At 40.4% G+C, this 430,950-nt stretch overlaps 7 protein-coding genes and 1 long non-coding RNA gene across 14 annotated transcripts; 4 read left to right on the top strand and 4 right to left on the bottom strand.

The window, feature by feature from the left end:
• Positions 1-45,037: 45,037 nt before the first annotated feature.
• LOC134226330 (calcium uptake protein 3, mitochondrial) lies at positions 45,038-288,935 on the top strand. 5 transcript variants are annotated; one of them, XM_062707048.1, is made up of 12 exons: positions 45,038-45,275; positions 272,076-272,214; positions 272,688-272,798; positions 272,942-272,989; positions 273,052-273,134; positions 273,443-273,505; positions 274,087-274,236; positions 285,102-285,179; positions 285,245-285,481; positions 285,543-285,711; positions 285,770-285,927; positions 287,435-288,935. In XM_062707048.1, the coding sequence occupies exons 1-12, from the start codon at positions 45,066-45,068 to the stop codon at positions 287,504-287,506; spliced, it is 1,518 nt and encodes a 505-aa protein (XP_062563032.1). In that variant the 5' UTR covers positions 45,038-45,065; the 3' UTR covers positions 287,507-288,935. The 5 variants fall into 5 exon arrangements, with proteins under 5 accessions (XP_062563032.1, XP_062563030.1, XP_062563033.1 ...); XM_062707046.1 differs by lacking the exon at positions 287,435-288,935 and having other exon boundaries at positions 285,770-287,364; XM_062707049.1 differs by lacking the exons at positions 274,087-274,236; positions 287,435-288,935 and having other exon boundaries at positions 285,770-287,365.
• A 13,484-nt stretch (positions 288,936-302,419) lies between these two features.
• On the bottom strand, positions 302,420-318,489 carry LOC134227991 (zinc finger imprinted 3). The gene is made up of 4 exons (XM_062709723.1): positions 317,826-318,489; positions 306,247-307,256; positions 304,669-304,765; positions 302,420-304,605 (listed from the first exon to the last, which is right to left on the bottom strand). Exons 1-4 carry the CDS (start codon positions 318,094-318,096, stop codon positions 304,403-304,405), a joined length of 1,581 nt encoding a protein of 526 aa, XP_062565707.1. The 5' UTR covers positions 318,097-318,489; the 3' UTR covers positions 302,420-304,402.
• An 18,294-nt stretch (positions 318,490-336,783) lies between these two features.
• On the bottom strand, positions 336,784-354,810 carry LOC134224908 (serine/threonine-protein kinase/endoribonuclease IRE1). 2 transcript variants are annotated; one of them, XM_062704556.1, is made up of 5 exons: positions 354,225-354,810; positions 353,237-353,792; positions 339,983-340,196; positions 337,935-339,918; positions 337,600-337,824 (listed from the first exon to the last, which is right to left on the bottom strand). In XM_062704556.1, the coding sequence occupies exons 1-5, from the start codon at positions 354,324-354,326 to the stop codon at positions 337,744-337,746; spliced, it is 2,937 nt and encodes a 978-aa protein (XP_062560540.1). In that variant the 5' UTR covers positions 354,327-354,810; the 3' UTR covers positions 337,600-337,743. The 2 variants fall into 2 exon arrangements, with proteins under 2 accessions (XP_062560539.1, XP_062560540.1); XM_062704555.1 differs by having other exon boundaries at positions 336,784-339,918.
• Positions 354,811-359,112: 4,302 nt separating this feature from the next.
• LOC134220417 (uncharacterized) lies at positions 359,113-364,067 on the top strand. Its single transcript, XM_062699477.1, has 5 exons — positions 359,113-359,199; positions 359,275-359,714; positions 359,796-361,047; positions 361,305-361,645; positions 362,442-364,067. Exons 1-5 carry the CDS (start codon positions 359,160-359,162, stop codon positions 364,008-364,010), a joined length of 3,642 nt encoding a protein of 1,213 aa, XP_062555461.1. The 5' UTR covers positions 359,113-359,159; the 3' UTR covers positions 364,011-364,067.
• A 74-nt stretch (positions 364,068-364,141) lies between these two features.
• LOC134220419 (uncharacterized) lies at positions 364,142-365,282 on the bottom strand. Its single transcript, XR_009981889.1, has 2 exons — positions 364,991-365,282; positions 364,142-364,931 (listed from the first exon to the last, which is right to left on the bottom strand). It is a non-coding gene; the product is annotated as an uncharacterized LOC134220419 (long non-coding RNA).
• Positions 365,283-365,532: 250 nt separating this feature from the next.
• LOC134220418 (rRNA methyltransferase 2, mitochondrial) lies at positions 365,533-366,636 on the top strand. The gene is made up of 3 exons (XM_062699478.1): positions 365,533-365,776; positions 365,845-366,046; positions 366,208-366,636. The coding sequence occupies exons 1-3, from the start codon at positions 365,628-365,630 to the stop codon at positions 366,574-366,576; spliced, it is 720 nt and encodes a 239-aa protein (XP_062555462.1). The 5' UTR covers positions 365,533-365,627; the 3' UTR covers positions 366,577-366,636.
• A 20,392-nt stretch (positions 366,637-387,028) lies between these two features.
• LOC134227797 (uridine 5'-monophosphate synthase) lies at positions 387,029-393,437 on the top strand. 2 transcript variants are annotated; one of them, XM_062709476.1, is made up of 5 exons: positions 387,050-387,185; positions 387,239-387,398; positions 388,749-388,896; positions 388,967-389,246; positions 392,203-393,437. In XM_062709476.1, the coding sequence occupies exons 3-5, from the start codon at positions 388,753-388,755 to the stop codon at positions 393,240-393,242; spliced, it is 1,464 nt and encodes a 487-aa protein (XP_062565460.1). In that variant the 5' UTR covers positions 387,050-387,185; positions 387,239-387,398; positions 388,749-388,752; the 3' UTR covers positions 393,243-393,437. The 2 variants fall into 2 exon arrangements, with proteins under 2 accessions (XP_062565459.1, XP_062565460.1); XM_062709475.1 differs by lacking the exon at positions 387,239-387,398 and having other exon boundaries at positions 387,029-387,185.
• A 10,544-nt stretch (positions 393,438-403,981) lies between these two features.
• LOC134225902 (uncharacterized) lies at positions 403,982-405,542 on the bottom strand. The gene is made up of 2 exons (XM_062706334.1): positions 404,649-405,542; positions 403,982-404,513 (listed from the first exon to the last, which is right to left on the bottom strand). Exons 1-2 carry the CDS (start codon positions 405,193-405,195, stop codon positions 404,092-404,094), a joined length of 969 nt encoding a protein of 322 aa, XP_062562318.1. The 5' UTR covers positions 405,196-405,542; the 3' UTR covers positions 403,982-404,091.
• Between the last annotated feature and the right edge of the window lie 25,408 nt (positions 405,543-430,950).

Consider the following 430,950-nt stretch of genomic DNA (forward strand, 5'->3'; position numbering starts at 1 on the left):
CGTCCTTATTTTTCAAAATAATCCCTTCAAAGTGCCGATCCATACCCAGAATCGGATGCGTTAACTGTACGAATAATGATTACAACCCATCGAAACTTTAGCCTAGTGGTAAGACGTGCGACTGTGGACCAAGAATTATTCTCAAGAGGCTGGGTTAACAATTCTGATTTTGAATATTCACGAAAATTTTTAAAACCGGAGGAGAATTTTCCTTTTTACAAAAAGTTTTCCCCTACAGGCGGCTGATGCACGGCCATCTGTTGCGTGTTACCCTGAGTTGCCGGAACCTCGAGAATCTGTCTCGACTTTCCTGGGCAAAGAAGTATCATCGTGTTAGCCTCGTGATATACGAATACAGAAATGGTACCTTGGCTTAGAAATCTCGCAGTTAATAACTGTGAAAGTGCTTATTTAACACGGCGAGGCGGCAATGTCCCAGTGGGGGATGTAATGCCAATGAAGAAGATGAAGAAGATATCCTCCTATTTTTATTACGGCGCCTCATGTGGATCCGACTCAGGCCCATTCAATTCTTAAGTGAACTGATAGTGAGACCGCTAAGCTTGAGTACTGTTGATAAAAGGTGTCCCAGATCAAATTGCATCACGGAAAAATACTGTAGAAAATTAACTAGTAGACCGATCCTTCTCGAACTTTCAGACAATAAAATATAACCCGTTAGTGAGCTGTTGGTATACTATTTCGTTCAACTTCAATACCATAGCCGTACGCCCGCATCTTACGCTTAATTCCACTTATTAGACCGTCTAAGACGAGTTTAGTACTTTCCATTTAATTCCACTACGTTTTGTTATCTTTGCAGGTACGTATTTCGACCTCAACTGTGGGGCCGCCTTCAGTGGTTCGTACTTGACTCGACCTGCAAAGACAACAAAACGTAGTGGAATTAAATGGAAAGTACTAAACTCGTCTTAGGCGGTTGAAAACATTCTACTAGAAAGAGCTTAAAATATTTTTTCCTCCACTTATTAGGTTCTGTACTTCATCAGGCTGCAGCTTCTATTGTATGAAAACCCCCCTTCATAACTTCCTCAGATTTGACCTCCATGGGATGCTTCCGTAGTGCCTGCTTCATAATGGCCAAGTATTTTTCTATGGGCCTTAGGTCTGGTGCTTTGGGAGGGTTCATGTCCTGGGGTAGGGAAGTAATCCAGTTGGCTTCGTACCACTCCAAGACAACTTTCTAATAGTGGTACCACTCCAGCACAACATTTTGATAGTGGTAGCTAGAAAATACAGACGCTTCTGAAGGCACTCCTTGGTATTGATTTCCCCGGTTAGAGTCCTGTTAGTCACGAACGACGCACTTCGTTTGCCACATGGGCTGATCGCATGCAAAATCATGTATTTCTTGTCAAACTTTGAAAGTTTCCGCTTCCTTACTTCGTCCGGAACGTCAAACATGTGCTGGACGGTGAAGAACACTAGTAGTGGGTGTTCAACTGTACAGTTTCAGCGTGACTTTCCTACCATATTTTGCCTGGATTTGGAACAATCTGCACTTTGTACCTATGTGTCCCTCCCGATTATTAGCTCTCTGAACGAAAGACGCCATTTCTTCCATTTTTCGGAAAACTTACAGCGATAAAGATTCAGTGTGAACAATAAACTCTAAACTAGGTACTTCTATTCAAATTTTTAAGACAAAATACCCAATGGGTAGTTATCTATAGCGTGTTATTCTTGATTATTTGATGTGAGGCATCCTTCCATTTTTCGGAAAACTTACAGCGATAAAGATTCAGTGTGAACAATAAACTCTAAACTAGGTACTTCTATTCAAATTTTTAAGACAAAATACCCAATGGGTAGTTATCTATAGCGTGTTATTCTTGATTATTTGATGTGAGGCATCCTTGAATTACCTGCAGCTGTTGAGTTTTCCTCGCCGATAAGGTACACTGGGGGAAGTGTACAATGCCAATGGGAGTAAGTGTAAAATGTGATTTGAAAAGTTGTAATTGAGCATATGTAACAGTTTTCACCAATTCATAACATTTCGCAGAAATATATGTTTATGTTCACATAAATACTAATGATAAAATCGATATGATACACATACTAGTACGATTATTGCTTGAACTGCCATTAATGACCAAGAACTTAATGGGTTTTCCGCTTACCCCATCCCACTAATGGTTAAGTGGAAAAACCTCTGTACACCTAACTACTATGCACTACTAATTCAAAACGCATCCAATTTTTCTCTTAAGGCAAATAAGATCTCGTTCGCTCCTGCAATTTCTGGGTAAATCGTTCCAAAGCTTTACAGCACGGTGGCGAAAGGATACTTTTAAATCATTTGAGTTACATCTCGGAACGATAAGTGCTGATACTCTTGAGGATCGAACATACTCAAAGAAATTTTTGAGATATGAAGGAGGGTTATTTATTATTTTATGGACTTGAATATACATTCTAAGTTTGAGGTGATTCGTGAGATTGCATCCAAGTAATTGATTTCGATAATTTGATATATGCTCGTATTTTTTAAGATTGAAAGCATATCTTGTGACAGCATTAAATACTAAGTTCATTTTGTTTAATTTTTTTTGTGAAAACTAGACCAAACAGCGTATTGCCGTAATCATTAGGGTCGTTTGACATTTCACTTCTCAATCACTATTTCTCACTTCTTACTATTGAAGTGACAAATAAGAAGCTGTGAAACGTGAGTAGTGTGAAGTGAACAGTGAGACGTCTACTCAAGTGAGAAATGAGAAATAATTAGTGAGAAGTTAGAAGTGAGACGTCTCACTTTTTAGTGATCATTTCTTACTTCTCACTGTAGATTTGGAATGATCGAAGTATGAAGGGAGACGCCTCTCTAATTTCATCATTTCTAATTTTTGCAGTGAGAAGTGAGAAATGGTGATTGAGAAGTGAGTTGTTAGACGTCAAATGACCTATTAATTCAAATAACATATTCGGCCGAATGACCTATTCGGCCAAATAATCAAGTGATCAAGAGACAGATAGGGGGAGGCTTCGGCTACCTGTTAATGGTGTTGGTTTGCGTGGGAGTGCCATCAGATCGGACAAATCGACGTTTGAATCTTTGTTTACAAAATCACATACGTCCTTTTGAATAAGTACCCGAGAATTCAGCAAAATGTTTTTCGATGAAATATTATGCATTTGATACATATTGCTTAAGAAGGGATCTCACATTACTGTGTCTGGAACTTGATTTGTGTAATTGCACAACATGTGAAAGATTTATTTCGAAAATGTATTGAAGGGTAACAACTTCTTTCGGTGGGGTTTGATCCCACGAAACCAGTACGCTAGACAGGTGCTTTCCCTACTAAGCTTAAAAAGGACCTCCATCGTCCTTCGCAGCTTTGAAGGCTACTGATGAGATCAAATTTTAAACACCAGGCACCTAGTCAAACTCTCGCATCTTAAGAACATCCAATACTATCAAAGGATCGAGCTGATAATCTCCAATAAGACACATTTTGATAATTTTGTGTTATGTGAATAGACTTGTGAATTTGTGAATAGACTTGTGAAAAATTTAGACCAAAGGCATACCAATATATCAACTAACGGGTGGTCACGAAAACTAAATACTTTTCTATAACATTTTTGCTTTCAGAGAAAAATTTCCTTATGTGAATGAATTCTAAGAATATCCAGAAAATTGTCGCTCCCACACTAACTCCAGCATGTTCAGTTGTTTAAAACATGCCTTCAAAAAAGGACTACTGCGGCGCGCATAGTACAATTCTTTCAAGCAAACAAAGATCGTGGGAAAGGTACAATGTGGAGAATTTTCAACGAAAATATTTCGAAAACTGTTCAAGGATTTTTGGTCTACTGAGCTCCATTGTATACAGAGGTGATTGGAAGGCCAAAGACACGAAGGAACTCATCAATAGGATCAGAAGCATCATCCGAAAAAAGCAGCCGTGCAGCGGTCATGTGATACCTGCAAGATAAAACTACGCAGCACGGCGGGCCATGAGCTATATGCTATCATTCATTAACCTAAACTCAAAGACTAAGGCCAACTCTTTTCATAACGTATATCAGATTGAACTGTACTTCTTTGTAGTTATCTTCCTGAGCCATTCTTTCCATTCCCGCTATTAAGGGGCCACCCGTTATTATTCAACGTTTTCATTTCAAAATGTACATTTTATAGACACTCCAATAAAATTCCGCATGAGCTCGTGGAGTGCAGAGGTCTTCTTGGCTTGTAGTGGGCAAGTGAATTCCATCCCCGATAGACAGTAAGGACGTGGTCAGCGCCGTTACCGACCATTCAAAAATTAAAAATACTTAAGATGTCCTAACCGGAATTCAATGGAAAACTGGTGTCAACTCAAAGAAAATAATGTTCATAGATATAAAGAACGCAAAAATAGCCCAGGATTAACAGCTATATTCACTCGCACTTATATTGTCACTATGTTAGAAACCGAATAATCCAATTCTTGAATACAAAAAAATACAGGAAGACTGATGATCACAACTTTCACACAAAACTGCTATATACTAATGGACAAATACTCGAAATGTTTTATAGAAATGCGTGAATGTGCAAGAACTGTAATTGTAAAGAGCAAATTGAAAATTGTAAACTCGTTTATTTGTAAGATACCGTTTGTGTATTATATTTTATAAATATAGCAACAAGAAAATGTTTAAAAACAAAGAAAAAATGCAACTCTTATAATAGATTTTATGAATCTGTAGACTACCTTGTAGGCTAATGTACTAATTTATATACATTTGTAGGTTATTGAAAAATCGCTGAACTAGAGGAACAAACCCCGGTTGCTAATACAGACAGATGATGAGTGCCATTTTATCTAATAATGATGTAAAAATTCGTTGAATAATATTATCAAAGCCAAATGAGATTGGAATGGTGCTCATTTTGCTGCGACCTCCCTCGTCGCCCCTCCTGGAAAACGCTAAAAATTGCAAAGAAGCAACACAAGACAATAATGAAATCTCCTAACGAATGCAAGCAATAAACGAACGTGGTTTATCTTGAATGCCCAACCAACCAACTAACGAACCACGAAAAGTACTACCGTAACTCTAAGTCATGATCAACGGAAAAATCAAAACAATCAGGTGATTATTAGGATTATATGTATGTAAACTCTCAAACAGTTTCTCGCTTGAACCCGCCTAGCATATAGCGAATGTGCGCACTAATATACCGACTATGCAAACTTGACATTTACCCCGTTGTATATCCAACTTAGTTACGTACGATCGTAAGATACCGCAGCACAACGAAACAACTATTCAGGAACAGAACCCCCATTTCGAAACGTACTGCCACTTTTGCACTAATATTGGAAGATTTGACGAAAATGCAAAACTCTATTTATTACCCTGAAAGTTATACTAGTTAAAATCGCCACCATTTTGAATCACCACCATCATCACGAAACAGAAAAAAATGGCTTCCGCAATTTTGGCTGTCACCGCCGTTTGTCGCCATCACCGCGCCAAGAAGGGCTCCTCCTAATCGCCGCCATTATCACAAACCACCACATTCGAAACTCAGTGTAGGAACCCAGTGCCCCGTTCGTGTAAAATTGTACTCATATTTTATATATAGACAAACACCTTTCTGTACGAAATCCAAACACTGTACCCCCTCACTCCCTAAAATCTGTCTATGTGCAGAAGAAAACAACGAAAATGAAAATAATCAAATTCTTCTAGTCATTAATAACTTATTCCGGCTGTTCTTTCCGTCTATTCGTTCTGGGACTATCCGAATTCCTTTGATCGCATAAATCGATGGCAGCGTTGAATCGTTTCGCCACTAATTTATACGGTTTGAGCTTGGCTAATTGAGTCACTACTCTCCGAAATACAGAATTGGCATAATCCGGAGTTTGAGGTAAGTTTGCAATAGGGATGTCGAATAAGTTATCCATTTTATACTTTTTTACTTTTACGGTGTGGACAAGGTATAAGAACGTCGGCTCCAGGGGCACGTTCACTTCAATTTGGGAGATCGATGCCATCGATTCAATATTTCTTCAGAATTAATATGATGCAAATCAAAATCAATCATTTGGATCACTTTAACTATCCTGTTGCTGGTGAAAATAAAAATGCTGCAATCGCATGCATCTAGGCTATGAATCAATTTATACATTTACTCGATTTATGTTGTAATTTAATCAATCAGTGCCGATATATTTTCTTCATTGTCAAAACAGGAAAATAATGTAGCCAGGATTTCGTTCAAGGGGGGCGGCAACTTTGTAAGATCTTCTAATTCGTAGTTTTGGCAAAAGCTTGTATTGGAATTATTACATTGGAATTGGCATTGCATTGGAATTATTGCATTTTCTGAACTTTTATAAAAACTCATGAATATTAGAGTTTTTCACTATTTCCTTCTAAGTTGGAAAAAAAAATCTTTCTAAGCTCGAAAAACTTTGAAACCAAATCCACAACCAACAGTATCTGACCAACTGCGGACAGAAGTGATTGTCCGGCAATCCCATGGTTCAGAATGGTCGGATTCGTCAAATTTCACGACATAAATCGATAACCCCAAAACCATCAGTGCTAGGGTTTTGACGTCTTTAGAAGAAATGATCTACAGGAAAGATCTTTTTTGGTGTAAATTAGGGTGGCCTTTTTGTGATTTTTTTTTAAATGTGTTTTTGTAATCTTTTGAGTTAGAAGATTGTATTATTCTACAGAGTTGTAGAGAATTTAATTCTAAGCATTTTTGCTCAATAAACATTTATTTTATCTCATATAGGTAATATCTTATGACAAAATTACTAAATTTAGATAGAGTGGTCCCGAAAAAATAAGTTTTAGCTTCCACTTTCATCAATTCAAAATATTTTCAAAAACTGTCTTAGCATCACTTCACGGTCTTTGGATAGCGCATCTTTTGGTTACATAAGATGGTTGATAGCTTCATTTTTAGGCATACACGCAGAAGAATCTTGCAAGATTGAAACAACTATTCCGATTGTTGCATCAAACAACGCGAATATTGTTGTTTCAATCGTTAATGTTATTGTTTCAGCTTGTTCTTTCAGCATGAATATTTTTGTTGTTTCAATCTTGCATCGCATGATTGAAACAATAATAATATCGTTCTTTTGACAACCATTCCATGATTTGGAAAATCTTCATAAACTGATCAACATAGATCATCCAACATAGATATTTTCAGAATAAGATTGAAATTTTTGCTAATATTTGCTACTATCTGATGTAGAATGCTCAAATATAATTTTTTCATGAAATTGTTTGAAAAAAATTTGAGTTGATGAAAGTGGAAACTAAAAACTATTTTTTTGGGACCACCCCATCTAAATTTAGTAATTTTGTCATAAAACATTACCTATAAAAGATGAAAAAAAAATTGTTAAGCGAAAATGCTTAGAATTAAATTCTCTACAACTTTGTAGAATTATATGATCTCCTAACCAAAAAAATAAAAAAAAATACATTTCCTAAAAAAATCACAAAAGGACCACCCTAATGGCAACCTACACCAAAAATAGATTTTGGACCATTGCAATGCTGTGTGAGTTGGCCAGCTTTTGGTTTTTTCTGCAACACCAAAAAAACTTCTTCACGAAAAGTCGTCGTCAACCGTATGGAACCAACGTCTTTCTTTCTGGAATAATTGGTAGACCCTGGCTTAGCCATCTTGTCTGGTCGAGAGGGGCAATTAAAACCAACGGCCAGCAGATTCGTCCGATAAATTAATGAACACGTGGATCCTTCACGGTTTTGGAGAACCGGTACCGGAGCCTGACGGCTTCGCGAACCGAACAAGTACTGGACAGATAAGCAGTTCAAAAAGAAGATATCCACGGTTCAATGTTCCATCTAGCTTCTGCTACGAGGTCTGTCGCATACTTCGGCTGATAATCAGAAAAGGCTATATCGCTTCTCTGATAAAAAAAGATAGAATCACCGTCTTCGACCAGAAGTCGCACAGACTGAACACTTAACATCTTGCATGAGACAACGGATAGGACATTTTTACACCCAGTGAACCAGTGGAGAACTTTTCACTTTACGAAAAGTTTTCTCCTTGCCGGAGCGGGATTCGAACCCACACTCCATAGCACATATGTCTAGACGATTGACGTCGCAAACCACACGGCCACGAAGCCCACAAGTAAGTAATCCATATAATAAAAATGAAATGGTCTGTGTTCGTATCCGCCAAACTAACGGCTGGATGGATTTTCTTCCGACGGGTTTTTATGATATTTCCCTATGCAAAATTACGACTAAAGTCAAGTAAACGGCAAAACAATAAAAATGAGAATCGTATAGAAACTTCGCATGGGCAGTGCAGAACGCGCATTTTCGCCTACTATGCAGGACAACGTCTGCCGGGTCTACTAGTGATCAATAATTATATTGCACAAGAATCGTGAAGGTTTCGAGCAACATTTTAAGATTTCAATAAGACAATAATTAACAAATTGTAACTTGCCATTTTGGTCGAGCTTTTGATACAACATGAAACCAGCTATGATTTTGCTACAATACTTTGTACTGGACCCATCAATGAACTTATCATCTCAAGATTTGAAATCATACTAAAGCAGTGTGGCAGAAATATTAATTTCAATGAAAGTTTTGTAGATAATTTTTAACCCTCGAGGACTCGCACCGTTGTATTATTACAATTATTTTCTTTATTTAGGATGTTTTCATCCCAAGGCTAGTACAACACTAGCGAAAAAAGTACGCTTGTCGTACACAACGGAGGCGAGACTGAATGAGTGATTCAGGACTAAGCAAGTCCCGGAAGACTGAAATCCGATGAAAAACTCATGATTTCCAAGGGCTTTTCTAGAATCCGCATAGAGTCCATAGATTTAGAAAATTATGCTGACTTAGTATTTTAAAGAATCCTCACATCAACACTTTTTTCCAAAGTTTTCACTTTCACTTTCACTTTCACAGAAATCACTTTTGTTGCTTTGTAGGTTGGATTAGCTTCATTCATGACTGTTGGGCCCCTCCTAGGACTGTCCTCAATGAAAATAGATACTAAGGTATGGAAATCCATATATTGTGTGCGTGACTTTCGTAAATGGCGACAAAGCTACATTCGAACGAGTTTCCATAATAAGCCGTGCAAATATGTACGTCAACATTTGCTGTTTACATTTTCCATCGTCCACTAATACACTTGCATTTGGTCTTCTTCCTAACCTTATATTTATTCTCACTGGGCTGCCCTCGAACCCAGCTGGAATAGTCGCCTTCTTGATCCTATGGTTATATTTGCTGATGCAGTGAGACCATGCGGGGGTTGTTGACACCTCGGTGTTCAGAGCCGGATCGCTTCTTTTTGGCTTTCGCGTATACTAAGTATACGTAAAGGCTATAGGATCACTCCAAAACCGAACTTTTGATAGAAGGCTCGGAGACCCATAGTGTTATATACCAATCAACTCAGCTCGACGAATTGAGGTGATGTCTGTATGTGTGTATGTATGTACGTATATGTGTGTGTATACAAAAAAATGTGAGACAAACTTTTTTGTAAAAGGGTCCCTCCTTGAAAAAAAAAAATCAAAATAGCAGGCATTTTTTTTTTCAAAAACTGCTGTAATGCATTCAAATGAACGCAAATAAATGGAAATAACTGAATATATCTCCCTAAAGTGCATTTTTGACCTCTCTTATGTGCTTTTAGACACGAGCCATTTTAATACACGAGAAAGGCACCATCACCGCTAGGTGGATTATTCTGGGTTTTTAAATTATAGATTAAATTCAACACTAGGTTGGAGGAGTCTCTTTTGCCTAGAAGATTCCGCCAGATGCAGTGTAAGCATCGTATTTAATGGGAAGGGTAGGCCAGAGGGGCCACCCTAGCGTGCCAACCAAAGGCATCGCCAATTGTAACTTAACCTATACACTTTAAAAATCAAATTTTTTATAATAATCAAAATTTTAAAATTGAAAAAACAAAACAGTAATTAATCGAACACAAAAGAGACATCGACGGGGTTTTGTCTGGTAGTGTAGGTATCATGGTTTCTAGTGGAAAACATTGTTCCTGGAACTCTTGCAACCATGTAGTTTCACTGTTTCCTGGTATGGGAGAGTTCGGATCCTTCTGCAACCTTTGGTGTACTGCAATAATCCTATTAGTGCCCTGTTCTCTGGTGGTACATAATTTGCTTCTGAAGGATCGAAGTCGAAGTAACGGCCAAGGGTAAGGTGACCAGACGTCCCGCGTTTCGCTGGACAGTCCCGCATTTTCACCATTTGTCCCGCGCTGAAAAGAGTCCCGCGAAATGTCCCGCTTTCACTTATTTCAAGATAATATCCTGCGAAATAAAGAAATATTTAATAAATAGCAGTAATTTAGTAAACGTTCTTCAAGAACTTATAAGATTTTAAAAATTTATTATATTGATTAACTAGCTTTATGTACCCGGCCTTGCTCGGAATTGCCAGTTTGGTTTGCAGTTTTCTTTTACAATCGGAAAATGATAAAACCAATTGATCAACAGGGTAATTGTGCTTACTTATTCATACTTTATCATTTGATTAAAAGAAGGCTTTTGGAAACATTGACTGATTTTGAAGGAGGGATCTTGGGTTTGAAAGGTCTTATTCCGGGAAAACGTCTATTTCTAAAGAAGGAAAAACATTCATCGATGCCAAATTCGGGCAACGCATATTTTTAAAGAAGGGATCACACCCACCATTGCCTTATTCCGGGCAAATGCATACTTTTAAAGAAGCAATCACATCCACCATTCAGAAGGAAACACATTAATCATTGCTTTTCACTGGGCATACCATTATTCCGATGAACAACAATACCCAACACCAATACCCCCCCCCTCCCATTCCAAAAGTCCCTTCCAGCCTCTCTATAATAGTTTCCTTTGGGTAGGGATTACGTGCTTACGTGTTTGGTTTGAATTGACCTATGCGATAAAAAGGTATACTAAACTGTTCGTTTAATGAATATACCCTCTCTTTCATTTAGCTATGGCACTCATACCCAGTCTGATATAGTCTTCCTTAGACAGATAATATGGGTTCCAAATTTGGTGGACATCGATAAATGGGTTCAGAAGTCATGCTGAATTGATCGATAACTAAACAATACCCCTCCCCCCACATCCTCCTCCTTTTCCAAAGAGCATGCTTAGCCCCCTATCGTCTCCTTCTTAAGATAAGGTAATTGTGTTCCGAATTTGGTCGAAATCGGCCAAGGGGTTCAGAATTTAAATTGCGTTGATCGATAACTAAGCAATACCCCTCTCCTCATACCCTCCCCCTTTTCCAAAGAGCATGCTCAACCCCCTATCGTCCCATCCTTAAGACAAAAAATTTGTGTTCAAAATTTGGTTGAAATCGGCCAAGGGGTTCAGAATTTAAACTGTGTGGATCGATAACTAAGCAATACCCTTCCCCCACACCCTCCCCTTTTCCAAAGAGCATGCTTAACCCCTTATTGTCCCCTTTTTAAGATAAGGAATTTGTGTTCCAAATTTGGTCGAATTCGGCCAAGGGGTTCAGAATTTAAACTGCGTAGATCGATAATTAAGCAATACCCCTCCCCCATACCCTCCCCCTTTTCCAAAATGCATGCTCGACCCGTCTCCTCCTTAAGATAAAGAATTTGTGTTCTAAATTTGGTTGAAATCGGCCAAGGGGTTCAGAATTTACACTCAGTTGACCGATAACTAAGCAATACCCCTCCCCCCACACCCTTCCCCTTTTCCAAAGAGCATCCCTAACCCCCCTATCCTCGTCTCCCCAAGATAAAAAATGTGTGTTCCAAATTTGGTTAAAATCGGTAAATGGGTTCAGAAGTTATGCTGGAACATACATACAAACATACATACAAACATACAAACATTGAGTTTTATATATATAAATAAATATATATATATATATATATATATATATATATAAGAAGAAGATAGATTATTTTCGATTTTCGTCTCATAGAAAGCATCGCTCCGGAGGCTTGATGAGTGGTCTTTCACCCAACGCCACGGCTACACTCGCATGTTGTTCAAACCTTATTTCTGCGTCCAAATTAAATTTCTTACATCTTAAATAAAATTATCATCAGTAACAAACAGAGTAAAGCCCCAAACGCAATCCAACGGAACGGCAACGGAAACGGAAAATTTGAAACATAGCCAACAGCTAACTGGCAAACGTGTTTCAACAGCTAACTGGCAAACGCCATAACAACCGCACTAGCAACCAAATGTTTTTTGTGGAAAATCATGGATACTATCAATATCACGAAATACTATGGCGGCGCGAGACAATGAGTAATACTATCGCAAAGTTTAGAGTTAGTTGCCCCTTAAAATCCCCGACAAAATTGGTTTGCCAAAGAACAGAAAATCCTGTGTGAAAGGGTCAGAACCAGAACGCCTTCAGAGCGATGTCCGGAATCCGAAAAAATCGGAAAGAGCCTGAATAGGCTCGATTGGGTTTTAATCGATATCCTTCTTATAAAGGAACGAGAAAAAATCTATAGCGTGGTGGCATGTCTTGCTGTTAGTTTGGCGAGGGGTAATGTAAGCATAGTGTAGGCAGACGAATTTTTCAATATTTTTTTTGTTTTTGATACGTTGTAGCAGATAATATATGCACGTTTTGCACTATGAGTCATAATATTGATATGATGGACAAAGTTATAATTTTTCAAATAAGTTGTTTTTTTAAAAATGGCCGTAATATTTTTTTAAGATTTTCTGTTACTCGATCTTATGAAATCACACAAAATTTCCAATGGAAAAGATGTACGGATTTCTTTCTAAGTGCTACCGTTCCTGAGATACACCGGTTATAAGATAAAATACACCGATTTTTTTAAATTTTCAATTATTTTTCAATGTTTTTGCCTTTCTCGTACAACAAAGTACCGAAAGGCGATCATTTCACTCCGAAAACGAACTTTTTATAGAAGCTTCGGAGACCCATAGTGTTATATACCATTCGGCTCAGCTCAGCTGTCTGTCCGTGTGTATGTTTGTGTGTATGTGTGTGCACAAAAGCTAAGAAAAACATTAGACAACTTTTCATACAGTAATCCTTAACCAATTTCCTCGCAACAAGTTTCATTCGACAGGGGGCAAAGGCTAGTTGATCACTATTGAATTTTAAAACGATCGATCGTTGCGTTTAAAAGTTATAAAGAAAATGGTTCATCGATCCATATTCACCATATAAGGTTGATGTCTTGGCTAAATGCGAGAAAGGCAGTATCACTACTCGGTGAATTAAGTTGGTTTTTAACCTAGAGTCACATTCCACTGATCCGTTGATATTTATTGACAAATGCTAGTAATGGAGTATTGGTTGGCCATTTTCATGGTATGAAATGGCGGAGAAAAAATTCTTTGCTTAGAAAAAATCAAATCCGAATTCTTCAACCTTACTATTTTTTGGTATATCGTTTAGCAGAAGACTTATTATCAATGTTGAAGGCGAATCAAGATGGACAAGTGATAAACAAATATAGGAAATGAATTTGAAAATTTCAAAATTGCGATAGAAAAGGAAGCCTAGACTATCCTTGGCCATAAGTTGAAATTGTAGAGTCCTAACAGTGAATTTGCTTGAAAACTTTATTGAACTAGGATCAATCATTCGAATATCTTTAACTCCATTACACAACGAATCATTACCACTAGACTGGGTGGCCAATTCCAAATCTACACCAACTAATTCAGCAATCCAAAAAGTTTTTTAAACACGTTTATAAATGGTTGCAACAGGTGTGTATCTTCAAATGCACTACCTCCTGAACTATCTTAAGCTTGTTATCTGCTTGTCGTTGTCACTTGAATAAAATGCAATTTATGTTATAATTTACAACTAGACGAGCTCGGTGGCCTAGTGGCTACCGTTTTACCTTATAAGCAGGATGTCGTGGGTTAAATTCCAGGCTCGTGCATTTCCTACTTTGTATTTCTATCTTAGTTCTTTCTGTGTTTCACGTTCTACCAAAACGATTCCTACTGTTATAACCTTCCACACAATCCCAAAACCTCCCGTGGCACCTATGAGAGGTCGTAGAGTTCTCTGCATCTTTCTTAAGTAGGTGTCCAACAAACCATCCTTCTCCATCCTCAGCATTCGCAAGGACGTGGCCAGGACAGATCTCCACTATTGGAGAGTGCATAGTTTCCATCTAAGAGATAGTGATTAGTCCCGAATCAATATCTGTGGTAACGGATGAAAGTGATGCTATACTCGTACAATAGTCTTGGCTTGTACCACCTACGAATTTGTGCGAATTGCTCAATGCTAATGCTAATTTCTGTTATAATTTACAACTATAACAGAAGAGCGTTTGATTGAAATATTATTTATCATAAAACGATGTATAAGTTTCGGAGATAATCCCTCTCTTTGTATTTTTTTTTAGTTTCAAGTTTTGCCCATTTTGACCTACTCTGCAACGATTTATACTAGTTTCTTGCTATAACACATATCAAAAATTAGTAAAGTTGAAAGATTATTTTCCTCTTTAAGGACATAGTTGGAGGAGTACCACGATGGCAGTCAATATGGCACCGAACCTCCCACGGGTCAACCCCACACCTCCCGCACTCCTCTCCCACCAACATTCGAATGCATCGAACAGCATCGAACAAAAGTTAAATATTCAAATTACTAACCTGTTCACAGCATATTTATTCACTTCCCGTGATAATGAACATGTTTACCCAAAGAGTCTTATGTATTTCAGCTCGAATAATATCACAAATCATCAATTTCGTGCCAATTTATTAGCTGTTCGCGATTTGGTGGGATTATCACTGCACTTCACTTCTTCTCAAAGGGCATTGAAAAATTAAGTTTTACTCACTCCGCACATGAGCAGCCCGAAATGTTGATGAAATGCAAATTAAACATCACTTTTCGAAATAAGTCACTTGTTTAAACCGAAAACTTAATATAAACTGCTATTTTTGCCCGAAAAAAACGATTAAAAACTGATCGCGGAGCGAATGTAAACAACGGCACCGGCAGCAGCAAACTAATAACTAGGGTGGTTCAAAAAATAATTTTGCTCCGCCACGCTCAGTCGATTATGATTTATAATTTGGGTGTCATCCGATGGTTTGGGCTGGTTTGAATAGAGGCTTACCGTGCACAGGTCGTTTCAGGTTTGTATGACAGTTGATATGGCGAGGTTGAATTTTACATTATTCTGATTGTGGCGCTCCGTCATTGGGCGCTGGCGAGGGGGGAGACCATATGAATGGATGAAATATTCAAGAGCTTTAGACAGAGCTTTCTGTAGACAATGCATATTGAATGGTCGTTCCAATAGTTAGAAGTCGATTTCAATCGAGGTTGTGTGTCTTTAGCATGATAATTAGGCTTCTCAGAAGGCATCAGTGTAGCAACAGAAATGTGTGCTTCAACAAAATAGCCAAAATTTGTCTGTGATATCTATTGCACCAGGAACAGATACTTCATACAAAAAGTGTGACATGGGGGTGGATGGATCTTTCCTGCGGTGCGATTTTCGTTCAGTGAAGTCTTTAGAATGTTGCTTTCAGCTATGTGGGTTCTCTTTTCGCCAGCGTTCGAGGAGGCGCTGTAGCCAGTGTAATGAAAGGTTTTGTTTCCCATACTAGTTTTCATACAAATTTGAACTGGCTTGTGCTCAACCAGTTTTTGTTCAATTCGATTTTTGGAGGACACTCGGAGCATGGGACGGAATCGAGTGAACGTGTTGGGTCGTTTTTTGAACCACCCTACTAATATTTTATGTTTTTTATAAACACAGTTTTTATTGTACCAATACTGTCAAAGCTTTGTTTTGGTACTCAACCCACCTTCACCTTGAGGTTGTATTTCGAAAAACAAATCATTTGTTTTTTCTATGTAAAGTATTTTTTCCACAACCTCCTACCATCAAAATGACCATTTGTCAATAAATATCGATGACTCCGCAAAATTTGATTCTAGGATGAATAGAATCGAAAAACATTCGAAAACGAATGAAAATTTTAAAATTGTGATATTTTATCTTATAATTGCTGTATTCAGAATCGGTAACACTTAGAAAAAAAAAATACTATACACCTTTTCCAAAAAAAAAAAAACAAAAATTTATGACCCATAGAGAAAAAAAATACATATCAATAACAAATTTTCAAAACGACTCATCTGCTTTTGTAAACAAAGATTCAAACGTGGATTTGACGATTCTGATAGCAAACCAACATCATCAACATGTAGGTGAAGGCTTCTGCTACCTGTTGATGGTGTTGCGTGGGAGTGCTATCAGATTCGTCAAACTGACGATTGAATCTTTGTTTACAAAAGCAGATAAGTCGTTTTGAAAATTTGGTATTGATATATTATCTGGTACAACATATCAAAAAATAAAAAATAATCAAAAATTCGTTTTTGAGAAAATCGATTTTTAAGTTTTTTTTTCAATGATTGAACAATTTTTTTCACAGTGCATATTTTTTTCACATAGCTTCAATGATTACCTAAAACATTGTCGAAGACACCAAAACGATCGGACAAGCCGTTTTCAAGTTATATTTTTTTGAAAGTGTTCAATTTGTTTTTGCTTAGGCCCTTGTCAAAAGATAAACTAGAGACAAAATGGCAATTCAAAATAAAATTTTGAAAATGATTCTGAAGATGCCTCCGTGGTATAGTACCAATGAACTTCATAGAATTTCTAATATTGAGACATTGCAACAAATGCCCAACAAAATAATTTCCAATTTTAGACAAAAATCGTTGCAATCTTCTATTGTGTTAAGAAAACACGGAACACCTAGTCTAAGAGATGAATGCATGTAAGGGTGTCCCAAAAAAAATCGATGTTCGAAAAGTCATGGTGCTCAACCCTGAAATGAAAGATATACCTGTCTGGATAATTTTTGTAGAACATACCGAATTTCTAAAAAATTGTTTAGAGGTCGCGCCAGATCGATTTTTGAAAAATGAGCTTTTTTTAGGTAAAAAATCAAATATTGGGTCCTTTCACATTTTTTTTCAGGGTCACCCATTCGTTTTATATTTTTTTATTTTTCTGTGGATCTTTGCCCATATCCTCCATGAATTAGTTTTTGGTATTGTGCGTTTTTACAGTCTGCAGAACTTTTTAAATATCGAAAAATACACATTTTTTTGACGAATTTTCGCAGTTACTTCATCCGAACACAAAAAATATTTTTTTCTCGTTCGGAAAAACTTAGATACTACAAAGAGCTATTTATAACGAGTATTTTCATAAAAAAATATCCAAGAAATGTTGTTCTGGGGCTGAGATATTGCAGTTTTAGTAAATAGTCAAAAAGTGTACAAACTCGATACTTTTTCTTTACATGTTATAATTTCATCAAGATTGCACCAATATTTTAATTTAAATTAAAAAAAAATTCAAAAGCAAATAAATGGGAATATTTTCTAGGTAACATAGCTTTCTTTCCGATGGAGTTGGTTACCTGAATTACAGGATTTTGTCGGAGTATATGGATGGAGCCAGTTATAAAATGATATCCAAGATGATATCACACCCAACAGTTAATATGTAGCAATATACAAGTAATCAGGTTTACTATGATCTCTTTATTAGTTTTGATTGAATCATAGGATGCTTTTCACGGCATACAAAAAACAAGGCAGGCTCAGCACGTATGTAAACATTTAGTTTGAACGTAAACATGTGTCGTGACTACTATCTTTGCACAAGCTGAACTGAGACGATGCTCTACGGTCTCAGCATGCTTACTCTTGTACTCTAACATGTGGCGTTAAAATTTGCGTCACTCTTGATGTGTCATTTTTACGTTTTTACTTTACGTTTATTCCGCTTTTTTCAATATCTCAAGTGAACTCATGGAAAAGCTGTCGAACTGATACGACGAAACAAATTGTTTGACTGTCATATGACATATCAAAAGCATCACGGTATACCGACAACAAGGTAGGCTCGTAAGAAAAGTGACACTTCAAGAGTGACGCAAATTTTAACGCCACATGTTAGTACAAAAGTAAGGATGCTGAGACCGTAGAGCATCGTCTCAGTTCAGCTTGTGCGAAGATAGTAGTCATGACACATGTTTTTGGGGCCCTCCTTAGCCGTGCGGTAAGATGCGCGGCTACAAAGCAAGACCATGCTGAGGGTGGCTGGGTTCGATTCCCGGTGCCGGTCTAGACAATGTTCGGATTGGAAATTGTCTCGACTTCCCTGGGCATAAAGTATCATCGTGTTAGCCTCATGATATACGAATGCAGAAATGGTAACTTGGCTTAGAAACCTCGCAGTTAATAACTGTGGAAGTGCTTAATGAACACTAAGCTGCGAGGCGGCAATGTCCCAGTGGGGGATGCAATGCCAACGAAGAAGAAGAAGACACATGTTTACGTTCAAACTAAATGTTTACATACGTGCTGAGCCTGCCTTGTTTTTTGTATGCCGTGAAAAGCATCCTATGATTCAATCAAAACTAATAAAGAGATCATAGTAAACCTGATTACTTGTATATTGCTACATATTAACTGTTGGGTGTGATATCATTTTATAACTGGCTCCATCCATATATTCCGACAAAATCCTGTAATTCAGGTAACCAACTCCATCGGAAAGAAAGCTATGTTACCTAGAAAATATTCCCATTTATTTGCTTTTGATTTTTTTTAATTTAAATTAAAATATTGGTGCAATCTTGATGAAATTATAACATGTAAAGAAAAAGTATCGAATTTGTACACTTTTTGACTATTTACTAAAACTGCAATATCTCAGCCCCAGAACAACATTTCTTGGATATTTTTTTATGAAAATACTCGTTATAAATAGCTCTTTGTAGTATCTAAGTTTTTCCGAACGAGAAAAAAATATTTTTTGTGTTCGGATGAAGTAACTGCGAAAATTCGTCAAAAAAATGTGTATTTTTCGATATTTAAAAAGTTCTGCAGACTGTAAAAACGCACAATACCAAAAACTAATTCATGGAGAATATGGGCAAAGATCCACAGAAAAATGAAAAAATATAAAACGAATGGGTGACCCTGAAAAAAAATTGTGAAAGGACCCAATATTTGATTTTTTACCTAAAAAAAGCTCATTTTTCAAAAATCGATCTGGCGCGACCTCTAAACGATTTTTTAGAAATTCGGTTTGTTCTACAAAAATTATCCAGACAGGTATATCTTTCATTTCAGGGTTGAGCACCATGACTTTTCGAAAATCGATTTTTTTTTTGGGACACCCTAAATTGCATGTATTAGATAATTAGCAAATATATAAAAAAGAGACAAAATGGCAAAACAATGATGCAAATTATGTTTTTTGATCCCAAAGAATGTATATGTAAAATTTCAGGGAAATCAAAAAATACAAAATTGAAATCTCGAAAAATAATTATGATTTCACAGAGAATTGCTCATCGCCCAGTGCGTCCCGAATATTACCCGGTATTCCATAAAGATTTCGGGGGTGATCGTATTTGGGAAATCTGCAGATAAAGTGTTTTGTTCATACACTGTTTTCGGTTTCGCAGAGTTCACAGCGGGACCGGAAGGAGCCTCCACCGAAGTTGTGGGAGACCCTTGTGTGACCGGTTCGGAGCCTTGATATAACCTGCTGTTCTTTTTGAGTAACAGGATCATTCCAGGGGCCGATGGATCCTTTGACTTTCCTCAAAAAGAGTCCTCTGCTATTGCTCCAAGTCCGAGCCCAGTTCTGGCCGACGACGCTCTTCGTCCGTTTCTTAACGTCGGCCAGTAGTGGGGCGGAGCGGGTCTAGGGTAGTCCCTCGTATCCGACACTGGCCAAGGCATCGGCTTGGGTATTTCCCCTAATGTCGCAGTGGCCGGGAATCCTGGCGACGGTAATACCAGGGATCATACCTGAAAGAATTCCCTGGATCCAGGGGTGTTTTGGAGTCTCACGTCAAAAACGGCTGTGGCTTTGGCGGTAAAATGTTACATTGGTGAGGTAGGCTCTCCGATTTGGCCAGCTTGGGTCCACAGACTGCTAAACCGACACCTCGGCTGGAAACGGATCCGTCAGTATATCGAATCTCGTTATTTCGGAAGCGTGTTACACAGAGTGCCAGAACGGATCTTCTATGTTTATTTGTGTTATCCCCTCTTTTGAACCGGGAAGCGATGATGCGGTCGATGTTAACGGGAAGCATCTGCCAGGCCTTTGCTCCGTGCCAGTGGCTTTGCGACAGATGGACATCAAAGTTCAATGCCGGAAAGAAAGAATTCCGGAATAAACGCAGGCATCTTGAGCGGAAGTGGACGTATCTGTTGAAAACGGGCGAGAGACTGACGATGAGGTTCGGTACCCGAGTAGACGAAAATAGCTCAATAATATCAAATGTTGATAAGATAGCAAAATCAGGTATGGACATGTTTGATATAAGAGATAAAAGATCAGACGACAATATCAATATTTTGCACTAAAACATCATGAGGAGATCAAGTTATGCTATTTGTAAGAAGTGATCAATATCATGTGCCATTCGTTTGTTCTTATCCATAGCATATCTTGATATTAAAATGATATTTCGGTGCAAATTTTTGATATTGTTGCCTGTTCTTTTATCTCTTATATCAATCAAGTCCATATCACGTTTTGTTATTCTGCTCATGGCTTCTGCCCGGGTAGACATGACTTTTAGTCTGGTGCTTCTATTATTGGTATGGTGTTTTTTCGCAAGGGCTTTCATGAGACTAATTCGGGACTTGAAAACTACTTTCACCGCCCGGGAAGTGCGGTAAAAAGGTTAGTTTCTGGTCGATGTCTACACCAAGCACTCGGACAAGCTTCCGGTTGGGAATGGCATCCGTGAGGAAGTTCTTAACGAAAGCAAGCATTTTGCCTGTGATACCCAGTCTTGTATTTTTTTTTTAAGGAGAAAGGGGGTCCAGGTCCGGTTAAATGCCTTGCCTTCCTCATATGGTTCTTGGTGTACACTTTCCAGGTGGGCAAAATATGTGCTGGCGCGATAGCCTGGGCGAAACAACACGTTGGCCGGTTGATCATTCTCTCGACGTGGATGCATCGCGGCAAGCCACTCTGCTCTTCGGGATAGGCACAACGAAACTTATCCTCCACTCACTCGGGTACGTGCAGTTTTCCCAAATGTCGTTGACGAGCTTAAGAGAAAGGTCTTTTGCGGCCCGAGGAACTCATCCGGTCCGAGTACTGGGAAGTTGCTACCAGGAAGGCAAAGTAATAACCGAGAGCGTTGGCAACTTGTGCAGGGTCAGAAATTGTGTGGTTGCCCTGATCGAGGTTGATGAAAGCCGACCTCAATTTACCACTTTACCCGCCTCCAAAGTTCGGCGGAGGTTTGGGCCGGGTAGATGCTGTCGATGAAGTCCTCCCATTGCTTCGACTTTGCCTCAATGATGATAGGACGTCAGGCCTAAGGGGCACTGCTGAGCCTCCTTGTGCACGTAAGGCCTTGCGTCTGTCTTTAATAGCGTGCCGAGTTTCCTCGGTCCACCACCTAAGAGCTCGGCGGTCAGGACGGATTGAAGAATAGCTTGTTGGGCGGCAGCAAGGATCGTGCCGATGAATTTGGTTAGTAAGCCAGGAAGGAATCAACTGATCCTACTCCCATGTGGCTGGGCGGCGTGTCCCAAGGCCTGCCACGGTTTTACGGGACAGAAGGTACCTTTGGGATTAGCCCACATTCGGCTTTACTAAAGGAGTGAAATGACACAGCTATCAGCTCTTGATGCATTGATGATGGATGGATCGGTGGATCGATATCCGCTCCGTTGACGTTGTCGGAGCTCCTAGGCTGGGATAGTGTGCTTTGAGTGGCACACGGTGGCTTTTATAGGACCTGCTTCTGGATACATGCAGCTTTTTGTAGATGTTCAACAGAGTTCTCTGTCTAACCCCACACTACATCCTTGGAAGGTCCAATGGGGAGGGGTCGTCAAAGAACAAAGTTCCTGCAGCTCGTATATATTCATGCCTGCGATTATCGCAACGCCGCACTATTCCTTTAAGAATGACAAATTTTTGATCTCCTCATAACGTTTCGAGAGAGGAAAAGTCGAGGTCTTTACCTATGCCTTTGAGAAACCATGAAGAAATAGCAGACACATGACACGTTTTAAGTTGAAGTAAATATACTATATTACCAATATAGTCCACTCTGGCTGATATCGAAAGACAACACAGTAGCACCGCGGTGTCGCAAAAGGTAAGTAATGTAGTGAAGAGATATTCCGAGGGGTGTTTAAACGTGTGAAGCAATATACTGTATAACATTTCAAAATAATATGCTAGAAATCATCCTTTGACCCCATTTTGATTTCTGAGTTCAAAAATAAATTTTCGAAAAATGTAATTCAAATAGTTAAAAAATGTTAAATTAGTGTAATTTTTGCAATCCTCGCACCCCTTGGCCATCGTTTTCAGGCGTTAGTTGCCTTTTGTGACGCAAGATGGTGTGATTGTGCTGTCCGTTGCCAAATGTATGGAGAATAACGAAGTGGACTATATTGTTAATATACTATATTTGGTTGAACGGTGCTTGTTAAATGATGTTCAATCTGTAAGAAGGAGGTTTTTCCCAATGATATCTAACTAGTTGAATGTTCTCTCAGATAAAAACAATTTTGTTTAGGGTCCTTGCAGAATTGTATATGCCAAGGTTTTATACAATGATTTTCAGATTTGATTTTTAGGTGTAGGATGAGAATTACTTAAAAAATGCGTGCACATTAAATTATAAAATATATTACATTACAATACATTATAGTCCCAGGGGGTAGGGAGAAAAGGGGTTTCGTGAAGCGTTGAAATGGCAAATATTTGCATGATATAATCAATGACTCTTCTCAAAAATGCATCCTATGAGATAAACAATTTTCAAGAGGGAAAATAAAGAGCGAAGCATCAATATGTCACATACACCCGTTTCTTCCCATAACATGACATCATGTCTTATCTTCTTAATTGATTGGAATAATAACTAACAGTCGATCGTAAAACCAAAAATATTTCATTGATGCAGCTAGCATTTAAGCAGAGCTGCCTGTAAATTGGCCGGATGCAGCTCGTACCACAGCCATCGCACATTAAACATCGGCAGCATTTAGTGACTCAGTTTCCTAATAACTTTCAATCAAGAGTTGAAGCATCGATGGACAGTCTCTCGCTGATCTTTTGTTTACATTAAACACTTAATTAATGCAAATCTCCTCCATAAAAATTATATTCACCTACCTTCAGTTGCGGTCCCGCTTTCTCAATCCAATGAATTATGGGCGTGCATCTTTGGGCCGAGCTGTGCTGCAACAGAACGTGTTTTTTTATAAATGTTTGTTTTCGGGCATCGATCCTGTGGTTCATAGACCATCACCCTCACCACGGCACGACTGGATTCCCAAAAATTTAACACCCAAGATGTGAATCGAATATTCAACTTAAGCGATCGTTAACTCAACTAGGAAAAATGCTCCGTTTATGCAAAAAATGGCATTTTGCAAGAGATCATTCATCATGAGGTTGCTGTTTTGCATTGTTTCTCTATTAGTGTGGAACTGGTTTCGTCTAGGATTAGCAACATTGTATAAATAGCATACCGCGTGTCGTTTTTGTTGTGCATCTGTGATGCTCCATGGAACCGTTTGATTTAAAATTTGCCGAAAGATCGTAAAGATCGCACTATATTGAAACAAAAATTCTTTGATCAGGGATGTCTACTTTCAAATAATCAGATTTAATTCAATAAAACCAATTGCTAACCCAATGTTTTTCAATGATCCATTTCATTCGTTTTTAGTTCTTATTAACTTTATTCTACACACCTTTATAGCTTACCGAATTTAAAATTTATTACTTTTGAGCTCAACAGAGTTAAGACTCTTTATGAGTTTCAGTAAGTATTGCGAGTAACATCGGTTATCAACGATGTTACTCGCAATACTTACTGAAACTCATCAAGAGTCTTAACTCCGTTGAGCTCAAAAGTAAATAACCCCTTCAGTCATAAACAGACTGATGGTCAGCCGAGATTGCGCAATATCTCGTCAGCAACGTCAGCAGCAGCTATCAATCACGCTGAGAATGCAGAAATTCTCTTTTGCCTGCGATAAGAATATCGCATTCCAAAAACCTGTATGGGACACAAAATTAAATCACGTGCGTTTCATTGGCCTTATAATCACTGACCTGCTTTCTCGATACGCCAGGCGATGAAATATGAGATGAAAAACATTTCACAGCTGGCTGAATATTCGGGTTGACGTCAACAATCATGGCATAATATTCGAAAACTTACTCGACATATTTTCTCTTGTTGTATTGTATGGAGCAGTATGGACATCCTTAAAATGTGTCAGCTGTTATGCATTGATCATTTTCAACCGAAACACAGTAGTCAAAAGCCAATCGATACGCAGTTAGTCAAGCGCAACCGATCTATGGGACCACGTGTTCTCACACTATCGTTTTCTTGCGAAAATGAAAGATTTCTTATTTTTTTGCCCAATTGTCCACAGCTACCCAAAATTAAAGATTAGTTGCGGTTGCGGTGTACAACGTCATGTCGCTGTTCCGTTTGCATCTTATAAAAAGTCAGTCAGCCGGTCGGGTTAGATGACGACGATTGTGGCGAGCAGTTTTGCCTATGAATGTTGTTACTTTTTTTTGCAAATGTTGTATTTCGCGAGCCATTGCGAAGCTGAGGAATTGCACGTAGGCCCCTTGCCGCAGAGGAACCGATCGTACATGTTATACGGTATGTAGCAGTTGAATGGGCAAGCAAGTATCATTAGTAGTGGAATAACAACGTGCTCCAAACACTTTGCTCCCAGGCTGAGTGAATGAAAAACGTCACTTTACTTACATTATTGCGTTGACAGCGGCTTTCCCGAGTTGGTGAAGATAATCAAGATTGATTGTGTGATCACTTGAGTATTTTCGTTTAATATTTGAGTGAATCGTTTATTTATTACCAGACTAAGGCCGGAGTGGCCTGTGCAATACATAAAAGTCTTCTCCATTCAGCTCGGTCTATGGCTGCACTTCGCCAACCACGCAGTCTACGGAGGGTCCGCAAATCGTCCTCCACCTGATCGATCCACCTTGCCCGCTGTGCACCTCGCCTTCTTGTTTCCGTCGGATCGTTGTCGAGAGCCATTTTCACCGGATTACTGTCCGACATTCTGGCTACGTGCCTGGCCCACCGCAGTCTTTTGATTTGCGCGATGTGAAGGATGGATGGTTCTCCCAGCAGCTCATGCAACTCGTGGTTCATTCGCCTACTCCAAGTACCATCCGCCATCTGCACCCCACCATAGATGGTATGCAGCACTTTCCTTTCGAAAACTCCCAGTGCGCGTTGGTTCTACACGAGCATCGTCCAGGTCTCGTGTCCGTAGAGAACTACCGGTCTAATAAACGTTTTGTAGATAGTCAGTTTGGTTCGGCGGCGAACTCTATTCGATCGGAGCGTCTTGCCAAGTCCAAAGTACGTACGATTTCCAGCCACTTTGCGTCTCCGAATTTCTCTGCTGGTATCGTTATCGGCGGTCACCAGTGAGCCCAAGTACACGAATTCTTCAACCACCTCGATTTCGTCACCACCGATAAAAACTCGTGGTGGATGGCTCACATTGACCTCTCTTGAGCCTCTTCCTATCATGTACTTCGTCTTCGACGTGTTGATGACTAGTCCAATCCGTTTAGCTTCGCTTTTCAGTCTGATGTAGACTTTCTCCATCCTCTCAAAGTTACGTGCCATAATATCAATGTCGTCGGCGAAACCATGACTGGACGAACTTCGTGAAAATCGTACCACTCGTGTCAATCCCTGCCCTTCATATTATTCCCTCCAAAGCGATGTTGAATAGCAAATACGAAAGACCATCACCTTGCCGTAACCCTCTACGCGTTTCTAAGGGACTCGAGAATGCCCCTGAAACTCGAACTACGCACATCACCCGATCCATCGTCGCCTTGATCAACCGTATCAGTTTATCCGGAAATCCGTGTTCGTGCATTAGCTGCCTGGTTCCGATCGATTGTATCATATGTGGCTTTGAAGTCGATAAATAGATGATGTGTGGGCACGTTGTTTTCGCGGCATTTCTTCAATACCAGACGTACGGCGAACACCTGGTCTGTGGTAGAGCGTTCACCCATAAATCCCGCCTGGTACTGCCCCACGAACTCTCTTACAATTGGTGTTAGTCGGCAGCAGAAAGATTGGAAGAGTACCTTGTAGGCGGCGTTCAGCAATGTGATTACGCGGTAAATGCTACAATCCAGCTTATCGCCCTTTTTGTAGATGGGACACACGACACCTTCCATCCACTCCTGCGGCAGAACCTCATCCTCCCAAACCTTGGTAATCACCAAGTTCTGCGCTCTAGCCAGTGCCTCACCACCGTGTTTAAACAGCTCTCCTGGTAGTTGGTCAACTCCAGGGGCTTTGTTGTTTTTCATCCGGCCGATCTTCTCCTGGATTTCTTGGAGATTCGGAGCCGGAAGACGCATGTCCTGCCCACGTGCTCCTAGGTTCATTACCATACCGCCACCGTTGTCTGCCATATCGCCATTCAGGTGCTCTTCGTAGTGCTGCAGCCACCTTTGGATCACCTCACGCTCGTTTGTAAGAAGGTTTCCGTTTATGTCCTTACACATATCGCCCAAGTAACAATTTCCATGCTTCTTGGATTTATTTAATTCTTATAGAAGATTTATAATAGCAATCACCATAGCTAGTTGCTCGGTTTTATTGTCGCTCTTATTGCTATCAATAAACCTCTCATAAACATACTGAAAAAGCTTCAAATGCTAAACGCCTATTGACCTTATGAGCTGCTTTACGGTTGTGATGAAGACCATAATAAATCCCATTTGCAAAACTCGTACAAATCCACATTTTCTGGTCGTAATATGGTCAAATGAATAACTCTAATAAGAATATTTGCATTGCAAAAAGTTTATAACAGTGTTTGATAAGAGCAACATTTTTATGATGAAAATTTATGATGGCCATATTGAAAACGAAGAAGCTTTTTCATATCAATGAAATTTATCACTGAAAATTATGATTAGACGATGTTTTTACCAAGCAAAACACTTTTTTGGCAGTTTATTTGCATTACAAATAGATTGGGGTGGAATATCGATAGAATCGGAGACGATTTACGAGATTTCCGTAATGATTATTTAAAATGTAATGTCCAGAATTACGTTATTTTGAGGGCGCGTGCTGTTCAATGTTATTTTTTCACTAACTTTCACCATGAAATCGAACGCGCACCTTATTTCGATGGTAGTGAAATGAAAAAAAAAACAATCCTGAAAAAATATTATTTTGCAGTCATCCTCATCATGATTTTCATCAACAGTTTATTTTGTTATTATTTTGCTGTTTTGTTTCTCTTTTTCAATAGCGACATTTTTTGACAGCTGCCGCAGCCAAATTCCCTTTTTTTGCGGGTGGTTTAAAAAGGGTTTCTAAATACGCTTATAATAGGTTTATAGTGGTTATTCGGAGAGGGCCACTTGGCCATATCTTTTTCTTATAGTGGTCATTAGAAGGTTGTCGTGTGGTAGTGGGTTTTATTGTTAGATCTTAATATTTGATCTTGAGAACCGTTCCTAGAGCGGAATAAAACTTGAAATGTTACTTGGGCGGGCTATGATACGTGGCCCTTGCGTGAACGGTTCAACTTCCCATAGAACCGTCGTGCGTTATTAGCGCGGTACAGTTCCTCCGTCTCTTCACGGTCTCGATCTTCCTGCTGGCGCTTTTTCCTCCGGAAAATCGAGTTTTGTCTGTTCCGCGCCCGTTTGTATCATGCCTCGTTGGCCATCGTGCGGTGTTGCAGCAGTCTCGCCCATGCTGCATTCTTCTCTTCTACTAACTGCTCACATTCGCCGTCATACCCGTCGTTTCTCTGATCCGGAGCCACCGTGCCTAGTGCAGCGGTTGCGGTGCTTCCAATGGCGGATCGAATATCTCTCCAGTCATATTCAAGAGATGCTGCGCCTAGCTGCTCTTCCGTTGGGAGTGCCACTTCCAGGTGCTGCGCGTAGTCTTGGGATAGTCTACCGTCTTGTAGCCGCCCAATGTTTAGCCGCGGCGGACGACTCCGACGTGTGTTGTAAACCGTCGAGAGCGCAGACATACTGCAATGAGGTAGTGGTCGGATTCAATATTCACACTGCGGTAAGTGCGTACGTTCGTGATGTAGGAGAAGAACTTGCCGTCGATTAGAACGTGGTCGATTTGGTTTTTCGTTACTTGATTAGGTGATTTCCATGTGGCCTTGTGGATATTCTTGCGGGGGGTAAAAGTGCTTCGGACTACCATTCCGCGGGAGGCTGCAAAGTTTATGCATCGTTGGCCGTTGTCGTTCGATACGGTATGCAGACTATCCGGTCCGATGACCAGTTCATACATTTCCTCCCTTCCTACCTGAGCGTTCATGCCACCGATGACGATTTTGACGTCCCGCAGTGGGCATCCATCATATGTCTGCTCCAGCTGCGCATAGAACGCTTCTTTCTCGTCGTCGGGTCTCCCTTCGTGTGGGCAGTGCACGTTGATGATGCTATAGTTGAAGAAACGGCCTTTTATCCTCAGCTTGCACATCCTTGCATTGATTGGCTGCCACCCAATCACGCGTTGGCGCATCTTACCCAGCACTATGAAGCCGGTTCCCAGCTCGTTGGTGGTGCCACAGCTTTGGTAGAAGGTAGCCGCTCGATGCCCGCTTTTCCACACTTTCTGTCCTGTCCAGCAAATCTCCTGCAGCGCCACGACGTCGAAGTTGCGGGGATGTAATTCATCGTAGATCATCCTGTCGCAACCTGCGAAACCTAGCGACTTGCAGTTCCATGTTCCAAACTTCCAATCGTGATCCTTTATTCGTCGCCTAGGTCGTTGCCATTTGTATCGAGTCGTATTATCTTCTATGTCGTTCGTCATAGTTGTTTTTAAAGGCGGGTTATTGGGCCTGCGCAAACCTGCTGTCTCGTCGGAGGGCCGTCGTGTCAGGGCTGTTTAGCGTATCACCTAACACCATGACTTAAGCTTGTACGCTTTGAGCGGCACACGGTCGCTTTGGCGGTGCCTACTTGCGGATACATGCAGCTTTTTATAGAGGTTTAACAGGGCCCACTGTCAAACCCCACCACATCCTAGACAGGCACCACAATGGCCTGGGGAGGGATCGTCAAGCCCTTGGACATAGTCCCTGCTACCCTCGAGTGAATCGTATGTTTAGAATAATCGTTAATTGGATGTTTTGAGATGTAGATTATTATAGGAATGATCAATGCCTCAATTTTATTTCAACTCATAACAGTTCCCGAGTAGCATACTTCAGACTTATGAAGTCGCTGCAACTCCATATATGACATGATTGGTCGTATATGAGCTATGGTAATTTTTTCATAACAAGTGTTGGAGATTCTTTTTGCTGGGGGACTTCTGTTCAGCCCTTGTCATGACCTCAGGAACGTTTTTCTTAAGAGCTCTTGGGAAAAATTGGAGGGCGGAACTACTTTCCTTAAAAGTAGTATCTAAGGTGGAGCAATTAATATGAAGATAGATTTGATATCAGGGCCTAACTTGTAAATTGATAACACTTGAGCAAATTCAAATATGGTTCAAAGTTTTATTTTAATTTTTCCGTCATTCAAGCATTATTTAAACATAACGGATAGAAATAAAATAAATTGTTACACACCTTTATAAATCCATATTGTCGTGCACGGTCTCCTCCGTCAAACAAAGCGCACAAAGACAACCGTTGGGGCAGATCTTCGAAAATCCATACCTCGGATTTCTTCAGGCTTGGGCCGAGTAGCTTTCGTCAAAATTTCATACAGCGTCGTCCGGTCTGTTTCGTCGTCGACCGGTCGGTCCCTTGTCCGAAATCCTTCCGTTGGCGTTCGATGTTGTGTGGATATTACGAGCGTCACACGGAGTCCCCCACCGCAACGTCGGTGCGTCATACACAAGGTCGAATTCTGTCGAGAGTCACTCAAATACTTGCGTTGTTCTTCCGTTGGGATGGTCCTCCGACAGTGCTAGGATCGTGTTCCGGCGGGCGAGAATAACGGAACGACGCACTTCGATCTTCAGCACTTGATTTCAGGCACTAAGCCCTACGCCGGTGTTCGTTTCGTCGAATGCTTGGTCGGACAGGACGGCACTTGCACTTTTTCTCAACCGGGGCTAATTCGACTGGCCACGCCGGTTCCCTACGGCACGCGTTCACACTACCGAGAGAATGGATGATCGTTAGATGACGTTTTTATTCTTTTTCGTCCTTCTTCGAAGTCGAGCTGACTCATCGATGACATTTAATTATGACATTTGCGAATAACCATGATGAGGTTTGTGATGGCTCGATGATTGTGGTGGTGTGTAACTGGTAAAGTTTGGGATGTATGGATGTGCAGGGGTAGGTGCGATTCCATTATATTTTTTCTTTTCTTTTTTTTTGTTCAGATTCTAATTAGGTTTTAATTTAATTTCTTGTTTGCAGTTAAATTAAGTTTATTCATGCTTAGGTCATGGTTAGGCTAGATTTATGTACAATTGTTATCAAAAATATAAATGTGACCTTTTGACGGGTAACACAAGTATGCTGCTTGGGGAGCGTCCACAAATTACGTAACGCTTAGAGGGGGGAGGGGGGTTGAGCGAAGTGTGACGACCCATACATAATTTTTAGATGCTTCATACAAAAAGTGTGACATAGGGGGGAGGGAGGGTTGAAAATGACCTATTTTTTGCGTTACGTCATTCAAGGATCTTCCCTTGGGATCCATATCAACATTTTAGAAGGACACAACTTCAAAAAATTCAAATGTGAATGTGTGCATTATGTGGAAGATTATGATTTAAAAAATGTATAAACCACCTGACTTGGACATCATTTTACAATGTTCTGAAAACTCAGATGTTGAACCCACGACCTGCTGTACGCTAGACTGCTGCTTTAACCAACTAAGCTACGAAGGATCTCCGTCGCCCTTCGCAAATTAGCGGCTACTGAATGACCCCGAGATTCCCAAATTTGACGCATAGTCGAATCACTCGCAATCCATTTGTCAAGCCAACACTTCCACATGTCCAATTCTACGAAATTTTCAAGGACAATTATTTGGAAATTCGACTTGAAATTCTCCTCCTAGGTTTACTATTTCTACAAATTTGAATGGGTGTGGAAAATTACAGTTTATCGGCGTGCCAGATTTTAAACAGCGTCGCGTCGAAGCAAAAATACTTTTGTCGGAAGTGGCTTTTACTGTGTGGTAGTGAATTGGTACTTGGTGTGAATTATGGAAAAACAATATCCAATCGATTTAAAAACATCTGAATAGTATTTATATGAACCACAACGCAGAGCCACCAAAATATTAATCGAGTAATAGTTATAGCATTCAGTCAAATTCATGTGGTGAATCATCACAGTCTGGAGTGATAGTTTACCAGCAGACTACCGCTTGCCTATTTTCATGATAAGCTCCACATTAACCTCTAGAAGGAACTGAAACCACCGGAAAGCCCACTAGGTGACTTCAGCGACTGTAGACAGGGGAATTATTTGATTTTGTTTCAATTTGATTTTGTTTTGTTTGAATTTTTTTTTTATATTGATTTAAAATAATTGAATTACTTACCACGTAATTAATCTTTATATTATTTCGTAATGTGTTATCATATGAAATTTGGAAAATCCTTTGAAAGGGAAAGGGGGTGGAAAATTCTACGAAAGTCTACTAGCGGAAGGGATGTTTGAAAATGTGAAAATTCAGCCCACGTGTTTTATGGTTAGCCCCTATGTGTTTGGTTGCTGAATGCCACTAGAAGAGCGAATAAACCATTAGGCCGAAACCCATCTGGCCGAAAGTTATTTTTTCGAAAGGGTCATCCGGCCGAATAGGTCATATGGCCGAAAAGGTCATTTGGCCGAATATGACATGAATAGAACTTTCGGCTGAATGTGTCATATGACGTCTCACATTTCAATTCTCAGAAGAAATAAGAATTTAGAAGTTATGAGCGAGAAAAGAGGCGTCTCCCTTCTCACTTTGCTTTTCTCACTTTACACAGTGAGAAATGAGGGGTTAGAAGTGAAAAGTTAGAGGTCGACAAACGATTTTTTAGTTCGTTAAAACGTCTTCAGTGTTTTGTAATAAATGTCTAATAGAAAACGAAAAGTATCTTTAACTTTTCTATCCTATTTTTTCCAAAAGTTACCCGACTCAATATTTAGAACGTCAAGATCAGAGTGTAAATGTAATCAGATATGAATCAGATCAGTATTAGGGCAAAACCGCGGTGTGAATTCCTAGGACTTGTAAAGTCTTTTTAGAGCGCCTCTTTCTTATTAAATGCCGATTTCTTCACCTCCGCTTAGTCATCAAGCCAGGTTCAAGCACATGGGTAAGCACCGCTTAAGAGTTTTTTCTTCTTTTTTTTGTTCGGAATGAACCACTGCGTCCATTACATTGAACTTTTGTAGTATACCCGTGTCATTTGTTCATTGTATGCCTTTCTGCTCAATTTCAATTGAGAAGAAATGAAGTACCGTCAACTGGGGGGAAGATGATCATTTTTAAGACAAAACATGCAATAACAATGTGTGTTTACATTTTAAATCGAAACAAATATTTTCAAAACATGTACTGCTATACGTTGCAATAATCAACAACTTTAGTTTTCTGAAATGCATTCACATTTATTAAAATAAATTAAATTATCACACATTTTTTGAGTAATCTGGTTTGGGGTGAAGTTGATCAAGACAGCTCTACTAAAATAATTATGACCTAGTAGTCAAAATACACTAGGTTATTTGTATGAATGTTGAATTTACTACGTAAAAAAGTCTACGAAGTCAATATTTGAAACGAAAATAGCGTCATTTATGACTATATCTCTCTTTCTTCCACAAAATACATTTTCATGATTATAATCGAAAAACTCGGATTTCTACCTAGCGGTAACATTACTTGAACGGAGAATATTGTTGACTACCGTTTCATAAAAAAATTTGGCACTTTTGACTGACACATCAAATGATCATCTTCACCTCAATGATCATCTTCCCCCAGTTGACGGTAGTCGTTTTTTATTCAGATATTTCTCAAACTTAATGTGAGGCCTCTTTAGATTAAGGCTCGCCCCTCAATCAGTCTCGGCTTCAACAAAATGTGGGATAATACTGATTTTGACCATGCATCGGGACTGAAGTTCAAACATTTTTTTTTCTTTTTTATGAGTTCCGGATTCGTTTTTGTACAGAGATCTGATTTCATTACGTTTGGCATTTCAGAGTCCCACCTTTACACAGAGCTCTAATCAGTCAGAGGGTTGAGCAGATCCACGAATTCGTATCCACTTTTTTCCTAAATAATGAGCGCTCTGTAGTTTGGAGATTCATGTCGTCGGCTTCTAAACCAGCCTAAGATTGTGTTTCGTTTTTATAGGAGCAAAAGGTGGGTCATCTAAAAGCAAATTATAGTCTTTCCAAACAAAGTTTCTGATTATAAATTTGCGTAAAGAGGATCTTCTTACTCTTATTCTAAATTATGCTCTTGTGATTCTGTTGGCAACTTTCATTTTTGTTCAACCCTTCAATGACTACACGGGAGTGTTCACTTTTAACACTTTTTAATTTGTTGGTTATCAAATAGAGTGCAAACACGTGTTGGTCACCCATAGAGTGCAAACACGTGAGTTTCTTGTTGCTACTTTACTGGGGGTGTATTAAATTGTTTTGAAGCTGTTTGTAGAACAAATCTAACACAATTCAATTCTTGCGTTTTAATTCGCCATAATAATCATTAGGCGATAACAATACTTCCGCCTTACTAACCAACATTTGTTTACTTTGCACGATAGGTAGACGGTTTGACAGTTCAATAGGTAGATTTGGCTTCACTCTTTGCGCAACTCTATATATAATAGACACTGGTTCCATACTCTGCCGACCATCACTCATAAGTATTAACAAGAATAGTAAACACTAGAGCACAGTGTGGTAGATTTTACTCCGTAATGCACCACGTGATTGTGTATAATACTATGTGTCTCCAAACCTCATATAAAAAGGTTGAATTTGAAAGGAAATGATTGCTTTTTGGTACAACTTTTTGTATGAGAAAGGAAAAATATTTCTTCATGCCTAGCAAACTGCTGTAGTAAAAACTTTGCGATCACATTTCTGAAATACATATCTTTTTTGCATTTTAGAAAAGGATTCTTCTAGTGAGCAATTGTATGCTATTACCCATTCTCTATTTGCGTATACGCCTGGCAGATGTGGATATATAAATGATAATCCCACTAGATAGAACATAAAATCAATGCATTATTTTTTATGGAAAGATGTTTAATTTTGATACACATAATTAAGCTCACAAGTCATTAATCAAGAAAAAAATCCATGCATTCATTTTCTGGTTTTGAGTTAGCTCAATACCATAAAACCACGCTAATTAGACAGTATGAAGTATGCTTCGTCGAAATCACATAATTGGGTCCTAAAATGAAGAACCGATATTCGATTTTATTTCAGGGAACGATGAAGTTAATCATCCTGAACGCGTCAGTTTTTCTTTTAACTCAAGAATTGAAAGGAACATTGTTTAATTTGAAATTTCAAAATAGATGAAAAATGCTTCCTCGACATTTTCGGTCTTGTTTGACGTAAGTATTCAAACGCACTAGCAAAACACCGCAGGGCACTTGACTCAACCTTTGACAGTTAATATATGGGCCTGACGTTTTGGGCTGATGGTTGATTCGTTCTGAAATGTTGCACAGGCCAATATTTGCCCTAAAAAGTATTAAACATAAAAATATTATTTTTACTGATTTAGCCTTTAACCAGATTTTTTATAACATCGGTTCAAGTATTCTTGACCGATGCACTATCGTTTGCAACCATAAACGAGGTAGGGCTTTAGGACCCAATTTTTAAGTGAAATAAGGTTTTTAACAGAATTAGAATCCGAACACAAAAAAAAAATCTAACAATTTCTATATTTTATACACTTACTCATATAAAACTGAACTGATTTATTTCAAATTAATCAGATTTGGGAGCACACACTCCACGATGAATTCCTTTGAAAGCGGTACAAATGCTGACCAGGCTTGTAATTGATCATTGGTTGACTTGCATCATTCAATAGTAATAGGCTCGTGTAATTACAATTCCGCGTTGTCAGGACCAAGATGAATACACTACAGACGTCTCACTACTCAATTCACGCTTCTCACTTTTGACAGCGAGAAGAGAAAAATGAAGAGTGAGAAGTGAGACGTATCTTTTCTCATTCCTAATTTCTCACTTTTCAAATGAACTATTCGGCCAAACGACCCTTTCGGCCAAATGGCCCTTTCGGCTAAATGACCCTTTCGGCCTAATGACCCGTTCGGCCAAATGACCCTTTCGGCTAAATGATCCTTTCGGCTAAATGATCCTTTCGGCCAAATGACCCTTTCGGCCAAACGACCCTTTCTGCCAAATGACCTTTTCGGCCAAACAACCCTTTCGGCCAGATGGGTTTCGGCCTAATGGTCTGTTCGGCCTAGTGGCATTCGGCCAAATGGCTTTCGGGCGAATGGGTTTCGGCCAAACAGTTATTTGACTTCGAAGAAATGAAATCAGAACAGCGTACATAATGTAAAACCAATTCAATAAAAAAAAATCAAAATTTCGTTTTGTAAAATTTTGAATTCAATGGAACTTGATTTCGTATCGTTTCGAAGTCTTGAAAGTAAATCTATTTTTAGTTTCGTTTTGTTTCGAATCCACATAGACATTTTAAATTTCGTTTCGTTTCGTCAGGAAAAATTGTGTTATCGCATACCCGTGTACGTGCCAAAACAGCACTACACACTTAATTTTTCGCCAAGATCTCAGCATTTTTTGTTTATTTTCCCGATGTAAGCACCGCCGAGTTTTGACAGCGAGAATGACGTTTCGGTTGCTGTTTCGATACATTAATATTTTGCTGAGAATCAGTAATAAACGAAATTTTCTGCCGAAGTTAAATTCTGAAATTTCCAGAGCTACAGCTGTGCCCGATTTTGCCTAGCTCGATAAAGATAAACTTTTTGTGTAACCACACGGAACTGCATCCGATATTAAACACGTTCAATCGCAACCCCCCCATTAATTTTCTGCACTTCGATGCAGAATTTTATTTTTCACCTCACGTTCTCCCGAACAAGCCCAGCTACAACAAAATCCATCCCGCACCAATTTATTTTCTGCAGCATGAATTATCTTTAAAGCAACGATAAAGACGAAAAGACATATTTAGGGAAAAATGCCCAATAGTGGACTCCCAACCAATAGTGGACCCTCCAGCCTTTTTTTTTGCATTATTACAGCATAATGTAAACATTTTGCTATGAAATACCATCGGAAGAATCTACCTTACTGTCCTATGATTTGATTACATGCATTGGAAATGCTATGGAAAGTAAAACTAGATGATATTTTACAATTCTATAAAAAATAAACACGAGAGTGTCCATCAAATGAAGTGTTGACTATAGGAAATCAATTTCCTATTATTTATAGGGCGAATTCAGTCAATTCAGACTTTAAAATGTTAATTTCAATGAATTATTGGTGTATTAGAGTGTTTTATGTATGTATCGTGAAGAGGAGATGCAGAACTTGTTATCAAATATCAAGCAGAATTATTATGTTGAAATTTTCTACTCCTTATGACCGGAAGAGCAAAATTCCGCTACTAGGGGGTCCACTATTGGGCATTTTACCCTATATGTTCTAGCAATCAAAGAACAACGCTAAATGACGAGAAATCACAATTCAAATTTGTGTAGGAATTTATAAACCGAAAAACCACGATGATAAAAATATACATCCGACCTTCCCAATCCCAATCAGAAAAATGTGCTGATATCTATTAGTCAAACAATCCCAACTAACCCTCATCACGAAATCATGGAAGCGTGCAAAAATAATCAGGATGCTTCCCCCAACCGAATATTATTATCTTTCACCGGTCGAGACGTTTTGTTCCGCTTCGCGTGACGCAGCACCCGTTTTGCGAATGTAGCCGCTTGAACTTTACAATAGATGATGATGGTGATGATGGCACACCGACACGACCTACAGGAACCGGTGACGTTGCCTCAATCATGCGAACGCTTCTCCATTTCCCGGTGTTACGCGATCAGCTGATGACGGGTGTCGCACCGAGAACGGCTGAGAAAACATTTCAAATGTACCGCAAAGCGTGGACTAAGTCCAATAATGGTGCTAGATCTTCTGTGTTAGATGAAATAGGCTTTTAGTTGTTGATTGGGGTGCGTTAAAAGTTGACGAGCGTCATTCCTATTTCTTTGGGGAGCTATAGACAAAAATATGAATAGAAATTGAGGCGTAAGGTGGATTGGAGTACAAGTACCGACATGCCGATTGATTTTTCATTTGTTACGAAATCTCTTATAGTCGATATCGTTTGTGGTGCTTGTCAGATGCGTTTCCATGTGGTTGATTTGAATGTCTTTTTGAGAAAATTTTCTTTTGATGGGAGAAGTGTGAAACAAGTTAGCGCCAGGTAGCCGATATATTCGTTTATTTGTTGAATCCATCCGTTGTGTCATCATATTTCTCACGCTGATAAATACCATGAACAGGAACTCCGCGCTTAATAGGTTGTTGCCGTGACTTTGTCATTATTTACGTGCGCTAATTGCGCGTGGGATGTTGATGAACTTAATTTGTATGAGGCAAACAAGATTACTTACGAACTGTAGAAGAAGTTCTATTGTAGACTATTAACACCAAGTATGTTATTAAAGGATTTTTGAATAAAATTTTACATGAACTGGAACGATGATTTTCAACGTCTAACGTATAGGTTTAATTGAATTGTAATTTGAGTCAGCATTATGATAACAAAAAAGATACTCACTACAAATATCACTTTGTGAATCAGTCAGACAAAACACTCTTGTTCAAGGGCAATAAATTAAACGAATTTCCATTTAACCTCAGATCCTCATTCATTTTCTTCGAAGTTGCTAATAATGTTTATCTTGGCACACTTTTAATCACAATTTCTTCCGAGTTATTTATTTGCTTCTATTCACCCATTTACAAAGCCCCCTACCAAGATCAACAATCCCTATCAGGGTGTATCTTGTACTTCCGCCATATCGCAAGAAAAGGGTTCAATCCTATAACGATTTCTAACGAACCGGCGCGCCGGAGGAAAAGTTGTAGGCACATTTTTCAACTCATCATAAGCAAACCAACCCAGACAGGCTTCCCCACCTCTAATCGTCGTCATCGTCCTAGTTGAAAGCCAATATACCCAGAAAGCAATGGTTCAGTGGGGATGAAGATAAGCAAAGTAATAGCTATTTACTTATGCAGATCATGACATGCGATAGCGGTGGTAATTATAACGAATTACATCGGACTATTAACACACTCGTCGCAACGCCGCGCCGCGGCCGTTCGGCATAGTCTCACTCAGCACGTTCTTCGGCTTTGACTTGAAGAAAAGGAGTCTACCTTCCCTGGCCGAATCCAAGCGAGCAGCGAGGCACAGAAGGTAGGAGCTAGGCAGGCTTTCATGTTTCTGCGTTTGAATTGAAACTGGGTTCAACTGTAATTCTCGACTCGTACCTGTTGTTACTGTTGCCGGTCTTCAATTGCGGCGGTTGGAGGTGACGATGGCTGTGGCTTTAAAGTGTAAGAAATTTATTGGATTAAGATAAGGCTAGTCATCATCGATGAAAGCCTCTTACTGTTATACGACCGGCACGGAGTGGCGGCCTTTAGCTTTTTGCATAAATTTGTACGACCGACAATGTCCAGCGCTGATTTGTATTGAACCAACAGCAGCAGTTTGTTAGGATTAGGACTCGTTGTGCATCTTGGTCCATCATTATGGAGCAGTTCATGGCTGATGCAATTTATATAGAGCAGATATCGAGTATGAATTAAATGGCGTAGCAATAATTTTTCGCTGTTTAATAGTCGCTCCGAGATTACATTCGTATAAAGATATTGAATTCAAAATGCTCAATCTCAAATAATTTAAACAAGTTACTGTCATCCGATAAAAATTATTATTATGTAGAGATAATATTTTCGCATATGAGTCCTGGTGTTGGGTGGGACTTTAAACAAATTTGACCCGACTGACCGAGCGTCTGTTCACCAAGGAGGTGCGGCTCCAACAGCGTCTGTTCTGGCATCCAGCGGCTGAGTATGAAATGCTATTCCCCGGAAGCTGTACCTAAGATGGCAAGCCCCATCCCGGTGGATAGGGAACCTTGGGCCACCAACCTACTGTTCCCGAAACATCAATTTGTTCGAGAATCCGATAATGAAAGAATACGGACTGATTTTATGGCGACGACTCTTAGCGCGAAACAACGGATACGAATAAGAACATGGAACGTTTTAACCCTAGCCCAGCAGGGTAAATTGGCACAACTTGCCAATGAGGCACGCCACATTAAGCTTGAGATCCTGGGACTGAGTGAAGTCCGTTGGCCAAACTTTGGAGAACACAGAACGCCGTCGGGACAAGTTCTGCTATACTCTGGTTTACGAGGTGAACACGCTCCCCGGCATCGCGGAGTTGGCTTCCTACTAAGCGCTCAGGCACACTCTACGCTTATGATGTGGGAACCTATAAGTGAAAGGATAATCGTTGCCAGATTTAGAACACGGGTCCGAAACCTTACTATAATCCAATGTTATGCGACAAAACATACTTTTTCATATAAACGATAAAGACGTATCCATAAAAAACTGGAAAACGATCCATAAATAACATCTGAATGTTCCTTAAAATGCTACCATAAATCCAAAAAATAGTTAATGAGATTCCATAAAGAATAATTTTTCGATCCATAACTAAATTCAGCAATTGATTGGGAAATATGTTCCATTAACATGGTCAAGTAAAACAATACAATTCTTGTTATTTTCCCATGAAAATATGACAAATGATCCATAAATATTTTCATAAAAAACTATATTTTGATCCATAAAACTTCAAATTTGCGCATTTTTTTTATCGTGATGATGATCCATAATTTCAGTAATATGATCCATAATTTTAGTCATATGATCCATAATTCTGGCCATTTCATCCATAACTTTGTTCAAATGATCCATAGTTTTGGTGATATGATCCATAAATTTTGATAAATGATCCATAGATTTTATTAAATGTGTAGATCAATTAATATAGTTTCATTGGCCTTCTTTCCAAGCATTATGGATCACATTATCAAAATGATGGTTCATATGACCAAAATTATGGATCATATGGCTGAAATTATGGATCATCATCAGGATATAAATTGCGCAAATTTGAAATTTTACTCCTTCCAGTTTCACAGTAGCCGGGTAACCAGTGGAGAATGTTTAAAGCTTCCAATATATTGGTAGCCAAATGGCGTCAGACGGCGGTACCAAGATCGACATAGGCGCACGGATCAAGAAAGCAAGGGCTGCCTTTGCGAGTTTAAGAAAAATCTGGAAAAACAGACAGATAAGTGAACGCACCAAAATACGAATTTTCAACTCTAACGTGAAATCTGTGCTGTTATACGCTAGCGAAACATGGTGTGTGTCAGTGGAGAACACTCAACGGCTGCAGATGTTCATTAACAGATGCTTGCGGTATATAATTCGGGCCTGGTGGCCTCACAACTGGATCTCAAACAACGAGCTCCATCGTCGTTGTCACCAGAGGCCGATAGCAACAGAAATTTGGGATCGGAAGTGGGGCTGGGTCGGCCACACTCTACGTAGGGGCGGAAACGAAATCTGTAAACAAGCATTAGACTGGAACCCAGCGGGACATCGCAGCAGAGGCAGACCCAGAGGCTCATGGCGGCGAAGCCTCGATAAAGAAATAAAAGAAGTCGACCGAAATATAACCTGGCAACAGGTTAAAGCGATAGCCGGGCAACGCTCAGGATGGAGATCTTTCAAGTCGGCCCTTTGCACCACCTGTGGTGTACAGGATCCATAAGTAAAAGTAAGTAAGCACACCTCAACCCTCAGAGAAGCAATCTTGTACACAAATTAGTACGACGCCCATCCTAATCAGTTTTGGTTGAGAACCTAATTTACCATGAACGCCCCTGTGCAACTATGTTGTACTCATATTAATACTGCGTCCGTCCACATAGGACAACGATGGGCGGGCACCCAAACCAGTAGGAATGCCTCAGAGCAACCATATTGCGTTAATTAATAGCTTAATAATAAGATGATATTGATTATACATATAACAAGCAATTATGGTTCCGTAAAGTGTTATACACGCCTGAGCCAACCATGCAGAATCTACCATACAATACCAAGTTCCATCACAACTACATTCTCCGGAGACATGATCACTCACATGAAACCAGGAATCGGACCAACTTGTACATAGCACGTAGAAACACAGGAACTGGGAAAAATCGTTCTCTTATTATACAAATCGTCGATACAATGCTTTACCCACGGCTCTGAAATCCGAGCACAATTTAAGGAAGTTCAAAATTTTTGTGAAGCAGCTGCTAATAAACAGCCTCAGTCAATATTTGATGTAATCTCTCGCCTTCGAACTGCAGTGAGTTCGCGTTATCAGCGGTGTCTCGATCGAGCTTTACTGCCGTGAATCGCATATCTGTCCCATATGAATAGGAAACCCAGAAAATATGGGACAGATATGCGATTCACGGCAGTGTACATCGCCTCACTGCTCCACCACCGACTCGACGCACCAGATTGATCGCTAGTGGTAGATCTTGCCTCCCTATCAGTCAACGGCACGCAAACTTCCCAGGAACTGGACTACTCCTAACTCCTCCTCGTCACGCGAAACAACAATGCCTTCGTCCTCGTCACATTCGGCCAGTGGTAGACCCTGCTTCCCTGACAGGTAACAAATACTGGTATATGACACTACGCTCATAACGAAGTTAAAACCATTTGTTGACCAGCCTAGCTTTGCATCATCTTACTGCTCTACCATCGTCTCGACGGCACGCAAACTTCCCACGAACTGGACTACTTCTTAACTCCTCTTCTTCACGATAAACTGCTACAACCAGCTTTATCAAACCCATTATTACCTAAGTTACGTTAGTTATCGGTTAATAAGATATGTTAGTTATCGCACTTTCTTAAAAGAGATCTTTTCTCACTGGAAGTGCATTTGAATTGTAGCAATAATTTGAAAAGAAGGGTAGGTTTTATGCCTTTGGGAGAAGTGGTCCACTTGGAACAACACTCCCAGGGGCTTTTCCCTGCTCCAATAAAAAAATACCAAATAAACGAACTTGAAAAAAAATACCTCAGGGCAGTCATATTGTGCTCAAGTTGATACTGCGTCTCTACTCATGGGACTCATATAGGACTCGCCGATGCACACCTGCGTTATTTTAACGCTGTGTGCACGTGGCGTTGACAAAACGCTACGTGAGCATCGGCCCATATTGTACTCAAATTGTATCCATCCTTTATAAACACCCAATCCGTTCTGTCTGACCGGCTTAGAGCAGTCACATTGCATTCAAATTGATTCTGCGTCTGTCCTGCGTTGATTCTGCGTTCGTTTACAATAAATATTTAATCGCTTACCATGAATTACCTTCTCTACTAACCAACGATTCCTTTCCCGTAGCGCTCACAGAGATGCAGAGCATTCCTCGATCTTTTATAACATCGATTATCAACCTGGGGTACATGTACCCTGGGGGTACTTTCGCCGGGCCCAGGGGGTACTTCGGACGAAATGCTTAATGGCGGATGAATTACAATTTTAATCCAAACTTATAGATAAAGTTTTGTATTTTTTTATTCCTAGCCTTTGTCTTGTACATAATACCTATGTATGGCGATCGGTGAATCATGGCCTATTGAATCCTGTCATCCACAACCAGTACAATGGATGAAGAGATGGGGGACAAAAGATCAAAAGGGCAAAACCTCGAATGAACAAATTTTAGAAATCTTCTATGCAATCTACCGGATCAAAACAGAATGTTGAATAATATGATTCTTACCTAAAATCTAGAGTCTACAGATTCAATAGCCTCCCTTTGAAAGACATAAAGACTTTTTCCCGGAAAGCTCAGTTGCTGCGTTGCAAGAGAATTGGAAGCATCCTTCAACGCTTCTCGGAAGCCTCCTTCCAAGCAGCTCAGAAGCCTCCTTTCAAGTGACCCAGAAGCATCATTTTAAGAGGTTTGAAAACTTTCTTTTAAGAGGCCCGGAAGCCAAGCTGTTTTTCTAGAAACTTTCTTTTTTCTGTTTCTTATAAAAGCCTCCGATTTTTTCATGGGGCTCGGAAGGAATTTTTGAACAGGCTCGAAAGCCTCATTTTAAAAGGCTTGGAAGCCTACTCTCAAGAGTGTTGGAAGCCCGGAAATCTTCTTTTAAGCTTTCTTCTTTTACCTTTTTTTACTTTTCCCCTTCTTTTAAAAGGCTCGGAAAGCTCTTTTCAAAAGGCTCGGAAAACCCTTTCAAGAGGCTCGAAGCCCTCCCTTAGAGAGGGTCGGAATTCTTCTTTCAAGATGCTTGGATCCGTAGTCTCGAAAGTCTCTGAAGCCTCCTTTCAAGAGGCTCGGAAGCCTCCTTTCAAGAGGGTAGGAAGCTTCCTTTCAAGAGGGTCCTTTTAATATGCTCGGAAGTCTCCTTTCAAGAGGTTCGGAAGCCACCTTTCAAGAGGCTCGAAAGTCACCTTTCAACGCATCAATTAGTTTGACAGATAAAACTTCGGAAGAAAGTTCGGTGCGGAAGTCCCGACTTCAGAATTCTAAGTTGGTCCTACGCCGACAATAAGACTATGGGTCTGTGAAATTCAATCTGAAGTACATATCTGTGTGCATTTTAGAAATGTGCTCAGGATTTTCGCACCTGTCTAGCGTACTGGTTTCATGGGATCAAACCCCACCGAAAGAAGTGGTTACCCTTCAATACATTAAGTTGAAAATCAGGCCAAGTTCTAGTTGGATTGAAGAGCCATTGAATAAGAAGAAAAAGATTGCCTCTGAGCCTCTTATAAAAAGTTCGTATTCGAAGTGAAATAATGGCTTCTTTGTGATATGAGAAAGGTAAAAATAAAAAAATATTCGGAATATGTATTGTTGAAATCGATTATCGTGCTCTAAAATTATTATGAAAAATCACTGCAAGGTTTCCTAAACCATGTTATCATTTTAGCATTTGTATATCATGAGGCGTCCATAATTTCCAACCCGAAAATTTTCAGGGCCGAACCGCGCATCTTACCGCACGGCTAAGGAAGCACCCTTCACATATAAACACGGTGTCTCTATGGGGAAACATTATTTTTCTAAAATCAGTATCTCTGAAACACCCACCACGTGAAAGTACATGCTCTCCTCTTTCATATAGTGGGTAAACTAAAATGTTCTATCGGGGGATCTAGAACAATTTTTATTTTTTTCGCTATTTTTGGGGCAAATCCCATAGAAATCTCAAATGATAGCCGATTTAACCTCCCCAAAAATATATGGAAAAATCACCCCCGATAGAACATTTTAAAAATGCACCTACGTGAAAGAGGAAAACCTATACTTTCGAGTAGTGAGTGTTTTAGAGATACTGATTTTTTGAAAATAAGCCTCTTCGGACAAACACACCGTGAAAACTATTTTTAGATTCGCATTTGCAAAATTTACGAAAAATGAGTGCTCTATGCGACCGCTGCAATTCTTCCTTAGCTTTTGTTTCAACATAAATTCCAATTCACCAGCATGGCATCACTGGTAACCACGTGCGTTTGGAAATCGAAATTCTCTCTGTTATTATCACACAAGCTCTCTTACATCGTACAGCTCTCCAACCCGGCACATCTATGAACACGCTCCGCTCACGCTCTCACATGACTCTCTTCCCTTGCGCCAAATCTCTTCCCGCACCGTGTGCCTCACACGCCAAAACACAAACGTCAAAATATTTCCATTCTGTTTTCTGCTTTTGCGCTGCCGTTTGGCAGATCACTGTTTTTTAGTACAACAACAAAAATGGCGATGTACACAAACAGTTTCGTACGGTGCTCCCGGTTCGGACCGAAATTAAACACGGTAGTGCGCGGTTTCAGTGTCGATTCCGGCCGGAAATGGCTGCTGCATCCGTCAGTGAAATATGTGTGCCTGATTGGGGGCAGCCTCGTAGCCCTAGGCTACGCCCAGCATCGCCAGCAGCCGAGGGTGCACGCGCTGCAGCTCCGCAAGGTAGGTGTGAAGGAATTTCATTGTGGGCAAATTTATTCAGCTGTGCTGCTTTAACGGTGATAATGATTGATCTGATACCAGCGGGAGTTGAAACACTGAATGGAGAGAAATTAGAATCATGCGAAAAAATCATGATTTACGTTTTGCACGCCGACATAAATGAGATATTCTTCATCGAGAAAACCAGAGCACAATGTTTATCTTCCATATAAGGATCGAATAGTGGTATGCTGCCCTTCACGTTAATTTGTGAACCAGGAAGATCGGTGCCGTTAATTAACATATATGGAGGCAGGTTTTGATAAGGAATGAACTGGAACATTTAGATTTTGTTGTCAAATATGATAGTGATAAAAAATGACACCAATGATTATTGTAAGTTGGTGACGTCATGCTCGATCTTTGTGATATTTAGAGTTGAAAATATGAATGAAAAAACAATGAAGATACATTGAATTACTGACCATTTACTAAAACATATAATAATATTCACAAATATCATAGATATGGCCTGATTATTGGATCGAATCAAACACCCCAAACAAAAGGAAATAAGCTATTATTAGTCACTTTTAGTACAAGCAATTCTACTTGGAATGGATGGATGTACTAATAAACATATGATTGTCAAAGTTGTGATGCCGTACATGATGTGGGTCAAGGACGAAGAGGTGAAACACGTATACCTGTACATTGGTGAAAGGCAGCTTCCCACCATTCCATGATGGGTCAATGAACCATAGATTAGTTATAATGATGAATTGCATAAAATACTGAAAACAGCGTGAGAATGCTTTTGGTGACATACTCAAACGAAACAATGATTTTTTTGTAATAGAGGATGTTGATTTTAATGTTGGTATTAGAATTGCGTTGCAGACAACTACTCTAAGGAGCAAGCCAGAGTAAACGCGACGAGCGATGCGACGCGACGCGACTCACGTAAAAGAATAACAATCATTATCAACAGGCTGTCAAATTGCACTGTCGCGTCGCGTCGCATCGCACGTCGCGTTTGCTCTGGCTTGTCCCTAAGATAGAATGCACTAACAGTATACGTCGCTGAATTTCTTTCATAAACGAAATAAGATTCCTACACTGAAAGGAGCGGCATGGTAAAATCTACTAAATCGAGGGTAAAAATAAAAACATTTTACCACTTGATTTGTGCAGACTACAGTTTGCACTTAAATCAACCATGACTGCAGTTGATTTTACTATGGAGCCTTTTTGACATTTCTTGACGAATTGTACTATTTTTTTCGTTCAAAAGTACCATGTGCAACGTAAACATTGCAGTAGCTGTTACCATGTTCATTGTGGAACCATAGTAGAGTTGACTATACATGTTCTTATTTTATAGTAAATAAATAATTTCGCTTTATTTCTTGTTTGTGAAATACAAATATGTATACAAATATTATCTATTTCAATTATGAATATTGGTGCGCAATTCTTATGTGGCTTTCGCCTTCTCGAACACGGACAGACCAATTTCCTCGTCCATCACCGGCTCTTTTTTGTTTCGGAAGCAGCAGGAAAGTTCTTGCGGCAGCAGTAGCTGCGGTGTGACACTTACGCTGGATCTTTTTCTTCATCCCGAATTGCCGTTGAGCCAGAGCCAGTGTGAATCCATGTCCAAATCCATGACAACTTTCAGAATGTCCGAATGTGACATTGTGTTCGACGAGCGAAACTGATGCAGTCTGTAACACAAAATGCGAGATGTAATGTATTTTTCACCAAGGCCTCATAAATACTTACTGTAATCTTCTGTTTTTTAAGTTCTATTTAATAATTAATTTGCAGAAATTTATCGCTACCGACTATGACCGCTTCGATGGTGACCTGAAAGGTTTTTGTTGTGTAAATTTTCTTCACTAAACTTTGTTGTTAGTTTAACCATGCGCATGGTAAAACTCACAACAGTGTTGTTATTATAAATAGGTTTACATTTATATCGAAAACATACTCAAATAGTAATTTTAAGAGCTATTGCATAGTTAAAATTACTGCGACATTGTTTTCAGTGTAGGGTGACTGTGCCAGTAATAGTGGTGTACCAGTAATAGTGGAAACTCGATTTTCGCTAGATGTAGTGCATTTTAATTATTACAAATTACTTCATAACATAGTGCTTGCTTAAACAAGGTGAATTTGTACGAAAAAGTTTACAAATTTTCCGGAAAACATCGAAAAACATCATTTTTCCTTAACTTTTCGGCTCCCTTGCACCAATAATAGTGAGGCGTTCCTATAATAGTGAATTCCATAAGGAACCCATGGGATTCACTATTATAGGAACAGAAGTTAGCTAGTACCACTATTACTTGTCCATTAGGGTGACTGTGCCAGTAATAGTGGTGTACCAGTAATAGTGGAAACTCGATTTTCGCTAGATGTAGTGCATTTTAATTATTACAAATTACTTCATAACATAGCGCTTGCTTAAACAAGGTGAATTTGTACGAAAAAGTTTACAAATTTTCCGGAAAACATCGAAAAACATCATTTTTCCTTAACTTTTCGGCTCCCTTGCACCAATAATAGTGAGGCGTTCCTATAATAGTGAATTCCATAAGGAACCCATGGGATTCACTATTATAGGAACAGAAGTTAGCTAGTACCACTATTACTTGTCCATGTACCAGTTAATGGAGGAAGCGATTTTGAATAAAAAATAGTATTTTGAAGTATCAACAATATTTTTCCTGAAAAATAGAAGAGAACAGCTTTCTGCCAATATATTTACATGACAGGAAATATATTCCTATCAATAGATATGAATTAAACAATTTGGACCTGTCACTAATACCACTATTACCGGTACATCGACCCTAGTAGAGACGATGTATTTGACCCAATGTTTGAAACGAAAAGAACGTTGGAGGTTAATTTAGTATCGATAGGCATTCCCTAAGTCTTTGAATGTTTCGTCCATTTAAGGAATAAGAACGAATAAGTTACTTACGAATGAAATAAACTAAAAGTTGGCCATATATTTTTAAAAATCATTCGATTGATTCGACACCATTGAGAAGAGGTTTCCAGACTTCTTCAGGGGACATTTTCATTGCAAAGTAATCTAAGGTCATATGACAGTTTTATACACATTAGAATCGAGCACATTTAAAGCAGGAGTAAGAATAGATCAAGTTCAAAATAGTTAAGACTTGTGATCCGATTTTAACAAAAAATAAAATATGGCGCTAGGAAGAAAGTCAGAGCAAGTTCTTTCCCGCAAATAAGGCCGTAACAAATATTTAATTTAAATTATGTCCTACTGGTCTCCGAAAATTCAAGGGGGGGATAATAAAAAATGAATATTAAAATGTAAAAAAATCATTAAAACTTCTCGGATTTGTTAAAGAATCCAATTTTTTTGTTGCCCCCTCAAAATATAATTTTTCCGAAGGGAAATTCTTCGGAATTTCCGAAGGGAAATTCTTCGGAATTTCCGGAGGGAAATTCTTCGGAATTTCCGGAGGGAAATTCTTCGGAATTTCCGGAGGGAAATTCTTCGGAATTTCCGAAGGGAAATTCTTCGAATTTCCGAAGAAATTCTTCGAATTTCCGAAGAAATTCTTCGAATTTCCGAAGAAATTCTTCGAATTTCCGAAGAAATTCTTCGAATTTCCGAAGAAATTCTTCGAATTTCCGAAGAAATTCTTCGAATTTCCGAAGAAATTCTTCGAATTTCCGAAGAAATTCTTCGAATTTCCGAAGAAATTCTTCGAATTTCCGATAGGAAATTCTTCGAATTTCAAAGGAAATTCTTCGAATTTCCAAAGGAAATTCTTCGAATTTCCAAAGGAAATTCTTCGAATTTCCAAAGGAAATTCTTCGAATTTCCAAAGGAAATTCTTCGAATTTCCAAAGGAAATTCTTCGAATTTCCAAAGGAAATTCTTCGGAATTTCAAAGGAAATTCTTCGAATTCCAAAGGAAATTCTTCGAATTTCCAAAGGAAATTCTTCGAATTTCCAAAGGAAATTCTTCGAATTCCAAAGGAAATTCTTCGAATTTCCAAAGGAAATTCTTCGAATTTCCGGAGGAAATTCTTCGAATTTCCGGAGGAAATTCTTCGAATTTCCGGAGGAAATTCTTCGAATTTCCGGAGGAAATTCTTCGAATTTCCGGAGGAAATTGTTCGAATTTCCGGAGGAAATTGTTCGGAATTTCCGGAGGAAATTGTTCGAATTTCCGAAGGAAACTGTTCTAATTCCCGAAAGGAATTCTTCGAATTTCCGAAAGAAATTCTTCGAATTTCCGAAAGAAATTCTTCGAATTTCCGAAAGAAATTCTTCGAATTTCCGAAAGAAATTCTTCGAATTTCCGAAAGAAATTCTTCGAATTTCCGAAAGAAATTCTTCGAATTTCCGAAAGAAATTCTTCGAATTTCCGAAAGAAATTCTTCGAATTTCCGAAAGAAATTCTTCGAATTTCCGAAAGAAATTCTTCGGAATTTGAAGGAAATTCTTCGAATTTCCGAAAGAAATTCTTCGAATTTCCGAAAGAAATTCTTCGAATTTCCGAAAGAAATTCTTCGAATTTCCGAAAGAAATTCTTCGAATTTCCGAAAGAAATTCTCCGAATTTCGAAAGAAATTCTCCGAATTTCCGAAAGAAATTCTCCGAATTTCCTAAGGAAATTCTTCGGAATTTCTAAGGAAATTCTTCGAATTTCCTAAGGGAAATTCTTCGAATTTCGAAGGAAATTCTTCGAATTTCCGAAGGAAATTCTTCGAATTTCCGAAGGAAATTCTTCGAATTTCAAAGGAAATTCTTCGAATTTCCAAAGGAAATTCTTCGAATTTCAAAGGAAATTCTTCGAATTTCCAAAGGAAATTCTTCGAATTTCAAAGGAAATTCTTCGAATTCCAAAGGAAATTCTTCGGAATCTCCAAAGGGAAATTCTTCGGAATTTCCGGAGGGAAATTCTTCGGAATTTCCGAAGGGAAATTCTTCGGAATTTCCGGAGGGAAATTCTTCGGAATTTCCGGAGGGAAATTGTTCGGTATTTCCGGAGGGAAATTGTTCGGAATTTCCGAAGGGAAATTCTTCGGAATTTCCGAAGGGAAATTCTTCGGAATTTCCGAAGGGAAATTCTTCGGAATTTCGAAGGAAATTCTTCGGAATTTCGAAGGAAATTCTTCGAATTTCGAAGGAAATTCTTCGAATTTCCGAAGGAAATTCTTCGAATTTCCGAAGGAAATTCTTCGAATTTCCGAAGGAAATTCTTCGAATTTCCGAAGGAAATTCTTCGAATTTCCGAAGGAAATTCTTCGAATTTCGAAAGAAATTCTTCGAATTTCGAAAGAAATTCTTCGAATTTCCGAAAGAAATTCTTCGAATTTCCGAAAGAAATTCTTCGAATTTCCGAAAGAAATTCTTCGAATTTCCGAAAGAAATTCTTCGAATTTCCGAAAGAAATTCTTCGAATTTCCGAAAGAAATTCTTCGAATTTCCGAAAGAAATTCTTCGAATTTCCGAAAGAAGTTCTTCGAATTTCGAAAGAAATTCTTCAAATTTCGAAAGAAATTCTTCGAATTTCGAAAGAAATTCTTCGAATTTCGAAAGAAATTCTTCGAATTTCGAAAGAAATTCTTCGAATTTCGAAAGAAATTCTTCGAATTTCCGAAGAGAAATTCTTCGAATTTCGAAGAGAAATTCTTCGAATTTCGAAGAGAAATTCTTCGAATTTCGAAGAGAAATTCTTCGAATTTCGAAGAGAAATTCTTCGAATTTCGAAGAGAAATTCTTCGAATTTCGAAGAGAAATTCTTCGAATTTCGAAGAGAAATTCTTCGAATTTCGAAGAGAAATTCTTCGAATTTCGAAGAGAAATTCTTCGAATTTCGAAGAGAAATTCTTCGAATTTCGAAGAGAAATTCTTCGAATTTCGAAGAGAAATTCTTCGAATTTCGAAAGAAATTCTTCGAATTTCCGAAAGAAATTCTTCGAATTTCCGAAAGAAATTCTTCGAATTTCCGAAAGAAATTCTTCGAATTTCCGAAAGAAATTCTTCGAATTTCCGAAAGAAATTCTTCGAATTTCCGAAAGAAATTCTTCGAATTTCCGAAAGAAATTCTTCGAATTTCCGAATGGAAATTTTCGAATTTGAAGGGAAATTCTTCGAATTTCCGAAGGAAATTCTTCGAATTTCGAAGGAAATTCTTCGGAATTTCCGAAGGAAATTCTTCGAATTTGAAGGAAATTCTTCGAATTTCGAAGGAAATTCTTCGAATTTCCGAAGGAAATTCTTCGAATTTCCGAAGGAAATTCTTCGAATTTCCGAAGGAAATTCTTCGAATTTGAAGGAAATTCTTCGAATTTCGAAGGAAATTCTTCGAATTTCGAAGGAAATTCTTCGAATTTGAAGGAAATTCTTCGGAATTTCCGAATGGAAATTCTTCGGAATTTCTGAAGGAAAATTCTTTGGAATTTCTGAAGGAAAATTCTTAGGAATTTCTGAAGGGAAATTCTTCGAAATTTCCGAAAGGAAATTCTCCGAAATTTCCGAAAGGAAATTCTCCGAAATTTCCGAAAGGAAATTCTCTGAAATTTCCGAAAGGAAATTCTCCGAAATTTCCGAAAGGAAATTCTCTGAAATTTCTGAAGGGAAATTCTTCGGAATTTCTTAAGGGAAATTCTTCGAAATTTCCGAAAGGAAATTCTCCGAAATTTCTGAAGGGAAATTCTTCGAAATTTCCGAAAGGAAATTCTCCGAAATTTCCGAAAGGAAATTCTCCGAAATTTCCGAAAGGAAATTCTCTGAAATTTCTGAAGGGAAGTTCTTCGGAATTTCTTAAGGGAAATTATTTGGAAGGGAAATTTTTCGGAATTTCCGCATGGAAAATTCTTCGGAATTTCTGAAGGGAAATTCTTCGGAATTTCTGAAGGGAAATTCTTCGAAATTTCCGAAGGGAAATTCTTCGAAATTTCCGAAGGGAAATTCTTTGAAATTTCCGAAGGGAAATTCTTCGAAATTTCCGAAGGAAAATTCTTCGGCATTTCTGAAGGAAAATTCTTCGGAATTTCTGAAGGGAAATTCTTCGGCATTTCTGAAGGGATATTCTTTGGAATTTTCAAAGGGAAATTTTTCGGAATTTCCGAAGGGAAATTTTACGGAATTCCCGAAGAATTTTTTTTTCAGAATTTTCGAAAGGGAAATTCTTCGCAATTTCCGAAGGGAAATTTTTCGGAATTTCCAAAAAGAAATTCTTCGGAATTTCCGAAGGGAAATTCTTCGGAATTCCCGCAGGGAAATTCTTCAGAATTCTCGCAGGGAAATTCTTCCGAATTCTCGCAGGGAAATTCTTCGGAATTTCCGCAGGGAAATTCTTTGGAATTTTAAACAAGAAATTCTTCGGAATTTCCAAAATTCGAAACTTCTGAATTTTCTAAAAAAAATATTCGGAATTTTCATAAGAAAATTCTTCGGAATTTCCAAAGGGAAATTCTGCGGAAATTTAAAAAGTAATTTTTTTGGAATTTCCAAATGGAAATTTTTCAGAATTTCCAAAGGGAAATTCTGCAGAGAGTAGCCGAGCAAGTAAGTTCAGTGCTTGTTTTATTCGTCGGGATAGTAATAAAATGTCTAACTTGTGTTCGGTGGCTCATGTACATGTTTGGCGCTTTGCTCCGGTCGAAACAAACACGATCTTTAATAGTTTGCAGTAGTCATCGAACAAGTGAGTACAGAGTGCTGCGCTTCCATTCGGTCGTCGAAAACGCGATTCTCCTCTGTTTTCATATGCCAACGGGCGTGCATGGTTTAACTTTTTACTCGTCGCGAGATAGCGTATTAGTGTTATTTCCCATCCCATGGATCGCATCGCTTACAAAAGTGAATCCAGATAAATTATCTTTTGTAACTAATACGATATCCTATCCTAAGACAATTGTGGAGATGCAGAGGTATACTCGGTCTCTAGTAGCAACGAGAGTCGGATTAACAATCCTTCCTGATCATGACCATAAGGATGTGGCCGGCGCCGTTCTTCTTCTTCTTCTTCTTCTTATTGGCATTACATCCCAATACTGGGACAGAGCCGCCTTACAGCTTAGTGTTCATTAAGCACTTCCACAGTTATTAACTGGGAGGTTTCTTAGCCGTTAAGTTGCGAAAGCCGATGGAGCTTCTTCGTACTTTAGTTGCTTTAAACCAGTCTAGCATACTGAGGGTCGTGGGTTTAAGTTCCATCGAAGGAAAGTGGTTACTTTCATTTATTTTTCAAATTAATCTTCCACATAATGTACATATTCACATCGGAGTTTTCCAAAAAAATGTAAATTAGTAACCATGTCGGGTGCTAAATACCCAAAATATATATAGGCAATAATTTTTATTGAACTTTACAATCTTCCTCTACTCTGCTCTGCTCTCTGCTCTCTACTTGCGGATACATGCAGCTTTTTATAGAAGTTTAACAGAGTTCACTGTCAAATCCCACCACATCCTAGGCAGTTACCACAACTCGCAGTTGCCCGGGGGAGGGATCGTCAAATTCTTGGACATAGTCCCTAATCACCCATTTATTGGCGCAGTTTATTTGCGTGCCTTTGTCGACTGCTCACGCGTAAGTTTCCAAATTGGCAGTTGAGTTTACGCTTCTAACTATATAAACATTATCCATCATTTTCCGTACTCGATTATATACCCCAATCAAATGGAAATATTACCCGCCGGGAACGAGTAACATGTTGGTGACTGAATTTAAAAAAAAAAACAGGTACACCGTTTTCGAACAGAGTTCGTTCAGACCGAACACTTATCACCTAACATGAGACAACGAACAGTACACATAACACCCATTGGACCAATTCAAAAGATTTTGTTCACGAAAAGTTGAACCCACACTCAATAGCACATATGCGTCTAGACGATTGACGTCGTTAACCGTACGGCCACGAAGCCCACATATGAATTGCCTAACCTATATGGAATACGTGAACAACTTCTTAAAAAATGTATTTTAGAAGCTCCAAGAATTCCTTGGAAAGTCGTTGATAGTCTCTTTATCAGAGTTTATGCTTTTACTTCTACATTCAGATGATTCAGCCATAGAACCACCAGAAACATCGAAGTTGATGGAACCAACATTACAACGATCAAATGGTGTAATTAGCAACTAAATATACAAACATATCGAAAGTTTTGTGCAATATTGGCACAACTCAATATCGTTTTGAGAATCTATTTTCAGTATAAATATAAGTCTACTCCAAAAACTTTTTTTTCTTGACTTTCTTGTCTTCTTGTTTCGTGTACCATGAGGCTTTTGGCCTTTTTGAAGATCCTCCCCATACCGAACCATAACTCAAGCACGCCACACCATTCTGATGTCAAATACTCGGATGCGCAGCTGAAATACCTCAAACCTCAAGCCCAATCCCGTTCGTCCTGAAATTTTGTAATCTTACCTCGAGTCGCCACGAGTGTCTTGGTCTATGCCCTTCCCCTTCACTAACTGTTGATAATAATTATATAGATTGTAAATATTATAAAGAGTCTCGGCTCCGTTAAGTGTTACACACGCCTGAGCCTGTTAAATAAGCGCAATAGATAAAAAAAAACAAATTTACCCCACAACTCATTTTAAAATTTAGCTTCTGAAACGAGTTGTAGGCTATTGATTTACATTCAAACCAAATGATGAGCTTCTTCCCTGAGCGTTATTTCTTTCTAATCCTCGACTCGATAAATTTATTCCCTAATTTGCTGTAAAAGAACTAAGATGAAATAGAACTCTTTACACATAACTTAACTCGTATCAAATGAGTTGTAGCCTGATGATTTTCATAATTTTATTATAAAATAAATAATACGCTGCTTATTCCGCATACATAAGTCAAAAATAAACACGGCACCTGTTGACACAGCCGTTTATCCTTCTTCAAGTGGAACAGCAAACATATTACTTCAATAAGCGAGCGTGTGACCGCAATACCAAAATCCCCACAGGAATCTCAAAGCGAACCGAGCACACATGACTGCATTATCCAAACAACATTTCCCCTAACCTCGGTCTTGTTTTCGAGTGACAAATTCCTGCGCAGGCAGATCCTCATACCACGCAGTCAATCTCCCACGTTAACGAATCTGATCCGCCTAATTAAAACGGATGACAGCTAGGAATCAATCTTGTTCTGGTGGGCACCCACCTAATGGCAAGAGCAAAAGCACCGGCAGCAGCCAGCTGTAATGATCCCGTCAATGGGACAAGCTGCTGCTCCGTTCACTCAAAATCCTCCTCCTCATCGGCTCTTCGCGCGCTCCGATCCCGCCCGTTCCTTCGACTCGGATGGAGGTGATAAGCGCGAAAGCAGGCTCCGTTTGCCCTGCGCCCCGAGAGGAAACAGAAAGGAAAAATCTCGTTTTCGGTGTATCGGTTGAGTAATCGTTTCAATTTTTCACTTGTCAAAACTATCCATCGCTCGGTTTGTGGCTTCATCTTGTCTACAATACGTTCATTGCGTTCGGGTATTCCTCAATGGAACTCTCCTGGAGAGTGCAACAGAAACGCGGATCAATATAAGGATGGGATGCTTGGCGAGACGGGGGGAAAACAGAACAGGACTTGTTTTCGCGCTGATTGCCACCACCAGCCAACTTTACTCGATAAGTGAGCTGTTGATGGTGTCAGACAGCCACCGCCGAAGGAGAAGGCCGGGAGCAGAAACTATCCGGCCGGCATCGTCAGCAGCTAAACCAATCAAGCCAAAAGGGTAGTGGAAGGAACCAGTTGGTGCCGATGACGACGGTGATGTCGCTGTCAGGTTGCTGAGGATTTGAAACGGATGCAGTGCGAAAGTAATGGAAGTGGGAAATGTTGATGAACAACGGTGAGAACTGTTGAAGGCTATCCAGAATGTTAATTGAAGAGCTGATAACAAGTTTTGAGAGTAGATATGTTCTAAACACATTTGAGCAGTGGAATTTAGACCACCTGACATGTGAGTGCAAGTTTTAAAGCACTGAGAATCACATTGTCCTCATTTCTGTATAATCTTTTTAGTCAGGGAGGGTTTGATACCAACTAGACAACATTTTTAAATGTTTTTTTATGATATGAATTTTACTCACTGCAATTTTCATAGAAGCATTTGACATCTTTGTTATGAGGTTCTGGACAAAGTTTATACAATGTCAACTAATGCAGAACAATATCTGTTATTTTAGTCCGAGTCCTTAAAAATTAAAAAGAAGACATAAAATATGAACGAGAACAACTCTATTCTTTATTGAAGAAACCGTACTAACTTATATAAATGTTTTGTCTGTGCACTTGCTGAAAACCCGGACGAGTTGGATTAATCTGGAGCTGTCCCACATAATCCAGAGTGTCCGACAATTTAATCGTGGCCCATATTTATGACTCCTCTGTCTTATCTGGCTCCGGTCCGGAAGAAGAATCTTATCAATCGGAATGCACTGGGCCACCGCACCGTTCCAAATGTTGCCAAAAAAATGAACGTACCTATATTTATAATTAGGTTATCTCGAACCTTCCTACGTATCATTTTGTAGTTGTTTGATCACGTGTTTGACATAGCATTAAAAAAAACCTGTCATGATTACACCTCCAATAACGAAAAATATAATCATTCAACAACGTATATTATGTAGGTACGTTCCCGCGGGAGATAACCGCTGCAGGACCCTGTTGAGTGAGTCAGCCATTCGCTTGTTCACGCGCTTTTATCGGACGTTGAACCGAGACGATGCGTGGCGCAGAATTCCGGCATGCGCATACTTTCATCCCACGCAGATAGTCATCGCCGTTGCCGATGCGTCGCTCGCCGCGCCGCACCAGCTGGTTCACCGGTCTGTTTTGTAAACACAGCTTATCGTGTTGCGATTCGCAAATCCAAAAGCTGCAATTGGCCATTTCCGAATGTTGCAGCTAGCGGAGGATCTCTAGAGGAACGCGGTGTTTGCGATTTAGAAGATTATCTTTTGAACTGGTAAACATGGGAAGCGTTTTGTAATTAATGGAATTGTTGTATCGTTGCTACATTCAGATCTAAGATATTCGGATAAACAAACATTTTGATAGGTTTCACACCTACTAGACTAGTGGAAGTGTAACAACAAAAGCGTTTGTTTTCTGATGTGTGGTCCTGGCGTGCTTAATTAAGGTGAAGGGTATTTACATGTTATCGGCGAGTCGTGAGATTGTAGTGAAAATATCTTCTAATGATCAAACAGCAGTACGGTTAACAGAAACCTTTCCAAAAATATTTCGTATGTCATATTTTTGAGCTTCTAAATCATTTCTCTATCATTACCCATGCAAATCGATCTGCATGTCGGAGTTGCGGATATAATCTTCTCTTATGACAGGATTAGAAAAACTGTCATTAAAATAAAAGGATTTCATGGAATAAAGTTCCAAAAATGCAATGAAAATGAAATGCAAAAAACGGAGCAAAACAAATGTTTGTAAATATATGTTTTTTTACGTGTATGATCGTGTCTTTTTTAGTTCATGATTTTAAATTACTGTACGCTTGATGCGATTTTGCTTTAATTTGCATGCTTCAAATATTTCTTGCTGTTTTATTTTTTGTTTTCGGCATTGAATTTGTTAAAAACAGTTTAAGTCGATTTGTTTTAAAGAAAAAATGGAAAATAGGCATCCACAGGTTCTCAAATTATTCAATACATATTAAAAGTAATTTTTATTCTCGTTCTCTACTAAAGATGAGGCAAATAAGAGATAATTTATTTGAAATGTTCTAAATCGTACCTTTCCAAAACAAGTTTTTTTTATTATTCATGAAAATAGGAAATGATCATTTCATATCTGTTCTTGTTACAAAAACCCAGATTTATCCACCTAGCGGTGACGATGGTTACATCAAAATCTATTCATTCATTTATTTAGTCTACATCTAAACAGATAACACTGAATCAAGAATTTGGCGCCACAATACACCGTTCGAGGCCGCATCTCTTCATCCTCGGATACGCCTAACGCTCGCCAAGTCGTTTTGCACCTGGTCTGCCCATCTCGCTCGCTGCGCTCCACGCCGTCTCGTACCTGCCGAATCGGAAGCGAACACCATCTTTGCAGGGTTGCTGTCCGACATTCTTGCAACATGCCCTGTCCATCGTACCCTTCCGGCTTTAGCTACCTTCTGGATACTGGGTTCGCCGTAGAGCTGGGCGAGCTCTTGGTTCATTCTTCGCCGCCACACACCGTCTTCTTGCACACCGCCAAAGATGGTCCAAAGCACCCGTCTCTCGAATACCTGAGTGCTTGCAAGTCCTCCTCGAGCATTATCCATGTTTCATGTCCGTAGAGGACAATCGGTCTTAAGCGTCTTGTAGATGACACATTTGGTGCGGTGGCGAATCTTTTTTGATCGCAGTTTCTTCTGGAGCCCGTAGTAGGCCCGACTTCCACAGATGATGCGCCTTCGTATTTCACGACTAATATTGTTGTCAGCCGTTAACAAGGATCCGAGGTAGACGAATTCCTCAACCACCTCGAAGGTATCCCCGTCTATCGTCACACTGCTTCCCACTGGGCCCTGTCGCGCTCGGTTCCGCCCACAAGCATGTACTGTGTCTTTGACGTATTCACCACCAGTCCAACTTGTGTTGCTTCACGTTTCAGGCGGGTGTACAGTTCTGCCACCTTTGCAAATGTTCGGCCGACAATGTCCATGTCATCCGCGAAACAAATAAATTGACTGGGTCTGTTGAAAATCGTACCCCGGATGTTACACCCGGCTCTCCGCATGACACATTCTAGTGCAATGTTGAACAACAGGCACGAAAGTCCATTACCTTGTCTTAGTCCCCGGCGCGATTCGAACGAACTGGAGTATTCGCTCGAAATCTTCACACATTTTTGCACACCATCTACCGTTGCTTTGATCAGCCTGGTAAGCATTCCAGGGAAGCTGTTCTCGTCCATAATTTTCCATAGCTCTATGCGGTCCATACTGTCGTATGCCGCCCTGAAATCAACGAACAGATGATGCGTTGGGACCTGGTATTCACGGCATTTTTTAAGGATTTGCCGTACAGTAAAGATCTGGTCCTTTGTCGAACGGCCGTCAACTAAGTAGGCTTGATAACTTCCCACGAACTCATTCACTAATGGTGACAGACGACGGAAAATGATCTGGGATATCACTTTGTAGGCGGCATTAAGGATGGTGATCGCTCGAAAGTTCTCACACTCCAGCTTGTCGCCTTTCTTGTAGATGGGGCATAAACCCCTTCCTTCTACTCCTCCGGTAGCTGTTCAGTTTCCCAGATTCTGACTATCAATTTGTGCAAGTGGCTAGCTTTTCCGGGCCCATCTTGATGAGCTCAGCTCCGATACCATCCTTACCAGCTGCTTTATTGGTCTTTAGCTGTTGGATGGCATCTTTAGCTTCCCTCAAGATGGGGGCTGGTTAGCTTCCATCGTCCGCTGAACTGACGTAGTCATCTCCTCCGCTGCCTTGACTTTCACTACCTGTACTTTTAGCGCCATTCAAATGTTCATCGTAGTGCTGCTTCCACCTTTCGATCACCACACGTTCGTCCGTCAAGATGGTCCCATCCTTATCCCGGCACATTTCGGCTCGCGGCACGAAGCCTTTGCGGGATGCGTTGATCTTCTGGTAGAACTTGCGTGTTTCTTGAGAACGGCACAGCTGTTCCATCTCCTCGCACTCCGCTTCTTCCAGGCGGCGTTTCTTCTCCTGAAAAAGGCGGGTCAGCTGTCTCCGCTTCCGTCTATAACGTTCCACGTTCTGCCGGGTACTTTGCTGCAACGCGACCGTCCGCGCTGCGTCCTTCTCCTCCAGAATCTGTCTGCACTCTTCGTCAAACCAATCGTTCCGTCGACTTCGTCCCATATACCCGACGTTGCTCTCCGCTGCGTCGTTAATGGTTGCTTTAACTGTATTCCAGCAGTCCTCAAGAAGGACCCCATCGAGCTCACCCTCTTCCAGCAACGCTGCCTCGAGATGCTGTGCGTATGCAGTGGCGACATCAGGTTGCTTCAGTCGCTCTAGGTCGTACCGCGGAGGTCGTCGGTACCGAACATTGTTGATGATGGATTGTTTTGGGCGCAGTTTAACCATCACCAGGTAGTGGTCAGAGTCGATGTTAGCGCCACGATATGTCCTGACGTCGATAATTTCTGAGAAGTGTCGTCCATCAATCAGAACGTGGTCGATTTGTGATTCTATGTGCAGTTGTGATCTCCAGGTGTACCGATACGGAAGGCTATGTTGGAAGTAGGTGCTGCGCCATATTCTTGGAGGCGGCGAAATCAATTAGTTGTAGGCCGTTTTCGTTCGTCAGCCGGTGAGCGCTGAACTTTCCAATAGTCGGTCTAAACTCCTCCTCTTGGCCAACCTGAGCGTTAAAATCTCCTATGATGATTTTGACGTCGTGGCTTGGACAGCTGTCGTACTCACAATGGTACGCTCTACCCAGCATTTGCCGTGCCTTTTAAGATGGTGCTGGTGACGAATTTTAGCACTAAAAAATGGCATATACTGAGACGATGGACTAGATGACAGCGTAAATAGTCTACCGCGGATGTTTTTCTTCTTGCACAAAATTTGTCTATCCAAAGGATCTATTCAACGATCAACTTGCAAATGGCTTGTATGAGAGATTATTGTTACTTATTTTAATGTTAATTGTCTACAGATTAACCGTAGAAAATTAACATTAAAATAAGTAACAATAATCTCTCATACAATAACACACAGTTCAGACTTAAATCAAATATACTATATTACCAATATGCTCCACTCTGGCTAATCTCGAAAGACAACACAGTAGCACCGCGGTGTCGGTAAGGTAAGTAATGTAGTAAAGAGACATTCCGAGAGGTGTTTAAACGAGTGGTGCAATATGCAGTATAAGATTTCAAAATACTATGCTAGAAATCATCCTATGACCCCATTTTGATTTCTGAGTTTAAAAATAAATTTTCGAAAAATGCAATTTAAATATTTAAAAAATGTTAAATTAGTGTATTTTTTGTAATTATCGCACCCCTTTGCTATCGTTTTCAGGCGTTAGTTTTTTTGTGACGCAAGATGGTGTGATTGTGCTGTCCTTTGCCTAATGTAAGGAGAATAACGAAGTGGACTATATTGTTAATATACTATATTTGCTTAAATCTTAGGCGCACTTGGGCCTTTTATAAAACTCTCGAGTGCTACGGGATACAATATAAATTAAAATAAATTTATAATTTTGGAAGCTTTTTGGATTTGCAATACTAACAATATAACTTGCGATTGGCTAGCAGCTAGTACAGTTTTGCTTCCACTTCCACTTTATCTTCGGAACCTACGTCCGTTCACTATGCCGATGGACTGAAGAAAGAACGATACCCGGCTCAAACAAAATGACCTTCACCTTGACCATTGCGTAACCGCAGGATTCCCACAAGTACATTTAAATAACAAATTTGCAAATCATCTTTTTACTCTGGTATATTGACCATTTTACTTGGTACATGCTTTCAATTCTTGCCACCCATAGCGCTACGAACGATTAAAAGGCCTCCAATTCAAATCTTACCCCTTTTTGCAAGTGTTGGACTTTCGGCTCTCTTAACCCGAGGAATGAAAAATGAATGTTACGTATGTTATTGAATTATTTAAATTACTCGCAACATTCATTATATTTTTATTATACAATGCGAATTAACGCACAGAATTTTATTGTCAAAACCAACCCGACCAAACATCCAAATTGTCATCTCCGAATCGATTTTACGTGTACGGCAGGGAGACATTTTATTCAATATATTTATAACATTTTTACACTCATTGTGTTCCTCCTAATCATGTTATCGACTGTATTCCGTTTTTAAGACCTACTGCCCATAAAATACTACTGTATAATTTAGGTTGAACCTCCACATGTTTAGTAGGTGGTCTCTATATTTATTTTCAGCTTTATTTGTGTTTTTATAATTTCAAGTTTTTGTGTCAAGAGTGCGCGTCCCATCATGTTGAATGTTAAGCTGTTTATTAATTATTGTGCTCATAAAACTTATTTTAATCATAGATTGCAGATTTTACTTTTCTCTTACACTCAACATTCTGATTCACCTAGCAATTTAGATGACGTTTTCATCGCCATGATGGTGCACATTAGACTGGCCCAGGAAACAAAAAGTTGTCTAATTCCACGGGGCACCCCCCAGGATTGTGTCTTTGGGTGAGAAAATCAATCTCTGAAAATTTCAGCTCAATCGCTTGTTGCATAAGCTGGCGCATTTGATTTGAAGTTTGTATGGGGATTTCAGCTAAAATGTATAGGAAAATACACCTCCGTCACTCATTCGATCTGGAAATTGGTTCTGATTGCTCGATTGACCTCAGAATTGCAAAAACGGCAGTTGGTATGCTACAGAACAATTTCACAGAACATTGTATGATGATTGAATGAACTTTTATATAGGTTTCGGCTGGTGCGATTCGATAAAAAAATCCAAAAATACACAAATCAGCTCCTAATAAATCAGCCGAAAACTATATAAAGTTCATTTAATCATCATGCAATGTTTTGAGAAATTGCTATGTAGCATACCAACTGCCGTTTTGCAATTCTGAGGTCAATCGAGCAATCAGAACCAATTTCCAGATCGAATTAGTGACGGAGGTGTATTTTCCTATACATTTTGGCTGAAATCCCCATACAAACTTCAAATCAAATGCGCCAGCTTATGCAACAAGCGATTGAGCTGAAATTTTCAGAGATTGATTTTCTCACCCAAAGACACAATTCTGGGGGTGCCCTGTGGAATTCGACATTATTTTTCTCCCATACTAATCTGGGCCAGTCTAGTGCACATGGCACATACACATAGATTACACATAGATTACATCAATAATGGCAACAATTCTGCGAATTCAACTCTTTATTATCCTTCCATACCATGGACGTCCTTTCTATGTTGCGTATAAGTTTGAATGCACACAGAAATAGTTGTAACAGAAATAATAATCCGATTCTGGATGGAGTTGCCTGCCTTAGTTTTGTTTACAATGGTTTTGCGTTTCTCTTATACTAAGTATACGGTAAAGGCTATATGATCGCTCCAGAACTAACTTTTTATAGAAGGCCCGGAGACCCATAGTGTTATATACCAATCGACTCAGTTCGACGAACTGAGGTGATGTCTGTGCGATATTATTATGTGTGTGTGTGTGTGTGTGTGTGTGTGTGTGTGTGCAAAACTACTCAAAAATGTCACTCATTTTTCGGACACTTATCCTCAACTGATTTGCTCGCAACAAGTTGCATTCGAAGCAGAATCCTGTCCCATTGTTTCCTATTTGAAATTGGCCAGATCGGACTATGGGATCGAAAGTTATGGCCAAAATACAAATTCATACGAAAAAATCACGTAAAAATGTCACCCATTTTTCGGGCACTTATCCTCAACCGATTTGCTTGCAACAAAATGCATTCGACGCAGAATCCTGTTCCATTGTTTCTTATTTGAAATTGGCCAGATCGGTCTATGGGATCGAAAGTTATGGCCAAAATATAAATTCATACAAAAAATCGCGTAAAAATATCACTCATTTTTCGGGCACTTATCCTCAACTGATTTGCTTGCAACAAGTTGCATTCAACGCAGAATCCTGTCCCATTGTTTCCTATTTGAAATTGGCCAGATCGGACTATGGGATCGAAAGTTATGGGCAAAATACAAAATCATACAAAAAAACGGCGTAAAAATGTCACTCATTTTTCGGGCACTTATCCTTAACCGATTTGCTCACAACAAGTTGCATTCGACGTAGAATCCTGTCCCGTTGTTTCCTATTGAAAATTGGCCATATCGGACTATGGGATCGAAAATTTTACCATTTTGCCTTTCTCGTATACTAAGTATACGGTAAAGGCTATATGATCGCTCCAAAAACAAACCTTTTATAGAAGGCCCGGAGACCCATAGTGTTATATACCAATCGACTCAGTTCGACGAATTGAGGTGATGTCTGTGTGTGTGTGTGTGTGTGTGTGTGTGTGTGTGTGTGTGTGTGTGTGTGTGTGTGTGTGTGTGTGTGTGTTTTTTTTTTTATAGGGGGATGAAGGCAAATCTGCTTCCAGACACCTGAAATTATCACTCAGGGAGTGGGGTTGGCGCGGTCGGCAGAAGGCCGGCCCGCCGGACCCACTAAACCCACCCAAGTAACAGAAGGTTACTTGAGTTACCCTCTCTTCACATGCCCTGTTCCCCGGGACTTACTGGATGTCAATACTTCGGAGGGGGGCTGTGCTCATGCACTTCACGTGTTCAGCCTCTAGCTAGCACAGCTAGTTCGCTACATTTTCTCATCGAAGCATTTTTCATTCGGTTTGCGCGTCTCTTAATCTTTGACGCTCACTGTCTCTCTTCCTCATGCCATTCAGCACCACTGTATCTTTGAGCCATTTAGCTCTCGACGTGTTCGCAGTCTACTCAGATAGTCCCCGGCGGCGAATCTATCCTACTCCGACGGGAAGTCCCCCGGCGGCGAGAGCTTCTATATAAAACTATATAAACTATATAAAAGTTCATTTAATCATCATGCAATGTTTTGTGAAATTGCTATGTAGCATACCAACTGCCGTTTTTGCAATTCTGAGGTCAATCGAGCAATCAGAACCAATTTCCAGATCGAATGAGTGACGGAGGTGTATTTTCCTATACATTTTGGCTGAAATCCCCATACAAACTTCAAATCAAATGCGCCAGCTTATGCAACAAGCGATTGAGCTGAAATTTTCAGAGATTGATTTTCTCACCCAAAGACACAATTCTGGGGGGTGCCCCGTGGAATTCGACATTATTTTTTTCTCCCCATACTAATCTGGGCCAGTCTAGTGCACATGGCACATACACATAGATTGCACATAGATTACATCAATAATGGCAACAATTCTGCGAATTCAACTCTTTATTATCCTTCCATACCATGGACGTCTTTTTCTATGTTGCGTATGAGTTCGAATGCACACAGAAATAGTTGTAACAGACATAATAATCCGATTCTGGATGGAGTTGCCTGCCTTAGTTTTGTTGACAATGGTTTTGCCTTTCTCTTATACTAAGTATACGGTAAAGGCTATATGATCGCTCCAAAAACAAACTTTTTATAGAAGGCCCGGAGACCCATAGTGTTATATACCAATCGACTCAGTTCGACGAATCGAGGTGATGTCTGTGCGTGTGTGTGTGTGTATGTGTGTGTGTGTGTGTGTGCGCAAAACTACTCAAAAATGTCACTCATTTTTCGGGCACTTATCCTCAACCGATTTGCTCGCAACAAGTTGCATTCAACGCAAAATCCTGTCCCATTGTTTCCTATTTGAAATTGGCCAGATCGAACTATGGGATCGAAAGTTATGGCCAAAATACAAATTCATACGAAAAAATCGCGTAAAAATGTCCCTCATTTTTCGGGCACTTATCCTCAACCGATTTGCTTGCAACAAAATGCATTCGACGCAGAATCCTGTTCCATTGTTTCTTATTTGAAATTGGCCAGATCGGTCTATGGGATCGAAAGTTATGGCCAAAATATAAATTCATACAAAAAAATCGCGTAAAAAATATCACTCATTTTTCGGGCACTTATCCTCAACCGATTTGCTTGCAACAAGTTGCATTCAACGCAGAATCCTGTCCCATTGTTTCCTATTTGAAATTGGCCAGATCGGACTATGGGATCGAAAGTTATGGCCAAAATACAAATTCATACAAAAAAAAAACGCGTAAAAAATGTCACTCATTTTTCGGGCACTTATCCTTAACCGATTTGCTCACAACAAGTTGCATTCGACGTAGAATCCTGTCCCGTTGTTTCCTATTGAAAATTGGCCATATCGGACTATGGGATCGAAAATTTTACCATTTTTGCCTTTCTCGTATACTAAGTATACGGTAAAGGCTATATGATCGCTCCAAAAACAAACTTTTTATAGAAGGCCCGGAGACCCATAGTGTTATATACCAATCGACTCAGTTCGACGAATCGAGGTGATGTCTGTGTGTGTGTGTGTGTGTGTGTGTGTGTGTGTGTGTGTGTGTGTGTGTGTGTGTGTGTGTGTGTGTGTGTGTTTTTTTTTTTTTTTATTATTATAGAGGGATGAAGGCAAATCTGCATACAGACACCTGAAATTATCACTCAGGGAGTGGGGTTGGCGCAGTCGGCAGAAGGCTGGCCCGCCGAACCCACTAAACCCACCCAAGTAACAGAAGGTTACTTGAGTTACCCTCTCTTCACATGCCCTGTTCCCCGGGACTTACTGGATGTCAATACTTCGGAGGGGGGCTGTGCTCATGCACTTCACGTGTTCAGCCTCTAGCTAGCACAGCTAGTTCGCTACATTTTCTCATCGAAGCATTTTTCATTCGGTTTGCGCGTCTCTTAATCTTTGACGCTCACTGTCTCTCTTCCTCATGCCATTCAGCACCACTGTATCTTTGAGCCATTTAGCTCTCGACGTGTTAGCAGCCTACTCAGATAGTCCCCGGCGGCGAGTCTATCATACTTCGACGTTAAGTCCCCCGCGGCGAGAGCTTCCCCGAAAACCGACGACCCGTGGAAGTTTATTGCGTGTCCAACACTAATGTCTCACCTAGATAGTCCGAGGCACTTTCTCACTTCAACGGGAAACCGGTTGGGTGCCAAAGTCGGTCCAGAGATTCCGGGTGGAGCATAACGTCCGGTTCACTGGCGCTTCGACTACCCAAAACCGATTATTCGACGCGTCACGAACTACTCAGCATAGTCCCCGGCGGTGGATCTAGCCTACTCCGACTAGAAGCTTCCCGGTAGCGGAAACTCTCCCGAACGGAACTTTTGTTAACATTGAGCCGTTCGGCTCCCAGCATAATTTTCTTGACTTTTCCTGCACTTTTTCGTTGAGCCATTTAGCTCTCAGCTAAATCGCGGGCTACTCAGATGATCCCCGGTGGCAGATCTATCCTACTCCAACAGGGGTTCCCTGACGTTGGAACTTCCCTCGGAACCGACGACTTGCTTCTGTGCAAGACTTGTTGAATATCTTTTACCACTTTTAACATTTCTGGTGTTTTCCAGATCGGCGCAGGTCTGGAAGCCTTACTTCAGCGAGTGACCGGTCCGAGTGCCGAAGTCGATCCAGAGATTCCGGGTGGAGCATAGCGTCCGGTTCAATGGTGCTCCGACGACCCGAAACCAGTGCTACCAATGCGTCACGTTCTACTCGACCTAGTCCCCGACGATGGATCTAGCCTACTCCGACTAGAGGCTCCCCGGCGGCGGAAACTCTTCGATATTAATCTTCTGTATTCTTGAGCCATTAAGCTCCCAACTGGATCGCGATTCACTCAGATAGTCCCCGGCGGCGGATCTATCCTACACCGACAGGAAGTTCCCCGACGACGGAAGCTTCCCCGTGACCGACCGACCGATTATGATCGCTTCCAGACACCCTCTGGTCTTCACGCCATTTTCGCTGCAGCGATTTCATGATCTGCGTTACCACTCTTCCTATTTCGTTCCACGTATTCTCGTTCTTGCACATTTCTTACACGATGTTCTCGGGATTTATAATACGAGCGCTGCCCGCTGAAATCACACTTCGCTCTGCCCTGAATCTAGGATAGTCGAAAACACGTGTTCCGGTGTCTCCTCACAGTTCAGGCAGGTCGGACAAAGGGGGGACTCTGCGTGTCCGAATCTGTGCAGATACTTCCTAAAACATCCATGTCCCGACAAGAATTGTGTTGAAAAAGAAGTTGACTTCCCTGTGTTTTCTGTCCACTCACAATGACAGGTTCGGAATGAGCCGACATGTCCACCTTCCTTTCGAGCTACTGTCCCAAGCCAGCTGCCACTTCCTCATCGAATCGGCTCTCGCGAATATGCGAGCACCAACCGTTCCTCGCAATCTGTAGCACTCACAGTCCTCCTCCAATAAAATGTGTGTGGGGGTCATTCCTACTATGGCACAGACCGCATCCATCGATATGGTACGGTATGCACTTGCCACTCTCATGGCCATCAGCCTATAGGTGCTATTGAGCCGAGTAAGGTTCCTTCTCGTGATTTCACCAGCCGCCCAGACAGGAGCTCCGTATCTGAGAATTGACGTAGATACGCTGGCCAGGAGTCTTCTCTTACTGCTACTAATCGCGGAACTGTTTGACATGATTCTGGTCAAAGCTGTGATCGCTTTAGTTGCCTTCTCGCAAGCATAATCAACGTGGCTATTGAAATTGAGCCGGTCGTCGATCATTACCCCGAGGTGCTTTACCTCTCGTTTTGAGGCGATGGTGGCTTCTCCGGCCGTAATCGTACTATGCTGTACTGCTTTTCGGTTGCTGATCATCATCACTTCGGTTTTGTGATGGGCCAATGCCAGCTTTTTCCCGCACATCCAGTTTTCGATTATTTCTATCGCCTGCCCTGCTCGTACTTCTACCTCTTCTATTGTTTCACCTAATACCATGAGAGCCACGTCGTCCGCAAACCCAACGATCTTCACACCTCTTGGTAGTGTTAGCTGCAACAGCCCATCGTACATCGCGTTCCACAACGTCGGCCCCAGAATGGAGCCTTGGGGAACACCCGCTGTTATGCCTATTCTCTTCAGGCCTTCGTGTGTTTCGTAGACCAACGTCCTATTCTCGAAGTAACTCTTCAGAATTCTGCACAGGTACCCTGGAACCCTTGCTTCCCAGCTGGTACTGTTGAACGCATTTTTCACGTCTAAGGTTACCACAGCGCAGTAGCGGTTTCCTCTCATACTTTGCTTCTTGGCTGCTTCAGCTGCTTCGACGACTATCCGGATGGCGTCAACTGTGGACCTGCTCTTCCGAAACCCGAACTGCATGCTTGATAATCCGTTTGCACCTTCTGTGTGGATCGCCAGCCTGTTAAGGATGACTCTCTCAAGGAGTTTTCCGACCGTGTCTAGCAGGCAAATAGGCCTGTAGGCCGATGGATCTCCGGGTGGCTTACCCGGCTTCGGCAACAGTACTAACTTTTGCCGCTTCCAGCACTCGGGAAAGTTTCCTTCGTCTATGCAATTCTGCAATGTGGTGCGAAACATGTCCGGGTTGACCTGGATCGCCGTTTTCAAGACCAGATTGGGGATGCCATCTAGTCCCGGAGCCTTATTAGTTTTTAGGCTTTTTGCTGCCGTAACTAGTTCGAGGTTAGTGACACGGGCTTCATCTCTGCTGGTGTTGGCCTCACCATAAGGTGTGGGAGGCCAGACTGGTGCTTCGTGATACGGAAACAGTCCCTCAATAATTGCTTTGAGTTTTTCTGGGCTCCTCTCTAGCGGTATCGCTGGGCCTTTAATCTTAGCCATAGCGACCCTGTATGCATCCCCCCATGGGTTTGCATTCGCGTTGTGGCAGAGCTCTTTCATGCAAGCTGCCTTACTGAGCCTAATTTCCTTTTTAAGAGCGGCTTTGGCCGCCCTAAACACTGGTCTGCGGTCTTCTCTTTCTACATCGCTGCGGGCTCTCTGCATCCTCCTCCTTGCTCGAAAACAGCTACGACGGAGTTCTGCGATCGTTTCATTCCACCAATAGATTTGCCTACGTGCATACCGTGGCTGTACCTTTCTCGGCATGGTTGCATCGCAGGCTCGGGTCAATGCTGCAACCAGCTCGTCTGGACTCAGATTTTGAAGATTGCGCTCGAATCGCATTGCTTCCGCAAACACATCCTTGTCAAAGGATTCTGTCTTCCACTTTCGCTCCTTGATACTGCTCTCGCGTGGTTCCGAGTGTACCCTCCCTCCGACACAATACAGGATCGCTTGATGGTCGCTATGCGTATAGTCCTCGCAGACTCTCCAGTTCGTGTTCCTTGCTAAGGCAGGACTGCAGAAGGTAACATCAATGATGGACTCTCTGCCATCCCTTCGATATGTGCTCGTCGAACCTTCATTAATCAAGTCTACATTGAGCCTGGCAAATGCTTCTAGTAGACTCCAACCTCTAGGGTTAGTGCAACGACTGCCCCACTCTACTGCCCAGGCGTTGAAGTCCCCAGCAATGACGACTGGCCTCCTGTCGATAAGTTCCTCTGCTACCTTATCCAGCATCCGGTTGAACTGATCAATCGTCCAACGTGGCGGTGCGTAGTAGCTACATATATAGATTCCGTTAACTTTGGCGATCACGAAGCCTTCAGCTGCGCGATACACAATTTCTTGGTATGGGTATCTTCCTACCGTACATATAGCGGCGGTTCCTGCTTCATCCGCTACCCAATTACCGTTTCCTGGTGGGATCCGGTATGGATCAGAGATGATTGCAACGTCGCATTTCGAATCCCTCGCAGATTGCCACAGCAGGTGCTGCGCAGTATCACAGTGGTTGAGGTTAATTTGTATTACCTCCACTGTAATTTACTTGACATCGCCTGTTTGATCGCTGGACATTTTTGACCACCAGTAACATGGTCTCTGCGCTCATCGCTTCTACAGATCTGGCATTTCGGTGGCTTTTTGCAGCTTTGTGCCTTATGACCTTCTTCACCGCATCTTCTACAAAGTTTTGACCTATCAGGGCCCTTGCAGTTCCGTGCCAGGTGGCCAAACTCTTGGCACCTGAAGCACACCTCTGGTTGCTGAGAGAGGCTCAACGAACACACCGACCAACCGACTTTTATTCTGCCGATTCGCAGTGCTTTGTCAGCAGCATCTGCCGGAAGTTTTATAGCAGCGATCTGCGTGCCCGATGGACCCCTTCTTAGTCGGATTGTTATGTCAACATCGCCCAACTCGAGTTGCTCCTTCATTGCGGTAGTTACCTCGTCCGCCGTGGTAATTTCATCCAGGTCCACACATTGGAGGCACGCTTCAGGCGTCATCGCTCTCACCTGTGCCTTATCGCCAACCACCTTCTCCGTTAGCTCCTTATATGATGAGCTCTTATTCTTGGAGTCCTTTTTCAGCTCAAAGATCATGTCACCCGCCCGTGTGCGCCTGATTCTCTGTACATCTGCGCCAAAGTCCTTCAATTCCGGAGCTGTCCTTATTGTTCGCAGGACCTCCAAATACCCTTCCTCGCTAGTCTTCACCACCAGTGCTTCGCCCTTCTTCTTCACGCTTCTCTTGGTGATTTTTGCCGCTCATCTATTTTGCTGCGGCTCTTTTCGTCTTCTTTTGGACCACCTGCCAGGGGTCCCTAAGTTGCCGTCACCGGCTTGGACCGGCTGTGCTGACCATTTGTTTGCGTAGAGCCTCCCTTTGTTTTTGGAGCCTCCTGGTGGCTCGTCTCCTGGCGAGGATCTGTTCCTCTTAGGCACAGAGACCGGTGTGTCTTCCGGCCGCCCCAGCTTTCTCCGTTATTGCCAAGTCCCCCAGGGACCAATCCAGGTGTTTCCTGTAATGGCACCGCTGATAAAAGGGCGTTTTTGGCTGTAGCCAGTTCGCTCTCGGCATTTTCTGCTCTCTGCGTCAGATTATTCCAATCTGTCATTGCTGACCCGAGGGCTTTTCGGATCTTTAACACCAGCTCTTTGATATCCTTGTGCACGTTGTGTTTCTTATCGACGAACTCGTGGAGCTCTTCTGCCCATTTCTTTGCGATAAGAACCTTCGGCTGTTGTTGGGCTATGTTCCACCCATGGCTCGTGGGCAACTGCTGTTGCGATTTGTCGCGTTGTTGCTTCTGCTCCTTTATCTGCTGATGCTCGCTTTTATGATCTTGGCTGCTCACTCTAGTGGTTTTTCGCTGTAGTACCTCTCGATGCTGTTCTTCTTCTTCTTCTTCTTGGGTTTGCTGAGGCGGAGACCTCGTCAGCCTGCTTTTGGCGAACGGGTTCGCCCCACTTGCTCCTTCGTTGCTTTCTGGAATTTTATTCATGATAAAGGGTCCCCCTCCGGGCCGTTATCTCCACCTGCTGTAGGTAGTCGCCTGTTGTGATCCCATGGGTCCCTATGTAAACAGTGAGGTACAAGGGTTGACTCCGGTGCCTTATAGCACCGTGTTCAGAGCCGGATCGGCGTAAATCAGGAATGCTACATCTGAACCTACTACCCACCGATATTGGTGGCAGATTTTGAGCGTTACCGGAGGCCTGCCAGGTTGTTTATCGGGACGGAGGCAGTCAAACTATTAGTCTGCTTGCCATTTCAAAAATATGTTATCCGTTTTTACTCATGAAACGGAATAACTTGACCGTCAGCTCATAGACGGCTTAACCTATCCGCAAGCCAAGAATCATCCGATGTCGTTTACCATTGACCAATCAGGATCTCACTGGTATTAATCCTGATGTGCCGGTTGGCACTCCTGCTGGGCTTGTGTGCTTTGAGCGGCGCACGGTCGCTTTGGTAAAGCCTGCTTACGGACTCATGCAGCTTTTATAGAGGTTTAACAGAGCCCACTGCCAAACCCCAGCACGTCCTAGGCAGGCTCCCTAACTCGCACAGGCCGTGGGAGGGGTCGTCAAGCCCTTGGACATAGTCCCTGCTGCCTGAATGTGTGTGTGTGTGTGTGTGTGTGTGTGTGTGTGTGTGTGTGTGTGTGTGTGTGTGTGTGTGTGTGTGTGTGTGTGTGTGTGTGTGTGTGTGTGTGTGTGTGTGTGTGTGTGTGTGTGTGTGTGTGTGTGTGTGTGTGTGTGTGTGTGTGTGTGTGTGTGTGTGTGTGTGTGTGTGTGTGTGTGTGTGTGTGTGTGTGTGTGTGTGTGTGTATAGGTGTGTGTGTGTGCGCAAAACTACTCAAAAAATGTCACTCATTTTTCGGGCACTTAGTTGCATTCGACGCAGAATCCTGTCCCATTGTTTCCTATTTGAAATTGGCCAGATCGGACTATGGGATCAGAAGTTATGGCCAAAATACAAATTCATACAAAAAAATCGCGTAAAAAATGTCACTCATTTTTCGGGCACTTATCCTTAACCGATTTGCTCGCAACAAGTTGCATTCGACGCAGAATCCTGTCCCATTGTTTCCTATTTGAAATTGGCCAGATCGGACTATGGGATCGAGAGTTATGGCCAAAATACAAATTCATCCAAAAAAATCGCGTAAAAAAATGTCACTCATTTTTCGGGCACTTATTCTTAACCGATTTGCTCGCAACAAGTTGCATTCGACGCAGAATTCTGTCCCATTGTTTCCTATTTGAAACTGGCCAGATCGGACTATGGGATCGAGAGTTATGGCCAAAATACAAATTCATTCAAAAAAATCGCGTAAAAAATGTCACTCATTTTTCGGGCACTTATCCTTAACCGATTTGCTCGCAACAAAATGCATTCGACGCAGAATCCTGTCCCATTGTTTCCTATTTGAAATTGGCCAGATCGGACTATGGGATCGAGAGTTATGGCCAAAATACAAATTCATACAAACAAATCGCGTAAAAAATGTCACTTATTTTTCGGGAACTTATCCTTAACCGATTTGCTCGCAACAAGTTGCATTCGACGCAGAATCGTGTCCCATTGTTTCCTATTTGAAATTGGCCAGATCGGACTATGGAATCGGGAGTTATGGCCAAAATACAAATTCATACAAAAAAATCGCGTAAAAAATTGTCACTCATTTTTCGGGCACTTATCCTTAACCGATTTGCTCGCAACAAGTTGCATTCGACGCAGAATCCTGTCCCATTGTTTCCTATTTGAAATTGGCCAGATCGGACTATGGGATCGAAAGTTATGGCCAAAATACAAATTCATACGAAAAAAATGCGTAAAAAATGTCACTCATTTTTCGGGCACTTATCCTCAACCGATTTGCTCGCAACAAGTTGCATTCGACGCAGAATTCTGTCCGATTGTTTCCTATTTGGAATTGGCCAGATCGGACTATGGGATTGAAAGTTATGGCCAAAATACAAATTCATACGAAAAAATCGCGTAAAAAATGTCACTCATTTTTCAGGCACTTTTCCTCAACCGATTTGCTCGCATTAAATTGCATTCGACGCAGAATGTCTCATTGTTTCGTATTGAAAATTGGACAGATCGGACTATGGGCTTAGAAGTTATGGTCAAATTACTATTAATTGTGAAAAAGAGTTCATCTATTCCCCAAGCAACACAAGTTGAACAAATCTGGTTGCAGTAACCATATTGTGAATGAATCCGGTCATACATAAGTTGCTGTGATTGATGTGCAATATGTGTGCTTCTCAGGTCGCTCGCAACAGATTGCATTCGACGCAGAATCTTGTCCCATTGTTTCCTATAGAAACTTGCAGAGGCGCCTCGTCTATAGGTTCTACCTGTTCATGGAACAGGTAACCATTTTTAGTTCAGAAGTAGGAAATTAATTTCTTGGCAATTAATTATTAGGACAAATAATTCACTCAGTAAAATTATTTAAACAAAGTTTCACGTAATATTTCCAATGACGGTTTAACATCTAACGAAACAAAATATTGCGTAGGCAGATCAAGTCAACGCCACATGCTTGGCGTACAGTCAAATTGCAGCTAAATGTGTGTTTCTCCGACACACCACACCAGATCACATAGAAAGCTTTTCCCAGTTGTACGATTTATAATGAAGAACCAGCAGCAGCGCTGCCAGAAGTAAAATTTAATGTTGTGCGCCATGACAAATGGTTTGAAATGATTTCCTCCTTGGTATACTCACTCGTTCTCCGCGCCTAGAGAACCAGCGTGAGCGTTGCCAGCTTTCTCCGTTTCTTCACATCATCCTCTTTCGCATGCGAAGCAAGCACGTTTAGATGCAAGATCTGCTATGCTGCGCAGGAGTCCAACCCGTTCGACGTACGACGCGACGTACTTTCGGTTAGACTCGGTCGAAGTGTCGGGCTGTGCTTTGCCGAAAGGCGCGCGCACGCTTTCGTTCTCATATCATACTCCGATGATTGGGAACAGTTTGTTTTTCCTTTTTCTCCTGATGAATATCAATCAAGAACAATATTAAATTAATGTTTGATTTTTCAAAAGAGACATCAAATAATGTTTTTTACGAATACTCAGAATCAATCAATTTAGAGAAAACTAAATTCACTAAATTTGAAAAATTAAATAACTGGAAAACATTTCTCCTAAATGTGACTCATTGGTCGTCACAATCTGGGGTCGCATCAAACAATTATATACTCAATCCAGTTGAAACCCGAATTTGGGTGCTAGCGAAGTTGAATTTTTCTCACAATCCGCACGTTAAACCTAACTTCGGAAGTGGTGCGCTGAATAGCGCTTCGCGATATGAAAACAGCGCACCACTTCCGAAGTTAGATTTAACGTACGGATTGTGAGACAAATCCAACTTCGCTATCCCCCAATTCCGGTTTTCAACTGGATTGAGAATACTAATAATGGTTAATAAGATTTCTTTCATAGCAACAAAATATGTAAGAGTTTAAATATTAGCGGCGATAAGTCCCATGTACCCCGAATGGCGAAAATACCGATTTGCTCTTATGCTCATCCGATTTGTTTGCAACAAATTGCGTTTGGCGAGATTTTTTTTATGCACATAAACAAATATGAAAAATAAGACCAATCCACATATTGATGTTATTTGAGATTTTTCCAAACCTTTTGAACGAACGAGAAAGGCACCATCACCGCTAGGTGGATTAATCTGGGTTTTTTGCTTAGAAAACAATTTAAAAAAATAGTTTCATTGATACATTGTCGCCCCTTCGCAGTAAGCATTGCGTTGACGTTTCAGCCCAAATTCAAATTAACAATCTCTCACTTTGAGTGATTGATTGTTTATCCTTAAGATGGATGAACAATTGAACTCGTATTCTAAAACATCTGATAAGAAAATGCTAATACTGTTTTATATAAAAATATCCATTCTAATTGGCAAAATAGAAGTTGCATAGGTCACATCGCTTTCCATGGTGAATCCTGATCTATGTTTCTGATAACCCCACCCAACTAACACAAATTCCTCCCCGTGGTAATTGTGGAGATGCAGAGGTATTCTCGGTCTCTAGCAGCAACAATTACCACACACTAACATTCCCTTCCTTTCCCAACTGACTGTAAGGACTTGGCCGGCGCCGTTATTGATCAACAATATAGAGCTGCTGGAACGTGCACTTCGAGAATAGTTGGTAAATCCCAACCACTATTCACTTGGATCGTAGTGCAATTTGCACCAGTTCTGATCAATCACGGAGTAGCAACCATTGATATGTACAGTCAGTCTAAGCTAAGCTAAGCTCTACTACAAATGACACGAAGGCTTCGCCCTTTGGCTGAGTTACCTGTGTCATCTGCAAACAAAGATTTTTGACACCCTGGTGGTAAATCAGGTATGTCAGAAGTAAAAATGGTGTTCTGCTTTGTGCGGGTGAGTAAATTAATTAAAAAGTGAAGATTCAGTTCGCGTCAGTAAGCAGAACGATCGACCAGTCATCGAAAATGTTGTTCTGCTTTGTGCGGTTAGCAGGGAGATCGGCTGGTCATCGACAATTTTGTTCTGCTTAGTGCGGTCGGTAATTAAAATAATTAATGTTCGTTTGGAAGTGTTTTTGTTTAAAATCAATCAAACTAACGCTATACACGGCATACCGTTTACCAAAACGTACCCTGCCACAATACCTACCCCATATATCCAACATCCCAGTGATTTCTCGTGGAAGTGCAGATGACTCGTCGGCTTCTATCAAAGCGAGTATCATGTCAACAGTAAAAGTAAAATTCTTCTTTATTGTTTCATTTTCTGTTCTACAATTATTTTTTTTTTTTTAACATGTACAGTGCTCGGCCGGCTTGGCCCTCCAACTTCAATTTTAAATTTTTATGTTTACATTGTTATTTAAGTGTTAATATGATATATCATGACGGCCTTTAGGAGGCGCTGGTGTGTTTTTTTTTAAATTTGATAACCTAACTACTATGTACACTAATATTTACAATAAGAAATTTGATAAACTAGATTGGAACTAGCGCCCTAATTGGAGCCTGATCCGAATGCAAGCAACGGACCATAAACTTTTCTTTACACTCACCAAAGCGTTCATGTAAGGTTTTTATTCCGGCCAGACGGTGGACCTCGGATGTTCTTGTCCTGGGAGGGTGTTGAGGATCATCCTCAGGAATTTGTTTTGGACCCGTTGAAGTTTGAGGTGGTGGGTTTTAGCGCAGCTCTCCCAGACCGGCATGCCATATTCGATCACAGGGAGGATGATTTGCTTGTAGACAGCAAGCTTATTTTTCAGGGACAATGACGACCGGCGGTTGATCAAAGGGTACAGTAGTTTCAACAAGACGTTACACTTTGTCACCGTTTTGTCAACCTGTTGCCTGAAAATAAGCTTGCTGTCGAGGGTCAAGCCAAGGTAGCCGGCCTCATTGACCCATTCCACGGTCGTGCCATTGAGGATGATTTTACAGTCCCCAGGCGGAACAAGTTTAGGGGATTTGGAGTGGGGAAAATGATGACCTGGGTCTTCGCTGCGTTGATACAGATCTTCCAGCTGGTGAGGTACTCTGTCAGGGCATCCAGGCCTCGTTGGAGTTTTGCCACTAGCGCTCTGATCACTCTACCGTTGTAGACGATGGATGTGTCATCTGCGAACAGAGACAGAATGCCGCCTTCTGGAGGTTCTGGCATGTCGGAGGTGAACAGATTGAAAAGCAGGGGCCCGAGGATACTGCCCTGGGGAACGCCTGCGACGATGTTGTGCGCATTGGAACTCGCTCCGCTGATTGAGACCCGGAATGTCCTTGCCGACAGGTAATTGTTGATGATTTTCACCAGGTAGCTGGGAAGATTGTAGCGTTGTAGTTTGTACACCAGGCCATCATGCCATACATTGTCAAATGCCTTCTCGACATCGAGTAAGGCCATGGCGGATGTTTTCGAGACAAACTTGTTCCGTCTGAGGACGTTGGTAACTCAAGTCAGTTGGTGTAAGTTGACCGACCGCGTCGGAAACCAAACTGTTCCTCGAGCAAGATGTTGAGATTTTCGGCAGACTCAAGTAACCGATGATGAATAGCTTTTTCGAATAGCTTGGATAACCCTGAGAGAAGGCTGATGGGTCGATAACTTTTGGGGAGGAAGGATCCTTCCCAGGCTTCCGGATGGGGATGACTTTCGCTGACTTCCAGGACGATGGGAAGTAGCTAAGCCGGAGACACTGATTAAAGATCAGCGAGAGGTGCTCAAAGAACGGAGCACTCATGTGTTTGAGCTCGAGATTCAGGATGCTGTCGAAGCCTGGGGCCTTCATGTTCTTCGACGATTTGATATAGGCCGTCAATTCGTCAGCTGAGATCTCCAACTCCTCCGAGAAGTCGTTGGGAATCAAATGGATGTTGTTAGCATGCTCGTTGACGGCTGCTTCGTGTGGACTGACGATGTTCTGTCCAAGATTGTGTGAGCTGACGAAGTGACGACCTATTTCAGCGACCTTCTCTGCAGGAGTTATCAAGCGATCCTTAGAGCCATTATTGTCTAGTGGGATCAAAGGTGGAATGGGCCGAGGCTTGGATTTTAGAATTTTGGTCATTTTCCAGAACGGCTTAGCATAATCTGGGAGAGTGCGGATCTTATTCGAGAAGTCGTTATTTTTGAGGTCCACCATTCTGGCCTTGATAATTTTGTGATTCGATTGCAGCGTGCCTTAAGCTCAGGCAGTCCAGTACGCTGAAACTGCCTGCGAGTGACATTCCGCAATCGAATCAAATCTTTGGTGAGTGTATCGATGTTTAAGGAGTTGCTTACCTGCCGAGCCGTCGGTACGTGTTGCTCTCGGGCCGCCGTGATCGCCTCCTCGATAGCGCACAGCTGGCGGTCGATACTTTCCGGCGTCTCCGGACGCACCTCGTAGTCGACGGTGTTATCGACGCACTGCTGGAACCGCTGCCAGTTCACTCGGTGGTAGTTCCGCCGTAACTGCTGGTGCCGATTGACCGAGGAGCCCAGTTCCGCCACCACCGGATAGTGATCCGAACTGAGCTCCTGGTATACAACCGGCTGCGAGACGTGGTCACTCAGGTTTGTTACGTAGAGGTCGAGCGTTGCGTGGGCACCGGACCGACTCAGCCGAGTGGGGAATCCGGGCTCAGGATCGTGTAGTGGCCTTCCTCCATGTCGTTGCTCCAGATGGTGCCGTTTCGATTGCCGCGACTGTTGCCCCAGGCTTGATGTTTGGCATTCAAGTCGCCGGCAATGATATACTGGCCTTGCCTCCGCGTCAGCTTGACGATGTCCCTCCGAAGGGCAGCCGATGATCCATCGCCGGCTTTGGCTTGCGTTGGACAGTACGCCGCGATGAGCGCGATTGTGCCGACCGAAGTGGTGATTTCGACACCGATGGCCTCGATGACACTGAGCTGGAAGCTTGGAAGCAGACGACAGTTGATGTTGTAGCGAAGAGCGATGGCCACACCACCTCCCTGGTCGGCCGGTCGAGTCGCACGATGCGGAAGTCCGGGATGTTGATGTTCACCTCCGGTTTTAGGTGCGTTTCGGTGATGAACGCCACGTCTATTTCCTTCTCCTCAAGGAAATCCTTCAGCTCAATTATTTTGCTCTTGAGCGAGCAAGCGTTCCAGTTGACCAGGCCCACCCTAGCAGCCATTTTCGATGATGAACATGCCAAGAGTGAAGACCTGGTCGAAGCGGGTTTTGCAGCCGCGCAGTCGAGTGGCGAGCTGCGCGAAGATGGGCATCAGTTGTTCCGGAGTGTACAGCGGAGCAGATTCTTTCGATGCGACGGCTTCGTTCTCCGACTGCCATTCGCTGGTGGATGGTGCCGACGATGTTGGAGCTTGGACCGATGCAGCTGCCGCTGCCAGTCGCTTGTGCGGCTGTAGCGGTGGGAGTATTGGAATCACACGACGGGGAGCAGGGATGGCTGGAAAGTTCACCTCGTTGATTACAGGAACACGGTTCTTCTTCGGAATGGTCCTGGTGGAAGCCTTCTTCCGGATTTCCAGGAACTCGGCTCGCTTTGGGCAGCCCTTTGTGGTGGCCCGATGTTTGTCGCCACAGTTGGCGCACTTGGGATCGGCCACCTCCATTTTGTCGCACTCGTCAGTCGGATGGGGTTCGCCACACTTGTTGCAGCGCGGCTTCATGCGGCAGTTCCTGGTGCCGTGCCCGAAATTGAAGCAGTTGGTGCATTGCGTTACATCGCGGTGCACTGGCCGATATCGCTCCCAGTCAACGACGGTGTAATTTATAACGCCAACCAGCTTCAGGTCCTTCCAGGTAGTGGAGCCGTGCTCCAGATGGATCAGGTAAAGCTGGTCGCGATATTTTCTCGCCTTGTCGTGACGAGCGATCTTGTGGACGGCTACTGGCTTCAGTCCGCAACTTTCAAGCTCTGCTTGGAGCTCTTCCTCCTTCATGTCGTGAAGTCCTCGCAGCAAAGCCTTGAGCGGCTTCGTGCCGGGATGGTCATGAGTGTAGTACTCATACTTGTGGACCTCGAGGAACTCCACGACGGATTGATGATGGTCCCGGTTGGCCGGCATCACTTTCACGCCCTCGCTGCAGAGCCGAAAAGTACATTTCAGCCCCTTAGCGATCAGCTGGCGAATTTTTGGGCGTAAATCCGGCGGATCGACCTTCACAAACACGGGCGGGCACTTCTCCTTCCGCTCCGGTTGCACCTGCGGCAGCTGCGATTGCTGCTTCTTCCTTTTTTTCGGCGGATTGCCGGCGTCATCAAGCGGCAACGGCGAGAACACGTTGCTCTGCAAAAGCTGCTTGGAGGGGTTACCCGCGCCTCCAAGAGCAGTGCGCTTAGGCACTTTTCCAGCGACCGAATCGGCCACCGAGTCTCCCATGACGGGTCCGGGAGAAAATAACGCCAACGCGACAAGCGAAAACGTAAACAGCGAACGAACAAGAAAAAACACTTCGAAAAAAATGCGCGAGCAAAAAAACACGTCCGTACGTGTTGCTGTCTCGAACTGGAATCATGTCAACATTTTCCTACCCATTCCTTAATTGACCTGCATCCGGACACGGCCGGCGCTGGTATTGCTTATTTTTGGGTCACCAGTTCTTACACATTGAAGATGATGTTAGTCCCAAACTTCATCTGTTGGTTCTCTGTGTAATTACAGCTGACCTGGCAATAACGGAGTAGCAACCGTGGGCGGTCAATCATGATCATGCTCTCTTAACCCGAGGAGTGAAAAGTCCAACTAAGTTTATTTATTTTAAATATTCACATTCGTGTAACCTTGTTTCAGAATCCCTGGAGAGTTATGCGAATGAACTACTGGGGGAATTTTATGAATTATTCCTGGAGGAGTTCTCGAAAGAATTTCTGATAGATTTTCTGTAGAAATATTAAAGAAATTCATCCAGGTGATATTTCATGAATTTATCCAAAAGTTCTTTCGGGATATAATCCAGATATTTTTTCGTAAGAAGACACCCCCAGGAATTAATTCGATTAGTCATCCAGGAGCCTTTCATGCATACCTACAAATGTAATTCCTCCAATGATTCATTACTAAATTCCTCAAGGAATTTCTTCAAAAATCCTCAGAAAATAAATCTAGAAACACCTTCAGAAATTTCTTTAGGAATTCTTTCGAAAATTTCTTCCGATTTTTTTAAGAATTCTTTTAGAAAATCATATTGAATTTTCTTAATGATTTTCCTTAGCAATACGTTTAGAAATTCTTTCAGGTGTTCCATTCCGGCACCTGTAATTCCACCGGAATTACTTTCAGGAATTACCAAACAAATTCCCAAAGGATTTCTTGGAATTCTCTGTAGATTCCTCCAACAATTCTTTCGGCAAATTCTCAAGAAATCACTTCAGATACAGAATTTTTTTTGAAAAACATCAGAATATTCCTTCGAAAATTCAAACAAGGAATTTTAGGAATTCCTTCAGATTTTCCTTAAGAAATTCCTATGGGAATTTTTTTGATAAAAAAAAATCCTTAAAGAACACTTGCATCTTGAGAATTCCATCGGAAATTCCTCAAAAGATTCCTTCGAAATTTTCTTAACGATTTTTTTAAAAGAATTTCTTCGGAAACTCCTTTGGAAATTTGGTCGGAATTTCTACGGAAAATTCTTCGGAAATACCTACGGAAATTATATGAGGGGAACCTCCCGACATTCCCTTGGGAGAATTCCATCGAATTTTATTGGAAATTGCTTTAGAAGTTCCTGCGTCGAACTTTTCTGAAAGAAATTCTTCCAGTAATTCCTTAGGAGATCCCTCTGAGATTTGATTTGATTTCGCTGCCTCCAAGAATATGGCCATTCGCAGCACCTACTTCCAACACAGCCTCCCGTATCGGTACACCTGGAGATCACCACGGCAGACAGAATCACAAATCGACCACGTTCTGATTGATGGACGGCACTTCTCCGACATTATCGACGTCAGGACATATCGTGGCGCTAACATCGACTCTGACCACTATCTGGTGATGGTGAAACTGCGCCCAAAACTATCCGTCATCAACAATGTTCGGTACCGACGACCGTCGTGGTACGACCTAGAGCGACTGAAGCAACCTGATGTCGCCACTGCATACGCGCAGCATCTCGAGGCAGCGTTGCCGGAAGAGGGTGAGCTCGATGGGGCCCCTCTTGAGGACTGCTGGAATACAGTTAAAGCAGCCATTAACGACGCAGCGGAGAACAACGTCGGGTATATGGGACGAAGTCGACGGAACGATTGGTTCGAAGAAGAGTGCAGACATATTCTAGAGGAGAAGGACGCAGCGCGGGCGGTCGCGCTGCAGCAAGGTACCCGACAGAACGTGGAACGCTATAGACCGAAGCGGAGACAGCAGACCCGCCTTTTTCAGGAGAAGAAACGCCGCATGGAAGAAGCGGAGTGCGAGGAGATGGAACAGCTGTGCCGTTCTCAAGAAACACGCAAGTTTTACCAGAAGCTCATCGCATCCCGCAACGGCTTCGTGCCGCGAGCCGAAATTTGCCGGGATAAGGATGGGAGCATCTTGACGGACGAACGTGTGGTGATCGAAAGGTGGAAGCAGCACTACGAGGAACATTTGAATGGCGCTGCGAGTACAGGCAGTGAAAGTCAAGGCAACGGAGGAGATGACTACGTCAGTTCAGTGGACGATGGAGACCAACCAGCCCCTACCTTGAGGGAAGTTAAGGATGCCATCCAACTGCTAAAAACCAATAAAGCAGCTGGTAAGGATGGTATCGAAGCTGAGCTCATGAAGATGGGCCCGGAAAAGCTAGCTACTTGCCTGCACAAATTGATAGTCAGAATATGGGAAACTGAACAGCTACCGGAGGAGTGGAAGGAAGGGGTTACATGCCCCATCTACAAGAAAGGCGACAAGCTGGAGTGTGTGAACTTTCGAGCGATCACCATCATTAATGCCGCCTACAAAGTGATATCCCAGATAATTTTCCGTCGTCTGTCACCATTAGTGAATGAGTTCGTGGGAAGTTATCAAGCCGGCTTCGTTGACGGCCGCTCGACAACGGACCAGATCTTTACTGTACGGCAAATCCTTCAAAAATGCCGTGAATACCAGGTCCCAACGCATCATCTGTTCGTTGATTTCAAGGCGGCATACGACAGTATAGAGCTATGGAAAAGTATGGACGAGAACAGCTTCCCTGGGAAGCTTACCAGACTGATCAAAGCAACGGTGGATGGTGTGCAAAACTGTGTGAAGATTTCGTGCGAACACTCCAGTTCGTTCGAATCGCGCCGGGGACCTAGACAAGGTGATGGACTTTCGGGCCTGTTGTTCAACATTGCGCTAGAATGTGTCATGCGGAGAGCCGGGTGTAACAGCCAGGGTACGATTTTCAACAGATCCAGTCAATTTATTTGTTTCGCGGATGACATGGACATTGTCGGCCGAACATTTGCAAAGGTGGCAGAACTGTACACCCGCCTGAAACGTGAAGCAACAAAACTTGGACTGGTGGTGAATGCCTCAAAGACACAGTACATGCTTGTGGGCGGAACAGAACGCGACAGGACCCGTCTGGGAATCAGTGTTACGATAGACGGGGACACCTTCGAGGTGGTCGAGGAATTCGTCTACCTCGGATCCTTGCTAACGGCTGATAACAATGTCAGTCGTGAAATATGAAGGCGCATCATCTGTGGAAGTCGGGCCTACTACGGGCTCCAAAAGAAACTGCGGTCAAAAAAGATTCGCCACCGCACCAAATGTGTCATGTACAAGACGTTAATAAGACCGGTTGTCCTCTACGGCAGAGGTTCCCAAACTTTTAGACATGCGACCCACCTAGCAGAATCCCATATTGCTTGCGACCCACCAGGTACCACATGCATTCACTTTGTAAAATTAGATAAAAATGAGTTCGCGTTATGAGGTGAACCGGTCTAGGGCCGAAAACCTCATTAATAAAGACAATAAAAAAAAGAGTTCGCGTTAGATTGGACAAATTATAATCAATTTCTTTATATTCCATCAGTGTATTTGTCACAAATTTCGTCAAATTTTTGGATTGGATGTAGTTTGGATTTGGATGGGATTTGAATTGAATTTGGTTTGGATTTGGATTAGATTTGAAATTTATTCAGATTGGATTTGAATTGGATTTCGATTTGATTAGGATTGGTTTTGGATTGGATTTGAATTAGATTTGGATTGGATTTTAAAAATATTTGGATTTGATTTAGATTGGATTCGAATTGGATTAGGAGATTAGGATTGGTTTTGGATTGGGTTCAGGGTTTAGATTTAGATTGTATATGACTTCTTTCTACTTGCCCAAATATCGTATAACGAAAAAAAAGTCCGTTGACCTCGTCAGGTTTGTTGTTCTTTAATCATCAAATCATTACTTAGATCTTAATTCAAAATATGGAATAGATTTGTGCAGAGGCGTCGCGTGATCAATTCTTCAACCTGTGCACTATTTTAATATTTCGAGAAAAACACATAAAAGGGACCTAAAATGATAGACAAATAATTTTCCAGCGCGTATCTCAATATGTTTGCTTATTTTGTTGCATCTTACTGGTTCTTAGCTACTTCTTATTTTCTGAATTAACTCTAACTTAACTAAGCTTCAAAGTGATTTAAGTAAAATTAAAAATTACTTTATTGCGCTTATTAGCAGATGACAATTTCTGTTTAAATTGAGCTAATGTCGCGTTAGTATTATCGGACAGTACATTGTCGTCAGGATTAGTGGATGTGTAAACGGGCCATCCCCATCAAATATCAAAAGCGCTTTTGCTTCGCGTTGCTTATTCAAAGCGGAACTTTCGTCGTGGAACGCTTTGAGGAAGCAGAAATGCTTGCGCTTTACTCTTCTCTTTCGATTTTGTTCCGATTGCGCTCTCTTCACCGAATCGCACATGCGCTGTTTGAAGCGGTTCTCGATAGACACCAAACCGTGCACTGCCTGCGAGGAACGCTTTGACTACCTATACATCGCCGATTGCGGTTAGAGCAGATGATCCACACATACAAAATAACGCGTGTATGATGCATGACAAAACGTTCTCGGCTGAAAGTTCCGTGTTGATACAACATGTGGTGTCGGTGGGTCGGTTCGGTATCGTAGAGAAACATATAACGCGTCTCCATCGCAGCATTTGGTTGCCTCACACATGCCGCCTATAAAAAACATGCATATTTTCCGTTTATGTATCTAATAGTCAAATTTGCATGAAACATCTTTCAAATGCACATAATTCAAATACATGCTTGGATTAGAAAGACAAGAAATCTATCTAGAGTTTAAATGTTGGGGATAAAATTGCAACATGTGCAGTGCACAGGTTGCACATGCGGACGCGACGCCTCTGGATTTGTGAGACAAAATAGTAACAAAGAATGTGAATTAAGATTTGTCTTTTGCGACCCACCACGGAACAGCCCACGACCCCCCTGGGGGTCGCGACCCACAGTTTGGGAACCTCTGCTCTACGGACATGAAACATGGACAATGCTCGAGGAGGACTTGCAAGCACTCGGAGTATTCGAGAGACGGGTGCTTAGGACCATCTTTGGCGGTGTGCAAGAAAACGGTGTGTGGCGGCGAAGAATGAACCATGCGCTCGCCCAGCTCTCGGGCGACCCCAGTGTCCAGAAGGTAGCTAAAGCCGGAAGGATACGTTGGGCAGGGGATGTTGCAAGAATGCCGGACAGCAACACTGCAAAAATGGTGTTCGCTTCCGATCCGGCAGGTACGAGACGACGTGGAGCGCAGCGAGCGAGATAGGCAGACCAGATGCAGAACGACTTGGCGAGCGTGGGGCGTATCCGAGGATGGAGAGATGCGGCCTCGAACCGTGTATTGTGGTGTCAAATTGTTGATTCAGTGTTATCTGTTTAGATGTAGACTAAATAAATGAAATGAAATCCCTCTGAGAAAAATTCTTGGAAATCCATCAGAATTTTCCAAAACTCTATCCAGGAATCCCTTCGGACACACCTCCGTAAATTCAATAAGCTATTCCTTGAGACCTTTGGATATTCCTTCAAGATTTTTTCGGAAATCACTTCAGAAATTCTTTTTTTGCGGAAACTTTTGGAGGAATTGGAGGAGTTCTCGTAGCATTGAAGCTGACGTGAAATAAACGCTTCAATGCTTCGGATATATTTCAAATTAGATAAATTTGCATATAATCACTTAAATGATAGTTTCCTTACTCCAACTTTAACCTTACTGTTTTCTGTAATACTTAATTACTTCCTACTATTTGGGAAAATCCTGGAGGTATTTCCTAAAGAATTATTTAGGTTAATTACTAAAAAAATGGTAGAAGTCAATTCCCAGGAATTCTTGAGAACATCCAAAATATTCAGGTCAGTAGTAAAACCCAGTTTTGGCTATGGAATTGCTTGCTAAAAAAGTTTTCGCGATTACAGTTTTTGGAAAAATATTCCAAAAAAATCCTGATGACATTTTTAATTATAGAAGATAAAATGCAATAAAAACTTCGTTACATTTAAACTGCCTGATATTTTTTCAAATTAACTTATCGCTTGACTGATTAACAACGCCTCCAATTATAATTCTCACTACTGACGCCAAATTATAATTGAACCAATGGCGCCAAAAATTCTGGTGTCTTATTGGTCTTGCTTGGTACTCCAGCCATTCTTATGATCGGGTGATTTTTTTAGTTTCCTAAGCCAAAGAGCTATTTACTTTTCGCACTAACTGCAACTGTGGCTGTCACGGCTGTCACTTGAGGGAAATTTTGGCTTTTAAGAATTGGTTACTCAAATACCCATTTTGTGCACCAATCGAGCAACACCGTTTTCTACGGAATTATTGTGGCATAATCCTTCCAATTTTATTATTTATTATCATTTGATAGTTCACCTCCCCGGGTCCTTCCGCAATGGATCATCTGGTTCTGTGGCCTCTCATTTGTCGTCTACTCAATTGCCCTGCCAGATGCAGCGCATCAAAATCTCTGGGAGCGAGAGTCAAATCGAACTTCGATCATCGACGGTTGTTGTAGTGGCCGATGCACGAAATCCGTTGCTCTTCAGCACCGGATTAAGATAAGTCGTCGGATTCACCGGCAGAACAAAAGCCGCCCACAAAAGACAAGAGGACGGAGGCACACGCACCCGCACTATGCCGCCATGAGAACATCTCTTCTCATGCGCGGCGGCAGGCAGGAGCCTTAATCTGGTTCCACTGCTCGGTTGGGTTCTTCTGCCGCCAAATGCAGCGAAAGCCCATGGTCGGTCGATCGACCGTTCGTGTAATCGCCACAGGCAGGTGATTGCAGCCTGGTTCTACCGTTGCGTTGCTTGGGCTGCGTGTTCGAAGTCGATCGGTTTCGGGCGGCCGCCCTTCCCCGCACTCACTGCTCGGGATAACGCGTTAAAGTCAATAAATAAATATTTGTTTTTATCTCTAAATACCTGATAGCCATAAATTTCCCTTTGACTGTTCCCTTTTAAAAAGCCATAAAGTTCTAACGAGGATGAACGCTTTTCTTCTTAGGGCGCCTGCTTCTCGTTAGGGACGTTCTGGATGCATGGAAACTGGTTCATTAAACTGTTGTGACATCACGGGGTGTTAGTTTCATCAATTTTTATATAGGTATCAGGAGCACCGGCGGGAGATGAAAATCGTTAGTTTGAATTTAGAATTGATGGAATTTTAACAATTTTGCCATTGTTTGTTTCATTTTATATCTCTAAAATAATATTAAAAAAACACTTTTATTTTGAAAACCATCACCAAAATTGTGTTGAAGTGCTATAGTAAATTTCTGCGTGATGTAATTAAACGATCTTGAGCTTTATTTAAATTTGAGACTACATGACTATGAAGTTGAGTGCGTAGGCTACTTATCAGTTATAAAAATCTTAAATGTGAGAAGATTACTTTACTAATGCAACCTTTTTTTTTTCTTTTCAGGTATTGGAATGAGTCACGAGGTATATGGTGAAAAACAAAATCAATAGCCGAAATGTGCTGACAAATATTATCGGCAGACTTCTGTTCGTATAAGTTCAACTAGAAGCATAATATTTTTTTAGTTAAATACAAAGATAAACTGTGGAATTTTGGTAAAATTATATCGGTATTGTTTGTTTTTGAACCTCTACCACAAATTGAACTTACTGTCTTCGTCCGATAATCAAATTTTCTGCAGCAAGGTATGTTACTTAAATCCATATGTGAAACATGTGAAGTTGACTAAACTAGCTCTTATTTTGTATACCAGATTCCATCTATTTAACAATTTGATTGGTACAATCAGTTGTCTCCATATTGTCAGCAGATGCTAATCCAATTACCTAGCATGGTCCCACAGTTACCAACCCGTTCAACCGCCACACCAGATTTTACTATCCCATTTTTCATATCCACCACACAGCAAACTTTTCTAGCGAATGACTTTATTCAATTCAAAACCCATTCCCACATTTACCATATTCCACAAAAGTGACCGCACAATAATAACGCTAAATAGTTGTGGCCCCTACGCAGTCGTCCCCGGTCGGACACTTTGATTAAAGTTTATCTCTCATTTCGGATCGTAAAAACTGTCTCTCGGCGTCATCTTCCATCACTTTAGATTTCAGCGTCATCGCGCTATTCCTGCCGGTGCGGTACGAACGGGAGCCATCCTCTTCAACGGTCTGACTATGACAAGCGTCGCGATTTGTCCGGCCCATCTAAATTGAATAATGCGAATTTTATTCGTGTATCACACATTTTTTCAAAAAGTCATAAAATCCAATCAACTCAGCGCCAGCAACAACCAGTCTTATTGGCAAAACTAAAATTGGTTGTTAAAACACTTGATCGACGTGTTTTACTCCGGGACGCTGCAGTCCAATTGAAGTTTTATGCCCATTTCTCCCGTTGATTTTTCGTGGAACAACACGATAGTTGGTAACTTTATCGACCTCTAAACAGGTCCATAACCGTTCGGTTGATGGTGAGTTTATCACCGGGAATATTATCAATTTCGATTGCGCGGGTGCTGTTATTGCGGAATGTTTCATTCAGATGAGCAATTTGCTGCCGAAGTGACGTGATGAAGCCGTTCGTCAGATTGGTTTTCTGTTCTGTTCTGTCTGCCAAATTTGCATGGCAGGACAATGATCTCCCAGTAACGAGTGGAATGAACCGGGAAATTTGGCAACGGGTGGCAAACGTTGAATCTGAACTTAATGGTGAATAAAACTTAACGCAAATTGAAGCGAAGCAGTTCTGTTATTTTCCAGAACTCACAGAAAAGAACTGGGGCCCTCCTTAGCCGTGCGGTAAGGCACGCGGCTACAAAGCAAGACCATGCTGAGGGTGGCTGGGTTCGATTCCCGGTGCCGGTCTAGGCAATTTTCGGATTGGAAATTGTCTCGACTTCCCTGGGCATAAAAGTATCATCGTGTTAGCCTCATGATATACGAATGCAAAAATGGTATCTAATCTGGCTTAGAAACCTCGCAGTTAATAACTGTAGAAGTGCTTAATGAACACTAAGCTGCGAGGCGGCTCTGTCCCAGTGTGGGGATGTAATGCCAATAAGAAGAAGTCGAGTCAAGTACGAGATACTGAAGACGGCCTTACCTTTGAGGTCGAAATACGTATCTGTCAAGATACAATTAAGTGGTGGAATTCAATGGGATGGTATAAACTCGTCTTATGACAGGTGAAGAAGAAGAAGACAGAAAAGAACTAAATTTTGACTTACATACTTGCTAGCTTACTACATCCGACCAGTGTTTGAAACTTTTTGAAACACCGCTATAGTGTCTTTGATCGCATATCAGTCCCATATGAAGAAAGAACATACATAGCTAAAAAGAAGATTAAGAAGAAAAGAAGAAAACTGATTTTTCATCACGGATTTTTTTTTCATGCTTTGAATAGTGGATTTGATTGACAAAATATTTATCTTTATTATAACGCTATTTCACTAATTGGAAAAGTAAATAAGCAAAAGACACTTTTTTGATAAATATATCACAACGGGACGAATATGCGAGCATTTTGCAAAGCATAAAAAAAACAGGAACACCGTCTTCGACCACAGGTCGTGCAGACTGAACACTTAGCATGAGACAACGGACAGGACACATAATAACCTGTGCAGAAGTTTTCGATCACGAAAAGTTTCCTCCTTGTGTGGGCGGGAATCGAACCCGCATTCCATACCACATGCATCTAGACGATTGACGTTGCTAACCGCACGGCCACGTAACCAATTTTTTAAAATTTTGTGTGTCGATGATCAAATCCCACACCTAGTATTTTTTTTACCAAAAAAAAACTTTTCATTTTGTTTGAACTATGAACCATTGCATCATGACGTCAGACGGCAATTTTTTTAACCGTGTTCAAATGGCGAGTGAAGTTTCATGAGGGCAATGTTTACATTTTTTTTTATATGGAGTTTTTGGCTCGTGCGATCGTCTATAAGATGCATTGCATCAGTTCTGCATATTCTTTTACAATTGTATGCATCACCGCATGAGTAACGAAAAAATAAAACCTCATAAACTTGGCTTTCTCAGTCTATATATTCAAGAAAGATTTAATGGTTACATTCCCGACGTCTCGACCGATTGGTTTTGGCCTTTCTCAAGTCTTTACAACCCTTAAGAAAAACCAAAACCAATCGGCCAAAACGTCGTGAATGTAACCATTAAATCGTTCTTGAATATACAGACTGAGAAAGCCAAGTTTATAAAGTTAACTAAATCCAGTTGAAAACGCCATTACAAAAAACAAAACTATTGGCTACACTTGCAATCCTTTACTTTGCCCTTGTAAAATATTCTACGACTGTGTAGGTGGAGATTAGAGCCTGGATACGAGAAACGCGCATATAAATTGTAACTCTGACAACACCGCAGTTAATCTTCTTTTTTATAGAACAACACATAATAAGATTGAAATTGTTTATCTAGATAGGGGAATATGTGCCCCTTAAGAAAATCTCCTAATTTAAAGGAGATTTTATCCGAAACAATGTATTTTTGAAACATTTATCAATTATCTAACATATCAGTCATTATATGGTCCAATAATTTTCAAGAAAAACCAACAACATTGCAAGAAAATGATTTTATTCCAAATTAGTGCATTTCCATTTAAAATGAAATATGCTGGGCAATATACGCCACCCAAAAATAATATTCAAAATATTCAAATATTTTTCACTGAAATAGTCACATTTTTTTGTATAAGATTAATGTCAGTATCATGGCCGGATTTAGCCGGAAGGGGGTCCCGGGGCTGACAGTTGGGGCCCCAAAATGTACAAAAAAAGGTTGGTCTGGTACATAAGAATTGTCCCTGGTCAGTATTATACTTTAAAGTAGTCAATGTTTTAGACTGATTGTAGTAAGAAGAAAATGGTTTTTGTATTGCCGATTTCACCAATTTGAAGAGTTATGTGTAGATTGTGATTTGCCCGCTTCTTTTTCTCACACGCACTCTCATTTCGGGTTGATCGATTTTTGTTACTGAAATTTACCCAATCATAACCCATTACTCGTTAGTCACATGTAAGCGTGTACACTAAATCGATTCCCGCCATGATTTGACGTCTGTTTGTTTTCAGATTGAGCACTCACACAAAAATATTATACACGGAAAATCAAACTTTTTTGAGTGTATTAAGTGTGAGAAAAAGATAACTGTGAGAAAAAAATCTCGCAAAACTCTTATAAAGTGCAAAAAGCGCAATATCAAAAGAAAATGCTTTGTTGGCGAAAACATCGAACCAAATAAACATTTTATTAAAAAATAAATAAATACAGAGTCGGATTAAGTTTTTTTTGTGCAACGGCTTGTAAATGTTAATTGCCTTTAGCCGCTCACGATTTTGAGACAAAATGGGCTATTGTCGGCGTAGCACCAAATTAAAGTTCGGAAGTCGGGATTTCCGAACCAAACTTTCTTCCGAAGTTTTTTCTGTCAAACTAATTGATGCGTTGTTTAGCGCATCTTTAGGCGAATCCAGCGCACTACTTCCGAAGTATAAAAAGCGTACTAACTTTGTTCCGGATAGAATTTTTTTAAGTTGGGGCGTTTTTTCTAGTTGGGGCGCTTTTTAGTTGAGGGTTCGCTAACTAGGGCGAAACCCAATAAAAAGCGATGTGTTGTGATGTGATGTCAAATACGCGTTGACGTTTTTTTTTGTGTTTGGCGGGATCAATATTTTCCGGTGCATAATTTTTTTTTTCTTTGTTCAATGCAAAAAGTAAACAACATAGACGCTTGTCAAAATGCCCAAATTAGCAAACGATCACTGTACTTATTTTCCATAAAACGTTTTTTACCGCTATAAACCGCTCTATAAACGCTCTATAAACCGTAATCAATCCGATAATGACGATGATTTTATTCGAATCCGCACTAATACTAATAAAGTTTTGAACTAAATTCAATATTTTGGGGCTATTTGCCGACTTACCTCCATCATAATATATTCATGGCATTTCCATATTAATTTTTCACTTATCCAAATAAACAATTACTAAGGAATTGCTGGAAAAACGCTGAAAACTGCCTTTTTTCCTGGGCCGGCATTCGTATTTTTATCGAACGCATACTAACTCCGAACGTTCGGAGCAAACACATACACACGCACTTGATTTTTCACTTGATCTTTTCCCACTGTTTTCTTGATCTAATCACTCCTAAAACATATTCACTAAGGGCCAATTTCTTCACCTTCGCTTAACTCTTAAGCGGTGCTTACCCATACGTTTAAACCTGGTTTAAGGCTTAAGCAGAGGTGAAGAAATTGACCCTAACTGAGTTTCACATTTTTCTTCAATATTGACTACCAATTAATTCACTTCGCGTCCAAAAACTGTCGAAAACTGCTTTCCAGAAATCGAAGTGAGAGACAAATTTGACGACCGTATTGTGAACGCAATAAAATGCGGAAGACTCAAACTCACTAGCGCAATAGGTGAAATGGTGAGTACAAAATCTACGCGATGCAACTTCATTCAATCCCAACAATACAATGTATACGCCAGCCAACACGCAAACAATGGTGTGCATACACGAGAAAATAATCATCTCTTCACCGTTGCCAGATTTGTTTATTTGAAAAAATCATTGCTGTTTGCCGGATTGAACAAATATACCAGAAATAAATATTTAAACATATTATGTAAGCTTCTGTTAAATTCCAAGTGGTGAATAACAAATTTTAAACCGATAAATACCCATATATTTGATACACTGTGAACATGTGTTATGATATATAATAAACATTTCGACAAGTCTGGCAACATTATGCATCAGCTGGCATATTTTTAACACCCCATTTCCACCCACCCCAGTTGTAAACAAAATTTATCTATCGCTGCTGCACTTTTCCGTACCAATTGCCTCACTATTACAAACAAGCGATACAGTCATTAATTCTCAAAACATTGTGATGGAGTCTTGAGCCTTAATGTGACCACATCGCATAACAGTAAAATCTAATCTATTATGTCTCGGGAACATTTTCAAATCGGCGTATGTATCATTTTGATCAAGCTGAGAAAATGAGCTTGGAAGTTTTCAGATTTTATTTTTATTCCTATTTAGAAACTAAACATTTTTATTACAATTGAATACACCTCAACGATACATTATGAAAAGGTTCATCGTCACTGACCCTGAAATCTGCACTGCGTGTGAACATTTCAGTTATTTTGATAAAAATATATGTTACAACGTTCTGCAACAGATAAATCACATACGTCGTTTTGATACGTCAGCATGACCGAGGTCATGCTACTTTCGTCGAAATGTTACGCTGCTCCGTACGCTGCATTGTTGATACGTCGAAATGTTGCGTCAAGTTGAAACGTTTCACGCACATGCGACAAAAAATTGCAACACTTACAACACGACGTAACAACATTTGCTGCAGAAAAACAACGTAAAATGTTTTTCTTAACGAAAATCAGAATATTCAAGCAACATGCTTAATTTTGAAATCAGTGAAGAAAAAGTACAAGCAGACGCATGTTTTAAACTATTTAGTTGTTCGAAAAAACTTTTTGAAGTACATTTTCTGCTAAGCGGTGTATGTGCAATATTTTCAACAATGATGTTACACCGTTTTGAAAAAAATTGATTTACATTTTTAAAAACACATTTTCATGTAGCTTTGAAGATATACACATTTTTAGATGAATTTAATGCCATATGCTGTTAAAAACGGGTTTGTTTACAGTTTGCGACATACGCCGTTTTGAAAAAGTACCCGAGATGTATTTATTGCAAATACATGTAATATACGCCATAATGTTTTTTGCGTGCGGCGTTATATCGAACTCAGCAGTTCTCAGATGATGAGCCAACAAATTGGCTGCTTGACAGATGTGTTGTTAAATCACGTCAATAAAGTTTAAAAAAAAAAACAGATGTGTTGGTCAATTGGCTGCTGTTTTTTTGACAGTTCGGTTGGCGGCACACTCGTATCTGCATTTCTCCTATCCAGGCCTCTGGTGGAGATAATCCATTTGCCGGATACATTAGAAATACTATAATAAGAAATCGGCAAAGACGCCATCTTGTTTCCAATCGAACCGTCAAAAGCGGTTCCAATTTGACTTGTTTACATTTTGCATCCATAAGAGGCAAGCTAAAAGTTCAAGCGCTGCCAGTATTATTTTCACGATTTCATGCATTTTCATACGTTGCCATTTCGACAGTTTTTCACTCCGCCGGTCTCTGGTTATAGGGTTACTAGGATACATAAGCCATTTGACTAAACAGCATTTTAACCACGCAGGGGCGTGGGTCGACGGGAGCCTATTTTATGTATATTGTTCCACATTTTCCACCGTAAATTTCACCAGGAAAGCTTTCCGAAAGTTGCTCCATAGGATTTGCTCCGAAAGTTCCTCCAGGAATTCTTCCGAAAGTTTCTCCAGGAATTTCTCCGGAAGTTCTTACAGGAATTCCTCCGGAACTTTCACCGGGAATTTCTTCAGAAATTCGTTCAGTAGCTCTTTCAGGAATTCCTTTAGAAGTTCCTCCAAGAAATCCTCCGAAATTTCTTCCAGGAATTCCTCTAGAAGTACCTTCAGGAACTCCTCTGGATATTCTTACAGGAACTCCTCTAAAAGTTCCTCCATGAATTTCTGAGGAATTTCCTTCAGGTATTTTTGAGGAAGATCCTCTAACAATTCCTCCAGAAGTTCTTTCTGAAATCCCACCGGAAGTTCTTCCAGGAATTCCACCAGAAATTCCTCCAGGAAATCATCAGGAAGTTCCTCCAGCAATTCCTAAGAAAGTTCGTCCAGGTATTCCTTCGGAAGTGCTTCCAGGAATGCCTCTGGAAGTTCCTCCAAGAATTCCACCGGTTCTTCTAGGAATTCCAACAGAAGCTTCTTCAGAAATTCCTCCAGAAGTTTTTCCAGAAATTCTGCTGGAAGTTCCTCCAGGGATTCCTCCGAAAGTTCTTCCAAGAATTCCTCCGGAAACTCCTCCGGAGGCTTCCGAGCCTCTTGAAAGGAGGCTTCCGAGCCTCTTGAAAGGAGGCTTCCGAGTCTTACGAGACGAGCCAGCCTCGGGCTGAAAGTCTCGATAATAAAGACAAAAAAAAGGCTTCCGAGCCTCTTGAAAGGAGGCTTCCGAGCCTCTTGAAAGGAGGCTTCCGAGCCTCTTGAAAGGAGGCTTCCGAGCCTCTTGAAAGGAGGCTTCCAAGCTTTTACAAACTAGCCTTCCGAGTCTCGTAAAACAGGCTTCCAAGCCCCTGGGAAGATGTCTTTCGAAGTATTCTTGAAACGAGGCTTCCGAGCAGGAGGTTCCTGAGCTTATTGGCAGGAGCCTCCCGAGCTTCTTGAAAAGAGGCTTACGAGTTGCTTCGGAAGAAGGCTCCCGAACTTCTTCGAAGCCAAGCTTTTCGGAAAAAAAGGCTTCATGTCTCTCAACTGGATGCTTCAGAACCTTTAGATTTTTTATTTTAATTTGGAAGCATATTATCCAATATTTTGTCAAGATGAGGTAGATTCAATTGAAGATTTTTAAAATTTGTTCATTTGACGTTTTGTCCTTATGATCTTTTGTCCGACATCTCTTCATACACTGCTCTGCTTGGGGTAGATAGGATTCAGAAGTCTTTGAACTACTGACCGCCATTCATAATATGTATAGTACAAAGTTTTAGAATAAGAATTTTTTTTTATTAGATTTTAGGCCGATACAAATATTTAAAAACTATTTTGTCTCCCTCCCCCTCGGATTTTAAAAATAAAATTCGGATAATTTTGAGGATTTTCAAAACATTCTTTAACAAATCCGAGGAGTTTTTTGATTTTTTTCGTTTTAATATTTATTTTTTATTATCCCCCCCCCCCTTTACCTTTCGGTGACCAGTTGGACAAAGTGTTAATTAAATATTTGTAACGGCCTTATTGGAATTGTAATTCAACCGCCAATACGCATTTTTGTTCGAGATACCCTCTGGGGCCAACGAAGGTACCCCCAGGGGTACGTGTACCCCAGTTTGAGAACCGCTGACCTACAAAAATACCCGCGAAAATTCCTGGAAGAACTCTTCCAGAAATATCTCTAAATGTGCTCCTGGAAATTTCTTCAGAAAATTCCTCAAGGAACCGCTCCGGGAAGTTTCTCTTTCACGAAGAATATTTGTGGGCATATCCGAAGGAGTTCATAAAAGATTTTAATGTGCAATGCATGAAGTATTTCTTAAAGAAATTCGCAAAGGAATTCCTGGTTTGAATTTCATAAGAAATTTTTGTATAAATTCTTGAATGAATTTTGTGTGGATTTCCCGATGGACTTACAGGAGAAATTTTCGAAGGAATTCCTAAAAGAGTTTCTAAAGAAATTCTAGAAGTAGGGTGAATGATGTATTTTGGACATCTGAATATACTTTGGACTTTTGGCTATATTTTGCGTGTTTTTCTACGTAGCTTCCTTTTGGTAAATAGGAATCATGTGTCTCTTTAACCTCTTACATAATCAAATTTCTGACCATACTTTCGTATTAAATTAGAGAAAATATAGCCAAAAGTCCAAAATATAGATGTCCAGATGTCGTTACCCTAGACGTATTGATTTATAAAGAATTTCAAAAAAAGATTGTTGAGTATCCAAACAAATTTTAAATGAAATTCAGAAAGATTTTCAGACCGAAATATTTAAACTGTTGAAGAAGTTCTAGGAGCAATCCCACGCAAACCAACACCATCAAAAGGTAGCGGAGTCCTTCTCCTACCTATTCATGGTGTTGGTTTGCGTGGAAGAGCTATCAGATTCGTCAAATCGTCGTTTGAATCTTTGTTTACAAAAGCAGATAAGTCGTTTTGAAAATTTTGTCTTGAAATATTGTTTTGTTTGTCCATACATTGTACAACAAGGGATCTAGTGGTTATCAAGAAGTCAAGAAAGCTACCCACCCGAATAAAAAATATACCGGACAGATAAGGAAACCCGTCGTCTACAGATCGGGAATCCTACGCTTTTGCTCGCAAGACGAACTGGATACCCCAATATGGGACTCATATGCGGTCATTTTTAAGGTGGGACAAAATGGCCTGACATTTTGTCATACTTTCTAATATGAATTGATTTATTTTTAAACAATACATTAAAGGGTTACCTAGGAAAGGCTGAATACTCATAAGGCTGAACTCAAAAGGCTGAAATGTACCGAAAGGCTAAATCTAAAATAAATCCCAACCATACGATATGTGGTACCAACCTGGGTGGTGCGGATAGAATCGATTTGGTTGTCAAACTGAAGCCACAATTTTCTATTGTGCCGGAGCCAAACATTGAAGATTGTGGTTATGTTCGTTTCTGATCTAATATTGAGGAGTATTGTTATTATTTTGGGAAAAAATAAAAATAAACTTTGTTTGAGTTTTGTATTCTTTGTAACAAATATTCTCACATTATATTTCAAATGGAAAATTAGTGGGAATGCAACTAAAAAGCACTCGTTACGATATTTCACGAGATTCAGCAGCTGATTGGAGCATGAATGTTTGTAAGCAATCGTAAAGTCATGCAGAGTCTAGCGCATTTGTGTGCCCCCATGCAGCGTAGAAAAAGAAATTCGAAGAGCGGGAAATGTTTGACGGCCAAGTAACTGCAAAATAATTTTGTTTATGGGAGTGATTTCAAAATATGTTTCTGCTCGCTTGAGCGCAGAAAAGCGGCTCTATCCGCAGCACCCAGGTACCAACTATGTTTAGTGATTGGATAGTGAATAATGAATGAAGTATAGAGAATGATGAATAAAAAAGAAAAAAGAATAGAGAATGATGAATAAAGAAGAATAAATAATAGAAAATGATGAATAAATAATAAAGAAGAATAAAGAAGAATAAAGAAGAATAAAGAAGAATAAAGAAGAATAAAGAAGAATAAAGAAGAATAAAGAAGAATAAAGAAGAATAAAGAAGAATAAAGAAGAATAAAGAAGAATAAAGAAGAATAAAGAAGAATAAAGAAGAATAAATAAGAATAAATAAGAATAAAGAAGAATAAAGAAGAATAAAGAAGAATAAAGAAGAATAAAGAAGAATAAAGAAGAATAAAGAAGAATAAAGAAGAATAAAGAAGAATAAAGAAGAATAAAGAAGAATAAAGAAGAATAAAGAAGAATAAAGAAGAATAAAGAAGAATAAAGAAGAATAAAGAATAAAGAATAAAGAATAAAGAATAAAGAATAAAGAATATAGAATAAAGAATAATGAATAAAGAATAAAGAATAAAGAATATAGAATAAAGAATATAGAATAAAGAATAAAGAATAAAGAATAAAGAATAAAGAATAAAGAATAAAGAATAAAGAATAAAGAATAAAGAATAAAGATTAAATAATAAAGAATAAAGAATGAAGAATAAAGAATAAAGAATAAAGAGTAAAGAATAAAGAATAAAGAATAAAGAATAAAGAATAAAGAATAAAAATAAAGAATAAAGAATAAAGAATAAAGAATAAAGAATAAAGAATAAAGAATAAAGAATAAAGAATAAAGAATAAAGAATAAAGAATAAAGAATAAAGAATAAAGAATAAAGAATAAAGAATAAAGAATAAAGAATAAAGAATAAAGAATAAAGAATAAAGAATAAAGAATAAAGAATAAAGAATAAAGAATAAAGAATAAAGAATAAAGAATAAAGAATAAAGAATAAAGAATAAAGAATAAAGAATAAATAATAAAGAATAAAGAATAAAGAATAAAGAATAAAGAATAAAGAATAAAGAATAAAGAATAAAGAATAAAGAATAAAGAATAAAGAATAAAGAATAAAGAATAAAGAATAAAGAATAAAGAATAAAGAATGAAGAATGAAGAATAAAGAATAAAGAATAAAGAATAAAGAATAAAGAATGAAGAATAAAGAATAAAGAATAAAGAATAAAGAATAAAGAATAAAGAATAAAGAATAAAGAATAAAGAATAAAGAATAAAGAATAAAGTAAAAGAAAGAAGAAGTAAAAAGGGAAAAAGGATGGAAAATGAATGAAGAAGAAAACAGGAGGACGAAAGAAGAAAGAAAGAAGGAACGAAAAAGAAAGAAGGTAGAAGAAAGAAGACAGAAAGGGAGAAAAATTTGGGTAATGAAAGAAGAAAAAAGAAGAAAAAACAAGGAAAAGGAAGAAGGAAGAAATGAGAAAGCAAAAAGAATGAATGAAGAAGGAAGAAGAAGAACAATGAAAAATGAGTCAAGAAGAAACCAGAAAAAAATAAGTAGGAAGAAGTGAGAAGGAACAAAGAAGGCAGAAGAAGGAAATAGGAACAAGGAAGGAGGAATTAAGAAAAAAGAACTATAGAACAGGAAGAAGGTACTAGGATCGACCCTAGTACCTTCTAGAAGGAAAAAATGAAAAAAATGGAATAAAAAAGAAGGAAGAAAAAAAGGCGAAGGAAGTAGGAAGGAAGAAGGAAGAATAAAGAAGAAAAAGAAGAAGGAAGAAGAGAGAAGAATAAAGAATAAAAAATAAAAAAATAAGAAACTAATCTTGGTTAAATACTAAAAACTAAATACAAGAACCAAGAATAATAAAGTCTTGTTCCTATAGATAACGTCAAATGTGAATTCTTCCACTAAAATTGGTTTCTCACTATTTTTCAGCCTTTCGAGTTTTAGCCTTTTGTTTTTTCAGCATTATGTGAGATTTTTACTTTTCCAGCCTTTCGTGTTCAGCCTTATGTGATTCAGCCTTTTGTGGATGATCCACATTAAAATATAAGTCAAATGATGGTGCTTGGCAATCTTAGCTCGAACCTGACTAAAACTCATATATATAAGACTGATATACGATCATAGGCAGTATTTTTAATAATTATTGATTGAAGTTTTTTTTAAATATCGATTCGTGATTCGACGAAATGTGTCAAGTTTATTTATTTGATATTTCATTTCGACTACATATCCATTTGACGCTATGTCCTTTAGACCAAACATCATTCGACCAAATGTACAAAGATTCCCATTTCCAAAATCTGCTTTCTACTAAATGTCCTTTCGACAAAACGTCATTCGACCAAGGGTGGAAATTAATTTTTGACTAAATGTCCATTCGTCCAAATGTCAATGTAAGGTACACCGGGGCAAGTTGAAACGGTTTTTTCAAAGTTGAAATTCGAAGTGCTGTAAAAAAATCACCCTTTGATATATTTTGAATCTGTTTGCGGTGTTTGCTAGTTCGGGCCAAATATTATACACAAAAAATAAGCAACCTTAACAAACTTTTTCATAAATATTTTTTAAATTTAAATTATTTTTTTAGATGCATCGTTTCAACTTGCCCCGCGAATCGGGGCAAGTTGAAACACTGCGTTACATTCAGGCGTAAGCTAATTTTGCCGTATTAATAACAAAATGTATGTACTCAGTGAGACTCAAGAAGTACGAGGTTGTAAAGGTGACTATAATACTGCCAGGATTCGCATAAGAGTCCCATGTAAGTTTTTGACGATTTTGATATTCTTCCAGAAATTAGCTTAAAATTGTCTCCTGTTTAAGAAAAACTGATAAAATAGTAGGCTTTGTTCTAGAAATTTGAAAACAAACCCACTTTTGTTGTCTCATCTTGGTATTTACTCGCATAAAAATCAAATTTCAGATTACATAAAAAATAAACTTAAGTATGGTCCATTTAATTGTTCCACAGCAATAAATACGGATAAAGAATATTACGTCAATTTTTTGGAAAGATACCAATTTTTTTCTACTTATTAGATTTTTTTTGTATTTCTCCATGTAAAACAAGTTTGATAAATTCAACGGCAAAATACTCAAGTCGGCGAAAATGACATGGGACTTTTATGCGAATAAGGGCAGTGTACAACAAAGTCACAAGCGTATTTTCAGAGACCAAATTCTGAAGAACAAAAGATATTTTAGTTACCAGATAAAGATTGTCGCTGTCGTCGCTGTCCGGAACATTTTTTGCTGGTGAGGATAGGGGATCTAAATGTCAATGAAGGAAAAATACATACGATTTGACAGTTAGGTACCACACATGTTTCGGACAGCAGAACAAAGGGAGCCGAAGCGACAATCTTTATCTGGTAACTAAAATATCTTTTTGAGGAACGCACTACGTTGAAAATTTATCAAATTGATTTCCTCTTACTATACTGGTGACAACTCGGATTACTATTCAGGATGCTTCATTATTTGGTTCACTTGTATATTGCGCAGTTGATTATTTCGGTTGTGGCTTCTTCATAAATGCCCATTGATTAACCTGCCATCATACTCTCATAAGCTCTTCGATTGGAGAAATAGGCTGCTGAGGAAGGGAAAGGTGGAGTTAACGAAATGCTTACATACTCTATGTTTTATTTTTCTGAAAGTCAGTGCTCAGTAGATTAAGAATTTCAAAACTGCAGTTTAAACATGACCTCTTTTAATTCTAGTGGAGATTGTTGGAGGGTTGCATTCATGACGAAATGTGCGGAAATTTATTAAATTTATGTTCAGAAGTTTGCATGTTTTTATAAATTTATGTTTTTCGAATGTATGTATTTATGGACCATGTTAAATTCTGAAAAAAAAACTTTTAATTGCGAGGGTGACGTTTTGAATCGTTGTTTCAACTTGCCCCGCACCACGCATTTCTATTTGCCCCGATGAGTTGAACATGCAGAGCAATATCAAACAACCAAAATACAAACATTAAAACGGGTCTTCCATCGATTTTTCATAATCATTATGCTTATTCAACATTAAATGATTACCTACCGTGGAAATTTGATGAAAAAACTCTTCAAAACACCGTTTTGAGACCTGTTTCATTGGCACGTCAAATAGTTGGTTTGGATTTTGCAAAGGGCGAAAAATAAACAATGGCAGGGATTGCTTTTGAAAGCTGCAATCTTTCGGGAATGGCAGTCAGAAGGTGCGTTTAGGCGAGTAGTTTGTTGAAAAAAATTATCAGAGCATTCGGTCATTTCCTATCTGAATTACAGCTTCCGTTTCAACTTACCCCGCATTTCAACTTGCCCCGGTGTACCTTAATGTTTTTTCGACCAAATGTCATTCGACGAAATCTCTTTCGATGAAATGGAACAGATTCACTAACAACACAGTTTTTAAATAGTTGTGATATTTCAATGAGGTGTAAAATTGCAGCTTATTCCGAAAACGAATTAACATTTGACATTCAATTGAGTTTGACTGAATTTTTCAAGCAAGCAAAGTTTGATTTAGATGAACAGAACGTCATTCGACGAAGTGTTCCAAAATCATGAAGGGAGCAACGCTACACAACCGTTTCTTCATTTACCTGAATAATGCATTTTGTTCAACCCAATAATGGTTTACACAATGAAAGAATCATTTTCTCCAATAATTCTTATGCATGATAATAATTTTCTCATGCACGAAAGCATTACGACCACTAGTTGAATAGCTATTACCTAGAGCTGTTGCCAATTTAAACTCTTTAAAAATGTTACCTATATTAAAAATATGATAAAATAATTTTTTTTTTAATCATTTCTTTATTTGGTAGGCACTCTGTGTTTCTTAACCGCTACTGTGCCGTGATCTACTATGGTATTCTGCTGTACAGAATCCACACAGAATCTATTTTTAGACATTCGTTGTTGTTATCATTGCCGGGTCCATCTCATCGTGAGTCCATTGTGTCCTTTTGTCCGTATCGTGTATCCAATTGCTCGTTGCATTGTTCGGTTGCCGTTTATCCGGGTACGTTGGAGGAATGCCTCCGAGAAGAACAATTTGTCAGTCGTCATCGGGCAGCCGTGTCGGTAAGACGCGCACCCCAAAACGCCACCGTTTGGGCTGCACCTCAGGCGACTGACAAGGGCTTGGTGGAGGGGCTGGGAATCGAACCCATGACCGTCCGCTTATAAGGCGAACGTGTAGCCAACTACGCTACGGGACCCCCCATGATAAAATAATAGAGTTTTATTTTTGATAAAATACTAGGCGTATTTTATAAACAGAGTCGAATCTGTACAATAATAGTAACGTTATTATTTAAAATTATTTTATACTAGGTCAACCTACCCTGCCGTAATCTGAAAAAAATGACGTTTGCGCCATTTTACGACATATATGTTTTCCATTTTTCTGTTAAGTTTACGATGAGTAGTGCTCGATAACACAATTTTTTGAAATTGGCGCATTCGTCACTTTGCCAGATCACGGCAGTATCCGACCCTGCTCGGGTTGTTTTTTAGTCCTAAAAGTCAATCGTTTTGTCGTCGCCCTCTAGATCGATTTCAGATCGACCATAAATCATACAGTTTCCTTCAGAACTCATAAAAACGTAGTATTTTTACATTTGTTCAACTTTCCCAGCGAAATGTTCTATCCTTTCATTCATATTATCAAAGCTGATCCCAAGACGAATCGATTAGTGAGGAAATCTTGCAAATCGGTCCATCCGTTCGTGAGATATATTGCCTCAAAGAAAATGCAAACTCATTTTTATATAGAGAGATAGAAGAAGAAAAATAAGAAGATAGAAGATAGAAAAAGAGATTATTATCAATCCAGTTAAGTTTTTACTAATTTGGCCATAAAACAAAAATAGACAATAAAATAGCATTGTTAATTGCTTCAATCTAATGAACTGAAATAAATTTGATTTAAAATCTGTTCCGTTGTTGATAACCTTCTCCCATGATTGGAAGCTTTTCTGCGTTATTGAAAAATAGCTCCTGGATAACTCATCGGCACAGAATATTCCAATCAAGTTCCACAAACCATATATTAAAACTAGTGAAGCTCAATGTCACCTTTCAACCGCAATAGCCACTTCTGAACATGGCGGATTCGTGATTCGCTGTAACGTTCACCGCAAGACAAAAACAGAACCATGGACAGTCAGGCCACGTTATATGACTAACGTTTCCATCCACACGCCCCAAAAACGATCCGCTGAAGCTTTGCGATTGCTGTCAACAACACTTATAATGCGATTCCATTATCTCCCGCGACCAATGAAAGTGAACTGCTTCGGCCAACCAGTCCCGGCATGTGACTGGCGGCTAGAAAAAAAAAGTTGCACGCGATTTCTTGCGCCTATGATTTATCGTTGATTAGACCGAGCTTGGTCAAATCAGAAATAAAATTAAAATCTGAATAATCCACCGGGCGGAGGAATTGTCTCTCTTGAAAAAAAAAAACTATCGGGTTGACATTCCTGACCAATTAGAGAGATGGTTATCAAACACTTAACGAGTCGTTTTATGTTAATTACATTAACAGCAGGAACAAATCTAAAACAGAAGGCTGAATGAGCAAAAAATCGAATGACATTAATAAATAAAATAGATAGCCAGCTGAATTGACATTAAATCAAATTAATAATCATTGGAATGTGTTTGACATGATGGATCAATTTTGAACATGTTTAGTCGACTTTTTCTTTTTGATTACAACATGGTTTTAATACGAAATTGCAGCTTCTCAGTACAACTTTGTTGGACACTAAAGAAACTGACGGCCATATAACTTCTAATCCAATCTATTTAACGCGGAACAACACGCTGACGAGAGCGCCTCGCGCCATGGATGCGGATCGCGGGACCGCACGGATAGCGAAAAGTGATTCGCAGCCTCCGGGAAGACAGCGCGCCAGTCAGTCACGGCGATTATGACGGACTGATAGGCCCTTGCCAAACCGCGGACAGGTTTTAATTGGTGGTGCCATAACAATCGTCGGGTTGATGTTTCTAAGCACGGTGGAGGCGGACACCGGGAATGTTTCGCATTTGATGAAGGTTCTCCCATACGTTAGGAAATGAAGATTGAAGATGGCAAGTAGGTAGCAAATCTGCACAAATGACTACGCGGGAGTTCACCATGTCAATGGGATTTAGTATTTCGTTTTACTGCCGGGGGATTTGAACCTTGTGGTTGAGGTTTATTAATTTTTATCACGTCAGTGCAGGTTGGAATAACACGTGACGAGGGCTGCTACCCCGTCGACGTGAGGTGAAATAAGGTCAAGACCAGTTGAGGGTGCTTTTTAGTAAGGTTTGTTTGCTTAGTTAGCAGAAATAATGCAGTTGTTGATGATGAAGGATGATGAAATGAAATTCTTGAGCAAGATTTTTGCTTAACGCAATTTTGCTTAACAATTTCTATCCGAACCTCAGTATGTATTGCCCTTCAAGCAGTCCTGCGAGTGGCTGTTCGCAAAAAAGCGTCTATCTAACATTGACCTGTTGTGTGTGAAATATTACTCCCCGAAAGCCAAACCTAATCTGACAGCCTAATTCTGGCGGATAATGACTTGTTGTAGAAACCCAAGCCGTAGAAAAAAACCCAAAGAACCAAACATCAAATAGGCTAGAAAAATAATGATCACGATCAACAATCAAACAAATGTGTTTATATACCCCCGGAAAAAAGTATAAAGACTATGTTGATTTTCATAAAAAGTGTTCATGTTTGAGGATCGGAATCTCGATTCCTACCTAATGCAAGGACACGCATATCGCCAAATTGTCAACAACTGCTGCATTAAAGCAATAGTAGAAAGTCCAGCAGGCACATGTTGCACTAGATGTCACAATTGATGACAACCGCACAATAAATTAAAAGATTTGATCCAAATATTGAAAGTAATCCAACAATCACGGCAAATGAATGCTTTGACTCTCTGTAGGAAGACCAAAAAATGATTCGTGATAAATCCTAATCCGCCAAGAATCCACCCACGACGCCATCATCGCTTACCGGGTAACCTGTGGCGTCAAAGCAGAGCACATCAGGTTGCAGAAAGAGCGGTTCCGCGCACAGCTAGGCACTTCATCGTTCGGCGAATGCGAGCCACCCACTCACCTTCTAAAAGGTATTTTCAGGTTTAATGCTTGGGCCAAATAGCTAATTGTCGGCTCTCAACTCCGTGTCTAATTTCCACAGTTATTATCCAAAAGTGTTTGACACCAAGCAATGTCACAAGATTCAACCAGGCCGAAAGTCGAACCCACTACCTCCGGCCTGATATCACCGTGCCTTAACCGACTCATCCATGTGGGCTCGCACCAACTCGCTACGAAATTCAATTTACTGCGTGCCAAAACTCTGCGGGGGAGATTTTCTCGAGCTTAGATTCTCCTTCTTCAACAGTGATATGGCGATGGACCGGACCTGATGGTCCATTTTGTAGCCCAGGTCAGGTCGTTACTCCCAAGCGCGCTTAAACGGAGCCATTTAGCTCACAAAGGATTAAAGAAATGGACGGACAAAACGATTAAGCAATTTTGGGTTGTTTTCGGTCGCATTTTGATGGGTTTTGAGGATTTATGACTCGTTTCGGCGAATGCACGGAATCCGTGCCCCAACGTTCAGTCCCACACTTTGCATTGGACTGCATTGGGCATGGATGGATATTAGACTTGCCCAGCATCGGCCGTTGAGAAAAGCACTAATCGAAGGGAACGCTAAAGTGCGATCGGAATGATCGCCGAATTTCGTAAGGGCCTCGGCGTCATGCCGTGGAAGTGAGCTGTAGCTTGACTCAATTTCACAGACGAGTGCCGTTTGGAGCGAATCAGAAGTCTATGTCTGAATGTCGTGCTGTGCGGCCCTGATTCCGAACCTGGAAGCAAAACATTCCTCTAATCAACAGACTCGCATCATGCATCCACTTTGCCACCGTCCGCGTCTGCGAAAATGTGTCAGACCTCCTGCTGGGTGTTGCCTTTCAATGTTTGTTTATTTCTGACTAACGTATGTTTGGACCACCGAATTACTTTCATCTGCTAAAAATACTTTGTGTGATGCGGCGGAGCACTTTATCGTGTCTATAAATCCAGAATGATCAATATGTGGTAAGACGAATCGTAAAATGACAGTAACAATTAAAATTTACGACAACATCTTATCTTGTATATTTCTGTATCTAATCACCCTATTACAGGGCCGTCAACTCGTCGTTCCCGTTGAAGAGGATTTTTTAATGGACAAGGCCTGGTTAATGCATTTGACTTCAAACCTAGATACAATGATTGTAACGCATTTGATTCAACATTGGGTCATCGGGTCAGTCAACACTAGCGATATTGATGAGGACGCCAAGCTGATGGCCATAAATAACGCTTTTAAAGATGGTCCATAAACGTCCCGCGCTAACGTGGTCAGTATTTTTGCGTTGCCAATGAGCATGGACATTACTACAGTGTGCCACAGCACATAACCGAATAATCTATCGCAATTTTTTTTTGTTCTTGTTGAAGTGGTTCTATTTGAATTCGTTGGTCGATTTTTTGTATTTTTTAATTAGTTTCAATTGGTGGCTATGTGAAAAAATATGTATGGTGATGAAAATAGTAAGGGATAATGTTCCCAAACCGGCCCCCTAAATGGCAGAGGTCATGAGGGCGTGATAAATGAATTTTCTTGCCAAGTTTTGTAGTCTATATTGTAGTGGGGACATTATTCTATATTTCCGGGGCTTTATTGTGTGTGCGGCTGTGGAAAGATAGGAGATACAGGGGGGAAAGTGAAAGTATACGTTTTCGACATTCTCAAAAATGGTGGTCCGAAACCGAACCGCCCCCTCCCCCCATGTAGTCCAGAACTAACCTATATTTCGCACGCAATTAATTTGAATAACGACAAACGAGAGTGAAGACATACTAGCCGACAGCGCCATCTACAAGAAAAACCGGGGAATTGGTATGGGAGTTGATGTAGGGTAAGACGGTATAATGTGTCTCCTCTGGCCAATACGCTCATGGGAGATTTCTAGAAAACTAGAACCAACTAGGGTCTACAAACAGTTAGAAGCTATACATATTCGTAGCTCCATCATACTATGTGAATGCGGAAGTATTTTTGTAATTACAAAATGAAAATATTGGCACAATTCAAAAAGTTTCGATGTAGCTTTCAATATTTGTTTGCACAACATTAAGGAGCGACGCTTGTACCGTGGACCCCCGATAATTTGAACGGTACCTCATCTAAATTAACGGGGTTCGTTTTTAATTTATTACTTCTTCTGGTTACTCTATGAGCATCAGAAAAAGTGGTTTCTGGCTGCTCTCTTTGCTGGTTTGTTTTGATTCTGCGTTCCATTTCACAATGTTCCATTTGTCTTTTCTCGATTCCACGTGCTAAATGTCGTTTGAACCATTTTTAATTTGAACGATGTTCATACCAACGGGATTCAAATAAAAAAGTGTTCAGATTAAAAACGGTCATATTACCGGGGGTCCACGGTATACTGTTCGCAAAACTTGCACTGTAGCTCTCAGTTGGCTAACTAAATAACTTTCCTCAGTAATAAACATGATATAAAATTGCTTCCATCTTCAAAAATATCGCGTTTTATAAACATATGTTTCACTGCTCCAATCGCCCCAATTACATTTTTTCTGTAAATAGTTGTTAGGTTAAGGTTATCTAATTGTAAAACACACCAGCGCCTCCTAAAGCCCGTCATGATAAAGTAAATTTTTATTTTAAAATTTATTAAATAACAGTTGGAAGTATTTCTAGAAAAAAAGCAATGGCAATTAACATAACCGCGAGTAGACGTAGGACTTGTATAAACATAACGTATTTACATTGTTAGAATTTGGATCTATGGATTATAGGTATTGATATTGGAAACGACAACTTCCATGCTGTGTTGAATTATTAGCAATTTGTTTATTTAAAACTTCTGGAAATAAAACTGATAATAAATACATAATAAGAATTGCTTTGTTTCTAACTATTGAGCCCTTATTTACTCAAGCAACTGTAGGGCATTTATAGATTTCGTATTGATGATAGTATTTGAATTCTTAAAATTATATTAATAAAATTTTCAGACTTGGGCAAAATGTGCTATTTTTGGGGAACTGTCCTGTTTTCCCAACAAAGAAATACAGCACCAATTTCGCTGCTTATTTTTGCTAACATGTGTGCTTAATGCTGAAAAAAAAAATCACAACAATAAGAAACAAGTCAAGGAGCAGTAACCCTACTAAAATAGAGGAGGTACTGCTAATACGTGAACGAAAAAACATTCAATGTTTTGATTCCTAACTCAGGGTCTATGTCAAATTTAATAGAATAATTTCTCAGAAAATGAAAAACAAAGAATAAGATAAAGTTTATTTAAACATTTTTTTGGAAATTATTTTTTGCGGACTTTTTTAAACCATTTACATGTAATACAGCGAAATTTTCTAATCTAAAATGGATATTAACACTATTGCTGATTGTGCATCTCCAATTGCTTATGCCTTCTGCGAATAAATGAAAGTAATTAGGGTTACTGCTCCTGGACTTCATCTCATAACTCCGATATTGGTCTCACGAAAAACAAAGCAATGAAAAGGTATTTGGTTTGTTGATTATTTTTCTGATTTTTTTCAGCAGTGAGCACGCATGTTAGCAAAAAGAAGCGACGGAATTGGTGCCATATTCCTTTGTTTCGCGATGAGATGAATATATGTTCAGTGAGATGGAAAATGGAACAGTTCCCCTATTTTAATCAAATTTTTATTTTCATCAGTGTAGATGATTTTTTTATGGGGAATCAGAACTGTTGTTGTATAACCATTTGTGTTGAACTTAATGTGAAGGTGGGTTGAGTACCAAAACAAAGCTTTGAAAGTATTGGTACAATACAAACTGTCATATACTGTAGTAGTATTGGTGTCGTATTTATGAAAAAACAAAGAATATTAGTAGGGTGATTCAAAAAACGACCCAGCTCCACCACGCTCACGAGTGTCCTCCAAAAGCCGATTTGAACAAAAACTGATTCAGAACAAGCCGGTTCAGGTTTGTATGAAAACTATTATGGGAAACTAAACCCTTCATTACACTGGCTACAGCGCCTCCCCTCCAAACGCTGGCGAAAATAGAACCCACGTAGCTGAAAGCAACATTCCAGAGACTTCACTGAACGCACCTTAGGAAAGATCCATTGAAATAGCATTTTAACTCCGCTCAACCCCATGTCACACTTTTTGTATAAAGTATCTGCTCCTGGTGCGATAGATATCACAGAAAAAAAAACTTAAAGGTTTAGCCCAATCGGGTTGTACGCAAAGGTGACGTAGGACTACGTAGCTATTCGAAATTGATAGTGTTTGCCATAATAATTTGTGTCGTATTATTAACATTGAGCAAACTGCTCGGAGGCCAACTGAATCAAGAAATCGAATAGTTGTTCCCAGTTGGATGGACTTTGAGTCTCTAACCGTGGAAATAACATGACTCAATGGCCGCTAAAGCCACTCGACTGGCTTTCAGTCGGGGACATCACAATCCTTACTTTGCCACGAACGCTTACATCGCGGGCGAAGACCAAACGTTGCATATAAATATATTTGTGTTTGGTTTCACGCCACTTCTGATTCTGCTTATTTCTCCTTTATTTCGGCCATTTTTGAGGATGGTGTCCTCCAAAAAGGTCTTTATGCATACAAAAGAAGGTTGACCCGACAATCCGACATGAACTTTATTTAAAGTGCAAAACTCAATTGTAACTAGTAAATTTGATAGCGCGGTGGAGAGAGATGATGCAATTAATTTGAACGGGTGGAATCACTAACAGCAACCAAGCTACCACGCTAAACCCGATGCCGCCGAAACAATCCATTTTCGCAATTAACTCTTTCTTTCCATAAAATACTGGTCCTGAGAAGAATCAATTTTATTTTCCCAATGCGTCTTTCCAATAACTAACTGCATCCAAACGCTTGACAGCACCTTGCGTTGAAATTGTCCGACCGCCTTCGTGCTGCTGTGTCCGCTCCGCTGCATCGAATGTCGAACCGAATCCCGTTCAAAACGGCTCGCGCGCGCCGAATAGCAGCTTTCTTGTATTTAATAAATTAAGCCCGTTAGCCCCGCCCCTTTGTGATCTGATATGGGTGTAAATATAATGTGCACTCATAACGATTAATGAAGGGGCGGGGCTAATGGAATTACTTCATTAGATATAAGAAAGCTGCTTTTCGGCGCGCGCGAGCCATTTCGATCGGGATTTCGCAAACAACGGACTGTTCGGAGAATGACAAATTCTAAGAATCCTATGAAATTTTCTCGATTCTGAATTTGGTTATGAGATGTAGTTTATCTTAGATGTGTATTGTTACGAGGAATTACAGCAAAAATTTTACGCAAGACCAAGTTTCTCCATATTACCAATTATTATCTCTTGCCATCTGTCTGTCCGAGCGACGTTCACCGATGGGTGGTTGCTGTAGAAAGTTTCCACTGAGGTGGCGTCTTCATTGATTTTATACAAAAGAAGGTTGATCCGACTATCCGAAATAAACTTTCTTTCAAGTACAAAACTCAATCGTAAATAGCGAATTTGATAGCGCGTCGGAGGGAGATGATGCAGTAAATTTGAATGGATGGAATCACTAACAGCAAGCAAACTACCACGCCAAACCCGATGCCACCAAAACAGTCCATTTTCGCAATTAACTCTTTTCGTAAAATGTTGGTCCTGAGATTTTCTTTTCCCAATGTTCCTTTCCAACTAATTGACACCACAATTTGTAATAAATTTTCAGCATCGGCACTGGCGGTGCGGGATCGCCACAGTTCTATTTTTATGGTCAACCTTTTCTTCATATGAAATTCTGGTTCGTTGAGGTTGAATGATCTGCAGCAACACATTGAGCACCACCACCAATGCGATGGATTTCCTTTGAAAATGTCATTAGCGCCTCCGTGATGCTGTGTCCGCTCCACTGCGATCGCTTTGATGCGTCTGCTCTGCGTAAAATCTTGTTCAAACTGAGGATTAGATCCAAACCCGCAAGGGATTGATTTTTGATGTCTGTGCTAGTGGTGCATGTACGTGATTGGTTGGTTGACCTATTTTTAAAATTTTTATCAATTTTCGATAATAAATAGTTAAAATTCAGGATTTTCATATGAATACAAAGAAGCGTTGACTCATCCTTGATCGAATGGTCCAAAAAAATTGAAAAGCTATCGAGAAACGGCTTAGATATTAAGGTTTAAAGTCTATTATATTTTCGTGACGGTTCGCAATCGTAAAGTGTACCCCAATATAGAAAACACAGACGTAGTCCTACGTCAAAATCTGGCTATTTTGTTGATTACACAATTGCACAAACACAATGTCAGTGGAACGGAAACGGCAAATTTGACAGAAAATATATGGGCTAACTGTCAAATTTGCCGTTTCCGTTTCTGTTCCGCCGACATTGTATTTGGGGCTTTATTATCATGCTAAAGATTTGCAACCTCGATTAAAATCGACTCCCAACTATTGGAACGTCCATTCAATATGTATTGTCTAAGGAGTTAAAGCTCTTGAATTTCATCCAGTCATATGTTCTTCCCCTCGCCAGCGCCCAATCACGGAGTGCCACTATCCGAATAATGTAAAATTCTACCTCGCCATATCAACTGCCATACAAACCTGAAACGACCTGTGCACCGTAAACCCCTATTCAAACCGACCGAAACCAGCGAACGACACCCAAAATATGAAACATAATCAACTGAGCGTGGCGTAGCAAAATCAGTTTTGAACCACCCTATTTATTAGTTTTGGGGCCCCTTCTTAGCCGTGCGGTAAGACGCGCGGTTACAAAGCAAGACCATGCTGAGGGTGGCTGGGTTCGATTCCCGGTGCCGGTCTAGGCAATTTTCGGATTGGAAATTGTCTCGACTTCCCTGGGCATAAAAGTATCATCGTGTTAGCCTCATGATATACGAATGCACAAATGGTAACTTGGCTTAGAAACCTCGCAGTTAATAACTGTGGAAGTGCTTAATGAATACTAAGCTGCGAGGCGGCTCTGTCCCAGTGTGGGAATGTAATGCCAATAAGAAGAAGAAGATTTATTAGTTTGCTGCTATTGGTACCGGTGTTTACATTCGCTCCGCGATCAGTTTTTAATCGTTTTCTTCGGGCAAAAATTGCAGTTTATATTAAGTTTTCGCTTCAAACAAGTGACTTAATCCAAAAAGTGAAGTTTAATTTGCATTCCATCAACATTTCGGGCTCATGTGCGGAGAAGTGTGTAAAAAATTGATTTTTTCCATACCCTTTGAGAAGAAGTGGAGACACTGCATAAACCCAACAAACCGCGGACAGCTGTTAAATTGGCACGAAACTGCTGGTTTATGTGATATTTCGAGCCGAAATGCATAGGACTCTTTGAAGAAACATGTTAATAATCACGGGAAGTACATAAATATACTGTGAACAGGTTAGTAATCTGAATATTAAACTTTTGTTCGATGCATTTGAATGTTGGTGGGAGAAGAGTGCGGGAGGTGTGGGGTTGACCCGTGGAAGGTCCGGTGCCATATTGACTGCCATCGTGGTACTCTTCCAACTATGTCCTTAATGTAAATTAAAAAAAAACACACACACATACAAAGAGACATAAAAAAATATATAACCATGTTTTAATGTACGTGTCGTTTAGTACCAAGCACAACTTAACATATGGTCAGTCATATGACATGACTCGTACCCATCCCGGGATCATGTGGATTATGAAACCAATCAATTTTCGTGGATGAGCAGACCAAATCTTTCTAATTTTATTCTTCTTCATCCATCACCGCTGCCTCAGCCATCATCGGCCTCTAGCCGTGACCTCCGAGCGATGCGATGGGCGATCGCATTGATTACAACCGACACCACTGCATCCGACCATCATCAAACACAGAATGACAAAAAATGCGCCTACTTCTTTCATGCATATTCGTAAACCCACCGCTGGCGACTGCTTGCTGTGTAAGTAAACACAGCGAGCAAACGAACGAAACGAAAAATGCGCGAGCAAAAACCACGTCAGTACGCGCTGCTGTCACAAAATGTAATGACTCGCTCACGGCAGGCACTGCTTCTTTTATACACAAAGAAAATCTTGCGGTGGACCCGAAGGCCCGTGACATACCGCATTCTGATGTCCGTGTTAGGAATGTACGGGATTGGTTACATATAAATTTTTTACTGGCTTTGCAAAAATTGAAATTTGCGATAGCTTATCGTTAATAATCTTAATTTTTAATGAAATAGGCAAAATGCTGGAGAGTGTCCGAGTCGATTGGTATATAAGTCTTTAAAATCCATCGAAAGATAGAGGCGCTAGTAACGTTCAAAATCTTCCCTTCCAGCGTAACGCTCTCGATTTCAAAAAATCTAAATAACACCCAGTATAGTAAAGAAAGACGTAAGTCCTACGTCAAAAATGATTACATAAAGAAGAATTTTACTAAAAACTACTACCACTATTGAAATGTAATTCAAATATACTGAAATTGACTTAAGCTGTTTTTTATGTTTTATGTTTTATGCACCCCAACCCTTATACTTGATTTCGATCCGTCCAACGTTATACGAATCGGCCGTGTCAGTTTCGCCGGAAAACCATGTTCAAGCATAATTTTCCATAATTCATTCCGTTTAACTGAATCGTACGCCGCCTTGAAATCAATAAACAGATGATGTGTCAGCAAGTTGTACTCCCGGAATTTATCAAGGATTTGTCTCAGGGTAAACATTTGATCAGTCGTTGATCGGCTCTCACGAAAACCTGCTTGGTATTCGCCGACGAAGGACTCCTCAAGCGGTCTCAATCTGTTGAACAGAATACGGGACATAATTTTATACGCCGAATTAAGGAGGGTTATTCCTCGGTAATTGGCGCACTCCAGTATGCGCCCTTTCATAAAGAGAGGGCAAATGAGGCCGTCCAACCAGCTAGCAGGCATTTCCTCGTCTTCCCATATTTTCGACATAATATGGTACAGAACTTCATAAAGCTGCTCACTGCCATGTTTGAGAAGTTCAGCCGGGAGTTGGTCCTTCCCCGCAGTCATTTTGTTTTTCAGCTCTTTAACAGCTTTTTTAACCTCATCTAGTGTAGGCTTCGTAGTCCATCGTCGCTAATATTTATTCTGCTCACCGATGCACCGTCACTTCCACTATTCAACAAAGTCTCGAAATGTTGCTTCCACCTGGCAGCCACTTCGGTTTTATCTGTCAGCAAATTCCCTTGTTGGTCGTTGCACATTACGGGAGGTGGCGCTGTCTTTTTCCGCACGCCATTGACAGACTCATAGAACCTCCGCATATCGTTCTGTTCCATTTTTTCATGTGCCTCGCTAATAACTTGTTATTCATATTCTTTCTTCTTCCTGCGGTGGGTTCATTTTTCGGCTGCTCTTGCTTTCTTGTACCGATCTCTATTCGATCGTGTACCTGACACCAACATCCGGCTTCTGGAAACGTTCTTCTCGTCTGTCACTCTGACACTCCACATCGAACCAACCCGTCATGGGTCGCCTCTGTGCAGTGTCTACCACTTCTCGTGCTGTTGTGCTCACCGCTCCATGGATCGACTCCCATAGATCGTTGATGTTGTCGCTAACGTTGATTGCACTTATCCGTTCGTCTAGCTGCTGGTGGTACTCCGCCGAAAATCGCTGGATATTGTAACGCATCGTTCGCTGTGATATTTCGTTCGACACAGTTGACAACCGTGATCGAATTTTACTGACAACGAGGTAGTGATCAGAGTCAATGTTTGGACTTCTGAATGTCCGCACATCGATAACATCCGAGAAATGGCGCCCATCCACCAGAACATGATCTATCACCATTTGGGTGTCTCCAGGTGTGCTTTCGGATGTTCTTTCGTGCATGGAACATGGTCTATCTACCAGAACATGGTCTATCTGGTTGCAAGTTTCACCATTTGGGTGTCTCCAGGTGTGCTTTCGGATGTTCTTTCGTGCAAAGTAGGTGCTACTGATGACCATCCCTCTGGCAGCAGCAAAATTTACTAGCCGTAGGCCGTTGTCATTGGTAGCGGAGTAAAGGCTCTCCCTACCGATTATGGGACGGAAAAAGTCCTCTCTACCGACCTGAGCGTTAGCGTCTCCGATAACAATTTTCACGTCATGCTTTGAGCACTCTCCATAAGCTTTATCAAGACATTCATAAAACGTGTCCTTCACGTCGTCGGATTTATCGTTTGTCGGTGCGTAAACGTTGATTAGGCTGTAATTGAAGAATTTATCCTCAACACACAGATTCGTTCGCTAATGGGTTTCCACCGCATCACTTGCTTCATCTGCTTGCCCATCACTACGAAACCTACTCCATTCTCTGCTTTTCCGCCGCCGCTGTGATAGATGTTATACTTGAATGCAGTGTTGAACGTGGGGTCAACGTCTCGGAATTCACATTCTACGAATCTGGGCCATTGGACTTCTTCAATAACGACCACGTTCACTCCAACCTTCTGCTGTTCGTGAGCCAGAAGGCTCACTCGTCCAGGTTCATTTAGGGTCCTGACATTCCGGTACCGAGTTTCCAATCATAGTCCTTATTTCGTTGCCGAGTCGGTTGCCAAAAATAGCATTCTCTTTTTCTTCTATCTCCATTTTTCGTGGTATTTGAGAGGCTTCAGTAAGCTACCTTACCGGGGTCGCGTTACCTACATCGCGATGATGGGGCTGCCACCTTACGTATAGCTGACGCGATACAGCATCAGCCGCTGGGTCAGATACTGATTGAGCCGCACCTCCTGGTGAACAGTCGCTCGAGGGGTACCTTCTAACTCTAGTTGATGTCAGAAACTCCTTCCTTGATGTCAACCCACCATTTTGCTGCCATTTTTCATATACCAGTGGTAAATACTCACGAATCGAGATTGAGGGTTTTGTTCGAGTAGCTTCTCGAAGTTGTCAATGATTGTCAATGGATTGAGAACCTCACACCGGATGAGGAACCGGAGCGATAATTCCGCGAAACGATCTGTCAGAGGCAGTACTCCCGTAAGTATTTCCAGACTCATCGTTTGAGTCGAATTCGTACAACCCAACGCGCTACGGAGACAGCGGTACTGAATCCGTTGAAGCTTCAGCATGTGTGTTTTAGCCGCGGACTGGAAGCAGAAACTACCGTATTCGAGAACCGACAGAATGATTGTTCGGTACAACGTGATAAGATCTTCGGGATGCGCTCCCCACCAAGTTCCCGTTATCGTTCGCATGAAGTTGATTCTTTTCTGGCGTGTTTGTGTCAGATACACAATGTGCTTCTCAAAGGTACATTTCGAGTCGAACCAGACCCCGAGGTATTTAGATTGCCTTACTCATCAATTGGAGCGGGAACTTTGCCGGCTTATGTTTTTTAGAAAAGACAACCATCTCAGTTTTCTTCGGAGAGAATGCGATACCCAGCTTTAAAGCCCAAGTAGACAAATTTTGAAGCACCACCGCGACGAGCTTTCACGACCTTCGTTTACGGACGACGCGTTGCGCATTCTTCTCCCGACGGTCCACAGAGTTTTCATTGAGGTCTCGCGCGATAAACCTTCAACAAAAGTGCGCCAATATCCACGTTTCTTCACTTTGACCAGCTTCTTGAACTGGATCTCGAGCGCGATGTACCGTTTGTGAAGAACGATCGATCCGTGTTTCCGAAATTCCTTAAACGCGTTGGATTTCTCACGATAGGCAAATGATCACTACCATGGGGATCTTGGACCACCTTCCAACTACAGTCCAACGATTATGAGCTCGAACAAATGGAAAGATCTAGACGGCTATCTCTTGCAGGAGGAGCCACTCGTGTAACTTCTCCTGTATTCAAAATTGACATATTAAAGTCATCGAAGAGGTCGTATTGAAGGTCGTATTGAAGAACGGTTGTCGTCGTACAGTTCCCCCCTCCAGCCTGTTCCATGGGAGTTAAAATCTCCCAAGAGCAACCGTGGCTCGGGCATAACCGAGCAGATGTGCGAAAGATCTCTACAAGATATCGCGGTGTTTGGAGGAAGATATATCGAGGCGATACTGAGGTCTTTTCCTCGAATAGTCACCTGACATGCGACAGCTTCGGTGCCTTACATCGGAACAAAATCGATTCTATAGAAAGAGTGCAGTTTTTTGATCCCTAAAAGCACCCCTCCATATAGATTTGCCCGATCGCGGAGAATGATGTTAAAATTGGGAAAAATGAAGGTTTACATCTGGTGTTAGCCATGTTTCATATAAAGCAAAAACATCGCATTGTAATTTGTTAACTAAAAATTTAAAAATATCTAATTTTGGAAGAAAACTTCAACAGTTCTACTGTTGAATCAAAATTATATGAGCCTTATCGACGAAATTATTCAACGAAAGTCATACGAATGATTCGAAGAGTGGCATTTTTGAAGCCAGCTGCTTCAGGAGAGGAGTCAGAATAGGAAGAACAGTTTTGACCATGTTCTTCACAGGGTCGGAAGCATCGAAGAAGTTGGGGATGAGCTCCACGATGCCAGAAAGTGTGAACATTGATGCGCTCGGAGCTTGTTGTGCTCGCTCTCTATGCTCTCTTTCTGGCTGAGAAATCGCAAAAAATGGAGCATCTGGGATTTTAGATGTCCCCGGAAGCGGTGGAAACTCTCGTTCATCCTTATGTGAAACTACAAAAGTTGAACGTTTTTGAGTTCCACCTGCGTTTGATTTCACCATGTTGGAATGGGGCTCCATTTGAGGCTGTTTTCTAGTCTTTTTCGAGGGACGCAGGCTTTGTTTTACTCGTTTCCTCGTTGAGCCACTTCGGAGTCAGAGCTACCTTGATCGTCCAAAGTAAGAGACGAGTAGATGGTACCAGAAATAACTGGTGAAGCGGCCTTCCTCAGCATTTCGGCGTAGCGTCAAGAACGTTGCTGAAGAGAACGCTTCTGGTGGTTTCGGCGCTGTATGTATGTCGGGAAAGTTTGAAGAGCATGTGGAGGGCCTTCGTTGCAATAGACACATTTCGGTGGCGTCTTGCACGCCCCCTCCATATGCTTCTCTCCGCATGATGCACAGCGAGGTTTATTGCATCAGTACTGAGTTGTGTGTCTCAGCTGCTTGCAATTATCACCAATTCATCACCTTCGGTACATACAGCCGAACAGGTAGCCGAAGTTTGCCAATCACTACGTAGTCAGGCAGTGCGGACCCGAAAAAGGTGACGCAGAAAGAGTCAGGCGGGGAATAACTCCGCTTCTCTCCCTCCTGCGACACTGAATACATTTGTTTGCAATCCAGTATTGCAACAGGAGACAAAGAAACGTTCTTGAAACGACCGAAACCTTGTTGCAAATCGTCGCATGTCATACTTCCCTCCGTCACCCCGTCCGTCATTTTCTACACGAGTTTGATAATAGATTTCTCTTCATTTTTCCAGGAATTCTGCAAAAGTATTTTCATGATTTATTTTGGAGGCATTTTCGTATCATCGAACTTGCAGCTCAAATGAACATTATTTGATTCTATGCTAATTTCCAGAATTTATCGCAAATCATCTGATGGACATCGCAAATCATCTGATGGAATCTCAAGTTTATGTTATATCGGCAGAACCTATAGTCACTATCAAGTCCCCCAAACAAACATTTTGAGCTCCCGCAGGAACAGATTACCATCTGCCGCCGCCCACATGGGTCTCAATTGTGCACTGAAAGTTACTCTCCATACGAGTGTGTACAGACTCTTCAGATATCGTTATGGCCGTCTTTGTCCAAATTTGTTGGAAGTGTTTGATATCTTTGATTCCTTGTTCCTTTCCAGAAAGTTTCCGTTTTATCAGAGACCAATATCTCTCGATAGGACATAATTCTGGACAATTTGGCGGATTTACGGTTTTGGTGCAATGTTGACGTGTTTTGTTTCTTACCAATCCATCATAGTTTTGGCATAATGGCATGATGCAAAGTCGGGCCATAACACAAGTTTTTCTTTGTGGCTTTTAATGAAGGGTAACAATCGCTTCTCAGAAGGCCGTCTTTTTGATAAATCTCATTGTTGATTGTGCCTACAGTGACGAAAGATTTACTTATTTTGTCGTTCGGGCAAATCGCTTGCCACACAAGGTAGGAAATTTCGATGCCTTCTTTGTTCTGAAATGCTCAGCTGTAGCATTTCTGGCCATGGCAAAATAGAAAACCAGCTCTGGCGGCTGCTTAAAATCAAGGATATAAGTTTCATCGTCCATTAAACGCATGAAAATTTAGTCAAATATTCGCAGTGCAATTGTCAAGCCCGTGATTTTGCTGCCAAGTTCTGTTTGTCGTTGCAATTTGGAACTGTCTACTTTATACTTCTTCTTCTTATTGGCATTACATCCCCACACTGGGACAGAGCCGCCTCGCGGCTTAGTGTTCATTAAGCACTTCCACAGTTATTAACTGCGAGGTTTCTAAGCCAGGTTACCATTTTTGCATTCGTATATCATGAGGCTAGCACGATGATACTTTTATGCCCAGGGAAGTCGATACAATTTCCAATCCGAAAATTGCCTAGACCGGCACCGGGAATCGAACCCAGCCACCCTCAGCATGATCTTGCTTTGTAGCCGCGCGTCTTACCACACGACTAAGGAGGGCCCCAACTACTACTTTATACGCTTCAGCTCTAAATGTTGTTTTGATTTCTGGACAAAACCAGGTGACATCCCTATTTTACGAATCACCGTTAGAACAAAAAGAATTCCTCTCAACTGTCAAACGTTCCGAAAATGATATGAGCACATCGTGAACAGTGGATTAAGCTAAATCCAATTTATTTGCAAGTTCCCTTATTGATAAATCAGGATTTGCATTACGCCCGTACAAAATCCAGCCCGGTGGCATCCCTATTTCACACAATAGGTTTGTTTTGCAGCCAACATTGCGCGACCGTATCCCACTGACAGTTCCGTATCCTTATGAGAATCAAATGTGATGTTTGTATACAAAACACATACTATCATGAATTTTTCACTGAGATATTGGCTGCGAAAACATGGCGTCCAGAGGACCGACATCCAATTTTTTTACTATGGATTTTGACAGGTTTGCCTGTTCGTTCTTTTTGGGGATAAATTTATCCCCAGTGTCAAATTACCCTAATACTTATTTATTTTGCATTAGTATGTGCGCGAATTTTGAATGTTTACGTTTTTACAGAAGAATATGAGGCAAAACGCCCATACCACTCAATAATCCAACATGATACAGTCATGAGAAAATAGAGAGAAAAATTAACGAACTATAAATTGAACCTATTTTACACTCGATTCCATGCTTGAAATATAAGAATGTTCAACTTATTTGCTCTATTCTTCAGAATACTACTTGCACAAGTTACTGTCTATGCCTTTGTTCGTTTTATATCATTTTCACCCTCGGAATTGTTTATGTTGCATTCGCAGTGCACTCGTATTGGTGGCTCAGAAAAGATGTGACAAAGATGGCGTAGCTTGTCATCCCCGTGATGGCGTCGTGCCACCCACCTGACAAAATCCGGTCGCGCACGTGTTTTTCATTCGTCGCCATCTTGAACACTAGAGAAGGAATGTAAATACCAATCATAGTCTTTTACATCATGGACTCCCAGCTATACCTCAGTGAAATATTCCAAATATTTCAAAAGTTACAGTGATTTGAATGTGCCCAGATTTATGCGGATGCATAGCATATCTGTTGATACAAATAAGTTAAAAATAGTAAATGGAATATTTGTTATTTCTAATAATTATGTAAATTTACCCCAAATAAAGTGACCAGATTTATCTTGAGCCATTCCGGGACACATTATGAATTGTTTATCTTTAAAGCGTTTTAAATCGTTTTGAAACATATTTTTCTCCTTTAACTTATAAACAGTATGATGCGAACTACTAGAACTCATAGACAGACTTTTCAAATATTTTTGAAATTTGAAAAGTTCTATAATCTTGACCACGTGGCCGTGCGTTTAGCATTGCCGGTTTCTGAGTGTATTGTGTGTATTGCTATCAAATGAGAGTTCGATTACCACTCCAGTAGTAAAAATTCTTTAATAAACGAAACATTCTTTTCTAGTCTATTGCGTATTGTCCGTTTTCTTATGTAAGATTTTAAGATCTTTGCGGATTCAAGGATGCCAGATTTTACATATTTTCTAAAATTCTATTTTTCAGATTGTGGAGCTGCCTCAGTCCCTTCCGACTATCCTCAATATTCCAACATGTTCTAGACCTCCCATGTTATTCAAGTGCTTCAGATTCCTAAGATTTAGTGACTATCCAAACTCTTACAATTCAACTCAATTTTAGTTGATCCTTCAGAACGCCTAGATTCTTCAATACCTAAGGCAATTTTATAGATTCTCGAAATTATTCAAACCTTTAGTTTGAAATTTTTGAAATTTAGTCTCCGTGTTCAGTAAACTCGCTCAATTTTCCAAGTTCTTCTGATTATTCGAGTCTTTTTAATGTTTTCCAGACATTTCATTTCCTAGGGATTTAAAGATAAATTCCCAGGACTTTACAGATTGATCGCGGAATGCGGGACGTTTTCCGGGATGCTTAGCAATACGGGACACGAAGGATAAATCCGGGACTGTACCGCGTAATCCGACGTCTTGTCACTTTACCCAAGACGCTAGAAAATTAGTTAATTTTTTTTAAATGTTTTGTTAGTATTAAAGCTATGTCCATTTAGAATCCGGAATCATTTATTGTATTGCAGCGGCACGGAAAGTGACCGCTGCAAGAATTCTTTTACAGCGGTTTGACTACCTAGGCACGCACTTGCTGTGGTATACATTTCACGAAGTTTCGTGCAGCGTGTCAAAAATTATTCCAGTTGGAAGCCGATAGGAGAAAAAAAGTCTGCACACCCACGTTGATAATCCTGCTCATCGACGATGGAACCTACGTCAAAATGAATTTCGGACAGCTTCCTATCCAAAAATTCTACATGGTGACGGCACGAGGAGTAGTTCCTGCGAAGTTTAAGTTTGATTTTTGGACAAACTTGCAAAAAAAAACGAATGATTTTGGCAAGGGATATGCAACTGTGGGGCAAAGACCTAAGTGTTTGTGACGAATAAGACGATGGACTCGAAGCTGTACAAGGAGGAATGTCTCAAAAACCGCGGTTGAACTTCCATAAAGCCCATAAAGGTCCCGTGAAGTTTTGGCCAGATTTGGCGAGTTGCCACTACAGCCGGGAAGTCATCCAGTGGTACCGCGATAATAACGAAGATTTCATCGATAAAAACATAAATCCACGCAACTGCCCACAGCTCCGACCCATCGAGACATTTTGGGCAGTAATGAAGCGGAAGCTTAAGAAAAGTGGAAAAAGTTTAAAAACAGCTCTGGACGCGACTCAGATGACCAAAATGTGGAACAAATGTGCCAAGGAAGTTGACTCCGGAGGTGTGCAACTTTTGATGAGAGGAATAAAGAAGAAGGTGCGAATTTTCACTAGAAACAAGAAGAAATTATTTGTATCAATAACTTTTCCTTAAAGTACCCTTGTTTTGATGTATTAACCTTCTTTGTACGTCGATCCGTTACCGAGATACAGATGATTTTATTATTCCGGATTCTAAATGGACATAGCTTTATGAACATAATTTTTGAATAAAAACACGTCAGGTTTATTGATAAGAAGTAATCATTTAGATTTCAGAAAAAAAAAATCGGTTTAAAGACGGCTGAGTTATTAACCCATACTTCCTGATCACTTTTCGTGACGGTCTCAGATTTGAATCCGCATGACCCCCTTATTTCCGGAAGGACATAATCCTACGTCAAAAACTCTTTAACTCACAAATCATACTGTTAAACAATAACGTAGGTTGAAAAAAAGTGTTCCGAAGTCATCAATACAATTATGATTTTTGACGTCACTCAGCATAATAAACCCGAAACGCTTAGGCTTATCGGGATCGAAGACGCACATTCCATTCGAGATGGCGAAAAACTGAACAAATCTAATTTGATTTTTCGGACAATTTTTGCAGTTCTATGACAATTTTGCAAAATGTCTGCATTCGAGGAATTGAAGATCTTGAACATAGTGTTCTTGAATTTTTCAATAAAACTAACTGAACGATGTTTACTGAATCGAAACATATATTGTACAGCCAGGCATTCTCTCCACACCAACGAGAACCATTCACGTTTAATTCCCCATCACGAGCCGAAAGACCCCCAACCGATCCGTCGATGAGGTCCAAATAATCGAACGGTGATCGCCTATTCTCGCTTTGTCTATTCTTCCTGCTTCATCCCCGGATGATGCTCTTCGAATCAGTGTTTTATAAGCTGAAAATGACCGCATTAAGCCGTGCTATTATGTGCGTAAGCCAGCTTATCAATTCTGACGTGACGGCACTTTTGTTCATTTTTCATAAAAATCTGAACACACCGGCACCGGCGACGGCGAATGCATCTCGAACCTATAAAATGGATTTAGATTGGTGTTTGAACACGAATTAGATCAACCCGCCGATAGGGACTGCGCGTTCGTTGAGCTGCACCGAGAGTTGACCGCGGAGTGCCGTTGCATATCGGAATGCAGTCGAACTGATCCCGTTTGGAACCGATTTGGTGAAATGTATACGCTTTTGAATAGAATAGTATTTTCCGTCGAATTGTACAAATTAACACAAGATAAAATCATAAAGACCTGTAGGACAATTAAAGCACAGGTTAGTTTAAGTTCTTAAAATACTAAACTTCAATTTGTGTAGAAAGTAGTAATGTTGAGTTGATATTCAATGTAAATAAATTTGAATTTGTTTTCAGTTCAAATTTAATTGTGGCATTAACTTTAATTTCTATTTGGACATTCGTTTTGCTGTCGTTCGAGTTATCTACGCTTCAGTGTTAGAACCCATCTGATGCTGCTCAGGAATTTCCGTGCATTAGATGCACCTGGGTGAACTTTGCTTTCTCAGAAATCTAGCGCCGTACTGTGGCACCACGGTCACGTGCGAATGAATCATTTTTCATTGCGTTGTTGATCTAGATCTTTTATTATGAAGAAGAAGGTTCAAGGTTGATTTTACGACATGTACACAACATTTGCGTTCGCCGTGTTCGATCCTCGTCCTGTTCTCCTTCCCGCGTCGTCCTCGCAGTGACATGTCATTCAACCCAGGAGTGGAAACGTGACCCGATCGTTTCCAAGCAAACAGCAAAGTAGAGTTGTATCATCATAAATCTTCGGCATCGGATGATATGTAGGATTTCGATGCAGGTTTGAAGGTGCCCATGCGGTCACATCGAAATCGATAGTGCTTTTTATTCCTTTATAATCCGTAAACTGAAAACGAAAACTCGAACAATCTTGAGCACTTTTGCTTTTATTTGGAAAGCTAAAGGATGTTGTCAGTCGCTGCATCAGGTTCGGGTGTCTTCGGAGTAGATATGACCAGTTTGGATGGATTTTATTTTGATTTTGAACACATAGGCGATGATAGATGTGAGTGGTTAGTTCGTTCTCATACGGAACCAGCAGGTACTATCGGGAGGTCGTTTTTTTTCGGAATACTGCTCCTAAACTACAAGTAGTAACAAATCTTCTTATTCTTCTTCTTCTATGGCTCTACATTCCATCTGGAACTTGACCTGCTTTTCAACTTTCTATTAGCATTTCCAAAGTTATTAATTGAAAACTTTCCATGCCCGCCATTGCATGAGTATGTATCTTGTGTGGCAAATAGCGGAAGGGGGGGGGGTCAATATGCCCTAGCTAAGCAAATACTGCTTTATTATCTTATTTGTAACCTTATTCATGGGTATTTTTACATTATGCAACAGTTAAACAAGATAGCTTGTTGATGCCATTCAAAAATTGTCAAAAATCTCAATCATATTGATAATTCACATTTCAAAAAAGTGGTGATATTCTGTTGCCGGAAAACTCATGAGGCAAAACGCCTTTTAGCCGGCAGCTCCTAGGGAACAAAGCACCACGCGTCGGCGAATCAGCATTCTGGTATGGATAGTGCGTGGAGACGCAAATACATTGTAGGATAGTGCCACTAGGGCGTTTTGCCTCGCCAAAATGTTAGATGTTTCTTCAAAATGTAGAAATTTTCGGTTTTTCCGACCTTCCCATACACTATTTTGAAACTTGTTTCGCCTAACCTACATAATTTTAGATCTAGTTTTGTTACGGCCATCTTAATGACGGTAAATATGAGGGAAACCACAAAAGGCGTTTTGTCTCGGGGGGAGGGGCGTTTTGGGGCCTCTTCCCCTACAATAGATATACTATGCCCAGGGAGTCGAGAATTTTTCCCACCCGAAAACATCCTAAACCGAACGGAGAATCGAACTCGCCATCTTCGAATTAGCAATCCTACGCCTATCCACTTGCGATGGAATTTGACCAAGTCCGGCTGGCAACGCTGTTAACACGCGCTAAAGACTCGTGTCGCTTTGTGAACCACCATCGTTTGCTGATCCTTTGAGCTTGCCTTGGACTATTGCCAATTGGAATTTGGTGCTGGTTAGTGAACCCAATGCTACGCATATATGTCCAGCCAAGCTAGGCATCTTTCAACCCACTAGCATCTGTTCTTTTACTTAACTACTTGGTGACTTGGACGTGGACAAAACGGACGGTTTGGAGTAGATACGACCAAACGTGGAAATTTTGTGGTGATCGTATCGAATTATCCTATCTGGCGTCAGAATACCGACATAACAACCGGCGTGTGCATTTTATGGATCATCGAGTAATCTATCTATCGACTAGTTATCCAACTGGTAGACAATGGACATAATTTTTGGTGTACGAGTCGACAACTGGTTATCCTTATTCGGAATAAGATAAACCGAATGAACATCGAAGACATCGTTTGGCAATCCAAATCGGTGAACTAGAGCTAATCCTAGCAAGTGGACAGGTTTCAGTACAGAGAAGCAGCATCGCATCATTTTTGTCCAGGTAAATTAGAAATTTGGTGTACTGCCGAAGCAAGACAAATACACCATTTTAATTTGGATGAAACCCTCTTCGTTTTACCTCTCTGACCGCTGAGCCCTGCCACAGACATTTTCTGTGGAACGAACTGAACGGTGATTGATTCCTGTTATGTCGGATAAAATAATGCGAAGCTAGGCCTCTCGCAGTATACTACACCGTAACTCTCTCTTCCAAAATATCACCATTGTGACGACGGCAAAATGGCACCACCCGCTGGAGCATCAACTTCCGAGGCGCCATCGATGAGGGCATTGATAGCGAGACTGAAGGTAGCTCAACTGTCCTTCAAATGTCCGTCTAGCTGGCAGGCCACTTATCACAAAATTGAAAATAAATACCTCTAAGTTGATGTACCAAATGCGTACCTATGCGTACCTCCGGGGATTTTGAACGTACCTCAATATTTCCTAGAAAATCGGTGGCCTGCTGAATAGACGGTCGATTTTTCGAAAATCTTCGTAAAACTTCTCAATTTTATCGCTAATGTAATGTACCAAGTACGTACCTTCCGGAATTATATTTGTTTTTCAACGTACCTCAAAATTTCCCATACTTTCTTATACTAAACTTTTCAAATCGCTTTATATGTTAGATAACTCGACGGAATCGGATTCCTTGGAAAATTCTAGGCCGGAAACATATATAAAACCTTATACTTAAGTTGAATAATGGCAGTTTTATACTAAAAAGCGTGATTTCGGGCCAAAAATCATATAAATACATTAGAAAACTCCTAAATACACACCAAAACATAAATAAGAGCTTACGCCTGAAAGTAGGCAATTAACAGAACGCTCGGATATTGTATAAAATGCATTTCCAACAATTTTCAATTCAAAACGAAATTAAAAACCGATAAGATATAAATATATAGTTCAAAAATGCATATCAATAAGGTACATTGCACAAATCGACCAACAATGTCCATCTGATCCTTCAAGGACATTCTCAGGTATCCCAAGTTTGTCGCAGTTGCATAGCATGCCAACGTACCTCGATAGAAATATTTTTTATCAAATTATTTAATAAAAAGTCAATTATTCCAGATTAAATCCAATTAATTCGAATTTCTTTAAGTTCATTGCACAAATCGACCCCAAATGTCCTTCTGATCCTTCAAGGACATTCTCAGGTATCCCAAGTTTGTCGCAATTGCATAGCATGCCAACGTACCTCGATAGAAATATTTTTTATCAAATTATTTAATAAAAAGTCAATTATTCCAGATTAAATCCAATTAATTCGAATTTCTTTAAGTACATTGCACAAATCGACCCCAAATGTCCTTCTGATCCTTCAAGGACATTCTCAGGTATCCCAAGTTTGTCGCAATTACATGGCATTCCAACGTACCTCGATAAAAATAATTTTAATCAAATTATTTAATAAAAAGTCAATTATTCCAGATTAAATCCAATTAATTCGAATTTATTTAGGTACATTGCACAAATCAACCCCAAATGTCCTTCTGATCCTTCAAGGACATTCTCAGGTATCCCAAGTTTGTCGCAATTACATGGCATTCCAACGTACCTCGATAAAAATAATTTTAATCAAATTATTTAATAAAAAGTCAATTATTCCAGATTAAATCCAATTAATTCGAATTTATTTAGGTACATTGCACAAATCAACCCCAAATGTCCTTCTGATCCCTCAAGGACATTCTCAGGTATCCCAAGTTTGTCGCAAATGCATAGCATGCCAACGTACCTCGATAGAAATATTTTTTATCAAATTATTTAATAAAAAGTCAATTATTCCATATTAAATCCAATTAATTCGAATTTCTTTAGGTACATTGCACAAATAGGGCCCTCCTTAGCCGTGCAGTAAGACGCGCGGCTACAAAGCAAGACCATGCTGAGGGTGGCTGGGCTCGATTCCCGGTGCCGGTCTAGACAATTTTCGGATTGGAAATTGTCTCGACTTCCCTGGGCATAAAAGTATCATCGTGTTAGCCTCATGATATACGAATGCAAAAATGGTAACTTGGCTTAGAAACCTCGCAGTTAATAACTGTGGAAGTGCTTAGTGAACACTAAGCTGCGAGGCGGCAATATCCCAGTGGGGGATGTAATGCCAATGAAGAAAAGAGAAGACATTGCACAAATCAACCCCAAATGTCCTTCTGATCCCTCAAGGACATTCGCCAAGCTATCCAAAGTTTGTTGCAATTGCATAGCATGCCAACGTACCTCGATAAAAATAATTTTAATCAAACTATTTAATAAAAAGTCAATTATTCCAGATTAAATCCAATTAATTCGAATTTATTTAGGTACATTGCACAAATTAACCCCAAATGTCCTTCTGATCCCTCAAGGACATTCTCAGGTATCACAAGTTTGTCGCAATTGCATAGCATGCCAACGTACCTCGATAGAAATATTTTTTATCAAATTATTTAATAAAAAGTCAATTATTCCAGATTAAATCCAATTAATTCGAATTTATTTAGGTACATTGCACAAATCAACCCCAAATGTCCTTCTGATCCCTCAAGGACATTCTCAGGTATCCCAAGTTTGTCGCAGTTGCATAGCATGCCAACGTACCTCGATAAAAATAATTTTAATCAAATTATTTAATAAAAAGTCAATTATTCCAGATTAAATCCAATTAATTCGAATTTATTTAGGTACATTGCACAAATCAACCCCAAATGTCCTTCTGATCCCTCAAGGACATTCTCAGGTATCCCAAGTTTGTCGCAATTGCATAGCATGCCAACTTACCTCGATAGAAATATTTTTTATCAAATTATTTAATAAAAAGTCAATTATTCCAGATTAAATCCAATTAATTCGAATTTCTTTAGGTACATTGCACAAATCAACCCCAAATGTCCTTCTGATCCTTCAAGGACATGCTCAAGTATCCCAGATTTGTCGCAATTGCATAGCATGCCAACGTACCTCGATAAAAATAATTTTAATCAAATTATTTAATAAAAAGTCAATTATTCCAGATTAAATCCAATTAATTCGAATTTTTTTAAGTACATTGCACAAATCAACCCCAAATGTCCTTCTGATCCCTCAAGGACATGCTCAGGTATCCCAAGTTTGTCGCAATTGCATAGCATGCCAACGTACCTCGATAGAAATATTTTTTATCAAATTATTTAATAAAAAGTCAATTATTCCAGATTAAATCCAATTAATTCGAATTTATTTAAGTACATTGCACAAATCAACCCCAAATGTCCTTCTGATCCCTCAAGGACATTCTCAGGTATCCCAAGTTTGTCGCAGTTGCATAGCATGCCAACGTACCTCGATAAAAATAATTTTAATCAAATTATTTAATAAAAAGTCAATTATTCCAGATTAAATCCAATTAATTCGAATTTATTTAAGTACATTGCACAAATCAACCCCAAATGTCCTTCTGATCCCTCAAGGACATTCTCAGGTATCCCAAGTTTGTCGCAGTTGCATAGCATGCCAACGTACCTCGATAAAAATAATTTTAATCAAATTATTTAATAAAAAGTCGATTATTCCAGATTAAATCCAATTAATTCGAATTTATTTAGGTACATTGCACAAATCAACCCCAAATGTCCTTCTGATCCCTCAAGGACATTCTCAGGTATCCCAAGTTTGTCGCAGTTGCATAGCATGCCAACGTACCTCGATAAAAATAATTTTAATCAAATTATTTAATAAAAAGTCAATTATTCCAGATTAAATCCAATTAATTCGAATTTATTTAGGTACATTGCACAAATCAACCCCAAATGTCCTTCTGATCCCTCAAGGACATTCTCAGGTATCCCAAGTTTGTCGCAATTGCATAGCATGCCAACGTACCTCGATAGAAATATTTTTATCAAATTATTTAATAAAAAGTCAATTATTCCAGATTAAATCCAATTAATTCGAATTTCTTTAGGTACATTGCACAAATCAACCCCAAATGTCCTTCTGATCCTTCAAGGACATGCTCAGGTATCCCAGATTTGTCGCAATTGCATAGCATGCCAACGTACCTCGATAAAAATAATTTTAATCAAATTATTTAATAAAAAGTCAATTATTCCAGATTAAATCCAATTAATTCGAATTTCTTTAAGTACATTGCACAAATCGACCCCAAATGTCCTTCTGATCCTTCAAGGACATTCTCAGGTATCCCAAGTTTGTCGCAATTACATGGCATTCCAACGTACCTCGATAAAAATAATTTTAATCAAATTATTTAATAAAAAGTCAATTATTCCAGATTAAATCCAATTAATTCGAATTTATTTAAGTACATTGCACAAATCAACCCCAAATGTCCTTCTGATCCCTCAAGGACATTCTCAGGTATCCCAAGTTTGTCGCAGTTGCATAGCATGCCAACGTACCTCGATAGAAATATTTTTTATCAAATTATTTAATAAAAAGTCAATTATTTCAGTTTAAATCCAATTAATTCGAATTTCTTTAAGTTCATTGCACAAATCGACCCCAAATGTCCTTCTGATCCTTCAAGGACATTCTCAGGTATCCCAAGTTTGTCGCAATTACATGGCATTCCAACGTACCTCGATAAAAATAATTTTAATCAAATTATTTAATAAAAAGTCAATTATTCCAGATTAAATCCAATTAATTCGAATTTATTTAAGTACATTGCACAAATCAACCCCAAATGTCCTTCTGATCCCTCAAGGACATGCTCAGGTATCCCAAGTTTGTCGCAATTGCATAGCATGCCAACGTACCTCGATAGAAATATTTTTTATCAAATTATTTAATAAAAAGTCAATTATTCCAGATTAAATCCAATTAATTCGAATTTCTTTAGGTACATTGCACAAATCAACCCCAAATGTCCTTCTGATCCTTCAAGGACTAGCTCAGGTATCCCAGATTTGTCGCAATTGCATAGCATGCCAACGTACCTCGATAAAAATAATTTTAATCAAATTATTTAATAAAAAGTCTATTATTCCAGATTAAATCCAATTAATTCGAATTTATTTAGGTACATTGCACAAATCAACCCCAAATGTCCTTCTGATCCCTCAAGGACATTCTCAGGTATCCTAAGCTTGTCGCAGTTGCATAGCATGCTAACGTACCTCGATAGAAATATTTTTTATCAAATTATTTAATAAAAAGTCAATTATTCCAGATTAAATCCAATTAATTCGAATTTATTTAAGTACATTGCACAAATCGACCCCAAATGTCCTTCTGATCCTTCAAGGACATGCTCAGGTATTCCAAGTTTGTCGCAATTGCATAGCATGCCAACGTACCTCGATAGAAATATTTTTTATCAAATTATTTAATAAAAAGTCAATTATTCCAGATTAAATCCAATTAATTCGAATTTATTTAAGTACATTGCACAAATCGACCCCAAATGTCCTTCTGATCCTTCAAGGACATGCTCAGGTATCCCAAGTTTGTCGCAATTGCATAGCATGCCAACGTACCTCGATAGAAATATTTTTTATCAAATTATTTAATAAAAAGTCAATTATTCCAGATTAAATCCAATTAATTCGAATTTATTTAAGTACATTGCACAAATCAACCCCAAATGTCCTTCTGATCCCTCAAGGACATGCTCAGGTATCCCAAGTTTGTCGCAATTGCATAGCATGCCAACGTACCTCGATAGAAATATTTTTTATCAAATTATTTAATAAAAAGTCAATTATTCCAGATTAAATCCAACTAATTCGAATTTATTTAGGTACATTGCACAAATCGACCCCAAATGTCCTTCTGATCCTTCAAGGACATTCTCAGGTATCCCAAGTTTGTCGCAATTGCATAGCATGCCAACGTACCTCGATAAAAATAATTTTAATCAAATTATTTAATAAAAAGTCAATTATTCCAGATTAAATCCAATTAATTCGAATTTATTTAGGTACATTGCACAAATCGACCCCAAATGTCCTTCTGATCCTTCAAGGACATTCTCAGGTATCCCAAGTTTGTCGCAATTGCATAGCATGCCAACGTACCTCGATAAAAATAATTTTAATCAAATTATTTAATAAAAAGTCAATTATTCCAGATTAAATCCAATTAATTCGAATTTATTTAGGTACATTGCACAAATCAACCCCAAATGTCCTTCTGATCCCTCAAGGACATTCTCAGGTATCCCAAGTTTGTCGCAGTTGCATAGCATGCAAACGTACCTCGATAGAAATATTTTTTATCAAATTATTTAATAAAAAGTCAATTATTCCAGATTAAATCCAATTAATTCGAATTTCTTTAAGTACATTGCACAAATCGACCCCAAATGTCCTTCTGATCCTTCAAGGACATGCTCAGGTATTCCAAGTTTGTCGCAATTGCATAGCATGCCAACGTACCTCGATAGAAATATTTTTTATCAAATTATTTAATAAAAAGTCAATTATTCCATATTAAATCCAATTAATTCGAATTTATTTAAGTACATTGCACAAATCGACCCCAAATGTCCTTCTGATCCTTCAAGGACATGCTCAGGTATTCCAAGTTTGTCGCAATTGCATAGCATGCCAACGTACCTCGATAAAAATAATTTTAATCAAATTATTTAATAAAAAGTCAATTATTCCAGATTAAATCCAATTAATTCGAATTTATTTAAGTACATTGCACAAATCAACCCCAAATGTCCTTCTGATCCCTCAAGGACATGCTCAGGTATCCCAAGTTTGTCGCAATTGCATAGCATGCCAACGTACCTCGATAGAAATATTTTTTATCAAATTATTTAATAAAAAGTCAATTAGGTATTCCAGATTAAATCCAACTAATTCGAATTTATTTAGGTACATTGCACAAATCGACCCCAAATGTCCTTCTGATCCTTCAAGGACATTCTCAGGTATCCCAAGTTTGTCGCAATTGCATAGCATGCCAACGTACCTCGATAAAAATAATTTTAATCAAATTATTTAATAAAAAGTCAATTATTCCAGATTAAATCCAATTAATTCGAATTTATTTAGGTACATTGCACAAATCGACCCCAAATGTCCTTCTGATCCTTCAAGGACATTCTCAGGTATCCCAAGTTTGTCGCAATTGCATAGCATGCCAACGTACCTCGATAAAAATAATTTTAATCAAATTATTTAATAAAAAGTCAATTATTCCAGATTAAATCCAATTAATTCGAATTTATTTAAGTACATTGCACAAATCGACCCCAAATGTCCTTCTGATCCTTCAAGGACATGCTCAGGTATTCCAAGTTTGTCGCAATTGCATAGCATGCCAACGTACCTCGATAAAAATAATTTTAATCAAATTATTTAATAAAAAGTCAATTATTCCAGATTAAATCCAATTAATTCGAATTTATTTAAGTACATTGCACAAATCGACCCCAAATGTCCTTCTGATCCTTCAAGGACATGCTCAGGTATTCCAAGTTTGTCGCAGTTGCATAGCATGCCAACGTACCTCGATAGAAATATTTTTTATCAAATTATTTAATAAAAAGTCAATTATTCCAGATTAAATCCAATTAATTCGAATTTATTTAAGTACATTGCACAAATCGACCCCAAATGTCCTTCTGATCCTTCAAGGACATGCTCAGGTATTCCAAGTTTGTCGCAATTGCATAGCATGCCAACGTACCTCGATAGAAATATTTTTTATCAAATTATTTAATAAAAAGTCAATTATTCCAGATTAAATCCAACTAATTCGAATTTATTTAGGTACATTGCACAAATCGACCCCAAATGTCCTTCTGATCCTTCAAGGACATTCTCAGGTATCCCAAGTTTGTCGCAATTGCATAGCATGCCAACGTACCTCGATAAAAATAATTTTAATCAAATTATTTAATAAAAAGTCAATTATTCCAGATTAAATCCAATTAATTCGAATTTATTTAAGTACATTGCACAAATCAACCCCAAATGTCCTTCTGATCCCTCAAGGACATGCTCAGGTATCCCAAGTTTGTCGCAATTGCATAGCATGCCAACGTACCTCGATAGAAATATTTTTTATCAAATTATTTAATAAAAAGTCAATTAGGTATTCCAGATTAAATCCAACTAATTCGAATTTATTTAGGTACATTGCACAAATCGACCCCAAATGTCCTTCTGATCCTTCAAGGACATTCTCAGGTATCCCAAGTTTGTCGCAATTGCATAGCATGCCAACGTACCTCGATAAAAATAATTTTAATCAAATTATTTAATAAAAAAGTCAATTATTCCAGATTAAATCCAATTAATTCGAATTTCTTTAGGTTCATTGTACAAATCGACCCCAAATGTCCTTCTGATCCTTCAAGGACATTCTCAGGTATCCCAAGTTTGTCGCAATTGCATAGCATGCCAACGTACCTCGATAGAAATATTTTTTATCAAATTATTTAATAAAAAGTCAATTATTCCAGATTAAATCCAACTAATTCGAATTTATTTAGGTACATTGCACAAATCGACCCCAAATGTCCTTCTGATCCTTCAAGGACATTCTCAGGTATCCCAAGTTTGTCGCAATTGCATAGCATGCCAACGTACCTCGATAGAGATATTCTTTATCAACTTATTTAACGAAAAGTCAATTATTCCAGATTAAATCCAACTAATTCGAATTTATTTAGGTACATTGCACAAATCGACCCCAAATGTCCTTCTGTTACTTCAAGGACATTCTCAGGTATCCCAAGTTTGTCGCAATTGCATAGCATGCCAACGTACCTCGATAAAATAATTTTAATCAAATTATTTAATAAAAAAGTCAATTATTCCAGATTAAATCCAATTAATTCGAATTTCTTTAGGTTCATTGTACAAATCGACCCCAAATGTCCTTCTGATCCTTCAAGGACATTCTCAGGTATCCCAAGTTTGTCGCAATTGCATAGCATGCCAACGTACCTCGATAGAAATATTTTTTATCAAATTATTTAATAAAAAGTCAATTATTCCAGATTAAATCCAACTAATTCGAATTTATTTAGGTACATTGCACAAATCGACCCCAAATGTCCTTCTGATCCTTCAAGGACATTCTCAGGTATCCCAAGTTTGTCGCAATTACATGGCATTCCAACGTACCTCGATAAAAATAATTTTTATCAAATTATTTAATAAAAAGTCAATTATTCCAGATTAAATCCAATTAATTCGAATTTCTTTAGGTACATTGCACAAATCAACCCCAAATGTCCTTCTGATCCTTCAAGGACTAGCTCAGGTATCCCAGATTTGTCGCAATTGCATAGCATGCCAACGTACCTCGATAAAAATAATTTTAATCAAATTATTTAATAAAAAGTCAATTATTCCAGATTAAATCCAATTAATTCGAATTTATTTAGGTACATTGCACAAATCAACCCCAAATGTCCTTCTGATCCCTCAAGGACATTCTCAGGTATCTCAAGTTTGTCGCAGTTGCATAGCATGCCAACGTACCTCGATAGAAATATTTTTTATCAAATTATTTAATAAAAAGTCAATTATTCCAGATTAAATCCAATTAATTCGAATTTATTTAAGCACATTGCACAAATCGACCCCAAATGTCCTTCTGATCCTTCAAGGACATGCTCAGGTATTCCAAGTTTGTCGCAATTGCATAGCATGCCAACGTACCTCGATAAAAATAATTTTAATCAAATTATTTAATAAAAAGTCAATTATTCCAGATTAAATCCAATTAATTCGAATTTATTTAAGTACATTGCACAAATCAACACCAAATGTCCTTCTGATCCCTCAAGGACATGCTCAGGTATCCCAAGTTTGTCGCAATTGCATAGCATGCCAACGTACCTCGATAGAAATATTTTTTATCAAATTATTTAATAAAAAGTCAATTATTCCAGATTAAATCCAACTAATTCGAATTTATTTAGGTACATTGCACAAATCGACCCCAAATGTCCTTCTGATCCTTCAAGGACATTCTCAGGTATCCCAAGTTTGTCGCAATTGCATAGCATGCCAACGTACCTCGATAAAAATAATTTTAATCAAATTATTTAATAAAAAGTCAATTATTCCAGATTAAATCCAATTAATTCGAATTTATTTAAATACATTGCACAAATCGACCCCAAATGTCCTTCTGATCCTTCAAGGACATGCTCAGGTATTCCAAGTTTGTCGCAATTGCATAGCATGCCAACGTACCTCGATAAAAATCATTTTAATCAAATTATTTTATAAAAAGTCAATTATTCCAGATTAAATCCAATTAATTCGAATTTATTTAGGTACATTGCACAAATCGACCCCAAATGTCCTTCTGATCCTTCAAGGACATTCTTAGGTATCCCAAGTTTGTCGCAATTGCATAGCATGCCAACGTACCTCGATAAAAATCATTTTAATCAAATTATTTAATAAAAAGTCAATTATTCCAGATTAAATCCAATTAATTCGAATTTATTTAGGTACATTGCACAAATCGACCCCAAATGTCCTTCTGATCCTTCAAGGACATTCTTAGGTATCCCAAGTTTGTCGCAATTGCATAGCATGCCAACGTACCTCGATAAAAATAATTTTAATCAAATTATTTAATAAAAAGTCAATTATTCCAGATTAAATCCAATTAATTCGAATTTCTTTAGGTTCATTGTACAAATCGACCCCAAATGTCCTTCTGATCCTTCAAGGACATTCTCAGGTATCCCAAGTTTGTCGCAATTGCATAGCATGCCAACGTACCTCGATAGAAATATTTTTTATCAAATTATTTAATAAAAAGTCAATTATTCCAGATTAAATCCAACTAATTCGAATTTATTTAAGTACATTGCACAAATCAACCCCAAATGTCCTTCTGATCCCTCAAGGACATGCTCAGGTATCCCAAGTTTGTCGCAATTGCATAGCATGCCAACGTATCTCGATTGAAATATTTTTTATCAAATTATTTAATAAAAAGTCAATTATTCCAGATTAAATCCAACTAATTCGAATTTATTTAGGTACATTGCACAAATCGACCCCAAATGTCCTTCTGATCCTTCAAGGACATTCTCAGGTATCCCAAGTTTGTCGCAATTGCATAGCATGCCAACGTACCTCGATAAAAATAATTTTAATCAAATTATTTAATAAAAAGTCAATTATTCCAGATTAAATCCAATTAATTCGAATTTATTTAAGTACATTGCACAAATCAACCCCAAATGTCCTTCTGATCCCTCAAGGACATGCTCAGGTATCCCAAGTTTGTCGCAGTTGCATAGCATGCCAACGTACCTCGATAGAAATATTTTTTATCAAATTATTTAATAAAAAGTCAATTATTCCAGATTAAATCCAATTAATTCGAATTTCTTTAAGTACATTGCACAAATCGACCCCAAATGTCCTTCTGATCCTTCAAGGACATTCTCAGGTATCCCAAGTTTGTCGCAATTGCATAGCATGCCAACGTACCTCGATAAAATAATTTTAATCAAATTAATTAATAAAAAGTCAAATAATCCAGATTAAATCCAATTAATTCGAATTTATTTAGGTACATTGCACAAATCAACCCCAAATGTCCTTCTGATCCCTCAAGGACATTCTCAGGTATCCCAAGTTTGTCGCAGTTGCATAGCATGCCAACGTACCTCGATAGAAATATTTTTTATCAAATTATTTAATAAAAAGTCAATTATTCCAGATTAAATCCAATTAATTCGAATTTCTTTAGGTTCATTGTACAAATCGACCCCAAATGTCCTTCTGATCCTTCAAGGACATTCTCAGGTATCCCAAGTTTGTCGCAATTGCATAGCATGCCAACGTACCTCGATAAAAATAATTTTAATCAAATTATTTAATAAAAAGTCAATTATTCCAGATTAAATCCAATTAATTCGAATTTATTTAAGTACATTGCACAAATCAACCCCAAATGTCCTTCTGATCCCTCAAGGACATGCTCAGGTATCCCAAGTTTGTCGCAGTTGCATAGCATGCCAACGTACCTCGATAGAAATATTTTTTATCAAATTATTTAATAAAAAGTCAATTATTCCAGATTAAATCCAATTAATTCGAATTTCTTTAGGTTCATTGTACAAAGCGACCCCAAATGTCCTTCTGATCCTTCAAGGACATTCTCAGGTATCCCAAGTTTGTCGCAATTGCATAACATGCCAACGTACCTCGATAAAAATAATTTTAATCAAATTATTTAATAAAAAGTCAATTATTCCAGATTAAATCCAATTAATTCGAATTTATTTAAGTACATTGCACAAATCAACCCCAAATGTCCTTCTGATTCCTCAAGGACATGCTCAGGTATCCCAAGTTTGTCGCAGTTGCATAGCATGCCAACGTACCTCGATAAAAATAATTTTAATCAAATTATTTAATAAAAAGTCAATTATTCCAGATTAAATCCAATTAATTCGAATTTCTTTAAGTACATTGCACAAATCGACCCCAAATGTCCTTCTGATCCTTCAAGGACATTCTCAGGTATCCCAAGTTTGTCGCAATTGCATAGCATGCCAACGTACCTCGACAGAAATTTTTTTTATCAAATTATTTAATAAAAAGTCAATTATTCCAGATTAAATCCAATTAATGCGAATTTATTTAAGTACATTGCACAAATCAACCCCAAATGTCCTTCTGATCCCTCAAGGACATGCTCAGGTATCCCAAGTTTGTCGCAATTGCATAGCATGCCAACGTACCTCGATAGAAATATTTTTATCAAATTATTTAATAAAAGTCAATTATTCCAGATTAAATCCAATTAATTCGAATTTATTTAGGTACATTGCACAAATCGACCCCAAATGTCCTTCTGATCCTTCAAGGACATTCTCAGGTATCCCAAGTTTGTCGCAATTGCATAGCATTCAACGTACCTCGATAAAAATAATTTTAATCAAATTATTTAATAAAAGTCAATTATTCCAGATTAAATCCAATTAATTCGAATTTATTTAAGTACATTGCACAAATCAACCCCAAATGTCCTTCTGATCCTTCAAGGACATGCTCAGGTATTCAAGTTTGTCGCAATTGCATAGCATGCCAACGTACCTCGATAGAAATAATTTTTATCAAATTATTTAATAAAAAGTCAATTATTCCAGATTAAATCCAATTAATTCAGATTTATTTAAGTACATTGCACAAATCAACCCCCAAATGTCCTTCTGATCCTTCAAGGACATGCTCAGGTATCCTAGATTTGTCGCAATTGCATAGCAGGCCAACGTACCTCGATAAAAATAATTTTAATCAAATTATTTAATAAAAAGTCAATTATTCCAGATTAAATCGACTTTTTATTAAATAATTTGATTAAAAATATTTTTATCGAGGTACGTTGGAATGCCATGTAATTGCGACAAACTTGGGATACCTGAGAATGTCCTTGAAGGATCAGAAGGACATTTGGGGTCGATTTGTGCAATGTACCTAAATAAATTCGATTTAGTTGGATTTAATCTGGAATAATTGACTTTTTATTAAATAATTTGATTAAAATTATTTTTATCGAGGTACGTTGGCATGCTATGCAATTGCGACAAACTTGGGATACCTGAGAATGTCCTTGAAGGATAAGAAGGACATTTGGGGTCGATTTGTGCAATGTACTTAAAGAAATTCAAATTGGATTTAATCTGAATAATTGACTTTTTATTAAATAATTTGATTAAAATTATTTTTATCGAGGTACGCTGAAGCATGTTATGCAATCGCGACAAATCTGGGATACCTGGAGCATGTCCTTGAAGGATCAGAAGGACATTTGGGGTCGATTTGTGCAATGTACTTAAAGAAATTCAATTAATTGGATTTGATCTGGAATAATTGACGTTATATTAAATAATTTGATTAAAATTATTTTTCTCGAGGTACGTTGGCATGCTATGCAATTGCGACAAACTTGGGATACCTGAGAATGTCCTTGAAGGATCAGAAGGACATTTGGGGTCGATTTGTGCAATGTACCTAAAGAAATTCGAATTAATTGGATTTAATATGGAATAATTGACTTTTTATTAAATAATTTGATTAAAATTATTTTTATCGAGGTACGTTGGCATGCCATGCAATTGCGACAAACTTGTGATATCTGAGAATGTCCTTGAAGGATCAGAAGGACATTTGGGGTCGATTTGTGCCATGTACCTAAAGAAATTCGTATTGATTGGATTTAATATGGAATAATTGACTTTTTATTAAATAATTTGATTAAAATTATTTTTAACGAGGTACGTTGGCATGCTATGCAATTGCGACAAACTTGGGATACCTGAGAATGTCCTTGAAGGATCAGAAGGACATGAGAGGTCGGATTGTGCAATGTACCTAAAGAAATTGAATTAATTGATTTAATCTGGAATAATAGACTTTTTATTAAATAATTTAATTAAAATTATTTTTATCGAGGTACGTTGGCATGCTATGCAATTGCGACAAACTTGGGATACCTGAGAATGTCCTTGAAGGATCAGAAGGACATTTGGGGTCGATTTGTGCAATGTACCTAAAGAAATTCGAATTAATTGGATTTAATCTGGAATAATTGACTGTTTATTAAATAATTTGATTAAAATTATTTTTATCGAGGTACGTTGGCATGCCATGCAATTGCGACAAACTTGATACCTGAGAAATGTCCTTGAAGGATCAGAAGGACATTTGGGGTCGATTTGTGCAATGTACTTAAAGAAATTCGAATTAATTGGATTTAATCTGGAATAATTGACTTTTTATTAAATAATTTGATTAAAATTATTTTATCGAGGTACGTTGAATGCCATGCAATTGCGACAAACTTGGGATACCTGAGAATGTCCTTGAAGGATCAGAAGGACATTTGGGGTCGATTTGTGCAATGTACTTAAAGAAATTCGAATTAATTGGATTTATTCTGGAATAATTGACTTCTTATTAAATAATTTGCTTAAGATTATTTTTATCGAGGTACGTTGACTTTCTATGCTATTGCGACAAATTTGGGATACCTGAGCATGTCCTTGATGGATCAGAAGGACATTTGGGGTCGATTTGCAATGTACTTAAAGAAATTCGAAGTAATTGGATTTAATCTGGAATAATTGACTTTTTATTAAATAATTTGATTAAAAATTATTTTATGAAGGTATGTTAACATGCTATGCAATTGCGACAAACTTGGGATACCTGAGAATGTCCTTGAAGGATAAGAAGGACATTTGGGGTCGATTTGTGCAATGTACTTAAAGAAATTCGAAGTAATTGGATTTAATCTGGAATAATTGACTTTTTATTAAATAATTTGATTAAAATTATTTTTATCGAGGTACGTTGACATGCCATGCAATTGCGACAAATTTGGGATGCCTGAGCATGTCCTTGATGGATCAGAAGGACATTTGGGGTCGATTTGTGCAATGTACTTAAAGAAATTCGAAGTAATTGGATTTAATCTGGAATAATTGACTTTTTATTAAATAATTTGATTAAAATTATTTTTATGAAGGTATGTTAACATGCTATGCAATTGCGACAAACTTGGGATACCTGAGAATGTCCTTGAAGGATAAGAAGGACATTTGGGGTCGATTTGTGCAATGTACTTAAAGAAATTCGAAGTAATTGGATTTAATCTGGAATAATTGACTTTTTATTAAATAATTTGATTAAAATTATTTTTATCGAGGTACGTTGACATGCCATGTAATTGCGACAAACGTGGGATACCTGAGAATGTCCTTGAAGGATCAGAAGGACATTTGGGGTTGATTTGTGCAATGTACCTAAATAAATTCGAATTAATTGGATTTAATTTGGAATAATTGACTTTTTATTAAATAATTTGATTAAAATTATTTTTATCGAGGTACGTTGGCATGCTATGCAATTGCGACAAACTTGGGATACCTGAGAATGTCCTTGAAGGATCAGAAGGACATTTGGGGTCGATTTGTGCAATGTACTTAAAGAAATTCGAATTAATTGGATTTAATCTGGAGTAATTGACTTTTTATTAAATAATTTGATTAAAATTATTTTTATCGAGGTACGTTGGCATGCTATGCAATTGCGACAAATCTGGGATACCTGAGCATGTCCTTGAAGGATCAGAAGGACATTTGGGGTCGATTTGTGCAATGTACTTAAAGAAATTCGAATTAATTGGATTTAATCTGGAATAATTGATTTTTTATTAAATAATTTGATTAAAATTATTTTTATCGAGGTACGTTGACATGCCATGCAATTGCGACAAATTTGGGATACCTGAGCATGTCCTTGATGGATCAGAAGGACATTTGGGGTCGATTTGTGCAATGTACCTAAATAAATTCGAATTAATTGGATTTAATCTGGAATAATTGACTTTTTATTAAATAATTTGATAAAAAATATTTCTATCGAGGTACGTTGGCATGCTATGCAATTGCGACAAACTTGGGATACCTGAGAATGTCTTTGAAGGATCAGAAGGACATTTGGGGTCGATTTGTGCAATGTACTTAAGGAAAGACGAATTAATTGGATTTAATCTGGACTACTTCCCTTTTTATCAAATAATTCGATCAAGATTCTTTTCAGCGCGGTACGTTGGCATGCCATGCAATTGCGACAAACTTGGGATACCTGAGAATGTCCTTGAAGGATCAGAAGGACATTTGGGGTCGATTTGTGCAATGTACTTAAAGAAATTCGAATTAATTGGGTTAAATCGGGAATAATGGACTTTGTATTAAATACTTTGATAAAAAATATTTCTATCGAGGTAAGTTGGCATGCTATGCAATTGCGACAAACTTGGGATACCTGAGAATGTCTTTGAAGGATCAAAAGGACATTTGGGGTCGATTTGTGCAATGTACTTAAAGAAATTCGAATTAACTGGTTTCAGTATGGAATAATTGACTTTTCATTGAATAATTTGGTTAAAATTATTTTCATCGATGGCATGCTATGCAATTGCAACAAACTCAGGATACCTGAGAATGTCCTTGAGGGATCAGAAGGACATTTGGAATTGATTTGTGCAATGTACTTAAAGAAATTCGAATTAATTGGATTTAAGCTGGAATAATTGAACTTTTATTACATAATCTGATAAAAAATATTTCTATCGAGGTACGTTGGCATGCTATGCAATTGCGACAAACTTGGGATACCTGAGAATGTCCTTGAAGGATCAGAAGGACATTTGGGGTCGATTTGTGCAATGTACTTAAGGAAATTCGAATTAACTGGATTTAATATGGAATAATTGACTTTTCATTAAATAATTTGATTAAAATTATTTTCATCGATGTACGTTGGCATGCTATGCAATTGCGACAAACTCAGAATACCTGAGAATGTCCTTGAGGGATCAGGAGGACATTTGGGGTCGATTGGTGCAATGTACTTGAAGAAATTCGAATTAATTGGATTTAATCTGGAATAATTGACTTTTTATTAAATAATTTGATAAAAAATATTTCTATCGAGGTAAGTTGGCATGCTATGCAATTGCGACAAACTTGGGATACCTGAGAATGTCCTTGAAGGATCAGAAGGACATTTGGGGTCGATTTGTGCAATGTACTTAAGGAAATTCGAATTAATTGGATTTAATCTGGAATAATTGACTTTTTATTAAATAATTTGATAAAAAATATTTCTATCGAGGTACGTTGGCATGCTATGCAATTGCGACAAACTTGGGATACCTGAGAATGTCCTTGAAGGATCAGAAGGACATTTGGGGTCGATTTGTGCAATGTACTTAAAGAAATTCGAATTAATTGGATTTAATCTGGAATAATTGACTTTTTATTAAATAATTTGATTAAAATTATTTTTATCGAGGTACGTTGGCATGCTATGCAATTGCGACAAACTTGAAATACCTGAGCATGTCCTTGAAGGATCAGAAGGACATTTGGAATTGATTTGTGCAATGTACTTAAAGAAATTCGAATTAATTGGATTTAATCTGGAATAATTGACTTTTTATTAAATAATTTGATAAAAAATATTTCTATCGAGGTACGTTGGCATGCTATGCAATTGCGACAAACTTGGGATACCTGAGAATGTCCTTGAAGGATCAGAAGGACATTTGGGGTCGATTTGTGCAATGTACTTAAGGAAATTCGAATTAATTGGATTTAATCTGGAATAATTGACTTTTTATTAAATAATTTGATTAAAATTATTTTTATCGAGGTACGTTGGCATGCTATGCAATTGCGACAAACTTGGGATACCTGAGAATGTCCTTGAAGGATCAGAAGGACATTTGGGGTCGATTTGTGCAATGTACCTAAAGAAATTCGAATTAATTGGATTTAATATGGAATAATTGACTTTTTATTAAATAATTTGATTAAAATTATTTTTAACGGGGTACGTTGGCATGCTATGCAATTGCGACAAACTTGTGATACCTGAGAATGTCCTTGAAGGATCAGAAGGACATTTGGGGTCGATTTGTGCAATGTACCTAAAGAAATTCGAATTAATTGGATTTAATATGGAATAATTGACTTTTTATTAAATAATTTGATAAAAATATTTCTATCGAGGTAAGTTGGCATGCTATGCAATTGCGACAAACTTGTGATACCTGAGCATGTCCTTGAAGGATCAGAAGGACATTTGGGGTTGATTTGTGCAATGTACCTAAAGAAATTCGAATTAATTGGATTTAATCTGGAATAATTGACTTTTTTTAAATAATTTGATTAAAATTATTTTCATCGAGGTACGTTGGCATGCTATGCAATTGCGACAAACTTGGGATACCTGAGAATGTCCTTGAAGGATCAGAAGGACATTTGGGGTCGATTTGTGCAATGTACTTAAAGAAATTCGAATTAATTGGATTTAATCTGGAATAATTGACTTTTTATTAAATAATTTGATAAAAAATATTTCTATCGAGGTAAGTTGGCATGCTATGCAATTGCGACAAACTTGATACCTGAGAATGTCCTTGAAGGATCAGAAGGACATTTGGGGGTCGGTTGTGCAATGTACTTAAGGAAATTCGAATTAATTGGATTTAATCTGGAATAATTGACTTTTTATTAAATAATTTGATAAAAAATATTTCTATCGAGGTACGTTGGCATGCTATGCAATTGCGACAAACTTGGGATACCTGAGAATGTCCTTGAAGGATCAGAAGGACATTTGGGGTCGATTTGTACAATGTACTTAAAGAAATTCGAATTAATTGGATTTAATCTGGAATAATTGACTTTTTATTAAATAATTTGATAAAAAATATTTCTATCGAGGTACGTTGGCATGCTATGCAATTGCGACAAACTTGGGATACCTGAGAATGTCCTTGAGGGATCAGAAGGACATTTGGGGTCGATTTGTGCAATGTACTTAAGGAAATTCGAATTAATTGGATTTAATCTGAAATAATTGACTTTTATTAAATAATTTGATTAAAATTATTTTTATCGAGGTACGTTGGCATGCTATGCAATTGCGACAAACTTGAATACCTGAGCATGTCCTTGAAGGATCAGAAGGACATTTGGAATTGATTTGTGCAATGTACTTAAAGAAATTCGAATTAATTGGATTTAATCTGGAATAATTGACTTTTCTTAAATAATTTGATAAAAAATATTTCTATCGAGGTACGTTGGCATGCTATGCAATTGCGACAAACGTGGGATACCTGAGAATGTCCTTGAAGGATCAGAAGGACATTTGGGGTCGATTTTATCATCAAATTTCATATCAATTTGTCCCTTTCGAAACATATGCTGCATATGCACAGCCAAGATATTTAACAAAAAAATGGTTTTCGTACGGCCGAGTTGCCGAATAATATGCAATTAATTATAATTGACTTTTTATTAAATAATTTGATTAAAATTATTTTTATCGAGGTACGTTGGCATGCCATGCAATTGCGACAAATTTGGGATACCTGAGCATGTCCTTGAAAGATCAGAAGGACATTTGGGGTTGATTTGTGCAATGTACTTAAAGAAATTCGAATTAATTGGATTTAATCTGGAATAATTGACTTTTTATTAAATAATTTGATAAAAAATATTTCTATCGAGGTACGTTGGCATGCTATGCAATTGCGACAAACTTGGGATACCTGAGAATGTCCTTGAGGGATCAGAAGGACATTTGGGGTCGATTTGTGCAATGTACTTAAGGAAATTCGAATTAATTGTATTTAATCTGGAATAATTGACTTTTATTAAATAATTTGATTAAAATTATTTTTATCGAGGTACGTTGGCATGCTATGCAATTGCGACAAACTTGAATACCTGAGCATGTCCTTGAAGGATCAGAAGGACATTTGGAATTGATTTGTGCAATGTACTTAAAGAAATTCGAATTAATTGGATTTAATCTGGAATAATTGACTTTTATTAAATAATTTGATAAAAAATATTTCTATCGAGGTACGTTGGTATGCTATGCAATTGCGACAAACTTGGGATACCTGAGAATGTCCTTGAAGGATCAGAAGGACATTTGGGGTCGATTTTATCATCAAATTTCATATCAATTTGTCCATTTCGAAACATATGCTGTGCATATGCACAGCCAAGATATTTAACAAAAATGGTTTTCGTACGGCCGAGTTGCCGAATAATATGCAATTAATTATAATTGACTTTTTATTAAATAATTTGATTAAAATTATTTTTATCGAGGTACGTTGGCATGCTGTGCAATTGCGACAAACTTGGGATACCTTGACGAATGTCCTTGAGGGATCAGAAGGACATTTGGGGTTGATTTGTGCAATGTACCTAAAGAAATTCGAATTAATTGGATTTGATCTGGAATAATTGACTTTTTATTAAATAATTTGATAAAAAATATTTCTGTCGAGGTACGTTGGCATGCTATGCAACTGCGACAAACTTGGGATACCTGAGAATGTCCTTGAGGGATCAGAAGGACATTTGGGGTTAATTTGTGCAATGTACCTAAATAAATTCGAATTAATTGGATTTGATCTGGAATAATTGACTTTTTATTAAATAATTTGATAAGAAATATTTCTATCGAGGTACGTTGGCATGCCATGCAATTGCGACAAACTTGAGATACCTGAGAATGTCCTTGAAGGATCAGAAGGACATTTGGGGTCGATTTGTGCAATGTACTTAAGGAAATTCGAATTAATTGGATTTAATCTGGAATAATTGACTTTTTTTAAATAATTTGATTAAAATTATTTTCATCGAGGTACGTTGGCATGCTATGCAATTGCGACAAACTTGGGATACCTGAGAATGTCCTTGAAGGATCAGAAGGACATTTGGGGTCGATTTGTGCAATGAACTTAAAGAAATTCGAATTAATTGGATTTAATCTGGAATAATTGACTTTTTATTAAATAATTTGATAAAAATATTTCTATCGAGGTACGTTGGCATGCTATGCAACTGCGACAAACTTGGGATACCTGAGAATGTCCTTGAAGGATCAGATGGACATTGTTGGTCGATTTGTGCAATGTACCTTATTGATATGCATTTTGAACTATATATTTATATCTTATCGGTTTTAATTTCGTTTTGAATTGAAAATTGTTGGAAATGCATTTTATACAATATCCGAGCGTTCTGTTAATTGCCTACTTTCAGGCGTAAGCTCTTATTTATGTTTTGGTGTGTATTTAGGAGTTTTCTAATGTATTTATATGATTTTTGGCCCGAAATCACGCTTTTTAGTATAAAACTGCCATTATTCAACTTAAGTATAAGGTTTTATATATGTTTCCGGCCTAGAATTTTCCAAGGAATCCGATTCCGTCGAGTTATCTAACATATAACGCGATTTGAAAAGTTTAGTATAAGAAAGTATGGGAAATTTTGAGGTACGTTGAAAACAAATATAATTCCGGAAGGTACGTACTTGGTACATTACATTAGCGATAAAATTGAGAAGTTTCACGAAGATCTATTCAGCAGGCCACCGATTTTCTAGGAAATATTGAGGTACGTTCAAAATCCCCGGAGGTACGCATAGGTACGCATTTGGTACATCAACTTAGAGGTATTTATTTTCAATTTTATGATAAGTGGCCTGCCAGCTAGACGGACATACACCTTAGTGACTAATTAAATAAAGTGAAGTTTCATAAGAATCCCATCAACATTTCGAGTTCATCCTGCGGGGATTGATGTTAGAAAACTTGTATTTAGTTGCGATGATCGCAGGGAAATATTAAATTGGCACGCAACTGCTGATTTATCCCAAAGTTTGAGCCGAAATACAAAGGATCTATTAAAAAATATGTTCATTATGACGGGAAGCAAATCTATAAGCGATGAACAGGTTAGTAATTTGAATATTGGACTTTTGTTCGACGCTATTCGTTCGGCTGCCATCTTCCAACTATGTCCTTAAACTGATTATAATGCCTGTCATAAGACGAGTTTGTACACCCAAAAAAGCAAATCTGACAATTATTGTAAAATCTGGGCATATACAATTCTGTAAGCTTTTTATACAGATATTGCAATAAAATAATACAAATCTGTATTATTTTAATACAACAATTGTATTAAAATCTCCCCAAAATTGTATATGCCCAATTACACAGCTCAACAAAATTTTGTCCCTAACACCAAATAATGTGTCCCTAATAGATTTTTGCTCGCTGAATCCGAATCTGACTTCAGATTTGCTCTAATACGTCGAGATTTTGAGATATACCTCAATAAATGTCGTAAAATCAATGATTTTGAGCATTTTGGATCAGCCATCGTTAACTCTATAAACAGAATTACTAGTCAATCAAGGTCTAAAATGGATCACAAACATCTTATCTTTCAAAATGTGGTGCATTTTGAACAGGTTAAACATGAAGAGTGTGATTTATCTACAATTTTAGTAAGTAAAAATCATTTAAAAATATGTTTTATGCAATCCACCTCGAAGACTTGTATACAAGCCTGGTTATATTCTGTAAATGTTTTGAGAGGGAAGTAAAAGAATACAATATAATAGTTTGTTCAAGCAAAAATAATATGTGTTCATTGAAGTAAATTCTATTGAATGTAAATATGATATAGTATTTCCTCTGGCGCGATAAATTTTCAATAATTGCTCATGTTGTATGTTAAATGTTGATATGTTGTATTTACTGTCAATTGAAGCTCCTTTATTATGCTCATTCGCATAAAGCAAGTAGGAAAACTGTACGCAGTTCTATACATTTTGATTATTCCTGCTATTTATGATCATTCCAATATTCCTATGATAGAAATTTGGGCGGAAAACTATCAATTAGCAAAATCAATCAACGAATCGATAAGTTGCATTCGAACGTTCTTGTGTATGATTGCATACAAGCTGAAGCGACGTTGACGGCTACGCAACAGAAACCGGAAAACGTCAACAACCTACTCGTGCGGGGGGGACTTTTTATTTGATTCGCGTTGAAAATGCTGCGTGGATGTTGCAATAATCCCAATGCAATTTCTTTTATCTATGGTCAGTTTATTACAGTGAAACGGGAAAAAGTTTACTAGTTTTATCAAGCTTTGTTATGTGCTAAGACGCAAAGTAATGCGCCAGAAAAAAAAACACTTGGGCTCCGCTCCACTCCACTCCGCTCCGTGTGCTGTTCAACATGTTACAGTTACCCGAGCATATGGTTAAATGATCCGCCAATTCTGCACTCTGATATTTCTCTAATTTAACTAAACAACGGCATGAATGAGGAAATTTACGATGCAGTTTCCAAATATTTAATTTTCAACCTATTTTCCGAGTGCTGGAATGTATTTTATTAGTCAATGTGGGATGTGGCTTGAATGCTATGGTAGGGATCTAGTAAAGGATTTGAATTTGTTCAAATTGCTTACTTCATTCTTCAATTACTATACTTCATTCAACATTTTCATATCCCAGTTCCTCTGGCCGCATGTTGTTGAATTTTTGGTGGCTTCGAACTGGTGCTGATGGCGTTTGCATGCAAGTTTTTGAAACGGACTTGCATGGAATGTTTTTAAATTAAATTCACTGAACCTAAATTCAAGGAAAACCGAATAGAAAACAATTGTAACGTGCAAAGCTGATGGAAATTCATTAGATCAGATGTGTTTATACCGTTTCGGGTATTGATTGACCTAAAATTATGTTTATATGCATCATGAAAGTCCTTCGAAAAATGCCAATTTCTTCAAATTAGTGGTATTTATCTAGCTATATCTCAAAATTTGGACGTGTTAGAGCATATCTGAGGACAGCTTCGGATTCAGCGTTCCAAAATCTACTGAAGGCACATCAATTGGTTCTGAGGACCCGCAAAAGGTTAAATTTTGTTCCCCTGTGTTATTATACAGTTTCTGTAAGGTTCTTATGCAGAACTGTATTTAAATCTGCCATCCCCTGGTTGGGTGTACAATTCCATTTAATTTCATTACTTTATTGTACCTGTGACAGAAACGTAATACGACCTCAACAGTAAGGTTGTCAGTGTTTCGTACTGTTACCTTGTCCGCCATCAAGTTGAACCGATTCGGCAAGATTGTGTGAGTCGATGTTATACTGCTGTACACGATGCATATATTTGTTGCTGGAGGAACCAACGAGAGTCGTTTAGATGTATTAATTGACGAATATAACATTCTCTGCGCGGTTTGCAAAGTTTGCGCGCTTAATGCAAAGAATGTCACAACTTTTTGTTTTGCGTTTGTGGGTTCGATTCCCGCCCGGTAAGGAGGAAACTTTTCATTATCGAAAAATTCTCCACTTGTCCACTGGGTGTTATGTGTCTGTTCGTTGTCTCATGCTAGGTGTTTAGTCTGTACGACCTCTGGTCGAAGGCGGTGTACTTGTCTTTTTAAAGAAAAACCCCAACCTTATTCAGCTAGTAGAAATTCTGCCTTTCTCGTATTTAGCCAAGGCACCAACCTTATACAGAGCTAATATTGTTCTATAAACCATTTTCTTAATAACTTCTAAACGCAACGGTCGATTGTTATCAAATTGAATAGTGATCAAGTAGGATTTGCCCTCTGTCGGGCAAAGATCGGTTAAAGATTACTATATGAAAAGTTGTCTAATGTTTTTCTTAGCTTTTGTGCACACACATACACACACACATACGCACACACTGCGAAATGGTGAGTTAACGTCTGGGAAGGAGCGACCTACACAGCTCTGATCCTCACAAGTTCCAATCTCACGCTTCCACGGATCTTCCGATGACAATGGTTTTGTACTTAAATATCTGGTAGTGCAGCCTGGGAACTGTTGTCCTTCTGACATCAGCTAGAGTGAGGGGGTGCGACCAAGGGAACCATCGTCCCTAACCTCTAATACCAAGGCGTTAAGCGACCCGTGCCGAGGGGATGCATGGCCAGGGGGTGAAATAATGAGCTAGTTCTTAAACAGAGCCTGTGGGGTACCTGGGCGCCCTCCACAGTAATTGTCCCTTACCGCGTCCTGCTGGGTTCTGGCGTGGTGGACCTTTTTTCCCGAGCAACTCGTGGGACCAAAATGGAAAACCAAGTCAATTCTTCAATTAGTGGTAGTAGTGTAGGTGACAACCCCTTCGCAAGAGGTGGGTTGTTCAGGTCTCCGCCTAGGCGGTCAGAGGCAATAGTCGGCAGCTCAGTGCGCAGCGCCAGCGTGGGTCATTTAACCTTCTCCCCGGCTTCGCCGGTAGTGGTTATGGACGGCCCACAGCTTGTGGAGGCGATGAACCGCAAACGAAATGGGCTTTCGGCCTTTGAGGTGGTGACGGAACAGCTGGACGCCATCATCGACTTTGCGTCATCGAAGCATAATATCAGTACGAACCTCAAGGGGAGCTTGCTGAAACTTCGAAAGTCGATGCTGGACGCCAAGCTGGAGAGGGCGGTCGGGACGGCCAAGTGCAAACCCGTGAAATCCGTGGAGTCGAGGTCTACCCAGACTGAGGCCCAAGGATTCGCGGACTCGGGCAAGGTTGAATTGGCCGAGGGTGTGCCAGCGAAGACGGTGGTGCCGAAGTCCACCCAGACTGATGCTCAAGTGTTCGCGGGCACGTCGGGGGTGACTGCTTCAACGGAGCAGACACAAAAACAGGGAGACAGTCTCCAGGGATGAGCTCCCTGGGGCCGCTCCAAAACGCGGAGGGTTACTACCCCGAACAAGGGTACTCAGGCTGGGAAGCTGAACCCCTGCAAGGTACCTACAAAACCGGGGAGGAAGGACCCGGGAAAAACGATAGTAAGGGGTTACGGCAGGCTGAGAGCTATCAGCCCCACTAGACCAGGGAAATAGATGAGGATGACGCCTGCTGGACCTTGGTCAAGAACAAGAGGAAACCGAAGACGTCAAGGGCCGAAAAGAAGGCCCAGGCGAATGAGGGTAGCAAGAAGTCTAGGGTAGGCGACAATCGCTCCAGGGGCGATGTCCTAGTCATCAAGACGCACGAAGTTAAGTACTCGGACGTCTTGAAGGCGATAAGGAGTGACGTCAATCTCGGTGAACTCGGCGCCGACATACGTCGAATAAGACGTACCTTGACGGGCGGGATGATCATCAAAGGCCCTGATAGAAGCAATCTCTGCCGACGCTGCGGATTGGAGGGACATAAGGCACTATGCTGCACGAACCCTCCCAATTGTTTGATTTGTTCCAGCAAAGCTGTGAACAGCAAGCCCCCATGGGGGGTTCGAAATGCCTAGCGTTTAACCCATTAACGCCAGAATTAACTCACTTTCATGATAATCACTTGATTTTTTCAGGAACATCTCAAATTATTAAAATAAAAAACTTGAAATAATTTAATTGAAAATCTACGGTCACAATTTTTTTAACACGGTGGGCCATATGTGCTGAAAATGATGAAAAAATGACTGAACCGATTAATCTATAGCAATTATAATCGGCACAAGCATCATATAGTTTTTGGGAGATGCAGGGAGACCGGAGAAAGTCCTTATGCTAGTTGGAAATCCCTTCTACATTTGGGGGGGGGGGGGGTTGCAGGGGCTTTCACGCAAATGAACAACAATTTTGTACCTGACTCGAGAACGAATGCAGTAATTGGAAATTATATTCTCTCTCTCTCTCGCTCTTTCTCTCTCTCTCGCTTTTTCTCTCTATCTTGCTCTTTCTCTCTCTCGCGCTCTTTCTATCACTCTCTCGCTCTTTCTTTCTCTCCCTCTCTCCCTCTCACTCTTTCTCTCTCTTCCTCTCATTCTTTCTCTCTCTCCCTCTCACTCTTTCTCTCCCTCTCACTCTTTCTCTCTCTCCCTCTCATTCTTTCAGTCTCTCCCTCTCACGCTTTTTCTCTCTCCCTCTCACTCTTTCTCTCTCTCCCTCTCACTCTTTCTCTCTCACTCTTTCTCTCTATCTCACTCTTTCTCTCTGTCACTCTTTCTCTCTCTCACTCACTCCTTCTTTTTCACTCTTTCTCTCTCCTTCACTCTTTCTCTCTCACTCTCTCTCACTCTTTCTCACTCTTTCTCTCTCACTCTTCCTCTCTCATTCTCTCTCACCCTTTCTCTCTCACTCTCTCTCACCCTCTCTCACTCTTTCTCTCTCACTCTTTCTCACTCTTTCTCTCTCATTCTCTCTCACTCTCTTTCTTTTCACTCTCTCTCAATTTCTCTCGCTCTTCTCTCTCACTTTTTCTCTTCTACTCTCTCTCGCTCTTCTCTCACTCTTTCTCTCTCATTCTCTCACTCTTTTTCTCCCACTTTCTCACCCTTTCTCTCTTCCTCTTTCTCTCTTACTCTCTCACTCTCTAACACCTTCTCTTTCACGCTTTCCCTCTTTCTCTTTCACTCTCTCTCTCTTTCTTTTTCCCTCTCTCTCACTCTCTCTCTCGCTCTCTCTCTCTCTCTCTCTCGTTCTCTGTCTCTCTCGCTCTTTCTCTCTCTCTTTCTCTCTCTCTCTCTCTCTCTCTCTCTCTCTCTCTCTCTCTCTCAGACTGAGGCTCAAGTATTCGCGGGCAAGTCGGGGGTGACTGCTTCAACGGAGCAGACACAAAAACGGGGGAGACAGTCTCCAGGGGATGAGCTCCCTGGGGGCCGCTCCAAAACGCGGAGGGTTACTACCCCGAACAAGGGTACTCGGGCTAGGAAGCTGAACCCCTGCAAGGTACCTACAAAACCGGGGGAGGAAGGACCCGGGAAAGACGATAGTAAGGGGTTACGGCAGGCTGAGAGCTATCAGCCCCACCAGACCAGGGAAATAGATGGGGATGACGCCTCCTGGACCTTGGTCAAGAATAAGAGGAAACCGAAGACGTCAAGGGCCGAAAAGAAGGCCCAGGCGAATGAGGGTAGCAAGAAGTCTAGGGTAGGCGACAATCGCTCCAGGGGCGATGTCCTAGTCATCAAGACGCACGAGGCTAAGTACTCGGACGTCTTGAAGGCGATAAGGAGTGACGTCAATCTCGGTGAACTCGGCGCCGACATACATCGAATAAGACGCACCTTGCCGACGCTGCGGATTGGAGGGACATAAGGCACTATGCTGCACGAACCCTCCCAATTGTTTGATTTGTTCCAGCAAAGCTGTGAACAGCAAGCACCCCATGGGGGGTTCGAAATGCCCGGCGTTTAACCCATTAACGCCCGAATTAACTCACTTTCATGATAATCACTTGATTTTTTCAGGAACATCTCAACATATTAAAATAAAAAACTGGAAATAATTTAATTGAAAATCTACGGTCACAATTTTTTTTAACACGGTGGGCCATATGTGCTGAAAATGATGAAAAAATGACTGAACCGATTAATCTATAGCAATTATAATCGGCACAAGCATCATATAGTTTTTGGGAGATGCAGGGAGACCGGAGACCGTCATTATGCTAATTGGAAATCCCCTCTACATTGGGGGGTGGTTTTGCAGGGGCTTTCACGCAAATAAACAACAATTTTGTACCTGACTCGAGAACGAATGCAGTAATTGTAAATTATATTCTCTCTCTCTCGCTCTTTCTCTCTCTCTCGCTTTTTCTCTCTATCTTGCTCTTTCTCTCTCTCGCGCTCTTTCTATCACTCTCTCGCTCTTTCTTTCTCTCCCTCTCTCTCCCTCTCACTCTTTCTCTCTCTTCCTCTCATTCTTTCTCTCTCTCCCTCTCACTCTTTCTCTCTCTCACACACTCTGTCTCTCTCTCCCTCTCATTCTTTCTTTCTCTCCCTCTCACGCTTTTTCTCTCTCCCTCTCACTCTTTCTCTCTCTCCCTCTCACTCTTTCTCTCTCTCTCACTCTTTCTCTCTCTCCCTCTCACTCTTTCTCTCTCTCCCTCTCACTCTTTCTCTCTCCCTCTCTCTTTTTCTCTCTCTCCCTCTTACTCTTTCTCTCTCCCTTTCACTCTTCCTCTCTTTCCCTCTCACTCTTTCTTTCTTTCCCTCTCACTCTTTCTCTCTCTCCCTCTCACTCTTTCTCTCTCCCTTTCACTCTTCCTCTCTTTCTCACTCTTTCTCTCTTTCCCTTTCACTTTTTCTCTCTTTCCCCCTCACTCTTTCTTACTTTCCCTCTCACTCTTTCTCTTTTTCTCTCTCACTCTTTCTCTCTTTCCCTCTCACTCTTTCTCTCTTTTCCTCTCACTCTTTCTCTCTTTCCCTCTCACTCTTTCTCTCTTTCCCTCTCACTCTTTCTCTCTTTCCCTCTCACTCTTTCTCTCTTTCCCTCTCACTCTTTCTCTCTCACTCTTTCTCTCTCTCTCACTCTTTCTCTCTCCTACACTCCTTCACTCTTTCTCTCTCACTCTTTCTCTCTCACTCTTTCTCACTCTTTCTCTCTCACTCTTCCTCTCTCATTCTCTCTCACCCTTTCTCTCTCACTCTCTCTCACCCTCTCTCACTCTTTCTCTCTCACTCTCTCACTCTTTCTCTCTCACTCTCTCACTCTTTCTATCTCCCTCACTCTTTCTTTTCACTCTCTCTCAATTTCTCTCGCTCTTCTCTCTCACTTTTTCTCTTCTACTCTCTCTCGCTCTTCTCTCACTCTTTCTCTCTCTCATTCTCTCACTCTTTTTCTCCCACTCTCTAACTCTTTCTTTCTCACTCTCTCACTCTTTCTCTCTCACTCTCTCACTCTCTAACTCCTTCTTTTTCACTCTTTCTCTTTCATTCTCTCACTCTTTCTCTTTCACTCTCTCGCTCTTTATCTCTCTCTCACTCTTTCTCTTTCTCTCTGTCTCACTCTATCTCTTTCACACCCACTCTTTCTATCTCTCTAACTCATTCTCTCCCTATCTCTCGTCCTGCCTCTTCCACACTTTTCCCTACAGCATTTGGTTGCACATTGGAGCAAATTCATTCATCGTCACATTCTTTTTTTTTGTGCGACGCACATTGTTGAACAGGTTCTTTCTAACAGCTCAACACACGCACACTCACGGATCACTCGAACTAAACTTCATTGGTGATTGTTTTCACGCTTTGAAAAAGATTTCTTTCAAGAATAGTTTTTTAACGGCCATGGCGTTCATGACTTGCTCAATATAACTACTTTGAAACCAATATAACATATGACTGCAAACTAGGAACATCAAATCAAATTCTATCGGTACCTCCATAACGTCAACAAAATGATTCCGTGTATCCCTCCTTGAGCATGTTCACGAAACCGGTCAATACGAATTGGTACGCGTATTAGCGAACTGGTTTTTATGTGTCTTTCGCCAATTCCGGTGTTTCACAACGAGTTTGTTTGTGGAAGGATCTTTAGAACTGTGCAGTGGAGTATAATTTGATTATTTTTCTTCATCCGGCCGGTGATACGGATTGATGTTCTATGCTAAAGTAGTTTGGATGCTCACTAGCGCCACATCATGCAAAAATTAAGAATTATTTCGATCGTTTCTTGAACCGCCAAGATACTCTGAACAACTTTGCTGAAGACTCTATGTTGCTAACTAGTCAGGTTATTGAGATACTGATTGATGTTTTATGCAAAAGAAGTTGGATGCTTACTAGCGCCGCCTCATGCAAAAATTCAGAATTATTTAGATCAGTTGTTGAACCGCCACGATAATCTGAAAAACATTGCTGAAGACTCTATGTTACTAACTAGTCAGGGTCGGGAGATACTAATTGATGTTTTATGCGAAACGAATTTAAACGCTCACTAGCGCCACCTCGTACAAAAATTCAGAATTATTTGGATCAGTTGTAGAGCCGCGAAGATACTCTTTGCTGAACTTTGCTGAAGAATCCATATGGCTAACTAATCAAGTTCTTGAGATACTGATTGATGTTTCATGCAGAAGAAGTTTGGATGCTCACTAGCGCCACCTCATGCAAAAATTCAGAATTATTTGGATCAGTTGTTGAACCGCCAAGATACTCTGAACAACTTTGCTGAAGACTCTATGTGGCTAACTAGTCAGGGTCGGGAGATACTGATTGATGTTTTATGCAAAACAAATTTAAACACTCACTAGCGCCACCTCGTACAAAAATTCAGAATTATTTGGACCAGTTCTTGACCCACCAAAGTACTCTGAACAATATTGCTGAAGACTCCATGTAGCTAACTTATCAGGTTCTTGAGATACAGATTGATTTTTCATGCAGAAGATGCTTGCCAGCCAGTGTTGGGAAAAACTCATGGACGATTCAAATCAAGCGTGAGTTGAAACGCACCCAACTCACCACCTAAAAACTCATGGATGAGTTGAATCGTCCATTTGAATCATCGTAGGTTTTCTTTTGTTCTCCTTCGTTAAAAACAGTGAATTGACGTTTGTCGCATAAAATAAAAGATACTCTTCAATTTATGAGCAATAAATTACCCCAAATTGATTTAAAATGCGTTTTTAAACCAAAATTTGCATGTGAATAATGCATAACTATTGAAATCTGACTTCCTCGGGTTGAGTGTATGTAACATTGATGGGCCGTAAAAACCGTAAAAACAAATTAAAAGTTCAAGAAATTATACTAGTAACACTCTTGTTATGAACGCGCTCCTGTGATTTAGACTTATGTTCTGTGCTGAATAAAATGGTAAACGGTGTGACACCCCTGTGTGATGTAAATATCTCCTGCCATGCAACACCCCTGTGTACCATCTTGTAGTATTCAGAGTAAGCGGCTAATGATTTTAGTTTGTATAAGTGATTCTAGACTATGAATTGATTCTGCTATTGCGGATAGTACATTAAACATAAGCAATCAAATATACCAATCGTGAAATTACATATTTCGCGTGCCCCAATTACCGTACAATGTGGCAAGTTTTACATTAGACTTGATTCGAACTCTCAATTTTGCATATGCACTAATATTGACCTCTATCGTGAAAGAATCTGTGCATGATTGAGTATTTGAGAGTATGGAGAGCAACATATTGAATTTTCTGACGAACTTTGCTTCATTTAAGCGTGTGCCAAGGAATCGGTAGCTTGTGAAGGGCTGAGAGAGGTTGCGCGTCGAGGGTATGGCAATGCTAGCGCATTGCAGCCACCGCAGTGTGAGATGGTGTTGGTAGCGCCATCGGGTTGAGTAGCAACGACGAAGATTGCACCGTCAGTTTGTTGTCGAATTTTAAAACGAACAGTCGCACCGCTCTTCAACGGCGGATTCCATTCAGCCGTTTTCGGATGGAATACGACACAACGTTATACGAATCAGCCGTATCAGTTTCGCCGGAAAACCATGTTCAAGCATAATCTGCCATAATTCATTCCGTTTCATTGAATCGTACGCCGCCTTGAAATCAATAAACAGATGATGTGGCTGCAAGTTGTACTCCCGGAATTTATCAAGGATTTGTCTCAGGGTAAACATTTGATCCGTCGTTGATCGGCCCTCACGAAAACCTGCTTGGTATTCGCCGACGAAGGACTCTTCAAGCGGTCTCAATCTGATGAACAGAATACGGGACATAATTTTGTACGCCGAATTAAGGAGAGTTATTCCTCGGTAATTGGCACACTCCAGTCTGTACCCTTTCTTAAAGATAGGGCAAATGAGGCCGTCCAACCAGCTAGCAGGCATTTCCTCGTCTACCCATATTTTCGACATAATATGGTGCAGAACTTCATAAAGCTACTCACTGCCATGTTTGAGAAGTTCAGCCGGAGGCGGGTCCTTCCCCGCAGCCTTATTGTTTATCAGCTCTTCACAAGCTACCGATTCCTTGGCACACGCTTAAATGAAGCAAAGTTCGTCAGAAAATTCAATATGTTGCTCTCCATACTCTCAAATACTCAATCATGCACAGATTCTTTCACGATAGAGGTCAATATTAGTGCATATGCAAAATTGAGAGTTCGAATCAAGTCTAATGTAAAACTTGCCACATTGTACGGTAAATTGGGGCACGCGAAATATGTGATTTCACGATTGGTATATTTGATTGCTTATGTTTAATGTACTATCCGCAATAGCAGAATCAATTCATAGTCTAGAATCACTTATACAAACTAAAATCATTAGCCGCTTACTCTGAATACTACACATCTGTCAGACTGGGAGTGTGAGAAATATGTTAATGTTGTGTGTAGCTTTTGAGTGTGTGATTATGTTTATATTGTATGTGGATATTGTGTGAATAATAATAACAGTTTGGGCGACATAAATTACATGTATAAATTGTTTCTGCAAATCATCCGAATACTCCGAATATTGAGGGTTTAACATTGGCGACGAGGACGGTACTTTGAACCTGAAATTCACAAGGTGAGAAAATTATTCGATTCGAAGACATTTGCGTGATTTGTGAAATATTGGATACATATTATTTTTGCTAACACTTTATGTTTGAAATGTTTGTTTTAGTTTGTATTTAAGAAGTGATCGGCGTTTTAAGAAGCTTGAAGGAAATAAAGCTTATCACGAAGGCGATTTTGTTATTGATCCGTCACAAACCAAGTAACAGGTATGTAGTTTGAAGATACGATGATATTTGAGTTCCACTATTAAAAGTGTCTGAGCAAAAGGCTTAAATGCCGTAGTAAATGTATATGGCTTAAATGCCGAAAAAAATGAATTGATGGATTTATGTTGATTAGTGGCTTAGATGCCGATGAAGATGGATTCAATTCCGTTGGCTTAAATGCCGAAAAATTAGGCTTCAATGCCGATAGTTCAAATTATTGATTAATTAGTACATAGTAGTAAAAGCAAGAGTACTTTTACAGTGGGGCTTAAATGCCGTTATTGGAAATAAAAAAAAAATACATGTAAAGTTGTAAATATTTAACAGGACGATGGATAAATGGGAAATTCAACAGTTTGCCTTTAAAGCACTGGCTCAGAATGAAATTCGAGGCCAGTGGATCCGCTGGAAGCGTAATTTCGAGTACGTAGTTGCCGCTAGTGGAGAGAAAGATCAAACCAAATTGAAATTCTTATTGCTGGCGCGGGCAGGTCCAGATGTCCAAGAAGTGTTTCAATCCATTCCGGATGCTGACGTTGATGAATCTGATGATGTTAGCCCATACAAAGTTGCATTATGCAAGCTTGATGAGTATTTTGCTCGAAGCATCATGATTCAATGGAGCGAAATATATTCTGGACGCTCAAACCTGAAGCCGGGGAAAATCTTGAGAAGTTCATGCTGCGAGCTCGTGAGCAAGCAAATAAGTGTGATTTCGGTAAAACGCAACAAGGGAGCCGTGATATATGTGTTATAGACAAAATTATATTAATGGCTCCTCCGGATTTGAAAGAAAAGCTTCTCCAGAAGGACCAATTGTCTCTAGATGAAGCGTTTAAAGATTGTTTCATCTCATCAATCAGTAAAATATCAAGCTAGCCAAATGGTAACACCGGGACCTTCAGGAGTATCAGCATTCCAGAATGTCGGAGGGAATGTGAACCGTGTTTTTGGTGATCAGTCTGGGCGGGTCGCATTAGAATGCTCTCGTTGTGGTCGTAGAGGTCATTTAGGAAACGACCCAAAATGCCCTGCTCGGGATAAGGAATGTGGTTACTGCAAGCGAGTTGGTCATTTTGCCAGAAAATGCAAAACTGCTAGTTCGAAAAATGCGGTGAGTGATACTCAAAGGAGACAAGATAAAAGGCCATTGATGAAGGGCATTGCTCAGCGCATAAGAACAATTCCTTCGGAAGAAGCTGAAGTAGTCGAAGAGGAAAAACCGCAAAGTTTCATCTTTTCGATTGGCGATGGCGATGAGTTTATTTGGTTGAAGCTGGGAGGTGTTATGACTCAAATGCTTATCGATTCTGGGAGTCACAAAAATATTATAGATGGATCTACCTGGAACTGGTTGAAGTCGCAGAATGTCGTTATACGGAATGCTACAAAAAAAAGTCGATCAAACGTTTCGCGGGTACGGGATGAATGCCAAGTCGTTGGAGGTCATAGGAATGTTTGACTCTACTATTCGAATTCCTGAGAAAAATTGTCAATCGCAGTGCGATGCAAGATTTTATGTTATACGCGATGGAAATCAACCGTTGTTGGGGAAAGAAACGGCCAAGGAGCTAGATATTCTACGATTAGGGTTGCCGGATGAACCAAATCAAGTTGCTCAGGTAGGTTGCGTATAATTTTGTTCATTAGATAGTTATTCTAATTCTTGTGTTTTAAATGTCCAAGATTGTTGTTAAGTCGTCTTTTCCTAAGATGAAAGGTATAAAACTTCACATACCGATAGACAAATCCGTAACTCCTGTGGTGCAACATGCTAGGAGGCCGCCGATAGCTTTATTAGGGCGTATTGAAGAAAAGTTAGATCATCTGGAAGCTGCTGATATTATAGAAAAAGTAAATCAGTACAGTGACTGGGTCTCACCGCTAGTTATCATTGTGAAAGACAGTGGTGATTTGCGAATATGCGTAGATATGCGCGTTGCGAATCGTGCGATAAAGCGTGAGCATCACTTGATGCCAACTATAGAAGACTTTCTTCCTCGTCTGAAGTCAGCCAAGTATTTTTCTAGGCTGGACATAAAAGATGCTTTCCACCAGATCGAGTTAGATGAATTGTCTCGGCCTGTACCAACTTTTATTACTCATCGGGGAATGTACAGATATAATCGGTTGATGTTCGGAGTTTCATGCGCTCCGGAGATGTTTCAAAAGATAATTGAGCAACTTTTAGCTGATTGTGAAAATTGCGTCAATTACATTGACGACATTATAGTTTTCGGTGCTGATGAGGAGGAACACAATCGGTGTCTACAGAAGGTTTTGGCTGTTCTACAAAGCCATGATGTGCTGCTCAATGATCGGAAATGTTTATTCAAAGTCACTGAGTTAGAATTTCTAGGTCATCACGTTTCCAGTGAAGGAATTCGACCAGCTGAGAGTAAAGTAGAAGCACTGCAGAGTTTCAGACCACCACAAAATGTTGAGGAGTTAAGAAGTTTTTTGGGACTCGCAACATATGTTGGTAGATTCTTGCCCAACCTAGCAACTATTTCGGCGCCCCTTCGAACTCTTACTCGTACTGGAACACCCTTAGATTGGAATGAAGAGCAAGATACCGCATGCGAGAAATTGAAGAACATGATTGGCGATGTTAAACAGTTGAAATTTTTTGACAATAAATTGCATACTCGAGTTATTGCTGATGCCTCTCCTGTTGCCTTAGGAGCTGTATTAGTGCAATTCCAAAACGCGTTCGATGATTCGAATCCTTTCATCATTTGCTATGCAAGTAGAAGCTTATCCTCTACGGAACAACGTTACTGTCAAACAGAAAAAGAAGCTCTTGCATTAGTGTGGGCCGTGGAAAGGTTTTCCATGTATTTGATTGGTCGTGTGTTCGAGCTGGAAACTGACCATAAACCTCTGGAATCACTGTTTAAGTCAAGTTCTCGGCCATGCCCTAGAATCGAAAGATGGGTTTTGCGTTTACAGTGCTTTACCTTCACCGTGAAGTACAGGAAAGGTTCAACTAATATTGCCGATCCTTATCGAGATTAACAGACCTTCGGCCAATGGAAACTAAAATAAGGAACAAGAAGACAAGTTTCTTGTCTTGGCAATTTTAGAATCAACTGCCATTGACATTGGTGAAATTGAGGAAGTTTCTATTCAAGATGCAGAGCTAACCTTGATAAGGGATTCTCTTCGCTGCGGTACATGGAACAGGCTTGAGACAAAGGCATATGAACCGTTTAGAAATGAACTTGGTCTCGTTGGGGAGATCGTCGTGCGTAATAATAAAATGGTTATTCCTGTAAGTTTGAGGAGAAGATTTATGGAGCTGGCACATGAAGGGCATCCAGGAGAATCGGCAATGAAACGGAGAATGCGTGATAGAGTTTGGTGGCCTGGAATGGATAAGGAAATAGCTAAATGGGTGGCTTCTTGTGAAGGATGCCGACTAGTTGGGTTGCCTCAGAAACCAGAACCAATGCAAAGGCGTCCATTACCATCTGAAGCTTGGGTAGACGTCGCGATAGATTTCCTGGAACCACTGCCTTCAGGGGAATACCTGTTAGTCATAATTGACTATTACAGTCGTTATAAAGAAGTTGAAGTCATGACAAAAATAACAGGCAAGGAAACGGTTAATAAATTGCATACAATATTCAGACGATTGGGTTTTCCTCGCACAATTACACTAGATAATGCCAGACAATTTATCAGTTTGGATTTTAGCGAATACTGTAAAACAAATGGCATCCACTTAAACTTCACAACACCGTATTGGCCGCAACAGAATGGAGAAGTGGAAAGACAGAATCGCTCTTTATTAAAACGTCTTCAAATAAGTTCAGCTTTGAAGCGTGATTGGCAAAAAGATCTAAACGAGTACCTTATTATGTACTATTCTACTCCACACTCCCTTACCGGTAAAACTCCAACTGAGCTTTTGTTGGGTCGTACCATTAGAACTAAGATTCCGTTCTTGAAGGAAGTTGAAACAAACCCAATAACTGAAGAGTTTCAGGACCGTGACTGGAGTGGCAAATATCATTCAGGTCATCATGAAAATGAAAAACGGAATGCGAAGGAGTCCAATCTAAAGGAAGGAGATAAAGTTGTGATGCAAAACCTTAACCCTGGAAACAAGCTGAGCACCACGTTTGACCCAACCGAATGCACGATAGTGTCGAAATCAGGAACACGTGTTACGGTGCAGAATGAAATGACTGGGAAAACTTATCAACGCAACTCAGCACATTTGAAGAAGATCATCGAACCTGAAGAACAACGTCGAGTTTCTATGAATTCTTCTACTTCGCAGGATATTCAACGGAGCGATGCTGTGGCCGAGACCTCCAGCAGCCGAGATCATCTGGTGACATCTCAGGAACTGGATCAGCAACTGCAAAGCAACCTAGCGACATATGAAAGGCCAAAACGTTCTAGCCGACGTCCTACGAAGTATGATGATTACGTGGTAAATGAGGACTCTTCCGATCCTTGAGAAAAAACGAGATGTGACACCCCTGTGTGATGTAAATATCTCCTGCCATGCAACACCCCTGTGTACCATCTGTCAGACTGGGAGTGTGAGAAATATGTTAATGTTGTGTGTAGCTTTTGAGTGTGTGATTATGTTTATATTGTATGTGGATATTGTGTGAATAATAATAACAGTTTGGGCGACATAAATTACATGTATAAATTGTTTCTGCAAATCATCCGAATACTCCGAATATTGAGGGTTTAACAAACGGAAATAATTCATTATTTCTTTTTTTTTTCTGCATTTACAGGTATTTAACTCATGACGTTCTTAGAGGTGCTTAGTAAGTAAGTAAGTAAGTAAGTAAGTAAGTAAGTAAGTAATTTCTATAAGGTTCTAGGGTGAAAGTGAATTCTGCAAAGGATAGAGAGTCCAAGCTTTATATTTTATGAAATACTTTTGTTACATGATAGCGCAATGGTTTTCCGATGTTTCGACTCGATAATTTTAGTAAAGATTAATCGTTTAACAGAATTCAAACCTCCCTCTAAACACAATGTGTAGTCGATAAAATGATTATATTGTACCTGATTTCCGAGTTAGAAGTTACATTAATGAAGAAGAAACAGTTTGTTTACAATAGTTTGATGCGCTTTAGGAAACATTCTTGACTCTCTGGGTATAGTGTATTCAATTGTACTTGCCACACAAGATACATACTCATGCAATGGCGGGCATAACAAGCTTTAAAATAATAACAAAGGAAATGCAGATAGAATACTAAGTTGACAAACAGGCCAAGTTTCAATTGGAATGTGTGTTTTGACATTGTATTTCAACCGGTTTCACCTCAAATTTTTGGAAAGAGTTCATAAAGCCGGCGCAGATGACAGAATTTCCGAAAAGATCATAAAAACTTCAAAAAAGTTTCTCTGAATTTGTAGAAGCTCATCAATAATCCTGTAGGTCTATTACGACTCCTGCGAATTATTACTGATTTCTGATTAGCTATCAGGTACCCCTGTGGACGTACTTAAATCTCTATGGAAGTCTCTGCTTAGCTTCTAGAAGTGATAACGCTTCCAATAACTCAGGAACTCGTGCTTCACGGATTCAAACTTGGTATCAGGAATTATTATCAATTATGGTTATATAGCACTCTTGGAGAGATCTCGAGTGTGCTATAACATCATTTCAAAAATGGAATTATTTGGAGAAATGGTCCGAGATTTCAAGGAATTTTTTTCTCAGAGTTATGTCGATTAATAATTATAACAGAGCTGCATAATCTATTGATTCTGGGAAAATGACGACTTTGGTAAAATGTCAGTAGGATCTATAACCAATTATAATTCAATTCCGCCTTTGCATCTTTTGCATACCAACGAAGTTTGGTCATCAAAAAACGAAAAATGTGTCTACTTGAGTTTTGATGAAAATCCTCTCACTACACCTCTGGCAGCTGCAGATCTCCACTTCAAAAGATTTTAATGTTCTGTGCAGGCGGCGATTCTTTTCCAATAAAGTCGTGATGCACACACGACATCGCGGATTGGCAAACGATGACTTCCTGTGACCATGACCATTATTTGCAGATTTGAACGAAATTTAATCTTTATTATTAACTTGTTAGCTCCACATTAATGTGCTTCTTGTTTGTAGTCATCAATTTGGATTGCATTTATGGTAGAATGATCATAAAAGTGAATTTTGTTAAAATGTTTTCTGAGATCATTGTAGAAAAAATTGATGATTCATGTTAACAGCTTTGCGATGACCATTTGCACCGGTTTTGGAGTTCCATTATCGCTCTGAATCGTTATTGGCCTGTTTCCAATTTTGTACACAATAGTTGGACACCGATTAATTATTATGTCTGACGGAGATTAGTGTGATGAATCAATCATCGATGGGTGAAGCGGTTACGGTGTCTGAATATGGCTTGACAGGATGCCCGAATACCGCAGGACCTTAGCTGAATCAACAGATTTTCCCATCCCCAACATGGGCCCGGTGCGAACACGCCATAAAAAATAATTAAGGGCGGTAAGTGACAGATTCATTCATAATTTGCGTAATAAATAAATTTTGCCTACTCGGAATTGCCGAGGTGCCTACGTGCTGAACCGGGCGTACGCTATGCGACCGCGGAGCCACTTGCAGGGTGTTTTGCATACTCGGGCACGTTTTATGACTGCAAAATTAATGCCGTCAGCTGGACAATCGCATGTAGCAATATGTTTTCCCATCGCGCGCAGTATGATATCGCAGCAAAACACAACACTGCATCTCCATCAGCAGAAACGGCAGAATTGGCTGACCCTGAACAATTCGGTCACCCAGTTTGACCTATGCTACCACGGTTCTCCATTTAAGGAACTTGCGCGAATCGATGTAATAGATTTGTCAAACAATTTGTTGCTGTGCTCAATTCCGTCCGCCACCCTTCGAATATGTCCTATAAGGTTACTCACAGTGTATAGCATGTTCCGTTGGTTATCTTCCCGTGGCACAACCTCACCGCAAATGTCAAGATAAAGCTAATTCCATCCAGTCCATTCATCTCACGGAGATAATCTCCCAACACGAAATGCACTTCATTCAGAATTCAATCTTTTCACGCCAAAGCTTACAGGCTGAGCAACGGACTATAAATGACGGAGCAGCTTTGCAGCATAGGGAGCAGTTTATCGTTGCATCGATTCGAATACCGCTGATCACTAGGACCCTTGGCACTCCATTCCGGGGCGTGAAGATACTGCTACTTTATATGGACAATGTATGTATATCGAGCTCATCAGCGTGATTGGAGCATTAGCATACAAGTTCACGCATTCTTCGCGTTGAATTTAGTTGATTACAGTGTTGATGCTATGTTGTGGAACATCTCGGGAGCTGAAGGAAGCCGGTCTTGATTGCACCACGGAAACGTGGTTCTGTACTGCTGGCGGAATGATGTAATAACTTGGCGCCGTGCATTTCATTCGGAATTAATCAACTGATGGAAACCGATTCAATGGGACTAAGGTCAAATAGTGCAAAAGATATCGTCATAATTAAAGATTAAAGATTAAAACGGGTTGTTTTAGGGCCTGATGATTGCTAAATAATTCAAATAAGCTCCGAATACTGAGGCCTCAATTATCGCGTGTCTCGACTCGACTGCGCTCTTTTATGACAGATTACATGGTTAGCTCAATTAGAGTTTCTGGCATCCTGAAACTACTTCGAGTAATTATTTCAGAGATGCATCGATAGAGTGCCAGATTCATTTATTTAGCTTACATCTAAACAGTTATCACTATTTACACTAAAGACACTATATACAAAGGCGCAAAATCTGATCCCTGAACAAAGAAATCACCAGGCAACTCTGAATGCGCAGCACTGCTGCTGCTGTATAAACTTTCTTAATAGGTCTATGCGATTTTTTAAATCCAAAAGCATGTAACGCAAATCAAAATGCATATAAACAATAAACAATTAAAATTAATTTTCAAACAAATGCGAGGATTCGTTTGTTTAAATTGATCAAACAATATTGGAATTTTTCGTATTTGAAATCAAGCCCTCCTTAGCCTAGCGGTAAGACACGCGGCTAGAAAGCAAGACCATGCTGAGGCTGGCTGGATTAGATTCCCGGTGCCGGTCTAGGATTGGAAGTTGTCTCGATTTTCATGGGCATAAAAGTATCATTGTGTTAGCCTCATGATAAACTTAAACCTAGTCAACCATTTTTCTCCCTGTCGTTTTCCATGCCCTCTCAATCGAAAAACCGGGTCATTCGAATGGCAGGTGATGGAAAAACGATTTTTTAAGAAAACCTTAGCACAGAGAATAAGACCTTTTGGAGCTTCTGCAAGGGAGGCTTCCGGGCCTCCTGAAAGGAAGCTTCCGAGCCTCCCGAAAGAAGGCTTCCTAACTTCTTGAAAGGAGGCTTCCAAGCCTCTTGAAAGGAGGCTTTCAAGCCTCTTGAAAGGAGGCTTCCAAGCCTCTTGAAATTTTGCTTCCGAGCCTCTTGAAATGGGGCTTCCGAGCCTCTAGAAATGCGGCTTCCGAGCCTCTTGGAAGACGGCTTCCAAGTCTCTTTAGAGGAGGCTTCCAAGCCTCTTGAAATGAGGCTTCCAAGCCTCTTGCAAGGACGCTTCCAAGCCTCTTGCAAGGACGCTTCCAAGCCTCTTGAAAGGAGGCTTCCAAGCCTCTTGAAAGGAGGCTTCCAAGCCTCTTGAAAGGAGGCTTCCAAGCCTCTTGAAAGGAGGCTTCCAAGCCTCTTGCAAGGACGCTTCCAAGCCTCTTGCAAGGACGCTTCCAAGCCTCTTGAAAGGAGGCTTCCAAGCCTCTTGAAAGGAGGCTTCCAAGTCTCTTGGAAGGAGGCTTCTGAGCCTTTTGAAAGGAGGCTTCGGAGGCTCTTGAAAGGAGGCTTTCAAACCTCTTGAAAGGAGGCTTCCAAGCCTCTTGAAATTTTGCATCCGAGTCTCTTGAAATGGGGCTTCCGAGCCTCTTGGAAGGCGGCTTCCAAGTCTCTTTAGAGGAGGCTTCCGAGCCTCTTAAAAGAGTCTTCCAAACCTCTTGAAAGGAGGCTTCCAAACCTCTTGAAATGGAGCTTCCGAACCTCTTGAAATGGGGCTTCCAAGCCTTTTGGAAGGCGCCATTCCAAATCTCTTTAGAAGAGGCTTCCGAGCCTCTTGAAATGGGGCATCCAAGCCTTTTGGAAGGCGCCATTCCAAATATCTGTAGAGGAGGCTTCCGAGCCTCTTGAAAGAAGGCTTCCGAGTCTCTTGGAAGGAGGCTTCCGAGCCTCTTTAAAGCAGGCTTCCGACCTTAATGAAAAGAGGCCTCCTAAGCTCTTGAAATGGGGCTTCCGAGCCTCTTGAAAGGAGGCTCTTGAAATGGGGCTTACAAACCTCTTGAAAGAGGCTTCCAAGCCTCTTGAAAGGAGGCTTCCAAACATCTTGAAAGGAGGCTTCCGAGCCTCTTGAAAGGAGGCTTCCGAGCCTCTTGAAAGGAGGCTTCCGAGCCTCTTGAAAGGAGGCTTCCGAGCCTCTTGAAAGGAGGCTTCCAAACATCTTGAAAGGAGGCTTGAGGCCTCTTGAAAGGAGGCTTCTGAGCCTCTTGAAAGGAGGCTTCTGAGCCTCTTGAAAGGAGGCTTCTGAGCCTCTTGAAAGGAGGCTTCTGAGCCTCTTGAAAGGAGGCTTGAGGCCTCTTGAAAGGAGGCTTCCAGGCCTCTTGAAAGGAGGCTTCCTGAGCCTCTTGAAAGGAGGCTCTGAGCCTCTTGAAAGGAGGCTTCTGAGCCTCTTGAAAGGAGGCTTCCGAGCCTCTTGAAAGAAGGCTTCTGAGGCCTCTTGAAAGGAGGCTTCCTGAGCCTCTTGAAAGGAGGCTTCTGAGCCTCTGAAAGGAGGCTTCCTGAGCCTCTTGAAAGGAGGCTTCTGAGCCTCTTGAAAGGAGGCTTCTGAGCCTCTTGAAAGGAGGCTTCCAGGCCTCTTGAAAGGAGGCTCTGAGCCTCTTGAAAGGAGGCTTCTGAGCCTCTTGAAAGGAGGCTTGAGCCTCTTGAAAGGAGGCTTCTGGAGCCTCTTGAAAGGAGGCCTGAGCTCTTGAAAGGAGGCTTCTGAGCCTCTTGAAAGGAGGCTTCTGAGCCTCTTGAAAGGAGGCTCTGAGCCTCTTGAAAGGAGGCTTCCTGAGCCTCATGAAAGGAGGCCTGAGCCTCATGAAAGGAGGCTTCTGAGCCTCATGAAAGGAGGCTTCTGAGCCTCTTGAAAGGAGGCTCTGAGCCTCTTGAAAGGAGGCTTCTGAGGCCTCTTGAAAGGAGGCTTCTGAGCCTCTTGAAAGGAGGCTTCCTGAGCCTCTTGAAAGGAGGCTTCCTGAGCCTCTTGAAAGGAGGCTTCCGAGCCTCTTGAAAGGAGGCTTCTGAGCCTCTTGAAAGGAGGCTCTGAGCCTCTTGAAAGGAGGCTTCTGAGCCTCTTGAAAGGAGGCTTCCAGCCTCTTGAAAGGAGGCTTCTGGCCTCTTGAAAGGAGGCTTCCAGGCCTCTTGAAAGGAGGCTCTGAGCCTCTTGAAAGGAGGCTTCCGAGACTCTTGAAAGGAGGTTTCCAGGCCTCTTGAAAGGAGGCTTCCTGAGCCTCTTGAAAGGAGGCTTCCAGAGCCTCTTGAAAGGAGGCTTCTGAGCCTCTTGAAAGGAGGATTCCAGGCCTCTTGAAAGGTGGCTTCCGAGCCTCTTGAAAGGAGGCTTTCGGGCCTCTTGAAAGGAGGCTCCCAAGCCTCTTGAAAGGAGGCTTCTGAGGCCTCTTGAAAGGAGGCTTCCTGAGCCTCTTGAAAGGAGGCTTCGAGCCTCTTGAAAGGAGGCTTCTGAGCCTCTTGAAAGGAGGCTTCCTAGCCTCTTGAAAGGAGGCTTCCGAGCCTCTTGAAAGGAGGCTTCCGAGCCTCTTGAAAGGAGGCTTCCGAGCCTCTTGAAAGGAGGTTTCCGAGCCTCTTGAAAGGAGGCTTTCGAGACTCTTGAAAGGAGGCTTCCGAGACTTCTGGAAGGAGGCTACCGAGCCTCTTGGAAGGAGGCTTTTGAGCCTCTTGAAAGGAGACTTTCGAGCCTCTTGAAAGGAGGCTTCTGAGCCTCTTGAAAGGAGGCTTCCGAGCCTCTTGAAAGGAGGCTTCCGAGCCTCTTGAATGAAGACTTCCAAGCCTCTTGAAAGGACGCTTTCGAGCCTCTTTAAAGGAGTCTTCCGAGCCTCTTGAAAGGAGGCTTCCGAGCCTCTTGAAAGGAGGCTTCCGAGCCTCTTGAAAGGAGGCTGCCGAGCCTCTTGGAAGGGGGCTTCCGAGCCTGTTGAAAGGAGGTTTCCGAGCCTCTTGAAAGGAGGCTTCCGAGCCTCTTGAAAGGAGGCTTCCGAGTCTCTTGAAAGGATGCTTTCGAGCCTTTTGAAATGAGGCTTCCGAGCCTCTTGAAAGGAGGCTTTCGAACACCTTTAGTGGAGGCTTTCGAAGTTTAGCAAAATGGAGCTTCCGAGCCTCTTGAAAGGAGGCTTCTGAGCCTCTTGAAAGGAGGCTTCCGAGCCTCTTGAAAGGAGGCTTCCGAGCCTCTTGAAAGGAGGCTTCCGAGCCTCTTGAAAGGAGGCTTCCGAGCCTCTTGAAAGGAGGCTTCCAGCCTCTTGAAAGGAGGCTTCTGAGCCTCTTGAAAGGAGGCTTCCTGAGCCTCTTGAAAGGAGGCTTCTGAGCCTCTTGAAAGGAGGCTTCCTGAGCCTCTTGAAAGGAGGCTCTGAGCCTCTTGAAAGGAGGCTTCCTGAGCCTCTTGAAAGGAGGCTTCTGAGCCTCTTGAAAGGAGGCTTCTGAGCCTCTTGAAAGGAGGCTTCCAGGCCTCTTGAAAGGAGGCTTCTGAGCCTCTTGAAAGGAGGCTTCCTGAGCCTCTTGAAAGGAGGCTTCCTGAGCTCTTGAAGGAGGCTCTGAGCCTCTTGAAAGGAGGCTTCCTGAGCCTCTTGAAGGAGGCTTCCGAGCCTCTTGAAGGAGGCTTCCAGGCCTCTTGAAGGAGGCTTGAGCCTCTTGAAGGAGGCTTCCGAGCCTCTTGAAAGGAGGCTTCCAGGCCTCTTGAAAGGAGGCTTCTGAGCCTCTTGAAAGGAGGCTTCCGAGCCTCTTGAAAGGAGGCTTCCTGAGCCTCTTGAAAGGAGGCTTCCGGGCCTCTTGAAAGGAGGCTTCCTGAGCCTCTTGAAAGGAGGCCTGAGTTCTTGAAAGGAGGCTTCCTGAGCCTCTTGAAAGGAGGCTTCTGAGCCTCTTGAAAGGAGGCTTCTGAGCCTCTTGAAAGGAGGCTCTGAGCCTCTTGAAAGGAGGCTTCTGAGCCTCTTGAAAGGAGGCTCTGAGCCTCTTGAAAGGAGGCTTCTGAGCCTCTTGAAAGGAGGCTTCTGAGCCTCTTGAAAGGAGGCTTCCAGGCCTCTTGAAAGGAGGCTTCCGAGGCCTCTTGAAAGGAGGCTTCTGAGCCTCTTGAAAGGAGGCTTCGAGCCTCTTGAAAGGAGGCTTCCGAGCCTCTTGAAGGAGGCTTCCTGAGGCCTCTTGAAAGGAGGCTTCCTGAGCCTCTTGAAAGGAGGCTTCCAGCCTCTTGAAAGGAGGCTCTGAGCCTCTTGAAAGGAGGCTCTGAGCCTCTTGAAAGGAGGCTTCTGAGCCTCTTGAAAGGAGGCTTCCGAGCCTCTTGAAAGGAGGCTCTGAGCCTCTTGAAAGGAGGCTTCTGAGCCTCTTGAAAGGAGGCCTGAGCCTCTTGAAAGGAGGCTTCTGAGCCTCTTGAAAGGAGGCCTGAGCCTCTTGAAAGGAGGCTTCTGAGCCTCTTGAAAGGAGGCTTCTGAGCCTCTTGAAAGGAGGCTTGAGCCTCTTGAAAGGAGGCTTCTGAGCCTCTTGAAAGGAGGCTTCTGAGCCTCTTGAAAGGAGGCTTCCTGAGCCTCTTGAAAGGAGGCTTGAGCCTCTTGAAAGGAGGCTTCTGAGCCTCTTGAAAGGAGGCCTGAGCCTCTTGAAAGGAGGCTTCCGAGCCTCTTGAAAGGAGGCTTCTGAGCCTCTTGAAAGGAGGCTTCCAGGCCTCTTGAAAGGAGGCTTCCAGGCCTCTTGAAAGGAGGCTTCTGAGCCTCTTGAAAGGAGGCTCTGAGCCTCTTGAAAGGAGGCTTCCGAGCCTCTTGAAAGGAGGCTTCCGAGCCTCTTGAAAGGAGGCTTCCGAGCCTCTTGAAAGGAGGCCTGAGCCTCTTGAAAGGAGGCTTCTGAGCCTCTTGAAAGGAGGCTTGGGCCTCTTGAAAGGAGGCTTCTGAGCCTCTTGAAAGGAGGCTTCCAAGCCTCTTGAAAGGAGGCTTCCGAGCCTCTTGAAAGGAGGCTTCCGAGCCTCTTGAAAGGAGGCTTCCGAGCCTCTTGAAAGGAGGCTTCCGAGCCTCTTGAAAGGAGGCTGGCGAGCCTCTTGAAAGGAGGCTTCCGAGCCTCTTGAAAGGAGGCTTCCGAGCCTCTTGAAAGGAAGCTTCCGAGGCCTCTTGAAAGGAGGCTTCCGAGGCCTCTTGAAAGGAGGCTTCCGAGGCCTCTTGAAAGGAGGCTTCCGAGCCTCTTGAAAGGAGGCTTCCGAGCCTCTTGAAAGGAGGCTTCCGAGCCTCTTGAAAGGAGGCTTCCGAGCCTCTTGAAAGGAGGCTTCCGAGCCTCTTGAAAGGAGGCTTCCGAGCCTCTTGAAAGGAGGCTTCCGAGCCTCTTGAACGGAGGCTTCCGAACCTCTTGAAAGGAGGCTTCCAAGTCTGTTTAGAGGAGGCTTCCACATCTCTTGAAAGGAAGCTTCCAAACCTCTTGAAAGGAGGCTCCCAAGCCTCTCGAAATGGGGCTTTCGAGCCACTTGGAAGGCAGCTTCCAAGTCTCTTTAGAGGAGGCTTCCGAGTCTCTTGAAAGGATGCTTTCGAGCCTTTTGAATTGAGGCTTCCGAGCCTCTTGAAAGGAGGCTTTCGAACACCTTTAGTGGAGGCTTCCGAAATTTAACAAAATGGAGCTTCCGAGCCTCTTGAAAAAATACACTTCTGAGTTTGTTTAAGAAGGTTTCGGCCCTCTTGAAATAAAGATTACGAGCTTGGAAAAAGCCTTCATGCCTCTAATATTGAGTCTTCCAAACCTTGAGATTCCAGATATTAGTCACTTGTCGTTTTGTCCCTTTGATCTTATGTCCTACAGCCATCCGCCATTACGCATTTTTGTCCGTGGTACCCCCTGGGGCCAGCGAAAATACCTCCAGGGGTACATGTACCCCAGGTTGAGAATCGTTGCCCTAGAGGGAAAATTGATCGATCTTGAAGTAATAAATGATGTTGTTGAAGAATTATACATCTTCATAACGATAACAATAACGATACATAACGAAAAAACAAATATTGTTGTAGACCTTCGAGAACCATCAATTACATTTTCGGACCTTCACAAGTTTTTCGTAGCTTCACAGAGCATTCCAAAACTTCATAGACCTTTGTGGGCCTGATCGGATATTCACATAGCTTCACAGTCCCTAGTGTTTCTTCGTAGACCTTCACAAGCTACCTTTAGCCCTTGCGAACTTTGCAGACCTTAGTGGACCTTCCTAGACTTCCGGTAAGATGCTCGGCTACAAAGCAAGACCATGCTGACGCTGACTGGGTTCGATTCCCGGTGCCTAGACCGGGGCATAAAAGTATCATCGTGTTAGCCTCATGATATACGAATGCAGAAATGGTAAGTTGGCTTAGAAACCTCGCAGTTATTAACTATGGAAGTGCTTAATGAACACTAAGCTGCGAGGCGGCAATGTCCCAGTAGGGGATGTAATGCCAATAAAGAAGAATAAGAAGACTTCCATGGATCTTTGCAGACCTTCTTTCACGTGCGACTACCTTCACAGATTTTCGCTAAACTTCGCAAACTTTTGGGCTCTCGACGAACCTACACGAGAACTGGTTACACGTTTATATGTCAAGGCTTTTATTTCATGGTGTTTTAGAACCTAAAGCCTTCGTACAGCATGATAGTGTATTCCGTTTACTTGCTTGAAGAGTTAAGAAAACTAGTTACGGCTTTAGATGTAGATGCCTGTATTCAATAGAACCAGGAACGACATAGTACATCGGTACAACTCAAAACAATACAAAATGTTCTAATACGCATTGTACAGGTATGAGCTTTATTAAAAAAAATACGCACATCAATAGAACACTTCAATGCGAATGTTACGCTCGAAAATCAAAGGGGCTTTATTTCATCGACATTGAAGGACTATATTTCATGGAGTTTGGAGACCTTAGAATCATTAATACCCTACAAAACATGTGTTTCATATATTTTCGAGAATACAATCCGAATAGGTGTGAAATATTGCTGCATTGGCATGAGCATATTTTCGGCCACCTACTTGTATGTAGGCCCCATAGTGCCATGATAAAACAAAATCAATCTTACAAATATTTGCTTTTGTTTTCGACGACTACTCCCGCTGTGCAATTTGAGTACAGGAGTCTCACACATTTAACAAGCCTCGTCTAAATCTATCGTCATGAAACCAACCATGTCTAGGCTTACAAGTCTATTAGACATGGCCGATCCATCATCTATCCGACATGCGCCAGTTAAAGAGTTGCCATTACCCAGCATTGATCGTTGTTTACGTTTAATAGGATCATTATTTACGGATTTAATTCAATCGTGCTCTATAATTTGTAACATTTTGAATAGCGCTTGTCGCCAACTGCCACCGTCCGTCGATCGAGATAATCGGAACAAATCGCTGCCACGAAAGTTGATGCTGGTGGCGCTGTCTGTGTCTATAATCGTAGGACCGACCACCCATTTCGGTGCCCTAGGGGTCATAAGAAGTGTGGCGTCGTGTCAGTACCATTTCATAACTCAAATCGAGAAGAAAAGAGGTTAATCAAATTATCACTCCTCAGGTGAAAATTGTCTACACCCGTAGTCCCTTCGCTTTCCAAATAAGGCTAGACGGGTTTGGTTGGGTATGGAATATACGGCAGTTCGGTATAGACCCGATGGCAACCTGTCCTGACAACGTGGCTGAGGCTCCGTTCGGATAAAGCTAGCAATAATGCGAATAATTATGACAGCATAAATTGACTGCAACATATTGCATTGTTGATACGGATACTCGCGGAATGGAGTTTCGCGCCACGGTTCCAGCATTAAGCGAAGTTGCGAATTCGCTGCCCTATCATTGCATCCACGTGACTCCCCGCAGAGAGTGCCTTATGAACGATTTCTAGCACTGAAATGGCTCGATTTCAACAAGAGAATTATATGGCTCCACTGAATTGTGGAAAAATACTGTGCCATAATTGAAAACAAACGATCGCCTGCAGGTTTCATGGGGCGGATTAATGAATAGAAGGATAGCCAGTTGAGCTTTTAGTTTACTGAGAAAATATGAATTATTTCGATAGCCTCCAGCTAAGATGTAGGATTAGCGAATTATTATGGGACATTATAAATAAAAGGCGGTGATTTACATATCGCAGCTTTAAATTCAGTAAAAATTGGCACCACTGATCAAACGCACATTATATCAGTGTTCCTAGCTTTCGCGTTAAACCTCTGGACCACTGTCAATAGATTATCTCGCTGCTAATAAATAAGAGTTTTATCCATTAAGCTACTTATGTCGTGCACTTGCTTTTAATGGACTGTTCGGTTGGCTTGGATTAGCTTGGCGGTCACCATCACGATCCGAGTAACTCGAACGGCGTGTGTTAATTCATGCAAAGTTTTTCACCCATTTCGATAATCCCTCCCCTATTAAGGGAACTTGTCCGACATTGCGCGGTACACTCAACCTTTTCTAGTTCGCCGGGGCCCTAACAATCAGCTCTCGTTCGTTAATGTGACCGAAAACGCCTACAGATAAAAGTGAAATTGTCAACACGCACAACACGGAAATTTCATCGATCCATCTATTTCTCACGGTCTGACCTTGTGGGAAACGAAGTTTACTGCCTCGCACAGTTGTCAATATCGAACACCTTTTGGAGCTTACAATTTGTCCTCAATGCTTACATAGCATCGCTTTTACCCTGCTATGTTGCCCTTCTCGCGGTCAAGATTGCGTTTCCACAAATCACTTTCATAGACTGTTGTCCAGTGCATATCATGTCATAAATAATCCTGTTGCTTGATCGGTTGTAAGCATCTTACAGGGAGATACAAATTTTTGAACAGGTTTCCTCAAAACCCATGGATTTTCAAAATTTAAAAATAGATTTAAAGCTAGGAAGTTTGAGTTTAATTTGAATCTCTAAATTCAATGGCAACTTTAAGCAATTTACAAGGTACACATACCAAAATTGAAACTTCACTGTACTCGATTCCGACATAATGCCTAGAGCCAAAACCCTTCCGATGCGATTCCCGCAAACCGTCGCAGGGCCTAGCCGCAGTTTGTTGTTGCACTTCCAAACTTGTTACAGAGTTGGGGAACTATTAATCATCCTGGGGTTGCATCTAGCTGGGATCGGTTGCTAGCGGCGGAAGCACCATTTGCTGCCTTATTAGAGGCGATAAATTTTCACACTTTTTAATCGCGCGGCCCGTTTCGCGGGAGGCGGATCTCCCGAAAATTCGATTCACCAATTTAACTGGAATTGATTATGTGGAAGATCTAATGAAGATGCGAAGGTACAACCCGTTGCAGGGGCCGACGTGATGTTCCAGTGAAATGAAGTCGACTTAAGTGTTCCGTTTGCGGGATCAATTTCGGGAATGATATCTTCATTGGAGGGCGCCAATTCGGACCAGTAGATCGAATGTGCCGCGTGTCGCTGATAGCGGTAGAGCTATAATTAGAGGGATTGGTTGTTTTGGGGTATTAACAAATGATGCCAAATTGATGCACAATTTAGGGAAATTTTAATTAATGAAGGTTACTTCCAGGAAGCCGAAAAGGTGTGAATGGGGTCATCGTTTATACAAATTTGTTAATGAAACATCTCAATAACACATGATGAAATTGTGATAACAGCTAACAATAAGGTTTGTTCAGTTCAGTAACCAGTAACTTTGTATTGTCGATATTTTTTTGGTAATAATCAATATTAGACGATTGGCCCATAGCTAAAAAAATCAAATTCTGTGCACAAAATTATGTGAAATAGATTCCCGTCCCGTTCGATTCCCGGTGCCGGTCTGGGTAATTTTCGGTTCGGAAATTGTCTCGACTTCCCTGGGCATAAACGTATCATCGTGCCAACCTCATGATATACGAATGCAAAAATTTACTCAAAGACCGTGGATTCGGCATCGTAGCGCTCCAGGAGGTTTGTTGGACACGTAGGCACATCAGCCGGTGTACTCTGATCAATTTCTTTACATTGTACTCGGCCTTTAGTGCTACGGCCCATGCCGGCACGCCATATCGGATGATAGACAATGCTACGCCAGCTATCAGCCTACACGCCCAGATGCTTGAGAGACCCGACTAGAAGAGCATAACAGAAACTGAACACAATTTTAACATATTCTGATATTTATAACTTACACAGAATTTTGTTTTTACACGATTTTTTTTCGCTCGTGTTTTTGATCGTGTGACTTCAATTTACCATCAAACTCTTCGCAACATGTTTCAAAAAATCCAAAATAAATCGAAGAAAAATCACATGATAATTAATATGCGTTGAACATTTAGGATGAGTGGAAAATTGAGATAATGTAAATCGCGTAAAAATAAAATCCAGTGTATTTTGATACAATTTTGTTCTTAGTAGCCATTGTCTTTTAAATGTAGTAACAGGATTGTATCATAATATGATCTAAAAAATGCTTAATACCGAATTGCCCAACAGTAGGCAATTAAAATAGATGTAGCAGTGTCCCAGCCATGGGTAACACAACGCTAATATAATTTAAAAAGGTTGCCTAATTTGTAATGTTGTTAGTTTCATGTTCTTGAAAAATATTTTTGTTCAGACAAAAACAAAAATTTCTGATTGTTGATCACGATCTGGAGACTTATCACGACCTGTAAAAATTTCCAACTGCACAGGAACAATATATTTTGTATCTGTTTCTGTTATAAAATTCTAACAAAATATAGCATTTTTATGATTTAAATTTAACAAAATTTGATAGTTTTTTGGTCCCAGCAGTGTATTTTTTGATAGAAATTTAGATATTTTAACAACATCCTGCACCATGTTTGTATCAAATTTTGTTATAAAAATTTTGTATAACATAATAACATATGTTGATATAATTTTGATATGACCTTCTAGTCGGGTACTCTTATCCTCGCTTGCTGCAACCCATGGCGGTTATGCACCACCACGACTTCCATCTTGTGGTGTGCAAGGGACAACCGCCTCGAGTTGAGCCATTCCTCCACTCTACCAACCGCGTATGAAGCCTTCAGTCTGACTTCGTTGAGAGTATCTCCTGTTACCTCCAGCATTACGTCATCCGCGAAGCCTTCAATCTTCACACCGGCCGGGAGACTTAAGCGTAATACTCCATCGTACATAATATTCCACAGAACCGGTCCGAGGATCGATCCCTGTGGAACACCCGCAGACACTACGATCGACTTTTGACCAGCATCCGTGTCGTATATCAGCACCCTGTTCTGAAAATAACTTTTCAGTATCCTGCACAGGTAATCCGGAACTCTCAATCGGTGCAGGGAGTCAGCAATTGCTGCCCAGCTAGCATTGTTAAACGCGTTTTTTACATCGAGTGTTATCAACGCGCAGTACCTAATATCTCTTCTATTTAAACCTCTCGCTATCTTGTCCGTATCCGTTACCGATCGAATTGCTTCGATGGTAGAACGGCCCTTACGGAAATCATACTGGTTGCTGGATAAGCCACCAGCACTGGCGGAGCCAGCAATTTTTATTTGGTGGGGCACCGCTTGGCGCAAAAATAATAGCCGTTGAGAACAATGGTGTGATTGCTTCGTGTGGTGCCCCACCTCTGTTTCCGCCAGTGCACAATGGTTCGAGAGAAGCCAAAACCTCGAAAATCAAAATTCGTCAGAAAAATATATTAAGCTCGTTTAGTGGAATGTATTAAACCGTCTAAGACGAATTAAGTACTGTCCATTTAATTCCACCAGTTAATTTTCGTTATCTTTGCAGATACGTATTTCGACCACAACTGTGTGGTCGTCTTCAGCGTCTTGTACTTGACTCTACTTAGTCGAGTCAAGTACAAGACACTGAAGACGACCACACAGTTGTGGTCGAAATACGTATCTGCAAAGATAACGAAAATTAACTGGTGGAATTAAATGGACAGTACTTAATTCGTCTTAGACGGTTCAAAATTCGTGTTTCCGTCAGAATTATATTTTTCTAATTTTATAGAATATTTTCGTGATTCAAATTCAAAATTTGAAGTAGTTCTGTTGAGTTTTGACTTTGTTACATCATTTTGAATTGAACATAAATGATGATTTTCGAATAAAAACGCTGTTTGACAAGGCGTTTAGATCAGCATCGTACGGCTTCAATTACATCGCTAACTCCAATATTATTTCAAGACTGCATTGTCAGGGTCCTAAATAGTATGTCTATGTTAAATTTTGGTGACAGAACTCAATTTTAGTTAACTTTGAATACAAAATTAGTTTAAATACTAACAATTTTGAGATTGAACTGCTCCAAAAGTATAGGCGCCGTTGAATGCCCGTAATGATTCTATCCTCATTACAAAGCTTAAAGCAATATCTTTCTTTTAGTCACTATTTTGTTTTGCAAAAAGTTGCGATAAGCTGTTTTTTTAACGTTTTAGTTTGAAATGTGCATAGTATTTTTTGGTCTGTTATTAACTGAAACCTTACAAATGCGTATTTTTTTTCACAATAACCTTAAAAATGCGCTTTTTTAAATTATTAGATTGAAGCTGAAACGTTCGATATAATTATAAAATATTTAAAACATATGTAATGTCAGAAAGGAGGCAGAGTTCTAGCTGTTCATGCAAAATAATAAGCAAGTAATTGTCTAAAAAACAAGTTTACAATTGAATTTCTCCGTTGATGCGTTTTTCGCGGCATTCCCACCTAACGCATTGTTTACGTCTTGGGAACAAAAATCTCTCGAGAGCATCGCTCCACGAGAGCAGGTATTTTGATTTTCTGCTTTTGTTTGCATGCTGCCTTTGTTCAACGTAAGTAAAATTGCAACCAACCAAATAGCAACCCATCTTTATCTTTCGTATGTTCCTGTATGTTCGAAATCAGCAGCCGCTTATCCCAAGTGGGCTGAAAACAGCATCCACTAATAGAGCCAATATTGGGAAAATTAGCCAAAGTTTTATCCATTTCGCTTGACACTTTTGATGGCTTAAATAAGAAATTGTGGGCAATTATCGTTGTTTTTCACTACCTGGTGCAACAACCAAAAGTAGGCAAGTCGCCTGATGGCATAATATTGGTTAGAGCTCCAATGTATGCTGATGTACAACAATAAATATGCTCAACCACAACATAATATGCTAAGGTTTGAGCCATATACCCTACTTTTATTTGAATATTTTTATTGCTGTTTTAAGTGTAATTATTGGGTAGTCCCAAACGACTAGAAGATACCACACACAAAGTTTCTTATTCTTAGTATTGGAAATTGGTATTGTTCAATACTTTGCCATCAACATGATTCTTCAATATATATCAAAAGTTTCAAGTTCTAATGTTTGAGCTCGAGCTAAAATGTAACACACTCTTCTTGCCAGCAATAGAGAATGTTGGTATAGAGATTTGAACTGAAAAGCTGAACTGTCTCATATGTGTGGAAATATATTATTCTAACTATTCTCTTATAGAAAAGACAGATTCCTTTAAATGAGCAAGGAAAAGCCTGTTTCGAGTCAAGATTATGAAGAATACAAATGTAAGTACACAGTTGTAATAAAAGTTGTTCGTTTGTCATTCAAATTAATTGATTCTTTTCAAATACAACTTATTGTCAAAAATATTCCATAATTGTGGATGTTCCAAATAAACTTATTTGTCTTAGCACATGCACAGCCAGTATTTAGCAAGCAAGTTTTTTGATACGAAAATTATTTATAGCTTTTTTTCACTTTTCATAAGACGAGTTTGTACTATCCCATTTAAGGCCACTCCTGACAGAATCCCAGTTTCAAAGTGCTCGCGTTTTCGGGGGCACACCACTCGATACGGAAGCAACGCACAACTGTCATTTTTATTTTTTCACGCATGCTGCGGCGCAGCCAAGCTGAATCAACAAAAATTACAGTTGTCCACCGCCTCCGTATCGAGTGGTGGCCCCCGAAAACGCGAGCACTTTGAAACTTGGATTCTGTCAGGAGTGACCTTAATACCACCACTTGAGTCAAGTAAGAAAAAGACGGCCTTACTGTTGAAGTCGAAATACGTAACTATGAAGTAACAATCAAGTAATAGAATTAAATGGAATAGTATTAGCTATTTTATGGCAAGGGAGATCGTCTTTGTTGCAAGTCAATCTGTTTTCAAAATACGAATTTAGCAGTGAAATGAAAGTATTTACTATTCACAGAGATGCCTAAAACGGCTGTATATTGCAAAAGTAGTGCTTCCAACACCCATGTTCAAGTTTGTACTTAACAAAAACCATCAAAATACCATAATACAAACATAAGGGATATTTTTAGGGACACTTTGAGGTTTTGGCCAACCTTTGTTCTGGAGCGAACCACTGTGCAGTGGCCACCAGCACACTCTGTATAAGCCGACAATCTATTCAGGATGACCCTCTCTAACAGCTTCCCAGTTGTGTCGAGTAGGCAAATTGGTCTGTATGCCGAAGGGTCCCCCGGCTGTTTGCCAGGCTTCGGTAATAGCTAAAATTTTTGCCGTTTCCATAGATTTGGGAAGTTTCCTTCGTCCATGCATCTCTGGAGGCAGCTCCTGAATATATCTGGATCAGCAATAATGGCGTGTTTAAGGGCCAGGTTTGGAATACCATCCGGGCCTGGCGCCTTATTGAGCTTAAGTTGTCTTGCGACTACGATAAGCTCTTCGTTAGTCACTAGCGGTACCACGTCAACTGACTCGTAAGATGTAGCGGGCCAGACCGACGGTTCATGTCTCGGAAACAATCCCTCTACCAGGGGCGACTCGTCCATACGTTCTACCTGTTCATGGAACAGGTAACCATTTTTAGGTCAGAAGTAAGAAATTCATGTCTTGGCAATTAATTATAATATATAAATAATTTACAATGATTTTAACATCCAAACATCTGAAGAAACAAAATATTTCGTAGGCAGATCAAGTTAACGCCACATGCTTGGCGTACAGTCAAATTGCAGCTAAATGTGTGTTTCTCTGAAAAACCACACCCCATCACATAGAAAGGTTTTGCCAGTCGTGCGATCTATAATGAAGAACCAACAGCAGCGCTGCCAGAAGTCAAATTTAAAGTTTTGCGCCATGACAAATGATTTGAAATAATTTCCTCCTTGGTATGCTCACTCGTTCTCCACGGGCAGAGAACCAGCGTGAGCGTTGCCAGCTTTCTCCGTTTTCTCACATCATCCTCTTTCGCATGCGAAGCCAACACGTTTAGATGCAAGTTCTGCTATGCGCGCAGGAGTCAAACCCGTTCGACGCGCTGCGAGAACAATCAACGACGCGACGCACCTTCGGTTAGACTCGATCGTAGTGTCGGGCTTTGCCGAAAGGTGCACCGCGCACGCTTTCGCGCCGATGATTAGAAACAGTTTGTTTTTCTTTTTTCTCGTGATGAATATGCAATACATCAAGAACAATATTAAATTAATGTTTGCATTTTCAAAAGAGACTTTAAATAATGCTTTTTTACGAATACTCAAAATCAATCAACATAGAGAAAAAGGTATAGTTTTCACTAAATTTGAAAAATTAAATAACTGGAACACATTTCAGCTTCTAAATGTGACTCATTGGTCGTCACAATCTGGGGTCGCATCAAACAATAATTGTATAATTATATACTATAATTTTTATACTAATAATGGTTAATAACATTTCTTTCATAGCAACAAAATATGTGAGAGTTTAAATATTAGCGGCGATGGGACCAGCGTACCCTGAATGGTGGAATGAGCCGATATGAAAGATCTCTATTCTGAGCAATATCCAGTTATTGCCCAACTGTCACCAAGTTAGATTTTAGACGATTTCCGAGTCTAAAATTTTAAGTGCATCTAAATTTAAAACATTTTTGTAACAAAAGAGAAAAATAAGTCATTTATTGTTTTGTAAATCTTTTCTATTTAAATTTTTTTTTTCTTCTAATATTTGGTTAAGTTGTACAAGAAAAGGTTGTAATATTAGATTAAATGCCCAACTTTCATTCGAAACCACTCAGCTTGATGATTTTTTTTTATCAGCATGGTAGAACAGGTGTAGCAAAAGTCCACGAGACGCCCCTGCCCTCTACTATTCCGGCTAACATCTCTGGGGATCTTTCAGGAGGTGTGCTATTGGTCCTAGACATCACTATCCTGTATGCATCTCCCCATGGGGTGTCATTCGCCATCCTGCACAGCTGTTCAAAGCAGGCTCGCTTGCTACATTTAATCTCGTAGTTCAGAGCACTGCTCGCTATCTGGAATACCCCGCGTCTATCGACTCGCTCAGCGTCCGTTCAGGCACGTCGCAACCTTCTTTTAGCTCTAAGACAGGTTCTACGAAGATCTGCGATCGTGTTAGACCACCAGTACACTGGTTGTCGATTGTTTGGGGGCTGGGTCTTCCTTGACATCGCTATATCACAGGCACGTGTTAGTACCTCCGTCAGTTCGTTACCGCTCAGTCCTGTAGTCCGACTTTCCCAGCGCAGCGCCTCCTCCAACAGTTCTTGATTGAACTGTGAGGTGCGCCATCCGGGATCAGTTGCACCATAAAACGTACCTCCTGATGGTCGCTAGAAGTATGCCCCTCGTGGACCATCCATCCTGGCTCTTCTGTCCATCATGCGCTGCAGAAGGTGACGTCGATACATGAATCACCGCTCGGTCCTCTAAACATTGCAACTTGACCTTCGATCAGCAGAACTACGTTCAATACCGCTAGTGACTCTAGCAGGATATGACCTCTAGCGTTAGTGAACCGGGAACCCCAGTCCACTGCCCACGCATTAACCTTCCTAGTGCATTGGGGTCTATTTTGGCCCAGAGATGATTTAAAAACGTTGTAGTTTTGTAATCAAATGAGATAGGGCGTTGAAATTTTCTGACTTTTCCTAACTTTTGGAAATTAAAATTTTGGGGTGAAAACCAGCTATCAGCGTCCTCTAGGAACGCCACAACAAAAAAAGTGACACATTGTGCATTAGCGGGTCAAAAATGACCCAAATTGGATTCGCTCCCAAAAGTTCATTTTCGAACCGATTCTCAATCTTTTGGAACCAAATTGAAGGTATGGAATCCACGGATGTCGCTACGGACAGATTTTTGCGCTTTGGCTATTCTGGTTCCCAGGAATCGATGTTGAAGGAACATAGATGCTTAGGTCAATTTTTGGCGTGATTTCTTGCCTCTCGAAGGATGATTTTGGAAATGCTCATTAATTTGCGTAGCAATAATTCTATTAGAATGTAGCCATTGTCCATTTCCATGAATCAACACAATTCCTGGTTATTTCACGGTCCGGTGTCCCTCCGGAAGATCCGGAACATCCGTAGAAGTGGTCAATTCATTGAACTCATCCTAGAAGTGTGCGATTTTTTTTCAAAGCTTTTCATTATCGTACTTTGAGTAACAAATGATTGTGGTGACCCAATTTGGTGGACCTGGGTGGCCACCGGAAGTCCTCCAGTAGATCCGGAACGTCCGTATAAATGGCCAATTAATGAAACTTATCATACAAGGGTGCGGTTTTTTCCAAAGCTTTTCCTTATAGTACTTTGAGTAACAAATGATTGTGGGGACCTATTTTGGTGAACCCGGGTAGCCACCGGAGGTGCTCCAGAAGATCCGGAACGCCCGTAAAAATTGTCATTCCATGGAACTCATCCTAGAAGTGCGCTTTTTTTCCAAACTTTTCATTATCGTACTTTGAGTAACAAATGATTGTGGTGACCCAATTTGGTGGACCTGGGTGGCCAAGGGAAGTCCTCCAGTAGATCCGGAACGTCCGTAAAAATGGCCAATTCATGAAACTTATCATAACAGGGTGCGGTTTTTTTCAAAGCTTTTCCTTATAGTACTTTGATTAACAAATGATTGTGGTGACTCAATTTGGTGTACCTGGGTGGCCACCTAAAGTCCTCCAGTAGATCCGGAACGTCCGTAAAAATGGCCAACTCATGAAACTTATTATAAAAAAGTGCGATTTTTTCCAAACCTTTTCCTCATAGTACTTTGAGTAACAAATTATTGTGGTGACCCAATTTGGTGGACCTGGGTGGCCACCGGAGGTTCTCCAGTAGATCCGGAACGTCCGTAAAAATGGCCAATTCATGAAACTTATCATGAAAGGGTGCGGTTTTTTCCAAACCTTTTCCTCATAGTACTTTGAGTAACAAATTATTGTGGTGACCCATTTTGGTGGACCTGGGTGGCCACCGGAGGTTCTCCAGTAGATCCGGAACGTCCGTAAAAATGGCCAATTCATGAAACTCATAAAAGGGTGCGGTTTTTTCCAAAGATTTTCCTCATAGTACTTTGAGTAACAAATTATTGTGGGGACCTATTTTGGTGGACCTGGGCGGCCACCGGAGGTGCTCCAGAAGATCGGGAACGTCCGTAAAAATTGTCAATTCATGGAACTCATCCTAGAAGTGCGCTTTTTTTCCAAAGCTTTTCATTATCGTACTTTGAGTAACAAATGATTGTGGTGACCCAATTTGGTGAACCTGGGTGGCTACCGGAGGTCCTCCAATAGATCCGGAACGTCCGTAAAAATGGCCAACTCATGAAACTTATTATAAAAAAGTGCGGTTTTTTCCAAACCTTTTCCTCATAGTACTTTGAGTAACAAATTATTGTGGTGACCCATTTTGGTGGACCTGGGTGGCCACCGGAGGTCCTCCAGTAGATCCGGAACGTCCGTAAAAATGGCCAATTCATGAAACTTATCATAAAAGGGTGCGGTTTTTCCAAAGCTTTTCCTCATAGTACTTTGAGTAACAAATGATTATGGGGGCCTATTTTGGTGGACCTAGGGGCCCTCCTTAGCCATGCGGTAAGACGCGCGGCTACAAAGCAAGACCATGCTGAGGGTGGCTGGGTTCGATTCCCGGTGCCGGTCTAGGCAATTTTCGGATTGGAAATTGTCTCGACTTTCCTGGGCATAAAAGTATCATCGTGTTAGCCTAATGATATACGAATGCAAAAATGGTAACCTGGCTTAGAAACCTCGCAGTTAATAACTGTGGAAGTGCAGAATGAACACTAAGCTGCGAGGCGGCTCTGTCCCAGTGTGGGGATGTAATGCCAATAAGAAGAAGAAGAAGAAGGGTGGCCACCGGAGGTGCTCCAGAAGATCCGGAACGTCCGTAAAAATTGTCAATTCATGGAATTCGGCTTTGGGACAATTCGTCGAATGACGTTTAGTTCGACATTTTGTCGAAAGGACATTTGGTCGAAGGAACATTCAGTCGAATGGACATTTGAACGAAAGGACATTTAGTCGAATGGACATTTAGTCGAATGGACATTTAGTCGAAAGGAGATTTAGACATTTCTGGTTAAATAATCCATAAGATACATGAATAAACTGGTTGGAGGAATTCAGTGGACATGAGGAATTTCAATAAGCAGCTGAAGAAACGAATAAGGAAGCCAATGAGGATTTTTCATCTGAGCTAACAGAAACTTCTGGAGACCTGGTGGATTATTGAAAAATTGAAAACCTTCAGAAGTAGCAAAATATATACTGCCGCTAACCGCAAGTCGAGCACATCTGTATATGGGGCTCCATGTACAGATGTGCTCGACTTGCGGTTAGCGGCAGTATACCCTCTATTCTATTTTCGGCACATGGTCTAAAACCAATGATATCAATGTTATTTTGCTAATACTTCATCGCAGTCGGCTTTGGAATATTTCGTTGATTGACATTTGGTCGAATGGAAATGGTTTTTTAATCTTTTCATTGATACTCCTTCTCCCTCTGTTCAGTATAAAATGGTGTTTGAACCATAATTCGTTAGTTATTGGCCGAACACTTAATTTCGACCAAATGGTCATATGACCTAATCTGCCATCGCACGCATATTCGTCCAATATTTGCTGGAATTTCCGATGTACATGGGACAGTTATGCGTGTAACGGTAGTAATGTCTATTCGGCGTCATGTGTAATGACGAAACATCATTCGACTACATTTCTTTTGACCAGGTGGTATAGATTCAATGTAGTCGGTTAGAGGGGTTCGCGGAAGTAAATATCCAGTCAAGAATAATATCGCAATATTCACCGTTTTCGTATTATTTATTCTTTTTATCAGCCCATCATTCTTTGGACAATATTGGAAAAATAATTATATGACTTTTAGGAATACCGCAATAAATCATTTATTTTTTAATTGTTATTGGCTTAAGTTCTTTTTTTTCAACTATCCATTCGACGGAACGTCATTAGACTGAATGTACCAAGATTATCAATTCGAAAATCCACTTTCAACCAAACGTCATATAACCGAAGATTCTTTCAGAAAACTGATTTCGACTAAATGTCAATTCGACGTAGTGTCCTTTCGACCAAACGTCATTCGATCAAATGTCCTACGTCTCTAGTGGATTAAAAAATCATTTTCGACTAAATGCCCCATCGATCAAACGTCCATTCGACGTAATGTCCTTTCGACCAAATGTCATTCGACTAAATGTCATTCGACGAAATGTCTTTCGACGAAATGACTTTCGACGAAATGGTATAGATTCATGGAATTCATCCTAGAAGTGCGCGTTTTTTTTTCCAAAGCTTTTCATTATCGTACTTTGAGTAACAAATGATTGTGGTGACCCAATTTGGTGAACCTGGGTTGCCACCGGAGGTCCTCCAGTAGATCCGGAACGTCCGTAAAAATGGTCAATTCATAAAACTTAACATAAAAGGGTGCGGATTTTTCCAAAGCTTTTCATTATCGAAAACTGAGTAACAAATGATTATGGTGACCCAGTGTGATGGACCTGAGTGGCCACCGGAGTTCCTCCAGAAGATCTGGAACATCCGTACAAATGGTCAATTCATAAAACTCACCATGGAATAGCTGAATCACCGAACGCTGAGTAATAAATGATTATGATGACCCTTTTTGAAGGACATGGGTGGCTACCGAGGTCTTCCGGAAGATTTGGAACGTCCGTTAAAGTGGTCAATTCGTGGTGAATGGTGAATATCGATCATGGAAGCAAATTATGCCATACTTGAAAATATTTTCTGGGTTAATGTGATTGTCCTTTCAAAAAAAAAAATGGTGTCATCTTAATTTTTATGAATTTAGTCAATAATTACAGATTTTTTGATCTTGCGGAGTTTCATTCGTGACTACACACGTTCCTGAGAATGGGTTACAACGATCATCCATTACTCAGGATATGAAAATAGGAAAACTATGACAAGTTTCATGAATTGACCGATTTTACGGATGATCTGAATGTACCTGAAGACATACAGTGGGCAATCCATGCGAATTGGTTACGATCATTGGTTTCTAAAATAAAAAGGTTTAGAAGAATAGTGTGCTTCATCTTCTTTTTCTATGGAAAACACGCCATTTCTAAGGTGGGTTTTATGAATTGATGATCTCTTTTACGTGTGATACGGACATTCCGAAGGGCCTTTAGTTGCTACTCACATCCGTGAGAAAAGGTCACGGCAATAATTTCATGTTCAGAGTACGACAAGGAAATTTAAAAAAAATAGCCTATTCTAGTATGTATTACATAAATCACCACTTTAACCGATGTTCCGTATCTTCCGTAAGACCTCCGGTAGTCACTTTGGTAAATAAGAACGGGTCACGACATTCCTTCGTATCTTGCTCAGAGCTCGATAATAGAAAGATTTTTTTTAAAAGCTCGATAATAAAAAGCTTTAGAAAAAATCGTGCTCTTTTATGATAAGTTTCATGGATTGACCATTTTTACGGGCGTTCTGGATCTTCTGGAGCACTTCCGGTGGCCACCCAGATCCACCAAAATAGGTCACCACAATCATTTGCTACTCAAAGTACTATGAGGAAAAGCTTTGGAAAAAAACCGCGCTCTTCTATGATGTATTTCATGAATTGACCACTTTTACGGACGTTCCGGATCTTCTGAAGGACCTTCGGCCATACAGGTCCATCCAAATGGGTTACCACAATCATTTGTTACTTGTAGCTCGATAATGAAAAGCTTTGGAAAAAACCGCGCTATTATATGATAAGTTTCATTAATTGACCATTTTTATCTTCCGGAAAACTCCGGTGGCCACCCAGTTCCACCAAAATGAGTAACCACAATCATTTGTTACTCAAATTACGATAATCAAAAATTTTGTGAAAACTGCATTCTTCTAGGATGAGTTCCATGAATTGACCACTTCACCGAATGTTCCGGATCCTCTGGAGGACCTCCGGTGGCCACGCAGGTCCATCAAAATCGGTCATTACAATCATTTGTTACTCAGCGTTCGATAATTAAAAGCTTTGGAAAAAACCGCGCTCTTCTAGGATGAGTTCAATGAATTGACCACTTCTACGGATGTTCCGGATCTTCCGGAGGGACACCGGACCGTGAAATAACCAGGAATTGTGTTGATCCATGGAAATGGACAATGGCTACATTCTAATAGAATTATTGCTACGCAAATTAATGAGCATTTCCAAAATCACCCTTCGAGAGGCAAGAAATCACGCCAAAAATTGACCTAAGAATCTATGTTCCTTCAACATCGATTCTTGGGAACCAGAATGGCCAAAGTGCAAAAATCTGTCCGTAACGACATCCGTGGAATCCATACCTTCAATTTGATTCCAAGAGATTGAGAATCGGTTCGAAAATGAACTTTTGGGAGCGAATTCAATTTGGGGTCATTTTTGACCCGCTAATGCACAATGTGTAACTTTTTTTTAATGCACTAGGAAGGTTAAAGTCACCTGCTACAACTACTGGTTTAAGGCCAGTTAGTTTCCCCGCAAGAATATCAACTACCCTAGTGTACTGCTCTATACTCCATCTAGGAGGACAGTAGCAGCTACAAAAGTAAACTCCGTTTACCCTTGCTATGATAAAACCCTCATCGTCGGGAGAAGATATTATCTTCTGGATGGGGTATCGCCCACAAGTCCAAATTCCCACCATACCGGACTTGTCCGCAATCCAACTGCCGTTCCCAGCAGGGATGCGGTATGGGTCGGACAGCAAGGCAACATCAGCTTTACTCTCGATAACCGACTGTTGTAGCAGCAGTTGAGCCGCCTCGCAGTGGTTCAAGTTTAGCTGTGTTACTTGCATGTCTGGGTCCCCGAGCAGCACAAAGCAGACAAAATTGATGGCAGCAACTTGATTATGACTTAATCTGGTCATATATGAGTTGCTGTAATCTACGTGGAACATGTGTGCTGCTAGGGTCCTTCTAGAGGCCGGACAGGCCTGAGCACCGGTGAGATGCCTGTTGTCTGCCCCCGGACACCGTAACCGATCCGCGGATTCCTGGATCTCGACATTGCACTGCTCCTTCAGTGCGTCTACCAGGTCTCCGTCTTCGGTTATCTCATCCATGCCCTTGCACTGGATGTTCAAGACTGGGCACAGGGCTCTAACCTGAACCCCGTCACCCAGGACCTCCTCTGTCAACTTTTTATACTCGGGATGCTGCTTCAAGACGAGAATCATCTCGCCTTTGCGCGTTCTTAGGATGCAGTCGACATCCCCTCCTAGACTAGAGAGCTTCTCGTTGCCTCTCATAGCCTTTAAGACATCGGCTTAGCTATTATCGTCAGTCTTGACAATAATCGCTTTGCCTCTGTCCTTCCGCTTGTCACTGCCATTGGAAGGCGCACCCTTTTTCACACGGGCTCTACCCTTCTTAGCAGTGACCTACTCCGCACCTTTGGTCGCACTCCTTGCGACCTGCTAAAAATTTGGCCTAAGACGAGAATTGAACCTAAACCCTCCACCAAGCCTAGCGCAATTCGACTGACGCGCTAGCCATCTGTACTATACACCACATATATGCTGGAGTGTGAGAACTTTCGAGCGATCACCATCCTTAATGCTGCCTGCAAAGTGATATCCCAGATCATCTTCCGACGTCTGTCACCATTAGTGAATGAGTTCGTGGGAAGTTATCAAGCCTACTTAGTTGACGGCTGCTCGACAAAGGACCAGATCTTTACTGTACGGCAAATCCTTCAAAAATGTCGTGAAAACCAGGTCCCAACGCACCATCTGTTCATTGATTTCAAGGCGGCATACGACAGTATAGACCGCGTAGAGCTATGGAAAATTATGGACGAGAACAGCTTCCATGGGAAGCTTACCAGACTGATCAAAGCAACGGTGGGTGGTGGGCAAAACTGTGTGAAGATTTCGGGCGAACACTCCAGTTGGTTCGAATCGCGCCGGGGTCTAAGACAAGGTGATGGACTTTCGTGCCTGTTGTTCAACATTGCGCTAGAAAATCCAGTCAATTTATTTGTTTCTCGGATGACATGTACATTGCCAGCCGAACATTTGCAAAGGTGGCAGAACTGTACACCCGCCTGAAACGTGAAGCGTTGGACTGGTGATGAATGCTTCGAAGACAAAGTAGGCGGGCGGAACCGAGCGCGACAGGACCCACCTGGGAACCAGTGTTACGATAGACGGGGATACCTTCGAGGCGGTCGAGGAATTCATCTTCCTTGGATCCTAGATAACGGCTGATAACAATGTTAGCCGTGGAATACGAAGGCGCTTCATCTGTGGAAGTTGGGCTTACTACGGGCTCCAGAAGAAACAAGAAAGATTCGCCACCGCACCAAATGTGTCATGTACAAGACGCTAATAAGTCCGGTTGTCCTCTACGGACATGAAACATGGACAATGCTTGAGGAGGACTTGCAAGCACTCGGAGTATTCGAGAGACGGGTGCTTAGGGACAACCTTTGGTGGTGTGCAAGTAGACGGTGTGTGGCGGCGAAGAATGAATCACGAGCTCACCCAGTTCTGCGGCGAACCCAGTATCCAGAAGGTAGCTAAAGCCGGAAATACTACAGTTCGATGGACAGGACATGTTGCAAGAATGCCGGACAGCAACCCTGGTGTTCGCTTCCGATCCGGAAGGTTCAAGAAGGCGTAGAGCGCAGCGAGCGAGATGGATGTATTCGAGGATGGAGAGATGCGGCCTCGAACGGTGTATTGTGGCGTCAAATTGTTGATTCAGTGTTATCTGTTTAGATGTAGACTAAATAAATGAATTAATGGTGCAACTCTATGTTGCACTTAAATATTAGAATTTTAAAAATTCTCGTTCATATCTTCCAGTAAGTAAAAACTGTGTACATCGCAGAGTTTTCTTCTATTAGTCTATTATTACCCAAGTAACCAAAAAGTACTAAATTCGCCAAATCACCATATAGGGCCAGTATACGACTAGTCAAAATTTTATAAGCATTAAAGTAGCACTTTATGCTTGTCATAAGACGAGTTTGTACAATCCCATTTAAATCCACCACTTAATTAAGTGGTGGAATTAAATGGGATTGTACAAATTCGTCTTATGACAAGTGAAGACATTCCACTAAAAAGCTCAAAATAATTTTCTTAGCACTTTATGGCAGATTGGCGAATTGAAGTGCTTATTGGTTACTTGAGTATTTATGTATGAAGTACCGATATGAGTAAGTACCGATATGAAAAATAAATATAATGAAAATGTAACAGCTGCATAAGTTGTCGTCAGATGTTGCTTCAGATATTCAACTTACAGACATGAGTTCTTAAGGAAGGCTGATTGTTTCCAACTGGCTTAATATTTGCGCTTGTCATCATCCTGTCTTGATAGTGAAACTGAACACATCGTGACGAAGTAAATCTTCCCATAGGTAATCTACCCCTACATGGGCACTATAGTCAAAGGAAAATCGTTAACGTTGCCTCCGCCGTTGGTCTCCAATTTATGACATATTTAGTAAGATTCACTCCCAACTGACTGGCAGGATTGCAAATATTAGACCTCCGACCATCAGTGACAGCTGCTTGCTCGGCGGTTCAAGAGCGGTAATTAACTCTGTCCCTGAATGAATTGTGATTCCAGCACTGTGTTGACTGGTATGTCACGATTGTTATGATTCCAGGCTGTACACACACCCAGGCCTTTTACAGATGCATTGCAATAATAAAATGATTTTTTATATGCCATAAAAATTTCAGATAAATATTGCATATCACAACGTTATTGCTTATTTAAATGAAAATGATTTTTTTTTTCAAAGTTGAAAGCAATCTTTGGACACCAATATCTGATTTTGTTACTAATAGATATAAAATTTATCTCAAACAAAAGTGTGTTTTTATAATTATTTTGCGGGGTGTGTATAACACTTAACGGAGCCAAAATTTGAAATATGAACTGATATTACAAATAATATCCTATCGATAAAAGTTGTTGAGGGGTAGACCAAAGTTCTCGGAGCTTCATTCGTTTAGAGATGCAATGAGACAAAACAGTTAACATAAAAACCATTAAAACATAAATCAGAAAATTTTCTTCGACATCGACCATGAATCATTCCTACCAGACTAGGTCTAACCTACGGTTCATATTGTAAACAGAATAAAACGAGGATAGCACTGCTCTTGATAATCAATTTATGCGATTTTTAATAAAATATGGTATCCACTTGTCCACAAATGGCACTTGGACTTGATAACGTAGATGAAAGTGATTGAACTGTCTACCGTCTACAATAAGCAGACATCAACGGCAATCTCTCCGTCGCGTCGCTTCGGTTGTTCTATTCTGGAGGACGTGGGTCGATCCGTTTGTCATATGTCCGCCGATGATGGCCGCAGTTAGTGTTTAATTGCTTTGTACATACAACACTCAATCGGTACTCGCTGCCGCCGTCTTCGGTGCTAATGGAAGCGCGAGAGCGTGCAATAAAACCCAATGCTATGTTGAACATTTGTTTGCTGGCAGCAGCCAATAAAAGTGAAATAAGTTCGTTCTTATTCTGTCTCCGACCTCCGCCCGATCCTATCACGCTTGGAGACAACACTGCCACGGTCGCGTCAAAGTTTTCACCAGAACTCCCACGGCAAAGGTTCTGTTCTGTTGTTCGAAACTAGATGTTAGTTGGTTCGCAAAAAATATATCCAACAGGTAGATCTATATCACTTGATGATTGCGATCGTTGGTCGATGTAGATATAATCAACAGAAATGTGGTACGCCTTTGCATCCGCAGAATGCATATTTTTTCATAGTTTCTTGCTCATTTGATACAACAAACTTGTACAAAAATTCGAAAAGTATCTTAAGAAGTTATGTTAAGTTCCGAAGAAATACTAAATTAAGTCTCAATATCTTTTAACACTAAAAATATAAAATTTTAAATACATGAAGGGTGGGCCGGTTGGCCTCAGTCCATCCTGACCTGGTGTTTGAGATTTCTTTTTATGCAATCAATGCCCCTGAAATAAATTTACTGATTAGCATAATACACCACAAACGATTCGCTATTCCATTCATAATGTACCGCAAGAGCAACGTTTGCCATACTTCCCCGGAGCTGATTGCATAGACAAGGCACTGATTGCAATTTGATCCACCAACCGGGCACAATCCTTATATTTGGTCGAAACCATGTGACTACAAACGGCCACACCGGAATCGTTTCCCGCGCACGAAGAAAAGTGAAAAAGTATCGAATTACTGGAATTCTTGCCCCGGCGGCGGCAGCGAACCAGTTCTGTCAAAGCTGCGTACGCCGAATGCGGCTGTGGAAATTTATTGTTGGTGATTCCAAATCTTACGCCAAACAACGCCAAAAGTAGACATAAATAAGGCTTAGATTTATAAGCGATTTCCAGATTAATCATGTCACTTCGTCGAGGTCAATTTGGGCTTGAACGAGGAAACGCAGACTGTGGGGCTTGTTCAGGTGTGGATGGACGTCAGTGGAAAATGAGAATCAATATCAAAGCCCGTATCGATGCGATCATAAAAGCGATATAAATATCATCCCGGTAAATCTTTCCTTTGAGCCTGTTGGCCATGAGAAATGTGCGATTCTGATCCAGTGATGGGTTAGTGTTAAAAACCGTCAACCTAAAGTAATTGACAACCAACGAGCAAAATAGGACTGATAGTTCAATCTAGCAATGATGATGCCTTTCAGTTTGAACAAATTTCTAGAGAAGCAATACGGGGAAGGGTCGTTTGGCCGAAACCCATTCGGCCGAATGCCACTAGACCGAACAAACCATTAGGCCGTAATCCATCTAGCCGAAAGGGTCATTTGGCCGAAAGGGTCATTTGGCCGAAAGGGTCATTAAGCCGAAGGGGTCATTTGGCCGAAAAAGCCATTTGGCCGAAAGGGTAATTTTGCCGAATATGACATTTGAAAAGGGAGAAATTAGGAATGAGAAGAGAGACGTCTCACTTCTCACTCTTAATTTTTGTCTTCTCACTGTAAAAAATGAGAAGCACTAAATTAGTCGTGAGACGTCTCACAACCCACTTCGCACTACTATCTTTTCGCAGTTCATTTCGGTCAAACGACCCTTTCTGCCAAATTTCCCATTCGGCCTGATGACCCTTTCGACCAAATGATCCTTTCGGCCGAATGACCCTTTCGGCCAAACGTCCCTTTCGGCCAAATGCCTAATTCGGCCAAATGAGTTTCGGCCTAATGGTCTGTTCGGCCAAATGGTATATTCGGCCTAGTGGTATTCGGTCAAATGGCTTTCGGCTAAACGACCCTTCCCCATTGGAAATACGGAAAACCCTTTCGTATACATTCTACGAACAAATCGGTTGATGCTAAGTACTAAAAAGTTTGTCTGCATTTGGGCGTTTATGCATAACACCTTATTTATCAAGCTGAGTCAATTAGTAAAAAACATGAGGCGCGTATTAAAATTTTGTGCTTATCAAAACATCACATTCTGGGTTCAGAGCTCTTACTAATCTTACAAAATTGGTAACACTGTTGGTGTATCATGTCCAATTGTATGACAACTAAAAACAAACCAGGAAAAAATAAACCTTCGCTAATACCTTGAGACGGGATCCGATCTGTCAACCAGCATTATCAATTTTTCAGTTTGGCAGCAACGCTGTGATTCGCTGTCTGGTGTGCTTAGAATAAACTGTGTTATCCGGTACTAATTCGCATGTTAGCTTTTGAAAAAGTTAGCTCTCGTCGATTCGGAGACTCGGAGGAAGACAATTTTCTTTAGATTGGATTAGCTTGTAGATCGCACGGATTCGATAAATCAGGATTTAAAAAAAAATATCTGGCATGATTTTTGAAAAGATCGTTAATTTATATTTTTATATTTTCTTACTAGAATAGTTATTTGATTTCCAGTACATTCGTAATAATCAACACAGAAAGTAAATTAAACGAGCCCATCTTTATGACTTACACCCTTCTCAAAAGATATACCTGAAGGGACATTCAACAAGTTTCATTCACAAGAATCGATTGCACATGTCAAAGTATACAAACGGAACGTGCAGGTCAGTTGTGGAGGTGGAGATTAATACCGTAGTGCAAAGTGGTGTTTCGGTTGTTTACTCACCAAAGAACTGGTGAACCGGAATCGGACGGGTGGTGTGTGGCGTTGAGTGACAACAGTATTGTGGCAAGGTAACTCGGCAAAAAACGAGCGAGCTGCACCTTCACGATCGGATGCGATCAAAGGACAACGTCGTCGTTTACCAATAGGTGATTAATTTATGCTACTTTGGGGAGAGGATGGTGTGAAACGCACATGAATGTCGGTTTATCTTATCGTAAGCATTTGAAGATCCGAAATCTATGAACAGATTTACGACTAGAGTTGCTGTAACGAAATAGGCTATGGCTTTGGTTACACAGAAATTCGTTTCAATATTTGTTTCAGTGCTGTCTCAATGTAATCATGAGTAGGGTGACCATACACGGAAGAAATAAAGTACCCAAAATTGAGTATTTTTAAACTTACTTTTGAGTTATTTTTTCTCTTCTCTTTCATCCACTCTTTCTTTTGTTGTCAAAAACAAAAGAGCCAAACAATCCAACGACGCCAGTTCAATACGGGAAGCCAATTTTGAATTTTATTACCTGAGGTCGAAATTGAGTGAATTAAACTTAAATTTGGGTAAATAAATTGGGTACTTTTTTAACATGGGAGTAAAGGCAAACTACTTCGACCCTACTTACTCAATTTTGGCTTCCCGTACGGATGTTCGAGGTTGGGTAAATTAAACTCACTATTGGGTAGTTCGTTTCTTCCGTGTATGGTATCCTAAATGATGACATGTCCTCCTGTAACAAACAATACTACAACAGAGATCCTTTTGCAAATAAAACGTTGCACGCGATTGCGTATTTTTGCTTTTGTAATTTTCGCTTTGCTAGCCCGCGGCTATTTCTCTCAGGGTCGGCGCTGACTTAAGACAGCCAAATGAAGGGAAACCAGGTCTATCTTTGCATAGAATATGTGGCACGAACACATGAGAGTAGGCTTTACATTATGTTTTTATTTAAACATTAGGTTTGGGTTAGTAGAGGAAGGAAGGAGGAGGCATCGTTGCGACCGTACCAAAGCACCTTAACTCAACTGAGCAGAAGAGGATCGTCATACTTGCGTCGTTGTAGGCAGCCACCCCGAGTGGCCTTCGATGGAGTGCTTCGAGAACAGCGATCAGGGTCGCCGGTTCGCTGTTTACTTGTTGGTCTACAGGAGGCCCTCCACGGCCGGTTGGAATGGTCTCGAGTATCTCGGTGAACTGGTTCGGCAGGGTAGCAGTATTCGGTGGTCTTTTCGGTGTCCAGGAGTAGCCTGACACGGCTCGATGGAATTCGGTGGATTACTTCGGACATGCAGGTAGCGTCGTTGGTTTTGTGGTTCTTTGTTGGCGAACGAGTTGCTTCGGAACGTCGAGGATGACAGGCAGCTTAGCTGGTCCGATGGTCACACACCATCTCACGGGTGACTGGATCGTTTGATTCGTAGCGGAGAGAACCCTAAGTGGTTCTGGGCGCCAGCCGTTGCTAAACGGCCACTTCACATGGAGTGTTTTTGCCACGAAATCGATGACGGCTGGTCTACCACGTGTTTCGAGGGCGGATTGGGCTAGTTGCTTCTTCGGTCGACCTTCCGAGGATGAATCCAGCCAGTCTTCTTCTTATTCGACGTCTTGCTGGCTCACAGTCGGGGCGGCAACGCATCGGATATTGAACTCTAGCAAGCGGGGCGAACCCGCGGACCTCACTAGAGTCCTCACCTCCAAGACTGTGGTTGCCGCTTACCGTTGCGTGTGGCTCGACGATAACTAAAGCTCGTCGGTCACCAGTCCGGAGCTCACCGATTCTTCCTTCTTTCGCCTCCAGAAAGGAACCACGCTGTGGCGATACGAATGGTGAATTCTGCGCAACACCGACTATTTTTCGACCGTTCTTCACAATTTACTGAGAAGCCTATCACTCGGCCCGTTACTTCAACGCACTTTGAACTCTTACCACGAGGCCCACAAAAAGGGCTATCTTTCGAAAAACTTTTTCTGCTTGCCTTATCACGTCTATCTTTCTTGACTAGCAGACGCGGACTACTTTTTTTTCGTCTCCTAGACCAATCTGCTCTTTCTCTCCCTCTCTTCATTATCTCCGGAACTAAAGCAGGAATACCACCATTGTAGATGGTGAACTACGTAGATAGAGATGCTAGACGTATCCTCAGAAACATGGGCGGTTTCAGGGTAGGAGATGAAGGGATTTTAAGGGTAATGTCTAAATAATTACTTAAATCTGAAATAACTAATTTGCCACAACCTATATATATTTTTTTCCATATTTTTCTTAAAAATATTTTATTCTACGAGATAAACCGGGTTCCCAATATTGGGAAAAAGGTATTGGTTTCAGTTGTACGGTAACACTTTCTAATCTGAAATATTTTTATTTAAGTTTCCGAATGAAATCAATGTGCACTTGAGTTACATATGTACTTGGCGAAGATATCAGAAGAATTGGAATTCTGAGAAATTGATAAGGAAAAAAATACTTCTCAATACTTCCTCCAGTTGAGAGTTTTGTAGATTGGTCATATAGGAGAACGGTTCGGCACTTCATCCCATAGCTCCTATTTCCATCCCATCAAAAACAAAACAATTTGGAGGAATTTGGTTTGTTTCTTATTTTTGAGATTTTTTTTCACCAGTGAGCACGCATGTTAGCAAAAAGAAGCGACTAGATTGGAGCTCTATTTCTTTGTTTTGCGATGAGATGAATATATGTTCAGTGAGATGGAAAACGGAACAGTTGCCCTAGTTAAGAAAAAATCTCCACTGGTCTGCTAGGCTTCTTGTGATCAGTCCTGATAAAAACTAATGTTAGCTTTTCAATAACGTCAATATTATTCTGTTCATAGCATTCCATTACATCCCGTCTTTAATAGCAGCTTGCTGAGTCAGGCCAAAGCATCACCGGACCGTAGTGCGATTGAATGAATGGCAAAAATCGCTTCTGAAGACACTTCTCCTTGTACTTGTCCATTTATTGTCGCTCCAGTGATGAGAACTTTAGTTTTCTTCTCACAACAGCAGATGCTTTGCCATACCATCAATTTGCGGGAAATCTTGCTTGAATAGACACCCCCTTTCAGTTTGGCAAGGTAAACCTTGTGTCCCGGGAGTTGAAAATCCATTTTAATATTAGTTTCATCGTTTATCGAAATACATCACTTGTATTTCGCCAAAACTTGCGTGTACAACATTATTGCGTGATGTTTGGCAACCAGGTTCTGTTCCAATGTCCTGTTGGAATGCTTGCTGACATGATACGACTTGAAATCTTCGCGCCGACAAATTCTTTGAGCTGTGCTGAACGGCACAGTGAACATTTTCGCTAAATCACGCAATGAAATGCCAGAATTGTTCCGAACTGCCCTGCGGACTTTCACTTGTAGTTTTGATCGTATATTTCACTTCCACTGTTGTCTTGTTCCACGCAATCCAGCGATAGTGTTTCCCGATAACGTTTGACGGTATTTATAGTCAATTTCGGGAATTTGAGATACTTTGCAATTATTCCTCCTGACCACGTTGGATTTCCATCGTGAGTGTGCAAAATTTGTTCCTATCTCTCGTGTTCCATCTTCGATAAGTTTTGAACGTGAGTATCAATTCTGATGAAACTTTTACCACAAATTGAACAAACCTTACGCAATGATGATACAATCGATCGGGACCAGCTATGGCAGCTAATGCACGAACACGGTTTTCCGGATAAACTGACACGGTTGATGATTTTACTTCTCGGTATGGCCACCAGAGGCTTAGCAGTAATTAGAAAGAACCGGCCAAATACTAAGTGGATCAAACTTTATGGTCACCCTAATCATTAGATGGTCATAAGGACGTTCGTTGTGTCAGATTCTTTGCAGTCATATTACCACTTTTAAAGGTAAAAATTGCGATTATAAAACAAGGATTTTCAAAAGAAATTTCAAAAGGCTAGTAATGGTTGAAAACATGGCATAGGAGTAAGTTCAATGTATCAGAAGAAAACTATTTTTATCTCGAATCGATTGACATCATCGTAGAATCGAAAAATAGTTTATAAAAGGGTAAAATTATAACCAAGGATGTTATTGATCATTTAGTAATCTGCCTTAGATCATTTAGTAGTTTGTCAATAACTCATTGCAGAGGCTAACTTTCAAAATGTGTTGTATGGTGGACTTCTAGTGCAAAGCTTTATCTACAACTCTGCCTAACAGTTTGTTGTTTGAATTTCACTAATAACGAAGCAGTAACTTAGACTAAATGATTGCATATTTTGTTATCATTCATGCTATACTTATATAGCAACTAGCACCGTAACTTCTTTAATAGTGGAATTCGAACATCGACCTATTAAGGAGAGTTGTAGAAAAACCTTCGCACTAAAAGTCCACCATACAACACATTTTGAAATAATGTGGAATGGAATGAGTTATTGACAAACTACTAAATGATCGAAAGCAGATTACTAAATGATCGATAACATCCTTGATTATAACATTTATGCAAAGAGAAAACTAATCTTGCGTTGAACTAAAATATACCGTGGTTTGAACTTGTTATTACAGCCAAGTCCGCTTTGCAAACGCCTGGCGGAAATAATTTGTTTACATTTTGGATATAAAATTTTCATAAAAAAATCAAAATTTTCCATAAAAAAAATATAAATCGGGAAACGTTTCCCGATGAAAACAAATCCCACCCTTTCTATTATTTATTTATTTATTCAGACTAAGGCCGAAGTGGCCTGTGCGGTATATAAGAGTCTTCTCCATTCAGCTCGGTCCATGGCTACACGTCGCCAGCCACGCAGTCTACGGAGGGTCCGCAAGTCATCTTCCACCTGATTGATCCACCTTGCCCGCTGCGCACCTCGCCTTCTTGTGCCTGTCGAATCGTTGTCGAGAACCATTTTCACCGGGTTACTGCCCGACATTCTGGCTACGTGCCCGGCCCACCGCAGTCGTCCGATTTTCGCGGTGTGAACGATGGATGGTTCTCCCAACAGCTGATGCAACTCGTGGTTCATTCGCCTCCTCCACGTACCGTCCGCCATCTGCACCCCACCATAGATGGTACGCACCACTTTCCTTTCAAAAACTCCAAGTGCACGTTGGTCCTCCACGAGCATCGTCCAGGTCTCGTGTCCGTAGAGGACTACCGTTCTAATGAGCGTTTTGTAGATTGTCAGTTTGGTACGGCGGCGAACTCTATTCGATCGGAGCGTCTTGCGGAGTCCAAAGTACGTACGATTTCCAGCCACTATGCGTCTCCGAATTTCTCTGCTGGTGTCATTTTCGGCAGTCACAAGTGAGCCCAAGTACACAAATTCTTCTACCACCTCGATTTCGTCACCACCGATGCAAACTCGCGGTGGGTGGCTCACATTGTCTTCTCTTGAACCTGTTCCTATCATGTACTTCGTCTTCGACGTGTTGATGACTAGTCCGATCCGCTTAGCTTCCCTCTTCAGTCTGATGTAGGCTTCTTCCATCTTCTCAAAGTTACGTGCCATAATATGCGCCATAATGTCGTCGGCGAAGCCAAACAGCTGGACGGACTTATTGAAAATTGTACCACTCGTGTTAATCCCTGCTCTTAGTATCACCCCTTCCAAAGCGATGTTGAATAGCAGACACGAAAGACCATCACCTTGCCGTAACCCTCTGCGGGTTTCGAAGGGACTCGAGAATGCCCCTGAAACTCGAACTACGCACATCACCCGATCCATCGTCGCTTTGATCAACCGTGTCAGTTTATCCGGAAAACCGTGTTCGTGCATTAGCTGCCATAGCTGGTCCCGATCGATTGTATCATATGCGGCTTTGAAGTCGATAAATAGATGGTGTGTGGGCACGTTGTATTCGCGGCATTTCTGCAGTACTTGGCGAATGGCGAACACCTGGTCCGTGGTGGAGCGTTCCCCAAAAAACCCGCCTGGTACTGCCCCACGAACTCCCTTGCAATTGGTGCTAGTCGACGGCATAAAATTTGGGAGAGTACCTTGTAGGCGGCGTTCAGCAGTGTGATTGCGCGGTAGTTGCTACAATCCAGCTTATCGCCCTTTTTGTAGATGGGACACACGACACCTTCCATCCACTCCTGCGGCAGAACCACATCCTCCCAAACTTTGTTCATCACCCAGTGCAGCGCTCTAGCCAGTGCCTCTCCACAGTGTTTAAACAGCTCTCCTGGTAGTTGATCAACTCCAGGGGCTTTGTTGTTTTTCAGCCGGCCGATCTCCTCCTGGATTTCCTGGAGATTCGGAGCCGGAAGTCGCATGTCCTGCGCGCGTGCTCCTAGGTTCATTACCATACCGCCACCGTTGTCTGCCATATCGCCATTCAGGTGCTCTTCGTAGTGCTGCCGCCACCTTTGGATTACCTCACGCTCGTTTGTAAGAAGGTTCCCGTTTATGTCCTTACACATATCGGGCTGTGGCACGTGGCCCTTACGTGAACGGTTCAACTTCTCATAGAACTTTCGTGCATTATTAGCGCGGTACAGTTCCTCCGTCTCTTCACGGTCTCGATCTTCCTGCTGGCGCTTTTTCCTCTGGAAAATCGAGTTTTGTCTGTTTCGCGCCCGTTTGTATCGTGCCTCGTTCGCCCTCGTGCGGTGTTGCAGCAATCTCGCCCATGCTGCATTCTTCTCCTCAACTAACTGCTCACATTCGCCGTCATACCAGTCGTTCCTCTGATCCGGAGCCACCGTGCCTAGTGCAGCGGTTGCGGTGCTTCCAATGGTGGATCGAATATCTCTCCAGTCATCTTCAAGAGATGCTGCGCCTAGCTGCTCTTCCGTTGGGAGTGCCACTTCCAGCTGCTGCGCGTAGTTTTGGGCTAGGTTGATCACCGTCGAGAGTTTAAAGCGCAGACATACTGCAACGAGGTAGTGGTCGGATTCACTGCGGTAAGTGCGTACGTTCGTGATGTCGGAGAAGAATTTACCGTCGATTAGAACGTGGTCGATATGGTTTTCCGTTACTTGATTAGGTGATTTCCATGTGGCCTTGTGGATATTCTTGCGGGGGAAGAAAGTGCTTCGGACTACCATTCCGCGGGAGGCTGCAAAGTTAATGCATCGTTGGCCGTTGTCGTTCGATACGGTATGCAGACTATCCGGTCCGATGACCGGTCTATACATTTCCTCCCTTCCTACCTGAGCGTTCATGTAACCGATGACGATTTTGACGTCCCGCAGTGGGCATCCATCGTATGTCTGCTCCAGCTGCGCATAGAACGCTTCTTTCTCGTCGTCGGATCTCCCTTCGTGTGGGCAGTGCACGTTGATGATGCTATAGTTGAAGAAACGGCCTTTTATCCTCAGCTTGCACATCTTTGTGTTGATTGGCTGCCACCCAATCACGCGTTGGCGCATCTTTCCCAGCACTATGAAGCCGGTTCCCAGCTCGTTGGTGGTGCCACAGCTTTGGTAGAAGGTAGCCGCTCGATGCCCGCTTTTCCACACTTTCTGTCCTGTCCAGCAGATTTCCTGCAGCGCTACGACATCTAAGTTGCGGGGATGTAATTCATCGTAGATTATCCTGTCGCAACCTGCGAAGCCTAGTGACTTGCAGTTCCATGTTCCAAGCTTCCAATCGTGATCCTTTATTCGTCGCCTAGGTCGTTGCCGATTGTATCGAGTCGTATTATCTTCTATGTCGTTCATAATAGTTGTTTTTAAAGGCGGCTTATTGGGCCTGCGCAAACCTCCTGTCTCGTCGGAGGGCCGTCGTGTCAGGGCTGTTTAGCATCCCACCTAACACCAGGACCTGGGCTTGTGCGCTTTGAGCGGCACACGGTCGCTTTGGCGGAGCTTACTTGCGGATTCATGCAGCTTTTTATAGAGGTTTAACAGGGCCCACTGTCAAACCCCACCACATCCTAGGCAGGCGCCACAACTCGCAGATGGCCTGGGGAGGGATCGTCAAGCCCTTGGACATAGTCCCTGCTGCCCCCTTGTTATGTGTCTAGGGACCCTATTTTTTGCTAGATATGCTGGAGTACGGATGCTATCATTTGAAATGTAGAAGATTTCGATTTACCAAATATTTAGTGAAATTTTCCGATTAAAAAGAACTTCAAACCGGAAACAAAGGTCAAAAGGTCAACTAGGCCTGGTTTCAAGCCGAAATCAACCCAGCATGTCCACACAAGTCCCTAAAGCGCTTGCGTATTATGTGGAGTCCAAATTAGTTTGATGCAGATTGCAGGCAAAAGTTCAATGAAGTGGACGCAGTGGTTCATCTCGAATAAATAAATAAATGAGTAAAACTTCGACGCCTGTTGCATTCGTTGAGAGTTTTGAGCGCAGGCATACTACAACGAGGCAGTTGTCACTTTTTGAAAGTGCACTGCTGTAAATGCTGACATTGTGATGTCGGAAAAGAATTTATGGTCCATTAAAACGTGAACGATTTGGTTTTCCGTCTCTTGGTTACGTGATCTCCGTTTTTCCTTGCGGATATTCTCGCAGAAGAATTCGTATATTTCACGGGATAGACTAGCGTGCCTTGAGCGGCTCGGTCACTTTGGTAGGGCCTACTTGCGAATAGATGTAAATTTTTATAGAAGTATAACGGAGCCCACTGTTAAACCTCATCACATCCTAAACGACAACCCCCACAACTCGCAATAGCCTGGGCAGGGATCGTCAAGCCTTTCGAGATAGTCCCTACTGCCTTGGTACAATAAAATTTGTTCAATTAGTAAAATAAACAGCCCTTTAATTCCCACCAGAAGACTTTCTGAATTTCAACGAAACATTTCTCGGAAATAGCTTAATTTTTATTCAGAAACTCGATGAAAATCTGGAAATCACAAACGATTTTTTTTTCCACAGAGAGTCCAAGAGAAATTGGTCTGAATTAATTTTTAATTTTTAAGATTCTTTGGAGTTTCAATATCATCAATATCAATATCATTAATCAATATTATTATTTCTCTGATAACATCCTAGAAGATCATTCTGGTCCACCCTCCCATACCTGTGCTCGCCCGTATGGCGGCAGAGTAAATCACTAATTGTCTGCGATAAGTGTGATGAAAGGCGATCGTAATGCGTCGGTTCATTACTTGATAGCGCCACCGACCGGAGCGCTGATCATACATAATTAATTGGCGTGCATACATTAGAGCTGGCGGTAATTTTCTCGGTCACTTTTACACGCCATGTGATAATGATGTTTGACGTCTTAAGTGGACATAATTGGAACAAATGTGGTGTTGATCGTATTTTAAAGTTAGACACTGTCAAGGGCAGCCGTTTTATGGTTCCCAGCTGCTACCGATGTGAACTTCTTTCCAACAAGCTTCGCTAATTAGACATAAGCAATAAACTTTCATGTTTTACAATTTGCTGAACTTTTTCCCATAAAATTCACTGAGCACAGAGCATCAGTTTGCCTGTTCCGTTATTAAGCAAATAAAAATAACAACTCTGACAGCACCCTGAAATTGGATACTCAATTAGCAGACACTAGCGCGCAAAATTGTCAGGCGACCAAGACGTCGCTCCAGCCCTAAGGAGCATTTCTTCACTTTGCCCCCCAAGCTAGTCTAATGGGAACCAACGGCTAAATCGACGAAACTCTAGTTCAAGTTCATCAATATCAATAAATCACCAGCTCAGTGACACCAAAAACTAATTCAGAAAAAAAACTGCACACCACAATCGGGTAGATCAATCGTATCAGGCTGAACCATTCATCAACGAGGTGCGAGCTCCTGCGGTTCTGCGAAAATTGAGCAATGTATTTCTCCAAATTTCGATCCAGCGGGGACTGGTGGGGTTTTCGCAATTTCTTCTTTCTTTTTCGGGTTCGTTTGTCAATTCCTAAGTTTTATTTATAACACACGATATTGCCCGGCACATTTCGAGATTATGCAAAACAACTAGTTCCATTTTTCCCGGTAGCAGTTTTGGGTGAATGCATTTTGTAGATCATATCGTACATCGAACTAGGTGCTGAGAGATGGATGGTCTCCCAATGTAACAAAAAGCATTGAAAAATGAGATCACTGGGTCAAATGTTCAAGATTTTCGATTGCAAATTTTAATGCATGCATAATTTGTTTCGCCGGGTTTTGCGATTTTATGGTACTGTAAAGATCGTGCTCATCGTGATAAACTTGGTTGGTATTTTATCTCATACTGATCTCATACTGCAAAGGAATAATTTGAATAGCTTAAACGACATCTGTCCAAATTCATATCGTTTATTACCAAAGGCCAAAAGACAGGTTTACTTCTATTTTTAGCAGAGATATTAGTCATTGATCAAATTTTCCACTCAAAAAATCAAACGAAGTCTTCTCTCAAGACTGACAGCTAGAATTTTTGTTGATAAAGTTATTTGAAATGATTAATCCTGTCTTCAGGTGTTCCAAGTGATGACGAATTAAGGTGATGTTTGTATGTACATAAAAAGTCTAGCACATTTGTGGTACTTATTCTTAATCGAAATCCTGTCTCATTGTTTTCTGTTGAAAATTGGTCAGAACGAACCATGGTCCCAGAAAATATGATCAAAATACTAATTTTCGAATTTAAACGATTTGCATACAACAGGACGCTTTCGATGGATAATCCTATAGTTTCCTTTTGGAAATTGGCCAGATATGACTATGATCTCAATAATCATGGTCAGAAAATTGTCTTTATTTAAAAAAACTTATCCTTTTGGACTTATCCTCAACCGATTTACTCGCAATAATTATTATTATTTATCTTTATTAACGAGACTGTCGGCCCTTGGCCGGCTCATCTCGTATACTACTCGCAATAAGAAGCGTTCAATGGAGATCCTGGCATTAAGTTAAAACGAACGCAAATAATAGAACCTATGCACCTTGCTATTTTTTACTTTTCTTATATTCTTTTTCCGCAGTACCTTTCCTAACAATCGGTAACAGTTTTTCTTTTCGATCGTTCTAGTTAATTAATATCTCATCATTTCGGTACATTTTGTTTTTATTATGAATCCACCCACTGCTCTGGTTTAATGGGCTATTATTTTTAATAAAATCATGACTTGTATTATTATTTTCAGCAAAAATCAAAACTTGGAATGATAAAACATTGTGTATTTTTTGTTTTCATAGAAACAAAATTGGTTTTTTGATCAAACAGTAATCGCTTCATTTTAATTTAACATAGTTGGTTGCAGATTCCCACGCATGCCGTGACCAAAATATAACATTGTCTTAGAAATCATCCTCCAAAAATATATTCCTAGAATCGTTTGCAACAGCTAGCAAATATGTGCCTTATGGAAAATACAAAGAACGAAATCGCTCATCTGCTCAGGTGATAAATCATTTTTAATTAGTTTGTTATTGAAAATATGTGCGCTCATCCTCGGAAAAAGGGCTTCATTCAAAACATCCGACCACGCATTCTTCGGCCACCGAACGAGAAGGATTAAAAATCGCTTCAGTCCGATGATCGATTGCTTGACCCGTGTTGTTGCTTGCGTTTTTCTCCATTCTAAGTCCTAATCCACTCATTTGCCACTCATGGTGGAACGCACGACCGAAGCTGGAACAAGATCGCATTTATTGCCTTACCTGAATTTCAACGAACCGTAAATGGGCATAAATCTCCTAGCCGAAATGTCACCTCGCTTATGCTTTGCCAGATCAGTTATGCTCGGTCGCTTTTTGACGAGCCATGACCATCGCCTTCTTCCCAAGTAGGGCGTCTCTGAAGCGTGATTATAAGTGAGTTATTAAATTATTTTAATGGACTTTCAAAAAATCACGAAAATCCAATAAAATGGGCTGTTTGTTGCATACGGTAAGTAGGCTGAAAGCCATTCGTCGCAGACCATTGAAATAGTTGTTTTGGAAGTGACATTCTTGAGCCCATTAAGGAATAAAAGGATTGTGGCTGGCTGTTAGCCAAGAGGATGCCACACACGCATCAGACTGCACCGCCGCACTAAAATTGTCCTCAAAACGTGTGCGCTCCATAAGTCAAGTACCTCGCACCGTGCGTTTCAGACAGGAGGGTGCAAGTAGAACACATCCTGTCTTTGCCTGGAACAGGGTCATGTGTGCGTTTATTTCGAAAGTGTCAATACAGTCGCTTACAGATAGTTTATGACCTGTTGATTGTCGTTGAACGAAACATAAATTTAGAACGGTTGAGTGATTTTAACAAAAGGTTCTTTTCGGTCTAATCAGAATGAATGCTGTCATAGTTGTTTTATATTGGAAGATGAATATTGGGAATCCCATGACTGATCACAGTAATTTATACTCTAACAACGTATTAACATTCATTGGCTATTTTTAATATGGCAGTTTTCTCACTGCAGTAACTGATTCAGCATTCATAAAAGCAATCATGCAACAACTGATCGCGACCATCTTCATCTCTCGAACAAAACAATTCCAATTACCCGTTTGTAAGTCACCCGTCAGAATTTTATTGTTCCGTTGTTATTAAATTTCAAACTTCAATGCTAAAAGAGTTAATTTATTGCTTTTCGCTCATATTCATTTTCACCCTGGCTGTTGTTGAAACGGCCGGTTGAAAGCGAATGGGGACACCGACATCAGATTCCGTAGATGGTCATGTCCAAAAGGAGCAGAAGAGCACCTTTCGGAGCAGTATAGTGTAAACAAACCCTTCGATCAGCACAGCGGCGAGCATCTATGTACAATGTAAACCACCCAAGACACTTGTCACAAGTGACAAATACACCGTTTTGGTATAATTTAGAGCATACACTTTTTGCTTGAATGGGCAGAGCGCTCTGATCCACTCTGGGTGACGTTTAGTGCGATTAATATGGGCGCCGTACATTATTGTCGTGACGCATGCTATTAAAAGTACGCGCGTCCTTGTAACGCATCGTGTGGATGCAGCGAAAGCTGTTAATCATAGCTGGCGCGAACGTAGGGCATGGCGACCTGGCCGCGTATTACTGCACGAACAGTGATTCTCAAGCTTAATTTGACTACAATAGAGAAAATATAGACAGCATCACAAAAGGATCAGATAGGCATATAGTTCGGATGTGAAATGCAATTGTCACATGTCACACGAACCGTGGGATAAAACTTTAATTTTGTCGACTTTCGTCTTATCTAACCTCAAAATCACCTCCCATGTTCTACCCCCCTCAGTGACACATCGGGGACCTTGGATGGAGCTTCGGTCTAGCAGAAAACCAGCTCTCTGTCAGATAAAGACATTGGTATATGTCTTGCCGAAGTTGCCAGTGATGCTACGCCCCTAATATATTGTCCAAATGTTCCCAACTGCCCAAACTATTGCCAGCTCAGCATACCTCAGCAGTTACAAACCAGTGTAGAAGATTCGAGCGATGCCCGTAGTCGTCACCTGAGTAAACAACCTGCGTCCTGGAGGTGGTCGTCACTACAGCAAATACAGGCGATATACAGAGCCGTAGCGTGGACTTTCAGCACCCTTGGCGAAACCGTTATTGGGCGCCCCTTACTTTCATGCATGCTCAAAACAAATAGCATGATAAAAGCTGGAATATTTTCAAAACTACCCTTTTTTGTGTGGTAGATTTATTAAAAGTTTACTTTACGAATTCCTTCTTCTTCTTCTTCTTCTTCTTTTTATACATTGGCATTACATCCCCCACTGGGACATTGCCGCATCGCAGCTTAGTGCTCATTAAGCACTTCCGCAGTTATTAACTGCGAGGTTTCTAAGCCAAGTTACCATTTTTGCATTCGTATAAAATGAAGAGGTGTTAGCCTGATGATACTTTTATGGCCAGAGAAATCGAGACAATTTCCAAACCGAAAACTGTCTAGACCGGTCATGCTTACCGCTAGGCTAAGGAGGGCCCTAATTTTTTCCCAACGAATTCCTTAAGCCTCTAAACCTGCATATTTTCCAATAGATGTAAGGAGTATTAAAAAGGCCAGAACATTTCTTAAACTCTTTTCTAGAAATTTCAACGATTTTCTGAAAGTTTTTATATTTCTATCAGAAAATACAGCGCCGTAGCCTGTGGTTGGCCGCAGTAGGGTGGCTCAAATTAGTATAGAAAAAAACTTTTTTCAATTTTTTTGATGGGTCGCCCTCTCATTCGGTTCTATTTGGTGCCCTGATGCTCTGGACAAAATTTTAGCCAAATCGGTCAACGTTTGGGCGGTGCTAAACTCGTTGGAAGTTTATATGTAACAATGTCACAGAAAAAAATTGTGAAAAGTAAACAGCGCGTAAAACTTGAGATGCGGAAATCTACGCTATTCTACGCTGAAACGGTCCTCTTCCTAACAAGTTTGCGTACAAGTTGCAAGCAATATTGAAGATTCACGTTGAATATTGTATACATTTAGGCTATATCACGCGTGGAATTACACTAATATTGATGTTCCATTTATGTGCATGATTTTTAGTTTAAATTTCAGTGAATTTTTCTATCTGTGATGCAGAAACATCTAAAAACAGTGAATTACAGTTGGACGGCACAACTTACGATGAAGAACTATGATACTCATTCAGATCTTTAAGAATTTAATACATAATGTTATGCAGAAAACAGAAAAAAAAACTCAAAGGTGCAGTCCAATCGGGTTGTACGCAAAGGTGACGTTGAACTACGTGGCTGTATGTAATGTACAGGTTTTTGACTTTTCTGTTCGATGAATCTGTTTTCGTTATTTTATCCTGCGCTCTTGAGATTGAGTGAGCATTACGCACTCTGGTCATAGATATAATTATCAAGATGTTGGGGTTAGAGCAAATTAGTACTCATTTTATGATTTGTCAGTCTAATACCCCCACTGCCAAAAAAATATATAAGATATATGTGTCGCCGTTATAAAATTTTGCAACTCCACCCTAATATAATCGATATAGAACCAAACATAAATTAAATAATTGCTAATTCGAGACCACATATAAAGTTTATTTGGATATATATTTTATTAGTAGTTCGCGTGGAAAATGATTATGTGTGTGCTGATATACATCATAAGTTAAATCTAAGGATTTTTGCCAATAAATATGTGTGGATTTTTAGTAATGCCAATGCTAATAGATTACTTTGAAAAGCAGGCCAAGTTCCAGTTGGAATGTAGTGCTATGGAAGAAGAAGCTTGCGATACACTTACGAGATTGACTGATTCACCGAAACCTAAACTGCTAAATATTATTATTATTATTGCTAAACTGTTAGCAAGTTTTCAATACTAAATATTATCATATCTAAATATTGTAACACACTGGAGTCGGTTTTTACGCGGAGGATGTGGTACGACTAATTGATTTCGCCACCTCCAAGAATATGGCCATTCGCAGCACCTACTTCCAACACAGTCTCCCGTATCGGTACACCTGAAATCACCACTGCAGACAGAATCACAAATCGACCACGTCCTAATTGATGGACGGCATTTCTCCGACATTATCGACTTCAGGACATATCGTGGCGCCAACGTCGACCTACATCGTTGCCGGAAGAGGGTGAGCTCGATGAGCCCCCTCTTGAGGACTGCTGGAATACAGTCAAAGCAGCCATTAACGACCCAGCGGAAAAGATTCTGGAGAAGAAGGACGCAGCGCGGGCGGTCGGGCGGCCTGGAGTGTGAAAACTTTCAAGCGATCACCATCCTTAATGCCGCCTACAAAGTGATATCCCAGATCATCTTCCGACGTCTGTCACCATTACTGAATGAGTTCGTGGGAAGTTATCAAGCCGGCTTCGTTGACGGCCGCTCGACAACTGTACGCCAAATCCTTCAAAAATGCCGTGAATACCAGGTCCCAACGCACCATCTGTTCGTTGATTTCAAGGCGGCATACGACAGTATAGACCGCGTAGAGCTTTGGAGAATTATGGACGAGAACAGCTTCCCTGGGAAGCTTACCAGACTGATCTAAGCAAGGGTGGATGGTGTGCAAAACTGTGTGAAGATTTCGGGCGAACACTCCAGTTCGTTCGAATCGCGCCGGGGTCTAAGACAAGGTGATGGACTTTTGTGCCTGTTGTTTAACATTGCGCTAGAAGGTGTCATGCAGAGAGCCGGGTGTAACAACCGGGGTACGATTTTCAACAGAACCAGTCAATTTATTCGTTTCGCGGATGACATGAACATTGTCGGCCGAACATTTGCAAAAGTGGCAGAACTGTACACCCACCTGAAACGTGAAGCAACAAAAGTTGGACTGATGGTGAGGGCATCGAGGACAAAGTACATGCTTGTGGGCGGAACCGAGTGCGACAGGGTTCGCCTGGGAAGCAGTGTTACGATAGACGGGAATACCTTCGAGGTGGTTGAGGAATTCGTCTACCTTGGATCCTTGTTAACGGCTGACAACAATGTTAGTCGTAAAATACGGAGGCGCATCATCTGTGGAAGTCGGGCCTACTACGGGCTCCAAAAGAAACTGCGGTCAAAAACGATTCGCCACCGCACCAAATGTGTCATGTACAAGCCGCTAATAAGACCGGTTGACCTCTACGGACATGAAAAATGGACAATGATCGAGGACGACTTGCAAGCACTCCCCGCATAATCATGGACCATACTTAGACCGCATCTGTTATAATTGAAGAGAATAAGTGTTACTGTAGCGATGGTCTCACTAATAGTAGTTAACCATAAATGGACAGTCTCATATATTGTTTCAACAGTAGCTCAGATTGTAAACGGCCAAATGACCATATGAGTAATAGGCGGTTAAGTATAATTAACATTTAAATCCGGTCGTTTTTCCGAACAAAATTTTCGATGTACCATACATCAGTTGGTAGATGTACAATTGAAGAACTATATAATTACACATCGACAGCATGGTATGTATTAACAGTAAGTGTTGATGTAGGGTTGGTATGGTAAATCAAGCTTAAAATTGTATGCTAACAATGAAGCGAATAGTGACAATATATCTTATAACGCATATGTAATTTTGACTGCATGGTATGTCGTTTTTCATTATGCGGGTCGGAGTATTCAAGAGACGGGTGCTTAGGACCATCTTTGGCGGTATGCAAGGCAGGAAGACGGTGTGTGGCGGCGAAGAATAAACCACGAGCTCGCCCAGCTCTACGGCGAACCCACTATCCAGAAGGTAGCTAAAGCCGGAAGGGTACGATGGGCAGGACATGTTGCAAGAATGCCGGACAGCAAACCTGCAAAGATGGTGTTCGCTTCCGATCCGGCAGGTAGGAGACGGCGTGGAGTACAGCGAGCAAGGTGGTCAGACCAGGCGCAAAATGACTTGGCGAGCGTGGGGCGCATTCGAGGATGGAGAGTTGCGGCCTCGAACCGTGTATTGTAGCGTCAAATTGTTGATTCAGTGTTATCTGTTTAGATGTAAACTTAATACAAAAAATGAGTGTTCGTTGGCCAGACATGCCTATAAAAAATAATATGGTAAATCGCACATAACTTTTTTTTAAAAAAATATAAACCTGAGATTTTTGGATTAATATTCAAAATCGATAATTGCGAACTTAGTGAAAAAAAATGATTTTTTCAAATATAAATCCAAGATGGCGGCCAAATTCAATAAGACTGCTTCCATTTTTATTATTGCAAACTAGTCGACCCGGCAGACGTTTTCCTGCATAGTAGGCGTAAATGCGTGTTATGAACTGCCTATGCGAAATTCTTTGTTTTAGTTTTTTACGATTTATTCAACTTTGCTAAGATTTTCACATTGGGAAATATCATATAAACCCGTCGGAAACTATAACGAATGTTTCTGCTGAAGAAATGAAAAAAATCCATCCAGCCGTTTTCGAGTTATGCGGATACGAACACAGACCATTTTATTTTTATATATAAGAAGAAGATTGAGGCCATACTCTTCCTCTTTCCAACGATGTACTGACCTCTAAGAGCGGTTGAGAAATGTTGGAGTTATAACCGTTTTGATGAGTCAAGAATTGACAAAAATCGAGGAGTCCATAAAAGTGATTTATTGTATAAATAACGTGGGGTCCATTTTTCTGAGGAATTTAACTCTGATCCTTTTTATATTCGCCTAAAGCCTTCGAATAAACATAAATTTAGGCATTTTTGAGAAGATCGTCCAAATAGTGGCCCGTTCTCAGCGAGAATTACTCACTCGCGTTTTCACACTCACTTTCACTTCACTCAATAGGAGACACTGCACGAACGAATTTCTTTCTTTGTTCTTCATGAAATTTGACATTTACTGGCCTTATTGTTTTCTAATTTCTATGCAGTGAAAAAGAAAAAAAGCAGTCCGTGCAGTGCCCTATAGGAAGCAACGCACAACTGTCATTTTTATTACACTCCCTCCACAGTTCTGGAACACTTAACGACTTTCTCAACATTCAATGACATACATAACGTCACAAAACGAACAGGACTTTCAATCCGCTATCTAATATCCAATCAAATAGGCTTGATTATAAGAAAATTCCACCACTTCAGATCGAGAACAAATAATCATATAGACCAGTGCATGATGACGTAGGTTGACAGTTCACAAAGCTATTTCACCAGTCTCCGGCGAAGCTTCCGATAAAATTATTTGGTCATTTTCTTCACATGTAGATGTCCTTAGCGATTGATTTCATGCTGAATACAAAGAATATCACTGAAATACTAGGATCACAGCAATTTTAAACTAAAAATATGAATATTAATTTTCCTTGACACCTTGTAAACAAGCTCTGTGAACTGTCAAAATAAGTGAGGGTAAGTTAGAGTTTGCATTGGTTCTGGTTTAGTTCTGAAAAGGTATTCCCAACATTAAGGCCACTCCCTTCGGTGGGGTTTGATCCCATGGAACCAGTAAGCTAAACAGGTGCTTTCCCAACTAAGCTACAAAGGACCTCCGTCGTCCTCCGCAGCTTAGTGTGTACTGATGAAACCAAATTTCCGGCACCAGGCACGTAGCCGAACTCTCTCAATACATTTCCAGAACTAACTCTCTCATATGTATTTTTGTACAATGACTTCTTATTCTTATTGTAATCCTGATTTTGATTCTGATTCTGAATCAGATTCAGATTCTGATTCTGAATCTGATTCTGATTCTGGTTCTGATTCTTATTCTGATTCTTATTCTGATTATTATTCTAATTCTGGTTCTTGTTCTTATTCTTTTTCTTCTATGGCTCTACATTCCTACTGGAAATTGGCCTGCTATTATACTTTGTATTCTATTAGCATTTCCTCAGTTATTAATTGAAAGCTTTTCTATTTCCGCCATTGCATGAATATGTATCTTGTGTGGCAAGTACAAGGGATACCGTATGCCCAGGGAATTGAGAATGCAGACTCCATGAATATTTTGGAATACTCTTAAGCAGGGCCGGATTTAGCCGGAAGGGGGCCCTGGGGCCGACGGTATGTGGGGGCCCCAAAATGTAAAAAAAGGTTAATTTTGGTACATAAGATTTGTGGGGGCCCGGGACCACGCCTCCCCCCGGCCCCCTCATAAATCTGGACCTGCTCTTAAGGGTGGAAAAGTTTTCGTTGGACAAAATGTTGTATACGGGATATCAATACTTTTACACAAAAAGCCGAATGCGTCGGGCAGTTCGTATCAGAGATTGCCTGGATGTAAGTGACATTACATTTCTTTCTCTTTGCAAGTACCGTCCCTAATCAAGAAGTTAAGTTTCTACCGCCTGAGGATACCACCTCCCTATTTACAGCTACAATGCACGGGTCTAAAATGCAAATTGATCAGATCTTCGCTTTGAGGCTTTTAGTTGTCAAAATTTCCTTCTTCTTCTAAATTCCATTACCATTGTCAAGATGCAACCTGTTAATCAATCCAATCAGCAATATAAATCAAATCAATCTTGAATGTCTGTTTTTAAATTCAATCCAACCGTACTCAAATCAACCGCCATCAACTGGTGATCGAGCAGCAGTTCGACAACATGACTTTTTCCTACAGCTCATCTGACTTATTTTACCATACCCAGGTCCAAGCCCAAGTCAAGTTAATACATTCGTATTCACGGTTTTGGCCATGATACATAACAAAGATATTAAAAATCCAAAGAAAGCTCAATTTTATTTGAAAGTTTCTGAAATTTATTAAATAACTCTAAATTTTTAAAGGCATCTATGACCATAGAATTCATTGGGGAGAAGGGCATTTAAGGTAATAATATATTCGCCTTATTTGGTTCAGAAGCGATTAGAATAGAACTCTTTCTAGCTCGCAATAAACAAAACATTGTGAACATTGTTTCGATAATTTATGAAATTTATTTCCTTGATTCCAAAAAATTATGCCATGATCAAATTTCGCATTTAGACACATGGTGCGTGCATTGGGAAATCCTATCCAACTTTAAATACCTATTCCATGTGAATTCAACTCAATAAATAATGAATCCAAGTGGAGAGAAACATCGACAATCTGTTGTTCACCGATTATAGAAAGAAAAAACATCCTGCTGACTGGACAACAAAAGGCACCCTCCTGATTAGACGCCTATTTAGCATATCAGCAATTTATCATTTCGGTTGCGTGCGATCCGCGTGTTTCTGCGTATGTTCGGAATTCGGCTCTACTCTACTACACAACTCTTACCGCTCTGACTTAACAATATAGACGACGACGGATAGCACATAAATCGCCAAAGTGCGAGTTTGTCTCTCCAGAAGTGTTTAATGAATACAAAAGATTTATAAATCATTTTGCAATTTTTCACATTTCGAATGTCGAATGCCTACATCTGCGGTGATACCTTGTCATCATGAATCAGTCTGGTCTCGTTATAATCAAAAATCATTATGAAGAATCGATAGCAATTATGGGAAATAGTTGTCGATGACAGCAATCAACAACAAGGTTCTTGTAATTGCACCTTCCGTGGTCCTGTTTTCCAAATGATTCAAAACCGTTAACAGTTTATTCAATTTGAGACTACTTTCTTGCGTTAATATTTTGCTAATGATGTCCATCCTCCCCGCGGAGAGTATTTACATATTTACAGCGATTATGATTTACATGTTGTTTCAATCAATTCTTTGATATTATCCAAATTCGACAGAGCTCACCGCAGGAATTGACAAGTATCGATGAAAATCGATTAGCGAAAGTCATAAATTAGCCCAATAACGAGTTGTTATTTGGAAGAGAATAAATGTTTGCTAATTTCTGAAATTTGAATTATTTAGATTATGATTAATTGACGTTTTAGTAGCTTAAGTCTAAAAGATAGGGCCCTACTTTACGATTCTATGGTTGATGATACAAAGGGAAGAAATAAAAATAATTATGAAATAATAATGCATTCTATAATCCAACGGAGAAATGATAGTTTTCCTATAAGCTTGCTTTCGTGTACTGAACGTTCTTCTTCTTCCTCTTCTTCAATGGCTCTACATTCTAACTGGAACTTGGCCTACTTTTCAACTTAGTATTCTTTTAGCGTTTCCTCAATTATTACAGTCGACTCTCTACATCTCGATGTTCTATATATCGATATCTCTCCCTATGTCGATAGTTTCCTCAGTCCCTTCAATCTACATACATTTGGGCCTTCTACATCTCGATAACCTCCCTATCTCGTTATCTCTTTATCTCGAAGGGTTTTGATCATATTTTGTTCAATATTCACTCTTCTTATGTCAATATGTTCAAATTTTTAGGCTACTAGACCATTTTTGGACAATAACAAACATATCAACAACAGGAAATGGCATTTGTTTTGTTGTCGTTTTTCATAGCAACGAGCTTTTTTTGATCTAGTATCCATTTCAATTTTCCTTCCATTCCTCGATCTCTCCCTATCTCGATGGTCGCTTCAATATCGAGATGTGGAGAGGCGACTGTAATTGAAAGCTATTCTATGCTTGTGTGGCAAGTACAATGGATACACTATGTTCAGGGTGTCGAGAAAGTTTTCAACCCGAAAATATCCTAGACCGGACCGAGAATCTAACTCGCCATCTCCGGATTGGCAATCTTACGCCTTTGCTCGCAAGGCTACTGGAGACCCTACTGAACGTTAGAGAAAGTAATCAAGATCGGCAGATGAATGTTTTTAGAAGCGTTGTGATGCAATCAAACATCCTTATACTAGTTACATCCTCATACTAGTTACATCCTTATACTAGTTTCATGTTTGCCATTCCAATGCTCCCGGATACAGTATTTTTTTTCCATTTAGGGCCCTTTATTTATGTGTTCCAAACGCACAAATATGTGTTATTATCAATATTTATTTTATTACTGCCGGATTAAGCCCATTTTGCAGATATCAACCCAATCCAATTCAGATATTTTTTGCGCTACTCTCAACTCTCAAACACCATGGAAAGCACGGTCATATTAAAGGTCCTGGTAACAGCCACAATCCACACTTAACAATGTGTGCCATAAATATGCTCCATTAACGACTCAATCGAACACTGACTTCGGTGTATTGGAACACGATCGGCACTGTGCCGTTTAGAGAGGCACAATGTACCTGATCTGGCTGGATATTGAGAAAGATAGAAAATGCTCGGCACATTCGACATAAAAATATGATGAAGTCTTTTATGATTATATAGCAGTTAGCTGATTTGGATCCGATGCATCTTTCGCTGCACTATCAATTGGTGGACCCTGCCGAACGCCGAGATCTTCAGAAGACAGCTATCGAATCTTAGAGGCGGCGTCTGCCGCTCCACAGGTTGGAATGATCAATTTGTTAAATAGGGTGAATTTAAAAAGGTTTGGCCACTATCTTCCAGCACTGCCCAAGAGGCAGCAACATTATCGTCTCTACCCTAAAACGATTAGAAAATGAAACATGGAAAATCCAGGAACTGCAACGCGCCAAGGAGGGCGTATTTCGCACCTCTCGTCCGTATGAAGTGTGAACTTGAAGTGGCCTAAAGGAGGTAAAACGTTGCACTTTACTGTCTGCACTGAAAGAGCCCCGGCCACGATCATGCATGTCCCAGAAACCGCGAACAAGGTGCAAAAATGCACGAGCCCTACGGGTATTCGATCCGAGCGAGGAATAACTCAAACTGCTAACGATGCGTGAACAACGCCGACATGCGCATGCGGTCTTTGCGCGTCGACTCTCGGCAATTTCCAATTCTAAGCACAGTGCGTGGTACGCGCGCGCGGTCTGTTCTAAACCTGTAATTTATTGAGCCTCATCAGTATGCAAATTGAACCATAAAAGTGTTCATATTGCCTACATTTATGTTCGGGTTTCGGCTATGGGCGCACGCGCGACTTCTTGGAATTTTGACTCGACACCTCTGATATCTCTATTCTGGTGTTAATCGGATTCTAAGGAGGGCATTTTTCGACTCTGGAGCCCATCTTCACCAAGAGCTGGTTCAAAATTTGTCAATAACTGGCAACGTTTTAACGACTTAGTGACATGGTTCACTCTAAATCATTGTGTGCACTGATTAGTTCCTAGTGTTGGCAAGTTCAACGGAGGTCACCAATAAATTAAACTAGCTAAATCCTAGCGGAAAAAAAGTTTCTTCGAGGACATCGACAGTGGCATTAATGACTAATATCGCACACTCGGTTGTTTTACGAGCTCCGATCCAATTAGAGCCATGGTGATGCTGCATCGTAAATTCACTCACTCAATAAAATATTAAATTGGCGAAAAATAAGCTCGTAAATCAATCGACGATTGATTCGATTCGTCAGAGGCTGACGAGATTTCCGTTCTCCTTTTTTTTCTTCTCCAGTCCACTCGAGTGTTTTGTTTTTGAACTGCACAACAATCGCTGAACTTGAAAAATTATGAAGGAGATAAATTAGACTTTTCCCATTTGGTACCGCGTTGGGGAGATAATTTGATGGACCTTATCCTAACCTTGAAATCATCATCCCACGATGCGCGCTGCCAAAAATACTCAATTCATTCATCGATTCCTTCGGTGATAATGTTGCCGGGGGAGCGGTCGGTGTATTGAAAGCGCGCGTTGATTTATGCGTGTATCAGGTGAAGTGTTGTCTAGACGTCGTTTATATTCAGTACCCGCGAAATGGTTCCATCTTTTGTGGGTTATGCTAATGTGTTGCTCCGAATAAGGAAATGAGATCGCCGGAGGTGTATAATTAAATCGCTTCAAAGGTGTTCTTTGATGTAACAATGTAGGTACCAACACTTTTATCAATGGCAAACCAATTCAATTAATCAACATAAACCAGATCTGGATTTGATCTTAGAGCATGCGTTAGTACAAATTGATTGATCCTACTTGCTTCACTAGAAGAAATCTAACTAAAATCGATTACTTCATTGAAATTAAAATTTTGAATTTTTGATGTAATATTGCAAATTTTAACCTGGGCTTTTTCAGATTTCTTTCTGTTTTCTGTATTTGACCATAGAAATATTAATATCTAAAAGTCGAACATACTGAACATCTTATAGAACGCTCGAGCAAGACCGGTTCTACGGTGAAAATGGGGTTAGTAATTCCATTAAAAATGCATACTATTTACGTACCTACTTGATATTTAATGTCATCCGATTTTCAAAAAAAAAATTCGCTGCATCTTAACATGGGAAGGTCACCCAAATGCAAAATGAAATTACGTTTATCTTTATGGGTAGGGAACAACTATATGTTTTTTGGTGTATGAGTGCTAACCCGTTTTTGACCAGGATCACTGTTTGCATACCTCTAAGCATCCACAAAGGCCACATGAAGGGACATTGTTTAATGGTAACATCGCTAGGTCTGAATACACGCTGATAAGTGATATGACCGTCGTTTTTATACATCATTGTGACTTCGCTACCCGAGTAGCACACATGTTACATATATAGATCACAGTAACTTTTATATGGCCAGATTCAGTCACAATTAAGTTACTGCAACCAAACTCACTTGACTTGTGCTGCTTGGGTACTACTCTTCCGCGAATAAAAATTTGAAAGAATTTAGTCATATTTCTTCGATTGTCATCGGATTTTGGCAAATGGGATCAGCTCACTCATCATCACTTCGCCAATATGATGACAGCCGAGCGATAGCACGATTCATCGCGTACTTCTAAATTAGACAAAATGACGTTCCAGTCGAAACGTTGCATGCAAAAGATGGCATTATTTCGGTAGTAGTTAATTCGAAATTCCATCACTATAAAAGCTTCGTACAAAATACGTTTAGGGCATAAATTTTTCACCTTATACTTTATTCCTTATCACTTCTTTCTCTGAAACATTTTAAATTAATTTGGTTAATTCCTGTTTTGCTTTCATGCCTATCGATTTCTAATTACCACTCTTTCAAAATTGATGAAACGAATTGTATGGATCGACTTTAATTTCGATATTTAGATTTTGCCTTTTTCAATGGAATTAAGACTGCATGCCAAGGAAAATTCTCAGAATTATATAATAATACTGATGTCATTCGTAATTTCGCCATTCAGCATAAAAAGACAACATTAAACGAGTAGCTCGACGAGTAGAACATAAATGTTGATATTTGACATAATATTTTATCTATTGCATTTATTTTTACCCATTGCATTTATTTGTTAAGCTCAGGTGTAAAAAGACATTTCACTTCTTACTTCTCCCAGTGAGAATTGAGAAGAAACAAGAGAGAAGTAAGAAGATAGAAAAGAGATGTGGGCACCGCCTACTTTTCATTTGTTACTTCTTACTTGTCACAGTGAAAAGTGAAAATGAGAAATAATGGAATATAAGTTTGAGGTATCTCTGCTACTCCTCCGGTTATTGCACGTCATGTACGGTATGGGGTAGCATCGTGATCAAATGATGGTTACTCAGAGAGCATCTTCTGGACGACCAGAGCTTCGTGGTACATGAAAGAATAAGAAATTGATCGAAAAAAAAGCTAAAGAAATAAAAAACTTTTATTTGCGCCTCACGCTCTAATTCTACAGCAGGTAATTTATGTGGTCAGATAGGATAAAAGGGGCAAAGATGAAATATTGATATAGAGCTAATAAGCAAGAAAAGTTGAGAGTGAGAGTATCACACCACAGTCAAACAGACGTAACTCTTCTTAAGAAATGATACAAAAATCGCCAACCGTTCAAATCCAAATACGTTGAAACACTACTGCCATCTGTTTCACAAACTGCGTGAGCGCATGCCTGCCATGATGATTTTTAGCTGTCATTTATTACTCACACACTCGCACCTATAGTCTTCCTAGCGCATCGCACTATGATAGAATTTCAGGAACAATAATACACTTTGGTAAAGTTTTCCAATTATGCTCAAAATATCAGATTATTACAAATAATTTTTAGATTACATTCTTATAAGAATCATTTCATTTGTGCGAAATGGAATTTTATCCTATGTATTTATGAAATGGTTTTATTGTAAAATAAATCATGCGAATTAATTTTTTTTTACCAGTGCTGTAGGAATTGATGCACAGAGCACCGCCACCCATCGCCATGCTAGACTGCTGTGGTTGGATACTTCGTTTGTTTACATCAGTATCAGTTTATTTTGAAGTAAATCGAAACACGAAATAAGTGGTTTTTTAAGAGAAATTATAAATTGAAAAGGGAAGAATTAAAAGCTGACTATACATCACAGTGCAGATAGCAGCAAACACTGCAGGGAGGCATAAAAATTGATGAAGTGACGGAAAGTCCAATGCATTTTGGTAATAGATTTCAATAAGGAGAGGATACCTAATTAGGAATGCATCAAACCCTGTGATTGGTCGGAAACTGAAATGGAAACACATCTTCACTAAGGGGCCGTACATTTATTACGTAAGCACTTATGGGGGGAGTGGGGGCCGGTCAATATCTTACGCTCCATATAAATAAAAAATCATTTGTATGAAAAAAATCTTACAAGGGGGGAGGGGGGGTCGAAAAACCCAGAAAAAATGCTTACGTAATAAGTGTACGACCCCTAAGTTGGCAGATGTTTATCAAGGTACAGTAATGTTTATCATACAATCCACTCATTTGAAAACTGAAAGTTGTAGCGGCTTGTATTTAAAAGTATGTATTTAAAAGTATGAATTATTTGAATGCATTGAAACTTGATCAAAGCAATCGACTTCTGAGTGCATAGGTGCCACCATTTTTGTTTAATTTGAGCTCAATTTACAGACATTGTTACCACATTCACAGATTTATATTAATTTCAAAAAAATTTCAACATTTTTTATCAAAGATATCAAAGATACCGGGGGCAGCAGGGACTATGTCCAAGGGCTTGACGATCCCTCCCCAGGCCATCTGCGAGTTGTGGCGCCTGCCTAGGATGTGGTGGGGTTTGACAGTGGGCCCTGTTAAACCTCTATAAAAAGCTGCATGTATCCGCAAGTAGGCTCCGCCAAAGCGACCGTGTGCCGCTCAAAGCGCACAAGCCCACGACATGACACGACGGCCCTCCGACGAGACAGGAGGTTTGCGCAGGCCCAATAAGCCGCCTTTAAAAACAACTATTACGAACGACATAGAAGATAATACGACTCGATACAATCGGCAACGACCTAGGCGACGAATAAAGGAGCACGATTGCAAGCTTGGACCATGGAACTGCAAGTCGCTAGGCTTCGCAGGTTGCGACAGGATAATCTACGATGAATTACATCCCCGCAACTTCGATGTCGTAGCGCTGCAGGAAATCTGCTGGGCAGGACAGAAAGTGTGGAAAAGCGGGCATCGAGCGGCTACCTTCTACCAAAGCTGTGGCACCACCAACGAGCTGGGAACCGGCTTCATAGTGCTGGGAAAGATGCGCCAACGCGTGATTGGGTGGCAGCCAATCAACGCAAGGATGTGCAAGCTGAGGATAAAAGGCCGTTTCTTCAACTATAGCATCATCAACGTGCACTGCCCACACGAAGGGAGATCCGACGACGAGAAAGAAGCGTTCTGGAGCAGACATACGATGGATGCCCACTGCGGGACGTCAAAATCGTCATCGGTGACATGAACGCTCAGGTAGGAAGGGAGGAAATGTATAGACCGGTCATCGGACCGGATAGTCTGCATACCGTATCGGACAACAACGGCCAACGATGCATAAACTTTGCAGCCTCCCGCGGAATGGTAGTCCGAAGCACTTTCTTCCTCCGCAAGAATATCCACAAGGCCACATGGAAATCACCTAATCAAGTAACGGAAAACCAAATCGACCACGTTCTAATCGACGGTAAATTCTTCTCCTACATCACGAACGTACGTACTTACCGCAGTGCGAATATTGAATCCGACCACTACCTCGTCGCAGTATGTCTGCGCTCAAAACTCTCGACGGTGATCAACACGCGTCGGAGTCGTCCTCCGGGGCTTAACATTGGGCGGCTACAAGACGGTAGACTAGCCCAAGAATACGCGCAGCAGCTGGAAGTGGCACTCCCAACGGAAGAGCAGCTAGGCGCAGCATCTTGCCCAAGCAGCACGCGCAACATCTTTCAAATAGGTGTTTGTTCCTAATAAATTGCATTGAAGACACTGGCAATACATCGAGTCACATTAAAACCACGTCCCAGTTTCAGAAAATTACAATGTTTCATTTCCGTTTAAGTGCCGTCGCAATATTCTACCCATCTGACTTCTTGGGTGGTTTAAAATTCGATGTGTTTCATATCAGAAACAAAACAGATAAGTTGCAGAATTAATAACACTTCGGTTCATTGCTGTTACGACGATGTTTCTGATATGTTGCAAAACACTTTGAGCTCAGCTGAGCAGTATTTTATTTTTGACAGTCCCCTGCATGTTCCGTATAAGGTACAATGAAGTTACAAATGACTTTGTTGTTTATGTAGTGCACTTGTAGCAGAATCTCCAAATAGAATTGTTGGTGTGATGGTTATAGTAGAAGGTGGCAAATCTCAAGATCCATGGTTCGATTCCCAGTTGGTTTTAGTGTTTTTATTTTCATTATAGCCGCAAGATGTTGCAAATAGGCTCCACCTCTTGCGCTTTTTGTGTCACAAAGGAGTTCCAAATACGACGCGTTGTGCATAAGTCAGACCTTTAGTAAGTCACACCACAGTTGTTGTTACTCACTGAGAAACAAGAGGTGTTGCTTGGGTGGAGAGATATTCGATTCGCCATTAGAAGCACTGCAACCGCTGCACTAGGCACGGTGGCTCCGATTCAGAGAAACGACTGGTATGACGGCGAATGTGAGCAGTTAGTTGAGGAGAAGAATGCAGCATGGGCGAGATTGCTGCAACACCGCACGAGGGCGAACGAGGCACGATACAAACGGGCGCGGAACAGACAAAACTCGATTTTCCGGAGGAAAAGCGTCAGCAGGAAGATCGAGACCGTGAAGAGACGGAGGAACTGTACCGCGCTAATAACGCACGAAAGTTCTATGAGAAGTTGAACCGTTCACGTAAGGGCCACGTGCCACAGCCCGATATGTGTAAGGACATAAACGGGAACCTTCTTACGAACGAGCGTGAGGTGATTCAAAGGTGGCGGCAGCACTACGAAGAACACCTGAATGGCGATATGGCAGACAACGGTGGCGGTATGGCAATGAACCTAGGAGCACGCGCGCAGGACATGCGACTTCCGGCTCCGAATCTCCAGGAAATCCAGAAGGAGATCGGCCGGCTGAAAAACAACAAAGCCCCTGGAGTTGACCAATTACCAGGAGAGCTGTTTAAACACGGTGGTGAAGCACTGGCTAGAGCGCTGCACTGGGTGATTACCAAGGTTTGGGAGGATGAGGTTCTGCCGCAGGAGTGGATGGAAGGTGTCGTGTGTCCCATCTACAAAAAGGGCGACAAGCTGGATTGTAGCAACTACCGCGCAATCACATTGCTGAACGCCGCCTACAAGGTACTCCCCAAATTTTATGCCGTCGACTAACACCAATTGCAAGAGAGTTCGTGGGGCAGTACCAGGCGGGATTTATGGGTGAACGCTCTACCACAGACCAGGTGTTCGCCATACGTCAGGTATTGCAGAAATGCCGCGAATACAACGTGCCCACACATCATCTATTTATCGACTTCAAAGCCGCATATGATACAATCGATCCGGACCAGCTATGGCAGCTAATGCACGAAAACGGATTTCCGGATAAACTGATACGGTTAATCAAGGCGACGATGGATCGGGTGATGTGCGTAGTTCGAGTTTCAGGGGCATTCTCGAGTCCCTTCGAAACCCGCAGAGGGTTACGGCAAGGTGATGGTCTTTCGTGTCTGTTATTCAACATCGCTTTGGAGGGAGTAATACGAGAGCAGGGATTGACATGAGTGGTACGATTTTCACGAAGTCCGTCCAGTTATTTGGTTTCGCCGACGACATTGATATCATGGCACGTAACTTTGAGAGGATGGAGGAAGCCTACACCAGACTGAAAAGCGAAGCTAAACGGATTGGACTAGTCATCAACACGTCGAAGACGAAGTACATGATAGGAAGAGGCTCAAGAGAGGTCAATGTGAGCCACCCACCGCGAGTTTCTATCGGTGGTGACGAAATCGAGGTGGTTGAAGAATTCGTGTACTTGGGCTCACTCACGCATAGTGGCTGGAAATCGTACGTACTTTGGACTCCGCAAGACGCTCCGATCGAATAGAGTTCGCCGCCGTACCAAACTGACTATCTTCAAAATGCTTATAAGACCGGTAGTTCTCTACGGACAAGAGACCTGGACGATGCTCGTGGAGGACCAACGCGCACTGGGAGTTTTCGAAAGGAAAGTGTTGCGTACCATCTATGGTGGGGTGCAGATGGCGGACGGTACGTGGAGGAGGCGAATGAACCACGAGTTGCATCAGCTGTTGGGAGAACCATCCATCGTTCACACCGCGAAAATCGGAAGACTGCGGTGGGCTGGGCACGTAGCCAGAATGTCGGACAGTAATCCGGTGAAAATGGTTCTCGACAACGATCCGACAGGAACAAGAAGGCGAGGTGCACAGCGGGCAAGGTGGATCGATCAGGTGGAGGACGACTTGCGGACCCTCCGCAGACTGCGTGGTTGGCGAAGTGCAGCCATGGACCGAGCTGAATGGAGAAGTCTTTTATGTGCAGCACAGGCCACTCCGGCCTTAGTCTGATGATAAATAAATAAATCTTTGAAAAAAGATCAAAGATTTTTGGGAAAATCAAAGATTTCAAAAAAAAATTCTAAAACTTTCTAATGATTTTTTGTTTGTTTCACAGTTCAATTCTATTGTTCTAAATGAAGTTATTCTATGATGAAGTTATTCTTTCAGTATACTCTAGACATAGTCTAGAAGTTCCAAAGGTAACATATCAAACCATCAAATCAACATATGCTTGTTAGTATTGTGAAATTATTACAATGATATTTAATAAGGCGATTGGAAATGTAACTTATGAGATTTGTTTACGAAAACGCTAACAGAAATACTTCTATACACTTTTCAATAAAGTACATATTCGTTTGGTTAGGGGTATAGACTATTGGACTTTGTATACTGTAAACCTACAGGACACACTGATTTTAATTGGTTATTCATAACTTGAGAATGAAAATAAGGTCCATAGAAAAAAATATGTGGCAACACTGTTTACAGAACGAAACTGACAAAAGAGAGTATTCGGATACGAATCTTTGGTACTTCGATTATGTATCACTAGAGCCACATGTTCCTGCTGGACATACTCGTGAGTGCACACTGCACAGCCAATGATATCGTCCAAAATGTCTTGGAGTACATATCCTCGAATGTATCAGGAAATATGTCTACAGACAAACTGTCCTAAGTTGAGAGATATGTCTAAAAATATCTATGTAATCATAAGACAAGAATTGATGTCACACTAAAAATTTATGAAGTTGAATTTTCAAAGGAGTTCTGTTCCACATTCTGACGTGACAGGTACCAGTGTGACCTAACAAATAAGATTACCATTACTTGTGCATTGAAGATGAGTGGCTAGTCCCAAGCCAACATCTGTTGGTTCTCTGTGCAAGAACAGCTGATCTGGAAGGGGGGTCTTGTAGCATAGTTGGCTACACGTTCGCCTTACAAGCGGATGGTCATGGGTTCGATTCCCAGCCCCTCACCATCTGCGGATTGACAATCCTACGTCTACGCTCGCATGGCTAACTGGAGACCCCTCAGACATCTTATGATCATGGAAATTAGAATCCTATGCTTTTTGAACTGGATTTGGATACGTATCTCAGAAAATTGAGTTTACATTATTAAATATATTAAGTATATAACAAAAATAAGAACATTGCACAAACTTTGATTGAATAACCTGGCAGATACCTTAAGCTGATTTCCAAAATGTTTTGGAGTACCTTGAACATCCCGAATTCAAGAAAATTGTATTTGCATGGTGCGCATATGCTTATTGAACCAGCTTTGGTACATATCGATGTTGATCGATGTCTATTCTGTAATTTCTAAAACGATGGGCATATACATATACCCATGCGTCCCGATAGGGCTAAGAAGGTCAAATATATTCAAATTTATTGTTATTGCATCAACGGATGGTGCCTTATCTTATGGAAGGTCCATAAATTGTGTCATGCTTTTAGTGGGAGAAAAATCAATTTTTGGATATTTCATACAAAAAGTGGAATAATTAAGGGATGAGGGAATGAAAATTGTGTTTTCTGTTTCGTGACATAATTTATGGACGTTACCTTGATGTACTGGGTACTTGCCAGGACCCTCAACCATTTACCATTGATGTTCAATATACATTTCCTATGTACAACAACTTCGGTCTCTTTTCACTAACCCTTGCATGTTCACGTGGTTTATTGACAGTGCCTTAGCATTTAAAAATGTTAGAACCTGCAAACCTAATATTTTCCCAGCAATATATAATTTTTACTAAAATTTTAGCAAAAAAAATCGGCATGGATCGTGTTGATAAAAACGGAACTTATCTGTAGTTCAGATATTCGACGGATGTCAAAGACATTCGCTCGGCCGCGACAACGACAACGAGGTGGAAGGAGGAAGGAGGTGGAAAAACCTTAAGAAAGGTATGCAAAAAAGACAAATGCGATACAAGAAAAAATGAGAACGGTGAAAATAGACGGAGGAGCAAGAGTACAAGTGTGCTTATTCTGCGTCTCGTATGACTCGAGAATTATCGATTTCGATTCTCACTTCATTCGAAATGCCTCACCTCATACGAGACGCAGAATAGGCACAAAGATGATCTAAAAAACGAGAAAGATAAACAGAACGAAACTGACAAAAGAGACTATTCAGATACGAATCTTTGGTACTTGGATTATGTATCACTAGAGCCACATGTTCCTGCTGGAGTGAGTGTACGGCCCATGATAAATCAGATATTCGTATCTTATCCAGTCAGTCATTCATCTGATTCCAGTTCGAGACAGCAGCACGTACGGACGTGTTTTTTGCTCGCGCATTTTTTCCAAGTGTTTTTTCTCGTTCGTTCGCTGTTTACGTTTTCGCTTGTCGCGTTTGCGTTATTTTCTCCCGGACCCGTCATAGGAGACTCGGTGGCCGATTCGGCCGCTGGAAAAGTGCCTAAGCGCACTGCTCTTGGAGGCGCGGGTAACCCCTCCAAGCAGCTTTTGCAGATCAACGTGTTCTCTCCGTTGCCATTTGATCACGCCGGCAATCCGCCGAAAAAGAGGAAGAAGCAGCAATCGCAGCTGCCGCAGGTGCAACCGGAGCGGAAGGAGAAGTACCCGCCCGTGTTTGTCAAGGGCGATCCACCGGATTTGCGGCCAAAAATTCGCCAGCTGATCGCTAAAGGGCTGAAATGTACTTTTCGGCTCTGCAGCGAGGGCGTGAAAGTAATGCCGGCAAACAAGGACCATCATCAATCCATCGCGGAGTTCCTCGAGGTCCACAAGTATGAGTACTACACTCATGACCACCCCGGCACAAAGCCGCTAAAGGCTTTGCTGCGAGGACTCCACGACATGAAGGAAGAGGAGCTAAAAGCTGAGCTCGAAAGTTGCGGATTGAAACCGGTGGCCGTGCACAAGATCGCTCGTCACGACAAGACGAGGAGATATCGCGATCAGCTTTACCTGGTCCACCTGGAGCACGGCTCCACCACGTGGAAGGACCTGAAGCTGGTCGGCGTTATAAATTACACCGTCGTTGACTAGGAGCGATATCGGCCAGTGCACCGCGACGTCACGCAGTGCACCAACTGCTTTAATTTCGGGCACGGCACCAGGAACTGCCGCATGCAGCAGCGCTGCAACAAGTGTGGCGAACCCCATCTGACTGATGAGTGCGACAAAATGGAGGTGGCCGATCCCAAGTGCGACAAACATCGCTGTACACTTCGGAGCAACTGATGCCGATCTTTGCGCAGCTCGCCACTCGGCTGCAAAACCCGCTTCGACCAGGTCTTCACTCTTGGCATGATCATTATTGAAAATGGCTGCTAGGGTGGGCTTGGTCAACTGGAACGCTTGCTCGCTCAAGAGCAAAATAATTGAGCTGAAGGATTTCCTTGAGGAGAAGGAAATAGACGTGGCGTTCATCACTGAAACGCACCTAAAACCGGAGGTGAACATCAACATCCCGGACTTCCGCATCGTGCGACTCGACCGGCCGACCAGGGGAGGTGGTGTGGCCATCGCTCTTCGCTACAACATCAACTGTCGTCTGCTTCCAAGCTTCCAGCTCAGTGTCATCGAGGCCATCGGTGTCGAAATCACCACTTCGGTCGGCACAATCGCGCTCATCGCGGCGTACTGTCCAACGCAAGCCAAAGCCGGCGATGGATCATCGGCTGCCCTTCGGAGGGACATCGTCAAGCTTACGCGGAGGCAAGGCCAGTATATCATTGCCGGCGACTTGAATGCCAAACATCAAGCCTGGGGCAACAGTCGCGGCAATCGAAACGGCACCATCTGGAGCAACGATATGGAGGAAGGTCACTACACGATCTTGAGCCCGGATTCCCCCACTCGGCTGAGTCGGTCCGGTACCCACGCAACCCTCGACCTATACATCACGAACATGAATGGTCATGTCTCGCAGCCGGTTGTCCACCAGGAGCTCAGTTCGGATCACTATCCGGTGGTGGCGGAAGTGGGCTCCTCGGTCAATCGGCACCAGCAGTTACGGCGAAACTACCATCGAGTGAACTGGCAGCGGTTCCAGCAGTGCGTCGACAACTCCGTCGATTACGAGGTGCGTCCGGAGACGCCGGAAAGTATCGACCACCAGCTGTGCGCCATCGAAGAGGCAATCTCGGTGGCCAGAGAGCAGCATGTCCCGACGGCTCGGCAGGTAAGCAACTCCTTAAACATCGATACACTCACCAAAGATTTGATTCGATTGCGGAATGTCACTCGCAGGCAGTTTCAGCGTGCTGGACTGCCTGAGCTTAAGGCACGCTGCAATCGAATCACAAAAAATATCAAGGCCAGAATGGTGGACATCAAAAATAACGACTTCTCGAATAAGATCCGCACTCTCCCAGATTATGCTAAGCCGTTCTGGAAAATGACCAAAATACTAAAATCCAAGCCTCGGCCCATTCCACCTTTGATCCCACTAGACAATAATGGCTCTAAGGATCGCTTGATAACTCCTGCAGAGAAGGTCGCTGAAATAGGTCGCCACTTCATCAGCTCACACAATCTTGGGCAGAACCAGCGATGTTAGAAAATCGCTTCTAGCGACCAACGAACATGTACACAGCTTATGTGAGATCTAATAGCATCATCGTCAGTAAGCGATGCTTTTGCGCTCTCTATCCTTATTCGTGCGGAGCGTTTCGGGTAGTGAGTTACAATGATCTCAAGAGAGCAAGATACACGTAAATCGGTGTCGTCTACACTCACAGCTTGTAACTCACGCGATTCAACGTTTATTGCGAGAGCACGCAAAAAGCCGTTACTCTCAATGTGTACAGTTGTAGACATCAAGTTAATCGGAACATGTACAACTTACGATCAAATGGAATCGAATCACAATGATCGTGCAGCAATGATCGTGATTCTTCCTTTCAAATCGGACATGTGCTTTCGCTAGGTGCTGCCTGTTCACATGCGGAACGGCATGTTCTTATGATTTTTACGGTGCAAATAAAAGGGAACACGTAGGCACGCGTCGAAAATACGCGGGCATAAATACTCGCCGGTGGAATTCAGGGTGCGCGTCCGCGTGACTCCTGCGTATCGTAACATCCTTCTATTAGTTGCATTAACTAAATGACGGTTATAAAGTTGTTAAAATAGTGAAACATAGAGTTCATTTCCCGATACTTTTATTATCCCGGAAAAAGATTAAAGACATGGTTTTCAATTCCCTCCAAGACTGCGAAGCCAAATACTTCCCAAATAAGCCTAAATTCAGGTTAAAAATACTGCTTGTTCCTGGAAATTACGGGTTTTTTGTTATAAAAAGCAAAACTGAATCCTGATAAGGGATCTATTTAATAGCAAAAATTCGTTGCTGAAAACAATTTGGAATGTGCGTGAGTTTGATGCAATTTTATTTTCGTGACATATTGCTTAACTATAGTTTGTATTGTACTTTAAACGAATCACACTATATGTCACAAATCTCAACACCAGCATACAGCAATGTCAAATAATTCAATTCCCAGTTTTCATTCAAAAGTTACTACAAGGCCTTTCCCTTTAAACATTTGAATTTGTTGCAATTGTTTAATCGATTCAACAAGTCTTATGAGGATTATATTTATTTATTCAAGGATATTAACATCCATTTTTGGTAGCATAATTTTGCTTTATATTTTCATAGCCTTTCTTTAGAAATAAGTTTCTTCTCTAGGTTTCATATCGCTTTCATGTCACACTTCAAATTTTTACCAATTTCGTTGCCAGGATTGAAGCAGAGGCGACATTTCAATTGATAATGTATCCATCTTTTCTTCAAAATCTAAAAATCGAGATTGCACCACATATTTTCCTGAAATTAGAAAATTGATGTTCCTCCATAAATTAGACCTGTGCACCGCCGCCGCCTCTATGTGCAAAAAGATGATTATTTTCAGCACCTGTATTAATTTTATTGAGTTTTTGGACTACGGAACCCGGTAATTTCAACAGTAATTGTCATTACCGGCATAAACGAAAACGTCAAATAAATATGAACATAACTGAGTTAGTCAGTAAATGAGGATTTGTTTTTTGGAAACCTATTTTACTGACTGGACAGTATATTCAATCAATGTTCATTTGCATAAAATAAAAGTATAAAGTAATAAAAACTTTGGCAGTTTTTGATTGATAGAGATTGAATGAAAAAAAAATCTCTCACTTATTATCATCATCACTTACGATATGTAGCATAATATGAAAAATGTTTAGTACGATAATGGAGTATATCCAAAGCTTCTTGATAACTCAAAAAGCTTTGGCTATACTCCGTGATAATTTCTTTTGAAAATTTGCAAAGGCAGAGGGCATCGATGCATTTCGACTTGTTCTACACAGCTATGCGATCTATGGCTGAGTTTTGCAAAACACAAAAAAGTTCACTTTTAGAAACGCAGGTCCAACCAGCACAATTTACAAAATAATTTTTAGCTCAACGGGTAAGACATAAGCAACAAAACAAGAGCGAGGGCGAGAAGCTCTACAACCGCGTTTAGTAATTTCAGAAGGCTGGTCGGCAAATTTTATTTTTTTTACCGGTGGCGCTGTATAATTTTCTACCGACTTTTTGTGCCGTTCAGCATTTTATGGATTTAATGATTCATTCAGCAAAAATAAATAAAAGTCAAAATAATCAACAGAATTTGTTACCGAGATTCGGGAATTTATTACTGACAAACATTATTGGTCCACTAACAAACTGGAATTTCAGTAAAAAATAAATTTTCTAGTTGAAACTCGGCATACAAAATACCGAACATTGAAATGCTTTTTGTTAAGAAAATTATTTTGAGCTTTTTAGTGGAATGTCTTCACTTGTCATAAGACGAGTTTCTACAATCCCATTGAAATTCCACCACTTAATTGTATCTTGACAGATACGTATTTCGACCTCAACAGTAAGGCCGTCGAGTCGAGTCGAGTCAAGTACGAGACGCTGAAGACGGCCTTACTGTTGAGGTCGAAATACGTATCTGTCAAGATACAATTTCAATGGGATTGTACAAACTCGTCTTATGGCAAGTGATTGAAATGCTGGTTAAGTGTATATACATTTTCAAATGAAAATCTTCCACATAATGTACATTTTCACATCTGAGTTTCAAAGCATTGTAAATTAAGCGAAGCGCCCATTCCGCTCGAGCTCATTACGCTAAGAAACTCGCTTACCCTCTTGATCTTAATAACCTATTTTTAACAATAATAGGTCCAAACCTGCCAAAACCATTATATTTCCTTCAAAAATTTGTAAAAATATTTGAAAACACAAGAAAAAAAATTTGCTGGAACATACCTATCAGAAAACAATTGAACCGTTTGTTCGAGAAACTGCATATGTAACATTTTTGGAAAAAATGAGATTTTTATATATTCTGAATCCTCTTCCAAAAATACGTATTCTGGCAAAGAATACGAAAAATTTTTGTTCAGGAATGTATGATTTTTTTTCGTTTGTTTGAGAAACTACATATGTCCACGCACTTTGAAGAGCAATTATGGAGTACTGCTTATAGTTTTTGTACTGGAAGTGCCCCAGGGTGTTGAGTTTTGCCAAAAACTATTGATCTGTATCGAAGAAATCGAAAGGTTCGGTGCCAATTTGTTCAAACACAGTTTTTTGTTGTTTTCTCGAAATTGTGTAAAATGGACTTATGCAGTTTCTCAAACAAATGATTCAATTCTCGGATGATTCGAATAAAAAAATCGAAAGGGAGGGACAAAAGTTAAAAATAATTTTTGTAACGTCCTAAATAAATCAACGAACTTGTTGCTTTAAGTAGATGAATTAAATTATATTTTTAACATTGCTTTAGAAATTAAGGTCACAGATTTTACGTTCTTAACGTTTTTACTGATTTTGAAGGTTACTATAAAATGATCCTCTCTTTAAGACAGGGCACATACTGGTGTGCGCCTATTACCGAGGAATAACCCTCCTTAATTCGGCGTACAAAATTATGTCCAGAATTCTGTTCAACAGATTAAGACCGCTAGAAAAGTCCATCTTCGGCGAATACTAGACAGGGTTTCATGAAAGCCGAACAATGGCGGCTTACTGGTAATACTTGCTGGAAACAGAAGTATATTACGGACTTATAGGATTTTTTACCCAATAACATGCTCTTATATTAATAATGGCATTCGCAAAAGAACAATTTCGGCATCATTTGTGTCCTTTTTGCTTTTTCATGCTGTTAGCTAAAACAAAATCCCAAATCCCAATTAGCATCACACCTAGTTCGCACTTAAATTCAAAGCTACTCAGTAAGAATTTTGCTTTCAAATTTTAAAGACATTGCTTCTTCCCACGTCAATAGTTTGAAGATTTTAAAAAGTATCTAACTATCGAAGTTTTCGAAACTACAGGAAATTTCGCTGCAATAAGAAATAAAATGGGAAGTACACATAATGTTGAATAATTATGTAGTTGAGGGGCTTCAATCTACAGTGCACATAATTAAGCAAGCGCGTTCAACGTCCCGCGTGTAGTCATGCAAAGAAAACAGAAAGACACTCACGCTCTAGGGGCAAATAGTTGTCACGATTCGTTCGTAGGTAGAACGGCTAGAGTAACTCATTTCTCAGAGCAAGACTCAATCTTGCAATATTTTGTTATGTGCGAGTGTCCAAGGTAATAACACTCAATCGTGAAAGATGGGAACTCAATGTTGTTCGTAAATTGTACAGATCGCGATCTGTACAGTTTAGGATAAACGTTGAATCGGATCATGTTCGTCCGATTTCCATCGCTGGGCAGAACATCGTCAGTCCACACGAAGCATCCGTCAACGAGCATGCTAACAACATCCATTTGATTCCCAACGATTTCTCGGAGGAGTTGGAGATCTCAGCTGGCGAATTGACGGCCTATATCAAATCATCGAAGAACATGAAGGCCCCAGGCTTCGATAGCATCCTGAATCTCGAGCTCAAACACATGAGTGCTCCATTCTTTGAGCACCTCTCGCTGATCTTTAATCAGTGTCTCCGGCTCAGCTACTTCCCATCGTCCTGGAAGTCAGCGAAAGTCATCCCCATCCGGAAGCCTGGGAAGGATCCTTCCTCCCCCAGAAGTTATCGTCCCATCAGCCTTCTCTCAGGGTTATCCAAGCTATTCGAAAAAGCTATTCATCATCGGTTACTTGAGTCTGCCGAAAATCTCAACATCTTGCTCGAGGAACAGTTTGGTTTCCGACGCGGTCGGTCAACTGTACACCAACTGACTCGAGTTACCAACGTCCTCAGACGGAACAAATTTGTCTCAAAAACATCCGCCATGGCCTTACTCGATGTCGAGAAGGCATTTGACAATATATGGCATGATGGCCTGGTATACAAACTACAACGCTACAATCTTCCCAGCTACCTGGTGAAAATCATCAACAATTACCTGTCGGCAAGGACATTCCGGGTCTCAATCGGCGGAGCGAGTTCCAATGCGCACAACATCGTCGCAGGCGTCCCCCAGGGTAGTATCCTCGGGCCCCTGCTTTTCAATCTGTTCACCTCCGACATGCCAGAACCTCCAGAAGGCGGCATTCTGTCTCTGTTCGCAGATGACACCTCCATCGTCTACAACGGTAGAGTGATCAGAGCGCTAGTGGCAAAACTCCAACGAGGCCTGGATGCCCTGACAGAGTACCTCACCAGCTGGAAGATCTGTATCAACGCGGCGAAGACCCAGGTCATCATTTCCCCCACTCCAAATCCCCTAAACATGTTCCGCCTGGGGACTGTAAAATCATCCTCAATGGCACGACTGTGGAATGGTCCAATGAGGCCGACTACCTTGGCTTGACCCTCGACAGCAAGCTTATTTTCAGGCAACAGGTTGACAAAACGGTGACAAAGTGTAACGTCTTGTTGAAACTACTGTACCCTTTGATCAACCGCCGGTCGTCATTGTCCTTGAAAAATAAGCTTGCTGTCTACAAGCAAATCATTCTCCCTGTGATCGAATACGGCATGCCGGTCTGGGAGAGCTGCGCTAAAACCCACCACCTCAAACTTCAACGGGTCCAAAACAAATTCCTGAGGATGATCCTCAACACCCCTCCCAGGACAAGAACATCCTAGGTCCACCGTCTGGCCGGGATAAAAACCTTACATGAACGCTTTGGTGAGTGTAAAGAAAAGTTTAGGGTCCGTTACTTGCATTCGGATCAAGCTCCAATTAGGGCACTAGTTTCAATCTAGGCTAACAAATTTTTATTGTAAATATTAGTGTACATAGTAGTTAGGTTATCAAATTTTAAAAACACACTAGCGCCTCCTAAAGGCCGTCATGATGAATCATATCTTAAAACTTGAATAACAATATAAACAAAAAAAAATCAAATTGAAGTTGGAGGGCCAAGCCGGCCGAGCACTGTACATGTAAAAAATAATTGTAGAACAGAAAATGAATCAATAAAGAAGAATTTTACTACTACTAATAAATCAGATATTCGACGGATGTTAAAGGCCTTCGCCTGGCCGCGACAGATATATTCAAGGAAAACGAATTTTCTACTCCAACTACAACGCGAGTAGTGCAAATATAACAATGATGTGCAGTAGTCAGTACTACAAAAGAATACAGTTGCGTTAACAAGAAATTGAAGCAAAGTCTCAGGTTTTGCGAGTGCCGTCTTCTGTTTTCAACTGCAGGTATAAAAGATACTTTTCAAAGTATTTAAGATGAAGTTCAATTATATAATTTCTGTTTTTGTTCTATTTCAGGCAATACGCATGCATATTAGGGGGTTAGAAGCAGAGGGGTTTAAATTACATTTTTGTCAAAGTTGAGTTGACTACAGCTAAAAATGCTTTGGTTCTCGAGCTTTGCGGCAATATGTGTATATAGTTTATACGATGTTTATAAAAAATGTGAAAATTTACAGAAAATTAGTAATATTTTTAACTTTCATACAATTTGTATGAAGCGAAAAAATATTAAAAAACTTTGCACCCATTTTGATCAAAACTAACTTTTTGTCACTTACACCCCTTTGCGTTTGACCCTCTCAAATATGTATCACTGTATCAGTGATCGCAGAACATGCCAAAGAGTATAAAGAAAAATGAAATAAGTTCCTTGGAACTAAATACATAAAATCGATGCCATCCAATCAAGTTGAAGAAAAAAGCCCATTAAATGATGCGATTCTATTTGTTACACATAATAATAACTCAAAAAAAGCTGTACGTTGATATTAAGATATAAGAGTAAGTAATTCTCATTGCTTTCCACTTCCTTTTGAGTTTCGCAGCGAGGCGTTTCGTTTTCTGATGAGTGATCAGTTTTTGCTTAACGTTTACCTATGGCCAAAGCTTTGCTTGTAGAAATAGACAAATTGGCACTGCGGCAGTATTGATCATGTGAAGTAAATAAGATTGTACCATTTTGGTACAGATTTATCATATTAAAGCCCATTTTCCGTCATTGCAAAAATAACGTGAGGAACTTGTTGCAAAACTCGATTTTTTCAGCACTCGTAGTATTTATCTAACTCGGCAAGCAACGTAGGATGTGCAACTCCTGCTGAAAAAATCATTTTTTTTGCAACTAGTTGCACAAACTGTTATTTTGACAAAACTAAAAGGTGAAGCCTAAGGGTGAAAATAATTGTGTCTTTGCTGATTTGTTAACATTGATTCCCACGTGAGGTAGAAACTTATCGACCATTGTTTGAATTCTAAATAGTGTGTTCTTGATAGAAATGGTGAATTAATTCATTATGGATTAAGCCCGAATCTATTAATGCATCATCTTGCGACCAATTTGTCCATAAAAATTTCATTCCAAAGCTCTCTTTAATTTTTTACTCTTTTAGGTAAGGAAGTGGCGCTTCTAGATATACAAGAGGCCATCAAGGGTCGCATTGCATCGGAAACAAGTTGAATCAAGTTCCATTTCCATTGTTCTTAATTTTGCCATTGACCATGTTTAGCCCTCCATAAATAATCCGACACATGCTCTGCGCTGTAGAAACAAAATTTATCGCTTAATCCTGGCTTCCAATGGACGTTTTTTACCCCCTGTAAAAAGACTCATTATACTTATCAGGAACCATAAATTCCCAGTCGATCCCAATCCATCACACTGTAAACAATCCTCTCCCAGAAGCGTTGATCCTTCGCGTAACCAATAAAAAAGGACACACCCCTGTAGATCTGTCACTGGAGGGTATCTTCCGTGAAACAATGCCTCATTTTTATCACCGAACCCCGAAGACAAATGATCCGCTTCCTTGATCCACAAAAACGAGAGAATCGGTCAACAGGAAACCTCCTCGATGTTGTGTCCCATCATCACTGGCTGACTGCATTGCGTGGGATCTCATCGTCGTCGCACTTGAACTTGACACACTTGAAATTTGACCTTCTGCGCGATTGATCCTATAAATTCATCATCTGGCAGGCGGGTGCAGCGGCAACAGTTCCCTGCAAAGGGAACGTGACGTACGCACTATGTGTGCCTTTACCTACCAGCCAGTAAAGGGAAAAATAGATCTGAACAGGGCACTCTCCTAAATTTGTGTTTTGTTTCCGAACAAACAAATGTGTGTCACTTTTTGGAGTGGGAGCGACACTATTTCCGTAATTTATTACTCGGTTTACATAAAGGCTGGTACGCAGTAGAATGGACTGTCGTCTGTTCGGACGACTGAGAGGCGAATTGCATTTTCGACATGATCAAGTTCTTTCAATGATAATTGCCTCTAAACATGTGTGAAATCTGGGAAATCGCGCTTCGGACTGATAATTTTTTTTATATACAAAAAGAAGCATAAGAATCTTATGTTCGAGCAACCTTATATTTTCTAAAATATTGAAACCAACATGAGGTGTACTAAAATCAAGTTCCACACTGAGTAATTGAGTGTGAGGGAGGAAATATAGGTGAGATTAACACTATTGGTAATAAAACCTTTATCTTCGTATGAAGACTTTTAAAAAGATATCATACATGGGCTACCAGACATTTGCTCGGTTCGAATTGGTCAATCAAGTTTGGTCTCGCACCGCGTTTCCAATTGAAGCATATAACCAAATTTTATCTGAAATTTCATATTTCAACATTTGTGTACAATTTTAGTACTACAGTTAGTGATCTACAAATATTTTTCACTTCTGAAAGTCTCCATCTTATAAAATGTATTTGTTTACTATCCGTTCAAATAAACCCCCATGCATCATCCAGGATCGTATTCCAACACCCTTCAGTAATTGAGAACGAAACTGTGTCACTGCCCTAGCAGTGTAAAACGCCATTAGAAGTGTCTGGAGCTCAAATAGACAGTTTTATGGGTTTGTTTTCAATTATCTTTTTTTTTCTCTCCCTGCTGAAACCGTGTCGAATCGGAACCAGACGGATCCACATTCAACGCACTCCGAAGGGTGAAATTTACATTTTTCGACACATTTGGCGCTAATAATGCGTGAGAAAGTGTGCGCCTTTCGTTTCGCTTCTAGAAAGGAGCCGCGGTGTGCCTTATGGTGTCTTAATAAATTAAGTTGATTGCACATATCTGAGTCAAAGTGCTCCGGGGAAGATAGCACTTAGAAGGAATTGTACTTCGGGGGATTATCGAGCGGAAAATACGATAATTAACACCTACTGCTGGCGTAGAAATAGACTTCGGTCCATATGGGGTTCAGGAAAGCTAACAGGATAGACAACAGAGTGACAACACTACAGTGTTTGTTCAATGTCATCGCTTTACTACTTGCTATAGATCACTACATGAATACCCGCGAAACATGATGTTTCAACAATTGCTATTTACGCTCATTTCCTAGAATCTACTGTTGAGTTAGATGAGTTTTTAACAATATTTTTTCCTTTACTTTCAGGTAAGAAACATTCATGGGTACGCTTGGTAAGTTTCATCATGTAAATATGAACAGCAGAAGTAAAAAAATATGTGGTTAGTATCGATAGTCATCATTAAGCTAACGGGTTTATTTACCACAGATCCTAGCGTTCTTTGGAATCTAACAGAATCATACAGATTAATTTTCACACTATTTTCAACCTCTCGGGTATCGGGATTCTTCTGTCCTGTCTTGTCAAAAGCTATAATGCCAACAGGTAGCCCAGTCAGTGAGTATTATAACATCATAATTTATGTAAAGGTTTGAAACATTGATCTTAGTGGCATATGTTTTTGCGGAGAAAATTTTCCACTCTTTCAGAAAATTTTACGTCCCTGTCAACTGAGTTTGGTTCCAAATCATCTCTGTTTACAAACAAACTCCAACAAAGTTGTACCGAAAGATCATTTCACTTCGAAAACGAACTTTTTATAGAAGCATCGGAGACCCATAGTGTATTCCAATCGACTCAGCTTGACGAGCTGATCAAATGTCTGTCTGTCCGTGTGCATGTGTGTGCACAAAAGCTATAAAAAACATTAGACAACTTTTCATATAGGAATCCTCTACCGATTTTCTCGCAACAAGTTTCATTCGACAGAAGGCAAAGCTTTTTTTCCTTTATTTAGGTGTTTTTTTTTAATCTTACAATTAAGTTTAACACCATAGGAAGGCACGATCCTCCGTTTGAAAGTTATGAATAAAATGGTACATCGAACCATATTAGCGCTATATAAAGTTGGTGTCTTGGCTAAACGCGAGAAAGGCAGTATCACTAGTCGGTGAATTAAGTTAAGTTTTGTATTACAAACATACTACGTCGTCGAGCGCAGCGTTGGGAATTCCTTTTTTTCTATTTTATTCAATTAATCAAGGTTTTAACAATAATTTTCATTTTAGCTCTGATGAACTTTGATTATAAAAGAAAATACTATCTAACTACACCAAACATGTTGTAACCTAATAATCAATTTGCGCACCGTTTAGAGTTCCGAAGCTTCGCAATGATCCTAAGGTAATTTTTTACAATTTTGGATCATAATACCTGCAGCCGAATTCCGGCCAAAAAATCTCTTGTAAGAAAGAACTTCTCTCTCAAACATGGCAGTGAGTCGAAAATATGGGAAGACGAGGAAATGCCTGCTAGCTGGTTGGATGGCCTCATTTGCCCTCTCTTTAAGAAAGGGCACAGACTGGAGTGCGCCAATTACCGAAGAATAACCCTGCTTAACTCGGCGTACAAAATTATGTCCCGTATTATATTAAACAGATTGAGACCGCTTGAAGAGTCCTTCGTCGGCGAATACCAAGCAGGTTTTCGTGAGGGCCGATCAACGACGGATCAAATGTTTAGCCTGAGACAAATCCTTGATAAATTCCGGGAGTACAACTTGCAGACACATCATCTGTTTATTGATTTCAAGGCGGCGTACGATTCAGTGAAACGGAATGAATTATGGCAAATTATGCTTGAACATGGTTTTCCGGCGAAACTGATACGGCTGATTCGTATAAAGTTGGACGGATCGAAATCAACTGTAAGGGTTGCGGATAAAATGTCGACGTCATTTGTTACCTTAGATGGATTAAAGCAGGGTGATGCACTCTCGAATCTACTGTTCAATATAGCGCTCGAGGGAGCGATTAGGAGAGCTGATGTGCAAAGAAGCGGTACCATTATCACAAGATCGCATATGCTCCTGGGATTTGCGGACGATATCGATATTATCGGGATTGATCGCCGTGCCGTGGAAGAGGCTTTTGTGCCTTTTAAGAGGGAGACAGCGAGGATTGGACTCACGATCAATACCAGCAAAACGAAGTACATGGTTGCTGGCAATCAACGTGGGTTCATTAGTGGTGGTGGTAGCGAAATGGTGCTGGATGGTGAAAAATTTGAAGTGGTAGAAGAATTTGTGTATCTTGGAACATTAGTGACGTGCGATAATGATGTTACCCGCGAGGTGAAAAGGCGTATTGCAGCTGCAAATAGGGCTTATTACGGACTTCTTAGACCTTCTTAGACCTTAGGCATGCATCCATTGTACTGAAATACTACTCAAGATACATACTCATGCAATGGCAAGCCTAGAAAATTTTCAATGAATAACTGTGGAAATGCTAATATAAACGTTAAAAAGTTAAAAATCAGGTCAAGTTACAGATGGCATGTAAAGAAGAAGAATCGCGTTTGATTGATTATTTAATTAATTATTTGATTTTCAAAGCAAACATTCCAAAACATCCAAATTATTCAAATACCATGGTATGTGCTTAGCTTTAGCTTAGGTTTAGCTTAGCTTTAGCTTAGCTTTAACAACTTTAAGCAACTTTAGCTTAAGCTTAGCTTTAAGCAGCTTTAGCTTAAGCTTTAGCTTAAGCTTTAGCTTGGCTTTAGCTTAGCTTTAGCTTAGCTTTAGCAACTTTAGCTTAGCTTTAAAGCTTAACTGGCTTAGCTTTAGCTTAGCTTTAAAGCAGCTTTAAACAACTTTAGCTTAGCTTTAAACAGCTTTAGCAAGCTTTAAACAGCTTTAAACAGCTTAGCTTTAAAAGCAACTGAGCAGGCTGAGCAGGCTGAGCAGGCTGGCAGGCTGAGCAGGCTGAGCCCGAGGCTGAGCAGGCACAGGCAGGCTGAGCCAGGCTGAGCAGGCTGAGCAGGCTGAGGCCCAGGCTGGGCGGGCTGGTGAGCTGAGCAGGCTGAGGCTGGGCAGGCTGAGCGGGCTGAGCAGGCTGAGGCAGGCTGAGCGGAGGCTGAGGCAGGCTGGGCGGGCAGGCTGGGCTGAGCGGGCTGAGCCCAGGCTGGGCGGGCTGGGGGCAGGCTGGGCGGGCTGAGCCCAGGCTGGGCTGGGGCTGGAGCTGAGGCTGGGGGCCAGGCTGGGCGGGCTGAGGGGCTGGGGCCAGGCTGGGCGGGGCTGAGGCAGGCTGACTGGGGGCCAGGAGCTGGGAGGCGGGCTGGGGGCGGGCTGGGGCCAGGCTGAGGGAGGCTGGACTGAGCTGGGGGGCTGGGGCCAGGCTGGGGCACAGGCAGGGGCTGGGGCTAGCTTGGGGCTGGGGCTGGGCTAGCTTAGCTTTAACGCAGCAACCTTTAGCTTAGCTTTAGCTTAACAACTTAGCTTTAACAGCTTTAGCAGCTAACAACTTTAACAACTTTAGCTTAACTTTAAGCTTAGCTTTAAGCTTAGCTTTAAGCTTAGCTTTAACAACTTTAGCTTTAAGCTTAGCTTTAAGCTTAGCTTTAACAGCTTAACTAGCTTAGCTAAGCTTAAGCTTTAAGCTTAGCTTTAAGCTTAGCTTTAGCTTAGCTTTAACAACTTTAGCTTAGCTTTAGCTTAGCTTTAGCTTAGCTTTAGCTTAGCTTTAGCTTAGCTTTAGCTTAGCTTTAGCTTAGCTTTAGCTTAGCTTTAGCTTAGCTTTAGCTTAGCTTTAGCTTAGCTTTAGCTTAGCTTTAGCTTAGCACTAACTTACCCCGCAAGGATATCCACAATGCCACATATTGATCACCTAACCATGAAACGGAAAACCAAAGCGACCACGTTCTAATCAACGGTAAATTCTTCTTCGACATCACAAACATCTGCACCTACCGCGGTGCGAATATTGAATCCGACCACTACCTCGTTGCAGTATTCCTGCGCTCAAAACGCTCGATGGTGTACAAAGGTGTACAACACGATTGTACGACAATTCCCCGAAAACCAATTCCCCGAATGCAATTTCCCCGAATGCAATTTCCCCGAATAACAATTCCCCGAATGTAACATTTCCCCGAATGAAACAATTCCCCGAATGTAACATTTCCCCGAATGCTTCTCTTCTTTTTAAGTGCGGCACAAAGCGATTGGAGGATTTCTGATCCGGAGGATGCGAGTTCGATTCTCGGTTCGGCTTAGGATGCTTCCGGGTGAGAAGCATTTTCGGCTCTTTGAGCCCAGTTTGTCCATTTGTCCATAGGCACGGGAAAGCTTTCAATAACTGTGTAAATGCTAGTAGAACACTAAGTTGAAAAACAGCCCAAGGCGAAGTGAAGAGATATTGCTTTCTTTAAATGTATTAGTATCCTTGGTATGATGAATTCATCTGCCCGGTTTAAAGCAAAAGTTAGTGACAATGTCTTCCTCAAATGAACACATTTGCCCGATATAAGGCAAAGAGGATAGATAGTCCCTTCTTTAAATGAACTCGTTTGTCTGAAATAAAGCAAATCAATAAGACAGTGCCTTCTTTAAATGATGCCGTCTACCCGATGTAATGCTAACGGAGGTGATAATGCCTTCTTTGTCACGTCTATCTAGTATAAAGCGTCTCGAGAAAGAACATCTGTCCATAATAAGGCAAGAAGAGGAGATAATTCGTTCACTATAGGAGCGCGCTTGCCAGATATAATAAAGGATTGACAAAGACTGCTGCTATGCTACACTTATCCAAGAAAAAGACAATTTTTAGAACAATCTGAAAAAAAGCCTAATGCTATTCTGAGAAAATAAATTCGGCAAAATGTTTTTCGATAAAATATTATACATTCAATACATATTGCTTATATATTTTTTCCTTATTCTGGCCAAATTGGCATCAAAATAAGAGAGCACATTAATCCTTATTATCATTCTCAATTCATTCATATTTGCATTATTTCGAGCTAACGCCTATTTCTGAAGAAGGGACCACATCTACCATTGCCTTACTTCGTGGAAATGATTTCTTTTGAAGAATGGATTACATCCATATTATCTTATTTCGGGCAGATACATGTTATTAAAGATAGAATAATAACAATAATAATCTGGGGAAACACTCCCTAAAGAAGCGACGCATTCACCATTGCATTATTTCGAGCAAATGCATTATTTTTAACGAAGGAATCACATTCACTATTGCCTTTCGTCCTGGAAAACGCAATATTTTTGTTTATAAGGATTCACATCAACCATTGCTTTTAACTTCTTAAGAAGGTATTTACAGGACAGGAGTGTAATTTAGAAGATAAAAAATAGGGGAACAGACGGCTTTGGCAGGTTTTGTTCTATTATTGTCAGGGTGGTTTTTGTCGACCGAATTTTATGAAATTTGGCCACAATATTCTTTGTTATGCAAAGAATGTTTAGGCCAAATTTGAGCATAATCAGTCATAAAAAACCCCCCTGACAATAATGGAACAAAACCTGCCAAAGCCGTCATTCCCCCTATTTACCAAAAACGCTTTCAATCGGAATTGCCATTTGCGATTCTGCTTTTTAAAAAACACAGCCGTTGTTCAACTATTATAGATCAAAAAGCACCTTGGAAATCATTCTACCCTGATATTTTTATAATTTGAAAACACATCTTGGAGGATCAAGAACATCTAATACTACGAAAGGATATTGAGCTGATAAGCGTAGCATAGTTACGGTGTACTTTGTAGATTGGACACTAGTGTCATGTTTTTCTTTTGAAATCCTTATTCAAATTGCTATCAGAAATCAAGGAAGGTGTGATCCTTGATTTCAATCTAGGATAAAAATCACGAAAGCGAGGAATACTACTCCTGGCCACGCCCATCTTTACCAAAGGATATTGCGCTGGTAATGTCCAATAAGACACACTTGAACGTATCTTTAAATGCTGTATTTTTTTCGGACGCATACAGTCGATTGCGAAGATGTGTTTGTAAGAGGTACTATGGTTTCGGGGAATTGTACCATTCGGGGAATTGTTCCATTCGGGGAAATTGCATTCGGGGAAATTGCATTCGGGGAATTGGTTTTCGTGGAATTGTCGTACAATCGTACAACGCGCGTCGGAGTCGAACGCCGCGGCTTTTTATTGGCCGGCTACAATACGGTACCCAGCAACACAAGATCGTATATCATAGCGAATAAGTGTACAAAGTGGAGGCCATATATGTGCATTTTGCACGTTGTTTCGGCTGGGTAGACTAGCTAGGCACAGCTTCTCTCCGAACTCGCCGCACTAGGCACGATGTCCTTGAATCTCAGAAACGACTGGTATGGCGGTAACTGAGACGAACGCAGCATGGGCGAGATTGCTATAAGACTGCATGAGGACGAACGAGACAGGATAAAAAATATCAAGCCGTTTAGAAACGAAGCAACTGTGCCGCACTAATAACACACGGAAGTTCTATGAGAAGTTGAACCGTTCATGTTAGAGCCACGTGCCACAGCCTGACATGAGTACGGATATAAACGTTAGTCTTCTTACAAACGAGCGTGAGGTGATCCAAAGGTGGCGGCAGCACTACGAAAAGCACCTGAATGGCAATGTGGCAGGGAACGAGAGCGGTATGGTGACGAACCTGGAAGCACGCGCGTAAGACATACCCAGTTTTCTGGCTCCAAATCCCCACGAAATCCAGAAGGATATTGGCCAGCTGAAGAACAACAAAGCCCATGGGAGAGCTGTTTAAACACGGTGGTGAGGCACTGGCTAGAGCACTGCACTGGGCAATTGCCAAGATTTGGGAGGGTGACCAAGCACTTTGAAGAGCAATTATGAAGTACTGCACTAAAAGTGTCCCAGAGTGTTTAATTTTGCCAAAAACTATTGATGTGAATCAAATAAATCGAAAGATTCTGTGCCAATTTGTTCAAAAACCGTTTTTTGTTGTTTCCTCGAAATTGTGTAAAATGGATATATGCAGTTTCTCAAAAAATGATTCAATAAATGATAAGTACCAACAAGTGTGACTGTGTGTGTGTGAAAGAAAAAGACGTAACATCAATCCTAAAGGATGCTTTAATTCATTTTCGGGACATTTCTGTTTAAATGCCCCAAGAGCTCAGACATAAATAAGTAAGTAAGTAAGCGAATCACACTGCAAATGTTTGATAAATTCAATCAGACATTCAGTTGATTCATTGTGCATTTTCTCTGAGTCTGGATTAAAATGTGTGCAGTCCGTCAAAGCTAAACTAAACATTCATAAACGAAGCATTTAAGTTTTAGGTTCGAATGAATATATTTTCTTCCCATTGTTGTAACAACCAAAATTTCCGATTTCAATGTTTTAAAACCTATAGTAGCCAACTTTTGTCATTCATTCATCGGTTTTGAATCTACATTCTATACCGCATATGCCCCTAAGAAAGTCTCACAGTTTTCAGCTGGTCGTAAAAACTAAATTGAATTAATTCCATAAACTAACAACCCATCTAATCTCGCCAACAGATTTGTTAACACTGCCCATTCATCCCACAGCAATATGTAGGCTATAGTAAAGTAATTCGACGACAACGAACGGCGACTGTTTTGTTGTCCGAGCAACTAATAAATTTGTCCGTGCCACCCATGTGCTCTGCAGCCAGATACGAAATTGATATGAACACCTTCTAGTGCCTCCCAAACGGTGAAATTTATAGGGGAGAAGGAGTTAATGTGAACCTTTTAAGCACCCAACCATCGGAAGGCAGGTTTTAAAACAGTTCTGCGTAAGAACCTTGAAGAAACCGTATAATATTTTGGCATGAAGAATTTCGGAAGATGTTAATACAATTATTGTATTGAAGTCTTACAATTTAGTATAATTTTATTACAGTAATTGTGAAATTTGCTTTTTTTTTTGGTGAAGAAACGTTTCCTTATTCTTGAATCAACGGCTCAGAGGTGGCAGGATGAGGACTCAGAGTTTTCCAGCACTAAACTATCAGTTATCTATAGGTACCAAATCGCATGCATAGTTTTGGAATAGTATCTAATATTTATAATAAAGTCTTCATTAGTTGAAACTTTTGTATTGTACATTTGAAAAGTAAAAACTAATAAATATTTACAATGTTCTGCGAACTCAGATGTGATTATGTGCATTATGTGGAAGATATTGATTTGAAAAATGTATTGGAGGTAACTAATTTCCTACGATGGGAAGAAGTAACCTCCAATACATTTTTCAAGTCATATTCTTCCACATAATGTACATATTCACATCTGAGTTTTCAGAACATTGTAAATTAATGTCCAAGTCGGGTAGTCTAATACCCGAAAAATAAGCTAATTAACTTTTAATTAACTTTGATTGAACCAGTAAATTTTAATTTGTACCAGATTTGTACGAAACCATCGAAAAATTTAGCGAAATATCGTTTGGCAAATATGTAAATTAAAGTGGCGGTCAAGAAAACGGTCAAGAATATTGCAAATAATCCAATATTCAGCTCTCGATAAGGGTAAAATGTCATTTTGCACCCACCTCCCTTACAAACCCAAAAGCCATCCACCCGCTATGGATTGAGCAACAAAACTATTTTCGACTTTTAAGATGCTGACCATTTCCTCGAAATTGTAAATCAGCACATTTCTCACAAGTCGCCGCCGTCGTTCGAATGTCACATGCTGCATCGGTTGGCTAGTCCGTCCTAGTACATAGTGTTCGGTTCAGGGTGATCGTGAATCAACCAGCTAGACTAAGATACCACGCGTCTTGGCTCCAAGTCACGCGCTTCCCTCGCGCCCCACGTCGATCGGCCAGCAGCCGCGTGCCGGTTGCATCGTACTCGACGAAGCTCTAGGTTTCGGTGGGCTTGGTTGAACTATATGGGAGAGATGGATGTCGTGTCTGGTGGAACGTTTCCCGCTTAGCTTAGGTGGGTGTGACGTATGGGATGTTTCCCCTTCATCGCGCAGAAGTGCCCTTGACAATCAACCTGAATTATGGTTCGTTTGTGGTTTAGAATTTTGCATCGGAACGTTGATCAAGAGCAGTACAGATTTGGTCACATGGATGTAGGAATTTCGCAATCATTTAGTTATGGTAGTGGGATACGTGCTCTTTAACACATCGTTTGAGAAACGATTTAAACAGTCACACAATATTGAGGGGACTTATTGAGGTAACAAACAGTAACACAAGTTTAAGTTCACAAAAAAAAACACTTTCGATTTTTTATATGAGCCGCCCTCTTATTTAGTTCTGGACAAAATTTCAGCCAAATCTATCAATGTTTGGGCGGTGCTAAACTCATTGAAAGTTTATATGTAAAAATGTGTGGCGAAACAAGGAAAACATCAATTTGGAGCTAGATCGCATAATTTACAATGAAGAACTAATATACTCATTATGTTCTTGCAGAATTAAATACAGAATATTATGCTGAAAACCGTCAAGAGATTAGAACTTATTAGGCAAAGTTTTTAGATTTTCACTGAAGAATGAATTTATTACTTTTGTAGTGTAGAACAATCGAAATTTGCTCAAGTTATACTTCAGAGTAATGCTAATAACTTCGCCGAGTGAAGACTAATCTTCTCGTGGTTCTCGGCATAACATTCTGTATGTAATTCTCTGAATGAGTATCATAGTTCTTCATCGTAAATAATGCTCTCGTCTGAACAATAAATGATATTTTTGTAACTATAGCATTCGGCTCCGTAAAGTTTTAAAAAACGTCTGAGCTTTAATAAACAAACTGATAACAAAAAAAAGATATCTTCTGAACATTATTATTTACTTTATTATTTTTTTTTTCAAATTATCAAAGGATTTCCAATAGTTCTCTCGATATATATTTTTTAATCTTTATTAGTGTATTCAAGTTCTCGATATTGTTTATCCAGGAGTTCCTTGATAGGTGTTTGATAGATACTCCTTATAAGGTTTCATTGCTTGCTCTAGTTGGTGAAAAGTCTGAGTTGATAGTACTTAAACGTTCTATAAATAAAACAATGCTGGAATTCCAAGACGATTGATTCACATTGGATGTTTTTGGCAAACAACTGAGAATCTTTAAAATAAATGGAGTAAATGTAGCTACCCCTACCATTTGAGGTTAGTTATGCACTGCTTCACAAAAATGACCAAATTTTTTTTGTGTATTTTCCATGAGGTCATTGCTTCATTTAAACCTGAGATATTTAAACCGAACAAAATTGGAATCGACAAAAAAAACAAATGGCCTAAGTACAGACCCCATTCGATTTTGGCAAGACATTTTTTTAAATTTTTGATATTGCTTATAAACAACGTAAATATCGTAACCCTTGTAAACAAAATTGGTTAGACCCCTAAACCGACGTAAAAAACATTGTAAAAAATCGCGCAATTTTTTTTTTTTCAAGATAAACGCTCAAATATCGAAAATTCGTAAAAGAAATTGGTTTGACCCCGAAACCGACGAAAAAAAATTTAAAAAAAAGATGCGTAATTTTTTTTGTGTAAACGTTTAGATTTCGAATAAAAGGGTCACATTGTGTCTAGCGTCACAAAAAAGAAATGTTGAAGTATGTATCATGAGAAAACAAAAATCATTCGATTTTGGCTACATAAATGTTCCGAACGTGTTGCCAAAATCGAATGAGCTCTGTATATACTGCTTGTAAGAATTGAATTCTTAAATATCTGGAAGCTATGACTATTTTAAGAGGGTTAGGGACAAAAGGTCGAAAGACACAAGATCGAAGGGACAAATGGTTAAAATGGACAAAAGGTCGAAAGGACAAATCGACGAACAGGACAAAAGGTCGAAAAGAGCAAAACGTCGAAAGGGACAGAAGGTCGAAATAGACAAGAAACTGAAATAGAGAGAATCAATCTCGCTCAATACTAGTTTTATTCATTTTTTTAAATCAACAATCTTTTTTATCTCTATCTAGATATTTATAATATTGTTTCATAGTTATCACTCCTTCTTTGAAAATTGCTCATTCTTCAACTTTGATGAGTGATGAGTGTATTACTTATACTTGAAGTTAAATGCATTTCACAACCTCCTTTGGAATACACCCAACATATTATCAACTTGTTCATGATCGACCTTTTGGCCTTTTCGACCTTTTGTCTCTTTCGACTTGTTGTCCCTTTCAACCTTTGGCATTTCAACCTTCTATCCCTTTTGACGTTTTGTCACTTCAACCTTTTGTCATTTCAATCTTTGACTTTCGACCTTTTGTCCTTTCGACCTTTTATCTTACGACCTTCTGCCATAGATTTATTTTGAGAAGTCCATGAACCCCACAGAGAGCTAATGAGGATTCCTTCTCCGCAAGTATACTTGAGAGCCAATGGAAGTTTCTCGATGTCGAGGATAATACCTGCAAATCCGTAACCATTTCATATATAATGTATTGAAATACCTACCTGAATACCTGGTTGGCTACAGCGTCGATACACCTACGCCTGGCGTATTGTAGAGCTCCTTAATCGTCGGTCTTGGACAACGTTCCTCCAGTTTCCCCAAACGTTCAGGAACCCCTGGTCCGATTCCATCGCGTGCAGCCAGCGTGTTCGTGGCCTTCCACGACGCCGGCCCCTATCTGGTTCTCTGTTGAATATTGTTTTCGCTATTCTTTCTTCCGACATTCGCAATAATATATATTCGCAATATTTTCTCCTTTGTATACTTGATACAGCTCATGATTCATGCGTCTGCGCCACACACCATTTTCTAGTTTCCCTCCGAGTATTGTACGCAGCACTTTTCGCTCAAAACCCCCGAAAGTTCTCCGGTCCGCCTCTTTTAATGTCCATGCTTCATGTCCATAAAGGGCCACTGGTAGAATCAGAGTTTTGTATAGAGCAAATTTCGTTTCCCTCTGCATGTTGCAGGACCTAAGTTGGTTACGTAATCCGTAAAAGGCCCTATTCGCAGCAGCAATACGTCTTTTCGCTTTACGAGAAACGTCATTGTCACATGTCACAAGCGTTCCAAATTCAAACACCTCCCCATCAAGCACTACCTCTGCACCAACACCACTAGGTCTTCCTCGATCTCTACCTGCCACCATGTACTTTGTCTTGGTAGAGTTAATGGTTAAGCCTATCCTCGCCGTCTCCCTCTTCAGTGGGACAAAAGCCTACACTACTGCTCTGCGATCGATTCCGATAAGGTCGATGTCGTTCGCAAGTCCCAGGAGCATATGCGATCGTGTGATGATAGTGCCGTTCCACTGCACGCCAAATCTTCTAATAGCGCCTTCGAGTGCAATGTTGAACAATAAATTCGAAAGTGCATCACACTGCTTCAATCCGTCTAAGGTCACAAACGAGGTTGATACTTCGTCTGCAATCCGAATACTTGATTTCGAGCCATCCAGCGTTGCACGTATCAGTCTAATCAGTTTCGCCTGAAAACCATGTTCGGATATTATCTGCCACAGCTCATTGAAATCAATGCTTTGAAATCAATGAACAGATGGTGAGTCTGCAAGTTGTACTCCCGGAATTTATCAAGAATCATTCGCAGGCTAAACATCTGATCCGTCGTTGATCGGCCCTCATGAAAACCTGCCTGGTATTCGCCGACGAAGGGCTCCTCAAGTGGTCTCAGCCTGTTAAACAGGATACGCGACATGATTTTGTATGCCGAGTACAGAAGGGTGATTCCTCTGTAATTGGCACACTCTAGTATGTGCCCTTTCTTATAGATTGGGCATATGAGGCCATCCAACCAGCCGGCAGGCAGTTCTTCATCCTCCAATATTTTCTAGATAATGTGGATTGATTGGTACAGCTGCTCACTTCCGTGTTTGAGAAGCTCGACCGGGATCTCGTCCTTCCCAGCAGCTTTACTGTTTTCAGCTCGTTTAGAGCCTTCTTAATCTCGTCCAGAGTTGGTGGTTCCACAGCTTGACCGTCTCCCACTATGTCCATCCTGCTCCTTGGTACATCTTCATCTTCACTGTTCAACAAATCTTCGAAGTGCTCCTTCCACCTGGCTGCAACCATAGTCTTGTCTGTTAGCAAATTCCCCTCTCGGTCATTGCACATGGCAAGCACTGGCGCAGTCTTATGCCGCGCGTCATTAACAGTTGCGTAAAACCTCCGCATATCGTTTCTATCCATGTTCTCCTGTGCTTCAGCTATCACACTCTATTCGTGTTGCCTTTTTTCTGCGGTGGATTCGTTTCTCTTCTGCCCTTGCTACACTGTACCGCTCTCTGTTGGAACGGGTACGAGCCACAAGCATTTGACTCCTAGCAACATTTTTCTCGTCCGTCACTGGCTGGCACTCCTCATCAAACCAACCATTTCGTTGGCGTCGCTGTGCAGTGCCTAACACTTCTTGCGCTGTTGTAGTCACAGCTATTTTACCACAATCTGTTGACGTCGCCAGATCCGATGGCATCTCCTATCCGCTCGTCCAGCGGATACGGTGATACGGTTCAGCAACTCCTTCAACTGACAAACGTTGGATATTGAAGCGCATCGTTCTGTTGTTTCGTGAATTCGTGACGCTGGAAAATCGCGCCCGAATTTTTGCAACTACATCTGTAACATACGAGAAACGTCGGCCGTCGACCAGCACGTGTTCTATCTGTGAGCAAGTGCCTCCACTCGGATGTTGCCAGGGATGTTTGCGGAAATTCTTACGTGCGAAGTAGGTACTGCTTATTGCCATCCCTCTAGCAGCAGCAAAGGTTACAAGTCGCAGACCATTATCGTTGGTAGCGGAATGAAGGCTTTCCGTACCATGTGCCATCACAAATATTGCCCTCCGCTAGCTTTCAAATCGACTTCTATAAAACATTCTTCATGCCTGCCGTATCCTAACGGAACTATCAATTCTATACTTTCACCACTAATTCTATCATGAATTTTGTTAAGAGACCATCGATAAAAAGTGAACGTTAGTAATACACCAGATACCACAACAAGGTATCTACTGTTCGCTGCATCCGTTTTGGCCGAAGCGACCTCGTTGAGATTAACATAATTCTCAAAGTAAGCTCAAAAACGCCATTGATCATTCTTATTTTCAATAACACAAAACTCTTCTCTGAAGTCTTATGATCAACCAAGAAAAAGAAAGTACCTACCAGTTCGGTTTACACAAGTTTGCATTCAACGTCATCACACGACGGGACACAACTGGCAAGGGATTTCAATTTTGTAGCGCGAAAAATTCAAACTTCTGCCCAGGAGGAAACGAACCGACATTGAGTGCTGCTACAAGAACTGGTAATACGTTCGCCTGATAAACATTTATCTTTGATTTATGTGCAGCGAATTCGATGGATAAACCCGACCGGCTGCAGCCCGAGGGCCTCAAAGGGATGCTTCTTCAGAGGAAACGCTGCAAATAAATGAGCATCAAGGAGCTATATTTTCGGAGAACCAATGCTTTTGCACCGATCAACGTTCGACTTCGTAGGGCATCAGCAGAGTCACGTAAGGATGCACCCAGCTGCAACTAAGCTTCGTTTCGGAGCAAGTTCCAACGGCGATTTGCATATTACCTTCAATTACCACATCCATCGGATATCGGCGTGACATGTGACGCCACAGGAATTTACAGTTCGCATGTTTGTGATGACAGCGTGGCCGGTGTAACCAACCTTGACATTGAAAGACTGCATGCCTGTCTCCAGATGGAGCATACGGACCAGAATATTCTTATTCGGGAAAAGTTTCAAATATGCCGAAAGTAAAACATACGCTAAATTGCAAACCACGCTACCGGACTTGGTACTTTTCACACATTGACCCATCCGAAGATAAATCTCTCACATTTTTCAACTGATTAAGATTCGTTATGACTCGATATATCAGCGTGGTTGCCGAAAGGCAATTGGCTTGGTTTTCAATACAAAATCAAATAAAAATGTTGCTATGAACGTTTGTAATGAAGTGCATTCAAATTCAAACGACCGTTCAAGTTAAAATCCGATATTGTAAAACCAAAAGTTTTAGTGGACCTACTTGCAACTGAAAGATAAACGACGTTCATTGGCTAATATTCCAGCAAAAAAAATAAGATCGATAACATTAGCATTGTTGCGGTGTAATTCGTGATTCGATACACCCAATTCATTTTTTACATGGAAGATGCATTTCGTGTAAGAAATCCACGTAAAAAACAGAATTAGGTGTACTTATGTTCTTCTTCTAAATCCAGATTACCACGAGGTGGTGGAATTAAATGGAATTGTGCTAAACACGTCATATGACAGTGAAAACATTCCACTAAAAAGGAGCTAAATAATTTTCTTCCATATTACTTTCTATATCAGAAATCACGAAAGGTTCCTTGATTTCAATCTTAGGCAAAAATTTAAAAAAATGTATCGAAGGTATTCGCAGGGAAGCTGACAGTTGACCAGGTTTAGGCCAGAAAGTTGTATCGAAGCTGAACTTAAACGTCTGAGAACTTTCGAAGAAATATGTAAGTTTTAGAAACAGCATCTCATTCACGGCAGTCACTTTTCAAATAACAAAAAAAAATTATTCACACCCATTATCTCATATTCTCATCTGCGACAGGAAACGAGTTCCATTTTTGCCAAACTTTAAATTAATGACAATTAATTTGGTGTTAATTGTTGTTTTGTTGCCGATAAAACTTCCGCCACAAGCCGCACATTTCAATGGGCCCGCGAATCATTAATTTTATGTTTGTACTACAACAAATCTACTCACACGGCCCACCTAAATAATCACTTCATTTCGAATTAGGTGACAATTAAGTGCCGGGACGTGCTGCGATTAAATAGCGGAAGGAGCGCGCTTTACGTGCGCCCCATTGTTGATTGGTCAGTTTGTCATTTCTCTTTCGAGTCGGACACCGGCCGGCCAAGCCCTGTCCAACAACGCCCGAGCGGACGACTGTTTTTAGAGCTTCTCAACGGGAATGGACACACGATTTGAAGATCGTTCGCGTGGGTAGATCAAACGACGATTTCCCGTCGATTAATGTACATCGTTGTTCGGTTCGGCGGAGATAGCAAACCGATAAACAAGATTATAAATTTGATGATTGGATTGGAACTGGGGAAATAATGTCATTATTGAAGTCGATACGGACATACACTCTGAGTATAATAAATTACTTTTAATCCAAATCACAAAATGGCATGGTACATGTTTCGTAATTCATTTCTTTTCTGAATCACCTACTTACAAAGATTATATATGATAATATGACATTTATCTGATATACACCAATCTTGCAAATAACACCAAGCACTTTTTTTCCTGTTCGGGTGTGCCACTGCGATCAGTTGTTAGACCTATTGTAGCATTCCCCGTATCCTTAGTGTATAAGTGCATGTCGAATTACTCTATTACTATTGAGTAGCAATGCAGTATCGGTCTCGATACAATTTTTGATTTGTTTTATTTTTTTTTTAAGTTTCATGACAAGGTCGTCAGAAAAATGGCTTACCCCCAGCGTTCTGTACCAGTGGTAAACACTCATGAATCGAGACCGAGGATGTTATTCGAGCAGTTTCTCGAAGTTGTCAATGACCAATGGATTGAGAACCTCACAGCGGATGAGGTACCGGAACGATAATTCCGCAATACGATGTCTCATCGTATGAGTCGAATTCGTACAACCTAACTCGATACGGAGACAGCGGTACTGAATCCGTTGAAGCTTCACACAAGCTGTTTTAGCCGCGGACTGTATGCTGAAACTACCGTATTCGAGGACTGACAAAATAGTTGTTCGATACTTACAACGTTATAAAATTTTCGGGATGCGCTCCCATCCATGTTCCGGTTATTGATCGCATGAAGTTAATCCGTTTCTGGAATTTTTGTATCTGACATAAATGGGCTTCCCGAAGGTGCATTTCGAGTCGAACCAGACTCCGAGGTATTTAGAAGACATGCTATGAGTGATTGTTTTACCCATCAGTTCAGTTGGAGCGGGAGCTTTGCCGGCTTATGTTTTTTTTTTAAGACAACCATCTCAGTTTTCTCCGGAGAGAATTCGATACCCAGCTTCGTAGCCCAAGTGGACAAATTGTCCAGAGTATCTTGAAATGGTCCTTGCAGATCAACTGCGGTTGGCCCCGAAACGGATACAACGTAGTCATCCGCAAGCTGTCTTAACGAGCAATTCGGCATGAGACATTCATCAATTTCTCTGACGTATAAAATGTAGAGAAGGGGGCTCAAACACGAACCCTGGGAGCGCCCATTTGCTCTTTTTAGCAAAAGTAAGTTTAATTTCTGAAGAAAGCGACGCAAGACAGTCGTACGTTCCCTTGCCCCTGCGGAAATCAAATTGTGTATCTGACAAAAAAAAAAACTATTCGATTCAACCCATTTGTCTTGCCGGAAGAGAATAATCTTCTCCAACAGCTTCCGAAGACATGACAGCATCGCGATGGAGCGATACGAGTGATAATCCAACGCTGGTTTCCCGGGCTTCTGAATGACACCCTCACTTGCCTCCAATCATCCGGAACAATGTTGTACTTCAGTAACTGATTGAACTAGCTCAATAGGCGTCTCTTCGCGACGTCTGGAAGGGTTTGAGTAAATTGAACTTGATTCTATCCATCCAAGGAGTATCACGTGACTCTTGCTTCACCGGCACTGAATCAGGACAAACGCGAAGTCGAGTATCCACCGCGACAGAGTTTTCATTGAGGTCTCACGCGATAAACCACCAACAAAAGTGCGCTAATATCCACGTTATTTATTTTGACCAGCTTCTTTCTCGATCTCGAGCGCGATGTACCGTTTGTGAAGTACGATCGAGCCGTGTTTCCGAAATTCTTTAAACCGGATTTCTCGCGATAAAGTTGTGTACACTCAACATCTCACCACGAACTGTGTGGTTTCCTACGAACCGAAGCTTCTGGCACTGGTCAGCGTTGTGCCTGAAGAGCGCTGTCAAAGATCAACTGGGATAGAAACTGGTACTCTTGTCGCGGGGGAAGTGCATTTATCGACTGTACGCCATCAATGATGGCCTCCGCATTAGACTGGCCCAGGAAACAAAATGTTGTCAAATTCTACGGGGCACCCCCCAGGATTGTGTTTTTTGGCGAGAAAATCAATCTCTGAAAATTTCAGCTCAATCGGTTGTTGCATAAGCTGGCGCAATTGATTTGAAATTAGTATGGGGATTTCAGTCAAAATATATAGGAAAATACACCTTCGTCACTCATTCGATCTGAAAATTGTTTCTGATCGTTCGATTGAGCTCAGAATCGCAAAAAGGACAGTTGGTATGTTACAGAATACTTTCACAGAACATTGTATGATGATTAAATGAACTTTTACATAGTTTTCGGCTGATGCGATTCGATCAATAAATCCAAAATTGCACTATCCAGCTCTCAATACATCAGCCGAAAGCTAAGTAAAAGTTCATTTAATCATCATACAATGTTCTGTGAAATTGTTATGTAACATACCAACTGCCCTTTTTGTAATTCTGAGCTAATTCGAACGATCAGAAACAATTTTCAGATCGAATGAGTGACGAAGGTGTATTTTCCTATATATTTTGACTGAAATCCCCATACTAATTTCAAATCAATTGCGCCAGCTTATGCAACAACCGATTGAGCTGAAATTTTCAGAGATTGATTTTCTCACCAAAAGACACAATCCTGGGGGGTGCCCCGTAGAATTCGACAACATTTTTTTCTCCCCATACTAAGCTGGGCCAGTCTACTCCGCATATTTTCCCAATCGATGTGCTTCCTGAGGTCATATGAGAGGTCGATAAAAACAGATTGATTACGTTCATTGGAAATCGAGACTTCGATCGGCAAATGATCACTACCATGGGGATCTTGGACCACCTACCAAGTACAGTCCAACAATAATGAGCTCGAACAAATGGAACGATGTAGACGGCTATCTCTTGCAGGAGGAGCCACTCGTGTAACTTCTCCTGTATTCAAAATATTGAAGTCGTCGCAGAGGTCGTATATCATTGGTGAACGGTTGTCGTCGTACAGTTCCCCCGCATGTTCCGTGGGAGTGGAAATCTCCCAAGAGCAACCGTAGCTCGGACATGACCGAGCAGAAGTGCGAGAGATCTCTACGAGAAATCTCGATGTTTCGTTAGTTCCCTATGCTCCGTTTCTGGCTGAAAATTCGATAGCTAGGGACATCTGGGATTTTCGATGCTCCCCCGGAAGCGGAGGAAACTGTCGATCGTCCTGATATGAAACCACAACAGTCGAACGTTTCTGAGCATTCCCGGCCGCCTGCGATTTGACCATGTTATATTGGGGCTCATCTTGAGGCAGTTTCCTAGGCTTTTTCGAGGGTCACTGGCTCTGTTTTACCTTTTTCCTCGTGGAGCCTTTGAAAGCAAAGGAAACCCAATTTCCAACTTCAGAGTCAGAGCTGCCTTGATCGTCCAGAGGAAGAGACGAGTAGATGGTGTCAGAAACAACCGTTGTCGTATATTTTGTTGTCGTAGGATTACCAATCCGGAGATGGCGAGTTCGATTCTTGGTCCGGTCTAGGATGTTTTCAGGTTCGAAACATTCTCGACTCCTTGGGTATAGTGTATCCATTGTACTTGTCGCGCAAGATACATACTCATGCAACGGCGGGCATAGAAAAGCGAAAAGCGACCAAATTCCAGTTGGAATGTAGAGCCATTGAAGAAGAAGAAGAGTTTTGTGCATTCGGCCTTTTGTTTTTCGATCTTATGTCCCAAAGCCTTGCAAAGGCATTAGCTCTCCTGTTCGCCTTATACATACACCAGTACAGTCACTTTTTTCTTAAAGACTTATACCGGGCAAACACATTCATTTAAATAAACCATAATCTCCTCTGTTCGCCTTATACCACGCAAACGTATTCATGAAAGGCAGGGTTTGAATCCAAATGAGAATGAGAAAATCTCTCACTTATCAAGTCTGTATACACTCTCGATAGGTAGCATACCGTGAGAGGCGTTTTTCGGTAGCTGTTACAATAATGAACTGATTCGGAAGTTTACAATCCATTATACATTTCTTTTAATGAGTTCCAATTGCGGGGGGCACTGGTTCTGATGATGCATTTCAACTTGTTTTACACAGCTGTGCGAAAAAAATATGGTCCCCAACATGAAATGAGCGAGAACAAAGCGTTTTATCAAACCCCCTCGGTTGGGGCAGCATATCCGTATCAGTTTTGACGTAGAATAACGTCTTTCGGTAAGATAGGTAGATTCGGTAAGATAAGATAGATTCCAAAGTTTCAATTTTATATTAGTGTACATAGTAGTTAGGTTAACAAATTTAAAAAAAAGCACACCAGCGCCTCCTAAAGGCCGTCATATTAACAGTATATCATATAAACACTTAAATAACAATGTAAACATAAAAATTTAAAATTGAAGTTGGAGGGCCAAGCCGGCCGAACACTGTATATGTAGAAACCTAATAATTGTAAAACAGAAAATTATTAAATAAAGAAGAATTTTACTACTACTCCAAAGTTTCAAATTTGGGAGCATCACGAAATGTGGTCAGGAAGTAAAAGCCAATAACTCAGCCGCTTTTCAACGGATTCTGGAGATTTTGGTATGAATCGATCAGTAAACTCTCTAAGATTTAATACAACTATTATAAACAATTGATTAAATTCATTTCACTATTGAAAAAAAAATTCCGGGGTTGTGTACGAGACACGTCCGCTCGACGAAAACTACGTAAAACCGTTTTGTGCATTGTCACTGGCTTAGAACAAAATTTACGTTACTTAATGTATAAAAATTGTTGAATACCGTCGTCGGGGGTGACAATGGGTCAGCACCCTCACCGACAGTCTGGAAGATCGGATAACAAAATCGTTCTTATAATTAAGTTTTCTTGTCCTCATATACATTAAATCTATTCTAAAAGCAATCTATGTAGTTGAAACAGTGACTCCTTTCTCACCCCCAATTGACCCCCGACGACAGTACGTGATGATTTTCCGTGATTCCAACTGTCAGATTCGACTTTGAAATAGCATACATTTAGGACGAATTTGTTGGAATAGTGTAGTTTTCGGCGTCTTTATTTTTTACGCGTTGATTAGTTTTCATTATTTTTTTATATATATCTTGATTTTTTTGTATATCACTAGTAAATGTAGTAATATATAAATGGAAATAGTGGAGTATGATTATTAAATACAGAGCTTAAAATATTCATCTTCATGAAGCAACTTCGGTCCGAATATTGACAAACATCGCATGAATATTCAAAACATAGAATGACATAGTCAGACGACTACTTCACGAACTCATTCATTCGACTGTCACTGAGTGTGTTTACTATGTGCAGAAAAAAACATAATTAGCATTGTTTATGTTGATGTTTACCGTTGAAAGTGCCTCGCGGATGAAAATCGGATTCAGTTCTATGTGATACATTACTCATTTGAAACGTGTTCAGATTTCAGATAATTTATCAATTTGTAAAATGTGCATAAATATTCAACTGAATATTGACTGTCCAGAGCCGACTATGAATGTGTCGGAAGTGAACTGACAAATGAAGAAAAATGGACTTCACCAAAAATTTTCGATTATTTTACACTCTGTAAATATGGAGAAATATTTTTTTGAAACAAAAAATGATGATATCGGTAAAAAAAATTCGACTACTTTTTCAAGAGTGCTCATTGATGATGTCACATGACGCTTTTCTCAAGATCCGGGGCCAATCCTTGAGTCGAGGCAGCGCTGTTGGAGAAGGGATAGTTGGATTGTCGAGTACGACAAAGAAGCGCGGGTCGATAAAACCCGGTCGCGACAACTAGAAATCAACAAATGCTAGCCATCCCAAGCAGCACAAGTCTAATGAAACTGGTTACAGCAACCTAATTGTGACTAAATCGGGTCACACATAAGCTACTGTGATCTATGTACAACATGTGTGCTGCTCGAGATGTACCAAACACCAAGTCATTCGGTTGTGATGCGCCCGAGTAGTAAACGTTGCGGACGGGAATGGCTTGTGTTATTTTATTACAATATAACACCCACTTTCCGAAAGTGACATTATGAATACAATATTGATGCAACCAGTTTATTAATATAATTGCAGGAATCTTAGATCTGAGAGCTAGAAGGTGATGGATCTATTGTAACCAGGGATTGAATCCTAAAGAAAAAGAGCAAGTCTCTCACTTATCATCTCTGTATACATATACGATATGTACTGTGCGGGACCAAAATCCGTACAGCACCGAAATCCGTCCACTTCATGAGATATCAATAAATTAAAGGGGGTTAAAGGTAATTAATGAAGAAATAATTTATCTTATCCTGTTCAGATACTTGGCAGTAAGCTTTTAGGGCATAGAAATAGAAAGCAGGCTTTGAAATTAGAGCAACAAAAATTAAAAAAAATCGCCATTCACCAAACGCGGAGTATTTGCCGCCATTTTGTTTTCGGGTAGAGCATAATTGCACCAAAATTAACTGTGTTTTAATTGCTAATTGCGAATCATTACATAAGATGAACGGAATACAAATTGAAGGAATCGCTTCTCAAGGTGCGTATTGAACTATTTACAGTAATAGTTGAGTCAATCGAACTGGTTCAATTTAAATATTTAGTTGAAAAGTAGCTGTACGGATTTTGATTCTTTGTAATTAATTATTATATATACGTTGTATTTACATTCGATTAATATTTTCCAATGACTTTTCCATATACTAAGGTGCTTAAGTGTACGGATTTCGATGCCCCACGGTATTTGTTTACACTTTGCGAATATTGCCATTTTGCTATTCTTCGGTATCTGAGCCAAACCCGCATAATCAATAACAGCATACAATATTGTCACAACTTCAAAAATGATTTATGAAATATATTCACCGTTCGTGATAAAGTTATTGAACAGTTGCACATTAATTATTTTCCATCAACGAATTATAAGTCATTGTGAATCTACACCATCTCTTGATGTGACTCTTTGTCATGATGTCATTTAATAATGACTTATACTTCACATTTCCTTCATAATGAGTACAGACTTTAAAAACACTTAAATGGATTCAATCACATGTAGTGACATTATATCTAGACCAACATTTGAAAAGGGCGTAACAGCCAAAATTTATTCCTTCTGATTCTTTGTCTACTATACTATATATAGCTGGATATGTGGAAGAGGAATCAGAAGGAATAAATTTTGGCTGTTACGCCCTTCTCAAATGTTGGTCTAGACATTATATGTTTCAATCAAAGTTCAACATAAACCGTTGATAATTATTTATTTTTTAATTCTAAATGGATTTTAAGTGTTATTGTTAAGCCGAATATGTGTATGTTATTCCGGAGCAATTTAATTTAACTTCGAAGAGGCCATGTTTATTTACTTCATTGGTTGAGTTTGTTCTGGAAGGTCTTTCAGCTTCAACTTAATATAGATTGTAATAATGAAATTGTCTGCTTCGCAAGTTGCGGTGGTACGAAAAAGTGTATGGTGCTCCTCAGCTTTGGTCGCTTTTGGAGAATACTGTGGTGAGCTGGTGAGTGTATTTCCCGAAGTTCCGAATGATTTTTTTTCTAGCGCATTATGAAAACTGTTCATTCTAGGTTCGAGAGTTTCCCGGCCGGCCAATAAACTCTACTGAACTGCTCACTAATTGGGCAAAATGTTTAAAAAACTGGTAAGCTATTGATAATTGTGATTAAAATTGTAAATACAACATTCCGTTCTCTTAGGCCATTCACAATAAGACGATGCAGCAGCACTTTTGGGGCGATAAACGGCTCAGGTGGACGAATTGTAGAAGAAGCTACATTATGGCATGCATTAGCATTGGTTTGGTATTCCGTGTTAAAACTTAATTGATAGGATAAGTGGAATTATGGATGCATGTTTTATGTTTTTTTTTAATAAACCAGAAAAAAATCAATTTTAATTTTTGTTGTTTTCTTCCGAAAAAAATCGTATTTGAATTCAGTAAAATGCAATCATATCTCAACATTACAGATTGGAGTGATTCCATACTTATTTAGTACCTTCCAATTACAACTCAACCCTAAAATATGTCTGTATTGCAGATATCGAATGTATATCGACCATATGATGTAGCATCCCCAGAAAATTTTGTTCGAGAAGACGGCCATTTTTTTATGGTGACCTAACTTAACAACCCTTTCGCCATAAGGTTAAATGACCAATAACCATTTTCCACATGGTCGAAACTATTCATGATACTGTCGGCTTACAGTTATGGAAATTTATGTGAAATGACATAACACAAGATGGTTCAAAATACTATGATATGCAGTTCATGAATGGTTCGTAGTTATGCGGGAAGCCTGTTCTAAACGCCACCCGAGTACAGCAAGCCTCCTCAAACAAACATTGACCGGTACCTGAAGGGAAATGGATCCAGGTTACATTATTAGGTCCTGAAGTGTGTGGAGACTGTAATATTGCAGCAAGTGGAAACTTGATCGAGAACTGACATAGGTTTCACTTCATAGTTTCACTTCACGGGAAACGTCATTGTCACATGTTACAAGTGTTCCAAGGTAGCATGTTACTTTTTTATGAATTTTAATAATTTTACTGGGAGCAAACATTGGAAAGCAAATGCATGCTAAAGTAGAGTAGAGTGGGGCAAGATTGCGCGTGGGGTAAGAGTACGTTTTCGCACTGGTATTTTGGCCAACTATTATCATGTGTAATTGTGAACGATTTGAATAAACGACAAGGGAGATATGGAATTAGATAATTTTTTGGTCATTTTGCTAAAAATAATTGTGTTTCCGCAACTAGTATTTCATTACCATATTCACATTCAATCTGGTGAACACCATACCATTTCGATAATCTATTGTTTAGAGTACTTTATGGTGCAGAACACCAATCCAGTTGGTTTTACAAGAAGTAAAAACCATCACTTAAATAAATTTTGGGACTGTGGGGTAAAAGTACGCAGGAACGGGTGGGGCGAGGGTACGCATGTGAATCTTCAAGTTCTGATGTCAAACCCGTATCTCCGGCCAAAATAAGACTACTTCCAAAGCGTATAGATCCACAACTAAAAAAAGGACAGAAATTAAAAATTATCACAAGTTTTAAGGATAAGTTGAAGTAATTTGGTGTTGGAAAGGAGCGAACAAAGCACTGAAGCGAAATAATGAAATTGTATTAGGACTTGTTGTACACCTAAACATAGTACGAAAATACAATTTCATCTAAATGATAATTTCATTTAATAAAAGAAACATCCATAAATTACGCAACGCTTAGCTGGGAAGGGGTGCGAGATGTGTGACGATCCATACAATTTTTATAGAATTCATACAAAGAGTGTAAGATAGGGGGGAGGGGTGATGAAATGGTAAAACTTTACGTTACGTGATTGGTGGACTTTCTTTAAGCAAAATTCCTTTGTTTACGCACGCGAAACCTGATATATTTTACCTCCGTAGTTTTTTATATGTATATGAAAAAACAATGGTTTTTCGTATGAAAGTATGCACACATTTCTAGGACCCCATCCCCTGTCAACAGTTACGTAATCTTTAAACATTCCGTCATATATGTTCATTAAATATCAATTAAATGTTATTAATTCTCATTTGTGTTAATATATTCTTAAAGCACATGCTTGGATAAATGCGTACTCTTACCCCACCCGATCCGCACTCTTACCCCACCGGTGGGAAAAGAGTGCGTTTTTCACTTGTCTTGCAATAAGGATTCTACTAAAACGAATCTCAGTAATTTCAATATTTTGTCCACTGTAAGAGTATATGAATCATCGATATGGATTTGATATGCAGAAGCTTGCTTCATAAGGGCTACATGATCGATTAAAAACTAAGTGCGTACTCCAGCCCCACTCTACTCTAAGCATCTCCTATCTAAACCACGGTATGTATCCGAGTTCGTTATAGGTGGCATTCAGCAATATGACTTCGCAGTAGTTGTTACAATTAAGCTTTCCACCTTTTTTGTAAATGGAACAAATGACATCTTCCATCCACTCCTGTGGCAGCACCTCCTCCTCCCAATACTCGATAATTACCCAGTGTAACACTCTAGCCAGTGTCTTATCAACGAGTTAAAGTAGCTCCCGGGTAGTTAAACAACTCTAGGGGCATTGTTGGTTTTCAGCCGGTCAATCTCCTCCTGGATTTCATGCAGTTCCTGGGCTGGGAAACATATGTTCGCTTGTCGCAATTCGGAAATTTAGAAGAATTATTCTTGAAAATTCGGAATAATTTTACATGGAAATTCGGAAGATTTTCGGAAAATTCAGATGAATTTCTCTTAGTTTGAATAAACTTCCCGTGAAAATTCGTTGAAATAGGATTACCACTCCTTGAATTCATGTACCCAAATCAATACTATTCGAAAACCAAGAATGTGGAAATTGTTTTATTTCTCATTTTGGTAGATTGTCCCGAGGAAATTTGAAAGATACTCCCGTTAAATTGAAAGAGCTTTCCATGGAATTTTGAAAGAGCTTCCTTTGAAAATTTGAAAGAGTTCTCGTCAAAATTCGGAAGATCTACCCGTGGAAATTAGAAAGAGTCTCCCATTGAAATTCGGAACAGCTTCCTGTGGAAATACGAAAGAGCTTCCCTTGGAAATTCGAATTTGGTTTGGTTAGAAATTCGGAAGACCTCTCCGTGAAAATTTGGGAAGAATTTATCCAGACAATTTGGAAGAGGTTCCCGTGGAAATTCGGTAGAGCTCTCCATGGAAATTCGAAAGAGCTTTTCCTTGGAAAATCAGAAGAGCTTCCCATAGAAATTTGGGGGAATTTTCATTCCATGGAGATTCGGAATAGATGGAATGCAACGGAAATTTGGAAAAAAAAATTCTAATGGGATTTTGGAAGAGTTTTCCGTGGAAATTTGAAAAAAGCTCTCCGTGGAAATTCGGAATAGCATTCTGTGAAAATTGAAAGAATTTCTCCAGGAAATTTGGAAGAGCTTCCCTTAAAAATTCGAAAGAGTTTCCCTTGGAAATTCGGAAGAGTTTCCCGTGGAAAATCGAAAGAGTTTTCCGTGGAAAAACGATAGTGCTTTCCGTGAAAATTTGGAAGAAGTTCTCGTCGAAATTCTTAAGATTTACCCGTGAAAATTGTTGAAATTCGGAACAGCTTCCTGTGGGAATTCAAAAGAGCTTCCCTTGGAAATTCGGAAGAGCTCTTCGTTAAAATTTGGGAAGAATTTCTCGAGACAATTTGGAAGAAGTTCCCGTGGAAATTCGGCAGAGCTCCACTTGGGAAATCGAAACCGTGAAAATTTGGGACAAATTTCTCCAGACAATTTGAAAGAGGTTCCCGTGGAAATTCGATAGAGCTTTCCTTGGAAATTCAGAAGAGCTTCCCGTAGAAATTTGGAAGAATTTTCATGGAAGTTCAGAGAAAATTCAGTGGAGATTCGGAATAGCTTGCAATGGAAATTTAGAAAAAAAATCTATCCAGAAAATTCGGAATAGCATTCTGTGAAAATTGGAAGAATTTCTCCAGGAAATTTGGAAGAGCTTCCCGTGGAAATTCGGAAGAGTTTCCAAGGAAATTCGGAAAAGCTTTCCGTGAAAATTCGGAAAAGCTTTCCGTGAAAATTTTGAAGAATTTCTCCAGAATATTTGGAAAGGTTATTAATTCGAAAGAATCTTCCGTTGAAATTCGGAACAGTTTCCCTTGGAAATTCGAAAGAGCTCTCCGTGGAAATTCGGAATAATATTCTGTGAAAATTTGAAAGAATTTCTGCAGGAAATATGGAAGAGGCGTCCGTGAAAATTCGGCAGAGCTTCCCATGGAAATTCGGAAAAGCTTCCCTTGGAAAATTGGAAGAATTTGGAAATTCAGAAAAGGTTCCTGTGAGAGCTTGCTGTGGAAATTCGGAAGAGATTTTCGTGTAAATTCAGAAAAAGCATACCGTGAAAATTCGGAAGAATTTCTCCAAGAAATCTGGAAGAAATTTGAAAGAGCTTTCCATGGAAATTCAAAAATATTCCTCGTTGAAATTCAGACGCATTTCCTCTTCTCAAAAGAGTGTTTACTTCCGTTAACACTTTAAAAATCACTCTAATAAAGCTTAAAAAAAAGTGTGTACTACCCCATTTAATTCCACCACTTGATTGTCACTTTGACAGATACGTATTTTGACTTCAACAGTAAGGTCGTCTTCAGTGTCCCGTACTGGACTCGACTTGTCGAAGTAAAAAAAAATCAGTTGAATTTCACATGAACTTTCCGTGGAAATTCTAAACACAGAAATTGTGAAGAGCTTGCCGAGAATAATCAGAAGATATTTTGCTCTATCTTACCGCTCTTGCTTACTCATTTTATCGGTAGACTGTTGATGGATTCTCCTCTCCACTATTGTACAAGCGCATCTGACTCAACGAAAAATATAACAATTTAATCAGACAAAACCTATTAATTTCATACTTTTCTTATTTCCTATTTCCCAGGACGAGGTCGCGGATAAAGCCATAAAGTTAACAGCTCGTGAACGACGCTTCATCAAGTTCGCCTCGGTCGAATTTGACGGCCAGATCTACATGACGCCACAAGACTTTCTGGAGTCGGTCGTCGAGCAAGAGCCACGACGTAAGTAATGCAGAGCTTCTGCATATGGAAACTATAACAAAACAATCGTACCGCAAAAAAAAAACCGACCGGTCTTTTACTGGCAGCGCGCCAAATGGCCCTTGGCGGCTGATAAGGCAGCAGCCACCATTGACCGGCGAAATCGCTAACCGGCCACGTCTTTTCCAATCGGAACGTATTTCCGAACGTGGGTTCTTATCATGCTGGTGTCTCCACAACCAGCGCCCACCAAGCCACGCGAACCACGCGTTCGACATTTCCCGTTGGTGGAATAGCCGTTTTGACCTTTGGCGGACCACTGCAAGCACCAGCAAACCCGCTGGTTTGAGGGAAAAAAGCTTTTAATTCCGTGTGTCAACTTGTGCAATCATGGCAGTTTCATACACACACGAGATAATTTGCTTGTTCTGCCGCCTTTTGGGTTATTGATTCGATTGTTTATTCTTCACTTTTGCGTCGGTTCTCTCTTTCAGCTCGATTGAAGCGGAAATCGTTGACACAGGAGGAGGTTCAGAAGCTGAAAGATGTCACGCCAGCGCTCAAGCACGGATCTTCCCAGCTATTTCGAAGTTTGCGCGATAAGGGTAAGTTGACTTGGCTGTTGGGCATTGCATGAGTGGAATCAGTACCAGGACCAATCATGCCGCGTGGGAATTTGTGGGCGACGGGTTAATTAGTCGTGACTGTGTGTTGACAAACGTTTTATTGTTCCGTCCAATCTGTCTAGGCATAATCTCCTACACGGAATATCTGTTCTTGCTGTCGGTGCTCACGAGTAAGTAATCTTGGGAAAGCTTGCAGATAAAATCTTCCACTATACAAATTGCTTTTTTGTAGAACCACACTCCGGATTCAGAATTGCTTTCAATATGTTCGATACGGATGGCAATCAGCGAGTCGACAAGGACGAATTTCTTGTGGTAAGTGAAAGTGATTTTTCTGTGTGCTCCTGTAAAAAGATAAAAAAATATGATGATAAGCGTCGATGGTATGAACTCAACTATTCCAATCAGGCTGATTCTATTTTATGAGCTTCTTCAAGGTATATCTATTTAATTTTGATTTGAGTAATAATTTTGCTTTTTGATTTTACTCTATTTTCAAATGCATATTTTATACCTTTCATCGTTCTGGAACTGCCTCGTTCTTGTGTGTTAAAACATGCACTGCCATCACCATCCCCCCACCATGAACCATGTCGTCCCGTGCATTTATTTTCGTTGTTTAGATTCGTCAACTACTCGGAGGATCACTCAAGGATCGTGACCTAGACGATGCCACCCGAAAAGCTGTGAGATTATATTTTAATTTTTGTTCACTGCTTTAATCTCACTCATTAACATAATTTCAAACTCACTGCTGAATTTATTCGTGCTTTAATTGTTTCATTTTTGATGTTCTGTATAATATATCAAGTTTATTCTAAAACACATTTTCTATACATTTTTCATATCTTATACCGAGTTTCAGTATTAAGCCAGTCTAAGAAACATACTTAAATGCGAGTTTAATAGCGCATTTCTAGTAAAAGAAGATTACTATAGATATATCTTATATATGTACATGTAACATACAACTAACAATGCAATTAGACACAATCTTGTTTCCGAATAATAACTATCAAATTATTCTACTTCAAACAAACGCTTTACCAAGACAAGAAGTTCGCGTGATACTACGTGATGGTGTTCTCAAATAACAGTTTTCTCTCATGCGCCTCAGAGCAAAACGTTAACTATTTGATTTTTTTATTTTGTCTTTTATTCCAATTCGCACCGACACGCATGTCCATCAATCCGCGCACTTTTGCCATTGTACGCAAAAACCTAAAAAAAAAAACATCCATTGCCCAATACTTCACTGACCCACCAGCTCCTCCGCCTGGTGTCGACGAGTGCCCAAGCCAAGTTCTTGCTGGCAAAGACCCGGCTACAATCCGTTTCGAAACCAACCTCGGCGGGCGAAGGTGATTCCAACGATCAGCACCAAGCGAAAACGTTGCCAAACAGTAGTAGAAGTTTTGTAAGTCTCGTTTCCCGGACAGAACCCGGCCAATGTATAGCAGTAGTGTGTGGAATAACCCTCTGACCTTGTTTGTGCGTGGTTTGTCCTCCCTCGGGTTATTGTATGTGTTTAGCCCTCAAATCCCTGTTTGTCAGCAACATCCTGTGTTTGTCCTTCTTTGATAATATTACCTTATTTGATAAATGCTCTGCTATGAACTTCTGCTCGTCCTATTTCGAACAGTTCGCGTAATCTTGTTTCCCTGATAACTTTTCCGAATTGGAGTGTGTCCACCCGCATCCTGTATCTAAACAGTAAGAAGTTTGGTTGCAAACATATGAATATTTGTTATACAATTGTATATACATGTTGTGAAAAAAGTACCTCTAACTTGGTTTCAAAATAAGATTCAATCAATATTATAATATATATATAATATTATATTATGTTATCTCTTGTCCTGCTGTATTTTACACAACACTAAACACACCAAATCTTGCATGACGTACACATCACGAGGAAGATTACTTGTGTAGCCTCGTCACGAATGCCGGGAGTTTTAAGAAAACAGTTTACAAAGCAAACCATCGCTCTCACCGGATGCCTTTAGGTCGTAGAGCAAAATCGTTCAGAAAGGTCTCTTATATTTTAGTCTTTTTGCCCTCAGATACATTCAATCCATTCTACAAGCATTCTAAGTATAGTTGAAACATTGACCCATTCTCACCCCCCATTTGACTCATTGTCACTCTCGATGACGGTACATAAAAATGAATTTCTGTCTGTCTGAAACTTATAGACTCCAAAACTACTGAACCCATCGGCGAGAAATTTTTTATGCAGAAATCTGTGCATAACTCGAGAACTAAGCAGCGAAAAAATCAATTTTGGACGAAACGAAGTTCGACGGGTCTGCTAGTAAATAATAAATTTGAAAATCTTCAAATTTCCCAAATTTGTATTTGTTGCCCCTTCAAAATATTTTGTTTTGGGCAAAACAAGACAAGGAGGGGGGAGACATTTTTTTTTAATATTTGTTTCGGCCAAATTATGAGAGTCTCCTGTTAGCCTTGAGAGCAAGAACGTAGGATTGCCAATCCAGAAATGACGAGTTCAATTCTCGGTCTGGTCTAGGAAGTTTTCGGATGGGAAACATTATCGACACCCTGGGTATAGAGTATCCATTGTACTTGCCACACGAGTCCCAAAGTCCCAAAAACTATCTAAGTCACAGTTTTTTTTCAAAAAAAAATTTCGATGTTAAACCAGATCTTGACGTTTCATGCATTTTTGAGACATTCGGCACAAAAAAAAATTTATTTCGAAAAATTTTCTAAGTTCCAAAGTCCCAGAAAGTCAATTTTTTCAAATGCATTTCTCTAAGACATTTGGCATAAAAAAAAATTCGGTTTCGGATTTTTCCTGTAGCTTAACCCTCCAGCCACCCTGGGGAATTTTCGAGTTTCAGAATAGCTTTGGTTAAACACTTAACGAAGTCCGATTGAGCTGAAATTTTGCATAGGGACTTTTTTCGAGGAGATGAAACTTTTGACCACTAGCCGTTTTTAAAAATTCGATGGTCAAATTTTTCCCATACATTCACACCCCACGCATACCAGGAATGACAATATTATAAAACTAAGATGAACCTCGGATCTTTTTTTACAGGGTTCTAGTACTAATCATCCCCGTTCAGGAAAGCATGCGATCAAAATATTCTATTGGTGAAAATTTAAGAAAATTAGATTTCAAGATTTTGCAGGGGTTAGATATATAGGTTGAGATAGAAAAAAATTGTCGAAATTCAATTTAGCATAATTTTTCTTGAAATAACTCAGTGCTATCATATTGGCTTGAAAAGGGTGGTATTCATCACCCCCATTATTTCCTATTGAAAATACGCCATACGTCGGACTATGGGCTTGAAAGTTATGGTCAAAATAATAATGTATAGAAAAATCACTTTTCTGGCATCTATACTCATCCAATGTACTCGAAACAAATTGCGTTTGACGTGAAATTTTAAAATGCACCCTAATTTCAGTTAATAACTAAGGAAATGCTAATGGAATACTAAGTTGAAAAGCAGGCCAAGTTCCAGTGGGAATGTGTGAAGAAGAAGAATATCGTCCAAATTGTATTTGGCTTTGAAATTTCAAACGGTGAGGCTGATTCAGCCTATTATTCCGTTCAGCCTATCCACCGTTACGATCATATCCAGCTGTTTACGCTCTCCATAATGCAGCTTTCCACGTTCGACCTTTTGTCAAACTCGTCTTATGACAAACCATTAGGCCAAAACGCATCTGGCCGACAATTTTATTCCGCCGAAATTTACAAACGGCCGAAAATATCGTTCGCCCGACTGGCCATTGGGCCGAAAAAGTCATTTTGCCAAAAAGGTAATTTAGCCGAAATGGTCGTCTGCCAGAAAGGCCATTGACCGAAAATGTTATTGGGCTAAACGGGTGAATATTTTTAACCATATTACTCGTTGTACCAAATTACATTTTCGGTCAAATTACTCTTTCTGTCAAAGAACCATTTCGGGCAAACGACGTGTTAGGGAAGAGTGCTTTTAGGCCAGTTGGCCATTGGCCAGATGAAATTTTTGACCAAACTGTTTTCCGTTGTATAACCGTTTCACCCAAATGTTCAATTTGGTCAAGTGCAATTCGGCTTGATAATTATCGACTTAACGTCTTATTCGATCAAATGGCTTTCCGCTAAATGATTTTCGGCCAAACGATCCTTCTTCTTTTTTACCATTTTCCATTTAAATTCCGAAGATTTTTTTATGGACAATACAAAGAATTCCTTGTAGAAATCCACAGAAATTCCTTCAAAATACAAATTATTTTGTAAAAATACCAAACAGTAAAAAAATTAAAAAAAAAATCGTAGAAGTTCTGAATAAGTTAAAATTTCATAAAATTCACCATGGATATTCCGACGAATTTTTCACAGAAATTCAAAAAAAATCTCCTTTGAAATCCATTTTTTGTTGATTGTAGGGAAAAGGAGAAAGAAGAAGAAGGAAGAAGGGAAAGGAAGAAAAAAGAGAAAAGTAGGAGAAAGAATAAAGGAGGAATAAAGATTAATTTCTCACTTCTCACTTCTCATTTTTCACTCCTCCATCTCCACTTCTCATTTCTCACTTTAAACTTCACATTTTTCACTTCTCGCTTTTTAAATCTCACTTTTCCTTCTCCCTCCTCATTCCTTTTCCTTTGTCCTCCATGAGAAGTGATCATTTTCATATTCCTCAATTCTCGGTTCATACTTCACAATTCTCACTACTCGATTTTTATTACTCACTTTTTTTCTCGCAAACTATTTTAGCTAGAAAAGAAATTATTATTTTAGAATAAGCTCAGTGAACTGTCTTTACTTTTTTTAAATTAACATTAAAGAGGGCATATCGGAGCCGATAATTAATTGAAATTTACAATTACTTAATGTGCTTGGTCGAGGTCAAGGAGTGCAGTAAAAACGTTTCTACAGAGCGGAGTGAGTGAGAACAAAGTGAACATGACCCTCTAAAACGGAGGACCAGGGATTAAACGATAACATTGATACGTTTCAGAAAAATGTGTACCAGGGACAAGTATTCTAGATCAAGCTTACTCAGCACATCTCGAATGACCTCAATATCTACTTGTCATAAGACTTGAGTACGAGACACTGAAGACGGCCTTACTGTTGAGGTCGAAATACGTATCTGTCAAGATACAATTAAGTGGTGGAATTCAATGAGATTGTACAAACTCGTCTTATGACAAGTGAAGACATTCCACTAAAAAGCTCAAAATAATTTTCTTAACTCAATATCTAGTTTTCCTCGGGCTCGGTGGGTTGCATATAAATCGGACCTGGAATCTTCGTTTTCAGGGCAGTTCCAGACAACGTGATTGATGTTTTTATATCCTGCATCACAACCGGAATTCACGTTTAAGAGTAGTGATTGGGCATTAGTTGACACATCACTCAAATAAAGTCTCGGCTAAAGTCCAACCCCTTGAACCAGGGTCTCTTCGATACATGCGGGAGAATAGAATGTAATCACCTACCTAAATCTCCTTCATCTCCTTCAAGACTTTCTGACGAGAAATTGAAAAAAAAATCGTGAAAGGTGATTTGACGCTCGATATCGCCTTCTATAGCGCCCACCTTGGCAAAGAAGTCTGCTTCCTCATAACCCGGGATCGACCAATGTAAAGGGACCCATAACCATGGTGATAGTGTAAAATCGATTCGATATAGCACTCAATGTTGATCGTGTTCCGTTCAGGAAATAAAATGAGCGGATAGTCTCAATAAAGCTGAGGCTTCTTCTTCTTCTTCTTCTTCTTCTTCTTCTTCTTCTTCTTCTTCTTATTGGTATTACATCCCCACACTGGGACAGAGCCGCCTCGCAGCTTAGTGTTCATTAAGCACTTCCACAGTTATTAACTGCGAGGTTTCTAAGCCAGGTTACCATTTTTGCATTCGTATATCAGGCTAGCACGATGATACTTTTATGCCCAGGGAAGTCGAGACAATTTCCAATCCGAAAATTGCCTAGACCGGCACCGGGAATCGAACCCAGCCACCCTCAGCATGGCCTTGCTTTGTAGCCGCGCGTCTTACCACACGGCTAAGGAGGGCCCCCAAGCTGAGGCTATCTGTAAAAATGAAGTATTGATCAGAGGGAAAAGGGGCCATCCTCAAAGTACGTCACCGACAAAATCGTTGTACTATTAAGCTTTATCACAGCTTCCGAGTGGGCTCCCTATCATATTCCAGTTACCGTCCACATGAAGTTGTTGGCATTTCTAATAAAGATGTCTAATGTGCATTCTCCGGGTGCCTTTGGAGCCTAACCAGACCGCCAAATATTTATGCGAAATGCCTTGAGCGATTTTTCTTACCTTAGATGAAGCATTAATTTTGCTGGCCTATGCCTCCTAGCAAAGACCACCAGCTCAATTTTCTCAGAGAATTCGTTACCCAGCTTACATACCCAATTCGATACCCAAGTAGACAAATTGTCTAGTACAGAGGTTCCCAAACTTTTGGATATGCGACCCACCAAGCAGAATCCCATATTGCTTGCGACCCACCAGGTATCAAATGCATTGTTTTTGTGAAATTAGATAAAAATGAGTTCGCGTTAGATTGGATAAATTATAATAAATTGCTTTATAACCCATCATTGCATTTGTCAAAAATTCGTCATTTTATTTAATTGGATGTGGATTGGATTTGGATGAATTTTAATTGAATGTGGGTTGGATTTCGATTGGATTTGAAATTTATTCAGATTGGATTTAAAGTGGATTTCGATTTGATTAGGATTGGATGTTGATTGGTTTTGAATTAGATTTGGATTGGATTTTAAATTGATTTTGATTTGATTTAGATCGGATTTGAATTGGATTAGGACTGATTTTTGATTGGGTTCGGGGCTTACATTTGGATTGTATAGGACTTCTTTCTACTTGCCCAAATATCGTATTACGAAAAAATGGCCGGTGACCTCGTCAGGTTTGTGGTTCTTCAATCATCCAATCATTAGTTAGATCCTAATTCAAAATAAGGAATAGATTTGTGGGACAAAACAGTAACAAAATTATAAATTAAGATTTGTCCTTTGCGACCCACCACTGAACAGCCCTCGACCCCCCTGGGGGTCGCGACCCACAGTTTGGGAACCTCTGGTCTAGTATCTAGCAATGGTCCTTGCAGATCGTCCGCCCTGTTCCTATAAAGGAGACAACGGCGTCATCCGCAAGTTGTATAAACGAGCCATTTTTCACAAGACGATGGTTCTGACATAGAAATTATAAAGAATGTGGCTTAAACATGAGCCCTGAGGTAGACCCATGTAACTAATTCTTAAAGTTGTTGAATTTCCATGAGAAAAGCTTATATGTTTCTTAGACAACAAGTTGTACAAATAGTTGTTCAATATTGGTCAACGCAAACTTAGTCCAAAGTCCCCTTAATGTCCAAGAAAACTAAACCCATTTGTTCCTTTTGAGAATAGGCCAGCTGGATTTCTGTAGTTAGCAGCGCTAGACAGTCGTTCGTTCCCTTGCCTCTGTGGAATCCGAATTGAGTATCTGATAGAAAGCTATTAATTTGATTCAACCCATATGTCGAGCCAATTGAGAATCATCTTTTGGAACAGCTTCCGTATACACAACAGCATCGCGATTGGACGGTACGGACGGTACAAATTTGGATCCGTAGCAGGTATATACGGTTTTTCGATAGCAATCACCTTAGGTTCGCAACGTTAGGCATAAAGAGGTTAGGCATAAATACGTTAGGCATAATGGACGTTGGGCATAATTCTGCCTTCTTTATGCCGTAGACTGTTCTTTGGGTCATAATACCGGAACAATGTTGCTGTCTACGAAGTGATTGAATAAATTCAACATGCACCTCTTCGCGATGCTTGGGAAGTTTTCAGCAAGTTGAATTTAATTCTGTCAATTCCTGGCGTGGTATTGTTACATGAAAATAGAGGACACACGTTTTTGGCGAAAGCGAAGGTCCATCGATGAGAACTTTTCCTATCTTCGTTAATCAATGGCGCGTTTCGCATTCTTTTCCCGACGGTCCAAAGTGTTGTCATTGACGTTTCGCGCGAAAGACCATCAACGAAATGGCGCCAATAACCACGTTTCTTATCATTCCCTAGACTCTACTTTTCTTTCAAGAAAGACTTAACGATCGTAATTATCTCGCATACCACGTTTTCGATACTCCTTGAACGCGCCGGACTTTTGTCGATAAACTTTCGTACAATCTTATCGTCATTGATATCCCGATATCCCCCCAACTGCACTGTTTAGAATTAACCCGGATAGAAACTGGTATTTTTTCAACGGTGGAAGAACGTCGACCGAATGCTCGCCGACGTCAAAGTATTTCGTGATGCCGTACACCCAACCAGCGACTGTTAGATTTCTTAAAAAACATGTATAAGAACTGGGCATATCCGAAATTGTTAGATTACAGTTAGATACAGAACTGTTAGAAAATCTAACAATCGCCGGTTGAGTGTACGCAACGTCGATCTTGCCTGACTGACACGCGATTTTGATAGGCAAGTGATCACTACCATGTAGATTTTGAATTACTTATCACGTACAATCCAATATTAGTGGAATCGAACAGATTGAGAGGTCAATTCTACTTTCGAGTCCTAAAGGTGCCACACGTGTTGCTTCCTCGTTATTCAAATTTCACATGTATCATGTTGAAGTAGTCGCACATGTCGTAAATCAACGAAGAACCGTTCCCCACAGGCCGTACCGTGTGAGTTAAAGTCTCCTAGAATCAATCGTGGCTCTGGCATAGCAGAGCAGATATCGTTAAGATCTCCGCGTCGCATTGAAGAATTCGGTGGTATATACTGAGACTGAGGCTTTTTCCTCGTATGCTGCGTATACTCCATATACATCTCCTCGATCTAAGCGAATAATGTTGAAATCGTGGAAAGAGAGAACTTTGTCTGGGGAAAGCCTAAGAGCAAATACGTCACAGCATGAGCTGTTTACTAAAAACTTAAACGGATCCAGGTTTTTAAAAATATTGCCAGCCTCAAACTCGAGGAAATTGTTGGGGGTTTCCCACCACTTACTAAATTTCCAGAGGGTCAAATATTCTGAAGTCGAAATACGTAAGTATTTATAAAACTTTCAAAGTGGTGGAATAAAATATCGAATATATCCAGTACCAACTCTTCTTATGACAAGGAAACGAATTAAGTGAAGCAGCACTTCAACTTTAAATGATCATTTAAAGCAGCGGTTCTCAACCTGGGGTACATGTACCCCTGGGGTTACCTTCGCTGGCCCCAGGGGGTACCTCGGACAAGAATGCGTAATGGCGGCTGTACAGGGACCATCGATATAAGCAGAGATCAAGAAATGGAAGGAAAATTTAAATGGGTACTAGATCGAAAAAGCTCGTTGCTATGAAAAACAACAACAAAACAAATGTCATCTCTTGTTTTTAAAATGTTTGTTACTGTGCAAAAATGGTCAAACAGCCTAGAAATTCGAATATATCGACATAGGGAGTGAGAATCCTGAACAAAATATGATCAGAAGACATCGAGATAGACAATAAATCGAGGTAGGATTATCGAGATAAAAAAAGACAGGAACACCGTTTTCGACCAGAGGTCGTACAGACTGAATACTTGACACCTAGACAACGGACAGGACACATAACACCCAGTGGACCGGTGGAGAATTTTTCGCTCACGAAAAGTTTCCTCCTTACCGGGGCGGGAATCGAACCCACGCTCCATAGCTCATGCGTCTAGACGATTGACGTCGCTAACCGCACGGCCACGAGGCCCACGAAATGTATAAAACCCAAATATATGTAGATTGAAGAGACCGATAGAACCATCGACATAGGGAGATACATCGAGATATAGAACATCGAGATGTAGAGAGAGAGTCGATTGTATTCCAATCAACACTTATTGCAATACAGTCGCCTCTCCACATCTCGATATCGAAGGGACCATCGAGATAGGGAGAGATCGAGGAATGGAAGGAAAATTGAAATGGGTGCTAGATCCAAAAAAGGTCGTTGCTATGAAAAATGACAACAACAAAAATGTCGTTTCCTGTTGTTGATATGTTTGTTATTGTCCAAAGATGGTCTAGTAGCCTAACAATTTGAGGATATCGGCATATGGAGAGTGAATCCTGAACAAAATATGATCAGAACACATCGAGATAGAGAGATATTGTGCTAGGGACGTTATCAAGATGTAGCAAGCCCAAATGTATGCGAATTGAAGGGACTCATGAAACCATCGACTTAGGAAAAGATATCGAGATATAGAATATCGAGATGTGGATAGGCGACTGTAGCTTAATAATTGTGTAAAATTTTGTCTTGTACATAATATGCATGACGATTAGTAAATCAAAGCCTATTGAATCCAGCTCTCCAAAACGAGCACAGTGTATAAAGGGATGTGCGATAAAAAGATCAGAAGGACAAAACGTTGAATGAATATTGAATAATATGTTAACAACCTGCTTCTGAACTAAAGTCTAGAGAAGGTACGAAAGCCTCCATTTGAGAGGCATGGAGGCTTTTTTCCGAAAAGTACAGTTGCTTCGTTGCAAGAGAATTAGAAGCATCGTTCTACGCTTCTCGGAACCCTCCTTTCAAGCGGCTGGGAAGCCCCCTTCATGAGGCTCGGATGCCTTTTTTCACAAAGCTTGGAAGACTGCTTTCAAGAGGCTCAGAGGCGTCCTTTGAAGAAGTTCGGAAGCCTACCTTCAAGTGGCTCAGAATCCTCTTTTGAAAAGGCGCGGTAGCTTGGAATTTTTCTTTCAAGAGGCTTGGAAGCGTACTTTCAAGATGCTCAGGAGGCTCTGAATCCTTCATTCAAAATGCTCGGAAGCCTCCTTTCAAGAACCTTTGAATCCTTTTTTCAAAACGTACGGATGCCTACTTGCAAGAGGGAGGGTCCTTTCAAGAGGCTCGGAAGCTTCCCTTTACGAGGCTTGGAATTCTTCTTTCAAGAGGCTCGAAAGCCTCCTTTCAAGTGGCTTGAATCCGAATCCGCCCTGCTCTGAAGCCTACCTTCGAGGGGCTTGGAAGTATTCCTTCCAGAGGCTCGGAAGTATCCTTTCAAGAGGCTCGGAAACCCCCGAAAGCGTCCTTTCAAGAGGCGCGAAAGAATCCCTTTAAAAGGCACGAAAGCCTCCTTTTAAAAGGTTTGGAAGCTTCCCTTAAAGATGAACGAAATTCTTCTTCCAAGAGGCTTGGAAACGAGATTTCAAGATACTTAGAAGCCTTTTAACTGGCTCAAAATCCGCTTCCAAGAGACTCGAAAGCCTCTCTTCAAGAGAATCGGAAGCCTTTCTTTAACATGCTTGGAAGCCTCCCTTCAAGAGGCTCGGAAGCTTCCCTTGAAGAGGCTGGGCATACTTTTAAAACGCTCATAAGCCTTCTTTTAAGTGCCTCGATAGCCACCTTTTTATAGGCTCTGAAACCTCCCTTCAAGATGCTCGAAAGCCTTCAATAGTCAAAAAAAAAGTCCTGTAGGATGATTGATGTATAAATTTCCTTTGAACTGGAGTTTTTCATGGAATAATGAAAATTTCGGCCAACTGCATGGAGAGTCATTTTTTCGTTAGTTTTCAAATCCGTTTTTCATATATTTTATCTACGCTTGTTTTCATTTGCAGAAATGCATAAGTTCGAAGGAGTAGCTCTCAAGAAAAAGGTTGAGAAGCGCTGATTTAAAGGATGTGCATGGTGAAGGACGGTATGCGTGAAATAATAAAAATGACAATTGTGCGCTGCTTTCGTATTGTGTGGTGTGCCCTTGAAATAAGGAGTACTTTTAAATTTGGACTCCGTGAGGATTGTCCTTAACAGACAACCAGTTGTTCTTCAACTTCGATACGATTAGCATTTGCACACTACTAAACACAAACATAAATACAATTCAAATCGATAGCATGTATAAAAACAAACGCCCTCATGATCTTCCATCATTAGCGACATCACATACCCAAAGGTTATCATCACAGCACAGTTTTAAGATCGCATTAAAAAATAAGCAATACAGGTGCTGGTATCTGTTCCGTCTTGTTGAACCCCAACACGTGCATCGTTAAACATGGCCTCACGTTTAGTAATAATTGCGTCAATTCTATAACATATTTATAACAAAGGTTGCTGGGCTAGCAATGGGATTGAAGTTGCATTCGTTGGGAAATCGGTTCAATGTGTTCATGTAACCAGGGTCACAAGCTGGACTCAAAACTGTTTCATGCAACGTTGATATTCATTCCACTATTGTTCTTTTCTGTTTCGTTTCTCACCGCTACCATTGATCGCAATGTCAGATGGAGAAGATTTTCAGCTTTGCTTGGAAGGGCAAACGTGGCATCGAAAGCAAGGAAGGAGACGAAGCCGGTGAAAATGTAAGATGTCCTAAATGATAAGTGTCGACAGTATGAGAATGATTGGGTTTCACTGGTTTGCACAGGATGACTACGTCGACGATGAACAGGGTCTTCAGAGGAAACACAAGGTGGACACGACACTGCAGGTTCACTTTTTCGGCAAGAAAGGTAACCAGGATTTGCAGTACGATGGGTTCTACAACTTTATGAAGAATCTTCAAACCGAAGTTCTGGAGCTGGAGTTCTGCGAGTTCTCCAAGGGCCACGAACGTATCTCCGAGGTTGACTTTGCGAAGATTCTGTTGAGATATACTTATTTGGTGAGCATTCTATTAATGGCTTTTCTTGTATACGAAATTTAACGAAAATATTCACATAAAGGATACTGATGAATACGACAACTACTTGGACCGTCTGCTGGACAGAGAAGCCAAGGAGAAAGGAGTTTCGTTTGAAGAATTCCGTCAGTTCTGCCAATTCCTCAACAACCTGGATGACTTCTCCATTGCCATGAGAATGTACACCCTTGCTGATCAACCCATATCCAAGGGTAAGTCTGCCCTTACATAGAGCGTTTTCTGTTTGACTACGAATACTTCCATCCGCAGACGAATTCGGCCGGGCCGTCAAGATCTGCACCGGTTCGGAGCTGAACAAGCACCTGATCGACACGGTGTTTGCCATCTTCGACGAAGACGGCGACGGGCTGCTGTCGTACAAGGAGTTCATCGCCATCATGAAGGACCGGCTGCACCGGGGATTCAAAGTAAGTCACCACACCTTCATGATCGAGGACTATCTGGACGAGATCGACAAGGAAGTGGTACACGCATCGGGATTCCGGCATCTACTAAAGATGCGGTCCCGTGCATGTCGCCAGCTGAGACGGTACTTGATTTACTTCCACTTCCATCCGGACCGTGGCCACGGCTACCGTCCGGATGGGGATTACCGGTGACACCACATAATGCAATATTTGTCCGGTATTATAGGTTAAAGTTTATGTGTTGCTTCAACTGTTCTATGTGCTAGGTTTCCTATCGATCCTATCGACGAAAGGTGGAGCTGATAACATTGCGGAAATATTGAGTTAGTTGATTAGTCTGCGAGGCTACAGTTGAACTGTTGACTGAGCACAATTATGCAACATGCCAGTCACATCATGCGTGTAAAAAGAATCCAAATTGCACCCAAACCCAAAGGGCAACCAACTCTAAACTTTACGATAATATTACTCATTGTCCCACAATAGTATTTCGTAGTGTTGCTAGAATGCATGATTTTCCTCAAACAACGAAACAGTTGCCAGTTCGTTTATTATGGCGTTTGTCAGTTGGAGAGAGAGAGCAGAGACAAAGCAGTCCGTGCAGTGCCCTATTGTTATTCATGCTTTTATAACCAGGGCTCTTGGATCAATTTAGAAGAGATGCGACGTAGTTTTTCGCTAGTATTAGTTAGTATTTCTGGATACTGTCGAAAGTTTAGAGTTGGTTGCTTTTTCAGATTCTTATTGGACAGATTTTAAAAACGATCTCTCAACCATCTCCGGTTCTAGCAGTTAAACCGAACATCTGTTATGTGTGCGGAAAGTTATTTTTGAGCTTTCAAAAATATTCCGCATTCATTTTTGTTTAACCTAAAAGTTGAATTAAATTTTAAAAAAGTTATGAAAAAACAGACCATTCAAATTAAAAATTCCAGAAAATGTTTGAAAATTTAAACTATTTTGTAAAAGTAAATGCTCCATTTTTCGTTGAAAGGATCATTTTTTTAAATGGTAAGTAATTTGTTCCAATGTCGCTATGCTATAACCATTTCAGTATGTTACTTATGTATCCCAAATGTACTTAGTGTTAGTTGTAGCTAATTTGCAGCACCTTTTCCTTTTCTTTATATAAGAATTTTCCATATCTATAGACTGCTTTTTAATAAACAAATACCGCAACAAAAAAATTGGCTTTTCCACTGCTTCCTATTCCTTCATAAGCATTATTCGCTGATGAACGTCGAAATTAATGTTCACATATTTGTTAAGGTTCCTCTAATGTTCCACCTTTCTGCCTAAAATATTCAAGCACTTTTTTCAAGGGTCTACGTTTCTTTTAATTGTTTATGTGTTATGTCCGCTTCAACCAATTGCTGTGAATTTTATTATAGAGGTGAGTAATGTATAAGTTAGAAACCCCTGAAACAATATTGTTGGGTTTTAAGGTTTTATAATCCATTATTTTAAAAACTTAAATGTTAATTATTGAATTTTATTTTATTTTCAGTCGAACGTGAAATCCGAAGGCTGGGAAGCTTTCAAGCACTGTCTCAAACAGGAAATGAAACAAAACGTTTAAGCGTGTACTTTCGTGTAGGTTTTCTCCCCATCTCTCTATCTCGTGAAAAAAAAAACTTCCTTGTATTGCATCTCTTCCTAGTCTGTATTTCAAAACGCCAAGTGCAATACTTTTTCTGGTGCTTTCTAGAAGGAAAACTTATCTTACATCGTCACAACTAGATATTATATGTTCAAAACATCGTAATCGAATGAATAGCTCTCAGTTTTTAAAACTGATTTTGATCTTGAATACGTATTGATTATGTTATTTATATTTAATAAATTATATTCTATTTATTAGATGTCGTAAGCTTGTTGTTTCGAAAACTAGTCAAATTATTTGTTGGAATCATCAATTTGGGACGTCAAAATGAAGCCAGATCAAAGTTTTTGGATATCAAATCTACTTACCTTTTGAACTCAATTACACAATGTTAAACATTTTCAAATGCATTTTATGTGCTATACCAAATAAGTTGTGATTTTTTTGGCAGCTAAAACTGAAATACTGGAATGTTGGAAATAAATTGTTTTAAAACGATAAAAACTAAAATACGGCTGTCATCAGTTATAGAAAACGTTAGAGAAATCCACGAAAATGTTTAAGAAAAAGCACAAATGTATCGTATATATTATTTGGGTTCACCTTACAGGTTACACTTGTTCAATAAATCAGTAAAACCCTTAAAATATTGTTTTGAATTTCGCTTTTTGCCACTTCTAGCCGAATTCGAACGCATACCGTTAATACGTCGTTTCTAGTATTTCAATCGATAGTGTTCACCGTGTTGCGCTTTTTGGTTTTAAAAGTTTTATAACCCCGTTCCAGGGTTGATATCGTCTCTTGAAGACACCACTGTACTGACTGCCGAAACGATTTCGTATTGTTTTTCTTAAGAAAGCTAAATGAGTATGGCAACACAAACAATCCCGTAATTAAATGCTATTTTTACTTCCACTTTTATGCGTCGATCACTCCCATTACTTGTGCATCGCAGTCGAACTCCCGCTCTCGTTTTGCTGCTACAATATACTTACAAAATATACGCGATAAAGTATAGATATTTGTATAAAAATATATGTATAATATTGTATTGTACGCATACTTCTCCTTCATCAGTGTAATACTTTCATGTCTTGTTTCGTCTACTGTCTTACGCTTGAATTTATTTTTCCGTTTTCGCTTAACAGTTCTTTCTTTCTGTGAAATCGTTCTTTTTTCGAGCTTCGTAATTGTTTATAATTCTATCGAACTAATTCTTACATAATATAATTCCAATAAATTAAACTACATTTATTAATGATTTTAATAGAAAATACATTTACACAACAGTTTTTTTTACAAGCACACATAATTCGAGAACCAATTTTTATAGCATTATCAATATAATTTCACTTAGATGGGTACTAAACCAACATAAATCGTAATTGTAATTGCTGAAGGAATTTCAGTATTTAAGCTCCATCTGAAGGAATAAGAGAAGCACACGTGTCAGCTTCTATTTCGGACTGGTGGTCGAATGATTATAGTTTCTGTTTCATCAGCAAACGGTGATGGATTCAGTCCCAAGCCAGTAGCTTCTATACGCTCCGTGTATTTCTCAGGTACAACCAATTGTTAGAACTGATGCTCTATTATGTTTCTATATTGTATTAAGTATTTTTAATATGCCGTCCAGACTACAAGATATATCGCCTAATATAGAATAACTTGCTCATATTTGTACTGAGAACTAGATTCGAAACAAAGCATTTGACTTGTCATGCCAAGATTTGTTATATCAAGTAATATAGCTCCTCGTTTGCTGAAATGTATTACTGAGGAAAACTGCAAGAGTTTCAAAATAGTAAATGAGGGGTTTTGTGGTTGGAATCCTTCATTCGGGCCAAAGCATTCCTTATCATTCATCCCACTTGAAAGTGTAACTGAGTTATTTTTTTAGTACTGTACCTTTCTAGAAAACTTTGAAATAACAACAACAAAAAACGTTCGTAAAATATGTGAAAATCATGAAAAATTTGTGCAGGTTCCTCTGGAAGAATATCTTTGATGAATTTGCTAAAATGCTGAGACAACTCTCGATAAAAAAAAAAAACTGAGCAAATTTTATAAATTTACCTCTGAAGAAAGTCATTAAGAAATAGGGATTCTGAAAAATCACTTATTTTGTAGAGGGTTTGATCGCAGTAGTCATTGCGACTAGTTGTGTTTTGTTTTTCCTCCGCCATATTTCCTTCTTGTACAAATTTCGATTGATTTCCGCAATTTTTACGAGTGAGTGTGAGAAAATGGTTACCGTTCTTACCGGAAAATCGTTCTCATGCTGGAAAATTGACAACCCTATTAGAAAAACGATTTGCGAATACACCCCCGAATTATAACACCACCGCTGGCTTTACATACAAAATGGTCATGGTTGAGGATCAATATCTAGTATTGAATCGCTGTTTCAGGCGGAATTCTCAAGTTCAGATATCTGATAGGTCGTCAGATTGAAATCTTATACAGATTTGGCGAAGCACTTAAAACGCGACCAGATAAGCGAAAAATTTCTGAAGCAGTAGAAATCGTACTTGTCGATATGTCTTTCCCTTCAGCTCCATGACGCGGACAAGAATGAATTTATTGAGATTATTTCAATATTGAAACATTTGTTAATTATTTTGAAAAAAAAACTGGATTTGAAAATCCGAATATGGATATGGATCCATCATTCAATTGATAATGGTAACATTAAAAAACAACTAGGGCTAGGGTTTGCAGAAATCGTTCTCAATAGATAACGAACTCCGAATCATAACAAGCCATGAAAACAAATTTATCAGACTTGTATACAAGTGCGAAAAAACATAATCGGATAGACAGCCAGAGATGCCAGATTTGAAGACATGTCTTCAATTTGAAGACATTTGAATCTCTGTGAAGACATTTATTTCGTGAAGACATTTTGAAGACTTTTCAAAATATTTGAAGACTTATCTACTTATTTGAAGACATTTGAAGACAATCAATAAGCCAGCGACAAGAAAATACAATTGTATTATGTACTTAACTTATAAATTCTGCGACCTCTATATGTAAACTAAGTACATATCTGAATATTACAAAAGTTATAATAGTCTTTGTCTCAGGCTTAGAATCTCAAACATAAAATACATTCACACTAGCCGGTTGATGACTGCAACGCGTTTTAAACCCTCATACGCACCCTCATACTTTGAGCCGTGCGCTGGTAAAAAAATCCCCGATGGCAGCATTCGTTTGAATATTTTTTGGCGGCGGCGGCGTTTTGACGTGTCTGTAAAAAGGTATTTCGATCATTACATCGGAACGCAATGACCTATCTAATTTTCGGCAAACATAGACTGAATTCTTCTATGACTAGATTTAATCTATTCAACCGTTGAGCTAGAACCAGTTTTTTTTTTCTAAATTCCTTCTGAATGGCATATGCATACCATCATCCCACATTCCTCTAAATATCCGTCGGGTAACTCTTTGAATTTCCCGTGGATTTTTAAAAGACTTTTCAGTGAAAATTTAAAAGAATTTTTCGTGAATTTTATAAGGAGAATTTCCGATGAGGAATTTCTTGTCTAAATTTAAGAGAATTGAAAATTCAGTTAAAATTATCGTGGAAATTTATAATAATTTCCGTTAAGAAGACATAAATTTCCACAAGTTCTACTGAGCTCCCACAAAAAATCCCTTTTAATTTCCACAGGAAATTTGCCTCAATTAATTCCCATATAGAAAATTCTTACGAATGTCGACAAGAAATTGAAATTGTTTTGGTGTTAAATAGATATTTCTCAGATCTTCCATGGTAAATTACTACAGGGAAATGTTCTTAAAAGAAATCAGGAGGAAACTTAATTACACACGTTCGCTAAATTCTTCCTTGAATTCCTTTGGAATTCTTCAAGAAATATCTTTGGACATTCTTCCAATGTTTTATCTGAGAATTCCTCTATGAATTTCTCCAAAAAATCGTTCTAGTATTGTTTCTGAAATTCCTCCTAAATTTGCTCCACGAATTTGTCCGGAAGTTTCAGGAATTTCTCCGAAAAATCCGCCAGGAATACCTTTGGAATTTCTTCTAGGAGTTCCTCCGTAAGGTCGTCCGAGAATTCCAGCGAAAGTATACTATCCATGTATACAATGCGATGTATACATCCAAGAATTCCTTCGGAAGATCCTCCTGAACTACTCCGGTAGTTTCTTCACGAATTCCTCCAGCAGTTCTTTCAGGAATTCTTCCGGAAGTTCTTCCAGAAATTCTTCCGAAAGCTCCCCCAGAATTTTCGAAAATTCCCGTTTAAGCTCCTCCAATGATCCTTCCGGAAGTTTCCCCATAAATTCCTTTGGAAGCTTCTCCATAAATTCGTCTGAAAGATTATCCAAGAATGTTGCCGAAAGATTCTCCAAGAATGCCTATAGAAAAAGAATAGAAAAAACATACACCTGAGATTTTCGGACGGAATGCACAATAAAGCTAAGCTTTCCACCGATGTATTCGATGTATTTAAAATCGGTGGTTGCGAACTTGGCGGAAAAATGGTTTTCAAAAAGAAATCCAAGATGGCGGCCAAATTCAATATGGCTGCTTGTATTTTCATTATTGCAAATTGAGGACACACTCTTCCTTTTTCCAACGATATGCTGATCTCTATGATCGGTTGAGAAATGTTGGAGTTATGACAGTTTTGGTGAGTCAAGAATTGTCAAAAATCGAGAGGTCCATAAAAATGATTTCGAGTATAACTAAAGAGGGGTTCATATTTCTGATGAATTTAACTCGGATCCTTAATATATTCGCCGAAAGCTTTCGAAAGAATATAAATTTAGGCATTTTTAAGAACCTCGTGTAAATAGTGGCCCGGTTTCAGCGAGAATTACCCATTACACGTTATACACTATCTTGTGATTTTTTTAGAATATTCTCTTGAATTCTATCAATTTGAATGTTAAAAAATAAACATTATTCCACATCAATAAAACAAGGACATGATTTAATTTACAAACCTATTGGGTTTTAAAATTTCTCGCTCATAATTTTTATACTGAAGACATTTGAAGACATATTTTAACGACTGTGAAGACATTTGAAAATATTCTCTGGCATCCCTGTAGACAGCCCCCACCGAGAAGTGATGACTCTCGCTTTTTTTCTGGCTCATTTTGTGTTGGGAATCACACAGCTGTGTAGAAAAAGTTGAAATTCATCATCAGAACCAGTGCTCCTCTCGTTTGAAGCTTTTTTAAAGATATTTATCATATAAGATATTGCCTCCCGAATCAGTTCTACATCATGGCAGCTTGCGAAAAAAAAATCTCTCACGGTATGCTACGCTACATATCGCATATGTATACAGAGATGGTAAGTGATTCATTCTGTTTTGGATTAAATCTCTGCATTGCACTTAATATGTTACTGTTTAGAAGTAGAATTAATTCTAAACTTCAACCCCTTTGTTACAACTCCTTCATCGAGTATCATCGAGTAATCTATCTATCGATTAGCTATCCAACTGGTAGACAACGGGCATAATTTCTGGCGTACGAGTTAGCGACTGGTTATCCTGGCTCGGAATATGATAAACCGAATAAACATCGGAGACATCGTTTGGCAATTCTAATCGATGAACTAAACCTAATCCTAGCAAGTGGAAAGGTTTCAGCACAGAGAGGGAGCATCGCATCCCTTTTGTCCAGGTAAATTAGAAATTGAGTGTACTGCCGAAGCAAGGCAAATGATAATACACCATTTTAATTTGGATGACCTAATTCGTTTTACCTCTTTGAACGCTGAGCCCTGCTTGCCTCTTTGGACTCCTCCATCTTTGAGTTTGGATTGTTATAGGTTGATGCGATTGTATTTATGGTATTTCTGTGGACATTTGGTGGATTGTTCGGTGCTGTAACTGTTTCCTGTGGTGAATTGATGCAGTATATGCCTGCCCGAAGCCATCTCTTTTGGATACTACACCAAATTCTCTCCTTTTCATCCATATCTGGTTCTGTTCGAGTTATGACGATTTGATGATTCTATGTGGAACTGAACACGAGGCTGTTTGTATGACTGATTGATTGATTGAACTTGGAACATCCCTTCCCGTTTTGTCGGGTAAATTAATGCAGTATATGCCTTGCGAAGCTAGGCCTGTACTCTGCCTGAGGCATCTCACAGTATACTACAACGCAACTCTCTCTTCCTAATTATCACCATTGTGACGACGGCAAAACGGCACCACCCGCAGGAGAATCAACTTCCAAGGCGCCATCGATGAGGGCATTGACAGCTGTCCTTCAACGACATTCAGCGCTTGTTACGGTTCATTTTATCTTGCATGTTAGTGACAAATGTTTGAGAGGATTTGTGTATGTCCCACTCTTGAATGTTCTGTGTTTGGGCCTGAAGATAGGCAATTAAAATTATAGATAGAGAAATCCCCAGACACAGACTTCATATTGCTGGTGCCACTTGGCACAAATTAATTGGGGGTGCCCAAATAGGATCGGAATCCTACACCAAAATAGAGCTATGTATACAACGGGCTGTTGTAGACAAAATGCAAAACGCAATGAAAACACATTTGCGGGATTTGACTGATGGACCAAAATTTTATAAGGAAACCTCGTCATATCTCGCAATGGGTAACAAATTGAACGTTCCTCTCGGGGCACAGAGAGATCGTCGATCATTTTAATTTGTTGATTGTAGTGTTAATTATTTATTTTTGTATGTTCGTAAAACTTTTTATTGTAATACGCTTCACCGAGGTATTTTCTAATGCCAATAATACTACCGAGGTGGAAATACGTATTGCAAAGCTGGACGAGCTGTGGGAGAGCTACAGTGCTACCATGGTGGAGATCTTCGCTCACGAAGAATACAACGAGGAAAAGACGTCGCTTGAGAAAGAACGTGTGGAATTCAGCGATCGATATTATGATATCAAATCCTTCTAATGGACAAGATCAAATCGTTCCATAAACCAGGTTTTTGGAACAGCCGAATCGAGGTGGAAATGGGGCTTCAACAATTGTCGATCACGTACGTTTGCGGCAGATCCAGCTGCAGATGTTCAACGGAGACATCAAAGAGTGGCTGATTTTCCGCGACCTATTCACGTCGCTCATCCACTGGAAGGTGGATCTACCGGAAGTGGAAAACTTCATTTCTTGAAGGGCTGCCTTCAAGGAGAACCCAAGGCTCTTATTGATCCACTTCCAATCACAAAAGCCAATTATCAAGTGGGGTGGGATTGCTTTTAAAGCGCTATAATAACAGCAAACAACTAAGGAAGTGGCAGTTACAAGCTCTCGAAGGATTCTGGTAGAGGCCTTCACTGCCGCTAACCGCAAGTCGAGCACATTTGTATATGGGCCTCCATATACAGATGTGCTCGACTTGCGGTTAGCGGCAGTTCACACCTTGGTTGAAGTCTTTAAACAAATCGTGCACACACTCGACCAGGTCGTCCAGCCAGACGAGTACAAGGGTCTTCTCTTTGTAAACATTCTCACAGCTCGGTTGGATCCAGTTACGCGTAAAGGAAGGGTTTTTTTAATGTTTTTATGGCGAGACTTTTAGCCCTGGGCTGGCTCGTCTCGAAAGGTGGGAAGAGGTCTCATCGACGAAGCCGCAGGATACCTTGGAGGATTTATTAGAGTTTCTGCGGCATCGAATCCAGGTTTTGGGCAGCCTTCCGGCAAAATCTACCGACACTAGGGGTGGCGGTCAAATACAGCAGTACTCGAAGGTGAAGCAATTGACGGTGAAGCCCAGGTACAGCTCTACCCAGGCGTTTACGGGACGCTGCGTTGTCTGTTCATCAGATCATTTTCTGTATCAGTGCAACAAGTTTCATCGAATGACGGTGTCGGACAGGGACAGTCTACTAAAATTTCATGGACTTTTTCGAAACTGCTTCACCGTGCCAAGAAATGCCAATTCAAATACTTTTGTAAGAACTGCAAGGGTGGGCACCATACCCTAGTATGTTTTAAGGAGAAGGAACCCAAGGTGGCGGCATTTGCTGAGGCCAACCAGCCATCGGTACCCAAGAATCCAACACCCAAGTGGCTAACGAGGCAGCCACGGAAACTGTAGTGTCCGCTACAGCTCACCAACATCCAAAAACGGCTTCTTTTGCCAACAGCAGTTGTGATGGTTGAGGATGACATCGACAATCGATTTCCTGCTCGTGCGTTATTGGACTCGGATCCAAAATTAATTTCATTACACAGCGATTGAGTCAACGGTCACAAGTTCACCGAGATAGAGTGGATATTTCGCTTGTAGGAATTGGCCAAGCGGCGACCAAGGTTCGGTAAAGGATTCAAGCGGTACTTCATTCACGAGTTTCGGACTACTATTACTGGTTCTTTCAACAGAGGGTCACGGCAAATCTTCCAACAACTATTATCAACACGGATACTTTGACATTGCCGAGCGGAATTCAGTTGGCGGATCCTACATTCTTCGAGCCCAACGCAACGGAGTGGATATCGTACTTGGCATCGAGTACTTCTTCGACCTTTTCTAAACAGGCAAAAGGATTTCCTTGGGGGAACAATTTCCAACCCTTAACAAATCCGTGTTTGGCTGGGTTATCAACGGTGGAATTTCGGTACCTACTCTTTCTCTTCAAATAAGCTGCAATGTGTCCGCGTTGGGTGGCTTGGATACCTTAATAGCTCATCTCATTCGCCTGAGGAGAAGCGATGTGAGGAGTGGTTTTCCAGTACGATACGACGGGATACGAATGGTCGGTATAGCGTTGCTCTACCGATGATTAAAGGCGCTGTGACAAGGTTGGGTGAATCGAAGAACATAGCATTTCGACGTCTGCGAGGAACCGAGAGAAGGATAGCTAAGAACTCATCACTTCGAGAACAATACGTCGCCTTTATGGAAGAGTACCTCAATCTCGGACATATAAAGATGCCGGATGAAGATACCCAAGGTTCGATTCGAAGGTGCTATTTACCGCATCATCCTGTGGTGAAAGAAGCTTCAACCACAACCAAGGTTCGCGTTGTTTTCGATGCGTCCTGTAAAACGTCTTCTGGAGTTGACGATGGGGCCAATAGTACATGATGATCTTCGGTCCATAATTCTTCGATGTCGGACCAAACAGTTTATGCTAGTGTCAGATGTGGAGAAAATGTTCCGCCAAGTCATCGTTGGTCCCGAAGACTGTCCTCTACAATGCATTCTCTGGCGAACTTCGCTATCGGAAAGTGTCCGTACGTGAATACGGTAACGAACGGCACAAAGCCCGCGCCGTTTTTAGCTACTAGGACGCTTCAACAACTCGCTGTGTATGAGGAAGGGCGTTTCCTCATGCAGCACGTGCAACCATGGACGACACCTACATGGATGACGTCATCACCGGTGCGAACGACGTGGAAACAGCAACGTAGATGCAGATTCAACTAAATGCGATGCTGTCAAGAGGAGGTTTTCAACTTTGCAAATGGGCATCCAACTGTCCAGTAGCCCTAGTAGGTATTACCGAAGAAAATTTAGCGATTCGCATTTCGGATGGGATTAACTTGGACCCTGATTCAGCAGTTAAAACCTTAGGGTTGACATGGATTCCATCTTCGGACATTCTAAGGTTCCAGTTCAACATCCCTTCACTGGACAGCGATACAGTTCTTACGAAACGCAGCGTGTTGTCAGTGATTGCCACTTTATTCGATCCCTTAGGGCTTCTGGGAGCTGCTATTACTACGGCAAAGATATTTATGCAGCTTCTGTGGATCATACGCGACGAGAATGAACAACACTTAAACTGGGACCAGCCGCTACCTCCGATGGTGGGTGAGTCCTGGAGAAGGTTCCACGAGCAACTACCCAAACTCAGTCAAGCACGAATCGAATAATGCGTAAACATTCCGAAAGCGATTGATGTTGAACTGCATTGTTTCTCCGACGCCTCGGCGAAGGCTCACGGTGCCTGTCTGTACATTCGGGGCACTGATGCGGACGGGAGGGTAAGAGTTCGACTTCCACATCGAAAGTGGCTCCGTAAAATAGCAGACAATACTTGGGCTGGAACTTTGCGGGGCGGTTTTGGCTGCACAATTGTATGAGAAGATTCGAACGTCTATCAAAACAACAGTAAGCGGCTATTTCAGGACGGATCCCACTTGCGTTCTACGATGGTTGCAGGCTTCTTCAACGACGTGGACCACGTTTGTCGCTAACCGGCTAACCGACGTTTGTCGTAAGGCGAAAATCCAAACAATCACGAAAGGCTGTCGATGAAGTACCCAACACCCGGCTGGCCTAATATCCCGAGGAATACCGTCTCAGTACATCCTGAAAAAACAATTTTGGTGGAGAGGTCCCACCTGGTTGGAGGAAAGCCCGGATCAATGACCAAGATTACCAGGATCGGTAATATCTGAGGAGGAGTAAGAAGAAAAACGGCGGACAATTATCACAGCAGCTGTTTCTACTGTCAGCGAGTTCAACCAGGAGTATTTTAGCAAGTTTTCATCGTATACTGACCTAATTTGCCGCACTGCATACTGGTTGCGTCTGATGAAGCTACTCCGAACACCGCAAATCAGCCGAAAGGATACGGGATTCCTTACCACATCCGAATTAAGGGAAGCAGAAAGTACGTTGGTTCGTCTGGTACAGAAAGAAGTGTTCGCCGTGAGAGCAATCTCATCGGGAGGCAAGGTTCCAAATAGGTCACAACTACGCTGGTTCAACCCATTCCTCTTCAGAGTCCAGAGTCAGATGAAGCGAAGCACCCGGTTGTTCTTCCAGCGCGGCATCCGTTCACCCGACTGCTTCTTCGGCATTATCATGAAACAACTGCTTCACGCGGGGCCGCAACTGATGCTAAGTGTAAGTACTAAGACTCCAATTCTGGCCGCTTGGCGGTAGAAGATTGATCAGAAACATCGTATATAGATGCCAGAATTGCTTCCGTTTTCACTGTTTATTTACGCCCAACCCCACGACGTGCTACAATTAAGGCCTACGTTGCAGTTTTTGTTTGCCTTTGTACCTTTGTACGAAGGAGGTTCATCTGGAACTAGTGTCAGATTTATCCACTGACAGGTTCCTGCTGGCGTTTTGCAGATTTGTGGCGAAGAGAGGACTGTGTACTAACATCTACTCCGACAATAGCACTAACTTCGTCGGTGCACGCAACCAGATGAAGGATCTGCTAAAGTTGGTGAATAGATCATAACAGAGCCGTATCCAAGGAGTGTGCCAAGGTTGGAATTCAGTGGCATTTCATACCACCGAGTGTCCTGCACTTCACAGGTTAATGGGAGGCGGCCGTTCGATCAACCAAACACCATTTGCTGCGTGTAATAGAGAATCAACCGTGTCTCCGGAGGACTTTACCAATTTTTTACTTGCTCAGGTCGAAGCATGCCTCAATTCCCGCCCCCTTACGCCTCTCTCTGAAGGTGTCAGGCCCAGGGCTGACAATAGTCATCGTCATAGCACGAAATGCCACAGTAGCGACGAGTTGCAGTGTCTTCATTGCTAGTCTACACATCGTCAATGACGCGCACGACGTTGGCTTTCGTCGTGTAACCAAATCGTCATGACGACATCGAAGAACGAAGACTTCATACCGTTATTCTTCGAACGGCAGCTGCCATGCGAAGATTTTTATTAATCCTTTGTAATAATGAGTCTAGAGTAACGTATGAAAGCGTTATGAATGTTATCGATACATTTATGTTACCAAAATTTCTACTATTTGTTTATTTGAGACGCCATTATGTTTTTAACCAGTCCGTTTATAATGACGTGCAATCAATTGTGTGAAGAAGTGACCAAGAAAATCGTCATAACTTTTGGTAGCGCGACTATCGTCGTGGTACGCATGCGGTGCGAAGAAAACGAATAGGTGTTGCGTCGTGCAATGTTCTGACGAAGACTAAATTTTTTTCGCTTTCTTCATATGACGAGAATGACTATTGTTAGCCCTGGTCAGGCCATTAGACCGAAGGTCGTGAGAAGTGAAAAATGAGAAGTTCTTTATTCACCTTACCCCTTTCTCCTTCGCCCTTCTTGCATCTTCCTTCTTCCTTATTCCTTCTTCCCTTTTCCTTCTTCCTTCTTATTTTTTCCTTCTTCCTCTTTCTTCTTTCTTCTTCCCTCTTCCTTCTTCCTTCTTTCTTCCTTCTTCCTTCTGCCTTCTTTCTTCTTTCTTCCGCCTTATTCTTTCTTCCTTCTTTCTTCTTCCTCCTTCCTCATCCATCTTCCTTCTTCCTTCTACCTTCTTCCTTCTTCCCTCTTCCTCCGTCCTTCTTCCTTCATCCGTCTTCCTTCTTCTTTCTTCCTTCTTCCCTCTTCCTTCTTCCTTCTTCCTTTTTCCTTCTTCCTTCTTCCTTTTTCTTTCTTCTTCTTTCTTCCTTCTTTCTTCCTTCTTCTTTCTTCTTCTTCCTTCTTCCTTCTTCCTTCTTCCTTCTACCTTCTACCTTCTTCCTTCTTCTTTCTTCCGTCTTCATTTTTCCTTCTTCCTTCTTCCTTCTTCCTCCTTCTTCCTTCTTCCATCTTCCTTTCTAGTCCTTCCTCATTGCACACTACTCACTTCTCACTCCCCAGTTCTCATTCGACCTAATGGCCATTCGGCCTAATGACCATTCGGCCTTTTGTATCCTGCCGCTTCCAGAAGAAAATAGCAGTGCAAGGCCCAACCAATTATAGCAGTTTTCCCTGTCCTGAATCCCATTCCATCGATTCTATATTCTATTTTCTATATTCTATTTTCAGAAATGCAACGGATTTCAGGGTGGGTGAGGATGTTTAGAAGTAGAACCAACTCCAAACTACAACCCTGATGTCACCACTCCGTAGCATCTGATCAAAGTCCGTCCCCGTCGTTTTATAGCCGTCCCAGAGCAAACGATCGATGTTGGCTCGGTGGCTACGCATCGCGGTTAGCCGAACTGTACGCTCTCCCTACCAACTGAACGAGAATCGCTGTTATGCTACGTACACACCAGTCAAGCAGTTTGACGAACATTGCCTCCGCCCCCAAGAAAACGCTTCGGTTGCTGCTTTGTTTGAACGTGTGTGAAGTTGTTCGAACATTGACAGTTGGCGGCTCAGTTGGAAAAAATTAAAACGGTTTGATTTTGGTTTGAGTTGTCGGGAGTGGAGTCAAGGTTCGCCGAACATGTTTGAGCATTTTTAGTGAAGTTGAACAAACCCCCATATATTTTTTGATGGTTGGTGCTCAAGTTGGCGCTTCGGTCGTTCATGTGTGATATTGTTGGTCTAATAAATTGATTGTTCGTGTCGCTGTTGGTGAAAATGATGGATGTTTGAATAAACGAGAGGTGGAGTCAATGTTGGTCAAACTGCTTGACCGTGTGTACGTTCCATTAGAGGCAACCGACACAAATCATCGCATAACAAACGGAGGGCTGATGGACTGGACGATACGAACCGACAGTTAGTCCACTACAGCCAGTATACCGGTCAGGCGGTCAGCATGTTCCGCGAACGAAATCCAATCGAAGTTGTTTAGACTCGTTATTTAATATTATTGAACTATGTTAGAGTTAAGTGACAATAAAATAGAAATTTCAAGCATGTTGTGCTCTTGTGAACTCCAATAAAGTGTTGTGCCTACGTGAATTATGCTAGTTAGTAATCACTAAGTTGACTGACACTACCGGTCTGTGTTGCGGCCGTACCAAGGCACTATGGAGAATTCTCATACAAATGGGCGGCCAAAAATATTTTTTCAATGAAAACTGTTTCTATGCAACATATATTATGTGAAGGCATATTTAAGAACCTTTTCTAACCCTTTAAAGACCATCGTCAACTCTTCAAAACATGTCACCGGCGAAAAAAATTTTTTTTCAATTTTTTTTGGCCTTTTTTTTGTTTGTTTCCAATACAACTTGCATAAGATAGCAAATAATTATATTTCTAGTAATAATGTTGTTCACTTTCTAATCATTACGAGGTATAGAGATTAAAAATACGATTTTCAAGAAAACTTTAATTGCAGCGTTCTCGTAAAAGCGTAAATATGCGCAAGCAAATCACTCACTAAAAGGTGGTACAAGGGTTATATTTCAATCCCCAATTTTCGGATGAGGGGACATTAGGGTTGCGGGACCAGAGTTATGGTAATTAAAGTTTATCCTCTACAACTTTTTGACATTAATCTTAGCATGCAGAATAAACCAAACTATCGGAAAGCTATGGTTTTCAGCAGCTTTGAAATGGTACATAAAACTTTATATATGGAGAAAAATTGACTTCATAACATACAAATCAAAATAAGAAACGTTTTTTTTTTTTATCAGCTTTTTTCACTTCGCCAGCCCATATCTTTTGACTGAATAAACATAGCGCTTCAATATTTCCCGATTCTCTTATCTAGAGTATATACTTTCATATGATAGGGGAACTGTTCCATTTTCAATCCCACTGAACATATATTCATCTCATCGCAAAACAGAGAAATACAGCACCAATCTTGTCGCTTCTTTTTGCTAATATGCGTGCTCACTGCTGAAAAAATCACAAAAATGAAAAAACAAATCAACAACAACTTTTCATTGCCTTGTTTTTGATGGGATGGAAATGGGAGCTACGAGATGAAGTCCCGAACCGTTCCCCTATATAAATTAGACAAATAGGAGATAGTATTTTTTCGATTAATGGCCACCCTTTTCCCATAGTGCAAGGGGAGCAGATTAAAAATACTAGTGCGACATTGTTATTTTTTACACTGAACCCACACTGAAGCCAACATTCAATGTCGGAAATTGAAAACCGACCCTACTGAGCAAGAACGGTAACTGGCCAATACCCGTTCAGTTACATTGCTCTTATCGCGACAACTACAGATGAAATTCCTTCAGCAATTTTAAATCAACTTATAGTAAAATAAAAATACAATTAGTCGCGTTCCATGCCGCTTCATATCTGCCTGGTTTCATCCGCTGCTCGTTGACTTGAACCAAAAATAAGTCAGCGCATTTGAAATTTCTCGCTTTTAAAAATCGATTCCTATTGCTATTGCACAACAGTATAACAAATGCTCGTATTTCGGCGAATCTATGCTGCGTTTCTATCAGTTTTTGCTTACTATTTTTTAAGTGTTTTATTGAGAAAGTCTATTGTACGGTTGGTTTAGTTTTCAGATCTTCCGAATTCCGATTGTTCATTTGATTTTCGTTTGAATCGCTCCACTTTCGTATAGCTATAAGTAGTTTCATATGTAGGTTTACTATGTTCTTGTTTGGTTTCGGCTCTCTAATCAAAATAATAAAATAGCATTTTCTTATTTGGAACTCTGGATTGTGAAATATCGAATTTGTTCTCTTTCGGTTATACGGAGTATGATATTGTTCATCTCTTTGTTTCAGTTTATACTATAGTGTATTGTTGAAGTGTTTATACCTTCTTTTCCTCTTTTGTAGTAAGTTATTTGAACATCGCTTTGGTAAGTTTGTTGCTGCAACTTTGTTTTGGAGTAACGTTTGTTTTGTTTATGTTTGTTTTCGATTTGTTTTGTAGTATTTTTGTTCACTATTGTTTCAACAGTATTTAATTCCTTTCTTCTTAGTTTTGTACTTTGAATTCTTATTTACTTCCATATTGTTGCATGCGATAATGTGTTTTGTTTTCTCTTGCTAGTTTAAAGTAATTTTAGGAGATTCTTCTGTTTTTTTATAGGTAGACATAGTTTATACTTCTGCCAACTGTCGAGAGCATGTTATTTGTTATTTTCCAATTCCAGCCAGTTCCAATTCTTTGCCAAAACTTTGCAAGTAGTAGCCCCATTCTGCCTTACTTCTGTTAAAACTTTTTGCATATATTTATTCATTGTAATACTTTACTTTTTAATATATAGGTTTTATTTTTTAAACATCTCTTTTACTGGATTCTGTCCAATATTCAGTACAAAATATATATTCTTAAGGATATCGTCTACTACATCAGTTACAGTTGGCTCTCAATAAATAAAATATTACACTTTCTCCAATTGTATATCGTCGTATATTTGCAACTTGTTTAGCAACTCTCGTTAAGAAAAATATTATCCGTCTTTTAGCTTATTGATTTCGTATATCTTCATTAGTCTGTTGTGTGTCGGTCAGCAACTGCTCCCCGTCCGAGCAGTTGGACTTAAGAGCAGGATCTGTTTAACGTTCGCTCGAATGCTTTTTTGTTTCCGAAAAATTATTGCTATCGTTCAGAGGCGGAGAATTTCGAGTCCGAAGATTGTTAGAGTAAAGCGAATTTCGGGGAGTTTCTATCGTAAAAGCGGTAGCAGCGTATGTGGAGTATTTATAGATTGGATTTGTGCAACAACTTCTGTATAAGCTACTAATCGTTTACCGGTGGAGATAGATTCATATCAGGTCAGATTGCACGTATACTCGTTCCGGTTGAAGTTTGACTAACCTCTTCCATGTCGGTGTGTTAAAGATACATTTTCGATAGTGAATCGTATAACTCAGGTTAGATCTTGATCGTTTGATTTGTTCGACTTGCGAGTAGAACACAAATCGAAGTCCTCCGAGTATTCCCAGAAGACTAATGGGTATGGACTTTTGACATGGCATGTACGATGTTCTTTTGGGCAGAGCAATATCCAAAGAGTCAGGAATCATAGCGTCGATTTACTTCAAGCCTATCTTGTATAAACTCTATAACAATTGTCAACTGTTTGCTGCACCATAGTTTGTATAATGATTCGAACAAAATTTCAGGGCTATTGAACTATATGGTTTGTTGATTGTGTGACATAATATTAACATAAAAATTGCACCTAATTCGTTCGTCGACTAACTTCATCCAACTCAACTCACATTAACCCTATACCAAAGATCGTTTTCACGGAGAAAACTGGAACATCCACCTTACCAAAAGTCCTTGTACGAGGCTCAGGAGGCCGTCACCGGCGCACCCTGCATGTTGGTGGCCATCAGCGACGGTGCAAGTGCTGCATTGTTATTGTTGTTGTTATTGTTGGAGTTGGAGCTGTTCGAACCATTTCCGGTACCTGACTGGGCCGACATTTCCGACTTGACGCGGCGGGCGATGTGCGATCGGGTGTGCTTGCGTAGGTGATCCTTCCGGTAGAATCCTGTAATGTTCGACAGAATTTATGTCACATAATTGTATCGCGACAACATGTCTTAAAGCATACCTTTTCCACATTCATTGCAAACGTGCTTCTTCTCACCGGTGTGGATAACAATGTGCAATGTTAACTGTTCCTTGCGTTTGAACGACTTCAAACATATCTGTAAACAATATTTTTTTAAACGGAGGAGCAATCTATTAAATAACTGAAAGTAACATCTAGAATTTAACAATTACAGTATTTTCCAACGTATTCTTCTGAATTAATTTTTCACAAAAGTTTTTTTATGTAACAACTGTGTCTAATATAGTAGTCTCCTATAAAATGAACCGGCGATGCAGTTTTTTTCAAAGCGGCGTTCGGTGCACACCTTAATATGACAAAAAAATCATTTTATGTGCATGTAGTTAAAATAACCAATAACGCGATCAGAAACGCCATATTTTTAATTGAAAAGGTGTTTTTTTCTCGGTAGCATCGATGAAACAGACTGAGCTTTTGAATAAAACTGACATGTTGTTACGGATAAGTTTCCACCATGTTTTGAAACTTCTGATTACGAAAGTATTCTTGGCAAAGTGCATCATTGAACGCGTTCGTATTAAGACGTAAAATAGTCGCAAGTTTCGGGTTTGTGCTTTGTGCGATCGGTGAGAAATAAATTAGTGCGAGATTGAACGCATTCTTATTAAGACGTAAAATAGTCGCGAGATGCTTTGTAGCAGTGCAGTCGGTAAGTATAATAGTCGCAAATTTCGGGTTTATGCTTTGTGCGATCGGCGAGTAAATAAATTAGTGGAAGATTGAACGCGTTCGTATTAAGACGCATAATAATCGCGACTTTCGGGCTTATGCTTTGTACGATCGGTGAGTAAAAAAATCAGTGCAAGATTAAACGCGTTCGTATTAAGACGCAAAACAGTCGCGAGTTTCGGGTTTATGCTTTGTTCGATCGGTGAGTAAATAAATTAGTGCAAGATTGAACGCGTTCGTATTTGAAAGCAGAAAAGTCGCGAGATCCTGGTTTGTGCTTTGTACGGTCGACGAGTAAATAAATCAGTGCAAGATTGAACGCGTTCGTATAAGGACGTAAAATAGTCGCGAGTTTCGGGCTTATGCTTTGTGCCGTCGGTGAGTAAATAAATTAATGCAAGATTGAACGCGTTCGTATTAGGACGCAGAAAAGTCTTGAGTTTCGAGTTTGTGCTTTGTGCGGTCAGTGAGTAAACAAATGAGTGCAAGATTGAACGCTTTGGTACTAAGACGCAAAAAAGTTGCAAATTTCGAGTTTATGCTTTGTGCGATCGGTGAGTAAATAAATTAGTACAAGATTGAACGCGTTCGTATTTGGACGCAGGAATTAGAAAAGTCGCGAGATCCGGGTTTGTACTTTGTGCGATCGGTGATTAAATGAATCAATGCTTGATTGAACGCGTTCGTATTATGCTTTGTGCGATCGGTGAGTGAATAAAGATTGCATGCGTTCGTATTTGGACGCAGAAAACTCGGGTTTATGCTTTGTGCGGTCGGTGAGTAAATAAATCGGTGCATCGCTGAACGCATAAACTCTTGTATGTTGATTCAAAATTTGATTCATCAGACCTACGTCTTCCTTTGTACATTGCGAATCTCAATACTTACGCTGCATATGTGCGGCCGGTCCGGAATGTGCGACAGTTTGTGTCGGGTAAGGTGGTCCTTCCGCTTCAAAGCGGCATGGCAAATATCGCACACGAAACGGCGCTCCACCGCGTGCGAGATTACGTGCTGCTCGATCAGGCCACGCTCCGGATACGCCATCTGACACTCGGGACAGCAGAACAGCGGCGATCCGTCCAGGGCCTTCGTCTCGCGGATTTGTCCCGGCTTGGGACGAGGCTTTTTCTCCTTCGGTGGTTTGCGTTTCTTTTCTTTCTTTTGGCGTTTTGACTTGCCCTTTCCGGTTGTTGTGGTCGTAGTCGTGGAATTGGCGGCATTTCCAGTGGCATTATTGGCGTTATTAGAATTAGTGGTCGGAACTGCGTTGGCGTTTCCGTTTACAGTTCCGTTCATTCCGTTTTGTTGGCTACCAAGCTGTTGTTGGCTATTGGTTACGTTGCTGGAGAGGATGGGCAATTGATTGATGCCTCCGTAGTTTTGACTATTGTCCTGATGATTATTCGTATGATGCGTAAAATGCTGGTGATTGAGCCCTAGACTGGCTGCCGCAGCACTCACTGCCACATTCCCCAGTGCCAAATTCAAATTAGAACCATTTTTCAAATTTAACAAGTCTTTTTGGACATTGAACGCATTAGTTTCGACGCCGATCAATCCACTGAGCGGTCCAGGGGATGCCAATCCAGATCCAACGTTGTTCGATTCTTTCTTGATGGTTTCGGAATATTTAAGAAAGTGCTGTATGGAAATGGGTAGAGTGGCGGATAAAAGGTGGGACGAATAATCCACTGTGTTTGATGGGTTGGCCAGCGTTTGCCAAGATTGGTTGACATTTTGCAATATTTGCTGGTTGATCATCTCGTCTCGATCGACCTTGATCGTATTCTTCAGCTTATTATCCACTTGCATGTTGTTAGTAAAGCCATGATCGGGTTGTGGCTGACTATACGGAAGAGTAATATTTTGTCCATATGACATTGGCGTGTTGATCACTGAAAAAAAATAAAAGACCTGAATTCAATAATTTCTTTAATAAATTCAATAAATCTTTAAAATACATTAATTGCGGGAGTAGAAACAAATTATCCCATTTTTTAACAATTTCAGATTTTTGAGGAATTATACTGTTTTCACATAGGCTTCGAAGAAACTATGATCCTGTTTTTTTTGACTAATCAATAACATTTGAATCAGAGACTGAAAAATCAGTTAAGGTAAAGGGGACCATATAATTTTTTTCCAAAGGAGGACAAATTCACCCGAATCGTAGCGAAAAAGGAGGACATTAAAAAATTGATCGATTTAATATGATTTAGAATATTATATTTGTTAATATTTTGCACACTAAAGTTTATTGGAAGAAGTGTTTGTAAGTCGAGGCAATTACGACACATTCTTCTACTTCCTTAACATTGCATCTCCAGATAACACATTTCCGACAATGGAGTAATTGCGCAGTGACGTCACGCACGACTTTTGACAAGTTCTGGTCCTGGTTCGATTACATTTTAATTTTCTACTTCTATCATTCTTTGGAATATGAAAATTTTGACCGTGTCATTTTTTTTCACACAAAATTTGTTGAAATTTGTTTATCTGACAAACCATCAAACTTCTACTGTCTAAGACGATTTTCTTCTTCTTCTTCTTATTGGCATTACATCCCCACACTGGGACAGAGCCGCCTCGCAGCTTAGTGTTCATTAAGCACTTCCACAGTTATTAACTGCGAGGTTTCTAAGCCAAGTCACCATTTTTGCATTCGTATATCATGAGGCTAGCACGATGATACTTTTATGCCCAGGGAAGTCGAGAAAATTTCCAATCCGAAAATTGCCTAGACCGGCACCGGGAATCGAACCCAGCCACCCTCAGCATGGTCTTGCTTTGTAGCCGCGCGTCTTACCGCACGACTAAGGAGGGCCCCGAATTTCATAAAATTTCAATTTCATTCTTAAAATTTATCCACAAAGCACACGTTATCCAACAATATTGAAGATTCAAGTAAAATGCGGCTGAGATGTTTCTGTACCGGAGACTGGAAGCTGTGAAAAATTATCCAGCGCGGCGTTTTCTCAATCTACGACGATGACAACGAGATCAAAAATCACGCGACAACTCCAATCTGACTGTAACCAACAATGGCGCGACTTCCACACCAGGAAGCTCGCATAGAAGTAAACTCGTTCCTCGCACTTGCAGTTCATTCTTCGTGTATTTTGAAAACAATGTAGAAATCAGAATGCATCAAAAAATGACTGTACGGGAAGCTATGAAAATTCACTTTTAGGATCAGATCGTGTCTATTGAGGTGGAGTTAGTTGACTGTTCATAATCTTTATACAGTCGAAGAACTATCCTCTGCATCGAACAGAACAGAAAGGAAACATAATATTAAAAACTCATGGTGATTGCACTACAAGGTGTTTTACATGTTGTGTAATTAGTGTCTGACTCTAATACTCCTCATCGCTTAAGTCACTGAATCCTTCACGCTTCTTGTCAAGCCCGAAGTTAATCGCAATCACGTTGATGTTTGTTGGTCTCAATGGTTAAGTAAATATGTCCGCAATCATCCGTTCGGTAAGGCAGCACAGATTGGTTGACCTCTCTTACACACAGATCCTTGACATGAAGCACCTTAGTGCAAATATGTTTTGTTTCGCTTATTCTGCCCTTCTATTGAAACAAAATCGATGCAGCTTCAATTGCCTTCTAAGATAACTGTGACTTCTAGCTACGAGTGAACTAGTTTCTCATTTTATATTATTTATTACTAGATTGTCTGTTTTTCCTGTTTCCTGAAAGCGTTTTGACCTCGATGACCCTGGAGGGATGGTTAAATGGGTCTTGTGTTTATGTTCCTGCACCCCACCTTAGATGGTACGCAGCACTTTCCTTTCGAGAACTCCCAGTGTGCGTTGATCCTCTACGACCTGGACGATTCTCATGTCCGTAGTCAATTTGGTACGGCTGCAAACTCTATTCCGTCGGAGCGTCTTGCGGAGTCCAAAGTATGTACGATTTCCCGCTACTATGCGTCTCCGAATTTCTCTGCTGGTATCATTTTCGACAATCACCAGTGAGCCCAAGTACACAAATTCTTCTACCACCTCGATTTCGTTACAACCGATGGAAACTTGCGGTGGATGGCTCACATTGTCTTCTCTTGAGCCTCTTCCTATCATGTACTTCGTCTTCGACCGTCGACGTGTTGATGACAAGTCCGATCCGCTTAGCTTCCCTCTTCAGTCTGGTGTAGGCTTCCGCCATCTTCTCAAAGTTACGTACCATAATATCTATGTTGTCAGTGAAGCCAAATAGCAGGACGGACTTATTGAAAATTGTATCACTCGTGTTATTCCCTGCTCTTTGTATTACCCCTTCCAAAGCGATGTTGAATAGCAGACACGAAAGACCATCTGCAGTACTTGGCGAACGGCGATCTTCCTGCTGGTGCTTTTTTCCTCCGGAAAATCGAGTTTTGTCTGCTCCGCCCCCGTTTATATCGTGCCTCGTTCGCCCTCGTGCGGTGATGCAGCAATCTCGCCCATGCTGCATTTTTCTCTTCCACTCACATTCGCCGTCATACCAGTCGTTTCTCTGATCCGGGGCACCGTGCCAAGTGCAGTGGTTGCGGTGCTACCAATGGCGGATCGAATATCTCTCCAACCATCTTCAAGAGACGCTTCGCCTAGCTGCTCTTCCGTTGGTAGTGCCACTTCCAGCTGCTGCGCATATCCTTGGGCTAGCCTACAGTCTTGTAGCCGCCCAATGTTAAGCCGCGGCGTCCGACTTCGACGCGTGTTGTACACCGTCGAGAGTTTTGAGCGCAGGCATACTGCAACGAGGCCCTTTATTCCTGTGAGTCCAATAAACGTGCCATAGGGACACGGCAGGTATTTTTTCGTAGGGGCTAAAACCAACGAAAGCAACATACATTTGCTAGAACTCCACTATAGCAGAACATTTCTCCTGAGCTTACGATTTGGTACGTATGAGTTTTACAAAAAAGCGTCTTTTATTTTGGTTTTCGAGACTATGACGAACAGACGAAAATACCTGCCGTGTCCCTATTTTATGGACCACTTCTCAAAATGCGGAAGTGAAGACGTGGGCAACATATTTGTACGTATACAATGAATGATTTTTTCATAGTAGGGTTAGTTTGGTAAGATAATGCATGGGTTCATTCATAAATTACGAAATCTGAAATTGGCAATGTTGATCCATCTCCCTCCCCTTCGCAACAAATGTGGAAAAAAAGGTTTTGATTTTTATATGAATCGTAACGCAGTGCCTGATTCGCTCCTACCCTACAGCATTGCGTAATTTGTGAACAGACCCTAATAGTAATGATCCTTATAAAATCTTCGAAGGTAACATATAAACATATAACGGGCTACGAAATGGTGAGTTGACATCCGGGAAGCGGCGCTTAACATAGCTCTGGTCCTCACAAGTTCCAATACTCAGGCTTCCACGGGTCTTCCGATGACAATCGACCGCCAGCTAAGGTTTGCGTACTTAGCTGGTAGTGTAGCATGCCCAGGCTTGTCCTTCTGACATCAGCTAGAGTGAGAGACGTCCTGTGGGGTCTGCTAGGATGTGGTGGGGTTCGACAGTGGACTCTGTTGAACTCCTTTAAAAAGCTGCATGTATCCCAAAGCAAGCCCTATCAAAACGACCGTGTGCCGCTCAAAGCGCACTAGCCTAGTCCTAGTGTTGGATTGGACTTCAAACAAATTTGATCCGACTTATCGAGGAAGTGCGGCTCCAACAGCGTATGTTCTGGCATCCAGCGGCTGAGTATGAAATGATATTCCCCGGAAGCTATACCTAAGATGGCAGCCCCATCCCGGTGGATAGGGAACCTTGGGCCAACAACCTACTGTTCCCGAAACATCAATTTGTTCGAGAATCCGATAATGAAAGAACACGGACTGATTTTACGGCGACGACTTTTAGCGCGAAACAACGGACACGCATAGGAACATGGAACGTTTTAACTTTTAACCCTAGCCCAGCAGGGTAAATTGGCACAACTTTCCAATGAGGCACACAGCATAAAGCTTGAGATCCTGGGACTGAGCGAAGTCCGTTAGCCAAACTTTGGAGAACACAGAACGCCGTCAGGACAAGTTCTGCTAAACTCTGGCTTACGAGGTGAACATGCTCCCCGGCATCGCAGAGTTGGCTTCCTACTAAGCGCTAAGCACACTCTGCGCTTATGAAGTGGGAACCTATAAGTGAAAGGATAATCGTTGCCAGATTTAGAACACGAGTCCGAAACCTTGCTATAATCCAGCGGTTCTCAACCTGGGGTACATGTACCCCTGGGGGTACCTTTACTAGCTGCAGGGGGTACCTCGGACAAAAATGCGTAATGGCGGACATTGTCTTGTACATAATATGCATAGCGATCAGAAAATCCAAGCCAACTGACCTCCACAATCAACAACCACAACAACAAAATGTTGACGAATATGTTAAGACGAATATGTTCAGAAGCCTTCGTTTGAGAGCCATGAAGGCTTCTTTTTTCGAAAAGCTCGGTTTTTTCGTTGCAAGAAGATTAAAAGCATCTTTCTACACTTCTTCTTCTTTTTCATCGGAAGCGTTCTTCCAAGCTGCTCGAAGGTGGCTTTTCAAGAGGCTTGAACGACTCCTTTCAAGAGGTCTAGAAGCCTTGTTTTAAGAGGCTCAGAAGGTTCCTTTCAAAAGGCTCGGAAGGCTCCCTTTAGGGGCACGTGAGCCTACTTATAAGAACCTCCTTTCAAGAGGCCCGGAAGCCTCCTTTCAAGAGGCCCGGAAGCCTCCTTTCAAGAGGTTCGGAAACCTCCTTTCAAGAGGCCCGGAAGCCTCCTTTCAAGAGGCCCGGAAGCCTCCTTTCAAGAGGCCCGGAAGCCTTCTTTCAAGAGGCTCGAAAGCCTCCTTTCAAGAGGCCCGAAAGCCTCCTTTCAAGAGGCCCGGAAGCCTCCTTTCAAGATACCCGGAAGCCTTTTTTCATGAGGCCCGAAAGTTTCCTTTCAAGATGCTCGAAAGCCTCGTATTAAGGGGCTCAGACGCCTCCTGTCAAGATGCCCGGAAGGCTTCCTTTAAGAGACAAGAGGCTTCAAGAGGTTCGGAAGCTTTCTTCAAGTGGCCTGGATGCCTCCTTTCAGAAGCCCGGCAGTATTTTTTCAAGAGGCCCGGAATCCTCGTTTTAAGTGGCCTGGCCGCCTTCTTTCAAGAGGCATTGGAGCCTCCTTTTAAGGCTCGGAAACCTTCTTTCAAGGAGCCCGGAAGCCTCCTTTCAAGAGGCTCGGAAGACTCCTTTCAAAAGGCATGGAATCCTCGTCCCAAGAGGCTCGGATGCCTCCTTCCAAGAGGCAAAACATAGGGGGTACCTCAATCAATGCAAAAGTTCGAAGGGGTACCTCTCATTAAAAAGGTTGAGAACCGCTGCTATAATCCAATATTATGCACCAACGATACTGCAAGACAAAGAGAGCTTCTACAGCCAACTCAATGCCGTCGTAGATAGAATTTCGAAGGGTGATCCCAAGATCTGTTTGGGCGACTTCAATGCGAAGATCGGATCCGACAACTCGAACCATGGGCGCATTATGGGACGCCATGGTCTCGGAGAAATGAGCGAAAACGGAGAGCTGTTCGCAGAATTTTGTCGCAATAACGACATGATGATGGGAGGATCGCTCTTCCCTCATCGACCGGTTCACAAAGTCACGTAGGACTCCCGTGACGGCTTTACAGTAAATCAAATCGACCACATCTGCATCAGCCGAAAATGGAAACGGAGCCTTCTTGATGTACGGAATAAACGTAGTGCCGATATCGCGTCTGATCATCATCTCCTCATCGGCGAAATACGCCTGCGCATTGCGCGGATTCGTTGACAGGAGGAAAGAGTTGGACGACGATTCAACACACGCCGATTGGAAGATGCCATGGTGTAACGGTCCTTCGTTGAAGAACTGGAGACGCGTGCTGCAGATATTCCGGAAGGTGGCAGCGTGGAAGACCAATTGACCGCCATCAAGAATGCCTTAATCGCCACCAGCGAGAACAATCTGGGCGAACTGCGCACCCAGAGAAAACAATGGATCACCGATGAGACCTGGAGGAAGATAGAGGAGCGAAGATAAGCCAAAACCGCGATAGAGCGATCAAAAACCAGAGGAGCCAAAGTCTTAGCCCGTCAAAAATACGCGGCTCTTGAGAAGGAAGTAAAACGCACATGTCGACGGGGCAAGCGAGCGTGGGCAGACTCTCTGGAGACGAAGGAGAGAGAGAGAGCCAGAGCAACCGGAGACATTCGCCTCCTCTACGATATCTCACGACGCTTAAATGGGATGAAGATGAATGCAACGATGCCTGTGAAAGACGCGAATGATCAGTTATTGGCCGACGCAACTGACCAGCTGAAATGCTGGTTCGAGCACTTCGAACAACTTTTTCAAGTGCCAGCCAGGCCACCACCACCTCGGCATGATCTGCCTAGGATCCGACTATAACACGCGTCAATACCGCAGCTCCATCACTGTTAGAGATTCAAACAGCCATCCAAAGCATGAAATCGAATAAAGCCCCTGGGGTCGATCGCATATCAACCGAGATGCTCAAAACTGACCCCATGACATCCGCTCAACTACTGCATCGTTTATTTTGAAATATCTGGGACATCGCAACTTTCCCGGTCGACTGGATGCAAGGTATCTTAGTGAAGGTACCCAAAAAGTGTGACCTGACTGTACACTAAGGTGGCTCAAAAAACACTTTTTCAAATTCTTGATGGGCCGCTCTCTTATTCGGTTCTATTTAATGCCCTGATGCTCTGGACAAAATTTCAGCCAAATCGGTCAACGTTTGGGCGGTGATAAACTCGTTGGAAGTTTATATTCAAAAATGTATGCAGAAACATTCAAAAACAGTGATTTGCAGTTGGACGGCACAATTTATGATGAAGAACTATGATACTCATTCAGGTCTTGTAGAATTAAATACAGAATGTTATGCTGAAAACCGCGAGAAGATTAGAGTTTGTTAGGCAAAGATATTGCCAATTTGCTGGAGTGTTGTATGGGTGAATTTATTTCTTTTCTATGGTAAAAGAAACGAAATTCGCCCAAAACCCACTTCAGAGAAATGCTAATAACTTCGCCGGGCAAACACTAATCTTCTCGCGGTTTTCAGCATAACATTCTGTATTAAATTTTTCAAGATCTGTATCATAGTTTTTAATCGTAAATTGTGCCGTCCAAATGCAAATCACTGTTTTAGATGTTTCTGCATACATTTTCCAATATAAACTTCCAACGAGTTTAGTACCGCCCTAACGTTGACCGATTTTGCTGAAATTTTGTCCAGAGTATCATGGCATCAAATAGAACCGAATAAGAGGGCGGCCCATCAAAAAAATTGAAAAAAAGTGGTTTTCCATACTAACTTGAGCCACCCTACTGTATACCCAGTTGATTTTTTACAAGGTGGGTTTCAATCGATTATGACCTTTAGCGTTAATGAAACCAAAACCAAATCGTTGGATGTAAACACGGTGACTCCTTCCAGTTTCACAGTAGCCGGGCAACCAGTGGAGAATGTTGAAAGCTTCCAATATCTTGGTAGCCAAATGGCGTCAGACGGCGGTACCAAGATCGATATAGGCGCACGGATCAAGAAAGCAAGGGCTGCCTTTGCGAGCTTAAGAAATATCTGGAAAAACATGCAGATAAGTGAACGCACCAAAATACGAATTTTCAAATCTAACGTGAAATCTGTGCTGTTATAGCTAGCGAAACATGCTGTGTATCAGTGGAGAACACTCAACGGCTGCAGGTGTTCATTAACAAATGCCTGCAGCCTGCAGTATATAATTCGGGCCTGGTGGCCTCACAACTGGATCTCAAACAACGAGCTCCATCGTCGTTGTCACCAGATGCCGATAGCAACAGAAATTCGGGATCGGAAGTAGGGCTGGGTCTACATAGGGGCGGAAACGAAATCTGTAAACAAGCATTAGACTGGAACTCAGCCGGACATCGCAGCAGAGGCAGACCCAGAGCCTCATGGCGGCGAAGCCTCTTATTGATTGACCAATTTTTTGGGCCGTTTCGACAGATAATTTAATCATTTTTCAGGTCGTAACCTTAGATTGACCACAGGTGGGTGGGTACCTCGCAGGGAGAGGTTTTATTAAAAAAGGGTACAAAAACAATGATTTTTATGCTTTTTTACTTATAGCTGAAAATCCTACCCTATTTGAACTGTATCTTTTCAAAAGGGTTATGCAGGAAGGCGTGTGCTTTGATATGAGGTATTGGTTATTTTAGACTGTGGCGGCTAGATGGTGAAATATATGAAATCATAATTTTAGACTACTCAAGATATTCCGATATATGGAATTTTATACATTGTAGGGGAACTGCTCCTTGAATTCATACCATGTACCCAAATCAATACCATTCGAAAACAAAGAATCGGTTCACAAATTGTTTTATTTCTTTTTATTGTGTTTGTTTTCAGCAGTGAGCACGCCGGATTACAGCAAAACACGAAACAAATTGAGCCTAAATGGCCTGTTTTGCGAATGTTATTGATATAGGAGATACCCTAAATATGCACAAATTTAAAATCGGTAAAGATGATGTCTTTAGCAAAGGTTGTATGGTGAAATAGACTGTCTTATGACGGGAAAAAATAGGAATTTTACAAATAGGCGGCGCTAGTGTGCTTGTAATATTATTGCATGTTTGAAATATTGCTCTAGCTTGAGATCCCTCGTACCTACACCCAAGTTGTATTCAGCAACATTGTTCAGGATGTCCAGGACTACAAAGAGGAGCTGAATATAATGAGCACTTCTTCCAAGAGGCGGCGCTAGTGAGCAGTTATATTTTAGCAGGGTTTGAATCCAAAAGAGAATGAGAAAATCTCTCACTTATCATGTCTGTATACGCTCTCGATAGGTAGCATACCGAGAGAGACGTTTTTCGGTAGCTGTTACGATATTGAACTGATTCGGGAGGCTACAACCCATGATAAATTTCTTTTAATAAGCCCCAATTGCGGGGGCACCGGTTCTGATGATGCATCTCAACTTTTTTTACATAGCTGTGCGAAAAAAAGATGGTCCCCAACATAAAATGAGCCAGAACAAAGCGTTTTATCAAACCCCATCGGTGGGGGCCGCCTATCCGAATCAGTTTTTTTCCAACTTGTATACAAGTGCGATAGTTTTGTTTTCATGGCTTGTTATGACTCGTTATGTTCGTTATCTATTGAGAGCCATTTCTGCAAACCCTGTATTTTAGTATATTGTTTATTGTTGTTAATTTTAATGCGTACCATTTTCGGCTAACATGAATGTTGTGGCAGAGTCTACCAAAAGTTGCTACCTGCTCCACCGATGCAAATAATAAAATGCGTTTACAGAATATGTTTTGGGTCATCCAAGAAAACCCTGGAGTAAAGGCCTTTGGGTCTACACGCGTAAGCAAAGATCAGCAAATTTGCACCCTGTTTGTAAAAATCCTATTTTTTTTCCACCACCAGACAGTCCATTCCCACCAGACGACCTTTGCTTAAGACATCATTTTTACAAATTTCAAATTTGTGCGATGGGAATATTTCAAGACAAAATTTTCAAAACGACTTATCTGCTTTTGTAAACAAAGATTCAAATGACGATTTGACGAATCTGATAGCTCTCCCACGCAAACCAACACCATCAATAGGTAGGTGAAGGTTTCCGCTACCTGTTGATGGCGTTGGTTTGCGTGGGCGAACTATCAGATTCGTCAAATCGTCGTTTGAATCTTTGTTTACAAAAGCAGATAAGTCGTTTTGAAAATTTTGTCTTGATTTACAATGTAGAAAATTCCATATATCGGAATATCTTGAGTAGTCTAAAATAATGGTTTCAAATATACCGCCTCCTAGCGGCAAAGTTCTAAACTAATCAATACTTCACACGCCTTCCTGCATTACTTTTTTGAAAAGGTGCAGTTTAAAATGGATAGGGTTTACAGATATAAGTAAAATAAGCAATCAAAATAACTGTTCTTGTACGCTTTTTACGGAAACCCCTCCCCGCGAGGTACCCGCCCACCTATCTAAGGTTACGACCTGAAAAATGATTAAATTATCTGTCAAAACAGCCCAAAAAATCCAAAATTGGCTAAACAATAAAAGAGCACAGACAACATTTTTTTTTTGAGCACAGACAGATGGTTAAGTGACCCTATAGCCTTTGCGTATACTAAGGGTGAAAGACGAAACGTCACATAATTTAAAAAACACTTTTCGCTACATAATCACCAAACAAACCAGTGAATCACCCCTCGCAACAAAGTGCACTCACCCCACTCGATGATTTTTGCTATCAACCACCCACCCCACCCAACAAAGAAAAGCGAGCGAGAGCTACCCGCAAATACGACACGACTACACAGCATTTCCAGGAAAAATTACCCCCAAATGTATGCAACACATCATCACCCCACACACCCACGCTTTTTCGCATAATTGAATAATGTCCTTCTGCATATTTCGCAACTTACTTGAGGTAGTATTCTGATTGAAATGGTTCCCGTTAGTGGATCCGTGATATCGATTTAGATCCTGCTGGCCAATGTTGGTACCGCTGGCGCTAACGGAAATTCCTGGAGTCGCACCGCCAATCCCTCCAATTCCGCCTGGTCCGGTACCATTTCCAGTCACGGCTGCCACCGCCGAATTCGTCGTGCTGGTGAATGCCCCATCATTGCTGCCGAACTTGGCCGCGAACTGGTGGATCCCGGAGAATGGGCCCCCAAACGCAGAGAAATTCATGTTTCACTCCACACCGTGTCGTCGGTGGTCACCGTTTCAAGGGGGCAAAAGGCAATAACTATAGATTCAACAGGACACCACTCAAGAAGGAAGCGAGAAACACTGGAGATATGATTGGTCTCATCCACGTCGTCCTCGACCTTTTAAGCACATCACATCAAGCTCATGTCTCGTACGGAAATTATGGTTTTGTGCACTCGTTTGGTAATCAATTTCGTAATTTATCGAACGGGAAACACCAGGAGATTAATCCGAAATCAAACACACGACAAAATCCGCGAAAAACGAACGAGAAAACTTAAATTTTGATTGACATTTTCCACACCATCCTTTTTGAAAAGATTAGCAGACAGACAGACAGAGATTCTAAAGAGAAGGGTGGAAAAGCTTGATGAAAACTGCACCAAAACTACATGCGAGGTAAGTACCTATACCTACGTCCGACTCGGTGGCACAAGTGCGGAAAAACGATTCGCGAACGGCTGCCGGGAAATGGGGTGAGATTGTTCCCAAAACACCAAGAGAGTAGATTCTTTCCGAAATGTTTTGTTAACATTTCGGAAGACAAGAAACAACTCCGATCGACGGTAGCCAACGAGTCAAGTGGTGCGAGTGTGAGTGAGCACGCTGGTCGGAGTCGGAGGACAATGCTCGTCGTCCTGCTGCGTCCTGCGTGCTCTCTGACCAACCAGCCTTCGTCGTCCTTGCGCGCTCGCTGCTTCGTAGGTGTGAGAGTGCGACATGCATCGAACCTCTGTGAGGGGGTGGGAAAATGCGTGTACACAAAAAGTTGGGAAATCGTGGGGTGGTGGTGAATGTGTTTTGTCTGATGCGACGCTAAGTTTTTCCCTTCCTGTCCAAGGAAGAACGAAGGGAATTCCATCATGAACTGACGTTCTTCTTGATTCTGGCTTCCAGCAATTGGGATACAGGTGGCGCAGTTGGTAATTGGCATATGATCATAGATGAAACTGGCCCACTTTTGAATGGATTGAAATTTTGTGAAGTCAACATTTAAATTAAGAAATAAATTTTGCACAATCATGAGCTACCTTAATTTAAAATAGGAAATCTATAAGAAAAATGTTATCAATCAAAATTTCCCTAGAGATCATAAAACGAAAATTAATTGATACCAGTGGGAAACACATCATTCTATATTAAAACCGTTCAGGGAATGTTCTCGAGGATTTGCTAAAAATTGTGGCTCAACCTTCCGCAACTCGCTTCAACTTTCATAACACGAGAACTCGCGTGTTGTATATTTAAAAAAAAGTACAACAGACCGAAAATCCGTTATAATGAAGCCAATTCAAAGGATATCAACGAGATTTTTTCCGGAAAATAATAAAGGGGATATACACTCCCATTGAGGACATTTTTGACCCTTCCTTCGGAAGTGTCTATAATTTCACTTTGTATACGTTACGCAGGCGTGTTATGTATTAATCGATCAAAAAACCTCTTGAATTATGAAGTAAAATGTATGGTAATTGAAACAAATTCACTTTAATATTGAAAATATAATTGCAACAAGTGATATGATATGAAAATATGCTTATTTCTCTGATTCGTTTCAAAGAAACAATTGATTTTAATTGAGGTACAGATAGAAGCATAAACCACAAAATCTTCTCAGAAAAGCAAAAACGTAAAAATTTGAAGGGATTTCAACAATTTTCTCAGTGGAAGCTAGATAGCAAATGTGAGCATGTTTTGAGACACTAAAGGACCACTTATATGCATGTATGTTTGCGTATGTGTGCAAATTCTGAAATTTACTACTATAAAATTCTCACTCATTTTTAAGGTATTAAACAACATTAGTTTGACAAAATTAGGCAGCCTTAAGGTAAAATATATGTTGTTATTGAACGCTTTTGAGTTTCGTTTAGATCAATGACTGATTTAGTTAGGGTTATGCGCTAATTCGTCCATGGCGCTAGCATTCGTCATATCAAATTCTAAATCACTAAATACTCGCGAATCGTAAACTAAAATAATGAACTAATCATCTGGCGAGATAGAAAAAAGTGTACACTACGATCTGCATTCATTTAAATTACATTCCGGTGTTACTTACTTGAAATACAGTTAAATTTAACTTTGCGGCTGTGACTTTTGCATAATTTCCTAGGTTATCGGTGCGACGAAGGAAAATCCAGTTCGTTCACTGCTGTAGAAGACGCGCAACACCGTCACCAAAACCAACGTAATTCACTGATTTTCACCGCACTTTTCCACATAAATTTCTCACTGCGCACTAAATAAAAGCAATGTTTATTGCTCAAGTGAATAATAATTGCAAAATAACTGCCGGAAGGCGTTCAAATGATCTGTTTTTCCAAACTTCAAAGCGTTTGAAATTTATTTTCTTCGTCGCCTTGTTTATAGTCGAAAAACGCGTTGCCAAACTGGCGGTTTGAACTGAAATAATCTTATGTTACACATCTGATAATACATCATGCAGTCAATAAAAGTAGGTTTTGCAATTATTTTCCGCTAGTGTAATACAAGAAAAGTCTTCCAAATAAATATTTTTCATACACACTCGTCATTCACACTAAAATTTTCCACTATTCCAAAAGTTTGAAACAGGAGAAATAATTTCATAACAGAAATCTGTTGGCAGCACTACCCACGTACATGTTAAGCATGTGTGTTAGTTGTTTGACAGACTGAGGCATTTAACTGAATGGTAGCACAATCGAAACCATTTTTATGCGGTCGAAATGGGATTGCAATAGGACATTTTTGTTAACTGGAACCGAAAATAAACTTTTAAGTTTATTGACCGAAATGATAGTTATTCTACATAAAGTCACAGATAAGTCGTCCAGTTATCCAATAAATGGCTTGAGCTCAGGAACAAAGATTTGCAGTCCTGTTTTAAGTATGGTACATGCTCCTCGTGGTACAGAGAAAGAAAACGTAGATGATCAATTTTCCGGTTTCAAATATGGTACATGCTCTCTGTAGTACAAAGAACAGAATGCGTTCACTGCATATGTTCTTGGTCATCCAAAAAATCCCTGGAGTAAGGCCTTCCGATCTACACGCGTAACTGAAGATCAATTTTCCGGTTTCAAATATGGTACATGCTCTCTGTAGTACAAAGAACAGAATGCGTTCACTGCATATGTTCTTGGTCATCCAAAAAATCCCTGGAGTAAGGCCTTCCGATCTACACGCGTAACTGAAGATCAATTTTCCGGTTTCAAATATGGTACATGCTCTCTGTAGTACAAAGAACAGAATGCGTTCACTGCATTTGTTCTTGGTCATCCAAGAAATCCCTGGAGTAAGGCCTTTCGATCTACACGTGTAACTGAAGATCACTTTTCCGGTTTCAAATATGGTACATGCTCTCTGTAGTACAAAGAACAGAATGCGTTCATTGCATATGTTCTTGGTCATCCAAGAAATCCCTGGAGTAAGGCCTTCCGATCTACACGCGTAACTGAAGATCAATTTTCCGGTTTCAAATATGGTACATGCTCTCTGTAGTACAAAGAACAGAATGCGTTCAATGCATATGTTCTTGGTCATCCAAGAAATCCCTGAAGTAAGGCCTTTCAATCTACACGCGTAACTGAAGATCAATTTTCCGGTTTCAAATATGGTACATGCTCTCTGTAGTACAAAGAACAGAATGCGTTCACTGCATTTGTTCTTGGTCATCCAAGAAATCCCTGGAGTAAGGCCTTTCGATCTACACGTGTAACTGAAGATCACTTTTCCGGTTTCAAATATGGTACATGCTCTCTGTAGTACAAAGAACAGAATGCGTTCATTGCATATGTTCTTGGTCATCCAAGAAATCCCTGAAGTAAGGCCTTTCGATCTACACGCGTAACTGAAGATCAATTTTCCGGTTTCAAATATGGTACATGCTCTCTGAAGTACAAAGAACAGAATGCGTTCAATGCATATGTTCTTGGTCATCCAAGAAATCCCTGAAGTAAGGCCTTTCAATCTACACGCGTAACTGAAGATCAATTTTCTGGTTTCAAATATGGTACATGCTCTCTGTAGTACAAAGAACAGAATGCGTTCACTGCATATGTTCTTGGTCATCCAAGAAATCCCTGGAGTAAGGCCTTCCGATCTACACGCGTAACTGAAGATCAATTTTCCGGTTTCAAATATGGTACATGCTCTCTGTAGTACAAAGAACAGAATGCGTTCACTGCATATGTTCTTGGTCATCCAAGAAATCCCTAGAGTAAGGCCTTTCGATCTACACGCGTAACTGAAGATCAATTTTCCGGTTTCAAATATGGTACATGCTCTCTGTAGTACAAAGAACAGAATGCGTTCACATCATATGTTCTTGGTCAACCAAGAAATCCCTGGAGTAAGGCCTTTTGATCTACACGCGTAACGGAAGTTCAATTCTCCTGTTTCAAGGATCCTCCTTGGATAACCGCGAACGTCTTCCATACGCAGATTCTATCATATGTACCACAATGGGTATATTACATTTACAAAAAAAGCCTGTAGTTCATTGGTTACGCGTGTAGACCTGAAGGCCTCCACTTCTTGTATTTTTTGGATAACCGCGAACGTCTTCCATACGCAGATTCTGTTATATGTACTACAATGGGTACATTACATTAACAAAACAGGCCTGTAGATCATTGGTTACGCGTGTAGACCTGAAGGCCTTCACTTCAGGGATTTCTTGGATAACCGTGAAGATCTTCCATACGCAGATTCTCTCATATGTACCACAATGGATATATTACATTTACAAAACAGGCCTGTAGATCATTGGTTACGCGCGTAGATCTGAAGACCTCCACTTCAGGTATTTCTTGGATATCCGCGATTCGATACGCAGATTCTGTTATATGTACTACAATGGGTACATTACATTAACAAAACAGGCCTGTAGATCATTGGTTACGCGTGTAGACCTGAAGGCCTTCACTTCAGGGATTTCTTGGATAACCGTAAAGATCTTCCATACGCAGATTCTATCATATGTACCACAATGGGTATATTACAATAACAAAAAAAAAGCTTGTAGATCATTGGTTGCGCGTGTAGATCTGAAGACCTCCACTTCAGGTATTTCTTGGATAGCCGCGAACATCCTCCGTACACATATTCTATTCAATGTTTCACAATGTACACATATCATATTCAGAACAGGCCAATATTAATTGAATATATGTTATTTTTAATTAACACGGTATGATACCGCATAAAAAACTAATTTGGTGTACTTGTAGAAATCGCACACCAATACCAACAGATTTATTTGGCAGCAATCCATCGAGTTTCAGACTGGACGAATGAAAATTCTCATGGACGTAAACAGATTTTCATAGAACAAATTTGAAAAATTTGAAGGGTATTTTTGATTGCCGATTCTCAATAAACTATGATTTGTTCAATGCGCTAATAGTACACAATGAAAACTAGGAACTCTAAAATATGTGTTACATACAACTTAGTTAGAGTAAGTAGTTGGGCTGGCATATAAATTAGATTTAAAAACCCAGCACTACCTACTACGACGGGAATTAGCTCACTACCCTAGTTTTGAATTAATTAATATCAAGGTCTCTGGAAATTACGAGTATACATGCTGCTAGCGTTACGATAGTTGCTAACCAACCATTTTACCACATGTTACAATAGCTACTCAATCCGACGAGCGTCTGATAGATAGTCAACCTTATGTACAGTGCGGAATCATACGTTTTGTTGTCACTCAACCCATGAAATCCGCCTTTTGGTAGGCAATTAATTTGTCATTTACACTTTCAATCGCAGTGGGAGGTTGAGTAGTTTTATCTCGTTTTAAATACTGGGGTCTGAAAATATTTCCTTTTAAGTAAGGAAGGGTCAAAATCTCACTGTAGGTGGATTAATCTGGGTTTTTTAAGTCCAATGGGTATTCTGCTTGCCCTCCGGAAGATCCGGAACCAACGGAACACTGGCGCAATGTTTCTTATTAATTTCATTTATTTAGTCTACATCTAAACAGTTAACACTGAATCAACAATTTGACGCCACAATACACGGTTCGAGGCCGCATCTCTCCATCCTCGAATACGCCCCACGCTCGCCAAGTCGTTCTGCACCTGGTCTGCCCATCTCGCTCGCTGCGCTCCACGTCGTCTCGTACCTGCCGGATCGGAAGCGAACACCATCTTTGCAGGGTTGCTGTCCGGCATTCTTGCAACATGCCCTGCTCATCGTACCCTTCCGGCTTTAGTTACCTTCTGGATACTGGGTTCACCGCAGAGCGGGGCGAGCTCGTGGTTCATTCTTCGCCGCCACACACCGTCTTCTTGCACACCGCCATAGATGGTCCTAAGCACCCGTCTCTCGAATACTCCGAGTGCTTGCAAGTCCTCCTCGAGCATTGTCCATGTTTCATGTCCGTAGAGGACAACCGGTCTTATAAGCGTCTTGTACATGACACATTTGGTGCGGTGGCGAATCTTTTTTGACCGCAGTTTCTTCTGGAGCCCTAGTAGGCCCGACTTCCACAGATGATGCGCCTTCGTATTTCACGACTAACGTTGTTGTCAGCCGTTAGCAAGGATCCGAGGTAGACGAATTCCTCGACCATTTCGAAGGTATCCCCGTCTATCGTAACACTGTTTCCCAGGCGGGCCCTGTCGCGCTCGGTTCCGCCCACAAGCATGTACTTTGTCTTTGACGCATTCACCACCAGTTCAACTTTCACGTTTCAGGCGGGTGTACAGTTCTGCCACCTTTGCAAATGTTCATCCATCCAAATGTTATGTTCGGCCGACAATGTCCATGTCATCCGCGAAACATATAAATTGACAGGATCTGTTGAAAATCGAACCCCGGCTGTTACACCCGGCTCTGCATGACACCTTCTAGCGCAATGTTGAACAACAGGCACGAAAGTCCATCGCTGTAACGGCCATTCGGTCCGTTACAGTCGTGTAAATATTTATAACAAAGCAATTTGAATTAATGTAATTATAGAAAGTAGTTTAATTAATATTTTCCTGTAAATAGTATAAAGCTATGAAATAATTCCATTCCAGTACACCGCGTTTCAAAAGCTCTTTTATTCTCTCACGCTCGCAGAACGTTCTAGATCAACGTGCCTACCATGTGGCGAGCGCGTGTGATTACGTCACGGGTCGGGTAGTGACCATCCACCTGGGGAAAATCCCAACAAAGCCTCTTTGATAATTTTCGGGAAAGATCGGCAGGCAAAGTAGGCTGCGATCCGAATGGATTAATTGCTTCCTGCACTTCGATCGTTAGGAGGGGGAAATGCGATCTAGGGACTTCGTGAGGTCAAAACCGAAGGCCAAGAATTAAGACAATCTTGCATTTGATCTGAGGATTCTTGACTATGACTCGATCACTTTGATCTGGATTGTGGAAGAGGCAGGAGTAGTCCATCTAGTTCGCGTCGTGAGGTGATTTCCAAGTGATAGCAAGATAGTTGGAAACTAGTTCCTAGTTTAGCTAGAACAACGTGCTAGCAGTAGGTAGTGTGCGAGTGTGGAGCGTAAAACAGAGTTGTGGCAAGCGTGCCGGAGACCCGTCACCTCACAGGTTTTAGCCAGCGACTACTCCTGACCCCACCTTGCAGCTTCAAAGTTTCCCGGCGGTCCACTTTGCCGGAAGGGGCCGCGATCGACATTTTCGCGTCCAGGCAGGGCGAAGGCAAAGCAAGTCAGCAGCAACAGCAACCGTTTTCCCGCTGTCGGTGACGACCGAGAGCGCAGCAGCAGCAGCAAAGCAAAGTCCACATCTCGTTGGCGAGGCGCCGTCGGCGCATGAAGACTATCGTAGCGTAGAAGGAGGAACCGCAACAGAGCGCGCACCGCGACCGCGGTGTAAGAGACCGGCATCGTGTTAGATGAGCCGTAGGTAAGCGTCACCTTCTCCACCATCCCGTAAGCACATGGCAAGCGTCGCCATCTCCGTCCGTGGAGCACGTGCGTAGGCGTCGTCCGCTCATCAGGCCGCCTGCGGCACCGCACCGTTCTTCGACCGGTCAACAGCATCGTCCAGCAAGCGACCGATAGCAGCGTCCCCGTCGTGGAGCTACAACGGCGACAATAATACTGATGGTCCGTAAGTAAACGCATGCATGCAAATTGGAATCGCCCAAGCGCGCTTGGTGAAGAATATTTTTTGGATTTGCCTGCTCCCAATTTTGGTTGGTGATGCGTGGCGGTGAGAGGCTATTTTTCTATTAGCCGATCCCTGAAAGTGAATGCCCACACCGCACAAAAGCACGTGATAGGAGATCATTAGATTACGAAAGAATAGAAGCGAACAGAAGAAGTAGATGAGAAGTGAGAGAGAGTTTTTTTGAATTATAGAATGTAGGCCTACGAAAACACTAAATCGATGTGTATGAATTGAACGGGTTAACCATTGTGTTTTGAGCTGGAATAAAATGTTATAAGGTACCACAGACAATCCGACTTGTTTAGTTCACAGAAACGAGAAGAGGTAATGTAGACGAGGTTTTCATGTCACTCGGTATCGTTTTCAGTAGTTTTTCTTTTTGATTGTTTTACTGGGGAGGTTGGCCCTGAATCCAACCAACGGACACTCTCTATTTTTCCAGATCTGATCGGGGTGAGCTGTTTATAGCCAACCGATGATGATAACGACTGTAAGCGAATATTCTGCCTTCAACTAGATTGTTTTTGCTCTTCTTAATGATCGAGCGTGTTTCGAAGGGGGAGTAATTTTCTTTGGAATCCCTATAGCCTGTCGATCTTCGCGCTTTCCTTCCATTATTGGAAAACAATAACCCTTTCCCCTGAAAGGTCTTAGGCCGGGCAACCCTAAAACAGGTGGATGGTCTCCATTAGGAGTGGCGCTTAAACCATCCGCTAATCCTTTCGGAAGGCGCGGACGGATCGTACGGTTATATCGCCTTGTCTTAGTCCCCGGCGCGATTCGAACGAACTGGAATGTTCGCCCGAAATCTTCACACAGTTTTGCACACCATCCACCGTTGCTTTGATCAGTCTGATAAGCTTCCCAGGGAAGCTGTTCTCGTCCATAATTTTCCATAGCTATACGCGGTCTAAACTGTCGTATGCCGCTTTGAAATTAACGAACAGATGGTGCGTTGGGACCTAGTATTCACGGCATTTTTGAAGTTTTGCCGTATAGTAAAGATCTGGTCCGTTGTCGAGCGGCCGTCAACGAACCCGGCTTGATAACTTCCCACGAACTCATTCACTAATGGTGACAGACGACGGAAGATGATCTGGGATATCACTTTGTAGGCGGCATTAAGGATGGTGTTCGCTCGAAAGTTCTCACACTCCAGCTTGTCGCCTTTCTTGTAGATGGGGCATATAACCCCTTCCTTCCACTTCTCCGGTAGCTGTTCAGTTTCCCAGATTCTGACTATCAATTTGTGCAGGCAAGTGGCTAGATTTTCCGGGCCCATCTTGATGAGCTCAGATCCGATACCATCCTTACCAGCTGCTTTATTGGTATTAAGCAGTTGAATGGCATCCTTAACTTCCCTCAAGGTGGGGGCTGGTTAACTTCCATCGTCCGCTGAACTGACTTCTCCGCTGGCTTAACTTTCACTGCCTGTACTCTCAGCGTCATACAAATGTTCCTCGTAGTGCTGCTTCCACCTTTCGATCACCACACGTTCGTCCGTCAAGATGCTCCCATCCTTATCCCGGCACATTTCGACTCGCGGCACGTAGCCTTTGCGGGATCCGTTGAGCTTTTGATAAAACTTGCGAGTTTCTTGAGAACGGCACAGCTGTTCCATCTCCTCGCACTCCGCTTCTTCCAGGCGGCGTTTCTTCTCCTGAAAAAGGCGGGTCTGCTGTCTCCGCTTCCGTCTATAACGTTCCACGTTCTGCCGGGTACCTTGCTGCAGCGCGACCGCCCGCGCTGCGTCCTTCTCCTCCAGAATCTGTCTGCACTCTTCGACGAACCAATCGTTCCGACGACTTCGACCCATATACCCGACGTTGTTCTCCGCTGCGTCGTTAATGGCTGCTTTGACTGTATTCCAGCAGTCCTCAAGAGGGGCCCCATCGAGCTCACCCTCTTCCGGCAACGCTGCCTCGAGATGCTGCGCGTATGCAGTGGCGACATCAGGTTGCTTCAGTCGCTCTAGGTCGTACCGCGGCGGTCGTCGGTACCGAACATTGTTGATGACGGATAGTTTTGGGCGCAGTTTAACCATCACCAGATAGTGGTCAGAGTCGATGTTAGCGCCACGATATGTCCTGACGTCGATAATGTCGGAGAAGTGCCGTCCATCAATCAGAACGTGGTCGATTTGTGATTCTGTCTGCAGTGGTGATCTCCAGGTGTACCAATACGGGAGGCTGTGTTGGAAGTAGGTGCTGCGAATGGCCATATTCTTGGAGGCGGCGAAATCAATTAGTCGTAGGTCGTTTTCGTTTGTCAGCCGGTGTGCGCTGAACTTCCCAATAGTCGGTCTAAACTCCTCCTCTTGGCCAACCTGAGCGTTCAAATCTCCTATGATGATTCTGACGTCGTGACTTGGGCAGCTGTCGTACTCACGTTCCAGCTGCGCGTAGAATGCGTCCATATCATCATCAGTGCTTCCGGGGACTCTAACAAAAGGCGGAAACACGGAAGGCGAAATCACACAAGGCAGAATCTCTAAAGGCAGACGTTCTTATACTTGTAACGAAAGGCGGAATTTCAAAAGGCAGAATTCTGTCATTTTTTAGTTTTACACAGGTGCCTGGTTGAGGTGAAGGAGTTCTTATTTTATTTTTTGAAGGCTCGCATCTGCCCGGTCTAAGTTGAAAGAGGATACGATTCCTTCTTTAAAAGCACGCCACTCCGTATATTTGTCTACTTTCTATTCGAAATTAATTTAATGGCTTTTTTCGGTGATAATCAACTACTCAAAGCGAAAGGGAGTAGATGAAAGTAATGTAGATTGCAATGCAAAAGAGTTGATGATGGCTTTTTTAAAAGCTCGGAGCAATGCAAAAGGGTAGATCATTCCTTCTTTAAAATTACGCTATTGCTTATGATTATGCAACGGAGTTGATGATGCCTTCTTTTATTTTACGCGATAATGCAAAATGCTCGGGATAATGCGAAAGAATTGATGCTGCCTTTTTTAAAGCACGCATTTGCTCGGTGCAATGCAAAAAAGGAGGGGATCATTCCTTCTTTAAATATACGCGATTGCTCTAGATAATGCAAAAGAGTTGTTGATGCCTTCTTTCAAAGCATGCATCTTTCCTTCTTCATTCAGCTTTAAGTTGCGTAAAGAATATGATTATTGAAAATAAGATAATTTTCATTGCGTTATGCCAAACGACCATTATGCGAAACGACTATTATGCCAAACGGCCTAATATCAAATGATTTAATGCCAAACGGGGTAGCCCCTTTCTATCTATCGAAATCTTGACGAGACGACAAGATTTGCAACCCAAAAACAGACCGTATAGAGATTCGATTTCAGTCACCTTCAGCATGGTATGCTTCGTACAAAGCCATATGCCTTATCGCTGAGCTACGGAGTACGGAAGGTTTCCCCACTAATCTTCAAGAAAACATGCATCTGGCCGATCAACGGCCAAAGTATATCTTTTTATAGCGAAATGAGAAACAGGCTATTTGATCTGTTGGCTCAAGATGTCCGCATAAGTTGAAACAGCCTAATGCAATTCTGCCTTTCGTGATTATGCCTTTTGTGATTCCGCATTTCGTGTTTCTGCCTTTTGTATCGTTCCGCCTTTCGTTCATTCTGCTTTTCGTATTCCGCCTTATGTGCTTTCCGCCTTTCGTGTTTCCGCCTTTCGTAGGACACCCGATGATTCTGACGTCGTGGCTTGGGCAGCTGTCGTACTCACGTTCCAGCTGCGCGTAGAATGCGTCCATATCATCATCAGTGCTTCCGGAGTGTGGGCTATGGACGTTGATTATGCTGAAGTTGAAGAACCGGCCTTTGATCCTCAACCTGCACATTTTTCATTAATCGGCAACCACCCAATCAAACGCCTTTGCATATCGTCCATCACTATGAAAGCTGTTCCCAGCTCGTGTGTGTTGCCGCAGCTCTGGTAGATGGTATGATTACCTCTAAACGTTCGCACCATTGATCCCTTCCAACAAACCTCCTGCAGCGCTTCGATGCCGAATCCACGGTCCTTGAGCACATCGGCGAGTATGCGTGTGCTCCTAATGAAGTTGAGAGATTTGCAGTTCCACGAACCGAGTTTCCAATCGCTAGTCCCTTTTCGTCGCTTTGATCCTCGCCGATTGTTCCGGTCCGTACTCTCTTGTTGATTGTTCGTTGCTTATGATTTTTTAAGGCTGGCTTGCAGGGCCTGACACCAAACCCCTAAATTTCCGGAGGACCATGGTGCACAGTTTCACTTTAGAGTCCCTCGCTGGCACTCGGACGATGATCAGTCGCCCTAACATGGAGAACAGACGCTGTTGTGAGCCGATCCTGGCATGGAGAACAGACGCTCAGTAATATTTGCACCTCCGGAGAGGAGCAAACCCCCCGTTCCCTGTCAGCATACGACCATAGTTCCCACCGGGGTTGGTTACCCGATCTTCCATAAGGTTGCTCGTATTTATCCCGGCCAGCACCACGGGGAGGTAGGGATAGAAGTTGCTGGGTAAGAGGCTAAGGACCGCAAGATGGGGTCTATTTTATTTCTTCAGGTACGCGAAGTACCAATGGTACGCTTTACCCAGCATTTGCCGTGCCGTACCGTTATGATTGGTTAGTTAGAGCGAAAACAGGCTGAGCGCGGGGAAGTGAATGAGAGGTTTGCACATGTCGAGGTAAAAGTGTCGCAGCGGGTGGTTTGATCATTTATTCATCCACTTAGAATTCATTTGTTGATCAAAATCATTATCATATCAGGGGGGAAGGGGAATTTAATTTCTTTTTGTTCTTTTTTCGTTTCAGAGAGCGAGCAAAGGCGCATAAACCTAGGCTATTAGCCAGGGCAAGGCTAATACCTTCGCCCCATCCGAGGAAAATCATCGGCAAGGATAATGGAGTGACATAAGTCACTCCCAACGTATTTACACAAATTTTCTATCATTTGCTTATAATGATACTCCTAAACCACATACCCTACCCACCATCCAATTCCTTGACATCTATTAGGGCGTCGGTAAGTCGCTGGCCTCTCGTTAAGTAGATGTCATATCATCATTTCCTTCCCTTTCCTAGTAACGGAGAAGATGGGCGTGGCCGGTAATGATAGCTTTCATGTTTTATCATTTTGGACCCCCAATTGGATTTCCATTCGAACGCTGCCATCATTCCAGTTCAAGACAGCAACACGTACGGACGTGTTTTTTTGCTCGCGCATTTTTTCGAAGTGTTTTTTCTCGTTCGTTCGCTGTTTACGTTTTCGCTTGTCGCGTTGGCGTTATTTTCTCCCGGACCCGTCATGGGAGACTCGGTGGCCGATTCGGTCGCTGGAAAAGTGCCTAAGCGCACTGCTCTTAGAGGCGCGGGTAACCCCTCCAAGCAGCTTTTGCAGAGCAACGTGTTCTCGCCGTTGCCGCTTGATGACGCCGGCAATCCGCCGAAAAAGAGGAAGAAGCAGCAATCGCACCTGCCGCAAGTGCAACTGGAGCGGAAGGAGAAGTGCCCGCCCGTGTTTGTGAAGGGCGATCCGCCGGATTTACGCCCAAAAATTCGCCAGCTGATCGCTAAGGGGCTGAAATGTACTTTTCGGCTCTGCAGCGAGGGCGTGAAAGTGATGCCGGCCAACAGGGACCATCATCAATCCGTCGTGAAGTTCCTCGAGGTCCACAAGTATGAGTACTACACTCATGATCACCCCGGCACGAAGCCGCTCAAGGCTTTCCTGCTAGGACTTCACGACATGAAGGAGGAAGAGCTCCAAGTAGAGCTTGAAAGTTACGGACTGAAGCCAGTAGCCGTCCACAAGATCGCTCGTCACGACAAGGCGAGGAAATATCGCGACCAGCTTTACCTGATCCATCTGGAGCACGGCTCCACTATCTGGAAGGACCTGAAGCTGGTTGGCGTTATAAATTACACCGTCGTTGACTGGGAGCGATATCGGCCAGTGCACCGCGATGTCACGCAATGCACCAACTGCTTCAATTTCGGGCACGGCACCAGGAACTGCCGCATGAAGCCGCGCTGCAACAAGTGTGGCGAACCCCATCCGACGGATGAGTGCGACAAGATGGAGGTGGCCGATCCCAAGTGCGCCAACTGTGGCGACAAACATCGCGCCACCACAAAGGGCTGCCCAAAGCGAGCCGAGTTCCTGGAAATCCGGAAGAAGGCTTCCACCAGGACTATTCCGAAGAAGAACCGTGTTCCCGTAATCAACGAGGTGAACTTTCCAGCCATCCCGGCTCCACGTCGTGTGATTCCGTTACTCCCACCGCTACAGCCGCACAAGCGACTGGCAGCGGCAGCGGCATCGGTCCAAGCTCCAACATCGTCGGCACCATCCACCAGCGAATTGTCCCCTCCTTCTGGGTTCCGTCAGCAGTCGGAGAACGAAGCCGTCCCAACGGAAGAATCTGCTCCGCTGTACACTCCGGAGCAACTGATGCCGATCTTCGCGCAGCTCGCCACTCGGCTGCACGGCTGCAAAACCCGCTTCGACCAGGTCTTCACTCTTGGCATGTTCATCATCGAAAATGGCTGCTAGGGTGGGCCTGGTCAACTGGAACGCTTGCTCGCTCAAGAGCAAAATAATTGAGCTGAAGGATTTCCTTGAGGAGAAGGAAATAGACGTGGCGTTCATCACCGAAACGCACCTAAAACCGGAGGTGAACATCAACATCCCGGACTTCCGCATCGTGCGACTCGACCGGCCGACCAGGGGAGGTGGTGTGGCCATCGCTCTTCGCTACAACATCAACTGTCGTCTGCTTCCAAGCTTCCAGCTCAGTGTCATCGAGGCCATCGGTGTCGAAATCACCACTTCGGTCGGCACAATCGCGCTCATCGCGGCGTACTGTCCAACGCAAGCCAAAGCCGGCGATGGATCATCGGCTGCCCTTCGGAGGGACATCGTCAAGCTGACACGGAGGCAAGGCCAGTATATCATTGCCGGCGACTTGAATGCCAAACATCAAGCCTGGGGCAACAGTCGCGGCAATCGAAACGGCACCATCTGGAGGAAGGCCACTACACGATCCTGAGCCCGGATTCCCCCACTCGGCTGAGTCGATCCGGTGCCCACGCAACGCTCGACCTCTACATAACAAACCTGAGTGACCACGTCTCGCAGCCGGTTGTATACCAGGAGCTCAGTTCGGATCACTATCCGGTGGTGGCGGAACTGGGCTCCTCGGTCAATCGGCACCAGCAGTTACGGCGGAACTACCACCGAGTAAACTGGCAGCGGTTCCAGCAGTGCGTCGATAACACCGTCGACTATGAGGTGCGTCCGGAGACGCCGGAAAGTATCGACCGCCAGCTGTGCGCTATCGAGGAGGCGATCACGGCGGCCCGAGAGCAACACGTACCGACGGCTCGGCAGGTAAGCAACTCCTTAAACATCGATACACTCACCAAAGATTTGATTCGATTGCGGAATGTCACTCGCAGGCAGTTTCAGCGTACTGGACTGCCTGAGCTTAAGGCGCGCTGCAATCGAATCACAAAAATTATCAAGGCCAGAATGGTGGACCTCAAAAATAACGACTTCTCGAATAAGATCCGCACTCTCCCAGGTTATGCTAAGCCGTTCTGGAAAATGACCAAAATTCTAAAATCCAAGCCTCGGCCCATTCCACCTTTGATCCCACTAGACAATAATGGCTCTAAGGATCGCTTGATAACTCCTGCAGAGAAGGTCGCTGAAATAGGTCGTCACTTCGTCAGCTCACACAATCTTGGGCAGAACATCGTCAGTCCACACGAAGCAGCCGTCAACGAGCATGCTAACAACATCCATTTGATTCCCAACGACTTCTCGGAGGAGTTGGAGATCTCAGCTGGCGAATTGACGGCCTATATCAAATCATCGAAGAATATCAAGGCCCCAGGCTTCGACAGCATCCTGAATCTCGAGCTCAAACACATGAGTGCGCCGTTCTTTGAGCACCTCTCGCTGATCTTCAATCAGTGTCTTCGGCTCAGCTATTTCCCATCGTCCTGGAAGTCAGCGAAAGTCATCCCCATCCGGAAGCCTGGGAAGGATCCTTCCTCCCCCAAAAGTTATCGACCTATCAGCCTTCTCTCAGGGTTATCCAAGCTATTCGAAAAAGCTATTCATCATCGGTTACTTGAGTCTGCCGAAAATCTCAACATCTTGCTCGAGGAACAGTTTGGTTTCCGACGCGGTCGGTCAACTGTACACCAACTGACCCGAGTTACCAACGTCCTCAGACGGAACAAATTTGTCTCGAAAACATCCGCCATGGCCTTACTCGATGTCGAGAAGGCATTTGACAATGAATGGCATGATGGCCTGGTGTACAAACTACAACGCTACAATTGTCCCAGCTACCTGGTGAAAATCATCAACAATTACCTATCGGGAAGGACATTCCGGGTCTCAATCAGCGGAGCGAGTTCCAATGCGCACAATATCGTCGCAGGCGTTCCCCAGGGCAGTATCCTCGGGCCCCTGCTTTTCAATCTGTTCACCTCCGACATGCCAGAACCTCCAGAAGGCGGCATTTTGTCTCTGTTCGCAGATGACACATCCATCGTCTACAACGGTAGAGTGATCAGAGCGCTAGTGGCAAAACTCCAACGAGGCCTGGATGCCCTGACAGAGTACATCACCAGCTGGAAGATCTGTATCAACGCGGCGAAGACCCAGGTCATCATTTTCCCACACTCCAAATCCCCTAAACTTGTTCCGCCTGGGGACTGCAAAATCATCCCCAATGGCACGACTGTGGAATGGGCCAATGAGGCCGACTACCTTGGCTTGACCCTCGACAGCAAGCTTATTTTCAGGCAGCAGGTTGACAAAACGGTGACAAAGTGTAACGTCTTGTTGAAACTACTGTACCCTTTGATCAACCGCCGGTCGTCATTGTCCCTGAAAAATAAGCTTGCTGTCTACAAGCAAATCATCCTCCCTGTTATCGAATATGGCATGCCGGTCTGGGAGAGTTGCGCTATAACTCACCACCTCAAACTTCAACGGGTCCGAAACAAATTCCTGAGGATGATCCTCAACACCCCTCCCAGGACAAGAACATCCGAGGTCCACCGTCTGACCGGAATAAAAACCTTACATGAACGCTTTGGTGAGTGTAAAGAAAAGTTTAGGGTCCGTTGCTTGCACTCGGACCAACAAGCGCTTAGGACGCTAGTTCCAATCTAGGTTATCAAATTTTTATTGTAAATATTAGTGTACATAGTAGTTAGGTTATCAAATTTTAAAAAACACTAGCGCCTCCTGGAGGCCGTCATGATACATTATATTTTAAAAATTAAGTAGAAACATAAAAATAATAATAATAATAATAATAATAATTAAAATTGAAGTTGGAGGGCCAAGCCGGCCGATCACTGTACATGTTAAAAATAATTGTAGAACAAAAAATGTGTAAATAAAGAAGAATTTTACTACTATTACTTGGATTTCCATTCAATCCCAAATGGAAATCCATAAGCAATTGGGGTAAGAAAGGTAAAGAATATACATGACAAGGGGCGTACACTAATTACGTAAGCATTTTTTCAGGGTTTTTCAACCCTCCCTCCCCCCATGTAAGATTTTTCCCATACAAATTATTTTTTATTTATATGGAGCGTAAGAAAATGGCAGACCTTCCCTCCCCCCATAAGTGCTTACGTAATTAGTGTACGACCCCCAACTATCAGTATGCAATCTACGAAATACTCCGTTACAACGCAACGCAACGCAACTCACAACCGCAGTCGCCACCACGAGGCATGGCAGAAGAGTGACCGCATAGGTGTTAGTATGGGCTGCATATGCCGAGGTAGGAGGGTCGTAGCGTAGAACTGATGGTACCTATCGCTATCGACGCCTCGAGGCATGGCAGAGGAGAGTAGAGTGAGCATACAAGCCTCACGTGGTATGTTAGAGGTAAGCACCCAAGTCAGACTCACATGGTATGTCAGAAGTGATAATCTAAGTAAGTCCCACATGGTGTGCCAGAGCGTGTGTCAGGAGGAGTGGCAGGGTGTGCTAGAGTGAGCACCCAAATAAATCTCAGATTGGTGTGCTAGAGCGTGAATCAGGTGGTAGGGTGAGCATCCAAGTAAGTCTCACATGGTGCGTAAAGGGTGAGCACCCAAGTTAGACTCACATGGTATGTAAGTGGTGAGCATCCAAGTAAGACTCATATGATGCGTTAGAAAGAATGTCAGGGTGTGTCAGAGGGTATGTTAGGCCGGGAATGGGGTAAGAAACCTTACGTATTAAAATGTTACATATTCAGTTTCTCAAACAAACGGTTCGCTTTTTTTAAGGAGTATCTGAAAGTTATGTATGGGTCGACACACTTTACTCAAGCCTCACCCCTCTGAGCGTTACGTAATATGTGGACGTTTCCTAAGTCCGCTATGATGTGAATGTTTGGCGGCAATAAGAGGGCCTTGGCTTGGTTTTTGTATCGGGGGAGGAATTTTAGGGCTTTTCACTCATTGCCACATACATCGCCGTTTCTAGCCATTGTTTAGTGTCATCAACTTTCATCAGGGAAAATGTGTTTATCATCAATTAGGAATCTACATTCTGTTTATATTAGATAAAATAGGTTTATTCCTCATCTAAACAACATATATGTACAATTCTATTCTCATTAGAAACTACCTACTATTTTGTCATTTTTTTCCTATTTGAAAAAAAATGACTGATAAACTTGTTTGCACTTACTAGAGATAAAAGATATCGTCCCGTTTCGATTATCTGGTTTGCATCTTAATTGTAACTACAGTTTTTTCTTAGTTTATGCAAGTCCGAATCAGTTAGCAAAAGTATCACAGACAATTATAATGTAAAACACGTGTGCATGCTCCAACACGGTGCGGTGCTTCCACACAATGTTGTTCGTTTTCTTTGCTTATGGGTGTTGTTGGTTTGTTAAATCTACAACCTACAGGTTTATTGTAACACAAATAAAAATTGTTATTGCAGATTACATATCGAATTATGTTGTGTGTGTTTGCTATAAAGAGATCTAGAATGAGATCTCAACAACGAGACACCAGACTGTTATAATTAATTAGTCTACATCAATATATTCTATTAGGACGTTGTGTGTTGGCATGGTAGGGAATTACGACATATGAAAAATACATATCTTAGACTGGAGAAGTTCTAAAAATAATCTTTTTCACTTAAGCATAGTAAAAAGTGGAAAATCAAGAGGCTTACATAAATGAAAAATGATAATATTAAATTTATACTTCAGAAAGGGAATGAGCAAATGAAGCAATGTCTAACAAACACAATCCTGGTAACAAAATGCAACATCTTTCAAATAAACAATCCGCAAAATTACTGACTTTTTTGCACCGATTGCGATTGCAAATTCCACGTGACCTTGGCATTTTCTCTCCTTCGGACATGACTTTTATTATTATTGTTGTTGTTTTTCTTGCGATTGTTGTTATGATGATGATGTTGAACGGTTATGAAATCGTTATCGTTATCAGCGTTTTCATCATCACCTTCAGGCGAAATCGCTGCTTCAACCGCAATGGATTCCACCTCTGCTATCGCGGGAACGGCGGTTGCGGTAGTGGCCAAGCTCCCTCCCATCATCTGCTCCCTGGTGATGAAGCTGGTGTCAGTCGTTGAATATTTACTGAAGTTGTACGCCCCACGTCGATTGTTCTTCAGGGGAGTCGACGGTGATGGTTCGGGATCTTGAATGCTTACCTGTTTGCGTTTTGGACTCTGTGTAGCTTTCAGTTTTTGTGCTCCTTCGTAGTAACGAATCAGTTCGTAGTTTTCGTTACCTTCTTCGTCGAAATAGGCAGGTTTCCTGAATTTATAATTCACTTCGTCGTTGTAGTACGAGTGGAATATGGGTTCGTGGGAGTAGTCGGCCAAGGCGTGGTATGCATGCGATAGGAGGTGCGGGAACCGATTGATCCAATATTGGGTAAACTTATGAGGGATGGCACCAAGAGCTTCCTGCACATCGGGAGTTAGTTCGTGGTAGTGATGCTTCTTGTTTCGTAAAGCGCGCATAAGATCCCGGACACTGTAGCCTTGATAACCACGATATTTGCGCAGGTCGTTTGTAATTTCCTGATCCAAATGTAGGCTCCAATCATCTCGCACGACGTATCGTGCGTTACGTTCCAACGTACGTAATGGATCAGTGAGAACGTCAGACTTTTCGACACGATCACTAACGTCCTGCAAAAACGAAAGTATCCTCTCGTTGCTCCAGAAAAGTGGATGGTTTCGTACAGCTAAAGCAGGTGGTCGCTTAGACTGATCCGTAGCAATCATATCGCTTATAAGTTCTTCTGCCAAGACAGACAAATTGTCTGGAACTTCTTCCCTGTGAAGAGTGCGTAAATCATATTCGCCGGAAAGAATATTTGCTTGGCGTTTCAAATTGTCGCCGAACGGATGGTAACCTTTAGAAATCACATAGTGGAATACGCAGCCAAGCGAAAAAATGTCCACTGAAGTCGTCGTTCGATGACCACGTTGCATCTCTGGTGCAATCCAACCATCAGTCCCCGTAACTCCCGATCTACGTGAGAAACTTGCTTTCCCATAGTTCAGTTTCTTGCACAATCCAAAGTCTGATATCATTGCTCGCACACGTTTCTTGTTATCAGGTAGCGATAACAAAATATTCTGTGGTTTAATATCTCTATGGACAATATTAAGCGAATGTAAATGCATTAGGCCATTCGTAGCCTGCTGTAGTACTTCGAGAACAGAAATTTGCTTTTGAAATACGTTGCCAGATTTTGCGTCCACATAGTCCTGTAACGTGGCGGCACACAGCTCTACAGCAATGTACCGAAATTGTCGATCTTGCTCGGTACAGAAATATCTCACCACATTCTCGTGGGCATCGCTTTCTCGCAACAAGGCCACCTCCCGATCTGCCAGTGTGAAGCAGCCAGGTAAAATTCTCTTCACAGCAACTTCTCTCTTCTCAAATGTTCCCCTGAACACAAACGTACCTTCGCAGCCCTTCCCCAACACATCCTGTGTATTGAAATTAATTTTGCCCACCCTTATTTCCCCATCGCCAAATTCGATAGGCTCAACGTAATTTCCTCCACTGCTGCGATTGGAGTTTGTTTGCGACCCATTTTGACTTGCCTCCTGAAGTGCCTTCATCTGCAAATGGAAATACCAGAAACCAAACACCACAACTCCAAACAGTGCTACGATCATCATCGTCGGCAGCTTGTTCGGTTGTGCCTCCAGCCAAGTTTTCACATCCAAATATAGCCGTCCAATCAACGCCTTGAAACTGGTCTCGTTCCTCTGAATTGTTGCATTCGCCCGTGTTTCATTATCATCCGTTTGAACTCCAATAGTTTTCACCTTCTTCTCTGTCGTTGGCAGCCCATTGAACTCCAACAACACCGTCGACAGCTGACCATCCTTATAGAACCTCCCTGGCGCCCCCGGAGAAATGTCCAGCTTTAAGCTCTCATCCGTTTTGGGAGGCTGATAATGGCCCAGAATGATAATATTATCATTTTGCAACCGAGCCGATTCCGAAGCTATCAAATCGTGTCCGGGTGGCTCCACCGGTTCGTTGCGTTTGGGACCACCCAGCAAATTGACCCTTGCTTCCGATGGCAACGTGGCGGTATTTTTGTCCACCATCGAAGGGATGGCGTAGATGTTGTTGGATGCTTCCCCGACGTACACGCTAGGGCTGAAAAGAAATCACACGTGTTAGCATTTGAAACAATTTAAATCATAGATAACGACCAACTTACAACAAGTTTACATTGTTAATGTGGCCCTCTTCGCTAATTTCACGCAATGCTTCGTCGGAAACCGTTTGGAACGGTACACTCAATAGACCCTCGGAGCCGAGCAGGAAAACCGCCACCACCGGTGTGGAGAGGTCCTTCTGCCACAGCGAAGTGCCTTTTTTTCGCTCGATAGTAACAGTCATTCCGGATGAACTGCTTGTCAGGTGAAGAAACTCTGCAAAATTGAAATTATTAGAGAAAAAAATTAATAACCAGGAAAATTATAAAAGCTTGCCAAAATCTGGAGGAAAGGGGGGTTTATTTAAAATCCCGAAGCAACCTGTCCCTACTGCTTTTTTTGATCCTAGTTGCAATAAGACATTCCCGCCATTGCCTAAATCCGATGTTTCGAAAAAACATCCGACTAAAAGAATCAACGAAATAAAAAAGCAATTCGCACTTCTAGGAAATGTATTTCGTCCAAGCGAAGATTGATCTCCTTCAAGGACCTTGTGGACCGTATTTTGAATTTATTCAATATTACGCATTCATTGAGGCCAATCATTGACCTCTTTATTCCAACAGTGGAAAGTTATCTGGAACAATTGACTGTTGCATGGCCCCTTCTTGCAGAAATTGTATCATTCGATGGATAATACGGCCAATACCGAAGATACAATCACTGTGCTGCAGTGGAACTGTCATTGTCTGAAAAATAAATTAGTTCAAGTTTTTGATTCGCAATTCCGATTGCGATAGGATGTGAAACATGGCTTTCTTCTGCAGATGAAATCAACTTCCACGATTTTAAGGTGATTATAGAATGAAGCCCGTGGTGAATTTCAAATTCACCACACGTTTATCTACATACATTTTCAAAAGTCCAAATCTGGCGTAATAGTTTTCGTTTAGTGCCGAAACTCAAATGATGATTGCTCAGTATAACTAAGCAAACTATCTACCATTATTTCAGCCCCATACGCGTTATGGTTCTTTCATCTCGTGCTCTAGAAAAAATATTAGAAAAGCACGTGGTTTACAAAATGGCCGATTTCTGTCTTTATTGTATAATCACCTTAACATTATCCGTCAAGATATGGTGGCGTTCAAATAATGCTACTCCTTCTACAGAATTTCCATTCCGACTATTCCCGCCCTATAAACCGTCGCATGCTAAGTAAATGTGAAGAATAAAGATCTTTGCATAGCTTCAGTGTACATTCCTCCAAATGCCTCTCTTAATCGTCGACATCTTTGGAACGCAGTCTCCCTTTTATCATCTCCAGTGTTGATATTGGGAGATATGAACGCACATGCTATTGGATGGGGCGAAACGTATGACGATTATAGAGCGCCTATTTTCTATGATTTGTGTGACGATTTCAACTTGAATATTTTGAACACTGTTGAAGTAACTCGAATAGGACCAAATGGTCAACAAAACCGTATTGATCTGTCTTTATGTTCAAATTGACTAGCATTAGATTGCACGTGGAAGGTAATTCAAGATCCCCATGGTAGTGACCACATGCCGATAGTCACCACAATTAAAAGTGGCTATCAACAATCTGAGCCAGTTGATGTTCCTTTCGACCTCACGAAGAACATTGACTGGCAAAAATTTACATCGGCGGTAAATCGGTATTGAATCAACTGATATTCTTCCACCTTTGAATGAATATCGATCCCTTACTGAGTTGATTCAAAAAAGCGCACTAGAAGCTCAGAAACGACGCGTTCCAAGTACATCTGTTATAAGAAGACCAGCAACTCCTGGGTGGTATGATGAATGTACTAAGTTGTATTCTTAGAAAGCTGATGCCTTCAAGCCCTTCCGTGAACACGGAAGGTCTGAGCTTTTCGAAGAGTATTTGAGGCTTGAAAGAAAGTTAAAAAATCTTCTCAAGGCAAAAAACGTAGCTACTGACGACGTTTTGTCGAGGAACTATCACGAGAAACCTCAATGACAACACTTTGGAATACGGCCGCAACATACGAACCTTATTTCCACCAACGAAAGTGAAGAATACTCCAAGAGATGGATATTCAACTTCGCAAAAAAGGTTTGTCCAGATTTCGTACCAGCAGAACCGCTATTTCGAGAATCAGTCACTGATCCCGGTTCTTTGGGTCGACCATTCTCAATGATAGAACTATCTAAAGGGTGTACATAATCAAATTGCATCACTTTGAACTACTCGCTAAAATTAGTCTATCAACCGATTGTCATGAAATTTTCAGGGACTGAAATACAATATGCAACCTTTGACTACGTATAACTGTTTCACTGTAATTCTTAAATACATCCAAATGCTGAAGCTTTTTTCTTAAATGAGCTCATAAGATTTTGTACATGTCCTTAACTAACATTTTTCATCCTGAAATCTATCTCAACAAAAAAATTAACTAATTTTATTGTCTCAGTCGCATCTAACTATTACAAAAATCGAAAACAAAACATCAAAACAGTGCTGCACTGTGAACCGGCCTGAACAATGAGATTGATGCTCTCCCAAAATCTGACAAATATCAGTCCAAAATTAGATTTCAGCGCTTTTCCTATTTTTTGATTTTGTTTTTTTACTATAAAAGCGATCAAACAGAAAGTTTTTTGGAAAGTTTTCCTGTATTAGTCGGATAATCGAAAATTTTGACGTTGGAGTTATAAATCTATACGAAATGTTGACGCGAAAGGCCAAATCAACATTTTGTGTTCCGTAATGATCAATTTCGGAGGCTTCCAAAGCTCGTGTTTTCATTCCAGACCAGTATCTTTCGATCGGCCACAATTCTGGTGATTTTAGGGTCAGAGGCACATAGTTGGATTACTAACATATTTTTATGAGATGTGGAATATGGAGGTGAATGCGCAAGATTTATTTGCACACGTCCTATTCCTTCGGCTGTATTTTCGAAACGACAGGAAATTTCGTAATGAAATTCACGCAGTGTGAATAACACATGCTGAAGCAGTCTTCCACAAAATTTCGTTAAATTCAGCCCAGGAGGCTAAATGTTATCAACTTTTGTAAGTGATGCAATTTGATTCCGTACACCCTTTATGTCTCTTCTTTCATCGAATAACTCTGCTCCGGGATGCGATAACTTAAAATTCAATCTTCTTAAAAACCTCCAGTTCATACCGACCGATTACCATGCTACCATGCAGTGCAATGAAATGATCCTTTCAAGAGTCGAACAAAATGCATTACTTTCAAATACTCACAGGGTGTCTACTCATCTGTAAAATCAAAATTCCCTGATTTTTCCAGGTTTTTTCCAGGTGTTTTACAATAATTTCCAGGCAAAAACAAACGTGCCATATATAGATTTTAGCAACAAAACAATCAATTTAAAAAAGTAAATATTGCGAAAATAATATTTTTAAGAATATTTTGGTGGCTGCACAAAACAATGTTGTAAATTACTCAAGAAATTCCTCTAGGAATTCCTTCGCAAGTTCACCCAGAAATTGCTTCAGCCATTCAATCAAAATTTCTTCAGGAATCACATAGGAAATTCCTCCAGGTTTTTTTTGATTTTGATTTTGATGGGCTACAGCTCTTCGATGAACCTACGCCGAATGGAGTATCCTTCTCCACTGGACTCGATCCTGGGCCAATCGCTTCCAGTCGCCCTGAACATTGAGCGCCCTCAGGTCCTCTTCAACTGCAAAAAGCCATCGTGTACGCGGCCTTCCACGAAGCCTGCGGCCTCTTCCGGGTTCTCTACTAAATATTATCTTCGCTTGTCGTTCTTCCGGCATACGAACAACGTGACCAGCCCACCGTAGTCTGCCGTGTTGTATAAGCTTAATAATATCCAGCCCTTTATACACCTGGTACAATTCGTGATTCATGCGACGCCGCCAGATACCGTTCTCCTGTTTACCGCCGAGTATTGTCCGCAGCACCTTACGCTCAAACACTCCGAGAGCTCTCCGATCAGCCTCCTTTAACGTCTCATGGCCGTATAAAGCCACCGGAAGAATCAGAGTAGTATACAGCGCGAGTTTTGTTTTCGTTTGCAGACTACGGGACTTAAGCTGGTTCCGAAGTCCGTAATAAGCCCTATTTGCAGCTGCAATACGCCTTTTCACCTCGCGGGTAACATCATTATCGCACGTCACTAATGTTCCAAGATACACAAATTCTTCTACCACTTCAAATTTTTCACCATCCAGCACTATTTCGCTACCACTACCACTAATGAACCCACGTTGATTGCCAGCGACCATGTACTTCGTTTTGCTGGTATTGATCGTGAGTCCAATCCTCGCTGTCTCCCTCTTAAAAGGCGCAAAAGCCTCTTCCACGGCGCGGCGATCAATTCCGATAATATCGATATCGTCCGCAAATCCCAGGAGCATATGCGATTTTGTGATAATGGTACCGCTTCTTTGCACACCAGCTCTCCTAATCGCTCCCTCGAGCGCTATATTGAACAGTAGGTTCGAGAGTGCATCACCCTGCTTTAATCCATCTAAGGTAACAAATGACGTCGATATTTCATCCGCAACCCTTACACTTGATTTCGATCCGTCCAACGTTATACGAATCAGCCGTATCAGTTTCGCCGGAAAACCATGTTCAAGCATAATTTGCCATAATTCATTCCGTTTCACTGAATCGTACGTCGCCTTGAAATCAATAAACAGATGATGTGTCTGCAAGTTGTACTCCCGGAATTTATCAAGGATTTGTCTCAGGGTAAACATTTGATCCGTCGTTGATCGGCCCTCACGAAAACCTGCTTGGTATTCGCCGACGAAGGACTCTTCAAGCGGTCTCAATCTGTTGAACAGAATACGGGACATAATTTTGTACGCCGAATTAAGGAGGGTTATTCCTCGGTAATTGGCGCACTCCAGTCTGTGCCCTTTCTTAAAGAGAGGGCAAATGAGGCCGTCCAACCAGCTAGCAGGCATTTCCTCGTCTTCCCATATTTTCGACATAATATGGTGCAGAACTTCATAAAGCTGCTCACTGCCATGTTTGAGAAGTTCAGCCGGGAGCTGATCCTTCCCCGCAGCCTTATTGTTTTTCAGCTCTTTGACAGCTTTTTAACCTCATCTAGTGTAGGTGACTCCACAGCTTGTCCATCGTCGCTAATATTTATTCTGTTCACCAATGCACCGTCACTTCCTCCATTCAACAAAGTCTCAGTGTTGCTTCCACCTGGCAGCCACTTCAGCAAATTCCTTGTTGGTCGTTGCACATGACGGGAGATGGCGCTGTCTTTCTCCGCACGCCATTGACAGACTCATAAAACCTCCGCATATCGTTCTGCTCCATTTTTTCCTGCGCCTCACTAATCACTTGTTCTTCGTACTCTTTTTTCTTCCTGCGGTGGGTTCGTTTTTCGGCTGCTCTTGCTTCCTTGTACCGATCTCTATTCGATCGGGTACCTGACACCAGCATCCGGCTTCTGGCAACGTTCTTCTCGTCTGTCACTCTCTGGCAGGTATTCCTTTGAAAATTTCTCCATAGATTCCATCAGAAAATCCTCCGGATTTTAAAAATTGCTTCAGAACTTCCTCCAGGATTTAATTTGAAAATTTCTTTGCTAAAACTTTAGAAAATATCTCAAGGAATTGTTTAGGAAAGTCCTTTAGATATGCATTTGGCGATTTTTTTTTAATTCCTCTAGGTGTTTGTCCGAAAATGTCTTTTGAAAATCCCTCGGAAATACCTTTATAAAACACTTTACAGATTTCTTCAGATATTCTTCTGAAATTATTTTTAGGAATTTCTTTGGAAACTTGGTTAAGAATTCTTTCGGAAATCTCTATGAATTTTATTTCAGATGTTTTTTTTTTTAAGAAACTTAGGAAAAATTCTTCAGGAAATGTTCCGAAAATATGTTTGGCAATTTCTTCAGGAAATCCTTCAGTACTTCTTACGAAAACTCCTGCAGGAAATGTGACGTTAGGCATAAGAACGTTAGGCATAATATCTTCTTTATGTCGTTGGCTGTTTTTGAGGCATTTTATGCTTAGCATCCTTTATGCCTAATGTACTTATGCCTAACGTACTCATGCCTAACGTCCTTATACCTGTTCGTGAGACCAACATCTAGTTTGTTCTAGTCAGTGACCAACATCTAGTTTGCTCTAGTATAAACAACAAACTGATGCCATCCCCATACTTTCAATTTTCTTTTTCCGGTTTCAACACGATATTTAATACGGTAAATAATCTAATCGTAATCTAAATAGGCTATTAGGCTTATTGAAGCATATTTTGGCAGAATAATTTCAATGGTTACAGCGCCACTAGCGTTCTTTACTGTAAAAATGCTTCGATTTTTTTTAATTCCTTGGGATTTTTAAGCAACTCAGTCAGAAGTATCTTGAGGAAAACTTTAGAAAACACCTGGAGGAGTTTTTCCGGATATTTTGCTTTTAATAATTCTTTGGAAATACTTCGAGAATACCTTTAGAAACTCCTTTGAAAAATCCATTCGGAAATCCTTCGGCTATTCTTTCAAGAATTCATTTAGCAAAAATCCTTCACAAATCACCCTACACTTTTTGCCTTTCTCGTACAACTAAGTTGTACCGAAAGGCTATCATTTCACTCCAAATTCGAACTTTTGATAGAAGTCCCGGAGACCCATAGTGTTATATACCATTCAACTCAGCTCGATGAGCTGCACAAATGTCTGTCTGTCCGTGTGTGCGTGTGTGTGTGTGTATGTGTGTGCGTGTGTGTGTGCACAAAATGCCATAAAAAACATTAGCCAAATTTTCACATAGAAACTCTTAACCGATTTTCTTGCAACAAGTTGCATCCGACAGAGACTAAAACGCTGTTGATCACTATTGAATTTCATAATAATTGCAAATTGCAAAAAGTAGATAATATTAAAATAGTGATGAGACATAGTCACATAGAACAATAATGTGTTATGAAAAATGCCTTGCATCTATGAATATTTTATCCGTGGCTTCCCATTAAGAGTTTCATCGCACTATAAAGATGCTCGTGTTGCACGCATTTAGGCGTAAGTATGCTCTTCGTTCAGTTTCATAGTACTATGAAATTGTCCGAAAGTCAAAATTCGAACATAGGAAATTCGAGAAACTTTTGGCAGCGCCATCTGTCGTCTACTAGTGTAAATTTTCTATCATAACATTAGACGGTGTAACTGTTTTGCCTTTCTTGTACATCATCGAGGTGTAAGCGTAAAGGCTACATTTATTACCTTTTTGCGCGAGAAAGGCACCATCACCGTTAGGTGGATTAATCTGGGTTTTTTTAAATCCTTTCAGGTTCCTTTTCGGGAATTTCTTAAAGAACACATATGAGAAATCGTCCGGAAATTTGTTTTGAAATTCCTCCGGGAATTCTTTTCAATTTTATCTTGGAAATTCCTCCAGAAATAATTTAGAAAATTACTAATCATTATTATGGACACGCTTTTACTGATTTCTTTGAATAATACCATGGAAAACTGATTCAGAAATTCCTTCGGAAGTTCCATCAGGAATTGTTTTTAAAAATCCTAACTAATTTATTATTTTTTAATATATTAATAAAGAATTTCCAAGGGAATACTCAAAAGAATTTACAAAGCAACCCCTCTAATTGATTTCCCGAATAAATTCCTGAATTTCACAAAGATAGCTTCGGAAATTCTCCTTGAATTCTTTAGAAGATGGCAAAACGTTTTTGCGGAACAACGATGCATTAACGTTCACTACATTTTCAATAGATTTGATTGGTACACTTATTCAAATATTTTTATGGATTTTTTCATCTTTTGAGAGAATTTCACTCATGATCACGGGGTATTGAAATTTCCCTGATTATGTCAGGAATTCCCTGATAATTCCAGGTATTTTCCAGGTGGGGAGAAATTCCCTGATAATTCCAGGTTTTCCAGGTTTTTCCAGGTAGTAGACACCCTGACTCAGTTTGAATTTCGAAAAGGTAAAGAACAAACGATTATATGGCGTTGATTTCTTCAGATACACAATTGGCCTTTGCGCACAAGGAGCAATTGGCTTCAGTATTCTTGGATATTAAGGGCGCTTTTGATTCAGTTTCCATAGAAGTACTGTCACACAATCTGCACAGTAGTAAATTACCTGTTATTTTAAATAATTTCTTGTACAACTTTTGTCAGAAAAAACAAATGAACTTCACACTCGGCACACTGACAACTTCCAGAAATGGCTACATAAGCCTTCCCCAAGGATCATGTTTAAGTCCCTTGCTTTATAATTTCTATGTTAAAGATATTGACAATTGTTTGGCAGGACAATGCACGCTCAGACAACTTGCAGGTCCATGTGCAGATGTCTTGCCAAAACCATTGCAAAGTACCATAGATAAGCTGACTGTTCGGACCAGACATTTAGGAATCGAGCTTTCACCGCAAAAAACTCAGTTGGTTGTGTTTACTAGGAAGCAGGGTCAACTGCAACTAAAGCTGTTGAATGATGACATCAATCAATCTTTATCTTCTAAATACCTTGGGGTCGTGTTTGATTCTAAATGTACCTGGAAACTCCATTTTGAGTATTTGATACAATTATTATTTGTATTTATTCAGACTAAGGCCGAAATGGCCTGTGCGGTATATAAGAGTCTTCTCCATTCGGCTCGGTCCATGGCTACACGTCGCCAACCACGCAGTCTACGGAGGGTCCGCAAGTCATCTTCCATCTGATCGATCCACCTCGCCCGCTGTGCACCTCGCCTTCTTGTACCCGTCGGATCGTTGTCGAGAACCATTTTCACCGGGTTACTGTCCGACATTCTGGCTACGTGCCCGGCTCACCGCAGTCGTCCGATTTTCGCGGTGTGAACGATGAATGGTTCTCCCGACAGCTGATGCAACTCGTGGTTCATTCGCCTCCTCCACGTACTGTCCGCCATCTGCACCCCACCATAGATGGTACGCAGCACTTTCCTTTCGAAAATTCCAAGTGCGCGTTGGTCCTCCACTAGCATCGTCCAGGTCTCGTGCCCGTAGAGGACTACCGGTCTAATGAGCGTTTTGTAGATTGTCAGTTTGGTACGGCGGCGAACTCTATTCGATCGGAGCGTCTTGCGGAGTCCAAAGTACGTACGATTTCCAGCCACTATGCGTCTCCGAATTTCTCTGCTGGTATTATTTTCGGCAGCCACAAGTGAGCCCAAGTACACACATTCTTCTACCACCTCGATTTCGTTACCACCGATGCAAACTCGCGGTGGGTAGCTCACATTGTCTTCTCTTGAACCTCTTCCTATCATGTACTTCGTCTTCGACGTGTTGATGACTAGTCCGATCCGCTTAGCTTCCCTTTTCAGTCTGATGTAGGCTTCGTACATCTTCTCAAAGTTACGTGCCATAATATCTATGTCGTCGGCGAAGTCAAATAGCTGGACGGACTTATTGAAAATTGTACCACTCGTGTTAATCCCTGCTCTTCGTATTACCCCTTCCAAAGCGATGTTGAATAGCAGACACGAAAGACCATCACCTTGCCGTAACCCTCTGCGGGTTTCGAAGGGACTCGAGAATGCCCCTGAAACTCGAACTACGCACCCGATCCATCGTCGCTTTGATCAACCGTGTCAGTTTATCCGGAAATCCGTGTTCGTGCATTAGCTGCCATAGCTGGTCCCGATCGATTGTATCATATGCGGCTTTGAAGTCGATGAATAGATGATGTTTGTATATTTTACTACTTTTTATTCAAACGGGCCATTTTTTTTACATTTCAAATATGAAAAAATCGCAATTTTCATATCGATATTTTAGACGATTTTTACACGTTTTGAGTTACTAATGCGAATACTAATCTAATGCGAGTTCAGCGTTTCATGCATGTAATTAGTATTATATTTAAGAGCTGCTGCCAGTAGTTCAAACCATGGTACGAATTAAATTTACCGTGGAGGCACCATATTTGACGCAGTTAAGAAAATTTTGAAAAGAATCATTATTTAAAAAATAATTGCAAAATGGATTCGCTTAATATTCTGCATAACGAGCATTCTACTATTATAGAATGTGTACAAATAATGAAACTTCGAAATATAAGTTTATTTCTTAGTTTTTTAATGTGTTTTTATGTGGTACTTGAGGTGCCCAACTTGACGCACTAATTTTACCATGTTCCTTATTTGACGCAAAGTTGTTCCTAATTTGACGCACTTTGAAATTATGTTAAAACTCAATCAAATAAACGCCTTATTTTTTTATTATGTAATGACAGTGCAAAAGAACTGCACGGTATAAAATAACAAGTTAATTTATTTTACAAAGCAGCATTTCATTTATTTTTGCAGGCTTGACAAAACTCCTCAACCTCGCTAGAGTCAAATAAAATCATCATCAGCAAAATGTTGCCTTCGCATCCTCACAATTGAGTGGAAGCGTAAAAAAGCAGAGGTACAAATACGCAGAGTGAGGAAAAGCAAAATAAGAACACATGTGAGTGAGGCGTTGGGCGAAAGAGCATTCATTGAGCCTCCGGAGCGACACTTTGTATGTGAAAAAAACTTGGAGGCTGTTTTGAGTGTGAGTGTAAGTGAGTGACGCACCACAAGAAAAAGATGAACAGATAGACTCGCTCTTGTTTTGCGACGCACAAGCTAGGGTTTAATGATGCACAATGTTGTGAGTTTTGATGCTTATTTCTGCTCCTCAAAAAAACTCTTGCTCTTGCTCATTTTCTACTCGGCGAGGAGTTTTTGGCAAGCCTGTATTTTTGTTCAGTTATTCTGCAAGTTATATGCTTTGTGGCATGTAAGTGTTTTGTTAGTTTCATGTACTCTACACATCAATCAAAATGCTTCTCAATTAGGTAAGTGTCATGGCAAAACATATATTCACGGGAGAACTAACTTTGACATTTCATTGCATAACCAGCCTATCATGGTCCGTTACATTTGTAATAAAAACCACTTTCTTTGGTAATCTGCAATTTTAAATCTATAAACTAAGACGGATACAAGGAACGCAACCTGTATATGAACCCTTTTAGAACAACGTTGAAGCTACCAATATGCAAATGCTACTTGACCGGCAGATATTGTCGGCGTAGCACCAACTTAGAATTCGGAAGTCGGAACTTTCTTCCGAAGTTTTATCTGTCAAACTAATTGTTCCGTTGTTTAGCGCATCTTTAGGCGAAGCCAGCGCACTACTTCCGAAGTTGGGAAAGTTGCCTGTATCTGGAGAAAAATCCAACTTCGGTATCCGTCTATATACAGCTTGTATAAGAAAGCCAGGCATATTTTTGTTTGATTTCCTATTCAGGGTTGCCTGACTAGTAGCTTGCATAGCAATAGAGTAATAGTAATAGAGTAATTGAAAATGTGTTCATTTTTTGGCCTGTTAGAATTTTGTACAGAGAAAGTAAACTGAATTGTATGATACTAATTTATTATATAATATTATTTTCTCGCGAGAATCTCAAAACCAGCAAAGAAAAACTGCATAATTACCAAATGGCGTGTAAAAAAAACGCATCAAAATCGAAGACAGCATAAGGCATACTACCATGGGTTGGACACTTAGTGAAATAATCCAATGTTGATTAATATTCTAAGTAGTAGAGTTTTAGTTAAAATAAAATGAATCTTCTTCTTCTTATTGGCATTACATCCCACACTGGGACAGAGCCCCCGCGCAGCTTAGTGTTCATTAAGCACTTCCACAGTTATTAACTGCAAGGATTCTAAGCCAAGTTACCATTTTTGCATTCGTATATCATGAGGCTAACACGATGATACTTTTATGCCCAGGAAAGTCGAGACAATTTCCAATCCGAAAATTTCCTAGACCGGCACCGGGAATCGAACCCAGCCACCCTCAGCATGGTCTTGCTTTGTAGCCGCGCGTCTTACCGCACGGCTAAAGAGGGCCCCCGAGAATACATATTGCTTTTCCTAAGAGTATTATTGAGGTTTCTATGCACTGCATTTTATATTCGTCTGATAAGGTTAATTAGGAACATCAAAATGAATTGTGATCCTAATTTGACGCAGAACATTTTGGGTTGAAAAATGGGTTCGAATGTTGCAATTTTCGTCATAAAAGGAAAAGCTTACTCATAATGCTCAGTTGTTTGTAGGTAGGGGTCGAAAATTCTCACAAAAGTCATTTTGCGAGCAAAAAATGATCATTTGATCCTTAGCGTTGTGGCTAAGAAAACGAAAAATTGACGCATTATAAGTATGACCTCCATATATTTTATTCGGATAAGTTAATTCTTCATCGATAATATGCTTTTTATGCAATATATGCAAAGAAGAAGATCAAATAAAGCCGTCTAGCTTGATTCTTTGATATATTTTTGGCGAAAATAAGTTTTATGAATCATTTGATATGAGAGTGCGCCAAGTTTGGACCTGCGTCAAATATGGTACTTCCACGGTATGTAATTATTAAGTTTTTCGATGAAACTATGCATAAATATGTGAACCCAGGATGTTTTTAGAAAGATAATGAATTCAGCTACCGTATGACAAACTGCGGAATGTCATTCCGCGGAATTCCATTTCGCGGAGTCCGATTCCGCGGAATGCGACATATCCCGGAAAATCATTTCGCGGAATGTACATTGCGCGGAAACTGACCATTTCGCGGAATTCCATATCGCGGAATGACCCAATTCGCCGAAAATTCAATTGGGACATGATTTATTTAGCTGAGATACAAATGCCACCTCGTTTGTACTTTGTATGTAACGCTATCATCAAGTTACTCTATCAAGTGATATAGCTCGTAGTCTGGACGGCACATTATAGAATATAACGACATACGACAAAATACTGAATTCACCCTTCACCGCGTATAAGGAAAACTAATTATATTTGTAAATATAACATGCACGCGTTACTTCGGTATAAGGCAAACGACGAAACGGGTTCTGATTTCTTAAAATACTACATTTTTTAAATGAAGGCAGGAAAAACAGAAAAGACAGAATCACCGTCTTCGATCAGAGGTCGCACAGACTGAACACTTAACATCCACACAACACCCAGTGGACCAGTGGAGAACTTTTCGCTTTACGAAAAGTTATCTCGTTACCGAGGCGGGAATCGAACCCACACTCCACAGCACATGCGTAATTTGACGAAAATTTATTTTTCCCGGTATATGTCCAGAATTCCCGTTTTTTCCCGGCGACGCCCTGTATAATCCATAATTTACAGCCCTTAACATTTTAGTTGATAAGGTTCCAATTAAACCGCAACCTTATCAAATCATACTACAATCTAGAGATAAAGCTAAAGCTTCTTGTGCTAGTATCAACAGGGAACTTACCGTACTCCTTCGTCAATTCCGGTGCCATCGTATGCGATGTATAATCAAAAAACGTGACGTTCCACGGTTTTGAGTTACGGTCCGAGGCCATACTATCGTACATCATCACGGTATACTGGGTCCGACCGAGATAGACAGATCGCGAAGTTGCCCACCCAATCGATTCGGCTTTCTCCCGGTCCAGCGGCGTTCCAAATCCTAGAACCTTTTCCCGCCGTCCGGTTTTGGGATCGATCAGAAACCAATCGTCACTTTTCTTTCCTGAATAAAGGATACCATCGCTGGATCGACACGGAGCACTTGCCACCAACTGGGGGATGGTGTAGGGAAGCTTCTTTAGACCACCTTCTGGGTTTCGGTAGGTGTACAGGCTACCGTCGCGAGGATCCGGCAAATAATGTGGATTCATTTCCGATAACGATGGCACTCGAATGGCCGGTTCGTCTTCGATGGACCATCGGATTTCACCCGTTATGGGGTCTATTGCTGTTAGTCCTCCACCTAAGGTGGAGAATACCAGCAGCGTTTCCTCATCCTTTGCAACGGCAGTGCAATCCTGAAATATTAAGTAGACAAAAAACATCGATTAGCTACATAGTTACAAAATATGCAATTCCTGTGGATAATATAAATATTGGAGAAGTCATTACGAAATCTGAAATATCAGTTTAATCACCAATTTAGGAAACAAGTTTCATAAACACGCAGCAATTCACAAAATCTCTGATAAACAAAGATGACGCATTCAACTGGTTTCCCTGAAATGTATTCTACCTATTCTCTTTCGTAACTGTTTCATCATTTTCCTGCTTAGCGGCATTTCCAACACTTTTTGCGCTACTCCATTTCTTATCGTTCCAGCCGCGCACCGACTGCCAACAGTGCAATTACGGGCTTTGAGTGTATTGAAACACAGTGACTAGAATAAGCCACACTTATTTTTATACGCAGTAAAATAATTCCGAGATCGTTTATCGTCCCAACTCACCTCATTTCGTTTCGTCACTATTTCACTGTGCGCCCCCACAAACAATATTAACAGTAACAGCGAGGGCACCATCTGGAAATTCTCTTTCCACCTTCGGATCATGTTGGCTTTCCGAGGCTTTGGCCTCTTGCTCTTCTTGTGCAATTACGATAACCTTTCACTTGAGACACCAACACCTAAATCACAACGCATTCAGCAATCCTAAAGCTACTTCCGACATGAACCTCCATGCGATAGGATTTTTATATTCCTAACTAATATGGAGCAAGGTTTCCTCCTAACACTTTTGCACGACCAATTCCACCCCTTTTTTATCCACTCACGATTACGAATGGCAATCTTCCTTGGCGACGGAATTCCCCAATCCTTTCAAAACAATCAAAGGCGATAAAATTTCCGGTAAGTTTATTCGCTTGATAGTCATTACACTGTTTTATATTGTAGATCTGCACTTGATAAAACTAATTTTCTTTTGTTTAGAAGTGTACATTTGCACTAAGTTCAATAAAAATGCGAATTACAAAACTTTTCATCCTTCGTTCACTTTGGTAGAATTTAAAATGAAGCTGGAGAAGACATGGTCATGGAGAATGAAAAATGATGACAAGATAGACCAGTGCATGATGACGTAGGTTGACAGTTCACAGAGCTTTTTCACCGGGACTTAGCCTCTGGCGATGCTTCCGATAAAATTGTTTCGTCATTTTATTCGCATGTAGATGTCCTTTGCGATTGATTTCATGCTGAATGCAAAGAATATCATTGAAATATTCGGATCGCAGCAATTTTAAACTAAAAATATGAATTTTAATTTTCTCCTCATCGATTTTTCTTCTAACACCTTGTAAACAAGCTCTGTGAACTGTCAAATAAGTGAGGTTAGATCAAGATCTTGCATTGGTCTATTGACAAGAAACGGCAGTGCCCCCGGTTTATTTTCAGAATTTCCATTTTTAGCAAAATCCTCTACACTATACACTGCTAAAAAAGTTTACACATAAAATACTTTGAAGTATGCTCTTTTGACTATAAAGTATTCAATTAGGGTAAAATCAAAGACTAATTAAGACGTCACTGTAGAGCTCTTTCGAGGGACCACTTCTAGTACTGCATTTGGTCCCTCGGTACCCAAGTTTGACATTTCAGAGATTCCCCCATTTTTGATCTACCTTGCGATGAATTGACATCAGTGGTAGTCTATGGCAACGACGACTAATTGTTTGAATCAAAATAGTTTGTTTGTTTTGCTTGCTTGGTAAAATTTTCTGTAATATTAAATGAGTGTACTATACAATTCCGTGGTTTATTTCTCATGGAAATTAATGCTTGATCTGTGTTTTTTTTATCAAATATTTGCATGATATATTATAATTACAGTACTTCGAAACATAATAGCCCATCGTATTATATTTAAAAGAGGAATAGCAAAGCTTGTCTTAGTAATAGCTCCAATTACAAGACTCAGTCTTTAAAAAAAATACCATTGATTTGAAAAGTCTGATATCTGTATAGAGAAAAAGCGGTCTTTCATGTTCAAGCTATACCAACCCAATTATTTTTAATCAGCCAATCTACAATATAACTTTTGTTGTTAAAGCTTTCGGAGGTTATATACATGTCGACAATATGTGGAAACATTTGAAAGGTTTCCCCAACATATTTAATTACAACTGGAAGCGGAACATTCAGACTTCAACGTCTTTCATATTCTTTCCCTAGTCACACTGGTGATCTAATTTGGATGAGCGATATCTATCCGGTGATAAAATAAACCTTTTATGGATCGACCTAGATATTCGTGAAACATGTTACAGATAAAGAGTAGGACCGAATCGTTCTTTTCTTCTTGGAATAACCCCGCTGAATCTTCACTAAAAGTTATGAAAGATAAATTGCCGATTTGTCAACAATCGTGCAGAACATACTTCTTATAGAATAAACTTGCAGCGAGCACTCAATCCAAAATGCTTGTATTTCCTGATATTATTTATATGATTACGGATTCGTTTCCTCCTTTTTACCCTGAAATAATAAATAAGTTATCCAGTTTTAGATACCATGAAAGCCATTTTTTAAAAACCAATCCTGTTTTCAACGGTCCATTATGTTTTGACTTACCAAACATTTATCAAATCGCCTTGGCAACTATGATGAAGTCAAGGATGAAGTAATAGTTGCTTAGTTTTTTTTTATAGAGCAAGGTGATTTCAGATGGGGGTATGATCATTTCTATGCTAGTACTGCATGAGCGCAAAAAAACTGGGCAGTTGTATGGGACATGAACGTCTTAATTAGTCTTTGGTAAAATGCCCAATAGTGGACCCCCTACACCCAAAAAATAATCATCGTAAGGTTTACGTGAAAACATGCATGGATTTTTTCCACACCACTTTTCACGTAAATGCTACAGGATGTTACAATAAAGCAAAATATGTCAAACGTCAACTCATTTCATGGTACATGGTATGATTACATACATTTTACGTGAAAGTCCCCTTCGATCAACTATATTTCCAAGTAAAGGATAATGGATTTTTGCGTAGATATCATTATGTAATTCATTGTATTTTATTTCACTATATGATGTAAAATACTTTAGGATACATGGTTGATTTATATGTGCCAAATACAGAAAATTCACGATAGTGGTTTTGCAAAAGAAAATATACAAAAGAATTTACAAACATATTTATTGAAAAATTGTTTTACAACGAATTGGCAGAGTATACATCGCTGTGGGTGGTGCAGGTTGCCCTGATCTGATATGAGTGGCAAAGATTGAACTCCGCTGATTGTATTGATGCGGATCAGACAGGGCTTAGAATGACTTGTGAGGGGTCGCTAAATACCGTAGCTGTGGTTGATGTGAATTTGGCAGAAATGAATATAGCTGTCGATTTGATTGGTTGACTGCAGATTTGTGGGACTGACTTGATTCGTTACTCCCAGGATCTGTTTCCTACTTTGCGATGGAGCTCGCTCCCAAGTGTAACATGTCTTCTGTCGCTTGCTGTAATTGATTCTTGTCACGAAAAATAGTAAGCCTGCTGCGTTATCGACTTCTGGAGGATTGGATTTCTGCACGGCAAACATACCTATTACGAAATAACAAAAATTACATTAAATAAAGTTCAACAAGTTGGTAGATTTTATCTTACGCTCGAAAACCTTCCAAAAATCGAGAACGGTTAAAGAATCCAAAGATAATTAGTTCAGTCATGTTGCCGTTTCACTATACTTTTTCACACAGGAAAATCACGTACTTTTGACAGCTGCTGTGATGCGTGCATGTTTACGTAGTATTAATATGACACTTAGGTAGACTGCATTAAAATATTACATAGATGGTATATGGTGTGCTACGATTTATATCTGACGCACATAAACTAAAGGAAAACAAATAATTTTCTAATCTAAGTGCAGATTCACGTACATTTAACGTTGGAATATTTTTGAGTGTAGTAGCGGAATTTTGATCTTCCTGTCATAAGGCCTAAAAATTTTCAACATATTAACTCTGTTTGATATCTAACAACAAGCTCTGCATCCCTTCTTTACGATATATACATAAAACACCCAAATACAGTCGCGATTCGCTGGTTGGGCCACGACCTCGGCCCAACTAACGAATTCAGTTTTTTAGTTGGGCCAACTGACAGCCATTTGAACACGTGTATTTCGACTTGAACATCACAAATGATGTCCAGTGACGCCCAATCCCGTTTTCCGTGTTTACATTGAATTTTGACGTACGGTTGCTTTTTAGTTGGGTCATGGCCCAACCAGCGGAGGCCCAACTAAAAAGTGACCCAAGTATTAAGATCCCAACCAGCGAATCCCGACTGTACACGACGTTATTCGTTGAAATTAACATATTAAAGTCTAACTGAATTAGCCCTATAGTAGACCCCCTGGGGGTCCATAATAAGAAATTGCTTCCCTATAGTCGACACTTCATTTGATTTTCATGTCCCGTTTCGGGACGTTCTTCTTCTCTATTATGGACCCCCCAAAATATTCCTATAATGGACACTCTCGTGTTTATTTTTTATAGAATTGTAAAAAATCTCGCTTAACTTTTCAAAAGGACCTAAGTAACATTTTTTTCATGAATTAATTTGAATAGCGCAATCAACAGAACAACATGAAAGCTATTGATTGCTGTATTCAAATTAATTCATGAAAAAAATGTTACTTAGGTCCTTTTGAAAAGTTAAGCGAGAAATCATCTAATTTGACTTTCCATAGCATTTCCAATGCATGTAATCACATCATAGGACTGTACGGTAGGTTCTCCCTATAGAATTTCATAGCAAAATGTTGACATTGTGCAGTAATAGTGCAAAACTGGCTGGAGGGTCCACTATTGGTTGGGGGTCCACTATTGGTCACTTTACCCTATGACTTCAAAGTACGCTCTTTCGTGGGAGAATGGGACTACACACAAAAAGGAATTAATATTATGCACAATTATGACTATCTTTTATTCACGAATGATTAACATTTATGCATAAAAACAGGACAAATGTGTAAAACTTATTCTTTTTATGCATCAAATTTTACTCCTTTTGTGGGTACATATAGTCCCATTCTCCCGCAAGAGTGTATTTCTGCCAAAAAGAGCACACTTTCAACTATAGCATATATCGACATAGTTGTTTCATAAGGGCCAATGTCGCAATTGTAAACAAACTGAGTTTGCATTAACATGACTTTCTGCGATAAAAATGCTACGAAATAACGCCACTCCATGGTCAAAATACGTTTTCTATATTCCTTCAGCACAAAAAAACAAAAAGGCGTAAACAATGTTTTTATAGCAGTTGTCAGCTTTGTGGATTACGCCTTTTTTTTCTTCTGTAGCGAAAGGGCGAAGCTGTCACTTTTTTCAACATCTGGTCGTATTTTGTTTTATATGCAATTATAGTCATTAAAATGAATAATTTGAATAGTTTTAATATGCAGATGCTATGCAGTAAGTGGAAATCATTATATTTATCTATATAATGCAAACTATGACCTATGTGAGTGAACATTTTTAATATAACAGATGCTGCTGCTTTCGTTTCGGAATTCGAGAACCGGTGCCCATCGGAGAAAACGGTAATCCTACAGCCGAAGCCCATCGATAGTCCCACAGTGCCCATTCAGCGTATGCTATCTGTAGGATACTACGAAGAAGTGAAAACTTCTGGATCAAGTAAAGACCAAAGTCTTGTCGGTCTTGATGCAAATTTGTCGTTTAACAACATTGTGACGTCTACACCCATAAAATACCACGGATCTGACGAATCTGCCAATACGCATTCGCCGAAGATTGTCATTGATTTGAATAAGGATCAAACATCAAAACAAGCGGGAAGTTGCATAACTCAACAGGTTGTACACGATTCCATCACTGCACGTACGCCGGCAGAGAAAATTAAGTATACTGATCATTCATATCCACTTCCGAGTCCATTTCAAATACACTCATCTAACAACATGCAGGTAGGTCGAATTTTCAATCTTTCGTTTAATAAAAATGTTCCTAATTTGGTATTTGTTTATAAATTGATCATGGATTTTCAGAACACTCACCACAGATTCGAAAGTGAGAGGTCTCGTTCCCGGTCTCGTAGACACATCAGCGTCGAAAATTCGCATTCATCATCCATCTCAGAATCGAGCAGTAGTCGGAAGATCGGTGATAAGTTGTCTGATACACCCATCTATTATTCTCGCCTGGAGCGACGAGGTGCTTTGACAGGAATGTCACGTGATTTGTGGCCTGAATTGTTCAACGGAAAAGGGGTTAACGCGACACAGGATTTAGTGAATGTTAATATGCGCTACCAGCTACTTGAAATGCACCATATGTCAAGAATGCAGGCGTTTATGGAACAAGAAAGGATGATAATGCGTGCTGAATACCAAAGCCTCAGGGCTACTGTTAATTCCAGTAATTTCAGGAGCAGTAGCAGTACCCTTAATCATTCAAGTGTTCCTTCCGGCACGCTGTCGAGTTTCAACAGGCCCGTGTGTGAATCAACGGTATTGCCACTCAAGTATTCGGAGAAAAGATCATCAACGGAAGCTCAGGGTCATTTTTATAAAGGACATAAGGACCCACCTAGTAGCGATGTCACTAACGAATCTCATAATTTTATCAGCAGCTGTCCGCTGAATCAATCAGTGCTTTCATCCGAGCTTTCATCAAACAGACTGCCCAAATTCAACAGGTCCATCTGTGAATCAACAGGATCCATTGTACATCAGAGTAGTTTTTTCAAGGGACAGACGGCCACACCCAACAGTCAACCGGGGTTTGATCAACTATGGAGAATGTCATCTGATACGGCAAGAGCTACTGTTGTTTTTTCAGCAGAACCAATTCTACCAAACGACTCTTTTACGGCCTCACAAGAACAAATTTCAAAGAAACCAGTATGCGATTTAGTAACGGCCGATCAAGTTGTGCTAAAATCTGCCCCCCAAAGAGTACCGATAAGTGGAAGCAGTGGTCTTAACTTGGATAAATCGTCTATCACTGGATTGAAGCATGCAAATAATGTAGCAGTCGGCAATACTCAACTTAAGAACATTCAAATGCCGCAAACGAATGATGTTGCCGTTCACACAGGGGTGGTAGATTGGAGCGATGATGCGAATGAACATTCCGATTCAGATTATGGTGAGCTTGACGATGAAGCGCAGGAGATTCATATTGGTGATTTGACCTTATTCAACGAATTCATTGTGGAAGAGTATTTTGAAAAATATGAGTATCAAACGCTTATCAATAACGATGATGCAGCCCTATTAGAAGAAAAGGAGAATGAAGGTAATCATAATTGTAACGCATATGATCTTTGATATGATCACATATTAGTTCAGTTTTAATCCACTTATTGATAATATTGTTAAAGATTACGTAACGCTACTCCCATCCTACTATGTATATCAATCCATATCATATCCCCTGGCAAATCCTTTCAATTTCTTACTTCTTGGAACTTATTTGGCCTAGTATGCCATCATATATGTATATCGTTTATTCGCATAAAACATTAAATATGTACATTAAAAATTTTGTTGCAGAACCATTACCACAACAATACGCTATTCAAGCCGATCTGAAGTATGGCGATCTCGGATTTGAAGAAATTAATACAGATAATCGTCGTCCAAATAAATACAACCACCGAAAAGCTGTTCAAGAAGCACGAATGAAGGGTTTGGAGTATAAACGATCTGATGGAGTTGTAATACCTGCGCGGAGTGTTAAACCACCTTGCAGTTGTACAAAGTACAAATGCCACGAAAAATATGGCGAGGAAATACGACAAAAGTTAATGCACAATCTCTTGAAGCTAACATCGTCAGGTCAAAACCAATTCCTGAGCAATCATATGACAATCCGGAACACTGTCCGACCCAAGGTAAAAACATGATGATGACTTCAAAAAATATTGGTTCTAATCAATTTGGCCTAAATACACCATCTGCTGTTTGCTCAATATAATTCACCACCCAAGTAACCATGATACTGATGCAGTTTGATATTGTGTTCCATCGCTAATTGACGCAAGCCCAACTTGTGAATTCCGTTGCCTAAGTGAGGCCTTTATATTGCATTGAACAATGAAAATTTTTTCATCCAAATTTATGCAAAATGCATCCATTCAGCGATTATCTGCTGTATGCATAAATCTTCCAAGACCTAGGGGTCGTACACTTATTACGTAAGCAATTTTTCTGGGTTTTTCGACCCCCACTCCCCCCATGTAAGATTTTTTTTCATACAAATGAATTTTTATTTATATGCAGCGTAAGATATTGACCGACCCCCCCTCCCCCCATAAGTGCTTACGTAATAAGTGCACGGCCCCCTACTAGATGTCAACCCTCATGATGAATTATTCACAGTTTGCACAAGACACACAAGTTTTATTAAAAATGCATTTTTTTATTTCTAATCATGATTATTTGGGTATGCAACTGCAACTCACTATTGTACCATCACAGATGAACAGACTTAACTCATAAAACATTTCCTCATCAAATTCATTGTCGTACAAACACTAGCGATATCTGTTGGTTTCACTTGAACAGAGCTAAAGGCCAAACTCGAGTAAGGCCCGATGCCCACGTCTACTGTATTTATTTGACTCCCCACAACACACACACTCTCGCCTAAATTGTAGCAATACTAATAATATTATCGGTTTTCCACAGGGAGTAGGACATTCTCGAAGAATGTTCACAAGATCGTATTTTCTTCCTGCGGTCAACGGTCGTATCCACGTATGTAAAGAGATGTTCATGAATACTTTCGATGTGAAAGATAAAAAGCTTCGCGTGCTTGCTGACAAAAAAGTGGTTGGCTCAGGTATCACTGCTGATGACCTTCGATCCAAAAACAGATCTCAAAAGACTCTCAATGAAAATGAATTGGAGTTTATTGAGCAACACATACGTTCATTCCCGGCATATACGTCGCATTATGCTCGAGAACGATCAAGTAAGCTATATTTGAGTTCGGATTTAAATATAAATCGAATGCACGAATTGTACAAACAGAAGTGTCTAGAAGATGGCAGGCGGTCTGTTCAATACTTTACGTACCGCAAAGTCTTCAAAAAGATGAATCTCGCTTTCAGGAAGCTTAAGGTGGACACATGCTGTAAATGCGATAAGTTGGCCATCAGCCTAAAAATTGCTAGCGATGAAGAAAAGGAAAAAATTGAAGCTACTCGAAATGAGCATCATGAAGAAGCCCAAGAAGCATACCGCCAGAAGAAATTCGATGTACAGAGAGCCAAGGCAGACGGCCGTTTCAGAACAGCGTCTTTCGATCTACAGAAATGTTTACCTACGCCACACTTGACAACAGGAATAGCTTTTTACAAGCGGCAATTATATACATATAATTTGACGGTATTTTCCACTCATCGTTCACTAAATAGTGTTACGTGTTTCCTTTGGGATGAGTCAAAAGCGCGAAGAGGTTCTCAGGAAATCGGTTCCTGTCTTCTAAAGGATCTGCAGGGATTGAACGAAAATGTCCAAGAAATGATTTACTATTCAGACCGCTGCTCTGGTCAAAACCACAACATAATTATATGCACGCTTTTCCTGTATTTCATAGAAACCTGCATCAAACAGGGTCGAAAACTGACTATTCAACACAAATTCATGGTTCCTGGACATAGCCATATGGAGGTCGATTCCGCCCATGGCTCTATAGAAAAAGCGAAAAAAAGGTGTGCGATGAATATAGAAACTCCGAGGGATTGGGCCGTGTTTATAGCAGCTATCAACAGGAAAGTACCGTTTAAGGTAGTTGAGTTGGAACAAAGCAGTTTTTTGGCCCTCAAAAATCTTCAAACGTTCTATAAGCGACCCAAATCGAACTCAACCGGTGATCCAATACGATTCAAGGATATCTCTGTATTTAAATATACAACAGACGATCCCGGTGTTGTTCACTATAAGTACAAGCTGGGTGATACCGATTTTCGCAAGTTTACCATGAACAGAGACTTCAGTGACCCTGTTGTTCTGCCATTACCCATTACCGATGAACCAATCCCAATAGCGGAAGAAAAGTTGCAAGATCTTCGTAAACTCATGGAATTTGTTTCGAACAAGGCTTTTTACGATACACTTTTGAAGCAAATTGTCCCGAAGAAACGTGGACGACGTTCAAAAAACGACAAACCGGATCATTTTGACGCAGATTTGGATGAAGAGGAAGAATTCGTTGTAGATGCAGACTTGGACGTGGAGGAAGAACTTGTTTAAATTGTAGAACAGTGCAAAGATCGACAGAATGCGATTCAGTAATACGGTCATACTTTGATTGTCATTAAATTCGAAATAAACTTCTCAAACCAAAATTCAAGATTAAAATGTTCTTAAAAAAATTCTAGAAATTATTCGAATAACGTATTTTTATTTCTATCTATCGTTCGTTATAAATATATTAGGTGTCTCATGTCTTGTTAGTTCGCCATGTGTTTCATCAAATTTTGTTGGTGAATTCCTCGGTGATATCAACCATGTTTGATTTCTGAATTACAGTATTAATGACACTGTTAAAATAATAGGATAAAGGAGAATTTAAACAGCATCCGCTTTTTCCGTCCGCAACGTTCATTATTCGGAGTCCTAATCTACACGATAGAGTGCTGAAAATGTATCCATTAATTCTGCCGAGTAATGAATATTAGGGATGGAGATATGAGTTGGTGCTTAAATGACCTTTATCCCAGTTTCTTACGAAAGTTTACGTGCAATGAATTGACACGATATCCTATGTGTAACGGTTTGGGTTTAAAGATAGCCCTACGGTGCCCGCCAGAGTAAACGCGACGTAGCTCACGCGAATGAATAACAATTATTATCAATGAACTATCAAAACGCACTGTAGCGTCGCGTCGCATCGCGCGGTCGCGTCTACTTCGTCTGGGATGAAAACCTTCAATCCATGTTTGTAGCCAAATTGTAGGTCCGAAGATTGAGTGATTCGGCTGCATCAAATCAGAGCTCGAAGTTAAAACAATGTACATGTTGTCCGTCATTTCGATAATTTCCAAAGCCACTTCCTTATAGTGCAGTCTCCGAGGTAGCCTCTGAATCTATGGAGCAGTCTCATCTTGAAATCCGTCATCCGATGCTGCCTTCAAAAATGAAACACTGATGCTGTACACACTGACGACCGTTCTACATTAAAAATACTGTTTAGTTGTAAATGAATATCTTTATTCAAACAAAAAACTTACCATGAATGCAAAAAAAGTTGTTTCACAACGATTTAATACACAAATCGACTAATATCGTTGTAAATTGTATAGATTATAAATTAAAATTAAAAAGTATGTAAAAGGGCGACATTGACTTACAGTAATGAAATATGACGTAAGCATTTAGGCGAAATTAGCAAATCAAAACAAATTTGGGCGAGTTTCTGAAGGGCGTAATATGCACTCATAAAAAAATAAGGCGAGTGACAGTTTTTCGTTTTTATTGCATGACAGAAAAAAGAAATAAAATTTATTTTTCGCTTAAAAATTAATTACGAACACTATTTTGCTACTGACCAAATAAAACTAGAAAATTAATGAACCAATCTAATCCTTTATTTGAAATATAATCTTCAATCACTCAAATCGGTTTCTCTCAATTTGAGTGTGATGCGACATTGGCCCTTATGAAACAACTATGTCGATATGCGTGTAGGTTATGCTTGTTTTGCTGATTCTGAGTAAGTTCAGGTTAGCGTGTAATGTACTAAAACTGTTCTGTCAATTTATGTGATGTATAAACAAAATTAATTTAGAACAAAATAGATTTTTTTTAAGTTTAAATTTATTTAAAAAAAAACTGATACCTAATAGTTAAATATTCATTGTACTGAAAATGTTTTTCCGTCGCCTGCACAACTCGTCAGTAGCATTAGAAAAAGTGATTCCCACAAACTTAAAAGGTAAATCGAAGAGCTCACAACAATGGCTTATGCGGCAGTTGAATGATCCCTATGTTGAAAAGGCAAAGATGCTGAACTACCGGTAAGCCTTTGCACACTCTATATCATAGCTAGAATATTATTTTCAAACAATATTCACCATTTATTTAGATGCCGAAGTGCCTTCAAATTGTTGGAAATCGATCAGAAGTATAGCATCATAAAGCCAGGGCACACGGTAATTGACTGTGGTGCTTCCCCCGGATCTTGGTCTCAGTTAGCTGTCCAGCAGTCCAATGCCGATTGCTCTAAACCGAATAAACCCAAAGGAATGGTAATAGGGGTGGATCTTTTGCAGATATATCCTATAGAGGTTAGTATTTGATCACAGTGCCGTGTAGGTATCTAGTTCCATGGAATTCACTAGGGATATAGGATCGCTAATGTACCACTATTTGCCCACAGAACAAATCTGCGTTAATTTCCGTAAACGCTTTGTGAAGGTTGGTGCGATGATAAACTTTTTTTTTGCAGCACGCCACAATGCTGGGAAATACCGATTTCACCAAGCAGGAATCGCAGGACAAGATACGATCTCTTCTGGGGGAAAGACAAGTGGACTGTGTCCTATCCGATATGGCACCCAATGCCACCGGGGTGCGTGCTCTCGATCAGGAAAACATAATAACTCTCTGCTACTCAGTGTTACGGTTTGCCATCCTGATGTCTTCGCTGGATGCTTCACTGCTGGTCAAAGTCTGGGACAATGGGGAGGTTCCGCTGCTGGAGAAAAATATGCAAAAGTACTACCAACAGGTAAGACGTATCAAGCCCAGAGCAAGTCGGAGCGATTCAGCGGAACATTTTATATTGGCACGAGGGTTTACTGGAGTGGAACGATAGCGGATTGGTTGGAAGAGGTAGAATAGTATTGGGCAATTATATATGTATATAGTTTATCTATATTATGCTAGCTGACAAAAATATTTTCCGAAACGCCCTGCTAGATAAATTGAAATGGAATTGTTTCACAAAATTCTTTACAACTGTATCTCACTATAACATAGTGGGGTTAAATCTTTTATGACGTGTTATTCGTATTCCATTATTGCGGGAGTACTAAGTCTATAATCATCGCTGAGCAATGGAATTGATACAACAGGTTTTTAAAATCATCTTTTGCTTAGAGTATCAGACTTTAATAATCGATTTTTTTTAAAGCTTAAGTTGACTTTTTTTTATCTATTGCGTTTATTTGACAGGCTCAGGTGTATAACACTTAACGGAGCCGAGACTTTATGATATTTACAATCGATATCATCTTATTATCAACAGTTAGTAAGGGGAAAATTTGAGGTATTACAGCTGCTCATCCGGGTATTTGACGTCATTAACGGTATGGCGTAGCGTCGGGCTCGAGTTGTGGTTCGTCAGGGAGCATCTTCCGGATGGCCATAGCTTCGTATTACACAGAACAATAAGACAAAAACAAAACAAAAACGAGAAAGAAAAAAAATAGGGGAATTAGACTTTTATGTCAGACGAGCAAAGAAAGGCATAGATGGCCTGCATATAAACCACATCGCGATCCCCCAAAACACCTCTTACTTCCCTGTAGGGTTGTTTACCTCGGGCCACAAGGGTATCCAATAGTTGCTCTCTGGAGGCGACCCAGACCCATTGTCACTCCCGATGGCGGTAACACAGAAGAGAACAAAACTTAATTGTTCTTGGTTCTTGTATTTAATTTTTGATTCTTGCTAGATTGCTTTCTATTTCATATTATTTTTTAATCTTCTCTCTTCTTCCTTTTTCATTTTCCTTTTTTATTCTTCCTTCTTTCTTCCTTCTCCTGTTTTCTTCTTCCTCGGAATCTCTTCTTCCTTCGTCTCTGTAAAATTTTTATTCTTTATTCTTTATATTTTATTCTTTATTCTTTATTCTCTATTTTTTATTCTTTATTCTTTATTCTTTATTATGTATTCTTTATTCTTTACTCTTTATTCTTTATTTTTTATTCTTTATTTATTCTTTATTCTTTATTATTTATTCTTTTTTCTTTATTATTTATTCTTTATTCTTCATTCTTTATTCCTTATTCTTTATTCTTTATTCTTTTTTTTATTCTTCTTTATTCATTATTCTCTATTCTTTATCAATTATTCACTATCCATAGTTGGTACAACATATCATATGGTTGGGATTCATTTCATCCCATCAATTTCAACCTTTCGATACGTTTCAGCCTTCTGATACTTTCAGCCTTTTGAGACTTCCAGCCTTTCAGAATTTCAGCCTTATGAGCATTCAGCCTTATGTGTTTCAGCCTTTCGTAGGACACCCTCTCTTACAGTTGTAAGAAAGTAAGATGCGTGCTTAACAGGTTTTATCGACCGGAGTGCCTCGATAGAACTAAGACTATCCGAGAAGATGAAATAATGGTCTACGGGCTGATCGGAAATTATCCCCAAAGCGAAATTAATTGCTGCCAGCTCAGCAACATAAACCAAACACGGTTCTTGAAGTTTTCGGAAGGTGGTTGAATTTACGTTGAAAACACCGAAGCCAGTGGATCCGTTAATGCGAGAACCATCAGTGAAATATCTGTTATTGCAATTGACATGTTCATATTTTTCAGAAAAAATGGAAGGGATAGATATTTGTCGAAGATGATCTGGTATTCCTTGAATAGCGTGTTTCATGGACAGATCGTAGTCAATTGAGGAACTGTCGTTAACGAAGTGAACTCGAGGTGGATTATAACATGGAAGACAGAGATCTGACGATATGTATTTGAGATAGACTCGCAGGTATCGTGAACAATGAATCAGTTCAAGCATATTATCGAAGTTTTCTAATACAAGTGTGTTACTTATTCCGCATTTGATCAGTATTCTAAGTGAGAGCTCCCAGTAACGGTGCTTTAAAGGAGTGACTCTAGCAAGCTCCTCCAGGCTCATGTTATGCGTTGAATGCATACAGCCAGAGTCTATTATATATAGCAGAGGTTCCCAAACTGTGGGTCGCGACCCCCAGGGGGGTCGTAGGCTGCTCAGTGGTGGGTCGCGAAAGACAAATTTTAATTAATAATTTTGTTACTATTTTGTCACACAAATCTATTCCATACTTTGAATTAGGATCTAAAAAATTCTTATATGATCAAAGAACACCAAGCCTTTTTTTGTTATACGATAGAGAGTAGAAAGAAGTCCTATACAATCCAAATGTAAGCCCCGAACCCAATCCAAAACCAATCTTAATCCAATTCGAATCCGATCTAAATCAAACCCAAATCTATTCAAAATCCAATCCAAATTTAATTCAAATCCAATCCAAATCTAATTCAAATCCAATCCAAATCCAATCCTAATCAAATCGAAATCCAATTCAAATCCAATCTGAAAAAAAATTCAAATCCAATCCAAATCCAACCCAAATTTAATTCAAATTCCATCCAATTCAGTCCACATCCAATCCAAAAATATGACAATTTTTTGACAAATACAATGATGGGATATAAAGCCATTTATTATAATTTGTCCAATCTAACGCGAACTCATTTTTATCTAATTTCTCAAAAGCAATGCATTTGGTACCTGGTGGGTCGCAAGCAATATGGGATTCTGCTAGGTGGATCGCATATCCAAAAGTTTGGGAACCTCTGATATATAGAGTTACGCAAAGAGTGAAGCCAAATCTACCTATTGAACTGTCAAACCGTCTACCTATCGAGCAAAGTAAACAAATGCTTGTTGGTAAGGCGGAAGTATTGTTATCGCCTAATGATTATTATGGCGAATTAAAACGCATGAATTGAAATGTATTAGATTTGTTCTAGAAACAGCTTCAAAAAACTTCAATACACCCCCCAATAAAGTAGCAACAAGAAACTCACGTGTTTGCACTCTGTGGGTGACTTGGTTATCGAATAAAAAAGCTTTAGCAGTGAACACTCCCGTGAAGTCACTTTAAGGGTTGAACAAAAATGAAAGTTGCAAACAGAATAACAAGAAGCTCGTTCAGAATAAGTGTAAGAAGATCCTTTTTGCGCAACTCTATATAATAGACTCTGCATACAGCCAAGTACAATACGCAAACAACGATATTGATTTCGTTCCAATGGACCAATCAATAAGCAAAAACTGCCGCTATGAAATGAGCAGATTGCGCCACCGTAGACATGTTCTGTCAAACACACACGAATAGAAATATGCGTATACAGTGTCGCCGTTGTTTTGATGCGGTGAGAGCAAAATGAGTTACCTTGATTGATCCATTTGATTAGGTGGCACTCAGCTGCTGAGAGGAAGCAGAAAGAGCCATACTCTAAAACAGAGAGAATTGTCGTTTTATATAGTTTGATGAGGTCTTCCGGGTGAGCGCCCCACCAAGTTCCGGAGATAGATTTAAGTTGACTTTGCATGGAGGCCAAAACGCGCCTATCAGATATACTTGACTGTGGGTCTCACAGCTTGATAAATGCGTGTGCCATGAATAATTTCAATATTAATTAGCAGCACAAACTTTGCGATCCTCAGATTCGCTGTTAAGGGTCTGTCTCATTTGGAGAATTAAACTTATAAGTTACAGCTTGAAAATTAAAACATCACCCGGCAATAAGAATGGCTGGTGCTACCCTGGGACGGGACTTGCAAAGAGGAAAAAATGTAACTTCATCTGCAACCAGCAAGCGCTGTCACGAATTGTCAGATGCAACCAGCACCTTTTTGTGTAAAAGTATTGGTATCCCTCAAAAAGTATTCCGAATGATTTTGTTTTACGAGTACTTTTTCAATTTGAAAAGTATTCTAGAAAAGTCGGACAGCTTAATATTGAACTGTTATAAACACGTGTTTTATTTCCGATAGGAAAATCTTTATAAAAATAAGTTTACAAATCCGTAAATCACAAACACTTTTATTGTGCCCAGAAGATTCTACCCGGGATTTAGGTGAAACACTCAAGGAAACAGTTGAGAATCGATGATCAACTGTGATGAAAAGAAGAACAAGTGTCAAAACAAGGAAAAAGAAGCCGTCTTTGCAGGTCTCGTCTCAGGTGCTACCCAGCAATACCAATAACACATTGATCCAATCGAGCAGGGTTATTCGATAATTATTGACATTTCACTTTTAAGTTTAATTTGATTTTAATTCTCCAAATGAGACAGACCCTAAGTAGTGTTGGTAAAATCTGGGACGGGACTTGCAAAGAGGAAAAAATGTAACTTCATCTGCAACCAGCAAGCGCTGTCACGAATTGTCAGATGCAACCAGCACCTTTTTGTGTAAAAGTATTGGTATCCCTCAAAAAGTATTCCGAATGATTTTGTTTTACGAGTACTTTTTCAATTTGAAAAGTATTCTAGAAAAGTCGGACAGCTTAATATTGAACTGTTATAAACACGTGTTTTATTTCCGATAGGAAAATCTTTATAAAAATAAGTTTACAAATCCGTAAATCACAAACACTTTTATTGTGCCCAGAAGATTCTACCCGGGATTTAGGTGAAACACTCAAGGAAACAGTTGAGAATCGATGATCAACTGTGATGAAAAGAAGAACAAGTGTCAAAACAAGGAAAAAGAAGCCGTCTTTGCAGGTCTCGTCTCAGGGTAAAATCATTCTCAAACCTCAAGCCCTCTTGAGCATTGGAATTTTGAAGGACTATCACCAAGCCCGGATAATGGCGGTGGTTGATTCCTAAAAGTTATGCCTACCTCCGTTCTGCTCATAATCTTTAGTATTGTGGGTCGTCAGTACTTATACATAAATAATGAGGGGGGCATACGTGGATTGAAATAACCTTTGAAAAAAGGGTCTACTACGAAAGGCCGAATCACGAATGGCCGAATTACAAAAGGCCGAAAGCACAAAACGCCGAATCATAAAAGGCAGAATGAACTCGGCAGACCAACAAAGTGGAGCGCGCGTTCGCTCCGGTCCACTTTGTTGGTCTGCCGAGTTCATTCAGACTTTTTTTTTATACAAATACTTAATATAATTTAGATTATTCGGATTATTTTGTGATTTCTTACCAAAAGTCAGTTTCTCTTAAATTAGGAGAAAATGAAATACAATTGAGAACACCGCGTTACAGTGAGTTATACAGCTTTTAGTTAAAAACCCAGATCAATCCACCTAGCGTTGGTGGCAGTGTTGCATTTTGAACTTAACACGAGCTTAGAACCGCCGGTTCGTTCTAAAAATCTAAACTTGATCTTAGCAATCTTACAGCCGCCAGACATTCTAAATACTCACGCTCCTCTAATGTGGACGTGTACTATACACATGTGGAAGTATTGGCTTGAGAAATGGATTGCGAGTGATTTGACTATGCGTCCAATTTGGGAATCTCGAGCTCGTTCAGTAGCCGCTAGGTTGCGAAGGCCGACTGAGGTCCTTCGTAGCTTAGTTGGTTAAAGCACCAGTCTAGCGTACTGTAGGGTCATGGGTTCGAGTCCCATCGAAGTGAAAATGGTTACCTCCAATACATTTTCCAAATCAATATCTTCCACATATTCACATTCACATACATATTCACATATGAGTTTTCATAACATTGTAAATTAACGTCCAAGTCGGGTGGTTTAATCCACCCGGAAATAGGCAATTAACTTTGATTGAACTGAGCTTATCTCAATTTTTTTGTATATTTTCCAAAAATGTATCTATCATATAGGGGAACTGTTCAGTTTTCCATCTCACTGTACATATATTCATCTCATCGCGATACAAAGAAATACGGCACCAATTTCGTCGCTTCTTTTTGCTAACATGCGTGCTCACTGCTGAAAAAAATCACAAAAATAATAAACAAATCAAATACCTTTTCATTGCTTTGTTTTTCGTGAGACCAATATCGGAGCTATGAGATGAAGTCCAGGAGCAGTAACCCTACTTCGGAACTTTTTCCGTATCATACATCAATCAGATTTTAATTACATTTTGTCTAGAACTTATTATAAGCATTTTAAAATGATCTTCCTATGCTGTTCTGTAGGATCTGTCAAAGTTAACAGTGTCTCCTTATTATTTTTACTTGGATTCGTCTATAAAACATTGCTTGAAATCAAATAGGGATAACATTAACAAAACTTTATCATGGCTGTTACTAAGTTTTGTATATCAATGTAAAATTGAAGATGAATAAAACCAAATAGCAACACCGGTGATTGCGATAAAACTAAATGAAACAATGGTGGGGGTGGCTATCATAAAACTTCATTAAAATATGAATAAAGCCTTTTTGCCTTTCTCGTACAACTAAGTTGTACCGAAAGGCTATCATTTCACTCCAAATTCGAACTTTTGATAGAAGTCCCGGAGACCCATAGTGTTATATACCATTCGACTCAGCTCGATGAGCTGAACAAATGTCTGTCTGTCCGTGTGTGCGTGTGTGTGCACAAAATGCCATAAAAAACATTAGCCAAATTTTCACATAGAAACTCTTAATCGATTTCCGTTTATCCGAGTTTATCCGTGGCTTGCTTCCATTAAGAGTTTCATCGTACTATAAAGATGCTCGTGTTGCACGCATTTAGGCGTAAGTATGCTCTTCGTTGAGTTTCATTGTACTATGAAATTGTCCGAAAGTCAAAATTCGAACATAGGAAATTCGAGAAACTTTTGGCAGTGCCATCTGTCGTCTACTAGTGTAAATTTTCTATCATAACATTAGACGGTGTAACTGTTTTGCCTTTCTTGTACATCATCGAGGTGTAAGCGTAAAGGTTACATTTATTACCTTTTTCCGCGAGAAAGGCGCCATCACCGCTAGGTGGATTAATCTGGGTTTTTTGGTATCAGGTATGTTACTTGGGAGGGACGGCTCCAGATCTCCATCTTAGTGGGATGTTATGGCCGTCGACGTTATCGCAGTGGGATCACGGGTCGGCCGGATCAGTCGCGTGGCACAATGGGATCAGCCACGTAAGTCTTGGGTAGCGGGTACTCATCAGGAGGTTGGAACATTTGGTTGGATGCTGGCTGGTCTGAAGGAGTCCAGGAAGAGATTTGGATCGGAACATTCAGGAGCTGGTCGGCAGAGCATCGAGAGGCGCTGTGCAAACTTCGGAGTCGAGCCACTTGTGCAGGCGCATGTGCTGGAGAGGTTGTCGTACAAACATCGGAGTGGAGGCCATTTAGCATTAGCATTGAGCAATTCGCACAAATTCGTAGGTGGTACAAGCCAAGACTATTGTATGAGAGTAGCATTACTTTCATCCGTTACCTCAGATATTGATTTGGGACTAATCACTATCTCTTAGATGGAAGCATTGCACTCTCCAATAGTCGATATCTGTCCTGGCCACGTCCTTGCGAATGCTGAGGAAGGGGAAGGATGCTTAGTTGGACACCTACTTAAAAAATCATAAGGCTTGTGTACAAGACACGACCACCCGACGTAAACTACGTAAAACAGTTTGGTGAAATGAAGAATCTAGTGCCAGTGCAAGAATACATATTTGCAGCAGCTCTCTACAATATGCGCTCGTTATTCTGCTACGAACGGCAACGTAATTCTGCTATGACGTCGTACTTGAACAAATTCATCTCGCCTCAATCTTCCTATGTTTAAAATGGTGTCCATGAGAAGAATCGATTAATTCCCAATAATGCATATTTCGAATCACTAACGACCACACGACCCACGCCATAGGCTGGAATAACAAAACCAAATAAGAATCTTGAAAGAATTAAACTTGACTGCCACTGAAGCCATCCATGCGAATACATATTTGTAGCATCTCCCTCCGACGCGCGCTCGTGACAGGCAACTTTATGGCGTCTCCAAGCGGTTAATTTGCACTTTGAAAAAAGTTCACCTCGCCTCAATCTTCCTTTGTATAGAATGGAAGCCCTGAGAAGAACCGATTTTTCCAATATCCCATATGTATTTGGAATAAAATTTGCTCAGCAACTCCGCCGATGCTTAGAGATGTCGTAAAATCTCGATTAATCGATTAGTAACTAATCGATTACTCTCGATTCTTGACGCTTATTGAATCGATTCATCGTTGAGTAGTAATCGAATCAAAATTAATCGATAATCATAACGATGAATCGATTAGTTGAAGTAATCGAAATCTAATAGTTGTCGTAGAATCCCGATTAATCGATTACTCTCGATTCTTATCGATTATTGAATCGATTAATCGTTGGAAAGTAATCGATTTAAAAATTAATCGATTATCACAACAAATAATCGATTAATCGAAGTAATCGATTAATTTGCGACATCTCTACCGATACTGGGACCGCTCTCCGCGATATTTCAAATGAAATGCCACGCGCGCGGGGGAGATCAGTTTTCTTATAATCAATAAAGATGGCCCATTAGTCCCGCCTCTTTGTTGTCCGGTATGACTGCAAATATTGTGTACCCGTCACACACTTACTAAAGGGGCGTGACTACAGGTTTAACTTTATTGATTACAAGAAAGCAGCTCTTCCGCGCGCGGGAGCCATTTCGTTCGAGATGTCGCGAAAAGCAGATCGTAGTCTCACCATCGGCTTCGGCGGAGCTGCTACCGGAAATTTCATTCTCATCGATGGTGTGGTTCATGCGGTCGTTCGCGCTCAGATTAAATTTTCTTGTCTGAAGTACTAATGATTGGCTACCATCAGAGAAAGTAGCTCTTAAGTCACAACTTGAGGCGAGATGAATTTTGTTCAAAATAAAACTTAATTGCTTGGTGATGGCAGATTGTTTTCCATCGGTAGCAGAATCACAAGCGCGCGTTATAAAAAGACGCTGTCGATAATTATTCGCGTGGATAGCAGTAACAGTCAAGTGAAATTTCCCATCAAGATTATAATTCTAGTAGGTAGCCTGCTACCTGCTTAAGGTTTTATTTCCATCCATTCGAATACATATTTGCTGCTTCTCCTTCTGACGCGCGCTCGGACTGGCAGTAATGCTATGATTCTGCTACCGATACCAAACAATTATGCTTTGTTCTATGAAAAAAGTTCGTCTTATATCAACTTTCTCAATCACTTATCAATCACTGAATCATTGTTCAAAATTAAATCCACAGCCAGAAGAGTAGTTAAGTGATAGATAAACATCATATAATTGAGCTTTGAATCACGCTAGAATATTTCACTGAAAAATTTTCTAGTTCCTAGCGTTTGCACTATAGACAAATTATTTCAACTTAACCTTCCTCCCAAACATAATGGTGGTTCTGAAAAGAACCGATTCATTCCCAAATATGTGCCTCACCAACAACAACTACTGGACTGCGCGAGAGCCATCTGATGATTCGGCTCTACGCACGCCGTTAATTACCAGATCCAAAAATGCTGCTTGTAACACGGATGTAAAGATGTACTGCTGTTGCCACGACCGCCACCACTATCGAACGAAAAATTTTCATCCGCGCCACCACAGCCGTTGTCGCTAGGACCGCTTCTGGACGCCTTGGTCCGCTTTCCATGGAATCCAGAATGAAAATGACGCACGCACGCGAAATACGGGGCTTTTTATACACAGGAAAAACGCAGCAGTGGATCAAAAGGCCCGTACCTTACTGGAATCTGATGTCCGTGTTGGGGATTTATGAACGGGATTGATTATTTTTGAATTTTTCACCCGGTTTGGAAAGAAATAACATTTTCAATGGTTTGCCGTTGATAATGAATAGTTTTAATACAATTAGCAAATTGGTGGAAAGTTTCCGAATCTATTAATAACAAAATCTCGAAAATCCGTCGAAAGATAAAGTCGCCATTACCGTTTGAAATCTTACATGATTTCGTGACGGTCCCCAATTTGGAAATTTCCATTTTGCACCCAGTATCCGAGGCTTCCCCTTAGACGTAGTTAACGTCAAAATGCGCGAACAAAAAACACGTCCGTACGTGCTGCTGTCTCCAACTGGAATGGGCCACGCGCGCGCGGGAGAGCAGTGGCTACAGGTTCAACTTAATTGATTACTAGAAAGCAGCTCTTCCGCGCGCGCGAGCCATTTCGTTCGAGATGTCGCGGAGAGCAGACCGTGGTACCACCTTCGGCATCGGCGGAGCTCCTACCGGAAATTTTATTCCCGGCGATGGTGTGGGTCGCGCGGTCGTCGTCGTCAACATTAGCAGCGCTCAGATTAAATTTTCTTGTCTGAAATAGGGGGAATGACGGCTTTGGCAGGTTTTGTTCTATTATTGTCAGGGGGGTTTTTGTTGACCAAATTTTATGAAATTTGGCCACAATATTCTTTGATATGTTATGATATGATATGATATTTGATATGAAGTACTAACGATCGGCTACCATCAATGAAAGTGGCTCTTGGGAGCGTCCACAAATTACGTAATGCTTAGAGGGGGGAGGGTGGGGTTTTTGGCGAAGTGTGACGACTCATACATAATTTTTTGATGCTTCATTCAAAATGTGTTAAACTAGGGGGGGGGGGGTATCTTCCCTTAAGGTGACTCGGGGAGGCACTACACACCGTGCTATTTTTCCTATCTTCTGTCTCTTTCTTACATTGTCACCTCGTAATTTTGGAGTGGCGTATTTCGGTTTTCAGTTGTTTGATGTAACCAAAGACTAATTAAGACGTCACTGTAGAGCTCTTTCGAGGGACCACTTCTAGTACTGCATTTGGTCCCTCGGTACCCAAGTTTGACATTTCAGAGATTCCCCCATTTTTGATCTACCTTGCGATGAATTGACATCAGTGGTAGTCTATGGCAACGACGACTAATTGTTTGAATCAAAATAGTTTGTTTGTTTTGCTTGCTTGGTAAAATTTTCTGTAATATTAAATGAGTGTACTATACAATTCCGTGGTTTATTTCTCATGGAAATTAATGCTTGATCTGTGTTTTTTTTATCAAATATTTGCATGATATATTATAATTACAGTACTTCGAAACATAATAGCCCATCGTATTATATTTAAAAGAGGAATAGCAAAGCTTGTCTTAGTAATAGCTCCAATTACAAGACTCAGTCTTTAAAAAAAATACCATTGATTTGAAAAGTCTGATATCTGTATAGAGAAAAAGCGGTCTTTCATGTTCAAGCTATACCAACCCAATTATTTTTAATCAGCCAATCTACAATATAACTTTTGTTGTTAAAGCTTTCGGAGGTTATATACATGTCGACAATATGTGGAAACATTTGAAAGGTTTCCCCAACATATTTAATTACAACTGGAAGCGGAACATTCAGACTTCAACGTCTTTCATATTCTTTCCCTAGTCACACTGGTGATCTAATTTGGATGAGCGATATCTATCCGGTGATAAAATAAACCTTTTATGGATCGACCTAGATATTCGTGAAACATGTTACAGATAAAGAGTAGGACCGAATCGTTCTTTTCTTCTTGGAATAACCCCGCTGAATCTTCACTAAAAGTTATGAAAGATAAATTGCCGATTTGTCAACAATCGTGCAGAACATACTTCTTATAGAATAAACTTGCAGCGAGCACTCAATCCAAAATGCTATTATTTATATGATAACTGATTCGTTTCCTCCTTTTTACCCTGAAATAATAAATAAGTTATCCAGTTTTAGGTACCATGAAAGCCATTTTTCCAATCCTGTTTTCAACGGTCCATTATGTTTTGACTTTCCAAACATTTATCAAATCGCCTTGGCAACTATGATGAAGTCAAGGATGAAGTAATAGTTGCTTAGTTTTTTTTTATAGAGCAAGGTGATTTCAGATGGGGGTATGATCATTTCTATGCTAGTACTGCATGAGCGCAAAAAAACTGGGCAGTTGTATGGGACATGAACGTCTTAATTAGTCTTTGATGTAACTGTAAATGTATAAGCATGTAGATTGCGAGTAAGCACGCGTCGGTGATACTTTTTCAAAATCATATTTGTTGTAGAAAAAAAATTAAGAATTAATGATAATCAATAGTATCAATAGAATTGGCAAATTGCTGAAGGGTTTCCGAATCGATTGATAAGCAAATGTCGAAAATGAGATAAAGACGCTATAGACGAATCCAAGTAAAAATAAGAAGAAGACACACGACGGTGTTAACTTTGACAGATCCTACAGCACAGCATAGGAAGATCATTTTAAAATGCTTATAATAAATTCTAGAGAAATTGTAATTAAAATCTGATTAATGTAGGGTACGGAAAAAATTTTGAATTACATATTCGGAAGCTTATCTCAATTTTTTGAATATTTTCCAAAAATGTATCTATCATACAGTTCGGAACTTTTTCCGTATCATACTTCAATCAGATTTTAATTACATTTTGTCTAGAATTTATTATAAGCATTTTAAAATGATCTTCCTATGCTGTGCTGTAGGATCTGTCAAAGTTAACACCGTCGTGTGTCTTCTTCTTATTTTTACTTGGATTCGTCTATTAGCGTTTGAAATCTATCCTTATTTTTGTGACAGTCTCGAATTTGGAAATTTCCGTTTTAAGCCCTGTATCTGAGTCTTCCCCTTAGACGAAGTTTACGTCAAAAAATCTGTAACAAACATCAATACTGACGCCATACAATTTTTTTTCAGTCATCATGCGAATCAATTGTTTGCAAGGTCTCCTTCCGATACTTGCTTGGGATTCAACTACCGACGTTAGCGTTGCGCTTTGAATAAAGTTCATATCGGAACCGATTTCTTTTTCAATCAACAGGAAAAATACAAAATTAGTCTCGCGGGAAAATTTCATGTTGTGCCGACAACATCCAAATCGTTGCAAACGCCACGTTAGTGAATAAACTGCTGTAGCAATCTTCCGATGACAGCCTATGCTCGGACCGGTACTAATGCTATGATTCCGCTACCGATGCCAAACAATTATGCTTTGTTCTATGAAGAAAGTTCGTCTAATATCAACATTCTCAATCACTAAAATCATACAACTCCGAATTACGCTAGAAAATTTTACCGAAGAATTTTCCAGTTCCTAACGGTTGCACTTTAGGAAAAATATTTCAACCTCACCTTCCTCCCAAATATAATGATGGTCCTGAAAAGAACTGATTAATTGCCACTTATGGCCTTATCAGCAGCTACTGGGCTGCGCGACCGCCGAAGATGGGACACGGATGAAAATGATGTGCTGCTGCTTCCACGACCGCCACCACCACCGACCGAAAAAAAATCATCCGCACCACCACACCGCTGAGACAGCCGTTGTCACTGGGACCGCCTCTGGACGCCCTGGTCCGCTCGCCGTGACATCCAGAATAAAAATGACGCGCGCACGCGAAACACGGGGCTTTTTATACACAGGGAAAACGAAGCAGTGGATCAAAAGGCCCGTACCTTACTGCAATCTGATGTCCGTGTTGGGGATTTATGAACGGAATTGAATTTTTCACCCGGTTTGGAAAGAAACAACATTTTCAATAGTTTAACGTTAATAATCAATAGTATCAATAGAATTGGCAAATTGCTGGAGAGTTTCTGAATCGATTGATAAGCAAATGTCGAAAATCAATCGAAAGATAAAGACGCTATTAGCGTTTGAAATCTATCCTAATTTCGTGACGGTCTCGAATTTGGAAATTTCGGTTTTACACCCTGTATCTGAGTCTTCCCCTTAGACGTAGTTTACGTCAAAAGATGCAGAGAACTCTACGACCTCTCATAGGTGCCACGGGAGGTTTTGGAATTGTGTGGAAGGTTATACCAGTAGGAATCGTTTTGGTAGAACGTGAAACACAGAAAGAACTAAGATAGAAATACAAAGTAGGAAAGGGACGAGCCTGAAATTGAACCCACGACCTCCTGCTTATAAGGCAGAAGCGGTAGCCACTAGACCACCGAGCTCGTCTACATCGAAGTGGAGGCCATTTGTACAAAAAAATGCTTACGTAACAAGTGTACGGCCCCTTATTGTGATTGCATCCCAAAAATAATTGCCTACATTAATCGCTTATTTAAAGGCTGTGCTAATGAAGCGCTACATGTAAATTTTCATTAGTTTAACGTCAAATCAAATTGGTGTAGAGTTTCCGAGTCTATTGACATATAAATCTCAAAAATTCATTGAAAGATAAAGGCTCTATTAAAGTTCAAAATCTTACATGATTTCGTGACGGTCCTTAATTTTGAAATTTACGTTTTGCAGTCTTCCCCTTAGACATAGTTTACGTCAGAAGTGTGTTGAATTCATTTAGAACAGGTCACGTGCACTTCGAGGGATTATGTTCAAATGATGTTTCGCTTGGTTGTCGTATTCTGATTTGTTGACCTCTGGCTCTACGACAATATCTGAATTTGCCTAAAGCTGTTTTTACGATTAAAACAATATCCGATGTTTAAATCATCTCTAATTCAGGCAGAAACTATTATGATGATTTTTTGAATGCATTTAAGGGTTAGGCGACTCGTAATCCTGGAGATGGTCTTGTTCCTAATACAGTTGGCAAAACCGCCCCAAGTCGACGTATTTCCAAAGATTTATATCCTATCGATCATAATTACTGAGAATCTCCTCAAATTCTTAATGTAGCTATAGTTATATAAAAGCCTTGGTAAATATCAATTTGTGCTGAAAAATGAGTGAAAAATGAATTTTGGCTTCAAACCTTAAATTATGTAACTAGGAATCATATGTCTGTTTTGCCTCGTTCATAGTCACATTTCGAACCATATTTATGTAACAAAATAAACAAAATAATAGCCATAGCCCAACATATTTTCAGTTTCCAAAACACCATTATTACCCTACCTAAAATTAGAAACCACCAATGGATAGTTGTGGCATTATTCTAAAATTGCTCTCGAGAGGGAGAGCTATAACCCGTAACGCTGGGTAGACACCTTTACGTGGTGTGTTACGGGGTAAGATCTACCACGGTTACATTGCCAGCTACAGGCAAATCCTGACCCAACGAATACCTTCCTCATTATCCAACTCCATGGTACTTATGAGGGTGTCGCTTAATCGGTGACCTCTCCTTAAGTAAGTACCACATCTACATTTCCTTCCTCTCCCTAGTTACGGTGAAGATGGGCGTGGCCAGGAGTAGTAATCCTCATGCTTTTGTTATTTTTGCCTAAGACTGGAATCAAGGACCACTCCCCTTCTTGATTTCTGATAGCATGCTAGATAAGGATCTCAAAAGTTAAACATGAGTATCTTCTTCTACTTCTAATTGGCATTACATCCCCTCACTGGGACAGAGCCGCCTCGCAGCTTAGTGTTCATTAAGCACTTCCACAGTTATTAACTGCGAGGTTTCTAAGCCAGGTTACCATTTTTGCATTCGTATATCATGAGGCTAACACGATGATACTTTTATGCCTAGGGAAGCCGAGACACTAGAACAATTTCCAATCCGAAAATTGCCTAGACCGGCACCGGGAATCGAACCCAGCCACCCTCAGCATGGTTTTGCTTCGTAGCCGCGCGTTTAACCGCACGGCTAAGGAGGGCCCCAAACATGAGTATCTCTAGTGTCCAATCTACGAATTACACCGTAACAATGCTAATGCCCGAGAGGAAGAGCTATAATGATTAACCTTTTGTCTGTGCTCTGGGGTCAATATGACCCCAGGCCACTTTGAGTGGCTGCCATTTTTTTAGTTTTCAACCGATTCTCTTAATTTTTGGTAGTTTGGTAAAACTCGCTTGGAACATTTTGAAAATATGCGCTACAGTGTACTTTTAAAAAAAAAACTTACGTTGTCTGTGCTCTGGGGTCAAATTAACTCCAAATTGAAATTACTATAACTTTTTTATTGTTTGGCCAATTTTGGATTCTTGGGGCTGTTTCGAAAGATAATTTAATCATCTTTCAGTACGTTACCAAATATTGACTTTAGGTGGGCGGGTACATCGCGTGGAGGGGTTTTAATGAACAAGGGTACAAAAACAGTAATTTTTCATGATTATTTCACTTATATCTGAAAATCCTACCCATTTTGAACTGCACCTTTTCAAAAAGGTTATGCAGGAAGGCATGTGCTTTGGCTTAAGGCATTGTTTTGTTAAATATCCTGGCTGTGCTTATGCACAGCACATGTTTCGAAATGTTGAGGCCCTCAACCCAAGGTTGAGGGTTCGAGTCCCTCCAAGACACGTGGATTCTTTTTCGCAAATTTCATATCAATTTGTCCATTTCGAAACATGTGCTGTGCTTATGCACAGCCAGGATATTCAACAAAATATGGTTTTCGTACGGCCGAGTTGCCGAATAATATGTAATTAATTTTAAGGCATTGATTAGTTCTGAACTTGGCTGCTAGGTGGCGGTATATTTGCATTCATTATTTTAGACTACTCAAGTAACTCCGATATATGGAATTTTCCACATTGTAAATATTCTTATCGCACAAATTTGAAATTTGTAAAGATGACGTCCTTAACTAAGTTCGTCTGGTGGGAATAGAATGTCTTGTGACGGAAAAAATAATTAGGAAATTTACAAATAGGCGGCGCTATTGTACTTGTAATGTTATTGCATGTTTGAAATATTGCTTTATCTTGAGACCCCTCATACCTACACTCAAGTTGTACTCGGCAACATTGTTCAATATGTCCAGAACTACAAAGCGGTGCTCAATATAATGAGCACTTCTTTCAAGATGCGGCGCTAGTGAGCTGTTATATTTGAGTATATAGTTCCATGTGAGATCTGATGTATTTTGGTTTGTAGCATTTTTGGCAAACTTGAATGTTGTGGTAGAGTCCAGGCTTGTAAAATGTCATCTGCATGTCATTTGGTACATCGCGTGGAGGGGTTTTAATGAACAAGGGTACAAAAACAGTAATTTTTCATGATTATTTCACTTATATCTGAAAATCCTACCCATTTTGAACTGCACCTTTTCAAAAAGGTTATGCAGGAAGGCATGTGCTTTGGCTTAAGGCATTGTTTTGTTAAATATCCTGGCTGTGCTTATGCACAGCACATGTTTCGAAATGGACAAATTGATATGAAATTTGCGAAAAAGAATCCACGTGTCTTGGAGGGACTCGAACCCAAGGTTGAGGGTTCGAGTCCCTCCAAGACACGTGGATTCTTTTTCGCAAATTTCATATCAATTTGTCCATTTCGAAACATGTGCTGTGCATATGCACAGCCAGGATATTCAACAAAAAATGGTTTTCGTACGGCCGAGTTGCCGAATAATATGCAATTAATTTTAAGGCATTGATTAGTTTAGAACTTGGCTGCTAGGTGGCGGTATATTTGCATTCATTATTTTAGACTACTCAAGTAATTCCGATATATGGAATTTTCCTCATTGTAAATATTCTTATCGCACAAATTTGAAATTTTTAAAGATGACGTTTTTAACAGTTCGTCTGGTGGGAATAGACTGTCATGTGACGGAAAAAAAATTAGGAAATTTACAAATAGGCGGCGCTAGTGTACTTGCAATATTCTTGCATGTTTGAAATATTGCTTTAGCTTGAGATCCCTCATACCTACATCCAAGTTGTATTCGGCAACATCCCGACCAACCATTTCTTCAATTTTCTTTAAAATTCTTCATATAGATCGTTAAAGGTTTTCATATCAACCGTCGATAGCGATCGATGCCATTTCATGAAGAATTTTAAATTAATCAAAAGTTAAAACACGGAAAATTGTTATCGATCTTTTCCAAAATATCGATATCAATTGATACCAACAAAAAGTTATTTATTTTTACAGTTCTACTTTACCGACCTGTCAAAATTTCCAACAAAAACAAAAATAGATTCTTCAGAGGTTTGCTTCTACATTTTTTTGTTTATTTATTTGCTTAATCGGGAATCGAACCTGAAGAAGTGATGATGTTATAAATTTGCCCAGAGAACTTAACCACTAGCCCACAATGAAATGATGATTGTAAGCAGCTAAGTTGCATCAACATGCTAAGACTTGAAATTTTCATTCGCATATTACTTGCATATAGGGGGATTATTTCCCACTTAACACCATTCTCACATTCATCTTACTTCAATGCGTACATAAAATGACAGCTGCTGTTAATTGGTTCGTAAATTGGAACTATATTACGGCTTTTAGAATTGAAATCCGAGTGTCGTTTCATTCAACATCCGTTCATTTTTAGAAAATTTCTAAATCATAATTTTTGAGATGTAAACAAACCGCAAAATATCCATCGGTGTTTTGATATCCAACGATATGAATCGATGGACCAAAACGTAATGAAGGTGCAGCGATGTTCGACAGTAAAATTCGTTGTCAAAATATATCATAAAGTTGAGATCGTACTTTATCAGAAATCTGATAACGTTTCATGAATATTCATATCGTTATTGTGATTAATTTGATGGTAAAGATGTAGCGATGTTCATCTTTCAAATACTTTGTCAAAGTATATCATTGCGTTGATATCATACTTTATATGAACTATGATAACGATTCATTAAGATTTGAATCATTTTTGTGAATAATGTAGTGTAAAGAAATACCAGCAAAATTATTTAATTTTAGATAAATAACTTCGAAGAAGTTTGACGAATGGTTGGCCGGGATTGTTCAATATGTCCAGAACTACAAAGCGGTGCTCAATATAATGAGTACTTCTTCCAAGATGCGGCGTTAGTGAGCTGTTATATTTGAGTATATAGTTCCATGTGAGATCTGATGTATTTTGGTTTGTAGCATTTTTGGCAAACTTGAATGTTGTGGTAGAGTCCATCAAAAGTTTTCTTTGTGTTTTACCTACTCTAGCGATGCTGCAAATAATAGAATGCGTTCACAGAATATGTTTTAGGTTATCCAAGAAAACCTTGAAATTAAGGCCTTTGGGTCTACATGCATATCCAAAGATCAGCCGATTTGCCGCCTATTTGTAAAATTCCCAATTATTATTTCCGTCACAAGACAGCCCATTCCCACTAGACGACCTTTGCTCAAGACGCCACTTTAACAAATTTTAAATTTGTGCGATAAAAATATTTACGAAACATCCCCAAAAGTCCAAAATTGGCCAAACAATAAAAAAGTTATAGCAATTTCAATTTGGGGTCAATTTGACCCCAGAGCACAGACAACGTAAGTTGTTTTGAGCACAGACAGAAGGTTAATAAAAATAGCGATGAGGACTCCCGTGGCGGTCCCGAACTCCCAAACATCATCTGTTGGTCCTCTGAGTGATTTCAGCTGACCTGGCAATAACGGAGTAGCAACCGTGGGCGGTCAATCATGCTCATGTAGGTTAGTATTATGTAGCAGATTTTCAAATTCCCAAAATTTTCGATGGATTAAATAAAAAAAATGGGGTTGTATACAAGACACGACCGCGCGACGTAAACTACGTAAAACCAAATGAACCGTTTGTTTAAGAAACTGCATATGTAACATTTTTGGCCAAAATTAGATTTTTATATATTCTGAATCCTCGTCCAAAAATACGTATTCTGGCAAAAAACACGAAAAAAATTGTTTGTTCAGGAATGTATGAAAAAAATTTCGTTTGTTTGAGAAACTACATATGTCCACGTACTTTGAAGAGCAATTGTGGAGTACTGCTTACATTTTTTGCACTGAAAGTGCTCCAGGGTGTTGAGTTCTGCCATAAACTATTGATCTGTATCGAAGAAATCGAAAGATTCGGTGCCAATTTGTTCAAAAACAGTTTTTGTTGTTTTCTCGAAATAGTGTAAAATGGACTTATGCAGTTTCTCAAACAAATGATTCAAATATAGTACATACACTGAACCAATCCATCCGCTCTATATAGAAGAGAAGGAATCATCCCACCGACGACACTACTACCCAGCTTTAGCAGCTCCTCCCACTATGTAAGGGACTAGGGACCCCACTGTCTAGCAGCTGGAGCACCCCATTCATATACTCCAGTTCAATAATTGATAATACCTCAAAAGTAGGCAATTATCAAGGATTGGAACAAGGGGAAGGGGATGCATGATACACGAAAGAACTAAAATGTTCAATAGTTTAGCGTTGATAATCAAACATTTCAATACTTCTGAAAAATTGGTGGAGAGTTTGCGAATTGATTGATATATAAATCTTTAAAATCCATTGAAAGATAAAGGACCTACTATTGATGTTACAATTCTTACATGATTTCGTGAGGGTTCCCAATTTTGAAATTTTCATTTTACACCCTGTATCCGAGTGTCCTCCTCAGACGTAGTTTACGTCAGAAAAAAATACAGAATTATGAATGTTTTATCAAAATTTAAATGTGCTAAGAATTTGTTTTAACCGTTGATTTCACACATTTACTCCTTTTTTCGATAACATTCGTAACATAAGTAACGGAAAGCAACGACCGATAGGCGGAGACGAATACTTCGTCTTTGGCAACTGGAATGTGTTGATCATAAACAGCGCATACAGTTAAATAAAATACTACGCCGGACCGGGATCTATTCGGCTGTGTAGGTGCATTCCTCTATCTAACAGTAACTAGAAGGCTTCGCACAACAAAGTAGTGAGTGAAACGGGGAACTTAATTTAACTCATTGGCCGAGCACACGTTCCTCGGGAAAGGTCAGTGTTAGTTTTTGCGAAACAATCATCTACCGCCCTAATCCGCATCGTTTCAGACTGCAGTGAAGTGAATAGCAGGTAATTCCACCTTACAACCAGTCTACCGCTTATAGCCTTGAATTTTTCTCAAGTTCAAAAGGTCCTTCCTGCTGAAGTGGTGTCGTATACCGGTGAAAACGCGAAAACCACGTGTGTTTATCTAGTTGAGCCTACTACGTTGCTCATTTGTGCTGACAGAAGAAAGAACCTATACGATAAAGCCTACATTAATATTGTTATTAAATTCTGCCGGTAATTCCATGTTACTTTTTAGTATAAGTACTGTGATAATAGCCGATTAAGTTTCAAGTTACATTTTCCTTGTGAAACTTTAACAATAATCTATCTGTGATTTGTTATTCTTCATTTAAAGAATTATCGTAAAACGATTTAGATCAATGGAAAAATAATTAAATATCATATGATCAGATCAATTAGTATTTTTTAATGAGAGTGGTATGCGGGTACAGTAGAAGCATAAGTACTAGAACGCTAGTGGCGCTGTGATCATTTAAATTATTTTGTAAAATTATGCTTTAACAAATTGGCCATAATTTATGCATCATGTTGTAGTGCATGTTTGGTTTCATCACCAACACTTGACACCGTTGTAGTACCGGTAGTTTGGCAGGTCTAAGTAAGATGTTAGTCACGCGAACAAGAACGACCAAGATGAATTAGCAATCTTATTTGAATGCGGATACATATGGGACAGAATTTGGTTTGGTATTTTTACATTTATCCTGAACAAGGTATCATTTACATATCCAACTAGTCGACCCGGCAGACGTTGTCCTGCATAGTAGGCGAGAATGTGCGTTCCGAACTGCCCATGCAAAGTTCGCATAGGAATCACAATTTTAGTTTTTCACGGTTTGCTCAATTTTACTCGTAATTTTCGCATTAGAAAATATCATATAAACCCGTCGGAAACTATAACGAATGTTTCTGCTGAAGAAATGAAAAAAATCCATCCAACCGTTTTCGAGTTACGAACACAGACCATTTCATTTTTATATATAAGAAGATAAAGCAATTTAAAATATTTTTTGCAATTTTGAATTCACCCTACCAGATCTTAAAATGTCATTCTAGAACAAAAAATTGCAGTTTTCTTAACCCTTTCCGTCCCATGGTAGCTGTAGAGTTCCATCAAATTTTGCACCTTTCAACATTCGTCGAATTATTTCAACAACAAAAATCAGTATTTGGCACAACTTTATGGTTTCATTAGATTGCAAATATAATCAATTTTGAGTAAAAATAGTGAAATTATTGAAAACAATTAAGTAACCATTGATTTACAATCAAAAACTTTTTTTTTCCATTTTGCGCTAATTTTAGCCATGCCGAATAACTTTCGTTCTAGCATTTTTTCCATAGGTGATTCCTTCCTATTGAAATCTTTGAAAAAAGGCGTGGGAAAGAGAGGGTTAAGCTATTTAAAAATCTTAAGTAATTCAAAAAAATCGCATGGTAATTACAATGCGTTAAACATTTAGAATGACTGCAAAACTGAAAAAATGTAAATAGTGTAAAACCAGAATCCTGTGTACCTATAAGAAAACTACCATATTTGAAACCCGACATATTATTTTGCAGAGCAATGGATCAAACTAAGTTAAAAGAACTGGGTCTGCGACTATTCGAAATCAATGCTTTCAAATTCGGTGACTTCAAGATGAAGGTGGGCATCAATTCACCAGTGTATTTTGATCTCCGGGTAATCGTCAGTTATCCCGATGTTATGGTAGGTTCAATGTTTGTTACACCGCATCATGTAGCGTCAAACTATCGTATTATCATTGTGATATTCATAGGACACCTTGTCGGACTTGTTGACTGAGTTCATCAAACAAATCAAAGTCGATACCGGGGTCCACCTGTGTGGAGTTCCGTATACGGCGCTTCCGGTGGCTACGTTAATTTCCATCAAGGCTAAACAACCGATGCTGATCCGCCGCAAGGAAGCCAAAACCTACGGAACCAAGAAGCTAGTCGAAGGAAAGTTCAACGCCGGAGACAAGTGCCTTATCATTGAGGATGTTGTCACATCCGGTTCCAGCATTTTGGATACGGTCAGCGATCTACGGTCGGAAGGTAAGTGAAGAGACAGATGTAGAACAGCAGCTGCTAGCCAATGTGAACAGAAAGCAAGCAAACTCCATTTATCTAATTGAATTACCACTTGACGGACATAGATGGTTATCATCTATTTGAGTGGATGCGGCTATACATTTATCTTCATTGTATGATTTATCACGCGAATTCAGAAAATACACTGATAAAGAGTTTGCGGTTACCGTAACGCATTTGACAGTGATTGTACAATCTACCGGTCTGTGGTGCAGCGTATTGAGGATTGATATACCTATGTAGGTACGTAATCAGGGATAAAGTTTTGTTTTGTGTATGTTCGGCAATAGATTTTTTTCGCGATCGTGTTAAAGTGTACGCATTCTCGTTCGTACATCAAGATGTACCGGAAAGCCTAGAAATGTAATACATTTCTAAACAATGAGGTGATACAAGCTTCTTTAAAAAAACCCAGATTAATCCACCTAGCGGTGATGGAACCTTTCTCGTGTGGTTTAAAAATAGTATTTTGACCATGACTTCTAAGCCCATAGTCTGACCAATTATCAATAGGAAATAATGGCACAGTATTCTGCGTCGAATGCAACTTGTTGCAAGCAAATCGGTTAAGCATTAGAGCCTGAAAAATGAGTGACAATTGTTTTAATTGATTTTTTTTGTAAAAAAAATGGTATTTGGCCATAACTTCCGATCCCATAGTCCGATCTGGCCAATTTTCAATAGGAAATAATAGGACAGGATTCAGGAAATAATAGAACAGGATTTTCAACTATTTTGAAACTATTGACCAAGATTTTTTTTATAAAGCTTTATGTGTCCATCGGATGATACTTTGTTCATGGCAGAAATGAAATTACGAATCTTGGAAAAAATATGGCGCGGAAACTTCGCGAGCCATTTAATTCGCTGCTCTTATTGGCATTTCACTATTTCAATGAAAGTGTTTTACATCACAATTTATAAATTGGTATACAGTTATGCAAGCAGGAGACCTGTCGATTTTTTTAAAACTCAACCTTACTGTATAGTAGGGGAAGGTGGGGAGGCAAATGATCGTTATGTGGCGAGTTATTTTTTTTTATAGACAGCCTTATAAACTCTATTATTTACTGTGTTTTGTTCCTCCTAAAGATGTTTTTTTAGTGGCCACTCAAAATTTGAACAACTTCTCCCGATAATGACCAAATGCTATCATTTTTTCACAGCAAAAATCCATAAATATGCTTAATGAAGAGATAAAAATGCCATCACTCCGCCACAATTTCAGGATTTCAGATGTAATGAAGGGTTTGCTGTAAAAAATATTGATTGAGTAGATATCATTGAAAGGAAATCAAGTCTCCCCAATTTTGAAGATCGCATGCGCTACCGAATTCCATAGCAAAAATCGTTCATGAATACGCACAGCATGTCGGAAAATCTGCGTAAGGAGGAAAAAAATTAAAAGTTCAGAGATCATGGTCCTCATTACAAGCAGAAGGTCGAGCGTTCAACCCCTGACTCGTTGTACATGAATCTTCATATTTTTTGTTTCGTTGTCTACCAAAACGATCCGTACTGTTGTTCCTGTCGCACTAAAAATTAAAAAAACTTCCGTGACACCAGTGACAAATCGTTTTATTCTCTGCATATTTCTAAAGCAGGTGTTCAGCTAATCCAATTATCGTAATTTTCACTCATTCTCAAGAGAAGAAAATGCTCATTCACGCAGATTTTCGCCGAGAAATCATTTTCGGTGTTATGAGTGATAACCATATTTCGCTCACTTCCGGTGGCGTAAAACTTTGATTTGCTTGCGAGTCTACTCATAGTTTTGAGTAGTCTTGCTTTTGACTGATAATGAGTAAAATTTTCGTGAGGATAAAATCGAAGGCAATACAATTTTACCTATTCACTGAGTATATAAAAGTTAGCCGGTACGATTTTCGTTTCTCTTCTGAGTTTGTTCTAGGAGAAAAGAGTGGTGAGTGAAAGACGTTTTTCGCCACAAATTATTCTCCTTCGACTCAAAAACGCTTGATTTCGTCTCATTGAACTTGTAACTGGAATTGGAAGTCACTATTTGGTCACTTTTTCTGCAACTGAAAGTTACTATTTAGTCCCTTTTTTCGTCAGCTTTGGTCACTAAAGTTACTATTTTGAGTGGCTTCGGTCGCTACCAGACCTGACTTTTTGGTACTTGCTGTATGGAAACAAGTTGTATTTAACGAGAAATTCAGTCGTAAAATTAGTTCAATCGGACTTTGCGTTCCAGAATTATTGAAAAAAAAAATGTTTCACTTAAAAAAATATTGTGAAAAACAATTAAATGGGATACATTATACTAAAAAGGTTTAAACAATATTCTTCCTAATCAATCGTTATTAATAAAACATCGATTGAATTTCGCATTTTTTTAGAGCAAACCTTTATAAATTCGGTGATTATCTGAATGATCCAAAATTTAAACTCCTTCTTCAAACTATGTCTAATTAAATACATTTTTGTAATTTTCAAAATTATTTTCAAAATCTTGTCCTATGTGTTTTTTTATTTGTCATTCTTCTTTTCTCTAGATGATAGCGTTAATTCTTCTCTTAGCCTTACTGATCTTTGATCTTCATAAATCTGCTCATTATTTCGTTGCTTGACTACTTGACCAGTCAGTTTCACGCTTTTGCATATTTCTTATCACTACGGCAGCATTTTTTTTCGCACACCACACACTCTGAAAGATGATTAGATTAAACTCTTCACTTTGCAATGCGAATCCTTCTCAACGCATCTTCTATTGTAGCACCTCTACGCTAACTGGCTATCTTTGAACGCAGATAAAAAATAAAACATGTTTCCAATTTCTATTATTGGCTCCTTTCTAAGACCGTGACCTTGAATGCTGATCGTTTTTCCCGGTCTTGTCGCAGAATGGTCATGTTCAAAACATTACGTCGATGATTTACAACTAGCATCTCTATTTCAGGTCTCGTCATAACGGACGCCATTGTAGTTGTCGATCGAGAGCAAGGTGGCGTCCAGAATACTGAGGAGAAAGGTGTACGAATGCATTCGCTCTTTACACTGTCCTACCTGCTGAACGTGCTGCTCGAGGCTGGTCGCATAGAGGAAAAGACCGTACAGGCAGTGGCCAAGTACATCGAGGGTGCCCAGATCAAAAGCGATGGCTCGTTTATGAAGAATGGCACCAAAATTGTCAACGAGTTGAGCCGTGCCGGTATGACGTTCGAAGCTCGCGCTGATTTGGCCAAATGCTCCCTTAGCAAAGAGTTGCTAAAATTGATGGCGAGCAAGAAGACTACTCTCTGTTTGGCTGCAGATCTAACCAGATCCGAAGACATTCTGAATTTGGTGGAAAATGTTGGCCCCTACATTTGTGTGCTGAAAACTCATGTCGACATCATCGAGGATTTCAGTGAAAACTTTGTGAAATCTTTGCAGTCACTGTCCAAGAAACATAACTTTTTGCTGATGGAAGATCGAAAATTTGCAGACATAGGAAATACTGTTGCTCTGCAGTACAGCAGTGGTCCATTCAAAATATCAAGCTGGGCAGATTTGGTTACTGTTCATTCGTTGCCGGGACAAGGTGTCCTTAAAGGTTTGAAATCGGTGCTGACTGATCCTAGCCAGCCAAGGGGAGTATTTTTGCTGGCAGAGATGAGCTCCCAAGGCAATTTAGCCAATGCACAGTACAGCACAGCAACGATGAAGATGGCCACCGAGGTGGACTCGGATTTTGTCGCCGGCGTGGTATGCCAGAGTGCAGATTTGGTTGCCTTTCCTGGATTGTTGCAACTGACACCCGGTGTCAAGCTCGAGGGCGGTGTTGACGACTTAGGTCAGAGCTACGATAGCCCGGAGCATGTTGTTAAGGAAAAGGGAGCCGATATTTGCGTAGTGGGACGAGGAATCATCACCGCCAAGAATCAAGAAGACGCGGCTAAAAAATATCAAGAGCGACTGTGGGCGGCATACTGCGAACGTGTCGGAATCAGCGAGTGATTCAAATGCTGGCAATCAAAACTACCTAATTCCACTGTGAGTATTACATTTATTTGATGAGATCCCAATTTGAAAAAAAAACTGTTTTACCTTCTCCTGATTCAATTGTTAACCTGTATTTACCATTCCTAATCATTCCGCAATTTTAATTGGATTATTCTAAATTTTTGTAAAATACGAAATAAAATATTTTTTTTAAACAAACTTATGCAAGTTGGAATTGCTTTTTTTATTGGATGAAAGAAAAATCGGTTTGTGTTGAAAGTGGCAGCGATTTTAGTGAGTAATTTTTTTAGGCTTCCGTCAATATAGCTGGTGAAGCTTCGGTACAGAACAAACTCTTAAACTATTGTGAAACCTGAAGTTAAAGCAGCTATTATGTCTACAAGTACTGGCGAAAATCTGCACTGCCGTGCGCCAGCAAATTAAAAAATTGATATTTCGGCAAAATGACAATTGTTAGTTGATTTTTGGCAAATTATTTGCTAGGACATGGCTGTATGAATCTTGGTAAAAGTTTAACATTTTGCTGAGATCCCGGTAAAAAATTAAGCGTGTGTTATATAGTGGACTTCTGGGTACTATCACTTGATATCATATTAAATGAATAAAAAAATCTTTGACATCAAGATGGGGGGAAATGCTTATCTAATCTTCCGGTCAATTACATCTTATAGTGCATATACTCTTGTATAACACTTTTTTTTAACTTTATAATGTGTTTTTTTAATAAACTGTATATACACGATTGTGATGCATCACCTGTGCTAAAAATGTGCACAGATTACCTGGCAATCTAATCGCATTGATTGTCTGCTTTTTCAGAATTCCCAATAAGATTCCGTTGAATTATCACAAATGATGGTAATTGTTTGTGAAAAGGGAAAGAAAAGTGCAGTGGGTACCGGCCAAGTTCCCCCTGGCGGTGCTAAAATGATAAGCGGGAACAATGCCTAATTCCATTTAAATATTTTAGTATCATTAGTGATTAGCACACGTTATTGTTTTATGTGGGGGACACGCATGGAATACATTTTTCAACCCGGATGTCAGACGGCTGACCCTTGTTCGACCTAAATAGTAAAATTTAGCTTGATTATTTTAATTTTGTTTGATTGTTTTTATTTTTATTTTATTGTTTGCCATCAATTGATTAGGAGCTTATTTTCAGCATCACATAACGCAAGAGAGGGTAAAAATCTGCGTTGTATAGTACAGTTTTAGGAGGTCTCCGATTCGGCGCATTGTTGCACTATCGTGTTGAGCATAGTTGTCCCGTGTCGTTTATTGCGATGTCGTTCCCGCATCTATGTAGTTCTTAAATCTTTCGGTAGATACTTCTGGAGGCAGTCAAGGCGGTGAAAGGGACATTGCCTATGAGTTGCAGTACACAGTGGTTGATGGGAATTGTTGGATATGGCACGACGACACAATTATTGAAAGTAACCTTCATTTGGGCAGCTTCAATGCTGGAATTCATTTTATTACATAATTATACATAAAATAATGATCCCTGGGCTTTGGATTATAATTCTCCACAAATATTGATATATTCTAGGAGAATTGTAATCTGTGCTGGTAGGAGTATACGAACTGGGGGTTGGAATCTATTTGAATCACCCCCCTGGCGTCCTATACTATCACAAGGGGTTTGACAATAGCCACCATGTCCACGGACGGTAGCTCATTACCGTCCGTTGTTATTGTACGAAAATAAACATCATGTGTTTTGTTTACTATTTGTTTTGGTTAAATCTAAAAATTGTTTTCAAGATAATTTTGCAAGATTTACATCTTTGACCATGGGATGTATGTTATTTGATGATAAAATATAATAAACTTACGAATTGGAGGGAATCTACAGGTGAAATCAAGCGCTACACGAAATCATTTTTCGTAACTTGTTCTCCTGCTCCGAATCAAACAAAAGATATTATTATTGTTTATACTGTGTTGAGCATCACAGTTGAAATGATCCCGGAATGCAAATCGAACAACATTCATTAGTGAAATTGAAATGAAATAAATGGTGTGCTGAAAGATGTTTTAGGATTATATTTTCATGCCTATAATAGCTGGTATTAATTTTGAACAAATTGAAAAAGTGTAGCCAACAATATTTTGGAAGAAATCCAGTTGCTTATAAAAGCACGATTCGGGAGAAGTACTTTCCAAAATGTATGCTGGACATATTCATGAAGATGTTCGCTACGCTGAGAAGCATCTCTTGCCACGGGGCTGATTTGAATACACATGAAGAAAGTGGTGTAGATTATGGGAATTGAATTGTAAGTTCGTATACTCCTATTCGGTTTCCTCAATGACCGACAGGGTGCGTGCTACATGTCGCAGATAGAAGCTAAGGGAGGTGTGGTATAATTCGACTGAATTTATTGAATAAAGAGCCTTTTAATAGTCAGTCAATTGTGCTTAGCCTCCTATTGTGTTGTAACTGAATAATGTCAAAATAGATAATCGATACAGACACCTCCTTTCACAACAATCTATAATTCATTTGAATGTATTCAACATTGGCTCCGTAGCTTAATGTCCTATGCGACATAGTTTTGAAGATACTATTTAGCTGATCCAAGTCTAGCATCCTGTACTAGAGAGTTACTTTAGAAGAGACTTCTCATAATTTTATCGTAGTCAACGTTTATGTTTAAAATAAGTTATAAAATGGAGTGCTCATTATTTCCTGCTAGATCAGTTACAAGACAACGTGGACCACATTGAGGAAAAATTATTCAATAAATCGATATTCTCGTCGAAAGGCCCAGCTAAGCTGTAACCAAATTAATCACTTATTATATAAATCTCTAACTGAAATTAGAAAAAACAAGCTTAAATCCGACTGATATTAAATATAACACTACACTAATTTAAGAATCCCATTTAAAAGAACCTCATAAATAATAAAATGACATTTACTAATATCCATTCTTTTCATTATTTTCCTCACTATCTAACCCGATCTCAACTATAATAAATTATGATGGAGCTTCGAAATTAAGAAGACTCCGAGCCAACACCAAATGCAGCATGATCCTACTAATATCGTCAGGAATCGGAAGAATCTGAAATCTGGTAAACACTTATTAAAGCTAATAAGTGGTAAGTAGATAGAAAGAATACATACATGGTAAGTGCAAATAACTTATAAATTTATCATATTTTTATTCCATTGCGTAAATGTATATATCATATGTGTTTACTTTGTAAATGATAACCGTACTTTGTTTATATATATGCACATTTGTGAAAAACGTATATATGTTTCTGTGAGTGTGTGTGTGTATATGTGTGTGTGTGTATATCAAAACAATAACCTAAAAATTGATTTAGGAAATAGGTGGAAAATTATGCTGAAGTGTTGTTTAGGATGGTTACTGAGAAGTGCAAAATATAGTTGATGTAAAAATTGATGTAGCGGTGTTGGCAGTCATGGGTGAAGTGAATTAAGTGAATCGACTCATCATTAAACACACTATACACACTATTAAACAACATATACTTATTAATACTATGTTTGCACTACGGCCTGAATAACATGTTATTCAAATTATCGACAAAAGAAAGCTCATCAAGATAGCCGAATAACATGTTACAAGGCCCTAGTGTGAACATAGTATAAATCGTGACGTGAATTTGGAAAGGTTGAACGGAATTATGAACAAAGATGGTGCCGACGATTTAGTAATTTGGTTTTGACCGTTTGGTGATTTTTCGGTGACTCGTTTCTGAGGCTGGTTTCCTGCTTAAGAGAGTTAAGATAGTGGAGAAGTTGTGAATGTGAAGAAAGAACGATACGGTGATAGTGACCGCAATAATTTTCGGTGATCATGATGACTATGTTAACATTAACGTAATGATAGTAGGTGAATATGATGCGTGATTTCATTGCTTATACTGAGTGAAATGATTCGTAGTGGCAGAACTTATATACTTTTGTAAAGGTAAAGAAGAAGAAAAGAGTGATGTTGATATTAGTGATGGTAGTTTGACAATACTAAGTGCTTATAATGATGGGGGTGGGCTGTTATACAAATCCTTGTTTTCATCAACACGGCCCATAACAGTGACCACATGAGCAACATCGCTTAGGAACGGCTGTGTGATGATGAAAAACGGGAGGCTCATAGAAGCCAATATGGGCGGGGTACAGTGTAGATTAATAGCAAGGGACAGCTGCCATTGTAACCACCACAAAAAAAAAAATAAAAATAATTATACATAAAATAATGATGTTTACACAAAACCTACATTTTGGTACTGGATTCGTGCACTGTGAAATTCCACAACTTCCCAACCGATAGATATGATACTAATCACTATAAGGGGTATCGCAGCAGTGTTACCAGTTTCACTAGAAAACTCTCACAACATACTCCCGACCGTGAAACAGGTAACCGATCAAGTTATTCTGGTTCCTGCTCCTTGTGAAATGATCAATACTTTACGTGCTATATAACGATTCGTAGCGAGAACTTGAAGATAGGCATCCTTGCCTGCGTCATGAAATCTACGTAGTAACCAAATACCACAGACAAACAGACATAACACTCATGAAATTCTCATCGTTCACTGATTTACCGGTCATTTTAAATAATCATTAGTTGGCCAATCGGTCACAAGTGGCGTGCGCATCGCATTTGCTCGAGTTTGACGTTTGCTCACTAACGCCATCTGGTTCGTGATTTGCCCAACTAAGTGAAAGCAACAGATGTCGTTAGTGTTTGTACGACGATGAATTTGATGAGTGAATGTTCAATGTGTTATGTCTGTTTGTCTGTGCAAATACCGTTCACAAATGCCACCGGGATCGAAAATTAATAACAAAGGTTTATTTGTAATGAACACTGTATCCCTGCATTCACATTTGTTCCTCTCCTCGCATAGTGGAGCTTCGTAATTTTGGCACTCTATTGCTCTGCTTGATGCCGTTCCGTACATGTAGGAACATCTCCACAACCGTATTGTTTTATAACTTCTTGCTTTTTTGCCAAAAACTCTTGTTGAATTTTTCTCACTGCCTCTTTGTAAGATCTCTCAATTTCTGCTATTTCACGTTTGTATTCTTCTTCGATCCGCCTTTCTTCTTCTTCATAATGTTTTCTCCACTGTAAATTTTGCTCTTCATATTTCTCGAGCCGATTTATTGCAATCTCCATCTTGCTCTTCTTAAACAGATTTTCGACCTCAAAATCATTGAAGTTTGTTGGGAATTGTTGGATATGGCACGACGACACAATTATTGAAAGCAACCTTCATTTGGGCAGCTTCAATGCTGGAATTCATTTTATTACATAATTATACATAAAATAATGATGTTTACACAAAACCTACATTTTGGTACTGGATTCGTGCACTGTGAAATTCCACAACCTCCCAACCGATAGATATGATACTAATCACTATAAGGGGTATCGCAGCAGTGTTACCAGTTTCACTAGAAAACTCTCACAACAGTGGTTAAAATCCCGAAAAACGTGATCGTCAGCTTTTTTGGTATGAAATCGTGTTTTGAATGGCATAGTACGTTCAGCAAGTATGTTGCATACATCAAGGGGTATCATTTAAGAAAATTTTATTTTTGATTAATTCACCTAAAAGTGAGATAGAAATTTTAGTTTTTTCAAAATTTGTTGAAACAAAATGGCGTCTTAGGGAATGTTGTCAGAAATAATGTACAGAAAAACTTTGACAAATACACTACTGGTCTATCTATTGGAACGAACAAAATATGAATCAATTTTAGACAATAGGTCGTTTAACTCTATAAAAACTGGTATACAAGGAATAACTTTGCATGGTCGAATTTTTTACGTTAACAATGTTCTAGAAACTTATTCAGCACATAAAAATACAGCATTCAGCTACTAAATCATAATAATATTTTTAATTATTAGAGAGAAATTCGAGATTTACGAACAAAATTACACATTTGAAACAGTCGCCCTGAACATTGAGCGCCCTCAGGTCCTCTTCAACTGCAAAAAGCCATCGTGTACGCGGCCTTCTTCGAAGCCTGCGGCCTCTTCCGGGTTCTCTACTAAATATTATCTTTGCTTGACGTTCTTCCGGCTCTTCGATCAGCCTCCTTTAACGTCCATGTTTCATGGCCGTATAAAGCCACCGGAAGGATCAGAGTAGTATACAGCGCGAGTTTTGTTTTCGTTTGCAGACTACGGAACTTGAGCTAGTTACGAAGTACGTCATAAGCCCTATTTGCAGCTGCAATACGCCTTTTCACCTCGCGGTAACATCATTATCGCACGTCACTAATGTTCCAAGATACACAAATTCTTCTACCACTTCAAACTTTTCACCATCCAGCACCATTTCGCTACCACCACCACGTTGATTGTCGCTAACCCATGTTGATTGCCAGCGACCATATACTTCGTTTTGCTGGTATTGATCGTGAGTCCAATCCTCGCTGTCTCCCTCTTAAAAGGCACAAAAGCCTCTTCCACGGCACGGCGATCAATCCCGATAATATCGATATCGTCCGCAAATCCCAAGAGCATATGCGATCTTGTGATAATGGTACCGCTTCTTTGCACACCAGCTCTCCTAATCGCTCCCTCGAGCGCTATATTGAACAGTAGATTCGAGAGTGCATCACCCTGCTTTAATCCATCTAAGGTAACAAATGACGTCGATATTTCATCCGCAACCCTTACACTTGATTCCGATATTGAAGCTATGGGTACTGAAAAAGGCTTTCTTGTAGCAGTAGATCACAAGTCCCGAACTCAAGGACAGTTTGGATGACCCAGAATATCTTAAAACTATCTTACGATATCTTTTGCTCTCCCAGGAACTGTAATGGATATAATTGAATGTATATTGAAGTTTTGAAGACTAAACATTACTTTCTTGTAGCTGTAGATCACAAGTCTCGAACTCAACGATAGTTTGGATGACTCAGAATATCTCGAAACTATCTAACGATGTCTGTTGACTTTCTAGGAGCTGTAATGAATATAACTGAAAGTATATTGAAGCTTTGAGGACTAAAAAAATGCTTTCTTGTAGCTGTAGATCAGAAATCCCGAACTCAACGATAGTTTGGATTACTCTGAATATCTCAAAACTATCTCACGATATCCGTTGACCTCCTCCTTCTTCTTCTTCTTCTTATTGGCATTACATTTCCACACTGGGACAGAGCCGCCTCGCAGCTTAGTGTTCATTAAGCACTTCCACTGTTATTAACTGCGAGTTTTCTAACCCAAGTTCCATTTTCGCATTCGTATATCATGAGGGTAGCACGATGATACTTTTATGCCCAGGGAAGTCGAGACAATTTCCAATCCGAAAATTACCTAGACCGGCACCGGGAATCGAACCCAGCCACCCTCAGCATGGTCTTGCTTTGTAGCCGCGCGTCTTACCGCACGGCTAAGGAGGGCCCACCCGTTGACCTCCTAGGAACTGTAATTAATATAACTGAATGTATATTGAAGCTTTGAGTACTGAAAAAAAGAGTTTCTTGCAGCTGTAGATCACAAGTCCCAAACTCAAGGGCAGTTTGGATGACCCAGAATATCTCAAAACTATCTTACAATATCTTTTGATCGCCTAGGAGCTATAATGGATATAACTGAAAGTGTATTGAGAATTTCAGTACTACAAAAATACTTTTTTGTAGCTGTAGATCTCAAGTCCCGAACTCAAGGACAGTTTGAATGACCCAGAAAATCTCAAAACTATCATACGATATCTCTTGCCCTCCCAGGAGCTGTAATGGATATAACTGAATGTATATCGAAGCTTTGAGTACTGAAAAAAGAGATTCTTGCAGCTGTAAGTAGCAAGTCCGCAACTCAAGGCTAGTTTGGATGGCCTAGGACGTCCAAGGAAGGTTGAAAATAGTTTATTGTATATCACGGTAACTCCACGAATACGTTTGAATAAAAATCTTATTTTGAAACAGTACCATTCGCTACAAATATACTTAACATTTTCTCTTTCTTTATTCTTTATTGTTGTTGCATCAACAGCCTACATTTGGCCCCATTTAAAAAAAAAGTGAACATTAATAGATGGTGTCAAGGGATAATACACAATAGGTATAAAACATTTAAGCAAGCATAGTCGTCTGTTTATGCGACTCTGTTGAAGACACGCTGTAGGTCACATATAGCTCCATGTATGCCATAATTTGTACGACGAAAGGGCAGCCTCAACATATGGCTGTTACGGCATGCGTGGCTGGACATTCAGGTCTATTTGTTCCAGCATAGCTCCACAGTCGACTCGTCCCTGCAGGGTATCGGCGATCATAATGGCTTTGTCGACATCTCTCCTTGAGCGAAGTAGCTCCAAGTTGATCAACTGACATCGGCTTTCGTAACTCGGTAGGCGAAACGGATCCAGCCAAGGTAGCCTACGAAGCGCGAATCGAAGGAAACGGCGTTGAACAGATTCGATTCTCTCCGCACCGTTGTTGTAAGACGGACTCCAGACAACAGAACAGTACTCTAGAGTCGAGCGCACCAGGGAGCAATAGAGAGCTTTTAAACAGTATATGTCGGTGAAATTCTTCGCAACTCTGAAGATGAATCCCATAGTTCTGGATGCTTTGTCGACGATGAATGAGATGTGTTGCTTGAATACTAGTTGCGAGTCTAGGATCACGCCGAGGTCCTTCACATGGCTCACTCGCTCTATTTCTGTACCAAGAAGGCTGTAGTTGCAAACGATGGGCTGTTTTTTTTCGTGAAAACGTTATGACAGAACACTTGGCCGGGTTTACCACCATTCGGTTTAGAGAGCACCAATCCACGAAGCGATCTAGTTGACGTTGTAAGAGCTGACAATCGGCGATACTATGTATTTCCAAAAAGATTTTAAGGTCATCTGCGTAAGACAACCGAGGACATTTGATAACGAGGTGTACATCGTTGAAAAAGATCAGGAAGATCAGTGGTCCTAGATGACTCCCTTGTGGTATACCGGATGGTGCATGAAAACTTTTAGAGGTGCATTCCCCAATAGCTACGGTCAGATAGCGGTCAGAAAGATATGAATGAAACCAGTTCAGCAGACTGCCGCTGACTCCGAATCGGTCCAGTTTTGCAATGGCTAATGAGTGATTAATCTTATCGAAAGCTGCAGAGAGGTCAGTATAAATAACATCCGTTTGAGTTCTGTTAGGCTGTTTGTGACGTAGGACGTGAGGCACAGTAAATTGGTGGAAGTTGAGCGACCGACAGTAAATCCGTGCTGATCATCACTAAGAAGTGGCTTACAGTGTGAAAGCAGTGGTTTCATAATGACGAGTTCGAACAGCTTCGAGACGGTACACAATGACCTCGATAGTTGTTCACATCGCGTTTGTCTCCCTTTTTGTGGACTGGGAACATTAGTGCAGCCAAGCGATAATCATCGATGCTAAGAGTTCATTCCTCCGACGTTTTGGTAGTAGATGCTGATGTGTTCTGTCGCATTAACGGGGGCGTCGCCAACGTTTTTGGAAGTCGAGGGAACAGCGAGTTTGAAGGTGGTACTAAAACACGGAAGTTGATCAGGCAGAGAACTGATACTAGCAGAGTCATACTTGCCTGAGAGTGGTGTTTGGCGGACCCCTACACCAGACTCAAACCCAGGGCCAGAACGACTCTGAAGACAAGAAGCATTGCGGTGAGATCCGGAGGGACTTAGCACGACTGGGTTGAGCGGTTCGGGGTTCCCCATGAGGCGGCAGGCAATGCGTTCAGGTAATGGCGACCGGTTTTCAGGAGGCTTTCAGGTTCTGCTAGGGCGTCGCAGTGTCCAGTAACCTAACTTCACTGTGTTCAGGACGTTCTAGGTTGTCGTAAAGCCTTAATCGCCCATGCCTGATATTTTTCCCTGATAGGGGAGTTAATTTCAATCAATTTTGCTGATGCGGAGACGAGCCAGCCTCGGGCTGAAAGTCTCCTTAATAAAGACAAAAAAAAAAAATTTGCTTAAGACAGTGTGTCCATCGTGCGATTTTATACATCCATTTTTCTTTTGGGGTCAGTTAATTTTTTTTAGTTTTAGGCGTCAAATGGTTGGGAATTTGTTCCCCCACCCTTCCTGCCCCCTCTTTTGCTGTTTTTTGTTTCCAAACTAAAACCAACGCCCAAGACTGGCTCGTCTCATAACTACCTGTTCATCTATCATGTCTATAAATACAGCCGTTTCTCTTTCTACAAACAAATATCCTCTAATAAATAAGTTCTATACCAGTCACTAGAGCCGGAAGCGGACAACAAGCCGCTCCACACTTTCCTCCTCTATAATTCAATCCGGGCTCATTACCTCCTCTCCAGCCTGACTCCATTCTATTTTATTTTTCCAAGCGAAACCCAACAGGATTATACTAATCCCAAACTGCACGATAAAGGGTCTATCACAAGCCTCGGATAACTTGGGAATAAGTTTTCCACGAGTCGAGTTCACATTGATTTCATGAGTTCGATATAGTAATCGTCATGTTGAAAATTTAAGCCAGCAGTGTAAACGTATTGCCTAGTGTCATACAACGTAGATTGGCCACGGCCCAGGAACGCGTTAAGTATAACAAGAAAAAAACTTTGACAATAAGATACTCTGTATCAAGTGATATAGCTTGTAATCTGAATATATGAGTTTTCTTTCATTTTAGATGATTTTGAAAATGCATGCTCAATCATTAATACTTTTGGCATAATGGAGCCAAGTTTCAGTTTTCGCATTACACTTGAAAAAGTGAACACTAATTTGGATATCTACCTTAACATTTATTGTTACTTCCAACTTTAGATAAAACTAATTACCACATTTTATGGTAAAATTAAAAATACAATCACTGTCAACACGTAACATTAGTCTAGGTTTTGTTTGCCGCGTCCTTATCCATCTGTAGCTGTTTCATTTGTGCCTTATTGATGACATTCAACACGTCCATCTGCGTCGAGTAGAACAACATATCATCCTTGACTGCGGCGATCTGTGAGGCCACAAACTGCCCGAAACTCTTAGCCCGGTCCGGTTCCACGGTGATCTCCTGAACGACGGTGGTGCCACTTGCTACCACATTTGGGGACGATGTGCTAACAGTTTCGATGCGTTGTTGCTTTGGTTCTGGTTCTGAGGTGGGTGTACTTCGTATCACCTCAAGTTTACGCTTAGGAACAATGGTATTGCTGTTGGTGATTTCGTAGATGATTTCCTCGTTTCCGCTGACTGGAGTGGTGGGATAGTCTCGTCGGCGTATGAATTTGGTTTCAGTTCCGTGCTCTGATTTCAATCCTGTGGAATTTGGCAGTATTAGTTTTATTCGTTACATTCCTAACAATATCTAATACTAATTAATTGAACTAACTTCAATCTAACTTCATCTAACTATACTAACTTCATTGATTACGATTTGTATGCCTGGCTTACCGTTCGATGGTGAACTCTGGATTTCGTACACTATTTCGCTTTCATTGTCGACATCATACTGTTCCTCCGTAGCATAAGATTCATACTCCTCAGTCTGGTTCGAAGACATATATTCGTCTTCTGTCTCCTGGCCATGATCAGTTATTTCCCGGACATTCCTTGGTTTTATGTGCTTTTGCAGGAATGACAAATAGTCATACCACCATACCGAGGGCACATATTTGCTACCCTTGGAGTGCGCTTTCCGGACCTTTGAAAACTCCTGCCCAAACTGTGTTCGCATGGTTTGAATCTTCTTCAGGATGTCACCCGTCGTTGTGGCAGGTCTGTGGTCCTCCAACATTTCAATAATCGTATTCAAAGCTTTTTGGCGCTCCGCTTTGGCATAGTATTTAGGGTGACGCATATCGTACAAGATCGGATGATCTCTGTAGACATTGAGCAGAATTTCAAGGGACGGCTTATTCCAATCGGCTGAAGTCATCTTTCTCGGCTTTTCCCTATGATGGTCCCAAAATTCAATATCTAGTTTCAACGTATGAACCATAAAACACTTGCACACAAATATTTATTGTGACTAATTTTCCCAATCACAGTTTTCAACACGACTTATGTCCAACTCGAGCTTGCTTACAAAATGGAGCGGCCTACATGGCTTGTATACGGTGCACTTACTGATATTGATACCTCGGGTCTATCTCGCAAAGCAACATCAGGGAACAAAGTAATTATGAAACCAATTGTGATAGAAACTGCAAATGTTTCTAAAAAACGTACACGACGAGTCTCAATATTATCAGGAATGCAAAGTGCAAATCCTTCAAGCCCACAAAATACCAATCAACTTTCGGCAGAGAAACACGTTACGAAAGTTGTTTCATCAGAGTTGTTACCAATACGAATGAGAGGCTCGGAAGTTGTATACGAAGTAAGTTTACAACTACTATCGCTCTTGTATGCAATGGGCTAGAATATTAGTAAAATGCATCGAACATCGTGTGCAACCTAGAAGGATTATAATTCCATGCAAAGATTGCTATGAGAAGTGTGGGTAATAAGCAAATATGATTAATTAATTTAAACTATTAAAAGTCGAATCAAATTTTAGAAGACAACCCCACTAAGCACTATTTCGGCATTAGTCGCACTTTCCTTGCTGTCTGGGGTAGGCAGTTAGCCTTGCGAGGTTTTTCTACGTGTTATTATATTCAGTGAAAATAAATAAACTTCGTAATCTGAACACGCGTTTGGTTAGTTGGGTGGTCAACAGCTATTTTAACACGTGCAACGCAGACTGCACATCACAAATAATATTCAGTGATGCCGAATCCAGTCTTGGATTTTTACAGGAATACTAAATTATGATAAGAAAACTTATGCTAAATTAAGACAAGTGAATGTCGTTTAAATTGAATGCGATTTGATCGTTTACTCAAACACCTTCGTTCAACGAGAAGAGAGTAACATTTTCAACTTTTGGCAAGTCAATAATTGGCCCTGTCAAAACGTAGCATTATGAATGACCAAGTTTGAGGAAAATAATATTCGTTTTCATTGGTTAGAGGCTATCTACTGCATACTTTGTACATGTTTCCACTCCACCATGATAGCTACCTACATGCAAGGCAATGCATAGCACTCTCAGCATAGCACCATTGCCGGTTATAAATTCTTGTCGGTATTAGTACGCGCAAGGCGCAAAACAGAAGCGTGACTGCAGTTATATACTGCCTGTGCTATAACAAACTTTGTCCTATGGACGGTTTCATGCAATACTGACACATCTAGAACATTTTCTGTTTAGGGACAACCAACCCCGTGGCAAGACATGCTTTTCAGCGTAGCGAACATCTTCATGAATATGTCCAGCATACATTTTGAAAAGTACTTCTCCCGAATCGTGCGTTTACAAGCAACTACATTTTATCCAAACTATTGTTGGCTACATATTTTCAAATTATTCAAAAATAATACCAGCTATTATGGGCATGTAAATATAATCCTAAAACATCTTTCTGCACACCATTTATTTCATTTCAATTTCACTATTGAATGTTGTTCGAATTGCATCCCGGACCATTTCAACTGTGATGCTCATCACAGTATAAACAATAATAATATCTTTTGTTTGATTCGGAGCGGGAGAACAAGTTACGAAATATGATTTCGTGTAGCGTTTGATTTCACCTATCGATTCACTCCAATTCGTTAGTTTATTATATTTTATCATCAAATAACATAATTCCCATGGTCAAAAATGGAAATCTTGCAAATTATTTCGAAAACAATTTTCAGATTTAACCAAAACAAATAGTAAACAAAACACATAATGCTTATTTTCGTACAATAACAACGGACGGTAATGAGCTACCGTCCGTGGACATGGTGGCTATTGTCAAACCCCTTGTGGTAGTATAGGACGCCAGGGGGGTGGGGACAACCATCACAAAAGTTTTGGATTCCGTAAGGATTGTCCTTAGACTTGGTGGAAAAACACGGATAAAGGTTCCCCCAAACACACGCGACGCGACAGTCGCGACGCGATTCTATCGCTTGGCGACAGCGATTCTGTCGCCATTGGTATGGAAGCGTAAATAGAACATTGCCTGCAGCGACCCAACGATAGAATCGCGGCGGCTAGTTGTCGCCGTCGCAGCGATCAAATCGCTTAGGTCTGGGGGAGCCTTAATACTGTTTAGTATCTCCTAAAAAAATTGCGTTGAAATTCATTTCAATCAAAATGTATTGGCAGTCTAATGTTGCATGAAGAAGAAGAAGCAGAAAAGATGATATACGATAAAAAATTGCACGGGGAAGCATACGTAGAAAATTTTGAAACTCTTTTTAAAAATTCTAGAAGCAATTTAATTAAAAACGGTTAGCAGTACGGGGTCGGAAATTTCTTATATTGTATAATAACCAAATCATTTTGATTTAATATTTTATTTAGTGACATTGCACTTCATGTACAGTATAAGATATTTCCGACCCCGCACTGCTAACCGTTTTTAATAAAATTGCTTCTAGAATTTTTAAAAGGAGTTTCAAAATTTTCTTCGTATACTTCCCCGTGCAATATTTTTCGAATATCATCTTTATGCTTCTTCTTCTTCATGCAACGTTTGTTCGCCAATTGCCTAATTTATTTATTTATTCACCAAATGTTGAAGAATTTGTTTGTTGCACAGATTGTAGGTATAACCACAGATAACAGATATTTAAGCTAGAACAAATTTTATTGAAAATCCTGTGTAAACTTTTGAATTGATATACGTTGGCCCACTACTGCCATCTACTCAACTGATTGCGGCAGTACATACGAACGCAGCGGATTAACAACCGTCGAACGCAGCCAATGTATTTGACAGCTGCATTCGGGCTGCGTTTTCAATAACAATGATCATTGCGCCATCTCCAATTGATTGCCAAACGCGGTCTCAATTTAATATACATTTGAATTAACGGTTGCGGATGTTTACACACGTATCGGATGCCAGCCTCAATATCTGTTATCTGTGGTATAACTAAAAGTAGTGATCTTAATCTATTTTTGAAAATCGTCGGAAATATTATAAATTATAAACTTCGTTGAAGAGTCTACAACACCTGAGTAGACCGAGTAGACGGCTATTGTGACCATACAATGTGCGATGTGTCGGAATATAGAGCAGAGCTTGGTTGCGAAGCATGTATGCGTGTAAATAAAAGATATTTTAGTTACCAGATAAAGATTGTCGTTTCGGTTCCCTTTGTTCTGCTGTCCGAAACATGTGTTGTACCTAACTGTCAAATCGTATGTATTTTTCCTTCATTCACTGAAAACCAAAACTACCCAAAAGTGGGTTGTTTGCACTCAAAACCGTGGTTTGGGCCAATAACCCAAATTTGAGTTAAATTACTTTTCTGGCACTAGGTAGTTTGCCTTTAATCCCATGTAAACAATTTACCCAAAGCTGAGTTTAATTTATCCAAAGCGGACCTTAATCAACCCAAAATAAAGAATATTGAATTTACTCAAATTTGGGTTATTGGGCTGAGCAACCTCGGTGAGGTGTTTGCATCTTGCTCTAGTTTTGATAGCAATCATGGGAAAGAAAGGGAAAACTACCCAATTTTGGGTAAATTTTTTCTGCGATATTCTCATCAGTGCATATATTGAACTCAAAGTTTGGGTTGATTTATCTGTCCGTGTTGATATTTAGATCCCCTATCCTCGCCAGCAAAAGATGTTCCGAACAGCGACAATCTTTATCTAGTAATCAAAATATCTTTTGTGGAAATTCACTTGTTGTAGCAGTGGCGCACAGTCAATTCACAGTCAGATACATTCTCTGTAGAAAAACTCGCCTAGAGCCCAGCGTGCCGATAAGGCCGATAAGCTTGCAGCGGTTTTCATACGGAGAAAGTCTAGTCCGATTTTTCCACTGTAGGAATCTCAAGGCGTAACGTACAAATGATCGTTGCACTCGTTCAATTCGGTCGGATTGTACTTGATGATACGGAGCCCAAACTACAACTGCATACTTTAGTACATCCTAACTATAGCACTGTAGATTGATTTTAGAGCATAGACATCATTGAATGATTTGGTAACTCTACGCAGAAATCCAGTGCAAAGGTCTTCGATGCGGTAACGGCAATGTGTTCGTTGAAGTCAACTTTGCTGTCGATGAGTATTCTAGATCCTTTATAGAACCCATACGTTCTATTGATTACACTGCCACTACGTAGTCGTGGGGGAAAGCTGATTGTGATCGAGTGAACGTTATTGTTCTACATTTTCCAGCGTTGACACTCACGCACTGTACTCATTTACTCGATGGCTACTCAGTAAGAAGTAGGATGTGAGTAGTGATAGAAGAAGGAAGAGAAGGAGAAAAGATAATCTCATTTTTACTTCTCGTTCCCCGGTCCACACTTCTTCCTACTTCCTTCTCACAAGTCACTTCTCACTACTTACTTCTTACTTTTCTCTTCGCACATCCCGCTACTCACCTCCCTCTTCCCACTACTCTCTTCTCACTCCAAACCTCTCACTTCTCACTATCAATTTCTCACTTCACACATATCACTACTCATTTTTCACTTTTCACTTCTCCCTTCTCACTTATAACTTCTTATATCTCACTTCTGACTTCTCATTTTTCACTTTTCACTGTTACAGTCGCCTCTCCACATCTCGATATTGAAGGGACCATCGAGATAGGCTAGGATAGGATGTGCCAAGTAGTCAGTAAAAATCGTACCGATTTGCTGTCACAATCGTACCGGTTGCTGATTGGTTGAAAATGACAATCGATTACTTCGATTGGTGGCGGCGCGTTTTTCGAAGGGCAGCATGTTGTTAGTTTGGCCGTGTTGCAAGTTTGTAAAGTTGATATTAAGCAAAATACGTAAATGTTTGAGTTCCAGTTTTTTTGGTAAAAAGTAAATTTATATTGAACTGCAAACACCATATAAATTATACTCAAGGTTGTAAAGGTTTAAAACTGTTGAATTTAAACAGTATGATTCACCTTTCTGTCATTTTCGATCTCAAAGTCATATTTTCATTAGCGAAAACTTCTCTCTGTTAGTCTTTCGCTCTCTTACATAAATACTGGGTGGAACGGAAAGAAAAACGTCAAGTTGTAAAACATGATATTTTGAAGATTTTGTACCAAATTACTTTGGCTGCACTGGCGACCACCTCGTCAGAGCAACCGACTAAAAAACAACAAGGCAGTCTCAATTGAGTTGTCACATCCTATCCTAGGAGATAGGGAGAGATCGAGAAATGGAAGGAAAATTGAAATGGGTACTGGGATCCAAAAAACTCGTTGTCATGTAAAAAGACAACAAAACAAATGTCATTCCTTGTTGTTGATAATGATATATTTGTTATTGTCCAAAGATGGTCTAGTAGCCTAAAAATTTGAACATATCGACACAAGGAGAGTGGATTCAGAACAAAATATGATCAGAACACATCGAGATACAGAGATATCGAGATATAGAATGCTCAAATGTATGCAGATTGAAGGGACCAAGGAAACCATCGAGATAGGAAGAGATATCGAGATACAGAACATCGAGATGTAGAGAATCGACTGTATTTCGCACATAGAATTTTTCACTTCTGACTTCCCATTTCTCACTTCCCACTACTAACTTCTCACTTCTTACTTTGCAATTCATACTTAGAATTTCTGACTTCTAACTTGTAACTTTTTACTTCTCACTTCTTTCTATTTATTTCACACTTGAAAAATTAGAAGTGAAAAGTGATAACTGAGAAATGAGAAGTCAGAACTGATACATAGGAAGTTATAAGTGAGAAAAAAAGAAGTAAGATATGAGAAGTGAGAAGTGCGTAGTAATAAGTGAGAAGTGAGTGCTCACTTCGCACTTCGATTTTTTCACTTCTAACTTCCCACTACAAACTTCTCATCTTACTCCGCACTTCTCACTTCTTATATCTTACTTATCCTTTCTCACGTATAACTTCCTATGTCTCAGTTCTGATTCCTGATTTCTCATTTCTCAGTTATCACTTCTAACTTTTCACTACTCAATTTTTTCTTTTCGCTTCTCACTATTCACTCCGCACTTCTAGTTTCTTACTTCTAACTTCTCACTTCCCTCTTCTTATTTTTCACTTTTCATTTCTGACTTCGCACTTCTCACTTCTCATTTCACACTTTACACTTCTCTCTATTTATTTCTCACTTCTCATTTTTCAATTTTGACTTCTCACTTATAACTTCTTATATTTCACTTCTGATTTCTCATTTCTCACTTATCCCTTCTAACTTCTAATTCTTCACTTTTTACTTTTCACTTATCATTTCTCACTTTCCACTTCTTACTTCATACTTCTCACTTTTCACTTCTCACTTTGAATTTCTTACTTCTCACTTCTAACTTTTCACTTCGCATTTCTCACTTCTTACTTCTTATTTCTAACTTATCACTTCTCGCTTATCACTTCTCATTTCTAACTTCTAACTATATTGTGCGTGCAACTTTTCTGACAACATCGAGTTAGCAAGGTGAAAATGCATTGGAAAATTACTTCGACTATCGACTATTGTACTATAATAGACTTTCCCAGGACTATAAATTAGTCACTCTAATATTTTCTCAAGTTTCACATGTTTTCAAACCATAACAAATCCACCTCATTTATGATCCCAAGCAAGTGTGGTTATGCTTACTCATATTTCTTTTACAAGACATGTTCCATGAATTAATCTGGGACATGTCGTGTCACAGTTAATCAATTATTGCCCACATTCCATAAAACACAAGTGTAGCAATTCGACTCCTTACATTGTTCCAAACGTTGTAACATTTTCAAAACACTTACCTCCCAGCCAATGAGTTAGTCATAAATCGGTACCGCAATGCACCATCAGACAAACGGTCCCATGGTGTCATATTGCATTTACATAACCCTCAATAAGCTATGCATTCTTATGCTTTCATATTAACTCCTCTTCGGTGCTGATCTATGCCAACAGCACATAGCTTGAGCCATACCAGTGTCACACTAAGTGTACACGTATTGGTATTTAACTATGTACCCTTCTTTTCTCTGATTGGACAACTAGTCAATAAGCTCCGGGTTTCTCTCCGCCTCCTACTATAGTACTAGAATTAAGTATCGAACAAACTGTAACTGTACTAGAATTAAGAACCAATCTAATTGTAACAAAGTTTCAATAAATTCATTCGACTAACAGCATTCAACAAGTGTAGTAGATGTTTTATTCCAGTTAAAAAGAAGTGCCTTCTCCAAGCATAGTTTACTATAGAGAACATCAAGTAAGGGAGATATCGACTTATGGAGAGAACGCAGTATGCTAGATTCAAGAGAAAGTTTCATCGAGTAAGGGAAAATATCGAGTTAGGGAGAGTTCACTGACTATGTTTGAAAACTCGATATGTGGAAATGCACACCATGTGAAAGATTTAGGTAAAAAGGCATTGGGGTTAACCACTTTCCTTCAATGGGGTTTGAACCGTTTGAACACACGACCCCAGTATTTTACAACATGCTTTTATCCGGCACGCTTTGCTGGGCCTTAATAATATAAAATTTAAAAACTCAACGAAAGCAACTTTATTTATATTTTATATGTAAGAAATTTGGTTAAAATTGATCCAGGAGCATGAAAGTCACACTGAATTGTTCGTTTTTCAAACATTAACACTCTCCTCACATGGGTTCTTAATTACTGATGACCCTCCCATCGTCTCGTCAGAATAGAGAATATGTACCAAATTTGGTTAAATAGGTCTATATAGTGCAGTGTTTCCGTACCGGTGGTCTGCGACGCCCTGGGTCTGCGACACCCTAGTACCACCCAAACTACCTTCACAGATGTCTCGGGAAGAAAAATTTGAGTTAGTGAGTAAGGTGATAATAGGTAGCTTTATTCGACAATATACAGGGGATGGACAAAATAATAAGGATAGGCAAATTTTAGGTAAAATTAGATTGGTTGTAACTACCTTAATTATCATCCGATTTTGACAATTCAGGCATGCCTGAACTAGAAAATTAATGCAGTTTGACGGTATGTCCATGGAACCGACTATGGCCACAGGATTCCGGAGATATTCCGGGTTTTTCGGAGGTAGGTTCAAAACCGTAAATTTGAGGTGGATATTAGGAAAAGTTATAGTTAAAAATTGAATAATATTAGTAACCACAAATGAAGTAGGGCTCTTGCTGATTGGAACCATATATTGAGATTTGGAATCGGACCAGAATCAAGTGAGATATGGCCATTTCTTTAAAATCGGTTCCGATCGATACTTATCAAAGGGGTCAGGCCACAACTTCATTTGAATCTCGCTTTTTGATAGATCGTCCACTATGATTTTATTCTAGAAGGCCTCTAATGTGTCGAAAATGAAAAACCAATTGAATAAACGGATCCTGGAGTCGCTGGGATGTCCCCGGGGAACCTGTGAATGGGGACATTTAAGTTTTAGCACCAAAATCAGTCATTCGACGGCTCTTTTTTCATGGTTTTCGATCAGGAAGCGAAGTATGAATAGAAAATGGTCCATTGACGGCTCTGACCGTTTCCAGGATCTACGGATTGGCCCCGGGGAACCTGTGGAAGGGGACATTTTAGTTTTACCAAAAAAAAAACAGTCGTTCGAGGCTCTTTTTTCATGGTTTTCGACCAGGAAGCAAAGTTTGAATATAAAATGGCCAATTCACGGTTCTGACCGCTTCCAGGATCTACGGATTGGCCCCGGGGAACCTGTGGAAGGGGACATTTTAATTTTACCACCAAAACCAGTTATTCGACGGCTCTTTTTCCATGGTTTTCGATCAGAAAGCGAAGTATGAATATAAAATGGTCCATTGATGGCTCTGACCGCTTCCAGGATCTACGGATTGGCCCCGGGGAACCTGTGGAAGAGGACATTTAAGTTTTAGCACCAAAATCAGTCATTCGACGACTCTTTTTTCATGGTTTTCGATCAGGAAGCGAAGTATGAATAGAAAATGGTCCATTGACGGCTCTGACCGCTTCCAGGATCTACGGATTGGCCCCGGGGAACCTGTGGAAGGGGACATTTTAATTTATCCACCAAAACCAGTTATTCGACGGCTCTTTTTCCATGGTTTTCGATCAGGAAGCGAAGTATGAATATAAAATGGTCAATTTACGGTTCTGACCGCTTCCAGGATCTACGGATTGGCCCCGGGGAACCTGTGGAAGGGGACATTTTAGTTTTAGCACCAAAACCAGTCATTCGAAGGCTCTTTTTTCATGGTTTTCGATCAGGAAGCGAAGCATGAATATAAAATAATCCATTGACGGCCCTGGCCGCTTTCAAGACCTACGGATTGGCCCCGGGGAACCTGTGGAAGGGTACATTTTAGTTTTACCACCAAAACCAGTCATTCGACGGCTCTTTTTTCATGGTTTTCGATCAGGAAGCGAAGTATGAATATAAAGTGGTCCATTGACGGCTCTGATTGCTTCCAGGACCTACTGGTTGCCTCCGAGGAACCTGTTGAAGAGGACATTTATTTTAAGCATCATTTTATTTTAAGCATCATAACCAGTCATTCGACGTCTCTTTTCTAGTGGTTTCGATTAGGAATCGAGAAATGAATATAAAAGGGACCATTGAGGGCTCTGACCGCTTTCTGGACCTACAGATTGGCCCAGGAAACCTGTGGAAGGGGACATTTTAGTGTTAGCACCAAAACTAGTCATACAACGGCTCTGTTTTCATGGCTTTGGATCAGGAAGCGAAGTATGAAGTAGGCAGGTTCCTTGTGAGCTATTCGTAGGTCCAGAAAACGGTCAGAGCCGTCAATGGTCCATTTCTTGTTCATACTTCACATTCTGATTGAAATCCATGAAAAAAGAGCCGTCCAATGATTGGTTTTTGTGCTAAAACTAAAATGTCCCTTTCCACAGTTCCCCGGGGGCAATCCGTAAGTCCAGGAAGCGGTCAGATCCATTAATGGTCCAATTTATACTCATACTTCGCTTTCTGATCAAAAATCACGAAAAAAAAGCCGTCGAGATAAAGGTTTTGGTGCTGCAACTTAAATGTTCCTTTCCACTGGTTTTCCGGCGGGAATCTGTAGGTCCTGAGAGCGGTCTGAGAGTCATCAATGGTCAATTTTATATTAATGCTTTGCTTATATTAAAGAAGAGCTGTCGAATGATTGATTTTGGTGTAAAAACTAAAATGTCCCCTTCCACAGGTTCCTCGGGGGCAACCAGTAGGTCCTGGAAGCGGTCAAAGCTGTCAATGGACCATTTTATAACAGACAAACAGACGTAACACTTCTCATTTCAAGATCGTACACGTGTACAACGGTTGATTTGAAATACATCTGTGCTACGCGATTGTGCCAAGAGAGGCGCTAGTGTTCAATCGCTTTGCCATTTGATTAGTGTATTGCTGCTGAATGTTTTCTGTGTTGATGACGATGATGATGATGATTGATATAGATGTATGCGTTAGGAGCAAACGTCAAATGGTAAATAATCATGGCCGGCTGTGTTTTTCGCGATTCTGATAACAGATGGCAGTAGTGTTTTCCGAAAAGCGAATGACGATAATTTTTCAAACAGTTTGTATGAAGAGTTACGTCTGTTTGTCTGTGATTTTATATTCATATTTCGCTTCCTGATCGAAAACCATGAAAAAAGAGCCGTCGAACGACCGGTTTTGGTGGTAAAACTAAAATGTCCCCTTCCACAGGTTCCTCGGGGCCAATCCGTAGATCCTGGAATCGGTTAGAGCCGTCAATGGACCATTTTATATTCATACTTCGCTTCCTGATCGAAAACCATGAAAAAAGAGCCGTCGAACGACCGGTTTTGGTGGTAAAACTAAAATGTCCCATTCCACAGGTTCCCCGGGGGCAATCCTTGGGTCCTGGAAGCGGTCAGAGCCGTCAATGATCCTTTTTATTTTCGTACTTCGCTTCCTGATCGATAACCATGAATGAAGAGCTGTCGAATGGCTGGTTTTTGTGCTAAAACTAAAATGTCCCCTTCCACAGGTTCCTCGAGGCCAATCCGTAGATCCTGAAATCGGTCAGAACCGTAAATTGACCATTTCATATTCATACTTCGCTTCCTGATCGAAAACCATGAAAAAAAGAGCCGTCAAACGACCGGTTTTGGTGGTAAAACTAAAATGTCCCCTTCAACAGGTTCCCCGGGGCCGATCCGAAGATCCTGGAAGCGGTCAGAGCCGTCAATGGACCATTTTATATTTATACTTCGCTTCCTGATCGAAAACCATGAAAAAAGAGCCGTCGAATGACTGATTTTGGTGCTAAAACTTAAATGTCCCCATTCACAGGTTCCCCGGGGACATCCCACCGACTCCATGATCCGTTTATTCAATTGGTTTTTTATTCTGGACACATTGGAGCACTTCTAGAATAAAATCATAGTGGCCGATCTATCAAAAAGCGAGATTCAAATGAAGTTGTGGCCTGACCCCTTTGATAAGTATCGATCGGAACCGATTTTAAAGAAATGGCCATATCTCACTTGATTCTGGTCCGATTCCAAATCTCAATATATGGTTCCAATCAGCAAGAGCCCTACTTCATTTGTGGTTACTAATATTATTCAATTTTTAACCACAACTTCTCCTAATATCCACCTCAAATTTACGGTTTTGAACCTACCTCCGAAAAACCCGGAATATCTCCGGAATCCGGTGGCCATAGTCGGTTCCATGGACATACCGTCAAACTGCTTTAATTTTCTAGTTCGGGCATGCCTGAATTGTCAAAATCGGATGATAACTAAGATAGTTACAACACATCTAATTTTACCCAAAATTTGCCTATCCTAATTATTTTGTCAATCCCCTGTAGAGCGTTTGTCAATGATACTATAATGCAGAAAAATTATTTTAAAAAAAATCATTAATTTACTTACGAGCCGTCCAAAGCAGATTAAAGTAACGCGGATCTATATACAAAACACGTTCAATCGCACACTCATTCAAACAAACGTTGAAAACAGAACCACAAACGAATGTTCTGAGTCCTATCTTAAACACGTCCGATTACGCACCAATTATTTACTCATTCGACCGCGCGAACTATCTCCTCCATTATTTATAAAACAAGAAAAAAACACTAATAACAAAATTCAATAGATAAAATATGTCTGTTTCTGCCAGTTGATAAAAGTACGAACTTTTATGTTTATATTTGTGATTCTAATACAAATATCACAGACAAACAGACGTAACACTTCTCATTTCAACATCGTTCACGTGTTTAACGGTTGATTTGAAATTCATCTGTGTTACGCGATTCTGCTAAGAGAGGCGCTAGTGTTCAATCGCTTTGACATTTGATTAGTGTATATGCTGCTGAATGTTTTATGCGTTGATGACGATGATGATGATGATTCATATAGAAGTATGTGTTAGGAGCAAACGTCAAATAGGAAATAATCATGATCGACTGTGTTTCTCGCGATTCTGATAATAGATGGCAGTAGTGTTTTCTAAAAAAGGTATAACGATAATTTTTCGAACAATTTATATGAAGAGTTACGTCTGTTTGTCTGTGCAAATATTATTCTTTTCGAGCGAAAATTACGGAAAATTATTTTTATTCTGCATTTATTATACTTCAAAATTAATCGAATCATCTGTCCACAATTGATAAACCGATTGAAATTGAGCACATTCTTTGATCATAATTACGGCACCGTAAGGCCTCAAATAATTAATGTAGATAGGCTTTAGTTATATAATAGCCTTGGAAAATATCAATTTGTGCTGAAAATGAGTCATTTGGTCTTTAAACCTTAAATTATGTAACTACAAAATCATAAGAAAATTGGAATTTTAACTAAACCATCCTAAAATCAATATTTCAAGAACAAGTTAAGTTGCCAAAGTGCGTTTTTCAGTTAGGGTATCTGTTCCCATATCAATAACAGCCCGTATATTAATCCCAACCGTCGATAAACCAAATAGAAAATCAATATAATTACAATTTCTCACATCGTATGTACACAATAATGGATGGAATACATTCTTGAATGTTTGGAATATTATTCAAGATTTTGTTTAAGTAACGTTTTAATTCACAAGAATCAAATTATTAAAAGATATTGCGACATTTACTCCTATTTAGACTTACCCTGAATAAATGATTATCACAGTCGAATCTCGCACACGATTTCGCAGTGTGCCAAGGTTACTGCATAGTATGGTTATCTATTTTTTCCATACAATATTTGTTTTGAAATACCTTATTTTGATTGGCCTTACATCTGACAGTCAGCAAATTCTATAGTCAACAATAAAAATAGTTTATTTTCATCATCGTCTCAAAGCGTTTGACAGTGCGAAATTTGAAAAGGGGGTGAGAAGGATTATCACAAAAAACTAAACAATTGTGAAAAGAGCAATAAAATTAGAGAGCACTTTTATTTTTATTTTCCTACCTCTGAACCTGGGAGCTGCGGATAGAGTCAAAACGAGTGTCAAAGAATCTCCAAAGTAAGATGTCAAAAAGTATCCATCGCATCGAGAGAGATTTTGTGCATTCTGAGCGCAGACGAGAGGTTACACGTATAAATCAACTCATACTAAGTATAGCTCATTTTTAACAAATTTCAATTTTTCGGCGTCATTTTGAATATATCTATACGGATTCAACATAAGTAGAGGGTATGAATTTATTTAACATTCGACACGTTAATTTATACGATGCGGTAAATTGACGAAATCTTTGTAATTATTTTCTTTAAAGAAAAACATGATGATAATTCCATGTGAGAAAATCGTAACGTGTGCAGTGAACACTGAGAGGAAATTTGCGAGTTTCAAGCAAAATATCTTGAAAATTGGATTCGATCGAGTCCGCAGCTCCCAGCTCTGAACTGATGGTTTGTTGCACTGCTCGATTGCTACTAGCAGATTCATCTGTTCTCACGCCGTTGTTTTCCACTCAATTTCAAGCTAACACAAATGTATCCTTTCAAAATTCACTTCACAACACATAAAGCACATCACATTTTCACTATAAATATAATTATATTTGAAAATCCAACGCGATTTCCTATAGTTTGATATAGGTTTATTTCGAACAACGTCTAAATTATCCTTGTCCGTATTCCAAACTGTTTACATGCCTTGCAGTACTCTCAAGGGTTGCCGACCTAGATTTTTATTTCAAAAATGCTTGAATGAACTTTTACTGTGAAATTCAACTTTTATGTTTGTAAAATAAGGTATATCGAAAAGATAATCTATGACAAACATAAAATTAAACTGATAAGTTGAAAAACTACAACAAAAACTGCAATTTTGTAATTATATTTCAACTCAAATACAAAACATTGAAGAATTCGGCATCACTGCAATCATATCGTTACGTATACACACAAAGTAATAGAGTGCGCATTTTATGTTGGAAACAGTATTATCGATATATGCACAAGCATAGGATTAACTGTTTTTGAATTTTATTGAAATAGGTAGGGGAAATGTTCCGATCTCCATCTCACTGTACATATATCCATCTCATCGCTAAACAAAGAAATACGGCACCAAATTCGTCGCTTCTTTTTGTCAACATGCGTGCTCACTGCTGAAAAAAATCACAAAAATAATAAACAAACCAAATTCCTTTCCACTGCTTTGTTTTTGATGGGATGGAAATAGGAGCTATGAGATGAAGTGGCGAACCGTTCCCCTACATGGCGGTGATGATGTTTTTTAGCTAAATACTTCTATAATGTGATAATAATTTCATTTTTGAAGTTACCAAATTGTTTTCAAGTAAAAATTACGTAAGCCGAGCATAATTATTCTCATGTTTCTTGATTATTGGGTGAGAAATCAATTCATTTCATATGCGCATTGCCTTATTGTTATTGATATAGGAACAGATACCCTACATATATAGCCCTTTTACATTATTGTTACCAGGGTTTGCAGAAAACGCTCTCAATAGATAACGAACAACGATAATAGAGAGGCAAAAACTGTTCCGAATCGTAACAAGCCATGATAACAAATTTATCAAACTTGTATAAAAGTGCAAAAAAAAACAGAATCGGATAGGCAGCCCCCGCAGAAAAATTGTGGTTCTCGCTTTGTTTTCGTTCATTTCGTGTTGGTTACTACACATCTGTGTAAAACAAGTTGAACTGCATCATCAGAGCCAGTGCTCCCCGCATTTGGAGCTTTTGTAAAAGAAATTTATCATGGGGTATAGCCTCCCGAATCAGTTCTCTATCATGACAGCTTGCGAAAAAAGTCTCTCGCGGTATGCTACATATCGTATATGTATACAGAGATTATAAGTGAGAGACTTATTCATTCTCTTTAGGATTCATACCCTGATTGTTACCCATCCTTCCAGAGGGGCGACAACGGATTTTTTTTCATATGGAGTTTGGCAAGTATGACAGTACCCTATTATTTGGCGCATAAATTTATACTCCGATGTGAAAATGCTCCTATACTATCATGAATTGTTGTGGTATTTGTGAAAATTTGTATTGTTTACCGTTTTTACAAGAGAGAATGGTGTTAGTGCCGTCGGCATTCGCTTGATTGGCACCCCCTGAAATGAGATGTAGTTCTTGAAGCCGTCTACCGATTGGGTGGCGCTAGTGTTGCCTTTTCTATTTTAAGCTCCGTTCATACCGCCGCGAGAGCATTGGCGATTGGCGCTTTGATGTTGCATCAGGCCATCTGTGAGTTATGGGGCTTGTCTAGGATGAGGCGGGGTTTGACCGAGGGTTTGACAGTGGACCCTGTTAAACTCCTATAAACAGCTGCATGTATCCGTAAGTAGGCCCCACCAAAGCGACCGAGTGCCGCTCAAAACGCACAAACCTGAGTTCTGGTGTCAGGTAGGACACAAAACAGACCTGGCCCTGCGACGAGACAGGAGGTTTGCGCATAATTACGAGCAATATAAGGGATAATACGACTGGATATAATCGGCAAAGACCTAGACGACGAATAAAGAATCACGATTGGAAGCTTGGAACATGGAACTGCAAGTCGCTAGGTTTCGCAGGTTGCGACAGGATGATCTACGATGAATTACTTCTCTGCAACTTCGACATCATGGCGCCGCAGGAGATTTGCTGGACAGGGCAGACAGTGTGGAAAAGCGGGCATCGAGCGGCTACCTTCTATCAAAGCTATGGCACCACCAACGAGCTGAGAAACGGCTTCATACACACTTAATTTTTTGCACCAAGATCTCAGCATTTTTTGTCTATTTTCCCGAGGTGGGCACCGCCGAGTTTCAACAAACATGATTTTTGCCGAGATCTCAGTTAAAGTGACGTTTCAGTTGCTGAGACACGGTAAATATTTTGCTGATAATCAGTAATAAACGAAATTTTCTGCTGAAGTTCAGTTTTGAAATCTAGTGAGCTACAGCGGTGTCCAATTTTGCCGAGCTTGAAATAGAAAAAGTTAGTGGGTAGTGCTGAGAAAGATGCGCCAACGTGTGATTGGGTGGCAACGCAAGGATGTGCAAGCTGAGGATAAAAGGCCGTTTCTTCAACTATAGCATCATCAACGTGCACTCCCTAGTAACATTTTGGTTTTATGCTGGTTTTATAACACTCTTATAGAGTAAATTGTGGTCTTCAGGAGCGTTAGAATGAATGTACCGATACGGAAGGATGTGTTAGATTAGAAGTAGGTGACCCGTGTTGTACACCGTCGACTTCGACCCGTGTTGTACACCGTCGTGAGTTTTGAGATCGAAAGGCCTTATTCCACGGATTTCTTGGATAAGCAAGAACTTATGCTTTGAACACAATCTATTTTGTTAACCACAAAGAGCATGTACCATATTTGAAACAGGCTGATAGATCTTTGGTTACGCGTGTAGATGTAAAGGCCTTACTTCAGAAATTTCTTGGATGACTTTGAGCATAGGTCAGAACACATTCCTGGTTTCATGTCTCATCATGTACCATATTACGATCTATACTAGCGTACTATGACCTACGAACAACACCTAACGAAGAAATAGGTAGTCCATTATAAATACCAATTTAAAAGGCACCAACATATAGAATTGTTCAAGTACCACATTATGGTTTTCTTCCACGTCGTTTTTTTAATGGTGCGGTTTTTTAGGTCCATTTTTTTAAACGCAGTTTTTTTCGTCGGTACCGCGGAAAAAACCACACGAAAAAAACGCGTAACAAAATGTCAGTGTATTAATATTCGATAATTTCGGAACATGGTCAAATAGGCAAAATATTGTCGGACACTTCGTAAAATGAACTTGTTTGCGACATAAAGTAGTGAATTTTGAGCGGGTATCATGTTTCATTTTCACGAAACTTAGCAAAGCGCTCGAAAATTTGAACTGAGTCTGAATAACTAGTGATTCTGCTTTGAAGTAATAAAAACATTAATACCGTCAAATGGGGGGAAGATGATCATTGAGGCGAAGATGCTCATTTGATGTGTCAGTCAAAAATGCCAATTTTTTTTATGAAACGGAAGTCAACAATATTATCCGTTCAAGAAATGTTACCGCTAGCTAGAAAATCCGAGTTTTTCGATTATAATCATGAAAATGTATTTTGTGGAAGAAAGAGAGAGATAGTCATAAATGACGCTATTTTTGTTTCAAATATTGACTTCGTAGACTTCTTTACGTAGTAAATTCAAAATTCATACAAATAACCTAGTGTATTTTGACTACTAGGTCATAATGATTTTAATGTTTACAATGGATCAATCGCCGCGAAATTGCTGGTGGGGATTCTCATCGATTTGTTTTCGGCGAAAAATTACAAAACAAAACTTTGCCAGACTGTCCGGACGTTTCGGTCGATTTACTGGCCTTCGACCATCTTCTGCGGACAAATCTTCCAGTCACTTATTTTCTAACAGACAGCCATTACTACTGGAAGATTTGTCCGCAGAAGATGGTCGAAGGCCAGTAAATCGACCGAAACGTCCGGACAGTCTGGCAAAGTTCGGTTTTGTCATTTTTCGCCGAAAACAAATCGATGAGAATCCCTACCATAATGATTTTAGTAGAGCTTCCTTGATCAACTTCACCCCAATCCAGATTACTCAAAAAATGTGTGATAATTTAATTTAATTTAATAAATGCGAACGCATTTCAGAAAACTAAAGTTGTTGATTATTGCAACGTACAGCAGTCCATGTTTTGAACATATTTGCTTCGATTTAAAATGTAAACACACATTGTTATTGCATGTTTTGTCTTAAAAATGATCATCTTCCCCCCAGATGACGGTACTTTAAATCCATAATTGTTTAGCTATGGCGTTGTTGTGGAACGTTCTGGAGCTTGTAAAACAAGCTATTAGGAAGCGTATTAAAATTGGAAACTGCATCAAACAAACTTGCTGTATACTAAACAAAACATAATATTATATCCGCCTTCCCAGCGCATGATAATAATACCAACACATCCATATTGATCACGCAGTGATCTGGTCGTTGAAATCATCATATTGCATTGCAACCATCCGTGACTTGCGTAGCTGTTGTACACATTTTCAACTGTTTATACGACCAAGATACTATGTCTCAGATGACGTCACTATTATGAATAATGAACCTCTGTACGTACGATCTACCACGTCAGTTTCAACGAATTAGAGATGAATAAGATCGAGTAAAGTCACCACCACTTAACAATAAGCGAGCAGGTGACTAAGAAACCGGCTTTAAATAGGAGGAAATGAAAATTACAATGGGTACTAACGATGACATTGAACACAAACGTATCCAATTTTAAAACGTAATAAATCAAACATTTTGGTAGATCAGAAAGAATCGTCAAGCTTGTGAACATATTCATCGCGAATTACTGAGATCTCAAGGGGGAGCGAGCTTAGTGAACCAATACCTAACGTTATCTATTGTATGTTAATCTTGACTAACTAAACTCAAAATCCTAGATATAGCTTTGAAGAAACGCTAACGAAACGTAATAACATAAAATATATTTTCAAAAATACTCAAAAAGTAAAGGTAAGTTAAGGGAACTGTTCCATTTTTCATGTCACGTTTTCATATTCGGTGGTTATATTATGCCATGCTTATTGTTGAAAACGGTTTCAACACTGAGGAAAAACTATTCCTTTATTATTATTTTTCCAAACAACTTAAAAAATGCTGCTGCCAATTAGAGTACATCTGAGATGCTAAAGTTTGGTTTTCATCTGTATGCATCACTGTACCGGCATTTTCACACTAAAACAGCCGTTGCTTCTCAATATTGATTATAGGCAACGAAAAAGTGTGTCACGACCAAAAATTGTGGTAGAGTCACGTCATCAAAGCCGATGGCGGTGTACTGCCACAGTCGTGACAGTGGGCTGAATAACCGTTTTTACCGAAAATGAACTCTTTCTGTTCTCCATAATTCAACCAATTATTTTATCCTGATAATAACAATTTATTTTAGTTGCTGGGTCGAAGATCAAATAAATGCAACTTGGGACTTCACAAAGTCATAAAAGTCAACGGGAAATGGTAGCTATTCCAATGCTTTTTTCTTACATGGTACCTAGAAAATCACTAAAATTTTCCTTCTATTCTACAGTACTAATACCACTCGATATAATCGGCAACGACCTAGGCGACGAATAAAAGATCAAGATTTTTTTATGTACAGGTTATCCGACTTGTCAATATCCCCAACTCAGCCATCTTGGATTTTTGTATGGAATTTATGCTCGTTTATTTACGGGGGGAAATGCTTATCTAATCTTCCGGTCAATGTCATCATATAGTGCATATACTCCTGTATATACACGATTGTGATGCATCACCAGTGCTACGATGTGCACGTATTACCTGGCAATCTAACTGCATTGATTGTCTGCATTTTCAGAATTCCCAATAAAATTCCGTTGAAATATCACAAATGATGGTAATTGTTTGTGGAAAGGGAAAGAAAAGTACAGTGGGTACTGGCCAAGTTCCCCCTGGCGGTGCTAAAATGATAAGCGGGAATAATGCCTAATTTCATTTAAATCTTTCAGTATCATTAGTGATTAGCACACGTTATTATTTTATGTGGGGGGCAAGCATGGAACATATTTTTCCACGCGGGTGTCAGGCGGCTGACCCATGCTCGACCAAAATAGTAAAATTTAGCTAGAATATTTTAATTTTGTTTGATTGTTTGCTATTGAATTTTATATCAGAAATCGCGAAAATACTTGAAATAAAACTTTGTAAAATGTTTAGTATAATTATCTTTAAAAGGCATGGTTTGATTTTTGTATTCGATGAACCTAGAAGAATCGTTTTGCTCACTGAGCAGAAAGTACAAATTTGGTAAATTTAGATTTGTTCAACGGATAAATCGTCTGTAAATTATTTAAAGAATAAACTGTAAATAAAATTGATATTAGCATACTCTTTCGACAGCCGGCTGGCAAGAGTTTAAATAAAAACAGGTAAACAACATAGTCTGTGGGTCGAATTGCCAGCTTGAGGCAAACCTCCATGACCTACCTTACCCTACCAAACCACCAACTCCGTAGAACTTATGAGGGCGTCGCCAAGTCGGGGGCCTCTCGTTAAGTAAGTTCTACATCAACATTTCCTTTCCTATCCCTAGTTACGGTAAAGATGGGCGTGGCCGGGGGTAGTAATCCTCATGCTTATGCCATTTTTATCTTAGATTGGAATCAAGGGTAACTCCCCACCTTGATTTCCGATAGCAATCTGGATAAGGATTCCATAAGAAACATGAGTATCACTAGTGTCCAATCTACGAAGTATACCGTAATAACGCGAACGCTAACGATAATTTATGCTCGTTTATTTACGTTTTGCACTGAAAATTTATGTTTCCCACCGGCGCTGGTTATTCCCATCTACTGACGAAGTCATATAACCTGTACATAAAAAAATCTTGTGAAAGATCACGATTGGAAGCTTGGAACATGGAACTTCAAGTCGCTAGGCTTCGCAGGTTGCCACAGGATAATCTACGATGGATTACATCCCGCAACTTCGACGTCGTAGCGTTGCAGTAAATCTGCTGGACAGGGCAGAAAGTGTGGAAAAGCGGGCATCGAGCGGCTACCTTCTACCAAAGCTGTAGCCCCACCAACGAGCTGGGAACCGGCTTCATAGTGCTGGAAAAGATGCGCCAATGCGTGATTGGGTGGCAGCCAATCAACGCAAGGATTTGCAAGCTGAGGATAAAAGGCCGATTCTTCAACTATAGCATCATCAACGTGCACAGCCCACACGAAGGGAGACCCGACGACGAGAAAGAAGCGTTCTATGCACAGCTGGAGCAGACATACGATGGATGCCCACTGCGGGACGTCAAAATCGTAATCGGTGACATGAACGCTCAGGTAGGAAGGGAGGAAATGTATAGACCGGTCATCGGACCGGATAGTCTGCATACCGTATCGAACGACAACGGCCAACGATGCATAAACTTTGCAGCCTCCCGCGGAATGGTAACCCAAAGCACTTTCTTCTCCCGCAAGAATATCCACAAGGCCACATGGAAATCACCCAATCAAGTAACGGAAAACCAAATCTACCACGTTCTAATCTTCTCCGATATCACGAACGTCCGCACTTACCGCAGTGCGAAGATTGAATACGACCACTACCTCGTTCCAGTATGTCTGCGCTCAAAACTCTTAATGTACACCAACCGTCGGAGTCGTCCGCCGCGGCTCAACATTGGGCGGCTACAAGACGGTAGACTAGCCCAACCCAACGGAAGAGCAGCTAGGCGCAGCATCTCTTGAAGATGGCTGGAGAGATATTCGATCCGCCATTGGAAGCACCGCAACCGCTGCACTAGGCACTGTGCTCCCGGATCAGAGAAACGACTGGTATGACGGCGAATGTGAGCAGTTAGTTGAGGAGAAGAATGCAGCATGGGCAAGATTGCTGCAACACCGCACGAAGGCGAACGAGGCACGATACAAACGGGCGCGGAACAGACAGAACTCGATTTTTCGGAGGAAAAAGCGCCAGCAGGAAGATCGAGACCGTGAAGAGACGGCGCAACTGTACCGCGCTAATAACGCACGAAAGTTCTATGAGAAGTTAAACCGTTCACGTAAGGGCCACGTGCCACTGCCCGATATGTGTAAGAACAAAAACGGGAACCTTCTTACAAACGAGGGTGAGGTGATTCAAAGGTGGCGGCAGCGGCAGACTAACACCAATTGCAAGAGAGTTCGTGGGGCAGTACCAGGCGGGATTTATGGATGAACGCTCTAGCACAGATCAGGTGTTCGCCGTACGTCAGGTATTGCAGAAATGCCGCGAATACAACGTGCCCACACATCATCTATTTATCGACTTCAAAGCCCCATATGATACAATCGATCGGGACCAGCTATGGCAGCTAATGCACGAAAACGGATTTCCGAATAAACTGATACGGTCGATCAAGGCGACGATGGATCGGGTAATGTGCGTAGTTCGAGTTTCAAGGGCATTCTCGAGTCCCTTCGAAACGCGCAAAGGGTTACGGTAAGGTGATGCTCTTTCGTGTCTGCTATTCAACATCGCTTTGAAAGGGGTAATACGAAGGGCAGGGATCGACACGAGTGGTACGATTTTCATAAAGTCCGTCCAGTTGTTTGGTTTCGCTGATGACATAGATACTATGGCACGTAACTTTGAGAGGATGAAAGAAGCCTACATCAGACTGAAAAGCGAAGCTAAACGGATTGAATTAGTCATCAACACGAGGACAATGCAAGCCACCCACCACGAGTTTGTATTGGTGGTGACGAAATCGAGGTGGTTGAAGAATTTGTGTACTTGGGCTCACTGGTGACCTCCAATAACGATACCAGCAGATAAATTCGAAGATGCATCATGGCAGAAAATCGTACGTACTTAGACTCCTCAAAACGCTCCGATCGAATAGAGTTCGCCGTCGTACCAAACTGACTATCTACAAAACCCTTGTTAGCCCGGTAGTCCTCTACGGAAACGAGACCTGGACGATACTCGTGGAGGACCATCGCGTACTGGGAGTTTTCGAAAAGAAAGTGCTGTGTACTATCTATGGTGGGGTGCAGAAGGCGGACGGTACGTGGAGGAGGCGAATGAACCACGAGTTGCATCACCTGTTGGGAGAACCATCCATCGTCCACACCGTAAAAATCGGAGGACTGCGGTGGGCCGAGCACGTAGCCAGAATATCTAACAGTAATCCGGTGAAAATGGTTCTCGACAACGATCCGACGGGAACAAGAAGGTGAGGTGCACAGCGGGCAAGGTGGATCGATCAGGTGGAGGACGATTTGCGGACCCTCCGCAGACTGCGTGGTTGGCGACGTGCAGCTATGGACCGAGCTGAATGGAAAAGACTTCTATGACCTTAGTCTAGTAATAAATAAATACAGTGATTACAGTTGAACTATAGGAATAGCAAAATAATTGAGTAACTTTTTGTTTGTAAAAGATGTTTAATTTCGATACACATTGTTAAGTTTGCCATACTAAGGTGTTTTCATGAGATATTGCGAAAAAAGATTCGGCTGTCGGTGAGACTTGAACCCACAATATTCCATTTAAGTACACGGACGTAATACCAATTATACAACAGCTGCCCTTGCGAGAAGTTGTTCCATAACCAGCTAATAACGATGGGATATCAGTCAATTCTCCGTATTCATCGAATGTGCTTTGCAACATTACACCTCTTGTCTCTATCCAACTATGTGTATCAGAACTGAACAACAGTCGATTGCGTTTGAATCACAAACGTGTGCTTCTATTTGTCGTCAGCCGAATCCTTTTTTGCAATATCTCATAAAAATACCTTAAAATGGCAAACTTAACTATGTGTATCAAAATTAAACATCTTTTCAAAAAAAAAGTGAAACTTCCCTCACAAGTCATCAAGAAAAAATAATGATTGAGTAACTCTTTTCAATTTTGTGACTACTTAGAGTGATTAAATGATTAGTTTTTCGTTACATGTAGCTCAAATAAATTAAAAAAGCACGGTGTCTCTACGGGAATTCTGTTTAAATCAGTATATCTGAAACACCCACCACGTGAAAGTATATGAGCTCCTCTTCCATGGGTAGGTAAACTAAAATGATATATCGGGGGTTCTAGAACAAGTTTAATTTGCTTCGGTATTTTTAGTGCAAATTCCATATAAATCTTCATTTACCATCAGCAAAATGTATGGAACCCCGATAGATCATTTTACAATTGCACTTGAAAGAGGAAAGTCTATATGCTATCATGTAGTGGGTGTTTTAGAGATACTGAATTGTTGATAATAAGACACAGCGAGAGTGTACCGTTTAAAATCCGAACAGGCTCACAAATTGCACTAACTTTTGATCTATTGGGTGAAAGTAATAGAACTTTTTTGTAAGCATAGTTTGATGTGTACTGTTTACACTATTACACTCTTTGTGTGGATTTCATCAGTGGCGCAAATGTTTTCCAAGAGTACTTTGAGAATAAGGATCTGTCGCATCGTACCATTGGAAAACAGTTGGGAATCGCAAATTCCACGGTGTCTGGTATCATACAACGGTTCGAAGAACTTCTAATTGTTGATCGGAAGCGAAAATCCGAAACACGAACCTTCAAGTTAACGAGAACGATCACAAACGCGTACTTGGGGCCTTTACTGCCGTAATCTGAAAAAGTGACGTATGCGCCAAATCACAACATACATGTTTTCCATTTTTCTTAGAGCTTGATGAGTACTACTCGGTAAAACAATTTTTGGAAAATCGCATATACGTCTATTTTGCATATTACGGCAGTAACTCAGGACAGGACGTCTCAGTTTGAGATGTGGCTAATAGATGCATGTGAGCAAAACTTTCGTACAGAATTCCAAAACCGAGCGTGACAATATGGTGGCTAAAAGCCATGCCCGATAGTTGTACAACCAGAAAATTAGATTTTTTCTATGTACCTGTGCCTTGATAGATAGTGAAATCGCGATGTTTATTTCCAAAATCTTCAGGCGTCTCAAAAATGTTAGATTTAGCCAATCAGACTAGTGGCCATTCGTTGAAGATAGTAAGAAAGCCATACTTGTAACCGGAGTAAAACCAATATGTGTTCCGGGGTTATATCAACTTTGTACGAACCCAGTCAACACAAAACCATATATGATGCAACATAAGATGCCAAAGTGGAGGCGATATACGTACATATTGTATGGGGAAGCACCTATATGGCCTCCACTTTAGCATCTTATGTGACATCATATACGATCTTGTGTTGACTGGGAACCAACTCTAGCAGTCGATTGCATATGCGGTATCGATTTTCGGCGAGCGTATCGTTTTGACTTAAATTCCGAACACTCGCTTCTAAATCTACATTTCAATATTTATTCACGTATCGAATAGTCTGTAATCTTGATCCTCTGTATATAAAATGAATGAAAATTTGAGTTCAGTTAGCTGGTTTATGTTCGGGGTACAATATTCGCCCGATAGTGTCCACATTTGCTCTTGCCCAGTCAACATTTTGGTACCAATAACTCTTGATATAGATTATTATATAAGAATCAACTTAATCGTATATATTGCACTGATTGGCCATATACGTACCAAAGTGGCGATATAGGTACATACGAGTTTTATTTCACGATTTTCCCCGACATCATACAAACAGTATTACTATTAAACAATAAAATAAAATAAAAATTATATCTTTACAATTGCTTGAAACTTCTACAAACCATACAAGTCAGGGTTTGCCGAAATCGCTCTCAATAGATAACGAACAACAATAAAAAAGAGGCAAAACATGATAACAACAAGCC

The sequence above is a fragment of the Armigeres subalbatus genome, chromosome 3 (genome assembly GCF_024139115.2).
Source record: "Armigeres subalbatus isolate Guangzhou_Male chromosome 3, GZ_Asu_2, whole genome shotgun sequence".
Taxonomy (NCBI): Eukaryota; Metazoa; Arthropoda; class Insecta; order Diptera; family Culicidae; genus Armigeres; species Armigeres subalbatus.

Excerpts from the sequence above, each read along its gene's own strand:
- LOC134220418 (XM_062699478.1), top strand. The coding sequence starts at position 365,628 with ATGTTTTTCCGTCGCCTGCACAACTCGTCAGTAGCATTAGAAAAAGTG. Across the intron at positions 365,777-365,844 it reads GCAAAGATGCTGAACTACCG|ATGCCGAAGTGCCTTCAAAT; the intron begins GTAAGCCTTTGC and ends CCATTTATTTAG. Across the intron at positions 366,047-366,207 it reads TGCAGATATATCCTATAGAG|CACGCCACAATGCTGGGAAA; the intron begins GTTAGTATTTGA and ends TTTTTTTTGCAG.
- LOC134227991 (XM_062709723.1), bottom strand. The coding sequence starts at position 318,096 with ATGAATTTCTCTGCGTTTGGGGGCCCATTCTCCGGGATCCACCAGTTC. Across the intron at positions 307,257-317,825 it reads CAATCAGAATACTACCTCAA|TGATCAACACGCCAATGTCA; the intron begins GTAAGTTGCGAA and ends ATTTTTTTTCAG. Across the intron at positions 304,766-306,246 it reads ACCGGCCGCACATATGCAGC|ATATGTTTGAAGTCGTTCAA; the intron begins GTAAGTATTGAG and ends TATTGTTTACAG.
- LOC134226330 (XM_062707046.1), top strand. The coding sequence starts at position 45,066 with ATGGCGATGTACACAAACAGTTTCGTACGGTGCTCCCGGTTCGGACCG. Across the intron at positions 272,215-272,687 it reads CGTCGAGCAAGAGCCACGAC|CTCGATTGAAGCGGAAATCG; the intron begins GTAAGTAATGCA and ends TCTCTCTTTCAG. Across the intron at positions 272,990-273,051 it reads CTTGCTGTCGGTGCTCACGA|AACCACACTCCGGATTCAGA; the intron begins GTAAGTAATCTT and ends GCTTTTTTGTAG.
- LOC134224908 (XM_062704555.1), bottom strand. The coding sequence starts at position 354,326 with ATGATCCGAAGGTGGAAAGAGAATTTCCAGATGGTGCCCTCGCTGTTA. Across the intron at positions 340,197-353,236 it reads GGAATTGACGAAGGAGTACG|AGTTTCTTCACCTGACAAGC; the intron begins GTAAGTTCCCTG and ends TCAATTTTGCAG. Across the intron at positions 339,919-339,982 it reads ATTAACAATGTAAACTTGTT|CCCTAGCGTGTACGTCGGGG; the intron begins GTAAGTTGGTCG and ends ATTTCTTTTCAG.
- LOC134220417 (XM_062699477.1), top strand. The coding sequence starts at position 359,160 with ATGAATAATTTGAATAGTTTTAATATGCAGATGCTATGCA. Across the intron at positions 359,200-359,274 it reads TAATATGCAGATGCTATGCA|ATGCTGCTGCTTTCGTTTCG; the intron begins GTAAGTGGAAAT and ends TTAATATAACAG. Across the intron at positions 361,646-362,441 it reads GGAACACTGTCCGACCCAAG|GGAGTAGGACATTCTCGAAG; the intron begins GTAAAAACATGA and ends GGTTTTCCACAG.
- LOC134227797 (XM_062709475.1), top strand. The coding sequence starts at position 388,753 with ATGGATCAAACTAAGTTAAAAGAACTGGGTCTGCGACTATTCGAAATC. Across the intron at positions 388,897-388,966 it reads TCAGTTATCCCGATGTTATG|GACACCTTGTCGGACTTGTT; the intron begins GTAGGTTCAATG and ends TGATATTCATAG. Across the intron at positions 389,247-392,202 it reads CAGCGATCTACGGTCGGAAG|GTCTCGTCATAACGGACGCC; the intron begins GTAAGTGAAGAG and ends TCTCTATTTCAG.
- LOC134225902 (XM_062706334.1), bottom strand. The coding sequence starts at position 405,195 with ATGGTTCATACGTTGAAACTAGATATTGAATTTTGGGACCATCATAGG. Across the intron at positions 404,514-404,648 it reads CCAGAGTTCACCATCGAACG|GATTGAAATCAGAGCACGGA; the intron begins GTAAGCCAGGCA and ends CAAATTCCACAG.